Source organism: Larimichthys crocea, chromosome XV (genome assembly GCF_000972845.2).
Source record: "Larimichthys crocea isolate SSNF chromosome XV, L_crocea_2.0, whole genome shotgun sequence".
In the NCBI taxonomy this organism is placed as follows: Eukaryota; Metazoa; Chordata; class Actinopteri; family Sciaenidae; genus Larimichthys; species Larimichthys crocea.
In genome coordinates, this window is record NC_040025.1 from 9,082,111 (window position 1) to 9,586,124 (window position 504,014).

Below are 504,014 nucleotides of genomic sequence, written 5' to 3' on the forward strand. Positions count from 1 at the left end.
CCACTAAAGAGCACGTGAAGCATTCGGTAAACAAATATGGCACACAAAAAAAACACCTCTATGGGGTGTTAAAATGAAAAACTCTTAAATGATCACATTAGGACTGAGTATCACAGAGTTTAAAACAGGAGAAATTCATTTAATACTTTAACCGAATAGCTTGTAGCACCAAAAAGCATTAAATATGACCTGATACTGTCTGATTCTGACCACAGAATGAAATACCTCAACAACAAACACATAAAATCATCCCGGTCAGTATTGTCAGTAAATAAGATGGATCATATTTCTATCTTTACTGTAAGAGAGCTGGTATCAGGTCATTCCTTCCAGCCTTAAATCTTCACTTTCCACATGTAGTTTCATCTTACACGACCAAAAATAATTCCCTAACGTGATACTCTTGATTGCGTTTCAGCGCTTTTTCCAGCGAATGAACCCGTCTCTTTCATTCATCACCGTCCACAGCAGACGTCACACGAAGGACAAATGAAGGAAAGCTGTATGTAGCCAACAAGCAGTGTGCCAAAAGAGGTTTTTAAAAAAAGAAAAGAAAGATGCAATCTAGGAGGGTCCAATAACACACGTACACAGAAGTCATGCAAATCCCCGATGTAAAACTGAGAGGAAATGTCATTCTGTCATCAAATGCCACATAAATCTGTAAACAGGAATGCCGAGGTGTAATTAATCACTGAATGTCAAATGGTGTCATATTTAATCCACACTACTGTAAACGGTCGTCAGAGCAGCAGGAACTGTCATGTGAAGTGACATTATGAAATCAAATGTCACCGGAGAAGAAAATGCAATCAGAACAGACTCTTTAGAAAAGGTGAAAATTTCTATATTGAAATAAAAATGATGAAATTACATTGAATTAATGTGTAAAAATAGATTTGTGAGAACTGTTTACCTGGATGTCTATGAGAGCTTTGTCAAGATATGACTGAAGTATATGAGACATAAACAGTTTCCCAGTTTTACTTTGAAGTGAGCCAAAGGGTGCAATTCAATTTATTCTGGATTGACATATTGGGCCATGTGTGTCACATCTGCACTGACATATGATGGAAAACACAAGATGAGTAATTTGTCTTTCAGGTCACACACACAAAATACTCAAAGGAAATATTTTATCTTCAAACATGAACCGAGACCAACTTCACCATCGACATATAACGCCATACAAGAGGTGTTAATTTAAAAATATGGCGTCTCTTTTGAAACTTTTGGATCTTAGTCTGGTACTGAAGCAAAAAGAAAAAGCATGAAAGAGTCAAGCAACAACTATAGCTGCTACGCAACTGTGCATGAATGATTTCATGCGTGTGTTTATTAATAATTGCCCGCATTAAACATCTGCGTGGCGAGAATTACCGTTCAAAAATGCTGAATAGCAGCCACGCCAATGATCCCTGCACGGGACAGCAGCAGAAAACTTGATAAAGACATTATCCTCGCCCTGCCAGTTATTTAAACTATTGTACACACACAAATACACACTTAAAAACAACCATTAAATATGAACATTTCGCCTAATTCAGAGAAGAGAGAGTACAGTACCTGCTGTTGTCTTCACGCAGGCGGCTGGACGTGAATGAGTTTGTGATGCTGAGTACAGTGGTGATGAATGGATGCTGCGCTGCCTGGCAACCACACGACCAATTAAATGAATGGAAGATATTTTCATATGCACAACTCACTCTAATGTGTTTAATTAAACACTTAATGCTTGGCTTTACTAATTCTGTCCATAATTCAGCATCATTTTAAAATAACTATCTTCACCTATTATTACATTAAAATGTGATGTGCACAGCGTAAGAGGGTTAAATAAGAGATCGACACATAATTATCGAGGTTTTATTTGTTCATTATTTATTGTAGTTGTGCGGTGATAGCTCAGTATTGTTCAGCATTTCCATAACACTTTGCTTCAGGCAGTTATCTGTCTATCCTGTACCACATGTTTAATTAAAAGCACCTCTCTGGGCAGCAGCTAAATCTATAGCACCCTCTAGTGAATTCATCGGGGAAGTGGGTCACCATGTGGAGCAGGGATGCTTTGCACTGTGACGGAGGGGGGTGGGGGGGGTTGTGCAGCATCTTATTAGCTAAAATGAAACCCTTCTATAAGACAGAAATCCTCAGGCGTCGTCAAGTGTTTGCCAGACCTGAAATTTAAAATCCTAACAGTCACTGAAGAGAGCTCAGCGCTCATCTTATGTGAGACATCTCCTCCATGTAGGGCGTCTTCATGCAGCCCGTGCAAAGCTGGTCCATCCACAGAGGTGCCTCGTGCTGCAGAGGTGTGCGGCGTGGGTAAAACGTGTAGTTGAGGTCATAATTCAAAAGACAGCTGAGGGAGGCCATGTAGACGTCTGAGAAACGACACAGACGTCTGGAGAAGTAGGTCGGGTTGTGGCAGGTTCGGAAGATGCTGCCGAACTGAGGGTTGAACAAGTTCTTCGTCATCACCCTGCAACATGAAAGGTTAGGGCGTAAGTTAATGCAAATTTAAAGTATGCATGAGTTCATTTTGTAAGTGGAGGAAGGAGTTTTCAGTTTTAAGTGAGGACTCAATATTTCGCTGAAATGTCTTTAAGTGATTTAAAGCAAAGAAAAAGGGAGTGGAAGTGAAAAAATATTACATCAGTTAAAAGGAGATCACACAAAATAACCTAAATGTGTGTGATTTGGTTAAAGAGAGTTCAGAAAGTAGTTTGCGTGAATTCTGAAGTTTCAGAAAAAGCAATATTAGACTATCTTGGCAAAATTGTTGAATGTCAAATAACATAATCCTTATCCCACAGGCATCCAGGAATTGTGCAAAACTAAGCCAGTAAAGTAAGGAGGGTGAGGGGCACCTCTTTTCAAGCTTTGTCTGAGGAGAGGCCCACCACCTCTGACCTTGAAAACCCCCAATCCAAAGCAAGTGTTCATTGTGTAGACAGAATGGCCCCTGTCTGTGTTTTGTATGCTCTTTAAACATTCTTAAAACCTCAAGTACAAGGACCTCAGAACTGTGTTTACATCCAGTGCTTTAATAAATGTTCTGGTGGTTCAGAAAATTGAGCGAAGGACTGAGATAATTACACTCACCTGAGTTCTTCTCTCTCGTTCTGCCATTCCTGAAAAACCAGTTTGGACTCTGAATCCCGGTGTGTCTAGAACAATAAAGACAAATTAAAGTGTTTGTTTGTTTGTATTCTTCTGTTCTGAACCAGCAATAATAAAAATGGCTTTTGCTGCATTTTTCCTCCTTAGTCACTCAGTTACGTTCCCCGTTCACATGACAACTAGGTTATATTGACACAAGTGGTTTGGTGACTGGGCAGTTTTTTAGCATCCTGTTGTGTCAGCATGTCATCATACCCGGTTAAGAACCAGCGTCAGAAAGCTGGAGACAAGTGCTGGTGCAGATTATGGTTTGTAATTACTTGATTTGGCAATTTGCGGTTTTCCAAGGCAACTGCTCGCTAAGAAATGTCAACATCTGTACGTTTTAACTCTTAACCCATTTGGACTGGAGCCAGTTAAGACTGAGACATTTTAAGGCGTGTCAGTTATTTGTTGAGTCCCTGTGTAAAAACAAGTGAAAGCTCCATACAATCCTGGGATTAACTCACCTGCAGTCGCTCCATCAGGCCGGTCAAAGCTTGTAGCCAGGTGAGGTTCAGAGCATACCGGTTCGTGCATGCCACTTTGGTTTCCTGCTCCAGCTCAGGTACTATGGCTGCTGTACGCCATCCGTGTCTCAACATCAGGTCCTACGGCAACAAGTAAAAAATGTGTCACACATAAGCCTGTGCAATGATAGATTGTAGTATCCTGTAAGACCGATCGAGGATTAACTTTATCCATCCATCTATTTATTTATCTTTATCTATTAAGAGAAGCAGTAGAAAACAACAGCAGGACTGTATCCATGGCTAAATATTTGGTTTGTGAGGAGGAGTACATAACCACTAAGCCCCCTGAGAGCACATATTTACTGATCATTACATGTGTCTAAGCAGAAACACTAAATATACTCAGCAGGAACATGTTTCAACAGCAGGCTCTGTTTTTGCCTAATCTGGATGGCCTCATTTTATGAGTGAATCAGTGGCTTCCCGGATGATCTGAGACATCTTTAAGAAGCAGTCAGCTGGAGGTGCTTCTTGTTTATTTAAAATAGTATTTAACAGTGCTTATCTGTAATGTTTTTAACTGTTTATGTGTCTGTATACCTCCTACATACTAGCCCCCCCCAGGCCACCACTCATATAATATATATTCAGATTTGTGTAATACGTAAAGACAGTACACATCTGGCAGTGGATGACTGCGTATGTCTGTGTTTAACAGGGTCTTCACCATAAGCCGTGCATATTGGTGAATTTTAGTGACCACTGTTTGTAACTATTTAATTTGAGCAATCCTGAAAAATTACTATGTAGAAATAATTCTTAAGAAATAAAAGAAACGTTAAATGCATCTTCCTCAGAATGTCAGTTAGTCATTTGTGGATCCTTAACATGGTGATTCATCAGTGTAACAGTGTAATAATGATTTAATACTTACAGCCAAGTCACTGTAAAGATGATCTCCAAAGTAAAGCACCTTCGAACCTCGCCAGCCTGTCAGTCTGAGGAAGTCGAACAAATTCCCCTGAAAAATAAAAGAAAACCACGAACCACAGGTCATTTTCTTTCCATGACACAGGGAACACAGCAAGTAAAAACAGGTAACATTTACAACATGTAGCAGCAACACACGTATTAAATAGAGAGCGAGAGAAAGGAGCTGAATGATTAGTGAACCAGCAGTGGCTCACAGGGCACTGCTTTCTTTCAGACACTAGCTCAAAGCAACACAGACCTGTTTGTAGATCTGCCCTTTGTCCAAACTATTTATCTTTTCCCATCGAAGATCTCCATTACCATCCAACCGTCTGAAAGGCCTGTGAGGGTAATGACATTCAAGGACATTTAAGGACCTTTCTCTCCAAAACAAGTGAATGTATCGAGTCAATGTGCTTGTTCAACTCTACTAATTTTTAAAATCAGTTCCGTTCGCCGCTTTCTCCATAACTTTTACTCACTTGATACAATCGGTGAAGAAGTGTGGTTTGTCTGCTTGCACGATGACAACATCGAAGAAGTCTCTCCAGTTTTTTCCAACCATGTGCGTCATTCCTTTATCCCTGAGAAACAGATTGCAACACAACAGTTAACCCTCAGTCATGAGTCAGAGCAGACTCACAACAGGCAACCGCGGGCAACAGACCGGTGACACTTACACAAAGCTGAAGGGGCTGTTGGTGATGAGGAAGAGTTTCTTTCCTTGGCTGACCAACCGATGCAAAACGGCATCCGTCTCTTCTCCTCTGAGAATGAACTTATCTGCGGAGAGGAGGAGAGCTCAGTAGTGCAAAGTGGGACTGTGATGTTATTTTATGTGGAACCATGTGTTGGTTTTCTCCAGAAGGAAGAGGAGGATTACTAACCGAGATCTTCCATGACCCATTTGTACATGTAGCCTTTGAGGTGAACCATGCCAATTGCTTCCTGAGGATTAAACAAGAGTTACATAAATAGGGGACAGATCTTTTTCCAATAATTTCATTACTCTTCTTCTGATCTAGAATAAGAAACAGCTGAGAGATAGCATCAAATTAGAGAAACAAGGGGCCCTTTATAAAAATGCTTAAACCCTTTATAGTTTGGATGCTTTTTTAACAAAGCACATATCAGTCTAACAAAGTGGACCAGCTGTGATACTTTGTAACTAGAAACCCCAGCCACCCAGGACCAAGAGGAAAAGCAATGATTGTTCTTTGTTCTACCCATGAAAAGTCCAGTGCAAACTTTTAATGAGCTCAGCAGATCCTTTCAGCTTCCAGCTGAAGAATCACAGTACGTGAAAACAGTCAACCACAACAGATCAGTGTGCTTCTCAGTGTGAGCCACAGGGTGAGGCCGCGATTTAAAAATAGGGTTTAACACCCAATACCGTGAGATTCAGGAGGCAAACTCACCGAGACGTCCTTGAACAGGTGAACTGGATCATATTCAATGTCGTTGGTAATGAAAAAATCATTTGCAGCTGCCAAGAGAGTCATCTCCGGGATGGAGAAGATGTCCATGAACTGCTTCACTTTCGGTCCCTGCGAGAGAAAAATACATTTTAATGCTGGATATTTACTTCGGCTTGTTTACGAGGGGTGCGGTTAATGTTGGTGAAGTCATGAGAATTAACATTATTGTACCTCTGTGGTCTTTTAGATCATATTTGGAACCATTTTCACTACAATCACTACCGACTAAGAGGCTACCCTGAAAACAGAGCTATGTTCCCAGATGAGATTAGACCCACAGCAAAACTATTTCGGATATGACTGTTTCAAGGAGAATTAGAAGGTGGAGAGACATATTTCCTGTTACAGGAAAGCACTTAAAAGACTTGATAGACCAAAAACTATTTGAGCCCAATTCCAAAACACAAGGGTCAAGATTGCTCCTAATTAGCAACTTGGTGGGATTTACGTTTTTGACTGTCAGACTCAATAAAGATCTCTTCTTTTCGTGGCTGATGGAGTACATCTTCAACTCATTGTTTGTTGGGCACAGAGTCTTTGTGGTTAGTTTTTGTGGACTGGAGTGGTGCTCTCCAGTTGAGTCACGATGACAATGGAACAAATGCGATTACAAATTTCAGCATTGGGACTTACGTAATAGCAAAGAGCCACGCACTTGAAATATCTGAGGGCGGTCACAGATTTAGTCCTGAACTACATCCATGTTTGAGAGTGGGTGGGTGAGATTATGACAAATGTTGTTGTGCCCACAAAGTTAAGAACAGCTTTGCCATCTGTGCCAAACCAAACATGTTTCACCGAGGCGAAACAAAGTGCAGTAACTGTAATAAATGTCAGGCATCTCTCTGCGCCAAACCGTTTAAAATCATAACAAACATTCAAAGCCGACTGAGTGAAAGTAGCTGTAATTGTATTTACGTATTTATGTTACTATACAACACAAGAATCCTCCTCACCTTTCCATAGAAGCCACTATCCTGCTGCAGGGGGACATGAAAAGTCCCCCCGTAGAGCTCAATGACCTCCTCGTCTGGCACTGGGCTCAGTCCCCTAGGAACATCAAATATAAAAACAAATTCAATATTATCAGAGAACACAAATAGATGAGTTTAACTTCAGCAGCAGAGATTTAGATAAAGAGAATTGCATATATTGATCAAAAACAGCAATTAAAATGATTGTTCGCTATACTGCATTTCAGTGTTGCCTTTAAATGTGCTACTAATATTTTGTAAGATATACTCAGCAGAGCATAAAGGTCTTACCGATACACTGTTCCAGGTTCAATGTAATGAAATGCATCTATCTTCATCAGAAGGCCCTGCAGGCGGGAAAAAAAGAGTGACACTTGTAATTATCTATACAGGGACACTTCCATTCCTTCAACGGGACATTTGTGAATTTAAATAGTTTACCTTTTGGATGTCATAGTGAAGACCCCGGGCAGTAAAGTTGGGAATATAATCATATTTGCTGATGCCTTCAGGGTACTGTCAAGCATGAGGGTGGAAAAATATATATATATATAAATGAACCTGAAAAGTATTTGTGATGTAAATATGATTCATGCGGCTGCTGTAAAGTAAAACACACCTTAAAGTGTTCGATCAGGAAGGTCCTCGCTGTGTTGTAGATCATCGTGTTGAGCGCATCCGAGTACAGAGCCAGCGTGTAGTCGTAGTCAAAGCCGTAGATGTCCACTTCGGCCAAGTTGACCTCATTGTTAGCGTAGATGGTGTTGGAGTTGAGGGAGTTACAGGCACCGGGTGGAATCAGGTCTGAGAGCAGATGGAGAAACGCTCGTTTTAAAATCAAGACGAGTCAAGATCAAATCACACAGACGTCAATGACTAAGCAGCGAGATAACAGAACAAAAGTAGCTGTATTTATTTGAGAGGCCAGTATTAGGTAATTCAGTGTCCAATTTATGTTTTACTGTAGAAACAAATCCGACACGTTTTCCCTTTATTTTGAAAGCTGCTGATCATGCACTTCTGCAGAAAGGAGAGAAGTAGTTCCACTGCTGTTTTTAATCTAGTGAGGCTGGCAAGCACAGCGGATGTTGCGTAATATGTACTTCTTTTCTTCGATCGACTTTGCTGAACATTTTGTACAGCCGTTAGAAAATCAAGACCATTTAAATTTTATGTAATTAACCATTTGTTGGGAAGCATAACATTCATTACCTCTTGGGGTGAAGTTTGTTTACGTTATCGGTTTTATCAGGTTGGCCAGGCTTTTATTTTGATAAGTACAGACCAGTCATGCAGCTAACACGTGGACACAGATTAAACAAACTGTTTGCAGTCTGTCCCTGCCTCTAATAGCCTGACTGGAATATGAGCACATGGTTGTGTCACTGTCGGTCTACAGGGGAAAGTGGGCCATGGCCTCCTCTGTCCTGGGACAGTTCAATAAGGGCTGCAGACATGCATGTATCAACCCTGAGGACAGTTTCCCACCAATCAGTCTATAACTGGAAATACTTCCATGTCTATACTGAGTCACATTACACGATGAGATCTGCCGAGAGTGCATGGCCTGCTTTAAAGCTTTAAATATTAAAAAAACATCCATGTTTTGTTACTACAGAAACTACATATATGCATATTACAGAATAAAAGTCCTTTTTTCCACACAGCAGAAAAACAATAGGCCAAGTATTTAGTGGTGGACTGCAGCAAAGTATGTGTATGCAAACTCCAAAATAAACAATCAAGCTCCACCATGACAAGCTGCAACCAATCCCTCCACGGCTGCTAAATTAAAAAGTTTGCATGTAAATGCATCATGCATTAGCAAGCAATGCAATTAAATAATTATCATATAACATATGAGCATGTAACTTGTGGTGTTTTGTCATTAACGAACATTAAGGGTGTTTTTAACGGGAATGCATGAGAACGAATTAACCCGATCTTCTTCTTGACTTGTTATTGTTACAGTCGCTGTGCAATACACTTGGCTTGGAAAAGATGTGTGAGCCTGGGAAGTTGTCCAGGAGTAAATGTGAAAAATATATTGCAGTAAGTATAACATGAATTGAAACTACTCCATGCATGAAAAAAAAAGGAAAGCTCTGTGTTATGTAAGAACAGTTAAATTAAACCTTAAATTTACTCTGAATACAAAATGTATGGTCTGTCCTACCCACAACATACATACAAAGACTTTTGTCATTATTAGCCAAAGATAACATACAAGACTGATGACTATACTGTGTGAATATGTGTGTGACTATAATGTATGTAAGATTTTTAAGACCAAATGCAGGAGAACAAAGAAATCCAATCTCCTTCTTCTTGACTTGTTATTGTGCAGGGAGAGTGCAGATATCTGGTGTGCAGGGACTGAAGCAAGAAAAGATGTGTGAGCCTGGGAAGTTTTGCAGCGGTAGATACAAGTAAAGAAAAGGTAAAAAGGGGCGAAAAGTATGATATAAGTTTAAACTGTTCTGTGCATGAAATCAGGCATGATGCCAGAGAACTTAAAGCTCTGTGTTATGTAAGAAAAGATAATTGAACTCTTAAGTTTCCTGTGAATTGTAGATAAGCCACAAACAACGAATCTGTCACTATCAGCCAAAGATACATGCTGACTATATTACACTGTGTTTAAATAACATATGGACATGTAACATGTTCAAAAAGAAGAAAATTCAGGACAACAAATAAGTCCAATCTACTTGTTGACTTGTTATTATTACAGTTATTGTACAAGCAGGCATCAGTGCAAGGAAAGATTTGTGAGCCTGGAAAGTCAACCAGGGTCAAAGTTGTATTAAATTAATATGAATTGCTCTATGCATTAATTCAGGCATGATGCCAGAGAACTTAAAGTCCTGTGTTATTTACGAACAGATAAATTAACCCTTGTAGTAGTGTTTTCCATTAGGGTTATTTTTAATATCAAATAGAGTTCTTCTTCTTCTTGTTGTTGCTGACTTGTTCTTGTTACAGTTATCGTACAGACACAGTTAGCTGGTATGCAGGGACTGATGCAAGGAAAGATATGTGGAGCCTGGAGAGTCACCTGGTGTTAAATGTATTGAATTGAGTAGGACGTGACTTTAAACTGCTCCGTCCCTCCAGAATCTGAAGCTCTGTGTCACGTCAGAAAAGATAACTCAACTCTTTGCTTTCCTGTGTAACTTAGATAAGACAAAATAACAACTTTTTCACCATTACCCAAAGATATTTACCCAGTATATTATACTTCATTTAAAAAAAAACACATGAACATGCAACCTGTGTGTTTTTTTGTCTTTTTTTAAAGACAAATAAGTCTGATGTACTTCTTGCTGACTTGTTATTGTATCCTTATGCAGGCACTGATGCTCGACCGAAGATGTGCGAGCCTTGAAAGTCATGCAGGGTTAATGAATTAAGTAGAATATGAATTTAAACTGCTCCACGCCTCCAGAAATTAAAGCTTTTAATTGCCTGTGAGATGCAAATGTTGGTCTGCCACAACTAAAAACTTTAGATACACAAGATATCTGCTCATATCCTTATTTATGTAACACATGTAATATACAGGCTGGTGTTCTTTGTTGGCAGGAAATGTGTGAGAACAAACTGTCTTCTTGTTGTTTGTTTGTTTTTGTTCCAGTTTGTCCATCATTATCTTTTTTTTAATAAAAACAAACAGCATTATAGTGCCATCTGTCTGAACTGGCTACTTAAGAGGATAAACACTGGGTGGACAAAATGTCTCCACTGACTGGCTGACAACATAAACATCACACCCCTGGTGACGTGGACGGGGTCTGGAGCTCTGGGGGGAGACACAAAAGGAGGGAGACCCTCTCCCTCTCTTTTCCTCTGCTTACCGTGAACCAGCCGTTTCGTGTCATTGTAACGGGACCACAGATAGGACCTCTGGTCCACTGGCGCTTTGGTGGAGGTGAACAACCGTCTCCTCGCACCGGTAACACCGGGAGCTCCCGCCGGCTCCTTGGCTCGCTTCTTCTCCCCAGGCTGACTTCTGTGAGGAGGCTCGCCGGACGACTGCACGTCGTCGCCGGGCCTGTCCGAGCATGAGCCGCAACTTTGCTCTGTTGTGTTTCCTCCTCCTGCTGACTCCCTGCATGTGCTGGAAAGTCTGTTCACCGTGTTTGCTCGCAGCACAGCAGGAGGAGCATGAGGAGGAGGAGTGCTGCTTCCTCTCGTCCACAGCGTGCGACTCAGAGCTGTCCCCACTGTCTTCAGAGACATTTTGTTGACCAGCTGCACACACACACACACACACACTCCTGGTAATACTGCTGCCTCTGCAGCCTGGCACATGAAAACATACCCTCTGCCTCGAAACACATGGCCACGCCTCTTTGATTGACAGGGGCGGGACTATGACTCCTTGCAGCCAATCAGCTGTCGTGGCCACGCCTCTTTGATTGACAGAGGCGGGGGCTATGACTTCTTGCAGCCAATCAGCTGTCTGTTTCTATGCTCGTGACACCATAACAAAGAGCTATTCACAGGCGAGACTTTTAGTTTAAAATGCACGGTACAAAAAAAAAAAAAAAAAGCAGCAACACGGTGTAAACACACTGCGTTACCATTGAAAGTGCATTGAAAATGTCAATTAAAGTAAAAGTAAGCAATGCAATGCATTTAAAGCATCCAAAAAAACAGAAGAAATCACCCCTGTTAGTGTTTTATTGTTTCTGTAGATGCATGCAAAAGATATTTTTATTGAAATCTTTTTTATATGCATACATTCACAAACAAAACACACAAAGGAACAGGCATACCTGGTACGGTAAAATAATAATAATAATAATAAAACAATTGCATTGAGTTCACCTTCGTTTACATCTTAAAAAATCAAAATAAAACACAATCAAATGCTGCATGAGGTCCCAAACAGTCAACATCATAGAAGTAGACAAAATAGTAAAGCAAAGTTACATACTGACATACTAGTTAAACATTTGAATCTATTTGATTTAATGTCACTTCAATGCTTTGGCATTTGGCGCTGTCGTCATCTCAAAGTTTAAAGATGTCCTGTGGTTTTGGGAGAGGCAACGCACGTAGGCAACGTGTCTACGTGAGAGGCTCAGGGAGCTGCAGCTTCCCCACACATTCCCATCCCATCCAAACACACGCATGCAGGTCAGGTTAGTTGCAGGTTGCAGGTTAATCTGTGATTCAATTGCACGTATGCTTGTCTCAACATCTGTAAAGCTCTGTAATGAACCGATGGTGAGTTGTGCCGGATGTGTCCCCCCACCCACTGTCTCTCTGCGACTCCTGCAAAATGATAAACAGTTCAATGAATGTTTGTTTAAGTTATGAGGAAGTCAGCTGACAGTCAAGGGAGCTGCAGACATGCATGTACCATCCTCCACTTTGAAACTTTTCCCGCAGTCACTGTGAAGTGTTCATTCTTTCCATTAGTTACATGTCAAAAAGTTAGATTTATTTATAGATCTCATGCCTTGCTGCTGTCGAAGATACTTTATATATAAATATTAGAGAATAAAAGTGCATTTATTACACAGTAAAATGAGAAATATGCCATGTATAGTAAGTATATTTATGCAAAACAACTTTTAGGAGTGTTTATACTACTTTGTACTTCTACACCAGCTCATTTCAGAGTGAGATATTGTGCTTTTATTCCACATTCATCTGATAGATACAAGGAGCGGCCACTTTATTAGGAACGGGTGTACAATCCAACAACAACTCTAAGATTATCATTTTCCAGTTTATGTGTATGCATGTTCATTATTGAAGCCTTAGGGGGGTGCTGTTGTTGTACAGGAGTGCATTATATTGAAAGGTTTTATTTTGGCCCGCTCATGCATGTAAAAATATAATGCAGTCTACTTTAACACTACTGCAAACTACAACCTCAGTGATAGACATAATAGTTACATTAAAACATCTACAAACAATCCAACAGTGTATATAGTACTGAAATATGAATGTATTATTAATAATAATCATATTTCAGAATAGTCATGTACTGGAACAAATGTACTTGAAGTATCAAAAGTAAAAGGGTGACATGTTGTACTATTACTTTTGAAGTTAGACCAAGTTTTGCCTGATAGGATGGATGTAATCTGCACCAACACCAGTTCATATAAGATTGAGTCATCAGTGTATTGATTTGGTGCTTTTCTGTGTTTAAGTAGTGAGGAAGTCAGTTCAGTGTCTCTGTATCTGTAAGGGTCTTTGTACTGAGATAAGCTGAAGGCGTTTTACATATGATTAACACTTGAATGGCTGAATTGAATCAACCTCAACAGGAGGTCAGCAACTGTTGTTTTTTGTTACTATACGTGATGGTTTATAAGACAAAGCGCCCCAGGAAGGCTTATCTTATCATGACTAAAGGTTTTATCTTCTCTTATATTTAAAGTTTCTCAGACCAAATGGGTTTCTAATTGGTTGGTTGTACCTTCATGAAGTTGCTTATCATGCCAGCGCGTGCCACTGTAGTTTGAGCAGACATAATGTTAATATAAGGTCAAGCTCCTGAGTATCTGCTCTGAGTTAAAAACAGCTGAAAACGTTACTAATATTGTTTCTGTTATTATTATTTCTTACTAATTATTAGTTACTTATTTCGTTCTATAAAGAATGTATTGTAGGAGTTCACAGATATATATTTTACTCTAGCTGTTCTTTTATGATTATATGTGAGAAATAATAAGTTGAATAAAACATTTTAAATGTGTTGCTCCATGCTCACAGAAATAATCTACAAAAGATTAATATTTGATGAATTTCAGGTCTTTAATCTTTGTGGTAAATGGACTGTAGGTTATACCTTGAGTGATGTGTCCACACAACACCAAACCATATGAGGAAGGGAGAGAGGAAAATAAAAAAGGAATTGAGGTTAGTCTAAAACAACACTGCATTGCAATAGCATTTTTATGAGTTTGTAATATATTTATATTATCTAAAATAGGACCAGTCTGCTGGGAAATCACTGCAGCCTGTACAGTATCAATTTTGTATTTCAAATTATTAATCTAATTTATGTGATCAGTGTTTTCAGGGCTCTTGTTCTTCTGCCGAGGCACATATCATATTTATTTAAGAGAAACTTTACCACTAAACAAGCCTGCTGTATAATCCCAATAATAAATAGTATAGTAATATAATATTTACTATAGTAAACAGCAAATATCTTGTGCTTTCTACTGTCTGTGTTTGAACTGAAAGGACCACGAAACATATACAGTGTTGGCTTGTTTTTATTCTTCATGATAAAAGTGGTTCACAGGTCAATGAAAGGAGCTTGCATACACATAAAAAGTTGAGGACCAATCAAATGCGTTACAATGAGCGTGTGTGCATATCATCCCCAAGAGCAATTTACACAGAATGCAGACCACATAAATACAGTTAAAATATTATACAACAATGGTCATTAAATTAAAACAAGAGTGAATTAAATAGATTAAGAAATCCATTTACAACCTTCAAAGCAATATAACATAATGTTAAAGCATTTCCACTTTTTAGCAGTAGTTCATGAGCAGCTCCGAAAAAACTGGTTATCACTTTCGAAAAAACCTTTTTGTAACATTTAATCTCTGTTTTTGAAACATTGTTTTCCTGCATTCACAATCTTTATACAGTAACTCGCGGCATGCTTGCTAAAAAGTGAAAATAATTTACCAGCATGAGATATTTAAAAAAAAAAAATCAGTGCTAAAACTGCTTAATGCGTAAGACATACCTTCAAAAACATTACAACTACAGTGTTGGATAGTAGCCTCTATTTTAGAATATGTAATGTAGTCTAAAAACAAACATAAGATCAAAACCAAGGCACTAAAACAAGAAGTCAATCAGCAGGATGTGGCGTCTTCTACTAAACCACGGGTACGTCGAGCTTTCGATATTTTCTTGCATTAATTAATTTCTCATTTGTTAAAACAGCAGTTTCCAAATGTGGTCTAAAAAAAACAAACAAAAAAAAAAGAATCACGACTGGTCTCATCAGGTCAATTCAATTTGAATTTAAACTGCATTTAATGAGACGAGGTGGTGTCACAGTGCCAGTGTTAACAATGTGCTGCTGCTGTCTTCGAATCGCAGCTCTGACGTCTAACTCTAGAAGCAATCCACGTTAAGGATTAACAGATACATACGTGTGTTTTTCTTTGCAATGCAAAGCATCGTCACTTGGAAATATTTTAGTTTTGCAATCTTTGTCTTAAGTCATGATATATTTATCAAAGTAAAGCACTGTGTAGTTATTTGAAATTACGGGACGTTATTATTATTATTATTACTTCATTTTTCTACAAGCAGCAACCCTATCAGTGTCCCTGTTAGCACAATTAAACATTCCCGACTAAAAACAAAAAGGAAGCTGGAGCCACGGGAGAGACGACTATAGGTCGCTGTGAGTACTTCATTACAACATGCTTACTTTGGTAGCACACAAAAGCATGGTCACGTGAAATGGTGAAATAGAAAACATGATTTTAGTTTAGCCGTTCGAATGAGTGAGAGAAAACAAAAAAAAGCAGAAGCTGAGTGGGAGCTGTTGTCAAGAGAAATTAGCATCATGTAACAACAAGGTGTTAGTATTTGTTTTCAGGTAAACCAAGCCAACCAAGAGTGATGTGAGACAGTGTCTATTAAAACCCGACAGCCCAACAAACAGCTTAGCCTGATGGGATGCTGGCACGCGTGCTGCTTAACACCCCACTTCAAAAAGCTGCTCGTTGTGAAAGATGCTAAATGGCTGTTGTAAAAATAGCTGCAGGCAACTGCTGTTTCATGAAAGTGAATGTAAGTTTCAAACCCCCGCCACCCGAATCCTAAAGAACAGCAGGAATGACACAGGCACTGTCTTGACTTGGTCTGCATAGTTTCCAAAGTAAGACGCACAATTAAAAAGATCTCCCGAATCTTTTGAATCTGATCGCTCGGTGTTTGACCTGAGGTGGTGAACTTTTATGGCTGATCTGTTTCCATCAATGAAGTGGCATGTCTTACTGACCTTTAAAGTTTAAAGGGTGTGGCTGAGCCAGACACATCAAAGGATAAAAAAAGAAAAGAGGAGCTTGTGATTGTAGGTGAGAGGGAGAGACCTCGAGACAATAGCAAGCTCTCTACTTAGCAATTCTGGTTAGTAAGGCTGCATTGTTCTATAAAAACAACTACCTGGGAGAGCTACCACGGATGATCTACTGGTTTACAGACACTAAAAGACGCCAGACGGGCCTGACCAGAATGTCAGACAAAAGGCAAGAGTGTAGAGAGAGAGAGTCATACAGCCTTAAAACAGATCATAGCCTTGCTGAGTCAGTTGGAGGACAGGAAACACTGTACATGAAAAGTCTGACGTTCTGGAAATAAATACTGTCAATGGTTCACCACAACACACAGCCTTGAACAAGACCAGATGGAAGTTGGATCCACTTGGGACAAGACACAGTCAATGACTTCACAGAGCAATGAGCAGCACATTTGTCTCTTCATCCTTTCTCCAGGCTGCATGCAGGTTTCTCTGCCCCCGAGCAGAGAAGACGGAGAGGGCTGGATGAGAGATTTTTTTTTTTCTTTAAACTTATTTTTTTTATTTTTTTTTTTAACGTTTTTTAAATCCATGTTTCTGGTGGGTAGAGTGGGGAATGTTGCATCGGATCTGGGATGAACACAGGATGTCTTGGAGTCAGGAAAAGAGGAGGGAGCCGTGGGAATCGACATGAAGACAGGTCCTTATGGAGAAAAGGGAGTTTGGAGTAATGGAAGGAGTGTTTCAGCGCTACAGAGACAGGGTGAGACAGAGACAAAAACATATTTAGTTCAACAAAAAAATAAAATAAGTGAAGGGTAATTAATAAAGGATCAATACAACAGATAAAGGATCAGCAGATCAGGGACTTCCAACAGCGAATAGTTAAGATGAGATGTATAAATAATATTATATCTAATATTTTTCACAAAGTTGGGGTTATTTAATTGTTATATCATAATGTATAGATATAGATAATAGAGAATATAATATAGATAGCTCATCTCATCGCCTGCGACATGATTTGGAGTGTGAGCTCCGGGCCCGGGCGGGCGTGCCCTGAGGTTTATTACCAGAGCTCTTACTGACATTAACGTGCGATTCGTCTGCGGGTCGACTTGTGGAGGCGGATAACCTACGCCTAGACTCTCTACATATCCCAGTCATCCTGGTCTTGCCAGGTGGATTGTGACCAGAGAGAGATGTGGTTGTCACAGCCCCTGAAGATTTAGTATTCAACTGAGAAGAGACGGCGTCTGACTGAAATGTGTTACGGTACGAAGCAGCAGCAGATGCTTCTTGGACAGAGTTAGACCTGTAACCCAGCTGTTTTCTTCTTACAGAGGGATCTACGCTTTGTTTTAGATTAGCTTTTTGATTACTTGCACCCCATGCTTCTGATGTGTTAGGATACACACGCAAAGCTTTAGAAGAGGTTAGATTATCTATGGATGAAGAAAACAAAGAGGCAGGTACAACTCGAGTTGTAATGAAGGTGTCCTGACGTGCAGGGAATGAAGCTCTTCGGCCTGAACCTTTTCTTGAATCGCTGACTTGCGTTTTGACCGTTACGTCGCTGTTCACGGAACTGGTGGAGCTTTTACGCGTCGGGGAGTAGCCGGGGCTCAAATCCGCGTTAAAAACATCACTGACACTACGGCTTCTAATGAAGGTGGCGTCTCGAGGGAGAGCCTTGCCTCGGCTTGTCTGGGTGGGGTTGTCAGGACAAAGAGAGAGAGGGGTTCTTACGGGGCTCGTGTGGAGGCTTCGGGTTAGACTTCGCAGGTGGTGCGTGGCCATCGTGGGAACGCTGCTGCCGAGAACCGGACTTGCCCGCGGACTGCTCCTCACTGGGGGGCGTGCAGGACTGCTTCGTGGGCTCCGCGGAGCCCGGCCTGACTTGGTGGCCAGCTCTTTGGCCCTGGATCGACGGGGGCTGCTGTTCAAGCTGTGGGGAGACAGAGGGGCCTCCAGGTCCTCCAGACGCTGAGTGAGAGCCAGTTTCTGCTGTATGGCCATGCGCAGCAGAGAGTTTAGTGTCTTCTTCTCGTCCTCGGCGGCTGCCAGCTGCCTCTGCATCTCGTCCAACTGAGTGACATACTGGTCACACCTGAGAGACGCAAACACAATAAGATGCGACACGCACGAGCAGGCGCGAGCACAACACACACACACACAAACCAGCTGTGATCAAACACTAGCAGCTCAAGATTATTATTATTCAGATTTCTGTTAATGATCAACAAATCACTACGGTTATGTTTTTTCTGATCACAGAAAGATTCAATTTATATTGATAAAGAAAATCTGTAAATCCTCAATGTTTGAGAAACGGTGCCACTATTCATAATAATTTGGAGAGAAAGAAAAAAGAGGGGTGGGGTGCATGTAAATCATGTAGTTACTCCAGCTGTCCACATGATGGCACCACATGACTTAATTATAACCAAGAGGATCTCTCTAAGCTGCAACCTTTAGCCAGACAGTAGCAGTCCTTGAGCACCGTCTGTCCTCCAATCCGTCTTATGGATAATCAAATGCCAGCTCATAACTGTCTGGAGAGGATCTGGACAGGTAATACAACCCCTGTCTAAGCTTCTCTGGTAAACAAAAACAAATAACACTGATTTATAATGCTATCCATTACAAAAATACAGAAAAAATATCAGTTCATCTATTAACGCAATAGAAAAACACTCCTCCAAACAGTTATCCATGCCGACGGATTCTTAGAAGAGGTTAGTGATTAGTGAGTGAAGGGGGTCTGTGAGTTTAACCCCTTTACAGCATCGTCTATCTATTGTCACACCCCTCTCCCGGCTTCATCTACCCTAAGGTGACCTGGCTTGATGGGACAAATCTGTCCTCGCCTCCTCCCCCGCCGGGCACAGGGCAGAGCATGTGGTTTCATAATCTTCACGTGAACCTGTGGATTGTCCACAGGCGTAATAAGCGTGGTAAGCTTATTACATGAGTGGTAGCAAAAAAGCTGCACCACAACAAGAACACCATTACTAAGCACGGAGAACACCGGCACACGCTAACCCAGACAATCAGAGCTAATCAACAAACAAAAGAAATTGTAAAGCAATAAAAAAAAATCGACTTTATAAACTCCTGAATAAATAAATGTTCTCGTGTTACGCTGCTAAAAACACAAAAAAGGAAATCTTACCGACTAGCGAACATGACTCGGAGTGAGGAAAAGGTGGCAGCGTCCTCCTTCAAGGCCTTGAGCTCATTCCGCAGTTTCATCATGGTCTCCGACACCATGCTCTTCTCCGTCTCATACTTGGTTTTCAGATTGGACAGAGCCAACTCTGCAGTCTGCGTAGACAAAAAGAAAAAAAGACAAATGCACCATCATATACTATTGTAGCATGCTCATCATGCATGATTTGAACTTATTTTAAGCTGATAGTACCATCGTGAATTCTAATTTCGTTTCCGTTTGTGCCTCTTTAGTTTTAGTATACACTCACATCAGTTTTTCTAAAAGATAACTATCCTATCGATGTAGCCAGCAGAAAATATAAGATCTTAAATATGTAAGAATATTCAGCAGGACCACAGTGTCCCCAGAATTCTTGTTATTATTGCCATCATCTGTGACGTCTTGTAAATTCAGCATTAACTGCAACGTAAGTAGTTGCTGACATTTAGCAGCCAGTTGTGTCAACACTACTTACAGTAACTTTATTTAAGAAGTGACTACACTACACTAGACACTCCTTTTGTCGCCCGTGGAGAAAATTGCAAATTTATGAGTTGTTAATACGGGAGAAAACTTTGTGAAACGCCGTCTCTGACAAATTCAGAATTATTTGTAGCAGGTAGTTTTGTAGTAATCGTAGTAACTTCTTTCTTTCTTTGTATAAAAAAAACATTGTGTCTGTTTGTCCCAGCAAGAAGAAGAAAAACAACAAAGCAGAAACAACAGAAATGGAGTACGAGTTTATTTGCATATAGATTAGGGAAGTGAGATCCGATCACAAGCGGTCACTCAAGACGCATGTGGAGACGCATCCTAAAACCAGCTGAGGTATTTGAAGCTGTTCGTTTTTCTTTTGTTTTTCAAGGACTTTTCAAGCCCACTTGACTCATATTCAAGGCTCTAACACGGCATAGTTTTGAGACAAGGTTAGTTATTGTAACAACACTGTAAATCCTCCAAGCGCACACGTGACAGTCACACTTTCGTGAGGCATGGAAACAATGACGCAACTGCAGGAGACACACATGCAGACAGTGAAACGTAGCCTACTTACTAAGGTTAAGTAAACAAATACCACAAGAACTTTCTATTCTTGCCATAAAATGCATAAAAAAAAACATTAACCTGTATATCTTTATGTCTATTTTACAAAAGTTTCAAGACGTATTTATATCCCTGTTCAAGTCTACAACCTTCCAGGATTTCAAGGACCTGTGCGAACCACGGTCAGAGCTGCTAAGGTAAACGGAAAAGAGTGGCAGAGCACGAAAACAGAACTGAGTCCTTCTGTTAAAGGACACGCAGCCGAAGGCCTGAGCCGCCTTCAGAGCATAACATAGCGTAGCATAAATAACATATGCGACTTGAATGCGATCCTCAGTGCAGTGTGGAAAAACGCTGATTATCTCAGAGGAACAAACATAGGGTGGTAAACAAAGTCCTGGAAATTAAGACTCGAGGAGGGAAAACCACTGTATGTGAGCAGCCCCTGCCAAGCAGATTACCTTGAGTGTTTGTGTGTGAAAGGGAGAGTGACAGCTAAGGGAATAAGTGAAGCGGGTCACGCAGTGCTCAAGGCGCAGGGAAGGGGAGGGAGAGGGAGAGTTTCACCTCTGAGGAGTGCAACATCACGCTGTGCTAACGGTGCAGGAGCATGTGAGCCCGAGGGACAGACACGACGCAGATGATACAGGCCAACGATACTGTTTATGTCAAGATTATGCATAGGCTCGCTCTCTTACTGAACGGGGACAATCAATTTACAATTAAAATTCTGAAATTAGTCAGGTCTTCGTCTGCGCTGTGTGCTGGATTAAAATACTGGCAGCAGAAGAAAGACTTCCCGTTGTACCAAGGGAGCTGGTAAAGAAACGAGGCCTCTCATAGTGAGTCAACATGAGAAAATGTTGGATATCCTCTTTTTAATAAGAGGCACAGGTCAGGTTTATGTACCCTTAAGTGGAATATTGGCCTAAGTGAGATCAGCGGGGAACACTGCAGCATACGTGCTGAGACCTACCTGCTTGTTAGCCTTGAGGACAGTCCTGAGAGTAGCAATCTGTTCTCTCTTGGTGCTGAGGAGGGACTTGAGTTTTAGTACTTCTTCCAAGAGGCTCTCGGCGTCCCGCTCCGACTCTCCGCTGCAGCTCAGCCCCGAGTACGGCATCGCGCCCCTCTGACGGCAGAGGTCCACCGCCACCTGAGAGAAGACGCAGACAGTTGTTCGTTAAATGCAACGTTATTATTGTACACCTTCAATCTTCAGAAAAGCAACAATACATGTTTGAAACTTTGTGTTTCACTACATAAAACACAAGATCCCAGTGTTCCAGACACTTTTCTGAAAGGACTCTCTGTTGTTGAAGTCACTAAACTCAGCTTTGACCCCCGTGATAATCCAATCCATTCAAACTCAAACACACGTGTTAACACGGCCCCTTATCAGGCGCTGGACTTGAACAGACGCAGGATCTACTCAATTACATATGTCTGAGCTGAGCTTTACGTTCAGCAATGCAGGAGTTAGAGGATTTGCGTTCAACTCACAAACAATCTATGTCTGAGACACTGTGTGCGATAAGCGGTGCCGTCTTACCCGGAGATGTTTGATCTGGCAACGGATGACTGCTACCAAGTTGCGGACATTGGAAGGGTCCCTGAAATCCAGGGTGGGCGATCCAGGGCAGTTGGGAGACTCTGTGCTGGTTCCTGCACTGTCCACCTCCCCCATGAACTGCAACGCTGAGGCTTTGGAGCCAAACATGTCGTTGGCTCGTGGCTTCTTCTGGGAGTTGTGCTGGGGGAAGACGTACCTACGCGCGCTACCTCCGGCACCTGACCTGGCACCATCGCGGTAATAGTCCAGGGTGACTCGTTTGGGTGTTAGGTTGTTGCACACACAGATGTGGTGATAGAGGTTGGACAGCTCCTCAGAGAAAGCCAGCAGCTCTTCCTGGGCGACGGTCAAGTGCCCTTCTGAATCGTTTGCCACTTTCCGCGTGGCTCCGATCTCCTTCTCCAGCTCACTGATGCGCTCCTGGTCCTGCTTGCTGGACTTGATGCACTGACGGATCTTGTCGGCCAGCTCCTGGGCCTCCGCCCTCCATCGATCCTTCTCCTGTTTGTAACGTTGCTCCAGGGTGTTGTAACGAGTTCCTGCCTGAGACAGTTCATCTCGCAGCTTCAGAAGCTCTTCGCTGGCTGATCGCATGCGCGCCTCCAGCACCTCCTTGCTCTTGGTGTCTACCTCATAGTCAAAGACCTCATTCCCATCTCCGTTCTCGTCGTCTCCTCTGTTGTCTCCCTCTTGGTTGTGCTTCTGGCTGCTGTGCACAGCTTCCAGTTGCTGGGTGAGAGATCCAACCTTATCCTCTTGTTGACTGAGTGCCTGTTTGGACATGACAAGTTGCATCTGCAGTTCCTCCACCTTGGAAACCAGACTGGACTTCTCTCGTTCTGCCTGGGAACAAACAGAAATATGAAAATCTTGCAAGGTATAAACATTTTAAATTTGCTTTAACTACTAGAAGTTATCCGTTAGTTCAGGGGTCAGCCAGATGTGGCTCTTTTGATGACTGCATCTGGCTCGTAGGAGAGTAAGCAGTCGTGTTTCGTGTTATTTTGTTTAATTTTAACGATACAGAACAGCTTGGAAAAGAAACGGCTTATGAGCCAACGACAGGTGAGTTCATTCAAGTATGCGAGTGCGCACGGGTGTCTACATCCAAAACACAGCGGCTGCTTATGGGGATCGGTGCATGATCGGGACCATGCAGCACCAGAAGTTGCATTAAAGTATTTTATTTATTACTGGTTAGCTTCGGTATAACGACGTTATTAAAACTTAGACTTATTATACTTATTACAGTTGTCCCTCACTATAACACGGTTCACCTTTCACGGTCTCGCAGATTTTTTTAGTGTAATTTTGCATGCTTTTTTTTTTTTACAGAATGAACGTGCATTGTGTTCGCTGTCCTGATTGGCTAAGGGAGTACTGTACAAAATGCGTTCGGCTAGCCAGATTTATATAAATGTTCAATCACTAGCAGTGTGACTCTGAAGTGCTGTGTGTTTGCAGTCAGAGGAACCGTGGAATACGTGTGAGTTACTGGTAATAATTTCTTATGTGTCAAACCTCGTAGATTGATCATTAAAATGAAATTTGTTAAAAATGTTTGGGCTTGAAAACAGATTTTGATCTTTGGTTTCATTTACTAATACAGTATTGTACTTATTTTTGTTAAATCTGCGAAAGTTTGAACTTTGAGAGTCTTTAAATAAGAGAAATGTGAGAAAATGTTAATGCCTGTCTGAGAAAAGTGTATAAAAGTGTGTGGTTAGAGGGTTTATGGCCTTAAAACATGTATAATAATTGTAAAAAATAAAGCTGATTACTTCGTGGATTTTGTCTATTGCAGGTTATTTTTAGAACGTATCCCCCGCGATAAACGAGGGACCACTGTATACTTGGTCTTACTTAAAAACGCACAAATTTATTTGTATTCAGTGTTTGAAAGTGTTGGCTCTCTCAGCCAAAAAGGTTCCCGACCCCTGCATTAGTTGAACAATTATCTATTTTACTTCAAAGACAGGCCAAAACTTGATTGTTCATTACTATCCGTAAAACAAAAAAAGGACAGTTCTCTGCAACAGAAAATTCTCCCCCAACCACCTTAATGCATTTTTTATGTAAAATAGTGGCTGTGACCCCATTCAGCTCCCAACATCTGTTGTGTAGAAGATGCTAACCCAACCCCCGATTTAAGTGCATCATGAATAAAATATTTCCTCCAGTGACAGTGAGGGATGACCGTTCAAGACATCCTTAATTTTCTTAAGTACCCTTTTATTTGCGAAGCCTAACTGTGTCAGGTGGGAGTTGCACTGCATTGCTCGGTGAAGTAAGAGGATGCAACGTGGTGCCAGCTGGTTTTTACTACTACTGGAAGGATCGGTTCAACAACACACAGCGGATGTGGTCTAAAGCAGGAAGTAACAGACATCACAGCTTAGATACACAAACCAACCAATAGGTGGTCCCTTGTTTTTAAGTGCATAGTGTTAGCAGAAGTATACAGGCTATTGTTATTATTAATTATTAATACACTGCATTTCCTCTTAATTTAAATAATATGACAAAAGTAAATAGTTGATTGCCTCGATTCTTGAGAATATCTACAATATCCTGTAAGTAAGGCTTCATCTTTTATTTTATTTTTTAGTATTCAAAGATTTAAAAGTTTGGCACGTGTTGTTCGGTTTCCTACCTGTAGGAGTTGTTGTTTAAGTTTCTGACTGTCTGAAAAGTGTAGCTCACTCAGCAGGTCTGACACCAGCCCAGAGGCTGGAGCACGCAGGAACACGTCACTGTTGCGTGGAGTGGAGTAGCGATGGATGAGGCCGTTACTTTTGGAGCCCCCCAAGTGAGGAGGGTGAGCAGAACCGGGAGCGGACCCAGGACCATTATTAAAGCCACTGTCCTGGTCCTCTCCCTCTCCCTCAACTCCTCCCTCTCCCCCCTGGCCCTCCTCCTGACTGTCGTCCAGCTGCTCCAAGTGGAGCTCCAGGTTCCCCACAGAATCAAAGGGGTTAAGGGTCAGGGCGGAGAGCTCTCGCCGCAGACTGTTCTTCTGCTCCCTCTCCTCCTTCAGGGCTTCCAGGGCCTCATCCAGCTGCCTCTCTGCGATCTCCTTCAGCCTCGCCGCCTCGTCCAGCTGAGCTCGCATCTCCTCCTGCTCCTCGTTCTTCTGGGTCAGCTCCAGCTTTATCGACTCAAACTCGACCTGAAATATGATACGGAGCACAACCAGATGGCTATTTTTTTCTTAGATAGGCAATAGGTCACATGGGGGCACATTCTAGACTCAACATGAAAACATACCCGAGGCTGCATTCAGCACAACAGTGTCACAGTCACACACAAAGATGTCTCCGCAATCACTATCAGGTCTAGTGGATATACACTTCCTTCCACTGGTGTAGAGTTTAAATCCTAGATATATTCCTACACCCTACATTATATAATCATTAAATGAAGTATACATAAAATAGCGATGTTAGCATCCTGTATAAAAGGACAGGAGATAATGTCATCCCATGATGCCTTTTGTCAAAAACATCCACTGCTGTATAATTACATAACCGAGTGAAGTGCAGTCTGATTCTTTTAGCCCCGCGGTCGTCTTTTCCTAAGCTGGTTAAGCTCAGGACGTTTTTTATTAAGGTCAAGGAAAAGTTTTTAGGAAAATATATAGGACGTAATGTGTTTGACTACTCCAGCACAGCCTTGGTTTTTATTTTAGAAGTCAACCAATGGATCATGAAAACACTAACAAGCCACCGCTGCATTTAGAACGAGTCATGGACAGTTTGTCTTGGCAGAGCTGTAACGTACACAAAAAGCACATCTGCACATCTCGGACACACTCGTCTCGCACCCTCAGGAATCTAAACAATGACACTTTCACATAACTCCGGAATACAAAGAGCCCACAGGAATACTGAACATCCTTCATCGTGCAGGACGTAACATTTACAGAGCGTTCTGAGATGTTAACAGCTATGGAAAATGTGAAAAATATGTCAGTATGCTGAGTAGTCTGTAACCTGCTTTCATGATTTCAGGAATTTTAGGGCTGTATTATTTCAACTTAGTTTAATGTTTGGACCAATCTCAATCAGGAACTATTTTAATAACTGATTTAATTGTTTTCAGTACGTTTAAGAAAAAAATTATCTGATTTTAGCTTTTCAAATATAAAGAATATTTTCAGGTATATCTTTGGGTTGTAGACAAAACAAAACATTTGAGAATATCACCTTGAATTCATTGATAATTAAAATAATCGTTAGTTGCATTAAAGCACTGTGGTAAATTCAAAGCGTTTTCCACTATCACTGAATGCCTGTTCTGAATAATCTGACCAGAAAACAAGCAATTAACAAGTCAGTCGCAGGCTGTCACACCATTTCTGATATTTCTTTTGTTCCTCATGATTTCTTTTCAGAGAAATGTGTCACTGGACGTGATGTCTTGCTCTCATGGGAAGCAGCCATACTGGGAATTCATTGACAAAAAAAGACAAAAAGACACAACTGGTAAAACAAAAGAAGAATTGTTGTCTGGGAGCGACTTCATTTTCTGGTAACAGCATGAATCACCCACCAACTGGCCTGTTCTGCCTCTTCAACACTGCTCAATTTGTGTCCCAGTTGTGAAGTTATGTCAACAAACATGTGATGGAGATTATAAGTTTGTTGCATGCAAAGCAGTTCTGCTCTCATGCAGAAAAGGTAAAAAGCAAACAACAACAACGGGCACATGATAGTGTGTCAACAACCACCCACGTTTAATTCACATAAATAAACAGCATACGAGTAGCTTGAGTGACAACTGACCTGGTTTTCCTTGAGCACAGATACTTGTTTTTGCAGAGAGATGTTCTCGTCTTCTAGCTCACTATTGTCTTGCAACTGGCGTGATTCACGGATCTTATATTCCTTCATCTCATCCCTCAGATGGCCCTTTTCTGCCTCCAGACACTCACACTCCTGTAGAACAGAATATAATTGCACATTTTCATGTTGTGCACACGTCATTATACTTGAATAATAAAAAGCTAATGTATCCACCAGTGACTGGTTGTATTATGACAGGAAGGGGATTTATGGTAAACAGGTCCTGAATGAGTCGTCGTACCTTCTTAAGCTGGGTGGAGAACACCCCCAGTCTATCGATCTCTGCGTGGGCATTGCCCAGAGCAAGGCGTGCCTGCTTGAGCTCTGACTGGACTTCCTCCATGCGGGTTGCCATGGCAGCCTCCTTAGTGGCTGTCTCTTGCAGCAAGCTCTCCTCCCGGCATTCTCCGTCAGCAGCTGCACGTTTCTGGCTGCTCACAGAATCTGCAAATGCCTTCACGAATTCCAAAAAAGAGAGGGGGTGAGAGAAGGGCAAATATGCGATGTTTTGTGTTACACAAAGACAGAACATTTGCAGTGCTGAACGATTCATACGAAGGCCAGAAATGTAGAAATATGTAAACAAAGGAAGGGAATTAGGACCTCACTGACAACTGCAAGGAAATAGCTGTTATAGCTCGGTAACTAGACACCCGAACAGCGGCTTCCACACTGTTTGACAGCTGATGTGCTAAAATAAGCCTACTACATTCAACTTAACATGATAACGTACAGCATTCCTTCACAGCTCGCCATAATTAGTAACCTTAACCCATTATGCATCGCTGACCGCTGATGAAAGAACCATCAAACAAGGTGTGAAATGAGACGAACATGCTACTAAAACATGCTCAACTGAGCATCGTGGCGTGGTTATATAATCATGCTAATTCACAACACGAGTCTGCCCTGCTTTGTTAAAACCCCCGCCGAAGCTTATGGAGGTATACGGCCAAGAAATGAGGTTTATACAGATTACAGCTGAAAGTCGTTGTACCACCGTGCCCTTAAAGCATAAAGAGCTTTGCTTGGTATGTGGTTCGAAAACATCAGGATGTACTGATTTTATTCTGGCACACACATATACTGCTAAAAGGCAACTGCTTGTATGCGTGTCCCTCTTTGAGTTTAAGCAGGTACGTGGAACAATTCAACATGAGAGGATTGAATTTTGTGGGATTACCTCCTTACATGAACCAGTTTTTTTTTTTTTTAAAAAAAGCCTGTTCCAACAATACTAAATGCCCTCGAGGCCCATCTGGTGCATCTGTGTCAAAGTTTACAACATTAACTCCTCACACATCAATCAGCAGCAGCATAAGAACAGAAATATAACTCTCAGCTGGAGTGTTGATGAAGTGGTTGTCAATTTTTTCTGCACAATGGTTAATTATTAGACAAAATGGGAAGCACATGGTTTGTTTAGAACACCAAGGCAATGAGAAGCAGATGCCATAACTTCCATAAATCTATAAAATGCATGGATTACATGATAATCTGAGCTTTTTTATCTTGACCATCAAGCACTAACCTAAAGCAATCCTTAATGGACGTGCAGTACAGTATCAAAACGAGTTTAAGACGCACGGACAAAATGTAATTTGGGTAAAAGCACCGGATGTGCTGACTAATGCGCTGCGGAGGTCGCCCTAATCACAGTCTTCACCCTCTGACGCCACCAGCGTCAGATGACACACGACAGCCGAACTGACTCAGCGTGTAGTAACAAGCGTCTTCATTGAAAGATAAAAATATGAGATCACTCCAGAAACAGAACTGTTATTGTGATAGCAGAGCGTCAGGGGTTGATAAACAATCACATTTATGCCATAGGTCAACGGTACAACGGTATCTTTATAGGTCTAGTAGGTACACAGCAAGGCGGCTCGTCAGCTGTAAATTAAAATGAGCTGTACGGCAAAGAGATTAGCCAGTTCAGCTTTGACTGCATTTACATTTTACCAGCAGCAAAAGTGTCACGGTAACTTTACGATACCAATTTTCTACAATGGAAACAAAGAGGAAACAATAAAAAGGAAAGATATTACTGTTCCACTGCGTCTGGTTTTTAATATCCTGCAACCTTTGCTTTAATATTTTTATATTTACGTTCATGCATTCATTCAATACTACTACTATAGTCTTTTTTTTCTGACATCCAAGATCACTGTGCGTAAATCCATTATACGTAATGGACTAGATAGAGTGGACCAAAGCTGTCAACACAGGAAATGCACCATGATGGAAGATCTCAAGTTTCAACTCGTCCTTATGAGAGTTGTGAAATTCACATTCAGGAAATGTTTGTTTCAGTTATAAAACAAACATGAGGATTTATAAATGTAAAAAAATCAATTGTGTATTGTGCAAAATAAATGTTACAAAGCAGTAGTATGTTATTGGAAAAAAATCCCTGGAGGAACTTCCCGATGTTGTCTAAATATAACTAGAAGGCTTTGGGGGGTTCCTACCTCTTTGAGCTGCTGTAGCTCCCCTTTGAGGACTTCGTGCTCCTCTTCCAGCTGCCTGTGTTTCATCTTGAGAGCTGCGCTCTCCTCCAACACCACGAGGCCATAGCGCGCTGCCTGTAGCTTCTCCTCTGTGGCCTCCTGGAGCTCCAGGGTCAGCCGCACCACCTCGGCGTTCAAGTCTCTGCTCCCCATCTCTTCCTCTCCTTCACCCTCCGCCGTTTGACCTGCCGGGTCTGCATCCGCCTCGAGCATTCTCGCCTGGCCTCCCACTTGTCTGCCAATGTTCTGCTGGGACACCTGCTTTCTTTCACTCCTCCTCTCTCATTACTCCGCACTGCAAAAAGGCAAAGCATAAGGACGGCGGTTGTGTAAAGTGCTTAGAACAAAGGGCAGGATGGCAAAGAGCCTTTGTCTAAAATCACATTGTGACACCAATTCTGCATAAGAAAAGATCAGGATTGGTTTAATGGGGGAAAACACCAAATGACCACTAAATACACAAATAAAGGCTAAATTACTTAACTGCTGCACCTTGCATGTGAATAAAAGTTACAAATAATCAACTCTGATTATGATATCAGTTATTATTAGATTAGATTAGATATACTTTATTCATCCCACCACGGGATGTAGCATACACTACAGAATTAGAAAAATGTAGAAAAGGCAAAAACAAAAATATTTATAACCTACAATAAACACGAAAAACAATCAACCTTCAAAACAGACAAGTACAGTCTGTCTGTCTCTTTCAGGGTTATGCCTGGTCAGGCACGGTATTGGTTGAAGATGCAGTCACACGTCTCTTTTATATGTTTGTGTTGATTTATTCTGTACACGTGACATCTATTGCACCTCTGTCCGTCCTGGGAGAGGGATCCCTCCTCTGTGGCTCTCCTGGGAGAGGGATCCCTCCTCTGTGGCTCTTCCTGAGGTTTCTTTCTGTTAAAATGTTTTTTTTGTGGGCAAGGACAGACGGTGTCACTCCCTGTACAGATTGTAAAGCCCTCTGAGGCAAATATACTTTGTGACTTTGGGGCTATACAAATAAAATCTGATTTGATTTGAAAGTGAACATAGTGTCAGAAATATTGCAAAAGAAAGTGACCATGATACAAATAATAAATATTATAATAGAAATAATATCACAACAAGGAGACTACAACATGATCAGGTGTTGTTATTATAGTATATACAGGGTTCCCACACCTTTTTCATGAACAAATTCAAGCACTTTTCAAGCACCTTCAAGCACCAGTTTTTCCATTTTTCCAGCACCTTTAAATAGGTAGCCTACTGTGTTTGCCATGATGGTCATGGGAAGCGCAGCGGTGCCACTGTATGGCATAATAATAATAATATGGGTCTAATTAGCATTATTTCATATGGTGGTAGATTGACTGTTTTGATTTTTAACTAATTGTGAATTGGCTTGTATTCTCAGCTTGCTGAGTAACTACCATAGCGCAATAACAGTGACAAATAGACATCACACAAATTTCAAGCATTTTCAAGCACTTCACAAAAAATTCAAGCATTTTCACAACCTTGAAAACACTGAATTGAAATTCAAGCATTTTCAAGGAATCCAAGCCCCCGTGGGAACCCTGATAATAGAAATAATATCACAACAAGGAGACTACAACATGATCAGGTGTTGTTATTATAGTATATAATAATGTGGCATATATTTTTTTCTGTTTAACTACACATATGAGCTTAAACTGGGATGCAGAGCTGGCCTCAGATCAGCAACAACGCCACATCTCTTCAGAATATAAAGCTTCAGCTGATGTAGCTCCACAGTTATGACAGCTGGATAAAGTGACAGCGTGGATTAACATTTAAACATTTCTTTGACCATCTGTGTTGACTGGGTGGGGCAGACTTCCCCCATGTTTCCCCCCTCGTGTCCTCTTCTTTGACCGAAGATGGAAACACCAGCCGGTGCCAAATGATGGATCCCGTTAAAGCATCCGCTTCTCCCACTAACTATCTCTGTGTAAAAACCGGTTTGGCAGCATTTATATACTCTAGTTTCTAAAAAAAATAAATAAGAGGCTGGAAATATTCAAGACAAGGATACACAATCTAAAAAAAAGACGACACCGGGACCGGGAACAGGATACGACCGGTCAGCTTAGTCAAGTGTAGTTTCAGCTCGGCAAACGACACCACACACACACACACACACACACACACACACACACACACACACACACACACACACACACACACACACACACACAGCTACAGCTGTAGAAAATAACGTCTTAGCTTCGCAGTTAGCTGAATTAAACAAAGACTCAGCGACTCCTTCTGTCAGACGAGCTAATTAGCTTTGACTTGCTAACGACACTCACCGTTTATTTCACGGACGGAGCGAGCAGACGTTACAGACGTTACAGACGTTACAGACGTTACAGACGTTACTTCCTCCTCCCCGGAGCTGTCAGCGGCAACGGTCGTTAACCACGATAGGAGCCAGAGATACAAACACAGGTTACTGCTTCTCCAACACGTCCCTTCCTCCCACCATCACACAGCTACCAGCAGCAGCCGGGTCTCTTGTTTCACAGCCGAGCTCTGGTGTCAAAAGCGCGCCGAAAAGACGTGAAAGCACGACGGCCCCCTCTAGCTAGACAACGGCGCTAGTGATGGGCTGTCCGCGGACGAGCCGGTTCAAAGAGCGCGGGTCTTTTAAGGCAAGGGTGCCCAAACTGTTCCACAAAGGGCCAGTGTGGCTGCAGGTTTTCCTTTCAACCAACCAACCAACCAACCAACCAACCAACCAACCAACCAAGAGCACACAGTTTGACCAATCAACTCTCCGAAGAGCAGTTGATTAAATGAGTCAAGTCTGGTGTGCTGCTGTTTGGTTGGAACGAAAACCTGCAGTGGAACAGTTTGGGCACCCCTGTTTTAAGGTGAACGATTTTACTTTTGAATACATTTGCATTAGAATACATTTCCAAGGACACTGAAAGGATCATCTGAGCCACAGCTGTTAGACGCAGGGGTGCCCAAACTGTTCCACAAAAGGGCCGGTGTGGCTGCAGGTTTTCCTTCCAACCAACCAACCAAGAGCACACAGTCTGACCAATCAATTCTCTGAAGACTGAGATCAGTTGATTAAATGAGTCAAGTCTGGTGTGCTGCTGTTTGGTTGGAAGGAAAACCTGCAGTCACACCGAACCCTTTGTGGACCAGTTTGGGCACCCCTGTTTTAAGGTGAACGATTTTACTTCTGAATACAACAAAGGGCCAGTGTGGCTGCAGGTTTTCCTTCCAACCAACCAACCAACCAAGAGCACACAGTTTGACCAATCAACTCTCTGAAGACTGAGATCAGTTAATTAAATGAGTCAAGTCTGGTCCTTTGTGGAACAGTTTGGGCACCCCTGTTTTAAGGTGAACGATTTTACTTTTGAATACATTTGCATGAGCATCATTTAGCTGGTGCTTTTTATCCAAAGTGACTTACAGAGAGAGAAATTTGGGGTATCTTGCCCAAGGACACTGAAAGGATCATCTGAGCCACAGCTGCCCCCCCCCCCCCCCCCCCCCCCCACCCGCCCCCACCCCCCCCCCCCCCCCCATTCAGTACAAAGCATGTGTTAGACTCGCAGGGGTGCCCAAACTGTTCCACAAAGGGCCGGTGTGGCTGCAGGTTTTCCTTCCAACCAAACAGCAGCACACCAGACTTGCTTGACTCATTTAATCAACTGATCTCAGTCTTCAGAGAGTTGATTGGTCAAACTGTGTGCTCTTGGTTTGTGGAACAGTTTGGGCACCCCTGTGTTAGAGCCATTTTCTGGTTCATATGTGCGTTTGTGTTTATATTTTGCGTATTACCTGCAGGCCACAGTAGGTGGCACTCTGTTCCCGTGGGATGCAGGAAATGGTTAAATGGAAGCACAGGTAAATTACTCGGCAGGTGTGCTGCTGACTGGGGAAGCACACGGTTTCTGGCAATATGTGAGCCTTTTGTTTTGATTTGCATGCAAATAACAGAGTTAATGTATACGTATGAAAAGTTCGGCTGAGGTCACTTATTTGTGAAGTCAAGAATACCAAGACCATGAATAAATGTTGGTGACTGCATATGAGCTCATGTGTTTCGCTCATTCATTGGACCCCGGAAGACATTCACTACTACAAGTACAAGCAGCAGCCCCTCAGTGGCTTAGGTTCATTTTGTTGTTTTATTTTGAGAAGTCACAATAGCATAGGTTGCAAGTCAGGGGTCTTCAACCAGGGGTCTGTGACCCCTAGGGGGTCCGCAGAAGGACTGTAGGGCGTCCGCCAATTTTTGTCATAATAACTGACAATTTTCACAAAAATAATTTGTGAGAACAACAAAAAAATACATTGAGTAAACTGCAAGCATTTAAAATGCAATAATAAGCTACTTTAGACAAAACCTATTTACAAAATAAATTATTATATTATGCATGAACTTTTTTTTAAATCATAAACACATATAGGCTAATAACCAAGTGTATAAATAGGTTAATAAGGTGAAAGAAAGGGTGAATAAAGTAAATATGAAAGTTATTATAGACTAGGCCTTAAAATATGACACATTTTAAAAAATGAATTACACATGGGGGTCTCTTGTCCAAGGGGTTATTGGGCTGAAAAACATTGAATATTTAAGTGATATATGTGTACACATACAAACCATGAGTCAAAACAGTGCTAAACTTGGCTGAGTTTGGGGGCTGAAAGAGTCGGCTCTTCTTGGTGAGCTGACTCAAATGATCCGACTCACTAAAAAGAACCGAAATTCCCATCACTGAACGGCGCAACACACCCCACACCAATAAATTAGTCTTTACATTCTGTGTTTGTGTGAGTATTGGACTGCTGTGTATGCACACATAAATGCGATTAATACAAGTATTTTATTTTACTGACAAAGCGAAATATTAAAGAAAGATTAGCTAAAAGGAAAAGCACTTCCGCTCGTGCCTTTTGTTGTCTTCCTTTTCACGTCCGGGTCTCGCGGCCAGGCTGCACGTTAGTGAATCCCACGCGATGAAGGTGGTCACCTGGAACATAAACGGGATCAGGACCTTCAGAGGCGGCATCAAGAAGGCTCTGGACTCACTAGACGCCGATATTATCTGTGTGCAAGAGACTAAAGTGACAAGTAAGTGGTTATATAACATGAACTCTGTGCAGAGAGAAATAAACTCATTCATTGTCCTTCAACAGGAGACCTGCTGGATGAAAGAACTGCCATTGTTGACGGCTACAACTCCTACTTCAGCTACAGCCGAGGACGCAGCGGTTATTCAGGTGCATAACACTGTCATAAGTCTGTTTATGACCCTTCAATGCCTCCACCTCCATTCATACACCTGCCACTGACTCACTGCAACTCCTGTTTCTTGCATGCACAAGGGGTTGCCACCTACTGCAAAGACAGTGCCACTCCATTTGCAGCCGAGGAGGGTCTGACAGGTCTGCTGACCAACCATGAAGGCGCTGTTGGGTGTTACGGTCACCAAGCTGCAGAGTTCTGCAGCGAGGAGCTGCAGCTTCTGGACAATGAGGGACGAGCTGTTGTCACACAGCACAGAGCCAAGTGAGACTTATATGTGCTGTGTTTCATTTTAAAAGATCCAGTTATGATCCGTGCATTGGAACATACCGTCCTCTGTGTCTGTTCTTGACTCTGATTTTCCCCCCACAGGTGTCAGGACAAAGAGCAAACCGTTACCGTGATCAACGTCTACTGTCCACGGGCTGATCCTGAAAAGCCGGAGAGGAAGCAGTTCAAGCTGCAGTTCTACAAGTTGCTTCGGTGTCGGGCTGAAGCGATACTGAAAGATGGGAGGTGAGAGAGGGTTTAGAAATGGTTGTGAAATAAATGAATGCATTATAAACATGAAACCAGGGTTATTCCTCAGAATATGATCGTACCATTAAAATCTATAATCGCTGCATCTTTAGATGTACATTTGAGTCCATAGTATTTACCTAAAGTAGTTTATACTGCAGTAAAGGCAACCGTATAGAGAACATATGTTGTATCCGACTTATTTTGGATGATGTATAATGATTTTTTTCTGTTGTATTTTTCAGCCATGTGATTGTTTTAGGAGACATAAATACATCTCACAGACAAATAGACCACTGCGATCCCAGCGATATTGTAAGTAACAACAAAAAAAAAGAATACTATTGAATGTTTCTTCTGGGTACTGTGCTTACTCTGTATCCTACTCTCTCAATACCACATGTGATTTTTAAGTTAAAGCCAGTTTAAGTTTAGCATCAAAGACGAGGGGAAACATTTCTCCTGGGTCGGCCCAAAAGGCAACAAAATCTGTCCACTAATAAACAAGTTATATATTGTGTCTTTAATCTGCTGCAAAAAAATGACATTGTATACTAATTGGCTGTTTTCCGCTGCTTCTGGTCTAAGACCAGTCTCCTAGTTTGAGAAACAGACCCAAGAGTATCGATCACAACAAGGACCCAAACAAAGTGGGCAAAATGTATTTTGGTTCCTTCGATATATGTGTGTATGTGTTGTGTGTTATGCGTTTCCATGATAGTGATGCCTTCTTTGTTTTTCTCATTACTTAGGATGATTTTGATGAAAACCCTGGAAGGAAATGGCTGAATGGCTTCTTGTACAGTGGCGGACAAGAGGAGGAAACAAATGACGAGGAGTCCGATGGAGAATCTGAGGTAACGTCAACAGATCCCATCCGCAGTGGAAAATTCGTAGACACCTTTCGGTATTTCCACCCAACTCGCACCAACGCCTTCACATGCTGGTCCACTCTCACCGGAGCACGGCAGACCAACTATGGCACACGCATCGACTACATATTCGCCGATTGCCAGTTAGCCAAAGAGCAGTTTGTGGCAGCAGATATCATGCCGGAGGTGGAGGGATCAGACCACTGCCCCGTGTGGGGGCAACTGAGCTGCTCTCTCCTGCCCAGCTCCAAGCCGCCTCCCCTCTGTACCCGTTACCTGCCAGAGTTCGCTGGCAAGCAGCAGAAACTCTCCCGCTTCCTCGTTAAGGTGGACCAAAAATCAAGTCAGTCTGAACTTAAGGATGCGTTACCCGGATCTCAAGAAGAAGAGGAAAGGAGGGAGAATTTAAATCCATCCAGAGCTGAACACATCTCTGGTAAAAAACGATTATTGACATCAGACTCTGTTGCCCCGAAGGGGAAAAAAACTAAGACAGTAAAGACTTCCTCAAAGCCGCAGGGAAGCCTCCTTTCCTTTTTCAAACCCAAGCTCACAAATGTTGTTCCCACCGCTGAACCACGTGAAAAAGCACTCGGCACAGAAGAAGTTACATCGTTGAATAAGTCCCAAAAAGCATCCACGGCAACAGACGACTCCTCTGTCATGAGCAATCGAACTGAAGGCACTGAGTTTGCCTTTCATGGTTCACCACAGCTTGGTAGCAGCAACACCACCACCACAGAGGAAAATGACAGACACATGGAGACAACACTTTTAACCTCACAGCCTACTGTGGGCCACTCCGCTGCCAAGAAGGGAGCATCGTTAGGGTTTTGGAAGTCGGTGCTTCACGGGCCACCACCACCGCCTTCCTGTAAGGTCCACGGGGAACCCTGCGTGCTTCGTACCGTAAAAAAGGAGGGGCCCAACATGGGCAAACAGTTTTTCGTCTGTGCTCGACCTCAGGGACACACCTCCAACCCTGACGCTCGCTGTAACTTTTTCGCATGGGTTGACAAAGGGAAGTGACATGTTTTGATGTATAAACCTTTTTATTTTATTTTTTTTACAGAGAAACCTTGAGCTCAAATCAGCACTATAAGACTTTTTATCATTCCAGTGATTTGCTTTGTTTTTTCCTTAATAAAGACGATAGTTTTGTATTAGCTTGAGTTTGGTTGTATTTGTTCTTCGTGCTGAAATAATTAGGCAAATAATAGATTCACAATAGATCACTTTATATTGAATATCTTAGTGATGCTTGTACAAATAAGTTTGAAGATTTCACCTTAGGCTCTGAGGAGGTCTAGTATGTATCGCTCCACTAGACTAAACAAAATAATTTATCAGTAAATCATGTAGTAATCGAGTAATGTCAGATTAATCAATATTGAAAATAACTGTTGGTTTAGTCCTACTTGTTCACTTTACCTGATACTGTATATAAAATTATGAATGTAGGAATGGGTAAAGTGAACACATCAGTATTATTTTTTTTTATAAATGACAGATCAGTTATCCTTTGTTACCTTGGTGACTGTGCACACTAGATGGCAGTGCAGTGAGTTCAAGACACAACGGTAAAGCCCAGAGAAAGAAATTAAAATAAACTTTGCACAGCAACACATTTTACTGACACTACCAGCTGCGCAACCGCAGTATAACCACCGTGATGTATGACAGTGAGCAGCGAGTTTTAGAATCAGATTGAAGTTTATATATCGCAGCTTTAAGAGGATTTAGGGTCCACATGTGAAACGATTATTTGAGTTTAAAGTGGAAAAACAAAAACACTTCTGAATTCTGGAAAAAAGATTAGATCTCGCAGAGAGTCTGACTTTAAACTCAGAAGTTCGAGAACAAGTCAGGATTCTGAGAAAACGACTTAATTCTGAGAAAGAAAAAAGTCTGAATTCTGAGTTTTTGTTTTTCTTTATTTTTTTTATTTTTTTTACTTTAAACTCAAAGAAATTAGTTTAATGTCAGGATTCTGATATTAAAAAGTCTGACTTTAAATTCGAAACTTTGAGGAAAAAGTCAGAATTCTGAGGTTCTGAGAAATCAGTCAGATTTCTGAGTTGTCTTTGTTTTTGTTTTTTTTACTCAGTTCACAAGTGGCACTAATCCTCTTCCGTATACATTTCATTAAACATGCTCCTCGGTGAAGTACTTGAATCAATGCTGACTGTTGCAAATGTGAAGAATCACTTTACAGTATCTTCACAAAGTAACAGCACATGTGGCCTGTCTCAATGTATAAGGAGGGGCTTAGCTCGTGACATGGCAGGACTCACTACTGCAATTACCCCCCCTCCCCTTCTTCCTTCCCTCGTTTTCTTCTTTCTCCCCTTACAGCTGAAGAGAAGTTCATGGCTCTATGAAAAGCAGGTTTTTGGGAGTGAACCAACCTTTTTTACCCTGTTGTACCTCTGTCTGACTGAAGACTGAAGAGATCACTCTGGTGTGACTGCTGTTAAGAGAGGTGAGTAGAACCAGAAGAAGGCCTCAAGGCCAACACAAACCAGCTTTCAGCAGCATGTCGGCCACGGTACAACTTCCCATTCATACATGTGGCGCGTTACACGAGTAACTTTCATTATCTACACTCATAACGTGGTGTGTTCTGACAGTAGGCGCGAGGATAACGTTCTTTTCGGCTGTTTTCTGCTGTAACTTTCCAGCTGGAGATATATTAATGCTCTCATTCGCAGCCTGTCTCCTTTGTGACATGCTGGCAGTATGCAGAGCACAGAGGTGGGATTTTAAATGACTCACTGAAATGGGAGCTCATCTTGGCTCTGAGTGCTAGTCATAAATGTTTGGTACAGAAATAACGGCCAGTGTTGGATACATGGTTTTAGCAAGGCAAAGGGTTAGGGTTATGTCTCCTGATGAGCTATACTTTGCACACATTTGTAATTTAGTTTGTTGCTTTATCCTGTTTCTGTTTTTTTTCTCCAAACCAGACACTAAGGTCGTTTAAGGCGAATAAATCTCTCACTATTGAGACTCATCCAATCTGTCAGACCATGATTGTCATATTTTGCTTGCTCCAAATAGCCTGAGGAAATAGTTGAAATTTCAGTTTAAAAATGAAAATAAAATCTGCCGTCAGTGTTCGCTGCAGACAGATGATTCTTTACACAACAGAAAGCATTTCCAGTACAGGATGTCATGATGAGATAAACCAAATGTGGGTGTTTCTTGGTTTCTTGGGTGTGTTGCTCAAGCTCATATCTCGTTCAAGCTGAACTTTATCGGCCAACTGAAAGAAAAGAAAGACCACTGCTGGCAATGAACTAGAACTAGATATGTTGCATGATTCACATCTTTTCTATTGTTGTGTGTCACTTCATCTTCCTCTTTAGGTTCGAGTGCATAATAACTGGTAAGCATGCACAATGCTCCCACGCTTAAGCACAATCACATGCGGGCAATCTTAAAAACAGCTTTATCTCCTAAGCTAATTACCATCACTGTGACTTCCAGTAGGATGCAAACTGTCAGCTAGTATCCGCCCATGCTGGAACAAAACCCCCCCCTGAGATGACACCCACTTCACCCCCCTCCTTTCTACTAACACAGTCAGTAATGACATGGTAATTAATCTCCAGTATGCGCACCAGAAGTGCTGTCGATTTGGCTTGGTTCTTGGGATTACCTCGAACTCCAGACCGTCTTTTGAATATTTACAGGCAATTCCTGTCTTTTGTTTGGACACCAGTGTTGACGCTTCAGTTTCAGTGTAAACACCTGGTGAGCAGAACCCTACTCCCTGGTCTTTTTGCAGTTGTGATGCTACCTGTAACTGGCTTAACAAGGGGTTAAGCATATGGGTGTTCCCATTTCCCGCTCCCTCCCTCCCTAATCTCTCTCACTCTCTCCTCTCTTCACTAGCAAGAAGCTTTGGAGAGACTCCTCAGGACAAAGCTATATAAACACGGCATAGGAGGAGGGAAATTATATGAATTTGCACAGGGATTTAATCTGGCAATATTAAGAAAAGAAAACTAGTCTTGTTCTTGACCACCAGGGTAAGTTGCTGAAAGGAAATGCTTGTGTGTATGTGTGTGTGTGTGTGTGTCCTTCTGTTTTAGATGTGGAGGAAAATGAAGGGAAGGGCCAACTACCAATAGTGAGCTGGTCTTGCGTCAGACAAAAGCCATGTGGTATGCTCTGTTAGATAGTAAGGCTCCTGTTACACCACTGTGTTAAACATAAAACGTGTGTGTGGTTGAACTGACACGATTATTGAATGTGATATATTTAAATGTTATTGTTATGTAATTACAAAGTAATTACATTCAGTAATTACAACACTTTGCAAAGGGCATGGGGTGCGTTGTTTTGGAAAGACGGTCGCATTAATAGATGGAAAAAACACCAGAGTTTCTTTGTTTTTATTACTTCATTACTGTTTCCACTGTGTAATAGCTGCCCTCTGGTCTATTAAATATCTAAAGTGGAACAAGTTTCTAGTTAACCAGGTTTGTCTAGTTTCTCTGTCTCCCACCTGAAAATGCAAAGCATGGCCCTGTTGTGAAAACCTTTCACCATTTCGAGTAATCCATCGGAACTTTGTGTCTTTTTGCGGGAAAGTTAAAATCTAACATATTTGTGACGTTTGGTCTGTGCTTTTTTGGCTGTGTGTATTGGCTACAAGCCATGGGAAAGTCATTGGGTTTGTAGCTAAAGAAAGTTAGTCAAACCAAGCTTGACCTGAGGCCAGTATGCAGGAAAACACTACCCTGTATTTAGACTAAAGAGCACCATTTACACAGGAACCCTTTGTTTATCTCTGTGGCTCACTGCTATCAACCTCCAGTCTGTATGGATTATTGCACATCAACGGGCTTGTTCATGGCTGAGCGTAGGACTATAAAATATTCCGGTTTTGTGTGAAACCCTTAAGGAATGGCACGATATAGTGTGAACGTGTCCTCAGGGGTCAAATGTGAAAATCCTGAGGGCAGCCTGACCAACAGAGATGGGAAGTATCCCATGACCCCGTGGCAGGAGCACAGACCTACGCTCATTCCCAAGAGTGTCCATGCCAGCTTTGTGTGGGCCACGACAGCTTAGAGCAACATAAGTCCTCTGACAACATTTGTTATTTAAAGCCTTTCCCTGTCACACAAGCTTTAAGTTGACTTAAAGCAAAAGTGTTGTTTTATTCCACGAACTTACACAGTAATCTGTTACCACCGTTTTTTTATTTTCTTTTTTTACGGCCATATCTGCAGTTGGAAGCAAAACCTCGGCGCCAAAAAGGATTTGTGCATTGCCAAAAGAAAAAAGAAACATAAAAAGCAACATTCTTGTTGTGCTTGGCAAGCAGAAAAATTACAGTGTTGTGTGTTTTCAAGGCTTTATAAATAGGTCTGCCCTTTTAAAGCCACATAGCATTTTCTGTTTGTACTACACACTTTATATTCAGTGTTTCTTCAAGCTTCCTTCAGTGCAAATACAAATAATTTATCTTTAAAAGGCTGCCATTCCCGCTCTGCCAGTGTAACTTCACTGGAAATGTTTTGCATTGTAGAACAGAGCTGGCGTAAATACGTCACACTTATCCTTCATCGTTTAACAAGTTAAGACTGGAAAAAAGAAAAAAGGTGATTCATAAAGAAGTAACGTAAAAGCATTAAAGACCCATGCTGAGGTCAGCCTGTCTGCACTTTTCCTTCTCAAATAATGGAAAATTGGCAACATCAGGCCATGAGGTTTGTTTGGAATGTTACGTATGTCGTGTAAAAACAATGCAGGCTGATATCAAACCTATCAAACCGTCACATTTTGAAGGAGGTTTTGGGGAAATATGTCATAAATAAAACCGTTTGTTTTTTTCTCTGTACTTTCCAGCCAGGTCAAAGTTTTAAGGAGCTTCTTTCCGTCCAGCTAAAGTAGATCTTCCAAAAAGTCACAACCCCAGCGATCAGAATGGAGCTTCAGAAGATGAATGGACACAGCAGGGATGATGGGTAAGAGACTCACGGATAAACATCACATCACAGGAAAGCAATTCAACTCAGGGATTTAAAATTTTTTTCCACTAGATATGAAAGCCACAGTGTTTTTGTTTGTAGCTCCATTTCTTGTGTGTTTTTCTTCTCAAACTAATGATTTCTTTCCCCCATCGTAGGTTTGATGGGCTGGACGCCATGGCCGAACAAGAGGAGTTTCTCCCACATAAACCTGGCGTCAAGAAAGAAATGCACTTTACAGACGTGAGTAATATTTCTAAAAATGTAAACGTGTAAATGCAGTAACAAAAAAAACAAAAAAACAGATGCTATTAATGCTGTCGATGCGATTTTCGTTCCTGGATTTATCTGTGTGACCTCTGTCCTCTTCTCGCTGCAGTTTGAGGGAAAGACTTCATTCGGCATGTCCATCTTTAACCTCAGTAATGCCATTATGGGCAGTGGAATTCTGGGATTGGCTTTCGCAATGTCCAATACCGGAATCATTCTTTTTCTGTGAGTATGCAAGCCACACACACACACACACACACACACACACACACACACACACTTTGACTTTGTGCCTGACTGTATGGGTCAGTGTGCGTTTGCTCACAGCAAAGTGTTTAAATATGTGCAAAAAGCACAATAATACATTAATTTCAGCTTCTTGGGATTTATATTTAGTCTTTGGGTAAAGCCAAATATGCACACTGTCTGAGAGTACAAGAATAGAGCAGGTTTGTTTGCCGTGTGTGTGAAAATTTTTGCTTACTGAAGTCATTTTGGTCCTCACTTATTAAAAGAGCCATTTGTTAATAACTTCTCTTTTTTTTAAAAAAACTACTTTAATCTTCTTTTAGTGTGAATGTTTATTGTTTTATATCTTTTATCATGTCATACCTAACTCTGCAAACCTCTTTAAATGACATCTTGTCATTATTTTGAGTGAGAATTTAGTTTTAAGGACAAAATTAGCACCAGCACTGGGCTAAAGTTTGTTTTAGAGGTTGGATATAGTCAATAGAGGATCCTTATAAGGCTAGAAATAGGGCCACAGGGAGCATGTATCATCTGACTGTCTGTGTGTACTTTCGTTTGGACAGGTATGTGTGGTGGCAGGGAGGGAGGGGGTTGCGTGCTTCAGTGTACTCGTGTGTCGGTCCCTCTACCTGTGCGAGTCGTGGGTGTAATCCTGTGTATATATACAGTACAAGTGCCTGATCTGTCAGAATGTACATTAGAGCTCATACACACACAGCTTCCCTAAATCAGATTTGACTGGATAAAAATAGTCACCGTAGTGATGAGATCCAAGACATGCCTGGATCAGTCCTGTGCTATGTGGCTCGGGGGGGAGGTGGCGGCAGGCAGCTGGAGAGCTCAGGTTCTCAAAGCCAGACACAAGTCACTTGTGGAAAAAAACAGAAGACAAAAAAAAAGGCAATAATCATAAGAGTTGATTGTTAAAATACATTTTTAAAGCTTCTCTTTCTCTCTGTATTTATTTATCTGCATAATGAATAATTTCCAGATTTTCCACCTTGTGTGTTTCAGAATCCTGTTGGTCTCCATCGCCATCCTGTCTGCATATTCAATTCATCTCCTGCTGAAAAGTGCCGGAGTCGTTGGTATGCCAGTGCTGCATCCAAAACACATAAATCAGCATATGTAGCCGCAGAGTCATTTCTGCATTCTTAACTTATCATACTCATTATCAGTAATATTTGGGGTTTTTCAGGCATCCGGGCTTATGAGCAGCTTGGGAATCGTGCTTTTGGTCCCCCAGGAAAAATGTTGGCCGGATGCATCATTACGGTACACAACATTGGAGGTACTGTCATGCAGTTTTTCTAACATCTCATGTTTATGTATGATGTCTATAAGCGACATGGGATAAGAATCGTGCATGCATGAGTAAGTTACACAAAATAAAGACTTGTGTTTCACTTTCTTTCAGCAATGTCCAGCTACCTTTTCATCGTCAAGTCTGAGCTCCCGCTGGTTATCCAAGCTTTCCTCGGTAAAGAATACAACACAGGGTGAGTACCAAAGTGATACTCGGGTTCATGTGTGGCATAGTAGTTTCAGTTTTTTTTGTGTTTTGTAGTATACTGATTTATTTTTTTGTTCCCATCTGTTTGTCTGGCTGTTTCTTAGAGAGTGGTTCTTGAATGGAAACTACTTGATCATCATTGTTAGCGCTTTCATCATCCTTCCTCTAGCACTCATGAAACGACTTGGTATGTTTGTCATTCATCACAGTTTCTTTCTTCTTTTTTTTCTTGATTCCTCACCCTCTCTTGTGTACACTCATGTCTCCACTATCTGCTTTTGTCACGTTTACTACTGAAAGTCCAGAATCTTTCTTTGAGCAGAAATAATTCGGCGTTATCTTTTTTTTTTTTTTTATCATTCAAAAACAGGTTACCTGGGCTACACAAGTGGCTTCTCCCTCTCCTGCATGGTGTTTTTCCTAATCTCGGTGAGTCTTACTTAAAGGCAAAGATACATACAACACCACCTGTTCCTCCGTTAAATATATATATATCTTTGATTAACCGCTGGATTGTTGTCTCCTCAGGTCATCTACAAGAAATTCAACATCCCGTGTCCACTGCCTGATCATAACACGAATTCTTCTCACGATGTCTTTAATGGTACAGACTGTGAGGCCAAACTATTAACTGTCAACTCTCAGGTTAGAAGAAAACATTTCCACATTGCATTAGTTTCCTGAATTGTCGGATTTAGTTTTTATTTCTCGGTTAGAGCACAGCAGGTTCACTGCCACTCATTCTGCAGCAGAGCATATTATGTCAACAGCGTTTAAGGCGTGTTATGTCAACAGCGGTGTTGGGTATTAAACAAGCATTTAATTGTGTCCCTGTTTGACATGAAACGATGTTCATTCCTTCCTCTGTGTTTGTCGTATTACTCACTCAACCTTTGCTGTGTTTGGTTTTTTTCAGACGGCATACACCATCCCGATTCTGGCCTTCGCTTTTGTCTGCCACCCAGAGGTGCTACCCATCTACACTGAGCTACGAGAGTAAGTCCAAAAGTCACTGTCTGTTTCACAAAACGTGGCACAGAAAAGTTTCAGTAACATCATCGTCTCTCGTTTGTCTTCACACCAGCGCCACCAAGAAACGTATGCAGAGCGTCGCCAACATCTCCATCCTGGCCATGTTTGTCATGTACCTGCTGACTGCTCTTTTTGGCTACCTCACCTTTTTTGGTAAGATACTCTCTACGCCTGAGAGTCAAAGGTCACCTTGTTCTGATGTTGTGAACGGCAAAAAAACTTTCAAATGAATGACCCACTTGTACCCAGAGCCCATGTGCATTTTCCGGTGTTATGAATGAGTCACTAGATTGCACCGGAGATATGTCATGGGTGTGTTTTCCTCTCTGTGGGCAGGCGCTGTGGAGTCAGAGCTGCTGCACACCTACAATCAAGTCGACCCCCTGGATGTCATGATTCTCTGTGTGCGTCTGGCCGTGCTGGTGGCCGTCACTCTGACCGTCCCTGTGGTTCTTTTCCCGGTAAGAGTGAAAAAAAACAACAAGAATAAAAACATTTCATATGGGGCGGTCAGTAGCATAGTGGGTTAAGCGGCCGCCCCGTGTGTGGAGGCTATAGTCCTCACTGCAGCTGGCCCCGGTTCGAATCCCGCATCGGACGCCCATTTACTGCATGTCATTCCCCCTCTCTCTGCCCCCTATCTTCAGCTGTCCTATCATTAAAGGCATAAAAAGGCCAAAAAAATAATCTTAAAAAAACAACATTTCATATGTTTTCTGACACTTTATTATGATTTAATGTACGCGTAGATTCAGATATAATCAATCAAACTAAGAGACACAGCAGAGGAGATTAAAAGAATATAGAAACAATGAGTTGAATCATTTAATTGTTGATTGACAGAAAATTCCAGCTTCTCTATTTCTGGTTTGTTTGTCTTCTTCATTTTTAAACTCCGCTGATATTTTATTGGCCAAACAGTGATGAATGAAGAACAACAACCCTAAAATAATATGTAAAGATTAAAGATTTGAAAACAGAAAATCACCCAGGGAAAATCAAAAAAATGATACATGTTTTACTTTTTACGGAGCCCCTAAAGTCCCAAAAGCTCCTGTTTGTTTTATAATAATATGAATTTTAAAATAATATAATAATAACTTGTGCACACAAGATTTTTAAAAAAGGCTTTAGGGGCTCCTCATCTTAAAATTGATCAAATATGGTACAAGATAACAAAACATTAATGTCTGACACAATCATTATGTATGATGACGACTAGTGGCAGCAAGTAGTAGACTTAGAAGAGTAGGTGACCCAGAATGGAGCAATGTGACACTCATTCACACACACATTCTTTCTAATTACATACAAAATCTGGATTTTTTTAAGCGCCTCAAACTAATGCAATACTTCTGACATCCTAACAATGTCGCCCAGGCTGATCTTTAACTTACAAACTGCACATCAAGGAGCTCAGTGTTCTGCAAACATCCAAGCCTCAACAAAACGTGACGGACACGACAAAAAAGATGCATGTATGTTTAAGAATAGATTTTTTTTTTCACATCAAGGCAATGAAACTGCTGCTCTGTTTCAGTGCGGCGCTCGCCAGAATGAAACCAGCTGTTTCTGTTTCAGTAGTGCTTTGACTGTATGGAATTTATTTTGAACATCCTTTTAAAGTGTTAATAGACAAACTCTTTCATTATGAAGCGGTGCTCATTATTTCTGGATGGCAATCCCCCTGAACAAAACAGAAAGCAATCCAGCCTTTGTGTGACAGCGTTTCCACTTAAATATTAAATATTCAGATTGATCTGTAGATGCTAAAAATGTCTGTTGTTAAGTTTTCAAGATATATAATATTCACATAAACATATTAAAGGGATTATTTAAAAAAAAAAACATAGAGCAGATCAGCAAAGACACAGGTTAAATGATGTTTGACCTTTTGGGAAAGAATTAGAGTCAAGTGAGGAGATTGATACAGTTCTTATGTCTGTTGTTTATTCAACATAAGACCGAAGCCAGCAGACACTTCACTCAGCATAGCTTAGCATCGCTCTTAAAGGTTAAAAACATCGCTCTACTGGCACCTCTAAAGCGTTTCTAAAGGTTACACGGTGTATCTTATTTCTTTAATCCGTACGCTCGGTGTAAAAATGACATTATCTGGTTTTACAAGGGGATTATGAGCCGGACAAAGCCAGCCTTTATGCAAAGCTGAGCTTCATGCTGAACGGACAGACGCAGAGCGTGGTACTCTCTCCATAGGAAAAAGAATATATTTTTGCAAAATCTCACAAACAACAATTTCTTTCATGTCAAATCAAAGAACAGAAAGCCGCACCTTGACGTTTTTCTGTAGGCTGAAACTTTAAAATATGCTCCACTTCTGGTCTGGTCACATTGCATTTCACAGGTGATGGAAAAATTTGAAGTTAAGTTGATGTATGTAGTAGACCATTATTTTATTTTTATTTCTATACTAGTTTATCTTTTCTTTTCCATATATGTGTGTTCTGTGTATGCTCAACCTTGCCACAGTAAATTCTGTGTTGGTGTAAACTTGCATAGCGAATAAAATTGATTCTGATTCTGATTCTGAGGAGCAGCTCAGCAGCAGTGTTAAGGTGTGAGTGTGAGGTCAACCATTACTTTTATTTAGTCTTGTCAATGACAGTCTCCCTCTTTTCTTCTTTCCCTCTGCAGATCCGCAGGGCTTTGCTCCAGATCTTCTTCCCTGAAAAGCCTTTCAGTTGGTACATACACTGCGGCATCGCGTTTTGTCTCATCTTCTTGGTCAACCTACTCGTTATCTTCGTGCCCTCCATCCGCGACATCTTTGGACTCATCGGTATGTTTTTTGCGCAAGTAAAGATGGCAGCGTGCTCTTGGCTTCGCTGCACATTTTGTAGTCCGAGCTTTATCCAGGTAAATCGTAACCATCTTATCCTCCTTCGTCCTCAGGAGCTACATCAGCCCCCAGCCTCATCTTCATCCTACCTGGAATCTTCTACATCCGGATCGTTCCTGAAGACCAGGAGCCTTTTCTGTCCAGACCCAAGATTCAGGTACAACTCAACAGTTTCATATCACTCAACAATACTGTGAATTTCTCCTGAACGTTGATGTATTTTTTAACATGTTGCTGATGCGGACTATTCTCTCCTTTCACCCCTGTAGGCTGCATGCTTCGCTGCAGTGGGATTCATCTTCATGATCATGAGTTTGTCATTTATCATCATAGACTGGGTGACTGGAGAGTCTAGAAGTGGAGGCGGACACTAGCCCCCATGACTGAACAGAGATACTGCGGACAGAATGCCAAAAGCTCTCCCTGTCATTAAATTACCCCTGATCTGCCGAGTTTCAGCCAAAAAAGCCCAAAAGGAATCTTGGCTGCGCGAAGACGAAGGAAATGTGAAGACCCTTCGTCTTCAAAACACACACACACACATTAAAAACAAAAAAAACAAAAGAAAGAAAATGTTTTTTTGAGGGGCAAACGTAAAAGACCCTGTAATGGAGGAGAGAAGCCAGAAAAGTCCGAATACAAAGCAGTGTGTTCTGACTGAATGAAATCTATGTCACACCTCTGACACGACAATGTTTGGAGGCATGTGTAGAAATGTGAAAAAGCAAAAAAAAAGATGAATGGGAACAGCATGACTCAAATGGAAATCCCATTTTTAGAGTATGGATGCGTACGGTTCCGTGGAAAAGCTCAGTCACTGCCAAAATCTACTTCCCTACCATCTCAGTTTTTACAGGACAGAAATTTGATGTCGTAAAAGGAATCATTTCCTCCTCCTGGGAGTTTTCTTTTGATCATCCGAGTAAATATTTCAGTTTGTTTATTCCTCATCATTAATTTCACAAGTGTTGTCCCTGAACTTCACAGACACAGCTTGAATATGATCAGCGAGGGGGTTAGTCTGCACATCGTCTCGATTATCTTCAAATGTGGAGTTTAATTCATGTTCTAAATGTGATGTTTTTCTCAATCTATCCTGCCACTCAACATGACACGTCGTAGAGGTGATCGGTCATCTTTTCAAAGCTGAGATCAAGGTGACGCGTTACAAAGAATCAGAACAGATACGGTGCAAACTTGTGGTGTTCAGCTGCTATACATGAAGGTCGAACAGACAAGTTACTGACAATCACATGTGAATCAACAGACACGGAGATGGTGGTTTGTAAAAAAGTTTTTGAGGTTGCTGAAAAGAGAAATACCTGAAAACCAAAGATTTTAACTATTGTGTAACATAAAAAAAAAGATGTTACACACTATTATTATAATTTTTTTTTTTTTTACCATAACCGGCAAAGGCCAATAAAAAATTATATATTTAAAAATGCCAGTGTTAGGCCCAGAAACTGAAACAGTATGGAGAATAATGATTTTTAAGTTAAAAAAAAGTCTTCTTTGTGGTCTCAAAAAAAAACAAAAACAAACAAAAAAAAAAACGACTGAAAGATATTTTGACTTTGTTACTCATCCTGTACATTTTTAAATTAATTTGAATGTTGTTATCTGTCAATAAAGTGTGTCTTTCATTTGTACAGAACAGAAGTTTGCTTTTTTTAAATCCACACCGAGAACAACAATGCACTGCCTCTGCTCGGAAAATGGAAGTAACACATTCATTTGTGCACGGAGTCTGAGAGAAAGAAGAAAAGTGGGGGTTAGAGAAGTGCGGTTGGCCGTTTCCTGCTTTGAGTTGATGTGTGCATAGAGAAGAGAGAAGAGAAACTTCCTTGACTGTAGCTCTCAGTATGCTGTCAGTGGTGGAGAGGACGCTCTGTTTTTCAAATGCTGCTCACATTTAAGTTAAAATAAAACTGGGACTTTTTACTCGAGCGCCATGAGCCGTGGATCCAAATCTAAAACAGAGGGCAGACGGAGCTCTCTGTTGAGCCTACAGGAGAATGAGAAGTTGGAGGAGCTGCTGGGCAGAAGGTGTGCTGTAAGTTGTGGACTGACCAGAGAGGGAGGGAGGGAGGGAGGGAGGGAAGGTGGTTGCTGACTGGAAGGATGGTATCCTCCTGTATTTGTTCTGACTTGTCTGCTTTCTGAGGTAGGGAATCTTTAAAGGAAAAGGAAAAGCCATCCATGAGGGAACAGGTTGTTCTGGTTTGTACTGTAAATGTAAATTCTGGGACATTATCGGTTATGTGTCACGTTCGTTGAACCCCTGACTTGAGGAATTTACATCACACACTCTTAACTTTACTAACACCACTGTTGTACTTTCACTTTTTGTTATTTACATCTTCCTCATTTGTTCTATATATTCTTTTTTTATATATATTCAGGGAATTCCAGTCTTGTTTTTTCAGTTGATGTAAATGTACTTTATGAGTTTCTGACATTAGGTCATCAAAAAAAAAAAAAAAGGAGGTAGCTGTAACAGGAAATGGTTGCTGAACTGTTTCTTCCTCTGGTGTCAGAATTAGATCTGAGTGTAGGCTAACGTTTTAGTGGAAGTTGAAGTTAGTAATATGAACACTACACTTGTGTCAGACTTATGTTACAGTAGATCACGAGATATTAATCAGATGCACATTTTACAGACTTTAAATATCCAGAGTGGAAATTTAACTACAGCACAGCAGAGTGCTTCGAAGTTGTTATCTGAACAAATGAAAGCAGACAAGGAAGTCCTCACCACAGTATCTGTAAAATTTACATGTGAAATGCAATAAAATGCTCTCGAGTGTCCTATCAGGCCATATCTGTATATTCTGTATATGTATATGTTGTCTGTTGTTTTTTTTTTTAGTCCATGTCCACTGCAGTAGCACAGCTGTACATGGCTCTGCCTCACAGTCCATCCACATGGAGCTTGCAGCACACCGGAGTCGTCTGCTTCGTCAAAGACAACCCTCAGCGCTCCTACTTCATACGGATGTTTGATTTGAAGGTAACCTCTCAGGCAGTGTGTGTAAAAGGCTGCATCAGGATGTGTAGGCCGTCGTTTAGACTGATGATCTAATGGCTGCTGTTGTGTGAGCTGAAGCGTTACTAAGCAGTGACACAAGGTTAATATTAACCATGTTTCTTCCACAGTCAGGGAGGCAAATCTGGGAACAGGAGCTGTACAACCAAATTGTTTACTCGTCGCCACTGCCGTACTTTCATACCTTTGCTGCAGATGTAAGCATTCCCTCATTTGACCTCTTCCTCTTCAATTCTTTAGCTGCTGTCGATGTGTTATGATGTGACGCCCTGTTTGTGTGCACACCATCAACATCTTAAAAAAGTCAACGTGGTTCTTTGTTCGCCCCTTAAACAAACGCAGGATTGTCAAGTCGGACTGAACTTTGCGACGCAACAGGAAGCAGACGAGTTCCAAAATACTGTTGAGGAGAAAATCAACCAAAGACACAACCGTCAAGGTCAGAGGGGTCACAGGCCTGACGCTGATGTTTATTTATAAAATTGGGGAACATGAAATATATTTTTAATGCAATCATCTATAGCTATATTTGCACATGTGTACATGCTATACATGCTATACATGAATCAGTAAAACAATAATAAAAAATAATAATTTAAATAAACCTGTCAAAAACATCCTACATGTCCTTGCAGAGACTTCTGCATCCATTAAACAGAAATTATTTTTTTAAAATCCCAGTAACTAATAAATAACCTCTCTCTTCCTCATTTAAACAAAAGATAATTGCTTTATTGGCTATTAAAGTTGGATTTATATTGCTGCTGTGGTGTGGTAAAGTGACGCAAAATGGTTTCTCTCGCCTCCCTGTCACTGACAGACAAGAAACAGCGCCCCCCGCCGCCCAGTGGTAAGATAGAAACACATTTCCTGATTTGCATTTGCATTTGGAGCGAGCTATGAGAGTGAGAATATCTCTTCACTCCATTTCTGTTTCTGTCTCTGTAGATAGAGGTTCCCTGCCTCCGACCCCGCCTGAAAAAGGTGTGTGACTCGCTTCACTTTCAACGTGTCTCCGATGTCAATCCCACCAATGATGCAGTCATTAAATAGTGTTAACATACCACCCTGCATGTGTTCTGTATTTCCCCTAAAAGCATCACCTGGAAGCCCTGGCTCTTTTCACATGGCCACCGTGGACATCCAAAATCCAGATATCCAGACTTCCCGCTACCGCTCGATGCCTACACCTGCTGCTTCCTCGGTGGTGAGCAGCAAAGGAAAGAAGGATAAGAAGGATAAGAACAAGAAAAAGGGCGTCAAGCTCTCCAAAGCAGATATAGGGGCACCCAGTGGATTCAAGTGAGTGTTTGAGCTCATTGTCAGGTGGTGAAGTTTGGTTAATATCCAGAGAGGATGTTGGATCAAGCGGGTTTCCCTTTTTGTTTCCTGTCTGTCAGGCATGTTTCTCATGTCGGCTGGGATCCCAACAACATTGACCCTGACCTGTGGAAGCTGCTCTCCCAAGCTGGGATCAGTGAAGACGCGATGAAGGATGAAAAGACCTCCCAGCTCATTTATAATGTCATCGAGCAGTCTGGAGGCATGGAGGCGGTCAAACGGGAGGCGAACAGAGCAGGTGAGACTCACTCCATCTTTCTGCTCCTCAGCCTAATGTAACGGTCCAAAGCGTGTGCGTAATTCTCATGCATAATTACATCAAAGGTTCTGGACCTCCACCACCTCCACCTGGCAGACAAGGGCCTCTGCCTCCTGTGCCAGGCTCTGGCCAATCTGCTCCAAACCCTCCACCTCCTCGAGGCCGCTCTGGTCCCCTGCCTCCAATCCCAGGCCAGCCACAGCGCGGGCCCCCGTCCTCTCAACCACCTTCATCACGTGGAGGCTTGCCACCCCCGCCTCCTCCAACAAACAGAGGCGGCCCTCCACTTCCACCACCGCCAGCACACTCTCCACCTTCTCAGTTCCCCTCACCGCCATCCTCGAGGTTCTCCCATGCCCCACCTCCACCGCCATCCTCCCACAGCATGCCTCCTCCGCCGCCTCCTAGCCAACAGCGCTCCGTGGGTTTCCCACCTCCTCCTGTGCCATGTACGCCCAGCAGAGGTGGAGGTGGAGGTGGAGGAGGCCCACCCCCTCCTCCTCCTCCTCCTCCTCCGCCCCCTCCACCCCCTCAAACCTCTATGTCTTCAGATTTCCCACCTCCTCCTCCTCCTTTCTCCGGCGGCCCACCAGCACCTGCCGCTCCATCCTTTGGAGGAGGAGACAGCAGAGGAGCTCTGCTGGATCAGATCCGACTTGGGAAGAAGCTGAGAAATGTAAAGCAACAAACATTTGTCCAGTCATGCTGTAAAGATCAAAATGAACATTTTATTTTGGACGTTTGTAGCCAAGATGAATGCTTAAATGCTGTCCTTGTGTTTTTAGGTGACAGACACTCCTGATGCAGCTCCACCTACAACACCAGAGTCAGGGGAGGGCATCGTTGGTGCTCTCATGATGGTCATGCAGAAGAGGAGTAAAGTCATCCACTCGTCTGGTAAATATTAGAACATTAATGAACTGAAAGTGTCAAAAAGAAAAAAAAAGTCTTACATCTTTAAAATATACACATTATTTTTGTCCTCTCTCGCAGATGAAAGTGAAGATGAAGGCGGAGATGAGGACGACGACGACGACGAATGGGATGACTGATGTAGCACTTGATGTTTGTGTGGATTTTGAACTTAGTTCAACCCTATTTTTAGGTTCAAACTTCTCACTTGCAGTACTGTTCCTTCCGACTTGTACATGACAGTAGCTGTGGATGGTTAAATAAAAACAATTCAATATTAAAAAAAGGACTTGAAATAACACAAGTTTAAGAGAATTCTGAAATGTTTATATATTTTGTTTGAACATTTCCAGTGTAGGGTTCATCATCATGACAGTACGTAGCACTGTGTGACTCAACAATGAGGGTGAACGGTGGCGCCGGCTGGAAAATATCTTGTTATCCTTGCGTTTCCGTTAAAAAAAAAAGAAAGAAAAAAGAGCCATTGTTTTAGAAAAAGATCTGTAAATACACCATATGACAGAACACCAACAATCAATACTAAATCTGAGCCAATTTCATTCCCATTTTTATAACATACTGTACATAAAAAAAAATTATGTTCCTGTATCATTTTCTCATACATCTGTGCAAAGATCCCCAAAATTCCCTCGAATACCACCACCGACAAAGTGCATAACTGGAAGAACACTGTACGCTATACATATCTTCAACACTCACATACTGTAGGTCACTAGAGCACAGGACAAGGTCATTATATGACAACATCCAATGGAATTAGCTTAACAGAATACATTACACCTTACAAACATCATTACACACCAAGACTGAAAACGGAACAACAGTAAAATGTACAACTTGCAACAACAGGTATGCATGCAAAATGTGCATTCATCATATTATCTTCATACAATACAAGAGTAATCCAATTACCATATATATTATATTCACAATTAATATATTACATTTCTGTTTCAGGATACTTAAAAGTACCATGTCTGTGGTTTTGCATGTTGAAGCCGACTCCTGCATATATTTCACATCACACTGAAATAGGTGATGCATCACAATGACCAGTCTATGTTTTTTTAATCACAGTAATATTAGAGTTGAATGGAAGTCCAGTTTGTTTTGAAAACTCTTCTTTTAAGATGCATTCAAGGACCTTTATGAATCAGCTGCCCCTAAAATCTGTGCATGTGCAAGTCATGTTGTTGTTGTGAAATAAAACTTAGAAGACGCATAATAAGCAAGTGTGTGCATGGTGAAAAGTTTTTTTTTGCACCAAATAATGCTGATCTTCCACAGTGATTCTCAAGTCACAGACGCCGGGGTTTCCCACGAGCACCTGAACATACCAAAAGAAAAAGGTTTTAAAACAATACCAATGATAGCCGTCTGGCACAAGTCTGAGCAAGTTGATATTAAAACTTACTAAAAGTAACGTGAACTGATAAATAAATCTAAAAATGGTCAGTGTTTTTTGAGGGGAAATGGTCACAGCTTGTGTAAAATATACACAATTTGTACTTTCTCAGCTGGCAAAACCACCAATATGGTACTTTAACAACAGCATGACAGCATCACCCGCATAATGAATGGAGGTGACACACAAACATGCATGTCAAACATGAATAAAAGTCCACCATAAAGTCCAGACAGGCCAGTGTTGGACAGCGTCACTCCCGCCTTCTAGCCGAGGCCTTGGTCCTGGCTCTCTGTGTGTCTGCGGCTGGTGCGCTTACGCTGCTGCTGCTGTTTTGGACTGAGTTGTTCCCAGTATGACTGGCAGTACTGGTTAATCAGTCTAATCTCGGGTGGGAAGGGTGTGGAGACGACGGATGACTGCGTGTAAGGTCCCGCTTGGCGTGTTTTGGGCCCTTCGTCCTCATCTTGATCGGTCAGAGCTAAAACTATGTCTCGATCCAGGATGCGCAGTGCCACGCGGGCCACGGTGTGTTTAAAGTTGTTCTCGGTGGCGAGGCAGTGGTAGAGCCCCGCGTCTGATTGGTTGAGAGTCTTCAGGAGGACGCCATGGTTGGTTTTCAGAATACCTCCCAAACGATTGAGCTGCAGAAAGAACAAGACAACAGAGAAGTCTAAGAGACAGAACAACGGGGAAGTTCTTTGGGAAATAAACTGCTTTTTTCTGAGAGTTTAACCAGATACAACTTTCATATCTGTCCAGTAAATATGAAGCTACAGCTGGTAGCATAATGATTAAAAACAGGGGAACACAGCCAGCCTGGTTCTGCCTGAAGTTCACAGATAATCATGTTATATCTTGTTTGTTTAATCCATAAAAAGCCAAGTGTAATAATATTATGCTGGGGGCTTTTGCAGGGCGTTACGTGTCTGAATATTTCTTGGCATAGGCCTCGTGTTCTCGTCTAACTTGCCCTTCCTTTAACATTCACTAGAATGTAACTATTCTTCCTCACCAGTTTCCTCTTTCCTTCCCTCTGGAAGAGCCACTTGACGGTGGCCTGGGGAGAGCGAGGCTGACATTCCAAGAAGGTGCTGCTGCCCTCCACCCCAAACTGCACGGTTTCCCTCAGACGTTTCTCCACTGCACAGACAGAGAGAGAGAAGAAATCGGTGACAACTCCTCAAATAAAAGTCAAATTTTAAAACATCTTTTTTCCCACCTTTGGCATTGAATCCTCTGCACTGCCTCAGTGGGTCACCGTGTTTAACGTCCTGTCTTCTGCTCCTCCTGCGACAAAGATTAGAAGTAAGAATTAAGCTGGCCCAAACACGTCCTCGCGTTCCAGTCTAGAGAAACAGTGCGCTCTGAAGACACAAGACGTCCCTGACCTCTTTGTGGACGGGGTGAAGGCAGAGCAGCTCTCTCCATCCCAGGCACAGTAGGGGTCCCGAGCCAGACAGCAGTCGGAGCAGGCCCTGCCGTACACACCACAGCGGTGCAGCGACACCTGGGTCAACCCTGCGTCCGATGACACGTACAGCTGTTGCTGTGGCGACACAAGGAAAATAAACTCAACTCAGTGTGTTTCTGTCGTGGTATAAGCTTTGAAATGTGTACCATCGAGTCAGATTCGTCTCTTACTCTTTTAGATGATATCTTCATTGTTTTGACCGGAGCTCTGGTCTGTGAAGAACAAAGAGATGAATCACTTTATCTTCGAGATTAAATTATTATTTTTTTTGTCTTTCCAGGAATTCAAACATACCCGAAAAACCTCCACCTCCTCCAGTGTCAGCTCCTCCATGCTTGTCGGGTCCTTCGGCAAAACTATAACTTTCTGGACAGTGCCTCGATCTAGAAGGAGAGAAAAGTTTTAAATTTAAGCTGACGTCTTCTTGCCAAACTAATCCTCCGGACATTAGTCTTCAGCTGTCTCACCTGTCCCCAGGAAGAGCACCTCGTAGCGCCCATCCACAGCATCCACTTGATCCACCACCAGGGCAGTGAAGCGGTAGTCCACGCCCGTTCTCACCACCAGGGGGCGACGGTGGATTGGATAAACGGGATGGAACATGAGGGGATGTGCTCGGATGAAATTCACGGCCTCGTCCGAAAAGTTCTTGGAAGAACGGATACCAGGAGTGAACGTTCCTCCTGGACACTGGACCGGGAAGACAAAAGAGGTTTGTTCATGTTCAGATCTGTCTGTGGTTTACATGGTTGCATTACTTTGGAGATAACATGACCAAAACATACTGTTCCAGGCCGTGGGTAAGGAATCTTGCCAGTGTATTCTGTCCATTGGTAATTATGGCCATGTTTGTGGGCAAACGGTCCATTGAATACATTGCGGATATCAGCCATGGAGTACACACAGACTGCCGAGCCCTTGAACACAGAGCTTGAGCAAAAACAGACAATTATGGTGAGAGGTAGAAGTAGGAGGCAGCTTGCAATCTGAAATCCCTGAAATTAAAGCATGAATTGTCCACAAGGAAAAAAACCTCCAAACACAACTCACCCCGCTGTAGTGAAGAGAGCGTACACCATGGGGTTTCGCTCATCCTGTGTGGGCTGAATAAACACGTCTCCTGCAAGAGGAATGATTCGAAATCAATAAGACGGCTATAAAAAAGCCGTTTCAATTAAAATGCTATCAGTTATTTTACTGTGGCCTCACGTAGTTCATCGAATCGCGTCTCCACTCCGTCTTCGCCTATCACCGAGCAGATAAGACGAGCCTTCAGGAACGTCGTCCAGCGGTTCACGAGGGACTTCTGCCCTCCTTCATCATTCTAGACAGGAAGGAAATTAGGTCATGGCTCAATACATGCGACATGTGTCATATTACAAGGTAAGACGCATTTATTTTCGCTACAAAAGGCCCCTATGGGACGGTGGTTTGGCTCACCAGACAAACTCTTCCCACCCTGGCTAAAACACTGGGGCTCGCCCCGTTGCTCGAGTCTAGACTCTTCTCGCGGAAAAAGAAGTAAAGCTTGTCGTCGTTCCTTTCTGCACTGTCAGGGATCTGCTGGATCTGAACAAACACCGGCTCTGGAGGATAAAAACAGATAAGCAGAGAGAGGATTGAGGCAAGTGGTTGTCAAAAAAAAAAAAAAAAAAAAAAAGGAGGAACCGTAACCTGTAATCAGCAACATTTACCTCCTCACACCCACACTTACTCACCGTTGAGCCACCTGGAATCATACTGCTCTGTCCTGATTGCTGTTCTCCCTCCCATGGTCCTAAACAGAGCAGCATCTGTACTCATGAAGTCGATATGGACCCCTGCGTATAGGTTACCATCTGTAGAGGTCAGACAATAAGCGAACAGAGAGACTGTTAGACTTTGTGATACGGCACAGCAAGCAATTCTGTGCTTATAAATGAAGCATATCTTACTGATTAGAGTTGCAATGTTCTCCTGTTTTGGATCATAGGAACATTTTCCCTTCCCTGAATCCACGTACCCAGGGACCAGCCTGAACAGGTAGTCCTGCGGAGGGAGAGTATGCATATAAATAGATCGCTAAAACGTCACATGGGAGCGCGGTGGAAATCATAAACAAATCAGTGTCCCAGTTTGTAGTCCTGAAATATTTAACAGGACAACGCTTTCCAGGCCTACTGCTGAGGGACTTTTGCTGTAAATTCCACCGTAAATGTCTTTGTGTTCACCTCTGCCCTCCAGCCTCTGTTGATGAACGTGCAGATAGGTTGGTACGCCCCCGTTCCACAGGTGTAGAGGTGGGTGCGGTTCCACGGTTCTATCATCCGCACAAAGTTGGCACATTCACCCTGGACAAAGACGGACAAAGGCAAGTGGAATTCAAACACCATCGGCGTCATTGTCCCGTCTTGAAAGCAGCATGTTTGGATTCTGAAAGAGCAGGATGTAAACACACGATCCCACCTGTCTTCCCTTTCCTGTCATCTGACATTCCCCCTTTCTTTTTGCAGACGCCGGCCAGTGGATCTGGCAAAACAAAACACACTGGGTTATTAACAATCGCTGCATGTGGGGACTTAACCGAATAGCAGACTGGATTTAAGAATAAGCAAGCTGGTAGAGTTTGTACACACTATGAGGGGCTCCTTGTTGACATTGTGCATATCCAGAGCCACCAGGTACTCCCGGCTGCCAAGGTACAGACGGCCCTGATCCTGATCCATCAGGAGGATGCGGTAGTCGCTGGTGTTGAAGGAGAAACTGAAGGGCCGGGCTGCTCTTGTGTCCATCAGTTCTGTGTGTGAAAAGTGTTCATAAAAAATTACCCCATTTGGGAAACCAACAGCAGGGGGAGCAGAGGTCACCTCTTAAAATCTCTTCACATTATTCCCTTTATGCCTTTAACATGTTTCATTACTAACTTGGATGAACTCGTGGTCCCTTGAACAAAACCCTTCTCACTTCTTTTCTGGAAAATGTGTGTCACTGATTAAATATAACTCAACTTAGTGCATTAAAAAAAAAAAAAAAACATATTTCCTTTTAAGATCTGAATATTTTATGTGTCCTGACTGTGCGATTGAGTTTAAGGCGCCACATGCCCGGAGAAGTTAGGCCGAAAAAGCGGGGACCCTTAGGAAAACACGGTCAGTGGAACTTGGAGCTAATTCTTAAGATCAGGATTGTGTTCAGCAGAGCGTAGCCTGTTAAGACACGCTGCAGTGGAAAACGTTTCTTCTCCTTTTTTTTTTTTTGTTCTCCTGAAAGCATTGATTGAACAATTTTCATTTGCTGCGAGACAAATGGACTGAGCGCGGCACTCCGAATGTGACTTGTTTCCATTCTCCCAACGATTCACTGCATGGGCTTGAACACATAAAGAAAGCAGAACAAACACACACACACACACACACACATCTGTGGCATGTGTGTAAGATATTGTCCACCATATGTGCACACTGGGACACAACACAGGCATGTTAAAGACAGCAGGCTTATATCATGACAAATGTTCAGAGACGCCCCTCAGAAGCCGGCTTACGGGGATTCGAGAGGAAGCGCAATCTTTATTTACATCAAAGTGCCTGCCATCTTCCTTTTGAGGTCAATGTTAACAGGATGCAGTCAAGGTGCCACTAAAATAAGCTATGCAATCGGATCTCCGGACGACATGAGATGGGAGTCTTAGATTTGGGACCAGGTCCGGTTCTGTTCCTGAAAGGTAAACACAGGATAACAAGCCTCTGGACAAACTCCACTGGGCCATAGTGGATTCACTGAACAGGCTAAATGTGGAAACACCACACCCCTATACATGTCTCCATTCTCCAAAAATAGCAAACAATGTACTGCCATCATCTGGTAAACATTCAGCAAACACTTATCCCCTGACAACATTCTCACACTGATAGGGAAACACTAGGAAGGACACACAGTTATAGTATGAAGCCACTATAAGCTCTCATGTTACAACTTGACAACATAGCGTCACCAAGGCACTAATGACCAGTGCTGTTTTAGCCTATCTCAAGTATGAGCACACTGGTGACAGCATGGCGAGGGGCATGGGATCCAAGAACACGGCTTCAGTTACAGTGCACATTTCGCTCTCTAGCAATGCTGACTAATTCTATCAAACGAGACCCGGCCCGCATCCTTTTGAAGTGAGTATAACTGACACAATCTCCCGGCGACAGAAGAAACAATGTAAGATCTCTATCCTCTGCGGGCCTCATGTACCCCAGAGTGTCACTCAGGCCGGTTCATTCGTTTAGAAGAGTCACATGTCCTCCAGCCGCCCCGAAAAACCTCCTCCACAGGCGCCTCAGGGAACAAAGAAACTCGGTGTCACAAACAATGAACAATAAATCCTCAGAGTGGCAGAAAAAACAGTTGGGGAGTAAATCCAACTTTTCTCCTTTTTGTTTGGTATTAGAGGGGGAAGGGCGACCGAGGTCTGGGAATGTGGCTGCTTTTTTCTTTTTATTGGTAAAACCTAACCAACGATCTAACAAGCAAACACCTCTCAGCTGCTCCGAACAAACTTCTATGAATCCCTGTGAATCTTGACATGGAGAGCTGTGTGCAGATGTGAATTCCTGCATCTAACACAGGGAGGAACATGATCAAGTTCAAGACCAAACTTGTGTAATTGGTCAGAACACCACTTTACTACTCTGCTGCAAGAAAACACACCGGTGTGTGTGTGTGTGTGTGTGTGTGTGTGTGTGTGTGTGTGTATAAGCTGTTTACTGAAAAGGGATTAGTGTTAAAGGTCATATAAAAATGCACTGCAATTACTCTCTCAAGACTCAAATGAAACCGTTATACGAGAGCCACGAACAGCACGTCGACAGCTGGTTCGAGTCTTACAAAATCAGTCGAATTTGAAACAGCGCTGCATGAAGAAATCCAAATGCCCGTTGTCATCAACCACACATCTCACGATTAGGTCACCTCTAAATCCGATTCAGATGTGTCTTGTTGAAATCGTACAAAAAAAACCCAAAAAATAATCATAAAAGTTTCTCGTTTGGATCGCTGCAGCTGCAACAAGACAAGACAGCAAAACATGTTAACGCTGCCTAGGCCTGACCCGGGGACCAAAGCCTCCACATGAAAGCGTGCTATAAAAAAAAAATGATTCACACCTCTAATTCTGGCTTACAGGTACCTCAGGTGTGACACGTGTGCGTGTGTGTTTGAGCCCATATGTGCAGGTGCACTTTTAGTGATAGAGGTGTAAAGATGACTGTAATCATCCGCTATTGTTTCGATCAAAGGTGTCATCCGCATATTTGTAACGTGAATCCCTGCTGTTAGGAGTTAATGACAGCAAGAAGCAGCAGACTGCATGGGAAAATCCCGAATGCCTACAACAAACACAAAAAAAAATCTGAAAAGATCTGATTACACCTTCATTTTGAACTCACGGCCAAAACGTTGAAGTTCTGAAATATAATTTTGCTCTCGTGATCAGGTTTCAGGTGTTTCCTTCCTTCTTTGTGTCATCATGTCAGGCATCAACTACAAAGAAGTGACAGGTCAGACTTTGGTGCGTGCTGGATGAGGATCGAGGGTGTGGGTAGAAACTTTGTCAAAGGGCACTGTAACAGTAACTAACCACACGTAATATCCACCTTTTGTTTCCAGGGCTGCGCTGTTTGACATGTGGCAGGAAATGCTTTCTTTACATATGTATAAAGAGGAAACATAACCGCTGGTGTGTGGATGCGTGCGTGGGCGCGTGTGTGACTTTGTGTGGAAGAAAAAAACCAAGGTAAGTAAAAAGAAACTATTACGACAATCCCTGCTGTCAAAAGGAGGGTTTAGTTAATCTGTACGGGGCTCACCTTTGAAGGAGAGGCGAACCCTCGGAGCAGACTGCTGCAGGCCTGACACTCTGTAAACACATAAGGCCAACAGGAGGAGTTGGGCTCCAGATGCTGTCATGGTAACAGTCATGCAGGTAGCCCACAGAGATCTAAATCTGGACGAAAAAAAGAAAGAAGGAATGAACTATTATTATAGAGTAGCCCCATGAGAAATACGAGACAGAAAAAGAAGGAAGGACAGGCAAGACACACTCTCTCTCTCTCTCTTCTCCTTCTCTCTCTTCCTCTGATCTCTCTGATCAGAAGTTTGGCCCGCAGCCTTCCAAGGCAAGACGTATAGTTTGGCTTGGAGTTAACAACGTCCAAATCTTCACACCTGCTCTGGAAAATATGACAGCCCTATTATTTATTTAAAGTGTAAATGTAGTGAGGTATGTGTTAAGACTGTCTAATGCTATTTGCAAGCACAGTCACATGGAAAAAGTCTGAAAAGGGAGATTAAAGTCTCCTTGTCTTCATCCTGTGCATGTTATTACACATAGTGCATTTTCTTAAACACATATTTGGTCCAGATTTTCCTAGAAAACTGCACAAAACAAGACTGCGATGCCCATCAGTGATTCCCTCGGCCTCTCTCTCTCTCTCTCTCTCGCTCAGTATTTCAACAAAGCACGTCGATGTACTTTCAGGATTTGACGAGTGAAATACGTGACAGTTCAAAGACACAGGTAGCCCCTCGCTCAAACAATTTCTGACAGTTTAGGGGTGTTGAAACGTAGCCTAACTGTTAGACCTTAACTCAAGCATTCATTATGCATCTGCACTTTGCTGGAGAGGATCCCGTATAAATTATGAATACTAAAAGCTGAGTCCACAACATCCATTAAATTGTCTCCCTGAAGGTGTGTTTTGCTCAGGCTATAAGCCATCCCACAGGCTTTTTCTTTTTCTCATGGCATCCATGTAGCCAAGGGCCTCCAGTGGCCCTGAATTGAAGGCTGAAGGTAGTCATCCTGAAAAACTAGTGAGATTTCACAAAATCCTCATTAGATTTCACAACACAGCATTAATTTACATGTGGTCGGAAAAATTATGCAAAAAAAATATGTTCCCATTAAGAATTATGAATGATGAAACCCGAAATGACTGACATGCTGAACATTTGGAAATTAAAAACAGAAGAGCCACTGGGAACGCCTCGCAAAGAGGCTTCCTGGCATTAATCACACAGTGTATCACCATGTATCTGCACGCCAGGGGAAGCTTGATCTTTGTGTATTCACTGTTAATAATACATATTCAGCATAAGATGTGTAATGAAAAATGACATGGACACACACTAGAGAAATAATCATCCGGTGGATCACTTTATGACAAAGGAATAAATCACCAAAAATGTAAATTCAGGCACATTTTAAGAACCTATTTGAATATATTTTTTTAATATTTAGGCTTCAGGGCAAAAATGTATTTATGATACACATGTTATTTAACCTGAGGATGAGGATGGGATTATTCTAAGGATAATAACTTCAAAATAAAGATCTAAAATCATCTACCAGGAGCTAAAATATAATAAAAAATGTGCCTGCATGTTTATGTTTGTATGAATGACTGTATTTCTACTGGTTTTCTGAGCTGGGTGGTACCGGCAGAACAGATTAAAGTTCGGCTGTAATAACATATGGTTTCCCCTTTTAAAAAAAAATAATTATAGGATTTCTAGTTCTTTTTTTTCCGCGGAGGAGTGCGCACTTACCTGTGAACTCAACATCCAGAAATAGGAACCGAACAAATGTGTTGTACTTCAGTCACCTACCATTAAGACCACGCTACAGAGTAACCAAACATGAGTTAAAAGTTAAACCAGAGGGAAGTTAAATGTCCTTTTACCTTTTTTTTTTAAATTCACACACTTTCTCTCTCGACGCCTTTTTGGAGGATCCAGACCCAAAAAACTTGCGGGATGTTACCGCTGCATTCCCCGCTTTTTGCGCGTCGGGAGCTGGGATTGGAACAAAAAAATCTCTTCCCTCTTCTGTCTCTGTGTTTCTTTGAGCAGCGCTGCGCAGGAATAAAACAATCCGATAGATTTGCAAATTCCCCTGAAGAGAGAAAGAGAGAAAGAGAGAGAGAGAGGGAGAGGAAAAGAGAGCTGCCTGCCTAAATCAGTCGCTATTAAGGGATTTCTTCCATGAAACATAAGAAAAAAGAAAGATCCCCTGAACGCTTCTTGTTTCACTCTTTCCCAACCAACCAAAGAAAGAAAAAAGAAAAAGTTTAAGCCTGGATGGATCTGGATGTTTGGTCCTTTAAAACTGATCCTTTGAATCAAGTGACCAGGTGCAGGTGTTGGTGGAGAGAGTGTCTGCCCTGCTGTCCTCTCCCTTCTGTTCTGCCCCCACCCAGCCTTCCCCTCTCCTGTTGGCCCACAGCAGCATTGGACCAAACCTCTTGGTACACCATATGGGTATGATTTAACCCTGTCACTGCTGATGGAGAATTTAACACACTGCCACCACTCTACTGTAAAAAAACTGCAATCCATCTATTGTCACTTGAATAGTTCACTCCTGGCAAAGTTTATTAAAGCCGAATAGACTGACAGAGAGCTGCTGTTTTTTTCTATTTAAATGTTTTTTCTCATGCACCAGGAGGGCCACGGTCTATTCTTATACATGATGCAGGGGGATGAAATTCACTATTAAAGAAGGGGGCCGAGGCTGCCTCCTTTGGACAATGTCACCATAACTCCTCAGCTTCAGGTCAGCCGATAAAAAAAAAGATTCTTGGGATTCCTCTGTGGCTGGCTCCAGCACTCATGACAACGGTGACAAAGCAACAACAAAAAAAAGGGTGGTGGTGGAGAAAAGAGGGGGGGCACTGGATGTAAAGGACATCCATCCTGTTAACAGAGGCTTGGGGCTTGAAATTAAAACAGCTTTCAGGGCGCCTCTCATCATTACTGGATTTGTGGTGAGGTCTGACGCAGTGTGGGCGCACTAAAAGCACAAAAGGGGGAGAAAAAAAAAAGGGTGAATGGAAGACAGTAAAATAGAATAAACACATGAGGCAATGTGGTGTGTGTCGGTGTGTAAAAAAGGTCACAGAGGAGGGCAGGTTCCTGGTGAGCCACACAGGGCTTTAATTTGAAGAAATTAATCTTTAATGCACATTCTTGGGCTCAGAGTATGTAAGCACCTTATCTCCAGTTGGGCATCAGCCAAATGTGATCCACAAGCAATGGTGTGTCAAGATGTGTCCGAGGGGGCGAGTCTTCATTTCCCGCCCCACAGGAGGCATCCCCTCTGTTTCCAGCTAAGGAAATGAGTCATGAGTGTGTGTCCAGTTCAGGTTTCCGCGTGCACTCAACTTTGACCATGAACACCGGTACACTGACCACGTCCAACCACTTCCTAAGCAGCATTTAACGTCACCCGTATCTCTGACTGCGCCATCCTGTCGTCTTATCTGACCAGCATGCACCCACCACTGCCTCGACTTGCTGAAGAGATAGCAGCATCCCTTCATTCACCGGTGGAATGGGTTTTTTGCAGCAGGAAACAGGCCTGTTACCTCCAGTATGATGGATGGATTTTGTATTGTGTGGATTTGACAGCAACCAGTCTGTTTTGCTGGTCCACAAAAAAGCTCTGTCAGGAGGATCTTCTCGTCTAATGGATAGGTAGCGTGAAATGAGAGGTAGACTGGCCGACTATAGGCTCCAGATAAATCCCAGACCTGCAGACACATCAATCAAGACAATTCTAGGGGATGAGTATTGTCCCCTCGAGGAAAAGCAACCCATTATTTGACCTACCGATGGTCTGTCCAAGAGTATATTGATTAATTGAAGAGTGTTTCAACATGCCCTGCTGCAGAAAGACAAGTCCAGGGCGTCACCAATGCGTGCTGGGATAGACAGCCATGACCCTGAGAGGAAATTATAGGGTATTGAGGGGAAAATAATTATACAATAGTCTGCAGGTTTCTATATTCACAACACTTTGCACATGGCTGTGCAAGCCTGCTAATTGTTATCTTGCAGTTCAGGTAAAAATGTAAACATCAAAAATGCCATATAAAGGGAGCAGGTGCTGCGTGACATCCATGAACTTCACACATCATTGATTATCAATGGGGAGCTACTTTGGAAAAACATCTTTGACATGAAGGGCGCGTACGTGGCGCACATTCCAGCTGCAGCCTTTTCCGCTCGCCTCGCACTGTAGTATTGGACGTAAGGGAGGTGATTGCAGGTTTTTTTTTTTTTTTGTAACACACTGTACAGGCATTCTGTTGCAGCTGCAGCCAACTCAGTGATGGAGCACCGTCTGCAGAAGTCCAACATTGCCACGTGTCCACAGGGCCAGCCAGCCACCATCTGCCCCTGAAGACAAGACTGGCACTCTCTCTCTCTCTCTCTCTCTCCCTCGCTATAAAATGCAGCTGGGAGAATCAACAGCTGTCGAAGAAGAAGAAGAAGAAGAGCTTTTTCCAAATAACAAGGGGTGTGTGTTAGGGGAGGGAGGTAGAGAGGGAGGGGAGTTTACTGTACATGAAGAGGAGGATAGTGAGGGATGTGAGGCTGATGAGTCAAAGTACAGCGCTTGTGTCTTAAAGAGGTAAATCTGTCAGCACTCTTGCAAAAAAACCCTTTTGGTAACAGCCGCTTAACGGTTAAGTAGATATGTTTCTTTCCCCTGTGTTGTGTAACTTCAGCTCCCGTCTTAACCTCTTTGTTTGTGCTCAGAGATTCAGTGAAAATCTGCTCAGGAAAAAAAAAAGTGAGAACAGAGTGCATGTCTGCATGGGATGCACACACACACACACACATGCACACACACAAATTGCTCTGTTGCCGTTTCAATTAAAATGAAAACGATTTCTTCTTATCTCCCACCGCACCCTTTTTCCTTTCTCCCCTCCCTCCCCTCTTTCAGGCACATCCTTGAGACGCCTGGACTCCAGGTGAATGTCAATGTCAAAGACGTCGAAGGTAAAAAAAAAAAAAAAACGCGCGAGCGAGAGCCGCAATCTGTTCGTTCTGTCAAGTGGTTGCGTGTGTAGGTGTGTGCTGTAACTGTATGTGCAGTGTGATTGGTGGGGGGTTGGCCTATTCATCTGTCTGGTGTGATCGAGGCTCTCTCTGTAACTGGGGCCTAGGCGTGAGTATGCACTCTGTGATCTCCCAGATAAGAGTCATCCATCTGCTGTGTGTATCTGTCAGGGCCCAGGCATCTCCGCTTATCACTGCATCCCATCCATTTCCCTCAATCATACTCTATATTCTATTCTCCTATTCTCTCCTATCCCCTCTCTGTGTTTTCCACCCTCTTGCACAGTTCAAATGCTGTGCTTCATCTTGATTACCGGCTCCCAGACGAGCAGACAAGCAGACACAATCACGCATACGTGCGCGGTGCACGGTGAAAAACTTGCAAATATGCATGCATGCGTGCATGGAGGTGCGTAAAAGAATGCAAGCTCTCACAAACCAGCAGACACACACACTCTCTCACACACACTCACACACACACACAGGTAGTTGGTATTCAAGGCCCTTACCTCAACCTATCAGATTACTCACTATAGATGTGCCCCAGAGAAGCAGCACAAGCCCCTTTTTTTCTCTTCTACACTTTACAGGAGAAAAAATATCCTTCCAAACATCAATCACACAGATGAAGAATGAGCCGTGTGTGTGTGTGTGTGTGTGTGTGTGTGTGTGTGTGTGTGCGTGTGTGTTATCTTTTCATTTTTTTCAGTCTACAGTGAATCAGTCTGCAGATTCCGCCAAACTAACTCCGTGAAACGTGAGAGCAGCATGAAGCAGCATGACAAGATGATTTGTGTACAGTAGCAACACTGGCTCAACCCAAGAGGAGTGTAGTTTACACTAGGGGATTCCATTTAGGCCTTTGCCACCCAATACACAACAAAGGCTTCAACAGACAACCCTCAGACCACAAAGCAGCCTCGAGGATGGCTTTGTTGTCCCAGCAATCTGTACTTAGTTTGTCACAATCAATATTGTAGGAACCAACCACATTATTAATTCATCGGTCATAAAAACATGTTTTGTTCAGAGGGCGTCTGGATAAAGCTGCTTCAAAGGAGGAGACAAACACTGGGTTTCACATGGGATCATTTCACGGTGTTTCCATCATCAGTATTAATAGTATATGCCCATCCTAGACTGCATACCCTGGGTGCTGCTGGGCCTACAGCAGGACAGGTTTTTGCTGGTGGAATATTTATAGCTGTGCATTAAAAGTGGAATCAAGGGTTTAAGTGTACTATTGCAACACCGCTGCTGCTCCTTTGTCCGGGCCTGTCCAAAAATGTCTTACCCGGGGCTATTTGCAGTGCTACATTCAAAATGTCACGATATTACACACTGCCGTCAACATCAAAGATGAAATACATTAAAGAACAGCTGTATCTCAGCGGGATTGGTTCGATTCTCCATGTACATATCAGAGAAGTGACTGTTGTGTAAACAAGTCACGCGTTTATGTTTTGTTATGAGGAGTTCTTCGGATTTGAGAGAGTTGTGTAAAGGCGAGATGTCACCATTTCTCATCTGTACGCCTTAAAAAGCTTAAACACTGACATCAAAGTACTGTATAATATACTGTAGTCACCTATAATCAAAAGGGAGTCTTAACAAGAGACAATAATCTGAATGGCACTGCCACCTTGTGGTTCTGCTGTGCACAAACTCAAGCTCATTCTGCAGCAAGAACAGAAATATATAATTTTTTATAATCATGCTTAAAGTATTTTTATGATATCTGTAGAAAAGGGGCATGCACCAAACATATCAATGGTAAAATCCTTAAGTTCTCAGCTGCATGTCATCCCTTCTCTTTTCTGAATTTCCTGTCTACCTCTCCAGCTGTCACTGTTCTTTTAAAAGAAGTCAAATTAATCTTTAATCTATTGTTTTTAAATTAAACTTAAAATACAAGTGTAGGGAGATGCAGAGAGTCTGTAACCACAACTGTGTAAAAGTGCAAAAAACACTGAGTGTGAACCACAGAGATGCTGGATTATTTACACAATACCAACATTTGATTTTTAGATATTAAATATATTAGTAGTTACTGTCCATAAGGACAGAATACAGCAAGAAGGTTCCTAGTTCAGCCCCTCTGTGTGGAGTTGCATGTTCTCTCCGGGTCACACAGCCCGAAGATATTCACTTAACAGGTTAATTGGTGACTTAAAGGTGCAAATTTGAGTGTGAACGGTTGTCTGTCTCCACGTCCCCTGCGATGAGCTGCCGACTCGTCCACCCCAAAGTCAGCTGTCAGCCCCTCTGTGACCCCGATGAGGATAAGATGTCACTTCCACATCATCGTGACACCCTTTAGTTACCGTGTATGTAAAGCACAACAGACAGCAGAGTGAAACAACTGCCTATTTTATTAGGTCAAAAGGTGGACATTTATCTTTAAGCAAACAAAAATTAACCAAAAGCAACAAACAGGTAGGTATCTTTAAACTACAGTGTTCTATAAAACACAGCACACAAAATATAACTTTCTGATCATGTTTATGAAAAAACCCTCCAGATTATTTGATAAATTTATCCATGGATTAAACACGTGTACTCGTCTCATCCAAAAGACAATGCTGAAATATTATTTACAGGTCATTGCTAAGAAAAAAGTAAGCAAATACAAATACTAAACTTTGTTACAGTGCACCCCAGAAACGTTGCTGTGGATTTAAACTTTTTTTTTTTTTACCGACACTGTGCACAAGAAAAAAAAGCCTTGTAAGTAATGTAATCATGTTTTACATTTCATGCTCACAGGCATGCTGTGATGTGGACGTGTAGAAAACAAACAAACAAACAAAAAAAAAAAACATTGTAATAAATACCAGCTTTCAAATTAAGTTAAAATCTAGAAAGAAAACACAAAAGCTACTTATCGTAGAGAGAGTGTTACAAAAAAAAAAAAATGTAGGAAAACCACAGAAACGTTGTTTGTCAAACTACGCCATGACTTTAAACATCGGAGATGGTTTTACGGGTTTCTAACGGGTGGATGTCGGGGAGTTGCGACAAGACTGAACAGATAGATGAAGAAGGAAAAACACAAGTAGCATATTAAAACAATATTTGTTCCTATTTACTACAGTAGAGTACACGTTTCCTTATACACGGCCAACAATAACCAGAGAGTAGAAATTTCTGAAAATCAGTTATGTATCTTTCAATAAAACTACCACCATGATCATCCCTGAGAACAAATTTTGGTTCAGTACTCCAGTGCATCTGAAATGTACTGTCATCATTTTTTTTTTAAATTTAGCTTGTGACTTATCACTTCAATTTATTTTTAAAAAAGCCAAAACTTTGCTTTGAAATGACCACCTAATAATAATGCCACTGACTATTTTCTGCATTTGCAAATTTTCTGCCGCCGACGAGTTAGCGGCACTCTGAAATCTCACCGACATGCGTGTAGAGGCTGTTGTGCGTGTCCCTTGTTTAATAGAAGAACACTTTGTTGTATGAACCGGTTTTAGAAAAAAAAAATTTGCAAAAAAAGTGAGACATGCTGCCTTGGCTTTTATTGTTATAGTTAACCCTGATTTTTTTTATTTTATTATTTTTTAATCTATGTATTTTTAGGTATAAAACAAACAAAAACTGATATTCTGTGCGTAAAAATGACAATAAATTGCTCTGGTACTCTTCGCCAACCCCGGGCATCCTCTTCATCTTCTTCATGGTCTCTGGTCCCTTGATGACTCGTCGTCGGCGTCGTCTTCATCGAAGTACACACTCTTCTTTACTTCTTCCTTTCAGGCCTCCTCCTCGCCCTCCTCCTCGTCCTGCTCGCTGTCATCAGAACCTACAGCAGGGCGAAAACAGAAACGATCATTTCAAAGGGATCCTCGCTGATACGAAATATGATGAAGCGTTAAAAACACAAAGTAGACAGACAGTTAAAAAGTAGAGAAACTAGACGAACTTCCACCCCCACACTGATTGTTTGTTTGTTTGTTTGTTGTCATAGTGGTGAATTTGCAACACTGCTGTTAAGAATGGTGTCTTACCGTCAATCACAATTTCTCCACCATCATCATCCTCCTCTGGGCTCTCATCTGAGGAGGAGATATTTCCTGTCTATTCAGTTTAGCCTGCATTACCCAGACATTTATATTACAGCTACAGTAACACAAGCCAGTAAAGCCCTTAGCCTTTCACAGTCTCATAATACACTAAAATACAGATAAATCTATAAGTAATATAATCTAATGTTGAAATGGTCACTGTACCCCGACCAGCTGTGTGGACCAGTGGGGTTTTAGCTGCTTTTTAAAAAGCTCTACTTTAGCACTGACCAGCACTTGGTCCCCTCTCTTCCTCTCCTTCTTCATCTTCTTCCTCCTCCTCCTCCTCTTCCTCTTCTTCTTCTTCCTCCCGACTGTGACCTTGTTCGGCCTCGCCCGCTTCCTCGCCGGGCTCATCATCCGAATCGGAGATCACCACGCACTCGTCTCCATTACCGTTGTCAGCTGCTCGGGCCCCACTGCCACCACTGGAGGAAAAAAAAAAAGAGACACACACACACTCATTGTTTTGGTATGCATCCCACCTGGTCTTAGGACCAGAAAAATAAAAATCAGGAAACTGTTGCAGTTTGCACATGAACTATAATTTCAAGGCCCAGAGGCTCAGAATATTCCCAGAATTTATAGCTTAATAAGTGGTTTGTCCAGTGGGTACACATTACACTGTTTATGTCTGCGGCTTGAACACACACACACACACACACACACACACACACACACACACATATATATTTTACCTGCCGTTCTCCCTCGGTTCCCAGAGCGGAGTGAGGTAGTATCTCAGAGGGTCTCTGTACAGATCGTCCTTAAGTATCTAAACACGAGCACAGAGGTCATTTCAATACAACGTGTGTGGATATGAAAAGGGTTTTAATACAACGTGCAAGAATAAACAAGCAGAAACAAGCTATTATTTCTGAATGTGTGCATGATCCCTGAATCTTTATAATCATAAACAGGCAAGAAAGTTGAATAACTGACAGAGAATTTTAATCTGATTAAACCTTTCTGACCTCCAGCACACATCTGGCACATAATGACTGCAATTACTTGTTCTCTGGCAGAAGAAAATGTTAAACATTTATCACGAAAACTGCAGCAACAGATGCAGGCTGGCCGGTCCGAGTACAAGTCACCGCAGTGTTTTAACAAATCATATCTCCCGAAGCCTGGCAGTGCAAACACCGTGCTCGTCTTAATGATCTTCTCTGTGCGTGCATGAAGGCGTGGTCGGCCGTACCTGTGCTACATCATCTTGCCCTGGGTTGCTATGGTCGCTGAACCAGCTGAAAAAGGTCTGGTAGACGCCGCGCGACGACTTCCTGGGTTCGCTGTGGGCCGTCAGGTTCTGTCCACGGTGCCACAGGATGGGGTTGGAGAACGACATGGGAGATCCTTGGGGGAAAAGACGAGCAGCCGGGATTAGAAGAAGGTGAGCCGGGATTTTAACGGCGATAAAAGCCTCAAAGTGGCGATCAATACGGATCTTTAGATGTTACGTGCGATCAGAGAGCGCTCGGTCAAGTCTGAGAGATGAAGATTAGGATTTCTTTGAACCGTTCGACATGTAAACAACAACTCGACTGTTTGATGTTACAAACAGCTGCTCGACAAATCTGTTAAATATATATCTGACAAACGTTTACAGCATGTTATCTTTACAGCAGCTTCTGAGGCGTTATGCTCGCTCCATCCATATTTACATAGATAGGCAATAAAATGACCATAACATCGGACGTTATTGGAGCATTAACTGCCTGACTGCAGTGTTTGTTATTGTGACACAGCTGTTGGACTTTGTCTGTGGTTTTCCGGCTTTGTGCTCGCCAAAGAGGTGTCGCTATTTGTCTTTTTATTCAAAAATATGACTGACTGGTTCAAATTATATGTTTTAAAAAGGGTTTGCAAAAGAAAAACATACAAGATAAATAACAATATGTTGGTTTTGGTGTGTAATTCTTTGTTATATACCAAATATTACATATATCGTCACATGTCTTTGCAGTATTCAGACTCTTTGGAGCGTTGTGACAAACTGTGTTGACTTACCTCCCATGCCGAGGTGCAGCTCCTTCATGATGATGTTGTTCTGGAAGTACGGGTTTCGTCTGAAGTGGAAACGGATCCTGTAGCCTAGTTTATTATTCTTGAAGGACTCGATCTGTTCGAGACACACGAGGGGATTTCACTACGAGTCGTATACAACCAGAGCAAAGACAAAAAAACATACATACACATGCTTTTCTTACCTCAAGATCGGTCATGTAACTAAGAGCATCTTCATCCGTCTCGTCGATGTGAGCCGAGAGATGTGGGTGGTTCAACAGCTGGCACGTTAAAAGTTAAAGGGGAAAACATGTGTTCGTGACAATTACTCAATCGCAACATATGAACGGAGGCGTGTTTTCATTTAAAACAAAAAGGATACAGCTGTCACCCAGAAACCGGGGATGGTTTTGGCGATGGAGCTGCGCTGATCCAGATGTGGGCGCCGCTGACGACTGATCTTCAGCTCCAGCCGTTGGTGGAGCCGGGCGCTCTTCTTCTCCAGAGCTTCCAGCCTCATCTGAACCTGCGCCAAGAGAGCCACCGACTGCCTCATCTCCGGGGCCATCTTAACGGACACGATGGCACACTCCCCGTCGTCATTGTCCTCATTGTCCGACGGGAACGAGGAGCTCGGAGTGGAGGACGATCCAGATATGGATTCGTCGCCCTCGTCCGCTTCTGGCATGTCATCCGCATCCTCTCGGTCGGTGCTGTGCACAGACGTGGAGCTGTCCGCAGCAGCCGCCTGCGTTTTGGAGCCCGCCTTGGAGGACTGGTGGTGGGCCCCTCGCTGTTTGAACCTGCTCCCCTGTTTCACCTGTTTGGCCTTTTCAGATGAGCAAGGAGTCTCTTGGCTGTCTTCCCCGTCTCCTCCCGTGAGACTGGCAAGTGCTTCAGCAGCTGCTATGGCCGCTGAGTCGGACTGGTCCAGGGGAGCTGAGGGACCCGGTTTAGTCTTTGTGTCAGCAGATCTCTGTTGTGCACCTGAGGAGTGTGGTTTCTCCGCGTTGCCATCATCAGTCTTGGAGTTGTTGACGGGCAGCTGTTGACTGTCTGAACCCGGCTCCGTTTGCACGACAACAGCTGCTGCTTCTTTCACCTGTCCGGCTTTACTCTCGGCTTCGCTGTTGTTTTTACAACTTTCCGTCAGCGCCTCGTTGGACTCGTCGCTTACTTTTGTGGACTTGCAGGGGATCGTGCTGCCTTCTCCATCATCGTGGCGGTGGTGGTCCGGGGACGGACACCGCTTCCTCGACGCGGAGTCAGCGGACTGTTTGCAGTCCGTCACCTCACTCATGCTTAGCCACGCAGCTAAGTAGCCCCCACGACGCGGTAACTCAAACGGGGAGCACGTTTCTTTTAAAAACCCGCCGGTCACACTCACACTGAACACGCTCCTCGGTACAGCCGCTGTGATTGTGTAACTTTGCCCGGTAACGTTAAACTACATCCTCAATGAAGCCGAAACAGGAAGCGGCTCCGTTAGCATAGCTAGCCGCGGCCTTCGCGAGCGAGCAACGGTTAAAAACTAGCGCGCTCGTGCTAACGTCAGTTAGCTCGCGTGTCCTCGCGGCGACGGCTCGCGCCACATCCTCGCTGATAAATAACAAAATAACAACAACAGTCAAACCTTCACCGCGCCGCGTGGCCCTTCAGCGACGAGCCGACGTTGTTTTTATGTTAGTTTGTATGTTTGCATTATCCGTTAGCTTTACTATCCGTGCACCGACGTGACAGGAAAAACAATCCGCTGATTGGCTACGGCACGCCGCGCTAAAAACGTCTCCGCCAATCACAGACAAGGGTGTGTTTACGCCGTAATCTATCCGGAGCAGTGAGACAACTGCGCAGCGATGCAAAATAAATAAATAAAAATAAATAAAAATAATAAAAAATAAAATAAAAATAATAAAAAAATAAAAATAAAAAACAACAACTGCGCAGCGATGCAAAATAAATAAAAAAATAAATAAAAATAGAAAAAATAAAATAAAAATACAAATAATAAAAAATAAAAAAACAACAACTGCGCAGCGATGCAAAATAAATAAATAAAAATAAAAAAATTTATTAAAAAAAAACCCAAATAATAAAAATAAAATAAAAATAATAAAAAATAAATAAATAAAAAAAACAACAACTGCGCAGCAATGCAAAATAAATAAATAAATGAAAATAAAAAAACTAAAAAAATAAAAATAAAATAAAAATAAAATAAAAAAAACAACTGCGCAGCGATGCTAAATAAATAAATAGAAATAATAAAAAATAGAAAAAAATAAATAAAAACAATACAAATAATACAAAATAATAATAATAATAAAAAATAAAATTAAAAAACAACTGTGCAGTGATGCAAAAAAATAAATATAAAATAAAAAATATAAAATAATAAACAGATAAATAAAAAAAACTGCGCAGCGAGGAAGTGCAGCTGTCAGTGTCAAAGAATACAACATTAAAAACAGGTTAAAATATGCATCTGGCTGCATGTTATAAATGTGATATTACAATGTAGGAAAGTCACAATTAATCACACATATGGTTTACGACCTCAAGAAGTAAATACTTCTCTGGTGTAAACACACAAACACAATAGCCTCCTAATAAGATCTCTCTTTCCTTTGCAACTTCTTACAGTTCATACATTTTTTTAGAAGTGCTTAAATTAGACTTGTTTATAGTTATTATAGTGTCATTAATTAAAATGAAACTGTGAAAGTTTTTTTTTTAACTTGAGCACCATAGTTCTTGGATAGAAATATCAGGATGAGGTTAGCCTACTTTTAGGTATGAAAATACCTTCTCTGGCAATAAAATTAGGCCTTCTAAAAAAAATTGTGTCAAAAAGCTATGTGAGGCTGGGGTTTACTTCTGGTCCCCACAATAGAAGCATATTGTAGTAAAGTACACACACACACACACACACACACACACACACACAAATCATTTATCATAGCCTAGTCTTGCAGCAGGGATATGTGATTGTTGATAGATCTAAATAAACACACACACACACACACTATGGATTTTACTTTTGGGACTTCCTGAAATAATAACACTTTTAATATACTCGTGGTGTCCATACATCAGTATAAAGAGGGTGTCATACCCGAGCATGGCCTGCAATCGACAGATATGATATCGCTTTAATATCCCATTTCCAGTAGTGGGCGTATAGCCAGCCGGAACCAAACAGAACAAGGGGGGGTCGCAGGATTATACCAACTTTAAAGACAAATTTGGGACATGGAAAGCCCGGTAGGTCAGTGCTATAATTAGAGGCTGCTCCTTCATAGCGATGCTTAAAGTCATGTAAACCAGAGGATACACTATCTGAAGGGCTGGCAATAAAGACACGTTTTTTCATGGGTGACATTTAACGCCACACGTTGACCGGAGTGGAGAGGCTCTGCGCGTAAACGCAGGGACAGCGCTGGATCTACACTGGCCACTGCTGCGCAAAGCATGAGTATTGAGTAGTGTTAGTGGTTTTTCTTTTCTGTTTTGGTTTTTTTTTTTTTTTGGAGACGTCATATGTAGCCTACTCTGTTCAGCACACAGCTTCCATGAGTGTACACTTCTGCAAAAATGTCTTTTTTAACCATACCAAATCAAGAGGGCCTTTTTACCACGATTAAAACTGGCAGGTCGGCCGAGGAGGCAGCGAGTAGGTCCACCATACCCGATGAGGATGATAATAATGATGAGGATGATGAAGACGATGACACCGAGGACGTCCACCTCATCCCAAGATGCTCCCCGGTGCCCAGAAAGCGAGGCGCGTCCATCTTCGATGAGACTGCCGAGTACATGCGCATCCACCAGGCGCTTTCTGGAGGAAAGAGTGTGTCATTCGCCGACACAACAGGTGGAGATCTGGTGGACGTGAAGGAATTTGTTGCGTTTGATTCGGACGACGAAGAGGACATTGCAAGGTGGGAGGAAGAGGAAGCAAAGTATCGAAAGCCAGAGCGAGAACCCACATATCATGTGCAACTAGAGTTTAACGCACCCACTGGCAGTGCCCTGCTGCAGGCTGTGCACAGTAACAAAGTGGAGGTTGAGCAGATGTCTCCAGTTGAGAATGAGCCACTTGCTTTCACTGGGGTAATACGAGTCCTGAACATCTCCTTCCACAAAGCAGTTTACATCAGGTCAACCATGGACAACTGGGCCACTTACTTTGATCACCCAGCAGAGTATGTCCAGGGATCTCATGATGGGGCCACTGATAAGTTCAGCTTCAAGCTGTCATTTGCACCACCATATATCACACACGGCTCTCACATTGAGTTTGTCGTTCGCTATGAAACCTCTGATGGTGACTACTGGGCTAATAACTCCTGTATGAATTATGTGGTAACTCTGCTCCTGTCCTATGAAGACGATTCAGCTCAGACAAACATCGGCGTGCGGCAAAAGAGAGGTATCCTGAAACCTCCCAAAGATTACAGGTAAAAACCTGCTGTCACCTGTGTGCTTTCATTTGTCAGACAAACATCAAGGGGTACAGATCACCTGTTCATCCTCCACAGATCAATGTGTTCAACTTTCATTGTGATCAGTAAAACTCAGTCTGATTAAAAGTGGTGCAAAATAACAAAAGTGAATCAGGGTTGTGCAACAGCAGCAACTCCCCTCGAGGCTTTGTGCAATGGGCAATTCAGCTTTATTCAGTAATTCTGCCTGGAGATTGCAAATCCAAAAGTAAAGCCGGATATTAATCATCACAGTTAGACAATTTGGTGCAAAATTGGAGCTCGTGAGTGAGTGAGTATCGCAGCTGTAGTGAACTCTTCTCGAAGTTTGTTGAGTGAGTTTTGAAGAGTATACACTCCCCTCAGAATGCCAATCATCCAGTGGTGTTTGAGGACGATCAAAATAGGCAAAGGGCAGGTGTCGTTTTCAGGCCTGACGTTTCCCTGCATTAAATTTACCTCTGACCTTTTCTATCAGAGTCATAGGGGAGCAGAGGATTGGCCTTGTGTAGTTAGCTGCTGGCACACTTCTCTTCCCTTTTTTTTTTTATTCCATGAAAGTCAAACTAATCCCTGAGAGGAAGATTTAAATGCTCGGTTTATTGTTACATCAACATGACAGCGTGCGATGAATCTCACCCCGTGTGGTGACAGAGACAGAGGACAGCATGAAAGATCCCCCATGCTTATAAGGACCCATAAAAGGAACAAACATGCTATAAACTGATGTAGTTGTCATGTAGGTTTTCTCAGCTGTGGCTGTTTGGAAGTAGCAAGGGGCCAGATGCGTTGTTAGGGATGAGTCAGTGATTGAAAATGAAGGAGTTTGGGGAGCAGAAACTGTACCCCCACCCACCATAGCAACCATTATAGATTCATTAGGTGCTCTGAAGTTCACTGATAATTGGATTTCAACACATTAACAAGGCAGCCAGTGGGAGGGACCCACACGTACAGTAGGTGTGGTAAGCCTACTTCTGTTTTAGTTTATATTTAAACAAAGTGCATCCACCTCTGGTAAATATAGATATCATACTGTACTGCGGTGGAGCTGATAGTGAACACTGAGACCAGAGTGGGAACAATGCTGCTTCTCTGTTTCAGTATCATCTGTCTTGATCGTCGTGTGATTGCTGAGGTTTGCCTCAGTCTTCATCTTTTTTGCATCAACTCGCTGCTGAGTCAGTCAAGAGTTTTTTTTTGCAACGTGACCTGGGCGAAACAGTGACACATCTGCGCGGCTCACAGCTTGAGTAGGGCTATCAAAAATAAAAATAAAAAATGGTATAAATCAGTCTTTACCTACTGAACGTACACACCTGGCCGCACAATCGAACCAAACTGTTTGAGACGTGCCTGAGTGTCAGGCTGAGAGTAAGCCTGTGTCAACCTTCAAATACATAATGAAAAGCTCCCTTTCAAGAGTCGACTTTATTATAAATATTTTCTCCTTCTGCTTTGCAACGAAGCCTGAAAACCTGTTTAAAAACTTAAGAGCTTAGCGACTGAAGACTTCACATCACCAGGAATGTATAATGCAAAGATCTTTGTCAGATTTTCACATATTAAACTCAAAGTGCAAGGAGTATGAACAGCTTGCCAGGTTATCCTCACTCTATTTGTGCAGCTCCTGTCACATGCTTATCACACTTCTTGACCTTTATTTCATTTGGCATCCTCTGCAGGACTCTTGGCAATGTTGCACACCCCCCTCCTCTCTTTAAGCACGAGTGTCTTCTTATAGAAAACACTTCTGCTTTCTGCACATATCACAGGTGTTAGAAGGATACAGATTATTGGGAATATCCAAAGAAATACATCTAGGTGAAATAGATCGATGTCTCGTTTAGTTATTACTGTCACCACAATTACATTATTGGTATTGATACATCAACTGCAAACTATGAATACAACTTCTACTGGCTTATATTATCCTTTCATGTGACCCTCACCCTGAGTCTACAATAGCTCACTCAGTAATTCAGCTCGACATCTATTTTAACAAACAGTCCAGAATAAGATGGGTCATCGCTGAGGCTCTTTGGCTCGAGTACACTCTGCTTCGCTGGTTTAGCAGCCCAGAAACAGAGAGACCGTCCACAATACAGCACAAAGAGATACTTTGTGCGTGTTCAATTAAAATGGCTAATTCAGCACATTAACAGCTGAACTGCATCAGCAAATATTAAGCCTAATTATCCAGAACAGGTGTCGGTGATGGTGTATGACCACCCCTTTTTTTATTTTTTCAATGTGACTTTGTTATGCATGAAGTATTATTTTTAACAGTCAATCACACAAAGCACCAAAATGGTGTCTTATCTTCTTGTACGTGTATCTGGCAGCAGCCTTTAAAAGCCCGAGATGAGTCTTCAATAGAAAAAACTCTCTACAAAGCAGAATTACAGTCCAAAAATGGACATTTTTTTTTGTCTTGCCGAGAATGATCAAATCTTTTTATTTCAAAGGTCTCACCTTCTTCGTCATCTCCAGCCAATAATGTTGTTTTCTAGGCACGTGGTGTGTGTCTGTGGACATTGTAGAATCACGTAGACATGTGACTGTGTTCTCTTTCTTGTCTTATAACCCAAATGTCTCTCTTTTGTTTCAGTATGAATGATGATTTTGATTCAGAGGATGAGCAGGAAAAGGAAGAAGGTACTCTATGATGATTCACTATCTGAGAAAAAGAAGGCATACATAATTAAACATGGATTTAATAGGTAATTATACGTCCCGGTATTGCAGAGGATGTAGACTTGATCCGTTTACTTAAAGCGGTGTTCGATAAAGTACGGGTATTCACAAGAGACAGGAAGAAATTGATGCAGCAGAGTCCGAGATGTCCTGATTTTAAGTCTAATATGATCTGGATCCCCCATCGTGAAACGATGAAGCAGTCTGTCATTAGACTACCCCCTGCCTCTGACTTTGTAATGCAGCCTTTGAGTCTCAAAGTCTCAAAACCAGTCTGAGATTACCTCGATGCCATCATTAGGATTATTTTCCCCCCAAACTTTAGAGAGACGAAGTCATTACACGAATGTTTTCATCCATGGAAAACTCCTTTAATTGCTTATATACTGTAGATTTAAAAAAAAAGACGACTGAATACGGTTATTGCTTTTTCTCTATTCAGACTAATCAGACTCTCACGGTGTAATTATCTATTTTAAATCCTCAGAGGAAGAAGCAGGGACCTCCAAGCCGGGACTTGTCAGGCCTACAGCTACGTGCCCAGTCATTGTGCAGCCGGAGATCGACATAGAGGTAAGAAGAACGGGAAAGAAAGGAAGCAAGGGGACGATTCATCTGGGTTATACTTTTGTTTATGAACTGTCTATGACCTGCAAAAGTCAAACTAGTCCATCACATTTACCTACTTGCCAACAAAGGACACACATTTAACAAATTGTTGGATTATGTTGAAATTATCTTGATTTGCATGCAGTTGTTGACACATTCCCATTTAATAGGTGAGCAGGCTTTATCCCCTTTAGGCGATTCATGTGTCTAATAAAACATAACAAACATTTCCCCGTTCAACTTTTTTAAAGCTCATCATCAATGGCTTTGGTTGTTTATATTGTTCACAGCTCATTGAAGCTTCAGCAACAACTTAGGTAATGTCTCGCTTCTCACCGCTGCCGCTGTAGCACGAGCACTGTATGCCATTTTCCTTGTCAAGCTTCTTATTGTATTCATGTCCCGACGCATGCTGTTCATGTTTTTTTTTTTTTTTTTGCGCCTTTTGATTTTGACCCCATTTAATTTGAATTTGTGTCAATTTTAAGTGATTCAAACACTAATATTCATTCCTAAGCACTGCTGTCGAGGCGTTTATATTGAATTATTACTATATTATTAGTTGCATGAGGAGACTGATATCACTCTAACACTCACTCCAAAGGTAAACAGCACACCTACTGACACCTCTGCAGCTCGCTAATTAACGCATCACTCGTTTGTGTTCATTTGTACAAAAGTTTTTTTTTTTAACACTTTGTTTTCCTACAGGGGTTTATGTGCCAGACTATTTCTTGGCTGAGTGCAGCAGCTTCCTGAAATCTCACTTTCAGTCTTTATGTTAAGCTAAACTAACTCCTATTTAATGAACAGGCACCAGAGTGGTATCAGTCTTCTCGTCAAACTCCTGGCAAGAAAGCAAATATAAACGCTTTTCCCCCCCAGAAATGTTAATCTTTAAATGTAGAGCTACCACACATGCGAATAAATTAGTTTCACAGTGATGCTTAGTGTTACAGTGTAGGCAGCTTCTTTTTTTATTTTTTTATCTTGTTTCTTGACAGTAAAATGGTGGAAGAAAGAACTGTTGAGCTGCTTAAAACTAGGATTACCTGGGGGGGGGCTTACATTAGCATTTTGGGAAGCAAAAGTTGATTTTGGAACAGCTCCATACATAAAACATCTGACTGGGAGAAATTTGTATTTCAGAAGAAAAAAAAAAAGAGGAAGTTGTTGGTCGGTCAGCAAAACACTGATTAAACCACCTCAGACAGCCCAGACAGAAAAGCCTTACAACAACAACATAACATGAGAACGTGTGATCTGGTATTAATGTCTCACCGATACTACGCGTACATCTGTTAGGCATGTACTCATCCAGCTCATCTTAGTGCTTGTTTTACATCAGTATTCACATGCATGTTGTTTCCCTTTGGTATAGGTGAACCAGTCAACTAATGTATGAGCATTTTCCTTAATCCACACGTCATCCACTATATTTTGAGGGTATTCAGGGTTTTTAAGTTTTGTGTCATAATTTTCAAGTTTGATTTCGAAGAATGGTGTTTTAGCGGTTCGCTTGCTGAGCAGTTGAGTTGTGCACAAAAGTTTAGTTCTTCTCATCTTGTGTGGTTTCGTGTTAAGTCATTTCTTCACAGATTTACGCAAAGTGCTCTCAAGAGGTGTGAGACGAAAACTTGAGAAGTATTTGGCGTAAATTTACGAAGCAGCATACGAAATTATACATGTATGTTTTACTGTGTTTTTGTAATTCTGTGATGTTTTGAGACCGGGTCACAGCAGTCTTAAACTATTTATTTGTATCTAATACGTGCGTCGTCTTAGTCCTTCTGTTATTTGTGCTTTTTGTGCCTTGCACTTTCTGTTCTTATGGGGGCTGCTTTTGTTATCTGTCTTTTTTGTTTCGCATCCTTCTGATTTCAACTTGGTTTGACCTTGAATTGCACAGAAGCCTCGCAGCAGGCAAAACTCGTTTCTAGACTATTAGCCTTTTTTTTTTCTTTTTAAATGAGATCAAGTGAACTTAAAAATAAGGGTTCTTTATTTGATGGTTTTAGCTCCGGTTCTTTGGATTCAAAAGAAAAACAACCACCCGCCAGTTCAATATGTGGAAATATGTACATAGGGTTAAACTTGATCATCAAAAATTACTTTCTTCTTCCTTGGATGCTCCTGTGCTGCATGTAAGTATCTTTAGACTGTCTCTTACACTCTTGAGACTGATGACAAGTGAAGCCAAAGCCTTAGAAAGTACGTTTTTGCCAATATTTAAAAAAAGAAGAAGAAAAAAACGATGTCAATCTCATCACACTGCTCCTGTTTTGTTTGCATTTCCTCACAATTACAATGTCAGCATGGGTTCCATTCCACAGAAAAGCATTAGTATGCAGTAAAATGCTTTTCTTTGTTTGCATTGTCAATGTGGAATACAAATCTTTCCCCTTTTGTCATTACACTCTCCTAGCTGTCACCGTTGTCTCGCTGTTTTACTTTAACAGATTGCAGTACACCCATCTGGTCCCTCTGTCCCACCCAACCAAGAGCCTCCATCTGTTGATGACACACTGTCCTCTCACACCGTATCCCCAGGTGAACAATTCCCTTGTATGTCATCCGAAACCACACTTCAGACTAATTCATCCTTTGTACTCTGTGCCAGCGAATCAGTCCAACCAAATAAGTCACAGCCCTTACCCAGACTCCACAGTGAATTAGGCAACCAAACGGCAGAGCAGCCCACAGACAGCAGTCCCTCTGCACTGCTGCCTGATTCAACCCCTTCCCTACAAGAGTCAAGGCGGAGATCAGACAGCTCCCAGTCTGGTGGAGAGGAAATCCCTCCCTCAGAGGCCTCGTGCATGCATCTTTCTGCCGCAGAGACAAATCTGTGGCCAGAAACAAGAGAGGATGGATCGACCGACAGCCCAGCCGGTCATCCTTGTCTTGAGCTGCCTGCTAAGCGTGTCTCTGCTCCCAGTGTGACTCAGGGCTCAGAGCTTGGGGTTGCAGTGGGTCTGAGTGAACTTGCTTCAGGATTATCAGAAGGTTCAACCAGCTCTGCAGCGCATTACGAAGGCAGTACGCCTGCACTCTCGTCTCCCGTGGCAGAGAGTCAGGCATCTCTGGGAGCAGAAGGTGAAGCTCCACCATCACCCGAACTCTCAGAGAACCCCTCAGAGAGTACAGGTGTCACTGAGGTGAGCCAAAACTTCCCTCTTCCCTCTGCCTCAGCCTGGGAGGAGAATGTAGATGCTCTCCAGATTTCCCCTGACACATTATTAGAGAATCTACCAAATACATTGTCAGAGGTTTCCGAGCTCCAGCCTGAGTATGACATAAACCGTAATCTGATGCCATCCGTCGTCTTTCTCAGCGGAGTTGTCTCCTTCTCGATAGTGTTGCAGGAACCCAGCGCCCTCTTCCTCATTGGACTCCTATACGTCTTGCACCGCTTGTGATTACGCCATTCTGATCTGTTCTCAAGTGCCTTTTTGTGATTCCAAAATAAGCCAACAAACAAAACAAAAAGAAACCCCACACAAGTTTCCTGTTGAAGTTGTGTGTGTGTCACCGTGTGAGTTTTTTTAGATGAATATAGATTATATTGGATAGACATATCAGGTACAATTTGTGAGTATTTTCATGCAAAGCAGAGAAAGTAATTATACAAACACTCGTGATATTTTCATGCATTGTGTCAAACAAGTGTATGTGATAGAATAGTGGTCAATTATTACCCCATTTCTACCCTTGTGATCACTCTAATACTGAAGCACAGTGTATTATCATACATACATAAGATGTTTTGTAAGTGGTCTGCGATTACTTTTGGATCAGTTGGACGTTAAAATGTTTCTTTAGATTGTTGTTGTCGACGTAGCTGAGGTTATTGTCTAACCAGACTGCCACGAGTTTAACTTTTGTGAATTCCATGTGTTGTTATGTCTTTAACGAAAGACAAAAAAAGAAACATTACCATAGTGGGAAACTAAAGAGATTTGTTATATAAATGGTATTTTGTTTACAAAATGCAGAAGAAAGACAAGGTTATGTGAAGTATTTTTGCCTTAATGCCATAAAAAGAAAGAAAAGCTGATGACCTGTGAACATCCGTTTGAAATGGATGTTACTTGAGGGACAAGTGGAAAGTGATATTTAACATGAGAGAACACCAGCCTCCTCAGCGTCTCTTCACTATTGCACACAAGTCTTCCTGTTAATTTTTTGCCAGTAAACCCGTATTGTTGTTGTTGCACAACACAAAATTTTATAGCTCTAGTTTGAGAACGTCACAGACAGACTGAAGCGCTGAAGAATGACATGTTTGAAGTGATGAAAGTTTTTGCAGTGTATTGCCATTAAAACGTGGTCCTATACCCTGCACCGCCATGCGTCTTTGTTCATTTCTTTTCCTTTTCATCCACTCTGTGGGAAAAAAAAAACAAAGTGTAGTGTGCATGACAGTTTCATGCACACGGTAATGGCACTGCAGTGCAGAGCAGAACATTTTTGGAGAGACTGACTGACACACCACAAAAATAACATCAGAGCCTTTAGCGCATCTGTCTCTGGAGCACATTCAGCTTCGCTCAAAGTGGAAATACACAGGCAGTAACCTGAGCTGCAGAGAGAAGCCAAAGGTCACGCATTGCACTGAAGTCATAGTGTCATGTAGAGCGCACACCATGGCCATTGTAAGCTGAGATCAATTTTCGGACGCTGACAATTCTCGGGAAACCTCCTCAGATGCTGCGTGATGAAATGTCACGGACTATTTTTGATTACAGTCATTATACACTTGAAGAGATACATAAACTGCTTCACCGTCTTCCTGCTGAATCAATCCACCGTATCTTGTATTAACTTTAATAACGTCCTTGGATGTCAGGCATCCTTTGGATTATGTGGATTATGTATTTGGCCTTAAAACAAAATTAATAATCAGAGCACACTTGTGCAGGGGAAAAAGGGTGGGAGTGATTAATTTGTGTGATGGTCACATAGCTTGAGTGTGGAAATGTATTAAAAATTTAAGCAGACTTAAAACTGACCCGTGGTGGATAATCAGTGTGAATTCTACCACAGACATTTGCTTTGAAATAATTAATGCCTTTTTAAGCACTACACCACAAAAAGCCGTGTTAAGCAGTGATTCTGAAATAGGTTCTCTTGGTGTTGTGACATTATTACCAAACAGGATATTTTTTTCTTTCATTCCCAGTGTGGTATCGCTCTAAGGGGGAAGTTTAAGTCAGTTCAAATGGAGGTATTGCATCACAAGAAACAGTTGAAACAGCGAGGCTTTTACTTAAATAACATCTTTGACAGCTAGACGACGAGACTTTATCATTTCACAGTAAGGCCTCCTTCAACATGTCAAGAATAAACACCAATGATACATGGATGTTCATTGGCTTTGTCTGGTCCGGCACAGCCATCATTTAGCCCAAATCTGACTGTTTTTGTATATTTATTTCTGTACAAATCTCAACATGTTTAGTCCATTCTCAAATTTCTACATATTCTGAGGTGAATTATATGAAAATATATCACTTTTAATATTGAATACAGCTTTTAAACCTGTTTTTTTTAAAGTAAATGTACATTGACAGTGGCATATAAAGTATTTAGGGTACTGTAGGTATAGTGCTGTTTCTCAAATGCTTGTTTTTAGACTGTATTCCTAAAGGTAGTGTCATTGATTATTCTGATTATCTATCTATCTATCTATCTATCTATCTATCTATCTATCTATCAGCGTCATCCTCTGGGGACTATGAATACAACAATGTAATGTCTATCCATATCTGCGTAGATATTTCAGTGTGGATCATCCAACTGTACCATCTTTCGAACTGCAGTGTCAGTGATGCTACACTTTCCCTGCTCCACAACAACTCTTGTTTATTATTGACAGAGTTTCCTGATGGACAGTGAAGTAAGCTGAACTGTAGCTGCTGTTAGCTAATGTCAGCTCAGTTCGTTAGCCAGGCTGTCGAAGACTATGAGCTTGGTTGAGTGTTAGTTTTTGTACCACAGCCGTTGTGGACCACCGAGATGAAGATGAGGTTTTCGGCTGGCCATGCCAGGAATGGAGCTCGGCAAGCAGGCAATATAACCGGTCTCAGAAGCCTCTATGGAGATAATGACAGAGGTGAAAAGGCTCCGAAGAGGATGTTGACGGAGGAAGCTAATAGGAGAAAAAGCAAGAAAATGAAAGGCCGAAAGACAGACGCCGAGCTGTTGGGACTAGTAAATAATATTAGCTGGCTGCTGTGTCTTGTGTTGTTGAACTTCCTTAATTTTGTATCTTAAGTAATATAATCAGCGGTATTGCATGCTGAAACTGAGCTAACATCTGCACAATGTTGCTTTAAATAAAGCAGGATAAAATATAACAGAGGTAAGCTCAAGGTACAAATAACGGTGAATGAAATGTGATTTTTTATAATAAATAAAGCAATGCACACGAAGAGACATCTATGTTACAGATTGCATAAATATAAACTGAAAAATGAACTAGATTCTGGATGGGATGATGACACTTTTGGTTCACATTGGAAGTTTACTGGAAAAAAAAAAAAGGAGGAGGCCTAATATACTTCCAGAGGACCCATAATTCCTTGCTGCTGCCCTGTCTTTCAGGCCTTGTCTTGTTTTTTTTTTTTTTTTTTTTTGGGGGGGGGGTCCAGTCAGCCCCAGTCTGTCACCAAGGCCGAGGAGACCAATGGAAGACCCAGTTTGTTGACAGCTGTGGAAAACAGACGCGTCATACATGATGCCAGAGAGAGAGAGAGAGACTGTTAGAATAAAACATCACTTTCAACTTGATGGCTCACAATACTGCACAGGTCCGCCTCTCTCTCTCTCTTCCTCCCATCTCTCCCCCTCTCTCTCTCTCCCCCTCCTCTCTCTCTCTCCATCTCTCCGAATAAAACCGACGCTTTCCGCGAATGTGCGAGCTGCCTCCTCGCAAGCAGCCATAATTGGGATTATTCAGGAATAATTCGCCTAATCCAGCCGCGTTGTTTTTGTTTTTCCTTCTTTTTTTTTGTTTTTTTGTTGTTTTTTATATACATATATTTTTTTAAAGGATGAAATCGTGATCTCGACAGCGTTGGCGATGTGAATCCCTTCGTGACATCGCTGGATTTCTCCACAAAAAAAAAAAAAAAAAAAAAATGTATTGGTTCTGTCATGGAGGAGGTTTTTTTTTATTGTGGACTATTGAGATGTAGTCCACCTTCGTTGGACAGCAAAACAAAGACTGCATATTAACAGTTCAGGGTAAATACATATATATATTTTTTATTTTTGGTGACTGAAAGATGGAAAAAAGAGACGTATCGAGGCTGTTGTCTGTGTGGACTAATTGTTCTGGTGCCACTAGCCCAATATACATACCAAGACGATTCATTTAGGGGGATGCGCGATCTTTTTTTCCCTCTTCTCTCTCCTCTCTATCGTTTGTGGGTGGGTTATTATAAGCATTGAAAATCTGACATCATTTTGGATATATGAGCAAGATATATGTTTTTTAGTATATATTTATATATATATATATATATGTGTCACGTCTGTTTCTAGGCTATACTGGAGATCCATCTTCGACGTGATGCAACATAAAATCTGTTTTCTCGGATGATATTCAGACACAGACCAAATGAACACATCCCATCTCCATGAGACTGTAAAAGGGGTGGCAGTGGATTTTTTTCTTCATATATATATATATAAATATACATATCTTTTAACGTCATCCTGGACTGGTTTGATCAGCTGTTGATTATTAGATAGCCCTCTCTCTCTCCTTCTCTCTCTCTCTATCGTCTTTATGTTTATTATATGTTGCTCAATTTCGATTTTTCCTCGCGATGGATTTATGCATAACAGGTGTTGTTTGAAGCCCCGAGAGCACACACAACAGCAAGAAGCATGGAGGCTTTATTATGTGTTTTTCTCTCGGTTTAACAAACAGTGAAACGAAACGACTGGGATCATTTTTCTGTTTTTGTCGTGAGAAAGGAACAGATCTCCCCATCACCATCATCACCAGCACCAGCAGCACCAGCACCACCACATCCCAAAAAAAAAAAGAAAAAAGAGAGAGGATGAAAGGTAGGTTATCATCTCTCTTCCTTTACACACACATATACATTTTGACACCTGTTCATCTGTTTTTTTTCCCCCTTTCACTCCCAAGCCTGTGTTTCAGGGCCTAGCTGACATGGCAGCCATCTAAATCAGGTGAAATGATATTTGTCAAGGTGGCAGAGGGCTGTTATGTATGGGAAGAAATAAGCCCACAGTTACAGCAGAATCATATTGTGTTTTCATGGCCTACATAGACAAGGCCCACCCAGACCAGCACAGCTATGTTTTATTGTCATCTTCTGCCTATAAATGAGGGTGAGCTGCATCTTCAAAATTTGTGTTTTTCTAGGATTTGGATTTTCATGTTTTTAATCACGTCTTCTGATTGTAGACACGGTGAGGCCTAAGTGTGAAAATCACAGTCATAACTTCCTCCTCCTGTTGAGTAAAAAATTCCACAATTCACACATAGGCCTATGGTAAAAAGAAAACAACAAAAACAAATGGCTGCTCGCTCTGCTCCATTATATCTTCATGCTTGTGATGTGCTGTTAATGGTACAGATTACACCCTCTGCTCTTTAACTGACTGTCGGGCTCGCACACACGGCGGCGGAAGAGAAAGCATATAATGTTCTTTTGCTCATTTAACAACATCTCTGTTTGTTGGACATGCCCAGTGTTGGTTGTACTGTGTCTGCTCCATCCCCCCTGTACACCCCCATGCATTCACTCAAACACCCACACTTGCACAAAGTATGTGAGCTGTTGTATCTTAGCAACGGGCAAGGTAATTACTGAGAGAGCCAAGGAGCTGGCATGCTGTAGAGCTGCTGATCTGATCCCAGCCATAGAGAAACAGGAAGGCAGAGATTTCCACTGTGTCGCCCAACACAGCACTTCTATGTCAATGCCGTTAAATGTAAGTCTTGTGTCCGTCTAGCAGGCCGTTTTTTTTTTTTTCTCCGATCTAACAAGCGTGTCAGGCATCTTGTTTTTTATCATATCTCAAAAATGTGTGTCTCTGTTCACAGGTGGTGAGGTTGTGGACAAAGAGGAAAGATGAGTCTGTCGTGTAGAAAAGATCCTTACGGCCTCTCCTTGTAAAGACGAGAGAGCCGTGGGAGACGACGGCTGTAGGAGGATCAGTAGCGTTTATAAAGGGGCCCCGAACCAGGCAGGCTCTTGCGGAAGGTGATAGAATGACTAACCAGAGCTTTGCCATCGATGGTCCCGGCAGTTTGCTGGCTGTGCTGGCCTCGCAGAGTGGACTGGCAAGAGGCGGCAGCAGTAGCAGCAGTGACAGCAGCAGCAACAGTGGAGGAATCTCTGCCACAGATGTGTCTGCCTACTTTAAGCTGGTCTTCTTGGGTTTGATCATCTGTGTCAGCCTTGTAGGCAACCTCTTGGTGTCCCTGCTGGTCTTACGAGACAGGACACTTCACAAAGCTCCCTACTTCTTTCTCCTGGACCTGTGCCTGGCCGATGCAGTTCGCTCTGCTGCCTGCTTCCCCTTTGTGCTGGTTTCCGTCCACAACAGCTCGGCCTGGACTTACAGCGCCTTGAGTTGTAAAGTTGTGGCTTTTATGGCTGTGCTATTTTGTTTTCACGCTGCCTTCATGCTGTTTTGTGTGGCTGTCACCCGTTACCTTGCCATTGCCCACCACCGATTCTACGCCAAGCGCATGACCATCTGGACCTGTGCCGCCATTATTTGCATGGTGTGGACTCTGGCCGTTGCCATGGCGTTCCCACCCGTCTTTGACGTGGGGACGTACAAGTTCATCCGTGATGAGGATCAGTGCATTTTTGAACACCGCTACCTGAAGACCAACGACACCCTGGGCTTCATGCTCATGTTGGCTGTGGTGGTCCTGGCCACCCACGGTTTCTACGCCAAGCTGCTGCTGTTTGAGTACAGACACCGCAAGATGAAACCTGTCCAGCTAGTGCCAGCTATCAGCCAGAACTGGACCTTCCACGGTCCTGGGGCCACAGGTCAAGCTGCAGCTAATTGGATTGCAGGGTTCGGTCGTGGTCCGATGCCACCCACTCTGTTGGGCATCAGGCAGAATTTACACAATCAACACCGGCGGCTGCTCGGGATGGAAGAGGTGAGGTCAGAGAGGAGGCTCGGCAGGATGTTCTACACCATCACCTTGCTCTTCCTGGTCCTCTGGGCTCCCTACATCGTGGCGTGCTTCTGGAGGGTGTTCGTCAAGTCCTGCTCCATCCCTCACAGGTACCTTTCCATCACAGTGTGGATGAGCTTCGCCCAAGCCGGAGTCAACCCCATCTTCTGTCTCCTGCTCAACGAGGACCTGAGGAAAGTGCTGAGAGCTCACCTGCCAACCTACTGGAGGACTAAACAACACCTGCCCCAGGATGAGGCCTACTGTATTATGTGATAGGATATGAACTTAACGAAGAGAATGTTTCAGGTCTTAAAAGGGAAATTCGGAGAATAGACGTGACGTAATGCACCTTGGTTAAGTGTCTGTTTTGTTGTTTTTGCACAACAAAATCCAATTTTTGCCAACAAATTCAGGCACAGTGCCATTTCATTAAGAATGTTGATATTTGAGTAAATGTGTCAGGTGCAAAGGCTTGAACGGGGCAATAGAAACGCCCTGGTAACCCTTAAATGGTTTGTATTTCTGATGATGTACTGTATGATTAATAAGTAAAGGAAAGATCACAACAATCACCACTCCAACTAAGTGTGACAGATGCCATTTTAAAAATAATGTTGCCTTATTTCAGTGAGACACGCCCCAGAGCTTTCAACTGAGAGTTAGTTTCTGTGTCACATGAGGCACAAAACAGACACGCCGAGGTTTGAAATCCTTGAAGAAATGTGACTGTGAATGGAAAAGTGTTGATCAGAGCGTTACTAACTCTGAAACACATCAAGGAACTCAAAGGGTCTGAACGGATTGATAGACCACCCCGGACGCCTTTTCATGTAATTCAAAGGAGACTGCAGAATATCGAATGGACCCCAAATAACCTTGGATACATTTAAATAGCTGTTGTGAACCCAAGAAGCCCCTAACATGCTTGATTTTTTGGACTTGATTTAGGGCGTGTCAGGTTTCTTTGTATCATAAAAAAAAAAAAAAAAAATTGCCTGTTTTCCTTTATTTGTAAACTATACATGTTAAGCAGATGACACTATTTTGAAATATGACTTGATTTCATATTGTATAGACTGTACAGGAATGTATATTCCTGCTTGTGTGTTTTTATATAGCAATTGGTGTGTATGTGTGTGTGAGAGGTAAGAGGTAGAGAGAAAGTAGAGGTAGAGGAGGAAGGAGGGAAGGTGAGAGAAATACCGACGATAGAATAGGTTCCAGTGATATTGAGTCAGTATGAAAGCAGCCTCATCTTTGGTGTCTCAAAATCATGCAAAAATTGAACAATCATCATATGGAAATTTATCCTTTAAATGGATTTCCGTGACTGAAAATGTATTCTGATTTTTAATGGTAATGTACAAGCAAACGTGAACTATAGATGGATAATGAAAAAAGGGGGAACCGGATAATTAGAAAACAACACTTGTACATTGCAAACAGGCCATAGGATTTAATGACTTGAATGATGATGTAAATTGCGTCGTTTAAAAAAAAAAAAAAAATCATTTGCAAATGAACATTTATTTGCAAATGATGATCTTGGGAATGTTTTTAAAGTACTGTTATGCTCTCACCAGAATACAACAAAAAAAAAAAAAATGAAGAAATGAAGTGGCACTTATTGTGTGAAGGGAACTCAAATGTTACCAGGCCCTCTTATATTTCCCCCCCTCAACATAAATGTCGACGTTTTGAGCGTCCTGGATCACAGTCAGTTCAAAATCGAAACATCCGACCCCAGAGATGTTTGGTGTACGAAAACTGGCTTAGACTACATTAAGTTGTCTCTCCAAATTAAGATTCATGTAATACAAATGTCAGACCTACAGTATGTTAGGCATAGATATATTTGTGCAGTCAATTTTTTTCTAAATGTGGACACTTGCACAGCATACTGTATTAGCATGCATTCCACTGCATTTCATAGATTCAAGACTGTGGATTACAACTTGTACAGATGTTGAAAGACAAAGTGAAAAGTGAACTGAGGTCCATAATTTTTACGTCTGGCATTCCTTCGCGAGATGATATTCTGTAACTGTACAGTTTAACTGAGGTGGTTCTTTTGCCCACTCATCAATAAAGACTCTACTTTTGATGCATTCTGAGTCATGACCTGACTGGATCCCCCGTGGAGAACACTTCAGGGGAAAACAGGCCCCTTAACAGTCCCTATAGCGCAAATTACATCCTGTGTGTTTTAGTTCCTGAACATATGCAACAAAAAAAAGAAACTTATGACACATCCGTCTAACTTTGGTACACTTCACTGCATGAAATGAAAAAGCACTGACTAACAACCACCGCTGTGGAGTCAAAAGAATTCTTGATTTCTTACTGTGTAAAGACAGGTTGTATAAAAACCCAAAGAGATATTTATGAATTAGAGTTGTTATACAAGGTTTGAACTGATTAACTCTGTGAGGTTGGTTTATTAAGATAGCGGTCTAATATACTTTCCTGCAGTGATACTGTGAAATGTTTGCTACGAACGTCGCTACGAATGAAAATTACAGGATGATGGTTAAATGCTTAAAACGGTGGAACAAACAGAGAAGAGTCACAAAGAATATGACTAAGCAGTGTCATATAATGTTACACCGCAAAAAAAAAGTTTGCAATCATTAGCCACCATAAGCGGCTGGTCGTACCAGACCAAATGAGGCTGTGTCAGCAAAACTCCAGACTGTAATGAAGTGAGCAAGGCTGCATTTTATTTCTCATGAATTCTACTTTTCATTTGTTGAAGGAGGAGGAAGAATGTGTCATTGCTACCTTCAAATGTTGCCTCGTCTCACTTTAAATAATGAAGCCAAGATAAATTTATTGCAAGGTGCTTGGCGTTATATAAAACTCATGAATGTACTGAACATGCACAATATTAACAACCTCCAAAAATGACGGTCATTATTATTTAGACTTAAAAATAGCATCTGATATTGATGCTCCAACGCACAACCTTTAATTTGATGTTTTATTCTTACATCATATGACAGAGAGGAGAACATTTAATGACACATCAAATCCAGAAATGGTGACTGTGAAATACTCTGCAAAATCCTCTCTGCCAGGCTTTTTCCAGCAGGCAGCTGTGGAAACTTTTACATAAACCTAGAAATGGGTTTATTCCAGTCACTCAATAGACCAGAAAAACAAATTTCATCCTTTAAAGCTCACACATGCTCTTGGTATGATATCCGGATGAATAAAAGTTAATTATAGAAGTAAAAAAAAATACTACTGCGGCTAACAGAAAGCGTTTTAAATGGCGTTAAGGGTTAACTCCTCTGCATCATAAAGAACATAAATCACATAAAATACTTCATGTACTGAATCTCTCTCTCTCTCTCTCTCTCTAGTGGTAAAATAAATCACTTCACATGTACTGCAAACCTTCTGCAGCCAACCATGCTACATAATTATGATGTTATAAAATAAAATGGAAAGGCTGAGGAGAAAATAATATTTTTCAGTCTCAATGATAGCCTCGTTGAAGCCCAACTACTGCGCGGTGGTGTATTCTCTCAATGAACAATTTCAATTTGAATGAGAGATAATTTCCATTGTCCGTATTTCTGCACTCAGTCGGTGGCTGATGAAAAATATGTTTCCATAGCGAGCAGCATCAACATCCTCTAAAAAAGAGTCCAGCTTGTACAGGTTGTATCATGCTGTGCCTCTCCGTCTCACCTAAACTGATGTTGAAAATGCATCTAAAGCGCTTATTTTTAGTTTTCTTCCCACTTCTCTCCAAGATACACCACAACAAAGGCTGTCTTACTCATTTGTGAAAACTTATCCTCGCCCACTGTACGTTCTGAAGATGCAGAGTTGTGCAGAGGCCTTGTTGCATTGTCCTATCAGAGGTCTCAGCTTCACACGGGAGAAGTTTTGTGTTTGAATATGATTTCTTGTTTTTTTTTGTTTTTTTTATCAGCACCTATCCTGCCTGCTTCAGACAAAGCCCCGTCCTGACCTTCCCAGACAGCAACCATTCATTGTGCTTTCACTCCCACACAGCCACATTTATACAGTACCTCACTATACCCTTACCAACCTTGAGAGAAAAACAATCAAGTCTGAGGGCGCTGCATTTATGCATAAATCATACATAATGTGTTTGAAACATTAAAGCGCAGATTCCTACGCATACTGCGCTTTGCTGTGACTTTTAGCCAACCTGTTTCCTCAATCTTTTCAGTTTATCATGTATTTCTTTCTCTCACAGCGAGACAGTGGGATTAGAGCGAGAGTCATTGTCATGATACATTAGTCTGACAATACAAAGATAATCATTATTGTCCTGGACAATAGAAATTACTGCATGTTAGTGGTTCCCAAACTAGGGGTCGAGACCAGCCAGAGGGCACCAATAAATATTTGAGGTCTCCTTGGCTAAACTAAATCATGTGTATTTTTCAGATTGTGCTGTTTTTCTTTTTAAATATGAAATACTTTCACCTCTTTGGCCTCTAAAAATCAGAAAAAAGTCGAGAAAAATCCAAAAAGTTGGGACTCTCTGACGTACCTGATAGTTTGTGGATGTTTACGGTATACCTACAACCAACTACACTACCTTTGGGGTGTTCACACAATCAAGTGTTATTATGCATTTAACTAAAAGTGTTAATATCGATAATGTGAGGACATTTTTTTGACTTGTTGACAAGAAATCAGCATGCTATCATGCTGTTTAGCAGGCATAATGTTTACTACGTCCACCGTCTTAGTTCAGCGTGATGGTGTGCTACATTCTTGCTTATTAGCTCTACAAAGTGCAGTTCAGGTTGTTGTGAATGTCCTTATAACTAGTCATAAACTAGTATTGGTGTACTGGCAGTGACTGATGCTGTTAGCATGGCTAAAAACATCACTATCAACGTGAATATCGTGAATGGTGGCCCAACAGGTATCAGGATTGACTTTTTCCTCAGCTGAAAAGGTCAAATATTATTGAACCATAAGCCTTTAAGACCGTAAAAAGCCAACACAGAAGCTCTTTCACTATGTTAAAACCACCAAAATCCCAATATTTTATTTTAGAACTCTGTATTATAGATATATATCCAGTACAGTACATTTTTACACTTCCTATAGTGACTGAGGGAAGACCCACACAATGACTAACACACTCCTACTCTGTAGGTTTGACCACTCTACTACATTAAGCTCATCTGTTATTAATATATTTTTAATATTGTTTCAAGGCCGAGGCAAAATAAACAAAGACTGCCGACAGTTACAGTAGTTTATTCTGTATGTGCGTTAAATAAATTATGACATCTCCAACCAGCATGAATTGAACACACACACACACACACACACAGATTAAGTACAAACACATACTTAAACACACACTTGTCTTTTGGGACAATCAATCTGATATGCCTACCGACCGATTCGGAGTTCAGTGTCATGCACATGGTCTCAAATGCAAACAGGCAATTGCAGAACTGACAGCAAATAAGGCGGGGTTTTTTTTTACTACACTTGATTACACTGCTTGGATAACAGTTACATAAATAGTGAACTAGATCTATGCCGGGGGGGGGGTCAGTGTGATACTGGTGGATCTGGTTTCTCTGGAAGATTACAATGTATCCTCGTCACATGAATTCAGTCATACAAGTCAGAGAGGTAAGCCATGACACATGCATGGGAGTAGTGCTCTTTCTTTCTTTGTTGAAAAGCAATTTCACAGCTGCAGCTGTAGGTCACACACACACACACACACACACACACACACACACACACACACACACACACACACACACACAACCCATCCCACCACCCCTTGAATTTCTAAAGACATCCCTACCACCTACACAACATGGTGTACTATCTGATTGCACTTGAGTATCATTAAATTAAAACGCGGCCTGTTACATTCCAGTGAAAATCTACAGACTTGTTGTTATTGGACGGTTACGGAGCGGCAGGCCTTTTATATGCAAGTGGATGGAAGCGTTTTTTTTATTGGTGGTTCAGTCACTTTTGCTCCCGCCTCCAGATGATGACCATGCCGGTGGAATCGGCAGATGCCAGCAAACTCTCGTCACAGTTGAAGCTGACATCCAGCACCGGTCCCCCGTGACCCTGCAACTTGTTCACTATTGCCTTGGTGTTGCGTTCGACATCGAAGAAGTAGACACAGGCATCCTCGCTGCCAGTCACTGCGTCAGAGAGGGGAAATAAAGATGGTCAAGAAGTGAAATGCCGAGGACAAATTATGAGAACAACTAGATGAATAAATGATGGATGGCTTATTAAAACAATTGCATCTGCATTCAAACTGTGTCTGTCCTCCAGTTTGTCAGTTCATGTCGATTTTGAAATAATGTCAGCAACCATGTTACTAAATATCTGTTCCTTTCGTAACAGTGAAATGACAACACACCTTTAACCAAAGTTTCTTGAGGGTATTTTTTTATGCAAGTACGATATTTATGTTAATTAGGCAAACACACCTAATTAAACACTTTAAACAATGACAAGCCTTGAATAAAATTAACAGTTGATTTGTGGGGGAAATAATTAAAAAGGTGAGGAAAGTCAAGTAAGGTAAAGCTCTGAGGGAGAGCGGTGTCAATTATGACACAACATGCTGTATAACTAACAACTTTATACTCCTACAATATTCTGCAAGCCTTTGGTAGATAAACACTTCAGAAAAAACTATTTAATTCACTCAAAAATACATAAAATCTTACAACAGCGTAGGTCACTGAATTGCTGAAAGGTTGCTATTTTGGCTTTTCTTTTGATCCAGAAGCTGGAGTATGCTATTTTTTGCATATAATTTTTTTTTGTCCACATTGGATAGCCTGCAGCATTTAGTGAACTGTGGTCTAATTTTCACTTCAAACACTACAGCAGGAACCCTGTCGGACTTCTTACCCACACAGGCCCCCTGTCTGAAAGACATGAGGGGGCAGAAGATGCTATGAACGAGCTGCGATCCATGCTGGATAGGGAAGCTTCTCTTCAGCTGTAGTGTGCCATCATTGTCCACCACCCTGCCAACACAAGAGGTGCCAGAGATTTAATATAAACACATGCATGAAACTTTAAATTATATATAATCTCAGCACAGCGGAGACAAAACTGCCTTTTAGTAAAACACAGACTTGCCCTTACACACTGACCTGTACAGCAGCAGCTTATTGACACAGGCGTTGATCAGCAGGGAGGGGTCTCTGGCCTCTCGGCTAATCCAGGACCGAGCAGATATGCTGCAGATGGAGCTGCCTTCACTCACCACCAGACGCTTGGCTTTGGTCAGCTTCCCTGTGGGTGTTAGGGGGGAGGGGAGGGGGCAGGCAGAACCAGCAGAGACCGGCAGAGACACATCAACCCGTTTTCCCTCTCAGCCAGGAGACGACGTTCAAGCGCACAATACAAAAACTAATTAGAATTTGTGATTGAGCCGCTCTGCCGAATGGAAATGTTGTGGCTTTACCTGTGGCCATGTCAAAGAGGAAGGAGAAGATGCTCCCCCTGTCATCACCGGCCCAAAGGATCCTACCCGGAGCATCAAAGGAGAGAGACAGCACGCGACCTGTCAGCTTACTGGAGCCCCCCTTCACCTTCTTCCCAGTGGAGATATTCACCACCTGCAGGTGATGCTTGCTGTTTCCCACCTGCAACACAGAACCGAGAGTGAGGACTCTTTCATTATGTCCACAGAGCTGTATTGAGAAAATGACTTGGATAAAGCACCGGTGGTAGTATTTGTTTCTTTTTTGCTGGTGCAGTTAGACTAGTGTTTCTAAAAAATTTAAAATACTTCTTTTAAGGTCTAACATTAAAAACTGTGAAAGTATGAGAACCAAACACACATTTTCCTCTCCTCTAACATTAGTGCTCGTTGTTGTTTGTATCGTTGGAAACATCCATCTCCCTGATGTTCCATTTAATAAGGCGTAAACGGACACTTGCTGTGCACAACTCTTGTTTTCATTTTACACTCATCAATTAACGTATTCGTCATATCTGAGTAAAAACATTATCCGAGGCGTTTGCCACTTTTGTTGTGGAAACAAAAGAGCGCGTTCAGAATTATAATTAATGCCTCTGCACCAAGTAACTGGGAATGAGATGAAAAGCTATTATTGAAAGGTTTGGCCTCTGCGTGAATTATTGTTTTGTGAATATAATTGTTTAAAGATGCACGAGGATTCATTAATTTTTACAGCTTTGTTGTATTGCTGTTCAAGATGAGATGTTTGTGATTTGGAGTTGTTTTTCTGGGTAGAGCAGAAAAAGTACCTTGTTCCAAAACACTGAACGCCATATGTCAGAAAACTGGACTGTGAAAACACGACGAGCTGACGAGAACGGTATTCTGGTAGTTTTCAGGTCTAACCGGTGCCTTGTGTTCACTACAATATATTCCTTTCCCCATTTGACACAACTAAATACTCACACATATAATTTGCACTGGTTCCTTCTTGTAAGGCAAAGTCTGTAAACACAGTTTGAAGCTGCATGTAGTCCGGGATTCAGACGTTTGAATTGTCAAAGCAGTGTTGGGGGGTGTGGGGATAACGCAGTAATATATTACTTTTAGAAAGTAATACAACACATTTAGTATGTGAAGTAATCTGTTACCACTCGGGCAATTAACCTTGAGTTTGTTGTTGGTTTTGGGAGGGTTGTCATTTTTTAAATTAAGGATTTATTTCGTCCAAACGATCGTTGGTGGTTGTTCGTTAGTAGAAAAGACTGACCGAGAGGATTTGTTTCAAGTCGTTTGTTTTTACATGAGTTGAAAATAAAATGGAGTGTTTAATTAATTCATCCACAACACACAGCTTCCACCAGCGTGCTTTCTCTGGGCTATTGAAGTTTCACACTATTGCTAATTTAAGAGGCTGATTTTAATGAGAAGTGGTAACATCTGCATGCGAATGCATGAATGGACCTGATCTGTGCTGCTGCAGAAGATCCCTCACTATACAACATCGCCAGCCACTGAATTTATAATGAACCGTAATAAACTAGACTTTCTGTGCTTTGATTACGCGCTATGAGACATCCATTATGTAATGTCTAGTCGTACGTCTGAAAGTAATGCATTACTCTACACAAAGAGAATCATTTATTACTATTTCAAATGAAAGAAACTAGTAACGTAATGTTAGATTTTGAAAGAAACTCAGTCATACATCTATGTCATATGTAAGAGAACGCATGCAGCTCTACTTCTGAGCAGAAAAATAAATATTACTGAAAATATTTGACATTTTAGAAGGAATTTTCAATGATTGTTACCTATTAAATCACAGTATTTTGGCTGGTTCTGATTCAAATGTTCATTTTTCTAGCCTTACATTCAGTTTTTAGGTATTTCTCAATGTTGTGACCTGTACTTGACTTTAATCCGTTGCTCAACTCTTTGTGATACCAGGGAATTACTACTAAAGAACACAAACATCTGTCTCCAAAGGGACTCACCACAGTCAGGTTGTTATTCATTGGCTGGAAAGTACAGCAGAGCAGCTCGCTGGATTCTGGGTCTCTGACCTCTCGGATGCACCGACCATCCTCCGTGTTCCAGATGCGCAGAGTCCCGTCTAGTGACGTCGACACGATGATGTCATTGCTCAGAGACCAAGCAAAGTCTGTGACGGGACCTCCGTGACCTTTCAGGGTCACCTTAACACTCGGAGGAGACGGGGAGAGTGTCATGATGGACAGGGTGCCATCCAGAGAGCAGCAAGCAAGAAGATGCTTGTCGTCGTTGGCAAACTGCAAACGTGGAACTAAAAGAGCAAGGAAAGGGAATATAGAGTGGAATAAATGTTGTGTATATAAATGGATTATGCTAAATTTAAAACTATTTACTCACCAGCAGAGTCTACATGTTGGTCAAATATGTGGTGCATGCCAGCGAAAGCATAATTTTCACTCAAAGTTGTGTCTCCCGCCATGGCACGACTGGCCTCTGCCACGGAGGTGGGCACCAAACTGCCCGGAGGCCTGCAGCCAGAAATACAAACCACCACGTAAGCATATAATCAATACAACACACCTCACAACCCGGGCCTACAGCTGACAACTGAATATGAGAGACCCGATCATTACTCAATGCATCCCAACCAGAATTACAGCCAGTAAATCCAACAAAAGCCAATAGCTCCGAGGAGAACTAAATCAAAGGGAATTCAATTGCTCGAGGCTCAATCGGACAAGTTTCTGGATGCGAGCTCCGTGTGGCGCACCTCTCATCGTAGACGGCTCGGTTCATCTGGGCCTGTAGCTGGTAAGAGCCTCTGCTGACGGACCGGCGGTGACCACGAGCACCTTGGGCGCGGGGGTCCTCCTCGAAGTCCTGTCCGAGAGGGGAGAGGGAGGGGAGCCATATTTTGGGAGACAGAACCTCGTAGGAGTGAGTGCAAGTAAAGACAGAATTCGTGGCCAAAAAAATCATAATAATAACAACTCATGAAAACTTATTGAAACTACCATGCATTTTTTTAAGTTAACGATACTGCCCATATACACGGGCAACGCCAGCCATTTCAACCAAGCTGCTCAGCTTAATATGCATGGGCAACCAAAGTGTTGTTTGGCTTCGCTGCTGATTGATGAAAACTAAAAGGTCTAGCCATCCAGATGGCTCTCATCATATGCTGCATCCTATATTTCCATTCCAACTCTCAGATATTTTTATAACCACCTCCAAATTAGTACACACACACTCTCTCTACTTTTCCCTTTGCCCTTTCTGTTTCTTTGGGTCTGACCTCCATGCGGTCCAGTGTGGTGCGGGAGCTGCGCACACTGCTGGCCCTGAAGCTGCTCTGCTCGGACAGGGGCCCGTAGCGCAGGGCCAGCAGCTGACTGCGCAGCCTCAGGTACTGCCTGCGCAGCCCCGGCTCAAAGCCACACTTGGCGTTCTCTCTGAGCAGCTGGCTGCGTCGGCGGATGTACTGAGTTCGGAACTGGGGGAACGTAGGCGTGCGGTAAGCATTGTACCTGGAGGACGGGAGGGAAGGGAGAGGGAGAAGGAAAGAACAATAACTCACAACTGATCCATAAGCAATTACACGTCTGAACAGCTTCTTCATCATCAGTTTGGACTATTAAAAAACCTGCTGCATGATTGACTCTCACCTTGCGTCCACTGCCAAAACCTGCTGCCAAACTGCTGCCATTCCACAAACGCTCTGGGTAGAGAGGAAACCACTGCCTGGGCAGATCCCTGTCAACACACACACAACACCTGTGATGAGCTACACCCACTTATAAACACACATCTGTGTGCACAGGCAGCTACCACCTCCACCTCCACCCTTCATCATCAAGAGATGATGCAGCAGCAGCACAGAGCCTTGCTTTACTTAAGGTGAAACCAAGACACTTCAATGTGCATGAACTATGACTGATTTTTATTGTTTTGCAAGAAGCAAACAGCAGTCCAGCCTTTTTTTGTTTTGTTTTTTTACAACGTCGCAAAGCTAACTTAGCTTAGCTTAGCTTGGCTTAGCAACAACAATCATAGGCGTTGCTCTCTCGTCTGTTTCCGGTTATTTCTCACAACACACACACACAGTCAAGGTAGGGTTTGTATACACACTATAAAGGTGTTAAAGTGTGATAAATGTGACATGTGAACGCCGAGAAATGCGAGTGTGGACCGCTCACCTTCCTTAGCTTTTCTCCATCGCTGCTGTCTTTGCTCTGTCAAGTCACATGACCCCGGTGTAAGCACAGCCCACTGCACATGCAGAGAGGTTTGTGCTGCTGGTTCCTGGTGCATCACAAACATTATGTCAATAAAAGTGTTGAATAAGGAAAGACTGGATTCAAAGTATCAACGTTTAAGTTGTATTTATTATTCTTGTACAAGAAGGAGCGTTTAACAGTGCAGAACACAAAAGGGGTTACAGGGAAAAGGCTCCTCAAGGAGCTCTAACAGTTATACAATTTTCTTAAAATGAGCTGTCTCTGGACACGTCCCTGTTAAGAGAATTAAGATTAATTAAGAATTAAGAATCCTTGAATAAGGAAGATTCAAAGTATCAAAGTTTAAGTTGAATTTATTATTCTTGTACAAGAAGGAGCGTTTAACAGTGCAACACACAAAAAGGGTAACAGGGAAAAGGCTCCTCGAGGAACTCTAACATATGGAAGCCCTAAAGGGTCATACATACATACACTTTATTCCACCCGTTTTCCCCTGATAACGAGATAATTTCCTCCGTTTTCCCGTGATAACGAGATAATTAATTCGAGATCCGGAGAAAACAAAACGATAGTCTAGTGTATTAAATCAAGTGCACCCGTATTACAGAATGTATGGCAAATGCATGTAGTCCATGATATTGGAGGAGCAATCTAACTGAGCCTGATGTCGTCATAAATACCCTGAAAATCAAAACTGACTATCTATTTCAAACTCAGTAACTGTTTGAAATGTTTTGAGTTTTGAGACAAAACAAGAACAAATACAAAATACACTAAAGGTGTCTCCTGCTCCTCTGACATTGCTACACTAAATGATATTTCCTGCAATGATTTAATACACAAGACTGTCGTTTTGCTTTCTCGAGATCTCAAATTAATTGTCTTGTTATCACAGGAAAACGGAGGAAAAGTATCTCGTTATCACAGGAAAACGGGTGGAATAAAATGCATGTATGACCCTTTAGGCCTTTAGGGCTTCCATACTAACAGTTGGTTCTTATACAATTTTCTTAAAATGGGCTGCCTCTGGACACCTCCCTGTTAAGAGAATTTTTAAAGAAGAATCCTTGAATAAGGAGGATTCAAAGTATCAAAGTTTAAGTTGAATTTATTATTCTTGTACAAGAAGGAGCGTTTAACAGTGCAACACACAAAAGGGGTTACAGGGGAAAGGCTCCTTGAGGAGCTCTAACAGTTGGTTCTTCTCTCCGACACCTCCCCACTGATAATTTCCTTTTTTGGTTTTCTGCTCAGTAATGAACATTATGTTTCTTGTCCAAAATGGCACTTCCTTAACATGTCTCTTTTGTCCTTTTTTTTTTTTATAATTTATAATTATCTCTCCCTGCCAGCCTCAGTAAACACAGGCCAAATTAGGGAAGTGGACGAGACATGCAAAAAACAGAACACACACACACACTCTCTCTATATGAGTTAAAACATCTGCACCCCAGTATAATTCTAATTTTTATAACAAAAAGTGTTTTTTTTTTCTTTTTAAATTAAAACAGAAAATTACACATGATCCGGTGTAAGCACAGCCCACGTCCCTTTTACATGCAGAGAGGTTTGTGCTGCTGTTTTCTGGTGTATCACAAACATTATGTCAATAAAACTCTTGAATAAGGAGGACTGCATTCAAAGTATCAAAGTTTAAGTTGAATTTATTATTCTTGTACAAGAAGGAGCGTTGAACAGTGCAACACACAAAAGAGGTTACAGAGAAAAGGCTCCTTGAGTAGCTCTAACAGTTGGTACTGCTACTACCAAACTGTATATATACAAAAATATATATGTTAGTATATTCATCTCAACTTGTCCATGTTGCTAATGCTGTATATATATTCTATAACATTTGTATACTGTATATATCCCGTAGAATATTCATATTTATACCTGCACTGTTTATTTATCCTGTCATGCTAAACTGCATTTTGTTGTGTAAGTATTTGTTACACATGTAAAATGACAATAAAGTTGAATCTAATGTAATCTAATCTAATATATTCATATAGCCATACTGTATATATTCATATGTAACACACACACTTCATCCTGGTCTGTTACACCATGTCTGTTATTCTTGTCATCCCTTGAACCTTGAAGGTTCAGGGCAAACATATCATGCTCCATATGAGTTGTTTGTGGCATGTATTTATTGTTCATTTACTGGTTGTTTGTTTTTTACGTTTGTGTTATTTATGTTATGTTTATTTATGTTTGTGCTGTTCTGCTGCTGCACCATAAATTAGCTCTTGGGGACAACAAAAATACCATGAACTTTTGAACTTGGGAGGTGTGCAGAATATTTAAAGTGTGCAAAGTAATCCAACAGATGTTAATGTATATCCTACATTAATGTGACAGTAACAGTCTGTGTCAGAGGGGGCTTCAAATCTTGTTGATGATGAGGCCAGTGGCAGAAGGGGAAAAAACTGTTCTTGTGGCCTGAGGCTTTGGACCGCATTTCTGATGTGCAGCTACATGAATCCAGATCATGATTCACAGCATTCACATGATTTATTGTTTGACACATTTTTCTGATTTTATTCTGCTTCTCTATAAAAATGTGCAACATTATTATGAATTAAATCAGTTTGCTGTCCTCCCATCACCCCTACACGTAAGCATAAACTTGTAACAATGGTGCCACTTTATATTTGCATCTATAGTGGTGCCTTCAGGGACCATATGAGTCCTCCAGGGCCAAAGTAATCAATTGGTTATTATCAGCAATATTTTACTAGCTTGTGTGCAACAATGAAGACTGCAAAGGGAGGCAAGTTTGAGCCTCACTTAATGATTCATGCTGTTACCATCCACTCCTACAGTGCTGACACTGAAGATTAATTCTGTGTAGTCACATATAACAACAAAATCTTCTCATTTCGGGTTTCTGGGGACAAAATTCTAATCCTCTATCCGGGGTCTAATATGGCTGATCAAACATGAAACAAAGTTATCACTGACCTAGTGGACTATTTTTTAAAACACTGTCACGTCGCCGGTAACATGATGAAAATGCTTTCTTGTCATGGACAATAGGTGAACACACAGTTCCAGTAGCTTCACAATGGCAGTATTACAAGGTCAGCTCTGAGGTTTAGCCTGGCTCAGCAAAGACCTGCAGAGCTGTGGGGCATGCTGCTCAGCTGACAGGGCTCTTTGCTTGTTCATGGTGCTCTTTCTCGAAGGGGCCCCAGTGACAGAGCCATTCACAAGCACGGGCCATAAATGACCCGAGTTGGACACCACATTAAGCACTCATTCTCAGAAATCAGCACTGACACTAGAGCACAGCCAAAATGCCTGGAACAAAAGGTAAGAGGTGGAAAACAAAAATGTCTACAAATTATTATTTGTATTTTTTTTAATCAATGACATAAACTGATTAAAAAAATGTTTTTTTTTAGGTAATAAGTCGGACAAGAAGTCAGCTACCAAGGTATGAAAATACGAGCATGAAATCCTCTTCTCTTACACTTAGTCTATATACTTCTGTTGATTCACTTTATCTATATTTGCTTTCATTTGACAGCAACCTCAGAGTCCTAAAGAGCAGCCGAAGAAAGCTGATCAGAAAGGAGATGATAACAAGAAGCAAGGAGGTAAACATTTATATGAACCTACATCTTGTTGCCTGCATGTTATTTCAGCTTGGTGGATCAAATCTGTGCACAGAGGACAGGGTGGGGGGAAAAAAAGCAGGATTGATATAGACCTTTAGTGGTTTGGGACACCGCAAGAACTGTATGAATGAGATGCTGTGATTGCCGTGTCCCCAGTGAAGGTATCTGTCTGTGTTTCATCCCCTCGCAGGACAGCCGAAGGGAGAGAAGCAATAACTTCCAGGCATTTGTGAAGATGGCTTTGGAGACACTGCTTGGGTCCTGCCGTCGTAAACATGGGGGCCCCCGGGGCAAACAGGGCTGAATGCACCACACTTTCCCCCTCCCGAGCCCGCAGTCTGGGTTGTTGTGCGGCCGGTTCCAATACAGCATCTGCTCACCTCTCACGTAGGCAGAAAGTGAACCTGATCTCCATCCATCACCATCTGTTGTTCAACCTCTGTTCCTCCCCCTCCTTCCTTCCTTCCTTCCTTCCTTCCTTTCCAACCTTTTTCTGTCCCCTTTCCCTCACTGTCCTCTCTGGCTTATTGGACGCTCAGAAGTAAGACTCCAGGTTAAACCGGATCATTGCTTTGAGCTAAAAAAAATTGTCCCCCTCCTTTCTAATCCTTCCCTAACGCACCCTCACACCATTATAGACTGTCTAACAGTCTAAACGTTCTTGTAAATAATCATTCAAATAAACAACAATTTCTTACGGCAATCCTTGTGTATCTGACTTCTACTTACATCTTTTTCACTGAATTAAAACAAAGACGGCAATCCAGGTTTCATGTAAAATTTTTATAAAAATATCACAGGTGTGTCAGTGCCTTCACATTTACAGGGAGAAAAGATAAAGTAAACATCAGAATAATATTTAAAATACTGTACTTGTACTTGGAGTGTTACCGGTGTGGTCCGCAGAGACTGTGCACTTGTTCTCAGGAATGAACGGACATTCGTACTCTAATCTAAAAACACCACGTACTTAAGTCAAGAAGCAAATCCTTTTTGACGTTCCAGATTTAAGAAAGATATCGACAAAATGTGAACAGAATCTGATACAGACGCTCATTTGAATCTTTCATCGGGTAACGGTTACATAAATGCATCATTAAAAGCAGCAGAGTGATAAAAAAAACTGTACTTCAGGATAAATATTTAATATAGTGCACTGTGTAATATCATCTAATATGAAATTGGAAGAGTTTAAATATTTTTTTCTCTACAGTAACACATGTGGAATACCCTGATTCTAAAACCTTTATTTTAAATACTGGAGAGTGTTCACAAATACTTATGACACAGTCTCTAAGAAAAAAAAAGGAAAAGGAAATTTTTAAAATAACACAAAACAAACATAGAAACACCGTTAAGAAAGTTCACCACAAAAATCAATTCATAGACTCACCGATTCATCTAAAATTCACAAAAGGGGAGATAATTATTGGCGTCATTGTAATCGCTGCCTGTGCTCTTTTCATTCAAAAGTCTTTCACATGCTCAGGAGACAAACTCTGTTAAAGGAGAAGTCTGGTGATATTTTATATTTTGCTTAATGCCAACAAATCCCATAAAAAAAAGACCAAAACCAACAAGGAATTGATTCAGTAACAAGTTTTATCTCTGTAGCTGAAGGCCTGATCTGGCTTCCATCACATGTTCCTTCATTACAATGAACGTAGGCATTGTTTATTTTGAGCCAGTCCCACATACACTGCCCCGCTCGCTGTACATGCTCACTAGAGCATGAAATGTGTGTTAATCTGCTGCTTGAAATAGTTCCCAACAAATGTCTGCTAAAAAACGTTTCAGCCTTTTAAAAATGTTAAGCATTTTGGCTGAGAGCCTCAAAGCAGGCCGGGGAAGTCATAAAGACAGAATGCGTTGTTGCTTTTGGCCTTTTTGGAATTTATTGAAGATAAAAAACAAACATTGGATATCACCAGACTTATCTGTCAAACCTAAAAAATACGATTGTACAACACTCGAGGCAGAGGGGAAACCACATCTGGGGGACATCTGCCGCAGTTGATGCTGAAACCTAGATAACGGGCTCTATCGTGTGTCCACAGAAAAAGGAGCAGCCGATCTCCTCCATGCTGATAGGTATTGATTGCAGGGCTCGCAGTGAGACATCGGTAACTGCTGTCACAACGTGAGGGCTTGACAACTGCGGCTCAGATAAAAAAGGATGCGATACGGGGAAGAGGAGGGAGGAGCGGGCTATCATTTCACGGATATCAAAACTAGTCCCCTGGCAGGTTACGATAATAGATTACCCAGCCAACATGCGGCGCAACCTGAAACCCTGCGTGTTGGTTTTATTGTTTGTGTGTACAGGTTGATTCACTTCTCTTCGGGTCTGATGCAGAATAAAGTCACAGTGCAGAAGTGGAGAACCCGGCCTTACAAATCTCGTTATTGCTTCCTTTTACCTTCTCTGCTTCTTTGTCTCTTATTATTAGAGAATGAGGCGGTACAATATCCAGCATCCAAACGTGACCCAGTGGCTTGTCCAGCTCAGCTCTGACCACTTCTGAATGGTATGATGGGTTATATCATCCTGTAGGGGGCAGTACAAACTATGTGACATATAATATATACCTTTTTTTAAAACATACAAAAAATCTATCATCATTTATTTGTTGTTACTTTCTTACCAGATATCTAACCAATCTAAAACCACACCTGAAAACAATTAAATGTCCGCACACGTCTGCCCTCTGAGCTATAAATACCATAGCGAGGTAACATTCCTATATAGCATTTCACATGTCTGTATGTCACGTATAGTACATGATGTCTGTACACACAACGTCTATTCTGGATGAGGGATCCCTCCTCAGTTGCTATTTCTGAAGTTTCTATCTATTTCTATTTTTTCCCCCCCACTGAGGTTTTTTTCAGGGGGAATTTTTCCCAATCCAAACCGAGGGTTTTAAAAATAGAGGGTGCCGTATGCTGTACAGATTGTAAATCCCCCCCGAGGCACATTCATTATGTGCAATATTGGTCTATAAATATATAGCTGATGAGTTGCCCATATACTCTTCTCAACATGTTGTTACCTCACCTCATCCTCCTCCATGTAGTCCACGCTGGAGTTGAACACAGAGCCGAGGTACGTCAGGTGGAGTATTGCCAATGCGCTGAATGCTATATTAATCATATAAACCCATAGCCCCTGCAGAGGGAGAAACAAAGCACCATGTAAGAAAGGAAATCATTATTCCAGACACTTTTATCCGCCTCTTATTCATTGTTATATATGCGTTGTGAAAACATATTCTTCTCTTACTCAGTCTTCATGAAGCTGAAGCTGTTCTCAAACTCTTCTACCAAACTTTAACTTTCACTGTTGCACATTTATTTAATGAATATTGAAGATATGAAACCACATTTTCAGGAGCTTTAGCGCATCATTGCCTTAAAATGTGATAGGAATGATCAGCGCTATGTTGCAGTCCATGCAGGCTGCTTCTTCTTGGCAGAAATCATTATTCTCTCTCCCCCCCTCCCCGCTGCTCTTGATGTGTGTAACCAATATAACATAAGGGATTTTTGCTGGGCGTCTTGCCAGTAAACTCCCAAAATATATCAACTGACAGCACAAGGCAGACCATTGGGGCTGCTGTATTTTAAATGCAGCAGATGTGGGTTTTTTTTTCTAGAATTAAAACCCGAGCATGAGGTATATCTTTTTAATGATTAGACTGGTCCATTTTCTAATGTGATAGTCACTTTGAATGCTTATTATAGGGAAAAAACAAGGGGGGGAAACACATAAAAGGGGTTTATCTTTCATATATAAAGCAAAAAAAATTGAGAACACATTTTTTTTCCGAATGCAAACTAGGCCAGAAGAGCTACTAGGTAGGCACCCTTTGAGCACCTCCTGCTCTGAAAGGAAGTGCCAGCGATGCCAAGTGCAATGACCATTTGCACACATAAAATAGTTGGAAGGAAACCAGAATATGCACATAACATGCACAGAGGTCTGTGGTCAGTATAGAGATGTATATTTGTGCAGCATGAAGCATTAGTTGAGTTAAAAAAAGAAAAAAATGAACTACAACTAAACAGAAATAAATACTTTTTATGTTGAGCTGAGATAACAGCCTGCTGGCTCTAGCTTGACGTTCAGTGTATATATTTAGAGATATGAAGCGCCCACTGCTAATTTTAATGACTGGCCCCTTTCAAACAAAAACAAAGAGAAAGAAGAGAAAGGAGAATATTACCTTTTTGTTCCTGTGACTGCAGTTTGGCTGACATTTCTTTGACAGTACACAGGCATTAAAAATGGCTGCGAGCCTCTTCCGCAACACTGAAACACAAAAACAAGACCAAAGCGTTAAAAATGAAGCAAGATGAAGGGTTTTCCTTCCCAAATGTTAAGAGGTAAATTACAGGCACTGCAGTGAAACAGAAAGAAGTGTGTTATAGCTGGTGCAATTAACCATTACTGCAAAGCTAAGCACCTTCTCTAACTGGAGATGTTCTAATGTGGAAAAGAGACGACATTAGGCAGACTCTCACCGTGCTCAATATACGTGATGAACCCCAGAGATATAAGCACCGCACCCAGATGAAAGCTCAAACCCTGCCAGACATGAGAGTGTTGAGGTGTTTAAACAGACGCACAACAATCCAGATTATGAGATATAAACTGCTCATGTAAGACTTCCATTATAGTACTCACGTGCAGAAGAGCGCTGGCTATGTACGTCACCATGACAGCAGAGAACGTCCCAAATTTGAGAGCGCTCTTAAAAACATCTGCGAAGACGAGAGAGCGTCGGTTTCAATGAGTCATTGTGACGCCGTTCATGATGAGAATGAAATGCCAAAAAAGAATCAAGCAGCTGCTGCCATCAAGAAATCGCTGTCAACATTAGAACTCACAGGTGTGCAGAAAGGAAGACATGGGCAGATTCCACGATGTTACCACCTCCACCATCGACCGAGGAAACTCTATATTCAGTGGCTTGGATACAGTCATATCCCTACAAAATACAAAAGGTAAACAAATGTGAATAAAGAGTAAACACACTTGTATGTTAATACTGCACGTGCAAATCTAACCATTTGAGGTTTTCTTTCTCCTCTGTGAAGCCTGCCCCAGCCAGAGTGGTCGTGGTCTCGCTCAAATAACCCACAAAATAATTGCTGAAGTGGAAAGACAGCGTGTTCTCGTACGCCAGCAGCCACCTAACGCGACGACATTAAAAGAGGAAGAAACATATTATGTTTGAATTTAGATTAAAAGTGAACTTAATGAATTAATTACTATGCAAAACAATACAATACGTACTTTGCCGGTGTACCTCTGAGAAGCAACAGAATAAAAAAGAGAAGATTAAATTCACAGAAATGTTTTATACACTTGCCATGTGATGAACTACGTCTTGCCGCGTTTTTTAGAGAACGGGTGAAGTGGCTGCACAGAGAGATGATGTGGACAGATGCGTGCAGGTAATGGCGATGTTGCACAAACAGTAAACAGCAAGAAATGCATGAAAGAATACAAAACAAATGAAGGGTGTGCCTAAAATGTTAAGCATGTTCAGAATCACTGAGGTGGACAATCAATTACCTGATCTTCCTCCTCTTTTTGCTGTAAACAAAGCAGGTAACAGGGGAGATGAGAATTAAGCTGTAAACAATTCAAGCCAGAGGGTAAACAGGGATTTTGATTTGTTTCACGAGCAGCTCACCTTCGTAGCAGCTTGTCTCCGTAGACAGGTATGAAATAAGGGAAGAGGTAGGGCGCCACACAGTTGGAAATAACGAGGCATACCTGACTCTTTATCCAGCTAACAGACACTTTTAAAAGCCACGAAAAGCTCTGAGGAGAAGAAAGAGCCACAGATTTGTCTCGGGATAAATCTCTGAAATAATCCTCACCCCCTCACTTTCTTCAATACTTAAGATATACCGCGTCACACATACCAGCTTACGTCCTTCTAAAGCTTCTTTGTAGCTGTTGAAGCTGATCCAGGGGCCAAAGATGACTGTGCCCACAAAGTAAATGTAGCCCATGAACTCAATGGGTGAGGGTACGCTGGTCACAACACCTCTGTCCAAATCGAAGGCCAGAGAGATGGCTTTCATGGCAACCACCATCTGAGAACCTGCACAACAGAGGCAGCACTTAAATAGTCGCTAGATTCAAACATAAGAGCATTATCGATGCTGAATACGAAGCAGAAATGTGTGAAATGTTGCTGCCTACAGAGAAGATGCCTACCTCGCATCTTGTGCCAGTTGGTGGTGTCCATCATGTGCAGCTCTCTGATAAAATTTGATAAGAAAGGTTTCAGTTTTGACGTACTGTACTTCTCACTTGCAAATTCAGCTTCACTGCAACGACTGACTTTGAGAAGTGTTCACTTCAAACGCAGACTTTGACGTTTACAAGAGGAGGGCCTGTCTTACCCCAGCAGCAGGTAGATGAGCACAGTGATGGAGAGGAAGGTGCCTCGGATGGTGGAGTGGCGGCACAGGAAGAGGAAGAGGTAGCAGAGAAGGCTGAGGAGGACCACCCAGATCATGTGAAGCTCAAAGAACAGGTAGAGAGTGTAGAAACCTCCCGCCACAGTGCCCAGGTGTTTCACGAAAGAGGGGAGGCCTGACATAGCAAAAAAAAAAAGAAAAAAGTTAGTAGTGATGATTCAAGCTATATGAAGAGCAAATAACACTTGAGTGGGCACAAAATAACTCTTGGACTCTCACCCAGCATCCAGAGAAGCCGACACAGCAGGCAGATCACCAGCAGCTGCCATACCTGCTCCAGGCCCTGCTGAGCTGTAGGCAGCAGGCAGCCATGAGCAAGCTCCTGGAAAAACTTCTGACGGCTGAACGCTCCCATCACTACACTTAAAAAGCAGAGGGGAAGTCAAACGGTGCTCAATCTGTAGAGTCAGCACTGTACTGTGCCATATCCATGGCTATAATGCACAATCACTTAAACTTCAAATCCCAGCATGCACAGCAACTCACTACAAATCTGTGCAAATCCATGCAGCAGCTGCACGCCTTTCATCAGATGGCAGTGACATATCTTTATACTGATCATAGCTATGTAAATACATGACAATTGGACTTTTAATTTGGTAACAAACAGGATCTATAGGAATGCATGATGCTGTGATGAAAGCATGAAGACCACAGCAGATTAGATCTATTATTTTCTACGCTGGTTGTGTTAAAGAATAGTAGACACATGCTTATTCTGCAAGGCATGCTCTCTCCGCAATGCAGTCGACCAAAAAGGGGGGATGAGTTGACTCACAGCTGCCTTCCTACAACCGCTGCACTCACGGTATGTCTGCTGCAGACTTGCCCGCAAAGCTGAAGCATCTTAAGATTCAAACCTTTCCTCACCTATCCAGCTTGGATTTACAGTTTTTGCACAAGCCGACGTACTTGAGAGCTGTTTCCCAGCCCCCCACGCAAAAGCAGAGAACTGGACGCCCCCAGGCATGTCAGTCTTTTTTTTTTTTTTCCAGGGGTGAACTTACCCTTTTCAGCACAGCAGCTGGAAGTTTCCTCTCCGTGTTCAGCTGCTTCACCCCCGTCCCGTTTACCTGCGTGTGAGCTGCCGCTGTGTTGTTTAAACACACTCGGTCCAGATGCTGCTTATCTGGATGACTCCCATTGTCACAGCATCAGCACCACTTTTGCCTGTCATCAAAGCAGCCCAGGCGGAGACGCATCGACCAATCCGCTGCTCAGGGAACGGCCACATCAGCCAATCGTTGCCCTCGTTGGTTTGGAGAGACAGCCAAAGCGACCAATCAGAATCATCACCCACCATCACCGGTGCTTTGTGACCAATGGGATGTGTACAGCGTGCAGATGGACTCAGACAGGAGACAGGGAGCTCTCATCTGGCTCGGAGATGTGCATGTACATGAGGTTTCAGAGGGATGAACTGTTGGCATGACTAATAAAAATCAATAAACACTTAACCTACTTTCTCTATTGGGGAGATTCTTTAGCCTCACATGCAAATTTAAGAATAGAAACCAATTTATGTTGATGTGTCAGTGATATTTAAAGTCATAAAATATAACTCATCCATATATTTATCTGAAATAGTTTAAATTGAAATAAAAACATAAGTTCAGCAGCAATGTTATTGAACGAAAATGATTAGAAAATAACATAAACAGGCTCTAATGTATTCATGATTTATAAATCAATATTAAGAATAACGTTTGGGTTGCCAGGCTGTGAACAAAAACCCTATTGGCTGTTTCTCCCTTTCATTAATAAAGGTTAATGGGTTTTTCTGCTTAATAATTAAACCGGCTCTGCAGTTACAAATGTTAACAGAGTCACTGATTAATGGTCACGAGTTTCTCATTTTCTAATAAGACAGTGGTTCTCAAACTGTGAGGCACAGAGCCTTTGCAAGTCAGGCATACGTGACAGGTTTTTTTATTGCTATTCCAATTACCTTTATTTCACTCAAATTCAACTTGGTTCCTTTTTCTATTAGTTGCTTCTTCTGTCTTTGTTAATGATTAACAAAATTGTGTGGTTGGCGGTGCGGATCAGCCTCTCAGCCTCAATTCTGCTCTATGTTTAAACGTCTTTCATAAAGTGGATTTTTCTTTTTCTTTTTTTGCAACAAACCATCAAGTCTGCAGTTGTAAATGTTGGTGATTTATTTCTGGTCCAGATATTTGAGGGGTAAAAACACCTGCCAGAAAGATTTATCACAACCTGGCAACCCCCCCCCAAAAAAATGTTTTTTAAAAGGTTTATTCAAGTTGTATTCATTAAGTGGCAACATAGCTAAAAAACTAAATAAAAATAATTATGACTTGTGCAACTAAAGTATCATTTGGGGACTACAACCAAATTTAGTGAATAAAAAGCCAATGAAGTTGTCCTTGTACTGGCTGTATTGGCTTTCTCTGCAATACGATAGTAGCTCACAGAAGAAGCTGGAAATTTTAATCCAATATGACACGTTGATACGAGGTCTGTCCAAGACAAGCAGGCAGACAGTTCTGGGTCAATTTAACAATCCCTCTAGTGCCACCATCAGGACAAATCTGAAATCTTCTTGGCCTGTACATCCTGAACCTTCTGGACAGCGTATGGAAAGCTTTAATGTCAGTGTTGTGAGAAGGCGAGGCAAAGAAAACATTTTGGAAACATTTATTGGTATAAAATTGTAAACCAGTAGTGACTCAAACAGAGAACATAGACACAAAAACATGATTACCAGCAGCTGATACGATTTTTAAACTTGTAGTAACGCAGTACTGTAAATATAATGCAAAATGTTTGACTTGTCTCCCTTAACAGTCTTCAGAGTCAGAGCCAGCTACAGAACAGCAGCCTGTTGTGGGAAAAACAAGTCTCTGAAAGGTAGTTTCTTCCCTCAATACACCACTCTGCTTTCACGCAAGGCAACTAAATATAACATCTGCGTACCCCAAATACTGGAATTGTTACAATATATGTGTATACATAACATGACGTCTATTATATAAAACAACAAACACTTGATCATCAATCATATTCATGATATCATTTATAATAACGTGCATTGGCTCGCAGACTAAACTGTTTATCACCACACAAACTGCTGAGTACAGATTATTGCCTGCAGTCCAAATGCCACCTGGTGCACAGTTTTACAATTCTGGTCGGTAAGAGATCCTTCTTAGTTACAGTGAAGTATTATTTAACAGTGGACAAACAAGTTTCAACAAACCAGGGATTAAGAAGTACCCTGAATACAGAGGTCTTACAAAATAAAAAAGTTCCAACACTTAGATTAAAATATATCGGCCGGGTGAAGCAGATTAGGTCTAACCAACCAATATGAGCTTATGTTTGAGCTGTAGTATCGAACAAACACACTAATGTGTTTGACAGAATGTCCTGTTAGCTTTAGGATACAGTCTTGGTATGAGTAGTGAAATGTGAAACACAAATAGGTCAGTTGAATTGAAGCAAAACAACGTGCAGGACTCGATCACTGTTTGTTTTCAAAGGTGATTATTACCCAGCCACTGTTTAGATCAGAGCACAAACTCCAGATCATACGCGATTTTTCCCTTTTTGACTGGCTGAACGGGCACATCAGGCTCCTTTTTGACGTGCCTGACGTTTACAATGTTGAGCTCTTTTGGAGGACTCAGAGGCAGCTCGCATGGCTCCTCCTTCACAACACAGTTCTCCTCCTGCACAACACAGTTCTCCTCCTGCACAATATCCTCCTTGCTCTTAACACCTCTTGATTTGCTTAAAATATAATCATAATTTCTTTTAACCTCGATGAATGTCGAGGTGAGGTACTGTGGTGAAAAGAGCTTCAGTGACGGAGGGAGTTTTGGGTGTTGGAGCCTGATCAAGGTTGAGGGCTTGGGTGGCCTGCGTCGACGTGGCACAGTGAAAGATCGTATCAAGTCTGCTACGGGGATTTCTGATGAGATTTCTGTGCGCGAGGCTGGAGGTAGGTAGGTCTTGGGTAGAGGTTTGAGGTATAGTGGTGCACACGATGCAGTCGGTGCAGAGGTTTCCTGCAAAGGTGTTACAGTCGTGGTGCCCCGAACATTGTCATGCAGGTCAGCAGTCTGGTTTGGCGCAGGCTTCACCAGCTGATTGTTTCCGACATTAGGGGTCTTGGGTACAGGTTTGAGGTTTGGGGGTGCATACGATGAGGTCTGAATGGTAGTTTTCCGCAAAGGTGTTACAGTGACGGTGCTCTGAACATCGTCATGCAGGTCAGCAGTCTGTTTTGGCGCAGGCTTCACCAGCTGATTGTTTTCTGGCAACAAACTACTGCCTAAATGTTGAGGCTCGGCGACGGAGGAATCCTCTTCTGACTCTGAACTGGACTCCTGTGTCTGTGGCTGGAATAAAATGTATCTGTGACGTTGACAGAAGAGCATGCCACACTTTTTGCACTTCCTGCCATCTTTGACATGCATAAGTTTATGACGCTTGAGGTGTTGACTTGTAGTGAAAGATCGATCGCACATGTTGCACGGGAAGGAAGGCTCGTGGATGCGCTGGTGCGTCGTGAAATCCGCCTCACTCGTGAAGAGCTTTCCACAAATTGTACAGGAAAAGGACCTTTCTTCTTCTTCGTCTTCATGCAGCTGTTTGTGTTTTACAAGCTGTGATGCAATGGGGAAGTGCTGGTTGCACAGCTCACACCGATACCCATGGCCCGGTGCAAATACAGATTTTAAGAGTACAACAGGTATCATATGGTCTAGTTTCGGGATGCCTGTTGGCACTTTAAATGTTCTTTGTTCTTTGACTGCTTTGGTTTCAGCCTCAACCTCTTTCACCAATGCTTTTCCTTCCTAGAAAAAACAGACAGAAGAGATCCCTCCCCAGGTAAACGTTTATGCCTTCTAAACACAAAATAAAATATATTGATTTCATGTGAAATCATAAAATAAATGCAGAAATAACAAGTAGTGGCTGTTACCTGCTCTGATGGAGATTGTAGCGTTTCTTCCATCAAAGCAGACGACTGAAGGTCCACGGGAGAATCAACTGTAGGGGGAGCCGTTTCTTCTTCTGAGCGTGCTGCACGACGCCGCCTTTTCCTACGACCATAAACCCTTTGAAAAAAGAAAGAGAGTGAGAACTAACTGATCAATCGGCCAAAGCGGAGTAGGAAAAATTCACGGTTTTCAAACACAGTAAAGATGGTGATCATTAACAACTTTATGGTGCGAGAGACATTAGTGCAGCAAGGTACTATAAAATTTAAGCAGTCAGCTGCTGCGCTGCATAATTGTCCATAAACTGTTTGGTCTCCTCACCAAATGTTTAAAATGGCACACGTGTAATGGTAAGACCTACGCACAGCTTGTTAATAGTAACAGTGTTTTATAGGGAACACTGTAGTGGCCAGATGTACGTAATGGCTCCAAGTATTTCTACTTGATGACATGTTATACCCAGAACGTACCATCAACTGCCAGGACACAGGCCTATCATTATCAAATGGTCTGCCCATTTCTTTTGGCGAGCCGACTGTTTATTTTTTTAGCAATATAATTTCAGAAATTGTGAGAAATTGTATTGCCATGGCAGCAAATGCTCTCATGTGGGAAGCCGAAACACTGGAATGATGAATTATTAAAACATTAAACTGTCTGGCAATCAACTAATCAATTAACTGTTTCAGTTCTACATGAAACAAAGTGTCTTGAAGTCAATTACCTCCTCAATGATCCTCATGGAGGATGACTGCGGTAATAATATGTGAGGTAACTTTAGTATAATTCAATATTAAAAGTATACAACTGGACTGTCCACACGTCGCTGATGATTTTTCCAATAAGTTTATTTTCCGTGCAATATAACAATACTGTATCCATTTATTAATCAAACATTGAGATTTAAATCTGGCGCCCTTCTGGGGTCAAACAACACCTGACAGCAACAGTTTCCTACTACCTTTATTCATGTGGCCTGGATGATTATAATGCCACCTACTGTACCAACAGGAAAAGACAATTATCATAACCCTGTATTTGGCTCCTACAACCTGCATAAGCCTTAATATAATGAGAACAGGTGAGTTCTACAAAGATTCACCCTCAGTACAGTTGTCATGAACGGGTAAATTAACTATAGAGACCAAAACTGTTTTTTGTACCAGGCTGTAAACATGTTTATTTCTGCTGTGAAGTTGCACATTTTAACATGGGGACTTATGGAGACTGACTCACTTCTGGAGCCAGCCTCAAGTGGACGTTTGAGGAACTGCAGTTTTTGGCATTGCTGCATTGTATTGAACTGCAGACATTTTGCTTTTATTTACTTATTTTACATAGTGTCTAGACTTTTTTTCAAATCAGGAATCAGGGTTGTATGTGCCTGATATCTAGAGTTAACTACATTAACATTAATTTACACTTCTTACCATTTCCCCTTTTTCTTGGGGCTCTGTGGAGTGCTTGTAAACACCGAAGGCACGAAGTCTGGACTGTCGTGGTCCATGGAAGCTTCTCCTATTAAAACATATATATATACTTAAAAAACAAGTTTTTAAGGTAATTCCAGAGTAACACTTCATCTTTTCAACTTAACCAAATGACTGTTATATCGTGTATTAAAACGAAAGCATCGTTATATCCTACCTGATATAAAATGAGCGCCACAAATACGAGCATTCTCCTTGAGTGGCTCCGCGCTGCCGTTCGCTTGTTGTATCGCTTGTAGCCACAAACGTCTCCGGTTTGCCTGAAACGGCCGATAGTCACACGGTATTCTGTAAAATTTGAGTTTGCGGCTTGTGTAATGTCGATTTTTACAGCTGGTTATGCAACAAGACGACATTTTTTGTTTTTTTATGTTTAACTTTTAAATTGTTTAGCTTCGGTTATAAAGGAAGTTATCCGCAGCAGCAGCAACAACAACAAAACTTCGACTTCCGTTGCCAAGATGCGCGCGCATCCTCGTGGAGGTACGTTCGATTTTTAACCGTTAACGACCGTTAAACAACGGCAATGCGTAACAAGTCGACGGCTGTGTTTTATTTTTGGCGCGGAAAAAAACATCTTTCAGTCTTTCTGTTGTGTTGTTCACTCAAACAAAACAACCCGTGGCGTGAGGAGCAGAGTTTTGTAGTGTCTCTTTCTATCAGGCACACGGCGCACTGAGGACGCCTGCTGGCTGGTGTTACGAGTCATTTTGTGATCCATTAAATTCAGTGACCTGAATAACTGCACATGTTGATTAGCTGTGATTTGGGTTAAGTGTGATTACACTATCAACATGTTTGACTCTCACTAGATCTATGGAGTGAATTTTTTTGTGTTCAAAGTTATGAAAGTCAGAGTCTCTAGACAAAACAAGTATGACCCACAATGTTACTTTATTGTCTCCCATAGGGAACAATAGACCATTTTCACAGCAGCCATTTTGATGTAAAATAATAGGGTCAATGCAGGTGTTACCAATGAAAAGAACCTTAATAAGAATCATATTTCTACTACATGCTGTGACTTTCATTCATCTGTTTACAACCTAATTTAATTGTACACAGTCCTTTATCCCCATTTGTAGTTCTTTCTCATATTTCTTCTAAAACATTTTTATTTCTACTGTCACTTTCTGTTTTTTTTCTATAGATGTTTAGCACGGGTTAACTTTTTAACACAGTTATATATGTATTTTTCTATGCAAATGTTTAATTCCCTAGCATTTTTTTTTTTTACTTTCAGAATTTTAACTCTTCTGCAAATGTTTAATTTTGCTACAAATGTTTAATTTCTCTGTAAATACTTACATTTAGATCTATCTCAGGTTAATTTGGACGTATGGTTACTGTGTTATAGGTTAATTCTAATGTATATTCAATGTATGTTTGCATGCTGCTGCTGGATTCTTGAATTTCCTTCGGGATCAATAAAGTATCTGTCTGTCTGTCTGTCTGTCTGTCTGTCTATCTATCTATCTATCTATCTATCTATCTATCTATCTATCTGTCTATCTATCATTTACCTTACTATTTCATGTCAAAATTCCTGCTGTGAAAAAATCAAACGCCACAATAAAAAACGCATTTAATAAAACACGTGCAAACAATAGACAGACATAAAACAACCAAGCAAATTAGTCACAAAGCCATTCACTTTGTTAAAAACGACAACAAACATGACAAAAAAAGCCCTAGTAGTGCTATATTACCAGCAAACAAACACATCTTACTTTACATACAAATAAAAACGCATTTATCTGCACACCTCCCTTCTCTTATAAATATAGACTATATATGTTTAAATGGAAAAAGGACAAATGCATGTTTATAAAGATTGTGCTTACAACATAGAACACTCAAAATTCACATAGGCCTGCTCAGAGTTTGACATGTGGAAACGCAACACCTGTAACCTGTAATGTAGATTATTAATGGCTTACTTACAGAACAATAACACCGGCTGTATATTCATTTAACAAGCTGTAGCAAATACAGTTTTTTTTATGTTGGCAAAATTATAATGTTAAGTAGTGATGCACACCTTAATCTACTGTGGTGGATTGTAAGTGTGACGCTGGGCACAAATTTAACAAATACACATGCTTTTATGTGACAATTTGTAGACCAAATTAGTTTTATTTGAACACACACTGTACTTTAAACTATAATTCAGATTTTGTCAGAAGAATATTTTAAGTTAAAATAAAAAGTTCAGTATGTCTGTGTGTGTGTGTGTGTGTGTGTGTGTGTGTGTGTGTGTGTTCTGAAATTAGCGCCAGATCAATGTGTGTTTCATTTGTCTGCACTCAAAAAATAGATTGTCCTTGGTGCTTTCAACAAAGGTTTTACTGACATAATTTTCAATAATCAGTGTAGAAAATCTAGTGCATCTTCGTAAATGTAGTCAAGGGCACTTTAAAACATGAAGCGTTTCAACATTAATGTGTTCCGTCTGCAGTGCCACACCTAAAACACATTGCTAATACTCCCACAGCTGCTTGTGACCATTAGCAAACCGCACAGAGGTTGGCAGTAATTAGGACAGAGCCTCATACTGTGTGAGGTGCAGCGCTCTGTCTTGCAGCTTGTAATACCTTGCCATATGTTAATACCTCCTCTGCTGTCTTGGTTGTCTTTGTGTGGCCCATTATATTGTGGCTGCTGCTTTATCTCTGTCCAAATTCCTGCCAGAAATTTCTTACCTGTCCTCTGTTTTTTATACCCCCACATGCACTATTACACTTCCTATTCTGTCTTTATATGCAGCAGATTTATTGCAGTTGTCACTCAGAAACAAATAAAAAACTAAATTTTCCCTTGAACCTTGTTATGCATATACAATTACTTTCCAAAGTAAAACCTTTTTCGGAAGCATTAAGGATGCTCCCTTCTTGGTTATTGTTGGTACAAATTGGCCTTCTCATTACTAGCATTAAGATGCTTTGAGCCTTCTCTTTCCCAATGTTCTGTGGTTAATTAATAAGGAATAAACCAGAAAATAATTGGCAAACAGCAAACAATTATCTTCTGAATTACGCAGAACGGAGGATCAAAGTAATGCAGTTGTAACGAATGGACTATAATCATGAAACAATGACACATTTTATTGTAAAATTTCCAACTTATATGTACATAATACAAGCCACTGGTTATATGCAATATGGCAATTTAGTTTGGAGTTTATCAGGAAATATTTATTTAAATTATTTACCATTTTGCATATGTAGATAAATATAAATATCAAGCATATCATAGTAGCAATGTGTCTTCTCTACTAGCCCATCAATTCAAAGGTTATTCAGGAAGGAGGTGTTCATTATTTGGCACCTGATTTGTTCCTTACTTATTCTTTAGTAAATCTTATTTTTAAGTTGTTACTACAACTCTGAATGAATGTTACTACAACAAGTATGATTGCTCATTTAATTCTTCTTTAGATTAATTAAAGTTGAAGGATAAGGCTTGGGATCTTATATATTTTTGTTATTGTCAACAAATCTGTTGGAAATGCTAAAACCAAAAGTGTGTCAGTCTGTCTCTGTGGGCTTTGTGACATCCACTGTGGCTCATCCCCTGAGTCCATTTCAAACCTTTAAAAAATGGCTTGAAGGATCAGTAATTTGCTAAAATAACCGGACATGCTGGATTTTTAGAAAAAGCTTCTCAAATAAAAGTAAATAGTGTATTTGTTGGGGACATTTTTATTTGTGGGTTTGGCACTCGTGAGCATTTACCGCAGCAGGATGGACGGAACTGACTCTAAATAGCGTTATTGTTATTGTGACACCCACTGCTATGGTGTGAATTGTTTTGGGAGGTCTATGGCACAGAGGAAAAGGATGAGTGGCTAAAAATAATAAGAAAAATACAGAATATCACCAGATTTATCCTGCATCTCTGCCAGTACTCTGCCAACAGATGTCACTGTTGTTTAATGAGGGGGAATGGTATTCTCTTTGGTTCTCACAATAACATTAAAAAAAAAACATCAACACCTGACACCATTTTAGAAAGACCTATTTAAAACAAAAAGAAAATTCATGTCAAAATGTAGCTTATTTGAATATATAAAACTTTATTTATCCTCTCCACTTATTTTGCTTGTTCGAGTCTTTATAAAAGGAGCTCAAACCTGAATTTGTAGCTGTGATAATCAGTAAAATACATGAACACTGTTGTGAATGAATGTTACTTCGACTTCCCATGGAGTACACTTATATACTGGGATAAAAAAATCAATCTATAAACCTGTGACTGAGAGTTAAATCAATATTATTTCATCTCCACCTGAACCTCCATTGAGAGAAAGACAGTCTTACTGAGTCACCACTGAACAGACCGGCTGTGCTTTGTACCACACACAGACTGTGGCTGACACCTGTGAAGCTTTTCTCCGGATTACAGGATTTACTCTCGTAGTTATACACTATAACCTTTTTGTATAATCAAGAATCCCATGCTCCACTCCAGGATACAGTTTAATTGCTCATCAAGTGCGTTTCTCAATATCTACACGCTTATGACCTGAAAAGAAATAAACTGGCATTGCCACTGTGTCCCTTCCCTCCCTCCTTTCCCTCTTCTCCCTCAAGGTGACTCCTCCATCTGCACCTCCCTGGTCTTGCCAATGCCTCTCTCTGCAGTAACCATGGTACAGATACTGGAATCTGATTCCCCTCTTCTTTTCTTGAACTGTCACAATCTCACCTGTTTCCTCAGTCGCCCGGAGCTATGCCCATCAATCAAAGCTCTGTACTGTTGCTTCATTCATGTGTGAGTGTGAACGAGAGAGCTGGTGGTATGTCTCAAAGGTGGGCTATATAAAAAACATTTGATAAAAAATAACAACATACATTGTTTACTTCTTTACTCTCTAGCCTTACATCACACTTGGTTTTACTCCATTTATATTTTCATCTCTCAGGCATGAGGTGTGTCTCTGTACTGGCTTCATTTCACCACACAACACCCCTATTTTAATTACCCTCTTCTTCACCCCTCCTTGCGTCTTTCTAAGTGGAGAGAAGGAGGAGGGGGGAGGAAAATAAAGAAGAGATTGAGGAGAGAATATTGAGGAGGATGGGGTAGGTTGCGAGTGAATGGGTGGCCTGTTTTAGGTGAAGAGAGGAGATAGACGAAACAGCCAGGGGGGGAGATTCGAGGCAATCCTTCACTGTTTTTGTCCACAAGTGGGCCACTAATACAGTTATTTTTAACACCTATAATATACATCCCCTTTCTATACACTTCAAAAATGATCAAGCCTCCCTCACCCATGTATGCTCATCACTTGCCATGTTTGACACTTTGGGCGTGTCGCTACCTGGTGGTGCCTGTACACTGATTCTGACAACCTTTTCTGTTTACCCGACAGCAGCAGCAGCAGCCCACAGGCTCAGCCGCCTGTTGTGGCTGTCGCTCCTGCCATCACTCCGTTGTCTTGCGAAGGGTTGAGCCACTACAACGCAATTACACATTCATTTCACCCACAGAGCCAGCCAGCCAGCCAGCCAGCAAAGCTCCCCTCCCCCTCATTGCTCCCCATCTCCTCCCTGCTTTGCGACGCTCTCGCTCCCCTCCCTTTCATATTTCAACACACACTCACCCTCGCCCACCTTCTCCATCTCCCATCTCTACCTGATGTGGCTCAAATTCACCCCCCCCCCCCCACTCATTTATACCTTTTAACCCCAACCTCTCTCCTTTATTTTTACCCCTCTTTCACACTTTCACTCAGCAGCTTCAGAGAAATACACAAAGGACGGAGGCAGAGCTGGAGCGAGACTGGGGAGATGGAGGCCAAAGGGCTGAGAATGAGAGACGGGGTAAAGAGAAAAACAGCATGAAATCGTGTGAAATGTGAGGGGAGGTCAGTGCGAGAGGGGAGTGGGAGGGGAGGTATGGTTTGCTGGATGGAGAACAGGAGGGGTTGAGTGGAGAGACGAGCTAATGATATATTGATTTGACTGAGCCTGGGGCAAATAAGTAGGAGTGTGTGGGAGGGGGAGAAGTACAGCTTGCAGCTGTCTTAAAACACCTGGGTGGGATAAGTTTTGTTTGTTTCGAGCTCATACTAACGGAGAGGGGATGCAACATTTTTGAGTATCTGAGCGAGTATCTGGACACAACAACGGCATTTATATGTCAGTGTTGTATCGCTGCGCTTGCGTCTGAAGAGCTATTTGGAGGGAATTTTTAATTGCTTTTATGTTAGAAAAATGATACCTCAGCTGTCAACCAGAGCCTTGAGCTGGACCAGAATAATATCAAAGCTTCTGGTTATAAAAGCAGGCATTTAGACAGCGGGCAGTCATCGGGGATCGCATTAGGTGAAATCACTAAGGGGGGAGATGGAGGGATGGAGTGGAATTAATGGGATTTTGTCTCTCCTCATAATGCATCAAGGTGTGCATGTGTGTGTGTGTGTGTGTGTGTGCCCATACACATGTGTGCCTGTAGGCAAGTGAGTGAAAGATGTTAATATTGATCATTAAATACATTGCTGGGTGAACGATACAGTCCATATCGATCCGGAGAGTCAAAGAAGATGAAGGATCACGATAGGAAAACTGCTTGGGAATAACCTGGAATCTCACAGCTGGAGTCATCAACACAACCAGAGGATGTTAAAAATCTGATATATTAATTAATCGAGAATATTAATTTGGCTCTCACTGAGCCTTTATTAAATCAATATTTTACCCAGCTGATGTTGCCGTGCTATTATGTTAATGTGGGACCAGGTTTCTGTCCATCCCGGTGTATATGAATCCAGGCCGAGACAGAGATTCGGGTGTAGGAGATGAAGACTCCATACTGTGTCTCTGTATTAGCACTCAAATTAATTAGTCCACTCTCGCTAAGCCTTCCTCCTCCCTTAGGTGCCGTGGTAATCACCTTTCCCTTTGGAAAAATCAAATCAACGCCCACTGCACTTGTTTTGTGTTTTCCTGTCTCAAATCTTTTTCTTTCTCAACCTGCTGCTTCACTCAAATCCTCCACCTCCTCCTCCTCCTTCACCACCCAACTCTCTCATGCTTCCTTCACCCTCACATCACTTCTTCTGTTTCTCCTCTCCCCTCTTTACCCCTGACATCCCTCCTTTACTTCCCTCTGCTCCTCTCTCGGCCCCATCTCTGCTCTGTTGTGACACGCCAGCAGAGCGAGATGAGAATTGGGAATAGAGGGTGTAGAGTTGTGATGAGTGAGGATTTGAGAACAGTGATGGCTTGACATGAGGGAATAAAGCCCCTCCGTCCCTGCCCCATCTCCCCGACTCCGATGAAAAGCCATTAATTTGTGTAAGAAGACTTACATGTCCCACTTGCCAGTCAGCCTGTTATGATAGACAGATAATTCAATTCTTTACACTGCTCAGCAACTCTCAAGTGTGTCAGCTTGTCTCTGTCTCACTTCTCTCCTCTTTCAGAATGGTATTTACACCATGTTACAACATTTTCCTTTTTGGCTGGAGCTTTCTTTAAAGCACAATGCTTGAAGTAGAAATCCTCCGGCATGGTTTCTTTTTTCTTAACATTTGTTGAAACTTGATTTATTCAGGAAGCGTTCCTGAGGTAAAGATTTGTTTTGTTTTGTTTTGGCAACAGAGCACTGTGAACAAAAGATCATAAGAAGATGACTCAGTTGCACAAAGCGACCATCATGCCCATGCAAACTAATTAAAACCAAAACAAATATTATTTTAAAAAAATCAGTCAGAAGAAATTAAAGTCCTTCAGAGTATTGTCTGCGACTTCTGTTTGTTTTGTGGTTTATTCCAGTAATAAGGTGCATTCTGTCGGGTCGGAAACTAGTTTAAAATTGAACTTTTATAGCTAAAGCTGTGATCTGGCATCAGGGTTGTTCAGTTTGAACTCAGCTAGGATGTTAAATATCTCTGCAGCTTAGGTGGAATGGCGTTATAGCAAATGGCACTCATGGGAAATGGTGTGCATGATAATTATCCAGTATAGATATACTGTGAACTGTAAAATGTTTGTTTTGAAGGGAGGAACGAGTTTTGTCCCACTGTAAGAATCCAATTAGATGTTTTAGTTTTTGAATGAGGTGTCTAGATTAGAATGAACCTTAGCAGAATGTATACAACACGGTATCATCAGCATAAATGTGGACATTGCAGTTCTCAGTTGGAAAATAATGATATATATATATATAATCTATATATATATCTATATATTATATATAATATAAGATATTAGATACATATAGATAGATAGATAGATAGATAGATAGATAGATAGATAGATAGATAGATATTTATGGATAGAACAAATGTCAGGGGCCCTAATATTGAACCTTGTGGGACACCTTTATCAATGTGCTGTTGTTTTGATGTGGCAACAAAAGTCTGAACTCTTCCAGATCACAGATATTATTTGAATGAGCAAAAGCAGCTTATTGAACAAATTATGATCGCAACAGCGTCAAAAGCCTCGGTTAAATCAAAAAGAGTGTAGCACAATGTTGCTTTTCATCAAGCAAATTAATGTCATCCACAACAACCCAATTAAGAACATATTAAAGATAACTGCTTTTGCAAGAATGATCAGTTAGCAGCTCAGTGTCTGCCCTCATGTATTCTCTTGGTGTAAATCAGCTAGTTAATTAACAGGTGTATGCTTCTGCTGAAGTTTCCTTTATTCAGCTATGATTAGACACAGTTACCTTCCCTCTAAGCCCGCACACCGGCTTTCGCTTTCTTCCAATCTTTCATTTATCCGTCTCTCCACAGTCTACAAGTCTCCATCTCATGCCACCTCAGCGACGCTTTGAGGTAGCTGGCCCTCATTGCTTCCTCTGTGAAATAGCTTTCACACATGGTGACTTCTCCAGAATGTGAATGAAGCTGCTGCTGCTGCAAAGTGTCGTTTTTTTATACTACCCGTCAGTCATAACCCCGACTATGATATGGCAATCACGTCAGATGCATAGGCACTCATGCATGCACACACACATATATATGCAAACACAAACACAAGCTACGTTTTGTGCAGCTGTGTATTATGTACTGGCAGTCTTTTCCTCAGAGCAGTAAATAAATAATGAGAACACTGTTAAAATTCTGCCAGTAGTCCAACACTGGTATCAGCCCTCTGCCTCTTGCTAAAGAAAAAGGAAGGCCCCGCTGGAAAGAGAGAGGCTGTTTTTCTTTAAACATATTTTTTCTTTGACTTTGCTTTAATCTCTCCCTCTCTCCAGTTCCTTTACTTCTCCTTTTCCCCTTGAAAAACTGCTCTTCTCTGTCAAAAGCTATTCTTTCTGCCTTCTTCTACTCGCGTATGCATAATATTTTCAGCTACCGTTTTTTCCACGAGACAGAAGCTCACAACTCGCAGAATGTGTGACACGCTGTCTTGTGGAATATTACAGGAACACTAAGGTGCAAATGTCGTCCAGCTTTTTGCTCCGGACTTTGTGTTCATTGCTCATGTAGAGTTCTGATGTGTGGAGGTATACTGATGTCAGATCAAAGGTGTAGAGTTCAGTGGAGAAATCGAAGGGCAACACACTTCAGGCCGGTCGCCCTTTGTTCAGGTAGGAGTGGAGAAAAAAAAGAATCCGTCATGGATCATGTGAGATGACAAGTGCTGGTGTTTAAGCTGGAAACATATCTTGACATGAGCTGTACGAGGTGGATCTGTCTGTTTAAATATGATGATCTCTGATTTTTCTCAGCAGTTGCCGAGCGGGGCAGTTGATATTTCAGAGAATTTGCACATAATGCGCTGACCTTTTGTGTCGAGATGAAGATCTGAAGTAGACAGATTGCCGTGCTGAGTGATGCTCGAGAGCAACACACAGCAAGACAAGGAGATGTCTGTGTGTGTGTGTGTGTGTGTGTGTGTGTGAGTAAGCGTTAACCGTGCAGGGTCCATTCAGTATTAGTGGCTCTGCAGCATTCTGAGATGGGCTAAAATACGTGTAAGCCTGTTGAACCAGACACAGCCACCGTGAAATCCTGTTTCAGACTGGCTTACAGCAAATAGGGAGGTTGAAAATGTGTTTGTGTGTGTGTGTGTGTGTGTGTGAGACAGAGAGAGAGAGAGAGAGAGAGAGGGCAGCAGATAAACACACAAAATAAGTGACACAGCAGTGCATGCTTACAGAAGTTTCCTGGCAGCTGATAAATAAATGTCTGTTGTGGCAGACAGAGAGTTTAAGCACATAAAGATGGACGAACGGGGAACTGACAGGTAGAAAATGGAAGAATCGCTACAGAAAAGCCGACCCTTATAGACTGTAAACACAATTCTTCTCGCCGACTCTAATCTTTTCCACCCTGCGGACTGTCTCCCTTCTCTCTGGCCCTCAGGTACTTGGCAGCAGCACTGCAGTCAATTTGCCAGTAAAGCCCACTTTTTTTTAAATTGAAAATTAGCTGCTTGTATGTATAATTTCAGCGGGATAACAAGAGAAAGGATATCTCACTCATGAAAAATGAAATGTCTCCAAAGCCTCCCCCAACCCCCTTCCCACCCTCCAAGCATGGTCATTTTGATTACTGCAAAAACCCCGTCTCCGCTTCTCTGCTGCTCTCCCACACAGTCATTTGCATTTTCTCACTTGGCTTTCTTCCATATCTTTCAATTCATCCTGTCACACCTGTTATTCACTTGTTTTTTTTTTCCTCTTTCTTTTTCCCCCCCTCCTGTGTTTCTTCACTTCTCTTTCTTTGTGGCAGTGTGCAGAACCTCATCTGAATGCACAGCCAGTCATGAGCCAGTCTACCTGCTTTGGGCATCTTCGGTTTTTTAATGCCGTCTCATAACGACTCAAGGTGACACATGATGAATGCAACTATCCCCCCCTCTGCTCGTCTGCATGTCTTGATAGTGCAGTGCATGCATACCTTGATATTTCATTCACTTTTATGTAGCTCTGGTGGTTATATCGTCCCGTCCTGCTCAAACAGTATGCATAGGCTTTCCAGTGCTTGCACTCTCTTGCCTGCAGACAAGCAGAGAGAGAGAGAGAGAGAGAGGGGCAGGGGAGAGGAGAAAGTAAGGAGGAGGGAGAGGGTAGCAAATGAGGTGTGGGTAAAAATTATAGGGGACTAGAAAAGAGAGCAGTAGCCCAGCCCTGGAAAAGGAGAGAAAGATGGTGGGGGGAGAGACAGAGACAGAGAGAGAGAGAGGGAGAGATTATACAGTGTGAAATCCAGACGAATTCAGCTTTAGTAGAAGTGCAGCGTACAGATCAGCAGGCTCCTTCACCGCTGGGGAACAACCGCCTTTTGTGTCTCCCCCCTCCCCGCTGCAGTGGGGGGAGTGCATTTACCGTCGCGCCCAAGGGGAGAAGCCAAGAAGTATCCTCCAATCAGCCGTTAGTGATTTCTCTCATCTTGTGAGGCTGCTGATGGTGATTTATCACTGACCTGAGACAAGCGCAGCACTCTGCTCAACACCAACCAACCAGCTGGAATACTCACCATGGTTTTTATTTCTTTTCTTAAGCACAAACACCCTCCTGTGGATATTCCAAAGAGAATGGCCAGAGGACAAAAGGAGGATTAAAATTGGACTTACTGATTCTTGAATTTCCTTTTTTTTTTTGTACCGGCTGCAGACTGAAGATGGACTAACTTTTACAGGTGCATTTGTGCCATACGAGGACAAGACTCTTTAATAGAACATCTTCAGAATCATCTCTTGTCATTTCATGCCATGTTTTATTCTGAAAGCATGGCAAAGCAGGGGGTGATCCTGAACACTCTGCTGCAATAATCATCATGTAAGGTGTGATTCTCAGGTAGATAGAGGTATATGGTGATGGGCAGGAAATGGAGATGGAGAGAGGTGTTGGCAGTTGGAGCACACCTGCCTGCTGAGCATGTCTGACACCTCGCTGTAGCTTGATTAGCTCTCGCTCTGCAGAGTTTGACTATCAGGCTGTCTTTCCCTCCTGAAGTTATCATGCTTCTCACTGAGCGGAGATAGCTTTCCCTCTGTGTGCTTGTGTGCATGAGTATATATAACCATGAGTGTGTGTGGTTTGCGTCAGGAGCCAGAGTTTGGGATTACATTGCCTTGGGAAAGGGTACAGGTGTAGTGGAGCCTTGAATGAGGATTAGCAGCTCTAACACCTTGTCGCTGGCAGCACACAGGGCGATGGACCTTTCGAGACAAGACTCGGTTCTCGCCGAAGGATTAAAGATAAAGGTTTAACCGACATGATGCGACTCAGAGGGCAAGGAAGGGGACAGTGGAGGAAGTTAACCTTCTAATTCTGGTCATCCTTGAGAGATGCAGACTGAGGCTAATATTAGAGTGAGTGGGAGTTCCATATCAATCGAATGAGGCCATTTATAGCAGCCAGACAAGGACAATTAAAACATGAAGCATGAGAGAATGTGTTTGGGAGTCAGAGAGTGAAATCATTGGATTTATAAAAAGGCAGACATTGATGGTATTTGTGATAAACAATCTTGATTTTTTTTTTACCAGCAAGCACAAAATCCAATTGATTCACGAGCTGGTTTGATATTGATTTCTCCGCACAGTCAGGATAGAGTCTTGTCTCATCTCATGCTTAAGAGGTCACTAATTTAATTATAATCCGTCATTCGGGTCCTCACCCTAGAGCTGACAGCCAGAGTGCTGAGTATGCTGTAGCTTAGAGGATCGATGATCTAATATTTGTCATGATGTCTGACAACAGATCAGATAAACACAATGCGTTCCCGCCGCAGTCTTCTGTAACAGTCTTACAGTTCCAGCGTGTGTTGTTTACATGTCTTGTATTATTTGGAGAGAAAGAAAAAAAATCCACTGATGGCAGTTCTGCTGACAGTTACAGCAAATTTGGCAGCTTGCATGTGTAGTTAGGCTTGTAGTTGAAAGAGGTTCCTGTCTTGATGTGTGTGCAGGTGTGTGTGTTTCCCGGGTTTGTATCCCTGCCATACAGCTTATCTTAGCCGCACAGCAGGGGCTTAAAGATCCTGGGTAATAGTGTAATGAGGACCACCCTTGCACCACCCAGTCTTTTCCAATTTTAAGGTAAATTCTGCAATATCTTTTAACAATGCACTGATTCTGAAGCGGACAACTAGAGTAAAGGGAAGCGAATCCTGATAGGGGCTCTCAGGAGGAGAAGTTATCTCAGCAGCCACATTCAGAAACCCTTCAGCGATCCTGGAAAGCAGAGGGGTTTAGAGTGGGTGTGAGGAAAGCGGGAGGAAAAACAGGACTGAGGCAAGTTGTTTGATAGCTGCATTGTTTGTATCTATCTTGTTCAAAGAGCATTGCTGAAAGTGTGATTTTTTTGGCTGCGAGGGGGGAGAAAAAAGAAAAGAAAACTCAGGAACAGCGTGGGGGGGGAGTTCAGCTGGAGTTCTTCTGGGAAAAGCTGCTCCATACTGCAGTTTTCATCATTAAAGAGCAAACAAGGCAGGGTGCAGCAGGCAAACTGTGTGATCACGTTCGACAAGTCACAGGATAAGCATTGATTTGTCTGCCTCATCTAATTTAATGACACAAGCACAAACCAGCAGGACTCTTAAACACATCTTTTCTCCAGATCCAAGATTCTTTTTTTTGTGTGTGTGCCTGCAATGGAGACAGAAACAAACATTCATTCTTGCAGCTCTGAAACTATCTCCACATTGAAGTTTCCTCTGGATTATATCACTTGAATTGTGAGCAAGAAGAAGAAGAACAGTGACACACCCATATAAACTGTATATTCGTCCTCGTGCAGGGATGTGTTGTGTGTTACTCTGAGGAGAAGCAGTGTAATATACCACAACCCCTGCGAATGAGGGTGGGGCTCTCCCACTGCCACAGACAAAGACCTTATTAGAGAGAGTCCCGGTATAAGAAGTGGTCAATCCGGGGGGCAGTTGTGAACCTGCACAGTCCAGCACCGTGTCAAAAGTCACAATGGGGTGCAACATGTGTGTGGTTCAAAAGCCTGAGGAACAATACAGGGTCATGTTCCAGGTGAGCGCTCTGTCTTCTTTCTCCTCTCTCTCTCTCTCTATCTGCCTTGTTTTGATTTCTTTCTTTCACTCCTCAGGCAAAACGAATCCTTTGTGTTTCCTCCGTTAAAGTTTTCATTGTTATTCTCGGCCCTCTCTCGCAGAGATGCTGCAGGGCGACAACACACTGTGTCAAGAAACTCATTTAATCACAAACAGTTCACACATTAGATTCCCAATAATCAGGTTTGAAACGCCAATTTAACATTGCATGTACTAATCAGTTATTCGTATTGATGGAAATGTCAGGTATCGCATCAACTGATAAATTATCAACAAGTCAAAATAAAACATTAGCAGCATCTTATCATGTAAACAAACCATGATAATCACATTACGCTGAGCAATTAACAAAATTCATCAGGTGAATTAAAACAGCGAATACATTAAACATGACTAATGGATTTAATATAAGCTCCAGATCACGTGACATATCTCACTTTTTTTTGCAGCTTTTTGTTGTAGATTTCATGTATGTAAATCAGCCCAGAAAAAGGAAGTGGATATCACTTTGTACCTCTTGAGCAAAGCTATTAATTGCTGTATTAAAATAGCCATTCAGTGACGGTAATACCGCTAATTATGATAATGATACTTCACTGTGATTACAATGATTATGATCAGAGAGAGAGCGGAGCTAAATTGCATAAGATGGAGAGAGGTACGCTGGTGTGGAGGAAGTAGAGTGGTGCAGAGCCGCGGAGGCAGCAGCAGGATGGATGGGTTGTTAAAGCTGGGCTAAAGTGTTATGGGAGAGAGGGGTTGCCACGGTTACAGCCTCAGCACCACCTGCCAACTGGGACCACAGACTGTATGTGTGTAAGCTCATCTGGCTGAGCAGTGTCTAAGGAAGATCCTGCTCGGGCCACTCGATGATACATGCGGTGACCAAAATAAGCCCCCCCTATGCTTACTAAGCATGAAAAATGCTCTGTGCTCATGGGTATGCAGCGCAACACTCTGAGTATCTGTGGCATCAGAAGCCTCAGCTGGGTCTCATAGCATGTTGGCAGTTGGGGGGGTCTGGGCCAGATAACTGGGCTGCATCTGGTGCCAGAGGCAATGCCAAAACAGAGGAACACATGGAGGGAGACTGAGTCCAAATCGAAGGCACGATAATAAGTCAAGGAGGGAAATACAGTAGAGTCGAAATAGGCAAATGAAAGAGAGGCAGAGAAAGAAAGAAACAGTTTTTCTTTATTCCTGCTGTTTGCCCTTAGACGTCAGACCTAATTGATTCGAGCCCTTCATGGAGCAAGGGTGAATAGAAAGACTTAAATCCCTGGGGTGAGGCACTAAAAAAAAAAATAGAGGAGTGAAGGGATGTGATCATAGAACCAGAGCGGGGCCGGTGCATTTCATAATCAGTGACCTTATCTAACAGGGGTTAGCAGTAATGACACAGACCGCATGCAGGTTAAAGTCTCTGAATGTGGAAATCAAATAATTCCACTGATCCCGCAACGTGAGGTCACCTGTGCCTGAAGGTTGTCTCCCCGGAAGTCTGTCATCCCAGAAACACTTGCAGCACATGTTTTTTCTAGACGGGGTGTGGTGAGGAGTGCAGTGACTGCTAGTGGCGGGAGATACGTGGTTGTATGACAGGAGCACATGCAGAGGAGTTGTATGCACAGCTATTGTGTGAATGGCGGTCATGCAAGTAGATACTTTGGGGCGGTGGAGGCTGCGTATATATTGTGGTCTGCTCAGCCTGAAACGACATTGCTGGCTGGAAGCAGAGGAGCATGAGACGGAGAGAACAAAACGCAGATGGAGTCCTGAACCGGAGCCACAGTCTCTGGCTTTGAGAGGGCTGAAGTCTCATATAAGAAGCATGTGCTGCTGACGGTTAAACTGCAAAAGAAGTAAAAAGAAATAAAAGCATAAAAACATAAAAGCCAGCCATGTAATCGCAGGCTGCATGCTGCTTTTTTCCATAAAATCCAATCACAGTTATTAACACGTAATGATTACAAAACACAGCGAGTCTTGCTGTGCAGATGGCTGATTAATCCAGAGATCACGCCAAGCAAAAGATGGAGGTATACGGCGTCCAATCATAAAACCATCATAAAAGAGGAAACATAATTACACATTTCATGGCTTTCCCCTCTAGAGGTTTTTGCAGCTTTGAGCTGTTTTCCTTTAACTAACGTGTATAATTACACCTTCAAATTAGGTGCAGTCTACTGAGTAACTGTCTTTAGACAATAAACACAGTATTAAACAGCTTACAGCTACATCAGGCTGGGAAACCAGGTTGTTAAATTTGACTATATCAAAACATTTGGCTCTCTTGCCAAAGGAATAAGATTCATGCATTATACATCGGGCCTCTGCTACACATACGCTGTACACACCCATTGGCATGTTTCCTAATCAATTTTGCTTCCTATGGCCTCAAGTAAGAAGGCACATTGTTGTTCAGCTGCTGAATTACAGACTCAGTTGTGCACATGAACCATTTGGAGGAATATACATTTTGTATTGTACCTGAGCCGCATACACACTACACTCAGTAAACCTCTGCCCTTCAGCCACTCCCTTCTTTTCTCTCTCTCTCTCTCTCCCCTGTCACTGTAAAGCAGTGAGTCTGTTTCCATGGCAACCGGCGTCATTAAACAAACATAATGTGCTTTTATTCACAATGACACGAAGAAAACATGCTGACAGTCGCTAGACGGCAAACAGATGAGAATCAATACATACCAATGACCGGCTGGCATTAGCGCTGGATAAGTGCAGGGCCACACTGCGGGTTCGTGTGTGTGTGTGTGTGTGTGTGTGTGTGTGTGTGTGTGTGTTAGTCCCACCAGTAACACTATAACTGCCCCTGCTTAGCATCTACGAGCATATAAATCTTTTATAACACATCATAATGAAGCTATAAGCACATATAAGGACGTTTGTTAATGTAGTATTTTTAACAGCTATAACTATGAAGAAATGTTTTATATAGTTACAACTGTGTTATATTATAGTGTCATTCATTATCTGTTTATACACCGTCATGGCATTAAGGAGGCTTCACAGGAGGCGTAAAAGTCTATAGGTAAAAAGCATTTGTAACATTTACAACAGCCAATTCAAATGTTGCACAAGTAAAACCGTTTTCTGATATTACACCGCTGTGGTTAAAGGTTTGATTAGGTTCAGGCACAAAAAGAAAAAGCAGTTTTTCCTTGCCATTGTTGCCACGTGCTTGCTCATGGTGAGAATTGTTGGGTCTCTGTAAATAAAATTATAGAGTACAGTCTACTCTAGACCTTGACATAACTTCTGTTATGATTTGGTGCTATGTAAATAAAATAACAATTCCAAACATATGTCAAAACTAAAAGAAAATGTGACACAACTACGGCGTATTGTGTTACAAACCATGTATTAAACATGCATGACTGCTCATAAAAGCTTAATATCTTTTATTACTTTGCCTTTACTCCCACAGGACAACTAAAACACCAAGCTCTTTATATCTATCGCAGCACGAGGTGTCACATTTCTTCTGTTTAACTTAATTTAAAATGGCGCTTTGGTGCAAAAAAACAGTTAATGCTGGATGATTAGCTCACCTGACAGACTCAGCTCATTACTTTTGGCTAGTCAGCTTGTTTTTATGCCAAGAGTGTGTGTGTGTGTTTTTTTGTGCAGACTAGTGTGCATAATATGTCTTTGCACACACAGTATGAAAGAAAAAAAAAACTCCCGTAATTCATCTTTTGTTCTAAGTGATGAATGTATTGATTTATTATATTGATATATTGTGTATATTCATATACCCCACACTCCCACTGAGGCTTGTTAACTTCATCGCCATCATTTCAAACAACGTCTGAGCTGTTTTTAAAAAAAATCAATATCATCTCACTGTTATCAGTTTATAATAGGTCTACCGCTCTCTTCCCTTCTTGTCCATTTAAATTAGCTCAGCGATATCAAACAACAGGGGTAACAGCCAGAGTAGGTCAACTCCGTCTTCAGATTAATTGATTTTCTGAGGGGGTGACTGCTCCAAGCCTTCAAAGCATGAGAGATGAGAAAAATCAATTACCGTACAAGTGCGATTCAATATGGGTTGTAGGGGGGGGGGGTGGGTGGGGGGGGTCGGTCAAGGCAGGAGGTTTTGCATGAACAAGGTGGAAATGTAGAGAAATTCAGGTCTGGAAGGGAGGGAGAAACTCAACATAAAAAATGTAACATTTCATTTTAACACTGTGATTGTTTGTGTGTTTTTCCACACACTGAAGGCTATACGTGTGATAATGTGTGTTACTGTGGAGTCATCGCCTTCCCCCCCCTCTTCTTTCTTCATCTTCATTTGCTCTTTAAAAGGCGTTCAGATAAAAACTAATTATGCATCACCCCCTTAATAATTTCCCAGGAGCTCCCATTGTTCTTGTGTGTTTATATACAAGTACTGAACCCCCGAGCCGGGCTCACAGACTATTTACATTCACTCCGCAGTTCCTTGAAAGCTTGTTTTCTACATTTCTCCTGCATCATTACCCTCTCTTCACCTGCCTTCCTCCTTGCTCCCCGTGCACTCCATCAGCGTCTTTCCTCCTTTGCTTTCTCTCTCTCTCTTTACGCTTTGAACTCTTTGCATCACTTTCATCTCGACCCACATCATCCCCCCCATCCCCACCCTCAGCTCGTTCCTTCACCACCACCACCACCACCACCACCACCAGCATCGCTCACCCCCTGCTGTGAATTCTGGAGGCTTGGCTATATTTCTGAATTTCAAATCCTTTTTTTAACACAAATATACAGAATTATGGGTGAAGTGCGGGGATGTATGTACACCCGTGGCTTCATTATTTGCTTGTGTAAAGAAAAAAACAAGGTGTATGTAATGACCTACTAACCCAGAGATAATAGACAACAGCGCATGGTAAGAGTGTAATAGATTCTCCATCAAGTCAGGGCCAAAAAGCTGTCTAACACACAACAACCATTACCCTGGATGAAGTCATCTTCAAAGCAATCTCAGCACCTCTCATTGATAATGAATGAGAAATCCCCCGCTCTCTATGCTTTCTCAGTATTCATACCTGTCACTCACGACCACGGAGCTGTTTCCTAATAGCCTCTTTCTCTGATGCTGGAGAGCAGGGTCGTGTGGTCACGAACACAGAGAGCCGAAACAGTACACAGAACAAGACCACGAGGTTAGATCTGAAACAAAAAAGCATTTTGGGTGATGTTAAGGTGCCATTTCTTCTCTCATCCAACATGCAAACTGCACATTGTTTCATCACCGATAGGCCATGTAGGGAGGAAGCATCTTGTTTCCGAGTGAGGAGGCTCATTAAGAGAGACAGCAAGATTTATGAAGCAACATTAGTGCGAGGAAGGACAAACACACACCGGCGGAAATAGATAGAAATAGAGGAGCTGTCTCTGCCTCTCTCCAGGGAAGGGACAGAACTGCTGAGGCAGCACGGCGTAAGAAAACCAGAGACTGGAGAGAACAGGAGAGAGAAGACGCAGGGGTGGACATGGCTAGAGAAAAGGAAATGAATGTGTGCACAGGGAGGAAAGATAGACCAGAGGAGGTGGAGGTGGTGGTGGTGGTGTAGAAGGAACCAAATCAAAAAAAAAAAAGAAAGAAAGGGGAGCAGGGGCTGAATGTGGCAAGAAAGTTTTTGTGCATGGCTGCACAGGGGAACATTGATTTGACATGCAATTACTGGAAGGGGACAAGAGAAGAGAGAGGAGAGAGGAGAGAGGAGAATGAAGCAGGGTTGGTAAAGATGTGGAGAGTCGCAGACAGCCAAGGTCAGTGAGTGCGTGCAACATGAATGAGCCTCCACAAAGGCTGTCTGGTTCAGTAAATGCCTGCGACTCTCGCTCGTACACAAACATCATCATGTAGCTGTCTGTCTCGTGTAATGAAGTTAAGAAAAATGAATTTGTTTTCATACGTTCATTGGAATATATAGAGACGTTATTTTGGTTTTAAACGATCGGTCCGTTTCATTCGATTATAAAGCAACACTGTGTTACAAATTGGTATTTTTTTGCGATTTAACTCCCCCAGTTTCAGACATGTATTCGTTATGATTATATTACTTATGATTACAGCCAAACATCAAGCAAGTTCAACAACACAAGACCAACACAACCTTAGCTTCCTCCACCAACGTCTTCTTCAGTCTTTTCACCTCTAGCATTATGTCCATAGAGACTGCTAAGCCTGGTCACATTGCCTGCTTGCCCAGCTCCTGTTCTGGCGCGACACCAGCTCCGCTTCCCCGTCAGCATTTAACCCGAACCATGGACCTGAAAACCTCCTCTTCTTCTTCCCAGTGGTCTAAAAATCTCCGTGGTACAAACATTAACACTCCCCCCAGTGCTCTGAGCTCACAGTCTGGCCAGCTAACAAACTGAGCTAACATCAGCTAACAGCAGCTACAGTTGGCAGCAGTTTACTTCACTGTCCATCAGGAAAACTCTGTAAATCACAGAGAGTTGAGGCGGAGCAACCAGAGGGAAAACCAGAAAACATTTTCTCCATAAAATACGATCCAGTTTCACCAAAATCAGTGAAATAGTTGTTGGTGTGTGACTTAGTGCTAGTTACATACTGCAAAGAATAGACATACAGGGTGCGGAGTGGGAATGATGAGACGCCATTCACCTGATTACACCTCAATGTAGCATCAAAACTTATGGGCAACTTACTTAAAAAATTATGGTAGAAAAAACATGTGAGGATGATACAAATGTCATTAGTTTTAATCATAAACCAATAAAAATAAAGGGGAAAAAAAAATTAACTGCTCAGGGCGGTCAGTAGTGTAGTGGGTTAAGCGACCGCCCCGTGTGTGGAGGCTATAGTCCTCGCTGCAGCTGGCCCCGGTTCGAATCCCGCATTGGACGGCTAATTTACTGTGTGTCACTCCCCCTCTCTCTGCTTCCTGTCTATCTTCAGCTGTACTATCAATAAAGGTATAAAAGGCCAAAAAAAAAATAAAAAAAATGAACTGCTGGTGGCATTACAATTACAATTAATTACAATTTACAAATATGTGTAAAATATTTGGGGCCAGTGCATCTGGTAAACGTTGAAATATTTCACTGGGCTGAAGCAAATCCTGCTGGTGTTGCTAGAGGAAAAGCCAGGGGACCACCAAAGTCATTAGGGTTCATCCTCTGGGGACCACTGAAGGTCTGTATCATATTTCACGGCAATCTATGCTACAGTTGAGATATTTCAGCCTGGACCAGGTCAACCTGGTCGACCGCCAGAAAGACCAAAAATCCGATCCACAGAAAAGTTATTAATACTGAATCATAAGGTTTATGGGAAGTCATACTTGATTTGACCAAGATTGTTTTGTTCAGTTACCCTGAAGTAAAATCCATACTGTTCTGACTCCTTCTCCAGATTTATTCTCAATAACCTTTAATAATTAATGCCTTTTTCTCTCCTTCTCGCTGTATGAACAAGCAGCGGTGGGAGATAGCAGATGTACACCTTATGATTTCAACAGCGCCAGAGTCAGGACACACATTGTGTATATTTGACAACCATTTATACTGTATGAGGAGTATTTTTTAATGAACTGTCAGCGGGCACAAACAAGAGGAGAGAGCTCTGAGAAAGAAGAAAGGAATTATCAAACATACTGTACGACTAGAGATTTATTTATTTCTCCAAATTGAACTGCGATGTTCCAGCACAAATTAAATTACAATTTTAAGTGGAGCTTTAAAAAAGAAAAGAAAAGTTTTGTGTAAACTGTGCAATAGTTTCCCCCAGAATATAAATAAGTTTAATTATTTAAACATGTTTGCAGAGTGGAACCACTTCTTACTCACACAAAAGAAAGATAACTGTGTTTAGAAGCGAGCGCTCAAAACGAATACACTGAGGAAACTCGGTTTTATCTCTACCCCTGCTCCTCACAAAGCTCTTTGCAGAACCAACTGTTCACAGTGGTAATTATTTTCTAACTGCACCGTTTCCCCCCTCTTTCTCTCCACAGAAGGGTCACATAAGCAACATGTTGTGCTCTTTTGAAGCTGACGGTCGATTAAAGGTCTCAGTATACGGCTTTCTTTCGGCTCTGCTGTTTGGTGTGATGTGAAACCTTTAGGATATGCAGTAGTCTTTTATTTTTTATTATTTGGTCTCTGTCTGCCTGTAGAAACACCATCAGCTCTTTCACAGTTTGAACACACTTCTGTGTTTGCTGAAGTGTGTTTCTCTAGTTTTCCGTTAACTAACATGACCTCCGTCTTTCTTTATTTTAGGTGTGTGTAGCTGTAGTTCCTTGTCCTGTTCCCCTGTGTTTTTATTAGGCAGCTTTCCTTCTGTGAACTAACCTTGTCTGTCTGATAAAACTGCTGATGTGACTCTGTCCTGTCTTCCTCCCTTCCTGTTATTCATGTCAGCATCTATCTAGTTCATCTTTTCCACTATATACAACCCAGTTTGCGGCCCACTTTCCAAATCTTTGTTTGTTTCCTGTGCATTGTGCAGTTTCTCTGTCACACGTAGGTGAAACTAGATTTAGAAAATGACACATTTTATTGTCCTTTAATTAAATCTGAGCCCTCCTCTCTTTTTCTACTCCTCCACCATTTGATCTTGACAATGTTTGTATCTTTTTAGGTGAATGGAAAGGAGCTCTCCCGCCTTTCTGGGGATCCCACCCTGGACATACGGGACCCCGTGCTGTCCAACATACTGAGGCGGGGGGCCCGCAGACGGGCAGGCCTTGCGGGTGCTCCTGGAGGGTTAGTGCCAGTGACCATGGGCATGGCCGACTGTGTGGACAGCTGCACTCAAACAGACATCAGCTTCCAGCATATGTTGACTTTGGGCAAGAGTAGCCAGCATCCCTGCGGTGCTCCGCCCCCGCCCGACCCTCCGCCATCCCCTCCACTACCACCGCTACTGGAGCCATATCTATTCAATGAACTGTGAGTAGGAGTAGTATAATAGGCCTCTGCTGCATGTCTAACTGTCAGACCAGAACTCATCTCCCGTCTTGGTTGTAGTCCATGCCATTGTGCTCACACATTTGACGTTTGAAGCTGTCCCAATTACTGAAATATTATTCCCCCGAATATTGTCATTCTCAGCTTTATAGAGCCTGTATACTATGACCCCACTGACTACTTCGATATCACTCAGCATGAAGTGGACAGACAGGATGAGCTGGAATATGAGGTGAGAGCCCATTAGCTCCTCAAACTCTCAGACACAGAAAGACGCCCCGCCGCTGCTCTCTGTCTGACATCTTCAAAACTTTTCCCCGACTGCTCTAGGAGGTGGAGCTGTACAAGTCTCGCCAGCAGGATAAACTCGGCCTGACAGTGTGTTACAGAACTGATGATGAGGAGGACCTGGGGATATATGTGGGAGAGGTGAGGATGCTGTTATGAACTCAAATATTCAATCGAACTTTTCATTTCTTTATATCCCTTAACAAACCCTTTTTGTTTTTGCAGGTGAACCCAAACAGCATAGCTGCAATAGATGGACGCATCCGCAAAGGAGACAGAATACTGCAGGTGCAGGTCTCCTGTATTATATGCTGTTAGTGCATGAAGTTAAACGAACAAGCCTCCTTTTAGACCTTTTTAAAAACTTTTTGTTCGGTTATGTAATGCATGAAACTGAAGTCTCAGATAACCCCCGGTGCAAGGAAGTCACTTTTAATCCAGCGTTCTTCACAAATTAAAAGGACAGTGCTATTAGTGCGGCATTCTTTCACACAAGGTTATAAAAGGAATATCATTTCTCGTGCTATCGAGCTGAAGAGAGTCATATAATGGAATATAGCCTTGATGTAAAGGGGCCTTTTATTATCTGACATTAGCCCAATTTTATTCTCCTCTTTCTCTGTCAGATTAATGGAGTGGACATCCAGGACAGAGAGGAGGCGGTAGCTATTCTCACCAGAGAGGACAGCACTAATGTCTCCCTGCTCCTTGCACGACCCGAGATAGAGGTGAGGAAATTGGATATGGGGAGTCTTCGGGGAGAGCTCGGTCTAAACGCTGACCTAAAAAAAAAAACTGCATTCTTCTCCCTTTATCTCCCTCTTTATGTAGCAAGAAATTAGTTTACATGCTCGGGTGTGTGGACGTTTTATCGTGAGATTGGGTGGGAGACAGGAATGGAAAGAAATTTGGCGACATGAGAAGGCGCTCTGTTTTGTCCTAACCTGCAAACTGATTTGTTTAGGGTAGAAAAGCAAAAGGGTGCAAAGACATGATGCAGATAGCGTGAAGAGAGAGAGAGGCAAAGACAAATAGCGCTTGTACTCGCAGTGCTAATGTGGTACTGCTTTGTTTCCCCTCAAGGTCACTCTTCTAGCAGATATGAGGGCATAGTAAAACACATCGGAAGCCGCCCCTCAATAACACAGCTCTACCAAATGGCACAAAAAAAAAAACGGGAACTTGACCCACGTCGACCCCGCCAAATTAAATTTCACTGCACACCATTGTAAAAAAAACGGAGAGAGCACGAATGTGAATGAAACATTTGTATGCTTGCTGCATCTGTACAGAAGGAGCTAAAGGGTAGATTTAAAAAGCACTCATTAAAACTCACACACACACACACACACACACACACACACACACACACACACACACACACACACACACACACACACACACACACACACACATACACACACACACACACACACACACAAATAACCCCTCCTCTGTTTAAATGCATCCTTGTGTTTCGGGAGAGATGTGCACAAGTGCTTCCTGTGCAAAAGGCTGACAAGATTTATATTGCTAAGGCACGGTCCACACATTAAGATTCAAGTGAGAGAGGCCGGGATGGAGAATCATCAGAGGAAAAAAAAATGCACGAGCGGAGATTAAAGCTTGATCTGTTGTCTTGGGGGAGACGGAGAGAGAGAAGGCGTAGTCAAAGAATAAGAATGAAGATAAAGATGATCAATACTCAGCACGCAGTCTGCACACAATTAGCCAAGATCTGTTTACTAATTTAAGCACGAGTATTTGCATTTACACTTCAGATCAGATTTTAAGTGGATGCCAATCAAAATTAAAAAAATAAACAGAGCAGAAACAACAACAGATCTTATGAAATATTAAGTATCACGTCTAAAGATTTTAGACTCTAATACAGAACACTGACTACAGACAATCAATTTCCACTCTTTGAAGTAGCTCATGTTTCCATGTAGTTCTTTTTAGATCCAAATTTTTTGTTCCACAGACAGATTATTGTCGTGCAGAGCAGCACTGGCTCCATCTAGTGACAGTTCAGTAATGTGGCGCACTCGACAATAAAGCTGCACCAACGATGGATCAAATGAGGTTTAATGAAGGGGCTCACTACACTTCCCCTCGACCCTATGAGGCATTTTAGTGTCTTTTTAGTTTATGGTTTTTGGTTCCTCTCCTAAAACTTCACACTCTCGCCGCACTAATCAACATGGTTTTCAGCAGTAGCTCTAAAAACCAACTGTACACTACCCGCCCCGGCACCAAAGGAAAGACAGACAAAGTTTAAAGACTAGCTGGTGAACATAGTAGAGCATACTACACATCAAACCTTTGTAAATTATGTATTGTACTTTCCTTCAGCAGATGAATGTGAAAACGTCTTTCTAGTGTTCTAACTCTGCAAAACATGCAAAACCTTCAGATGTATAACAAGCTTCTATACTTTTCTTTGTCTCTTGTTTGTCTCTTCAACCACTAACCACACACCTCCACTGCAACGCAATCAACTAAACTCAGAACGACAACCAGCTGGACCCAGAGGAGCTGGACCTGGAACCACTGGACAATGCAGTTCATCTGCCCAGCACCCACAGAGTGAGGAACAACACCTCCATCCTGGGTACTGGACCGGGCAGTGTTGGAGGTGGAGGTGTACTAGGTAACCATGGTCGCTCAATAAACAGGGATTCACCTGACTTGCTTCAGACGGTGCTCAGCAATAGCCAGGAGCTGGACAGCGGGGTGGGCCGTACAGATGAAAGCACACGCTATGAGGAGTCTTCAGAACACGACCTTCTGGGAGACGACCACACCAGTGCCTCCAATACAAATGCCACAAATACGCCTGGCAGTATGCGCAAGTTTTTATCCAGTCAGGGGGACACTCCACCCTTGCTGCACTCCCAGGACCTCCAGTTCAGCACTGACTCTCTCTTAGGGCTGGACTGTGTTAATGGAGGAGGGTTGGAACAGGTGGAGAGACTGGAGAGGGCCTACATGGCAGATCCTGTGAGGATGATGATGCCTGGGCTGACTGAGGAGGAGTGTGAGAGGTACAAAGAACTCCTGGAAATCAAGTGTTACTATGAGAAGAACTGTAATGATCTGATGCTACTGGGAGGTCAGGGGCCGACACAAGAGGAAGGGGGTATCCCACTGGATGTCAATAGGAACGAGAGCCTGACGCAGCACGAGATGGCTCTTCTGGAAGAGGAACTGCGCCACTTGGAGTTCAAGTGTCGTAACATCTTGAGGGCGCAGAAGATGCAGCAGCTCAGGGAGCGTTGCCTGAAGGCTTGGCCTCTTGAGGACAAGAATGGAGCAAGTGCAGGAGCCGGAATAGGAGCTGGGTGCTTGGACATTAGCGGTGCTTTGGTCAGTGAGGAATCCTGTCACCATGCTTTGTCAGATATCAATGAACTCCCAGAGAGGGAGCGCTCAGATAAGGACAGTACGAGTGCCTACAACACTGGAGGGGAAAGCTGCAGGAGCACCCCTCTGGTCAATGAACAGTACCCATCGCCCTCTACACAGAGCCTGGAGGGAGGAGAGCCTCTTCTCTCAGCAGGTATGCAACTTCCAGCCTCCGCTAGGCAAAGAGAGAGAGGAACAAGGGCTGAAAGAGGGGAAGGGATACAAGCAAACCTCAACCAACCCTACTCTCCCCATACTCAAAGGAGAGGCACTGAAGCAAAGACATCCAGCCCTGGAGTAAAGGTTAGGTCCCTGTCCCGGGATGCAGGAACCAGGCGTGGCTCAGATGGAGGGGTGAGACGTAACCCCAAAGAGAGGGCTGGTGGATGCAGCGCAGAGAACAGCCCTTACCTGTCCCGTCGTCAGACTGAAACAAAGCCACCTCAGCGCTACATGAGCTGCATGCAACTGAGGTCTCCTTCCACCTCCGATCGGCTCGGTGGACTCAGAGACACTGCCAGAGAGGGCAGCATGGAGACTGTAGGCGACGCCAGCCCAATGAGCTTGGGTAGCACGTGTAAAGACGTCGCCCAGGCTCCAGGTGCTGTACCCTTACCCTTGTCACCTCCACTGCTGCCGGCCTCCCCTCGCATGGAGTGGAAGGTGAAGATCCGCAGTGATGGCTCACGATACGTGGCCAAGCGGCCCGTGAGGGATCGCCTCCTGAAGGCACGTGCCATGAAGATCAGAGAGGAGCGCAGCGGCATGACGACGGACGACGATGCCGTGAGCGAAATGAAGATGGGCCGTTACTGGAGCAAAGAGGAGCGCAAGCAGCATCTACTCAAGGCTCGAGAGCAGCGGCGGCGCAGGGAGTTCATGATGCAGAGCCGGCTCGACTATCTGAGAGAGCGGGAGAGGGAGCAGGGCAACAGCAGTGGAGGAGGGCAGCAGGGGACGACATGCCAGCAGGAAGCCACCACCATCCTGGAGCTGTGCCACCGCAGGAGCATGAAGAAGCGCAGTCGCAGAATCCTGGACAACTGGATCACTATACAGGAGCTACTGGCCCATGGGACCAGGTCTGCTGATGGGAAGAAAGTCTATAACCCCCTGCTGTCTGTCACTACAGTCTGATGGAAGACGGGAGACAAGGAGAGACAAGAAAGTGCCAAAGTGTTTCGATGGGGCCTATAGGACGAACACAAGCTGCTTCAGTAAAACTTGGCACAAATCTTCTGAAACACAAAGTCCATGACGGTCATATAAAGTAGCATAAATTAAGCTCCAACCTAAAAATTGGAGAAGAGCTCATGACTGAGACTGCCCAGGTTTGGGTTCAGTAATCACCCCAAACAGAAAAAAACAGTACACATTTTTACAAGATTATCAAATTGAAGCTGCATTTCATGTCATGAACACAAATGCAGATTTATGAGAGTCAGAAATTTCACAAATATAACCACAGACACTGTTTTCCTCTTCAAATTTTGTTAAAGCAGTCAGAGCTATTTCCATAACGCTGTACTTCTAGTCTTACACAAAAACCTGGACCAGCTTGTCAGATTTGAAGTCTGGATGTCACAGTCGATGCATAACACAAAAAGTAAAACTAACAGAGCACAGAAACAAAAAACACGTTCAAAGGAACCATTTAGAGATACATTCCCCCCTTGAGAGACGGCACCACCTGCTGTTCAGCCATTAGAGAAGTAGTAGCACACTTTAAAAGTAATCTTTGCAGGCCTCTACAGTTTTATGAACGACGGAATAAGAGGAAAATCAAACGTGGGGGCGAAGAACCATGCAGCTGTGAAAACATTGAGAAAAAAAAGCCACTTCTGTGCCATAAAAAACTGTACATTTAGTGTCCATAAAGGACTTTTGATTAAGGATATTTTCCAAAAAAAAAAAAAAAAAAAGAACTGTGTACCAGTTAATGTAGTCCCATTTGTTTTGTTGCTGCGTTCATGTAACAAATGCTCCTTTGTTTTTGACACAGGAAACGCAACATCATTGTCAGACCACAGATGCTTTTGTTTTGATAATGAAGAGCTGAGCGGTGCCTTTCTTTTTCCAGGCAGACTTTACTGTATAGCACAATTTTCAAAAGTGACGCAGAAAGGCTGAAATACTCGTCGCCGAGAGGGTGAACACTGAAGCACAGAGCAACTAAAAGAAGCACTAATGAAATATCAGTTTTTAAAAAACATGTCCTGCTTTTCCCAGAGCAACGAGCTTTGGTCAGTATGCAATATGATTCATTTAAACGCCGACTGTGAAGAAAGATATTACAAAAAAAGTTTAAAATCCCTGACAGCTGTAGCTCTATCAAATGTGGGTTGTTTTTACACGTTTCCTGTCTGATGTCAATCGCAGACGTCTTCACTTTTTAACTCTGTGCTTTCAGAACGAGCCTCTGGATAATTATCCAGCATAATGAAAATAAAAGCCAAGAACGGGGTGCCTAATTTACAAAAAAAAAAACCTGTGAACTAAAGCTGATTTGTTTGTTTTTTTCCATTTGGCTTACATGCATGTTTGATATTGAGACAAATGATTTTTTTTCCATGTACTTAAAGACTGAAAAAAAGCCTTTTAACATTCTGTAATTGTGGTTGTGTCTTTCTATGAACTTGCTTAAAAATTCTAGCATAGAAAAAGAAAACATGGTGTACTTGTTCAGTATTGTGATGTCCTGTGTCTGCCATTTCACAGTGAAAGCTTTTCTAAAATAAAACGCTGTGATCATGAGAACTTATTCTGGTACCATTTTGCTGCTGTGTGTCAAGATGTTTTTTTTTTTTTTTTTTTTTTTATTAATTGCGACATTATTGATTTCGGCACCTTGAAATAACGAGTCGACGTATCCTAAACAATTCTAAACCTTTATTTTTCTAACAAGAGTGAAAAGAAACAAAGGCAACATTAAAATGAAAAGTTTATACACAAACTCACGACAACTGCGTGTCTGCAATATCAATAATAATAATAATAATAATATAATTTTAACCCAGGAAACAAAATAAATTGTGACAAAGTGAGTTACAGTGAAGTTACCTTAATTTTCAAAGAGAAGGAGGGCGAGAGAAAGAGAGGTCAAACTGAACTGAAAGGAATAAAACGGAGTCCAAAGATGGTGCTTTAAAACAAAACAAAAAAAAAAATAAAAAATCATGGGGAGGGAAAGAAAAAAGGAAAGACAAAGCCAAGAGGTACAGATATCCATTTTGGGAAAGTAGCACCAAAAACATTAATGCCTGTTTTTAACACTTCCCGAAATGTACTCAGTTTAGTCAAAATGCATGTCCCCCCTCAAAAAACTGCATCGAAACACAAGATTCAAATACAACTAAAAAAATACACGTGTAACCACGGTGCTGTTGTCTAAGATCAGCTGTTCAAAACTTTCTGCTGTACCTCAGCTTTCGGGGATTCACGTCCAAAAAACAGAACTGTCTTAAGTAAAAACCCCATAGCTTATCCAACTTCGACGAAGAGCGGGGCTCGTGTGAAATGAAACTGCAGCTGCCGAGAGGGGCTTCGGCTGAACTAGCATTTAATACAGTTGGGATAACATAGCATACTGACTGACCTCAGAGACAACTCTAGACCAAAGACACTCCGCTCCAACACAGTCTTAATATGTTCACAGGAAAAATGGGTCCAGGGGAAGGTGGTCAATAAAGTCTGGGGGGTAAGACAGCGAGTCTGAAGGGAAAAAAAAAAAAAAGCAACCCATGAGGTGAGATATGGCTGAGTTTTGGATGAGACAGTGGAGTGTAGAAGAAGAGTCATCACTCTGTTAGTTAGTGTCTGAATGCATGAATGAGGGATGAGAAGGGACGTAGGGTGTTGAGGAGGTGTGTGGGGGATGTCCTGCATCTTTCTATAACTTGACACTGTCTTCTGGCACAGAACGCTCTGTCCCTTCCTTTCCTCTGAAGAATCCACTCAAACAGAGCTCCAGCGTTGACTGTATCACAAAACCTGCAGAGAGAAAGTTAAAATGTTTACCTCCGAGTTCAAGAAGAATAAAATAAAAAAGATAACATATTTCAAGCTGTCACCTCTGGATTGGTCTGGACAGGTAAGTAAGGTGAGGGGCTGTGGCTGAGGGGACAGGTTTTCTTCGACTCCGAGGCATCCAGCGACCCTTCTCCTGCTCCTGCCCCTTCCCCACCGCTGCCGCCACCTCTGTGGCTCTTCCTCTTCCTTTTGGAGTCTTTAGCTCGTCCGCGGCCGGTTCGCCTCTGCTCTTCAAGCTCAATCTGAGAGAGCGAGAGAGGACAAGAATGTTAGGTGGACAAACCTCAACAATAATGTAACAACAGAAAAGCATTTAAAGCAGCACGGACATGATATAAAACACAATTTCCTAAGATTATGTATAAATCAAATTCGTCATGTTGATTATAACGGAGCTAGGGCACCAGTGGATCCTGTGTCATCTGTGTTTCACTTGTCGTCTTTGTGTGTGTGGTCTGTTTGATCTCATGCCCTGCAAGTGACATGACACATTTGTGCCAATGGTTTCACACTAATCCACCCCAGCTACACCTTTCACATGTGGTAAGACATGCTGCAATGTGCGAGCGAAGAGCTGAGAAGAGGAAGACTGCTACAAGGTAAACGTGGATGTAAACACCACAGGTGTTTTCTGAGAAAGGAAAAGTATGCGACACATGGTGCCGCGTACACAGGGCGTGTTTTGGTGAGTGTAAACAAACCTCCGATTAGGTAAGCAGGCATGTTCTTTCTTAACAGTACCCGACAGTGACGCACACGGAGCTATGAACTGGTTGCACAGCAGACATTTCGACTGATCATAGCAGGAAACTCACCAGTATATTAATTATTGCTGCATTCCACTCAGGGGAGGTCCTGCTTTTGTGTGCACTGTTTTCCTGCTGTGACAAGTCAAAATGTCTGCTGTGTCACTCTGTTTCTTATTTATTCGTCCTGACCTGAATGAGCGTGTGCAACGTTTCTCTGGATGGAACGGAGGCAGCTTGCAGGACTCTGTGGATGAGGAGGGTCTGGTCCAGGGACACCTCCAGCAGATCTCCTTCGAGCTGCAGCTCCTCCAGCTGGAGCCTGGTGGCTGGGGAAAGCTCCACTACCTGGCCTTTTAGCAAAGGCAGCACGGGCAGCAGAGTCCCCACACCTGAGACATGAGCAGAAGGAAACATCGTCAGGGGCTGACGTCTGTGGGACGAGTCGCACAAGTCAACATTTGATATCAACGCACCGTCTTACCTGTAACATTTGACTTCTTGCTGATGCCGTTTTCACATCCAGCCTGTGGGAGAACAAGCACAGTATGAAACAGGATGCAGTAGAAGTTTTACAGTTACTTTTCGAGTCAGAAGAGAATCAGAATAAGATGTTCACCTGAGTGCCGTTGCTTTCCTTGTTCTTTTTAGGTGAATCTGTCAGATCGATGACTCCTTCCTCTCCTTCCCCTCCCTCGGAGTCCGATAAAACAATCACCGAGCTCCCTTCTGTCCCCTTTTTCGCGTCTTGCTCTTTCTCCTTTTCATAACGGAGAGTCTCTTTGAGTTCTTGCAGCCTCTCAAGCGCCGTCTGCAGCTCCGGTGTCTCCAGCGCCTCCTTGGCTCGGCCCTGCCAGGTGATGGCCCTCTCTGTGAGACACTGCAGGGCTTCTCCTTCGGGCAGACGCACCGGTAGCCGCTGCAGAGCGACGAGCAACGCCAGAATAGTCTCCAGGCGCGGGCGCCGCGACCGCTGGCAGCGCGGACACAAGAAGCGCGAGTCCCAGTCCCACCAACAGAGGGGGTTCACCGGAGGTCCGGAGGAAGGAAGCAGGGAGGGAAACGGAACGCAGCCACCGTGGAACCAGTCCTTACACAGATGGCAGCGGAGTTGAGGGGTACGAGGCTGACTGGCGCACACACACACCGACTGAGGAGGGGTGGTGCAGGTGTGGTTACCGTTCTCTTTTACAGAGTTCTCTGAGTGGCTGGATGAGTCCGTCTCCATGCTGTCCTCCCACCTCCCGTTCTCCTTGTCCTCTTTGCGACTTGTAGCGTTAAGTCCAGTTTTACACATGTTCGCTTTCTGTAACCTCAGTAGTGCCTCCTTCTCCTGGTGCTCTCCTTCTTTGAACGCCATCACCTAGAAACGAGTGGACAAACACACAGATTCAAGCTTGCGTACGCAACTGGTGCTTATGAATAAAACATACAAACCCCTAAAGACAGAACTCTTTCAATAAACTCACAATAGCTGCAGGGTCCCTCAGGTCCTGGGCAGAGAGGCCCAGAGTGTTGGTGTCAGAATCATCCAAAGGCTCGTCCAACAGCTCCGTCTCTTCTCGCCTCTCTCGCCTTTTTGCACACGGACATAATACCTGCAGGGCAACACTCAAGTTTAACTCATGCTCTCTTACCTTATCTATATAAATTAAACATTTTTATTCTCCCTTCGAGTTGCCTACCTCTAGCAGACTGTGTGGACTGCTCTTCTTCAGGAAGGTCTTGCTGGCCTTGTCCCTCCAGGAGTGAGCGCTGGCTACCTGCAGCTCCAACTGTCTGAGCTCCGCCATGAAGACCGGCAAGTCCCTTCCGATGGCCACCAGACCCTCGAGGTCGTCCAGACAGGGGTAATGCTCCCCATTCTACAACAAACAAACAAACAAAAGTATAGCATATTTTTATTTCAAGTTATTTATAAAAACATTATTACAAAGTAAGCCAATAAGAAATCAAATGTTGTTTTTTTACCTGGATTTCCTCCAGGTCTGTCACCCAGGCCCGTGCTCGTGTGAGACAGCCCTGCAAAGCCAGAATGTTGGGCAGCTTGACTGGAATGAGCTGGGCCTCGTTTACTATTGCCTCCAGGGTAGAAAGTGGATGCTTTTGCCTGGAGGAACAAAACGATGACAAAGAACTTTAGTTTCTGCGACAGGATAAACCAGTTGTGAAATGAGGAGAACCCCTGCAGCAGGTGAAGTCTATGGTTCGACTTTTTTTTTTTTTTGCCTCACCTTTGTTCGAGGCAGATCTGTGCTTTCTCCTCCCAACGTTCTGCAATCGTGAGCAGCTCCTGAAGCTCTGCCATGGCCGTCTCCACTGACACGCTCTGGGGTACGTTGCAGCCCGCTTCCATTAGGTTCCTCAGCACGTCCAGCGTCACCTCCTGCCTCTCTCCTCCTTCTGTGCCCAGGGTGCGCCTCACCTCTGCGAGCCAGTGGCCCTGCTCCTTTAGGCCTTGGAGTAAACTGCACTCCGGTACCACGACAGGCAGCTTGCCGCCCTGCTCCAACAAAGTCTGCAACTGCTCAGGTGGTGGAGAGTCCCGCCTCCAGTCCCTGTCATTGACCAGTTCTTGAGCCCGGCCCTGGAACTCCTCCACCGTCTGCAGAACCGCCTTGAAAATCAGACAGTACAAAGGTTAAACATAAGTGCACTACATAAGTGAACAACTTTTAAGCTTTTTTGGATACATTTTATTAATTTTGCAAAGAAAATTAAGTTAATTTGCTCAGTGAGACTTCTCACCTGCACTTCCTCCAACTGCGTCATCACACAGGGCAGGTTTTGCATCGTCTCCACCAACGTTTTCAGCTCTGCCAGTGTCATCTTACTTTCACTAAAAGACCACAGTATGTTAGTACATGTAACAGTAACAGTCAGTGTGAATGTTGAAGTGTGTTTTCCATCATACCTCTTCTGTGAGTCACTGAGGAGTTCAGTGCTTGTCTTTTTGCAGTGTTCAATGTCTTTGAGAACAGTGTTGAGCTTCCGCAGAAGTTCGTTGTCGGGGAACTTTTTGTCTGCTGCTTCCATCTTCAGCAACTCCAGGTCATCAATTCCTGAAATTTAATAACCATTCGGTGTTGTTAGATCCTTTTAAGATACTTCTCTGTTGGTAAATGTTTCACTTATGTCGATTTCTCACCTATCTTGTTACCCTCTTCCTGCTCAAGTGCCTCTTTCACTCTGTTGGCCCAGGAATCGAAGGACTCGGACCGAACCTTTAATCGGTGTAACATGGCTAACAACTCATCCAGGGTATATCTGTACCTGTGAAGTGAAGGGAGAACAGAAAAATCAGCAAGAAATATAACAATGACTGTTGTCACTCAGTGTATCGTGGTTCACACTCACAGCTACATTAGCGATTCATACCTGAGGTAGAGTTTTTCAGTGGGGCAGTTGCACAGATCCTGAGTGTGATAGAGACACACCAGACGCTCGGGACAGTTCGAACAAGCCAGCGCAGAGAGGAAGCATGTCGTCTTGCACTTATCGCACTGTCTCTCGTCGTCAGGCAGCAGCTCAAACGCCTCGCGCTCTGCTTCAGTAATGCCCTGCAGGTAAAAACACGCAGATTTAATTAGATTAAAACAATCATTTATATTATTATTAAGTGCAAACAGAAACAGTCTGTTGAGTCTCACCCTTTCCATCAGACTCTTCCGTAACTTCCTCTCCTCCTGAACAAAGATGAACATTTCCCGGTGTGTCGCAGCAGCCAGGTTGAGGTCCAGTTTCTCTGGGCTGGCCGCCATTTTACAGGTGAGCTCCTCGTGGGAGAACACACAATACCTCCTTAGACGCCGGTAGTGCTCAATACAGGAACGGCCGGCAGGCAGCTGAGAGTGAGAGAGAGGGGGAGTGAAGTTGAGCGTGTGGTACTGTGAATGATGTGAAGTGACATATGACAGACAGTGTAAACAAAACATACCCAGTCTGCAGTGCAGAAGTTAACCGCCTCAGCAAAGTTATATCCCTGATTGAAGCCGCTGTGGTAGGCTCTGGGGAAGGTGATGACGAACTCTCCAGCGCACTGGTTGGTACGAACGACCTGCCGATCAGAAACACAGAGCTCATTCAAAGGGAACTTCTCAACAACCACATGTAAACCGTGTACCTGTGTGTTCATGTGAGACTTACCGGCACACCATGAGACATGAGGATGTTGGGGTTCATGATGGTGACCAGCTGGTGAAGGAGGTCAGGCTGATACTCAAACAGCTCTGGCGTCAGCTTCTTCATCACCTCCTCAAGCCGCTCAGCTGCCACAGAGGGAACGCCATACCAAGTCTTGGGTTCACCCCTGGAGATGACAGAACAGAGAGGTTACATTCATTTGCTCATAACACCGTTTCATGTGACATTATCATATTCTCTGCCTTAAATCGCTGCGATTGTTTAATCGCTCCGATGTGACGGCGAAGCTACAACAATGCACAAAAAGCATTCTGTACCAGTGCAGGTAGTTGATGGAGTAGCTCCAGTGATCCTCGATGTGCCAGCAGAAAGCTGAGAACACCATGCCTACGTAAAGCCAGGGCACCTTCATGCCGGAGATGTCTCCGTTAATGTGGCACAGGAGGGACTGCTCCAGCACGGGCATCACGTTCAAGTTCCAGCCACTGCGGGCATATTCCTGCCCGACAAAGAAAACAGTGTGCACTGAGAATAAACACTACACTACAATTATGCAAAGGTTTGAAACACGATCATGTATTTTACTTAACCACAGAGCGGCCTAGTGGAGTTTGCTGATATGGATCACGTTCATTCTGAAGTGAATTTCTGGATTTGTTTAGATTTGAGGGTTTTTTTTAAAAATCAATCCAGGTTAATTTAGGCTCATTTATCATAAATCTTTTAATGCGTACTAATCCCCAAAACAACCAGACAACAATAGGACAGGTATCAAACTCATGATTGTCTCATCTACCTTTAGGGCTGTAACCAAAACTGTGCAGTTAAAGTTTCTATTAATGCAATGCTACTTTTAAAAAGGAGCATCGCTCATTTGAGATGGGATTAGTTTGAAGAGTGCACTCATACTGCAATGGTTACAGTTATAACAACACATTGGTCTTCTGCACTGTATTAAAAATGTACTGCTGGTAGATTTTTTTTCAACATGTAACCTCAAGCAGGATGCCGCAGTTAGTTAACCTTGATAACTATTCAAGCAAAGATTTCATAAATACCACTGAGGTTACAAAAGAAAATAACAATGTGCATACCTCCTCTTCCTTCGTGAGCTTCCTCTTGCCATTGTTCATTGGGAAGCCACTGCCAAACTCTTTGGAGTGTATGTCCGCCCCGTACTCGACGGTCACGTCTTCCTCGATGCTACTCACTAACCTCCAGAACTCTCTCTCCACGAGCTCAGTGGGAACCATCTACACCAACAACAACAACAACAACAACAACAGCACACAGGCTGCAGATTAGTCTCTGACATAATCACCTGTCAGGGCACGGTCATGCTTCACTACTCAGTGAATGGGTGATATCTTGTGCGGCTGCGCTTACATGGACAGGCATGTTGAAGTAATCTGCCTTGAAGGTATCCGCCATCTCCCCAAAACTCTGCAGATTATACTCGCGTGTAGCCTGCTCGAAGCCGAATGCTTCTGCAGGTTTCTTACACTCCTGAAGAAAGTGAGAACATCAAAACAAAGATTAGTCTCGTGGGTTAGAAGAAACCCGGCAAACAAAACATGCCATAGAGTATTACAGACACAAACGAGTAAAATATTTTCATCTACCTCTGCCACACACTTTGGGCATCGCCAGTTTCCTTTAGGAGGATCAGTGAGTGGGGGTAGTAGACAGTAGGTGTGATAGTTATCGTCGCAGCCATCACACAGCAAGAGTTTGTCGTCGTCATCTCCCCGACCGCACATCCGACACACAAACGAATCCACCTTTGAAAAAGTGAGAACAAACAGCACAACACATTGACTACACAGCGTGGAGCCAGATGAATATCTCTCATAGGTATTAAAGAGTACAATGCTTTGTGTTTACAGCGCTGTCTAATCAGTAGTTATATATCAACATCTTTCAGTCTACTTACACACTGCGGGTTGTTGATATTGCGTCTAAGCCTCATGGTCATTTTGGTACATGGTCCCTCTGTATCATCTTCCTCCTCGTCATTCCCTTTCACGCCCGCCTCCACTTCTTTCTTCACTTCTGTCTTAACTGTGACGCTCGGGGGAGGCGGCTGAGGGTTAGACGCGCTCCCGTCACTCTGCCTCTCTTGAGACTCCAGTGGCTCTGCTTTGACGGAGGCGTCAGCAGGAGCAGGAGAAACGCTCTCCTTGACTGTGACCGTCTGAGGCAGCTCATCTAAAAAAGAAGAGCATTTATCAGTTAAGGTCAGCTAAATCAAAGCAATTGTGTAGATTGACTGCCGCAAATTTCCAGGTTTCTAACAAAAAGCGACCTCCATGGCTGCTGTTTCTCGAATGGCTACATAATGAGTCAATTTCCAGCAGAATAAACCGCCTGGAATAAAAACAGTTTTAAAGTTAAGTTTAAAAGTTATGTATAATTAAGAGCGGGGGCACTTTGATTGACAGGTGGGTGGCATCACAGGTTACTGGTCTGAGCAACGAGGCTTAATTTGGCTCGCCTTAGCTGCACCCACACTCCACATCTTTGCCAGGAACCAGAGGAATCAGGACTGCCAAGATGGTAACAGCCAGAGCCACCACGGCTTCACAACGGCTCTTTAGAAAATCTATGGGTGATGTCATGGAAACCATGTTTAACCATATTTATTTATGGTTATTATTATTTCCAGGCGTTAATGACCTCATAGGTTTAACTCTATGTGCCTGAGAACGTTGTGGTCATAGCACTTACCTTTCTTCCTGATGCCTTTGTCCCTCGCCACCAGTCCAAGTCCCATCATCTTAGGTCCGGCGCCATAGATCTGAAGCTTCTTCAGCTCTGGGTTCTTCTCAATATCTTCCTCTGTGGGTTCAGGCTGTAGATAAAACCACATTTCCGTCATGAAGGCATAGACAGATAACACGCACTCCCCTCAAAAGCACACAGAGCAAAGCAAGGGTCTAGGCCAAATGCAGAACAAACAGTAAAAACATGAGAGCATAGCAATGCATCACGAGAAGGGATTATGCTTGGTTAGAAAGTAAGGAAGAGTTAGCCTACGTCACAGCGAAAACTTAAAGATTAAAGACCCGCCACCAGACCACACGATCAGCAACATTTGCAACCATACAGTGAAGAGTAGCATCTAGATCTGTTAGTTATTATTCAGTTCTTATTCAACCTTTGGTTGATGTTCTTAGAGTATTATTGTGATAAGAAAACGAAAAGAAAGGTTAGATTTGTCATAACTGAAGAAGCTATTTTAGAGTTCTGTTTGGTAAAATAGAGAAAAATATACCAGCCATCCTATGCACAAGTTCAGTATCTACTGTTTTCTTATTGTTTCAGGTTCTTCACTATTGCAGTGTTTTTTGTTTTGTGCTCCTGGCATCCCTGGCTGCTCCCACGACAGAATGCAGAGGCTGATCTGCTGTCACTTCCCCGCAGACACGAGCAAACAAGCAGCTTCCTCATTTTAGACATGCAGTTTTAAAGCAATCTTGAACTCAAATCTTTAAAAAAAAACTGCTAACTTGAGCACTTCTGAAGGCGTCTCGACTTTGCTCTGACACTGCTGGATTCTCGACGCCATGCTTAAAAGATCATTATCCAATTTTCTCTTTTCGCTTTCTATTACGGTAGCCGGATTCTGAGCTTATACCAAGAGGGTCTGGTTTACAGTGAACTACGGTTGTCTTCTTGTAGCAGGGAGCTTTTTGGATGTTATGAGATGAAAGTCTGTTTGAAGTGATCTGCTCTGTCAAAAACTGGTAAAAGACAAAATGAATGAGACGTAATGTTGCAGACTTCCTCCCTCACATTGAATTATTTTTGTGCAGCGCTTACTTTACTATCAACATCAGACGTTTGGCTATACTTTCAGCTCTTAGTTCCAATCTGCCATATGATCGCAAACAGTACACACATGTCATTCAGCAATGTAGGCAGAAGCAAATCTAAAAAAAAGCACATAAAGACAGGACTTCAAAAAATTCCTAGTTCCAAGTCAGAATTCCCTAAACATCCATTTAAAAGACTTTCAGAGTGGCAGTTTAGTCCTCATCTTTCATCCTGAAAACTTGACTCGAACACACTCTCCCCTCAGGTATGCACAAAGAAATTGGCAGTCAGAACGCAAACCTGTATTCCCACAACAAGACAATTAACATAAACATGTCATGACAGCATTGTTTGTGCCATTCACACTGTGAAACCTGAACAGACACAACGCCAAAAAAAGACTCCACTGAAGACTTTATTCCAGAGAGAGTGACTGGAGAAGCTTTCTACACATTTCACACTCCTTTCACAGTTGTGCAGATATAACACTGGCTGCTCACACATTGTTCTATATTTTATGCATACATAAAAACAGGCCCACTTTTTCCTGGCACCCAGACTTTCTTTGTTGACCAAAGGACTCTGTGATGTGGGATGGGGATTGAAAGCAGGAGACAACAAAGCAGATCAGAGGAGCTTAACATTCGGGTGGAATTCAAACTATGGTTTGGCCTCGAACGAGACTTAAAGGCCAACAATTAGGTATGCGAACAGAGTAATTGCTTCTCTAAGACTCCAATATTTTCCTGCCAATCATCAGACTACGGTGCTCTGTAAGTGAAACCCAATAAGACTAGGTTGTTCTGTGTGACTGCACTCAAAGGGGATCGCATGTTAGCTGTTGTAGCGAGCGGACAGCAAGGCAAAAGGCACACAGACAGCGCTGCGGAAAAGCATCTCAAGCCAAGTACGACCAAGAGAACGAGCATGGGTGAAAGAGAGAACGCCCAACAACTCGACTGGAAAAGTGTGTTTTTAAAAAAATGAAAGATTCTTCGAGAGCTTACGGTGAACTGTGCCATTTAGGAGATATGAAACATTAGTTCATAACAAAACTGGCACTGAGATCCAAATTTGCATATATTCAAAAATTCTAGACATCAAGCTTTTAAAAAAAAAAAAAAAAAAAAAAAAAACTGTGATATAATCCCTAAAAATACACTGACAACGCCCAAAGCACCTCTGAACACATGAGACTATGTGGTCTCAATTTTAATAAAAGTCCTTGAGCGTGTTCATGAAGGACAAACAGCTTAAATAAAAATAGAAGAAACTGCCTCGGGAACGCTTCCTCTCTCTGTCTGGTCTAGAAATTAAAAATATTGATTTGACTAACATGGATCAACTATTATTGTTTGTTTTTAAAAGGCAACATGTCCATAGCAGTCATGTGACCCTATTATGGGTTGCCACCCCTACATTGAGAAACTCGAGGCGCATGAATGCATGTTAATGAAAATGTTTTAGTGGTTAGTTAAAATTAAAAAACAAAATAAAAAACATCTAGACAACTTCAGAAAGGGTGAGGTGGTCTAAGAAAAGAGGCGGAAGGAGAGCAGGGGGGGCAGAGGGTGAGCTCATATGCTCAAGAGGCAGTACCGCAGAGATGAGTTGAGAGCCAGTGGTGAGAGGATGGGGGGCCAGATCCTCTGGACCCTGCAAAGGGAGACAATAACAGCAACAATAAACTAAGACAAGAGGAAAAAAAGAAGATGAGAGAGGAAGGGGGGGAGAGAGTGTGGAAAGAACAGAGCCAGTAGTTGTAGGAAAAATATCACTGGACACATTATTAGACATGGGTCACATCTGATGGAGGACCGATAAAGGTCCAACAGGAAATTTTGTTCAAATTCAAGATTAATTCAAGTTTTTTTTTTGCATTATCTGCACATCAAGTCATGCTTGAGTAAGGGCTGCATCATTTAAGGTCTGTCCTGTTCAGTTTTTTTAGTCTTATAGACCCGTATGTTGGATGAACTTCTCTTTTTAATAAAAGCTTAAGATATATTCGCATACTACCTGAGACAGTTATCCCAACTCTGACCTTACGAGCTGCTGCCAACATCTGACAGGTGATTTAGCACCGACATGATTTATCCTCAATGGGGCAGCTTTGGCACCAAACAGAAATGGGTTCGGGAAGGTGTTTGGGTATGGGAATTGTGTGTCGACAGCTCTGTCATCATGCACGTTAACTGGCATACTTAAGAATAATGAAGTCCAGCAAGTGGCAAATGATAAAATAACGAATCTACTGGATCTTCAGTTGGATACTTTAAGTGGCTATGAAACACAATACCATGCAGAAAGCTCAACAATGTGCTTAACTGTTCTCAAACCTCAAGATACTGCCCAAAAAAATGAAGCAATACCAAAAAGGACTGTGTTTCATTAAAAAGTTTACTGCTTATAATTCTCTAAGAATCAGTTATTGCAGCAATCATCTGATGAAATATCTAAAAACCTCCATTAAACTTTGTTTTATCCTTATTAAATCAGTATGTAACTAAATACGCAAAATAAAAAGAGATGTACTCGAGCATAATAAATGAAAATCTACTGTCGATGTACTCTAAGTATGAGAGATAGGTCGCTTCCAACCAGGAGGATGTTTGGGGTAGAAAATGAAGCGTCATTAAAGCTTGCATGTACCGAGCATGAGATAACAGAATGCAGACTGGTCCAGGAGTTGTGCTGTGTTTTTGATAACATTAATGTGGCTTGTGAAATGAAAAGAAAGTGGAAGAAACAAAAAAAAAAGCAGAGAACAAAATTAAGCCATGGAGCAGGAAGCAAAAAAGAAAAAAGCAGCGTTATGGCACAGCAGAGTGAGAAGTGAGATGGAGGGGTAAGCAAGCTGGGATGCGCTCTGAGTGCTTTATCACATCTTCCAGATAGTACGGTGTAACCGATGCACAGGGTCACATGGATAAGCACAGAAAAACTGTTAATAATATGACAGCATGGTACACACTAGAGCACACTGGAGCCTCGTCCAACAACCACTGGAGTAGATTGTTGGCTTGGCCTTTTCGGTTAGCCTTTAATGATGGAAGCTCGGCCGTTTTCATTCATTGGGCTGATCAGCAGGCAGTCGATGGTGAACGATTAAACGGTAACAAACATTATAAGACGATCTACGATTCATCAAATAGCAAATATATACCTACTCGGGTTTAAAGTCCTGAAAGAAAGCTGCATTTTTCTTTTCTCAATCACAACATAAAAACACACTGTAGTTTGCACATTTATTAGTGGAACACCAACGTATGTTAAGATAAACTTGAGACATCAGATACAGTTATATCACTCGTTACAAGGTCTGTAATCTGCGGTTTAGGTCCTGTGAGAAACCCTCTGATCAGAATAGCTTCAGTTCCTGGCAGCCATTCATTTGCAGACTGAAAGTCACACCTTTAATAAAGGCGTCACAGCTGAAACAACTTCCTCCTCCATCAGCTGCACAAAACCCATGACATTTTTGTGGTCTTGAAAAGTGGCTAATATGATAATTAAATCATTCTTCGGGATTGGTTTTGAGGTTCATTCACAAAAAATGTTACATTCTGTCATTACTGCTCACAGAGGTATGCAGATTTATTGAGTAACAGGTAAAAACAGGTACTCGCACTCACGTCAGGCTGGCAGCGGTTCGCTCTGCGTCCGTAACTGCTAGTTTTGGAGGGCTGCACGGACTGTCGCAGGGGGATGGAGTGGGGCTTGTACTCTTTATCCACATCCTCACCATCATAATGCTTTGGCTTGCAATGCTACAGAGAGAGAGAGAGAGAGAAAGAGAGAGCGTACATTAAAACATACCCAGCCTTTTGATTCTAGCTTAAAAGAATGTGTACAACACATCACAGCTTCTCGTCTAACTATTAACTCGTCACCTCTGGTAACACAAAATGGAGAGAGAAGAATGTTTAGAGATACCGGCAGGCTGGCACCAGACTGGAACATTTCGAAAGGGTAGACGATCCTCTCGTAGTGCGAGCGCAGCAGAGAGCCGATGTTTTTGCCTGGAGGATAGCCAAGTCTTTGGGCCACGCGAGCCCAGCGCCGTTCCTTACAGACCATCTCAAAACCTCCTTCGTCCGTCACAATCTGGGACAGGGAAGCAGTTTTTGAGAATTTCAACAAATCATAGATATGGAATAACAATCATGCACCCAAAATTCAATCAATATCTACCTTTGAGAGGCTAAACAGATCGAGGATGCGCCTTTCAATGTGTGGGATTTTCAAGGACGATGCCTGGATCTCCCAAAACCTGGCGATGCGGTCCAAATAATTAAGCTTCACTCTGGTCTCCGCCTAAAAACGAGATGCAGGAGGCACCACCACGATTACTACAGCCAGTTCCACAAACAACTTCAATTTCTGTCTACAATGTGCAACTTTAAAAAGGGAAAAAAATAACTCACCTCCAACTCATTAAGCCTCTGGATGCGGGGTGTGAAGCGGAAGCTATCCAGCTCCACTGAAAACGGCGGTTGCCAGTCCTATTTAGGAGCAAAGACATACAATTAAACATGTAAGCCTGGATGCTCAAACAAAAATGTGTAATTTCTGCTTTAATTCTGACCTCGATCATTCAAGGAACTTACTAAAAGCAACAAATTGACGTGGAAATGAGAGATTAATGAGACAATGGGCTTAGTTTAGGCTTAACCCCAGTTTAACTCCGGCTTTCAGGCTCAAGAACTTGGCTCAACATTAACCACAAAGGACACGGATTTATAATTCCACCAAAATCTTGTTATAGAAACAATACTGCGCTGTCAGTACGGGGACTAACATTTAGCAGAGCAACGACTTTATGCGTAACTGTATGATTAAGTCCACAACGCCCTTAAGATGACTGGCCGAGAAAGCCTTTAATTTACATTTACTTGATTAGCAGTGTTCCTGCAGAATTCCTCTCTGTCCTCTGCTGCGAAAACAGCTTTACATCTGTTAAAATCTTTTATTCTGTCAGGGAACAATGTAGTGTACTGCTCTATAGCAGTTGTTACAGACGTTATATAATTATAGTGTTCATGAGAGAAGCACAAAATGTAATTTATGGTGCATGAATGCAACTTAACATAAGTGTAAATCTTGTTTTGGAGTTGAACGTGAAAAGAAAATTACTTCCTATAGCAGCTTTTATGTTTAATGGCTTATTTTGTGTCAATATGCTAAATCATGATTTTTGTCTATAGCAGCAACACAAACTTCCATGGGAATAAATGATCATGAATCATCTCGTCTGAAATTAAACATGCTGGTCTTTTGGTTGATGATGCGAAGAACCAAATTAATGTTAAAAAATAACTCATTCTCGTACGGAGGAGGACTGGGAACGCCTCCTGTTGATAGAACTACTTGATAACCAACTTTGTCTGACTGGTTATGCAAGATTATCAGTGTCATGGCATGTGCCTGCTAACTCGATGACAGCCCGACTAATCAAAATAATGAGAAACATAAATCTATGTCATCCTCTCAGATGATGAGACTTTAGACTTTGTATTTCCTAGTTTAACCCGGTGTACGATACATGCTACACATAGGAACTCGGGGAGCATTTCTTCAACATGATCCAAGCATAGGCAAATATATTTACTGGTGGAGGTCGAATTTTGCAGATTCCAGACTTCTCTGCAATCGGACGTATCTTGGCGATGTAGCCCAGGGGATCCTGAAACTCCTCCCATGACGGCTCGAATACTGGACACTCCGGAGGAGGTACAAACTCTTCCACTTCCATTGCCCTGACGACAGGAAGATCGACAATGTGGGGGGAAAAAAACATGTTAATGAACAACGCTACAAATTCTACGGTTGCTTACATTATATTTGTTTGCTCTCTATTTACGCTGGGAACATTCAGAGTGGTGTAAACATGACACCGACACTTTTTCAACCTTGAGAAATGACATTTACATAACACACACACATCTGTAGTTATGTCACAAAATGACACAAATGAGCAAAACGGACCAGTGTATCAGACACAACAAAATAAAAGCATACTACACGATTACTTCACGTTGACTGCCTTTGTTTACTTTTGTTAAATTACTACTTCCTGGCCTAGCACGTCATTGCAACACTGTCAGCCTTTAACAGTCAGTTCCTGCGCACGTAACATAGTTTATAATTTCCCCCAGAAAGCCACAACAATAAAAAGGTCACAAACATGAGAAATGGGGGAATCACAGGGTGAGGATTTTTTTTTTTTGTGTGTGGTCCTCAAAGTAGTCCTTGTTTAAAGACCCCTCCCCCAACGTGAGACACAACAAAACAAATGCCATGCTCTGGTGAATCAACAAGGCCCAGTGTGTGTGGAAAAGGTGGCAAAACTTTTTTTTTTTTTTTTTAAGTGATGCTGTAACATTTGTAGTAATAAACAAGGAGCAGATGATTTCGAAACAAAAGTGATGTTTGTGCACTTGAGAAATAAACACTGCTGCTACTACTACTACATTTGTGTGTATAAAAAGGGGGAGTCTATACATTTCTACAGGCTCATTCCTTGTTAAATAAATAAATAAATATTAAAATAAACATCACTTGATGCTGGGACATGCATCTGACTCTTCATGGGCCTTCAGACAAACAATGGCGTGGAGGCCATGAACCCTAAAGGTATAGGAAGGCCATGAAGGCATCACTACTGGCCAGAGGAGGCTGGAGACTACATTGATTAATCAGCTTTTTAACAAGATAAATGAAACAATTACTCGATAGCAGACGCCAAATAATCGATATCTTCTTCACATTACTCAATAACACACACACACACATATACATATATAACTGTTAGCTGACAACTGTTAGCTCCTAGCTCCTAAACTTGGGGAGAACTAAAGCACAAAAACAGCCACAACAAGAGAAACCAAAGAAATACAGAAATTTTTAAATGTAATTATCTATAACGGGGAACGGCCTGGGTGTCATTCATTTCTCATCTCCGGGACATTTGTGTCTATTGTTCGGGGCTATCAGAGAGGCGATAACGCCGCTAACATTAGCATCGAGGCCTCCACTTTTTTTTTTTTTTCCAAAGCCCCGGTCCTCTCATCGCCTCCCACGGGTTTTTAACCAGCACTAGTTAGCTCACGGTAACTGCGGGGTTGGAAAGTCCAACGATAAATAACCCAGCAGTGAAGCTAAAATCGACGTTAAGTCATATAACATAACATGTATGTGTGCAGTTTATCTGTTGGTCCCCTTTAAACTACTACAATGCCTCGCTGCATCTCCACCCCCCCCTCCCTCCTCCTCTAATACTGACCGAAGACACCTCGATGTCCCGGGGTACGATCAGGGCTGGTGGCCGCTCTCCTTCCTCTGTTGTTGTGGTGACTGGCGGTTAGCTACAACCGTTGGCCACAGCTGTGCTCGGTCCAAGTCGGCTTTAGCCTACGCGAAGTTGACCGTTATTTTTCAAACTCGGTACTCCCATAAACTCGGCAGAGGTTCGTTTGACGGTAACCGACAGCCTCAGACTTTGTGAATTATGTCGTTATCAATCAATTTTTCCGACCGACATCATCACTCTCTTCAGGGCCATCCTATCTTTCTTGACGAGACGCCTTTTTTTTTTTTTTTTTTTTTTTTTTCTCACGACCGAAGCACAACCTCTTCATCTTCACGCCACGTCCGTCACGTTCACTCCCTGAAAGTAGTACGCACGTACGCCACCGAGGGCGAGTAAAACACACAGTTTAAAGGAAGGCGTGCTGTGTTTAGCACTTACATAAATAACATTAGTGGATTCAATACACGTAAACACAATGAGTTTAATCTAAATTAATTGATTTAATTAAATTATTGAATTAATTAAATCAATTTTTATTCAAACCAAAAGCCACCAGCCACTTTTACAGACTCCAAAAAACTTACAATACTTGCAAACCAAATTGCAAACCAACTGTTTACATATTTCATTTTTATTGACCTCACTGTTTATACTGTAAATTCTGTCTATACTGCCATATTGCCATATTTATATTTATACTGATAATTCTGTTTGTACTTTTTATTCATTCACTTATTTAATGGGATCATGTACAGTATCATAAACATTACATTACATCATGCCATATTGCCACACAGATGTCTTTTAGCTTGTATATATTTTTATTTTATTTTATATTTTTTTACATCTTTTACTTATATTTTATATTTCATGATTATTGCTGTTTGCACCGGGATAAGAGGGAAACAATTCTCTGTATGTCCTGTACATATGGCAGCATTGATAATAAACTTGACTTGACTTATTCATTTCTAGGGAAGCCCTTAAGTGGTCGTGCTTCATATATTTTATTTCTCCTGTTTTCTCGTAATAATGACTCAATTTCATTAGTTTTCTCGAGATCATTAGTTATTTATGTTATTATATTGAAATAACAAATGTCACAATGATCTAGTGAGGTGCTGGACAGACTCAGGAGCTACCTTCAGCCAGAGACTGCTGGCACCAAGATGCTCCACAGAGAGACACAAGAAGTCTTTCCTACCTGTGAGCATCAGTCCTCCCTCAAAATATCACAAACTCCAAGTCAAGTCCAGTAGCTATCAAACTGGCTTGTGCAATAAATAAGTGAAATCCACACATGCATACTGCACTTTATACAGTCAGTGTATTCTCTGTACAGTCTCTCAAAGACTAAATTCTTTATAAGGTTTTAGATTTATATATTGCATAGTTCACTGTTACTTGGCTTTTATTTTACTGTTACTGGTTTTATTTAACTGTTATTTAAACATGTTTATATAGTGTTAAAATAGGATATTGTATAAGTGTATAGTGTTAAAGTTTTGTTTTCTTGCTATCACTCACTATCTAAATTACCGTTTGGGAGCTGCTGTAACAAAAACAATTTCCCTGCAGAGATTAATAAAGTATTTCTGATTCTGATATATACATATATATATTATATAAATCTAGTTTCAGGTTTATTTGTTGTAAGTTAACACAGTCAATAATACAATGAGCAGGTCAGCTCAGCAATAAGAGCACTAAGGATAAAAATACAAAACAAAACAATACAATTGTAGGTAGGTAAAGGAATAAATAAATATATATATATAATATATTAAAATAGAATATGGAAAGTGACATGGTTGTCATTAAATCAGTGCAATTCCAACAGTCTCCTGCTCCTCTAACTGCGTTAGAGGATGGTATTTCGACATAACGACATATATAAGTCAAGATCTCGAGAAAACTTATCACCAGAAAATGTGTGACTGCTCCATGAATTTCTTTTAACAAAAAGTACTCATATGCATATTATGTTATCACATTCAGAACTGGTGCGTGAAGAGTGAAATTTACCTTCTCTAAATATTATTAGGTTGTTATGACATCACATTATCTATGTTTTTGGTTCTATAGCTATCAAAGTAAATGAAAAGCACAATATTCTTTATACAAAGTTGCATAAAATGGATATTCAGCTACACTTATACTGTTATTGACACTGCATGAGTAATTGACAATGTTTGAGAGTTTTAAAGCTGACAGACATTTTGTTGTCCACCCAAATTTGATAAGTCACTTTAAATGTTAATTATTAATTGGTCTTTTTTAGCAGGTGTTGAACTCCAGCTACCAGTCCACCACCATACTTTGTTCCATACGGGACTTGAACCAGCCACCCTCTGGTTCCCAATCCAAGTTTCTATGGACTAAACTACTTTCTATCCTGTGAATATGTAATATACAAAGTGGCCTACATTCTATCTTTAATATGTTAAAGTAATATATTAAAGACATTGTATTTTGTGTATATATATATATATATATATATATATATCTTTATCTGGTCAGAGCAATTTAAAGTTGTGTATGAGGTTTCATAAAAAGTACACACAGACCAGTTCACTGCAAGGACACTTTAATTTATCAGAAGCAATAAATATTCACATCTCAAATCTCTATTCTTTCAGTACACATAATACATACACAAAGAAAAAAAAATTGAAATCATTTGTTTAAAATGATATCAGTAAGTGCACTGACATATAAACTTTTTTTTAGGCTTCGATTTCTATCACAGTAACTCATTCTCTCACCTTCAGTCTGAAATAATAAGAAAAAGAAAAAGAAGTCAACGTTCCTTTTGGCCAACATCTCCTATCCCTGCCCCTCTTTTTTCTATGTACATACTTGATGGCACTCACATGCACGCACCTGAATACAGAATGGGAGTAGTTCATCCCATAGTTATGATAAGAAGCCTATGTATAATATAATATGTACATTCAGGTTTATACAGTACAATCTATTCAATAAGTGCAGATATATTCATGCAAGAAGAGTCAAAAAAAGGACACCATGAAAAGAAAAGGCTAGCCAACACATACTTATAAAATCTTCATCTGACATTCTTGACTCTCTTCCAACCTCCATTAAATCCTATTCTTTAAGATTCAGATCTTCTTGAACTTTGTTATCAGTTTCATTAGCTTGTTCCATAGACTTTTTTTTACTTTGTCCTCACCCGTTCACTCTCTCCTAAATTAGAATATATGTAGTTTTCCAATTGTAATCAATGGCACTGAAGGTAAACCATATCAGTGCTTAATTACCACCTCTAAAAATGCAGTAGCAAAAAGGGGGCAACACTTACACGAAGCCCACAGAAAAATGGGGGAATACAGTATGTACCTGTAGGCTATTTTACATTCTTGACTCTTGTTGTGTTCTGTTTTTCTTTTCTTTTTTTTTTTTAAACAAGAAGCCCTCAGCAGGATGCCATGGCATCATAAAATGTAATAAGAGTTTTTTTTGAAAAGTGGCAGAAGAGGGAGAATTAGAAGAAGGCCATTTCTGACTTAAGACATCACGTGTGCAAAACCACAAAACCTCATGTAAAAGCGTGCTTCTTCAAAACATAGAAAAAGACACAATGACTGTGAGAAAGTGAGCATAGGTGCCCTGTATAATTCTGAATGAATGGCATCCCCCAAAAGTCTTCTTCCAATATCCCCAACCATGTTTGAGCCTCTTTTTCCCCCTCATAAATATATATATGAAAATGAATTCACCAAGTTTAAGGTTTGTTAGTCACCCTATTTGAGAAATTGTTCACCTGTTTGCTCAAACAAAACAGAAAAGGAAGAATATTGTTGGTGTCGGTGTGTCAATATTTTCAACAACCAATAATACAAATTAATTTAAAAAAAGATTAACTCAATGGAAATCATGGTACAATGGAAATAAATCACACTTCACATATCAGAACACCCTCTAGTGGCTATGGCGAATTGAGGGAATTTATATGTGCATATACTCTCTATAACCATGTACAAACATCTGCTGATATAATTAATCACTGATCAAAACAATTATTGGACAATATTCATCATACTCATAGCAGGTATATTATAATATCGATAAAACAGCAAGAAGCTTCAGAAACATTCAAAATATATTATTGATTGTATCATTAATTCCCATACCCCACAAGGAATGCATTTATAAAGCCAGGTGGCTCCTGTTGACATGTAAAAAGACCATTAAGCAAAAGACTGTCAGGAAACCGTGCACTGGTTTTTAGAAGTTTAAGACAAAGCAACATATCTGAGGTCTCCCTTTAGAAAAAAAGATGCCTGTCAGCAAAGCGGATCCTGCAAGAATGGATGGGGACATCGTGAAGCCAGGTAAATTATTGCAAAGTCAAGGACATGTTTTTTTTTTTTTTTTTTTTTTTTTTGCAACTCTCAATGCCAAACTCCACTCTGAATGCATTTGGTGGTTTAGTCTTTATTTACATCCCCATGTAAGCAGCTGGATATATATGGTCTCCGTTTTTCCAGTGTCACATTATCACATCTCGGTACTGTACATTTAAATAGTCTCATACAGACTCAACTAGACTTCTAACAAAGAGGCAATATACCTAGATATAGATTTAGTTTCATCTTAAATTATATGGCTATAGACTTTTCTGATACTGTACGTGGAAATATGAAGAGTGTTTGTTCATGTGTTTTGGTGTGCAGGTTTCAAAGATGTGTGCACACGATGTGCTTTTTATCTCCACCTACATATGTGGGAAACGGAGGTGAAAGTAACAGAGACGAAGCAAACTGCGTTTCCTCTTGTCACTAGCGCTGCTGCTGTTACTTTCTGTCCTGGCAGACTTGGACCTAGCCCTAGTTCTGCCAACCTCCTCCACTCTATAATCTGACCTCTGACCCCTCGGGACCCACATCCTGCTCACACCACGGTACTTATCCGGTTGATAGGTTTGGATTTGGAGCTGCCCCCTGTGCCTGTCGCTCCAGCCCCCGTCACCTGCGGCCCCTGCTGAGGCTGCCCTGGGTGCTGGGGGGGGTGAGGGGAGAGAGGTGTAAGAGGGGTAAGGGGGGACGAAGGGGGGGGTAAAGGGGAGGGTGGTGGGGGAGGGGGGATGGAAGAGAGAGGAGGGTACTGGGGCAGATACGGGCCGGCGGAGGCTGCGTGATGCGTATTGACGGACGCGGATGGTAGATTGTGGGGCAGAGTGCCGAATATAAAGTGTGTTTGGTGTGTAGAGTGGCTGGCTGGGTGTGGTGTGTGCACGTGTCCGGGGTGGGTTTGGGAGTGTGCGTGGGGGTGCGGGTGGGAGTGAGACAACGTTAGTGGAAGTTTGGTACCAGGTCCGCCGCCCCCTCTGATTGAGTGTGTGGGCTGCACGTGGTAAAGGGCGAACTGTGGGTTCTGGGAGTGTTGGGAGAGAGGAGAAAGGGGGGGGGGACATCCCACCACCATGTTGGCGTAACGACCCGGAAGCCCATGCTGGGAGAGCTGGGAGAGATGGGCCAGCTGCGGGTGCTGGGCGTGTGGTGGGCCAAGGGGTGGACGACAGGGTAGTGGGCCTCTCTGTATAGTATGTGGGGGCATACCTTGCAAAGGAGGAGGGACAGTTTGGACGTGGTAGCGATGGTGATGGTAGTATGGTGGTGGGGGCTGCACGGTGCCCGCATGACAGTACTGTGCGTGTAGTGCCTGAATCTTGGAAGGCCCCCCGTCCAACTGGCACAGAGATGAAGGGGAGTGAGGAGGGGGCCCTCCCGTAGTCGGTGGGGGTACAGGTGCGGGGAAGGGTGGCCCCGGTGGAATAAGGGGCCCTGGTGGTTTGGCGCGTTTGCTGCCGAATAGGGACCCCAGGAAGGAGCCGCTGTTGTTGTTGCTGCTCCCCCCAGGGCCGCTCCCTGCTCCTGGTCTCTCTACACTGCTGGAGACTCCCCCAACTCCTGTCCCAGCAGTGGTATGTTGCTGCCCCGGCCCACCCCCCACCCCCGTTCCGGGGCTCAGGATGGGGCGGTGAGGCCGGAAGTCTTCTGTTCCGTAGCAGCCAGGCACCACGCCCGGCACTGGATAGCGCTGGTGAGGCTGTGGGCTGCTAATGATGGACCCCTGGGAGAATAAAGCACCATCACGCTTTAGAAAAACCACTGGAGGATTGCACTACAGCCCCTGTTCCCACGTACATCATCACACACAGAACATATTTGTATCCTGAGGTGAAGGACATGCTTGATCAAGTATGGACACACACAGCCATGCAAAGGGTGTCAATGCAAGACATGTACATGTGAACACACGCATGCATGTACACGGGCACACCATCTATATGTACACTGTACACACACTGAGCATGCGCAGGAAGATAGAGCACCAGTAAGGGGGAAATGCAGGTTACAGGTCAACATCTAGTCTTTCAGACTTACTTCCATGGTACTGTCCAGAGAACCAACACTGTTCCTGCGACCACGTTTCCCTGCACCCCACCAGGAAGAGTCAGGTTAGCAAAGAGTGGAAGATTGAAATGTTTGTTTGCATGATTTTTTTGAAAAAGATTTGAATGGCATAAGACGTGTCTGAATTTCAGCGCGAAAGAAGAACAGGATAGTAACAGAAATCATTTAAGAAGCTGCGCTACCCAATTCAACCCAGCTGACGAGAAAGAAATGGAATTGACCCCGTCTCTGAGGTGCTGTTGTCTCACCTGTGTCCGATAGGTCCCTGAGAGATGAGCTGAGTGCTGTGCGTTTCAGACCCTCACCCACTGAGCAGTTGTCATCAAAACTTGTCCTTCCCAAGGTGCCATTCACAACATCGCTTTTCACACCTACGCCACCTCCTACCACACCTCCACTGAGCAAGCTGGGCCGCATCACACCTTTCTGCTTCTCCAGCTCCGCTGTAAACAAACACAAAGGGCACAGGGGAAGTTAAAATGAGAGAGCACAGAGAAAAACAAGCCATATACTGAGACCACCTGTACAAAACCTGTACAGATCATCATGCCCACTAAAGATTTTAGTTCACAATAATGACCAGTAGATGGGGTACTTGCATTCGACTCTATATTTCTCCATCTCTTGCACTTCAGCAATACTCTCCCTGAGGTCGCTAACAAAGCGGGTGCGGTCTTGCTGACTGGGTGCCATAAAGACGATAAGAACCTTTCTCTCTCCACCCAGGACTGCTGAGGTCAGGCGGATACCATGAGGGTAGTCTGAGAGATGCAAACAGAAAGAAATAAAATGCTTAATAATCACAGGGGGTAATTAAGAACGGTTGAAATCTCTAAGAGGGAAAAGAAATGGTGTCTTACATGAGTTCTGGAACATGTGCACTTGCATCTCAACCAAAGGGAAAGATTGTCTGAAACTATAAGTTACTGAGGTTTTCTTCTTCTGGAAGATTTTGGTCACCTGATGCACAACATAGATAGAGATTTATTACAGCACCTTTTAAATGAAACTTCTTAGCTGCCACGTGTTAAAAAGCGATGACCGTCAGTCTTACCACCAGAAGGTCATTGAAGAGGAAGACCTCTCGTTGGTGCACTCCCGTCCTCTGAGGTCTATTGGGGTCAGGAACCTCGTAAAGCTGGCAGCAACACACCAGCCTGCGATGGGGGAGGGACAGCACCTATATAGACAGACACATTACAAACAAGTAAACCTTCAACTAGTGACAACATATTACAAAGCCACATATGCTGCCTTATTGAATTACAAAACTAACAGGCTTCTTGCCCACAATGACTCTCTCCACTGCTTGCACTTGGGACACATGGTCATCATTGGTCCGTAGTTCCCATTTCTGTATCCGCTGGTAGATCCCAACGAGCAGGTCCCTCGGTATATCCTGACCATTGTCTACGCCTTGGGTGGAGACAGGGAAAGGGAGGGTCTTAGGAAATGATGTTTATCAAAGCTGCAGTACACACTAAAAGCTAAACACCACTTATAATCCAACTAGTCAACCCTGTTTGTAGTAAAAATAAATAAAAAATAAAATTAAAAGAAGGGAAAAAATGAGAAAAGGTCTTTGGGGAAATATCAGAAATGCCCAATTTCATTTCAGCTGACTGGAGAACCTTGTTGGTGTCTGAATTTGATTGACAGCAGCTGATTGCTAAAATGTTTGTTGCACACCATAGGGAACAAGAGAAAGTAAACAAACTTGAACTGTGGCCTACACATCGCAGGCAGATGCAATGTTGCCACTGCTATTAAAGAGCATGTGCCTGTCAGCATCACTGACAGGCACATGAAATGTTATTTAATGTGCTGCAGCTGAGAAGCTTATTAACTATAAACCCTGCAAACTGATATTATCAGTGCGATTTCCCACCCAATTGTTTGGTGACTCTAAGGTGCAGGGATAAGAAGTGTGTTCGTTTCTGTAGGTTAGATAAGGAGGAGGTTTTTTTCGCAGGAAGGCTAATGTGGGTTGTTGCTCGGAGTCTGTGGCTCTTGTGTTGTGTAGCAGGCTGCTGTCTGGCTCAGTGTGACCGTCTGCTCTGCCTATGATATAACGCTGACGTAACTGCTTTATGCAAGATTTCACTGAAAAAGGTCTCCATCTACGTAGACGGAAACTGAATGGTATGCTGTCGAATTAGTGCAAAGATCAAGGGCATCGCCATGAAAACAAAATATATAAAATGTAAATTCCTACATCCATTAACATGTTTAAAAGGCTTAACATTTGCTCTAGTGCCCATTTATACAACACGTTAGACATAATTAATGCTAATATCTGCTCCATAAAGTCATGTATCAAGTGTGTTTTCTGTCTGGCAGCACCTCTCAAATTCTTGATGAAATCCTCTAGTTTCATTTTCCTCTCAGCTTTGACGTTGGGACTGTACATGTCTGTGTTGAGGAGGATTATGGCGAAGGCCAAGATGAAGATGGTGTCCGGGTTCTGGAACTGCCGAACCAGGGTCGGATTGCACACGCAGTATCTCTGGCTGCATAAGAGACAGAAACAAAATGCCCAAACATTTAAGTTTTTGATACTCTAGCATCACTCAAGGCCTATTGAAAACCCACTGTATCCAACACATACAAACCTAAAAGCCTCTATGAGCCTCTCCACTTTTTGGGCTTCTCCTTGAACTTTAATCTGAGCCTGGAACTTCCTGAGAGCGTCATCCAGGTCCATCCCTGAGAAGTCCATCTCATCCACCACACAGCTGAAACACAAACAGCAGAAGTAACATATTATTACACACTATGTTTATGTGGGTCAGCTTGCATCCATTCAGACTTGGCATGAAATATGTGAGTGAGCTGAAATGTGGTGCGCACATATGCTGAACTTTTTTCCCCCTTCTGAAGATACAGATACACATTCACCTAAATCTTTTCCATATGTTTGTCTTACATTTTCTGATCTATTACAACTGTCCTTCTCAATATATCCTGCGGCTTCCCATACTTTCTACTCCCATACTCACTCTAAAACATCTTTGTTGAATTGTTTCTGGCGGTTTCCCAGGAATTCTCCAATCATCTGCCTGCTGAGGCCCTTCCTCTCCAGGATGAAGCGAGCAATCCCAACTGGAGTGTCCGATACAAAACCTCTCTCTATCAGGTACTGGATCCCTTTCTCTGGCTTCCTATAGTCAATGAAAAAGAACTTTCTCACGACAACTTAACCAGTTTAATTGTATGATCACAATGAAAATGGACTCTCATGGGCACTTCTGTTTATTAGTTCTACAAGCGTCTTACTTGTTGAAGAGGTTGAGACCTATGCGGTACTGACGTCTCTGCACCACATCACTGTTGAAAGGCGGGGAGTCCCAGCTATGCCGGCTTTCCCTCTGGTAGGTCTGCTTTCCAAGAGGTGGCAGAGGCTCACGCAGGCTGTCCTGAGATGAGGACCCGGAGCTGCAGTTGACCGTCTCGTTAGAGTTGGTTGTGGAGTTGAGTGAGTCATTGTCTCCGTCCGAGCAGCACGGCTGCTCCAGACCACCGGGTGGCAGAGCTGTAGAGGAGGAGGAGGACAGTGGGGTGGTCGGGGGCTGCTGCGGGGAAGAGGATGACGAGGGTGTGTCAGGGTACTGATGGTGGTGGATAGGGTGGTGGTGATGGTGGTGGTGTGCTGCCACCTGGTGAGGGATGTGCGTAGGTATGGGTCTGCCAGGCGCCCGGGTCTGACCCTGGGCAGCTGCCGTGGAAGAAGGCCGGGTGCCTGTGTTGGGGGAGTGTTTGAGGGTTCCCTGAGGGGAGCCAGCCCCTACTCCAGGCTCCTGCTCATAGACCAGCTGTCTGCTAAGAGAGCCACGATCTGAACGGTCACTCATGTCCACTGAGCTGTCACTGGGTGGCTCAATAGTGAGTAGGGGCAGATGTGCGCCCCTTAGACGATAGTCCCTGCACTCAGTACATGGGGTGCTGCGCCGACTGTTACTGCTGCCCCCTCCTTCAGTGTCCCTGCTGTCCTCACGCCCTCCGACACCACCACCGGGTCCCCAGTACTCTGTATCTGTGCTGCTGGGTGCCCGATCCAGGGACAATGGGGATGACGGCATGCCATCATCCATGTAAAGGGTAACGTCACTGTATGAGGTGGCGGTACTGTCACCATGCATACTGAGTCCTCCTCCAGCACCCCTGGCTCGTTCTCCCAAACCTCTTTGGGAGGAGGGGTTGCTGCTGCTGCTCCACACACACTCTCCAAAGTCTTCACTAATCCCTCCACCCTCCCTGCTGCCCTCCTGGGAGTCATCGCGACCCGCGCGGCAGGTAAGGGCATCGTCTATGGAGTCAGCCAAGGACTTGACCTAGAAGGAACACAAAGTGGGGAAGGAATTACAGCGTCCCTTAATTCAGAAAGTAAAAACCAAACTAAAAGTGTACCCGGTATGCCCGTCAAGTTTGCTTTCAGTTTGCTTTGTAAGTTTTTCTTTCTTTTCTGTTCCTGGAAACACCTTTGAGACTTTCATGACATGAAGAGTTATAACCCTGAGAGAACTTAATTACTTTAAAGCTCATCACGCACAATAAAATCATAACATGGTTACCTGTTTGGAGAAGGAGTCCTCTAAGTGGGTGTAGTCTCCTGCTCGGTCTGTGTCGGGGGAATGAGGAGGCCCGATGGCCACGCTGTGGGTGAAGTTCGTCTGAGTCTGGGCCTGCTGCTGAGGTCGCTCATCAAAGGAATACTGCAGTCTCATGTTGGACAGGATGATGCGGCGTGTCATGCGGCTCTCTGAAGCAGAACTTCTGAGGCGCTCAAAGTTCTTGTTCATACGATACTGTCTGAAGGCTGTCTGAATGGTCCTCGCTGCTCTGCGACTTACAAAGGAGCCACCGTACTTTCTCTCGAGCATCTCCACCTGGCAAAAGTGAGAGGAAAGAAAAACAAACACAGCATCACCGTCTGATCGCCTCTTACCCATGAACCCACAATAAAGAAACCATTATCTACATGGTGCTCAGACCAAAAGACATTTGCAACAGAAACCCTCTGACATCCTCAGCATCGATACCTTCTTATCCTGCAGATCTGTTGAGAGTTCATAGCTGTCTGAAAGGGCCTTGCATCTTTTATTCTCCTCTTCCTCTTGCTTGCGGAGAGCCAGACTTGCAGGTTGGTGGCGCGTTCGCAGCGCCCACGCCAAGCTGGCTGAACTGGAAGCAGCCACGCATGAAGGATCCCTGGGTCCGGAGGGTGCACTGCTACTGCTGTCAGTGTAGCGTTCGGAGCCACGCAGGTAAGGTGTCTGGCTGAATGAGGTGTCTTTGTGGGTGCCCGTCTCTGGACACTGGGACTCCCCTTCCACACTGCAGGAGAAAATGAGCAGAAGCTTTTAGAGTGAGTCATAAAGGCTTGAAATCACATTAGATAAAACACTTTGAACAGGAGACTCGATGAATGATTAAGTGCAGTCCTCAAATTATGCAGAATAGTACTTAAGAGCTTACATATAAGGACTTACATGTACAGTTTAGAGCGACGAGAAGATAACCATTTCTTAGTGGAACTCATGGTGAACTAATATCCCTTTTAAACTCTCTAAACTCAAGATCTAATGACATTCCTTGTCTACATTGCAAGTTGATGATCCAACAGACAATGGCAAAGGTCTCTGCCCTCTATCTCCTACCTTTAATGACTCCAGAGGATGAGTTAATATACTACTACCTTTACTACTGCCTTTTTCCCCCGCTCCTTAACTTCCCTCTTTCATTATTTCCTTTTTTCTTTCTCTCGGTGTATCCTTGCCTGACAAACACGGCAGTGCGAGCGCATTTTGTGGAGTCATCAACGCGCTCCTTCACTGCCACATACCAGCAACACCATACTGACAGGAAAGACCAGGTTGTTACGTTAGCAGCAGGTATAAAACAGGCACCTCGTGAGACAAAACACGTACAGTTAACATCTCCTGCCAGACTTACTCTCACTCAGCCTATGAGACAGAAGTAACAGCGAGCAGATAATATTTGCAACCAAATCAATAAATAGATTAAATAAAATTTAGCTGGATTCAAATCCTATTTGCTGTGAGCATAGCAGTAACCACAAAACTTATCAGCATTCAAGTAAGTCCAGAAATCCTCCAGTGTCCCGTTATGCACTTTTGCCCAGGCAAAATCCAACCCAGGTCAATTAGTCAGTCTGTGTTTGGGAGAATAACTGCAGTCACATGTCCCTGCCTACATTTCCTCCTTGAGTTAGCCACCGCCCCCCTTCTGTCAGCTGTACTCTGGCCCATACAAAGGAAGAAAGAGTAGAGAGCCAGGGTCAAACAGGAGTATGAGTATTATATTCAACACAGGAAATATGCCAATCTCGGTGGAGACGCATGGCTTGTGTGGTTTCTACCTTTTTTTTTTGCATGGTTTCAGCTCTGCATCACACATTACTGCACTTGACAAAAAAGGACTGAAACGCTGCCTTGTTGACTTTGACCATTTTTGGTTTGAGTAGGTCAGTCCTCCCTCCCTCCCTCCCTCCTTGAGTGACTGTTCCATTGATTGCAGAGACTTCCTGTGTTAGTGTTTAGTCGGTAAAAAAAACAAGACAAGAAGGAAAAGGTTTCTTGGGAAACAAGGAAATAACTTGTAGGTATTTTAATGTGTTTGATCTTGTAAAGTGATAGTCAAATATAAACACCACATCCCAGTTCCTATATCAAAACCTGACCAATGTGAAGAGTGCACAGAGCAGGAAAATGTTATACAATGCAGGGGCTTTCGGCAGGACATCCTGTGTCTTCAAGAAATGCATGACCCGGCTGAATTATTGTTGAGTCTAACAACAACGCTGACTCCATTACGTTGCATAACACAAGAGCTCAGTGATGAAAAGACAATTCTGACATCTACAGGAAAACACATACAACCACAGCTTTAAAGCTAAGATGTAGATATTTAACAGCAACTCCATATATTACTGTTGCAAAATTACCCGTTTTAATTGAATTAATTACGAGCAACAAGTTCCATCTCCACTTCAAACTGTTTCTTTTTTTTCCTTCTTCTTCTGTGCAGCATCATTTATCATTCCTCCTCCTCCTCTGCTCCTTAAATAGAGAAACTGAGAAGAGGGAGGGGGTTGCTTGGTGACGGTTGCTGTGGGACCTTTGTGGGCGGTGAGGCAGTTGTTAGGATGAGAAGCATAGTTGCCATGACAATGTATTGACTGTTATCACCGCTGAGGTGGGTGTTGAAGATGCTCCACAGGTTGTGAATGACAGTCTACATAATATTTGTCTTGTTATGAAAACACATTAAAGCAGGCCGAAGCGTGCAGATACAGGATTTGCCTAAACTCTAGTTTACGAAAGTCTCAATTTAATAATCTAAACTTCAATACAGTATTTACATATTATCTTGTATGAACTGTGTGAATAGAAAGAATCAGACTTCTTCTTCTTCTTCTTCTTCTTCAGAGCTGCCCATAACTGCTCCTTTTAAGGAATGGAAAGTAGCCACATGAGTGCCTCAGCACGGTGCCAACAGGTAGACACAAGCAGGGGCTTCACTGTAACTTCCTGCCATGCACATCAGCAGGAGCAGATGGTATTTTCATTCAACTGAGTCACAGAAACCTAAAATACATTCAACGTGCCACAAGCCTGGTTTCATAAATCAGTCTCTGAATATTCATGGCTGGTCCTTGGATTTATTTGACCTCTAAATCCTTGTAAACTTTTAGCTGTCATCTACTCATAACGAAAGCGAGATCATAAAATACCAAAGACTCAAAGAGTGGTGCTTTCCTCAGTGGCTCTACTACCACTGAACCGAGTTTATCGATTACGTGACAGTGATTTTCATCTCCACAGTCTTTATGCGGCAAGACCTGCACAAGTATTACAGATATCATTCTTCCTCTGAGCATTAGGAGAAAGATTTTCAGGCTGAGAGAGGTACCTATTAAAAGTCTCCAAGTTTCGTGCAATATTTGAAGTAAAAATAAATGAATTCTGCTTCGCCCATTGATTTTTTTTTTTTTCCCTATGCAAGGCCTTGCAATCCACCTTCCGAGTGTCCATGTATTAAACAAGACTTTTCATTTAGTTTTGCCTGCAGCAAGAGCCAAGCAGTAATATGTGGCGAGAGACAAGGCGAGGATGATATACGAGTAAAAAAAAAAAAAAAAAAAAAAAAAAGTTTGTTGTATAAAACATGAGTGTGGCCATATCGCAGCTGCCATCTGCACCTCATTACTTATGTAAGAAACCCTGTATTCCTGTTACAGTGCCAGAAAGGTTCTCTCTAGAGGCTACCTCATAAAGACCAGCCCAGGTAGTTTCACTGCCTCCAATCACTTAACTGCAGCTGAAACAGATGGCTGGAGTCTGATAAAGAGGAGTGATCGCCGATAGTTTTAAAAGAGTTAAACACGTGGGCAGGAATTGACAACGGCTCTAATGAGGGAAACTGTAGAGTGAATAGGGGTGCGTGCAGTAAAGTGCAATGTCAACTCCATGCAGTCTCCAGTCCCCTGCTCATATAATATTGATGTGCTGACAATGTGTTTGTGTGTATGGAAGAGCAGCAGTGGGTCTGACTGTGCCATCGAACTTACAGCAGGACATGGAGGCTGGGGGGGATTAACCTCTCTGCTGCCTGTCATGGAGATGCCAATAATTGCATCGATCTGTCTGTTGACTCATTTCCACCTGACTCCGAGCGGTCATCTCATCCTCTCTAATCTTTAAAAGGTGTTCAACTTCTGTGTTAATCAGCCACTGCGCCCCAGATGTGGAATATGGATCCCAAATAATTACTTTGGTGATGTGATCATGTTTACCATCAAAGTCAGAATTTAAAAGAGATTTAAATGAGGGGGTTGTTAATGTTTTCCATTATGAAAATAATCCAACAATCTGCGTTCTCTTTGCCACATGTGATCCCGTTCTTTCAAGTGAACAAACCGAAAAGGAAACAATCGAATCATTCATGGGTCAGAGCGGAGCATTCCTCCACCGCCAACACTCTTCTGCCACTTCGCTGTCTCAAGCTGTGAGCTTCACATCACACACACACACACACACAGTCCACGTCTGTTAGCGACCCAGATCCATCCGGTTCAAAAGCTCAAACTAGGCTCTATAGTTTTGTCAGCAGCGGATGCAACTTCATGTTCAATGTATCAAGAGATGGCAACCCTGTGCAACTGTTTGCAGGGCTACAGAGTGATGCAGCTAAAAAAAAAAAAAAAATTGGCCGTGCTTTGTAAGCATAAACACGTCAGATAAATCTCACTGGCGCTGAAGCAAGAAAGTATGAAGAGATAAGTCTTGTATATACACGCAGGCAGATAAAATAATGTAAACTTTCATTAAGGAAAAAAACTTTCTAACTGCACTGGTAGCTTGTCTTTATCTAGCATCCACCATTTCTTTTTGACAATGACAAACTGCATACTTTTCATGTTTTCGAACTGATCCACTTCCAGATTGGGCACAGCTGATTTGAGCTCGTGCTCACATATCAAAGTGCTGACTCCAGACCTCCATTGTGCTTGACAAATCCTCCCAGCAGGCATTCAAACTTCCATGACAAAGCACTGCAGTTAAGTGTTATTGTAACTAACTTCACCTTGAAGTCATTTTTCAAGAAGCAATTATGTATATCTCCGGCTATGTGCTGCGTTTGCTTTTTTTTTTTTAGGAGTGACACTGTTGACAGGCAGATTATCCAGACTTTAAAGGGTATGTGATCTGTCATCTGAACGGCATGTACACACAGGCACCTCTCACTAGCCCATTTATCACCCCATCTCCTTCCATTTATGTGTCAGATCCTCCTCAAAAACATTTCTTTCTTTAAAAAAAAAAAATGACATGTTGTACAGCCCGAAAAAGCCACAGCAGTCAACACACACTTTTGTATTTCACCAGTTTACCTCTCTTTTGCTGTCTGTCAGATACATTTGAGGTAAGCACGGGGACACAGACTGGTGATCTACAGCCACAAACCACATGTCATAGACACCACATCACGGCAGTGCAGGCCACCATACAAACACCAGTGTAACAGGTAACGTCGTATCTCACTGGTGCCAAACTAAAAGCTCTTTTGTGACCGATTTTATAAGTGAAAGAAAAAGCTGAGCTCTTACCATGCTGCTACTGTCAGAGAACTGTCCCACACTAACTGGAGCAGTGTAAAAAACAAACACACCCTCTCTCTCTCTCTCTCTCTCTCTCTCACTCCTTCACACACACACTCATTGGCTCTCGCTTGCCCTGAAAAGCCGTACAGGCTACATTCTTGAGTTCTTTTGACAGCTCTGAACTTCTCTCACCCTGCCCAGCTTTTTTTCCCCCTCCCCTCCACCCTCCCTCACGTCACAGACACATGCACAGTCACTTCTTTATTACACAACACCAAAGCAAAGCAAAAACACATCACACAACACCCTGCATAGGAACAGACGAAGAGACACGCACGGTAGAAGAAGTGCATTCGTTTATTGAAAAAAAAAAGAAGGAAAATATTCAAATATAGGTTTGTTTTCATCTCACTTTTGGGATACAGTGTATGATAGGACACATTGGTGAAAGCAGGTGAAAGCAAAGACATGAGAGTGCTGAAGCAGCTGAGATGGACGACAAATCTTCTGTAATTTTTATATTCTAGATGTAAATAAAGTCTGCTCTCTGAGGTTCGGTAGTTTCATATTGCTGCAGTGTGCACAGATAATAAATGTCCTGAGAAACAACTGCAAAAGTTTTTATGATTTACCGTCAAATGCAAGAGTACACACTCCTTTGTACATTTAGAAAATTGTAAAACTTTTGGCTGTTTAAAAAAAAAAGTGACACTAGTGGAGACGCCAGGTTTTTCCACCAACTACAGGAATATGCTAATCACGTTCCCCAACAATAATAGGGTACATACTGTGTGTTCTGCAGGGGGAAACCATTAATATACAGGGATTATGCGCACCACACAACCGATACATGACTTAAAAATAGAATTTCTTGTAATTCTTTTTTCGCGTGCAGGGATGAGTACATGGTGCTCGAGGTGGAGATGAGCGAGGTGGGTGTGTACGAGCAACATTCCAGCATGACTGAAACAACACAGAGCAATTACAGCGACACATATTTCACCTTCAGACATTTTAAAGTGAAAGAAAAGCGCCTTCGGGAACACTAGGGAGAAGCTAAATCTGTTCAAGGTCATGAATAAACAGATAAATAGATGAGACAACAATAATCCGACGTGTAGGAACAAAACAAACACATGATTAATGTTTTTAGAACATATAGGGGGCTCGCTTCTTTGACGTTGCATAATGTTCGGTGACTGTACGGGGATTTGCACAGATAACAAATGTCGACTACTGAGCACATCCGAACTGACGTGACTCAACTAGTGGATCCAAGATAGGCATGAGTGCGACAGTAATGAGCACACAGTGGTGATGCGTTCTGACAGCCTGATATGGCTGCAAGAAAAGAAACAGATAGCAAACAATACAGAGAAAGGACAACATCAAGACTCATTAAGATGTAAAAAACAATGCACAAAACATATCATACTTGAATAAAAAATAAATAAATCAATGATAGCACATACACTAACTGTCACAAAGACTACAAGTTGCATGCATTTCTGTTGTTGTTCTTTTTTGGTACACAGTGAGGTCTCCGTTTTCTGGCAGCATAAACTCTGATAGTCTTTTCACAGGTAAATGGGGCGAGCGAGAGTCGTCGTGCGGTCAGCTCAGCGAGAGGAGGGGCTACTGCAGCCTGAGGCAGAGCAACAGAACTGATGGGCACCCTCATCCTCACCCTCCTCTCTTGGAAAGCGAACACAGGACGGGACAACAAAAACACAGAAAGGAAACAAACACACACACACAGAGGAAAGCAGACAGACAAGACAGAGAGAAAAGAAGAAAAGAGGAGGACAGAGTGAAAAACAGCATGACACACAAACACACACAAAAAAAGCAGAGAAAGCAAAAAAACAGGTGGAAACTGAGAAAAGCCTGAAGCGAGCTGCAGTTTTAGTCAAAACAGGCATCACGGTGTTTACCATACACTGAGTATATGCACGTCACAGCTGTCTAACACCATTAGATGGCAGTGTTGGAGCATCATGCGCAGATGTGTCTGAGAACAGCATCAGGTGGAGGATAAGTGAGGGGAAGGAGAGAAAACAGGGTGAGAATTCACCAGGTTCACTTGTGACTCAGTCCACCTCGGTCCCATTGCTGATTGAAAATGACTCCCTCTCGCTTTCTGTGAGGAGATGTGCCGGCATAAGGGCCTAACACTGGCCATTAGTCACACCTGGGAGTGGTAGGAGACTGAAACACAGGCTCCCGGTTAGGATTAGGAGGTGGAGAGGAGGGAGGGTTGCAGGAAGGTGAAGCAGGAAGGAAAGCAGAGGCATGTAAAAGAAAGTGATGGGGACGGGGACATTGTGTGAGAGAGTGAGCGAGCGAGCTGGAGGTTGTTGACAGGCTTTTGGGATTGTTGCAAGACTTCTTACGGGGGTTGAAGGGGGTTTTTATTCTTATCGTGTCGTACTCACTGTACTCAGGCCCTGCAGTGGCCCTTACCTGTCGTCCTGCTGTAAGCTTTGGTCAGTAGAGGGGCAGCAGTATTGATGGAGACTGACGAAGCTGTGAACAGTCATACTGGTGGGGAACAGAGTAGCAAAAGCAGCGCTGGACGCTGTCGTAGGAGTTGTGGGAGCCGAGACGGGCTGCCCTGAGATAGACGACGGCCGGACGCTTGACAGAGAAGACCAGAGACGGACGAGACACACAGAGACATGGAGAAAGCAGAGACACACAAACAGTCAGCAACAAAGCGGAAAGAGAGACAGAGACAGAAAGAAAGAGCATTGGTTTGAAGCTGCACATTTATAGTGACAAAGCATAGAGTGACGATGGTAGTACAAGGAATGACACATTTAAAAAGGTGGAAAAATAAGAGACGTGTGACAATTTGTACAGACAGCAAGGTGACTAACATCTTCGAGAGACGTCACCCTCTCACAACACCACAGGTCTTTGTTGAAATCAGCTCCCAGACAGTCTGCAGGTGTCTTTAAATAAAAAGATAGTAGAGTCACTGTCACAGTTTAAGAGGAAACATATAGGAATCCTCATAGCTGCAGAAACTCCCGACCGCTCTGATGGATTATATAAAGCTCTATAGTGGTCTAGCACAGGGTTCTTCTGTGGATCACCCCGTATGAAAATGTGAAACCACTTTCTGTAATGTATGCAAAAGTGCACATATAAACACAAAAGCCTCTCTGCTACCTCTCTACTCTGGCAGGAATTAGAGATGTTCCATCTGCAGATTGTGAGTGAGCAGTGGTTGAGATTAGCATGTAAATGGCTGGTTTCTCACTGGGGCCAGCTGCTGTCAAGGACACGCAGTCCCTGTCATTTTAGCATGGAAACACTCTCAGAGAAACACACGGGGACGGAGACGAGATGCAGCAAAGAGAGCCTGGAAGGAAGTGAGATACTGCAACGCTTGGGCAGCTCACTGGAGTTTCATAGCCAGCTGTGCAGGACAAGGCGACCCAAGTGAATTCAGAATGTGTTATTCAACAAAGAAACCTAATTTTATTAGAAGCGTCGAGCAGTACTGTTTACGGATATTTTGGGTGATATATACGCTAATTTCTTCGGTGCATAAAAAGACAAATCAGCAATGAATTGATTGAAGTGTTGCCTGTATCGAATCACATTCTTCCATACTCACACTTGCTGTTATGAGTACATAAGTACGTTGACGTTAATGTGAATTAAGGCAGAAGTCAGCGCACTGTGGGTACCCGGATGACGCCCTCATAAGTCAAAAAGTCGAGCTGAACATTTAGGCTACATAGCAGAAGAGGATCGACCGCCTGGCGTGGCAAAAATGGCAGCAAATGTAAGTTGTACATGTGCTTTACATAAAATCAGATGAAAAGTTGGCGCTAATGCTCCGTTCGCAATAAGAAGACATTTTCAGTTAGTGCACAACAGCTGTATTGAGACATTACCCTGCCGAAAATGAGTGCACCACGCCAGGAAGGACGCAGTGTACGACACAGAGGCGTACTAACGGAGGAGACACGGAAAAAGTCTCATAATCTGTGCAGTAGAGCTCCGATGTTGTTCAAAAACAATTACAAAACACACCAATGAGTCATACTTGAACTGGGTGATATGTTGCTTCATTACACTGTCGTTTATTTTATATATGATATTTTCACATACACCGTCCTGCTGCTGTAAACACTAACACACCAAATATGTGGCTGAAAATAGTCCCCATCAAACACAGTATTTACTCCTGTTTGAAACAGTACCCAGCTGTTATAATCAATATTATTTTTATAATAATGTATCACAACAATGATACTCGGAGTAATGAACCTACAGTTTTATAGTGTATAGTATAGTAGTATACCTCATTGTCGGGCTGTAACGTTACTGTTTTGGTTCACTCTCATCGTTTTCTGCTGCAGCAGGCTGGAAAACCCCCACTGCACACTACCATCTTAGTATTAAACAGCAGATGGGCACAGTTAGTACAGTTTTTAGCTGGTCAGGGAGTCAGATATTTCCCTCAGGAGTTGGTGGAGACCAAAAACAGAGCTAAAAGAGAGTAAAGATTGGACTTGTATTCAACAGGTAGACACAAACACAACATTTTTTTTCGCTGCCCCCATGTGGCAAGATTCATCTTCTGTATGGACTCAGGCTTAAAGCCCACAGGCAGGATAGAGAAGAACTTAAGAAATATCTAGACAGACTGCTCTTTTCATGGGATTTGTAAGCAATAACAAAAGTATAGAATATCGCCAGCTTTAATCCTTTAATCCTACTGATCACACAAACTGTTTGACAGGATTTCAAATAGTCTTTCTTGCCTCGAATGTTGGCAGGTTCAAAGAAGCCACGCGTCTAGGACACTTAATGCGGCTGCTAGAAGGGGTTTCTAATCAGAGAGGAACAAGAGTGGTAAAAATAAGAGCGTTTAAGGATATAATCATGTAGGCGGAGCGCTCGATTGCTTAGCGCAAATGATAAAAAAGTTCCAATTAAATGAGAATAAGCTGTCAGTGGCTATTTGAGAGCAGTACAGGAGCGCCTTGTTCATTCCTATTTATAAAGATTAGACAAGTCAGCGGCTTGATAAGAGTTTTAGGCTTAATCTACGAGGACAGAGTATATCCTGGCAAGATGTAACCCGTGTGCTTTTCATTTCTCCTCACGGACGTCTCTGTGACGCACAGGAGTGAAATATTATAAACAAATGAACCCGTTGACCTGTTCAGCTTTGGATGGAGATGTGAAGGGAGGCAGAGGTTGTTGTTATGTAAGCCTGAGCCATGCTTGTACACACTGTGTGGTCTTGCACTGCCAAGATTTGTATTACACCAGCGGTAACTAATGCCTCCTCTTAGAGTATCCCCCAGTGTGGCAAGTGTTGACAGGCTCATCTAGGAGCTGATTTTTTGCTTCATGAGCAGTTATGCCTGAATCCCTGGATGCCATCAAAAAAAAAAAAAAAAAAAAAAAAAGACACACAATGCCCCAATCATCCTCCTCCTCCTTCTTCTTCTACTCCTCCGTAATAAAATAAACACAAACTACCCACACACTCTCAGTGTTCATCTCGCTTTCTGTCATTAGCAGGTGCTCTGCAAGAATAAGAAAATTATAAAGAGATCAAGATATGAATCAACGCAGCACGGGTCAAAAAGATATTAGTGAGACGACACAGGAGGTGCAGGCTAAAAAAGAAAAAAAGTGGTACATCGGGAGAACGTGTGAGGTGGCGTGTATTTAAAGCGGCGCGTTGACAGAGGCTGGAGGCAGAAAGAAGAGTGGGAGGAGAGCGAGCTACATGAGAGTGGGAGAGGTTGAATACGGAGGAAGGCAAGGGTGAAAATAATCAAGAGAGTAAGAATGGAGGGAAGAAGAATGATCGGAGAGGGGAGAGGAGGAATGTGAAATGGAAACAGGATGTGGAGTGATGGGTTGTTGCTGGATTCGGTGTTTCCTCGAACCTGTGCAGTGGCACGGGGGTGTCGGCGTGTAGGTGAGCCTATGTATAGATGAGCGAGGAGAGTGGGAGCGATGGGCTCACATGCAGCGATCACAAGAAGACATCACCAGCGCCGTTGTGGCTTTTTTTTTTTTTTCTTTTGTACGCTTACACACACCACAACAAATGTTTGCCAGCCCACAGTCAGAGAAGAGCACTTTCATTTACATCCACGTGGCTTTTCTGGGGGGGGGATAATCTGCCCGTCCAATCCAACCATGGTACAACCCACTTCAAATTGTGCTTTTTTTTTCCTTCTGCTTCTTCTTCTCCTTCTTTCTTTTACGCCATTGTCTATGAAATAAGGAGTGTGGGAGCACACTGCGTCATCCCTCCTCCAGCGCGTGACCCGCCTGACTCCTGCTGACAAACTGAGACGTTTGATAACCACACACGCTGCGTTGTAGCTTAAAAAGTTAAGTGTGTTTTTATACACAGCAAACCCCCCAACACACACACCCCACAACCCAATCCCTTCCACAAACCTTCCCCGCCCCCCCTCCCTCCCCACCTTTACTTCCCACTGTGTGAGCTTGAGTCTCCTGCTGCTTGGCAACAGTGTGGACTGCCTGTGTGGGCGTTTTGGCGTTGAGTGCCAGGCGAAAGCACTGACGAGGAGGGGCACGGTTACAGTTACGATTTCAGCTACGCACAACCAGGCACCTGCTGTACCCTGCTGCCGGTTTGCATGCACATGTGTCTGAGCGCTTGTGTATATATAAAAAAAAAAGGTGCGTGGATGTGATTCACCCAAACAATTAAGACTTTGTTTGAAATGGGGATGTGGGAGACACCTGAAGGAGTTTAATTAAAGAAAGCGATATCCCCCCGCGGATCACCGAAGGGACGTTCTGCAAAGTCTAAATCTCGGGTCATGATGACTTGTCAGCCAGAGAAACCACATCCAAAACTTTTCAACCCGCAGCCCGGGATAAATTAATAAACGTCGCAGCAGTCATCTGTCTTCAACACGTCTCCTCCATCCCCATCGAGCCGTCATTCAATCCTGCTTCTGTCTTTCGCCCTGCTCCTGCTCCCACTCCTACCCTCTCTCTTCTCTTCACTTCTCTCCATCTCTCTCTCTCTCTCTCTCTCTCTCTCTCTCTATTCTGTGTCTCTCGCCCACAGAGTTCTTCACAGAAGAGCTCACAGCGTTCCCACGGTAACCAGTCTCCCTATTCTGCTCCACAGAACGTGTGCATGAGTGTTTGACAAACATCCCGCCTCAAAAGTGCCACTTATCTGCGTTTGAACGGGGGGAAAAAACGGTGAATAAAAGTCATAGCAGCTGGGGAGAAAGAGAAAAAAAGACTATGGAGGTGCACCTGTGTTAAACAAATGCTGACCTCTACGAATCCACAGGGGGAGGCCATCACAGTGATATTTAACCCGCTGATGAATGAACAGGACGTTTAGCGCTCTCCCCTCCTCACTAATAACAAAGCAAGACTGCTAATCTCTGCACTAATTTAGACTGTTATCTGTACGCAGCTGCGAGGCGAAAGAGGCAGCTCCAAACTAGGAGGGCAATCGTGTGGAGGACAGGAGGTTGTGTCATCATCATGGAGGATATTTATCCGCCCTCCTCTTGGCCTCACCTCTCCTCTCCTCCCACCCTTGGATAGGTGAGTTGAGTTGGAGGTGGGAAGGAGGGAGAGCTGGTGGACGGAAATACAATATTGTAACTGCCTTGAGGACAGCTTTACAGTTTCCACAGCAACTATATCTCTCACAGCGCTCCCCGGTCCAAGGACATTTCACTTCCTGTGGAAAAACTTTTACATCACAGCTATTCACTTGTCTCCTTAACATTTCAAGAAAAAGCACAGACAGAGTGTGAAAAAAACACAAACATGATTGTAGATGAATAGGAAAGGAAGGATTTCCGAATGCAAGATCACGCATCTACGGGTACCTCTGAAGTACAACATATTGTGACTGTCCAACTGAACAATTCACCGTTCACAGTTTTTTATTTTGTCTGTCTGCAGACGTGATAACTTTCTGTTGCCACGTTTCTGTTTCTATCAAAATCCAACTGTAAAACCTGCAAATTTATCCGTCTTTACATAAAATATTGATAAGAAACGAGCAAGAAAAAGGTTTGATGACCGCCAAGGTCATCGGTCGGAGCTACTCCGGGTATGATAAGCAGGAATTTACTTTTCACTGGGCCACTCATACTTGAAAATATGTATCCTTAATGAATCCTAAGTAACACGTGACTGAATATTAATGGAGAGAGAAAAAAAAGGAGTATGATTTTTCATTTGTGCACAGTGTATGAAAGCCTTGAACACTGGCTGCACACAGAAATGGTGAGGAGAAGGCAAAAAAAAATACCACCCACGTACACTTACCTCCCACACACACACACACACATCCATCATTTAAATTTACGTCAAGCTTAAACTGCATCACAGCGATCATTAACGCTGTTGCCGATATTTTAATCCGGGGGCCAAAATTAAATGTCGTTTTAATTCGCTATGTGTCCTGAAATAGAAAATATGAAGAAGGAAGGAAAAAAAAAAAAAAAAGAGGGGAGAGTGACATCCTCGAGGAGAAAAACAGCAGCTGCAGCTTCACTGTTATTTCTTCTAGAAACTCTCGGTGAGTCCGGAGAGAATAGATTAACTCACATCACTTCACACAGACTGTTTGGAGCAGGTCAGCACAGGCTCAGCTGAGCTTACCCACACATTCGCCTGGAGCCAGCTCATTTCTCTAAGTTATATCTGTGCTGTCTTAGCTACTATAGGAAGTGAAACACAGCCCCGAAAGAACTCCCAAATTACCACGTATCGCGAACGCTTTATTAGCGCGGAAGAAAAGCTATTCAACCGATCTAATCGGGAACAAAAAAAACTGTGCTTTCTGTTAACAGCAGGGAAAAGAGTGAGTGTGCAAAGAAGGGAAAGAGAATAGCACAAAAGTAATTTGTGCAGCTTCTCTGAGTCATATCTGCAGCAGTGGGAAAGAGAAACAGCGAGGGGGAGAGAGTGAGTGTGTGTGTGTGTGGGTATGTGAGAGAGAAAGAAAGAGATAGATGGAGAGAGAGATGGAGAGAAGGGGTGGAGAGGGGGTTGTAAAGGGGATGGGGGGGTGGAGAGGCAAATTGAGCTCCTCCTGAAAAAAAAAGTCCATTAACGTTCCCCCTAACGTCAGCCTCAGAGAGGGTCGAGCACAGAGCCCACTGTGCCCCTGCGTGCATGCCGATGGATGGAGGGGTGATGGAACGGAGACACAAGCACCATCACGGGGCTCTTTGCAGCTTGTGAAGTCTCCCACTGTGATAGTGAGAGGCATGTAAGGAAGAAAAGATAGCTCGGGTTCCCTTTTTTTTTTTTTTCCCCCCTCTATCATTATATAATAATACAGAGGCTGTCGCCAAGACCTCTAGCTGCCCCCTGCATCTCATCCTAAGAGCTGCTGGATGAGGCCGGCTGCATGTACTGTATGTAGCACATAACGAAGGATGCAATCTCTCACCCATGCGGCGAGAACTGTCACATCGTCACAACATGACAGGCTGTGTGGCAGACTGCACCATCATATTAGCTGTCTAATAACGTCCCGGGTTATATCCTACAGTGCACTCTAACTAAAATTTCTTTTTTTTTAAAAAGACACACATATATATATGCACACAGCAGTAATTATCACCCCTGGGCTAGTGGTAATTATACTCTGGTCACATTAATAAATCTCTCATGCGCTCTGTGTGGACCTACCTCCCCATCTTTCACACATTTTTGTGCAACCAGCACAGACATGATGTAAAGACACACTCACACACACATAGGATGATACAAAATACACTTGCATGACCTCTCCCAAAATAACAACAACAACAGCAAAAAAAAAAAACATCTGCCGGGCTCGCAGAGAGCTGTGGCGATGCCCTCAACCCCGCTGTTTCTTGGAGGAGGAAACTTGACGTCAAATATCATTTCGCCCCGAGGCTTCAGACTCACATTGTTCACACTGCCATTAACAGGAGGAGGAGAGGAACAAAATAGGATGGCAATTTGGGACAGATGTTTACAGCGTGCCGCCGGGAGGATGAAGAGGAGAGGAGTGACTTTGTTTTGATGCGGTTGCTGTACGCATGGTTAGGAAAAAATAAAAAAAGAGAGAGAAGAAGAAGGAGGTTTTGTTTGCTTGTCCAGAATCAAAAAGGTTTTTACGTGAGCACAGGGGCCTGCTGCTGGAGGAACAAAAACTAACTGGACACAACCAAAGGCGACTCTCTGAGCCTTGCCATCTCTGGCCCAGACTCCCCTTTTCCTATCTCCCTCCCTCTCTTACACACTCTGTTGACAGATGGCAAATCAGTGTGTGTGTTCCACCTTTTCTCTTTTAGACTGGGGCACGCCGAGTGAGGTCGCTCAGTCACTTTCCTCCCCCTTGTCATCTTTCCTCTCCTCGTCCCTCTCCCACATCTTCCTTCTGTCTCTCCCTCTGATTTGAGTCATGTTCGGAGCATCGCGGGCACCGACGCCGATGCAAATTCATGTTCATATCTGATCCATTAACAGACGACGAGGGGATTTTGCCGCTGACCTAAGCTAATAGGCTTCATTTCTGGGGGGTTAGGCCGAGTCACATCCAGACGGGGACAATATGCTCTCCACTGTGCGGGTGACTCTTTATTAAATGTGACACTTCATATGATTCGCTTGTCTGAGCCTGAATCCTCAAGTCAGCTACCGCCGTTACAGGCAATTAACAAGGGAGGATCAGCAAGATCTACATTTGCAATTCATCACTGGATTTAACACCTACATAAATAACTAATATGTGCCTCTATCTAATGACTAAGTCAACCTAAGGGACGAGGGGAGGAGAGGGTGGGGGGTACCAGAGAGGCAGACAAGCCGAGGAAAAGACAACTCTAATCGACGAGGGATTTGATAAGAGGATTGGGACAAGAAGAAGAAGAAAAAAAAAAAAAACAGCTAGCGAGCAAAAAAAAAATCTAGGAATAATTGCCCGAGATGATTGCGTGTGAAGAAATGTTATAATATGCACAAAGATAAATGGTTTCTGTCACTAAGGCTGCAACAGTATATTTCACTGTGTGTTTTTTCACATGAATTGCTGCCTACTCACAAAGCTTAATGCTTCCGGAAAACAGAAGCCGTCTCTCTCTCTCTCTCTCTCTTTCTCTGTGTGTGTGTGTGTGCGTGGTAAAAGTAAGAAAAGCGAAGACAGATGCACTTGCTGTTTGCCAAAGCTGTGTTTGCAGCACTCTAACTTCAGGTCAGCCTTGAGTTTGGGTAGGGGGGGGGAGACAACCAGCCTACAGTTCGGAGTGAAGTATGAAGAGAAAAATACACTTTTAGCAAACAGTGGGTGGATTTTGGTCTTAAAAAGTTGTCGTTAAAAAAAAGAGAGAGAGAGAAAAAGACCCCTCCTGCCTGCCTGGACTCGAGTTTTCCTCAGCATACTACTATGCAACACCTACGCACCTCACATAATAGACTGGGATCATTACACAAATCAAACCCTCTGCACGCATAATTACACACAGCATGAAGAAATGGACACCTTGAGCACTTATCACTCTACCCATAATCCTCCAGCACATTTCCTCATGGTAGTGCATTTAAAAAAAAAACCTTTAGTCCCATAGGATTACCTCTGATGACTAGAAAAGCTGCAGCTCCACACAGCCTGTCATTATGAGCGATTAGCATATATAAATGTACATGATGCACACAGTGGTCATCGCTATTTAGAGCCACCCGGTGTCCTGCTGTATGACATGAAGGCTCATGTGTTTAGACTTACTTTCTACGGATGGTTGAACTGGCGTTGGTGTCTGTGCTGTCAGTGCGTTCAAGCCGGTCTCGCTCGGTGGTGGAGGAGCCGCAGGAGAGACCTCTGGTCAGCCTGGCGTGGGTCCTCCTCTCCCTGCTGGGCCCTTGGGTTGTCGCTGATCCAGCTGTGGCCTGAGCAGCTGAGGCGCTGCCATTCCCGCTGCTGCTGCCACCTGCACCACCACCACCACCACCACCAACAACACCACCACCGCCGCTGCCATGATGGATGGGGAGGGACAGAGGCTGGTTGTGGTTGTGGTTCTGCTCTGGAGTGTCTGAGCCAGGTGTCCGTGGGCTGCGATCCTGCCTCAGGTCCTGGTTCTCTTGGCTGACCCGGTCCAGCTGGCCCTCCAGCTCCTCAATGCGCCGGCGCTGGGTCTCCAGGAGCTTGGCCTGGCTCTCGATGATGTTGTTGAGCTCCAGGAGGTACTCCACTGCCCGGTTAGGGCTCTCTGGGCTGGTCTCCATGGTGGGCCTCTGGGGGGGGGGTATCACCACCACCGCCAGACACCACCAAAGTTTCGACCCCGTGGGGGTCCGAGATCCACCCCCCCCACCAGCCCTGATGAGTTGGGGGGAGGGAGGGACCAACGAAGGCTCTAGTGAAGATTAACTAATGTCTTCAGATCTTCAGAAAACAGGAAGTCACAGAGATTAAGAGGGTGAGAAGTTCAGCATGACTACATATCCCCAAATCTGAGGGCAAAAATGAGCATTATAGCATCTCAGTAGCTGTTAGAAACGTTGCAGCGGCGAGAAAAAGAGTTCAAAGCTCAAGAAGAAGCTGCTGATTGTCTGATTTCTTGAAGTCATTTCGAAAGACCACGCCGAATCAGCATGGAGCGGGTCAAGAGTTTGGGGCAACATGATGATGAATATGTTTTAAAAAAAAAAACAAAAAAAACAGTGAGATTGGCTGCAGGAGGCAGTGACAAAGCCAAGTGTCATGTAAATGAGGCTGATCAGAGATCAGTAATGAACTGGAGCTCGCTTTGATGGCTCTCTGAGCTCAGAGGAACAAGTCCCCCTCCCCCTTTGACCTGTGACATATCCTGCTCATTAACACTTAAGAGCTCTCTGATTATGAGTTCATTATAAATAAATAAAAAACATCTCATGCACATCAACCAACTCTTTAGCCTGCAGGGGGGGAAGGGGGGGATAGGGGGGGTAATGGGAGGGGGTGATGCTATTTATGATCTACCACTAATTATCAGGCGCTGTCAATCATTACATAACACAGAAAATTCTGCTCCCTCCCACGTCGAGTATCCCCGCAGTCTATCATCGTCGCTTTCAACCCATGGCTTGATGTGTCTTTATGGCACAGAAAGTAAGCAGATGTGGCTTACTAAGTTCATTGTCGAGGTCCAAAATCCTCCTCTCAGCTCCGACAAAAACTACATCCTAGCGCTTTAAATTCAAATTAGTTCCCAAAACTGTGTGCGTGTGTGTATGTGGGCTTTTTTTTTTCATCCGAGAATAACGCAGAGTTTATTCCCACATCACGCATTCAGTGTCGGATATATTAAAAAAATACATTTTAAAGACAAACAACTATCCAGAGTCTCAATAGGCTGTGCCAAAATCTTTAAACTCTACTTTGGTGTCTCGCTGCTTATTGCGCTGATCTGAAATCGGTTCAAACGAGTTATTTCCTACTTATCTGAGCAGAGTTTCAGCTGTGTCAGGGTCGGTTAATCCACGCAGGTGTGCAGGTGCGGTGAGTCTTCTTTGCGGGTTGGCGCAGAAACGCGGAGAGAGAGAGAGGGTTTTTTTTTTTTTTCGCTCCTTGAGCGTCTGAACTGCAGCGATGCGTGCGGCTTTTCCATCTGAGCGCAACACGGTCAAGACAGACACAATGATGCGGGACTTCCAGGGGGGGAGTTTCAAAATAAAAGAGGAACTGCGTGAGCGTTATATATGGAGGGGGTAAATGACTGTAAAGAAAATATTAATGGGAACCTCAGATAGTGAATGAAAGTTATACTGGCCGTATTGTCTTACATGACACCACAAATACAGATATGATACAGATCGGTCAGCAGATTCTCAAACAAAACAAACAAATAAATAAAACAAATGGAGTAATTGGCATACCTGCATTTATGTCTACAATAAAATGAATGAACCGGTGACAAAACAGGTAGAAATTAGATAAATTCCTGATATACTTGAAAGCTGCACAGGCTATAGAACTTTTTATTTCTAATATTGTAATAGTCTTCTTTCCTTATCATCCTTCTGTATTATAAGCTGCTGCAACAAGCACATTTCCCTGGTGTAATAAATAAAGTCTAGCTTAACTTAATCTTAGTCTACCCTAACTACCTATGAGAGACAAGGATAGGCGATCATATACTGTACACCAGAATATATCAGAGTTATATGTCTATATGGAAATAATTATATTATTTACAATACGAAAGATGAACCTTTAACATCCATATTCTTATACATGAAAAGTGCATGGAGTATATAACATTTTTGTGTATTTGTGAGCCATGTCATAGAAACACTTTTAAATTATTAACAGTATGTACATTAAGAAGGAATCATGGGGGAGTTTTCCAACAAAGACTGCACAGTTTTATCATACTATATTGTAAATTATCGTCCAAGTTATTGGTGGTCTGCACAATAAACACGAAGTGGAACAGTGGGGAATTTTATTTTGAAGGTGCAATCCTCCTCATTGTTGCATCTTTGTGGCTTTACGCATCAGGAACCCTGTTGAGCGCCCATAAATCCGGAGCCCACATGTAGAAAACAATACTATACACTGTAATGTAATGCCTATACACACTGTAAATGTCACGCTATACTCTGTATCCACAGTCACTGAGATTAAAGGTTTGATTTGAGCTCTTTTGAATATTAATATTATAAGCTTTGCTCACTGAAGTCCATCTGAGTGCAGTGCTGTTATTACTGCGGTGATCCTTTTTTATTTTTTTTTATTTTTTGTGTGCGCTGACTTGAACAGAAGGATGCGGCTTAGGACAACATGAGAGAAAGACAAGGCCTCAAAGCGATGTTATTTTTAGTGGCAGTGCTTAAGTGCTCATATCTGAACTGAGACAGCTCCTGTGAGCTCACAGGTGATGCTGCTCTGCTGTACAGTACAACACACTAATATTAGACTGAAGGGGTGAGTGTGCATGGAAAATGTAAAATCCCTGTTCTTGCAAAAAGCTGTTTTAATAATTGATCTGTGGGAAATGATCAATTTGGAGCCCTCACTTAAAGGAATCTTTATTTTTATTCTCAGACACACATCTCACCCTCTAAAAATCTCTCTCTTGCACACACACTTTCATTGTATCAAATCCCATCTCTAGCTCTCCAAAATATATTATACCCTATAATTTTGCTGCCATCTGCTGTCCATGACTGTGTCTCCTCCTCTCATGTCAAAAAAAAAGAAAAAAGAAAGAAGCAATAAAAAGAAAGACATACATGACCACTGAGGAAATTGGTTCAGCAGTTTATTTGGAGTTTTATTAGAACGTGTTTACAGTCCAGCCTTATAATCCCCCCTTAGGAAATGAAAGTCTAAAAAAAGAACATTAGCAAACGTTATAAAAGAAGTCTCACATGTATAAGCTACTCTGTGTGGTCATTGGTTGGGGACAGTATGTTGGTTTGGTCACTGTACTAGCAGTGATGCAAACAAATGGGCAGGGCACACCGAGCAATTCATTTCAGTTCAGATACACGCGAAGAGCTTCACTTTATAGCATCAACCTTTCAGATGATTATAAGGGCGGTAACTAAAACAGCCGTAACAGTCTGCGTCTCCTAATGCCGCCTGAAAGAATCAACATAACAGTGCTTTAACATTTGAAATAATGTTTATGAGTTGTGAAAAAAATGGCAACGTGAATGTCACTTTGCAGCTTTTTCTTCCTAATGGCTTATCTAGAGCAAAAGTATCTGAAAACCTGAGTTTTTCCAAAAAAGTTCATATAAAAATAACATCTCACAGTATCCATTCAGCTTCCCCCACCCACCCCCGACTATAACATAACTCCTTAAAAAAAGAAAAGTAAAGAGAGAGAGCAAAACAAAATGATGTGCTATTTTGCCATCTTTAGACACGACACTGAGCTCAGATTCTGCACAGGCTTGTGATTATTATTCATTTGTGGATTTACAGTAAGAGCCTTTTATGTTTTTTTTTACATTTTTGTGGCCTGCCCACCTCTCTCTCTCGTATTAAAGACCTCAGAGCAAAAGGGGTTTTCACAGTAAGAAAAATCAGTGGCTAGGATAAAGTGTTTTTTTTGTTTTTGTTACCAAGGCAACTGTACGTGGCACGATGGGCACAGCGCTATCTAGAATCTAGATAGTGGTTTTGTTCTGACCCCACATACACAATATTATTAACAGTACGAGAAATATGCACACACTGGATGCATATTTTTGGCATCTTTTGCTGACTTTTTGAAATAGGGTACAACATAGCAGAGTATCCTTATCCACACCCAAGCAGCATATTACAAAACATTCATTTATGAATAGGACAATATAGTTCTGTGTTTACATTTTTTTTTAGCCTTTCACGAAAGCTATAATAGACCAATTTTCACGTCATTTCTCATCACACGATAATAAATAATATGCACGGGTATCTGTTGTATGTAATATATAGATATACTGCATATGTTTTTATATATATATATTTAGACTTATCATGATGTATTACAATACAGTAATACAAATCAGGGCTTGGCTCCAGTTAGTATAGTATTTACAATAGGTTCTGTCATTTTATTTCTATACAAATATTTACAGAATATAGATTTCACACCTGCTAGCAAAGGGGATTTGCATTATCACAATCAAATATCCAGTTATACGTCCACAAAAGACAAAGAGGATGTTGTACAAACGTGTTTACACCGTTTCCTCTCAGACCAGATCGACGTGTTGCAGTGGAAATGGATGGCTGATAGTCTTGGACAGTTGCATTATTATTGCTTGGTTTCTTCATGAGGTATAAGTGAATGTCTATGCAGTCTTTGTACAGTAGGAGGGTGCATCGAGAGAGGGACAGCTGTGAGAGTAGCTTGAAGACAGAGAACGCAGAGAGGGGAGTGAGGATGCACCAAGGTGTCTGTAATACCTTGTTGTCCTGGAAACATCTATCACAAATGCTGCGGATGTAAAGGGAGCAGTGAAACATAAAGAGGGCGACAGTGCCTCGGAGAAAAAAAGACAACGTCAGTGTTGTTTCACCAGCGAAACAAAAAAAACAAAACACAAAACCGTCGTTTACGAGTTCAGATGTGTGTGTCGACATTTAACATCAGCCGGAGGTCAGCTGTGAAAAGGCACAAAGAATATGACTTCGTACTACTGTAGATTATCAAAGTGACTGAGAGAAAATGTTGGTAGTGTGGGTAGCTGCAGAAAACAAGTCGAGGTCTTAACAGTGTGAGACTGGCAGAATATGATACAGTGTCATTCAGCTGCTGCATGCTCTACTTCCCGTTGAAAGTCAAGAGACAGCGCTTCTTCCTCCTCCCTGCCCTGTCCGCCTCCTGGACAGTCTGTTCCCCTCCACGACCTGAGCCACCCTCTGCTGGCTGGGTGTGAGCCAGGGGCCTGGCAGCACCTCGGCCCTGCGCCCGCCTGCTTCTGTGGCGGCCAGAGAAAGGCCGGAGATGCTGGCAGCGGCAGACATGGTGCCGTCAGATTGGCTGCCTCCGGAGTCTGACTCATCGTCCCCCAGCTGTTCGACGGACAGTGTGGAGGTGAGGAAGGAGAAGGGCTTTCTCTGTGACACCGGATCTATCGCAGCAACCATTGGTAAAGGCCTCTCGCTCTGTGCATCGTCGTCTTTCTGATCGCCGTTCAGCTCTGTCTCACTATTATCACCCCTGTCGTCATCCCACGACCTCTCCTGCTCCTCCTTCTCCTGCCTCAGCTCCCTGTACTCTGCTGCAACGTGCCAGTTTTCATCATTCTCCTCCTCCCAGTTTTCTTTGGGTTTGGGAAGATTCGGGGTAGGACTTGGAATGGGGAGGAAAACATCATCTTCAATCTCGTCTCTCACCTGTCTCGTCTGTCTCTCTTCTCTTTCTTGTCTCGCCTGTCTCTCTTCTTGTTCTTGTCTCTCTTCTCTTTCTTGTCTCGCCTGTCTCTCTTCTCTTTTTTGTCTCTCTTCTCTTTCTTGTCTCTCTTCTCTTTCTTGTCTCTCTTCTCTCTCTTGCCTCTCTTCTCTTTCTTGTCTCTCTTGTCTCTCTTCTCTTTCTCGTCTCTCTTCTCCATCTTCCCTCTCTAAACCAACTCTCTCCTCTACCTCCTCCATCCTTTCTTCCACCTTTTCCTCAGCAGCAGGTGCCTCCTGCTCTTCCTCTTGCTCCTGCTCTTCGACCTCTGCCTTCCTCGCTCTCCTCTCTTTACTTTTGCTTTTCCTCTCCCTGCTTTTACTCCTCCCTCTCCCTCTCCCTCTCTCCCTCTCCCTTTTCCCTCCCCTCACCGTCCCTCTTTCCGTCTCACTATCGTCATGGTTCCTGAGGGCGTCTCTGGGTAAACTCTGAGTTTTTCTCTTTCTCCTCTCTCCGCGGGATTCCTCACCCAGCTCAGAGACGGGGCTCTGTAAACCCGAGCGCCCTCCTCCCTCTGAGCCCCCTCTTCTCCTCCTCCTCTTTTCCGTCTCTCTGCCTCGCTCGCGTCCATTTGCAGACCTGCTTCTCCTCTTATGCTTGGAGCTGTGCCCCTTCCGTCCGGTGGAGTTTACTGCAGCCAAACCCTGCTCCTTGGGGTGATGCAAGTGGGAGGGGGAGGTGACTCTGTGTTCACGGCCTGGACACACATTTCACGGGAAAGAGAGAGAGAGAGGAGGAGAAAACAGAGTGAACAGGTGGATAAAACAGAGGAAGAGCAAAATCTTTGGCAGTGAGCATTATGTAATCTGTTATTAGAGCTCTGAAATCCAGAAAGTGTTTTTGCTTGTTGCTTGTTTTTTTGTCTTTTTTTGAGGTACATTAGGTCAGCTGGCACAACAACAGCTGCTTTTATATTCGAGTAAAACCTTCAGATCAAGCTTTAACAGAAATACGACACACATCTGATTATCAGTATGCTCTATGAAAGCATTCCCTTCTTTAAATAAGTCAGTGTGCTTACAAAAAACGAAGCTTGCGAAGTCTGTTCAGAGGTAGGTTTGAGGGGAACTAAATTGGGCAAGAAATCAGTATAATATTGTGAATGTCAACACCATTACTACTACTACTACTACTACTACTACTACTACTACCAACACACAAGCTGTGAGGTTTCTTTGACTGGAAGTGAAGACAGCAGTTGTGACTGAGGAAGAGGAATGTAGAGAGACAGAAAAATGGGAGAACTAACAGGAACCATTACCAACCGCGTATTCTCTGTCCGTCCAATGACATAGAAGCAAGGCTCGCCTAGCTTGGAGTTGGTCATACATAGAGACAAACTGGAGAGCTCCACTGAGAGACCGAGAAGAAAGAAAGGAGGAGAAAGGACAAGGAAAGAAGGAAGGAAGGAGTGGAGCAAGAAAGGAAAGAAATGTTTGGAAATCCAGAGGGGAAAATGTGGTGCGGGAATAAGGATCAAATGATTTATGAATGGGAAACACCACAGGGAAAGAAAGAGTAAAAGTATTTTAGTTAGAATCAGCCGCACAGAAAAAGAAGAAAGGAGTTTATACACCCAAGACAAATGCATCAGAAGATGTTTTTTAATGTCTTAGATTGTAAATCTGCAAAATCCTGAAATCCCCCGACTGTGTCTCACCATAATCAGGCACGTAGCCGTTTCCTCTCTTGAGCACCAGGTGGATGCGGTGGCCTCCTCTGCGGATCTGCTCCACCGCCTGACTGTGGGTAATCCCTGCTGTGCTGTCCCCATTGATCTCCACAAGCTGATCGCTGACCTGCAGCCACAACACACGAGCACAACATTAAATAATAATAATAATAATACATTTTATTTAAAAGCGCTTTTCAAGGTACTCAAAGACACTTTACAAAGAAGAACATTAAATCATCAAAACAATATAAGATAGTACACTAAAAACACATTAGACATTAAACATTAAAAGCAATTTTAAAAAGGTGTGTCTTTATCAGAGATTTGTACAAGAAGTCAGTACAGTCATGGATGTGTTTGGGGAGAGAGTTCAGAGGGAGGGGGCAGCTGCAGAGAAGGCTCTGTCGCCCCAGGTTCGGTGCTTGGTCCTAGACGGAGGAGTCAGGAGGTTTGCATCAGATGAACGGAGGCTGCGGGATGGATTGTGGCGATGGAGCAAGTCAGTGAGGTAGGAAGGGGCCTGGTTATGGAGGGCTTTGTGTGTGAGGAGGAGGATTTTGAACTGAATACGCTGTGGAACTGGGAGCCAGTTTCTGGAGGACTGGAGTGATGTGATCACGGGTGCGGGTGTGGGTGAGCAGACGAGCAGCAGAGTTTTGGATGTACTGTAGTTTTTTTAAAGTTTTGGATGGTGTGCCATAGAGGATGCTGTTGCAGTAGTTAATTCCGGAAGTGATGAAGGCGTGAATGAGGGTTTTAGCAGCAGGGAAGGAGAGTGATGGGCTATGTTCTTATCTTATCTCATTAAATTACACATAATAATAACTAAAATGAGGCACAGCAGAAATTTTGACTTGTGCAGTATAAGCACAGGCTCAAACTGGAGCAGCTAAAGTAAAAAATGACGTACTATAATGACATGATATTTTCTTATCTGCACAATTGAATAAAATATCTTGAAATATATATATATATCAACCCTGACTCTAGAGTAAAGAGTATAAAGAGTAGTGACCATAGATAAATTGTGAAAAAAGACACACCTGCATTTTTTGGCTCCGTGAGGCCGGACCCCCCTCCATCAGTCCCAGGACGTAGAGGCCCATGTTGTACTCGCTGCCCCCTCGCAGGCTGAAGCCGAAGCCTGACGGGCCACGATCCAAGTCTACGCTGTAATACCTGGAGTCACGCTGGGAGACGAGGGCAGAGAGGGTAAGAAGGGAGCACTGATATTTGTCACTGTAAGAAGGATTGACACAGTGTAGTCAGTGTGTCACCTCACCTTTGGACGTGACCTTTGACCCTTTCTGCTTCTGTGACCGGGGTCATAATCAGTGGTTTCTGAAAGGCTTGAAGAATCTGAGGAAGGAAGGAAAGAAGTCAGATCATGAATTTAAAAACAGGATGTATGTTTTCATTTCAGGTATGCTTACAGGTGCTGGGGCGTGGGATAATAGTGAGGCGGAGAGTGTTTCCAGCTCGACGGAGGATCTGAGAAAGCTCCCGATGAGGCAGAGTCACCACCGAGCGTCCCTCCACTGCCTCTAATCGATCTCCAGGCCGGATCTGACCACTCTTGGACGCTGGACTGCCCCGACGGACCGTCACAAACCGGTGAGGGAGAAGTGAAGCAGCTGAAAGGAGAACAGAAAATGACTTGTTGAGTAATTCACACACAGGTATGAGCCCCAAAACTTTCCTTTTAACGGAATGGCAGCGAGTAAAAAGTGAGGTCAAATGTAGAGAAATTTAAAAGCAGGAAGATTTATTTCCCCAGCCTCTTCGCCAGAATTCCTAAAACAAGCTGTGATTAAGCTTTGGATCATTTTTGGCAGGGTTTACTTTATAAATTACGACCCACAGGAGACTCTCTTAACACCTCCTCCCCCCTACTATCTCCTTGAAACACGCTCCTCTTCTCCTTCATCTTCCCATCTATCAACCGATCTCTCCATCTGCTGACACACGGGGGGAAACTGTTTTTCGCTGATCAATGATTTGTCTGCCTCCTCAAGAACAGACCGTCATGGAGCACGAGCTTTCCAGCAACATTTCCCTGTCCTGAATCTGTCAAGCTGCGCACAACAACAAGCTTTTGGATATTTACACTCACAGTGTGAGTGAGTCTTAGGCTCAGCTTTTTCTTAGATGTCCAAACTTGCAATCTGTCTGCATTAGTATGCTGCGAGCATACAAAACATAGAAACAAACGCAGCAACAACAAAAAAAAAGGCTTCTGCTGGTATCACAAAAATGTCTTTCTCGTCTTGCACCACCCGTACACTGCTCAAACGCACCTCTTTATCACGATCAAGGTGTTACACACAGGAGAGATGATGTGCGAAATGTCTTTTCTTTCGCTTCGACTGACCTATGCTCTGAAGTGAGGAGGGACGATAAGCTTCATGTATCAAGAACTTCATTTGTCTTATCTGCATGAAGATGAAATCACTCATAATTAAGCCTAACTCTGGTCAGTGTCCAAGGTTGATGAAAAAAGTATTGAGCAGCCTAAAAATAAATGCGTGTCCATTAATCTCCGGGCACCAACTAAAAAGCTTCTTACAGTTTTGAGCTGAACCGTCTGCTTAGATCTTTAATTCAATCTCCTGTTCCTCTTTCTGTATTTTTGTAAACTCCCTATTACTCTCTCTCTCTGACCCCTCTTTGAGGCTGTGCTTTGGTGACAGCTGGTTCCCTCTAGAGTCTTGCCAGCGGCCTTATGTAACCCATCAGGCAGCATAAAGATTTTGCCACTCTCGTTCAGCTGAGGTACGTCGTCTATATCCCTTCAGGATAAAAATAGCTTGTTCAAATTGTCCTATAGATAGATAGAGCGGCACGAAATGACTGTTAGCAGCTTAAAATTGTACATGTACAAGGGTAGGTATATGAGGTGAAGTGTATGTCACATCAGAATGATGATCCCATTAAAAGGTCCAGCTTATAATTCAGAGTCCGGAGACATATCTTCAATCTGGCACTAATCTGGGTGACCCAGGCAGAAACGGCAATCAGGTCAAATCAAAGCCAATGCAGCTTTGCAAATAGTCTTCTTATCATGCATAATACATCGGTCCGACATCAACATGAATGCACATGCAACAGCCATCACACCATTGTGTGCACACGCACACATACACAAAGTGACTCACAAGCAGAGGGGATTGGGACAGATGTACTCACACACACAAACAAACACACTTAAACTACACACACACATGCATCCAAATGGACTGCTTTATATTAGTGTCTTTTTCCTCTGGCTCTCCATGTTCTCCTGTCCAGAGTAATCCCACTGCGGTATGCCCAGCAGCCAGCAAGCCAGCCAGCCAGCCAGCGCTCTGACGCGCTGCACTGATCACCGCTCAGCAGTGGTAGCAGTCCCCCCTCCCTCCCTTCCTTCATCCCCCCGTTGCCATCGTAAAAAATAAATCCCCCCCCTCTCTGCAGCTCAGATGCATCAGCCGGTGCAGACATCCCCAACATTAGCCTGCAGATGCTTCGTGCGTGACGGGGACTGAGAGAAAGTACTGCTGATCTTGAGCTTCATTCGTGCAGTCGTGTCCGCTTACGCTGAGCTGTTTAACTTCATACATTTCACAGCACGTGTGGCTCACAAATGACTCCAATGAACAGAACAGAACCACATCATGTCACTGCTGAGAAACATCACATCAACCGGTATAACTGTAACAACAAAACAACCCTGTTACATATGGATCACAGCATCAGTTTGATCAACCGTGTGAGCCTGGGGATCTAACTTTCGTCCTGCTAAAGTCGCCACATCGTCCGGGGCCGAGCAAACTTTAGTGTGCAGACACAGCATCATACCCTGTAAGTCATCATGCACAAAGCTAAACATGAAACACTGCAGCAAACCAGCACACCTTTACCCCCAGTAAACGCCAAAAAACAATAAGTGGAAGGGAATAATTACGTTTAGACTCCTTCACAGTTTTCAAAGCAGACTGTAGTCTCTCCAGCATGGCTCTTTGATTAGCATACGCAGAAAAACAAAACAGAAAAAAAAAACATATATATGTATATATATGTCCTAAAAATCCGTGTCAGGCAGCTTGAGATTCACATGTAACAGGAGCTTAAAACAAAAGGTTGGCTGTCCCCTTCTGTTGCTCGTCTGCGAGGGAAATGCTCAGTGTAGCATTTCTCTTAAGCATTCAGAGAGCGATGGAGAGGTGGGAGGTGGAGGGAGGGAGAGATACAGAGAGAGAGAGAGAGGGAGAGAGAGGGAGAGAGTTTTAATCTTTTGAAAAACCAGACTGGACGCTTTTACTGCAGAGTAAAAGAGGTGAGAGGGATAGAGAGAGAGAGAAGGGGGGGAGAGAGTGGGCGTGAGCTTGTGATGGAGAGCGAGGGATGAGGGGAAGAGAAGGAGAGAGAGATGGGAAGAGGTAATGATAGAGGGTGAAGGCAGATATGGAGAGACAGAGGGGGGTTCTTTCTGTGACATGACAGGAGAGAAATGAAGGGGAGAACGAGGACACAGTGGATGGAGACGGAGGGCTTGAGGGAGGATGGAGAGCCTCTGTACGCCGCAGAGACAGGTGTACCTACAACCCTTTAATCTCAACCGTGCAAACATAAACGTGTGTTCGCCGGAGCCATAAAGCAAATTGAACCGCGTCGCACGGGAACAGAGGGCAGCCAATATAAGACAAAGGAAGGGGAGAGAGTGTGGCAATACATCACTGGGGGGGATGCTGCGGTTAAACTGCTATTCATAAGCACTACACTAAAAGCTAATAAGGTTCAGGATGTGTTCGCTTCCCAGACAAGAACATAAACAAGCCTCAACGTCCTGTCAGGTCAGAGAGGACAGAGATACAAGAGATTTGATACCTATGCTGCAGCCACACTCGAGCTGACAAATTAAATAAAAAGGCTACATATGAAGGCTGTAAACATGCTGGAACAGGAATAGTTTCACATGTGGGGAAATATATTTATCAGCTTAGCTGAGAGTTGGATGAGAAGATCAATACCGCTCATGATTAACATAAGAAAACAGAGGAAACAGACAGCAACAAAATCCACCAACCAGCTCCTTTAAATCTCACCAATTAGCACTTTTTAGATATATATTTTGGTTAATTAAAAAAGGTTTTATAGGAGATTATATGCACAGACAGAGTCACAGTGTGGTGTTATTATTTTTTGCAGTTTATGCTGCTGGATATATCTTCATTTTTTTGTAGAGCACAGACATTAATTAACTTTTTGATCTTTAACTCTCAGCAAGAAAATGAACGAGCATGTTCTCAAAACATTCAACTATCCCTTCGATAAGCCCGGTCCGTCAGGCGCCACACATGAGACTCTGAATATTGATCCCAATAACAACCACAATATCAACCTGTCCCCTCAGGAGCACATGGAGGTCACACACAACCACACACAAAGAAAAATAAAAGCCCATGAGAGCAGGAAGAAAGACATAAACGTGTTTGTGAGTGCAAGATCCTATAAAAACAGGAAAGAGGTCTTCACCAAATGAGGTTTTCTACATTACTATGCAAGCCGTGGGTGCGTCTGCGTGCAATATGATGGTTTTTTATGGGTTTTTTGGTTATCGAGACAGCTTGTTGAAGCACGTTAAATCAACCCAACATGATGTTATGTCGCCTATACTGCCATGGGGGCAGCAATAGCTCAGTCCTTGGGACTTGAGTATGGAGTGTGGAGTGATAGTTGGAGAGGTGCCAGTTCACCCCTTCACTCTCACACCTCTCCACGATGTCTAATTCATGTCACATGTTTGTGTATGTGTTTGTGTGTTAAATACTTGAAGTGAAATGGGGAGATACAGAGCGATGTACAACATCTCATGGTTAGTACGTTAAAGACATAAAATACGCACTTAAGTAATTGTGCTGGGAAAATATTGTACAATAGTGGATCCCAAAACTAGCTTTACTTTACAAGAAAAGGGTTGACGAAGCATCCTGACTCATCTGGTGGCATGTAGCCATGGTGACCACTTTTTAATCTGTAATTACCTAATGGTGTGTCTGTACACTCCCAACTGAAACTTGTTTCCTAGGGCAGGTAACCAAAATGATTGTACTGGGCCAGAAAAGTTCAACTAATGCTGCATAATGCCGATCCGGTAAACCAAAACATGAGCACTTGTCTCTCACCTTTGCCGTTCTCAACATCCTGAGAGGCAATGACGAACCCAAAGCCCTCTCCTGGCTTTCTCCTCAACTCCACATCGAACCCTCGGAGAGGGCGCGTCCGCTCACCACCCTGCCTGTCCAGACCTGAATCAGGCACTGCGACGCCGCCCGCCTCGTCCTCCAGGCCCGTGTTTATCCAGTCTTTGGGTTCCATGGTGAGGGTCACTGGAATCGACTCCAAGAAACTGGTGCTCTGGATCAGCGAGGAGCGCTTGGAGGGAGGGGTGCTAATGGTGGTACGGGGCAAGGGCAGTATTTCTGGGAGCAGAGAGGTGTTGTCCGAATCAGGTGGAGGAGGAGGGTGGAGGAGAGGAGGAGGGAGTCTTCGGACGGAGCCTGGGGAGACGGCTGAGTGATAGATGCCTGATAATGAGAGAGAAAATAGCTGTGAGAAGACTTTGTTTGTTATAAAATCACAGACTCTGCAACACAACAGATGAGTCATTTACCTCCTCTGTAAACCAGCAAGATGACTTCTGCCTGTTTGGTGTGTTCCTGGAGAATTCTTTGTACCTGTCAACAAATATATAATTGCATATCAGGCTCATTTTGAGATGCTTTGGTTATATTTGATTATTTTTAAGTTAAACTGGTGATTGAGCATGTTTTACTTTTGTTGCTGTATATACTTTTATATACAGCAACATTTATACTTTTCTATCTATCTATCTATCTATCTATCTATCTATCTATCTATCTACCCAGTGCTTCCCAACCTGCAAGTAGGGAGATTAATTATTACTAAGGAAAGTGGAGAATTAACTTATTTTACTTAAAATTCTGACTATTTTTCAGACTTGATCTGTAGTTAGAAGTTAGAATAACTCACAACTCATACATCCTGTGAGCATAAAAAGGTTGGGAATCACTGTTTTAACCCATGAACTATAAACTGTGGGTCCTTACTTGTGCGAAGCTAAGACTCTGGACGTCTGCTCCGTTGATTTTAACAATAGCATCCCCTGGCTGCAGGGAGTGGCACTGCTTCCTGTCCCAGACTCTTTTCACTATACTCATCCTGCCTCCCGGACCGCCAGCCGTCACGCTGAAGCCGAGTCCTCCTTCACACTGGCCCAAGACGACTGGCACCAGCTCCCCGCCGCTGAAGCTGCCAACTCCACTTCCCATGCTCATCCCCCCGGGAGAGGACATGCTGCTGGGACTTGCAGTGGGGCTGGTGTTGTTCTGGAAACCGTTGAAGGTGTGGTGGTGGTGGTGGTGGGGGCTGTCAGGGGTGGGAGGAGGTCTCAGGTGTGAGGTCTGCGGTCTGAAGAGGCGGGAGTGAGCGCTGCGGGGACCGCCAGGGGACGACATGGGCCTCCCTGGTGACTGAGGCAGGGGCAGCCGGGACCCCGACAGGGTGCAGGTGGACAGGTCACTCTCGGATGACTTGGAGGTGCCGTAACGAAAAGTATGAGAGGGCGTTGAGAGGGAGTTGTTGTTGTGATTACGGATCATTGATGCCCTGATGAAAAAGAATAGGATGAGTCAAAATGATTAATGAATTGGCCAATTACTTTCTTGATTAATTGGTTAGCTATTTCCTACAACCCAACCCTTTAAATTGTTTGGTCCAACCAAAACCCCAAAATTAATAAATAATAAATACATTCTTCTTTGTGCCCCATACGTGTAGGTGTTACCTGTGTGAACCGATGGCTGAAACGACTTCACTGTCACTCTGGCTGGCATGTGTTGGGTCGAATGACTGCAGCCTGGCTAAACTTTTCAGGGAGCGAGGTGGACGCGCTGGTGGCGAGGAGGCAGCGTTGCTCGTGCTGGAACGTCTGTATGACGGCGGACGTCTGCCGAAAGGTGTGGCATTCCCGTTAGAGTCTAGAGCCAGCCCTGGTTCCATGTAGCTCCCGTCACCGTGAACCCCGTTGAAGTTAAAGTGCTGGGTCTGGGGAGTGGGCGTTGGGAGGCGAGGTAGTTGGTGAAGAGGCTGAGGCTGGGTGGTGGTGGGTGGTATGATGGGCTCCCCGCTGTCCAGGTGTCTTGGCGCGGGCTGCTTGGGACAGCCATCATGATTGTAGAGCATTGGATACCCTCTTCTAACCTCTACATCCACGCTGTGGCCCACAGGCACAGACTTGAGCATCTCTACCACCTCTTTGTGAGACACGCCCAACACACAAACGTCATTGATGTACACCAGGAGGTCCGCTTAAGAAGCACAAAAGAAAGCACATCATTACAACACATTTTGGGGACTTTATGACACACTTTTTCAACTGTTCTCATGTGCTTCAGTGTGCAGATAAGTGTAGTTTGCAAATGAAAATGTGTTTTGTGTGGGTGTTGACTAATCCAACCAGCAAATCCCTCTAAACCAGCCTATTAAGAGATATGAACTAGATCAAGCCCTGCAGAGACAGCCTGTCCCGTGGCTTCCTGAAGTGGTAATATCTGTCCGTATGTGTGCGTGCATGTGTCTGTAGAAGTGGATGCACACTGTTGCATATGCGTGTGTTATGATAGCTTGATTATGGTGCGCTAGCCCCGAGGATTAAGCACTGATGATTGTGATATACACTTGCTGTGGGAGATCAAAATTCCAGATGTATAATCCCAGACAGAGAACTAGAGAGATCGGCTGTTACAGCACACTGATTTAAATGTGTTTTGTAAGATTTCAGCAACCTAGTTACAGCTCTCAGTCTGCAGCTATGGCCAGTAAGAATTGTCTTTCTGTCCGTGAATGATATCACCTCACAAATCTTTAATAACAATACATTACAGCCAGTTTTCTCATGCAGTAATCGTCCGGGGATCATTGTATTTTTACCTGTCTTGAGTGCTGAGGGTCCACTTGCAGTCACGCTGTAGACCTGGAGGAACTCTCTCGGCCTGCTGCCCCCAACGATATTGAATCCAAACCCTCTGGAGCCTTTGGTCAAGTGTGTGTGCACCGGGAAACCCCTGAGCTCCGCAGGCTGGTCTGTGAACCCTGGTAGTCACCGAAATATGCAGAAACAGAAAGACAGAGGGAGAAGATGAGACAGCGATGATGCTTACCTCCAGGGAAAAAAAAGTCCTAAAAAAACGAGAGCATTCCTCTCCTGTGTGTTTATACGACTAAATAGTCCGAAGTGAGGGGTTTTAGGAGTGAGGGGAAGAGAGAGAGAGAGAGTAAAGATACTGCAAACCAGTCACCAGATGGCACTTAACAAAAAATACTTAGAAATAAACAGACACGCACACAAACTTGCATTAAAAGCAGAATCCATTACAGACTACCTCCTTGCTAAATAAGCAACATAATCCATCAGATTGACCCGACTCAGTGCTGTAATCTGGGTCTTTTTATTTACAGTTTCCTCTTGCATCACCAAATCTCTAAAAAATGTTATTACAGATTTTTATTTTCAACCCACTTTCACTTCTTATTCCGGGCCTGTGTTTGCAATAATTTCAAGTTGCATAAAGTTAAATATTCCTCCACCCGAGCCACGTTGTGTCAGTTTGCCTTCTACTTGTATCAAATATTACAATATTCCTTTGACATGCAGGTAATTCTGGCTGTGGCAGAGTTTATATCACCTTCTGCTGGTGAGAGAAGCGTACTGCACTTCACTGACACAACCTGGCATCCTAGCACCAGAGCAGATGGGTTTCTTACAGTTTGCAGTCAGCCGCGTCGCACAAACATCCAAAAATCTAGATTATGCCCTTGTTCTCTTATCATCACATGACCAATTTATGAAATTAAGTTGCCAGTCACATGCCATCCACGTGTCGACCCTGCCAGCTTCGGCAGCGAGTCTGGCTCTTTGACAGCAGCTCCAAGCTTTAAAGGCCTTAATCACTTACATGTCTGTGTGTGTTCAGCACCAAAAGCTCATTCCATCTCATTTGACTCTAACAAGCTGCCTGTGCCTCTTACTTCCGTTCTTTACAAATATGTAGCTTAATTTAGGCTGTTTGACGTTTCAAACGTGTCACCCAGTGTTTCAATAATTGCATCCAGATAGAGAAGGACAGAGACGGTGAGGAAAGAAAGAGACAAAGAGACTCACATTCGTTTTTGTAGACGGTTTCCCTGCTCGATGCTCGAGGACTCTGCCAGCTGGTCCTCTTTGGGCTACGACTTGGAGAGACAAAAGGAGGGAGAAGCAAAAGGAAAAAGAAAACCGTCTTCAGAAACGTAATAGTACTGGATATAATATGACAAGCAATTCAACACGCTCAGAACAGAGACGCCTGCCATTGATAGTGATGACAACTTTAGCAGCTCTACTGTAATTCAGAGCACGTTTTAAAGGAAGAGTTTGACATTTCAGGAAACATGCATATTCACTTTCTCGCTGAGAGTTGAGATGAGAAGATCAATAGCGCTGTCATGTCTGTCAAAGCAGCTGGAGCCAGGAGACAGTAAGCTCATTAAATAACTAGATAAATAGATATCTGTATATGTTGTTTTATAATATAAACAAAAAAAAGAAGTGCAAAAACTATTTACAGGAGGTGTATGTCCTGTTTCTGCATTGTAGAGTCAACTGGTTGGCATAGAGTAAACTTGTGTTATGGTTAGGACTTGTTGAGGTCAGAGATATTAGTTATTATTAAGATTTAACATGTTAAATTAGTGAGTTTTAGAGGTGCTGGTAGGTTTTTACCTTTAGAGCCAGACTAGCTGTTTCCCACAGTTTCTATTCTTTATGCAAAGCTAAGCAAACCACTATATCTCTAAGAGAAGTCTTAGAGAACTCTAAGATCTCTTAGTAAGTGTATTCACAGACTTTCGAACTACTCCTTTAACAGGTAGTAGATACTCACTCTATATAGTGAGAGTCACCCGGGTCACTGAAGGCCATCTCCCAGTGATCGGGCATCACACCTCTGACCCTGGCAATGCTTCTGCTGCCGATGATGCCGTTCTCTATGGCACGACCATCCCCGCTGCTGGACGCCCGGGGCCGACCGGGGGACCGATGGATGTGAGGGATGCTGCTGCTTACGCCTGCAGAGCCTCCTGTAAATTGAACAGTGATGTGTCATTAAACCGGAAGAAAGAGGACGTGAGAAAGTTTCTCCTGCGTTCTTTAAACACCTGACGGACTCATTTGGCAGTTCCGCCGGGGACTGTCAGGCTAAAAAACACCTGAGGTCAGCACCTCGGCCGGCTTTGTCCTTACTGTAAGAAGGCAGTGAGTATGTGACCATGCATGTCACGCCACCAGCGGGAGAAAAAAATAAGCATTTTTTTTTTGCCTAGCTGTCCTTGTTGCTGTCCTTCAGCTGCGAGCTCCAGCATGGATCTGAGAGATGTCAGACATAGCACGGGCTTCCTGAGTCCTGCTGCACACGACAAGTGCTACCGAGCCCATCCACCCACACACAGTATCACTTCAGAAGATGACTCAGCAGAGGTCAGGGTGTTGGATGGCTCTCTCAAACTCTATCCTGCATTCACCCACCCCTCCTCTCGTCCTCTTCAGTCCAGGCTGCCTGCTGCCCTACCTGCCTGTTTGGAGCACATCTCTGGATATCTGGATCTCTGCCTGGCTGCGTTTCTCACCTCCCACTCTGCTCGTCTCTCTCTTATCTTCTGTACCATTCTGGCTCCCTGCCTACACCTTTGTTAACACTCAGCCTCCCTACCTGCCTCCAGCACCACCCTATGTCGCTGCCGTGCTCCCTTACCCTAAGCATCTAATCTCATTTTGCTCCCTGTTCAGCTGTGATTTTAGAGTTTCTTGTCGCCAACACTCCCCAACACTGTCTTTGTGATTTTATCTGCATAGATGATGCGATTACTGAATTTTGAGGCACTTTGAAGGAGCATTTCCATTTTATGAAATGTTGTACATCTGCCTCCACTACATTTATTCAACTGCTATCGTTCCTGCATACTTTGACGACTAAAATATATTGTCATGTTTCAGATGTCTGTCTCCACCTAAATTTCGCTAAATAACTGTTTGAGGCCCAATCTGCCTCATCTCTCATCCTTAATATATTTATTCATTCAGTCTCATGTCAACTTTAATAACTCTCATGTTATTTCTGTACCTGCCACACCCTCCTGTTCTCCGGTAAGCATTATTTTTTTGCCTAAGTTGGCGAAGTCGAGTCATGTTCTTCACCTCAGACCCTTTAACGTCCACCCTACCCCTAACTCCTAAGTCTCCTTGGGGTCAGCGTTTGTTCATTATGATTGGATGAACAATGTTTCCCGCTCATTAACTATTCATAACTTGACCTCGCCATCCTAGGAAGACAAAACCTCACCTGGTCTGCTTCACCCAATCACCTACCTGCTTCCTATTCCCTCTGATTACCGTTCCTTCACCCAATTACCAGATTGTCTTTTTGCACCGTGCCAAGCTTTCCAGCATTGTTTCCTGATTCCTGATTCTGCCTGAGAGCCTGGACTCCACAGACTGAATATAAATATGAGTTGGGGTCCACTGGACTCACCCATCTGTCTTTTTTTGCAACATGGCTACTTTTACTCGGATGCTTTAAGTGTGTTTTGCTGTGCTTTTACTTAAGTGGCATTATTAATGCGGGAAATGTACTTATAATTGAGTATTTTGACTCCTTGAATTAAGTATCCGTACACTTATTCCACCACTGGTGATTAATAAGCCTTCTGTTTAACATAATACACCGTGAGTCATCCATCACCTCTACAGTCAAACAGAAAATGCTTTTGTCTTATTAAAGGAAAAAAAAATCTATAACGGCATTGTACTTGCTATTCCACAAATTCAGCTTCTTGTCACTTTATTTCCTCAGTTTCTCCCCCCCTCACCTCTCTGTGTGCATGCCTGCCTATTTGTTTACCTCCTTGGTGGCTCGACCTAAAGCAGCCTGACCTTGCTTTGGAGGTGAGCCAGCAATCGATGAGGCCACAGCCCCCACTGAGAGTTTAGGGCATACTAATTGTGCTAATGATTGATTAATTTGGGTATCAGAGACTGGAGCTATAGATAGAGGGACAATGCAGTATTTAGCTGCAGGCTGCTGTGCAGGGCTTAAAAGAAACGTTTTCCACAGTCGATATGTCTGTAAAACTATTAAAGGGGGGCTCCAATCACTGTTATGATACTATTAACAGCTGATTACCTCCCTGTTTTCCTTCATACTCATAACCTTGCCCACACATGCCGTCATACTTGCCTGACAGGCCTGAGTCTTCCTCGCTGTTCTCACCGTCCTCTGCAGCCTTCTCTAGGTTGCTGAGGGATTTGCTGCGTGTGCGGAAGTTTCGGAGCAGGTTGCGGTGCTCCTGGTAGGTGATGGGAGGGCTCTCTGCGCTGATGTGAACGGGACGAGGCGTGCCGTAGTAATTCCCTGAGACAGAGAGGGAGAGGAGAAAGGTGTCCTGCCTTGAGGAATGATGCTGTAGCGACCGTATCAAAGTGGAAAATGAATTATTTGCAAATCTAAAGGTTGTGAGTAAGAGCATGGTCTGCTTTAACATGCGTTACAACTTGATATGTGCTCATGAGGTAAATAAAAATCTATATTCACATAGAGTGTATGCTATTGTGTACATATAAGCCATATTACATGTCTGTATGTGCATTATGCATCCCCCGAGATCCTCTACTGTATATGCTCTATATTCTCAACCATCTGTTCCAACTGCTAAAGAAGAAATTAAATTACCACCACCCACTTCCATTTGGCTCATGGAGATCCAAATGGGTTTAGGGAGGGAAAACATTAGATTACTGAACTCAACAACAAGGTCACCAGACGTCGCCATTTACTGCAGTTTCTGAAGGCGGCTGCGCGCACAACGCTGCCGCAACTCCAGATTGCTTCACCGAACGCGACGTGTCTGTCAATGTCACATGTAAGGCAAGTGAGGATGACATTTATTGCTCTCATTAAACTCTTATAAATTATGTATGTAATTAATGTATGGAAGTTTTTTTTTATTTTTAATCAAAGGCAGCACTCTGACCCTTACCGGGGGGGGAGGAGTCTGCAGGGGAGATACGAGCTGGGCAACACCTGATGGCATTAATATGCATAAAGAGGTGGCACCTAACGGATTGTCCTATTATATGCTCAAACCTCATTTATCACAACAAATAACTGTCAATAAATGTTTGGTAGAGAATACAGTTGGTATATAACAAGGGAAAAATTGACATTTTTGGAAAATATACTATTTCCAGTTAAATGAGAAGACACTGTAGATGCCACTCTCATGTCTGTACAGCTACAGTCAGGAGGCAGTTAGCTCAGCTGTGCACAAAGACAAAAGACTGAGACAGCTTGCATGGCTCTGTCTAAAACAGGAGGTTTCAAAGGCCTCTGCTCAGACAAAGCCTGGATAAAGCTGACACTAACTGTCCTGACCTCACTTGCTTAGTTTCAGTTTTCTGGATGCCTATTTGATCATAATTATGGTATTTGATCACATAGATTGAGCCTCGTACAGCTCTCTGATATAACTTCAGACTAAACAAAACACATAGAAATGACTGTGCTACAGTATTTATTAGTTTATGACTTTAGGAAAGTCGGAAAAACAGTAAAATCACCACATTTAGGCCATTCTATGTGATTTCCTTCTGATAACTAATGTAACTTCTCCCCTGAAACAGTTTGGAGCCCTCCTGGAGAGACCCACCTCCCACGTCTTGTCTAAAGATGACAAATGCTGCCCACCATCACCCCTAAAGCTCACTAATTAAAACATTAATAACCCCCCTATAAAACCGCGACCTGTCATTTTTACACTTCAGGTTTTATGCATGTGAAACAAAATGAGATGTTAGCTGTCAGCGAACCGGCTTCTGGCTGTAGCCAGACATGTACAAGCATGAACGCCTCATTTAACTGCAAGAAAGTAACAAGCACGCTTCCTAAGACTGTGATGGTCTTTGGTCGTGATAGACTTTCTAATAACATGCAGCCATAAAAATACTGTGTTTTTATTAGTGCAATGTATATTTTCACCTATGCATTCAACACATTTTTAAGTTAAATAATTACATGTTTATGTAATTTGTACAGTATTTAAAAAGGTCCAGGTTCTGGGATTTAGCGGCATCTAGTGCTGAAGTTGCAGATTGCAACCAGCTGAATACCTCTCGCCTCACTATACCGTTCAAAGCGTGTCAGAGAAATTACAGTTGCAGCGAAGCTTGCAAAAGGCCCTATCTACGGTCTGGGTCAATTCAACATAGTGGGCTAAGATACCTTTATAGATATAAGGGTCTCATTCTAAGGTAAGAAAACCACAATGATTGTTATGTATAGGTGATTACACACTAGTGAAAACTAGTTCATGTTTTTTTAATCCATTTCTGGCATATTCTGTAGAGGCCCAGAAATCTTACTCACCGGACCTTTAAAATAGAGTTACATTTATTTGAGCACAAGTAATTAAGTAAAGAAAATGTACACGCTGTGTTATAATTACCACAATATACACTGCGTGATGAATCACCACGCACAGTTGAAGCTGAAATGATGGACTAGTTTAACCTCACCTTTTAACTTTCCACTCTCGAGCAGCGCTCCCGACTCCTCCAAAGAGAAGAACTCCTCAATGGAGACAAAGTTGTAGTCTACCCCTGAGATTTCCCCGTCTCTGGGCTGTCTGGTTGTACCTGAGAGAGAGAGAGAGGGGGGAGAAAATATTGCACCATGCATCAGAGCCATGAGACTAGAAATACTGCCAGCTCTAACGCGGATGATGTGTCAATTAATCAAAGCCTTTTCCTCTCATCGGGGGGTCATAAATCCAGAGTTCAGTGTTTAAAGAAAAACAACAATTCAGCAAAACTACAAATAGCCTCACATTAGTTTGATAAATTATATAGAACTAGTCCCACAAAAGGTAATAACCTAATTGGTTTTGGTTGTATTTAAAGCTTTAAATGATCTTAAAAAGGAGTGTACAAATGTAATTAGATTACATTAATGGATAAAAATAAAAGTTTTTAATTACAGAATTTCATTCTTGAGTCAGTCTCGGGGTCAACAGATCATCCGACCACAAACCAAAATCCACCCTTTGCTGTGAAGAGCACGATGATGATGATGATGGCGATGGTAGGCATTAACCAGAGCCTCTTTGTTATGAACAGATCAATATTCACAGAATTAAACATTAATGAGGCACTGTGAAACTCTTAAAGTCTTTCCATCACCATTGCAAAGACGGAGCACTCAGATGATCAATGGTCTGTCATCGTAATTGATTCACGTTGACCTTGGATTGGAAGAGAGCGAACCGAAGGCGGAAAAAAGCATCATTACAGAATCAGTGAGGTAAGCCTCAGTCAGTGTTTGCTGTTAACCATTAAATACATGTGCAGGCATGTCGTGTGAAATATATCACAACGTTATCTCGTTAAGCCAAATCTGGTGGAGGAATTTTTTAATTTGCAAATTGAACTACAGGACGTCCACTGTGACCTTCAAACGAGCGATTCCTCTCCCAAGACGTAATCACGCCAAGTCCAAACTGAGGACGAATCTCTGTCCTTCTCCTGGAGGACCACATGTGATGTCAGTGTGGGGCCGGCAGGAGGGAGTCACACCCAGCTACCCTATAAAACCTGTGATTAATGCACTGCTGTCCTGGGAGCAGCTCTCCCAGCCACAATGACACATGCAGGAGCATGCACAGCTCACACACTAACAGACATAAAGAACTGGACACACACACACACATGCACATTAGAGAGCATGAGGCATCTTCATCAGCACGACCTCTTCTCTCTGCAGCACAAAGTGTGTTTAAAGTACAGTCTGCGTCCCGATCAGCTGCAGAGGATGAGAGGCGCTGGCCTCTAAATTATACCTGCAGTCTGCAGCGCCATTTTTTTTATATTCCCACCTGCTCTGATTACTTTTTAATCACAGATGCCAATGAAAAAGTGTTTTTAGTGGCTTTGGGTGACAAAGATTGCACTCAGACCTGTCAGAAATCACCCAAAAACAGTTATACATGTTGAGTTAAGGGCTGTAGCTTTCGATTAGCTCATAGATTGTTTATAAAATATCAGAAAATAGTGAAAAATGCATCACGATTTGCTTGAAGCTGGAATCACTCTGTTGACTGCCTGATCGTTTCGGCTCTAGTTGAGCTTTCCTGTGTTGTGCCACTCGGTTTTCCCCCAGAGAGGTTTGACCCTCACTTCCCGGCTCATTAGAACACTGTTGCTCTTAAAATGAGATGATTACGGCTGATGTGATTGGTCATTAGAGCTTACCCAGGCTCTACCTGCTGATAGTGTATAATGTATTATTTGAGCCCAGCTGTTCTTCGCACTTTGTGCCATGCTGAATCGGGGTTGTATTTTCGCCTCTGGTCACCAAAAACCATCAAATTGACGCGCCACAAGTTTGTGCTTTCACTCATTTAAAAGGAAATTAGAGGTTTCTGCGTCTAATTAAAGATCTGATAGCGAATCTCTTGATGACATCTGACGTGTGGGTAATTCCTCTCCTCCCCTCAGGACAAACAGTATCTCTCCAGCTGATATGGCACGAGGCAGGGATTCATTATCTATGCACCCTCCTAGGAAATATATATGACATGTCAGCGGGGGGACAGGATGGATTATTGACATCTTCTTCTTCCCCGCCTGTCCCTGTAGGCGATGCACACTGATCCCCTGGGAGAGGGGTGAGATAGGGATTGAAGAGGTAATTACACAGAACTCTGTATCAGTACCAAGAGAGAGCTGTCTGTCAAGATCATCGCACACAAATAGCAAACAATGAATCCTATAGCTGAAAAAGGCCACAGACGGGGTTTTTTTTCCCCCCCCTGCCTGACAACGCTGGAGTGAGCATATTATAATAACTAAATGATGATGTTTCTTATCGCTGACTCACTCTGAAGACAATTAGAAAAGTCTTTTTATGAAGGAGACAGAGACACAGCCTGCCACGAAACCCTGACATTGGCTCTGAATCATCCAAGGGCATATGTGCAAATGGTTAGCGTGATTATACAAATATGGATGGGAAAGTTCAAGGGGGGTTAATATGAGGTCTGCAAAACCTGCAGACGGAGCGAAGTGGAATTAATGAGCGGACAAAAAGGGAAAGTTTTCAAACCAAACAGAGACAGCCGTGTCAAAATAAAATGGTTTGTTTCAGTGAACACATATTTACCTACCCTCCAAACGATACACAGTAAGCATCCTGTCTGTATCAGTATGAGCAAACAGAGCCATTATACCGCAGCCACGCCCCTCCTCCACCTCCTCCTCCACTTTGGCACTGATAGGCATTTGCTTTTAATTTAATTCCCCCCTCCCCGCCCCCTTCAGATTATTGATACAGTAGCCTTGCATTTACTTAATTCTGTCATTCATTTCCATTTTTATGCACTGCCTTCCCGACTGAGCCTTTGTAATGATATTTCTTGCATCAGAGCCAGCTCGCAACATCACAGAGCGTTGTCTCATCAGAAGGATTCAGGGATTGAGATGCTCTGTAAATAGCACAACAGCACAGCGGTGCTAAGCCACGGTTTGATAGATAAATCAAACCTGCAGCCTGAGGTCATTCTATCTTTACTTCCTTACAGTAAAAAAGAAAATGTTTAAAGTTAATTAAAAACAAAGTTGGCACAATAACAAAACACTACAGCAAAGAGTCACATGAATCAGGAGGAAACATACATTATGGTCCTGAAGGGGGCCACCATGAGCCACCGATGGAAAAACTCCTCAGCTTTAAGTTCCCGTTACATCAACAACGGATGCTGGCTCCTCGATGGAAAAAAACAGGAAACAAAAAGGGAGAAAAATTTCTGCTCCTGTATGGTCTGAAATAAGACATGATGCTTTCTGAGCCGCTCCTTCAGGATCAGGAGAGCAGGCGTGTGTTCGCTATCGGCATGAGAACAACGGCATCTTACTGTGTCATCTCCAGCTGATCAGAGGATTACACCCCCGGGGGGGCTCAGCCTGCCGTGTTGTCCCTCTTACTTAAAGAAAACACTCAGATATAGGAAGGTGTTTTTAAAAGTTTCACACCACTGAGCAGGGAAATGCTGCACTGCTTTATTTTGTGTATATTTTGCCAAGAAATCATGTCTTTAGAGCAACCTTCCCTGAACCAATCATCAAATTTGTCTAATTTCGCATATGCCTCTTTTATCCATCCCATTCTCTTTATCCGTTTTCTGAAACAGCTAAAAGCACTTCTCTTTATTTGGGTAATTCACTCCCTGAGCAGCTGCTCGTTCATATAATAGGATGCACGCATGTCTGGCTAAGTAATGAGAAAGCTTGATATGAATAAATCTCCAATTATACCACATTATAAATATGCATGTTGTATACCGAGAGAGAGACACTTTTGTTTTTCTTGCACCATCCTGGGAGTTTTGACCTGCGCCTTGCTCTGTCAACGACTGGGTTGTGTGGCACGGCGGTGGCAGACTGTCCCACATGACCTACTTCCTGGACTAAAGGAGAGATTAGCTGCAACTCCAAACAGCCACGACAAGGTTAAGACTACAGACACACTAGGTGGTCTGTCCCCTTGCATACAATCTCAATGAAATAAAAAAGGAAAGCAGACAGACGCAGGTCAGAAAATTCAATTAAAAACACAGACTTCCCTCAAGAGACCTGCACGGCCGCTGCATCCTCCTGCCACTCCTGCTGACGTCACATTATAGAGGATTAAGATAGCAACAGATGTACTACAACTAGCTGCCTTTGGCTGCCATTATGCTTGATTTTTAATCGTAAGCATCAAAATGAAACCGCTTGTGTGGTGCCTCTCTCTCTTTTTTTTTTTTTTTTTAATAAAGGGGATCATGCAAAAACTACTAATAATAAAAAAGAAGCTGTCAAACACAACTACCATCACATTTAATACCATCTTACCATCACCCAAACAAAGTAATACCCTGGAGCATGAGGGGAGGGTGGCGGCAGTGGTGGTGGTGATGGTGATGGAGGGGTTGACTGCCACTGAGGATAAACCCAATGTTGTCACAATACAGACTGTTGCTATGGAAATGTCCGAGCTGATTGCACTTGTGGCATTTTCTGTCTGTCACTCACAAACTTGATTTGAACTATCTCAGTCTCGATAATGCGTCTTTCTTTTTCTTTTTCATTATATTTCATTAAATTCATCCCAGTTCTGTTTCGCATGCACTGACACGAGGAAGTGTGTGAAAACAGTTCTGCAGTCTTAAACACCAATTAACACCAAGATATTCACATGGTAGGAACTATGAGACGTGTTAGCAGAGAATTAATGAGGTCAGTAACTTAAGAGAGGAATGCCTAGGTTGATTAATATTGTGAACATGGAAAAATACAATGTAGTGTGTGAGCAAATGACAGCAACAGGATGATATGATATGCACGTGAAGATTAAAAGGATAAAGAATTATAAAAAGGGACTTACAAGGTACAGCACGGAGGTAGAGATTCTCTCGGATGACCTGCTGAAGTTGGCTGTCCACTGAGCCGGGTGTGAAGCACTTACTCAGATACAACCTGAGATCCTTGCACAATGATGAGCCTGAGGGAAGGGCAAAGATACAAGTATGGCAGGGAGAGGAGGAAGAAGAAGCAGAGAGAAAGAGAGAGAGAGAGAGGGAGAGAGGAGGAGAGACGTAAAGAAATCAGCTCAGTAAGCACAAACACTGGTGATGTACAGAAGATTTGTTTGTAGCCCATCAAACAGAGACGGAAATTATTTAAAGTACTAATCTTTACTGCTGCCGGCGGCTTGATTTAACACCATCGTTTTACAACCTAGACGTTCACAATCACGCCTACTGATGTGACTCTATCACTTTGCGTAGATCCTGAGTATAAAATGTGTTTTCTCGAGTCCCTCGTGCATATATAACAACCTGCTGAGTTTAAACGCTCCAGACATGATAGTTGTCACCGGGGGGGGAGGCAGAGCTGACTATCGGGGCTCAGTTCCCTTCTCTCTGATCTCTTAATATCATCTCAAGTCCTTTACGGGCCTCTCGTGACAGGTCACTTGCTGTTATGGATTGGCTGAGAGCATCGCCAGCCTGTCACTCTGACAAACGACCGGTCTGTCGGTGCTGCCGCCCAGTTATCTGCCCACTGGTTCCACCCAGTAGCAGGCTGAATTTGCTGCGCGCCATTAAAAAACGTCACAGCGGTATAACTTTATTAGTGGAGGCAGTCAAAGGCACGTACGTATGACTGGCCGCATATGGCTGCTGCTTGTAAAAAAAGGGAAATGAATCTAAGCCAGCTGCCTTTTGGGGGAAAATGATGGGCTTTTGTTCATCATGTTGTGAAACAGCTGCTACTCTCTAGTCTGTTGAACAACAGCAGAACAAGCTGATCTCCTGCACATATAGGCTAGCATTAAGGAGGGTCAGATGTCAAGGTCAGAAACCGCTGAAGGGAAATCTGTGAACATTTGATGGATAGATCGTATCACTTCTCTTTGTTTATACCCTCAGAGCACCAGTAATAGTGCTAAAACCTTTAAACCGCTGCTTCCCCTCTGAGGTTTGTAGCCCCGTGTCCTGTATTTGAGGGCTAGAGCACAGGGAGTTGTAGCGGTAGTAGGAGTAGGAGGAGGTGTGCTACAGCAAGCCGTCGCATCAGCTCATCCATCACTGTCCACACTACATGCAGTCAAGCTGCCCGGGGAGGGCCAGGCGGACTTCAGAAATGATAATAGATCTACCAGCAGCAGAGGGACTGGGAGCAAAGGTCCCCATTTACACCCCTGCGGCCAAATCAGCTATCAATCTAGCGAGCAAGGCCATCGGGAGCCACAGTCAGGTGACACCTCAGTGACATATTGCTCTGTTCGGAGCCAACAGAGACATCCGTTACCCCAACCCCCTGTTCTAAACATCAAGGCCCCTTGGCTGGTGACGGACAACTATATCCCCACGCTCTTGTCATGTGTCATCAGCAGTTTTGACCTCCTACCCACATATTGACCAATTGCCTTGACGTATCCAGACTAATTGACAAGTTGCAAATCAGCATCAGAAAGCTACTGGCCGCAGATTTGGCTTGAGAAAGTCAGAGGAGGGTTACTGACAAGGATATTGCGGATGACAGCTTGGACGTGAGCGTAACAGATTGAGCAGTCTGATGCAGTAGGTGCAACATAAACAGCAACAAGTTCAACTGTCTGCAGTGTTAGGGAGGGAATTAAAGATTGAATGCATTATTATGGGCGGTGAGTAGTACATAAATGCCATCAGCAGAGGGAAAGGCCTTGCAGTCTGTTGTGTTCACACCTTGACTGACTGTGTGGTGATTATTTACGCGCCCAACAAAACAAAGAGCTGCAGACTCATTTACAGCGGGGTGAGTTATGGTGCTGAGTCATACCTGGTGACACAGTTTTGATGCGGATGGGATGAGGGCAGGAGTTGAGGACACCGCGGACATCTCCGAGCGTCATCCCTAATACAGGTGTTCCCCCAATCTCTAGGATGATATCGCCCACTGTGAGTCCGCCCCCCGGCGCAGACGTGACAAAGGGGAACTCTCCATAATCCGCCCCTCCACCAATGGCGATGCCCAGCTCCCCCGACGAGCCCAGCAAGGGGACGAAGCTGTCCTGCACCTTGGAGCGCCAGTGCAGCTTCTTCACCGCTGTCTTAGACATGGCAAATGAGCTGCAGGGAGGGAAGGGGGGGAGGGCATAATTGGAGGGTGAACAGAAGGTGTGAGATGAGAAAGAAAGTGTCAATTACATAACAAGCTCGAGAAAGATCCTGTGACTTCTGGCAGAAAAAAGGTTGCTTTGTTATTTAACCTTTGTCAGTGGTCGATGTCTGAGGTCTTGCAGTGTTTCACATCAAGAATGCGTAAAAAAAAAAGTCATGAATAATTCCAGCTTCGGAAGTCAGGCAGCTGGAAAAGTCAAGTCAGGAATAACACAACATGGGAACAGTGTGTCTTTGTTTTATACAAACATACTACAGCACAGTACACGACGGTCCAACCCGAACGTCACGGAGAGTCATTCCCTCATTTTCATTTTACGCTTGCTGCAGGCTGACGTTATGTTTTCATGTAAACACAAAAGATAATGCACATTCCAGCACATCTTCAGTCACATGGGAAAATCTAGTTTGTGTTCAATGAAGGCACGGGTCAATGGATGCACACACAGTTTGACAGGCAAGTTAAGAACCTGTAGCCGCAGTCGAATCCCGGAGTATCAGTGCAGAATGATTTCTGTATCTACGGTGAAGCATCACGCTCAAATATAGATTTTTATAGATTTTCCAGGACATTGACTAATTACCCCGTTGGTTCGCGTGCTGTATTCTGCAGGACAGATTCTCCCATTTTCTGCTCAGTCACAGTAATGACATTTTTGTCGACTAACGGCAGCTATGGTTGCATCCAAGGTGACAAGTCTCACGAAGCTGTATTGAAACTAATGTGTTTTGCTGCAACATGTTTCGTGGGGAGCAGCTGTGTGTGTCGCCGAGCTCAGGATGTAGCTGACATGGTGAGGATTTGTTTGAGTCCAAAGCGACTTGACAGCTGTGTTTTCCGGAAAGAGGGGACGATCTTACTTCCTCCATTATCAGAGCAGCGCTGTCACCTTGTCACGTAGGACAACAGAGATATATGCAAGGTAGGTTAACGGGATCAAAACGATAAACATGACATGGAGATTTTATAACGAGAAAAGCAGCAACAGTTTGACACTTTGGGAAATATTATTTTTCACATTCTTTCCGATGAGAATTTGATGAGAAGGTCCATACCACTCTTAGGTCTGTCCGTTAAATATGAAGCTGGAGCCAGTAGACTGTTCGCTTAACATTTTATAAAGACTAGAAACTGACGGAAACATCTAGCATGGCTCTGTCTGTTTACCAGCACCCAATGCAAATAGATAAACCAATTACAGTGAAGAAACGCCAAAGCAGGTTGTAACCATAGACAATATAAAACATGGATGCCGTATCCGTGATGTCACCAATAGGTTTCTGTTGTGAAGGTCAGAAAGTTGTAGCTCAAGGCATCGCAATCTTGGCAGCTCTGCCTTGTGGCTAACCTAAAAATGGGCAAAGACGTGGCACACAGGGGGAAATGAGGCCGGACCCAATGAAGCCCAAAGTGTCCACTCTGCCTTAATATAATTTCGAACAGGTGAGTTGTATATAAATTCACCCTCAGTACAGTTGTCATGACCGGGAAAATTAGCTATAGAGACCAAAACAGTTTTTTGTACCAGGCTGTAAACATGTTTATTTCTGCTGTGAAGTTGGACATTTGAACATGGGGACTTATGGAGAATGACTCGATCTGTAGCCAGCCTCAAGTGGACGTTCAAGGAACTGCAGTTTTGCCACTTCCCACAGAGACGGTGTCACCATTGGAAAAACCAAATCTTTCATTCCTTTAAACTTACTTTAGAACACCTACGCTAATTCAGACATGCTCAAATGTAATATTTCTTAATGGTCTCCAGTTCCATTAGCAGTTACACATCACTTCACCGAGATCCAATCCTCTTAAGCAACTGTGTGTGACTACGATGACTGTCAGCTTGGGTGGGGATAACACGCTCACAGGGCTTCCCTGAGTGCAACACCAAGCCCAGCCCCAGCAGGGGCACCCTGGGACCTTTAGTCCAGCAGGCCTAATGAGACTGCTTTAAAGAGTGAGAGAAGGGCAGGACTGAACTAATCCTTCCAGCTGACTGGTCATTCGACAGGCAAATCTGACGGAGATCTATCCTCTCTCCTGACTTGACCAAGAGAGAGGGTCCCTAGTGGTTTTTTTATATATAGATATAGAGAGAGATGGACAAATGAGGAAGGAAGGCAGGGAAATATTAGAAATAGAAATACACATGGATCGTGGAGAGATGAGAGAAAAAACAGAAAGCACAGAGGTCAGATAGAGATCGTGAGGCGCCACACAGCCTGAGGTTGGCATAGGACTCACTTATTTGACCTTAGAGGACTAGAGCTCAGGCGACATGAGTCAGAGTTTGGGAAACGGTTGAGCTGGTTGCCAAAACATCGAGAACCCAAAAAACACACAACTTGCATTTCAGTCTTGGTTGAGAGCCAACAGCCATGACTGTTCTCCTAACACATTTGAATAAACACGATCAAGCAAGAAGTGCTGTTTACGCCTGCATGTTTCAACCTGAAATTATGTTTATCGCTTCATCCTTGCCAAGCAGTGCCCCCAGTCCCTCTCTTTCTCTACCCCACTGTGAAACCTTCTGCAGCAACATTTTTCGACCTGCTTCCCCAAAAGCCAGCCAGCCCTCCACCCACACAGAAAACACGGCATTTAAGACCGTCATGAGAAGAGAATAAAACAAAGGCATCAACTTTTTTGCAATCTAATCATACGCAATGTATTTCCATGTGCGCCAATCCTGTAGAATAAATCTATAAGCCGTTGGTCGCTTCAAGCTTTTATTGAAAGATTTCTCAGAATTTCAAAGCAGTTGGCAGTAATGATTAAAATGCTAAAAATAAAACATCTAATAGGTCTTGGGTATTATCCTTTCCTGTCGGGCCTACACAATCACATTGTGTGTGTACATTACACACATGGAGGCAGTGTGTGTCTGTGTGTGTGTGTGTGTGTGTGTGTGTGTCGCCAAGAGCTGAAGATGTTGTCTTGACCTCCCGCGTCTGATGGGGGTTTAATGAGCCACAGCCTGTCAGGTCCGCTGAAGCCTGGACACGTCCCGCTGCAGACACGCCCTGACACTGCTTTGCTCTGGCTCTGCTGATGGTGTTGATGCTTCAAACTGCCCGCGTGCGCACACTCGTCTTATTGTGCTCACTTAAAACACGGTGCTAGTTTGCCATCAAGGCTGTGGGGAGGAACGTGACATCGAATTAGACAGTCGTGTAATTCTGCATAATTCAAATCAGGTTTATTTATATAGCGCCAAATCATAACAGAAGTTATGTCATGACACTTTTCATATAGAGCAGGTCTACACTGTACTCTTTATAATGTCATTAACAGAGACCCAACAATCCCTACCATGGGCAAGCACAAGGAAAAACTTCCATTGGGGGCAGAAGCTTGTTCATAATAAGCAGCCATTAGATACGTAATGATCTACATTATCTCTATATTTTTTTATATAGATCTTTTTTGGCATATTTATAGCAACTTAAAGCACTGAAAGTGACAGTGGCAAGGAAAAAAAACCTCCTTTAAGAGTCGAGCAAAACACGTCCAACCAATTGAGTTTAGAGGGAGAGAGACAAAGATGCACAGCTAAAATAATAGTAATGATAACTACAGCTATAATAGTAATATGACTAATTGTAGTAATGATAATAATATCAATAGTATTTGTGGTGGGCGTCAAGCAGGACCAGAGCAGCAGGTGCAACCAGTTCAGTGGATTATACTGAGTAAATAGTAATTTTCAATGAAAAGGGCTGTGCTATTCGACTATTTGATAGTGCAGCTGCAGGCAGTGACAGTGGGGAGAGAGAGAGAAGGGTGATGAGTGCAGCAAAGGGCCACAGGTTGAAACTGAACCTGAGCTGCTGCAGTAAGGACTCAGCCTTGGTGCAAGGGGTGCACGCTCGACTAGGCGAACTACTGAGCCCGCTGAATATTATTTTCAATGCAATGCACTACTACAATTTTAATGCCCTTCTATACTTTTTAAATGACTATGTGACAGTAAACCAATCAGAAGGTAAAATGATGACTTGTCTACAACCATGCACGTGAGTCTGCTTAACGCGGTGGCATGCCAACATTTGCTGTCCAATAGGAGAGTCATTTGTTTGCGCACATTTGACCTGATGATGGTACAGGATGAAATGTCAAAGGGGTCACCAAAGTAATTTCACAAGTCCTCCTGAAGGAGACATAAACGTCTGAATACAATTTCATGTCAATCCAGTTGAGTTAATTCAGTCTGGACCCAAGCGGTGGACCGACCAACATCCCTGGAGCCATGCCGCTAACATGGCCAAACTAACAGCATATTACTCCGATGAAATATATAGAGGACACATTATATGGATTCAAGGATATCTAGCCCTATAAAAAGAATGCTCAATTGAGATTTCTGACCTTTGGGTCAGGAAAGAGCTGACCAGTACATATCCTGTTTCACTGACTTCCTCTCCACCGGCGACCTGGCCAGGATCTCTGCAGCTTGCAACTCCGGCCCTCCAAGTGTAATTTCAAACCACAGCAATTTGTCAATGGCAAAAACACACATCCTCTTGACTTGGAGGTTATTCTTAGTCGTATTTCTCACCATATTTGTTTAAAAAAGACAGCATAAAGCAAACGCTCAAGGCTATTATGACTATAGTATAAACAGCTGTGCCACACACACACACACACACACACACACTGTGTTCTGGTTCAAATGCCTTTTAGCCCTAAAGTGCATAAATACCCATGCTTGTATTATCTAGAGAACATTCAGTGTTCTTAGTTAATTAACCGCAATATGTTTGTTTTTTTCACCAAAAGAGAGTCAAACTGTAATTTAAGCTTCATCCTGACAAACTTAACATCCTAATCGCTGCACTGTAATAATACCTCATGGTGCGGCATCGCTACTGCTACAATTTCAGGTGATTAGTCTTTAAAAGACGCACGGCAGCTCGTAGTCACGAGTGAAATATCTTTATTACGGGACAAATTAACTAAGCAGTTATTTCAGGTTGGATCTCGAGGGTGTTAATTTATTTAAGTTACAAAGATGAGCTTTGCCACGGAGCTCAATAATTCAAAGTCAACTTGAAGCAACGCATCAAGGGCATGAGGGAATAGCGCTGACATTGGGGTGAAGAGCATCTTGAAAGACCTTCGTGGAGGGGAAAAAAAAGGATGTAAGCAAAACACATCAATTAAGACAAGTGAATAATTGAGCCGCTTGGTTAAAAAGTAGCTAAGAAAACAACATCAGCTTGTCTCAAATCCAGTGCACGCGCTTCCGTTTGAAGCAGCGCTTTAAAAAGAATGAATCAACCCCACAACCCGTTAGCCGTGACTTTAACCTTCATTTTGGCAGCTCAACACCTATTCTCATAGCCTCCCCCTGTATCAATAACATTAGTCAGAGGCTTTATAGTGAAAGCAGCGTCTGTCAGCTCTCGTGATTCTTTCCCTTGTTCCTGATGTCAATCTAGATGCCGGCCTTCATCCCCATCAAAGCCGTCTTTCAGCTGCTGGGTCGCTCTCTGACATAATCGGCTTTGACCACAGCAAACTTCTGCAAAGACGAGAAACTTTTACACGATCACAGCGAGACGTTGCTCTAACTTAAGGCTAAATGTTCATGCCACCCAGCAGCTTCTCTGCACTGCACGCTCATAAAAGCTTCTCCTGGTTTGACTTGGTGGAGCCACGCTCGCTCTGTTGTCCACATTCTGTTTCCGCTCTAAATGAGGTCTGCGATAATGAAATTAGCTTCTTCAATTAGCTCGGCTTGGAATGCTCTATGCATTTATGCAAGCTTGTTTGGCATTTTATGCATGCACAATGAAAGTACAATGCAGCAAATAGACTGTCTTTGCTATAAATGAGAATTTCTGAGAATATTGATGGACTGACTGTGTGTTTTGTCAGCTAAAATGTGACCAGAATGCCTAATGGCTGCAGTTGTTGGTCTCTCTGCAAGCACCAGACAACTGACAAGACTCGACATTCTGCATAAGCCAGAGCAAAGGAAACATGACCGATGGTTACATAATAGTTATTACTGACCATGTGCACTGTTACTGCACTCATGACAGACTTTAAGAGAGCAATCGTCAACACAAAGCTGTCAGACTGGAGCTGAAATAATTCATTGTGTTCATCACTGATTAGTTGATCCGCAAAAAAATAATCATTCATAAAGAAAAAGACTTTTTGGTTCGAGTTTCTTAAATGTGAAACTTGCTGATTATTTTCATTATCAATGAATGTGTGGATTATATTTCCAGTTAATCAATTTAATTGTTAAGTCTATAAAATGTTTAAATGTTTAGTTTGTATGACAAATCCTCAGTTGACAAGCCGACACGTGCAGCTATTCGGCATGAAAGAGAAATTATGAATTGATTATTAAAGTAGTTCTATCTGTTGATTGACTAATTGATGAATCAATTGATTCATGATTATTCATTTCAGCTTCAAACTGAATGTGCTTTTAATTGGCCTGATGATCAGATGAAACCAGCAATTTGATGATCTCAGAACTGGAGAGTACAATTTACAGACTTAATGAAATAAAAAAAAACAACAACTGTTAGTTGTGGATCTAAATAATACAAATAAATAGTATATTTTGATTGAGATTTTGACCACATAGTTATTGCGGCCAGAAGAACTCTGGTAACGATATTATTGTAATATCTATAGAACATTTGAAAAGAAAAATTATACTCCGAGTCAAATATTTTGTTTCTTTTTTGGCAAATGGTGGAGACTGAGTCTGTATTCAATTAAAACTGAGTGTAAACCACAAAGTGAGAGGCGCTGCATGCTTTACATGATAATATCGCATGTGTATATCACGGTTATTGTCAATACCAATATATCACAATAACCGTTATTGAAAGACTTTGATTGAGATTTTATTGACTAATAATTGGTGAAAGCTTCATGAGCAGATACATTATTTGATAGGAAATAATTATACTAAGGCTGCAACTAACCATAATGTTCATTGATTCACACAAAAATATGAGCTTGTGAAAAATGTCTATCATGAATCTTTAAAGCCCCAAAATATTTAGCATTCTCTGATATACAGTATATAAAATTACATAATGGAAATCTTGGAGTCCCTCTGGTAGCAGAGGAGGTATTTTGTGCAAAGTGCAGGTGAGGAAAACAAACCCATCCCGCATCATCGCCCCTTCACTCTAACCTATAGTGATGCACACGGCTCCTAATCTTTCAGCATCCTCCCATGGGTGGTGTTGGAGGTCAGACAAGTAAAGCATCTTAAATAACCGGTGACCTTAAACTCATCTGAACTAACACACTGGTGGGAGTGGAATCCAGTGCCACAAGAGCGCCCTCGCGGCTACGACTACGACTCTCCGTCTTATCCGGCATCTGTGGCCTGACCTCTCCAGCCCGAACATTTTACTCCGAACTGTGCGAGCAACATGGGGTGCACTAAAGCTCACACACTTTCAAATCTAGGGCACGGGAGTGCTCAATACAAAACAGACAGCAGTGGGAGATTTAAAAATAAAAGATTAAATGCGTGTGGGTTGGAAAAAAACAAAACACAAAATATCTCCTGTCAAACACGTCAAACACACACAGGGAAATATGTGTCTGTCTTACACACCCAGTACAAACTCAAAACATGAAAAAGCTGATAAGAAATCATAGAATGAAAAGTACATTTGCTATTCTCTGCACGGCATCAATAAATCCACAATCTATTCCAGTCCAAAGCTGCTGTTGTGTCGACTACGTATAAAGGGACTTAGTGTAAGATTAAACATAGTTGAGCACTGAGTGACACCCACACACACACACACCTGACAGGATAACACAGCAGGCTCATTGATGTTCCCTTCAGAGAAAACAGTATTTTAAACGTCACAGGATCAAGGTCAAGGCAAGGGAAGGCGTGCATAAGTGGGGCATGTTGTGTACACTGTCTTCTGAGGAATACCACTGTAACAACAGGTCCTCTTACTCACAGTGTGCCAGGATGCATTTCACCCCTCGCTGCGATCAGAGATGAGCTCTCATCAGGAAGAGAGAGGGGGGCAGTTTAATTAAACAGAGGAGATCAGCTTCTCAACAAAGATGACGGATAAGACAGAGAGAGAGGGAGAGAGGAGAGAGAAAACGGAAAAATAAGAGGGGAGAAATTAGGGGAATTAAAAATAGAAAAAAAAAATAGAGCCTAGAAGAAAAATGGAACAAAATAGTAGAATCATCCCAGAGGAGGATGCTGCAACCTTATGAAAGAATGGCTGAAATCATAAAAACAAAATGAATTATTCATTAGGAAATGGAGGGGGAGGTTCAGTCCACTATAATGAGCATTTTTGGTGAGGTCGCAGCTTGGTAACCTAAGCAGGCTTTCAAGTGTGTGTGTGTGTGTGAGTGAGTGTGTAAGAGCGAGATACTGCTGATTCAGTAGGGCTGGGTGAAGGTGACCCTCGCCTGCTCCTCCTGCCTGTCTCACCACCTGATATTGATCCCAGTTGTCCAACTCAGATCTGACTCAAGGATACATGGATTCATTGCCTTCTTGACATTTCAAATATGGCACCGTGTAAATTGTAACTCCACACACTAGCATTGATTGGTTATTGATTTGCCACCTCTAGTCAGAGTCTACCCACTTAACTGGAGCTTATCTGATCCAAATTGAATCTCGGTGTATATAGGCAACGGGGCACAAGTGGTATAGTTACAGCATGGCGATGATGTTGTTGTTGTTGTTGTTGTAATTTCATATCAGACTCCACATGAACTGATGGGAACTAAGAATAGAGCAGGATACAACTGCAGAATCCAAATGCAGTGGCTGGGAGCAAAGGTTTGAACCACAGATGGGAGAATATGCCTGCGTAGCCCTGCCCTGTCAAGGGTAAACTGCCTTGTACACACACACACACACACACAACACACAGCCCACACACACATGCATACTTTGTTTGCGCCACACCTTAAAAACAGCAGCATGAATATGCATGATGCCGAAGGACACAGGAGGTACATAATTAGACAATCAACAACTCCCAGATGACATCCATTACTACGACAGAGGAGGAAAAAAAAAAAGCACCTCCTCACTTCACATCCTCCCCTCTTGTTAGCAGTGAGAGCGGAGTCATGTTCGTGCTCCAACATGCATTTGCCACTTCAAACTTGGGCCGAGACTCAAAATTAAAAAAAAAAAAAGGAGGACACATGATGAATAAAACCATGGTGCAAAAACAGGTGTTATCAGGCTGAGTTACATGCACACAAACAGTGGGAGGACCCGGAGCAGCATGAGTGCATGTGCGGACAGTTAAACACCACATGTCTTCCCCGACAAATTAATGATTCATAATAACAACGTAACCTTGACTGCTCTCCAAACCCGCAGCAATGCACACTAATAAGTCAGGGTCACACATCCATCACTTCCAAACAAGCTCCCTGTGTCATGCAGGGACACACCCTAAACAAACAGCAACAACACACACACACACATACACACTCAGAGAGACACATGCACACACACCTGGCCCGAGTATATTTTGCAGGTGCAATGAATGTAGGCTTTTGTGTACATTCAATTAAGGCGAGCTCAGTGAAAAAACATCATACATTTAGAGAAAAGAGAAGGCGTGAACAAACTTTTCAAAACCTAATCATGAGTTCACATGCACACACACACACACACACACACACACACACACACACACACCTGCTGTTAACCAACGTAAATTCCATCTTATCCCTGAGATCTGCCACCATCATCACAAACCCACATTCTTCACTCTGTCTTACACACACACTCTCTCACTAGACTAGTTTACATGCACACACACTCACTCCTCTCTCACTCATCCCCTCTCTCTCTCTCTCTCTCACACACACACACACACACACACACACACTCTTGGATTACACACAAACAGATTCTCAAATTTCTCATATTTAGGGAAAAATACTGACCTGCCTTGTCGCTGACACACACACATTCTTTTCAAGCAGTTCAGCCTTTCAAAGAGGATCCGTTTGAACGCGTCTATATACATTGACCCGACTGAGATTTCAAGAACAAGTCTGCACTTTAAATAAATACGAGTTGCTTGGATTTCAAATGTACAAAAAAACAAAAAAACAAAGCCTGGCTGGTGTGTTTGTGTGTGTGTGGAAAAAGGCAGTGATGAGTATGTGGTACCACCGTATCCCAGAGAAAGTCAGAGGCGATGTGCACGGCTGACGGGATATTTGGACAGTGATGCTCTAAGAGGATGTGGTGATCTTGTAGAGAGAGAGCGAGAGAGAGGAGAGAGGAGAGAGAGAGAGGGAAAAGCACACACACACACATATATACACATGCACACTCACACACACTGGATACACACACACTGTCGGGCAAAATCGAGCAGCTGCTGCACTGCTATAGGCAAAACAACGTGCAGGATGATAAATGTCAAACGTGCTGTTTAACTTGTGCTATTGAATAATAAGTACCGGACTTTTGATTTTGACTCTTACCTTCATGTTCGCTTTCTCCTCGTCAAATCCTTTCCTTTCCAGTCCCCGCTTTGGCAGATCGTGCAGGTTAATTGATCGCGCATACACGTGCTGGTATATTGAAATAGTAATCAAATAAAAGACAGACGTCGGTAGTGTAGGGTGGAGGTGTCATTGAACTGCATGCGCGGTGCAAACAGGGCGCGGAGCGTCAATTGCAGAAGATCAGATTTAAAAAAAAAAAAAAAAAAAAAAAAAGGATCATGTTGTCCGGTAGAAAGTATGTTCAGGTTGATGTCCCTGCATCCAAATGACACTTTTGGAGTAAAGAAACAATGATCATAAAACAGGCAAATGAGAGGGGTTATCTTTGTGGGAAGTTAAGGAGCACGGGAGGGGAGGGAATAAAAAGAGTTAAAAGTACCGCCCCTTATTATTCTCAGTGTCTCTGTACCTGCATCAGCAGCATCACTTTTCGCTTACGAGTTATAATCAGGATTTAAAGGCGTGAGAACCGGCTTAAAAACGCACAGGTTTTCAGGCACGATTTGCAATATTTATCCAGTGACATTTGGTCACACGAACGAATGTTAAGTTTAGTTTGGATACAACTTTAAAGAGTCAAATAGGGAAAATTGGTCCTTTGTAGAAAGTAATACGTACATATATAACTCATATCAGCCTGAATCCGCCAATTATTCTGATTTAATATAGCTCTTATAGAAACAGAAATGAGTTTAAGACGAGAATAAATACAGTTATGTAAATGTAATAATAACAATAATAACTTTATTTATATAGCACCTTTTAAAAACAGCGTTTACAAAGTACTTTGACAGACAAGATACTCAGGTAAAATAGCTGCAGCATTTAAAAGACAATGTAAAACAATTAGAATTTTTAAAAAAAGTTAAGAAACATAATGAAATTACATAAACAACAATAAATTTAGAAAGAAAAAACAAATAAATTATATTTTAAGTGGAATACACTCTTCAACAATGTAAAATGATACAACAAAGTAATTATTAGATGTAATGACAGTACTACTACATTTACTGTTTTGATAATTGAGTCAAAAAACCTATTTAATTATCAAAAACGCATATTATTGTATTTTATTTATTTCTTATAAATCACTCCGCACTGCTAACCGTTGGCTGTACCTTTAATTCAGTTGCATCATGGGAATTGTAGTGCAACACAGCGACTACAACTAAATACGTAAAGCGACCTTAAACTACAACTCCCAGAATTCTCTTTTCTTACTTCTCTCCCGGTTACAAACAATAATGGCGTCGCACGGTTGGGAAGATACATTTGCCGCTAAGACTCAAGTCACTTCTGGGGACCAAGGGGAGAGAAAAAACGCGGCGGTGTCGTTTGGTTTCACTAAAACAGTTAGTAAATTTAAACCCTCGACTGGCGACGCCTTGACCAAGAGAGAAGAAAGAGATTACCTGACCGGAATCGACAGAAATGAGCTGCAAAGGTAGGCTAATGCTAAGTAGCATAGCGGCGTAACGGTCACGTTTACTACTATCAGCTGGTAATGTAACTATTAATTATTGTTGTATGTTGTATTTAGGACGTTATTTAAATCTAGTTTTTGAAGCTTGCCCTGCCTCCAAGACCGCTAACTATCTCCTGTGTGCTGCTGCAGTACAAAACCATCTGAGAAGCCCAAGGAGCTCATCATCCCTCTGATCCAGAAGAACCGCTGGCACAAGACGGACCGAGCGGCCCAGAGTGAGAAGAGTGGAGGCAAAACACAAGAGACCGCCCAAGACAATGACTCTGTGGACTCTCAGGCAGTCAAAGAACTCATTGAAGGTGTGTAAACATCTAGATAGATGTGGTTTGACTGTTAGTGATGGGAAGTTCGGTTCTTTTTAGGGAGTCAGATCATTTGAATCACCAAAAAGAGTCGGATCTTTCGGCTCCCAAACTGCTCTTCATGTTACCACTTATACCTTTCATAGTTCAACCAAATTTAGTGCTGATTTGACTTATGATTAAGGCAGTCAAAGAACTTATCCTAGATGTGTATACATCTATAGATGTGATTTAACTGTCAGCGATGGGAAGTTCGGTTCTTTTTTGGGAGTCAGATCATTTGACTCAGCTAAACCAAGAAGAGTCGGATATTTCAGCTCCCAAATGGCTCTTCATGTTACCACTTATACCTTTTATAATTCAGCCAAATGTAGTGCCGATTTGACTTATGATTCAGGCAGTCAAAGAACTTATCCAAGGTGTGTAAACATCTAGATAGATGTTGTTTTAACTGTTATTGATGGGAAGTTCGGTTCTTTTTAGGGAGTCAGATCATTTGACTCACCAAGAAGAGTCGGATCTTTCGGCTTCTAAACTGCTCTTCATGTTACCACTTCATAATTCAGCCAAATTTAGCGCTGATTTGACTTATGATTCAGGCAGTCAAAGAACTTATTGAAGGTGTGTATACATCTAAATAGATGTGGTTTAACTGTTAGAGATGGGAAGTTCGGTTCTTTTTAGGGAGTCAGATCATTTGACTCAGCTAAACCAAGAAGGCTCTTTCAGCTCCCAAACGGCTCTTCATGTTACCACTTATACCTTTCATAGTTCAGCCAAATGTAGTGCTGATTTCACTTTTGATTTGTATATATCATGTATGTATTCAATACATCCTTTGTACTGAAGTATTTAAAAGTAAAAACATTACATTTTCTAATATCAATAAAATGCTGTAGCCAATTGTTTTCATTGCGTTTACAGACCCTTGCCTTCTTTTTCTACTTTCACTCGACAGCTCACGTAACGGAGCCGGCTCTTTGAACCGGCTCGTTCACTATTAACTGTGTGTTTATGTTTGGTTGGACGGCTGAGGGTATCTTTAACTCTTATACATCTCCAATTCATGCTTTTAGACTCCAGGAGGCAGCTTGAGGAGTGGCAGAATGGCCCTCAGTCAGAAAGAAACCTGAATCTCAGCATCCCTCTGCTGTTGCAAAACAAGGTGCCTGATGGCTTTGAGGATGGAGACCAGGTGAAGGTGGATCTACGACCTGAATCTGTAAGTATGGATGCCAACTGTGTGACAAAAATACTCTAATCCCAACCAGAGACACACAACAAAAGAGCCAGTCTGTTGATGTGATCATCTGAATGAAGTGTTGATTTAAAAGCAAGTGTTGGAAATATACTTGTGTCCTTTGGTACTCCAGTGACATCACATCGGACTCAGTATATTCAGCATTATTGTGATATTGTTAGGTAGAGAGTGCAGTCATGTCAGAAAGTACACCCAAACATTAGATAAATTTGAAGAGGTGACAGAGATTTGATGATTGGGACACGAGAAGATGTCATGGAAAAAAATAAACAATACAGTGAGGTCAAATGGATTATTACATTTAGTCATTTAGCTGACGCTGTTATCCAAAGCGACCTACACAAAAGGGAAACAATCAAGGTACAGTGCAACAAGGACATGTTAGTGCAGCAGTAAGTACTACTCTCATAGAATAATGTGACAGTTGTAGAGGGGGATAGATTTAGCATGTCCTGTTGTTGGTAGTGTTGGAGAGGAGGTCTTCTCTGAAGAGCTGGAGGTCTTCAGGAGGTTTTTAAAAGTAGAGAGGGACGCCCCTGATCTGGTAGGAACTGGTAGGAGGTTCCACCAACGGGGACAAGAGAAGTTTTGATTGATCTGAGCACACGGGTGGCAGGGCCAGGCGTTGTTCATTGGAGGAGTGCAGCGGTCAGGAGGTAGCCAGCGGAGCTCGATGAGCAGCGGGATAACACGCCCTTTTGGATCGATTGAAGACCAGGCGTGCTGCCACATTCTGGTTCATCTGAGAGGGTTTCACTGTGCAGGCGGCTGGGAGGCCCGTCAGGACGACGTTACAGTAACCGAGTCGTGAGATGACCACAGCCTGTATCAGGAGTTGGGTAGCGTGTTGAATTGATAGGTTCATTCATTGAGTAACGTGTCAAATCAATAATGATAACATGAAAGTACTAATAAAAAACACTCTTCTCTATAATGCTAGCTGATATCATATTACTTGATATGACATCATTAATCTAAAAACACACTTACACCTGGGAGTTATGTTTTTATTTCAATAAGCTGGCTTGTTCAAGACCATTTGCATAATAGTTATTTGAGGAGGGCGATTACTCTCAGGCTCTTAGTAAATTATAATTTCTTCAAATCGTATCAGATGTGAAGATCACAATATAATCTGCTGGAGAGGCATTTCAGTGAACATACAAAAAAATGCCTGATTGTACAAAATGTCTGGTGGACTGGCTACTTTGACTCACATTGAAATTTGAGTGTGCGAAAGTGCTGACGGTCAACTGAGCAGAATGACACCGCTGTGTGCATACACAGTGGTGCGCATGTCTATGAATACGGATGACTTGGTCAGTACAGTAAAACCCGGGTGGCAGACAGCCGTCAACAAATCTCCCCCAGAGATGTGCGGCCAACCAATCGCATATCTCTCGGTTTCCTTTCATCAAAGGCCTCACGTCTCGTCACTGTCATCCCGTGTCCGCTCTCAATCACTGTCAGAACATGAGAGTCAGGGGAAAGTTCTCATCGCGCCCCAGAGCTCATTTTAATGCAGTCTCCTCTGTGAGAGTTGGCTCCCAGCTTCACTCAGAGGAAAGCCTTTCAGCGGAGACCGAGATGAGCCGGGCCATTGCACTGATGGAGGCTGCTGTGGCTGCTGCCTGGTGACTGTAGTCAGCCCGAGCTGAATCTGACAGCCTGGAGCCAAAAGGCTGACTAAGACCGTCATCACAAACTGCTTCTCCCTGACAGTCGCCACGGACAGATTTTTGTGTTTCATAACTCGGAGATTACATAAGCGCCTCATTTAGCCTTGATTACACATTTTTAAATGCAGACTGACTGCATTTCTTTGGTTGTGAGGTTTAATGTATTTCTCTTTGACCTCAGAAACATAACTGTGTGTTTATATGTTTCAGTCAACAGAAGCAGATTATGAGAGCGTTCCTGTTGAGGCTTACGGACTTGCTATGCTTAAAGGGATGGGCTGGAGTAAAACAGAAGGGATTGGACGCACCTTTAAACAGTAAGCAACAAACTGGCCCATTTGTTTCAGCATTTTTTTCCTAGTTTTGGCCTGAAATAATTAATTAGTTGATCGACAAAACACTAATTGATTAGTTGCTTGAGTCATTTAACCAAACAAATATTCTAACCATTCTTTAATTCCAGCTCTCAAATCTGAGGATCGATCTAATGATCAAGCTCAAACTGTCTCCACCTCCAGCCTGCTTTACATCCTGCACATATCCGTCTCTTTGCTCAAGGATTTATCGCTGTTCTTTCCCGTCTGCTGCAGAGACGTGAAGCCAATCGAACACCAGCTCCGTCCTAAAGGTTTGGGTCTCGGAGCTGATCGTTCAGCCATAAAAGACCTGGAGCCCGGCAAACATAAGCGTCCCCCCAAGCCAGGCGAGGAGCAAGCGAAGGAGGAGGAACTCGTGATGGGTCCGGGTGGCTGTGTGCTGGTGGAGTCCGGGGCACATAAAGACCTCTATGGCAAGGTAGAGTTGATCTATTTATCAACTGTTGACATGCACATGTATGTTTTTTTTTCCTAACTTTGATTCATGTGCCGCAGATTGAAGGCGTCGATCCAGACAACGCTCGAGTTATGGTGAAGCTCGCTATTGGCAGCAAGACCGTCACAGTCAGCCAGTACGCCATAAAACTGGTCGGGCGAAAGGAATACGAGAAATACAGCAAAGACCTCAGTGAGTAACTGTGAGCAAATGAAATGGAAAAGGTTATCAGTCATGAAATTTGATCTGGATGCTAATGAACTTTGATTTTATGTTCCTGCGTGCCAAACGAGATGATATTTCACTCCATTTAGATGACAGCAAATGCCTGAATGTTGTTTGCCCACTTTTCATTTTAACCAATTATGATGTGTTTTTATTACATATACATTAAGTTATACAGTATGAAATGATTCAGTTTTATTAAACACAAATGACCAGTAATGAACTGATGTCTGACATTTTACAGTTGAAGGAACAACTCTAAAGCAGCCTGCTGTGGTGTGTTAAGATGAGTTTATCTGTTTATTGACAGTAAATTTATAAATTATAATTCATTTTGTAGTAAAAACACCCAAACATGCACTCAAATATGACTGTTTTCTTATTATTCTATAAGTAAATTGAATATTTTGGGTTTTTTTTGACTGTTGGTCAGACAAAACATGTATCTTTTATGACAATTTGGGCTTACCTATAATAAAAATAGGTGATAGGTGAAGCATAGGTTAGTGTGAGACACTGTGTGGACTAAACAGGTTTATCTTCAAGTCGTGTGACATTTCAGCCTTCATGTGGGGGGAAAAAACAAAACACAGCTTTTATTTTCAGTAATCTAAGCCGCCTTCTTCCGAGAATTAAAACGCCGGCACTCGGAATCGCACGCCCTCACAGCGCTGCAGTGTCTGTGTTTGTTTACCTCATGCCTAGCTAATCAGATTTTTTTTCTGCCAACCAGGTCGCCTGAGCAAAGCCCACAAAGACAAGGAAAAGGAGAAAGAGAAGGAGAGAGAGCGAGAGAGACGGGAGGAGAGAGAAAGGAGTGCTAACGGCGACAAGGTAAAACACAAGTCTTCAGAAAGAGATGGAGGAAAAGAAGAGAGGAAGAGGAAGCACAGAGATCCAAGTCAAGACAGGTGCATTACCAATAAAAGCTGAAGATGTTTTATTGACCAGTATTTTAAATGTTATTTTAATACATTTGATCACACTGCAGTGTTTCTTATTTCCATTTAATTCTGTTTCCCCTGAAGAGAAAAGCCTCCAGTGAAAGAGGCGAGGCGACCAAAGGCTCCACCCTCGTGGCTCCAGAGGGACTTGAAAGTTCGCTTCATAGACAAAGCTTTCAAAGGGGGCAGGTACTACAACTCAAAGGTACGAACACACTACATAGATGTCACACATGATCGTTGAAGCACCTTTTCCTCAAACCTCCTTTGACTTTCATTATTTTGGATTCATTACATTGTTCTGAAATAGAAGCAGTCACACACACACGTGCAGCCAAAAGAAGCTGCTGTGTTCTTTTTACACATCTGTTAACATCAGTCTTGTTTCCTTCTAGATGAGTGTGGAGGATGTCCTGACGCCGTCTACCTGTGTGTGTCGAACTGAAGAGGGAAGACTGTTAGACGGTGAGTCATGAGTGTCATCTCTTGGTGCTTTCTCTCTCTCTGGTGTTTCTTTTTAAATCCCCTAATTAGAGCTTCACAACAAATGTGCTAAAGTGTAACCATGCGTGTTAATTTATTAAGTATTAGTATTGTTAATACATCCATGGAGCCTGCACACATACAATATGTGTAGAAGGCTTCTTTCTACACACATATTGTATAAGTGCCTATATGGAGAAAGCTTTCTAAATATGTACATGGCGTAAGGAATACACAACCAACTGAAGGCGCTTACTCTTTGTGGATATTCGTATGATTCAACAGTAACTTGCAAAGTAACATTGAGTGTCCTCCGTGCAGTCCTTCCATCCTTTAATTCCTGTAGACAGTTGGTGTAATGTTAACCTCCACACATTCCGGGATTGCTTATAAAGAAACTATCAGTGCCTTATTGGCTGGGATTTTGCTGACACAGATACATTTTAGTGGCATTTAATATCTGGTATCTGTTACAAAAAGTCTTGAATAACCTGCTGTTTCTTTTTTCGCTGCAGATGTGAAGCAGGACATGCTGGAAACGATTGTTCCGAAAAGCGAATATGATTCTGTAATGGTCGTACTGGGCGAGCACAGAGGACAGGTAAGCAAAGGATCATCTTTCCGTAATGATGCGTGTCCCCCCTTTGTACTGTCACTAATCTCAGTATTTACGTTTGTCCCGCTCAGGTCGGACGTATTCTCCAACGGGACAAGAATAAGTGCAGAGCGATGGTCCAGCTCGACCGATACGAGGAGAAAGTGTTCACACTGGACTATGACTGTATTTGTCACTATGTAGGAGCAGCAGACCACTGACTCACATATTTCTACATCCAAATAATCCTTTTTCATCCCAGCCGAAACATTTTGTACTAAAAAATAATGGATTTAAGATTTTAAACAGTGCAATTTTGTAATAAAACATTGTCAAGAATTTGATTTGTACAGATGTTATTAATAGATCTACCACCACACCACAAAGAAAAGCTGCAGTCACAGTAATCTTTCAGTTTATTAGCAAATGATGTCCACTAATTGCCCTAGTAACAACAAGAAGGTCAATCTTTAGGTCATATGAAAACATATTTACAACTGTTCTACGTGTTTGACAGGAGTATGAATGCACTGGTGGTATAAAAGCACAGCACTCTAACTTCGGACATGTACAGAATGAAAATTAACTTAAAGAGATGTCGGTCTGTAATGTAATGTCGATGTTAGGATGTGAGCAAAGGGAAAACTGAACTGTACAGCTGTGTCTTGTTTCCCGGGGGCTCCGCTTACTCCTTGGGTATTTGGTTTGCTGCGTTAGCCCGAAGCACGGCTCCTGGACTCGGGTACGGTCGCTGCTGGAACAGAGGCCCCGCCGCTGTGGTATCTGCACCCGTCTTTGCTTCATTGCGCTTGGGCAGGCCACTTGACCACGTGCCCCTGTAAAGATAAAAAAGTTTGGCTGTATATATTCTGCTCATACTGTAAAGGGGCAATGCACCAATTTTGGACATCAAGATGGACAATGTCAAGTCTAAGAAAGTAACCCTGATGATGTCATAGTGATGTCATCACATGCATTACAAACTGAGTCATGGAGTTTAAATTATGTGGCTGTTTATCAGACCGGGTGGGTCTAATGAAAAGATGCATTGTGGGAATTGTAGGATCCAGAATTTTTCCACACTTGACTCATATCTCTGCCTCTAATGCTTTGATTCTGTTTGTTTTTAGTCTCCCAACTTTATAGCAGTGCACAAAAAATTCTGGAGTCCTCCTTTAAAAGAAAGGACCAAGGGCTTGTTCGCTTATCGTGTCTGTAAATACTGTACCTCGGGGCATCAGAATAAGCACTTGGATCCATGGGGTCCATCTCATCGTCTTTTCTCCCTGAAAGGAAAATAAACATGTAACATCCGTTCATGTAAAAAAAAAAAAAGCACGATCTATTTGAAAATGCTTGTGTTGTACGATACCGATGTAAACGTTACCTCTTTTGCTCTTGCTGTACGGCGCTATGTCGTCTCTCCGCTGCTTTCTCCTGTCTCTGTCCCTGCCTTCATCCCTCTCTCTGTCCCGTTCCCGATCCCTTTCCCGATCTTTGTCTCTTTCGCGCTCTCGCTCTCTGTCTGGTTTCTCAAACTGCCTTTCGATTCTTTCATCTCCGCCATCAGCTGAAAAATAAACGGTCACAAAATAAACCATCGCTAGAAAACAAACTGCATTCTGAGATTATTTGTCAAATGATGATCAGACCTGCAATGATTTGAGTCACACATGAGTAATATGTGTTAACAGATGTCCATGGTGACATGACTGCAATGATCATCACTGTGTTGAAGCCTTAACGATGCCATACCTCTAATTTTCTTGGCAGGTTTTGTTACCACTGCACTCGGGTCAGTTGGGGACAACCAGGCCACCAAATCTGTCTCCACATTCCAGTAATAAGGAAGACCGCTGTGGATTGAAAGAAAATAATAATATAAAATGCAAACAATCAACAAATCTGATCAAAAATACACAACATAGCAGTAGTAGTAGTTTCTGCATGGCTACCGTATAAGGTTCTTTGTCATGCTAGGAAGGAGAGAGTGAAACATGGGGGCTACTATACTGCTAGATGCCAATAAATCCTACACACTGGACCTTTAAATCAAAAAACTAAAACTCATCATGAAATGTTTGTTATGTCATTTTTTATTTAATCCCAGCTTTTATTGCAAAATGGCAATCTGCCAAAGTTTTCACAAAAAAAGTCTTTGTGAATCAAGATAAACACGGCAACATCCAAAGCAACTTCTTTCATAATATAAACCAGATTTTGTTTTAGGCCAACAGTGCTCTTACATCAAAATAATCTAGATTTACTGACCCAAAAATACAGACCCATTATGACCTTTTTTTTAAAAATGAGGCTGATGATGTTCCTCTGCTTGAATCTCAGCTTGAATTCCTGATTTATATACGTACCAAGCAGGGTCGAACACTTTGTACCAGTTCGGTGGCAGATTCTCCAGTCTGGTGGATTCGTAATCTACGTTATTGTCATCGTAATCTTCAGCAATAATCTCCTCGTCTACCTCTGGATGGAGAATTGGAGAAGAAAAACAAAAGTTGTTAGATGACACATGAAGAAACACACCTGAATGCTATGGACTCTGGGTTTTCTACTACCTTGCTCTGACGGTTTAACAATCCCTCTCTTGGCCAAGCGGGCCAGCAGCGCCGGGGGTAGAGGCATCCTGCAACAGAGAGAGAAGGAGGATTAAAGTCATGATGCAGCCGGCACTGACTCCAGCAGCTGGAACAGAGATATGCAGACAATGGCCTCTGTCCATACCTAATCATTTAATCTAAAACAAAATACAAATACAGCCCTTTGTATGTGTGTTTGACCTATTTGTGTGAAAACAGTGGAATAATTAATGATATACTTCTTCTTCTTCCCATCTAAAACTGATTATATGCACAAATAAAGTCAGTATTGTTGTGTATTACTACTGACTGTCCGGAGACCTAAATAGATGTAAATAAATGATGTTTTTTTAAATGTTGCATCTGTCTCTTCAGTCTTTCAGACTCGTGTTAGGTCTTTATCCTTCCAGGTGAAGCCTTAGCTCGTGTTTTTGTGCCACCTTTAGCTTTAGTCATCTTTTTTAAAAGGCAGACACGTTGTATTTTAAAATAACTGGCTTTATGTACAATAAAAACATTCATTAGCACCGCCTGCTCCGGCAGCTCTGTCGCAGCAAGCGGCTGATTTAAAGCAACAAACACTTAAATACACCTTTAACCTCACTTAAATTAAAAAAACTACCTTTTATAGCGAGAATAATGAATAAAAGCTGATTAAACATTACCTGTTTTATATAAAAAATCGCCTCTTTGAGTCTCGAGACGAGCTGCGACGGTTACGACTTTCCCAAAACAGCACGCAGACACGGCGCGCGCGGTGATGACGTAGCGCGTGCTCCTGCGCTCGTGACGACAACAAACATGGAGGAGTATGCCCGTGAACCCTGGTAAGAGCAGTTTGATTTACACCTTTTCTTTATTATTATTATTTATTTAAATACTGTTATATATATTTTTTTAGAGTTTTGTCTACTTAACGTCACAGTCGAGTTGTTGTGAGGGTGAATACAGCGGCTTTAAAGAGCCGGTGAGCCTGTTAGCTCAGTGAAGGGTCAAGGTAAAGCTGTTGGTTGCTATGTGCCCATAGCAACCATAGCTATGTGCCCATAGCAACCATAGCTATGTGCCCATAGTAACCATAGCTATGTGCCCATAGCAACCATAGCTATGTGCCCATAGCAACCATAGCTATGTGCCCATAGCAACCAGCAGCTATGTGCCCATAGTAACCATAGCTATGTGCCCATAGCAACCATAGCTATGTGCCCATAGGAACCATAGCTATGTGCCCATAGCAACCATAGCTATGTGCCCATAGCAACCATAGCTAGGTGCCCATAGCAACCATAGCTAGGTGCCCATAGCAACCAGCAGCTAGTCTAGAGCTTCAGCAGCCTGTTTACGTGTTTACATGAATATTTCTGTGTTTTTAAGTGACAGCTGAAGCTCTACAAGCTAAACACACGCCGTAAAATCTTTAAAACAAGACATCATCTACCCTTAACTGCACACAGACACAGCCTCACATCAACAACATCACCCGCTCCGCCTATTTCCACCTACGCAACATCAGCCTTACTCCTCATACCACTGCCATCCTGGTTCATAGCCTCGTCACAGCCTCCCGCCTGGACTACTGCAACTCCCTCCTCCCTGGTCTCACCCACAAATCTCTCCATAAGCTCCAACTGGTCCAGAATTCATCACCAGAACCCTTTCCACCCACCACATCACTGCTGTCCTGCAGCAGCTCCACTGGCTCCCGGTCAAATCCAGCATAAACTACAAAAACCTTCTGCTCACATTCATTCAGCCATTCATAACCTTGCACCACCATATCTCTTGGATCTTCTCCATGTTGCTGCTCCCCCTCGCTCCCTCAGATCTTCCTCCTCCATCCACCTGACTGTCCCCTCCGCCCGTCTCACCGCCATGGGGAGCAGAGCTTTCAGTCTTTACCCCCGTCATAAGGAACATCAACTCACTCACACAATTCAAGTCCACACTCATTGCATTGTCCTATTTAAACCTGTTTTTAATGTTGTATTCTTGTAATTTGATACTTTTATGGTTCTTTTTGTTTGTTTCTGTTGTTTGCTGTCTACTCTTATTTACTGTAAGGTGTCCTTGGGTGACAGAAAGGCGCCTATGAAATAAAATGTATTATTATTATTATTACTCACTCTATATAAAATTTTGTTTGAGCCACACATTAATTATTCTAATGTCATTTGCAACACTCACCCCAGTTATTTAAAAAAGGTTAGAAAGCCTTTAAAAAAAAGATTATTCGAGCTGTGTCGTGGTCAGAGTACAATGCCCCCACAACAAGACCTTCTTTTTTTTCATCGCTTTGGTCTTCTCCAGCTGACTGATTTAAATCTATATCATAACGCCTGTGTGATGCATCAGATCATTCATAAAACTAACCCTAGACTATGTGTGCTGGCTCCGGTTTGCGGTCCTCAGGATGCATAATGATACGAGAAATAACCATCTAATCACTTTAGAAGACTAAAAAGTACCAGCTTGTCTCTTGCATGCAGGGGACCGCAGATCTGGAACGAGCTCGATGAGAGTTTAAAAACGGTGAAATCCATCTCCACCTTCCAGAAAGAAGCTGAAAATTAAACTGATTAATTCTTATATAGAGAGCTGCAACCTCTGATAAAGCTTCTGTCAGTATGTATGAGGACCATGTCTGTCGTCTGATGCCTGTTAGTGTTCTATGTAGTGTATTGTATTGTTTTGTTCTGCATGTACACAGGATCCCTCAATGAGCTTTAGAGACCTGATTCACACACAGTTATATAATCTTCTTTTATTTTCTTTTTAAGTTTAAATAATGACAATTACTGGATGTCAGTGTGCTGTGTGCCTGTGTGTGAATAAAGAATAAAGAAAGAATATAATTCACACGTGTTGCATGTGGAGAGAAAGTGCTCCATGCATCTACAGTATAAGGTAGCCAATGCCAACACATGGCATGGCATTGGCTGCCATGCAAGGTAACCAAACCAACTGCTCATCAGTTTTAGGAGCTAAGCATTCACACGCATTCACACACCGATGGCGCAGCCTTCGGGAGCAATTTGGGGTTCAGTATCTTGCCCAAGGACACTTCGACATGCAGACTGGAGGGGATCGAACCGTGAATGACCCGCTCTGCCTCTGAGCCACAGCCGAACACAGGTGTTACCAATGTTACCAATACCAACTAATTAAGGTTGGATTGTGCTCGTATCGGGCGGTGCAGTGGTGCAGTCAGCTGGGGGCCTTCCTGTGTGGAGTTACTCCATCTTCAATTAACCTATTAGGTTAATTGGTGACTCTAAATTGCATTCACACAGTAATGGTGCAGCCTGGAGCTGGGGATCCAACCACCAATCATCTGATTAGTGGACGACCCACTCTATCTGAGCCACAGCCGCCACACCCAGCCCCACATTCAGGTTCAAACAGAGTCTGCCGTGCTGCGTCATTAGTGTACAAACAGGGTTAATATGTTTACCCTCTGTGGTTCGACACTGTTGTCTGACTCTGTGGAGGCTTCTACTTTATGTACCTATCTATCCTCTGACCTCGGTTGCCATAGTAATGTCATCACAATGTCGCCTGCTGCTCTGTATCTGAAGAAAAAGAAGTCAGTGTCTTTCACAACCTTAGATAACACCTAACACTGTCCATGCACTGACTTCAGGACATACGGTATGCTTCACCCATAATATATATATAATAAAATATCGTATTGTTGTCATGATAGTATTGATGCTGCGTGTCATAAGTTTCTATTCTATATTCAGGGACTATGACTTTGGTACTAGCCTATGCAGGCATCTTTCCAAGAATCCCTGGCTATGATTATTAAAATAATTATACTAACTTATTTTGTGAATTGTAGCGTATAGTTGTACAAGAATGTTTATGTTTTCATAGTTTAATTCCATTTAATATCATTAATTTTAAATACATGTAGATTATTTTTACGTTGATTGTTTCATTGTAAGTATGATAGTACCACAACAAGCTATGATAGGTGTGATTCTTTTTGACATCCTATCTTTACATTTTCCTCCCCTCTCTCTGCATTCAGTCCCTGGAGGATAGTGGATGACTGTGGAGGTGCCTTCACTATGGGTGCAATTGGAGGAGGAGTGTTCCAGTCGATCAAAGGCTTTCGTAATGCCCCTGCAGTGAGTTCACCACATGATAATGATAAAAGTTTGAGCTTGGACTCTCATCGGGCAAAATTCAACTCAACAGTTGCTCTGATGTTACAGGGTGTCGGACACAGACTGAGAGGGAGCGCAAACGCTGTGAGAATAAGAGCTCCACAGATCGGAGGTGAGGCAGTCGTCATTGTAACCATGAATTATTTCCTTAACTGTAGCTCTTGGAATCTGAAGATAAGTTTGATGCACATTAGTAATTCCTCGTGCAAAAGGTTTTTTTATGTTTTAGGTAGAAATCAGTTATTTCTTTGCTTAGAACTAAAACCAGCCTTGCAAACACTCACTTGTTTGTTTCTGTTGGTTTTCTCAGGTAGCTTTGCTGTTTGGGGAGGACTCTTCTCCACAATCGACTGTGGTTTAGTTCGCCTGAGAGGGAAAGAAGATCCCTGGAACTCCATAACAAGTGGTGCACTGACTGGGGCCATCCTAGCAGCGCGCAGTAAGAGGAAGCCCATAAAGCATAATGTACCAGACCACATCAAATCAACTAGTCTGAATTTTGTTTTTTTTCCCAGGTGGGCCGTTAACTATGATGGGCTCTGCCATGATGGGAGGAATTCTGCTCGCTCTCATCGAGGGTTTTGGGATCCTCCTGACCAGATATACAGCGCAGCAGTTTCAGAACCGTAAGTGAAGTTGGTTTGAGATTTGCAAATTATATTTTAAGCAGGAACAATCTAAAACAGTTCATCACATGGTTTCATGTATATAAAAGGTGTGAACACACAAGAGAATGATCACCTCTGCAGTTCCCCTTGGGTGCAGACCAACGCAGAGTTAAGAGGAGGGCGAATGTTGGACTTTTGCCAGGTGGATAGGATAGAAACTCCAAATTAATGTTGCTCTGCATCTGCTGAAATGAAGCGAAGTGAATGAAGGTGATAATATGTCGCTGCTGTGTTCAATCACAACTAAGTGCCCAAAAAATCCATTATCGCGAGGTTTAAATGAACAACATCATTCAGTCCCTCAAAGTACTCAATGTTCAATGTAATTAGAGTCTCAGGTTTCATCAGTACCTGAAGTATTCTCACTGCGTTATCGCTAATTTCAAAATAATAATCATTAGCGAACCATCATTTGCAGCTGATAGCTTGCTGTGACAGTCTGCAGCACTGTGAGAAAGAAAGGTCACTCTAAAAGACATAGAGATCATTTAGTCGTTTTGTGTTATATTTTTAGTGTTCCTGTGAATAACGAAGAAAGGGTGGCATCAAGGCACCTCCGGTAGAGGTCAGGTTATGGTATCGGTTCTCAAAGAGAAACATATAAAAAGATATTAACTTTCTTCTGTCTCTTCCTTGTTTTTCTTTCAGCTATTCCCTTTGCAGATGACCCCAGTCAGTTACCTCCAAAGGATGGAGGTCAGCAGCAGCAGCAGGGGGCAAAGGGGCAGTTTCAGTAGAAAGCAAGAAGGACTGGGGCCAGCTGTGGACGCAGTGAGTCAGACCACAGAGTAAGGGCAGACACCAGACATCACAGCAGGTGTTAGGATGACCAGAAGGATACGGAGACACTGTGCACAGTTGCATAAAATCACTTAGACTAAGGTTAGCCTTAGATTTTCATCTAAGGATGTCTTGTGTAAAATTACCATGAGGTTTTCCATAGGATGTTCAAAGGGGAAACCCTTCGATCTCTAAGTGTTTACCCGTAGCTACTTAAGTAATTCCTTATGCTTTAAATCAAATCAAATCAAATCAAATCAAATCAAGTTTATTTGTATAGCCCTTTACAATAGCCAGACGGTACCCAAAGTGCTTTACAACAAAGCCGTAAAAACAATACGTAACAGGTACATAACAAATAAATACAATTAAATTTAAATACAGTTAAAAATTAAAAGTGCTAAAGTGTAAAAAACCTTTCCAGAAATACCTAAGAAGCAGCAGACAGAATGAGTACACCTGAAGGAACGGCACTGCCCTAGTCGGAAAAAAACGCCAATCTAAAAAAGTGGGTCTTTAACAGATGGTCCTTGTAACCATTTCCCCTGAAACTTTAAGGGACCAATCTCTTAAAACTGTGTGACATAAGACGATGGCTGGATATACGGTGAATTTTTTGAATTTTGAACACTAAACATTGTAACGTTAACCTTTGCACTAGCAGCTTTGTAGCCAGCTATACAAAGGTTAACATAACTCTCTCATATGTTAAAGGTAGCATTATTGTTTTATTGAAACTCAGCAGTTTCTGTCGATCCCTGCCGATGTTTGGCTGTCTCCCTTCTTGCTGTCACAGTAATACTTTCATTTTGCTTCATTGCTTCATCTACAGTTCATTTGACAGTAAGATTTGATCTTCTGCTTGTGCGTATTTGTCATGGCTGGGTTAAATTTAATTTGGATTTGTCAAGAATGACGATGTGAGTGAAGTGTTACATGTGCTGCATTATAACTGTAACTACGATGAAGATCTTCGTCTAAACACTACGGCAAGGAGACAACTTAGGAGACTTATTGGGACGCTCTTAAATGAAGTATTTTGCAAAAGAGACAAACTTAAGTTTAAAGTTTAAGGTAGTTTATGTAACCAGGCACTTACAGCGGTGTCGGGTAGTTGCACTATGTTGTTACATCTCAGGGGTAAATTAATGTGAGGTGAAGTTATTATTCATGAGTGAATGTTTCTATGCGAATCATGATCTTTGTGACAAACTTCCAGCATCTCAGCATTTTATTCTGTCTACACTGTGGGTTAAATATGCAATTCTGAGATTTATTTATAAAATCATCATTTATTCTGATTATTCTGGGCAACGCGTATATATTAAAGGAATAGTTTGACATTGTGCGAGATACACTTAATCTCTCCTTCTTCTTCAAGAGAAAATCAATAGCACTCTGTTTTGGATCTGGAGCCAGCGGCTGCTTAGCTTAGAGTTAAAAGACTTGAAACAGGAAGAAACAGCAAGCTTGGCTCTGCTCAAAGATACAAAATCCAGCTACAAGGTCCTCTAAAGTTCACAGATTAACATGCTACATCTCGTTTGTTTTATTTGTTCAAAAAAACTCAGCATAAAAAGGACAATTTGTTATTTTGTGGGAGGTTTATGTGCCCAGACTGTTAACGTATTTCTTGGCTGGCTGCAGTGCCTTGTCATCACTGTGAGGTTGCCAGACAACCAGTAAAGTTGGCATCAATCTTCGCTTGTAACTCTTGGCAAGAAAAGCAAATAAGTGTATTTCCCCCAAAAAATCTAACTATACCTTTAAGCATCCAAAGATCTTTAGCAAACAGTGAAGCCTGAAGTGTTTTACGGAAAGCGAGATGTCTGTTTGTTCAGTGGGGTTTTAGCGTGGAGAGTGGTAGTCTGAGAATTTATGATTTATTTATTTAATGTGACAATCAATGCAATGAGCTGAGTGTGTGTTTTTAAATGTTTAAGAGGCTCAACAAAACCTCATTCCATTCTTCGTTTGCAGTTTCTCTTAACAGGATCATGCCTCACCCGGCAGCTTTTGTCATTTTAAATCTTTGGTTGCGTAGTTATCATCTTAGATATTTTAGCTTTGAGCACAAATCATGTCTTTTCTGCATGGATTCCTCGAATATTATTACCTAATTATGGCTTGATTCACTCAGACGGTTCTCCTCTTGTCACTTTGATCGCTGCATTATCAAACAGCTGAGCACTTTTTTAGACTTCATCTCTGTTTTTATCAGAATGGTAGCATCTGCACGAGCAGCGAGATGATGCAGCATGATCCTGTGTTTCACTGTCAAACTGTGAATGTATAAAAAAGAAGTTTATTTTATGTATAGATATATTTATCTTGGAAAAGTTTAGAAAAAACAATAAAGGCATCAAATGTTCTTTAAGACCTGCAGTGGTGTTGTTCTTTCACAGCTTTAGAGGCTTACAATTAAGCAGTAATGTGAGATAGTAATCTAACTAACCTGTGTGTCTATTTACTGTGGAGGCACGCCCCCTGTCGACACTAACGCGGTACTGCACCCGCCGCCTGCGTCTGTCCAAGGTGCTGAAATTAGTTTTTCTAACTTGTAACTCCAAATTTTCCACCCTGATAATATTTCTTAATATTCATCTGCTGTGTTTAGCTGTAACTTTGTTATAAAAAAAAGCCTCGCAGAGCCGCAGGGTTTCTCCTGAGTCTACCTGCACCTTCCCCTTGAAAGATTTCCTCTGTCATCCTTTTTAAACGGCTCAACGCGTTTAATCCTGACGGCTGACCACCGCGGATATTAGGACGCGTTTGTTTTAATATTCGTCACCGCTATGTGCCTGCAAAGATAAAAAGCAATTCCGTTTTTTTTTTATTTACACCTGTAAAAAAACTAACCGGGAATTTGATTTTGTCAAACAAAATTGGGTTAATTGGATTTGAAGGCGGTGAGCAGGATGGCCTGCAGCCTCTCAGCTGCACCGGCGTGCTGCATGTGGATATGAAATGACTGCAGGCTGCAGGTGTTTGAGTTTTTTATATATATATTTATTTTTTTACCCCTTCTAGAAAGTTCTCTCTTTTTGGGGTCAAATCTTTAATATCTGTGATCCGTCACGCATCGCAGATCCACCTGAGGAGTTGATGGTGGGTTTCTCTGAAGTGATTTCGTGGTGCTAAACTGCGGACATGGATGGGGCAAAGAAAGGTAGGAAGTCCTCTGTGTCTGTCTGAGGTTTTGCATGCATAAAGTAGAGACTGGTGAGAATATGTTATGAATTACAGGATGCACTGTAAAGATACAAGCTGAATAGAAATAATAGAAAAGGTGGAAGATTAAATGTCCTCTCAAATGATACATCCAGATATTCAATATAGGTGACAAGCCTGATCAAACATCCTGATAGTAAAGCATGTTTTCTGCAAATCACAGAATGCTGTAAACATTTTACTATCATAATATGCATCAGATTTAATATTTCCACAACATGCAGCTCTGTTTTTCTGCCCATATTTTTTAGATACACTCCTTTGTAGTTTTTCCATGGGAGAGATAATACATGTACCCGCAGGCTTATTCTCTGTGCAGGGCCTCCAACAGGTGTTCATGGGCCTACATGGGGATAGTGCTGGGCTAAGTGCCATGCTGCTCCCAATAAAGAAGTAGGTCACATCTGGTCTTATAATATGAGGCCTTCAGGACAGAATACCTGTCTGTTACTACGGCCGTGTTTTAAATCCTTCCTAACTGTGCTGGGCTGATATTAACGATGAAAATCACTGCACGGTGTGAGGGAGGACTGAATGTTATCAGCCAGATTAAATGACAATAAAGGTATCCACCACTACAACAGACTTATGAGTGCAGATCATCCATTTGCGTGCCCAGAATCATGTTTTAGATTTCACTTCAGAGTAACACAATAACTGTATGATTGTTTTTCTTGGACAGATGCCCCCCCTGCGGGCGATGCAGGGAAATCAGACACCCTCGGGTCCACTGGCTCGGCCAGAAAAAGAGGAGGGGGGGCCAAGAAGGCGATGCAGGCGAACAAGTCTGCCCTCAGGGCCCCCCGAGCCCTCTGCTGCCTCACCCTCAGCAACCCCATCCGCATGGCAGCACTGGCCCTCGTAGAGTGGAAATATCCTTCCCTGTGTCATTTAGTGTTCATGCAAACAGTCTTTAATGTCATGCAAATGTAGAATGTGTTGCTGAGAATGTGATGTTTTCCTGGAAATATGAATTCATGAGGTCTGTCATACCCTTAACTCCTCTTCAGGCCCTTTGATATTTTCATTCTACTTGCTATTTTTGCCAACTGTGTAGCCATGGGCGTTACAAAGCCGTACCCTGACGACGACTCCAACCCTACCAATCACCAACTGGTGAGTTTCCAAGTAGAGACTTCTTGCTTTAATACATTTTGTAAGTTAGGAACACTTAAACATGCTCTGCTCCACTTCATATTACAAAAACACAGCAGGTATTTCCAGTCTAATCCAACAGTGACGTACTTTCCGTTCATCCCCTTGTTTGTATGATTCATGCATACACTCATACATACTTATCTATAGCGATGCATCGCCGGTTAGATGCCTCAATCAGTCAGTGAGAGGACGTGAAGAGTGATCTTAGAGAGGCAAACATGGAGACTATGACATGAAGTATAAACTTCAAACAGATGCTGGAGTTTGAGCTGTTAAAGCAACACTCAGCCTTTAAAAATTATAAGTTTATGACAGCAACTTGATCACTTTGAAGGGAATGAATGAAGCTGTCAAGGTGAAGTATCTCTGAGCTTTAGTTTCCTCGGCTTGACTCTCACTAAGAAAATCCCGCCTGGTTCTCCTGAGATAACTTTCCTTCTCATGTCCTCTGAGACATTGAAGGACAGATTGATATATGCGCAATTCAAATGACAAAAAGAAGTGTAGGAAATAATAGTTTGTGAAATAGTTTTACGTGAAGAGAACAGGAGTCGGCGGGTATTTTTGGTAGGTGGCATCAATTAGCGAGAAGGTAATAGCATTGTGTTAGATGGTAATGGTATTAGGGGGGGAAAAGTTGCGCTGCGACCTCTGTTAGGTGACCCTGTCAGGGATCATGACTTACTTAAACACCAACCATCTGCCTCATCTCTCTCTCTCTCTTATTTCCTCTCCGTCTGATGTTTTTATCCTGTGAAATTACAAATTACACAGAGGTCAAACTACAAAACAAGGAAACAACCTGTTTTTCTTTGGCATAGTAGAAATATGAGCCTTTATATATATATTTACAAAAAGTCAGATTGTTGTTAACGTCATTGCATCGTTGGAAACTTGTTTGCAGAGAGTAAAAGTTTAGTAAAAAGGTAGAGAGACGTCGACACTTAGAGCAGGATGGATGTTTGCAGATCCTTTTATTGGATTGCACAAACAAGATAAAATGAGTTTAACACACATTTCTCTGCAGTAACTTGCAGTCCCATCATTCATTTTTAGATCAAGTTTTTGGTGAATGTTACAGATTTTTTGTGAATTCCAGCCGTCTCACATTAAAACATTAAACTACATGATGCCTGGATTATTGTGTCAGCCTGAGGTAAAAACGCCGTAGTGGTGGCAGTGATTAGAAGCATTAAGCTGAAGGGTACGGAAAAGGGATTGAGTGACAGGCTTAAGCATGTGTTCGGCAGTGGGTTAAGAGGTTAGAGAGCCACCGCAGTCAGCCTTTAATGATAGGACACGTGATTTAAAGAAAGAAGCAGGAAAGAGACACTTATCTTTGTATGCGGTGTGCAGTTTTCTAAATGTCTTTATTTGACTGTGACAAAAACGTGAAATTATCTTCCATATAAAAAAAAGGTCATTCCAATTTTGCCAAACATCCCTTTTTCTTTTGTTCTCAGGAACAAGTCGAGTACGTCTTCCTCGTCATCTTCACCATCGAGACCTTCACTAAAATTCTCGCCTACGGCTTAGTCATGCACCCCAGCGCCTACATACGCAGCGGATGGAACTTGCTTGATTTCATTATCGTCATTGTCGGGTATTTTGGTGCTTCGCCTCCTCTTCCTCTTCCCAATCTACAAATATTCCATCACAGATAAGAGTTTACCAGTGTTTGTGTACGTGTGTGCAGGTTGTTCAGTGTGATAGCAGAGGGCATGACAGACCATAAGCCAGGCGAGGCCCATCACGCTGCAGGAAAACCTGGAGGCCTGGATGTCAAAGCTCTCAGGGCGTTCAGGGTGTTACGACCGCTTCGGCTCGTATCTGGAGTGCCAAGTGGGTTCATCACTCAGTGCAGTTTGTTTTTTTATGCACATCCCACATGAGGCATTAAAAAGTGTGTGTCCACCTTGTCAGGTTTACAGATTGTGTTGAACTCCATCATGAAAGCCATGGTCCCCCTTCTGCACATCGGTATGTTGGTCATGTTTGTCATCATCATCTACGCCATCATCGGCTTGGAGCTTTTTATCGGCAGGATGCACAAGACGTGCTACTCCATGGGCACAGGTCTGCGCTCTCTGAACTACAACAGATTTTATACACACTTCATGGACCTGTTGGCTCAATGCCTGTCCGGCGTTCTTCTGTTCTCTGCTCCAGGTCTCATTGTGGAAGATGATCCTACGCCTTGTGCGTTTGCCGGCAGCGGGCGGTTTTGTGAAGGGAATGGGACGGAGTGCAGGGGAAAGTGGGAAGGCCCCAACGGCGGCATCACAAACTTCGACAACGTCTTCTTCGCCATGCTGACAGTTTTTCAATGCATCACCATGGAGGGCTGGACGGATGTTCTCTACTGGGTACTCAGACATGTTCCTCCACAGTTTTACTTGTTTGTCGTGATTCAAGACACTCACCTGTCTCTGTCTCTCTGCACAGATGAATGACGCCATCGGCTATGAGATCCCATGGATTTACTTTGTGTCTCTGGTCATCTTTGGATCTTTTTTCATTATCAATCTCGTATTGGGTGTGTTGAGCGGGTGGGTATCTGCTTCCTATGCATTCATTGTTTGGTTATCTTCAGCGTTTTTCTGAGTTTCTTGCGTTTGTGCGCAGAGAGTTCTCCAAGGAAAGAGAAAAGGCCGTGGCGCGTGGTGAGCTGCAGAAAGCTCAGGAGAGCAAACAGATGGAGGAGGACATGATAGGATACATGGACTGGCTCATAGAGGCCGAGGATGTGGACGAAGAGGGAAACAAACGTCAGTTTGACACATTTATCAACTTACGTAAACCGAAACATCCACATTTGGCTTTAGATTTAGACTTAATCTGTAATCTGCTTGATTTCAAAGGCGCTGCGATCGCAAAGAAAAAGATGATGAAGAAGTTCGGCTGGTACAAACACAGCGAGGATGGTGGAGGTGTGTCAGCTGTTTTTCTGCCGTCTTTTATCATGTTTATTTTTACGTGACCTTCTCTAACAGCCGGCGCTTTCTCTCTCCCCGCGTTCAACAGAGTCAGACTCGGATGATGATATAGCATATCTCGACGATGACAGCGGCTTTTGTGCTTCTCTCATGTAAGACAACAGAGGAATATTGTTTTGAATCATCGCTGGCATGCAGTCATTTCATGATTCACGCTCATGTTTTCTTGTTTTTCTTTTCAGGGCAAAGATGATGGCCAATAGCTTCTGGTAAGACTTTGAATATCACTCTGTTCTTTGAGAGATAGTTTAGTTTACTGCTTCACTGTATCACTTATGCTTTTGTTTGCTCTTATAACCTACTTTAAAACCTTAAATGTCTCGAGCGTTACAAAGGCTCAAATATGTTTATTTCAATATTTTGGGACTTAACAAGGCCAATCCAAAAATACCATTTCTGCTTTTTTGTCCAGTGATCAGTTGTGCCAGCTCAATCACACATTCAGGAAGAACTGCCGCGTGGCCGTCAAGACCACCAACTTCTACTGGTTGGTGCTGCTGCTGGTGTTTCTCAACACGGTGGCCAGCGCCTCCGAGCATTACGGACAGCCAAAGTGGCTCACAGATATGCAAGGTAAGATTTTATTTTGCTCTCTGACTCAGGAGGAAGCACCACATGAAAACTAAAACTTCTTCTCTGTTTGCTCCCTCAGAGCGAGCCAACAAGATCCTGCTGCTGCTCTTCACTCTGGAGATGTTGATGAAGATGTACGCCTTCGGCCTGCAGATCTATTTCATGGCTCTGTTCAACCGCTTCGATTGCTTCGTGGTGTGCGGCGGCATCCTCGAGACACTGCTTGTAGAGTTAGAGGTCATCCCGCCCATCGGCATCTCCGTGCTGCGCTGCATCCGACTGCTCAGGATATTCAAGATGACTCGGTAACTGGCGTAAGAGTTTAGTGTGGAAACCTCTGAAAGAAAGAAAGGAGCTGCAGTTTATTCTTTGATTTTGTTGTTTCCAGGCACTGGGCTGCTTTGTCTGACCTTGTCAACTCTCTGCTCAACTCCATGAAAGCTATCTGCTCCCTTCTGCTCCTGCTCTTCCTCTTCCTCATCATCTTCGCCTTGCTGGGCATGCAGTTGTTTGGGGGCAAATTTAACTTTGACGACACTCAAATGAAGAGAAGCACCTTCGACTCCTTCCCTCAGGCTCTGCTCACTTGTTTCCAGGTGATCTCCTCTATATCTCACAGTGTTACTACCCTCTCTTACTATTTTATGCATTGTGATATTAATTACAGGTCTCTCTCTTTACAGATCCTCACCGGAGAGGACTGGAACGCTGTGATGTACGACGGCATTATGGCGTACGGAGGGCCGATCTTCCCCAACATGGTTGTGTGCATTTACTTTGTCATCCTCTTTGTCTGTGGTAACTGTATCCTTTTTCCAGCGTTGGTGCACTTGCTGCCTGATTCATACCGCAGTCGGAACATTAAATAGTCTTTAATTCCTAATGGAACAAATCGAAACTCCTTAATCTTATGATCAGACATTCTGCTCAATGTGTTCTTGGCTATCGCTGTGGACAACTTGGCAGGAGGCGGCGGCAAGAAGAAAGTCGAGTAAGTCTGATGTATGACCACAAGATGATAGCGAGCAGAGGACACATTTATAACTGTCTCGTCCTTTTATGTCCTTTTATTTGTCTTCCAGAGAGAAGAAGGAAGAGGAAGAAGAGTGGGATGACGACGAAGAGAAAGAGGATGAAGATGCAGGGGTAGAGAATCTTTTTTAATCTTTTTTTTTTTTTCATATAAACAGCAACAGCTGATCTTTTGTCTCCTGTGTAGAACGACGATGATGACTGGCAGGAGAACGAGGAGCTGAGGGCCATCGAGGGACTGGAGGGTGAGTCTGATGCCCCGCAGGAGAAACTACAGATGTGCAAATTAAAAGATGTAAAGTCTGTTACGCCTCTCTTATTTGCCCTATATTTTTATTAAAGGTGTTGCTCCACTGAAGCCTGAGTTCTCAGGACCCAAAGAGAAGATCGTCCCAATCCCAGATGGAAGCTCCTTTTTCATTCTCGGAAAGAAAAACTGGTAATCTGCCAAATGAACGTCTATAATCTTTACCCTCCCTCTCATTTGTGTTCTCTGCTTCAACACTAAAACATTCCACTTTTCCTTCCCGTCCTCAGTTTGCGAGTTGCCTGCCACAACCTCATCCATCACCCCTACTTCACCAACTTCATTCTCATCTTCATCATCCTCAGTAGCATTTCCCTGGCTGCTGAGGATCCAATCAAATCCCACTCGTTCAGGAACATAGTAAGGCCGACATCACATCAGAGCCTCATCAATACCATCAGTACCATCTGCTCATCATTACCAGCGTGATGAACAAGATTAAACACTGACACTAATGTCTCACCTCCTCAGGTGCTCGGTTATGCTGATTATGTCTTCACGTCGGTTTTCACAGTGGAGATCGTGCTAAAGGTAACAGCTGCAGTGCGGCACATTGCTATAACTTCTTCAGTGTTAGATTGAATAATTTCTAACCTTGTTTCTTCACTTTCACTCGCTGTCTAGATGACAGTCTACGGAGCTTTCCTCCACACCGGCTCCTTCTGCAGAAATGCTTTCAACCTTCTTGACCTGCTGGTCGTCAGCGTGTCGCTCACGTCTTTCTTTTTACAGTGAGTACACGCCGGTCTAACACAAACAGCACGCTGAGGTTCTCCTCTGACAGAAAAAATCAATACGGGTCTCTGTTGAGTAGCTGTAATGTGTGGAAGCAGTGATGTCTCATTAAAGTGTCGAGGTTTGACGGTGACACTTTCTTCAGTGTTGAGTCAAAAGATCTTTTTCTCCCCATTGTTTAAGTACACTCTCTGTTTCTGCAGTATGTTTTTATCATTTTTTTGTCTCGACTCTTAAATTTTCAGTTCAAGTGCGATCTCTGTGGTCAAGATTCTGCGAGTGCTGCGAGTGCTCAGGCCTCTTCGAGCCATCAACAGAGCCAAGGGACTAAAGGTGAACTGTTATTTTGTTATACACAGACTGGTGTGTCAGTGTAGGTCAATGGTTCCCAACCTTTTCCCCTGTTTTCTATCACTCATAACCCCTCATATTGTATTAATGTATTAATGTTTCATATCATATTCAATGCAAAACAATAACAGCATTGAAAAACTGATAACCTGTACAATGAACACAATATCTGCAGGAAGTTTGTGTAAATCGAGCTGCATTTCCTCTGAATACTGGATCAGAGATGATATTTTTAGGAGCTATTTATACAATTATGTTCTGTTTGTACTATCTATTTTTATTTTTTATTTTTTTCAACATCATCCTGAACAGGCTTATTTTTTGATACATTCTTTCTAGGTTTTCTCTTCCTGACATTTTGCCATTGTTCTACTCGCTCTACTTTAGACTGACGGCCCAGTTTTTTAAGTGTACATCATAAATAATGATCCAAACTTTAAAAATAACTTAATTTCATTCAGCTTCCTTCCCAGAAAGGAATGAAAATGCTGACATACATATCAACTTTTTCAAGTTTTCAAGTTTTCTTACACCCCTTAAAAATCAAGAAGGCTTCACAGTCCCCCCCATGTAGCTTTGGCGACCCCTAGTGGAAATCAGGTTGTGAATCAGTGCCTCAGATGACACTTCGCCACGTTTTATCTACCACAGGGGCATCCAAGAGGGCACTTGTGTTCCTATGTGACACTAACACATTGTTTGCATGTTCACAGAACGTGGTGCAGTGCGTGTTCGTGGCGATCCGAACCATCGGCAACATCTTAATCGTCACAACACTCCTTCAGTTCATGTTTGCCTGTATAGGAGTGCAGCTGTTCAAGGTACATGAGTGATTACTACACTCAGGTGTTATTAGATACACCTGTACAGTCTAATAGACTCCAGTCCAACTGTTCTGCCATAAAACCATCTGCTTTTATGATGCCTCAGTTTTTGTTCACACTGTCAGTGTTACATTATATGTGTTTTAGTAACACCTCTTAATATAACAGTTTGGTACAACACCAGCTTTAATTTTCCTGTGTTTAATGTTACAGGGCAGATTTTACAGCTGCACAGACGAAGCCAAACACACTCCCGACGAGTGCAAGTCAGTTTCTCGTCTTTATTCCTCTGCACGACATACAGCGCTCTCTTAACGTGCCCTCATGTGTCATAAAATGTGTGTGTGTGTGTGTACATGTTTTCATTTTAGGGGATCGTTTGTGGTCTATAAAGACGGAGACATGAACCACCCGATGGTGAAAGAGAGGATTTGGGAGAACAGTGATTTCAACTTTGACAATGTGCTGATGGGAATGCTGGCTTTGTTCACGGTGTCAACGTTTGAAGGCTGGCCGCAGTGAGTTGGGACTTAAGATCGTTTTCAATGTTTATTTCTATATTGTCAACAAATATCATTAAAAGAAAACAAGACAAGAATTCAAGCAGGGTAACCAGGAACACCAGGAATAGGACCAAAACGCAGACTACAGAGGCAAAACTGGTGCAGAGCAAAAGTGAATGTAGAAAAGTCCTTTTATAAACTCCCTAAAAGAGTTTTACACCGTTTTACATTACAAAATCAGGAGTGAATAATCAATTTTTAGGACTATTTTTAGCTGTACATTAATATCTGGTGTTCTAGTGGTTGTGTATGTTGGATTGACTGAAAATAAACGACAGTATGAGCTATATCTGGTTAGTTGGATCAACTAATTGTTGGTTTTGGTCAAGTGGCAACCTCTGTGATAAATAAACACAGAAGTGCCAAAAGTTGCAGTTGCCAAAAGCCCCCATGTTGAAATTTCTGTAACAGTAACAATAAGAAAAAACAGAATGTTGTCATGCTTATCCCTTAAACTTTATATTATTTATATTATTTAAATCGACGTTTGACTCACTGTTGTGTTTTTCCGTATCAAGGCTTCTTTACCGGGCCATCGATGCCAACGCCATAAACCGAGGGCCCATTTACAACTACCGAGTGGAAATCTCCATCTTCTTCATCATCTACATCATCATCATCGCCTTCTTCATGATGAACATATTCGTGGGTTTCGTCATCATCACGTTTCGAGAGCAAGGAGAGGCGGAGTTCAAGAACTGTGAACTCAACAAAAATCAAGTTAGTTTAATGTAAAATAATTATGTGTTATAATTTAATTACATTTTTTTCATAGAGAATCATTTTAATTTTCTTCTTCTGTCACAGCGTCAGTGTGTTTACTACGCTCTGAAAGCTCAACCTATAAAGATTTACATCCCTAAAAACCCGTCCCAGCTCAAATTCTGGAGAATCATCAACTCGAGTCAGTTTGAATACGTCATGTTTGTGCTGATTCTGGGAAACACGCTCACTCTGGCTGTTCAGGTAACATTTCACACGACTCATTCGTAAAATACAGAAACATCTATCTGTTCCAGTGTTGTGACGTTTCACGTTGTCGTTTCTCTTTCAGCATTACGAGCAGTCCAAACTCTTCACCTCCATCATGGACATCCTCAACATGATCTTCACTGTGGTTTTCACCATAGAGATGATTATCAAGTTACTGGCTCTGAGGGCTCATGTGAAGTTTCACCCTTTTTTTAAAAAATCACACTCACGATGATCGTCAACACCGTTTTTTTTCACCCTCACTTTGCGTTTTCTTTGCTTTGCAGCATTATTTCATCGATCCGTGGAATTCATTCGATGCTTTGATTGTCGTGGGGAGCGTGTTGGATATCGCAGTCTCTGAGTTTAGTGTAAGTTTGTATGTATTTATGAAAAAAAATGAAGAGAACAGATAAAAGCTCATGCTCTAATCTCAACTGCTGTGAAATAAACCTTAAGTTTAAAAGGTTTACTGAGGAAAATGGAAACTTACAAGATCCATTCGTTACCTTTTTGACTCTAATGTAGAACTATCAGTCAGGATGTCTTATGGATCATCTCAAAAAAATTGAAACAAGCGACATTTACTTACAGAATTAACTTTACAACACAGAACAAACAGTGGTATTACTTCTAGATAATCCAGGTTTCTTTGTAACTGTCATCAGGCTTGTAGCCTACATTAGAGACACTTAGGTTGGTGTGTATTTTATAGACTGATTCCAGTAATTTTAGAATAAAAGTATAAGTATTTGATTATTGTTTTACTTTTCCGATAAAAAAAAAGTCTGCATTTCCTCAGCAGAACTGTGGAAACATCTTTAAAACAATATTACATAAAATATAATGAGTAAATGTATAATAACATTGTTTGAAATGGTAGCTGTTTTACTCTAAACATTTAAACTTTTGTACCTCTGATGTTTTTTTTAATAATGGTATCTCCTTTGTTTGATTTCCTGAATTATGGATGCAGGGGGGAGGTGGTCACGGCGAGGTGAGTGCTGAACACAACAACTCCAAATGTGTCTTTTGGATTTATATGTCCAGATTTTTAAGCATTGAAACACTTTTTTTTTTTTAAACCTGTTTTTGTCTCATTTGTTTCAGGGTGGTGGAAAAGGAGAGAGTGGAAAAGTGTCTATCACATTTTTCCGTTTGTTCCGAGTGTTGAGGTTGGTTAAACTGCTCAGCAAAGGAGAAGGCATTCGAACCCTCCTCTGGACTTTTGTCAAGTCACTCCAGGTCAGTGCAACACAGAGCATTCAATCACAGTATGTTCATTAATGAACTTATCTTATGTAACGGTGCTCTTGACTTTATTCTGCTCAGGCTCTGCCTTATGTCGGTCTGCTCATCGCGATGATCTTTTTCATCTATGCTGTGATCGGCATGCAGGTGAGCGTCTCTTACAAACCAAGGTTTCTTTTTAACCAACTAAATATAATCAATTAACTAATTTAATATTTAACAAAACAGTATAGACCATACAAAACAGTCTATACCACACTTTACTATGTTTTATCAGCCATATTGACCCTATCATTACAGCTTGCCTTGTTTGATTCTCATCCTGTCTCCACGTCTAACTCGACACATTATACTAACACAAATCTTTATGGCACATATACTTTGCACAGTTGCACATTTCCTGGTCAATGTTTTGCACATTTGATCCTCTTTATTTTAAAAAACTGTGCAGCTATTTTAATTTTAACCGTCCAGACCCCGTCTCCTCGGAGCGCCCATCATTTTAGAATCACTCCCAGTGTCATCAAAACACAGAAAATAGTCCTGAGCTTTGTATTGTTGATAGTTTAAGTTGTCATCAATAACCAGAACCAGAAATATAAACCATTACATCGATATCTATATTTTTAATCGTGGATTTCCACTGTTAATCTAAAAAATGGCTCAGCCAACAAAGCGTCCCCACGTTTACAGTCTTATTGTAGATAACCCACCCTCATGCAGGGTGCAAAGAGACAAAGACATTACAAGTTCAAGTGTGTTGCTCACATCACATCACGTGATCACCATCAGTAAACAGAGGGACATACCCGGCTGTCACTGCCCAGAAGGAGGTCGTTTTCCAGGGGGGTCAGTTCACAGAAAAGTCAGCAGAAGGGAGGACTGACCTGACTGGACTGGACTGTTGTTTGTCCTTTCAGAAACTTGGTTTAAAAAGCTACAAATGCCACATGATTGGTACCAAATTAAAGAGAAAATTTCACATTTGAGCTCTCAGTAGATTTCTTCTGGTGTCGAGGGTTTAACAGATCTATTTTACATATTTTAAATGTCTTCTTAATGTTTAATATTCTCGGGTTGCTCCACTAGTTTCTCTCAATATGTTTATTGTGACTGTTAAGCAGCAAATTACCACCAAACTCCTTGTATGTAAACATCTACTTGGCAATAAAAGTGCACTATTTTTTCCCCCCTCTCAGACATTCGGGAAAGTAGCTGTTGATGAAAACACACATATCAACAGAAACTGCAACTTCCAGACTTTCTTCATGGCCGTCCTGGTGCTCTTCAGGTGAGCCAGAATGAGACAGATGTTGAGTGTTTAAAAGATCTCAGTGTGTAAGAAAGGGTCAACTGAAAATGTTTCCCTCTCTCTGTCTGTGAACTTGTAGGTGTGCCACTGGAGAGCAGTGGCAGGAGATTATGTTAGCAGCTCTGCCCGGCAGACGCTGTGACCCAGAAGCCGACACTGAGCCCGGTGAAGAGTACACCTGCGGTAGCAACTTGTCCTACATCTACTTCATCAGCTTCTTCATGCTCTGTGCTTACCTGGTGAGGGAAGCTGAGGAGGATTAAGAATAATTTTTGTCTTTAAATCACTCAGTGCTCGGATCATCTGTAGTAAAACACTTTCCTTTCTTTGAAGCAACTTAATACGGCCTCCTGACTTCAAATTAAATTTAGAAGTAATTAATTCAGACTTCTTTTACAGACTGTCAGGTCAAGTGGGATCAAAGTCAGATGGAAGTAGCGAGGATAGTATTACAGCAGCTTGAAAAGCTAACACCGCCTTCTCCAATTCCCACCTCCTACATCCGAAGATTTTCTTTATCCGGGGAGCAAAATCCTGATTTTTAAAAAGGGTCCAAATGTTTTGGTAACATTTCTATTACCTCTAGTGCTATTTTAAGACATTAAACTAGTGAAATGAACTTTAAACCGGGAGACTGTGTGAGAGCAGAATGGAGGTCTGATCTGAAGTTTAGTAAACGAAACTTGACACTCATAATCTTTTTAAGCTGTTGCTGATCTTGTTGTGAGAAATTCAGCAAATTACAGTATTGCCTGTTAGAGATTACCTGCTGTAAACCCGCATCAATGCCATCTAGTGAGAGTGTAATTCTATACGGCACCCGCGGGGCGTAGATTCACTTATAAGTATAAACCGGTTCCACCACGTTCCGACACTGAAATGCCACCTCTCCACCTAAACAGAGACCAAAAATCCAAACCTGTGCAATAATATCTTATTTAGAAAAGCCCCCTCTCCCTCCTTGTTTCCTTACACACAGATTTACAACCAGGTTCATGTTCGTGTCTTACATTCCTTCTATGGTTTCTTCTCTCGTGGACAGCCTGTGTGTGGTCCTCGACCTTTAGCAGAAACTCACCCAGACCCTCCTGACTGCTAAAATAGACCCGGACCCCCTTTTTGCCCTGTTGGGTTTTTGTGAAATTCGCAGAACTGGATAGCTTGACATGCTTATATGTCAGACCACTCACGTGTATTTAGAAGCAAACTGCTTCACATGAATGAAAAATGTTGTCTTATATGAATAAATTCACATTTTTCAATGATTGCATGTAGATAAATTATCAGATGTTTTTGTTTTGTTCGTCACATGTCATGTTTGTGTCCTTCTCTCTGTCAGATCATTAACTTATTCATCGCTGTCATCATGGACAACTTTGAATACCTGACAAGAGACTGGACTGTGCTCGGTACTCACCACCTGGACGAGTTTAAGCGAGTTTGGTCAGACTACGATCCGGAGGCGACGTAAGACTCATTCCTCTTTAACCCTCGGCTACTTTTTTCCTCATTATGTGTCATTGAATCTGTTTTGTGTTCTTCCTTGCCTCTCACAGTGGTCGTATAAAGCACATCGATGTTGTCACCATGCTGCGCAGGATTCAGCCACCTCTTGGTTTTGGAAAACTGTGTCCTCATCGTGTGGCTTGCAAGGTAAGTCAACACAAATTCACAGCCGCACACTTGATGCTCGAAACACGTGGAGATAGATAGATCTCACTCCTTCTTGTCCTCTCAGAGACTGGTTGCTATGAACGTCCCACTGCACGGGGACGGGACAGTCACCTTCAACGCTACTCTGTTCGCTCTGGTGCGAACCTCGCTGAAGATCAAGACTGAAGGTTCGATCTCAGACACTTAGACACACATATGAGACCAGAGCTCTCTCTGTGCTGTTAGGGTGCTGCTTACCTTAACGCATTTGTTGCTTTTGTCCCCCTCAGGCCCCATCGACCAGCAGAATGAAGAGCTGAAGGTGATCATCAAGAAGCTCTGGAAACGTACCAAGCCCAAGCTCATTGATGAAGTCATTCCTCCTCCTAGAGGTAAACCAAACTTTTGAGACTTGTAAAAGTAACATGCCTGCACTGGAAAGTATACTGGGCTACTCATTATCCATCAGTTTTCTCCTGGCCCTCCACATTTTCATCACTAACTGCATTATTTTTATCCTTCTCAGGTGATGAGGTGACTTGTGGGAAGTTTTATGCCAGCTTCCTGATTCAGGACTATTTCAAAAAGTTCCGCAAGAGAAAGGAGCGGGAGAGGAAATCCAAAAAGAAGGACAGGGCAGCATTTCTACAGGTGACGTATATTGTGTTTTTCCCCCTCCAGAAGTTTTACGACATTTAAAATTCCTCATGAATCATAATTTATGTTGGTTTTTCAAATACTACAAATACCTTTTTACAAATCTGCTCTCTCTGAACTGGAGGTTTAAGGTCTTCACATCACATTTGTTTAGTCACATGCTGGACTATGATAGACTTCCAAATGCCATTTAAATTGTGTCACAATATCATGTGAATATGTATATGTTAAGTTAGATTTAAAGTAAGTACAGTGTACAAAGGCTCAGTGCTTGTCATCACCCTCTCTCCCACGATTTTCTTGTCACTATTAAATCAAAGCCCCAAAAAATAACCTTTAATTTGAGCACGGAGAAACTGTCTGTCACATTTAGTTCGAGGAGTGGATCCAAATGCTGACATGAAAGTAAAAGAAAGAGAACCTGTAATAACTTACTTCAAAGGCTGGTAAACATAAAGCAAAAAGGCAGCCAGGAAGTCCAGGCAAGAACTCTATCCATCCAAGATGAATACAAAAAAACAAGAAGTCCATAAAAACAAAAATCCAGAGCAGGAACAAGAAGACAGAACGGACAAACACAGTATGACTTGACAAAGAAAATCAAAGATTAAATACACGAGAAGGGCACGTTGACAAGGCCCAGATGAAAACTAAGCAGGAAGTAACACAAGACACAGAGAGGGGAGAGTTACAAAATAAAACAGGAAACACTAAACAAGACATTTACAACCATGACACTTTTTTACCGGACGAATGTGAAAACATACTTCTGGAGTCAAAGTCAGTTTTTAAGTGGTGTGGATGTTAATTTTCTAGTTGCTTTATATATATTTGCTTATTATGAACACCTGAATTCTGTGTTAATGTTTATACTTGTGTGTTTTCAGCAAGGGCTGCGGACGCTGCAAGACCTGGCTCCAGAGATGCGTCTGGCCATGGCCTGCGACATGGAAGAAGAGGAAGCTGCGGAGGGAGAGATGGCAGGTGATGAGATATTTTACAGCGAGCGTGGGACCTCAGCGACCACCACGCCCGCCAGCACGCCGCTGCCACAAATAGACAAGCTGGTGGAGCACACAACTACAGTGTTCATAGAAGCTGAGCCCAAGGTCGCCAACGGGGGTGTGATCACAGAGCAGGTGACGGGCCTGCAGGAGCACGAGAGGCCACAATCAGAGCTGGCAGGCGTCAGCATTATAACAGAGCAGCCTGTGAGGTCTCGACCGCCGCCCATCAGGTGTGTTTATTGCATTTTTATAAATGCACACATCTGTATTGTTTTTTTTTTTAGAAAGTCAAAATGAGTTTCCTGTTCCTTCCCATTCAGGGCTGATGCCATCATCGAGGCGCCTCTTCCTCCTCCTTCTCCTTCTCCTCTTCCTCCTCCTTCTTCTTCTCCTCTTCCTCCTCCACCAGAGGTACCAGCTGAAGGAGAATATGTGTTTGAAGAACCAGCTGCGCCGGCTACTACCGGAGTAGCCGAGCAGGTTTATAGCTGCGAAGGTGATGCTACAACTCTGGCATCGGTAGAAAGGTAAGGAACATGCGAGACACATGTAACAAATATCAGAAACATTATTGTTTTGGTTTGTGCATGAACACTATCACAGACACACAGGTAAGGCCAAACATATAAGTTTTGTATTGCAATAAAGAAAACAAAAATAAAAGAGTTTAATCAAAGAGTTTGTAGCGCACTCTGTGTTCACTGTCCAAGGAACTACATACATGAAAAAACTGAGCCATAAGAGGTCACAAGAAATAATTAATAACAATTTTAAGTTCCTAATTTTAGATAAAGAATCTCATTTAGAATAATAAATCGATATTAGAGTACAACATAAAGATAGTTTTAGTCAAATCTGTGCTCATCTAATTCATACAAGCATCAGGTTTATCAGGTTTAAAGGTCCGGTATGTAACATTTTATTTACAGAATATGATATGATGAATAATGTGCACAGGATGTGGATGGATGTAGATACAGCCTTTCACATTCCTTTAATACATCGCATACACAATTAACCCCGACAGTATACAAACAGTATATATGTATTAAATTGATAAATAAAGGAATAATCAATGAGCTGTCCCTTCTTTTTCCAGTCCCCCTGGCTCCAGCTTCAACTCTTAACTCTTGGTATTGATCTTATAGGTACGTGTATCCAGAAGCTGTCTCTCCTGCACCAACTGAGACAGGCTACAACGTGCAGAGCCTGGAAAGAGCCAGCAGCATCGGGGAGATGCCTTATGATACGCAAGATACCGGTGGCTATGTAAGCAACGTTTATGACCCCAACGTGAACGCAGGGAGCGTCGCTGCAAGCCCCACTCCCAACGGCACTAATGAATATAATGGGAACGGATACTCAAGCTACAATGAAAACGGCAGCATCATCAGCAACAATGGTTATGGAAGTACATACAATGGAAACGGCAGTACTGTCAGTGGTTACAACGGGAACGGCTACGATGGGAACGGATACAATGGGAACGGATACAACGGGAATGGATACAATGGAAGTGAAAATGGTGTCAGGAGACGAGTACTTCCTTCCTTACCAAGAGGTGAGAATTATATTTTTGTTTTGTTTGTTTTTTTGTTTCTTTTTACTCTGCCTTTATTAGAGGAGGATGTTGGTACCTTAATTCTGAGGTTTGTTATTTTAAAATTGCAGTGTGTCTGATTTTAGGGGGCTCTTTTTACAGAATATGGCAAAAAATTTACTTTAGAATGAGACTTTCATATCTACAGACACTGCAGGTCCTCTCACATGCTGAACCACCATGTTTCTACAGTAGCCCAGAACAGACAAAACAAACACTGACTCCTGACTGAGAACCTTTTGTTAAACTCTACACACTGGTAATTAACCAACTTATCAGACCTGCAACTGTTGACCAACACTGTATTCTCTTGTCTTGATTATAGTAAACTAAATGTCTTATATATAGTATTATAGTTATCTATCTATCTATCTATCTATCTATCTATCTATCTATCTATATATTGCAAACAAACATGATGTTTTATAGTCCAAACAATTCATCAATTTTAATCAATAATGAAAAAAATCATTAGTTGCAACCTCATATACTGTGGTCCTGATTCCTGCCAGTTGTATGCAGTGCTACAATATTAGATATAGCCTATTTTATGCCAATATCCTCATTGTCAAGGTGTTTGTTAAATGATCTGAAACCATCAGTCTGCTACTAGTTAATTCAAAACAGACGGTTGTTTTGGCTGGATTGTAGTCATAGACTTTTATTACTAATAATTAAAGCTGTATTACCAACCAGGTGAAGCAGGTAAAACTTTCATGAAACAGACTTTCATGTGTGTGTCAGCTGTTTTACAGTTGTTGGATTAACTGCTTATTTGCAGTATCAACCATACATTTTTCATTTATTGCTGAACGCTTTGGTTCCAGGACTCGGTTACTGTCGGCCGTAACCACGCCAAAAAAACAACAACAACAACATCACAGTCCCGGTCTCACACATCAGCCTCGCTCGTGCGCCGTACTTCATACACCTGACGCACCCAGGCGCGCACTCTCTCACCTGCTCCCTCGCTCTCACATTCATTCAGACACATTCACAGACCATGGGAAATCACAGAACTCTACCATGAACATTGTAACACTGTAACACTAGAAGTTGTGCCTTAATAAATATTTGAAATAATATAAACAACAGTACTTGTACTTTTACTTTCAGTACTTGAGTAGCATTTTTTTTAACATACTTCTACTTGCAATACTTAAGTACAAAACATTTTGAATACTTTAGTACTTTCACTTAAGTATGGTGTTCAAAGAACACTTCTACTTCTACTCAAGTCAGTTTTTTGATGTAGCACTTGTACTTCTACTCCACTCCTTTACTCCAGTACTTACATCTCTGGTAAGAGTGCCTCCACACCCCGTTTTAATGTGAAAATCACATATTTAGTTTGGCATGGTGCATAAATTTGTCCATGACTGTTTCTAAATTTACATTTTTGCCATAAGGCCTCCTTACTTGGTAATCTCGCCATGCTACTGCTAAAGTCCTGCACATAGGGTTGTAGTCATTCATCCTGGCCAGTTTCCTAACACTTCCCTGCTTCTTGTTTCAGGTCGTGCACCTTCCTTTAACTTCCAGTGTCTGAGGCCACAGAGCAGTGTGGACAACCACCTCCCCATCCCAGGGGGCTACCGTGAGAGCGCATCCCCAAACAGAGGCCGTCTACAGGTAAAACTTTGGCACACACACTCTCAAAATGTTAGTGTTTACACACAGAGTGTTTCACCTGCTCTTGCTGTCTTGTGTCAGACCCATCACAGTCTGGACTCCCGGCCTAGCAGCGTGTCCTCGATGTCATCCGCCTCCTGGGTGAACACAGCTGGCACCACTCCTGGTCCAGTGATTGGCAAACCCGCAGGACGCAGGGGCAAGCTTATCTACACCCCTATGATGCTGGTGGACGAAACCACCGGCACCAGCCAACCACTGTGGAGCGACGGCTCGGCCAGCCTCCCTGCAGGAAGGCGTCCTGGGTGGTACCCCGGTCAGACGAGAAACTTCGGCAGCTTGAGGGTGCCACCGGTCAACCAGGGCTTCGTAGACAAAGGCAGTGCTGACAGTCTGGTGGAGTCGGTGAGTAATAATGGAGCAAACACCAGTATCTGAATCTTCTCGCAGTTTGGTTTCCCACCTATATCCACTGATGCCAGCTGTATTATAGGACAGGGCCGCAAGTTTTATCACAAAAGGATGAAATTTCTGTGACTTTGGAAGACTCTCATTTAATTTAGCTAACTCGATCTTTAGATTGTGACTCTGTAGAGCCTTCTACAGTATCTGTTGTGTCTATGAAATGAGACAGTCTTATCCTTTGACCTTAGGCTCCCATAATAATCAGAGGAATGACAGCTGCTCTGTATCTCAATGATAGGAGTCAGCGTCTCTCACAATCTAAGATAACACCTAACACTGTCCCTACAGTGACCTCGAGACATATTCTTGTCCCCTTACACGTGATTATTGTTTTTAGACAAACCGAGGCAGACAGATCAGCAGTAACAAGATCATATTGATTTTGAATGCTGCTATTGGCTGATTCAATTTGACTTTATATCAGTGCGCTACTGAGAGAAATTAAATGTTTAATATGTCCTCATTCTCCTGAGTGCGCTGTAAATCCATTTGCTTCTGCTTCTGCACTGGTTACGTTATGATAAAGAAATAAAATTGCTGCTCGCTTGTGACCAGAGGGAATATCAATTTGGCTAAGTGACTCTCTCAGCTGATAAAACTCTCTGTGGGTTTGACATGATGATAGGCACACAGTTTATGTTTGTATGATATAATCTCTCTCTTACATCATTGTTCTGCTTTTTTTTGTTGTTTTTTTTTTGCAGATCTTGATCTCCGAGGGTCTCGGCATCTACGCAAGGGACCCGAAGTTTGTGAGCTTTGCCAAGCGGGAGATCGCCGAAGCCTGTCACATGAGCATGGACGAGATCGAGAGCGCCGCCGCCGACCTGATAGTTCGCGGAGCCAGCCAGTCGATGTCTCGCTTTGAGGACGACCTGGCCGATGAGATGAACTGCGTGATTTCTTACTGAGATCAGCAGAACTGAGATAAACTTTGAGGTACGAAGTTTGGGGAGGAGAAAAAGAAAGAGGACCGGACAGTGCGCGTGCGTGTGTGTGTGTGTGTGTGTAAGAACGATGCTTTTATTTATGAATGCCAAAACACACACTGGTTTTAAGAGCACGTGTCAGTATGTGGCAGCACTGAAGGTTTGAACACTATGACTGCATGTCTTAGCATTATTGTGACTTTTTTTTTTGCATTGTATTCTCATTTTTTTACTGTACTTGAATTGTTGTCACTTTATACATCTGTATGTTCAGTTGCAATCATGGCAAATAAACACAACACACATGTATATATGAACATACTTACATACGATATTAAACTGCTAGATGAATAAAATATTCATACTTTGTTACACAAATAATGAAATCCGGTTGAAACCGTTGATTCGTGAGTGCTCTACGGCATTTAGAGAAATATTTAAATATACTGAATATTGAATATCCTCTAATATTAAATTATCTAAACTCATAGAAAGGATTTTTGGATTTTTGTGACTATAAATAAAGCATTATGTTTTCTCAAATATATGGCTTCAGGGTTTTTTTTTTGTGATAGTTTTTATTCTTGTGCAGTAATAACATGTCATTTCAAACAGAGTACTTTAGCTGAGAGGTCGTTTGGGGTGGGGGGGGTTTCACAGCAGTGCTGTGTGAAAAATAATTGATGTTGAAAACCGCAGCAAAATACAAAAGAGTGAATTATATAATCAGCCATTAATGGACCAGCAGATGGACAACATCTGGGTTTCATTTCCCCTTTTAGACAGAAAGAATCATGCAGAACAGTAACCCATGTGTGTCTGTTATTCACATATTTTTTATTATATATATATATGCTTTGACTCACAACTGAGTTTACGCTCGGTAGGATAGTCTGGTTTAACAACTCGCAGGCACACACGCTGCTATATTTTCATATATAGGGAAATTCTTCATCTTATCTGTGTATTTCTCAGTGTGACGGACAGTATTCACGCGACTTTTATGTTTTCTGTGTCAAATGTTTGTATAGAAAGCTATAAAACCCAAATATCTGATTTCTTTGAATGCTTTTAATTCCATCTTTAAAGACCTGGAGACACAATCTTTGGGGTTTTATGTTGGGCTGTCTTAAATTGTGCTGCTGCCTGTTTTGGTTAGGACAGGAAAAAGATATTTTTCAATCCCGATGGGACCTTTCCTGGTTAAATAAGTATTAATTTAATGTTTATTATATTTACTATTGAGTTTTTAGCTTGCAGTAGTGTTGAAGTGCACTATATTAAGAGGTGTTTTTAATATTAGGACCCTCTCATGCATGTAAATAGGGTGGTCGAAACTTTAGAAACACCTGCAAACAGGGGGCTGCAGAGGGAGGAAAGTCAACATTAATGTTTATGTCAAGTAAGTGTCCGTTACAGTGTAAAAAAAAAGTTCAAAAAGAGACACAGTTATAATCTTCTAATGCAAAATCTGATGAGGCAAAGAAAGGGCAAACAGACAAGCAGACTGAATAGCGCCTCTGTGTTTTTATACGTCTGTCCTGATGAGGCTCAGCTTCATGCACTGCCATGTGGTTTATTGTCTATTATGTTTTTTGGAATCTCATTTTGTTGAGGCTACATAGTCCAACTAACTTTGTGTATACACCTTGTATATAAACATATACAGCTTCGCTCTCATGTATGTAAACGGAATGACCAACATATTAGAAACACCCGTCATTAAAAGCTGAGGAAACTGACGTCCTTTGGGGTGTGCAGGACTCTGTTCAAAACTTGTGTGGTCGTCTTAAACTGGTTAAACTGGTCAAGAGGTCCAGCTCAGTCCTGGACTGCATCCTAGACTCCATAGAGGAAGTGGGGAAGAAGAGCATGTTAGCAAAGCTGACATCCTTCATGAACAACTCATCACCTCCTGCAGGAGACTGTGGAGGCCTTAGATTTACATATCGCATAGTTCACTGTTACTTGTTTTTTTATTTTACTGTCACTGGTTTTATTTAACTGTTATTTATACATGTGTATATAGTGTTAAAATAGGATATCGTATAGGTGTATGTTGTTAAAGTTTTGTTTCTTGCTATTGTTTTTATGCTCTCACTTACCGTTGCAGTAACAAAAACAATTTCCCCGCAGGGATTAATAAAGTATTTATGATTCTGAAACAGCTCCTTCAGTAAAAGTCTGCTACTCCCACCATGTAGGAAGGAGCTCTACCACAGGTCCTTCATTCCAACAACTGTCAGACTCATTCATTTCTTGTTCACCTTGTGTACACAAGCTGCTGTGATAGATAGATAGATAGATAGATAGATAGATAGATAGATAGATGTGCATAAAAAGGGTTAATTTTAGTTTAATTCATGGCACAGTTGTGTTGTATTGGATCACATCAGATTCTCCAAGTGTGACTGATTTAGCCGGATCTAAGAATACGCTCGTCTTAATAACCAGCAGCGGTCCACGCACCGTCACCGACCTCTTTACTTCTCCTCCACATCATCACTCCTTCTGTCTACTAAAGCGTGAACAGTCTCCATGCGCTCTACAACCCGCGGGCAGCTCTCAGCGCTCCTTAGAATAAAGCTGCTCTCTGATTGGCCGGACGGACCCTTCTTCTCTTTTTTTTTTTTTTTACTCCGGTGATTCATCTGACGTCACGACGCTTCACGCGTCCTTCGCCTGGGCTCGTGACGCAGTCCTGGCTCTTCCTCCTGGGCGTCTTCCTCCCTCTTGGGCTGTTCCGGGTGAGACGTCTCCCTCCCTCCGCCCCTCTGATCCTCTTATCAGCGAGTAAGCGGCCAAGATGGATGTTGCAAACCAGGTAAGGCTTCTTTTTTTTTTTTTTTTTTTTTTTAATAATTGGGGGAAAAATAATCTAATTCACAAATACATCGCTCGGTTGTTGATTGTTTAATCAATCGGGCTCATTTTATTGTGTCGTGCGCTCGCGTGATTCATTTTCTCACAGATGTCTTTAACCTCAAAGGTTTGAACGCGCTGCTGTCGATGCACGGGTCGAAAATCTAAATTATGCATTCATAAAAACAAGAAAATCCCGATGTAAATGGACACATTTCTCCATGGTTGATGCTGCAGTCGAGGTGCTGACAGCAGTCCAAAAAAAAAAAAAAAAATAGGTGTCTACAGATGACTGCAGCAATGACATTTTGAAAAAAAAAAAAAAAAAGAGGATGTATCCTACATCATCTCCAGAGGGGATTCTGCTAATTGTTTTACACCGCTCACGTCTCTCAATTAACCTGCTGTTGCTAAGATAACAAACAGGAATCTGATTAATTTCCGAAAGGCCCTCCCTCGGTGTTTTCCGATAGCCGCAGTAGGCCCCAGCACGGAGGAGAGGAGGAGGAGAGGAGAGAGACGCTCCTGCGTCCTCACTCAGATATCTGTGTGATTTGTGACAAATCCAACAAGGATAAAGTGAAATGAGCAGATATCTCTGTATGAGGCTGCTCTGAAATGTGATTTTTCATTTATTTTCTCGTGTCATGTGTCATCTGTTTTAATATGGATGTTTGGCTTTGGCTATTTTTGGGGGAAAAACAATGCGCCCCCCTCCTCCTCCTCCAACAAGCCTCCACAAGAGAGAAAAAAGCATCACTGCTGCTGCTGGCTGCTTATTCCAGTGCGGCCATTTATTGATGCACGCAGGGACACACCGCCTTCTTTGCGGTGTCGCATTCACCTGCGCACAAAAAAATGCTTTATTTATTTATCTAGCGTCGTGAATTAGACAAACCTCACATATGAATAAAAAATAATAATAATAAAACAGTGCACAGGAGGGCGCAGCAGAGAAAACAGACAGTTAATCAGCTTTGTCTAATTGTAATGCTGCTGGCAGGAGCTCTCCCTCTCTCTCTCTCTCTCTCACTCACACACACACACACACACACACACACATATTATATCATCTGAAGTCACTATCAAAATGCACATGATACACATACAGCATCTCAAAGATGCCAGCTGCGACAGTTGGCAGATATTTGCCTTGTTACAAACACCTGCAGGTGCCAGCAGTAGGCACTGAGAGCTGTGAGGGTGAGGTAATTAGGTTTGTGTTTTTAATCAGCATCATCACCATCATCATCATCGGGGCTGGTCTGCTGAGAGAGCCTGGTGAAACCACACTACCACCACACAGAGAGTGTGAAAATGTTTGAAAATAAATAAAATAAAACTGCAAATTATTGATTTTTTTGAATGTGTGTGTGTGTGTTTGTTTGTTTTGCAGTTGGTGGCCCAAGGGCAGTTCACGGTAGTCAAGCAACCTCTGGGATTTATAAAAATTCTACAATGGGTAAGTCGGATATTTGATATATTTCATGTTCACTGCAACAAATGTAAAAATAAAAAAATGAAATATTCTTTAAGGGTTAAACACATTATATAACGTTGCCATGTCTGTTACTGACAGATTTGTGACCTTCTGTCACGCAGAGGTCATGAAGCTGCATGAAGCTTAATAATAGATGTGACTACACTCTTAGGAAAAAAAAAAGAAAAAAGAAAGGTTCTCAGTTGAACCCTCTCTCGTGAGAGGTTTGTTTTCATCCTCCACAAACATATCAGTAACCCCGCCTAAACCCTAGCCTTTCACATGCATTGTAATAATGACTGAGGTTAATGTTGAGAAATCACTGCTGGTGCTGGTGGTGGTGATACCGCCCCAGCAGGCCTGAGCAGGAGACACCAGCAGGATGTGTTACGTCATTATTGTAGTAACACTGTGTCAGTTCACCGAGGAGTATAATGACAATTTGTCAAATCCCCTCTCAGAGGACGTGACCTCTGCATACTAGTGCGGTTTTATTGTCTCTGTTTCGTGTGCACGGTCTCCACCACCAGATGATGGAGCCAGAAAACTATTCACGTATTAAGTTTATCCATGGAAGGAGCGGTATAAATAGATTTACTGGACTGTGAATCCTTCTCTAGAAAGAGACTTTGTACCTGTGATACATTTATCCAGCTCCATTTCGGTTCGAAACAATTGTGTCATTAATTATTTAGCAACCATTTTATTAAGAGATTCTTTGTCATTTTCCACCACAGTGGTGGGAATAGTGGTACTAATTACCCGAGTTAAGTGAGGGCCTGTTAAACGTGTCTTATGTTAAACCCTGATGTGATGTTATGAACTGGATCTGGTTTGTGGTTCTGGTTACACGAGACAGTTAACATCGTCAATATTGTGGCCACTGTTTTGATAATTGGTTCGTAATTTTAGTCCTTTTTCAAACAGAAATTGAATCTTAAATGTGTTTTTTTGGTCATATATGATAATAAATTGAATATCTTTGTGTTTTTGACTGATGCTATGACTAAACAAGATGTCTGAGGAGGTCACCTTGGGCTGTGGAACAGCATTTGTTTTGTTAATTTTCTGGAATTTTATAGACAAAAATCATAAATAAAGAAAATAACTGTCAGATGTTCATTGCACCCCCGGTCATTTTAGCTCGGTTCCTGATAATCAATCATCAATTAAATGGATGCAATGTCATTTTAGGAGGTAAATTGACAAGGGTGGTGCCCCTCCTGCACACGGTTACCATAATTCTTAGCCACGCCCCTGATCTTCAGTATGTACACACACTCTCTTAACACAACCCAGATGAAAACATGCGTGCCAAAGCATCTGTGACAGTCCCACACTGTAATAGGCTCTGCAGATATGCTAGGGAACAGCCAGAGGAATGAGTGTGCTGCATGACTCTGTAGTCCTTCCCTGGAGCTGTGTGAGTGTGCCAGCACCTCATCACTACGTCCCTGGGTCACAGCAAGCACAACCACCAATCAGGAGCCACGCTCAGGAGGCCAGGGCCCATGAATCATCTGTCAGAGGGGCTTGCGTGCCTCGGCGTCAGACTAGAGGAGGGGCTGCTGCTTTTTCTGGATTAATATGGGCATGCACAACCAGCAACAGAGTGTTTTTTAGGAGGGTAGAGAGGAGCCACCGCCCCCGCCTTTCAGTGGAAACAAGCAGCAATGAAAAAGATATTTCTGTGTAGCAGAATCAAACCTTCTTTGGCTTTTTGTTGTGGCCATTTGTAGATGTGCCTTTTATAGAATATACAAAGCAAGATGGATATGCAGCTTAAGGATGTGTGATTTTTCTGTAGGTTTGCTGGTTTAAAAAAAAAAAAATTCTGCATGCGTGACTCATGTAGCTTTAGCCCACCTCAACCAACCCACCGCACCCTCCTCCTTCGCTCTCTCTGTCTGTAGGGAATAGTGCTGACAAAGCCTAGATTTGATGGATGTTGTAAGACATTGAGTTCCCAAATAAAGCTGATGTGGAGCTCCATCGTGGAGCAACACAAACAGCCTCCTGCCTCTCTGCCCAGAATGGCACCGCTATGAGGAATTTCATTTGCATTAAGGTTTTCACTTTCTGACTCATTCACAGCGAACATAAAAAGGGGGCTGTTTGTGAGAACATGAAGTAAGAGCCTTATTCACTTTGGTGTAGTCCCTAATGGGTAATAAAAGCTGTTGATTTTGTTGTAGCTCAGGGGCTCTTGCTGTTCAGACGCCGGTGACTCGCTGTGGTCATTACTCCGGGGCCCGTGGATAACAGCTTACACAGCCAGTGTTTATTTCTGCAGTAGAGAGGCTGCTAAGCCTCTTTTTAGTGGCATATGAAATAGGAAATCATTTAATATATTTTTAAAACAATCATATCTGAAAGTATCGAGTATGTTAGGTAGACCTGTACGATCTAATGTGACAGCTCTTCCACAAATTCATGTTTTTGTTCTGTTGACAGAAATGAAGTATTTCTACTTCATGTTTATTATTGAGGTGGTGGTGTTGGGAGTGCATTATATCAAATATTATGACCGTCTCACGTATGTGAATGGTGGGGCCAAAATATTAGAAACACTAATAACATAATGCAATATAAAGTCATTTTTCAGCGCTTCAACAAACTGGAATGCCTCTACTGTTACCATCCTACCGTCCTCCTAATGAAAAATAAATCATCCATTATAAAGAATATGCAGAGGCTTTTATTGGCATGCAGATGACTGAATAGTAGGTGGTATAATTGTGTTCATATGAGTTACATAATGTGTAACTCTCATAAATTTTTAGCATCATCTTTTTTTAAGTAGTAAACTATCTAGAATATTGAGAAATCTATGTAAATGTATGTGCAGGTTTTGAGTTGTATATGAATTTTCCTGTATATTAATGCAGCTAATGCTTATTATATAATGTGTCACATCTTATATGTTTGGGGATTCTTTAAATAAACACAAAAACAAGCCACTACAACCTCAATAATATATCGTAAAATGAAAATCTTTTTGACAACTCAACATTATTATCTTTATAAAGGCAGAATTTACAGCACAGCTGTTGTATTCGGATCACATTTGATTTTACTAATGTTCCTAATAAAGTGGCCGGTACGTGTATATACGGCTGATAACTAACAAGAAATTGCCGTAGACAGAAGCCAATAATATTTTAAAAGCTGTATTTATATTACATAGTTTGCTCACTAGATAGAGAGAAAGGAATACATTGTAACATATCTTCTATATGCCTCAAAGGTCGAGAATTACTCAGGCTCTACAATTGTTAGATTTATTGATGCGTGGATCAGAGAGAGAGAAGGAGTGTGAGAAAAGCAGCAGCAGCAGACGGATCGTTTGAGTGTGTAAGATTGTGTATCTTCTCAGCACGGAAAGACCTGACAACCATCCAGCATACCAGGAGGGGTAGAAACCAGCCCTGTGCCTCCTCACTGTGTGACGCTGCCAATAGTGTTCCCATGGCACCTAACACTCAGTGCGCCACCATTTCTTTTCTCAGTCTGGCTTCGTCCTCCATCACTCCTCCTTCCACTCATATATCACCATAAAAGTACAAGTCTTAATTGTGGTATGGCGCCTCCCATTTAGATTCATTCTCTTTACTGGTTTTAGCATACCAATTCAATCCAAACTTAAATATCTCAATATTTCATTAGAAGATTAACATTAGAAGAAGATTAATCATATGATCCACTGACTTTCCCTCTAGCGTCACCATGGGGACTTTAGTTTTCTTATTTGTCTCTTTCAGGATGAATTGTATTAGTTTTCGTGATCCCTTTACTTTTCATACAGCACCATCATAAGGTCAAAATATGTCCAATGCTTTAGTTTATTATCAGATACCTGCAAAGAGACACTCCAACAGCCAAATGTTGTCATGTTACCGTAGTTAGTGCTAAAAATTGCAGTTCCTCGAAAAGCCACTTGAGGTTGGCTCCATAATTATTAAAAAAAAAATCAAAATGTCCAACTTCACAGCAAAAATAAACACGCTTACAGACACACCACTGCACATCTTCAGTGGGATGCATAACTAGGAGGTAAACCCAGAAACTCGAAAACCTTTTCTCAGTCCAGTAATATAATAAAGTAATAATAAATTCTTTTACTTAGTCTTGGACTTAACAGCATGTATGATGCTGACTACATTCTGTATGTTTTTTACAGTTACATCAGAGCCTGTGTTATGTATGTAGACTGACTGTAACAACATCATATTGGTCTACACATTGATACCTCTCATGAAATCTTAACCGACAACTGTCTCAGAGGAATAATGAAAGAATGTCATGAATACTGGATGCTCTAAAATCTTAAAAATAAAAACAGCGTTGCCACTGGACAGTTTTTCCAGACTAAACAGAACGAGATAGATGACACATATTTTTAGGGTAAAATAATGCACACACTGTCTGTAGGCTCGTGCTGACAGTGCAGTTGTAACATGCTGCACATACTGTGGGTATTGATTAATTGTACAGCTGCTGCGGCATTACATCCTATTATTCTGTTTCGGGTTTAAAGGGAAAGTACTACAGGAAACACAACTCACATTTCACAGCCCTATTCTCGCTGGAACCAAAATGTTTCAACGTGTTTTTGACACAACAAACTGTCCTGAACATGACATCGACAATAATACATGAACGGACACCAAAATTAGTCTCATTCAGAGCGATATTTCCCGGTTTCAGCCACGCAGGCACAAAATTGTAATGAAGCTCAAATATTATATAATGCGATTTACAAGATCAGTGTCCACTGCGCTGAGTAAGATTGTAATGCAAAAGCTCAACTGCAAATTACTTTTTTGCTTGAAATTTATAACAAACCGTGTTGGGAGTCTCGTCCTCCCCCTCTCACACACTAATGCTGCTACTTTCATCACATCTACAGACGTTTCCGTGGTTATTAAGCAACAACAACAGGAAGGGGGGAGGTGTTTGGATTGTTGGGAGAGGACATTAGATAATAGGGAAAAAAAAAAAGAAAAGCCTGCAGACAATAGATGAGTAAAGCGATCACGATCAGGCTCGCTTTAGGTGGCAGGTGTGTGTAAATCCAACAAACGAGCCAAAAGCTAAAAGATTACTGTAGGCCTTAAATAGTTTAGTGCGTTGCTGCCTGCAGCGACTAGACAGTACAACAAGACTAGAGCTAGAGTGTGTGCATACAATATCACGTGTGTGCATAGAAGCACTCGCATACCTATCGAAGTGTGGACTTGTGGCGTTGATACACATTCACCAACAGGGGACTGGAACGCCAACAGGGGACATTTTTAGGGCCCCTTCTTTGAGATTCTTCATATCATGCTAAAATCATGTCTAAAACACACAGGGGACCTGTGCGAGTGTTTAAGTCCATACTCAGTAGTGCCCCTGCAGACTGGAGCACTCACACGTTGTTTTCAACACCCCCTCATTGTTCAATCCGCAATCCAACAAACGAGCCAAAAGCTAAGAGATTACTATAGGCCTTAGATGGTTTAGTGCGTTGCTTGCCTGCAGCGAACTAGACAGCGCTACAAGACTACAGTTAAGAAGGAAGTGACGCGCCTTTGTGTGTACGAGCATGAGCGCATACAAGCTCACGTGTATTGTGACTGGCTTTGCAAGGAGCTTGTAGTTGAGTATTTGGTGACAGATGGCAGAGCACCTCAGTCAGATTAATAGTTTCCATCCAATCGGCTCTGGCCCACAGCGTAGGGAGGGTGTGGTAAAAATAGTCTGATTTGTCTAATCTGCTGCGTGTGAGTGTGTGTGTGTGTGGGTGTGTGTGTAAGAAAGCGAGCGTGAGATTATCTCCACGCACGCCTGTTCGCAACGTTTATGTTACTGTCAAGTGGGAGCTGTAGAACGACATCGAGCTGCGTGGCACCTGAAGTAAAAGACTCGCTATTTTACCACGAAATACTATATATATATATATATAAAAAAAAACCAGCCGCAGAAAACCCCCATCAACCAATTGTAATGGTTGCCATGGCAACAGGTGCAAGCCCTTGGTGATAACGCTGTATTCGATTTGCAGTCTGTGTGCACGTCTCAGCAGCTCACCGTGATCAGTCTGCTTGAGACATCGCAGGCCTGGTGAAAGCACAATCTGCAGCTTTCACCTGTTTTTTTTTTTTTTTTTTACACCGGAGCTCTTTGTTTACACGGTTACATAATCCGAACTAAACAAATGCTTCTGTTGAATACAGCCCCGAAGGAAAAGTCAAAATGATCTCATTGTGTATTCAGTGTTTTGTCTGTTAAAAAAGCCACGAGCTGTCTTATCAATTTTTCATGATCTGTGTCTTTTCCTTCCTCTTTTTTTTCCCCTGCAGATCTTTGCAATCTTCGCCTTCTCGACATGTGGCAGCTACTCTGGCATGTTCAAGATGAGCGTGGAGTGTAAAGAACGGTCAGAGAGTGACCTAGGCATTGAAGTAGAATTTGAATATCCATTCAGGTACGTATTCTGTCATCATAATCACCACCGTAGTAGAAAAAAAAATAAAAATTTGGAGTATTTTGTTGAATAAAAACGAAAACAGTATACAAATATGAGAGAAAAAAGAGAGATAAATGATGCCACTAATCAGAGCTATGACAAGGTGTTTCCCATGAGATCTGTGTCATCGTCTCTCTTTCTCTTTGGGTTCTTCCCTCAGGCTCCATCAGGTTTACTTCGATGCCCCCACCTGTACGGGAAGAAATACTGAGCGTCTGTTCCTGGTCGGAGACTACTCCTCCTCAGCTGAGTTCTTTGTCACCATTGCCGTGTTTTCCTTCCTCTACTCCATGGCAGCCCTCTCTGTATACTGCTTCATACTGGAGAAGTACCGCGAAAACAACAAGGGGGCTCAGATTGTGAGTTTGTTATCGGCTTACGTCATCTTGGCATGCAAGTACTACAGCTGGTGTCATGATCGCTTCGTTGTCGGTAGTTAAAGTGACCGTGATGTCTCGTTGATCCCCAGGACTTTGTTGTGACAGCAGTATTTGCCTTCATGTGGCTGGTGTCCTCCTGTGCTTGGGCTAAAGGCCTGTCAGATGTGAAATCAGCCACCGATCCAGAGCGGGTTATCACTTTCATCTCAGCCTGTGGCGAGTCAGAGAATCGCTGCAATGAGGTCTACGACCCCAAGGTCTCCGGCCTCAACACCTCCGTGGTAGGTCCCAAATTCTTCATACTGAACAAAACTATGCAAAGAGAGTTCCTATGAGAATATTTATTATTATCTCTAAACACCTCTCTCCTCCACAGGCTTTCGGTTTCATCAACCTGATCCTGTGGATAGGAAACCTGTGGTTTGTGTTCAAGGAGACCGGCTGGATGGCCGCCTTCTCCGGAACATACGTCCCATCACAGGAAAAGCAGCCTGCCCCCGATTCCTTTGGCCAGGCAGGCTACGGTCAGCAGGACCCCTACGCCGGCTCCCAGGGAGGATACCAGCCAGAGTACGGCCAGCAGGGAGGCTACAACGAGGACGGAGGTTACAGCCAGGGCTATGAGCAGCAGCCCACCTCCTACTCTAATCAAATGTAAACCTGTCCAGTCTAACCACAGCTGGAAGATGGTGAGTGTAAACATATGTAGAATGTACTGCTCTAGCTTAACATCCTTTATCCATCTTGATGCCTCAGTAGCCGAAAAGATTGCACTGCTCTGTACAGTCATCATATAAAACCCACCTTTAGATAAACAGTTGTGATTGACCTGACCAGATCCAGGATGGGCGGAAATCTGTATGTTGCATATTTCAGAGCAAATAAAACATCTTTAATAAGTCCAAGTGCTATGGTAAATAGGTTACTATCCCTGGAAATAGTGTCTGGGGACACATAAAGAGGGAGTATTGTCGTAGGACGACTGTAACATGATATAACCCAGTCTCACATTAGTGTTAGCTCAATTTATAGCAGCTATAATCGAGATTATTATTTAGGCGAAGACAGTGTAAAAGGGGTCGCTAATAGTGATGAACCTACAGAGAATTATCAATTGAATCTGCAGTTCCAGTTGGCTTTAAAGAGCTTTGTAGCTCAGACAGACACAGTGAGAGACTCATGAACATAGTAGCAGCCAAAGAGCCGTATACACAACTGTAAATGAATGATAATGTTGCTCGGTCACTATTGGATACGTAAATAAGCAACAATCAAGTTTGCTATGTCAACTTAGTGTCATATTAGATGAAAAATCACAGTGACTAATAACTTTTTTTTAATGCACAGGTGGGAATCAGTGTTGTAATAATCTAAACTTGAAAAGATTTAAACCTACCCTTGAAAAAATAATCTATATTTACCGTATTTTCTGGACTATAGATCGCACCTGAATATAAGCCACTAAGTTTTTTTTTTTTTTAAATAAAAAATTACATATATAAGCCGCAGCGGACTATAAGCCGCCAGGTTGAGAAATGAGATATTTACCGGATACACAGAAACAATTTGTACCGTAAATGTTTATTCATATACGTGAACTGATTGTTGCCGCTGCCGTCTCTAACGTCTCACCATGGATTCATTAACGCCAAGCTTATGTGCAGCAGCTCTAATTCTTTCCTGGATAGCCAGATCGATGGCCTTCAACTTAAAAAGCTGCATCATACGAACTTCTTCATGTGCCATCCATGATGAGGGTGTGAAAATAATTTGCTGTTAATAATTCGTCTTGCGTGTTGCATGTGTATTGCAAAATCAATAGAAAAGCTGCATCTTTGTATAAGCCACATGGTTCAAAGCGTGGGAAAAAAAGTAGCGGCTTATAGTCCGGAAAATACGGTACATTTTCCCAACAAGTTTGCCATTTGCTGATGGCTGTCCTCTCCAGAAAGATGACGGCTGTGGTTGTTCATTGATGCAACATATGTTTATGTTCAGTAGCAATGGTGAAAGGAGCATGAACTGTTGGACCTCAGGGTAGATAGACGGTGCAAAGCAGTTTATGGTACAGCCCTCTTTTACAGTAACTCCTGCCTCTTTTTTCTCTATATATACTAAATACCTGCACTTTGGCTAAATGTTGACTTCTTACCTGTTGTTTCAGGGATATTTTAACTGCACAATTTTCCCTCTTATCATCTTTGGCCAAGGGGAAAAAGGGGTTGTCACACTTTTCATCAGATTTGAGCAACATTTAAATTAATTTGTGGGGTTCTTTGCTTCCAGCGATGTTAATCAAACCTGATTAAACCAACATTAGTCAGTTTTTAAATTAAGCAAGCATGTTTTTGTTTTCTTTCTGAACTATGATCATTGCTTATTTAATCACCAATATTTAATGTTCTAAAGAAATATATAAGATTTTAAATATTAATATTTAAGTTTCAGTTTGTATCCTTGCTTTAATGCTTTGCTCTCTATATACAATATAAGTGTTTATCAGCTTTTATCATCCCATATTTGTTGAGCCTTGGCTCTGTTTATATATTCAACATGCGAACCATGCCTTGGCTGTTTGTTTAATACTTTCCTCCCCTCTGTCTCTCTCTACCTTCTTCCTCTTTTCAGGGTGACCTTCTGATTTCGGAGGGTGGCTCTCGACCACCTCCTGCATTTCCTCACTCCTCTGTTTGTCTGTTTGTGTATCTGTGAGTTGACAGGCGGAGGGAGGGAGGCATGGAGGGCAAAAACTGGTGGTGGGGCCTGGGGAGGGGAGCACCACTGGGTTGACAAGATGGTGGGGAGGGTAAAAAAAAAAAAAGGGAGGGAGGGGGGGTCTTTGCTGTAACATGATGTTTATTCTCGTGATGTATTTAACTGTAGAAGACAACAGAGGATTGTCTGTTTGGTTATACGAGAAAAACTTGAATACAAATACCAAAACATTCGTTGACGAACATTTAAGAGAAATCTTGTAATGGAAAAGACTTACATTTATGGAAAAACAAAACAAAAAAAACAATTGTAGTAATATTTAACTTGGGAGAATGTATTTGTCTGTGCTGTGTAAATATCAACATGCTGATATATACGATTATATGTACACAGTTGAATAATTGTGCACTCCATATAAGTTGTTATACAACAAATGTTGAGCACAGAGTTATTCAATTGGATTTACTTTGGTTCTGTTCAGGAGCTCACATAGTTTAGTCTTTGCCCTTCAATTTCCCTTAAATTATTCATACCATAATATGTTTTCATTTACTCATTTCAGAATCTACGAACATCTTTTTTTAAAATTTTCTCATGTGTTTTTGTTTTTAATGTTTTCATTTGATCAGCATTATTAACAGGATTTAAAGAGCGGGGGAGGGGATGGTTGTTGAAAGTATGGCAAATATTGACAAAAGAGATTTATCCATATATGAAAAATGAGCAGAGAAAGAGTAATGTTTAGCGATGAGAGTGAATAGATTAGGTTTTAAGTATTTTAACTTTATTTATGTTTTTATACATTTTGTTCCCATCAAATATTGCTGTACGCGCAAGGGTGAACCCTTGTAAAACACAGAATATTTAAAATCCTGACGTATAAGATCAAAAATGCATAGGGTTAAGAAAAATTAGTGAGCATGGTAGCATCTCATATTTGCCGTGCTGTTTTTTTTTTCCAAAACTGCGATAGTGTGCTGTCAGTATGAAATTTGTGAATCGGGGCAGTGAACAACAGTTTTAGCGACGTGTGTTTGTTTATTTGTTTATGGATTTATGTAACGGCATCAAACAAATGTTGTCAATGAACCTCGTCCTGTTTTGATCGCCTTTTATGTGGTCCAGAAAGTTGTAAGACAGAGTCATATAGTTTTTTAACTGGTGTTTCTATCACACTGTAATCAGACGTACATACTCACTCATCAACATGAGCTGTAGGTAAATGAGAATCAAGTATATTACACTTTAAAGACCATGGCTAGACCATAGTAAACACATATTATTATGAGGCCGTCTGATATGTCTCCATATATACTTCTCCTGCATCCTCAATCCTTCTTTATCTCCTCTCTCTCTCTCGAAGGCAAGCGAATTTACTGCATGCATCCTTATATCCTAAAGCATCCCTTAACATGTTTGAGAGGCTGAGGCTCAAGGCTGCAGGAAAGTCAGACTACACAGTAATACCGTGGTAATTTTGATCCATCATAGTGGTTACTACACAAAACGTACAGCAGCTCTGCTATATTCTTCTCAAAGCACAAAGTAAATGCTGCAATAACTACTTCTTTCCAAATATATAAATACACCTGTCCTACTGCCAATCCTCTGTTTGGATATAGAAGATCGTGTTTGCCAAATGGTAAGAGATGTAATTGGTAGTTTTTGCTTCCACTGTCCTCATAAGGATGAATTGTTGTCCATCTCCAGTATATATTGATCCATTGCTCAGCCTTGGATTCACTCATTTTTTTTTAAATCAGGGTTCTTTGATTCAGGCGGTGTAGAAGCACCTGGCTTTCTCTCTTCCTCTAGTCCACCCCACCCTACCCTCTGTTTCTTTCTCTCTTTCACTGTAGCTCTTATAAATATGCTGAAATGAAATATACTCTGTTGTTAGTGGTGAATGATGTCTTGTGGTACTCTCTACGCCTTTGGATAGTGCTGTGTTTATTGTGTATGATGTATTCATATTAGTATTTATGATAATGATAAGTCAGAGAAAAAAAAAATATCCAAGGCTCTCCAGAATTCTGCTGTATTCTTATTATATGGGATCCATGTGAAACAAAATGAAATAAACTTGAAATTATTCTGTTGAAGGTTAAAATGTGTACTTCTGTTCATAGGAGTTGTCTTCTCATTTACTTGTTTTACTTGGGTTTAATAAAAAGTATGTTTCAAAACGTTAAGAAGTTTTCTGAGTAAGATTTCACATTAAATAACGTAACACCTCTATTCTACAATAAACTGTGTACGAAAGCAAAGTAGCACAGTCAAAGGTGACATAAAACCTTGAACAAGCTTGGTCTATTTTTTGATAGTAGCTTACACTTTCTAAAATGCAGATGGTGTTTAGATATTTCTGTGGTTGGCCCATATCTCTGAGTACAGTAAGCGTTTAAAACACAAATTCAGGCAAGCTGTGGTGCAGTTAACAGGGGACGGTATTAACTGAAGTAAATTTCCCTTGTTTAGCTAAATCTGGGACTTTATTTCACAATTTTGAAGACTTGTTCATATAAATAATGCAAGGAAGAAGATTCAAACTGCAAAAAGCATCCAACACTGATTTCAAGCTCATAAGTTAATTACACTCAGCAAAAAAACTTTGTTTGCAGAGAGGTCAAGCCCCCAGTGAGAATGACAAGCACTCAGATGAGATGGTTTGTGCAGAAATTCCTTGGTTGTGCAATACAACTGTTGCATCAGCTGTTTCCGGTGGCTGCTGTTGTAGTGTTACACCATTGACAGTATGATTAGAAAGTTACATGTGGTCTGACGATGTGAGGCTGGTCAAACGTGCTGCCAAATTCTCTGAAACAACGTTGGAGATGGATTACAGTAGTGAAATAAACATTCAGGCCTCGTCCAGCAGCTCTGGTTGACATTCCTGCAGTCCGCATGCCAATAGACTGGTGCACAACAGTGACAGTAAACCAGCATGCACAATTTCAGGATTTCCCGTAAGTGGAATACAGCCATTATTAAAACACAAATGTAAGTTTCCTGGTATGACATGCCAAAATATCAGCTTGGCAACCAGTTCAATTCATGTTCCAGTCAGGGGTATGACTAATACCTTGAAAACAATCACATCTGTCAGGTCTGTAGACTCCTATTGTTAATGTAACCCAGCAAGTAGCCCAATCCTTAGTAGCGAAATATAAGCAAATATAAAGACTAAACTGCCTTGCAAGTTCAGTCTTGTTGTAACTAAGATATTTCTAAGTGCTCGGCACACAGCAAAATGTAGAATAGACCAATGTAAACATCTCTAAAATTCAACATGTGAACATCTAATGAAATAACCATGTTAGTTGGCCTTTAGTCTTAGAGGTACATGCCTGTATTAAAGGGCGGTCTAACAGAATATCCATCAGATTTATTTCTTCATTAAATTAAAGTTCCAGTATATTTATTCACATGTTTTATATTTAAAAGATGTGACAATGTGGAGATTGGGAGGAAATATCTTTAGTGATGAGTCAAGCGTGCTGTCATGCTGACAAGCACATTTTAAAATGTCTGATTGACCAATCGGATTGCCTGGTTGTAACTACTTGTATAAATACACGTGTTGAAAATGTGCAACTGCTTCATAACTAAATAGATAATGTAAATAAATATAAAACAGAAGATCTGAGCCAATTGTATTTATTATACACCTCCTGTCTCTTGAGTAGGTGAGTGTGTGGACGGATGAAAACAGACTGTGTTGTACTAGAGAGTGTTCAGAAAGTTATTTAAGTTTTTAGTTTAGTTATAAATCATCTTTGGTTAAACCAACAAATATCTGGTGCTGTCAGATCTCGCGAGATTGACATGTCTCGTTCAAGGTTAATTTTCTACCACAGGAAAAAAGTGTATTTAGCGTCAGTAAACATGGAAACATGAGTCCAAAACATACTTCACAAACAATCCCTCTGTGACTCTTTTATGAGGCGTCTTTTTTTATTAACCATCTCTGATAAAAACAACCCCCAAACATTTGCAACAGGTCTTTCACACTGAGTTTCCGAGCAGCACCTGAACGCAGCATAAGCAGCCAGCAGCGCGGCTAGTGTTGGGAAGTTCGAGTCTTTTTACTGAATCGGATCACTTACTCTCAAAAAGTAAATTGAACTAATCTTTTTTATTTTTTCTTTGGAGTCGTGCAGAGCTGTAGCTCTCTTGTGGGGGATGTAAACGTGACAAATAAAAGACGAAAGCTGAGCTGCTTTGTCATGTGACAAATAAGACTCAAACTCATGTCGTGAACTCATCATTTCTGTTTCCTGTCCTGACTGAGCTGATGCAGCTCACTAAAGTGTACACCATATGTGTCGAGAGCAAAATGGGAAGTTCAGTTTGATCACTCATCATTTAGTCACTTTCACTCTTTAACTCAACTTTCATCGTCATCCTTACTTTCCCTGCACTCCTTATAACTAAAAAAATATTGTGTCGTAACTGTGACCGCTACACATTCATGATACTAGTAGCAAGTTGAAAGATAAGCCCATTGCATGACTCACTGCTACTGGCTTAACTGTGCCACATGACACAAAGTTATTTGCACTACATGGGTGTGTGTGTGAGACTTGTATCTGTATGTTGTTCTGCAGCCAGGGGCGCCGCCAGGAATTTTGGGCCCCATGACAAAAAAATCAAACTGGCCCCCCTCTGCGCAGCTGTTGTCACCACATCTCTAGGACCTAACTATCCCATCAAAAGCTTTACACAACTCTAATTAAAGGCTTGCAACTGTTTTGCGTCTTGTAGTTCAATACTAGTACTAGCACAATATTTACTGCTGGTGATTTGTACATGCATGCAAGTCTGCATACAGTATGCAGTGCAGTTCACTATTTGATGCAAGATTAAAAGCCACCGTAAAAATGTGCTAAAGGCCATTTTTATTTAACTTTTACTGCCCAAAACACGTAAAAACAAAGAGATAATTAATTTCATTATTATATTTGACATATATATACTCAATGATGATGGTTTAATAATTTTATATTGGTGTTTATCTATTTTTTGGGGCCCCTGTCAGTCGTGGGCCCTTGGAATTGTTCTAACTTTTCCCAACTATACGGCGCCCCTGACTGCAGCTTCAGTAGCTTCAGCAGTGACAATAAACTGTGTTCGAAAGCAAAGTAGCACAATCAAAGGTGACATAAAACCTTGAACGAGCTTGGTCTATTTTTTGGTAGCTGCCGTGTAGCAGCGAGGAAACGTACTGGCATATATATATATATATTTAAACTATATATATATATATATATTAAAGGTATATAAATAATGTGCAACAACTTCAAAAAGTGATTGACCATATTAGTGTCAGATTAGATGATGGTGTGGTACTGCAGGCAGATGTTTGGTTGGTAGCGTAGTGGTTTACACGGCTGCCCCGTGTGTAGAGGCTACAGTCCTCGCTGCAGCCGGCCCGGTTCGAGTCCCGCATTGGACGGCCCTTGCTGCGTGTCACCCCCCAACCTGCTTCCTGTCTAACTTCAGCTGTACTATCTTAAAAAAAAAAGGCCCCAAAAAATAATCAAAAATAATAATAATAATAATAATTAATTAATTACACTCGCCCCTCGCTATAACGCGGTTCACTTTTCGCGGACTCGCTGTTTCGCTGATTTTTTTTGTGTAATTTTGCATGCTTTTTTTTTTTTTTTTTTTTACAGCGTACTATACAGTATGAACGCGCATTGTGTTCTGCGTCCTAAAATGGCTAAGGGAGTACTGTACAAAATGCGTGGAAAAAGGTGTATAAAAGTGTGTGGTTACGGCCTTAAAACATGTATAATAATTGCAAAACTTACTTCGCGGATTTCGTTTATTGCGGGTTATTTTTTTAGAACGTATCCCCCCCGCGATAAACGAGGGACCACTGTGATTAAGGTCAAAAACAGGGATCTAATTAATAATGTGCAATTAGGAATTAAAAAATTGCCTTTTCCACAGGAAGTACTGAACTGACTACTCGTTACACACGAGTCTTATAAAAGACTCGTTCAAATTGAAGGATTCGTTCAGGAACGACACACCACTAGAATAGCAGCAGCAGCAGCAGCAGCAGCGCGGCTCGGTGGTTGCCACCGTGCCAACGGCAGCTCTCTCTCTCTCTCTCTCTCTCTCTCTCTCTCTCTCTCTCTCTCTCTCTCTCTCTCTGGAGAAAAGTAAAAGCCAACGCCCCGCTTGTCAACTCCTCGGCTCCGCCTTCCCCTCCTCCAGAAAGTACACTTTCTGTACGGGCTTCTGTGTGGTCGTGACCGAGCTCCTGCAGGTTTTTTTTTTGGGACTTTTTTTCTTCATTCAATTCATCAAAAATTTGAACCAACTGAAAAAACTTTGGACCGTTGGACCGTTGCTGTGTTTGTTTTTAAATATATCTCGAGACAAGTTTGTTTATTCAAACGCGTTAACGCTGTAACACAAACACTCGGTGTAATAGGTGAGTTATTATTAGTCTGTATATTATCACAGAATGGCTGACACGACCGCATCCGCCGGTGCTAACTGCATGGACAAGCTGAAAAGTTACGTGAGGACCCAGAAAGGATTCATCCTCGCAGCTGAAATAGTGAGTAAACACTGACATGTCACGTTTGAACTAAGCCTGCAACGAGTGTTGTTTATCTCCATGGATTAGAGAGTTATCATGTCTTGTATTTTTGAATTTATCTGAAGCTGTTTTGGAGGCATGTGGTCTGTGGAGGGGTTAAGGGTTTCCCCACCTGTCACTTTGTGCTTCACTGTTTTCTCATTTAGCACCCAGGAGTCAAATGCTGAGCGTTAATGACAGATGAAGAAAGGTCACAGTCTGTCTGTCTGTCAGGCCTTTTCACCTCATTACCACAAGACTATTTGTAGAGAGAGAGAGAGAGAGAGTCCCAAATATGGTTAGAGGGAGAAATGCATTGTATCTCACATTCCTGCCAGGATAAAGCCTCATAAAGTGTTTTTCCATGTTATGTCTGTCTGTGCACATCTGGCTCCAGTTTCACAACAGAGGTGCAAATATAAGACCCAATCAACCCCAACACTTGAGTCCAGTATATGAGTGATGTAGGTGTCCCACTTCCAGGCAATGTACAACCACATCCTGCCTGAGAAGACTTATTTTAAAAAAAACAAATGTATCCACGCAGCCCTTGACCACCGTTTTGCACATGATCGCACAACTTCTGTTTGCATTTCAACGCTTGACTCACTCTGACATGAAGTTCTGCGTTTAAACAGATATCACAAATGATACCGCACTGCACAGATTATAAACTTTCTGCTCATAACCCAGCGTGCTCATTATAAAGCAGGAACTCAGATGTTGGTGGTCAGGAGGTCCACCCACTGTTTTTTTTTACTTTCCTTTGCAGAGGTAATGGAAATTCCAGCCTGTGTGTGAAGTTTTTGGTTCTCCGGGAACAAAGAATGCGTGAATTTGCCTTTGGCACACATCTCTGGCAGTTGCACTTCTTCAAGGATAGCTTTAAACGTCACTGGATACAACAACTAGTTTTGTCTTTCCCTCTCTCGCCCGTTCGGAGCCTGCTAATCTCTAAAGGAAGTCGTCTCCTGATGGTGGATGTCTGAAATAGTTGAGAGGGAGAGGGCTGTGGGAGCGAAAGAGGAAGACAGATGTCATTTGTGCTCATTACGTCTAATCTAGTGGGAGATTGGGTGTTTATTCCCAACAGTTTGTATCACTAAGGCTCGCGTTATCCAGCTGATGAACCACAAGTCTAAATATCTCACGTCGAGGTGACTCAGATCACTGTTTGACAGGCTGCTTCGCATTCCTTGCCAAATTACACCAGTTATTCTGCCCTTTCTTTTATTCCGACGTGACCATACATGAAGCTGCAGAGCGACGTACAGATACAACTCACACACACACCCATGTAGTGCAAATAACTCTGTGTCATGTGGCACAGTTAGGCCAGTAGCGGTGAGTCATGCAATGGGCCCAGATCTTTCACCTTGCTGCTAATATCATGATTGTGTAGCGGTCACAGTTATTACACAGTATTGTTTTTAGGTTTATAAGGAGTGCATGGGGAAGTAAGGATGACAATGAAAGGTTGAGTTAAGGAGTGAAAGTGACTAAATGATGAGTGATCAAACTGAACTTCCCATTTTGCTCTCGACACACATGGTGTACACTTTAGTGAGCCACAGCTCCGAGTTAGAAACCAGCCCAAAATGTACGTGATTTCCTTAGCAACTGTTGCTGTTTGGTGTGTGTCTCTCTCTCTGCACCACGGCCTTCGGATCTTGGCGCTCATGTTGCTGCTGACTATAATTAGCCAAGGCCTTCATGACAATTTCCCTCCAGTCGGGGTTTAAAAGAGCACTTCATTATACTGATGTGAATAGATCCGAGCCGGGGATCTTAAAAGCTGACCCGTGCAAACAGATCCGCCGTCTGTGTGGAAAACATAAAGGTGTCAACCTCTCACAGCCTTTTCTTGTTCTGAGGTTTCTCGTGTCGGGGGTGGGTGTTTCTCTGTGTGACGGGCCTCTTCAGTAGCCGCTGCCCCTCAGAGCAGCCGGGCCGGGGCCCCCGAATAGAGGCTCTTTTGTGTAGGAGCTTGGCCTCGGCCACCTCGGCTACTCTACAGAGGCATCCTGTGCCAGTCTCGAGAACACATGAACTACTGATGCATCTGGCCGGCTGGATGCACGTTTGCGTAACAGTTGCGGGGTGAGGGGAGGAGAAGTAGTTGTGACAGATGTAGGGGCTGGTGTGGAGTCAGTTACATCATGCATGTGTATCGTATAGACTGCAGTGATTTGACACTCGCCCCCGACTTGTCTGTGTCTGAGAATAAAACATTGCAATGTGCAAGACAAGCTATTTTTAAAATGCGCATCAGAGTCCGATTCAATTAGTAATGTTACAAGAATAAATGATCAGACATATAAATGACAGATAAATGTTCATGTGTGACTACAGAGACTTTTAAAGTAAAAAAAAACATAAATATTTGGGATTAAGTGTTTAATATGCTAAAACTGAGTTGTTTGTTGACAAAATCAAATTCAGAAAATGACGTTTAAGTCATTTTTTCCTGCAAATATCCCAAACATTTAACATTCCCAGCTTCTCAAATGTGAAAATCTGTTAATTTCTCTTGTTTCACGTTGCAGTAAATTGAATATTTTCTGGTTTTCGACAGAGAAAAGTGAAAGCCGTGGGCATTTCAGTGGGTTGTTTCAGTTTTCGGTTATTCTACAGACCCAAACTAAAGCGTATGTTGACGCCGCGCAGTGTTTCCAGCAATCGTCATCAAAAGGGAATCATGAATCTATGTTGTAAAGAAAAGCACGGTAAAATAAATGCCGCTCAGTGTCTTCAGATAAATGAAAGACTTGTCACTCGACTGTCACTCGACGCTCCCACTCCTTCACAGATCATATGTTGCGTGAACCCACGCGCTTTGACAGTAGCAACAATAGCTGTATTGAAAAAAAAAAAAAAAGGGTTGATACTAGTTCAAGGCCGTAGGCTGCCTAAGTTTATGATTTCTCCACACTGGTGGTATTTCAGTGGAATGGGCTGAGAAGAATGCTCGCTGACTCTTTTTTTTTTCCCTCATATGGAAAAATATGATCCTGATGGAACAAACGCGTGCTGTAAATCTTAAGCAGAGAGCAGCATGTGATAGACAGACGCAGTGTGTTGAAATTCACCCAGATGTGTCTCCAAAACTGAAATATTTGCTGTTGTTGTTCTGTGAATGTTGAATTGTAAACTGGCTGGAGTAAATGAAACAACGACGGCTTTGTTGGGAGTGATTTACTGGCCGACTGGCCATTGAGTGGACACAGATCTTTTTCTGTTACTCAGCACTGAAATGAGTTCTTTCTCAGGTGAATTTGAGCTGATCCGCGTACTGTTTCTGTTATTTTAGTGGCATAACTCATTAAATATTCTGGCATATCTTCACATTTCATTTATCTCTCTCTCTCTCTCTCTCTTTGTGTTCTTTCTAGTTAATCAGTTTGATCGTCATCATCTGCTACGCTGCATCTCTGTATGGAGGCTACTCCGCCGTGGCCATCTGCGAGATGATCTTCGCCATGGTCTTCTTTGGTATCTTCATGATGGAGATGGACAAGCAGATCCAAGTGGTCAACTGGGTCTGGAGCGTGAGTCCTCTACATGTCTTGTCACTCATACTTACAGCAACACACACTGTTGGTTGCACAATGCTTCATCTTCTGCTTCCCTCTTCTCTGCAGGATCTTTTCCGTGCTGGTATTGGCGCTGTCCTTTACATCATCACTTCTCTGATCTGCGTGATCGGAGGAGCCGGGGACGGCGCTCGTATCGCAGGCGGGGTCAGTTATCCATAAACTCAAATCATAAAACTGTTGCGTATGCGCTGATATGTTTTACTTATTGTTTTGACAACCTTTAACCGTTATGTTTTATCTATGAGTCATTTGTATCGAAGATTAGGAAAGTGAAACCAAAGGGGTTTTTGTACTTTCATTTGAAGGAAAGGCAGAGGAAGTTTTCATATTCAGACTCAAAGAAGGCTTTCAGTCACCACTGAGCAATGCCATGGCCAACTATGTCTCACACTTCCTTCCTTCCTGTGCAATTATCACGTAGGCCGCAAGAGATTTTTTGCAATAATTTGTTCGTCACAAGCATATTTCTTAGCTCTCAAAAAAAGATCCGCAATCTATGAGTCCTTTTGTTTGGAGCAGTTCAGAGACGCGTCCTCATCCCAGCTGAAACAAGGAGACAAGAGCGGCCACCATTCAGAGTCTACGGGAAGCCGAAGCCATACACACACAACTATAGCAGCAAATTGAATTAGTGCTACATACAGCCACTAATTATATTACGAATACAACAGGAGTCATTAAACAGAAAACAAAAGGCGGTTGATCCAATGATCTAAACACAGTTACAAAATATAAAAAATATATATATATCAAGTGTGTTAAGTGAAGCCTGTAGTAATATTACAATTAACTAAATGACAAATTCAAATTCAAACACAAACCACAACTTCCTGCTCTCTGTTCTGCTTTCACAAGTCACATTTAGAACATTTGTAGTATTTTTTTTTTAGTTTTAGTTTGTCTGTTTATACATGAATTATTTTACCCAGCCTGCATCATGTCTGCACCGGAACAACTGGCACACAGTGTTTATACAGTTTTGATATCCCCAAGTGGTATATAATCTGAGATCAGTTATGTAGTTTGTGTACGCTCAAGTCAACACGACTGTTGTCATGTTAACCGTTGCCAGGTTGACCTCAAGTCAACGTGGTCTTATTTTGAAAGTCTTGGCTTTAGTTATGTAACATAAAATATGAGAGATTTATTATTTAGAGAGTAGTATTTGCATTATCCAACTTTGGGGATTAATGTGAGCAGTGAATTCTGATCCTGAGTTGTTGTTGTTGTTGTTCTTTAGGTTTTCGGGTTGATCGCCGGTCTGCTGTTCGCCTATGACACTTACACCATCTTCCTGCAAATCAAGAGCACCAGGCAGCACACAGCAGCTTCCACCGGTGAGAGCAACACGTATTCACTTTTTAACGACACATGCAAAACACTCTCTGCAGGACGATAATCCGTTTCATTGTGAACAGCGAGTTTGTTTGCTCTGCGTTACAGATGACAGAGTTTAAACACTCCCAAGACACGTGTACCTCTATCAAGATCGCAGCAGGAGAACAAAGAGGAATTTGCGCAGAAGTTAACGGAAGAGCAGATGGGAAGAGAGGACGATGGACAGTAAAATGAACAGGTCACAGTTTAATCGATGCCACTGTACGGTGTGAACAGGCGAGAGATTTCTTTTAGGACCGTGCTTGAGAGGAGGAGGATGTAGTCAGAGTCGAGTGGTACTGTACATCAAATCCTGTCTACTACAGGAGACAAACCTTTTACTCCAACCTCAATGTACCACTGATTAAAAAGGGAAAACTGTAAATAACAGGCAATGGTTGATTTCATCAAGCAGCTTGTCTAATACACGTCTACTGTTAATGGACTGCTGTAGTGAGTAGTAACTGTGTCATCCGGACATTAGAAAATAAACTGACACACGTGGGTGCTTTAGAAATTGTTTAACATCATAATTATGCTCTTTCTCGGGTGTGTTTTTTTCTGTATTCTGAGTGAGGTTTCTCAGCTGGCCAAACATTTCCCCTCTCTTGTTTATTTAATCATTGCTCTTTAGAGTGCTCCCCGTGTGTGTTAAAGTGCCTTAAAGTCTCATCCAAATTAATCTCAGTCGCCTCGTTACAGATAAATTTCATAACTGCTTGTTCTGTCTTCACTACAGTTTTAAAGATTCGTATTACAGAAGGAGTTTCTAAACCTGTGGCTGTGCCCTGTCACACATCTGATACCTGCTATCTCAACTTCCTATCCTGGAAATGTAAACCCGATTCTTCGACCTGCTCTCATCCTGTTATGACTGTATGTTTGTTTAGACTACACCCGCCCGTATCCTTGACGACAGCTGTCTTGCCTCACTTGTCAGCGGTTAGCTAACTCGATAATAATTGACAAGAAAAGATGATTGTTCATTTTTTTTTGTTTCGCTCAAGTCAGAGGCATTAAGCATGTCAGCAAAAGAGAGTTTTCTTCACAATATTTGGCCCAAATTTTAAAGATCATTTCCACACAGGCCTGACAATAATTTGAATTTAGGACTATGCCATCCTAACCTACCTAACTAATCTCCTATCTTTAGATAAAATATTAATACTTTTTTTTCCCTGAATGCAGTTTGGGAACTTCTCTCTGTGATACCAGATATCCCATCCTAAACTGAGATAAGAAGACTTTGAAATTTTCTGTAACGAGGCGTCCTAAATTGTTGAAGTGGCCTGCTGTTATTGACTAGAAATTCTTTGACTGTTTGTGTACTAGTCAGTGTTTAGCCTGCATCGTTTAGACGCGTTGGACATCCATTAACGATCAACCACGTGTTTATTACTCCAGTTTCATCTATCTACTTTGATTATTGCTCAGGATGTTGTTGTTCTTTTTTTTTCCTTTTTACATTTGTAACACATTTCTAAGGGTACAGAATATTTTTCTGTTGACATTTTATACAGACCAGTCGCACAGTACAGATTTATTTGTTTGTGTCTTTTTTTCTTTTTCTTTTTTTTTGGAAGTCGATGTTGACGACACAGATGAAGAAAAGAACCGACATCTAAAGAAAGATCACATCGTTAGAGTTTTATAATGATGATTTTATGACCATAAATTGACTACGTTCTGTTATTGTTTCCTCTACCCTTTGGTGTCCAAGTAAAACATTGCCTTATTATTATTATTTTTTTTCTAACATGCTTTACAAGAGTCTGCTGTTTGTAAGTTCAACATTCGAAGCAGCCTTGCTTTGGGAAATAAAAGCCACGGTAATACAAAGAAAATTATATTGTGCTTTAATTTCATATACCTGCAATGTTTTTAAAACTACTGAAGCCCCAAGCAGTCATATATTAATACAATTTATTCCCTCCATTTTCTCCATTTGTTTTCTCGAGGACTTATATATGTCATGTCGAAATAACAAATGTAGTTATCCTGAGATAACGGGACTGTTTTCTGAAGATGTCAAAATAAGATATATTTAATTTGAGATCTCGGGAAAACAAAAAGATAGTCTAGTGTAATTAAATCATTTCAGGAAACATAATTCAGTGTAGCAATGTCAGAGGAGTAAGGGACTGTTGCAATTTCAATGATTTAATATACTAACATCTCAAATTGATTACTGCATTATCTCGGGAAAACAAAGTTTCGAGATCTTGAGTTGAAATGATCTCGTTACTTTGGGATAACAACATTCTCAGCTCTTGAGAAAACACATGAAATTAACTTGTTATCTCAAGAAAACAACACAAAAAAAAACAGCTTTATTCAACAAAATATTATAATAATATTTGACTTGTCTTTTATCAGATCACCACTAGATGGAAGCAGACTGCTACTTGTAGCTGAAATGAACTGTTAAATTAAAGGCCTCCCACCGGTCATTAGGACTAAGAGTTAACATGGCAAAAACACCAACAAGGCTCTGGTGGTGTTTGTTCCAGTCTCACATCAGGTTATTATTTGTAGATATTATGAGGCTCTACTGTGTTTTTACACCATGCAGCTGTGATCTCTAATCTCACCTGCAAACACTTTATTAAAGACACTTGTGCATGCATCAGCCTGTTGCCAATGTCATTTTAAAGACCTGCAGTGGGATGATAGTGCTTTGTTTGGGGGTCAGACTGACTTTTTTCACCATGTTCCTGCTCCCGTAGCTGTCCCATTGTAATAACAACTTTCCAACCAAACACACGTGTTCATATCTCCTAGTCAAAATATTTATTTAGGAATATTTATTCACAAGTTAAAGAGACTCCTCCCATGATGTCCTCCTCTTATTTGAACCAGACTCCCTGCAGATGGACAAATATGGACTAAATATGAATCATAAAGTATAAGAGGGATCTCTAAGAGAGAGTATGGTTTGCATGTAAGTCTCTTGTAGCCTAGGTGAGGTACAGGCCAAACTCTGGGACAGTTGAAAGCCTGTGTTCAGGTCCCGGGGAGGTAAAGCTGCAGCTTTGTGAAGTCAGCTATGCCGGTTAGGCGCTTACACCTTCAAAATAAAAGCGAATTCAAACAGTTTATGTCCAATAAAACACTGTTATGTATATTTATTAAAGAAATGTGTTGTAATTTTGTTTTAATTCTATCACTGTGAAAGAAATATTGAGCTTCGGTGCTAGTCAATCAATCAATGAAACTTTATTTGTATTGCACTTTTCATACAAAATATGTAACACAAAGTGCTTCACACAATAAAACCCCTCCACCCACCCCATCCACTCCCAACAACCACCTCCACCCTATTTTAAACAAGGCACTATACAAACTGAGGAAGCACCATCATCTCAACATCTTGCTCAACTCAACTCAAACTTTATTTTCTAAAGATTACACACTACATTTAAAAACAACTGAGGTTGACCAAAGAGCTATACAGGTTAATACATATAATAAACATACAATACATATAAGGCCATAGTTACAAAAGATAAATACTAAGTAAATAAATACTAAGATACTTAAACTTGGTTAAAAGCCAAGAGTGTTTTTAGGGAGGATTTAAAAACCTCAAATGATCCGGCAGATCGGACGTGCCAGGGCAAGTTATTCCAGAGCCTAGGGGCCCGACGCCACAAAGGCTCAGTCACCTTTGATTTTTAGTTTTATTTTAGGGGTGACCATCTTGCAGGCAGGTTAAAAACCACACTGAACTAAAGTAGAATATAAAATAAGAAATAAAATAAATCCCATTAAAAATGCATAATGGTAAAAGAGTAAAATAAACAGATAAAATAAAAGTAAAGTATATACACATAGCTTAAGATAAAGGTTATGACTTATATATATATGTATATACACACACACACACACACACACACACACACACACACACATATATAAATAGACAACTTAATACTGACCAAATAAATAGAAGTGAAAATGTAACAGATTAAAATATATAAATAAATGTAAAAGCCACATGAAAAAGATAAATCTTAAGTTTTCTCTTTATAGACAACTTTTACATGTATTTATATAAGATAAATCTTGAGTTTTGTATATAAATAAATATTAAATTTTGTATGTAAATAAATGTAAAAGCCAAATTAAGAAGATACATTTTAAGTTTGCTCTGAACATATTTTAAAAAGCCAAATTAAAAAAATAAATCTTAAAAATATTTTTAGGATTTATCTTTAATTTGACTTTTACATTTATTTATATACAAAACTTAAGATTTATCTTTTTAATGTGACTTTTACATTTATTTATATACATAAAAATATAAACACATTTTTCAAGAGCAAAACATATATATTTTTTATTTTTTAGGAGTTTGTTTTACTTTGAAGGCACAGCCGGAAGTCGCTTGTTGTCAGTTGGCCAGCTTTGTCAGTTGAGTTAGTTTCTCCTCGGGCGGAAGGAGGAGTGTGTGTCGGTCTTTAAGGAGGAGTGTGTGTCGGTCTTTAAGGAGGAGTGTGTGTCGGTCTTTAAGGAGGAGTGTGTGTCAGTCTTTAGGAGAAGGTGGACATCATGTAGTCGTTGAAACATTTAGTCCTCGGTTGTTCTTCCTCCGTCTTTTGCTTCACTTTTTAAAAACAAACCGTCATCATGTTCCTGCGCGGATCTAAAAAGCGACGGTCCAACCGCTCGGTGAGTGTCTCTTTCTTCTTTTTACACATATTTCTCAACTCTGCGAACACTTTTTATAACCTGTTACAACACAAAACTCAGTTTAAAGTAATTTATCTGCTTTTAGTGTAACTGTACACTTGAAATAGTCCCAACAGAAAACGGCTCAAGCGGAGCTTTGTCCCACCTCCACCTGGCTTTTGTGTCCGTAAATAGTTTTTGTGTTTGTTATAAAGTCCCGCTCCTTTCCTACACTTTTAACAACTTAAATTAAAGTATAACACCGTGTACAAGAAAGTCCCACATTCTTTGTTTCGTGAGTTCATCTCGGGCGCCCCAGGTACAGTCAGGAGGGGTCAGACTACGTCATAGCTCCGTGTACCTGAGCAGGTAAGGGATGTGGTAACCTGAACATGTTTATTACCTTTTTTTTTCTTTTTCTCAGGAACAACAATTGATGCTCTGTTTATATTATTCTCTCGTGTTGGACTTTTGCCCAAAACACGGCCTATATGGTCAGGTTACTGAACAAACGAGGCTTGTTTTCGTGGATCAGACTTAAACAGCTGTGTGGCCATGAAACATCTGGCTCTGCAGTGAACTTGGACTAAATCCAGACAGTCACTACAATCATACCACACACTAGTTGTTGTAAACTTCACATCCAGTGCACCACTTTCAATAACAAACCAAAAAAAAGATAATATCTCTTTCTAAAAAACTCTGTTTGCATGTTGATTTATTATGTATTTAATATAAATCCTGCAGTTTGCATGTGTGTAAACTCCTAAATTAAAAATATTTAAACACCTGAGACACCTGCTCCCGCCTCACACAAACAATAACTACACTCAGGTATGTCATCAATATTTTATGCAACACTCCCATTACATCAGCACATGAAAAGTGAGTTTTGACTCGTGTTACGACGCCGATGTTTACACGTGCAAAACACTTTTTTGCAGGTGATCAGAGCGAGGATTAGATTGATTTACAGCTTTTACACTACAATAAAGTACTAAAGCATTTTGTGCATTAGTGTGGATGAATGAAATGAACAATGAGCACCTCCTTGACCATCTTTACAATCATTTTTATCTCCTAAATTAGATTAAATGTTATTTTAGACTAATAGAATAATAATTATACACAAATTAGTCATAATTTTATCGCCAGAAATCTGATCTGATGCTCTGGGACAAGGCGTTTTATAACAAATGTTACCACAACACTTTGATTAAGCCTGCTTTATTTCACAATAATAATATATTATATGTAATCTTCACAACTCAAGCCCAGAGCAACTTCCAACACATTCAAGATGTCGAAACACTTCATTTCCCAGAGGGAATTTTCAGTTGGATGAGTCGTATCCGCTCACAGAAATCTGATATATTACAGACGGATCAAACACAAAGTGTTGCTGTCGTGTTCTGCTTTGCCAATTCAGGCACATTAAAGTGGAACAAGAATCCATCTTTGTATCTGTCGAGCTGTTGTAGCGTGACAATGTGTACTTTAACGTGGGGATTTGTGTGAAACAGCTTGCGATCTGACCGGTCAGTAAATGCCTTTACAGGCAGATAGAGCAGTTGGTCTTTTTTTTTGTTGTTGTTGTTGCATGTCACAGTAGATTTGATGATAACTCTTCATTGTAGCTGCTTTGGTTTCAGGGTCCTCGCATTGTAACGCTGGCTCGCTGCCGTGGATCAGAGCCATCATTAATATTATCAGTTCCACCTGTGCTTTTCCTGCAGTAACAAGGCGAAGCACACACAAAAAAAGAGGGCCTATTAAAACATTTCTCAGCAAAAGAACTCCCCCCTCGTTACATAAATCCCAAGCTCGCAGCGGGCGCTGTCGCAGATAAACATCTCAGTCTTGCCGAATGACATTTTTTTTGGCAAACTCATCCAGTTGTTAAACATTGTTGTTTGAGTTCGCCTCGGCAGCAGGAAGCGGCGATGCATAAACCATAGGAGCAACGAGAAGGAGCCACAGAAAAGGAGGTTTTAGAGGAGGAGGGGCTGCAGGGCCTGCAGGCTGTCTGTTCGATCCTGTCCACTGAGGAAAGGTCTACCTAGTCAGCACCTCTGACCTCTTCTGTTAATGTTTAACTCTTCCTACACCACAGCCTTGCAAAACCGAATGACAATCACTGTCCCCTCTCTCTTACTTAGGTAATAAACTGTTTAAAGTGCTTTGCTCCTACCTCATTTAGCATTTCGTTTTGGGGCCTGATGACATAATTCAGGCGTATTAATTCATCCATTCTCTAATCTCATTGTAAGTAATCTCTGGCTTGAACCAATGCCGTTTCCTTCTGATGTCAAATAACAAAGCTGGCAGCCTTTCAGCTTGTCCATTACCTGGTTACACGGTTACTTGGTAGCAAAAGAAAGAGCTCAAGCAAACCGAGGCCCGCACCATGTGATTAAACCTTATACCCACTTAGTGAAAACAAAGGAGCTGATATGAAAAGTCTGACGCCGGTCTAAGTGTGAGCATGTGAGCTGACGTGAACTTGTGAGGGTATTATTTACTTTACCCACACTTAGTTTATAAGAAACTTCCTACCCACCACTCCCATCACATCCTTCACTTGCAGCACAATAGGCAAAAAAACGCATTGTTGAGCCATAAACTTGACGCATTATCTTTTGTTGAGAAGTGAAAGGACACACACATGAAACCTACAAGTGTGTGTGTGTCGCCTCGACATATAGGACACTGTCATCGTGATAAGGAAACGTAAAGCTACTCGGCTGCGTCTAATGTTCATGGTTGTCCTTTTTGTTTTTATCAAAACACAGGAGGAAATTAAAGGTTCCTGTTCGTGATCATCTAATAATCTAGTTTAATTTTGTGATCACACGCAAGTGTTAATTAGAACCAAGCTGACAGGTTTCTCCTGGTTATTTTGTTGTTCTTTTTTAATAAACTTTATTGGTTTACGTTTGTCAAACTTGTCTTGAACATTGTGAAAACTCTTTAGGATGTTCTCGTTGTTTGTCGGCACTTGTCAGTAAATTTAAGGCTTCTCTCAGGATTCCTAATCCTTCATTATTCCTTACATGATTGTACCCACGCTCATCTCTTAACGACCACCTGTCCTTATGTAATCAAGGGAGCGTCAGTGCCATGAACTTATCATTTTTATATCCAACAGTTTTTAGAGAATTAGTCCAAGTCATTATACACAGTTTAATCTAATGTAGGCAGATATCATCATCACCATACTGATCGATATGAAAACATCTCTGCTATCTAAATTTCCTTCAGCTCTCTAAAGGTTGCTGAGATGAAGATCTGACTACACAAGAGTAATCTGACCTACAGCAAAGTCTCATTTATCTTACCTGATTTAATGTCACACCTAATCTCTGAAACATTCCTAATGTATCATAACCATCTTTAAACTTCACATCTATGTCTCATATCCATTGTCAGCGTTTTGGCCGAACCAACAGATAAGTTCAACAGGCAACAAGCCTTCAACATCAGCTACCTTGGTATCTCTCATGTTTGGATTTGTTTTATGTTCATGAATGCTGTTGTAAAGAAGTTAGTGCTCGAAATTGTCCGGTTAAGATGAAACAGATGTTGTACGCTATTAATTATGTTAGGCTGCGCTTAAAGAAACATTGTGTAGAGATTGGTATTTGGGGGATTGAGGACACCCAAATGTGTAAGCGCAATACCACAGTTATAAAAATGTAAAACTGTACACATGTATTTATTATGATTACATTACTTATGATAAAAAAAAAATAGTGGGTCAACAACTTTGCTAAAAGCCAAACATCAAGCAGCCAGCTAATATTACTCGCTTATTTAACAAAGCTCTCGCCGACGACTAAAAGTCAGTCCCAGAGTTACTCTTGTGCAGCAGCTTCTCGCTCAGTCACTCTCTTTTCCTCCGTCCTCATTGGTCTCTTCACCTTTGCCATGCTCTGCCTCTCGCTACATTATCCACTTGTCTGCCTCCTGGTGCACCTTTCCAGCGCTGCTTCCTGCCCAAAATCCAAAATGCCAACGTAAACACCAACACTCCCTCTAAAAAGCAAACTGAGCTAACATTATCTAACAGCAGCTACAGTTCGCAGCAGTTTACCGTCCATCAGTTAACTCTGTAAATCACAGGGAGTTGAGGCGGAGCAGCCGGAGGACGTCAGAGGGAAAACCAGAAAACATTTTCTCCATTAAATATGATCCAGTTACACCAAAATCAGTGAAATAGCTGGTGGTGTGTGACTTAGTGTCGGGATGTCTTACCCTGAAGCCCACACAGTGCAAGAACAGGCATGTAACAGAGGCACCAATTACAAGTCAGTGTAGCATGAAAATGATTTAAAGTCTGCTACTTTATGAAAGATAAGTTACATAACGTCTCTTTAAAAGAAAAAAAAAAGAAAAAACAAGTGCATGAGTGGAGAAAAATGACACTGACATATCAAGTGTCGTTTCATTTCTTCACTCTATGAATGGAAACCCTGTAGTATCCTGAAGTGTAATCACGGCTACAAGTCGGCCACTGGTGTTTTTATCCTGCAGCTTTTTACTCCGGCTCTTCTGTGACCTTTATAAATATAATATTTAGGATTGTAGCCCGTACACTGGTGTTAAACGTAGAGGAATTATATAGTGTGTGCCTCCCTGGCTCTGTCTCCATGTCAGCGTGACAGCTCGGGAACTCCTTCCTAATGAAATAACAAGGGAAAAGGTCCAGTCACCCAGAAATCACCTGCACGCTTCATTTAAGCCGCCTTGTCACCTTTCATACCTGACTCTGTTGACGACAATCAGAGTAAATCAAAGAGGCGAGCGGCATGAATGAGCGAGACAAATCCCAGCGCACAGGTTTGGCATTTAAAAAATGACATGTAAATTATAGTTCACTGTCATGAAGGACTATTCTGGACTAACTAGTTCACGTTCCTACGAAACTGGATACAGCCATCCATGTAAATTTATCTCCGCCATAAATCATTTAACAAACTACTAATTAAAAAAACACACACACAAAATATGACTTTATGTTCAAAAGTACAAGAAAACAAGCTTGTTAATTGCCCCCAGTTCTTGTATCCGTGGTTTCCCATGGCATTAGCGGAGCACTTACACCCCATACAATAACCCTCACAGCCCTCAGATATCAGCGAGATAAGTTAAGCAAACTCTGTGTTAATCAAAGGAATTGCATTGCAGTTCTTGGATTTTCTCACAAAGAGCTCTGCATGGGAAAAAACAGGCTCGACGTGAATGTTGATGGTTTGGTGGTTAGAGCTTCTGATGAACTTTGAGGTGTGTGTGTGTGTGCGTGTGTGTGGTTGGAAAGAGAGAGATCAAAACACAGCTGAGCAGGTATGCACAGGTACCTCGCTGTATCACATATCTGCATTTTATTGCTTTGCTCGTTAAACTCATGCGCAGGCGAGTGTGCCCGGTTTGTTTGCATGTTGTTTCTTTAAAAAAAAAAAAAAAGCTTACAAAGAGTTTATAATACAGACATAATTTCTCTGATAACAGTTTTTTTATCACAGCTGCTGGCAGAGGTGGCCTAGAATCAAAACAAAGAAAGTGGAGACAAAGTGACTACATGGAGAGGGAAAGGGTGCAGCTCTCATCCTGTGTCTGCTTCCTTCCTCTCATCTCTAAAAAGAGGCCTATGCCTGCAGCCTATAGTCACACACACACACACACACACACACACACACACACACACACATGCCAGGCTGGGATATGAGGTAGCCGGTTTAGTGCTAAGCTGTTCAGTCGCTGTTGGCTAACTCCGATGCACCGCTCAGCACTTTTGGCAAAAAGGCATTTTTTGGGGTGGATTTTGCTCCCCTCATCAGTCTGTACATCACATCACTTACAAAACACACACACTTAATAACCGTGGATAAGTTTTAAGGAGCGATCAAGCAGACAGGTTTTTATCTGGATAAATATCACTTAATGCAAGAGTTAGTCCTCAGGAGCTGCAGTGTTTTGGTGTCACACCAGACTCCGGGAGAGATTACCGAACTGTAAAACTGACGTCACTTAGTAATACATGAGAAATCTAAAGGCTGCCCACACTCCACCCCAAACATTACTGATTTAAAGGCTGAAGCGACTGACTATAAGTGCATTCTAGCCCGTGGCTTAAACACCACTCACTCACTATGATGTTGATGTTTCTGCAGCCGTGTCTAGCGAACACCGTATGTTGTTTTAACCTCACTATATTGTGCAAAAAAAAAAGAAAACGGTATGAATGGTGCTTTATGGGGAATTGTGTGAGCTGAACGTGACTTTGTGTTGTGTTTTCAAGCAGGAGGAAGAGGACCCAGACAGAGGGCAGCCGTGTATGCGCTGTGGAGACCAGTGCCCCGGCTTCCGCGTCCATGGCTGGAGGTATGAAGGGTGGGGGGGGTCTTAAACATTGCCGGCGCTGCCTGTAACCTTAGCAGGAAATGTTTGTCTTACACTCTATGCTCACCTTTGTTGGAGTTGCACAAACTCCTGCTGCTTTTTGGATCTGCTACTTAAAAAACGATGTGTATAATCAGCTATTTTTAACCATTTTAAAGTCACTTTGTGCACAGAAGCAGAAGAATTTTAATTCAAGCTATAATCTTTTACACACCATCAATTTCATACTGTATATAACCAGTGTTTCTGATTATATGAACACCCAGCTAACAGCGATTTCAAATGCTGACTGTCAGATACAGTGTGCAGCTCTCAGCTAGGACACATTTTGATTTATTCACTAAACATAAAGACGCTTTTTCTGCTTTGTGGATACATAAAACTGTCGTGAGTCGACCTATGAGAAGCAGCGTTTCAGGGGTCAAACAGTGTGCGTTTGTCTTTACGTATCTTAGGAAGGACAGCAGCATTACCGCAGACGGAAATCAGCTTAACCGTCATCTGTGTACACGATGAGTGCAGATATACTGTACATTAAAAGACAACAAACATGACCCAGTCACGGCGCCGCATGATATTCACAGAGCCGATCAGCCTTCCTGACCCCCGCGGTCATGAAGAATCAGGACTGTAGGCTCAGTGCCATTAAGCCCCGACATCTGCACCATAAGCAGCTGCATTTAGTCTGACTTGACTCCCATCTCTGTGTGAAAACAGAAGCACTACAGAGCAGCGGGATTACCGGACAGTCATCCTGCAACATTGTGCTGCTCCGGCACCTTTTAAATTTAAGACTTGTTCCTGTGTCATTGTAGCGTTTGTCGTTTATTGTACCGAAATAGAGCCATATGGTGGATTCGCTCACCGAGAGGCTTTTTGAGATGAAAGGAACACAACAGATCATTTTCTTTAGAGCAGATAAGCCGAGTGTTCATCTGGATCAAGTTTTTATGGACGCAAGGCGAGCTCTACTCAGCAGATGGATGAATGTTTCCTAGGAAGCCCGTCTCGGGTCTTTGAGTATGTTGTGGGAGTCTCTGCAGCAAAAAGAAGATATGATTCTTGTCATTCCTGCTTTTTAAACTTTGGCACAGGCCCCTTGAAATGTCAGCCTACATACCTCTTACACCTATTTGTTCAGGGGTTGTTAACCGCTGTCAACCTTCCTGACCCTAACCCTAACAACAATCTGTTTTATTCTGTCGAGCAGGTTCTTGTGTGCTTTTGTTCGAGCCCCCTTTTCTTTCTTCCCTCCTTTAGTCCTCCAGTGAATATCCAGCTGGTTGGGTCTCTTGGTTAGTCTAATCCCGTCAATCATGGTAATAAGATTAGGCCTTACTGCTGTGATAGTAACCCTCTCGACCACTTCATACCTCCTTTCTCTTTCTTCACTTTCTCCATTTCACTTTCCCTTTTCAAATGTGACATTTCTATTTCATTAAGTGCTTAATATATAACAAATAACTATTTGTTTATTGCTAATACTTCATATAAATATAAAAGAAGCAAAGAGTCAAGGATGTATAATCCAGATTATACATCTCATTTTTCATCAAGTACATGTCCTGTTGTGTGGTTGCAGACTCTGTAAAGTACAATCACTAAATTCAACACACACTTCGATGAATGAAAGGAATAAATACGATTTATTTCTGGTTACGAAAGCCCACGTTCACGATCCCAGATGGGTGCTGCATGGCTGTGGCTCTCTCCGTGATGGAGAGAATAAAACAAAAGGCGCAGGAATGCGTACTGCATGTAACCAAAAGACTGTAATTGTATCTTTGAGCTTTTTCAGTTCTGTTCCCTCTATTCAGGTCAAGACAAAAGCTTAGAAGTTAGGATGTAATCTAAAACACGTGTGGCGCTCTCTACCTCCGGCCACACTCTGCTGTAAGTCTAGCCCCTGCACACATCGATCTGTTTACAGTATGTTTAATCTGTGTAGCATTAACATAATGCTGTGGCTTATTATGCATTTGTCTGGAGGACGGATCTGGAATGACATTTCGGGTGAGGTTACAAAGGGAAATGTCTCGTTTAGACATTGAAAGTCTCTTAGCTGATCTGGGAGAGTGAAGAACATGAAAGTGATTCAATGATTGAGATTTATGGGGGTCAGTTTTTAAGACCCCGGAGTCCGTTGCTAATTGCATCTTCTTTAACAACCAATTTAGAGTCACACCTTCCCCGATGGAGAATATCACCCAAATGACTACGGGCTTTAGCCGCTGATGCTCGCTGAGAGGGAAGTGATCCATCTTCATCCCGAGCTTTCTCAGACAGAGCTCAAACCGAGGTGGGGGGCAGATGGTGCTTCCGCTGCCCAGCAGCAAGCGAATTGAGTTACTTTTGACCCGCAGGTCCCCACCATGCTTCAAAAGTGTTCAAAGTCGCCATTGCTATTAGTCTGGGTGGCCATGCGGCAATTACTCAGTCACTAATTAGTGGCAGAGAGTTATAGGACAAGGCCCATCTGTTTCTTAAAATCAGATCTAAGGAGGGTTTCACGATACCCCACCGTAGTATTGATTATCACACCAGTAGCACACATCTGAAGGATTATTTTATGGGAGTCTCTGCCAGTTTTAATAACCATATATTTGTCTTTCTACCTAAAAACTGTTTGGAAGTTAGCCCTCTAAAACAGCAAATTAACCAACGATACATTTCATTATCGACTCATCTGCTGATCTTTTCCTTTAATTATTTATTTGTTGGAAGAGAAGATGTTCAGTTTACTCTCAAACAAGACGAGTTTGTTTTTTTAGAAGCTGAAACCAAGAACCAAGAGAATATTTGGCCTTTTTATCAATTAACTAATGAATGAATCTCTGATCTGTTTCAGCTCCAAGTTTCAGGCTAAGCAACGTTGCCGACTCTGATGTTGGAGTTGTTGAATTGTTACTTTTTTTTTGGGCATAAAGCCGAGATGTATCGTGACTGAACGTCACACGGCCTGCTTGATATTTCACCAGAGACACTTTGTGGTCATGCGTGCCCATCTTGATCGCATAACATGACAAATACCTCACAGCACAGCGTTGCTCACAGGCGGCTCGAAATCTGCTTCACTTATTCCTATGATTAATAACTGCATCAAAGCAGCAATCACCCATCTGTTATGAATCAGTCACAGCAGTGTGGTCAGAGGAGAAAAGACACAGTGAGTTTGCTTTTCGTGATTGTCACTCGGAGTCTGATAATTCGTATCTTCAAAGGGCGACGTGAGTAAATAGTCTAAATCAAAGTGTGTGAGGGAAAAGCCCGCCGTGTATGTGTGTGTACTTTAGCTTATCTTTTTTAAGTAAATTTAAAAATCACATGAGCATGTGTGCACCTCGAGAAGTGTGTTTGTATTTTGTGCAGTGTGTGGTTGTGTTCAAGCCTTTTGTTTGAGACCCACTGTCAGCACGGAGGAGGGTGGGAGTCAGGGGGTGGCGGGGACATTGAAAAGAGCCGAGCGGACGGAGAAATTATCACATGGAAAGGAGCTGCCATAGATTATCCTGCTCTCACTGACAGACAGGCTGTAGTCGGCGTCTAACGGATGCAAAGCTTCACAGTTTGAGAGGAACACAAGTCTGGATGGGACAACGTCAACAAGCCAACCTGGACTAATTTGTCATGATTACAGCAGGTACCTAAGAAACCATATTTTACTGTCTTAGAGGATTACAGGGACTGGGAACTCAAACAGTCATTAAGTTGGGAGATGTGGGTAGACTGGAGGTTTTCTTTTTGGGTGTGTGTTTGTGTCTTGAAGATGATTCTTCTTGTGTTTCATGGGCTGAATTGTTGTTGTTTTATACACATCTGTGTAGACTTTAAGTGCAAATCATGACGTCAAGTACAGTCAGCGTTGTTACTTGTTACTCACCTTCCTTGTACACAGCTGGCTGCCTTTAATATATTACTGGCTAAACTCAGGTGGAGGATAACTTTACTCTGTGTGTTCGACAACATTAAAAGCTAATTAAGCTGTTGTGGATATCCAAAGGTTCAAATGAGTTTATTTCAGCTTCAAACAGTGTCGATATTCAATCATTCATTCATTTTCCATGACTGCTAATCCTTATCAGCGGGCTGGAGCTGATCCCAGCTGATATTGGGCGAGAGGCAGGGTACACCCTGGACAGGTCGCCAGTGAAGTGTCAATATTTAATTTCAATTTACTTTTTCCATCCGATACTACACGGCTTTATTATCTACAGTTCATTTCATTATTTTTTAGTCCTAATTATTTCGTGTCTAATCTCTCAGCGGATTATCTATATCCGGTAAACATGAAAAATAAAAGATACATAATACAGAATAATACCGGCACCAGCTGTACCAACACGGTTTCGATCCAGAAAAGCAAATTTAGACAGATTGTTGATTTCCGTCCAAAGCAGCATCTCCTGGTAACTAACACACATGGCTGGATGTGGATGCTTCTTTGTATTTCTCCAGCACAGTTCGGATATATACAGAAACAAAGTACTTCTTAATTAATAACATTTGTATGTGCACTTTTATTTAGACACTTACAGGGAAATTTAGGGTACTACGAGTTGGTTTCTTTCCTCACAAGCAATATTTTAGACACCACTGACAATAATTTTCTCAACTAATTGTTTGTCTTATAAATGCCCAGAGATCAAGTTTTTTATACGACGTGCTTTATCTATGACCCAAAGATATTCAATCTACAGTGATAAAAAGCAGCAGATGCGTACATTCAGGAGGTGGGATGAGCACTTTATTTGACATTTCTGCTCTGACTAGTTGCAGATTTCTGTCAGAACATTTTTGACTAATCATGATGATACGTACGAACCAAACTGAAAACCAAAGTGACAGCCGCCTGGTTGTCCTCTACAAATTTCCACCGGGACAATCAAAGTATATTTGATTAGATTTTCCTTTATTTGAAGCTTCCTGATTTATTTAATTTTTTTGACTTATCAGCACCGCATGTGGTACATAGCCACAGGGGACACAGCCTACTTGCATTACATCAGAGGCTTGTGACTCAAATAATTGTACAGGACAGGGCTCGGCTCAGCAGGGGTTTGTAAATTGCAGTGCTGAAATGCCCCCCTCAGAAATGTGCCGCTTTTAAGTTTACTGAAGTCCCGGAAGAGAAATAAAATACACCATACTTTGGCGGCGATGATTTGCTCATTTGCGGGTTCAGCGTCTTGTCTGTTGTATATGTGTTGGAAGCGTATTTATGTTTCGGCATGTGCACAAACCAGACTTTGGTCAAACTCTGCCCTAATGGTAAGATATGTGGCGTGCAGCCTGCACAAAGAGGGACATGATTTGAGACTCTCCTACATACTTTCAAACCCCAAACTCATTCAAATTGGCACTTTGTCATCTCACAATTACTGTAGGTTGCATGTGAGGGTTGGCACCCGCTGGTGATTATATCCCTGCTACAAATGCTTTCATCATGTGGAGGCTGGTGCTGGCCGTGATGGTGGTGGGGGGAGATGGGTACTGGTGGGGTGAGACCGGGTGAGACGTGGTGCATCTGCCATCTGTCCCATAATGCCAGGACACCGGCTGCGTCCTCCTACCCGCGTACATCGGCATGTGCGTCGCAGTCCCCTTTGGTAACAAAGACACACAAATACAGCTGGGTTCAGATTCGTGCCAGCGTGGCTTAGCCTAAGCTGACTTGGTGTGTTTACTATTATTTATATTGGTTCAACCTGTTTGGTTAAAAGCTTCCAGTTGCATATTACAAGAAGATACCGGTCTGGGCCTTAGAAAACAATACTGGGATCACATGGTAGTTTCTCTGTTTTGTCAACAATAATTAAGTCGTGTTGGGTAAAGTGAGACATGCAGCAATTATCGCTAATATTTGAGAGACTTTTTTGATGAGACCATTGATTAGAGGAGCTCTCATGCCGTCTACTGAGTGTGTTTGTGTGCTAGCTTTTTGGTTTTGTGTGTGTGGGGGGGGTTGGGTGCTGGAATAAAGCAGCTTTGTGCCTTGTGAACTTGAGCCACAAGTGCCAGCTGGCAGTCCGTTGTGCAATCGTAACAGAGATGCACACACACACATGCAATACATGCTGCATATGGCCACATTGTCCCATCCACACACACACACACACACATATGTGACACCCACACCTCACTTTCACCCCCGAGGGGGCTTTACTTCTGACTTCACCAGGTCCCACACACAGAGGCACGCCCACCACCAGATTGAATGTGGTGAGGAGTCCGAGGGAGAAGACGGGGTGTAACACGAGGCTGAGAGAGATTATTACTGCCGCCTTCACCTCCCTCTCTTGACTTGCCTCGGGACAGGCTTATGCCAGCGACCTCATTTCCTGCCTGTTTGGTCGTAGCTTGTTTGGGAGGTCCTGGTCCTGATGCAGAGATGTTTAAAACGTCATGTGGGCATTAACTGGACTGTCCGGTCCTCAATAACATCTGTGATCACACTGACTAGGACCAGTTTGTAGGATTTAGTTGCAGATTGCAGTCCCCTCGTGTCACCCTCTGCCTCCTAGAGTGAAGGAGAAACTACAGTGGCCATGAAAAGCACACAAATCCCAATACAGCCCAATACAGCTGGTATTTTTGTCCATTCTGGTGGACTAGTGGGAGAGGACCTGCAGCATCTGTAGATAAAATTCTCATTCTAAGGTAACAACATAAACTTATTTTAAGCTGATAATACACAAATAAAAACATATTTCTACGTATTATATCACATATCTGACATATTTTGTAAATAAAGCTCCCCTAGAGTTTGTTTTTGTGTCCTAGTGTGACAACTGTTGTTTTAGTAATTTTTTATATAGCTGCATGTTGAGTCATCCTCAAGAATGTGTGTGGGCTGGTTTGTGACATAATCTCCAACGCAAAGTGTGTTCATAATTATTATAGTTTGGGAGTGCCCGTGCTGTATCTTATGTGGTGCAAACAGAGTTATTACTTTGAGCGCCGTCTCGTTTCAGAGCTGGCCTTTCTGCCTTAGAGCGTAAACAACTGAACCTGTCGAGAACGTCTGCTAGAGCATTCAAAGCAAACAAATTGATATTGATGAAAACACTTTGGAGTGTGTTGGGGTCAACATAACACTATCCCGCCGAAATGTCATCTGTTCTGTAGTTTATCGACCACCCACTGGGCCGAATGTTTTCTTTGACTCGTTATCTGCAAATCTTCTTATTAGGAATAAACCTGCCTGTCATAGTGGCGTTACTTAAAGAGTCTAATGTTTTCTATGGTGGCACAAAGTTCAAGAAACATTTCAGATGACACAAAATACATGAACCTACAAGACTAACAAAATAAATATGTGACAACACTCTGCTTTTCTTATATTTTACAAATAAAGCAGACACGATAACAAAAACATAGTGAATCAGGGGTGTTTCAGATCATAATGAAAATAAAGCAAACTAAACGGAAGAAGCTTGTTTGCTCTGCTTTAATAGTAATCCTTGGCACCTAATGAAACCATAGAGACATCATGCTGCCACTTCCTTGAAGTCATTAAAGCAAACCTACCTGTAAAGGAGGGGCAGTGGGAGCACTTAGTTTGACCTAAAAGATTACTTTTCAGCACTTTAGTGATTTACCATCTGTTTGCAATGATGCTGAGATTGTGATGTATGCAGACATGAGAAAAACACAAAAGATATCACCACAAAATGAACTAAGGAAATGAAAAATGTTGCACTCTAAATAATGAAAAGACTGTACTTGATCAGTATAAATAAAGTTAGAAACTATCCTGACATCTGCATGAATGATCAAAGAATTAAAACATTTGGATGAATTTAAAACCTTGAAATGTGAGAAACTTCTTACTTATCTGCACAGGGCCTAGGAGCAGGAAATATCTATTTGCTAAATCCTGGTAAATTCGTCCCTGTTCAAATAAAGAAATTCAAATTAGGCTAAATTCCTGATTTGACTATATATTTTTCTGTATTTCTACTTCAGCAGATGGTACCAGAAATGACTGATTCAGTCAGGTTCAGATTTTAGGGCTGTTGTTTGCACCTGAAGCTCCAGGAGAACCCTTCCTCCTCTTGTTGAAGTATTTGACATTTGATCTTCTTTAGCTTGAGTTATAAATCAGTTTTTTTTTAAAAGTCCCCGGGGTTGAAGCCCAAAGCTGTCCTTGTCTCCACAGGAAGATCTGTGTACATTGCAAGTGTGTGCGAGAGGAGCATGCCGTGCGCTCGGTGCCGGGCCAACTGGAAAAGATGATGACGAAGCTGGTATCAGACTTCCAGAGACACTCCATCTCCGACGACGACTCGGGCTGCGCCTCAGAGGAGTACGCATGGGTCCCACCTGGGCTCAAGCCCGAACAGGTAAGCAGACATAGAGTGGAGACAAAGAGAAATGCTACGCAGGCACGCATGGAGCACGCTTCCACCTGGACATGTTCATACATACTCAAACCATTCAAGAATCATGGGAAGAAAAAAAGATTCAGCGTTTTTGATTTATGAGCATAATTGAATAAATTGCTCTGTAATTGAATAAAAGGCTGTCTGCATTCTGTCATTTAGACCTTTAAGTGAACCTCTCCTCTCACAGGTATACCAGTATTTCAGCTGCTTGCCAGAGGACAGAGTGCCTTATGTGAACAGTCCAGGAGAGAGATACCGAATCAAACAACTGCTGCACCAGCTTCCTGCCCACGACAGTGAGGTAACGTCAGTAGTGCGTTGACATGCCAAATACAGACAAACCTTCAGTCCAGCTAAACCACAATAACACAATAATACTTTGTTATTATTCATTCTTTCAGCCTCCACATGGATGCTGTTATCAAGAATACAGACTTTTTACAGACGAGTTTTTTCCTTTAATGGAAAATAATTCATTTTTAAAGGAAAGAACTTGTGTGTTTATAATTAATATACTTTGGAAATGCCTATTTTGGATGAATATGTGTGTCAGTGTTTGTTTCAGAGCAACATCTCTGTTAAATAGAGCGTACAAAGCAAACAAATCAATATGAAAACACTTTGGAGTGTGTTAGGGTCGCTGTAACACGACCCCCTGAAATGTCATTTGTTTTACTTGCAGTCTATCGACCACCTGCAGGGACAAATGTTTTTCTTTGACTCTTTATCTGCAAATCTCAAACGATATGATCATAAAGAAAAGTTCAGAGACTTCAACACGAACCGACTAGACAGAGCACGATGAGACAACGAGAATAACGAAGTCTCCCCATACTCCACCAGACAGGATAACAAAACATACAACTTAATCATACTCTTAAATTAGACAATTTTGGCTACCTCCTATTGTGTCCTGTGTTTTATCTTTAAATGTTATTCACAGTTGTTTATGATTTATCGTGAAATATTCAAACTGTACCCATCATTTCTTTGACTGAAGCAGTTTGATAACAGCCAGATAACTCAATATATCTATTATTAAGACACTCGGATCAGTTTTGCCTCTCTGTTCTTTTTTAAAATCTAGTTTTCCCTTTCTGTGTGTCTGTGTTTGTTTTCGGTGCACCACCCAATAGTTGTACAAAATGTAACCTGAAAAATAAGAGGAGGCATCTCAAGAGGCCTTTAAACAATAAATTTGTTCTGAATTATAGTTGTATAATTATGAACAGGGCCAGAACAGAAAGCTATAATTCATCTTATTGAATCTGAGGCTTGGAAATTATATTCATATGCACGTCAACACGTATGTTCATGTGTTTCTTGCAGCCCCAGTACTGTAACTCTCTGGACGATGAGGAGAAGAAGGAGTTGCGTTTGTTCAGTCAGCAGAGGAAAAGAGAAAACTTGGGCCGAGGCGTCGTCAGACTCTTTCCAGTAACCATGACTGGAGCCATCTGCCAGCAGGTAGAGCCACATTTTAATTTTATGTTTGGAAAACATCATTAAACAGACCATTATAAAGCTCAAAAACTGCCAGTGAATGCCTATGAAAGCACATCAGAGACACGCAGAAGAAGAAGTTCAGGTGCAAGTAGGTGCAGGCATTGCTCAGGGGCCACAGCACGCATGAATGATTACAGGGCTGTATGAGAAAACTTCACTGCAACCTGCAGCGTTCATCATTTGTTAAAGGCTACACCATCGAACTTCCTTCCCTCTGCACCACCCTAAGCCAAATTTGTTTTTCCAGTGTGGCAGACAGATCTGCGGTGGAGACATAGCAGTGTTTGCCAACCGGGCTGGACACGGCAGCTGTTGGCACCCTCAGTGTTTCCAGTGCGCCTCCTGCAGCGAGCTGCTGGTCGACCTGATCTACTTCTACCAGGAGGGACAGATCTACTGCGGCCGGCACCACGCCGAGAGGCTCAAGCCCCGCTGCCAGGCCTGCGACGAGGTGACTGTCCTGCCAAGTTTCCCCCAACCTGTGGAGTAAACTAAATAAATAAATCAGTGTGGCTGCTAGAAAGCAAGACTAAGACTTCACTGTACGCAGTCCAGATCTCTTTGGCCTCGTCTTTACTTTCTCTCTCTACCATGAACTGTCCACTGAATATCTTAAAAACAATGAAAGAACCGTGTGTGTAAGACGTGAGAGTTTCTGTTCAAAGGTAGAAAGATTCTTTAACGTATTCTCAAATGAAGCAACAAACCCTGCTGAGGGTATAGAGGAGTATTTGCAGATTTTCTGTGTCTCTTCTTTATTTGAATGCCTTCTCAGTGTGACTTAAGAGATTACTTCACATAGCTGACTAATGGATCTGGCACGACTGACCTACGAGAGTTCGGAGGACAGCTAAGCCTGCAACCGAGCGCCGATAGCATCTTTTTTTCCTCCGTCTTGTTAACCCAAATCCTCAGTACTCAACTCTACAACTGTGGTTTGTTTACTTGTGTTCCCACTGCTGTACCGAGTGACCTCCCTCTCTCTCTCTTTCTTTTACCGTTGTCTCTTAGATTATTCTAGCCGACGAATGTACAGAGGCAGAAGGAAGATACTGGCACATGAAGCACTTCTGTTGTTTCGAGTGTGAGGCTGCGCTGGGCGGCCAGCGCTACATCATGAGAGAGAGTCGGCCGTACTGCTGCTCCTGCTACGAGTCCCTGTACGCGGAGTACTGCGATACCTGCGGAGAACACATAGGTACTGAGCAAAGTCTGAAGAAACTCATTTACTACTAACAGCTAACAGCCATTGACAGGCAGATATTCTTCTGTTACTTTAAGTGCACCTATTTAGCATACATATAAGCAGTATACAAAGCACAAAGAAACCCTGTCTACCTCTACCAGCTCCCTGTTTTGCAGATTTCTTTATTACCCCCCAACCAAAAATCTAGATTTAGTGGGTGTCAGCGCTCCCGGTGGAGGAAGTGTGGATCAGTTTCAGCAGAGCATGCTCACAGTGCCCTCATGTTTAGCCTTTCTGGAAAGAAGCCATTAGGTCTCAGAGATCCTGGACCTGAGATCTAATTTCTCATTTACCTTTTTTGTACCTTGGAAATATTCCTAAAGGTCTCAGCAGGAGTGACTTTTTATGGCTGCAAGTGATAATTACAAAATGCACCAGAGGAACTCTCCCACCATTAACCTCCTCATTAGCCTAATCAACTGTCCACATTATGGAGAAAATGACTTTCACCCTTCGACTACAGAAGGAGATGTTATAATAATAATCTCGATTTTTTTTTTTTCCACTTACCTATTTTTCGTTGCACAGATTGGGATGTAAAACTCCAGACCTCGTCTGTTCTGTGTTCACATAAAAACAAACAAAAAAATAAACTAAATAGAGCCGTTTTCAGCTCGTTATGTAAATGTGATGATAGTTTAACGCGTTGGTCTGATGAAGCGGCTGAATCACTTTTAGTAATCTCACTACGTTGGACTGTCGGATTAATGTAAAGGCCACAACAACATGATAGAGAGGAATGAATTGTCCTGTTTGCCTTATCATCTTTTCCAGACACAATAAAAGCAGTTTAATAACCGCTGAAAGAACACAGAGAACCATCTCATGTTGATTCATGTCTATGAAAATGACTTTTTTTTCCTCTCATGGTTTCCGGACAAAAGAGGTTTAAAAACAGCCTGCGTACAACCACAACAATATTCGGACCAGCTGTCTCCTTCTTTGTATTTTAAAGTTTCTTTTCATGCCAGCTGCATGAAGAAATTATAAATATATCCCGACAAACCTCCTTACATAGAGCCTGAGAGCAAACAAGTCCTGACATAACGGCCTGTCTTACAGGCAGAGGTGTTCTCTAATAAACAGTGAAAGTGATGAAAAGGTTTATTAGCTGTGAGAAGCCAGCAGCGTAAATGTCACAGATGAATTTTCCCCCAGCAATAAAATTCATAAAGGCAGCTTGAGTATCATGCAGTGAAGTTACAGTTTTATGTTTTTAGAAATACAATTAGTAGAAATATGGCAGAGCCGAACCAAACCGCAGAGCTACGATATGTGTACACACACTGAGATAGATTTGCATCAAGTCTGCATCAGTCACAGATGTCTGCTGTAATCATGAAATCATTTCCTCTCAGGTATCGACCAGGGCCAGATGACATACGAGGGTCAACACTGGCACGCCGTGGAGTCATGTTTCTGCTGCGCTCGCTGTCGGCTGCCTCTGCTCGGGCGTCCCTTCCTCCCTCGAGGGGGGCTCATCTTCTGCTCCAGGCCCTGCTCGCTGGGCGAGGACCCCAACAACTCTGACTCCTGTGACTCGGCGCTGCAGAGCCAACCTCCTCAGCACAGACGATCCGGGACGGGAGAGAAACACCAGCAGCAGCCACAGTGCGGTTCTCCGCTGCAGCCACTAGAGGGCGTCAAACCTCCTATAACTCCTGCAAAAGACTGCATTCATGCTGCAGTGGAGAACAGAGGTGACGACTGGCGTTAGATTCAGATGTTATATAGGTCACAAAGCCAATAACCTGTGGAGACTATTCTCACATTTGTTTCCTCTTCCTCTCTCAGGCGTCCACTGCACAGCACCAGTGCAAAACGGACTTCCTTCGCCCAGCGGTCACCCTCATCCAAGAGGCTCCTACTCACCTCTTCCCCACATTCATCTCGGAAATGGCTTAGGCCCAACGTGGCCCAGCGACCTTCCACATTACAGTTTACTGCCAGGTGACTGTGGCGTCAAAGCTCCTGCCGGTGGTCTTCAGTTCCAGGGAGAGCTTAATGGAAATACTGGACTAACCGGTCTTAACTCAAGAGGAACCTCTTCTGCTAAAGACTGCAGGAACTGGGTGGAAAGGACAAATCAAGTTATGCAAGGTATCTTAAAAAAAAAAAATCGATGCTATCAATATTTTATGATTATCTAATCTAACCCAACTCTGATTTTCTCCGCAGTGTTTCCTCCTCAGAAGAACCACCTCATTTCTCCTGACTCGCCTCCCCTCCCGCCCGACAACCCGTCCATCCTCCCACCTCCTCTGCCCGTTAAGTCTCGTGACTTGACGCCCCGGGATTCACCCTCGCCAAAACTCCCCCAACCAGAGGTCAGACCCTCGGATTCTCCGCTGCCCCCGCTGTCTCGCAGCGGCACGGCGAGGGTCAGCTTCAGAGAGCCAATCAGCAGCAGCTACTCTGTCGACGAGGACGAGGACGAAGATGAGAATGAGGAGGAACTGCAGGAGGGTGAGGAGAACCAACAGGATGAAGAAGAGGTGGAGGGAGGTTTCGGAAGCAGGTTGCATCTACAGAAAGGCATCCCACCTCAGATGGATCTGCTGGGTAAGAAAAAGCTTGGAGAGAGCTGATTATTAACTCATCGCAGAAACTTTCAGAGTCAAGTTTGTTTTGGTTTTTTGTTCCAGATGGATCCTCTTACCACCAGCGGAGTCTACGGCGAGGGTGGAACCGCTGCCGTATCCCCTCCGACCCTGCGCTGCACCCGGGAGCAGAGAGGCGCCCCCGACGCTCCCGAGCCGACCGACCTCGGCTGGACACCCTGGACAGGAGAGGCGATAAAGACAGAGACAAGCGCTGCTCCGTGAACTCCGCCTCGCTGACCCTCCAGTCGGGCCATTACAAACACGAAGACTCCTGCTCGACCTGCTCTTCATCCTCAGACTCGGAGGAGGAGGGCTTCTTCCTGGGGCAGCCCATACCTCTGCCCCCGCAGCTCCGAAAGCAGCAACCCGAGGACGGCAAAGGCAGAGGAGGGGAGGAGGAGAGGGAGGTGCAGAGAGACTGGGGACTGAGGGGGAGTATACGACGTGGGCGAGCTCACAGTCTTGGTGCAAAGGACAAAGATAAAAACTGCGCTATCTCCTAACCCACGACGACACAAGACGAACTTCATTAATCTGTCGCTCAGCCTGTTTATTCCAGACTCACACCGGTGAACCACGAATGAACCTCAGAGAAAGACCTGACCTTAACTTTACGGCATTGACTTCTCACTGTCGGACTTTGAGATGTTACACTGTGGAAAATGTTGTGATTATTGATAACACACGTGTGGATTATATTTTAACTCGCGCCTGTTGGTTTGAACACAAACTGACTTCTTCATCATTTAAATATGCAAACTTACAGCGTGACAGAAACTGACCAACACCCTCCTCAATCATTTGTTTGTTAAATAAATATTGAATATATCCTATTTTTAACTCTACTGTAACCGTCTTCTGCACTTCTTATGTGCAGTTTTTTTTTATGTGGCTGTAATAGATTACAGTTACAAACACTAAATGGCCAAATATTAAGGGATAAGTGTGTGGACTTCACTAAACTGTGCTAGTTTTATGCTTTGAAAATCACACAAAGGAGAATTTTAGATTTTTTGTGTTGTATAGTCCAAATTAAACACTTGAAAGTTTCTATACGTTCATGTCTTTAATAAAAAAAAAAAAACACTTCAAGGTCATTTATTTTTATATGTTTGGTGTAGGTCGCTGTTCTTTCTTGTTCTGTTTCGGGTAAAAGGAAAGTGATTATAAAGCCTGTTTCTGTTTCTCTTGATTCTATGAGAGTCCCATGGTGATATTAAATATTAAAACTTGTCTAAAGTGTTTGTCCTTCATTACACACTCCACGTCACAAACTGTAGATTTATCATAACACAAGCAAACAGTGCTTATCATCAAACAGCTTGCAGCATAAAACAATAGCAGGGTCATGTGACCAAAAAAAAAAAAAAAAGAAAAGTCAGCTTATATCCTTGTAGGAGAAATGATTGGACCAATCAAGAGAGAGGAGGGCGGGCTCAGGAGGAGCACACATGAGTTGTCAAACAGGTTTGTCTCTCTCTCTCTCAGACACATTCAACCTCAGCAGGACAGCACAGTGTTGTTGTGTGTCCACTGGACTGAAAAGCAGACGAGGATCAGGAGACCAGCGAAGCCTCTTGAAGGTGAGATTTTATGTGGATATGCCACAAAAAACAACAAGCTGTGACAACCTACAGCTCCTTAGAGGCAGATCTGTGCTTGTCAGGGCAAGACTGGTGTGTAGGCCTTGAGTACATATGGGACTTTTTGTTGTTTACCTGCTTCTGTTTCATTTGTCTTGGACTTCCTGCTTCGCTCCATGTTTGTCATTTACACTGAGCACCAGGACGTGTCAGCTCTTGTCTCAGAAACATCAAATTAGTGGCTCTATTTTTGTTTGTCTGACCCACCTCTTTACATTCCTCTTTGGTTTGTAATAACCACCAGGCTGCTGCTTTAATGATACACATTAAGGCGCTGGCTGTTCTTCACTGGTTTAATGTTTTTGTTGTTTTTTTGTAAACTAGATTTCGAGGCAGGTGAGAAGAACGGAGCTGCTCCTTTCAGTTGCATGATCAGGAGTTTGGCCTGGCTCAGACTGGAATGGCAAATATGTGGAGAATGTGACCGGCAGATGCAGATTGTTGAAGCGGCACATTTCAAACGCACACACAGTAACTTAAGTTGAAGTGTAGAAGAGGGTGAAGTTCATTAGTGTGACCTTCACCACAGTTAAAGACGTATGCGTGCACACAAAGAGGGATGTGTTAACAGACGCTGCGCCTCTTTGTCGTGACTTTACTGAACCTTACAGAGGTTTGTAGCTCGCGAAGAAGTCGACTTCGAACCCCCGGCAACTGTCTGCTTTATTTAAAGATGGAGTCATTGTTCCCATAGCAGCTATTGGTGTGTGATCTGCTCTGTATCGCCTCCAGACAATAAGCTTTGTTGACAGCTGTCCTGATGCACCCTCCCCATCACCCCTCACACACACACACACACACACACACACTTCTGCAACTCTTTTCAAAAGCCCTCTACTGCCTGAAAATGAAGTGTCAAGTTTTATTGTGTGTTTGTCTGCGGAGAGATGGATGACCGCGAGTAATTGTTGAAATCCGCTGACGCTTGCAGCCAATGAACTGAGATGGAGAGAGGCTCCAGAGGCTGATTGGCTGCAGTCTTAAAGAAAGGGGAGGGTTTTTATGGGTGTAGGGTCTTTTTGACTTCTTTATTGAGCTCTGTTTCCTTCTTCTCGCAGGACGCCCAAATGTCAGTTCAACTGAGATGCTGAGTGGAGCTGATCATGAGAGGCATGAACGCAGGGTAACTCTGTGCAGAAACGAAAGAGAAAGCTGTGAGCGCAAAGTGCACGACAACAGGTACGACTAGTTTTACAAAAATGTCTCTGGGAACTTTTCAACGGCCCACAAGGCAAACGGCGACGACCTCTCTAGCTGCTACGCCGCCACGCCTGCGACCCAAAGGTCCAGTGGGGCCAGATTTCTACCGGCAGTGCCCGACAGCGGCAGGGAGACCAAGACAGAGCGCGGTGGAGAGGCTGGAAGCAGACAAGGCGAAGTATGTCAAGAGTCAGGTGGCTCTTTCTAAGCAGCAGCCGGTCAGACCTCCTGACATGAGGAAGCCTCTGTTGAACCCCAGCACGGCTCTGCGGCCCAACAGGAAGACGCAGGCCCCGACGAAACCAAAAAAGGAGGGAGTCCAGCTCAACTTGGAGCATCTGACGAATCTGATCAGCGGCGTGAACGATGGGCCGCAACCCAGCACTCCTGTAAAGTCAGAGGACAGTAAAGTTCCCTCTCCTCGCCCCACACCTGCAGAGGCTCAACAGAAAAAGGAGAGGCCGTGTCCACCGCCTCGCCCCGACTGGTCCAGTCCAGCTAAAGTGAGATTAAAAGCCTCCGGATCCGCCAGTGTAGAGAGTTCAGGCTCGCCTGGGAGTCCAGCTGCAGGGACTGTACGCAGAGTGGACGTCATCCCTCAGGCCAGCCCTGTGAGGACCTGCAGACCACCTCAGTACATGCGGCAGCCCCTTCAGCCTCTACACTCCCAGTTTCCACTCCGCCCGACTGCTTCACACCTGCGTCTCTTTCACACCAGAACAACAACAGGTCCTTCTCCTGTGAAACCTGTCGCTGCTCCATCGAAACCTGAAGACCCCCTGTCTCTTCCAGCTGGAACCTCCACCCCTGCCTCAGCTCTACCTCCACCCAACCTCCCTGTTTTCCCTCCTTCCTCTCCAGCAATTACCCGTCTGTCAACCTCCAGCTCCAGGAAACGTCCCTCTCTGACCCGGTCTAAATCTGACATGAGTGACCGGTGCTCCCGAGCCGGGACAGAGATGGAGCGCTTTTTCAACCTGTGTGGTTTGGACCCTGCAGATCTGCAGGAGTGGACCGGATCCAGCTCTGACATTGTGTCCATGGCCCGTTTCCGCAGTGTGAGCGCTCCGGGCTCTGAGTGTGCAGGCTCACAGGGACAGGGTGAAGATGCCGAGGAGGAGGAGGAGGCCGGCAATGCTGCTGAACGAGTTCCTTACGGAGTTTCTGTCATTGAGAGGAACGCACGGGTGATCAAATGGCTGTACGGACTCCGAAATGCCAAGGACAATACGAGTAAGAGCACCAATTTATAGGACGGTCGAAAAATAAGCTTCAAAACTAAAGAAACAATTTCAATGTGTCAAAATTTCCAAACACATGAAGAGACGGGATGCGATGATTAAACTGATGTGACGACGCAGTGATGGATGCGGTCTGTCACTTCCATTTGATTTGTTTTGATTTTTTTTGTTTTCCAAAATTAAAAATTTAATGAAACTCTTTGTTATTGAAAAAGAGAAACAGACATTGTTACTGTGATGAATACATTTTTATTTTTACTTTTCCATTTTTTTTGTGAATATTTGTCTCACAACTCGGATGTCAAAGTATCATCTCAGGCTGTAAATGGACGCCATTAAAGATTGAATGATGAAAGCATTTTTTTTTGTTTCTTACTCGCTCTTTATTTATTTTTATGAAATAATCACTTTATATTAGTGTAAGTCTATACACATGTATGTAACGTGAGAAGCTGCTTTGAAAACCGCTCTTCACTTTGCAGGAAGAACAGGACAGACGGGCTTTGTTTGATGGAGGAAAGTTTCACTGCTGTTCCACAAGAGGTCAGAGCAGTCCCGACTGTCTGAGTCTGTATCGATGTAAAACACTGATCTTCTTTCTTTTATCTCGAAAAATTTCAGAAAACATTCAAAGTGCATCCTGTTGTTTAGCTGCACACTTTGTGTACAAGGAGGTTCTGGAACCGGGGTCCTATTAAACTGATCCATCCGTTTTCCATAACCGCTTGTCCTTATGAGGGTCACATGGGGGGTTGGAGCTGATCCTAGTTGGCATTAGATGCAAGGCGGGGTACATCCTCCACCCTTCACACTCACAGTCACACCTATGGCTAATTTAGAGTCACCAATTCACGTGCATTTCTTTGGACTGTGGGACAACATGCAAACTCCACACAGAGAGTTCCTGGGGGATTCAGACTAGGAACCTGTGAGGCGACGGACTGGTGACCACTGCACCACCGTGCCGCCAACCATTAAACAGGTGTCAAACAGAAAAGGTACAAAGATATTCTGCTCTGAGAAACGTCCATCTATCTGCATATCAGGCCTTTAAAATTGACCTCCAGCCAAACATGATTACTATTCCTCATGAATAAATAATGTTCGGTCACAGAACACGTGCATAATAAGCTTTATTGTTGAGCTCATTCATTCATTCATTCATTCACTCACTCTCGCTGTAAATATGAGCCGGTGGGCCGACACTCTCGAGGACAAAAGGAGTTGTTCGACCAGATTCCAGCATCCAACAAGCAGGACCTAAATACAACCGTGTGTGTGGGCATGGAGACAGCTATTTGTTGTCGAATGCACGCAGCGGACGACGTGGTGGGCCACATGTGGCATTATTACTTCTTAACTTCAAAGGATGAGCTGTGTGAGGAGTTTCACAAATCAAGTGCAGACGTTAAAGAATCGGGTTTTAAAACAGACTGTGGACAGAAACTCACGCAGCGAGGTTCAACCCAGGGTAAGTTCTCTGAATGAGATCTTTGTGTTTCATATAAAGAGGACAGGAAAAAAAGATCTTCCTCAACTAAACTGATCATTTCCTGTATTTCTCTCTCAGATGTCGACTAGAGAATAAGTGAAATCGACAGCTCGTAGTGTTTGTACTGCAGACGTCATCTGTGTGGCACGTTTCATACAAACACAATGAAACGGACATAATGCCTCTTCGTGGGTTTTCATTCTGACTTTAGGGTTTATTAAAAAGCCAGAAAACCTGAGCGTCCTTGAGGGTTCATATCATATAAAATCAAATCTGACAAATCTGTGGTACCAAGACTATTAAGAGCTTCATAAACCAATAAAAGGGTTTCAAAAAGGGATTCTGAAGAAGAAAGAGAAGCCGTGCAGAGAAATCGGTGTGATGTGTGCTCTCTTTCTGGTCTGCAGCTGAGTTTTAGAGTAACTGTAACTGAGTTATATTCTTCTAAGTGAGACCAGAAAGTAGAGCCATTCATGCAGGTAATACATGCATGCATTAGTGTCTGTGTTGGTGCAGCAGGTTCATTTCAAACCTGCAGATGTTCAGTGAAGATAGCTGAAAATAAAATGACAAAAATACTTAAATACTAAATAATGTCTGTCGATTCATACAGACTCTAATCGACATCACCTGTTGTAACATCGTGCCATAAATGAGGAGCAGAAGAAATCTGAATTTTTAAATCTGCAACATACTTTAAAATTGTGATAGTTTCTCCAGAGGAACTCGATCAGGAAATCGATGGATGTCTGCTCCTGTGTCTGGTCTTCACAGGGATCAGGGGGGATTCCTCTGGCCAGGAAATTGTGTTATGCTGTGGGTGGGGTCCCAAATCAGATTACCACGATAGCTATGAGTGTTTCCCTGCAGATTTTTCTTCTGGATATTGTGCAGGTGATATTTGCCTGTTTTTTTTTTTCCTACAATACCATCCTGTGTACTTCTCTGAATTTCAAAATAAAGCATCTCATTATATCACAGATGGAGGCCTCCTATGTGTCCATGATTTTATTTGTGAGCCGGGCCTGGGATGCTGTCACCGACCCCCTGCTTGGATATCTGGTGGGCCGCAGTAACTGGACACCCATCGGCAAACTCACTCCATGGTTGGTTATCATATCATCTTGAATTCGTCTACGGATGCAGCCTCCGGCGTTGTTTTCAACACAGCCAATGATGTTTATCTCACAGGCTGGTTCTCTCCACTCCGTTTGGTATCCTGTCTTATCTGCTGCTGTGGTTTGTGCCCGGAGGCTTAATGTCTCCAGCTGTCACTGTGCTGTGGTTCCTCATAGCAGCCTGCCTGTTCGAGACCCTCATGAGTGTAAGTTGTAAGTGTTACAGACATTTCTCTCTCCTTAACCAAGTCTGGTGGTGGAAAGTACATTTACCACAGGACTACATTTAACTACAGTTTTGAGGTACTCCTATGTTACTTCTTTATACTTCCACTTCAGTTTTCAGAGGTAAATAAAACTCTACTACATTTATCTGACAGCTGCAACATTTAGTTCATTTTCAAATTAAGATTTTATACAAAAAAAAGTAAAAATGTGCAAAGGCATGGACCTGAGGCAGTCTGAATGACACCTGGGTGCTCAAACAAGTCATCTGTAATGGCACCTACGTGTCAGTCAAAGCAGCCATGCTCTTAATTATACATAACTTTAAGCCTTAATATAATCTGAACAGGTGAGTTGTATATAAATTCACCCTCAGTACAGTTGTCATGAACGGGGAAATTAACTATAGAGACCAAAACTGTTTTTTGTACCAGGCTGTAAACATGTTTATTTCTGCTGTGAAGTTGGACATTTGAACATGGGGACTTATGGAGACTGACTCTCTTCTGGAGCCAGCCTCAAGTGGACGTTTGAGGAACTGCAGTTTTTGGCACTTGTGCATTGGCTTCACTTCACAGCCATGGATAGTTTAATTTAAATAAATGTTCACAGTCCAGAGTGCTTATATTATCCAATATTTAACAATCACAACTTGTTTTAATAACTGAATCATCTTATGTCCCCTCAGATTTATGTTCTTCAATTTGGAGGCACTGGACTTAACTAACTGTAGCTCAAAGCTGGCTCCACCTCAAGGAGCTACACATTGCTAAATCTATAATACTAGTTAGAGGGGAGAAGTACTTTTGATATGATCTCTATTAAATGTTTTGAAGTGAGGTTTCTATCCTCCATCTTGTGCCTCAATCCACTTTTTTCCCACATTTTTCATGTCACCATGGTGACAGGATTTCCTGCTATTCTCATGTCACTGTTCCCGCTGCCATTTTGCTCTAAGCTGTGTCACCATGGCTACTGATTTTCACACCGCTCGTCGTGTGCTGTCATGTTATTTCCCCCTCTGTCATCCGTTTGACAGTGCTACAACGTTCCTTACCTTTCCCTCAACATGTTCCTCGGGGGAGACCACAGAGACAGAGACTCTGCCACGGCCTACAGTAAGACAAACACCAACACTCATGTTGATCTCAGATTATTCTCACAACTCCCTGAACGCTTCTTCATCTGTCCTTCCCTGGCAGGGATGAGTGTGGAGATGGTGGCGATGCTGGTGGCGTCTATAATTCAGGGTCAAGTTGTAGCCGTGTACAACACCGAAAAACAAGAGGCCTGTCAGCATCTGGACCATGAGGCACCTCAGGGCACATCTTCACCACAAAATGCATCACTTCAGGAAACGGTAGACACTGCACTGAAAATGTAAACGGTCACTCCGGCTGAGATAACTCACATTTCTTTAGAAGGCAGTGCTTTGTCTTTGTACTCACAGTCCCAGGGATATCACGTTACCCTGTAATTTACTATGCAAGGCATTGTTGTGTGTGCTTCTGAGTGTGTGTGTGCGGTTTTGTTGTAATTACACAACCACAGTGTTGAAGAGGAAGATTAGATTTGATAGGATCAGCTAAACTGAACCAACTACAGTGAATTTAATTAAGTAATAAAGGAGGATAAAAGAATCGTTTGGCATTTTAATTTTAACGTTCTTGCCGAGAGTTAGATGAGATACTCCTCTCGTATCTGTACAGAGAATATGAAGCTGGACTAGACTAGACTATCACATGGTCCCTACAGGTCATTGAAATCTTTGAAACATTATGAATTTGAGGGTAAAGGTTTTGAAGTTTTTATTCAAAGTGCTTAGATTTATATGCAGAACCAGTCAAACTTTGGACTTAAAACATCAAAACTATGAAGTAACACAAGCCTGTTGGAACCAAATATCTCAAATTTGGACTCCTCAGACCAAAGACCAGATTTCCACTGGTCTAATTTCTTTCTTGTGTTTGTTGGATAAAGCAGTTCTCTTCTTCTTCTTCTTCTTCTTCTTCTTGCTGGTCTTCCTCAGTCTCGGTTTCTTTGCAGTCATCTTATCATAAATGTCTGATTCACACACAATCAGTTGATGTTGAGACGTGTCCGCTACATAAATTCTGTGAAGCATTGACTGTATGTAGGGTCTAATCTGAGGTGCTGTTAATTGGTGATTTCGGAGGGTGGGTGAGCTGTAATGAACTTGCTCTCTGCAGGGTTAGGCCCGGTCCTCATGAGTTTTCGTCAGTTTCATCACAGCACTTCCACAGGTGTTGAAATTTTCCAGCCTGACTGACCTTCATGTCTTAAAGTAACAATGGACCATTGATTCTCTTTACTTAGTTGAATGTTTCTTGCCATAATATGGATTACTATAGTGTTCAATAAAGCTTTTTACTGCATGCAAACACAACCTTAAGAACTGATGCTCTCAAACACATTAAGAAGGACTGAAATTCCCCTGATGCATGTTGGGTCCTTGAATTTAAGGGAATTGTGCCTGGAAAGTTGGTGTTGGTGTGGAAACCATGGTAACAGCTAACCTTGCTCTGTGTATATGTAACAAAATCCACCGACCAGCACCTCTGAATCTCATTAAACAACACATTAGATCCTGTTTGTCACGCGAGCTGTCTGTTTCCCTGCAGTTTTATGCTAATAAGGTAACCGCCTCGAGCTCTCAATGAGAAATTCAGCATTTCTTTATTCCTTTAAGCACACGTTCAAATAATCATCAATGATCCTGATGACAGTGCACACCTTGTATACTTGGAAGTGAACTTGAAGTAATCCTGAATGTGTGATTACGTAACAGAGGCAGAAAGACCTGTTTATTTGTGTTTGTATGCCTCTGGTTGTGTGTTTGTTGGTAACATAATTGTGCTTTACTTATCTTTTCAAGTTTAATGTGTGTATTTTGGCCCCCAGCAAAAGGCTTTCCTAACCTCCGCTCTGGTCATGGGTGCCTTGTTTTTCCTCTGCAGCCTGGTTCTCTTCCTCGGGGTGACGGAGCAGCGGGGTGAGTCATTCACAGGTGGCCAACGGTCAACGTTAATGACACTAAAAACACCATGAATAACTAGTTTGTTGTTTAGCTGCTTGGGGTGAATGGGTGTGATTTCTTTCACAGGTATTTCCTCTTCCTTGACGTCTCGTTTTGGTTATTTTCTCAGCACCGTTCTGCTCCGATGACAAAGTACGGCCGCCCTATCTGACCTCGCTGAAGATGCTGATATGCCACATTCCTTACCAACGCCTCGTGCTCGGTTTCGTGTTCAGCGTGCTTGCGTTTCAGGTACGGTTTGAGCTCATAGTGGCTGTGCTGCATTCCTCCAAACATAATCTAACAATCCCTGTATGATATTACTTGCATACCTATATAAATGTTTTACTTTTCGCCCTGTATCTGCTTCATCTCAGATGTCCTTGGGTAATTTCGCACTCTTCTGCAGTCATGCAGCTGGGCTGGGAGCCCACTTTCAGCACCTCCTACTGGCTCTGCTGGTAGGATGCATCAAACTGGAATCACACACTCCTCTTCTCACTGGGATATTTATAAATGCTTCAACAGCCTTCTCAGGATTTCACACTGTTTATAATTTCAAATGATATCGATATCTCCACAGGCGTCTGCCACGGTAGCAGTTCCTCTGTGGCAAACAGTTCTTCTGAGAATAGGAAAGAAAGCCACAGTCTTCGTCGGACTATCAGTAAGAAATCACACATACTCTGAGCTTTCTACACCTTCAGTGTCTTTCTTACCAATGAGGCCTGTTTGTCTCTCTCAGCTCTTCATCCCGGCCTCAGTTATAGTCGCCTGTGTTCCCAGTAACCTACCACTCTTCATGATTATGTGCATTTTGATGGGATTCAGCGTGGCGACCATATTCTTGCTACCGTGGTGAGTCACTTCCCAGCTAGGACACAAAGTTCTCAGTCCTTTCCGAGGTCCTCCCTCAGATCTAATCAGTATCAGAACTGTACGCGGTGCACATGAATCATTCACATCTCCTCTACCTGACCCCGGCCGGTGATGAATATTCTAGCAGTGATTTGTTTTGTTTCCTGGTCCTCATCTAAATTGACATGCTGTTTTTTTTTTGGATATGTGATACGTCAGCTTTTGTTCCGTGTCTGTTACAGGTCTATGCTCCCAGATGTGGTGGACGACTTTGCCTTGAAACATCCCTCCTGCAAAGACATGGAGCCCATGTTTTTCTCCTGTTATGCCTTCTGCAGTAAGCTGGCAGGAGGCCTGTCTGTTGGGATCTCAACCATGACATTACAGTGAGTCAATCACCCGTCCACTCGCTTTATGTGTTTTCTGTCGGCCCGTCACTTTTGCTTTTCCTCTCCGTCTGCAGGTTTGTGGACTACAGAGCGGGAGCATGTAGCCATGGTGACGGAGTGGTGACGGCTCTGATTGTGCTGTTCTCACCAGTTCCCATCGCACTCCTGCTGATAGGGATGGTCTTTTTTCGCTCCTACCCACTAAATGAGAGGCAATCTTCACAGCTCCAGGAACAACTGACCACAAATCAGTAAGAAGCCTTTTTGGATTATACTCTCAATTAAATTTTTATTCATATAGCACCATATCATAACAGATCTCATAATACTTTCCACATAGAGCAGGTCTAGACTGTAGACTGAACAATTCCCACCATGAGCAACAACATATATATATATGCCCGGCACACAATTTACTGTTTTGGTCACTCTCACCATCCTTATTGTGTCATTTAAAGCTGTAGCAGGCGGATTTATTCAGAGAAAAAGCTCTAACAACTCACTAAAATCTACCTGCTCATCACCAAACAGTAGAAAAACACATTTAGCAACTAGTTGGTGATCATAGTGCAGCATTTAGCAGAGCCAGCATCCTTTAGTTAGTTAGGGTAGGGACCAAAACTGGAGCTAAAAGAGAGTAAATAGTGGACAATCCAAATCCAAATGATCCAAATCAGTGACAGTGACTAAACAAGCAACTTTTTGCCAACAGGTTTGACATGTCAACTCAAAACGTGAACGTGTATAAAGTTGACAGGCTGTGGCCAAAAATTAATCAGTTATAGATTTTAAATATTAAAAAGCAGCCTGGTCATGTGTAGTTGTAAAGTTGTATATGTTAGCATTGCTACTACGATATAAGTGAAATATTAAAGAAATATTTGGACATTTCTGGAAATTTGTTTATTCGCTTACTTGCCGGGCTTAGACCACAACCAGGGAAACAGCTCAAAGTTCAGGGCATATTTCACAACATGTCAATATTTTCCCATACCTTAAATCATAAAGCCTGCACTTAAATAGCTGCAGATGCAGATTTCATATTTTTCTTTTTATTCTTCATCCAGCCCAGAAGCTGCATCGTCCTCATCAGACCCAAGAGAACAACAATCAGTCTCAGCAATCCTGCAGCATCCCAACGCCGATGCGGCATCAACTTCACATAATAACACAAAGACTAACATGTTGTTTAAATCAAATTCTTCACCGGGTTGTTACAATCATCATAAAAAATGCTCAGTCAAGTCATCAACAGTCCTTTTAGATAAATCAAAGAGCCTGTCTGGAAGATACAGCAGGTCTAAATCAGCTGTCCAGTCAAATGTAAATCTTAAGAGGCATAAGCAGAGACTCAGCTCACACCAGCACTCAGGAGAGGATAAAGAGAGCAAAACTGTTCCTGAGAATGATCCCGGGCCTTTCCATGACAAGCGCAACGCGAAATCCAAAGTGTCGTGGGTATAATCACGTGGTTTTTGCACTGCAGTCAGCATCCTGTTTCACGTCCTGGACATATATCTGTAATGTTCTTTGATTTTATTTGGACTGCTGGCTCCATGATACTCACCATCTTCCTGTTTGCAAAGCTATAGTAGCATCTAAATTGCAAGGAGCCACTCCTGATGTCCCACATGCCTAAAAGTTGCATGAAGTTGCTCTATTTTTAACATATTGCTTGTAAATGTTGTATGCTTACATCCACACTACAACATTTCTGCATCTCTGTTTGCTCACATAAATAACTTTCATCAGTAATCATCCACTGGTATATTTTCTTATACGGTTGATTAAATAATAATGTCCCACACTGTAAAAAATAAACTTGTTTTTACAGTAAAGAACTGGCAGAATTTAACCATAATAAATAAATATGGTATAACTTTTTCTAATATTACGGTAAAAGGATATAGGCAGGCTGTTGATTTCACGTTTAAGGTCGATGTTTTATTACATATAAATAATATATGTATAATATGTTTTTTTTCCACCAAAAGAAAATCTGTTTAGCCGGGTAATTGACATGAAAATACACGAGGCCACAATAAATAAAGGTTTTGCCATGAAATATGATTGTGTTTTACTTCATGGTGCTTGATAAATTATATTCATACACTACATATAACAATATATAATAGATTTAAACTTTTAGAAACACTTACTACATCAGATTGGATGATCACACAGCTTGTCCCTGCATTGTTTTCACAGTAGAAAAATGTGACGACAGGATTAAACGATGAAGGTCACACTTTCGTTTCATTTCATATATATATTTTTTTTAATCAGCTGTTTACAGAGATATTTTCCTCAGGAGTTGTTGATAACAAGTTTACAACATAAAAGGTGTTATGTCAATGCCGTGTTCACAACTTGTTTCTGCTGGAAAATCAGATTTCTGTCTCCAGTTCCATCTTAGATGCTTCAGTCTGTTGCATGGTTTTGATGTTTAATTCAATGCATTAAAAGACAAGTTGTATAGTAAGCACCCTTTATAAGATTGATGGTTCAGAAACCACCTACATTATGTCCAACAGTCTCAGGCAGGATACGGAGCGATCAAACATCATTCAGGTTGTAAAAGTCTTTGAAGGGGAAATTGAAGCAAACAGATGGTTATTAATTATTAAGACTTTCAATATACTGCCTACTATTACAGCACAGCATTGAGCACACAGTGTTTTCTGTGTAATGAGGGATTACTGTAAATGTTTCAGGCATGCTCACTTTCAGTTTTGCATAAAATGGTTTACATAACCTGATTAAACTGGTTTGCTTGTTTACCGACTGTCTGGCTGTCTGACTGCTTGTGTTACTCGCCACAAAAAAAACACATGAAATATTTATGTATTTAGAATCTTCATCATCTTTTGGATTATCACATCTTAAAAAATGTCTTGCACATTTAAAGATTCTGCATACTGTCAACATATTGTGATCCCATAATATATTTGTAAGATTCTGAAGTATTACTGTATTTCGAGGCGATATTAGGAGTGTTAAAATACCTCATCACTGATTTTATGTTGATTTTTCCAGTTCATCATGTAGATTAATCGCCTAATTGTGATGTTAAACCATGTTACACTTACATAAACAAACATATGTTGGTATGTGGAGCTTCATAATGTTAAAACATCTGTTATTAAACCATGTTTGTTGATTTTTGGGAATTTTTGTCATAATATCACACACTTGTATTTTTTTGTGTGTTTGGGCTGATAGATAGATAGATAGATAGATAGATAGATAGATAGATAGATAGATAGATAGATAGATAGATAGATGATGGATGGATAGACAGACAGACAGATAGATAGATAGATAGATAGATAGATAGATAGATAGATAGATAGATAGATAGATAGATAGATAGATAGATAGATAGATAGATCTATCCATCTATCTATCTATCTGTCTACCTAGATAGATAGGTAGATAGACAGACAGACAGACAGACAGACAGATAGATAGATAGATAGATAGATAGATAGATAGATAGATAGACTGAACACACATTTAAATTAAAGACAGATCTAAATTTAAATATTTACAGAGAAGTTAAAAAATGTTCAGAGGAGTTAAACTCCAGAAGTTAAATGTGCAGAGTAGTTAAACATTTGCATAGAGGACAAATATATAACTGTGTTAAGAAGTCATCTATACAAAAACTATAGGAAAAAAAGTAGAAAATGACCATAGAAATAAAAAATGTTTTATAAAAACATGAGAAAGAACCACAAACAGTCCAGTTTTTTATAATGTAATGTACATTATTTATAGTCATAAAGCCTCGATGGTCAATTGGTGAATCCTCCACATCCATGCCCACCCGCCCGGCAGCAGGCCGCCCCTGCCGCCCCTGCCGCCCCTGCCGCGGCGCTTCCGCTCGCATTGTCGGGTGGTCGAGAGCGGAGGAAGGTTACCGAAGAGCGAACATGGGAGTGGAGATTAAGACCATAACTGAGGGAGACGGTGGGTGAACGCTCGACTTTTTATTATTATAAAACAGCGTAAACATCCGTCATGCATCCACAGGAGCTGTGTGTTTGTTATTTTACACGTTTTCTTCTGTTTTTAATTCAGGACAGACATTCCCGAAGAAGGGGCAGCGCGTCGTGGTGCACTATGTCGGTGAGTGGAGGAAGCTGGAGCTGGTGGCGGGGTTAGAGCCGAGCTGGAGGGCTGGAGGTGGTGTTGTTTTGAAGGTTGACGGTGCCGTGATGTTTGAAACCTGTTGTCGGTGTTAACCGGAGACACCGGGGACAGATTTGTCGGTTAACGGCTGTTTTTTTTTCCCCTTCCTCTCCTGGTTAGCATCGGAGCTAGCGCTCAGTAGCACCCGGTTGAAGCGCCTGTTTTGCGTTCGGCTAACATCACGGTTATCTACGTTAAACCCGCCGATTTATCCGATTTAATGAGTATTTTAAAAGTCAGCGTGTTTGTGTTTGTTCCTAACATCCTCACAGGGAGCGCTGGGTCGAGCTAACAGCGCCGTAGCTGCTGTCTCGTCCAAAAGCCAAACCGACCGGAGCTAACTAGCCGCGGGATGCTAACGTCAGCTAGCTCTCGGTTGTCACCGTTTGTTTTTATTTTGTTTTATGTTGTTGTTGTTGTTTTCTACCAGGCACACTGGCAGATGGGAAAGTGTTTGACTCCTCGAGGTCCAGGGGAAAGCCGTTCAAATTCAAGATCGGGTACCAGGAGGTCATCCGTGGCTGGGAAGAAGGAGTAGCCCAGGCGAGGAGCTTGTTTTGAAACTCTTGGACTTTACGTGCACGGTTTATTTCAAAGTAACAACGTGTGTGTGTGTGTGTGTGTGTGTGTCTCCAACAGATGAGCGTGGGTCAGCGGGCCAAGCTCATCTGCTCGCCAGACTTTGCCTACGGCAGCAAAGGGCACCCGGGGATCATCCCACCAAACGCCACTCTCACCTTCGACGTGGAGCTGCTCAGCCTGGAAGCCTGAAAACTTTTGTGCACTCACTTTGTTTTAATTCCACTTCAAGATTTTCAGGGTGAGAAGTAATGCAACAATATATATATATATAATGTATACAAATCTAACACATGCATGCCTGTGTGACCTGTGCATGAGGTGGCTTTAAAAGGTCCTGTGTGAAAGATTTAGGGCAGAAATGTAGCCTATGTTTTTATTATTGTAAATTCACCGACAGACAGACAGACAGATAGATAGATGATAAAGGATAAAGTTAAAGGTCCAGTTTGTAAGATTTAGGGCAGCATATGGCAGAAATGGGAATATAATATTTAAAATGATGTTTTTGTTATTGTAAATTCACATGAAGATAGATAGATAGATAGATAGATAGATAGATAGATAGATAGATAGATAGATACTTTATTGATCCCAAAGGAAATTCATGCATCCAGCAGCAGCATGCAAACACATTCAAATACATTGAACATACATTAGAATTAACCTATAACACAGTAACCATACGTTAAAATGAACCTGAGATACATCAAAATTTAAATATGTGCAGAGAAATTAAACATTTGTAGCAAAAATTAAACATTTGCATAGGATATACATATGTACAGAGGAATTTAAAAATGTGCAGAGGAGTTAAATGTGCAAGGGGAATTATTTGCATAGAGGACAAATATATAACTGTGTTGAGAAGTTAACCCGTGCTAAACATCTATACAAAAACTATAGAAAAAGTAGAAAATGACCGTAGAAATAAAAATGTTTTTTAAAAACATGAGAAAGAACCACAAATAGTTTAGTTTCCGTAATTTAATGTACATTATTTTTTTGATAGATAGATAGAAATGAGAAATAGAACTACAAATACACATAAAAAACTATATAAAATTAAATTAGACTGTAGAAAATGACTCAAAGTCACAGCATACTGACTATGTTTCTAGTGTTTTTTGCACCATAGTGTCTCCTCCTTTTATTCTTGGAAGTGGAGGGTTGCAGTCGTATTCAGGTCATCTGTTTTGGCTGTGCCACAGGAGTGTCCGCCAAAAAAAAAAAAAAAAAAAGCAGCGGCCTGTGGCAGAGAAGTTGAGCCAGATCCAACTTTTGGTTAAAAAAAAAAAAAGAAATGCTGCAGCCGCCAATCAGACACTCGGATTGGGCGAACTCCTCCACAGTCAGCCTGAAATGTCTCTGAAACTGAGACTGTCCAGGTGGATTCATGGACTAAACTCTGATACTCCACCTGTGTGTGTGTTCTGGCTTTGTTTGTTTCATGTAGCCAGCTTCTAAATCTTCTGGCAAAATAGTGACAGAGAAATTTTAGTTTGGTTCGAGAGAGAAAGAGCAAACATCGGTTGAGACAGTGAATGAGAGTGAGCGAGCGCTGGCTTGATTAAAGATGGTTAATAAGAGAAATAAAAGTTATTTCCTGATTGTTTCACAGCGGTGACACCACCAGCAAACCCCCCCTTACCCCCTCCTGTCTGAATGCGGGTTGAGGCGAGCAGTATTCAGTTGGTTTACAATCTGCGACTTCACCAGCAGAAGCCACTAAATCCTTCACACTGGACCTTTTAAACCATCTAATTGCCAAACATGCTAGAGTTGCACGACACCCACGGTACCCCGCGGTGCCAAATCGTAACGGTTCTACACGACGGTACTACCGGTGCCAGTTTCCGCTACATAGCTTTTCTCACTGCATGCTGCTCCCTTGTAAACAAACCAACATGGCAACTACTGTAACCGATCTACTCAGCTGTTGAATGATTGGCTGTTTGCCTGTTTCTGGTGACGTCCGAGGATATGATAGGCTGTTTCTTGCACGCTGGGTCCGCCCGTCTGTTAGCTGATTGGCCTGTTCATGTGTTTCTGCCGGCAAGAACGAACTCCATGAAGACAGCTCCGCTTCCATAGAAATTCGCTTCAAAACAAACAATAATCTTAAAGTTCTGTCTCGCTCAGACGTGCACACGGCTTACAGTCACAAACACGAGACAACACACACACCATGGCAGAAGCACCGGGCCCAAGCGGCGAATCTGCCGCAGCGTCGTCAGTGGCAACACTAATTTTGCTTAAAAAAACTTGTTTCGGTCTAATTCTTCACCAGTATTATGTTTATCATGCAGCAAACAACATTATAAGTAATTAATAAGTATTTATAACTTGTACAAATACATCGCAGTTCATAAAAATAATAATAATTTTTAAAAAGGCCGCAGTATCGCGATAATACCCTGAACCGTGATACTTTTTGGTATCGTGACAACTCTAACACATGCACAGTGACTATACATTTAGCCGTCTGGTGATGTGATGTGTGCATAACAAGCTTTCTTGCCTCTCCTCCTTTTTAATCACGACACTTGTTTCTCCATCTGCAGGTTGACTCCTATCTTGGGAACACGGAGGAAAAATATGTTAACAGATGATTCCTTCTCTTGATCCCTGCATAGGACCTATGTCTATAGCTTCACTAGTTCACTCTCCTTTCCATTTAGATACAAAAAGTGTGTTACGTCACTTGCTTTAAAAAAAACTTTATCCTTCATACTCTATACTTTAGATTCCATATAGGTCATCCCATGTATTTTGTCATATTCTGCTATGTATTTTTATGGTGATTTTTCTTTTCTTTTTTTTTGTTATTATTTGACTAAAATTTACAAAAATGTGTCTGCCATCAGGACCAGGTTTTAGATAAGTGTCATGAATATTTAATCAGTCTCATTCCTGTGGCTCCGTGGCCTTTACACTAAAATTGTATTGATTGCGGGTAATGAATTGTCTTGAATATAAAAAAAAATAAAATAAATTGTTGTTTGACACAATGATATTTCTATGAATTACCTCTGTGATACTTGTTATTGGGTTAAATTAGAACACATTGTAACCAGGGATTCATGAATCAAGCACATTATTGCCATGAACAGCCTACAGGTCTGCAGGTGTAGGAGTTTCTCTGTCTATATACCGCAGCATCGATTCTTAATTTACAAGCGTAAAACAATTGAAACATTTGAATTGTTAATTGCTTCCCTTTTTTGTTTTTCCTTTTTTTTTGCCAAAAGAAAAATATTTGGTGTCTGGTGAAAAGGTTTCTAAATGTGCATGGTAAGTTTCCCCCACAGTTGTAGGCACATGTTGAGGTTTGTGATTCATTTGAAGGAGTTGTGTGTGTGTGTGTAACACGCTGTGGATGTTGCTGTTCCTTACTCTAAACACATTAAAAAGAGTAATTTTAACACAACCTGCTATCGTATCTCACTGTTTAACCCCTTTTTAAAATAGGCTCTCCTCAGCTGATTTATAAATTCATCCATTTTCTGCAACCGCTTATTCTCAGCATCACAGGAGGCTGGAGACTGTCACAGCTGTCTTAGTGCGAGAGGCAGGGTACAACCTGGACAAGTCGGCAGCTCATCACAGGGCACATACAGCCATTCACACTCACTTTAACGGGCAGTTTAAACTCACTAATTAACCTGTTAAGTGCATGTCTTGCTGGAGAACATGCAAACTCCTTTTGTAGAGGAATTTATTGCTGTGAGGTGACCACTGCACCGCCGTGCTTATGAATTCATATTTCATGGTATTACAACATAGTAACAAAAGAAAAAAAAACAGAGAGAAGCATCTTTTATTTTCCTAGAAGAGGAAACATCCAGGGTATTTTTTTTTTTTTTTTTTGCAATATGCTGTAATTTCTTGTGCGATTTGCAGTACACTTAATCACTATTTCATTGCTTTTGCATGTACAGTACAGGCTGATGAAGGTCCTACTTGCATGAGTCCAGGCTGTGCGATGAGAAGAACAAGTGAGCAACTAAACATGAAGGGAATGTAGTGTAACAAATCAATAATAACTCTACAATATCTGCTGCTGCAACCACAAATAAATTACAACATTTGCAGCCTATTCATCTGATTAAACAACCTTACTGGAAAAAAGATCCCTGAAAGCTAAAACATTGCTCTTTTTTTTTTGTTTGTTTTTTGCATAAGGCTGAAATCAGTCACCATACACACTGAACATCATAGTTTGTAGTTACAATTGAGCCTTTTCAGTCGACACACACAAAAGGGCCACTTGTAAGATGAGTGTTCACAACCATGACACGTACTGTACATCCTTATACATTGCCGTGAAAGCGACCTACGCAAAGAATAACTGTCCTCGCGGCTGTGCAAAGATCTTTTTGTTCCATGTAAAATTAGAAAATATATCACTGTATCAAAATCTCTTCACAAATTCAGTAAACAAAACTGCTCATCCGAGTCACAGACCATTATATGTTCTCTTTATCTTCTTTAACTCCTATATGGAAAAATGTAGATACACGAGCAGATGGTGCACATTTCAGGACCGGAGCAGTGGAAGTCAGATGCATATTAATGCTCAAACACCCACCTCGAGGCTTTATTTTTAGACCCAAACTCCTGTGAAGGCTGTCCCACTAAACAGCTATGAGCTCAGTGTCTTTGTTTGTCTTTCAACAGCAAGAGTTTGGCATTAGCCCATTGTAAAAATTCAAATTTAGGATATAAACTGCAGATTCTTTTATTTTTTAGAGATTTTAGCAAGAAAATAGTGTTGGATAAATGTCAAAGAAATAGAGTCCGTGCAGCTTTAAACTCTGAAGATCAATGATCTGTCTGTTCTGCACCTGAGTACTAGTTTCGATGCACATGCTCCACTTTATAGAAACAGCTTTCACTAACAAAGACCACGCCTGTATGGATTTAAGTTTAGACTTTATTGCATGTTAAGGTGAACCAAGATGATGCACTCTAGTACGGATGAAGGATGAAGGGATGGAGGGGTGATGGATGAGAGGACAAATTGGGGTCGTTGATGGATGGAGGAGTTTGGAGATTGAGTTCAAGGCGTGGTCTTTGTTCAGTATTCACTAACAAAGATCACGCCACTGTGGAGCTTAAGTTTAGACATGTTTACTGCATGTTATGGATAAGAGTGAACCGAGATGATGCGCTGTAGGAGGAATGAGGGATAAAGGGATGATGGTAGAAGGATGAAGGGATGGAGGGGTGATGGATGAGAGGAGAAATCAGGGTCGTTGATGGATGGAGGAGATTGGAGATTGACCGGTGTCGGCTGGTGGCAGGGAGAGAGAAGGGAATCAAGTACTTGAAAAGCGGAAATGGGATGAGTTCAAGGCGTGGTCCTTGTTCCTGAACTTTATTTAAACCATGTTCAGTATTTTGGGTGGAAATAACTGAAGTACAAAAATGAATGCCTTCGACTCACTGTGCTCTTTAAATCTGTAAACTCCGAACGAGTCAGATAAACGCCGACTGCAAAAATGTGATGACAGAGGAGCATTCAACCTCAGATTTTTTTCTTCTACATGTCTCGTCTAAATCCAGTTTAATTCAAGCAAAAGGAAGCTCATCCAAAATGTGGGACACATGCAAATTCCAATAAAAAGAAAACAATTTAAACTGCAGGCAGAAGCAGTAAGTATATGTGAGTAATGAACAGATTTAATGATGCACAACTAATCCTTTGTTCTCTAAGGCAAGGCATGACCACAAAAACACAAGGGCATTATGTAAAATCTAAAAATCTTATAAGAGGGAGAGAGCCAACACGTGGCTAATGTGGTTTAGCATTGCTGTGGCTGTGCCTGCAGAGGTTGGGAGTTGTATTTTTGATGTCAAAGGGGTTTAGAAAGTCTCAGATTGGTGTTGTTCCGTTCATGCTGGCAGGTCTGCGTCCTCTTCCTGCACCTCGGCGTCGAAGCGAGTGAAGGGCCACAGCGCAGCAGCCTCTCAGCAGGGACCCGATGTGATACACCGGCATGACTTCCCGCTGCGCCCCTCGACACAGCCACGCCATGGTCGGCACCACTGGCATCGCCAAAGCCAACAGATCTATGAGGAAATAGCGACTCCAGTGGCAGGGCTGAGGCGGATACACGTCTTCGTTTGTGCCTTCAGTTTCATCCATATTGTCCTCGTCTATCTCCAGCATCGTAGCTTCCTGCCTCACTGGAAGCGGGGCTGTAGGGTGGGGCTGGCAGGTGTGGGGCTCTGCTGGGGTCTTTGTTGCCGCCTCTGGTTTGTCGGGCGGTAGCGCGTCTAATCTGTATGAATGCTCAGGAGGGGACAGAGGAGGTAAGGACGATGGAATCGGATGTGGTTCTGAGGGGTCGGTGTCTGCTGTGGGTAAAGAAATGACACTCAGCTCTTCGGCACAGGTTTCCTCGCACAGCCAGGTCATGGTTGGGCTGCAGGCCTGGGAGCGCACCTCTGGTTTCTTCTCCACTGCAGGAGTTGGAATCGGGATCGGATCAGAAGCAGGTCCAGCAGGGGCGGTTGTTACCGGGACCTCCTCCTGAGGTAAGTGGAGGAACAAGTGATGATGGGGGAGGTAGGTGTGGGCAGTGCACTTGCAGGTGCTACTGAGAGTGTGGCAGGAGTGTGAGATCGGTAACACCGCCCCCCCAGTGCACAGCCTTTCATAGGTTGAAGAGCGCGGCGTGGTCGGGGATCCTCGGATGTGGCCCTGCGGTGGTGGCATCTGCTCTGACAGGAGGGCCGCCTCCAGGAGCAGGTGGGTTTGTCCTACTGGGCGAGACGCTCTGCTTGACTCAGGAGCGTTCGAGCTGCGCTCCAGCTGCAGAGCCTCGCTGCTCAGACGGGTGTAGGTGGTGCTACGGCTCAAAGTGTTGGCTGGGGAACAGCCACAGGAGCGAGACTTCCCCCTGGACCGAGCTCCCTGCAACCCTGAATATGGCTTTTGGTCATGGGGGTCTTGTTCACGGACGCTCAGGTTGGTCCTTACTGACTCAACCACCTCCTGAAGGTGCTGGATCTCCTTGCGGGCCTCCTTCAGGGCTAACTGGGCCTCCACGCGGTGACATTCCTCCTCTATCCAGTCTTCCTGCATCCTGTACAGCTGGCTCCTCAACTCATCTATTTCACAGTCTCTGATGAAGTATAAAAAATAGAGACACTTGAAATAAGAAACAGTACTTCACCACAAAGGTTGGCATGATAAACATTGGCTGCAGGTGAACTGACTGACTTACCTGTGTTGCAGTCTTTCCACATTGTCCCTCAGCCTGGCTCGCAGATGTCGTATACACACCTCCTTCTGTTGCAGAGGTGTAAGGTACTGCTCCGGGGTTGGAGGTCTGATCCCATGGTTGTCGCTGCAGGCTGTGTGCTTTGCCTGACGCCTGAATCAACACACAGGTATTAAAAGGTCATTTACATAAAGTGCTTTGATTAATCACACCCGAGAAGGAAAAGAAAGAAACATTTTTACATGTTTCTATGCTAGAAATAAATGAGCACAGATCAGCACTGGAGGCAGAAAGCTGCAGTATGCAAAAGTTTTAAAGTGTCTGTTTTTTGCAGATGATGTGGTTCTGTTTGCTTCACCAGACCGTGACCTTCAGCATGCACTGAGGTGATTTACAGCCAAGATGAAAGTCAGCACCTTCAAGTCTGAGGCCATGGTGGAATGGTTCCTTCAAGGTTGGGAGCGAGTAGCTGCCCCAAGCGAATTGAAGTAATTCGAGTATCTCTGGGTCTTTGCTCATGAGTGATGGGAAAATGGAGCATGAGATGGACCGGTGGGTTAGCATCTGCAGCACTGAGGACGCTGTGCTGGAAGAAGGAGCTGAACTGGCAGGCAAGGCTCTCAGTTTTCCAGCTCATCTATGTTCCAACTGTCACCTGTGGTTATGAGCTTTGGGGAGTGACTGAAAGAATGAGATCATGAATACAAGCAGCTGAAATGAGATGAGGGTGGCCGGGTTCATCCATAGAGACAGGGTTAGGAGCTCGGACATCTGGGGGGAGCTTGTAGTAGAGCGACTGCTCCTTCGGATCATAAGTAGCCAGCTGACCTAACCCCAGATAAGTGGAAGAAAATGGAATATATGAATGGTGACTTGTCCAACGTGTACCCTTGTATTTTATCATTCTAAACTGTATTTCTAATAATGTAAATCCCAATTTAGAAGTGGAAAAGGTGGAAGAGCTGACCAGTCCACATATTCACACCTAATGTATGGGCAGTTCACAGCCTTACCTGGGTGTACTGGGATAAGTCCGGGCTGTGGGGCTGCTCTCTACTGTCCTAACCCGACCCGGGTAGGTGTGGGTACTGGATGCATCGCTGTGGGGATATCGTCCACCGGTGCCCACTGAGCGCCTTGAAGGGAGAGATCAATGTTACACTCATAAGAGAAGTCACAGTGACATTTGAATTACTCTGAAAGTAAAGGTCTGAGGAGGACGCGAACAGTACCTGCGCTGACCTGAGGAGGGTTTTCGACTCGGAGTGAGAGACATTGATGTGCAAGGGACCTCCAACCTCTCCACTGCGGTCTCTAGAGAGGGACGCTAGGAGCCCTCACAGCTGGACTGTAATGTTACATAAACATGTAAGAAAATCAGCAAAGGATAATCACAAATATCCCAAAACAACTATTTTCTTGCAAATTACATGCTCGTCATTATGTCTTCACTGAAAGACAGTGACAATAGTCTACAACCCTAACCCTAATTTAAAACATAGTCTAGGCCAGCAGCAAATAAAGCCTCCTTTCTCCGCTGACACAAAGGGGACACAGTGAGTTCACAGTCGGTGCAGCTGCCTCTCTCTGGGCTCTGTCCTCTCTCCGTCTGCAGAGCTGCAGATAAACATGATAAACCTTCACATTAACTGCTGTCACAAAGGAAAGACTAAGAATATCTGACATTTGGTGGCTGGCAGGCAAGATAGTTAGGGTGGTCGTTTCCTGCCTGTAATGAATTAAGAATTTCTCATTACTGTTAATAGGACCAAGATTTTAGAGTCCAAAGAACCGACCTTTATAAATAATAATACATTTATTTAACTGTCGAATTCTATTTATTTCTTCAACATGAAAGAATAAATACTGTTTCAAAGCCCAAGACCAGAAATAAAACGGTAGAAAACTGAGATATGATAGAATATGTTTATATTCGCCAAAGTTTGGTATCATATAGGCACTGCTATAAATAACCATTAGTAGTCCTCAGTTTTGTTGCCATCAATGCTGCCAAATTAAAGATTTTAAGGTCAGTTTCATAGGTTTATTTACATATTCTTTAATCAGATATTTCATTATCTATATTTTATTTGGGTACATTTTTATTTGATTAAACTCCGATGCACTGAGCAGTTTGATATATATGTATAGTTTCACAACATATTAATCATATAGTCCCAGTCCTGAGGACATGACCTCAGTTACCCAAAGGAATAAAATTAAGTTAGCACCAAATGCTTGGTCCGATTTTTTGTCTTATTTTACATTTTTTTTTATTAGATATTTAATTTTTTTAGACTACATTTTATTTGAGGAAATGTATATTCCCCACAGTAGGCCCTGATATAATTATATTAAATATATATATTTAAGATTTTAACTGTACAAACAAAACACAGAGGACATGACCTCAATTATCGCAATGAAAGCTTCATCTTTCTTAAAAGTCAAAATGATATATATATATATATATATATAGTATATATATATATAATAGATATATATATATATATATATATATATATATATCAGGTGATTCTGTCACCAAATCCTGCTTCTATCTCACAACAAAAATCAAACCTGAGGACAAAATGTTCTCATCTTTCTTCATGCAGCTCTGTAAACCTGCTGCTCCAGGCCTAAAAAAACTAACACCTCCTGTTGTGGATAAACCTTTGCAGACAGACAACAGAGCAAACAAAAAAAATACATTCATTCTGTTGTCCTATATTTCAATTTTTCTAGGACAATGAGACAGGAAATCTCACCTCCCTCTCTCTTCTTCTGTCTGCGCAACAAGTGGCAAAGTAACGTTATTGGCGAGAAATACGCAATCATCTTACGTAAGTGTGAGTATCGGTGTTTACTGTGGAGGCGAGCATCACACAGGAGGTGGATCAAACTGTGTTTAAAGCAGCATTTAGACCGGATGGATGCTTTTCAGGGACGCCCTTGAATAATAAATCAAGTCTGACATTTTCACATTAAACCAGTGTTAGATCAGGATGATTAAAAAGAGAAAAAACGAGAGAAAGTCTCAGGATTGGTTTGTTTAACCAGCTGACTACAGAGAGCTCCTTAAACCGGACAGCAGAGACTTTCCATAAACGCATCCTTGTGATACAAACAGCTGACTAACACATTTACTCCCAGCTGTGTCCTACATATTACATATATCACACACACACACGCACACAAAGACAAACCCAGCCCACGTTAACAGTGATGTATGAAACACTACCATCTCTGCAGGTAGAAGTTGTGCATCCCGGTTCCCCCCACACTGGATGGTCGCTGAACAGTCCCTGGTGGCAACGGGAAGAAAAGATGCTGCTGCTGCTGATGCTGATGAGAGTCCATCCTGCAGCCATGGAGCCCGGAGATGAAATGAAGCAACTGCGTCTGCTGCATCGGTGCTTCTTAAAGTGACAGTATGTAGTAATAATAATAATAATAAGGCTTCATCTGGCAGCACTTTGAGTGCACATTAGTGTTTTAAATGGCTGCGATAATACTGTCAGACAAGGTGAATCATAGTTTAGAAACCATCCATCACATCCAGCACTGACAGCAAGAAAGATGATCCATGTCCAGCTTGGACTGGTACACCGTGTACAACACCTCAGATCATGGATGGATGTGCAGATGCAGGCCACAGACATTAACAATAATTATAATAATTGTTATTAACATATTTAATTTGAGGTACTGAGAAAACAAAATGATAGTCAAGTATATTAAATCACTGCAACTGCAACATTCTTTGCAACACACTTGTTTTAAAAGTGTCATGACATCAGTCAATGGTTTAGTTTGACCAGGGTCTCATCAACTACTTGTATTGTAATAGCTTCATTCTGGTATTAATGCAGTTTTGGAGCTTTAAAGCCTTTACCAATCAGCCTTCTTGAATATCCATCCTCTAGATTCGGTTTCATATGTTTTATTTCCCTCTAAATATCAGACAAGTGCAGTAGCTATCGAACTTGCTTGTGCAATACATAAGTGCAATTTTCTCATGCATGCATACTGCACTTTAAACAATCAGTGTCTATTCTCTGTACAGTCTCTCAAACACTTTAGTTTTATATATCATATAGTTCACTGTTACTTGTGTTATGTTCAAATGTTTTTATTTCTTCTTGCTATTACTTACTCTAACTTACCATCTGGGAGCTGCTGTAACAAACACAATTTCCCTGCGGGGATTAATAAAGTATTTCTGATTCTGATATGACATCAAAGCTGTGCAGAATAAAGAAATCTGAATAAAGTGTGAGGTTTTTTTCAAGGTGAGGCAGCGGTGATTCAGATTGCAGGTCACAGTTAGAGAGCCCATTAAAATAAATTAAAACCACATCCATTTATTTTAATACAGTCCACAAGATATTTACAACTTGAGAAAAACACAATTTAAAAGTTCAAACTTTTTACATAACGAACACCAACGACGAGTGGGAAACATCACTGAAATCCAGTTTTGTAAAGTCATTGCTGTACTTTTAATATGGATCTGTTTTATCGTGTAGTCCCATTGAAATGTGCCGTGATGTCATATGAATCCAAGTTATAGGCTAATAAATAAATATAACTTTCAGTCAATTAAAACTGTGTAATTTAACAGCAGTCACCACAGGATACAGCTCAGTGCTGTAGAGGAGATAAGACTGAACATCCAGACCACAAGAGCGACGATAAATATATGAATCTGTGTCCGTAACATCGTTGTATGTGTTTCACATAGTTGCCAAATATTTGATCAATATGACGTTAAAGATAATACTTCTACTTTAAAGCAACAATATGCAACATTTTCTTACAATGAAATGTTGATTTTGGTGCAGAACAGGTCTGAAATCAACAAGAACTGGAACTGCAAAACACAACTGAACATGCAGGATAAGTGCTTAATGTCAGAGGTTACTGATATAAAATAACTATACTAAATACATTTTAAAGGAACTCCCCGAATAAAAATAGTCTGACAAAGAGTTTTACACAAAATCTTCCTTCATTTGATGCCACCCCAATTTCTCACAAATGAACCAAGAACAAGCAAAGAGAGTATGTACAAGTTCTGAGACACACAAACATACTAATGTGTGCGCCATATAATTAATATTTTTTTACTATTCAGCCCAGAAACTAAAATAAGTAGCATGTTGAATTCAGGTTAAAGTAGCACTTGTACGTGAGGCAGATCGAGTAAAACCACGACTGCAACCACGGCCGTGTTTTCCTGAAACTAATCGTAGAATTTGGGTCCGGGTGTTGCGAGGATGTCCTCATATGGCGCTCTCTGGTGCAGGTGAAGCGCACTTTGTTTATTCAGGACCAGGAGGCAGAAGAAAGTGGCTGCGGCCTGCGAGCGAGTGGCTCCTTTACAGAGCGCCTCCAGGCTGAACGTGGTGTCGCTGTTCCTCTGGACGAACACACAAAACAGAGAATTTAATACCGGAGCGTTAATCCTGCCCCGACCTTGTCATCTTTAAATCCCTCTACGTTGTGACTATAGATTTCAGTCCTGCGTTACAGATACACCACATGACGTGTGTGTTTGTTGGTGTTACCGTGACTCCGATACCTGAGCGTGTATTTTTAGGCCGTGCAGAAGCTTCTGTGCGTGCCTGGTTATCCTCCTGTCCTCAAAGTCCTGGCTGTTCAGCACAGACTGCAAGTTAAAAAGGATTTCAGTGAGCGATGCTCGGCAGATCTCCAAGGCAGCATGGGAAATTAACACTCGCCATCTGCTGAACGCTGATAGATTGCAGCTTGTCTAACGCACCAGCCATTTTTGCAGATAATCATCCATTATTAGTTCACTTCCATCCCAAAGTAGGGACACTCGATGAGGGCAAAAATAATGATTAGATTACTCGTTGATTTAGGATTAAACTTCTACAAATGGTTTGTTTAACAGTGGATCACATTGAACTTTAATTATAATTTATAATATACATATTTATATTTATAATATAATTTAACTGAAAAACAAATATATGCTGAGGCATCATGGACTTCACCGTGTGTGATACGTCTGAATCTTCTCTAACTCATTCAGTATTGAACATGCAGATCTGTACATGTGTACTGAAGTAAACAACTTTCTTTCAAAGATGATTTGGTTTTCTTTTCTATATTTTCAGCTCTTTTTCAGGATTATGAAATTGAATAATAATCTTAAAAGGTTTGAGAAAAAAAACTTACCACCTGTTTATCTAATTAGATTTCTTTATCGAATTAACATTCTCTTTTCTTTAAACTTACATAATCCTGTAATAATCATGTTTTATTTTGGTTGTTTGAGCCAGAACATGCGCTCTTCCAACTTAGTTTTGGGACTCCACGGTGCGTAACGACCGCTCTCCTGACTTAAGTTCCCTGTGTATGAGTGTGTATGTGTTCATGTGCTTGCACGCCATCTGATAACTTGTCTTGTTGACCAAAGGCTCGAGCTGAGCTAAACATAGCACAGCCTGGATGAGGGTAGTAAAGGGTACAAGACAAAATGAGAGCGTCACTGCGAAATGGAATGCAGCACAATAAAAAAACTCAAATCGCCTTATCGACTTATTCCAGAGAGATAAGGCAAATTAAATCTGAGCAGAGTAATCACAGTAACTCCCTGCGCTGGTCACATCTTTGTGTGTTTGTTCACAAGCACCTGAGTGAGGAGGGAGGTTGATGGAGTCTCCTGCTCCATGTAAGACGGATGCACAAACATGGAGTCTTCTGATGGAAGTTCTGGGTGGGTGAACTCCGACCCGTTTTCATCCTGACAGACACACAGCACAGATTATAAACCGTAGATTAGAGAGAATACATACATACCTCCTCTTCACCTAACATGCTAATGCTTACTTGTGCGATCTCGTAGTGATCTGATCTATCGTCCCACGCGTGATCGAAGGGCGTCGTCTCAGTGTTGTGTGTTTTTTCAGGATCCAATGACGAATCTACGACACTGACATCGTCTGTGGTGAGGGCGCTCATGTTCCTCTGAACTATGAGACAGAACAACGTGTGAAAAACAAAACAAAAAGAAGAAAACATCAGTGATTCGATTATTGTTCTTTCACTGCTCCTGTGCAGGTTCCTACCTTCTTGTCCATCCTGACGCATCTCCTCGACTTCACCGCACATACTGGAGTATTTCAACCGGAAAACGCTCTTGACAAACAGCTGCAAGGACAAAATGAGGTTTAACAAGAGCACTTAAACGTTCACTATTGATAGATTCAATGTTTCTATGATAGACATTTCTGGGGTTTGCTACCTCCTTTATCTGTGGAGTCACCACGGACAAACACGTCTGTGCAAAGAGTTTGCCTACACCTCCGCTCTCCTTCCACTGCATGAGCTGCAGGGTCGGCGGGGCCATGTCAAAAGGGCCGACCAGATCTGAGTAGTCATTAAGCTGGTCTCTGATGGACTCATCGGTCAGCTCTTTGGTGTGGTCCACAACCAACCTGCGTTTCCTCTTCCCCCTCTTCTTCTCGGAGTTTGCTGAAAAAAGAAACAGCAGAAGGTTTAAGAGTTTGTGTGACGAGAAACGAACTCCAGCTCAACAGCGACGGTTTCAGGGCGGTGATTCCCACTCTTGTGGTAGCGCCTCATTAAATGTTTGCATAATATACAGTAAGTTTGTGACAGGAAGAAACACAGTGTGAGTTGCTTGGTTGTGCCTACGAGTGGCGGCCACAGGTTCGAGGGCAAAGGCCATCTCTTCATTAGCGAGCAGAGTGGTCTCACTCTTCGTGGGCGTCTCCACCTCCATTCTGTCAGCATCTGGAAAACACAAGAGTCACGATGTAAATGTATTCTGCTGATGAACAAAACATGACACCAGCGGTGCTGCAGTGCCATCAAACAAAATACAGGCGCAGCACTAACGATGAATTATTAATCATCACCTTGTTGATAATTGAGTGCAGAGATCTCCGTGGTTTCATTTTGAGGCCCCTCTGGGATGAAGTTGGAGGACTCGATATGATCACTGGAGTTTGTCAGAAAGTCTACAGGGTCATTCAAAATTAATAAACAACCGATCACTCTTATTATTACAGTAATAGGGGCAGCAGTACACAGCAGATAGCTTCACTATTTGAATGTGATCTGTAACAGAAGTGTGATTTTCTTGATGATGAATGAGCGCAGAGAGAATATCTTTTTCTTATTTGCTCATCATTCACTCGTTATCAAGAACGTCCATTTGTTGTCTGTGTTCAGAGGCCGGATCTTTCAAAGACTCAGGTCATGTCTAGCCTCACAGAGCCCAAACCTAATTCTTCCTCTCTGATCCATTTCATATCCAGGCTCCTAACAGGAACACATTTTTTTAGTGTTATGACATAACCGGTCTGAATTGGGACATCGTATTGGGGTTATACATGTCACTGTGTCACAGCAACATCTTTTGGTCAGTCTGTGTCGAAATGGGATCTTCATCACAATGTTTACTTTTGTAAAAAACACTCTGACAAACTTACTTAGTTTGGTGAAAGGTTAAATGTCACTATATACTGCTTTACACAGTAAAGCAAGTCAAAGGTGCATCATGTTTCTTAGGTTAACGATCATTACCAAGCAGGTCAAACCCTCTGTCCTCATCCCCAAAAGCGTCTCCATGTCCAGCCAGGCCCTGGAAGTTCATATCCAGTAGTCCAGTCTGGTGACTCTGGGAGTCAACTCCTACAGATCAGAGGGGAAACATTGTAAAGTCAGTATGACGTGTCACATCTACACGGAAAACCACATTTTTAAAAAGGTGAAGGTCCCTAAAGAAGATCAAAAGACTAAAAACAATAATCCACTAGTCTGTCTCTCACACTCAGACCTTCCTATCCTGTCTGTGGAGCTCAGCCTCAAGCACATTTATTCCTGCTGTAGATGTAAATCTGGTTATGAATATATAATTTAATTTCTACAACATTTTTCCTAAACTAAAAAAAGCTGAAGGACTCACTCAGGTGTACACAGCATATTTAATAGGGATTATATTCAGATGTGATTTGATGCACCAGCGAGTATTTATCACAGCAGTGCCTAAACTCATCGTAATCAAGGAACATGCGCGGCTTATTAATGTGTTTTTAATTAGTTTTTGAGCCACATGGAGCGCTCACACAGAAAAATAAGATCTATCAGGCTTTAGCCGCACAGAAAATGCTTATAAGTAGAATGTATTCATTCTTGGTATTTGTTCTTTTTTGCATGGGATGTGTTGACAAAGAAGTCTAATTATATTAGAAAGTATATGCTTAGCTTCTACATGTTTATTGCAAGAATAAACGCTGAATATACCAAAAAGCTCTACAATAAATCAAATGGCAATAAGTCACATCGAATCAGGATGGAGCAAACACGAGAAGAAACCGGTTCTTACCGAAATCCGCCAGGTTCAGAAAACCGTTTCCAAAATCCTCTTTCAGAGTGATTTCCTCTGTTCGACTCTGGTTCAGCGTAAAGTGGTCCACGACATCGATGTTCCTGATGTCCCAGTGTGAAGCGAACACACACAATGTGGACACAGACAGACAACAATAGCTGTTCAAACATGTTAGTGTTCCTTCCAGAATTCAAAAACAAAATTTTTAACATCAGTAATGTTTGAAATCCAAACGTTGAAACTTGATTCGTCGCGCTGAGTTTCTCAAAAAGTTCTCTACCTCGGGTCTGGCAGCTGAGCATCAAAAGAAGTGAAATCTTCGATCAAGGTAATTGCTTTTACTGTGGCCTCGAGCCCCTCCACAGGCATGTCTGTCTGACCTGAATGAGAAGCAGAACAAATAATAAGAGGTGTGGACAGCAGCCACTGATTTAACTGAAGAGGTATTTCTTTGGAAGAGGTAAAAGATAATAAATAAAATACAGGCAGCGTGTTGTTACTTTCACAGACGGATTATACACACGAGTAGCTGACAGCTGAGCTAATAAAGCAGTTAATGAGAGTTAAACCTCTCTGTGTGTTAGTGAACGAATAAATGCATTAAGCTTTACTTTTCCAAAACAAGTTGTTTAAGTAATTAAGTCTATATCTCCCTCTGGTGGTTTGTCTCCATTAGGGAAGTTATTTACCAGCATTTCCACTCATGTAGATTCAACTTCATGGATGCTACCGGGTTATGCTGGCTACTGCTACTGTTGAGCCTATTTATAAGACAGACCTCTTTCTGAAATGTTATACAGTTCAACAGCATCTCTCTAAAACATTAAGACATACTATAACCTTTATGACAGGCTGCTGCATTAGATCCAGCTAGATGTACCCAAGGAAATGTCAACTGAGTGTATTTTACTTTGAGTACGACACATTCTGCCTGACCGTGACCCCGTTTCTCCATTTCGTCCTGTAACTGGCTGTGGAGGAAGTTTCTGCAGAGCTAAATTTGCAGTCAGCTTTTGCAGAGTACAGTTTTTGGCCCAATTTATTCAGGAAAAGCTGTCATGAGCTAAACAGAAACAGCAACTGTGGCTAAAAAAAAAATAAAAATACTGCACATTATGTATTTTGTTTCTTTTTCCTTTATGGTGGATCCAGTTGGTCACAGCTGTCATACGCTACCTTTGCTTTTTAATGATTAATATTTGAGCCAGTCCAATGTGACGCCACTGCCCTGTGAAAATCTCTGTGCTGCTTCTGTCTGCTATTTTGTAGTGTTAGCCAAATTAAAACAATATTATTTGGAAATTACAAACAGCAATGGACAGCAGAAGAACATACAGACTGATTAAAGAGTATTTATCATCCAGAGCACAGAGGTCTGTTTCTGTCTCGACTCCAGAGGAGGATAGAAAGTGTCTCCCGTGAGCTTGGAGAGGTTATACATGAAATGCACTTTTTGTTCTATTGTCCAATATATCACAACATTAGATAAACAGGCCTTATCATAAGATGTCCTGATTTGTTTTTCTATCAGATGAATGCAGGTTAAAGTTCCTGTTTACAGGAAATGTTTCACTTTGCTTTGTTTGTATTTGTCATTTTATTTCTTTCTCATTTAAAAAAGGTTCTATTGTACTTTTTTTTATAATGTTTTCTATCTGTAAAGATCTTAACACAGGTTTAATTTAAATCAGATTTATCTTATAGGTTAACTTTAATGTATGTTTACTGTGTTATAGTTTAATTTTAATGCATGTTTAATGTTTGTTTGCTTGTATTTCCCTCAGGATCAATAAATCTACCTATGTATCTATGTGTGTGTCTCATTTTTATAGCCATGCATTGTTTTGCTCTTATAATTGTTCATTGCTTTTGTTTGTTATGTCTGTAGGGACTTGGCTTGGGGACCAGAGGGTGGCCGGTTCAAGTAGTCCAGTATGGACCAAAGTATGGAGGGTGGACTGGTTGGGGTGCCAGTTCACCTCTTGGGCACCGAACCCCCCTCCCCAACTGCTCGCAGGGCGTTGCTGTGGGTGGCTGCCCATCACTCCACCATCTCTCTCCACATTTGCATGTCCCTTTGCATGTGTGTAAGTAACTCTTCTTCTTGTAAATCCATGTGGGGCCGCACACTTTTGGACTTTTACTTACTTACCATTTGTCTCAGGTCTTAAGTTATTAAAAATAGGATGTGTTACCTGGCCTGAATGCCAGTTTAATCTTAACCACAGCATCGCTGCAGTCTGCCAGCAGATACTTTGCTTTCCTGGAGTAGATCCTGACCACACCGATGAGCAGATGACCTGAAGTCCTCAAACCAATCTTCATCTACGGACACAAACACACGGCACACAGCTTTATCACGGTGGGTGACACACACACACATATAATATATATATATATATATATCACTTTATATGAGGGTTTTTTTGTTACCTTTGGTGATATTATGTCTCTGATGGTTGTTTCCAGATTACATTCAAACACATGAGCTTTGGTGAGCTTCCTCTCCCAGTGAGCTGCTAACCAGATCTTGGCCAGCGGGCCGCGTTTGGACGTGAAGAGCTGAGTGTAGAACATCATGTTGAACACCTGAGCCACCTGTCACCTGGTGACGAAACAACAATGACAGGTAACTAGTTTATTCTTTGAGTGCTACTAACCGGAGCTAAAAACATCAGCGGTGGATTAAACTAGCTGCCGTGTTGCTAAGGTAACTAGCCTAGCTCGAGTCACGACCGTTGGGCTAGTTTTAAGTAAACACGACGTCAGCACGTCTTTAACACGGGTCGTGATTTATGTAGAGGTATAAAAAGTGATTAATTAATTAATTAATTACACGCAGGTTCAGAGCTGAAGAGCTTTACCTTTCAAACTTTTGAAAAATGCCGCGTTTTTTTTTTTTTGACATTTAGAGCGTGAGCGTCGCCGCGAGCGGTAACCAAGGGGGGGCGTTTTCCACGTTACCATGGTAACGCGTTATGTGTCAGTTTAATAAAGACCCTGAAAGAAAAGTACTTCACCAACAAAGTCAGGTAAATGTCTTTTTAAACTACAGTTAAAGACCCGACAGGTAAAACGTAGACTTAAACATAAATGTTACACTGAATGTGGCATGTTTTTATTGTCTGAAATTATTGATGAAGGTTTGTTTTGTTGTTTTTATTTGGACTCTTGGAGCAGGATGGTGCAAAAAAAAGGACTGTTGTGTCTACATAATTCATCTTTATTATTATTATTATTATTATTATTATTATTATTATTATTATGACCAACTTCCATATCTGTAAATGTAATGTACTTTCAAAATCAGACTGAAGATAAAAAAAAAAGTTACCTTGGAGGTAAATAGTCTGTTGTAGTCTGTTTATACTGATTAAAACTAAAATTGGCACGCTGATTCCAAAATTGCAGTCAGTTTTTTTCTCTCCACAGTTTACCCTCCAGATGAGCAAAATCCCACTGATTAGCTGCAGTAAGACTTGCCAGCTGATTTTGGTTGGACTCATCTACAGCTACGTGGCAACTTGTTTGTGCAGTCACAAATTGAGACAGTGCGGTGAGAGGTGTGTGCAGCTCCCAATAGGTCAGTACTATCAATATCTGCAAACAGAAAGCCAGCATAGTAGGAATGAAGAGGATTTGTGCTGCTTTTCTCTTAACCTTGTAACCCTACTGTTGTATGTTTTATTTGGTTTTATGCTGTTTTTGTAGTTTTCAAAGCTTGTAACTATTCCATCTTAGGGTTTTATTTACATAGGTATATATTCCCTTTGTTCCAGATCATGTCTGCTCCTGCTACTTCTCGTCCTAAATGCCTAAACAACCCTGACTCCTTTTGCTATATTTGTGCTAGTTTCACCATTCCAAGTCAGAGGAAAGCAAACATCGGTGCATTGGTCAAACAAGCATATTTTGCATATTTTAAAGTAAAATTGAACACATGAAAAGTTGGCATTTGGTATCCCCATGACTTGGCGAGAGCAAAAAGATCATTGCACATTTTGTTTAGTGAAAACAAGCACATATCTGTTAAGTATAGTATTTTTCATATTTTTTAAGAAAACAGGGATCCTATAGTTAAAAAACCTGATGTAATAGAACAAAAATTGTGTTCCCCGGTGTAATCAATACTTTACCAACAAAGTCAAGTAAATGTCTTTTAAACCACAGTTAAAAAAACACAACAGAGGACTTGACAGGTAAACGTAGACTTAAACATAAATATTACGCTGAATGTGGCATGTTTTTATTGCTGAAATTATTGATGATGGTTTGTTTTGTTGTTTTTATTTGGACTCTTGGAGGATGGTGCAAAAAAGGGACTGTTGTGTCTACATAATTAATCAAATCAATTTTTTTTTTTGTATAGCCCAAAGTCACAAAGTACATTTGCCTCAGAGGGCTTTACAATCTGTACAGGGAGTGACACCCTCTGTCCTTAGACCCTCGGTTCAAGTGAGGAAAAACTTGCCCACAAAAACCCTTGAACAGAGAGAAAAGGTGGAAGAAACCTCAGGAAGAGCCACAGAGGAGGGATCCCTCTCCCAGGACGGACAGACGTGCAATAGATGTCGCGTGTACAGGACAAATCAACACAAACATATTGTACAATAACAATGACTGTTAAAATGATTACAGCAGCAGTGGAACCTGTGATAGAGATAGAGAGACACAAATGCACAGCAGCAGCAAATCATGAATTGACTATAAACTGTAATGGAGATAGAGAGAGAGAAGGAGATGTGACTGCATCTTCAACCAATACCGTGCCCGACTAGGCATGACCCTGAAAGAGACAGACACAGAGGGAGAGAGAGAGGAGAGGAGAGGAGACGAGACAGTCTAGTCCTATGGCAGCATAACTAATAATTAATCTTATTATTGTTTTTATGACCAAATTCCATATCCGTAAATGTAATGTACTTTCAAAATCATGAACATAAAAACAAAGTTACCTTGGGGGTAAATAGTCTGTAGTAGCGTGAATGATTGTTGTTCCTCATGCTTTTTGATTTGTATGCAGCAGAGGGCGTCAAGGCACAAGCACTAAGATGCTGAGTACTGGATACAACAAGGTCACCTAAACTCACTGACTCATACAAACATGCAGATCTATCTGAAGTAGGAAGAAACAACCTGTGTGTTGTCTAAAACCCGAAGATATTAAGAAGCTGAAATGTTTGATACAAAATTACTTGATTTGATTATTATAGTTTATATTTTATAGTTTAAGTCTGATTATTGATTGATTAATTGTTCTAATTGTTTTGGCTCCAGGTACATGCAGATTATTTATTTCAGATTATTTCATAATCAGCCACATTTTGTTTAACACAGGATGGTGTGAGCCTGACGTGGAGATGAACCTGTCAGACATGACTGTGGACTTCTTAGCCCAGAGGTAGGGTGAACAAAACCAACACACTCTCTCTCTTTCTCTCTCTTTCACTTAAGAACACAACTGTCCTCAAGTCACCACCGAAGATGAGAATTAAACACGCCAAAATAAGTTTGTGTTTTGAGTTTAACACAGTGCCTTGGGTCGTGCTGCTGCTACTGCACAGGGAACAGCTGGTAAAGCAAGTCATGGTCGAGATTTCAAGAGTTTTAGGGAAAGTGAGGAGAGTGAGACTTTTAAGAAGAAAATCAGACGAGGATAAAGAAGTGACTCCTGCAGCTTTTGGATGCTCTCGCTCCATCTGTGGTTGCCATACAGTGTTTTGGGTAATATTTCTAATCATGTAAACCGTAAAGTTTCCATCTGTCTCCAGAAAAGAAGCTTACACAGCCCAAAATTAAGAATCTCACATGTGGTAAGTTGCAATAACCCAAAAGCGGTTGAGGTAAATCATTGTTTAAGGTTTAGTTTATGTGCCCATGTATTGCCATTTTGCCCATTTGCCAGTTTTCCTAAATGTAATATCATATTAGTATGCCCATAGTGGTTTGCGAGTGAAAAGCTTATCCTCCAGACTTTAAAACATTCTTCACACTGAGAGAAAATAAATTCCTTTGCATCTAAGTTGAAAACTTCATGCATATTTGCCCGGGCTCCCTGCTGGCATTTTATTTAACTGCATTTCAACTTTGATGGAGACTTCAGCAGATACACTACACGCATCTTTGTTTTGTGTTTTCTAAGATTGAAACCCCACATTGTGCTTTCTTATATGTGCCTTTTTTGGATGCACATGTGTATTATCTTCAAAGGGCTGGAACCCCCCCTCGAGCTGTAGCTTTGCTGTCATCATGATTTTGGTCAGTGTGCTCAACAGTGCTTCTATGCACAAGGCTGCCTCAGTGGGAAACAAAGAAAGCTGCACTGAATTGGAAGTAAGATCCATTAAATGCAGAGAGTGCCTTCCCAGGTTAAGCTTGTCCAGTCTATTTACACATCTCAATAATTGTGAATTTTTATTTTTATTTCAGTGGCCTCCAAACAAACAGATTGGTCAGTTTAAAGAGGCAAATAATGACACAAACGAATTGATCTGTTAGATTGAGTGAATTTAAGCAAAGAAGAAGAAATATGAAATAAACAGATGTCTGTTTTTTATGATTGTTTGAAGCAGTACAAACACTGCAGTGAGGCGAGATTTGTTTGAGCCTTTGGAAGTGCCCAGGAATTTTAAACAGAGTCCCCACCGAGGTGCTGCCAATAATGTCAGTCCACCTCGTTTATTGAAAATTAGATTGGCAGCCAATTTGATCTCTGTGCCCGCTCAGGTTAATGAATAATGTTAATGCACCCAAAGCAACACACTTCCTCACAGTTAATTCAAATAAGGGGGAAAAAATTAAGTCACATAGGTATATTTTCTTCATATTTGTAGATTAGAAATGTTAGAAATTAAAAAATATCCTTCAGAAGTTTCTTAAGGTCTCCTGTGCTGCTGTGCTCCATTTATGTGTCAGATCACTTTGTAGTATATTCTGTGAAATGTACAATATTCAACAATTGTACAGAACTCTGGCTTTCTTGGAAATGTTGCAACTTCTTGCTTCTCCCAGAAAAAAAAAACACATAGCAGCGATTATTCAGTGTTTTTATTTCTTCAGTAAATAAAGCTGCACAAGAATTGGTTTTGATAATGATATCAACACATAGCCTACAGTATGCTTTCCTTTATATGCACACATGAAGCCGCACGACACAGTACCACATTAAAAAAGAGAAAACAAAATTAAACATACTTCTGTTTGTGCACTTGTGTGGTTATTAAAATCCAAAGACTAATTTTATTTTAATCGATGGCTTAGTTTTTACAGTAAATGTGCAAAAACTAGCACAAGAAAATGAGGAGTAGAAGAACAAACATAGGAGCATCTATGCATTAGAGATTATAGACACTTCTGTGGGTGCACCTGTTTTATGCCAGTCAAACCAAAACAATTAAAAAATATTCATCAATCAGGAAATTACGAAAATTACGAGGAGCTTCAAACATTTTCACAGCTATGAGCTCCTTTGAAAATCCTATTTTCTGATATTTTTTTTCACCTGGACACTTGAAGGATCAGTGTGTAGGACTTAGTAGCATCTTGTCGTGGAGGTTGCAGTTTGTAACCAACTGAATACCCCTCTCCTCACTTTTCAAACATGCAGGAGATGCTATGGTGGCTGCCACTTCAACCTAAAAGCCATAGATAAGGTACAAAACATGGATGTCATATCTGTGCTGTCGCCCACAGGTTTATGAATAGAGGTTCTGGAGGTTCTGGTTGACACCGTCTTGGCTGTCCTGCCTCTGCCGCCTCCCGGCTGCTCTAAAAAACGGCAAAGACGTGGATCATAGGTGGAGCTGAGGCGGGCTGTTAGTTTATGCATAACTTTGACATGGTGGTAGGCTCCGTGGAAGAGAACCCGGCCCCTCTGTAGGCTCATTCTACACTCATAAAAACAAAGAACAAAATTTTATCAGTGTCTAAATTAGATCTTTTACCCCAGAAACAGTCTGAAAGTCTACAGCGTGTAAACTGTCCAACAGTCTGTAGTAGGAGAATGTAGAATGGCTGCAGGCTACGTGGCACAGAAAAACCTCTTTGATACAGTGATACACCAAAATCAAAGTCTTTTAAATATCAGATAAGCTTGAAGTGGCTGCTAAAATTGGTCAGTTTGAGTTAGTCTTTGTTAGGATGGATTGAAATGTTGACAAGGACACAAACATTCAAGCCTACAGGAGGTGAATACTTAACATCTTCACCACCCGGGTGTCAGCATACATACAGCAGTTACACACGTCCTTTGATTACACATTAATCTGTAGATCTTGCAAAAACAAGAAGGACCATAGAGAGTTTCTTCATCTCCTCTGAAATAATTGATCTGATGTGTTTTTTTGTTTTTTTGCACAGGCCAGATAAAATAAACACAGCTCATCCTCATATTACAAAGTAGTGTCACACATTTGCCTGATTCACCTTGAAGCCAGCCAGCACGGCTTCTCCTTGTCTAATTTATCGAGCTACTATACATTAAAACAGGAGCTGATACAGAAGTACACATCAAGACATTACAAGTTTTTTTTCATGGAGTAAGCACAGTGTGGATTTCACAATGAAGGGGTCATGAGTTACTTTGAGGAAGGACACTATCAGAGGTCCTTTCAAGACTGTGTTTTTGTCATGCTGTAATGTCTTTGTGACACAGTCTTTATAGCTTGTGCAGGCTCTTTGTTGTTTTGTTGTCCATACTCAATAATCTCTGTCCTTTTGAGCAGCTGTCCCATTTTGTCTGCTTCATAAAAGCAGCAGGACGAGGAGGTTGTACCACTAGAGTAAATCAGCCTGTGGCTTGGCAGAGAGCCGGGTAACTGTCACCTCTCTGTAGGTGGATCCAGTCAGGATGCAGGCAGTCCTTTGGGGAGTGGCCACATGACACGGTGCTGCATTCTCATTGCAGTGCAGACACGCGCCGTAGCCCTCCTGCTGCCCATTGGAGAAGCGCGTGGAGACGCTCATGTCCTTGTTGCGCTGCGAGCCGGATCCAAAGCACTCTTTGGGATCTGACTGTGGACTCCCCCTGTAGATCCTCTGCCGTAACATAGACGTGTCCCTGTAGAGGCACTCACGAAAGTTGGGCTTACACAGCAAGTAGACCATGGGGTTGTAGATGGTGGAAGACTTGGCGAAAATGGCGGCGAGTGCGAATGCTTGAGGAGGAACCTCCGTGGCGTCTCCGAACGCAGCCCACATGGCCACAACAGCATACGGGCTCCAGGCACCCAGGAAGCCGATACATACGGCCACCGACAGCTATGGAGAAGAAACATTCACACATACACATGCAGACACTTGTACATGGATACACACACAGCAACAACATGATATGCAGATTTATTTAGTGTCAAACCAGTTGTAAAATATCATTTATATAACATTTGAATACATTACTGTGTCATATCCTACTCTGCACAACCTGAAGTCAATGATGCTCAAATCCTCTGACCTTGACAATGAGAGAGTGTGCATTGGTGGTCTTGGTCTGCGGTGACACATGCTGCTGGACAGCCTGACGTGACCCCCGCACCGTCAGCAGAATGAAAGTGTAAGAGAGGAAGATGACAGTGCAGGGCAGCGCGTAGCAAAAGACGAAAAGACAGACGATGTAAGACAAAGCTGAAAGCTCGTGGTTGGGCGCATGCCAGTCAATGCAGCAGGCTGTGCCGTAAGGTTCAGGACTGTAATGTCCCCACTGTGCCAGGGGCCCTACAGCAAACACAGATGCATAACACCACACTCCAACCACCAGGAGGCGGGCATGGGTCGAGGAGAACTTGTTACCTGATCAGACAGGAGACAGAAAAAAGGATTATATGCTGTTGTTGTGGTCATTTCTATCCTCAAACGTCATCGCTCATCGTGGTGTGTTATCTACTCACCATGGTTAGGGAAGCAGACTTTAAGGCAGCACACTAAGGAGAGAGCTGTGAGGTTGGTCAAGCTGCATAGACCAAACAGTACTCCACACATAGCATAGAGCTGACAGGTGATCTCTCCAAACAGCCACCTGTACACAAGGAGAAAAGGGACATTTCTTGATTATTTGATTCTTTGTTTTGTCTGTACGCGGCCAGGAAATTTCTTAAGCTCAAGGTGAACTCTTCAGGCGGCTTGTTTTGTCCAACAAGCAGTCAAAAATCCAAAGATATTCAGATTACAAAGATACAAAACGGAGAAACAGGATAACAAGAACAAGATAAAAACGACCTAAATCGTCAAAATAGTTGCAGATTACAGTCAAAAAAAATTTCACAGAGGAATCAATTTGATATTTCTCAAATGGGAGAAATGAAACGAAGAGTGAAATATGAGGCACCTGTGTGAAAAAGCTGACGGTATTGCCAATGGGAATAAAGAGAGCGTCATCCCAAGGTCACTGATGGAGAGATTAATGATGAAGAACTCCGCTGGCTTCAAGGTCGATCGCTTGTGATATGCAACAAGTAGCAGGATGCAGTTGCCCATGAGGGACAGTATACCTGTACAAAGAAGAAGAAGAAGAAGAAGAAAGAGAGTGAGCTGAGCTGCAGATTGTGCACCTGCGGGGATGAAGCAGAGATTTGCTCGTTGTGTCCACTCACAAAATGCGCTGTAGAGCGAACCCATGAGGTTGTCGTACTCCTTGGAGATGGTGGAGGCAAACACGTCGGATGTGTCTGAAGCATTTCCCATCTGAAACGTTGTTGGCATTAGCACAAACACAAATTAATCATGAACAATGCAATCAATGATTATTGGTTGAATTAACTCTATTCCCCGTAGATGTTGCAGGCTGGACTGAAAACAATATATTGTTGAGAAAGTCTTCAATAACGGCAGTAAAAGCTATTCCCTCACTGCTTGGTGTGAAAATCTTCTCCAGGTTTGTTTCTAATACATCTAAAATCTGTTTCCTTTGGTGCAAGCTGTGCTGTCTCGCTGCCTTTGTTGCACAATACTTCTAGCAGGATCAAATAGATGAAAAAGCTTCTTTAAAAAAAAATAATAATAAGAATAATCCTGTGCAAAAGATGAAATTTGTATTAAACATAAATCTTTTAAAGCAGGATTGACAGATGGAAAGAATTAAAAAGACTGTGCCTTTCAGGATTTACAACAAGATGAGAGATTGAGAGTTAGCGAACAAAACAATCATGGTTTAAGATAATGCAATATTGTCCCCGGCTGACACGTTTACACATGATTCATGTGACAGGATAGTTACATAATAATCAGAGGTAAGAGGGTGTTCACAGAGAGCTGACAGATATTCAGAGCTAATAAATTAATAGAACAATCCAGTGCCAGAGGCACTCATGCTCTTTGTTACGAGCCAGACTCTCAATCTAGGCAATCAGTATCTCCTCTGCACACATACTGTATCTGCAAACATGAAGATGATTGCTATTCAGTGCATCACTGTGCCGCGTAGAAGAAGAATGATAAATACAAATGGAAATCGGAGAGGAAAGCACCGTGATGCAGAGGCAACGCTGACTCGCAAGGACTTGAAGGCAATCGCGCAGAGGATAGAGAACAAGGCTTCATTACTATGCAAGTCAGCACACCAGTCAATGACGAAACGTCCAGTCAGTCTGAGTGGACGGGAGTCAGCAGAGTCAGTAGTTATGAGCAGTTTTAATGCCACTCAAGTCCAAGAACTTCACTGTGATGTCGGCACAATGAAGGACTCCGTAATCAATAAAACATATTTGTTATTGGATGATTTGTTTGAGCCCGACGGGGGGGTTGAATTTCATCGAAGTTTTAGATACACAAAATGAAATCAGGCTGCATGTACAGTGTGTGTGTATACAGTCTATACAGTGTATGTAGTGCTTAATTTGTGTTTTTATGTCGCTATTTCCAATATCAAAGAGCAAATATGAGGCAATATAGACTCTAATGTAGTCTAATTCAACAGTCCAGCAGTACATCCTTACTTTATGAAGGTTATAGTGTTCTGTTTCTGTTGAAGCTGCTTCAAGAGATGTTATACTTGAAGGTGTTTCTATTATTTCATTAATCCTATTCATGTCAATGAGGCTCGGCTAAATAATGGTTAAAAGAGCTTGGGGTGGTAGACGTGAGAGAGAAACGTCTGCACTCTCAGATCGTTTCAATTGATGTTTTATCTCCTGCAAGGTCTTGGACTGTCACGTCTGGTGGATTCAGATCTGGGCATGCTTCTCTCTTAAGTGTGCTGGCCTTAAAACTCCGGCTCAATCCTGTGTGAACAATCAGGCAAAGAAATCCTGTACTGTATTATTTGTGGCAGAGTTGAATCTGTATTGTTTGACGTGATATTACCTTTAAATATGTCTCTCGAGCTGAACTCCCGTCCCTGAACATGTTTATGTAACCGGAGGGACAAAACCAAGATGACCCTCCACCACGTGAATGTGAAAACGAAAGGGAGGAGGCCGACGGAGAGAGTCGGGCAGAGCTTAAACCAGCTGAACGGCGCCTTTGGTTCACTGTGACAGATTGAGTATTTTGAGACTGGCTGAGCTGTGACACTACTGTTATCATGTCTCCGAGCCTGGCTGAATAACTCCTCTGTTCAGCTGTGATTAATGGGACGCCTTTGAGACAGGGACAGGGACGTTGACCTCCGGATGATGATGTAGGGGGAAAAACATATATCGCCAGCCGCATCTGGCTTATGTACCCCGTTATTTCATTTATGATTCACATTTACACCTCACCCTCTCCTGCCCTGACCCATTTGCTGAAGTTTATGTCTCTGCCGAGACATTTTGACTCGTGTAATTTACTCAGGGATGAGATTTAAATTTATCTATCTGCAGTTCACTGCTGCTGTCAGCTTGACAAGTTTCACTGCTGCATGTCGGCAAACTTGTGACATTCGTGTGATGCTATGGAAACCAGGACTGTCACATTCAGGTGTCTGTGGTTAAAATAGATAATATATGCCGCGGTGCAACAGCAATGACACCACATGCATGAGCTCATGAGCAATGACAATTGCAATGTCGGCATGTCTGCATGGGCTTTAGAGATTGGCAGCCAGTCTCAATCTTTGACCTGTGTTTTCTACTCAATATAATGAAACTGCAAATATGTCTCCAGAGGTTCCAACACTGTGAAAGTTAATGAGACTTTTTAATTTTAGTGCTTCCTTCTGGGTTGGAAATAAGTCGCTGCCCCAAGCGAAATAGTTTGAGTATCTCGGGGTCTTGTTCAAGAGTGATGGGGAAATGGAGCGGATTGGTACGGTGTCGGCAGCATTGCAGAAGTTGTACCAGACGGTTTTGGTGAAGAGGAAGCTGAGCCTGAAGGCAAAGTTCTTGATTTACTAGTCTATCTTCGTTCCAACCTTCACCTATGGTCATGAGCTTCGGGTAGTGACTGGAAGGAAGAGATTGTGGATACAAGTGGCCAATATGAGCTTCCTCCTAATCGGGCATCTGATTAGGATGCCTCCTGGACCCAGAACTGACTGGAAGGACTTTATGGCCTATCAAGCGTGGGAGCGCCTCAGGATCCCCCAGGAGGAGCTGGAATTTGTCGGTGGGCAGAGGGACATCTGGAACGGCCTGCTAAACCTGGTGCCACCGCAAACCAACCTCTGTTTAACATGAGGAAATTAATGGAAAGAGATGGTTCTAATCATTTTTACATGATGTTGCCTTCATCTTACACTTTTTATACAAAATAATGAAGGCATTGGTATTGGTGATTTTAGCTTGGTGTCATCTTTGTGGCGTTGCATTCACCCCCAGCCCTCACTATTTGTATCTTATGCCATTATGAATCATAAAACATTTGTGTTTTGATTAAACAGCTCTGTCCCTTGTACATTTACAGTGTTTTCATCCGTGCATCTCATGGCGATATTCACTCTTATATGTTAAAAACAAGCTAGAAGAATTTTTTTGTCATCACAAAATGGCCGTTAATTTTAGTGTATGTAAAGGATTGTTACTCTACGTTTGCAGCTCTTTTGGCTCTTTAAGTCTTCACAGTGTACAGTTTGTCCACATTAGGACTGCAACTAACTATTATTGATTAATATGCCTTATTCTCTCTATTTAAAGTTCCAGTGTGTCAGATTTATTTACAGAATATGGCTTAAAAGGAATATAGTATGATTAACTATGTTTTAATTAGTTTATAATCACCTTTTTTTGTTTTTGTTACCTTAAAATGAGCCTTATATCTACAGACGCAGGTCCTCTTCCACAGAACCTCCATGTTTCTACAGTAGCCCAGAACAAACAAATTTAATACTGGTGCTAATTGCCATCATACTGTCTCCTGCTACTATCCTACACTTCGGTCATTTAATTAAACCTCTTAGCCTCTAAAATCAAAGCAGCACAGAGGTTCAGTGGTTAGCAGGGCCTTTCTGTTTGGAGTTTACAGGCTCTCTCTGTGTTCTCGTGGGTTTTATTCGGGTGCTCTAGTTCCTCCAACACCATTATACATATGTCAGATTAATTTTCCTGTCGGTGCCCTTGACCAAAGCACTAGCTTAGACCTGGAGTTGATCTCCTGCTCCAGATTTCCCTATACGTTCCCTGCATTGCATGTAAACCTTGACTTGGACATACATGACACACAGTGTGCTATGTGGCACATTGCCTGAAGACCTAATGAGACATTTGTGAGATTGAAATGGACTGTATTCAACCTCGCTGTGTTTGGCCGCCCCCTCATCTGACAGTGACTGACAGTGACAAGTGAATGCCACCGCAGTGCAATATTTACACTGGGTTTTAGCAGCATGACGAGGACTGCTTGGAGACAAATGTTTCAGATGTTGCCAGGCTTGCTATGACATATCTTTATGTAATGACTGTGAAGAAAGATCACATGATACAATGTGCACCTAACATGATGAGTTTAGGACACCCAGCGCTGCTGTATAGTAATCCGACTGTGACAGTTGTCACCTGATAATCGAGCGGATAATTGAGGCCGCGTTCTTGTCCGTTCTGGATTATGGTGATGTTGTCTATAGACCTGCTTCTGACTCCATGAGATTCAGTTAATCACTCCGCCCTGAGATTTATCACCACTGACAGTTATTTTACTCATCACTGCATCTTGTATGAAAAGGTTGGTTGGACAGGAAGACGTGACAAGCATTCGATTCTTTTTAAAACTGATCCCATTGTCATCGTTTAAGATGCACACTGTAAATTTTTGGAAAACTGCTGCACACACTTGGAACATTTTACGACACACATAAAACTTTAGCACACTTCTACCTACATGTATAGTTTGAAACAGTGATCACAAACTGCTCTGATCTTGAATGTTTCTAACTGCGTCCTGTTGTGGTCTGCTTGTTCATTTTCTTGTTTTCAACATAATGGACAATGAGGACTTGCCCTCAATGATTTTTGAGATTTAAATGGAGGGTGAAAGAATGAATGCTGTCTGATTTTTGTCATACACAAACGTCCGTCCATCAGTTTGTCTAGACTGAAATATTTCAACAACTATTTGATCAATTGCCATCATTTTTGGCACTGATTTTCACGGCCCTCAGGTGATGATTTTTTGGTACTTTCTGCTTTAATTGATTGTGATGGCTGGAGAGATGAACAGGCAATACAGGGAAGAGAGAGAGAGAGGCTGGAATTGAACCCGGGTTGCTGTGGTAAGGACTTCTAACCTTCAAACATGGGGAGCTACTGGGGTGCCCCAAGAGGAATAAATTTTAATGACTTTATTGGCAGTCTCTCTAGCGCCACTAGCACTTCAGTTTTTACTGTGTAATATCTCAACGTATGCTGGATGGACTGGCACAGCACAGTTTGATACAGATGTTGCCCAGACAGTGAAACAGTTTGAGCCTGCTGAACGCTCTATTACGTCTTTTTGCTTTTCTTGCACAGTATTCTTAAACATTTGGATTTGAACTTAACAGTCAATAGATTTGAAATTGAAAAAAATTACAATATCAACTATATTTCTGAAAGGTCTGATGCAAACAACACAAACACCGGTCATTTGACATGTCCTTAAGAGTAATTGGATTACTTTTCATACTGCACAATAAACAATCAGAACTGCTGATATAAAATGCCATAACGTGTAATGTAATGTTAAACAAGTCTCTGATCTTGACGCCGATGGGAAGGACAGCAGTCACAAAGAATGCCAAAATAAATAAATAAATACAATTCTGCCACCGTAGTAAGTCATCATCACTCCTCCAACAACTCCTTCCCCTTCCTGACACAAACACATTACATAACCACAGCGTGTGATTGAGTATGGGAAACATCTCAGTGTCAGTGTTTAGTCAGCTGTTTTCATTTGTTAGAAGACTCAGCTGAAGGTCATCCGCCCTGTTGCATCCAACACAAAGACCTCGTACTGTAGCAAATGAATCGCTCACATACGTCTAGGAAACAACAATGGGCAGTTCATGCATGCAGTCTGAGCTCGACTCGACTCTTGAAAACAGTCAGTATAGCTGCGACTATAACTTTGACTTTTGTGGATTGTTACAGCGGGGTCTCATCACTAATCCTGCTGGAAATCCCACAAATCGGCTGCGATGCCTCTGCCTTCATTTTGCATTATAGCCAGCACAATTTACCTCTAGATAGCATGTGAAACTTGACTGATGTCCTTCAGTAAATTCCCCTTTAACACATCCAGATGTTATCACGTTAGAGGTAGAGCTACAAGATAACTGTGTGCCTGAAATAAACCACCAGACCTATTGCACAGAAAATAAAGGTTTCACCAGCTTCTATATCTCAGCATTTATCGTTGGGAACAACATCAGCAAAATCCAGAAGATCAAACAAGTGCGTCGCCATCGATGACCCTGTTTTTTTGTTAATGTCCAACCTCTTTGTATTGCACTGGAAACATAAAAGACACCCCAATGCTTTGGTGCTTACCTTCCAGGGAGGAATGGCTTGTCCTCATTTAAACTCATGGAGGCCAGGTGGAGAGCAGGACACAGACGAGAGGAGCTTGACCAGCCAGTGAGACAGAGAGGAGGGACAGACAGACAGAGACAGAGAGAGGTGGACCTGGATCTGTCTGTCTCACACTGAAGAGTCCCGCTAAGGTAATTTCCTCTTCTTCAATGACACATCCTGCCAGGTAGACACACACTCGCTCTCTCATACAGCATGTGCATCATTGTGGAGATGCATAGAGCCTCACTGATGTAGAGCGAAAAAGCCACAGTGACGGCAGGTCAGCCAGAGAGAGAGAGAGAGAGAGCGAGAGAGAGGGAGGAGGAGAGAGAGGGATCAGCATAATACCGGCGAGTGTCACTGATGACTCGAAGTACCATTCCCCACCCTGTTTTTCTCCATCCGTCCGTACTTTCAGCTATACTTATCTGTGACACTCTGATTTGTATCTGCTCTAAAATTATTCACATGTATCTGAATGATGCATATGAGGTGGGTTTTCCCAAATCACTCGTTCGTCCAGTCACAGCGGCTCACGTCTGCACCTACAGTATGAGCAACAGTGTGTGTGTGTCTGTTCACTAAGTGGGGCTGCAACCGACGATTATTTGCATCATCAGTTAATCCACCGATTACTCGATTGGTTAATTTGATTTGGGTGACGTCATAAAGTGCATTGGAATTCAGTTTGCTGTCATAGAGGACCAAAGAAAACAGAAAATATTCACATTCACTGAGAAGTTATGGTTTAGTGTTTACCAATCTTCCTGCCTTTGTGTATCTGTATCTGTTTCAGCCTGTTTAGTTTCCATCTGTGTCACACTTCTCCTTGTGCGTTTTACCACGTTGTTCCATGCTGGATATATAAACAAGGACGACCAGGTGAAAAATATGACTTTGTTATTGAGATCAGAATTAAAATGATAAATGAATATTGTCCACCCGTCACAGATTAAGTGGTTGTCAAATTGAGAATGGTGGCTCACGCTCACCCTCCTCGCCCACACAGTTATAATCATATTAATCTTATCAACATGATGATCTGCTGTGACACTGGAAATCTGTCACAGTTAGAGAAGGTTTGACTGTCACGCTACATTCTAAGGCTATTTTCTTGAACTAAATTGTAACATAAATCAGAAATCTGATTCTTAGTAATTTACAAAATTACTCAAATTAACCAGCAGCTAATTTAATACTTGCTTTTCATTTCATTTTAATACAATGAACAATTATACAATTAATCGACTTATCGTTGCAGCTCTAGTGTACAAACTAATCAGGCAATCAAAACCTGGAGGAAAGAAAACCAGCTGTTGATTATAAATTTATGTGTGGATGCAACATTGTGAAGGTGGATTAATAGAATATTCATATACTGCAGGATGAGACTGTGAAGTTAAAATCTTAAAGAGATTTATGAGATTAGATTTTGATTGTAATTTTTAATCGTGTGAAGAAGATTAGACAATTTATGACAAGTCTTTCATGATCCTAAATAGTTCACGGTGAAGAAATGAAGCAGCAGCAGCAGCAGTTTATGATCGTACCTGTTGCTACTGTACTAGTAATTAATGAATGTGTTAGCAGGCATTGAGAGTCATAAAATGATATTTCTCAGGTGTTTCTCTTAGTTCAAGGGTCCAAACCAAAAAATTATTTTTCCAGTCCTGTTGGGGATCATTTGACCTTCACCTGAAGCGCTGTGTCACCCTACTTTATCAAACCCGTGCAGTTAGCTCGGAGCAGGCGCTGCTCCCAGACTGACAGTCATGGAAAGCCGCTTAAGGGAGCGTGTGTTCATTCGCTGAGCTGTGCCGAGGCTGCAGGGCTATCAGAGCAGCGCTGTCATATTAATACCTCAGCACAGGGTCCTGGTCTTTCTCAGGCTGCTCGCACTGACACGTTTAGAGGAACTTAGTGTCACAAACATTGGTTCGCTGTTGTGTGAAGTCTCTTCATGACTTATTGGAGGTGGCAGGAGGCAGGAAATGCTCAGAATGAGAGGAAATTATGAGAGAAACACGTTGAACATGAGTGCAGTCACTTTTCATCAGGTCATAAAAGACGCAGTGGATGTCAACAAGTCACCACGCTGCAGTAAGATATGAGAATGTTTGGTCCAGACTCAAAAACAGTTTGATGGATTGCACTAAAATTTGTTACAGATCCTCATAGTCCCCAGAGGATGCATCCTAATGGTTCTGGTGATGACTTTTCTACCACCAGCAGTCCCAGACAGCAGATTGGTGGTTTTGAGTTATGTAATTTTGTACATTTACGTCTCCCTTATGATGGATTGTAATAACTTTAGTGATCCCCTTACCTACTTTTTATCTAAAGTCATCATCAGTTCAAATTTATATAAAAAATACCAGCTTGTGGTGTCGATTAGCTCAGAGCATCCGCCCCATGTATGTATGTATGGCTGTAGTGGCCCAGGGTTCACATCCGACCCGTGGCCCTTTGCTATATGTCATCACCCCCATCTCTCTCTCCCCACATTCCTGTCGGTCTTCAGCTGTCTCTATTCAATAAACTTGAAAAACGGCCAATAGATATCTTAAAAAAAACAGCAACCTCTGTGTTTGTGAAGTGAAGCCAATGCAGAAGTGCCAAAAATTGCAGTTCCTCAAACGTCCACTTGAGGCTGGCTACAGAAGTGAGTCAGTCTCCATAAGTCCCTATGTTCAAATGTCCAACTTCACAGCAGAAATAAACATGTTTACAGTCTGGTACAAAAAACAGTTTTGGTCTCTACAGCTAAATTCCTCGTTCTTGACAACTGTACTGAGTCTGAATTCTTATAGAACTCACCTGTTCAAATTATATTAAGGTTTAAAGCTATGCTTAATTAAGAGCGTGGCCGCTTTGATTGACTGGTAGGTGCTGTGACAGGTGGCTTATTTGAGCAACCAGGCATCACTCGCCCTGCCTCAGGTCCACCAATGATCCACGTCTTTACCCATTTTTAGATTAGGAGGGAGGCAGAAGAGGCAGGAATACCAACATGTTTGGTATTTTCCCGCCCTTGAATCTGCCTGAGAATATGAGATTTAATGTGGTTAAAGCAGGAACATTGTTAAAGCTGTCTGCATTCATCTAATGTAGATGATTCCTACAGTATCTGTCGTCCACAGTTTATAGAAACGTGCTCCTTCAGTTCATTAAATCTCTGCAGCCTTCTCAAGGCAGCAGAACACAGGTTCATTAATAAGCCTGAAACCTGAGAGGAGATAATAAACACGGCTGTCCACTCCATTTAACTTGATTAAATTACCTAGAAATGACACCCAGGCTGCTACAAAATAACCACGCACACCTCAGCACACGTGACAAACATTGGATTACAGGAGCTCACTTTGAAAAGTGGATTCTTCTGTTGTTTAGCTGCCTGGCTTTAACTTTACTGTTTTATCTCACTCTCACCACTCTCATAGCTTCATTTAAGCAGCAGCAGCCAGCTGTTTTCTGAGAAAAAAAGCTCCAAAAACCCACTTTAAACTACCTGCTCAGCACCAAACAGCAGACATACAGCCTGCATCTGTTTAATGTGTCCGGGGTGGTGCAGGGCTGGTGGTGGCAGGAATCCAAGGGTGCAGTAGTGAACAAACAGAGCTGGACGTGGCAGAGAAGGTTTTCCTGAAGCAAAGTCACCGACAAACAGAGAATGCTATCAGGGAGACCGAACGATCTGGTGGAGGCTGGGAGAAGGAGGCGGTCTTTTATACTGTAGTGGTTGATTGCTGTATGAGGAACAAGTGGTGAGGCAATCAGGCAGGTAAGAGGAATTTGGAGGCCGCGCCCAGCGACATGCTGAAACTGGGAAGGGGAACACAGCAGGAAAAAAACGAGCAGCAACCTCTGTGGCTCTGTAGCTGATTTCCACATTCGTGACAACTGTACTGAGGCTAAATTTTTATATAACTCACCTGTTCAAATTATATTAAGGCTTAAAGTTATGCAGAATTGACAGCCTGAAACCTGTGGGTGACGTCACGGATACACTGTCCATTCTTTACACTGTCAGTGGAAAAAACACTGGGAACATTACTGTGTTTTACCTATTAAAAATAGCCTTAATTGCTTAAAATATCAGATCACATTTCTCATTTATGGTCCTGAACATGATTTCATACTGTAAATATCTATAAATTACTTTTAGACTATAAGCTGTTTGAGGCACATATTCTGACAGGATAGTGATCTGAAATTGTCATCTAGTCTTCAGTACGGATAACTGTGGCAGTGGACTGAGAGCAGAGATCATCCCTCAACCTTCTCAGCGGCCGGATTACAAACCTTTAGGCTGTAGTATTAATCCGATGAGCCACTGCAATGTGACTAATTGGCGCTGCTGGAAATTTCGGCCTGGCTCTTGTCAGTGAATAATTTAAATATGAATGTAGAATAATGAACGTCTTTCAATGATGCTTTTTTTTTTTCTCCTGCTTTTTAAGTAGCAACTGTCACTCTGATTAGTGAATCCTACATTGTGCCCAAAGATGAGGAGAAAGAAGCACATCTAGGTCAGCTGATCTTCTGTTGTTAATTGAACCAACTTCAGTTATATGTTTTCTTGTTATATCACCAATAAATGGTAAATGGATTGTACTTATATAGCTTCTTCAGACCACTCATAGTGCTTTTACACTACACATCTCATTCACCCATTCATACACTGATGGCATTCAATTCCATGCAAGATGCCAACTGTTTATTATTTATGATAAATCTGAATATTCTAATGAAATGGACACTTAATACAACACATAACAGAAATCCACAGTACACAAATCTAAACTATTTTAACATTGCTGTAGGAAAGTGAGACTAGCATTCAATAAAAACGTCATGGATTAAAGCAACACCCGCCCAACTCCACCTCTTATTGGCTTACCATGGAATTTTACTCAACCTCAGCCAATCGTCATCATTTATGCGATTGTCTCGTGCCCCCACCCTCACCAAGGAAGGAGAAACAAGAAAAATCTTTGCCGCTCGGCTTAGAGATCCAGTTGGTCTGATGAAAAACAGCTGCCTTCAATCATAGTAACGCTTTTTGCAGTAACGATAATGGCATTATAATGATGGGAAGAGTAATCAATTAGATTACTCGTTACTGAAATAAGTAACGCTGTGTGTGTGATGGCTCTGGCCACCATGTTGGCAGTCCTCCCTCTGCTGCCTAATCTAAAAATAAAAAATAAAAAATGTAAAGGTGACAAGTTGTCATTTTGCTTTGGACAGAGGCTAAGCTAAGCAGCTGCTGTCTCTAGATTTAATGCAGAGGCATGAAAGTGGTATCGATCTTCTGGTTTAACTCTCTCTCAATAAACGTGTTTCCGAAAACATAATACATCTTATATTTTCTGTCATTAATGATAGTTTGCACCCCATTTTGATGCATTAACTTCTAAACATGGTCTAAAACCAAACACTAAATTAAACATCTAATTATCTTTTCATTATAAACCCCCCAAACTTGCAACAGTACAAGTAATACTCCAATCAATAGCTTAAAATATGTGAATGATAAATCTCACTGTGACTCATCACTCATACACAATCTACGTATACTGTCATATCAAGCTCCTTGTTTTAAGTTGTATATATTTATGTCTATATCTGTGTATGTACACTGAGAGCAAAGTGAAATCTGGGTCAAATTCTGTGTATATGTTCAAATAAATCTGATTCTGATAATATTGATTAAATACTAATTAAAAATACATAAAACTTTAATTCACAATGTGTTTAAAATATGAGAGGCTCTGCATGTTGGTACATACTACACTTGTGCTCTTGTACAGTACTTATGTGCAAAAAACCCTTCTACTAAAAAACTTTATGGCTTTTCACTCCACAGGCATGAATTCATATCCTGTCTGCCACCCTTGTTTAATAATCTACCCTCCAATTTGAGGACTGAGCCAATTTGTACTTTAGGCACTTAACTTTGGCCAGAATCCATCTTCTTAGGGTGTCACAGGCAAAACATATGGCTCAGATAAGGACTCAATATTTCATCTTCTTGACACAACAACTAGTTCAGAAAATTAGTGTATACTCTCTCTACATCTCTTATTTAAAACATTTCTGGTGCTGAATTTCAAAATATTTTGTAAGCATTGGAGTGCATATGTTCAGTAATAACTTCAAAAGCTCCTGTAGAGATTTACGCATTACTGTTTCTTAAAAAAACATCAAACGCTGGAGCTTATTACTAAGAAGCTCTGTGTCCTTGATTTAAGGCGACTGTTCACTGAGCTTTCTCCAGTTGTAATCAACACTGTCTGTCCTCTGACCATCACTATAATGAGGACAAAAACTCGTCTTTCACCTTACGCTTCTACAGAGGACACATTATATAGGATGATTCAGATTTTAGACGACTGCAGCCCTCTGCTTACTCAAATATCCTTTGTCCTCTGTCTTTGTGCCAGCTTTGGCTTTTTGTGCTGTGGGTACAAGCCTTGGCCGGTGACAGTCTGCGAGTTGTGCAGGGTGCATAACTCAAAATCGGATCCATGAGTGAGCAGTGAAGAGACTCTGAGTCAGAGGAGACAAATTCACCAGAGCCCTCGCGACTGCCCTTTCTGTCCAAGTGTCTTATTGGAAACAAACAAGATTAATGTGTTGTTGTTTGGGCCTCTGTGAGGTGTGAACTTTAAGGAGGCATGAGAAGAATTGAGAAAAATAAATAAGACAATCCAGACGATGACAGAGATGTAACAAGAAGACCAGAATTAATGTGGGACTCCGGTGATGTAGCAGAGAGATGATGCATTATTTTGTGTATGGGTGGCATTTATTGTAATCCTCTGACTTTTCGTATGTGCACGAACTTGCATCATAGGTTTATATTTGTGTTTCGAGATCGCTCCATCACTCCGCTCCTCCGACATAAATTTAGTGTCTATCTTTTCTGTCTGCCCTCCTTTCCTGCCCTGACATTTCCATAGTTATTATTCATTACATGTCTCTCAGGCTAAAATGTTTTCACACGGCAGTGGGCTCATCTCCCACACTGCTGTCATTTTAATGGTTGTTTGTCCGATAGTGGAGGGGGAGCAGGAACTAACAGAGGAGGGTTATTAGCAAGGTCACCTCTCGCTCTATTGTAATGTCCGACGGGAGCTATGCTTAGACAACTGGCCTGCTAGATTTGTAGCCTAGACAGACAGAATAGAGAATAAGATGTTGGCTGTTTTATTGAAATGCTCCTTGTCTGTCTGCATCACCTTGGCAATAATGCCAATTTGTAATTTTCTTCTGGCAAGCAAGAGCTTTCCCCGTCAACTTGATTTTTGAAAGGCAGTCAAGTCAATCCTCTCCAGTCAACAACATTAATGCTTCTCTGTTGCTCTCTTGTGGTTTCTCCACTTCTCTGCATCGAAACCTCTCACCTCTAAAATGAAACATGACTAGTGTCTAGTGAAATTTAGGGTTCACCTAACACCTCGCTGTTAACCAAGAAAGCATAAACGGTAAAGGAACTTGTTTATTGGATTGTCAGTACTGAAAAACCATGAAATTAAACTGCACGTAGCTCAAAATGGTAACATTTTATTTATTATTACAACCACAAGCTCAAGGAAACCATATAAAAACATATCTTGTATACTTCTAGTCTAGACATGAGAAAAATCAATACAAAAACTTGTAAACATTGTTAAATTGTTCATATAAGCTTTACATAAACAGTACAGTAACACAGGTACAGTTTTATCATCACATCCTCAATCACAGAGGGTCTAAATAATGGTCCGTTATAACAAACAGTTCATCTTAACACCTTCATGATTCAATTTCAAGATTCTGTGTTGTTAGTGCAGTCACAATTAGCTGCCGTTTTCATTTTATACTGTAAAGCCGACCTTATTTCAGTGCAGGTTCAAAACCTTTGTATTTTTACAATTCAAACAATAACATGGGGTTTTTAGTGGACCCCCACTACACCTGCAGAATATTCATTCATTTTTAAAATCTATTGTCCATCATGAATTGATCTAATTCAAAGTAAAGTTGTCCCCTCGTGTCAGGTTTGCCTCCAGCTTTAAACTCTGTTGTGTTGGCTCTGCCTTGGAGGTGCAGTTTCTGAGTTCGCCTCTCAGCTCAGACAGCTGCTGAGCATGGTTAGAGAGAGTCCCATTGACTTGCAAGAGAAGCCCACTTGATTGTCCCTCCAACTCCTCCCTGATTCTCTCCAGATCTTCTGCCAAGTAATTCAGGCCCTTACACTGGTCCTCCACACTGGCAACATGACCTCTAACCTCAGTTACCTCTTTCTTGACCCCCATAGCTGTGCTCCGGCAGCCCTGGACCTCCTGGGCTAGCCGTCTCTTCATTTCCTGCAGCTCACCCTTAAGTCGGGTCAGTCTGCGCTCGCCTGACCCAAGCATGGAAGCCTGATGTCCGACTAGCTGAACCACACCTTTTATCTGCTGGGCCAGACGAGCCTCTCTCTCATGCCAGGAGCTGTTGGTTTGACCCACCTGGTGGACGACTGTCCCCAGGGAATCCTGGAGACCTCTCAGGGTGTGGTTGACTGAGCGGACATTGAACTTGAGTATTCTGAGCTCCCCTTCGATGGGATAATTTCCCTCTGTTTGTTCCTGCTGGTCTTTGAGACCCCTCAGGATGTTCTGCAGTGTGACATTGAGGCTATTCAAACGGTCATCTTGCATGTCCATTACCTCCTTCACATACTGCTCCTTTGCCTCGTTAGTGCTTGGTGCAGCAGAGTCTTGCTGGATGGGAGATGGTGGTTTTTGGGGCGAGGAACAGGAGGAGGAGCAGAGGATCTCAAGGTTGCTCAGCTGTTTCTGCACTCTGTCCACATCCACCTCCAGTCTCTCTCGGATGGACTCCAGCTCTGTCTCTAGAGTGGGAACAGCATGACCCTCCAGCAATGCGGGGGCGGTGGCATTACCCAGCTCCTCCAAAGCAGTCAGTAATCGGCCTTCCAGGGCCCTCAACTTACCCTCCATTTTGGCCTCCAGTGCCTGTCCTATCTCAGTTTTGTCTGAAATAGCACGACTCTTTCCAGACTCAACATTTTTAATCTGCCCAGTCAGGTTAAGCTTGGCCTCTACATACCCCAGACGCCCCTCCAGTATTCCCTCAATGTGGTCCTTGTGTCCACCCAGCTCCACTCTCAGGTGCCCCTGGGACTGGTTGAGGCCTGCGACTGATGTCTCCAGCAGTTGCACCCTTTCCACTAGTCCACTCATTCTACCACAGCAGCTTTCTGTAGTCTTTAACTCGTGCATCTGTGCCTGGAGGTTTCGCAGCTCTGTTCTCAAGTCCGTGGTTTTTTCCTTGAGACTGTCTTCCATCTGCTCCTGCCGCTCACCTTGTTCCCTCTGGCACTGACGATGAACATCCCCGGCTTTCTCCTCGCATCGACCCTCCGCAGTCTCCACACGTTTCTCAAATCCACCAAGGATTTCGGTCCTGGCTTCACTCAGCTTGGCATCCATCATCTTCTCAATCGCTTTCACCTCAAGATTATCAGTGGAGTCTGGTACCACTTCCGGTCTATTCGACATCTTCTTCAGTGCTCCATCGTGTCCCATCACTGTTGATTTAAGTTCCTGCAGCTCTGCTGTCTTGGCTTGCAGCTCTGTCCTGAGCTCCTCTACCCTTCCATTCAGTTCTGTAAGACCTGGAAACACATGTCTGCCATCTAGATCCCCTGTGTCAGGATCTCCCCCAGGAATCTCTACAAACCCTACGGTGGACGGATTAGAGGCTAAAGCTGGTGCAGGAACAGGGCCAGGGCCAGCGGAGAGCAAAGCTGACAGCATCCTATTGGCATCTTCTCTCAGTGAGGCTCGTAGACTATCCTCCAGTCCATTCACAGTTCCCCTCAGGGTCTCCAGACCCTGATTTAGACGTTGTACATCCTCCTCCATTCTAAATATTCGTTCCTCTGTCTCACTGTCTAGTGGCCGGCCTGAAGAGAGAAAGAAAAGCTGTTAACATTTTGGAAAAACATGGTACACTTTTATGCTTTGATTCACAGTCTTTCACAGCCCCGTGTGACCTCTATTACTTTGTGGGGAGAAAGTGTATGCTCAGTTTTATCCAGTTTGAACACACTACATAGTCAAACCTAGTTAAAAACCCAGAAAATTACTGTGTAGTTAGGAAAAGGGATACATCTATGGCCTCACCCTCAGGCTGTTCACCACCAGAGGGAGGCGGTGTAGGGATTTCCTCTGGGATATGTTCCTCAGGTCCTTGGCCATGCTCAGGTTCATGCTCATGTTCTTGGTCATGCTCTGTGTGATGTGGTTCCTGGTGCTCTGGCATTGGCTCTGGCTCAGAAGGATATGTCTCGAAGGAAGTCTCTGGGTAGGAGGAGGATCTTGGAGGCCCAAAGTGGTGCATTGGGTAAGAATTAAAACCACCGGTGGAAAGTCCTTTGGATTGACTCCATGGGTTGGCCTTCACAGCAATGTTAACAGGAGGGCCCTTGAACATGGGACCTTTGTACTGTGGGCCCTTAAACTGTGGCCCCTTAAACTGTGGGCCTTTCATTGGTGGACCTTTGAAAGGCGGCATCATTTTCATGGGGTGTTGGTAAACTGGATGTCCCTCCATACAGCCATAACCAGAAAACCCAGGACAACAACGCCACTCCAGCTCTGTGACAGTTTTATGTGCCACCTTGTAGAGTGGTTTGTACATCAGACGATACCTGAGAGGAACAACCAACCATTAGTCACATACACTTGACTGTGGCATTCAAGGGCTACATAAGTATGTATGTAAGTATGTATGACATAAGAGCTGTTGTTAACTCACAGGAGAGTTGGACATTTCTGACCCCAGGAACACTTGTTGTACTCAGCTTTTACATATGGGGCTGCTCCATCCTGGACGGTGTAGGACATTGTCTTTTCAACTACATAGGCACAGTGGTTCCTTTCAGAGAGGAGATAAAATATGACAGAATAGAGGTGAGACACATTATTATACAAAATGTTGTCACTCAAAGTGAAAGACTTGATTCTTCAGAGCACAAGACAAAGAAAGACAGAACTTACTTGTGTCTGCTGGTGGGTTTCCCTTGCTCATGGTGTGGACTGAGCCCAGCTTTATACTGGTTAAACTGGAACGGTCTGTAGAACTTGGTTTCGACCGATGACATAAATAGAGTCATGAATACAAAAGGACTCACAGCCATTGCAAAATGCATCCTTGAGTATCCACAGGTAAAAAGTCAAACACTTAGTGAAAGGAGCCTTAAAACTGAGGTAAAGATGATCTCACAGATGAAAAAAGTATTCCTCCATAAATACACTAAATATTCCTCTCCATTCACGTGCTATGGAAGATATCAAATAGTCAGGCCTCTGACAAAACAAGCTATCTCAAAAAAAGGCTTAAAAAAGTCTTCAGACTCTGCAGTACAAGCTCTTTCGGCTGTGCTGTAAAGCAGAATGCCACCTTGTAAGTGTTGACCCTAACACTGGCTGTGGGTGTGGAGGACTGTGTTGGAGTGACAACAGTCCACTGTGAGTTTGGTGGACTACAGACGCCACTAATAGGGCTCCACTGGCACCATCTGCATATCTCCTCCCACTCAACCTCCTCAAAGTAACACCAAAGTGACACTGGAGGAGAGAAGAGAGCCCTCACCTCCACAGTCGGTGTTATTCCTGTGGTTTTTCTGGCGTTTCTTTTTATAGAAAATCCAGTATTTTATTATACATGTAGTTTTGAAGGCTGTCTCAACCAATCAGGACAGAGGCTGAACTCCCATTAGATATTTTCCCATGGTGACATCACGGCAAAGTAGAGGGGAAATAGTACATCACATGCAGAGTGTACAACACCAAGCTTGTCCAAAAATAGACAGGAAAATAGTGGAAATTAATCATAATGTGCAAAGTATGAAGAAGACATACTTTATTATGTAATCCTACCAAGTGTATAGATCTTTGAAAAGTCACAGTAGGAAAAGCACAAGTGTTTAAACTGTATGACTTGGTGTCTGGGGTGCCAGTTAGGTCAGCGCCTAACAATATTTTTGTTAATTAGTCAATGGCACACAGGATTCAAGCATAGAGTACAATAAAACAAAACTCTTAAGCAGACATATAGTACAGGCCAACCACAAACAAATTAAACCCAGTTCAGGGTGTAGTGTTAGAAGAAGTATTCAGATCTTCTACTCAAGTAAAAGCCCTGCATTTAAAATAAAAAAACACAATTTATAGCATTAAATTGTCCTTAAATATACTTCAATTCTACTTGTTGATTTATTGCTTTTAGCTCATTGCTATTGTGGTTTGTTTTATTGTGTTCTGCTTTATTGAAAAGCACATTGTAACTTAGTTTTAAAGGGTGCTATATAAATAAAGTTTATAATAATAGAAGTACTCAATCAGAATGACCAATTTTAGAGTTATTGGATTATAATTATTGATTGTATTCGTGATCACTAATGTTGCAGCTGGTGAAGGTGGGCATACTTTTACTACTTTATATACAGCTGGGTAGCTTACTGTATAATAATACATAATTAGTTATCAGTGGTCTGAATGTACAAAGTAACTAGTAACTTAAGCTATCAAATAAATGTAGTGGAGTGAAAAGTACAATATTTGCCTCCAAAATGTAGTAGAGTAGAAGTAAAAAGTTTATTTATGATATAGAAACAGATAAAACATTTGAGAAGCTGGAAGTAATAACAGCTAATTAATTGTCAAAACGCTCCAGCATGGTGTCATATAGCATGTTTTAAACTAACAGACATAATATAAAGTCCACATACACAATTTCTCTTTTAAAAACATGATCTGTGATGATATTGTTGTGGTGATCGGCGGTCTCTGAAGCGACTCTGTGAAACATCTTGAGCTCTTTTACTTCACACATGCACACCGACACAGTTTAAACTCCGACCTAACAGCAAACCTCCAGGAACGGGAACAAATAAAAATAAATACCCTGTGTTGAAGGCTGTGACAGTACACACCCATGACTGAGTGCCCCACAAGCCCACACATTCATTCACAACACAAGTCTTTGTACATTGGAATAAGTTCACCGCCCTGAGAAAGAAGCTGTGCCACTGTACCACAGAACATTTCCACTTAAAGGGTGGTTAGACAGAGCCACGTTTTAGCTGCATGTAATTATCAAGTTACTGTAAGTGAAATACAGCATTTACAATATCAGCTTCTGCAGGGAAACCTGAACAATTTTGTAAATAAAATAAAAACCTTTAAATAAAAAGAGCATTTTCTTTTGACCTCTAACCAAACTTTTCTTTCTGGTACGTTGAAGTGTGTCTATCTTAAGGTTAAAAAAAAGATCTACCTTGTTATAAACATGTGGTTCACAAGGCTGTCTGTGACTGAGCAGACCATCCAAAGGAATGTGGATGAGGATGGAGCAAACAAAATACCACAGTTTCCATTTATCACCTAAGCAACAGTCTGAAAGTCTGTGTTTTATGTGTCTGACATTTTTGGGGGGGGGGACCTATATTATATTTACTCAACAGTTGTAAAAAAAAAACAAAAAAAACATGTACATTGTTGAATTGTTGCAAAACACAGCATCTAGCATCTCATGTCACATTTTATTTATTTCTATAGCGCCTTTCATGCAAACGTATAGCCCAAAGTGCTTCAGAGAGGCAGTGCATAGAGACCAAGAACCAATTCAGCAAGACCTAAAAACTGTAAAAATAAAAAATGTTAAAAGTAAATAAGAAGTATCAGGGAGGATGATCAGCCTGAGACAGGGATGGTCTGACCGTAGCAATTTTTCTGAGATGATATAATGATATTTTTGTGACATAACTACTGTGAGAGAATCCAAAGTAACTCCAATGTTTTTAACCTTATCCTGCACAGACAAGTGGTCTCTCTGAGCCTTTGGCCCAAATATTCCATCGTGTCCTGATTGAGCTGAAGACAGTAGTTTGTCATCCAATGTTTTTCAGTTCCACCAAAAACCTTTTGTTCGGTCAAGAATATCAAAGATTAGACAAGAGTTTGTACTCTCCCATTAATCCTTTCACGACCCCTGAGATCTATCCTGTGACCTAGCTTTGACCCATAGATTGTGGAACCATCTGGTTATACTATCTGACTGTATATACATTTGTTAAAAAGTAGCTCCACCTTGTATAGCTACAACAGTAAAGTATAGTTGGAGCATAAGTATTGACAGTAGCTCTGTGGGGACTTGGATTAGGAACCAGAGGGTAACTGGTTCAAGTCCAGCATGGACCAAAGTATGGAGCATGGACTCATAGCTGGAGTTCACCTCCTGGGAACTGCTGAGGTGCATCACCCCACATGTGCATGTCTGTATGTAGAACATGAGGTGAGGGCTCAGTAAAGTTAATGTTCTTTTACTAATGTCACATAATATATCAACTTTTCTGCAGAACGAGGACTTCTTATACTTCAAGTACATGTATCTGGTAAATGTACTTTTTCTTAAGTAGGACTTGAATGAAGCTCTTCTACTTGTAATTGAGTCCTTCTTGTAACATGACCTCATTTTGAACAAGAGTAACATTATTTTGCAGGCGTCTTTTGATTGACCCGTGTTAGACGCAGGCCCATTTCCTGTATCCTGTTTGTACCAGGTCCCACCTCTTCTACCTGGAAACACCCTGTTCAGTGCAGATACACAACTCTGTGAGTGTGTGTTACACATTCTCTGTTGAGCTCTTGATTTGTAAACAAGCTCTCATTGTATCACGTGAAACATGTTGCAGAGCACTCAAGCATCCAGGCTTGGACTTTCCGGTGCCGCCAAACAAGTGCAGCTTTATTCTGCAGGCCGGTGCCAGCTCCACCCAGAGTTTTCCTTTGAATGGCATCACACAGTCACAGCTGTTTTAGCTTCCACTCACCTGCCCGTCATAATGCATACGTCAGACTGTTCATGGACTTCTCGACATTGCCGCATTATGAACAGGGTGAGGCCTGTGTGAAAAAACAGTCCGTGGAAGTCTGTGCAACACATGGTCAGCTGGATTTGTGTTCATCTCGTCTCTGTTTCTTTGTGTCTATTTAGTTTTAACACTAGCTGTCCAAATTCTGAGCTGGCCTGTAAATCTGTTCATGTGTGTCTTTTAGTCTGTGAGTTACTCGACTATGCGGCTTTGGCAGTGCTTGAACCAAAAGTACTGGCTCATATTTGCAAAACATTTGTTTTTACTTGCATGGAATAATAAATCAGTTGAAGCAGGATTCAAAGAGTGTGAAACATTTATAAGTCAGCGTGACCATCAACCTGATAAAAACTTATTCTGACCACCCAGATCTCTTTTCTGTCAGTTTATTATACAGGTTTATGAATACTACATGTCCGTTCCCACACAGCTTTCTTATAAATATTTTATTCATAGCTTTTTATTCATAGACATCAACACGTTACCTGCCTCATCTAACCCCTCCACTCACATATAAAGGTGGAAAAAAGAAAAAACACAGCATCACTCTGTCCTGTCAGCTTACACTTTCTTTAATCTTAACTGATCCCTCAATGGTTTTACAAGTTTACAGATGAAATACAACCACAGATACACAAAAGGCTCATGGAGATGCAAATGCGGAGAGATGGTGGAGTGATGTAGCTGGAGAACTGGCATCTATCCACACTCCATTCTGTGGTCCATGCTGGACTTGAACCGGCCACCCCCCAAAGCCAAGTCCCTACGGACTGAGCTCCTGCCGACCCCAAATATTTTACCCGTTTAAGAATACATCATGTTAATTTACACACCGTTTTGTTGAACCTTCCTTATCTACTCCCTCCATAATAAACACAAACAAACAATGAACAAATGTTATGAAAAATAAAAACCATTGAGGTGTCATGAGGGTCAACAAAGGGTCACCATATCTGCTTAAATCTGCTCATCTTCCCCGACTATTCATCAGATCTTCTCCAAATGCTGAGATCTCAAAATATGGGCAGAGGTCTTTGATGACTTTGTCTTCACTGATCATTCCACACTGGATCAATGAAGCTGCTACTGATCAGCATTTGCTGCATTGTTTGTTCCTGATTGGCCAATTATCTGGTGCTGTATGTTCATCTCCTCATATAAGATCATTTTAGTTTGAGTTTATTTTTGAGTTAATATTTGTTTTGTTAGAAGTCATTGTGAGGCGTCACCATCTTGAAGAATTTAGTCATTAAAGAAGACAAATGTTGCCTGAACAAACCTAATTTGGCGGCCAGAGGTCACGGCACACTTCACACGTTAGCCAAGAAGTTCAGTGTGTTTGCCAGACTCACAGCAGTGTGTACACATCTGGAGACAGCCCAAACACACACACACACACACACACACACACACACACGCACGCACATGCACGCACGTTCACACAGACACACATCTCTACTAGATAGTTCTCTCTCTCTCTTTTATATTTTCTTTATCTATCTGTATTTAATTCACCTTTTCTAAATAATTTGGACATGAATCTATACTGGATTATTGTTATTGCTTTGACATGATGCACTCAATGTGCACATCTTTTAAAATGAATTCATCTTTTTCTCTCTAAATTAAACATCATAAAAAACTTGATTTGCAGCGCATACACTCTTTAGAAAGCATTTTAAAGTATTAAACTGAATAAAATATCACCTCATTCAGCACCATCTAAAAGGGAAAGGGTTTAAATGTTTTGTACTTTTACCTCAGATAAGATGCACCTCCTCTGTTTCCCAGTCTGTTTCTCCCTGTGTTCCTGTTTCTGCTTTTAGTTTTTCCTTTTTTTTTTTTTTTTATTGGACTTTATCTTGGATTTTTTGATTAAGCTGGTGTTTGCCTCTGCCTGATCTGAGCGTTATCAAAGTTACCTTTTGTTTACTCAGCCAACACGTCCACTTCAACAAACACACAGCAAACATCCCTGAATAAAAACACACAAGGTATCATTTTTTATTTTTTAGACAGTTTATATTAAAAAAAAAAAATCAAAGATGGGAATGCTTAAAGTCATTCCAGTCATTTTGGGAAAGGCCATAACCGGGATTGTGGGTCAGAATGTTCCCCTGTCCAATGATTGTAGCTAGAAGAATGATCGCTCTTTTCTGGATAAAAATACAAATGCCCCCTGTAAAGTTATAGTTGAAGGAGATTGCAACATACCTTACATTGGAAAGACTTCCATATATTGTTGGAGAGGAAAAGAAAACAGTTTGTTAAATTGTGGAAACCTTTTGTGAAACTTTTGGAAGATGAGAACGTTGCATTGACTTCAAGATCATCACAACTGCTACAACTGCTTTTATTTATTTGTTTATTTTTATTTACTTATTGCTTTATATTGCCTTATTTAATATTTTGTTGGATGGTGCACTTATACATTATTTGTTGTTGTTGTGGCCGTTGTTATTTGTATGTTTTCTATGTGTGAAAATCTAAAAAAAGAAAATCAAAGGTACATCATATAGTGTTATTTTTATCATCATATCATATAATGTTATTTTTAGTAGTAGTACATCATTTGGAATACAAAATGTAATGTTACTTTTAAGGTCTACAGTATGGTTTGTGTTTAACAGTGATTAAATATTGCTCAGCACCACCACAGAGTACAGTGTGTACACAGAATAAGACTGCCCCCCTGTGTTGACTACTGGTTTAGATATTCTCTCTTTTAAATGTTCTGACTTTGTTCTTATTAACAGTTTACAAAAAAGTTATTGATGAATATGAAACCATTAACTCTGCCTTGTGTCCACGTTGTTTTTTAATGTTTGGCCTGGAAATAATAGACCGGGGATGGATTTTCTGCATCTCTCTGGAATGACCATAAAAATAATTGATGAAAAAGAAAAAAAATCCTTTTCATTAAAACAAAAGGGGAACTGCTGAGTGTAAACCTCAAACGTATACTATTAATATTTGAGGCTCTTTGATGTTCTCTCCTGTGGAAACCATTAATGCAAGCGATCCCTTTCATCTTTTAGCACGCTAACCAGGCCAAATGTGTCCATGCTTAAAGTTTAAGACAAGCCTCAATGCTCCAGTGTCTGCAGAAAGCGCTCATACACACACCCTGCCAATTAAACTCTAGCAGCCAGTCAGCTGAGCTTACAAAAACTGGGATAGTACTCTACAACCACCTCTGTTTAAAAAAAAATCAGGCTACAACCAGAGAGGCGGTGATCACAGGTGTTGAATGGAAAGATCAGTGCGAGTAAATCGGGCTCTGATTGTGGGAGGATGCAGGAGAATATCTGACAGATGTTGTTATTTAGTGTGAAGTCATTTCAATTAAACATCAATCACATGATGCAATGTCGAAAAACTGCAGAGAGCTTTGCCTCGCATCAACTCTTGGCATCTTTTGATTCTTATAAATCCAGAGAGAGAGCGAGAGAGTGTCACATCAGGACAGTGAAGGCACGCCATCACAAACTGTTCATACTATGAGCAGGGCTGTGATAAGAATAACAGAGGAGCGCTCAGCCAGTGGGGACAGTGTCCAGATTAAAGAACCTGACATGATCTTAAAGGGGTCACCAAATTTTAAGTAATTTTCCATTGCATTGGAGGCAGTGTATGATATTCTCTAATTTTATAAAGGATAAAGCTTCCTTGCATGCATAGTACTGACTTCCATCGATCTTGTTCAGAAAGAAAAAGTTGAGTTATCCCTTTGATACATATATTTTTATTTTATTTTTAATCTAAGGTGGATGGAGCAATAGCATATTGTTTATCTGTGTTTGTTTTAAGCGGTAACCTCCATGAAGCCAATGCGATGTGCGAAAAACTGCAGTTCCTCAAACGTCCACTTGAGGCTGGCTACGGAAGTGAGTCAGTCTCCATAAGTCCCCATGTTCAAATGTCCAACTTCACAGCAGAAATAAACATGTTTACAGCCTGGTACAAAAATCTGTTTTGGTCTCTTTAGCTAATTTCCCCATTCATAACAACTGTACTGAGGGTGAATTTATATACAACTCAGCTGTTCATATTAACAGAATTAACATTGTGGCCGCTTTAATTGACAGGTATATAGTTATTGATGGCTTGTTTGAGCACCTAGACTTCATTCAAACTTTGCTGATTCTTCATTATTCAGGAGGCGGCAGAGTCAGGATTGCCAAGATGAGCCGCTGAGCTTCATCACAGATACGATGTCCGCATTTTACACAGTCTATGGTTTATTTGCAGTCACAGATTCAACTGCTTTATTTGGCTGAGAATCAGTCTAGACTCCACTAGGAGGCAGGGCACCAAGTGTGACTCAGAATAATGAAAACACTGTGTCTGTATTTGACTTGAGTATGTTCAGATGTTTGTGGAAGCATTACTATTTTATTTTTCTGAGGGATTCAGAAGTCTACACGGTCATTAAAGTTGTAAGTATGCAAATATTCCTGTGACAAACATCTGTGTCAATGCACAACATAACACCTGCACACGTTCACTTCCTTTACAGATCAGGTGCCACGCACAAACCTGTTTAATATTTTGCCTTGATCTCTCTAAATCAGCTTTCACCGCGAAGGTCGCCTGCCAGAATCCGCCTCAGGACAGTCATGTTTTAGTCTGAAAATCAGTTTTTCTTCTGCTGCTTTCTGTTTGTCAACACAAACAGCTGCGCTGTGAGATTTGTGTTGGCTGTCGATTTCAGCTGTTTTAAAACCAGAGCAGCCTGATGTTAAACTATGAGATATTTATGAATATACAGATGAGAACCACAAAATATATTTCAGTCCAGACCCTTCAGGGCTGATCCCTCAGCTGCTGCCTGGAGCTCTTGTAAAAGTTGTAGCAGCGGATCAACAAAATTCAATTTGCCCTGCTTTTTATTAGGTCTTGATATATTCATGTATTCCTTATTCGTGCTGGGACATTCGTCCTCAATTAGCCACATCTGCCCTGCTGATGCTGGTTCAGACAGTATTGATGACATGGCACAAAACTTATTACTAATATATGGAAAACTCATGTCCCTACTGTTGTTGGTGCTTGGTTAGAGGAATAGCTCTCTAAGTTAACAAACTCCACCTATCAGCACCTCTAATTATTATTGTTTACATATTATATGTCTGTACAAAATCAAAGTGTAATAATGGAAAGTCGCAGATTTTCTTTGGGGTACTACTGGGTAATCATATTTTCATAAAGATCACTATAAATTTACTGAAATTTTCAGTCATGGTTTTGCAGAGAAGCGTAAAGATATTCTCTGAATTATTATGAACAAACACCACACACTTCAATAAAGTGATAAGAAAACAGAAACAAATACTGAGTACACCATCCAGGTACTCGTGAATCTTACCATAATTAACAATGTGAACACACTCATAAACTCAAAACAGTGAATTGAGACAACCCCTTTTCTTTTTAAGTTTTTATTTATTTGTTTTCTTGTGGTCTTTTTTATTTTCCTGGCAGGAAGCGTGCATAATTACATGCTCTTTTAATGGTTACTGGTTTGTGGTGCATAATCTGGAGGTCATAGGTCATCTAATCCACACATAGTGTAAGATATGTGACCTATAAAATAACCATGGGGGGTTGGATGAGAGCTCAGTGATCTGCAGCTCTCCTGGACAAACCCCCACATAGAGGGGTCCATCACACAGAGTGGCCCACTGCCCACAGGCGCGCACAGAGCTCTCTTTCTTCCAGAGAAGGCTTTAAAAAAAAAAAAAAATCGGGGGAATTCCTTCAGTTGGATGCAGCAGTGATGAGAAGCCTTTTCATCCGGCTGTTTTTCAGAGCCTCCACTGGGCTGCGTTAATTACAGGGCCCGGGGGCTGCACTTTGAGCTCACTGCGCTTCACGGAGGCTCTTGAGAAAAAGCCGCGTGTCTGATTCTCACGACACATAAAACACACACACACACACACACACACACACACACATATAAATACACGCTGCGTGTGCGCGCACAGGCTCGTACCCGAGCCGAGCCAGCAGAACCAGTCAGCCAGCTGAGCCGCTCGGGGACATTCCTGTGTTGTCTTCAACAACTTGAGCGCACACACGCACACACGCCGCTGGGTTGGACCGACGTGAGCTGGTTTAAAGGCTTTTTTTTAACACAGTCAGACCAGTAGGACTTGGAGAAGATGTGGAGCTTCGTTCCTCCTGTAAGACCTCACTGAAACTTTTGTGCGTAAAACCACCGAGGACAGGAGGAGGAGGAAGAGGAGGAGAGGTTGGAGCAGGACCGCGCAGACGATGGGAGACTTTGCCTAGATCCACAACAGGCACGGAGACAGCATGGCAGTGGACGGTAGGTCGCTTTCTGTTGCTTGTATGACCACAAATGCGTCGAAATTGTCTTTAAAATCGCGTTGACTCAACGCAAACATCAGCGTAAAACACGCATGAGTTCGTTTGTTTAACCCCAATACTTGCGTTACTGGTTCGCCAGGTGTGCTGGTGGTAACTGGTGCTTCACTTTAACCTGAGCTGTCACACTTAAAACGTTACATTAACGTTCATTAAACGTAACAGTGTAAGAAACAGAAGCTTAAAGGTGAATTTAAACCTTTATGAACACCTGAAGGGACAGCAAGAGGAGGGTGCACGGTGGTCAGTGACCTGGTGCTGAAACGGACAGCTCTGCAGAGGAGACCAGTATGACCAGTGTGATGGTTTGACTCATGCTGTGGTCAGTTTAAAGCCTGTAGAGCTCTGTGTGATTTGTATTTTATTCTGAAAAAGTCTTAAAAGATTAAAATCCCGCTGCTTTGATCTGCAGTGTGAAACATATTGCGGACAGTTGGAGACATTTCATGCTCATGAAAGAGTTTTTCTCTCCAGCGCCGGCTCTTTATGTGTGTGTTAGTTAATGAGGAGTTTTTCCTCCCTATAAACCAGCGACTAAGGGAAGTAAAACTCAGTGTGACAAGTGGTCTTAATTATCTGTAATTAATCCAGGAGTGGAGCACATTTATGTTTACAGCGCCAGCCTAGGGGGGGGGATATTGGAGTCTTGGAGTTGCACCTCAAAGAATCCAAGAGTTTTATTCCAAATAATCCGATGCTGCTGGATTGCCTTGATGATTGCAGGACTTTGCAGGCTCTCAGTGGGAGATGTTGAATGACAGGAAGGAGAGAAGCAAGAGAAGACACTCTTTCATCTGCTCATCTCCCCCGACAGACTCACTCGTTCGTTCTGTTTTCATATTCTCTTAGTCAACTAAAGATGACTGAAAGCACACATTAACGTACACACAAACACAGCTGCACACGTTCGCTTCAAGCACGGTGAGAAGAAGAAGAAGATTTTCTTTACTCCAATCTGGCACATGAATCAGTAATGACCCTGTGGCTTTCTGCCAGGATCTGCACCAGGAGCGGTATGTTTACTGTAGTTCCACTCTTTCTTTAATTACTGGATGTTGGGAAGCCACCTGCTGTTGAGTGGGTTTGGATGTCTGCCTGCATGCCTCCTCGTAATGATGAGAAAGTGGCTCGCCTCACAGTCCTGGCATTCACCAACAAGCTCTGTACAAAATAACAGCGATACTAAAACACTGATTTACATAGATTATACAGAGGAGCTCGTCCAGGTTCAGGTGACTGTGTGTTGCCTCATTCCCGCTCAGTATTAATAGAGCGTGTGCGAGCAGGTATGTCGTAATGAGATCATGTTTAAATGACAGGGTCTCCAGGTGAGTTCAACTCTTGGCTTTTGTTTTCAAGTCACGCAGAGTTGCATGTCTCATGCTGTTTTCACATTGTCAGTGGTTACAGGCAGATCCGGCTGTCTAATCATTACACTTCTCGCTTTTATCTCTCCAGCGGCATCCAGTTTTAGTTTCTGCAGGCCAGCTGTGGAGTACAGAGCTCTGCCCGAGGACTTCAAGCACCAGCTGAGTCGACGGACAGGTGGGAATCTAACCTGGCATGATGGGCGTGGACAGAAAACCGCAGGAGGCAGGACAGTAAAGCTGCTGCAACAGCCGGGCACGGAGGCCCTGCAGGTATTAAACAATTACATAACCTCCACATGTCGAACAGCACATGTGTGATACCCCACAGGCTTTTCTGCATTCCCCAAGGTCAAGGAGATGTCGATTTTCCTGCTTAACACTGCTTTAAATCAGTGTCAACAGCAAAACTGAATTAATTTGTGCAAAGAAATCAGCACGTATATCCTTCAGTTACTGACCGATGGTGTTTTTATTGGTCATTTGGTGAAATATCTGTGTGGTCAGGCAGTAAAAGTAAATTCAGCCATGCTGGAAGTTGGGTTGCTAACATTGTTAGTGTCTTTCATTGGAGCAATTCCTACCTCATTACATGACATGATTCAGATCATGAGGTAATATAGAGAGTGATGAGGCTGCTGAGAGTTTCAATAACACACCTGGACACATAAAGGGGGAGACAGCTGACACCAGCTAAAGCCCGCCCTTTCTACATGTGACGGACACAACACTGACTCAGTAGGTGTGGCAAGATCAAAGTCTCTAGGCTACAACGGAGCCATGACATGCTACAGTTAGTAGTCACTGACAATATTAAAAAAGGACGTAGTTTCCATGATGTCATCCACTAGGGATGGGAATTGAGATTTTTACGATTCCATTATCGATTCTGCTTAACGATTCGATTCTTTATCGATTCTCATTTGGGGAAAAAGGAGAACAAACAGTTTGATCAGCATCATCTAGAGGAGGTAGTGAACTGGAGCGAGTACAGCTGCCAGCCTCTGAGCCAGCCAGACTCTCTCTCTCGTCATGGTCATCTTCTAAATGTAATGCAGAAGGCATTTGTTTAATGTGAACTGTTATAGCATGTTCTACAAAGCAGCACATCTCACTAACATGGTAGGCAGTGCGTTATTTACCTTCTGTAGTAACCGCAGAGGTGCTCATAGCCTGGCTGCTGCCGCTGCTGCTAGGTTGAGATTCATCTCCAGTCCGAAGCATGTCAAAAACACGACATTCATTTAAAAATATTGCATGTTTCTGCATGTTCGTCGTGTTCCCTCCCGACGCTGTTATCTACACTTTCCAATGATTGCAAGTCGCCTTGTTGCCATCTGTTTTGGTAAAATGTAGCCAAACTTTGGAGTGTTTGGAGTGAACCGAGTGGGTGCCATTGTTTACTACTGATTGCGAAACTTGCGTAAGTTACGTGCCGTAATTTGTCGTGCTTTCTGGAATCGATAAGAGAATCGTTAGATAAACTGCCAAATGATTCCATGGAATTGAAACACACAGAACCGGTTCTCAACAAGAACCGGTTCTCGATTCCCATCCCTATCAGCCACAGGTGTGTGGTGGCTCTGGCCATCAACATGGTGGCTGGTTCCTGCCTCTGCCACCTCCAGGCTAATCTAATCCACTTGTTTGTCAAAGCAGCAACGTTGTTAATTATGTATAACTTTAATATAATTTGAACAGGTGTACTATAAAGATTCACCCTCAGTACAGTTCTCATGAACGGGGAAATTAGCTTTAGAGACCAAAACAGTTTTTTGTACCAGGCTGTAAACATGTTTATTTCTGCTGTGAAGTCATTTGAACATGGGGACTTATGGAGACTGACTCACTTCTGGAGCCAGCCTCACGTGGACTGCAGTTGTTGGCTCTCCTGCTTTGGTTTCACTCCACAGCCACGGTTTGGTTGCTGCTTGAGCTGAACCCACAAACTAACACTAGCTAGTTAGGATGCAGCAATGACTCAGCGGGTGTTGCAATAACACGAACATGTCTGGTGGGAATTCGTGAAACGTTAGCAATCTAGGCTAACTGGCTTCTGAGTGGAACGCAAACTTAACAGCATAACAGCCGTCTTAAATCAGTAATGGTACATTACCCGCACAGTGAAATGGGAAGAAAATGTCTTGTATTAACATTTGTAGAGAGCCTACGAGTCTCTTGGCTCGCTGCTTCAACAAATACGCACAAACATGAGATGAAAAATGGGGAAAAAACATTCACAATAGCTGCAGTATCGTTATAATTTATATTTCCACAAATAAAAACTGAGCAGAAAAATCAGTTTCCTGTTTGATTTTTACAAAGAACAGAGCAGACGTTTTGCTGTTTATGAATCATTCCTTAGATCGGTCCGCTGTAATTCTTAATATTTCTTTCTGTTTAATTGAAAATCATTGTTGTGATAGTAGTGGTGGCATCATAAGGAAGAAGAGATCGTTACAGCCAATAGCACAGCAATAGAAAGAAAGTAGTTCTGTGGTTTCAGCTTCATTAAAATCATTAAAACACATCCCTGTTGTCTTATCAGCAGGAGTTATAGTTCCTCCCCGGCTGCTCTCTGATTTATGTGCTGTAAAGTCTCAAAGAGAAAAAATCATAGCCTGGCAGCCGGTCACCATCCATTGTTGCAAATGGGCACTTTGTTAGCAGAGAATGGATGTCGCTCTCTCCCCAGCGGGTTGGTGGGTTCTAACAGCCTTTTAGCATGGCTTTAAATAGCTCAGGTCCTCCAACACTCTCTGCTGTATGCTGCAGCAACACTGTGTCTGTTCACTGAAAGAAGCAGAGTTTAGTTTGATGATGTGCAGACTGTGATTGTTGTTGCAGGGCAGTAATCAGTATGCAAAGATCTCATCTTCAGATCCTCTTCAGGAAGCCGTTCTGTTCCAGGTTAAATTAATTTTTTTTTAGCTGATATCCATTCTGTTGTCTGATGCAGCGTTGTCAAACAGAGACGCTTTAAACCGGCCTCATTTAAAACCCATAGTTACACTCTGACAGCTCGCGCCTTTGTCTTCACCCCGCGGACGAGTCTCTTTAAAAAGGCGGTAATGAGCTGAAGCTAAAGCTGCAAACACAGAACTGGGCTGGCCTGATAACAGAGTTGTACACAATGTGCTGTTTGTTTACTTCAATCCGCTCGCATGCACGTTATGTAGCGATTGGTTTATTTTAGTTTTGAGAGGCCGTAAACTTGAACCAGTATTTAGAATATGTGAACAGACTCATCGCCAGTATGACGCACATAAACTCTCATTATGGTCTGCCTGTCATCTTCTGCGTTTCACCACCGTGGAAACAGAACAACACAAAACATTAAGTACAATAACAATATACTATATTTACATACTATTTTATTAATATCGTTGTGCAGGGATGTCAAATATTCTTTTATTTTAGCTTCTGAATAATACTTTCTGTTTTTATGCTCTAGTTTTGCATTTTGGACAAACTATTTGCTTATTATCTTTTGAATTTAAGAGATTGTGGTGGCTGAATCAAATGAATCACTTAACTGACAGATTAATTGGGGGATTAGTTGGTAATTAAAATCTTACAGGCTTACAGCCCTAGCAGAAATGGTGACATAAGATTTTGGGGTGACGATGTCGATGATGCATTCTGAATGCTGTCTGTTTGACACCATTCAAAACAATAAATTAAAACATCACAGTGATGTTGAAGTGTCAGTCCTGTGTGTGATAATTCAGAAAACATGAACTGAAACGGCAGCGATGCAGGATTTTAAACTGCTCCCATCAACAGTCAAGTGTTACAAAAAGAGGCTGTGAAGTGAGGAATACTTTGCTCTCAACTAAAAATGGGCACGCTGCACTGAGCTGATCAGCATAGAGCAGAAGGTATAAAGATAAAAGGTGGATTCAAAGCCTCGATTCAAGCTTTTATTCTGAAGGTCTTTTGTTATTTAGATCCTCTTTATCTACATGCACTGTGGGAACAGTAGCCATTCTTCCTGAGCTCTTTGTGTTTACAGTACTTAAAGGAAAATGATACACATAATTTATGACATCTCTGCTCACAATAAGACTCAAGGATAATAACAGCAACAAACAATGACACAAATCATCACAACAACAACTCAGAAACCTGCAACAGATGTGTGTGTGTGTGTACATAATATTGCAAGCTCTTAGAGAAGCACCTCACATCACACTCCGGCCACAAATAAGTCAGGATGAAGAATTCCTTCAATCAATATCAAAACTCAGTTTCTTGTGTCAGTAAATAGAAGATGGAGTGTGGAGGAAAAGTCGAATCAGTAGTACATGTTGCTATCATTACCATTCTGTTGTAGACTGAGAGGACCGAGGCTGATGGTCAGTCAGCGTCTGACGTCTGACACTGGCTCAGATTCTGGTTCTGGTGGATCAAACATGTAGCGCCGGGTAACTCCAACAATGCTGCTGGAGAGTGATTTCAGCATCCTGCTCATTTTAAAAACCAAATTTTATGAAGTTGTCGATATTTTTGATGATTCAAATTTGGCTGGGTGGTTTCTTCTTTTGTCTGACAAACTTAGAACACGTATTTATTATTGTTTACACATACTTTAATGCTACAGACTGGTTGTCGCCACCACTACTTGATAACTTACTGTTCTTTGTATTAAACAAGCTCTGCATCACCCTCATATGACTGTCTGCTAAAATAATGATGTCTGTCTGAAAAGAACAACAAGTTTCCATAAGGTCTAATTGCAGTTTGAGCTCTGGGTGGGTGGAGAAGTTTCAGACAAGCTGCTTTGTTAAATACATGTGAACTATTTTTTAAATTACTTTTTATCCTACTTATTACTCAACAATAATCAAGTGTGACAAGACTCATGTGTCAGCCAACTGTTAGACATTTGTTTTTTATGAGGAGCAGAATCAGCTGTGGTTTAGTTTAACTTGTGCGAATAATAATTCATTGTGTTGGACTTGAAGCTGCAGACTGATATTTCCCAAAGAGGAGAGGTTGTAATGGACACTGAATTATAGTTATAAAGGTATTTAATGCAAAAACAACAGAAGATAAATTAAATTTTAAATAGTAATGACCTAATGTTGGTTTCTTAGCTGGATCATCTTCTACATTTCTTTTTTCTGAAGCCAGCCCGTCTTTCTCTTCTTTCTTTTTTTCTGGGAGAAAATCTTGAGCTGCAGAAAACGCTGAGCCTGCTGAATTTTTTAAACCGACTGACTGATCAAAAGGCCCAGTTTGATTAGTCCTCCATAGTTTTACATGGCTCACATGTGTTAAGATTAAAGAGCTGGATCTCGTGATCACACTAGCCTTCACTGCTGCTCATGTTCGCCGATCTTCCAGACGACTTTCACATCATTTGTTCTGCGCGCACATACGGTCACAATCGTGCCCGCGTGCTTTAATGAACTTGAAACCTGCTCGTCAGCTGACAAGCTTCACTTTTTTTTTGACTGAGCGGCAGCAGTTTGCAGAGATCAAACATCTTATGCAGTGTGTTTGTGCATCTGATCACATCGCCTCGTGGACTCGAGATGTTTGATGCCACAGAGGCAGCTGAGGTCAGGTTTAGGGTCAGAACAAACATCAAGCTGGGAGAAAAGGTCAAGACGAACCTTTAAAGTTTGACGTATGGGTAAATACATTTAACGGCTTCCGTCTGTTTGGGTAGCGTGTGGGTTTAGTGGCTCATGGGTGTGACTACTACAAAGACTAACTCTTACTTTATAGTGCGCTGCGTCTAAGCCAACACCAGCACATATATTAAGACAATAAAGCACAGAAATAAACGCAGGCCTCTCATCCATCATTCCTCCACCCAACACAGAATCGACTGTCTTATTTATTGAGCTCAGCTCAGTTAAATGAGAAGCTGCTCTCGTGTCAATGTTTAAATATGAATCTACGACCAGCATCTGGTTAGCTTAGCTTAGCACAAAGACAGGGAACAGAAGACCCTGGCTCCGTCTAAAGGGAACAAAGTCTGCCTTGGTCGTCTCCGTGAGGTTGCCAGGCAACCAGCAAAGACTTCGGGAAGTCAATGCACCCGGCCGCGACATAGTCCCACGCATAAAACCCTCAGAGTAAAGGTCTCTAATTATTCTTTACAATCACAAATCCACTTTTTGTACGACAGAAAAGAGCTGTGAGAATTTTAACCATGAATCAACTAACATTCATAAACTCTCAAATTTAAAGGTTTTGGGGGACTTTAAAACCGCAGAGTTAATGTATAAAATAAAAACTGTATCCAGATAAATTAATAATTATTAATTTGTGAAGTGAGTCAGTAAGAACTAAGATGAATTTGCATGATTACAAAAACAAAAAACAAAGATGTGTAACAGTTAAAGGAGTTAAACTCGAATATATATATATATATATGTAGATGTATATATATATATATATATATATATATATATATATGTAGAGAGAGAGAGAGAGAGAGAGATTTATATAGAGATTTATATATAGAGAGATTTAGAGCTGCTGGAAGGTTGATTGTGTTGCCTTTGTTTATTTGTTTTAAAAAAGAAATTAGAATATTTAATACACTAAATAGCTTTTAGAAAAAATAAGATATTTAACAAATAGAGGTATGAACACTAGTACATATAGTATATATCTTTATTTTACAAACGTCAGAGTGATGTCAGACTTTTCATATAACTCTGAAACTATTGGACCGTTCTTCTAATACATGTCCATCTTTTCTGTCTGTCTGTCTGTCTGTCTGTCTGTCTGTCTGTCTGTCTGCAGTACCGTTCCAGTGACAATTATGGGATCTATCACACAAGCCCGACGCAGCCCAGCCTGATCCGCCCGGTTGTACTTTGGTCACAACAAGATGTTTGTAAATGGCTGAAGAAGCACTGTCCGCACAACTACCTAACCTACGTGGAAGCATTCTCGCACCACGCCATCACAGGTCACACTGCTAAGTGTAAAATCAGCAGACATATATGACTTTACTTTATTATTATTTATTTGATTTGAAAGCTCTCTGCTTTTTCCTTCCAGGCCGAGCGCTGCTGCGTCTGAATGGGGAGAAGCTGGCGAGGATGGGACTGGTGCAGGAAACACTTCGACAGGAGTTGTTGCAGCAGGTGCTGCAGCTTCAGGTGCAGGAGGAGGGACGCAACCTGCAGCTGCTCAGCAGAGGTGAGGCCGTGTGTGTGTGTGTGTGCTTTTATTTCTTAGCCCTCCATTCAACCTTGACTGTAAAGGAAACAAAGATTGATACCGCTTTCATTTCTGTAATCTACAACCATCAGATGGTTAGCTTAGCTTAGCATAAAGACTGGAAACAGAGGGGAACATTTAGCCTCGCCTGGCTCTGTCCGAAGTCCACCTTATCAGCACCTCTAAAGCTCGCTGATTAACACGTTATATCTTTATTTGTTTAATTCGTAGATAAACCAAAGTGTAAACTTTTACAGGGGGTTATGTGCTGGACTGTTTCCTGGCTGGTATCAGTGACTTCATTAATGTTTTCAGCGCCTGAGATCAAAGACAATAATTTAAGTGTCTGGGACACTAAAGAAGTTTATTATTGCAAATAAAATTATTACTTAAAGTTCGATTTTATGACTTTTCAAACCTTCTGAGTGAGTTTGTTTCTGAAATGTGCCTAGCAACAGAATTAGTGATTTATTCAGAGCATCAGGGGAAAAACTGAGAACATTTAATTATAATTAATTCCCATGCACGCTGCTCAAAGTAATCACAGCCCACACACACAGTCAGTGTTGACCTTTTCTTTCACTCTTTCTCTCCAGAGCTCTGCATTGAAGGTGTTCCTGCAGTTTGTATTTAAATAGTTTATCTGACTTTTGTAGATAAAAAAAAATGTGACTCGACTCAAAAGACTAAAAGAATTGATCAAGAAATAATTGTGGCCAAACAGCCTGGATGATTTTAATGTTTTATTCACATATAAGCGCAGAGAACAACAAGCAGACTATTTCGAGTCAATGAAATGAAACTATATTTATTATGTAGAATAAAAAATGACTGGCTGATGAGTCCGGGACAGATGAAAGTAAAATTCTGGACAGTTTCAGGATGCTGAGATTAAAAATTACAATTTATATATGTAAAATATGATATGTTACTTAACGAGCAGTAGCCTCATATTAAATATACAGACAAAAGAGTGGCATCGCTCTTCTCCTTCACGAAGCGAATATTTCCTTAAATGTTTAACTTTTTTTCTTTAAATGTTCTGAAAGTTTGAATCTTTCTGTCTTTCACAGGTTCCTTTGGAAATATATCGTAGCCATGTTGTTGCTGGGAGAAGTCGGACGCTGTGGATTTTAAACTCAAATAAACTCAAATGTGAATCAGATCTGTGGGGATGGATCCACCCAGCGAGCAGTGACAACCTGAATTATGTTGTTGAGCAGGGCGTTGGACAAACAGACATAAAACAGACTGACGATGAACTGTGATGAAGAAGCTCCGTGACAATCTGTCGATTTATTTCTTTATTCTGTGATTAATTATTAACTCTCTCTCTCTCTCTCTCTGGAAACTTTTTTTTTAATGTCAGATAAATAAATTAAAAATATCAAAACATCACCTGCTTTGTGTCTGTCAGTTGTTTGTGTGCATTAACCTTGACAGAGCAGCTGTGTGAGAGCACGTGATGATAAACTACATTACCCATGATCCCACAGCTCGGTTAAGAAGGGATCCATCCATGGCTTTAACCAGCCGGTGCCGGCTCCGAGGTCGCAAGATCGCCACGGAAACGGAGTGCGGCAACACAATGTCGTCCCGCTCGGACAGGTACACGATGCTCTGAGTGTTTTCACCTGTGTTTGACTCATCTGTGATCATTTCTATTTATTTACTCATTCCGATGTAATGTAACGCGAACCACACTGACTCTCCCCCGCTCCTCCTCCTCCAAACAGCACAAATATCTGACATGTTTCGTCTTTAATTATAATATTTGTTAAAAATAAACCTCTCCTTGCTACTACGTGTTAATTAAATGCACAGTATATTAACCATAGTGTGCTGCAGGTTTATTAAATGCGTTGGAAACACGGAGATCCTTGAAGTATTTGAGCTGCATGTTGACACAGTCGTGCGTCACAGGCTCCTTAATGAGAAAATACTGGAATAAATCAAATATATTTATAATAAACCTTTAATTAAATTTAAGTCTGTGGCACGCATTGTGTTCACAGTGACTGTGAAGATCAATATTCAATATTATTCTGTTGATAATAGATTAAACCTTTAAAATATATTAAAGGAAAATCCAAAAACAAACATATATAAAGGATTTCACTTTTGTAATGTAATAATTTAAATACATTTATTAAAAGTAGCAATGCTACACTATAAAAAAATACAATGTGTCACTAAATCCTACACACTGGACCTTTAAAGCAACAGTTTCAGAGTGTAACACTACTTTATACTTGCTTTTTTTTTTGTTATGATTATATTACTTATAATCAAAAACTAGTGAGTCGACAACGTTGCTAAAAGCCAAACATCAAGCAGCAAGGTCAACAACACAAGACATAGCAGCCAGCTAATATTACTGACTGACATAGCAGCCAGCTAATATTACTGACTAGTCCAACATCAAGAAGCCAGCTCGGCGTCTGTCTTTCAGACTTTTGTTTCACCAACGACTAAAAGTCAGTCCAAGATTTACTCTTGTCCGACGCCTTCTTGCTCGCTCACTCTCTCATTTTCTCTTCGTAGCTTCCTCCATCAACGTCCTCTTTGGTCTTTTTGCCTCTGTCATTATGTCCATGCCTGGTTATGTCCATAGCTCCAGTTCTTGCACGACACGGGCTCTGCTCCCAGCATCGGCATTTGCAAACCTCCTTTTCTTCTTCTTCTTTCCGGTGGTCCAAAACGCCTGTGGTACAAACACAAACACTCCCCTCTGTGCTCTGAGCTCACAGTCTGGGCAGCCCCGGCTAACAAACTGAGCTAACATCAGCTAACAGCAGCTACAGTTTGCAGCCGTTTACTTCACTGTCCATCAGGAAACTCTGTAAATCACAGAGAGTTGAGGCGGAGCAGCTGGAGGACATCAGAGGGAAAACCACAAAACATTTTCTCCATAAAATCTGATCCAGTTTCACCAAATTCTGCAAAATAGTTGTTGTTGGTGTGTGAGTGCTGTTTAATATCATTGCAAACTGAATATTTTTTGAGTTTGTCAAACAAAACAAAGACTTCATCTTGAGCTCTGGATGTATTTCATTACTTTCCCGTTACACTGAGACTTGTTTCAGTGTCCCTCGTGGTGTTGTTTGTAGATCAGATCAGTTATCTAAGAGGAAGGATCAGCAGAAGACGTCCGTCCCGTCCTGCTTTCACTTACACGTCTCTCTATTAATACCAGCCAAGCAGCTCTTTGTTGCCAGTGATCCTCTTAGTGCCTGTCACACACAGAAAGAGGTGGACAGGGGGAAAGGAGGACACTCCACATGGACAGCAGCGTGGAGAGATTTCACAGATGATTGTTGAGGCTTCACAGATACACATGTGTGAATGGACGGCGTAAACACAGACTAGAAACAGAACCTGTAATTTGCACACTTTTAAGACTTCATCCTGTTGTTTTGGCGAGGTTGCCACGGTGACAGGCGAGTTGGAGGGTAGCAGGTTGTTGTCTGAAGCAGATATGACTCTGCTGGACTGCACAGGAGCCAGAATCTCCGGCTGTTGGTCCCTGAGGTCTGACCGCAGGTAAGATGTGATCGTTTGTGTTGTTTTTCTGTCTCTCGGCTTCAGGCGGGATGCCAAGTTTTTCCACCTCACTAAAGCTCTCAAACACACCGCGGATGTGAGCTATGTTTAGTCTCTAAACAGGGGTTGTTGTGAGGTCAGAGGAGGTGCAGGATCTGGGTTAGTTTGCTGATATTCTGGCTTTTTATTTGAGGTCAGACACAGAGGATTTCCTGGATTTGAAACTGCATCGACTGAATATGCAAAACATCCATCACTGGTCCTCTCTTCCATTTATGTCCATGATTTCTTATGGCTGACAGTGAAGCATGCACGAGTCCCTAAATGTGGCATTAGGAAGTGTGACGCGCAGGCTAAGCTGACTTTTATTTGTTCTGGTGGTGATCTAAGGAGCCTAATCTTAATCACTGCGATCACCGGCGATTCGAGTATCAAATAGTAACATTAATACAATCTAGGAAGTATTCATAACAATATTACCAATACCAATGTGTGCACCACGTGTACCAAGGCCGAGTCCTCACTGCAGTGGCCTCGGTTCAGGCCCTTTGTTGCATGTTATCCTCCACTTTCCTGTCTGCCTTCAGCTGTACTATCAAATAAACATGTAATGGAGTATTTTTCATGAAAAATACTCCATTACATGTTAAAGTATGAGATGAAATGTTAAAGTTTTATCAGGAAAATGCAGAGAACTAGCCCTTGTATCTAATGATACAGTGGACTACACCTTATATGTACTAATATATATTATATCATTAGAAGTCTGTGAAGGCTCTCGGCCGTCCAAGTCGCCTTTCTTTGAGTTAAATCTTTACCTCCAGAAAGATTTACCTCCATCCATTTTCTGTAACCGCTTATCCTCGTCAGGGTCAGAAGGGGCTGGAGACTATTCCAGCTGACCGTGGACAAGAGACCGGGTACACCCTGAACAAGTTTCATCACAGGGCACATAGAGACATAGAGTCTTTGGACTATGGGAGAAGCTGGAGTAGCCGGTGAGAACATGTAAACTCCACACAGAAAGGCTCAAATTGAACTCTTGATAAATCCATGCATCATTTATGTTTAGGCAGCATTTTATTCTCGTTGATTATTTTCATTATAGATTAATCTGCTGGTGATTTTCTTGGTAAATCCATTGATTGAACGTTTCTAAAACGTAAGAAAATCAGAAATGTGCATCGCTGTCACCTTCACGTGTGTCCAGACCTCAAAATCAATCAGTTTCCTCTAACTTAATACAAGAAAAAGCTGCAAACTGCCACATTTGAGACACTGAAATCATTACATTTGTAGTAGAAGTAGTAGTGTAGCAGATGTGTCACGATTTGAGCTCTTGGCAACCGACTGTTCAAACTTAAACTTACACGACGTGCAACAATGTGTTTGTGTGACTGCTCCGAGATGTTTTCTTCTTGCTCCACAGGTTCACGCACATATTTGAAATTGCATCTTGATTCTTGTTAGGCTGCTCGCTGCAGAGCTGTTTGCTGTGTCAGTCTGTCATAACAAATTCGACGAAGCCTTCACAGCTTTTGCGTCTCTTGTTCAGATGCTTGATTCTTGTCAGACCCTCTGCTCCACCTACTCATCATCATCTATTTCTACAAAGTGACTAAGAAGGTCATTTGCCAATTTAAGGAACACATGGGGACATTTCTTCTGCTTCCAAACCAATAAACTCCATCCATCCATTTTCCCTAACCGCTTAGCCACATCATGATCGTGAGGGCCTGAAGACGATTCCAATCCCAGTCCCATTAACACCTGTGTGCAATTTAGAGTCTTTGGACTGTGGAGAGAAATCCCATGGACATGGGGAGAACATGCAAACTCCTCAGAGAAAAGCCCCAGCTGGGGTTCAAACCAGGAGCCTTGCAGTGAGTGATAATGCTAACCAGTGCATCACCATGCTGCCCAGCCAACAAACTCTGAGGCCACTTTTTTTTGTTTGTTCTGTACCTGGGCTGCAACTAACGATTAATCTGCATATTATTTCATCAGTGAATCTTTTAATTGTTTGGCTATAACCGTCAGAAAAGTCCAGAGTGACACTATCAGATTTCTTGTTTAGTCCAACCGACACTCCAAAAACCAAAAAGATATTCAGTTTACTGTCAGACAAGATGAAGAAAAGCAGCTTATTGTCACAATAGTGAAGCTGGAACTGATTAAAGTTTGACATCTCTGCTTGAAAAATGATTTTTGCAAGCTGTTTCAGCTCTATTTTGTACTCCACTATGTTTATTTCTTCTTTTTTTTTAATCTGAATTGAACCTCGGGATGCCATAAAGGCCGCCTGAGGAGGCTCCAGCAGCTTATGAAGGCTGTGAGATGTGGTTAAAAACTCTTTCGGGCTTGACATACTAAATGTTTTGTAAATGTTTATTACCTACACATGTTGCATAACACCTGGATTTAACTTACAGCATAATATTAAAGTACTACCATCAGTGATAATATGATATAATAATAATAATTTCTCTTTCTTTTGTGTTTCTTAAATCCTGTAATTTTGTCGTGTTGTTAAATTGGAAGTAGGGCAGCTCTGTGATTCTGCAGACTGTGTATTAAAAACATAAGTGTGTGTGTGTGTGTGTGTGTGTGTGTGTGTGTGTGTGTGTGTGTGTGTGTGTGTGTGTGTGTGTGTGTGTGTTCACGCTGTAACCTGCCCTGCTGTGTGTTTTGCAGTGGGAGCGGTGAGGACTCGTTGGACCGGCTCCTGCCCCCCGCCGTGGCCCCTCGCAGGAAAAGTGCTACCTCACTCAGCAAAAGCGAACCTCCTCTGCTGCGCACGGGCACACGCACCATCTACACCGCCGGACGCCCTCCCTGGTATGACGAGCACGGCGCGCAGTCAAAGGAGGCCTTTGTCATTGGTATGATGATGATGATGATGATGATGTATTTCACTCCCCTTCGTGCCAAATTGTGGCTTTGAGCTGCAGAACCTGTTCTTGTATTACCATTCTGTGTTATTATACCCATAAACACTTAGACTGTCATCGCACATGCAAACCGCCAGACAACATTAGACACACTCTGAAAAACAAACATAATGGGCCATTGAAATGCTGTGTGGATCTGCAGGGTTGTGTGGGGGCAGCGCCTCAGGGAAGACCACCGTGGCCAATAAGATCATCGAGGCTCTGGATGTGCCGTGGGTTGTGCTGTTGTCTATGGATTCTTTCTACAAGGTGAGAGTATTGCATTTTAATTGGTTGTTTATGGGCTCATCGTAAGAAGAGACGATCATCTTTGGGATGTTTTATCACTCCCTCTCATGCTTCTTTATGATATCCTGACTTTTCATTGAAAAGAGCTCGCCTCACGTTTCTTTATCTTGTATCAGGTCCCAATAAACCACAGTAAAGTTTGTTTATGAGTTGACTCCATATTTGTTTATGATCTGATGACATGACAGGACATAAAAGCCTTGGTTTACCTTAAACTTTATCGCCTCCTCTCGTCTCTCGCTGCAGTGCTGCTGGCCAACACAGACTTGAACATAAAACACAATAAATACAATAATAGGTAATGTGTAATATTTTACAACAAATGCTAAAACATAAAATAACCCACAGTAAACAACGTAAAACCTCAGAGTACATCCAGAAACCGTCATCCTGCCCAGCCGTCCATAATTAAAACATCCACCGATGTTATATAGAGATGATCAGCAGCTGACTTTCAGATTTCTCACCATGTTAGATCGGCACTTTCTTTGTATCCTGAATCTCAGTCCAGAGTAGCAAAGATCGGGTCTAACAGCTGGCCCAGGTTCTGCTCTAATCAGTATTGATGTATTGATCCTGCTCGACAGTATTTAAAGCTGCAATAATCAAGAATAAACCTACTTACAGTGCAGTTCACAGTCCTTAAAAACCTCACTGTACTTCACTGATACCCTGTACTGTGTATACTAAACAATCACACCATAATTTGCCGACTATAATCTGAAAGTTTTGATCTGAACCAGAATCCCTCGGTAATCACGAGGATCAGAAAATGTCACTCTGACTTGAGAAAGTAATCCCTGCCGAGCGTTTTCAGAGAAATAAACAACGCACACATTATTGAATCCATAAACAGAAACTCATCCGAATATTAACAGACTATAAACAAGTTAAACTCCTTGTGCGCAGAGGCTGTGAGGGCAAAGCAGAGAACTTTATTGCTATTGACGTTTGGTTTAGGAGAAAAGTTTTGAAATGTTGTGAAATATTTGGCTTGGAGTTGATGAGACGATCAGTGCCAGTTTAAGAAACCAGTGGAAGAAGTAGAAGCACAGTACACTAGAACTAAGAAGTTAGATATTTTACTTACAGGCGTGAAATATATCGAAATTTTCATGAATCCTTTAAAATAAAAACAAACTTTATCACAGTCTTGTAGTTTTGGAGTTCAGTCTTGGTCTTTAGACTGAGCTAAAGACTTTTAAAGGTCTCTGTCTCAAAGACAAAGACGACTCTGGATTTTTCAAGACCACAACTTCAGGGATGTGACTCACTTGCCTGTGCATCGTCTGGTTTATTTGTTAACCGTCTGTGAGGAAACATCAGCCAACTCTTCTGGAATAAAAGAGTTAATCTGCAAAACAGCATCCAAAAGAACTCACAGCAGTTCGTAAATACCTCATGGTGACGCTTAATAAGACTCAATGTAGCAACCACGCTTCACCCAAAGAGTTTTCGTGAATATTAGCTACCTAGTTGTTGGTCTTGATCTTACCAACACCATCCTGCTGTTTTCCAGGTGTTATCTCCTGACGAGCAGGCTTTGGCAGCGAGTAACGACTACAACTTCGACCATCCGGGGGCATTTGACTTTGAGCTGCTAGTTGCCACCCTGCGAAAGCTGAAGCAGGGCAAGAGCGTGAAGATCCCGGTGTACGATTTCACCACGCACGGAAGACAGAAAGACTGGGTGAGAAACTTTTAACTGTTCAAAGATTAAATATGCATCCTGTGATTTTTGTAAAACAAAATGAAGATGAAGCGTTGGGTTCGTTTGAAGCTGACGACAGACTTCATACAAACATTCTGCAGCTTTAATCTTGGAAAAGTTGAACTGACTGTTCATGAAGCAGCTTTCTGCTTTGAACAATTTTGGTTTTCTTTCTTCTTTATGCAGAAAAATGTGTACGGTGCAAGCGTAATCATATTTGAAGGAATTATGTCCTTTGCGGACAAAGAGCTCCTTCAGGTAAGACACTATGTTTTCCTTCTTCTTCTTCTTTTTGAAAAATTCTTCGGTGAAGTAAATCATCAGGACGGTGTGGAGGATGTTGTTTGAGCAGCTGCTTTGCTTGAAGTGAATGTTATTGAACCGTTCGGGGGGTGTTTGCTTTCCCCCACCTGCAGCTCCTGGATATGAAAATCTTTGTGGACACAGACTCAGACATCCGGCTGGTTCGCCGGCTCCGCAGGGACATCACAGAGAGAGGACGAGACATCGAAGGCGTCATAAAGCAATACAACAAGTTTGTGAAGCCGGCCTTTGAGCAGTACATCGAGCCAACCATGAGGCTGGCTGATATTGTTGTGCCAAGAGGTGAGACGGACAGACTTTCTCACTGCTAGAACATTTTGACACGTTGTTGACTGTTAAACATCTCGTCTTGTTCGTCCCTCCAAGGTGGTGGGAATATGGTGGCCATTGATCTGATAGTCCAGCACGTTCACAGCCAGCTGGAGGAGGTGAGTGGACAAAATGCTGCTCGTACATAAGAAGGTGGCGCCACCGTGTGTCCAAAAGCTGTAACATAGAGAGACACACTGCAAGCAAAGTTAAATCTGTGCTTCTCAATCCTAAACTTTCAGACTTTTATCGTTAAAGCATATAAATCCTATATTTTATTGTCAACAAAACACATGAAGGGACCAAAATAAGATTATTTCTCTGTCAAAGAGCCACAAACAGAGGTAGAAATAGGTTTTGACAGCGTTTTATAATATCTAAATCCTTTTAAATCCTTCATTGACTCTTTTCAGGTTGTGTGTTTGGTGGATAATTCAGAGTTCAGTTCATATTTTGTTTGTTTTATTTCACTCAGGGTCATAGATATTCTACCATGCTTAAAGGGTCTTGTTTTTTCACCACATAATTTTCATATTATTTCTCATTTAATCACTGCTCTGACATTCATTAACTCTGTCCCGACCTCCAGTAGTTTATAGAGCGTATCAAGGCTAAATTCCTTACCGCAGTGACCCAGGTTGTGACACCCCCTCTCTTTATCCCCTGAATTTTCTGTCTATCACAGCAGCTGTTGCTGGCTAGAAAAAAGCATAAAATAATAATAAAAATAAAAAAAAACCTGTCCAGACTCATTTTTCATTTTTCTGTGACGCAAAACAACGTTTGCTCCTCACTGCTGCAGCTGCAGGAAGTAAAAACACAGTGAAAATAATTTTAATTCTACATTATCATCACTTCAGAATTTCTGCATGCATGATGCACTTAACGTTAGCTGACGCTGAGCTTGTTGTCGCCTTGCTAGAGGTCACAGATACAGTGTAACACTGGCAGCAGACTGAGGTTCTACCTTAGCATGAAGGGTAGTAGATAAATATTCAAGTAGGGACTTGTTGTTCCTCTTTTGTCATGTGTACCCACCGGCAAATTTTACATTTTTTCAGGTTTGTTGACTTTAATGAAGTTAAACAGCAGACCACCATGTTCAGTCGGTCTTGTTAGCACATGTTTGTGTACTTTTTAACCTTTGCAGATAGCTGTGGTGTCAGAAAGAGGCTAAACTATCTCAGAGAGGTTGTGAATAAAAAATTAAATCAAGGATTTGTTAGCAGCTGAGCTGAAGAAATATAGTTTTTTTTTTTACCTTTTGTACACAAATCCAGATCCAGAATGGGACCAGCCTCCTCTGCAGACCGCGTCCTATTACCATGAACACACAGACTGGAGTTTATTTTGAGTCAGTACAAATACTCTGTCCTGCTGCTGTAAATATTCACCAGCACTGAATCTGCAGCTGAAAATAGTCCCAAACAAATGCACCGTTTTCGCAAAAAACTAAAAAAAAAACTGCAGCGACCGACTGTTTTTTATTTTTATTTAACCTTTATGTAACCGAGAATCCCGCTGAGATTAAAAATCTCTTTTTCAAGCGAGTCCTGACCAAGACAAGAGAGACAGCAGCACAAACTAAGAGCAAGTACATTAAAACGGACACAGTATTAGAACACATCAAAATAAAAGGTGCAGTGCGAGCTGTGAATCCAAAAATATCAGTTTAAGCATCGACACACTCGATGATTCTGTCTCCAGGTCTTAAAATGAGTTTTAAAAACATTTTAAAAAATCAGATTTTAGAGTTCCTGGAGGGTGCAACATCTGAAAGTCCAATGATCGCAATGAGTCCGTACCGTCCATCACACTCCTGAGAAATATATGTAAAGCTCACAGTGGTGAGTCAAAGCTTTACAGTTTGGGAAGGGATGCAACTTTAGATTAAATATAAATATATATAAAGTATTCTTAAATCATCAGGATTAAATGTCACAAACATACCTCATGTTATTGTCTTTCTCTCTTCATGCAGCGTGAGCTCAGTGTCAGGTATGCTGATACATATTTTCTCCAGCTTTGGTCGATTGTTGTATCAATGCTGTGTAAAGACTTCAGTCTCTCTCTGTGTTTGTCTTTCTAAACCTTCTGATCTAAACTTACCTGTCTTTGGTCTCAGGGCTCTCCTGGCCTCCGCTCAGCAGACTCAGCCTCTGCCTCAGACACTCAGTGTGTTGGAGAGTACGCCGCAGGTCAAAGGCCTGCACACCATCATCAGGTACAGACGTGTGCGAGTACGAGTCCTCATGTCAGTGAGCACAATGTGAGTTTTAAAACGTTTTGTTTTTTCCTTCTGTAATGCAGGAATAAAGAAACCAGCCGAGACGAGTTTATCTTCTACTCAAAGAGATTAATGCGGCTTCTCATAGAGCACGCGCTGACGTTTCTGCCGTCTCAGGTGGGTAGACTTTAACTACTTAGTGAACAGCACATGAAAGGACATCGTCCCCTGACTCTGCAGTTCCCATCAGGTTTCTGGATCTTTGTGTCTTTTAGCTTGTCGTTTTGATTTGTTATATTTTTACTGCTTTGCCGCTCTCATCAGCATCATTTTCAGACACAGCACGAAGCTGTTTTAAACTCTAAAATCCCTTTGCACACGATCTACCCAGCACCCGACAGACTCATTTAGTGACTGGCTGGTGAAGTCAGTGGAGCATTTAGCAGCTAAAGAGCCAGATGTTTCCCTCAGGAGTTAGTAAAGACCAACATTTACTTGTTATAGAAGCTCGTATACACAATGTGGGCAGTCCAGTACAGAGCTGGACCTCTTGACCAGAGTCTTTTCATGTCCGTCATGCAGATGACTGCGTACAATAATGCAGATGTCACCACAGTGTCATATAAAGTTTCAAACAGAATCCTGCATCCTCAGTCTCCTCAGCAAGTGGAGACAACTTTGACCCTTCTTGTTCAGAACGTCTGTTTCCAACTATTTTTAAAACTTAATTTCTTTGGTTCACAGTGTCTTTTTTCCTCTTAAAACAAAGACGACAACTCACATGTCAGCTGACGTGAAGAGTTTTCAGAAATCAGCTCTCACTGCTCACTGCAATGGATTTCCTGTGGTGTTTCAAGCAGAGTTCAAAGTCCCTGCAAGTTTATTTTCATACGATACTGACATCAACCAAGACTCCTAGAAGGGATTATATAAAAATGTCTTTGGGAAATCGTTATTAATCGGTATCAAAGTTAAGTGAACGTCATTTGGTGTGAATTTTGCTGCAATAATACAGTACATATGCAAAAATGTGCGTCGACACATCTGTATGTTTCCACTTTTCTCATCCAAACTACTCACAGTTTCACAATTTCCGAGTTATCTTTGACATTATCCGTTCCTTCGAACAAAACATGAATTAAATCACCAGAGCTGCCTTCTTCCACCTCAAAAACAGAGCCTGACTCCACCCATCACTCTCCACCTATGCTGCAGAAACTCTCATCTACACTTTCATTACATCCAAAATATAAGACTATAAGACTAACAGCATGCTCTACGACACACCGTCCAACACCTTAGATAAACTCCAATACATCCAGAAATCTGCATTTCACCTGCTCACCCACACCTGTGACCACACCGCCCTGATCCTCCAGAACCTCCACCGGTTCCTGGTCCCCCTTCTTATACACAACCAGGCTCCCTGTTTTAACTTACAGACCTGCTCCATCTTCAAATCCCTGACAAAAACACCCTTTTATAAAACCTTTAAAGTGTCTTTAAGTGTTTAGAAAAGCGCTCTTAAATATAATGTATTATTATTATTACTTTTCTAAGTATCTCAGTCGTGTGTTTGTGACTCTTTTCTTTCCGTATTTTCTGACAGACGTGTGTGGTCCAGACTCCACAGGGTCATGAGTACGAGGGTCGCAGTTACAACGGTAAAGGGGTGAGTGATGTTTTTGTTTTTACGAGGTCTTGTCTTGTCGACTTCCAGTCGAGTGTGTCCTCGGGAGCTTTCTGTCATCACACTTGGCTCCGCTGCTTCGCCTCTTCACAGATCACCGGTGTGTCGGTCCTGCGGGCGGGAGAGACCATGGAGCCCGCCCTGAGGGCCGTGTGCAAGGACGTCCGCATTGGCAAGATCCTCATTCAGACTAACCTTGACTCAGGCGAACCAGAGGTAGTTAAAATGAGTTATTTAGCACCAAAAAGCTCTCAGCGTCGATGTCTGTGAGATGCGTGGCACATTCTTAGAGACTTTCCTCGATGTTGGACAGTGTCACATCAAACAAACAATAAAAAATGTTTTTGATTGTTTCTTCTTTTCTTTTTTTTCTTTTTTCACCCTCTCTTTCTTCCACATGATGTGTGTCTCCGTGGTAACTACCCTTCCTGCTTTTGTAACCATGGTAACCTGTCTCCTCCTCTCTGGCCTCGCCAGCTGCATTACCTGCGTCTGCCCAAAGACATCAGCGAAGATCATGTCATCCTAATGGACAGCACAGTCTCCACTGGCGCTGCTGCCATGATGGCAGTGCGAGTCTTATTGGTGGGTGGAGATTAGCATCATTATTCTTCAGCAAGACAACAACAGAGGAGTCCTCTCCTCTCGGCCAATCACGCGTGTTTTATTGCTCGTGTGTGATAATTGATTGGACTTAGATTACCTGTATTCCTGCAAATAGAAATGTCACATATCTTCCTCTCTTTCCACTTAACTAATCATCCTCCTGATGATGATGAGGATGAGGATGATGAGGAGGAGGAGCACTCAGGTTATTGACAGTTGTTGCCGTGATGTGTGTTGCTGAGCAGGATCACGAGGTGCAGGAGGATAAGATCGTGTTGGTGTCGCTGTTGATGGCAGAGCTCGGCGTGCACTCTGTGGCCTACGCCTTCCCGGAGGTCAAAATCATCACCACCGCCGTGGACAAGAGTCTGGACGATCTTTTACATGTAATTCCTGGTATCGGTAAGCCATCGCGTGCACGTACTCACTGGTTTTTTTTACTCTTTTTGTCCAGAGAAGAGTTTGTTATCCTGTTTTGTCTTTGAAGATCTGGTCTAAGTTATAACTTAACTGCATTTCAGGATGTTTTCAGCGTGACTTTTGGTGCATGCTTTTAGATTTATGCATGAAATAAAAAATGTCCACGGTCTTTGCAAAAGATAAAGATAATAAACATTTCTCTTTCAGGTTGACAGATTTCATTTCATGTCCCAGCAGATTCTAATTTAATGCTTGTGTCACTTCAGATTTGAAGCCTGCACGACTCTCGATCACCACCATAACTAAACTGCACAATATGCACATATACATATAGACACATAGACCAGCAGGTTGCCTGCAAACCTGAATAATTGCATCCAATTACATACCCAAACATTACCTGCAGATATTAAGATGAATATTCAGTGTAATCTTTTATCTTCTGTGTGTGTTTTTTAAAATATTTTCTCCAGCCTCTAACCTGCTGATACAGCTCCACTGTTTGTGTGTTTTTCAGGTGACTTTGGAGACCGGTACTTTGGGACAGACGGGACAGACAGCTGGAGTGATGAGGACCAGGAGCAGCCGTCATACTGACACAAACATCTGTGAGCCTCTGTGAAAGAAAAATACTACTACTACTTGAAAACTCACGTTACTGTGCATCTTCTCCTTCAGGCATAAACCAGCAAAAACGACACACAAAAGCAAAACTGTTATATTCACTTTTGAGGTTTTGTACTCTGCATGAGGGATTTTTTGTTCATCACCAATATTTTCATACAGAGGTGAAACAGTGCCATCGCCTTTGACGTACAATAATGCAATACAATATTATCATACTTTATTATATAAAGATTTTATCCAAGATTGCACCAGCTGTTTGTGAATCCTCTTCTTGGTAATTACTGGATAATTTCAAACTAATTTATTTTATTGGGTTGCACCATTAAAACTTTACCAAAAAACTCAACAATTACTTAAGTTACTTAATTGGTTGCTAACAAACATTTGTAACGCTGTCCAATGCAATAAACAGTGTAAACACACAATCTACGCCAGTGTCAACATGCAAACATCACTCTTAGTTTAACGTGTTAGTAAGCTATCACGTGCTAATTTAAACATGTGATGGTGGTGAATAAAGTTTTGCACGTTTTTTTTGTCTTAAATTAAAAATTTGATCACTTAAAAGTGCAAATTAAGGGTTCAGCTAGTTGCAGAAGCTGCTAAAATTCATCCTCAGGGGGACATGATCGTCAAATTCCATCTAATAGTTCATACTCTTGGTGTTGGCAAAGGAATAATCAGAGGAAAGTTATTAATATCTGATTGCGCTAACTCGGTCGCTGCAGTTTTGATGTATTTTGAGGTATACTGTTATTTTTGTGAACAGTAATTAGAGATCTTCAGTTTACATCAGTTCACGTTGATTGTCAGTTGGTAGCCATGCTGCAGTGACACCTGGCAGTTAGTAAATGTGTAAATATTTACTAATATATCTACGTAAGAACTAGTTTGCATGGTGCAGTGACATAAATCTTTCTTAGTAAACACGGTAAAACTTCCAATTTGCGCCTAAGCTCATGTATTTGCATTATCTTCAAAGACACAGAGCTCAGCAGCACATTTTCTGAAAACTATATAACTGATGATCTTTTAAAAAAAAGAGGTTTAGGAGGACCTTAACATTGTTTTGAAGTTATTTACAGAATCAAAAAAAATGTACCTTTTTTAAATTCAGAAATAGCATCCTGGCTTTGTAAAACAACCAAAATATTATGTTTTTAGTAACATCAGTATATACCGATATAACTGATAGTTACATTTTTAATTTTTTAAGATTTGCCATCATTTTTTTCAATTCGGAGTTTAAAGGAATTAGTTTAAAATCATTAAAATTGTGCAACAAGCGTGACTTTTTTTCATCCAAATTAAAGAAATTTATGTTAATTTTTTCAGGACTCAGATATAATGTTAATACGTCAGAGGCACAAACATGGATCTGATTATAACTTAAGTTTGAATTTATGAACAGCTGGTGCAAGAATACGTTCAGATATAGATTCATTCATTCTTTATGCTGCTCTAATAACACATTTTTTATATATATATATATATGTTATGTGCTAGATTAGTTATCAGAAATTTTATATTAAAGAAATATCACAAAGGGAAATTATATGTTATTTTATAATGTACATATTGTAGGTTTACACATTCACAACAGGTGTGAGATGCCTGTAAATGTATAATAAAGTGTAAAGGGACACCTTGGAGATATTTTTCAGTCACTGCCTCTTTCTACGTCTCCCGAGGGTGGTTCAGACCGTCAGTGCGAGGTCACGGCCGGTCACATGCTCACTTCAGAGTATTTTCCACGGTCCTGTGACTCTCAGGGTTCAGATACAGGCCGCCTGGCTCCATCTGTGATACACCTTGAAGCCTGATGGGGTCAGTGTAGCTCACATTTAGCCTCTCACGGTTGTGATTTATAGTGCGTTCCCTTTGAGAAATCAGTGTCTCTTTACAGAACAGAAGAAATGCACACAGACTCACCTGAACCACTTCCATCGCACAAGTTTTATTTTTTTTTTATCTGTCTGTTTGTTGTGTGAACGGCAACGTTGCAGTCATGAAAACAACATGCTTTGTCTGGTGCAGAATGCAGTGTGTTAACGCTCAGTTAATTATGATATTAATGTGATTTCAGGGTCATAAAAATGAGCAATAAAAAAACCTTGGAGCCTCCTACTTTTCCCTCCCTGTTGTGTTCACACGCCTCGTGCTGCTGCTCGCTAATAATACGAGTTCCCCCACAGCCGGTTTGTGACCTTATGCTCGGCGTTATCTCTCCTCTCTGGTGTCTTTTCACTGTCATGTATCTTCAATGAATCTGGCAGTCTTCATTCATGTATTTATTCAGTCATTCACCACCACCAGCACCACCAGCCTCCGTTACAGTGGGATTAACACATCACATAAAAATCTGTGATCATCTTCACACCCATGAGCATCTCCATCATCATCTCCCCGGCTCCTCTCTCCCTCTACAACATGGTTTGTTTTGGGGCTGTTTGTGCCTCGGTGACACTGTGATCACGGATGTCATACGACGCACGCTGTATTCTCCAAGACAGGCAGAAGACTCCCCTCGCCCATGTGACTACTGCCTCAAGGTTAACCTGTTACCATGGAGACAAGCCCGCCAATGAAAATTCAGCAGACGGTTGCGATGTTGACTGCAAGCTTTTTGTTTTAAGGGGTGACCTATTTTTTTTTTTTCCCTCCTCCTCCTCTCTCGCTGTCCCCCCCCCACCCCTCCACACACAGCTACTCAGACACAGACCCTGCTACTCTGTGCACGTGCACACAGATAACACACACACACACACACACACACACACACTCATACTCATGCCTCATGTGAAAGGAGGTTGTAAGGTTGGACACAAAAGAAGCAAGGGACAATAGAAGCACGCCTTACATGTGAAATAATGTATAATAATATGACACATTTCTTCTTAATTTGACTTTTTGATTTGATTGATTTGATTTTTTTATGTTCCTTTGATTGGACTCAATCTACAGGCAGCTTCAGATCACAAGAAAAGCTTTTAAAGAGTCTTTGATCCGTCTGTAGTAGATGGCAAAGTGAACTCTCGGTGATATTTTAGCCCTTTTAAAAGAAGCTCGTCCTCGTCGTCGTCAACTGAAACACTAGTGAGATTTTCTTTTTTTTTTAAAGTGCCACTTTATTACAAAAGTATAAACTTGACTGACATTTCATGAATAGTAATCTTGATATAAAACATTACAATCTTTTGCACTTTTTTTAAGCACTTAATTACACGCTTCTGGAGTACAAGACCCTGTAGTCTGAAATAGCAAACACACAACATTAGCTGCCACATTTAACTTTAGCTGGGCTTTTTCCCCAAGAACACACCGTTAGCTTCATGGCTTCAAAAAACAACAAACAGAATACACTGAAATTTACATTTGCAGCTGTTTTTTTTTTTTTGTTTGATTTTTTTTTCCTTTTGATTAGTTTCGTTTTTTGTGTCACAAGATAAGTCATTCCAAAAAACACAATTAAACATAATAGAAAAAGATAGATTTCTTGACACTGATGATATATTTATTATTCTTTCTCTTTTGTAATGTACATACACATTGCATCAACATACAGTATAATCACATTGTTTGCTCGAGAGGGGGGGAATATTTGGTCAAATGATAATCGTCGTTTATTGTCCAGGATATATTTTTTTTAGATGTAAATTTTGAGTGGTGCTCTGCTGCTTTTGCTTCACATTTTTATGTCATTTCTGCAAATATTTTTAACACTGATAACAGAGAGAGAGAGAGAGAGGAGAGAGTGTTCATCGATGGAGTGACGATGATGAGATGAGTTAATACACATCAGTTTTACTGTAGCTTTCCGAGCTGCACTATGGTGAAACCCAAGCATATATGACCACAAGGCAGGGACTATGTAGATGAAACGGTCCACAGATATGAGTGAGGACTGAGCAGAGTGAGCGGTATGCGTGTATGCATGTATGTATGGGGGGGTGCTGAGTGGTCTGTCTCCACCTTTTTAGGACTCGAACAGTTCTCTTTAGTCTTCTGTTCTGTGTAGATAAAGGATGAGAGTAAACTCTCCTCTCTGCCGCACAGAGTCCCACTTGAGCCAAAGACATCCTTTATAATCTAACTGGCTTTGTGCTCTACAGAGAAATAAAGCAACACACTTAAAAAATAAATAAATAAATAGATAAATAAATAAACAACCAACGACGATAGAGAACAAAAAAAAAACAAAAAACATTCATATAGAGGTACCACATGACAGTGCTCGACTTTTTTAAAATGTTTTTTCACTTTTTTTTGTTTGTTTTTTTAAACCTTTTTTTTTTTTTTTTTTTTAAGCATGCAACTCGTAGCAGGCAAAGTGCAGAAACAGGATCAACAAAGTAAAACACTTCATTTACAGACGGCAGTGGAGACAGTGTTCAGTCCATGTAAGATGAAACGAAACATGACGGAGGGGAGGTATCCCGTTTGTTTGTTTGTTTGTTTTTTAAAACATGATAAATGATCTAAATTAGTTGAAGCTTTTTTTTTATTATTATTTATTTATTTCTTTTAGGAGGAGGAATGCAAAATGTGTGCAATTTTTTTTTTATTATTATTATAATACTCTCATAATTGATTCTCTTGGTCCCTGAGCTTTCAAGTATTTTGATTAGTAATTCATTCCTTTTTATATCATTTAAATTCCATCCTGAATCACATCTTGACCGACTACAGGGAAGGCCTGTTTCACGACAGACTAAGTGCTACCAAAAGATTTCACACGATGCTGTGCCTTTTCCTCAAAAATAGAAGTCCTGCTAGGACCAAACCCGGGCAAACGTCTAGTTTTACCCGCTAGAATCGAGGAAGAATTTAGGCTTTTCTTTTACTTTATTGTGCTTTGCACATATGTATCAGTAAGATAGAAGTGCTACTGTTACCTACAGATTGCTCTGCAATGGTCTTGTGCTCATTTATTATTCACTACCTTTGGATTCCTTATAAGGTTTATAGATTGGACTTCAGCCCAGGTCATAACAGATCAACATTACTGCCCCAAGGCCTCAGGAGCCTGAGAAAGGCATGACGTTATGACTTGAATGTAAACAGTATGTGTGGGTGAGCATGACAGGGGCTCAGCCGTCACTCCTTGTGGTGTTAGCTCAGCTCCTTGTGTTGGAAGGATAGGGGGGGTCACAGTGCAGCCGCCGCCTCAGAGCCCTGTTACATACATCTCCATGCCGTCGTTGAAAGTGAAGATGGTGGTGGTGCTGGAGGTGGCGGAGCCCTGCTTCAGGTCGCCGATGCTCTCGTACAGGTTCTCGCCCGGTAGCAGCAGGGCTTTGGCAGGCAGGTGCTGTAACTTGGGCGTCTGCTGCGTCGGCGGCGGTGGAGGTGGTTGCTGCTGCTGCAAGGGCTGCTGGGCTTTCTTCCTCCTCGGCCGCAGGGTGGCACACGTGTTTGGGGGCCTCTCACGCTTCCAGGCGCCTCCGCCTTCCAGGTTCTCATAGGCCGGATCGCACTCCTCTGTCCCGATGGACTCATAGCAGTGGTCGTCAAGGGGCCCTCCAATTGCTTTGCCCTCCTGGAGGGCCCACGTCTGGGGTTTGACCACTACACTAAATCCCCCATCCCGGTCTCGATCCCGGTCACCACGACCCAAGGTCCGGAAGCCAGGATTGGCTGGGGGTGAACCCGGCACAGCTCTCTTCTTCTTTCCCGGTTTACACACCTTTGAGTACATTTCAGCCACCTGCAGACAAACAACACATCACTGAGATGACAGACTGTAAAAAAAAAAGGACTTAAAATAGTTCAACATAAATATGAAGCTTTAGCCGATCAGCCTGGCTCTGTGCAAAGGTGACCAACAGCAAAGTGAATAAACATATTTCCCAAAACGTTAAATTATGCCGTTAACCTTCTTTAAATATTCTGTCTGCTGCACGATAAAAAAGACTTTTAACTTGCTTCCCAAGCTGTGACTCCGATTTCCTGTCCAGGTATCCAAAAAAAGACACGGATCTCATTGCTCGATTAGAAAACCGGGTTCTTGATAAGTGCTCTGGAGCCTTTTTGAGTTCGAGGCTCTTTGAGGTGTAGAAACGAGTTCTTTAAGTCACAATTTCGGCTCTTTTGGTGCTTTAAATTTATCATTTAAAGATTCTTTGGAGTACTGATTACTGGTTCTTTGCAACAAGGTGATCTGGTTTTGATAAAAACCAACAAAGGGACAGTTTGAACACCTTCTGAACAGTCTTTTTTGTGAACCTGAAATACTTTGGGCTGCTTTTTGCTGAACGCATTGACTTACTTGTGGCTGGGTGTAGAAATTATTCTTGTGGTGCCACTTCATATTCTTCACTCAGACTGTTAAAAGAGTCTTTAAGGATTCTTGAAATACCTCCAGGACACAAGTAAGTCTGGCTCTTCGGCTCCTGATAGTAAATTTGAGTGGAACACGGAGCTTCAACGCAAAATAAACCAAACATCAGAGTCGTCTCTCACCACAGCAGCAGACGGTTGTATATTCTCCACTGTGTGAGCAGCCAGCGGTCCACCCAGGGCTTTATTTTGGTGCATGAGCATCTCCTCATCCTCTGGAGGTTTCCAAATGTACTGCTCTCCGTTGCCCATAAACATCACTTCCTATCAACAGAGCAAAAAATCACATTAAAGGGCAGAGCTCATGTAAACAAAACAAAAAAGACACAATAAAAGACACATTAACCAGTTTAAACATGCACAGAGGTGCCTTTGTGTACTTGACGGATTTCATATGGCGGTGAAATATTTTCCCTGGAAGGTGGAGCTTGTAGCGCGAGGAACCATGTGCTTATATCCAGGATGACTCAATTTCAACATGTTGCGTCATGCACAAGGAAATCAGCGGCGAACAGCCCTGCGAGCAGACTGTGTACACATGTAAGCCTGTGAACTGTGCGTGTCGCTGAACTCGGGTCACAGCAGAGAGCGTGACCTCGCTGACCTCACACGGGGCACCAAATGGTCTCCCGCTGTCACCTGGAGGGAAGCACAAAGCCTTATATCCACAGTAAAAAAAAAGCAGGCAGTCTGCCTACACTCCTGCTGCCGCGAACATATGGAGGAGGTGACACTGCTGAGAGCACAAGTATCACCAAGAACTCTCTCCCTTTCGACAAATAAACACAGCTCACTGCCCAGACTTCAGAGAAATGTCTGCAGAAGTGCTAACATATCACAACACCATGCATGATGTGGCCGAGTGCAAGGAAAACTGCAACACTGGCACAATTACAGCCGTGTAGATCCTCTGCAGCATCAACAAGAAATGTGACGGAAATACTCTCCAGATCCTGCTCGCTGTCCCCGGACTACTAAAATACACATTAATATATCGTACTGACGCTCACACCTGAAGTACAGAATGAAATCACAACGTTTGCTACTCGTGTCAATACAACCAGCAACTAAAATCACACACAAACTGACAAATTATGTAAACTAAAGCAACATTGTGCAACTTAAAATAAGAATAATTGATGATACACTGACTTGTAATACGTAACTTTAGGTTCACGGGTCAGGAGAAGTACATAACGCACACACCGCCAAGTGTTTTATTATGGAGAAAATGTTTTCTAGTTTTCCCTCTGGCAGCTTCTCCACAACAAATCTGTGATTTACAGAGTTTCCTGATGGGCAGTAAAGTAAACTGCTGCCAACTGTAGCTGCTGTTAGCTCAGTTTGTTAGCCAAGCTGCCTGGACTGTGAGCTCTGAGCACCAGGAACGTCCAGACAACGCACCAGAACCAGAGCAGGGCAACGTCACCATGCTCAGCAGAGGAAGACTGTGGCAGAGGAAGACTGTGGCAGAGGAAGCTGAGAAGATAAAACAAGGTACCTGCAGCAGCACACCTAACAGGGGCTTTAGTTTTTCTCTTTAACGCGTGGCTGCTGCTTTCAAGTCTACGGCCGTTCTAGCAGCTCTGTGAGCCTGCAGTTTGGCGGCGCTTTGGGCTAAATGTTAAGGTCATCACGCTACATTTACAGTGACAATGCTAACATGCTGATGTGAGGATGGTGACACGGGAAGCTAAGAAGAGAAGAGGAGAAAGTGGTCGAGCAAGACGCCGCCGGACAAGAGTAAAACTGGCTTTTAGTCGTCGGTGAAATAAAAGGCTGAAAGACAGACGCCGAGCTGGGCTGATTTGTTGGCTTGCCAGTTTTTGATTATAAGTAATAAAAGCATAACAGACACATGTGTACGGCTGTCCGTATTTATCACAATGGTATTGCACTGGGGGAAAAATACCAATTCCTAATCAAACTTACAGATCTGTCACTCAAACTGGACGTCTCGCTCTCTCGTACCTGCAGAAACACACCCAGTGCAGCCATGCAAGCAGCTCTGTGAGCCTGTATTTCAGTGGTGCTTTGAGCTATCGCACTCACAGTGACAATGCTCACATGCTGACACATTATTCACACAAAGTACAGCTGCGGTTAAGAATAGCTGCAGGAATCTGGTCATAAGCTAAAATACTGGATCAGCAAAGTCCGTAGGATTCATCCTCTGGGAAACATGAATGTCTTCGTGGCAGTACATCCGGTGGTTGTTGACATATTTCAAGCTGGACCAGAGTGGTTGACGGACTGACCAACACTGCCACACCAACAGCGTGGATAATAAATCGACACTTTTAGGGCCTTTCTGGGATGTCAGTGCTCGAGTGCTTCGTAAGATCTCATCTACTGCTCCGGTCAGACCTCTGGAGAAACACTAAGACCCCGACCTGGCTGTTAACTTTCTCTCCCCCTCCGCTCATCACTTCTTTCAGCCCATAAAACTGAATCCTGTTCACCTCTACGACATTACGACACGATGCTGTCCAGGCTGATCACAAAGAAGACGTGTTGTTATTGCCTTTGTTTGAGTGGCATCAGATACAAGGTCATACACTGTGTTAAGTTTTTCTGCCCTTTATCTGATGTCTCCCCATGAAAACAATATTTAATCTTCCAGATGCACGTGAGATGCACCTGAAATCGCACTTTTCTTGTGTGACTACTGCACTTTAACCTAAAAACTAACTTTAAAGCTCAAGATCTGCTCTTTGTTTTAAACAGTTTTAAATCATCAGATAGAGAAAAAGTTCCTCTACCAACCTTTGGGAATGATGGCACGTTGAAGGTATCCACGTTTCTCCGGGGCAACTTTGTGCTGTGAGGGTGTGGCGGAGGAGGGGCTGGATGTGACGGCGGGGCGTGTCGTGGAGGCGGCGCCGGCGGCTCCCCCATATCCGTCCCGCTGTCTCTCTTCTGGGGCGCCTTGTCGGCCTTCCTCAGCTTTCTGACGCAGGCGTACTCGGCCGTCTCCTGAGGGTGAGGGGGAGACATGACCTGGGCCTCGGGTTCGGGTAGCCCTCCTTCCACATCCCCGTCTGGGTCCGGGGGCGCCGGGGTATTGGCAGGAACGGCCGGAGGGGCCGGAGTGTCCGTCTGCCCGGCCCTGCCTACCATGGCGTACAGGGCATCATCAGTACGTGTGGTGGAGGAGCGTCGGCCCACTTCAGAATAAGTGTGCTCTCCGTCCTCTCCAGTCCCAGAGGGGATCTGGGGAAGCTGCCTGCCTTGAGAACGGAGGTCAGAGTTAGACCGGCAGCCGAGCAGCAGCAGAAGGTCCATGCTGGCTGGACGTTTCTTTTTAGATGCTTCTGCAAGGCACATACAGGCCACATACAGGACACCCACCATAAAACAGAATTCAAATTTACTCCATTTGTACTGGACACAAACATTTGTGAACATGAATAAATCTCCCTGACAGTAAACTGAGAGAGCTGACGTAGATGTTTTAAGAAAGTCCAAATTGACTTCATTCCACCACAGACAAATATGAAACAGGACATATGCTTATATTTCTTCAAACGCTCTCAGGCTACTGTCACAGTGCCCACAAACACAGTTCCCCGTTGACTGTCAGTGACGGAGCTCCAGGACTTTTCTTGGCTCTCTTGATTTCTATCTTTGAGAGACAGAGAGACAGAGAGAGAGATGCATGTTCAGAAATCGAGACTGAACAGTCCAGCGGAGTTCGGCTGAGCCGTAAATGTAATCTGAATTCTGTTTTAGGGTGAATTTCTCCTTAAATTTTATTCCAGAAAGGTTTTGGGGATGAATTTCAGGACTGGATCAGACAAGGAGCACATGGAGACTGATCTAAAGATCGATGCATATGTAGATGTTGTCAGTGTGTTTATGTTGTTTCTTGTGGACTCCGAGCCTGGCATCAATGGGTGAGGATGAAACCAAATGAGAACATGTTCCATTTGTGTGTTTACACGTCATGCTGTTGATATGCTGCTAAATCCTCCAATTGATTTTCCATTTCTGCCATTTCACAGACTGTATCTCCACTCTCTGTAATTTTCACGCTTTCAAACCCCCCACCCTCCAAAAAAACCCTTTCATCGGTGCCAAAAGTGCTTTGTCATGCAGCTAAAACAAGACAGGCCTCTTTAGTTCCATTTAGGAGATGAAACGTTTTTTTTCACCACGCGACATTGAGGCAGAGAAGAGTTCACAGCACACGGGACAGGATTTGTATGTGAAAGATGCACTCACTTTTGCCATTGCAGTTCATCTTGTTCATCTCAGTGTCTGATTTACTGATGGACCGCAGCTTCGACTGCCTGAGTATACCCTGACAACACACACACACACACATACATACACATATACAGGGCGGGTTAAACACTAATTAAGTCTGAAGAGGTGTCCTCTGAATGATATTGCTCCCCGGTGAGTTGAGTTGCTAAACAAAACATGGAAGCAGCGCGTCGCCTGATACCTACCATGTCCATGAGACGATGTTTTCCGCCCTCGCCGGGAACATTGTGTGTCTTCCCCTTCCTGTGGTAAACACAAACGATCTGTCACACAGGTTGACACTTACTACAGTGATGCACTCGTGTGTGTTTGTGCATGTGCAAGAGTCTGAGTCACTGTCCATGTGTGTCTGAGTCATCCTATGACTGTGCATGAAGAGTATATTTGCATGTGCAAACAGAGTCACAGATTTTTATGATATGGCTGCAGATGTAGTGCATTTTTGAGCTTTGATATAAAGCAGGTCTAGACTGTGCTCTTAATAATATTACTTACAGAGACTCAACAACTCCCACCATGAGCAAGCACTTGGCGACGGCGGTAAGGACCTTCATTTAATTTAACATTTATTTTACACTGTCGACAAATTCTAGTTGCTGAGAGCTGCTTCTTCTCTCTTACTCTGTGCTGCTTGCCACTGTTTGTAAATCACAGTTCAGTCTGCTGGATAAACTTTGCAAAGGCACAGTAACACTGATTTTTTTATGCATTATGTATTATAAAAACAGTATTCATATTGGATAACATTTAGAGTTTGCATGTTCTCCCAGTGGGTCCTCTCTGGGTATTGTGGCTTCCTCCAATGCTCCAAAGACATGCAGTTTAATTAACAGGTTAATTGGTAAGTTGAGTGTGAGTGGTTGTTTGTCTCGATGTGCTCTGTGATGAACTTGTCCATCCTTAGACCTCTCACACTAAGTCAGCTGGAATAGACTCCAGTCCCATCGTGACCCTGATGAGGATATATGTCTGTGATAGGACACTAGGATACTTTTCATGTCATTTGTTTGCAGCTATAGTTACTGGTTACATCAAATCACCCAATAAACTTCCATCCATCTATCCTCATCCTCAAGGGCCAGGAGCCTATCCCAGCTGACTTAGGGCAAGAGGCAGGGTACACCCTCAACAAGCCGCCAGTTCATCACAGGACACATAGAGACAAACAACCATTCACACTCACATTAAGACCCTTGGACTGTGGGAGGAAGACCCAGAGAGAAGCCTGGTCTGATAAACCTGATTAATATAATTAATTGTTAAAACTTAAACCAGTTGTTTGTCGTTTAGTTGGATCCCTCTGTCACGTTTTAGGTGTCTATAAGTTGTTGTGACTGAATCATTTCTCGTCTGAACCTCAAATTCAACAGGTTAGACTTCAGAAGAAGTAAAGAGTAGAGTCAAAAAATGAAGAGCACAACTTTTGACGTTTGCAGGTACGTTTAACGTGCTGCAGCCGGGCAGCTGATCAGCTATGCAACGCACTTTTCACACTGAATGTTTGGTTGGTTGGTCGATGAAGAAGCTAAGGCAAGAACAATGTTCATGTTTTTAAGTTAGAAAAGAAGAAGGGCAGCTAATGTGGTTGTTGTTTAGAATCTGTGGCTCTTGTGGTGTGTAGCAGGCTGTCGTCGATCAGCCTGATGCTGCATTCACACGGATTGAGATAGACAGCAAACCAGAAATTATTTTAGACGATGAGAACAAAAGCAGTAAAATGAGGCTCACAGTAGATGGCATTGGTGTCTAGTTGGAGCACTTTGTCACATTTAAGGTGTCTATAAGTTGTGGTGAATGACTGATTTCTTGTCTGAACTTCAGATTACACAGGTTAGACTCCAGAAAATTAGAGAAAAGTCAAAAACATGAGTAGCTGAACTTTGTTTTTTCTTCTTTCGTCTCGTTTAGATACTTGAAGGACATTTTCTGTACTTTTACTTGAGTAATATTTAAAATCCTGGAGCAGTGTCGTACTTAAGTGAAGTATCTGAGTACCTCCACTACTGTTGAGTGCATGTGTAAACATTCAAAGTCTCCTGAGAGTCTCAGTCCGTGTATGTTTTTTGGTCATACATGTTGCGCCACAGTTTCCTGCTCTCACCTCTGGCAGCCCACGCAGAGCACCACGATGAGGATCGTGACAACAAAGGCTGAGGCAGCAGCGATAGCACCCAGCAGCAGGACCTTGCCGTAGGGAGGAGCCGTGAAGTTCAGCCCGTCCTGCATGGAGGCCATGTGGGAGCGCTGGCGCTCACTTTGCTCTCACACACTCACACTCACAACCCTTACAACTCATGCACGCAGGGAAAGTGCCACGGTCTCACTGGGATCTGCGGGCACAGAGTGGCGCTTAATTACAAAATGATCTAACCTTTACAAAACATTAAGTAGGTTAACAAAACAGCGGAACCAGAAGTAAAAAATATTCATGGTGCAAAACAGCAGAAAGAAAAGTGAGAATTTGTGTCAGCAGTGAAGTGAGCAGACAGTCCGCCTCCGGCATGTGCTTCTGCTTTACCTTGTTTGAGGGATTACTGAGCTTTGTGTGTCACACTTACATACCTGCTCACCAACAAATATTTGCAGATGAGCAGCATAAAAGTCAGCTACTACTCCAATCCAACAGCTATACATTAAACCGCTGTGCTATGAGTGAAATAAAGCAGAAAACACAGTGCCAACACAAACTTCCTGTGGTTTTTAACCATTCAGACGAGAACAAACACACATATCGAGAAGGTACGATGAGTCACATAGAGGCTGAACATGCCAGCAGCAGCCAGAGTAACCTGAAGGAGACAAGTATGAAAGCGGAGCGAGCAGACAGAAACATCTTTCTCTGCTCCATGCTGCTTGCCAGACAATTTCACAGTTGGCAGTGTATAATATGTTTCAGATACACAATAAAAACACAGAGCTGTAGCAATGACAACGAAAAAAAGACCAAACAACAAGCCTGTTCTAATCTCTGTCAAATCATGCCATCTGTCTGCTGTGACAGTGTGTTTTCATGTGTGTCGCATGTCCGTCAGCAACAACAACAAGAAGACAGCCAGGAGGAAACATACCGCCAACGTTTTGTTGGACTGAGGTTTAGAAGATGATGACTGTCTCTATGTGTCTGATCTTTCGTGTGTTTACTGAGTTTATAGCTACAGATTTATACAAACTCTTCCTGACTTCTCCTCGCTAATGATCAAATCAGACACTTTGAACAATCTGCTTCAGTATTGGATTCCACATAGATCTTTTCTTTCCAGACAGAATTTAATCTTCACAGTCCAAATCACTTTAACAGTTTGTCTGTAGTCTGGTGATGCAATGTGCATCTTTTTTCTGATACTTTGCCAAAGACACGTCAAACCTGGGAAGCTCTTGATTTTCCAACCCTGACCCTCTGGGCATGAGGCTTTGTGTAGTGACTAAAAGAAATAGGATTTGCTTCCTCTGCTGGGTGGCCGGGCTCAACCTTAAAGATGCGGTGAGGAGCTCACACAACCCAGAGGGAGCTTAAAGTAGTAGAGCTGCTGCTCCTTCACGTCAAAAGGAGCCAGCTCAGGTGGTTTGGGCATCTGATTAGGACGCCCCCCTGGGCACCTTCCTTTGGAGAGTCTGCCCTGGAGACCCAGTGTGAACCCACTGGAGAGACTACATAGTCCATCTAGCCTGGGAACACTTCTGGATCCCCCAGGAGGAGCTGGAATGAGTTGCTGGGGAGAGGGATGTCTGGAACACCCCGGATAAGCAGAAGGATGGATGGATGGATGGATGGATGGATGGATGGATGGATGGATGGATGGATGGATGGATGGATGGATGCATGGATGTCAAACCTGTTTAACCCTCTGGGGTCCTATCAGTGGTTCCCACAATTGCCTTTACAATCGTGGACAATTGTTCAGACCCAAGAGGGTTAAACCTGAACATAATTTGGTGTTCATTATGCTTTAGTAACAAATCCCAGATCGATCTCATCCATTAAAATCCAGCAGAGACCAGTCAGATCTGGTCACACCTATTCCCATCTGGATTGATTCTTATTGTTATTTATTGTTTCCGTCACCCACGAGGGCTCATGTGTTATCATAAAAAAATCCTCTGGAGCCTGAAAGTTACTGACTATTATATGCTTAAAAAAGATGTGTAGGCTATAGTGTATATTTAAAAGTGCCCAGGGCGATGTTCTGGCACACATCTGAAATGTAGCACTATTTTCTCTTAATTCTGGAGTCCAGTGACTTAAAAACCACACAAAGCATTAGATACGTGTGTTTTATTGTTTTAACCATCTGGACTGTAACTGTCATGAGTCTACAGCTCTGTGAAGTACATCTGAGACCATAAAGCATAAAAGCAATGGACAAATATGCTAGATGAAAAGTCAGGGATCACCAAACTGTCCGTACAAGATTCTGACGAATAGTTTTGATGCTATTTCAGTCTGAACCAAAGTGATGGACTGACAGACAGACCAACTCTGACATCTCTGGAGTCACGCTGCTAAACAGAATAAAATGTCTGTTTGACCACAGCCGACGTGCCACAGAAGCGCTCAGAGCTAGGTTGTGAAAAGTCCCGTTCTAATGTAATTTGACACAAAACATTAGACAGACACTCTGATCTGACCTTTAGGTAAAGTGGTTGTTAAAGGATTTTTCTGAATTAAAGAATTAAAGTCCCACGGTTCACTATGTTGGATTTTTTTTTCTGCAGTAAATCTTCTGATATTTGTCTGGCAGTAGTTTTCCCCTCAGCTTGCAGGCTGAGCACCAGCAGGGGAGCTGAATATGAAGTAAACTAAAAGTGCTGTGGCCAAACAGCATGTTGTTGGAGCTGTTGAAGAGTAAGGACCACACCAGCATCCAACACGACCAATGTGACAGCTAACTGGCTATCTAACCTGTAAATTGAGGTTAGAGGCGCACTTCTGTTTGTTTGGTTGGTTGTTCAACAAGCTTGTAAGACATGTTCGTGTTTGTAAGTTAGATAAGAAGGCCACGAGATCAGGACTGTACTAAAGTATACTGTCAATGCCAATGGTAGACCGCAATGACGTCCAAACATAAAATATCCAAACTTTTTGCCCTCCTCTGCGACGGTATTTACAACCGGATCTTACGTTGCTTCTTCAACACAAGGAGAAAATATGGGCGATCTGGACGAGAAGCTAATTATTAATTAGTTATATTAAATAACAGGCACAGATTATTTTATTCAATCTATTTCACGCCTTTCTTTGTACACAATATAACTTCACCTTAAAAACATATCATGTCTTAATGTCCTGTTATTCCACTGTTTGTTTTTCCCATGACATCCAGTCTAATGTCTGTGAACGTAGCGTAACTCTGACATTAGGCTCCAGCTTTATGTAAGGTTTGATTAGCTGGAATGAAATAAGGTCTTCATCTACATAGACGGATACCAGCAGATGGTTTTCCATCGAATTACTGTACGACTATGGGGTGCCATCATGAAACCAGGACCGAGAGAGCAGGTATGTATGAAGTAACAGACGAAAAGTCACAAAGCTCAGTTGAGTTTGTGGTCTGTTATTGCTGTAACATCCCTGTAAGGACACACTTAAGTTTCATCCATGTGGAATCTTTTTTTTTCTTCTTTTGTGAATGTTTCAGTAAGTTTCCACATGATATCATCTGACTGACTTTACTTTTCTATTAAAAACAGACAGAGCGGAGACAGTTCGGGAGTTTCTTCAGCTCTGCACGGTAAAAGTTTTGCAGACTTTGTGTCATTTGCATTTCTTTTAGTAGATCTAGCTTTGAACCCAACTGTCCTCAGCATGAAAATCCAATTTGCACCAAATTTCACACACGGACGTCTCGGTGCTTCTTTGCAATGCTGCTTGTAGTTTTTACTTCTAAGTTCAGATCGTCCTGACCAGAGAACAACTGCTTTGTTTCCTAAATAAACTCCATGTTAATTACTATTAATATGCTGTTTCGGAAAGTCATATTCTGCAACACTGGATATCCAGAACAGACTTCTTTGAGTGACTGCAGCAGTGAACATGTTTTCCCAGCATGCCTATCAAAACTGTTTGGTGTTTTTTAACAGCAGCCACCAAACATGTCAAAGATTTCACAGACCGGCATTTAGTGCCACTAATTCATCCAGCAGTGCTCCGACTCTAACACAACACACGCGAGTGAGCAGTCTGAAACATTCATGTTGGATTTTTTTCTAAGAACCACATGCACCCATGAGGCAATGATAATTTAAATCATAGTTGCAACGGTGTCAGTGTAATTATATCTGTGCTGATTTGACAACAGAGCCGAGGAGCGGAGATGGAGAGGGTAATGAGAGAGAAGAAAAGGGGAAAGGTGTAGGTGTGGAGGAAAAGAAAGGAGAGAGACGAGGGGAGGAAGACGTGTGTGGGAGTCCTGTGGCAGGTGTTTGAAGACGCTGAAAGCAGATGATGAGAAGAGGCTGTCACATCTCCCAACAAGGTTTCCCGGCCTTCCTCCTCTTCCTTTTCCTTCCCCCTGTCTCAATGAGTGTGTCCATACCTCCCCACCCATTCTTCGCTCTCACCCCCCCACCCCTTGCCTCCGCCTGCGGTGTTTAGCCAGAGTGACGCCTCAACACTGCAGTGTAATCTCTGGCCCTAGAGCTGCCTCGTCAGAGCCAACCAATTGGACGTAGTGCTCGGAGCAAAAGCAAGACATGGCCCTCCCTCGGCTGCTTTTCTGCTAAACAAAGCCCCCTCTTCCTCAGCCACAGAGTGTCCCCCCCCTCTCTCTCTTCTCTCGGCTGCCTGTGGCGCTCGGTGTGCTCATTACAAACTACCAGCGAATACCTGCAGGTGCAGATTTGCCAGGTGTTGCCCTGACCGTGTATCACAGACCAGAAGCCTACTTACACAGAGAAGGGCAAGGAAACTAGAGCATCATCGATCTTTAATATGTGCATCCTTTACTGGATCCCATGCAGTGTATGGTTAATAAATCAAAGTTAAATAAAGACAAGTAAAAGTTCATTCATTACCTTTGGGATTAGTGTATGCGACCAAATATCAGCAAGTTAAGGCTGTAAGTTTGAGAGCTCCATAAGTGAGTAAGTGAACCATTGAGTTCACATTCAGGATCTAAAAAAATACAGATTGCCCTTTATTCCTTGTATAAATCTTTAATAATAAATCTCTTCTCAAGTCACATAAACTAGGACTGCTGACGATGGTTTTCATTATTGATTAATCCACCAATTATTTTTTTGATTCATCGTTTGGTCTGAAAAACACCAGAGAACGGTAAAAAATGTCCGTCAGAGTTTCCTAAAAGCCAAGAGGACGACGTCAAATTGTCTTAAAACTGAGGAATTTTCCTTGTTCTGCAAATGACTCTTTACAAACGACTGACTATCAAATAGGTGCTGATTATCTTTCTGTCGATTGATTAATCGATTAATCAGCTAATGTCGCTCTACAGGAGACAATATGTTGGAAACAGGTGAATGAATGAATGAATGAATGAATGAATGAGTGAATGAATGAGTGGATGAAAGTTTGAAAAAGCTGCAAGTGGTCGATTAACGGACTGTTTCGATGAATTGTTTAAGTAATTTTTCAAGCTAAATCGCTGAAAAAGAAGTTTCCATAGGTAAGTGTAACATCTTCTCATTGCTAGATTTTTCCAAAAAGTCCAAACTTTAAAGATACCCAGTGTACGATGGTACAGAACAGAGAAAAACAGAAAGCTGAAGCCACATAATGGATGATGTCTTTGTATGAAAAATGGCCGATTAATCAATTATCAGACTGCATTTCCTCATCTTGGATTTTAACAAATGAATTCTCTTTGGATCTGATATTCATCAAACAATACAGGAGTTGTTTCTCACAGTTTTCTGGTGTTTTACACACCAAACGATGAATCTATTAATCAAGAAAATAATCATTAGCTGACAAAAAGGACATCACCTGTTGACTTGGATCGTGCAAAACACGCTGAACGACATATTTGACTAATCATTTAGTCTATAAAATCACAGAAAACTGTAAGTTCCTAGAGTCTTCTTATTGCTTGATTTTTCCAAACAGTCTAAACTTTAAAGACATCCGGTGTACTCTGGTATAAAACAGATAATTCTCACATTGTAGAAGCTGAAGCCAGAGAATGGAGGTTTGATTTTATATGAAAAATGACTCAAACGATTAAACAATTATCAGATTGTTTACGCACAAATGTGAGAAAATAATAATTGGCTGCAGTTGTAGATGACAAAGAAAGACATCACCTGTTGACTTCCCAACAGAGGAAGTGTGAAACATTCAACCAACCAAAACAAAATATAACATTAAATGTATTTTTTTTAAAGAAAACAATTAGTTTCTGCTTACGGCGTCTGACAAGGCCACAAAGTCGAACAAGGAATTATGGTGTAATCCTCATAAAAATGCACATTTAGCCCTACAGTGTTGACATAAATACGAGTAGGGCTTTTAATTTTCTAGGAACATGCACATGTGTGTGTGTGTTTATTATTAATAATCCTGGAGCTCCTTTTTTTTTTTTTTTTTTTTTTTTTTAATAAACTGCAAACAGAGCCAGCGAGCCGGTGTGGTGGCCTCTCTGCTGAATCTGCTCAGGTTTTTGATAAAAACCACCTGGGAGTTCATGTGGAGCAGAAAAAAACCCTCACCCTCTGTGTGACACAAATAACAGCAAATGTGTGTGTGTGTGTGTGACACAGAGAGAGAGAGATGAAGGGGGGAGAGAGAGAGAGAGAGAGAGAGAGAGAGAGAGAGAGGAGGATGCTATTGTGTGAGAATGTGAATTAGGTCAAATGTTTGCTTGCAACAACGATTAACCATGCCCCTGTGAGGAAGAAAGCTCTGTCTTTATCTGTGCAACGCTGCCTCTGACACGACACGATTCAGAGCACATTAAAGAATAACTCTAACATCCTATGATCATATTTACTCACATCCTTTCCAGCTATCGCAGACATGAGAGTGAGAGGAGCTGAAAGTAAAGAAAAAAAGATGTTTTTATGCTGTGGATCCTCCATGATTGGCTTGTGTGTGCATCAGGAGTGGAGAGGAGGGGGGTGGAGGTTGTATGTATGTATGTATGTGGCTCTCATGATGGTGGCACCCACTCAGCAAGCATCAATCACACACACTGGGTGACGGCTTCCTCTGCCCTCAAACCGCTGGCCTCGCCTCTGGGGCTCTCACACCTCAAACTGCAGTGATGCTGACAACAGGTTACAAACCAAATGATGCCGGTTTGAGGAGGCATGCAAGGAGAGGAGGGGAGCGTGCAGGGTGTGAAGCAGGGGTTTTTTTTGCAAGGTGGAGGGGAGGCTAAAGGAAATGAAGAATTTCAGGCTGATGCAGTGTGCCTTTTATCATGGGTTTGTTTCATTAAGCCTGTAGCGCCTGAGATTCCTCCTTTTTTTCCTCTTCTCTAATCATCAAAGCGTTTCCGATTCATTTCCAGATCAAAGTGAGGATGGTAAAAAAGGATGTTGTGTCCCCGAGGTCAGCTGGCAACTTACACGACAAAGCCAGTTCCCCACACCCCCTATTTATGAGTAAGAGAAGGGAGGGAGGGATGGATGGATGGGGAGGGTGGATGGATGAGGATGAAGAGGAGGAGGAGGTGGAGGGAGGGAGGGGTGTGTGCAAATGTTAACGGAAGGTCTAACGTTAATTATCTTTATGCTTCGCAGTCAGGCGCAGAAAAAACGCGTGATTGGAGCCTCCGTGCGCCTTCCTCGCGTCAATTCACAGTGAAGTTCTCTGATCAATCCGCTCATTAAATCACCAAAAAAAAAAAGGCAATGCAGTAACGACTGAGGTGGGTTGCACACGTGTCTGTGTGTTAAATGTATGACCAGTGCAAATGCAAAGAGCAAGGCGCACAAAGCGGGTGAAGGCGAACATGCCCTGGATGAATAAAAAAAAGAAAAGGGGGAGGAATGCTGTGTATTAAATTGCGTTGTGTGCGGCTTATCGAGCTGTATCTATAGAACACATATGAATGATCTCTCCACCTCCTCGTCCTCCCCTCCCTCCCTCCAGCCTGTCACATAGCCACAGGCAGAGCATTGCGCTATAGCATCCCCCCCCCCCCCCCCTGTACTCACTCAGCTCGGAGATTTTGGGAGGCGCAGCGTCAACCCTGGTCGCTTCCTTCTGCTTCCACACGGACCAGGCGCTCCCCGCGAACATAATCAATCAAAGGCGATAACTTGGCTCTCTTGGTCTTCAGAAAACACGAATGCAGCATATTGCATGTGACATCCCCTCTTTTTCTTTTTTCTTTTTTTTTTGGAGCGCCCGCTGACCCCTTCTTGTGCGCCCCTATCCGCGCTCCTCTCTCTTGCTCCCCAGCCAGAAGGGAGGCTGGGAAGTGTCTGACCTGCCTATCTGCTGCTGCTGCTGCCGCCGCCGCTGTATCTCCAAATATTATCTCCAAGTGCCAGGTTTCTCCTCCACAGTCCCTCAAGCCCCCTCCATCCGTACTCGCATCCCCTCGGCTCAGCTACTGTGCTTCCATGTGACACAGGCAGAGCTGGAGACCCCCCAATTTTGAATTTGTCTTTTGATTCTAGCGTCATCCCACGGAAGGACGGGGAAGTGCGGGCGTAGTGCGTAATGAATGGGCTGAATCCGGTTTAAGAGGATTTCTCAGTCCATGATGAAGGTGCATGGAGTCCCTTTGGACACACAGGGTCCACATCACACTGTCAGATGCTTCTTTTGCGCTTGAAATATGAAATGCTTCATGTTAAAAAAATATTATTTTTAATTCAGCAGATGATGACTTCATTTGTTTGACCCATTCAAACCTGCAAGAAGAGTCAAACTGATGTTGTTATTGATCCTTGAACATGTGAAATTGCATTGGATCAATATCAGCTCATGACCCCAAACAGCCTCTAATAACCCAGTTTGACCCTTAAACCAAACACAGGTGAAATATTCTCTTTTATTTGTCTACAATATGGTTGTAAATGTTGTAAAAATATAAATATAAAAGTAGGCCAGTTGTGTCTTGTTCTTTGGCTTGTTTTAACCTTGTCACTCTCACACACCTTTCTACAAAGCTTGAACCTACCACAGCTGTACCACCACCTACTGGCGATTTCAGAGCTTCGTAGAAGAGCGACCACCTATCAGAGAGCAGGAGACGGTGTTGCTGTATGAGGGTCAATCCATGCCACAGTGAGGGAGAAACATCTGAGAGAGAGGTTTACTGAAAAGAGCCAAGAAGATGTTTGTAGTAGTAAGTTCACAAAAAGAGGGAACTGACTCAATGGATGGGTCGATTAAACTCCATCCTATAGTGATTTAAAAGCAGAGAGAAGATTCAAATCCTCAACTTTTGAGGATTTTGAACCATCATTATCAAAATGGTTACAGATTGATTATCTGTTAATCGACTTATTTTCATCTAATGAGTCGTGAACTGCACAAACCGCCCAGCCTTAATGAACTTAACTGGTTGAGGGAAGGTTGAAAACATATTCCAACACTCAGTTAGTGAGTTTCTATCCACCTGTTTTTATATGCTTTGATTTAAATTTGATTTGCACGTTAAACAGTAAAAAGTATTGTGGACGTTTTACCAGACTGTTGTGGGGAAAGAGGGAACTTGTTTTTTCATCCTCACCTATGGTCATGAGCTTTGGGTAGTGAATGAGGAGCTCGGACATCCGGAGGGAGCACGGAGTTGAGCTGCTGCTCCTGAAAGGACCAAACTGAGGTGGTTCAACATCTGATCCGGATGCCTCCTGGGTGCCCTCCTTTGGAGGTTTTCCGGGTACGTTCAACTAACTTAATTACAGTACATCTCATTAATGTCATATTGTTTGGACCTTTTCTTCTGCAGCAGTTTAATGACACCCGACTGGAGATTTTCTTCTGATATTCACATAACAATAGTGCATAGAAATGCTTGAATGTCCTCCAGCTACTCAGCCTCAACTCTCTGTGATTTTGAGTTTCCTAATGGACAGTGAAGTAAACTGTTGCAAACAATGTTTGTACCACCGGGACGAGGAGGTTTTTAGCTCCTGGGACGTAGGGGGGAATGCGGAGCCAGTGTTGTGCCAGAACTGGAGCCGGGCAAGCAGGCAAAGTAACCAGGCTCAACAGCCTCTATGGACGTAATGACAGAGGTGAAAAGAGAGAGCGACTGAACAAGAAGCTGCTAAGTAAGTAAATCTGGGACCGGCTTTTTGCTGTTGGTGAGAGCTCGGTAAAATAAAAGTTTGTAGTTTGAGGCGTCCTGTCAACAGTTTTACAGACGGCTCTTTTATAATAGTTGTCTAAGGAGAAAAAGCCTTTTGGGCTGCAGGGGAATTTTTTGCTGCAATACCGCAAATGGCAAAATTGTGAACAAGGCACACAAGTCTTATTATACATCCATGGGTTGAACACATAGACAGGGTGAAGCTCAGCGTGGCGGCTCTGGCCGTTCATTTGGGCAGTCCCAAATGAAACCCATCTGTGACAGCACCAATCAAAGCTAAGCCTTTAAGCCTTAATATAATATGAACAGGTGAGATCTATATAAATTCTCCCTCAGTACAGTTGTCATAAACGAGGAAATTAGCAATAGAGACCAAAACTGTTTTTTGTACCAGGCTGTAAACATGTTTATTTCTGCTGTGAAGTTGGACATTTGAACATGGGGACTTATGGAGACTGACTCACTTCTGGAGCCAGCCTCAAGTGGACGTTTGAGGAACTGCAGTTTTTGGTACTTCCACATTGGCCTCAGCACACAGCCATAGAGATTGCTACTTGGTTACTTGGGCATCCCTAGAAATGACACTATAAATCACAGGCTGTATTATTATTGTATTACTGCTCTTCTGCTCTTCGTGGCATTGATCACCTCTCATACAGCCTACCCTCCCCCTTCTCCGTATAGTTTGCACACAGGGACAGCCTACGTGTTTTCCTCATGAGGTAAAGTGCACTATTCCTCACACGTCTGGTCATGGACTCAAAGCTCCGCTGGTTTGTTCCTCATATTTGAGCAATTTAATTAAAAAAAAAAAATCTTCACTGTTGTTATCCACATCCTGATCATCAGTCCCAGAGGGAGTAAAGAGGAGAAGAAGAAAAAGAAGAAGAGGAAGAAGAAGAAGGAGAAGATGGGGTGCTGCTCTGCACGATGCATGCTGATCCTCCTCTGCTGTTTGCAGTTGGTGAGATGTTTTTCTCTCTTACACATGATGCTTCGACATAAACACATCTGTTTACACATCAGGGCAACCGCGTGGTGCAGAAAATCTATAAAACTTCAAAATAATGCTAAATTTTTTAATGATTTAAATACCTGCAAATACTTGTTGTTTATTATAACTTAAAGTTCCTTTGTTGGTGCTTTTTGAAGCCACACTTTTAACATTATTTCTAACACTATAAAACCTTAAATTTAGACTACAGGCTACACTATTTTAACAAAAAAACAACTTGAATATTTGTTAAACTCATTGTTTGGTTGTTTTGTTTGATGACCTTCCATTCACATTCTTATTATTAATTCAGTTTTCTACATAAACTGCGAAAAAAAAGAAAAAAAAAGAAATTAGAGCTGATTCATCTATTTATTGATTAGTTAATCACCAGAAATTACTCAGCAACACTCTGGATGATTGATTAATTGTTAATTATGTTATGTTATTAATTATGTTTTTTATTATCAAAACTTGCTGTTTCCAGCTTCTGCAATGCAAATGCACGTTTGCATGTTTTCTTGCTGTTTTATTAGAGTAAAGTGAATATCTTTGTGTTTTCGACTGTTGCTCAAACAAAACAAGCGGTTTGAAGACGTCACCTTGAGCTCTGACGGGCATATTTAACTACTTTATGATATTTTATAGATTAAATAATTCGCAGATTAATCAATACTGTGAACAATTCTCATCTGCAGCTTTCATATATGTATATTTTTTGTGAATTGTAATATTAATCGAGTTAGAGGCTGTTATGAAAAGCAGTGACCGCCCACCACCATCACTACAACCACCACAATGAAGGGCTGCACCCACTTTGTCTTCCTCCTCTGTGTTTCCCACCCTGCCCCCCTCTTCATGACTGACTGACTGACTGACTGGGGCATTGACCTCAGAGGACGCACCATAAACAGGTTTGTCTTTTCCCCCCCAGCATGCTTTTTGTCCCTCGTGGCTCAGTTACCTTGACAACTCATAAGAATGACAAATACAACCTTGTGGGATTCACTATCTAACAAGCCCAGAGCGACACATCCTCACCTCACACAGACCGGGAGTGACAAAGTGGATCTGTTTTTAAAAGAAGTCATCATCGGGGGACTCTGAACTCTGTTTCTGCTCCTTCCAGATAACTGCACTGGAGAGGCAGCTGTTTGACTTCCTCGGTTACCAGTGGGCTCCCATCATGGTCAACTTCTTTCACATCATCGTGGTCATCCTGGGCCTGTTTGGAGTCATCCAGTACAGATCACGCTACGTTGTCATGGTGAGGGAGCTGACTGATTTTCTTCTGAGCTCATAAAAAGTTTGTGTCAAAGCACTGAAAGTGATTTCTGGGCCTTTTGGGGGGGGGGTTGTTAGAAGTAGTTTTATGGTGGGAAATACACATATTTGAGATCTGAGATATTACTCTCATTAAATATGAAGCTAGTCTTTAAGCTGAGCTTAGTCTAAAACCTGGAAACAAAGGGAAACGGCTTCCTACTAAAACTTCTAGAGACCACTTATTAGTCATATCTGGATTATTTAATCTGGGAACAGTTTTCAATCAGCTCCCGGCAAAAAAATAAATAGTCCCACACATAATCTCCTGTAAAACGACTCTGATGTTTTTAAACTAAACAGAGTCAGGCTAGCTCTTTCCCCCTGTTTCCACTGGCCACTTTTAACTCCTCATCACAGATGCAGTTCAACCATACAGTGATTTTTTTCTCCTTTTATTTAAATGTGACAGATGTGTGACAGAAAATGAACAAAATAAACAAACATACAAGAGAAAACAGCTGCAGTGATACGTAGAATAAACTGGAGTGTTATTGATTGGATATCTGAGATGTTTGCGTGCATGAAGGCAGAGTACGACAATGACAACGTGAGAGCTAAGTTGTAGTACAAAGACAACAATAACAATCATTATTTCTGCCATCGCTGTCACCACCCTCATCATTCATGAAGGATCTTTGGAGGCCTGAGGTAGTGTCAGTTGTTTCTCCACCCTGTCTGTGGGTGTGGCAGAGGGTAGCTACTGTTAGTTTAAGCATTCTTCTTAGTTTATTCTTTTTTAAAAATGATTAGTTAAGTGGCTTGTCTGTGTGCGTTTTCCTCTTTTGTCCAGCTATGCATATATATATATATATAATATATATAAGATATATATATATATATATATATATATATAAACTGAAGTTAACAAAATCAAAAGACAATGCCAGCTGCAGGAAGGAAGAGAGTGAGAGAGCTCAGGGACCAGCTTTTATAATTTAACGGTTCAGGAGACCCTACTATGTCACCCAATTGCCCGCTGTGTTTGGCCAGGACAACCTCCAGGACAGTGTATGAGTGCAATGTTGTATGGTGCAACAAAACATCCAAATGGTGGTGTCTCAAGAAAGCGAGAGAACCAGCAATGAGCTCCAAGAGTTTTTTTTTTTTAAGCCTACAGACTCCAGGTGTTATCGTTTTGCTGTTGACCCTCTACCAGCACAAAAGCAGTGACACAAATCAAAACAGGCAGACACAGTCGCCACAAAAGTATCCAGTATTTCACAAGAAAAACATACATAGTTTTGTGTAACATATTTTTTCTCATCTTTATCTTGGGAAACAGTATTTTGCAGACTTGTATCGTGTCACATTCGAGGAGCCCGATGCTTCACTACGTCCATATTGAATTATTAATTTTCTTCATAATGTTTCGGTCTTCTCAGTACCTGCTGTGGACGCTGTTGTGGGTCGGCTGGAATGTCTTTGTGTCCTGTCTCTACCTGGATCTGGGAGGCCTTTCAAAGGTAAAGTCTAATGGTCACGTTAAGTGTCAGATAATTAGAGACCCGTGCAGCTTCGGCTCCTAAACACAGTGTTCAGCTCCGTCCATGTCTCAGGACGTGCCTTCAGAAACTGTCACGTGATTATACGGTATGTTTACAGTCTGTTCTCAGTCACGACATGTTCAGTGTCATGAAGTGACAGTAACTTGTTTATGTCTCCAATCTGCAGCTGAAAACATATTAAACTGGTATTTTTAGGTCCTGATTGATGAAGATGACACAAATGATTCATGTTAGTATGAGATAATGATTAACAATTGTCGTAAAAGTGCTGGCGAAGGTTCAGTACTTGTAGTTGGATTTGTTTTAGCAGAGAAAACCTGCTGATACATGGAGTGTCAAATAATGAACTGATGCAGAAAAATTGAACTTTTCTCATTCATCAAGTAAAAGCACAAAACATTTCGACCGTGTTTTCCTCATAGGCCTTCCTGTAGGGATTTACATCTCCCTGCATCAGGTTAAAGCTTCTGAAAAACTCCTTCTAGTTGCTTGAAAGCGTATTCTACAAAACTGGATCAAAACTGGGTGTTTCAATATCAAGATTTTCAATATGCTCTCACATGGAAGGTTACAGGCTGTTATGAGGGGTCAGGATGGGCTAGTCCTTTTCAGACTACATACCTGCAGACCTGAAAACCTCCCGTGACAACATGATAGGCTGCTGATGACTGGTCACTTTGTATCAGACATAAACTGAAACAGTTTTGAATAATTATCATGGTTTCAAGATCCATTTTCTTCACATATATTCCCCCTTTTTAAGGAAATAATAACTTAGTAGCTGATGGCTTAATCGATAATGAAAATAATCATTAGTATTGGCTCCAGACAGGAAGCTCATATTAAACCATATCATGTTCACACTGCTCCTGATCCTTGCTGCAGGTCAGATTTCTCTCCCATCTATTTCAGCTTTCTACCGCTCACAGCTTAATGAAACACAAATATCTTGAAGAACATGAGGGCTGTAGTGTTCACCTTCACATCTCTTCTGCCTGTTTTATCAGGACAGTGATATACTCTCCATGGGAGTGTCGCCACATCGCTCGTGGTGGAAGGACAACGGTCCGGGATGTGAGAGCGACGGCCTTCCCTCGGCTGGGTGGCAGAACCAGCAAAACCCAGAGCTGACCACAGTAGTGAGCTGCTGGCTGGAATACCAGTACATAGAGATCCTGCACTGCATCGTCCAGCTCCTCCTATCAGTGAGTCTCTGCTTTGTATCACTGAGTAACTCAGCCATCACATGAGTTTGTTGTTTAAGTTAAAATGTCAACAGAATAACTCAAAAACCCAAATTAAAGGATATATTTATTATTTAATATTGTTTTCTCTGTCAATAAACATTCATCTATACACACAGGAGTTGACAGTCGCCTAGCAACAGTGACTGTAAATTAGAAAACACATTATCACACTGATCTGTAGTGTCAGCCACGCCTTTAGTTACTATCCAAATCAACACACACGAACACAGCAGATACTACACAGACTATGACTTCTTAATAAAGCAAAAAAAAAATTATGCTTTTTTAACCATCTACTTTGCATTTTGATACATGTCGATATGTCTTTTCTTGATATGCGACTGAGAAGCAGCTAAATTGGGTCATTCATTTTATTATTTACACCTGTGCTCCTCCTACTGTGACATGATCAAATTTGCTCGAAAATCACGGTTAATAGAATGATTGTAAAGTATGTTTTGTGATGAATAATGTGCTTTTCAAACATAAAAGAAAGAAAATTAAGGACATTTTTTAAAAATTGTGTTTCACATTCATAGATCTTTGTGTTATTTCCACAGCTCCTGGGATTTGTTTACGCCTGCTACATCGTCACTACTTTCTCAAATGAGGAAGACAGCTGTAAGTATTTCCCCGGATCATCGATGGAAACCACAAATATAATTTATCCTACATACATTATCCATTAAGACATTTTATTAAGTCATTTATTAAAATATAAAACATAAAATGCATTTAGTGACATTTGCCACTCCACTTTCTTTTTGTTTACACTGCAGTTGATCATTCATGTATGTTGTTTTTTCTTATTTTAGTTAATTTCATTGGTGAATTTCATCATCCATCCAAATCCTCTCAGTTGTTCTTCTAGTCTAAAGACCTGTGGGTAGGTTGAGTGCCATTTCCTCTCATTTGCATCTATATCATGTTCCATCTTATTTGTACGACATCTCTCATATACAGTGTGTTTTTCTATATTTTTGCATAGATTATAAATGACCACAAAAATAAAGCGGTTGGGGAAAAAGCTGAGAAGGAGCTGGACGAGAAATCGCTTTGAAGAAGACTAAGTCGTCAATAAAACATCTGTCACAGATGCCGAACACAAACTGTACACGCTGTCAGGAGTCAAGAATTTTCAGTATATCACAGTATATAATGTGTATGTCTTCCCTCAGACTTTAAATGCTGTAAAACTACATGTAAATCTACCTCTGTGTGTGCGTGTGAGAATGTACATGTGTGTGAAAGAGATCACTAGAAATCACTAGATATTAAACACAAAGTGTGATTTAAAATATGTAAATAGGTTTGATGTTTTGTAAAATGTATAAATTATTAATATGTGTCATTTATAGTTTGAATAAGTGAACATCATGTGTAGTAAATAATGAAATAAACCACGTCTACAATACAATTAATACACAGCTCCCAAAGGGTGCTATTTTTTTTATCTTGTGCACACAACTTATTATCTTGAGTGAAGCAATTATTGCAATGTTATTATTTATTTATGTCTTGTATAAAGCCAGGTTGCAGCAGGAACCCTACAAACATTAAAGACATCATAAAATTGCTTAAACATTGCACTGGGCAACCAAAATGCTCCAGCATTCATTATTGTAATGCAACTAAACTGTTATTGGCTTCTCCACTTAATGTTATTGACACTTGACCAAGCTGAACAACATCCCAGTGAAAAGACACAGTGTGTGCTCTGTTGTGCCTTTTTGTATGATGAAAAATAAACAAGAAGTGTGAATTTCAACTTTATTTTAATGGCATTTTAAGATAAATAACTTGTGTGGACACAAGATAAAAAAATAGCTGTTTTGGGACATATATTAAGGTGTTGCACACATTTCTTTATTATTAATCATTTATTATGAGAAAATACAGTTTTTTTTCTGCTCTGTGTGGCTCTTTAACATAGCTTTTGATAGCTTGTAATCAAAATTACTGCAATATTACAGTTTTATAGGCTTTGAATTGTTCTTATATACTTAAAAAAAGCTTAAATAATTAGAGATGTATGTGTAAATGTGGTTTTAATCCATAAATGTAAACACAGATACTATGAAACACACCAATCTGCTAATGCTAATTAGCATTTTTTTCTCAATCTTTATAGAGAAAACATTCAAATACACAACAAACAAGAATATGACTAATAAAATTAAACTAAAACTACGCTATTGTTATTAAGACTTCATTGTACATTTTTATAAAGTTTAATAGTCCATTTTTATTCTTTAAAGGTCCAGTGTGTAGAATTTAGTTGTATCTAATGGTCTGATTGCTGCGCTGCAATCTCCTCACATCACCCTCACCTTCTTAGTGTAAAGGAGAAACACTTAAAGGGCCTTGTTTTGAGTCAGTATTTAGTTTGTCTGTTCTGGGCTACTGTAGAAATGCAGTGTTTCAATATGGTGGCCTCCATGAAAGAGGACCCGCTTTATTTTTTGTTTGTTTGTTTTTTATTATTATTATTGCTAGCTACCTAGCTAAGTTTTTTATTTTTTTGTTTGTTTTTTATTTATTTATTATTATTTCTTTGTTTTTTTTGTTTTGTTTTTTTTATTTTATTTTTTTTGCTAGCTACCTAGCTAACTTTTTTATTTTTTGGTTTGTTTTTTATTTATTTATTATTATTATTTCTTTGTTTTGTGTTTGTTTGTTTTTTATTTTATTTATTTTTTTAATTTATTTTTTTGCTAGCTACCTAGCTAAGTTTTTTATTTTTTTGTTTGTTTTTTATTTATTATTATATCTTTTTTGTTTTTTGATTGTTTTATTTAATTTTTTTATTATATTTTTATTTTTGCTAGCTAGCTAACTTTTTTGTTTTGTTTTTTATTTAGTTTGTTTTTTATTTATTTATTTATTATTTTTGTTTATTTTGCTAGTTAGCTAGCTAACTTTTTTTAATGTTATTTTTTTTTTGTTTGTTTGTTTATTTTTGCTAGTTAGCTAGCTAACTTTATTTATTTATTTATTTATTTATTTATTTATTTATTTATTCATTCATTCTGCTAGCTAGCTAGCTCGGGAGCCGTTAACGCGTCCGTCCTGCTCCACGTCACCGACGTCACTTCCGCCACGCCAGACCCCCGGATGAAGCTGCCATTGGGGCCGTTGGTGAGCAGCAGGGCCACCGGAGGCTGGTTGGGTTTTTTTTTTTAATTTACCGGTGAAGAAGGAGGCTCGCGGCGGATTGAAGCCTCCATCCGCTCGGCTGGATTAAATGTCGACAGGCGCGCGCGGAGTGCGAGCCAACGGCCACCACGAGCCGACCAACCGTCCGCGGCGCGCGGAGACAGAGACACCGGCTAACGGCTGCTGCTAACGAGTCTGAGTGTGTGTGTGAGTGTGTGTGTGTGTGCAGCTCACACACTGTCAGGACTGTCAGTGTAACACAACACCTGGTGGATGAATGATGTCTGCCGCTAGTATCGACCCTCAGGTGAGCAGCGACAGAAGCTCCAGGTTTCTGTCCCCAGAGAGAGGCGAGATGTGTCAGAGAGGAGGGGACCAGAAAGGCCTGGACCACCAGACCAGACAACCCCCTCCTCTGTTTTATTCCTCTGCATGTCTGTATAAACATGTAAACATGTGTGTGCTCTCTCTTTATGTCTCCTTTCACATGCATTCATCGTTCCAACATGACCGCATGAAGACATCGAAAGGACAAGATGCAAGCAAAGGTGAGAGGAGAAAGTGGAAGTTAGACCTACAGATGACACATGAACCCGTCACCTGACACCTCATGTCTCTGTCAACAGAGAGAGCCACAAATAATGTCTTTGCATCACTGCATATTTTGTTTCATGCTTCTGGGCCGAGCACCGGATCATTTACTACAGAGAGGTTTAAGGATTTTATTGATTGTCAGAGTCTGAGAGATGTTTTATTTTGAAAAAAATACAAATACATCCAACTGTGCCCTTAAAATTCGATACATTAAGGAGCGTGCTTCATTTGTCAGTGTCGGCTCGTTGCTGAGAAACAAGCTCAGGGCTCGCACTAATTCAGCCGAGTATTTTTTTTTTACACGCTTTATCATTTTATGTTGTCATATTTATCCCTCACATCTTGAAATAAAAATCGGTCCGAGGTTGGGGACCGCCGCAGTAATGACCGTACATCATTATATCAATGCAAAACACAGAAAACATCTTGCATGCTCACTCGCAAAAAAGGTCAACTCCTATAAAGGTTATCCTCTCTGCGGCGGGCAGGATCATCCGTCATCATCACTATAAATCTCTATATAATCATTCACACTCACAGTTTTTCCAGTACGGCAATAAAAGCGGTGTACGCTGTTTTTTAGCACTAGTTCTAGTTGTTGTGTGTTTTCACTGAGATCTGTGATGTTTCATTAGACGTTCCAGCTTCGATAACTGCTGTATTTTTTTTTATTGCAGCCTTTCCAGTTTCAGTGCAGAATGGCTCCCTCCACCAGAAGGACACCGTCCATGACAATGACTTTGAGCCTTATCTCACCAGCCAGTCTAATCAGGTACCGTCTGCGACACTGAAATCATTTTTATTCTGATGTTATATCGCCGCATCTCGTTGCTCTAACGTATTCTGTTTGTGTTTGTAGAATAACAGCTATCAATCCATGACAGACCCTTACCTGTCCAGCTACTATGCCCCCTCCATTGGGTTTCCGTACCCTCTCAGTGAGGCTCCTTGGTCGACAGGAGGTGACCCACCCATCCCCTACCTGACACCCTATGCCCCCCTCAGCAATGGAGACCATCACTTCATGCACGACACGGTGTTCGGGCAGCCCGGAGGGCTCAGCAGCAGCATCTATCCGCACAGGTTTAACTTTTTCCCGGAGAACCCGGCCTTCTCAGCCTGGGGCACGAGCGGTTCTCAGGGCCAGCAGACTCAGAGCTCAGCCTACGGGGGGAGTTACAGCTACCCGCCCAGCTCTTTAGGAGGCACCTTAGTCCCCGACGGCCAGACAGGTTTCCATAGTGACACGCTGAGCAAGGCTCCAGGTATGAACAGCCTGGAGCAGGGCATGCTGGGCCTAAAAATAGGTGGGGACGTGACGGGAAGTGGCTCGGGTGTGAAAAGTGCATGCTCCGTGATCGGCGGCGGTGGCAGTGTTGCAGCGGCTGTTGCCACGGGCAACGGTGGCACACCGATTGGAATGCCCCCTCCGAAACCGACGTCGTGGGCTGCGATCGCGAGTAAACCTGCCAAGCTGCAGCAACAAAAGACCAAGAACAAACTGGGCCCACCCATGGCTGGAGGAGCTCTGCCTCCACCCCCGATTAAACACAACATTGACATTGATACTTGGGATAATAAAGGGACTGTCGCCAAGATGGCCCCACCTTTACCCCCACACCATCACCACCACCACCATCACCACCAACAGCACCAGCCCCAGCTTCACTCCCACGCTCCCAGTCTCCTGCCCCCGCTCCAACAGTCCCTACAGTCTGCCCAGTCCCTCGTGCAGCAGATGACCATGCAGGGTCCTCCACCTCCTCCTCCACAGTCTTACCAGAACCACAACTCCGCTCCAACACCTCAGACCCGCTGGGTGGCGCCGCGCAACCGCAACTTGTGCTACGGCGGTGGAAGCTTGGACAGCAACGGCTCCTCTAACGGTGGCGGTGTTGGTAACGGAGGCGGAGGAGGCGTGGGTGTGCCACCAGAGCCGGGATCCGAGTCCCACCCTGTGCTGGAGAAGCTGCGAGCGGCCCACAGCTACAACCCCAAGGAGTTCGACTGGAACCTGAAAAACGGCCGGGTGTTCATCATCAAGAGCTACTCCGAGGACGACATCCACCGCTCCATCAAGTACTCCATCTGGTGCAGCACGGAGCACGGCAACAAACGTTTGGACTCAGCCTTCAGAGCTATGAACGCTAAAGGTCCCGTCTACTTGTTGTTCAGCGTCAACGGCAGCGGCCACTTCTGCGGCGTGGCCGAAATGCGCTCGCCTGTGGACTACGGCACCAGCGCCGGCGTTTGGGCGCAGGACAAGTGGAAGGGCAAGTTTGACGTGAACTGGTTGTTTGTTAAGGACGTGCCAAACAGTCAGCTGCGCCACATCCGCCTGGAGAACAATGACAACAAGCCGGTCACCAACTCACGCGACACTCAAGAGGTCCCTCTGGAAAAGGCGAAGCAGGTGCTCAAGATCATCGCCCAGTACAAACACACCACCTCCATCTTTGACGACTTCTCCCACTATGAGAAGAAGCAGGAGGAGGAGGAGGTGGTGAAAAAGGTAGAACGTTTATTTTAAATTGACGATACGTTCAAATGTTATTAAAGGGGTTATTATTATTATTATTACACCGTCAGGATGTAGCACGGTTCATGCAGTCGTGTCTCCACCTGTGGATACACTCGTGAAAACGTAATAAAGAAATAATTGCAAAAAAGATTAAGATTAAAAGATTATGTCTCCCAGTTTAAACATTCACAATCTTAATAGATCATTAATTTGCATATTAGAAGTAGCATTAGTGACGCTGAGAAGCTCGAGCATCGTGATATTTCAAATAATAAAAATAAACGTGATTTTAGATCTGATGATGATGATGATGTCAATTATGGGATTAGTTTACTCTCTCCGCCTGTTACGATTAAACCATTTACATGTTTCTGAGAAGCATAACCAGGAACATTAACGAGGCGTGTTTTGGTGCATAACAAACATGCTTCAAGTCAAGAAGCACAAGTAGGGAGGAGGGTGTCCAGCTCAGTTGGTAGAGCAGCCGTCCCTTGTACAAAAGCTCAGTCCTTGCCATGGCGGTCCATCCAACCTGTGGCTCATGTGATTCCCCGTCTCTCTCTCTCCACATTCCTGTCACTCTTCAGCTGTCTCTGTCAAATAAAGCTCAAAAAGGCCAAAAAATGATCTTGAAAAAAATGTACCATAATGAGTTTTGTTCAAGAAAAGTTCACAGAATATTTGAAATGTGCAGAAATGATCAGCCCTGATGTTAGAAAAGAAAGAAATCACCTGAAATGACCCTCCCCTCTTTCTGAGCACCTGCCTCATGATATTTGTATCTGTTGGTCATCGATGTGGAAAGTTGAGGCATTAATAGTGATGAGATGTTTTTTCTGATGTGACTTTTCAGTGAAGTTTTGCATGTTTTTTTTCAACAGAGCTACGAGCCTGCCTCGATACAGAGCCGGTCCCGAATCGATCAGGTAACGTATATGAACCACTGTGTGACAAATGTATGCAACATCACATGCATGGAGTTATTAAATAGATGTTTAATGAGGTTAAATGTTAAGTGTGCAACACACCAGAAAAACCTCCACCGGGCACGTCTCTGTCATGTCTCGGACACGACGCTGTTTCGATCTGCGTTACTTCAAACCCCACCAGGAGCGTTTGTCCACCAGACTGGCTCAGATTTGGTCCTTATTTTTGTTTTATGTGCTTCTAAATATGTAAATATGGTACATAGATAAATTGTTTTCCTTTTGGCACAAGGTGTTTTATTTTGAAAATCGACCGGATTCTCTGTACCATTTCTGAGTCTGACTTCCAGGCAGCTCAATCTGCTCTGTACAGATTGACGCAGACTGCTCGTGGTGTCCGTCAAAAATAGAAAAGCCGTATTTTCTCGATGGAGAGCCACTCCTGTGCACGACCACGGCGCCTCTGGTCGGGTTTGAAACGTTGACTCTGGCGGCTGTGGCGCACATAGAGGCGTGTTGCATCCATGCCCAGTGGAATTTATGAGTGTAAAATAACTTCAGTATCAGTTTGTTTGTCTATAATTTGCTTAAAATCATTAACAGACAAAAAAACAACATAATATGATCAAATTATCTCAATATAATTCCACTAAAATCAAATAATGATGATGCCGAATCACATCATTGTCAGTTACTGCTACAAACATCATCAAATATTACAGATATCGATGAATCTGTCCAATAATTCCTTTTGTTCTTTTCCAGGATCGTCAGAAGTAAAACAGAAGACGGCTGCCGACGACATTTAGATTTAAAAAGCTGAACACACGGACATAAATAAATTGAAAACTAATATTTTTTTCTATTTAATTTTGTTGACTTTGGCCCATGTCAAACTTTTGACCCCCATTGCTCCCCAGTCTTTAAAGATGCGTGCAGGGATGAAGCTAGTTCCACCACAGTTGAATCGCTTCAATAATATTATATTTTCTTGTTTTTTCTGTATTTTTTAGCCTTATTAAAAAAAAAAACAAAAAAAACTCTTTATCGCTATCCCGGAACTTGCATTGTTAACTAAATATGAGTAAACAAATATCTGCACGTCTGTTTTTTTTTTATTTAGTTTTTTTTTTTTTTTGGAAAATCTCTTGACAACATGCTGCTGATATTCAGTGACTGTTCACTTTGTGGTTTGTGTGTTGGAGAAATGTTAAGTGCTTGTATTGGTTAATCTTAACGAGTGAACAACACTTTATTGACAAATGTCTGCTATCTGTGTGTGGCCAGTTGTATTTTATATTATCGGAAGAAGACGAAGAAAAATAACTTCTATGACGCCCCGTTTTTCTTTTTGTTTTGTTTTTTTCCAACGTGAGGGCGGTGTGACTTTGGTGGAGGAATGCGTACACTGAAAGTTTCTGTATGCATAGACTTAATCGTGCAAGGTTGTGACGTTAGAAAGCGTAAATGTTTGACAGAATATTTTGAATAATGTGTTACCTGGCTTACAACTGATTTTAAATTTAGTTGTTTTGTTTTTTTGTCTCTCCAGAGCGGAGCCTTAACATTTCTTTTCAGCACTAGAATAAATGAAATTTGTGATTTTTATTAAGTTCTTTTTCAGAATTGTACCTCAAATTTTCAGCTAGAGATTCAGGGAAACGACGCCTAGAGATCAAACGCTCTTAAAAGAAAGTCCCCCTCTTTCTTATTTAAAAGGATGGAAATACAAATTTACTGTATGAGTTCAGGTTTTTAATCGACACAAAATTTGCTTTTTGTCTTTCTTTCCCTCTGTTTCCCTGCTGTGTTTATGAAATACTGAAGGAAATGTAGCATGTACTGCTTTTAAAACTCAAGCCAGGCCTGTCACTTTGTTTATTTTTTATTTCTTTGTTTCTTGTTCTCTCTTAACATAATTATAATCTTGGCATTCTCATCATTTTCATTGCTATAACCTGTCCACATCATCCTCCAGAAAAATGTAAGCTTTAATGTACCGGCATTTCTAACTTGAGATCGCCTCAAAAATGTTTAACTGTAGCATTATACTTAACTGATTTATTGTCAAGTGTATGGAAACCCAGAGATTAGCCTATATGGTATATGTTTGTGACTTCTTCTTTTTGTTTTGTTTTTTAATTGCTTGCTGTATTGTGTGTATGCCAGCGTGAAAGACAAGAGAGGGAGTATGATTGTGGAGCAATCAGAGTTATATAACTGGTATTGGAATATAGAAAATTTATGCAAAAAGAAGAAAAAAAGTTTTATCATCCCTGAATTAAATATCATTGTATCAGAGGTCACCATCACATTCTTAGATTTGACCATGTTCATTATTAAAGATATACTTATCTGTAGTGTGTGGAACTGATTTATTATCACCATGAAGTTAAAGACACACAAACAAACAAACAAACAATCTCTGTTCAGCGGTGGAAAGAAACTAACCACACGAGTAATGCAGTAATGGAGTATTTCTGTTTTATGTAACTTTACTGTCCGCTGCATCAAAGAAGGAAGTAATGTAACGGCAATTTTTCATACCCTTTTTCATAAATTTGGTGATTTTAAATTTAGAATTTTTCTGATAAACTGAAGGATTAGTTAGGATTAGTAATTTCTCCTGTTTCCTAAACTAAATAAACAACTTAAATTAGCTGAAAAAAGGCTGTATTTGAGTACTTTTACTTTTCATACTTGAAGTACATTTAGCTGATAATACATACAGTGTACAGAGTGTGACCAAAGATCATTCTGGCACCTCATACAGGATACTCTACTCTGGATTCCTTTGTTAAATAAGGTCATAAATATTTAAGAAATAACAGATCCGCTCTGACATTTTTTTAAAAACTGGGTCATAAATGTAATTTTTATGATCTAAAGTGGATAACTGTCGAGGAAAACGTTAGTCAAACAGGAGTGAATGGTGTATTTGTTACTGAACATAGGCATGAAGGATTATTTCAAAATAAAATACCTTTATTCGTAGTAACAAAGGAAATAGTGTTGATGGTGTGTTTTTACATTTAGGACAACAATGGAGATCTGTGGCACAGATGAATAACATGAATTCACACATCAGTTAATAAGAAAATATAACCAGCCTCATCCTTTATCATTATTTATTTATCTATCATCCTTTGTGCTGCTGCTGTTTACACGCCTCACAAAGATTCAAGCTGTGAAAATGTGAAAAGAGATTAAACTAGGTTATAGAGAAGAAGATAATATTTATCAGCAATTCACCTAAAAAGTGTTTGACTAACCCCCACAGTCCTGTCAGATGAGCTCCACTGGTCTTTGAAATGGCTTTAGATCGCTGACTTTGTCCAAAACCCAAAGAAATCCACTTTACGTCGATGTATATGAACAAGAAAAGCAGCATTTGAGATGCAGGAATCTGGAGAAGTTCAGTTGTTTTTTTTTTGCTTGAAAAAGGACTGAAACGATTAATCTGTTTTTAAAAATGATTAACTTGTTGATCACCTATTGATTAATCGATTGTCATCTCAGCCCTATAGTCATTACCTTAGACCATGTAAACCAGGATTTCACTGTAGACTAAAAGATGAATCGATCATTAATCTCACTCCTCAGTTTTCATATACATATATTTTGAATAGTGTAGTATTTCTTATTTATAGATTACACTCATATACTATTCATACAGTGACACTTCTCCAGAACATGCATTGACACAACTCATTTATACAGTGTATAGTACTTACTCACAATTTACTGTAAAAGTACAATAATATCTTAGCAGCAACATAATGCAGTTCTTGTGTATGAACCTACATTAAAATCCTGTGTTTTTACAGTGTCTGGTTACTATAGAAACACAGAATAACACTGATTTTCATTTATATTACTGTAAAAAGAAATTACTATACAGTAGCCAGTAACTGAGCGTAAAGGTAGAATCATTTATTTTACAGTACACATCCTGTAAATTTACAGAAATGTACTGGCTACTGAGCAGTAATGACAGTGAATTTACTTTAATTTACTGTAATTTAACAGCAACATAATGGAGTTTTTTTTAGTTGCTGTAATTTTACATTGAAATACTGTATTTGTTTTAAGCCAGTAATTTGCTGTAAAAGTACAATCATATATTTTACAGTGCACATATGGCAAATAAATCTGAAACTAATTGGTTGAAACTCACACACAGCGTAACCGAAATATGAATTTTATAGTTTTATAAATTAGCTGAGTTTCTTCACAATCCACCCTCATAAAATACAGAATAGAATAAATACTGTTAGAATGGCAATATTATAAAATCTGCATTAAAATCAGTACAGTTTGGTGAAATGTTGCTCGGTAAGAAAACAGGGAGTCTTTGTTCCTGCGAGCACAGGCAGGTGTTTCTCTCTCTCTCTCTCTCTCTCTCTCTCTGCAGATGTTTTAAATCTCTCCATCTTCATAAATGATGCAGCACGCGCAGATTCCTCTCTTGGCATTCACCGCGTGCCTTAATTGTATGGCTAATAAATCAAGGTCCGCCGTGAACACGAGGAGCGGCAATCCTTAAAGTTGGAGCTTTATATGAGGCCATCACGGTATGACACACACACACACACACACACACACACACACACACATACACACAGTGTACAAATACACACAAAAAAACATACATGACTCGACAGGCCTGAGCGCCATCAACGCTCTGCAAGGGTATTTAAACATCCTCAATTTGATTTACACCAATAAAATAAGACTCTTACACAAATGTCACATTTTAAACACGCATCTTTACACAAAGCACCTCTTCTTCTCCTTCTTCTTCATGTCCTTGTTGACAATCACCTTTTTCTTTTAAATGCATAACATAATTAACTGTCCAGTTCCTCAGCTCCAGCTCCAGTGTCAGCAGCTGCGGTGCCTTCATTCCGCAGCACAGCAGCTCACATCCAGGTCTCCAGCTGACACTCCTCGGCTGGAAAACATCCCTGCATTGTATGATTTTTAAAGAGGAGGATGGACATGGAGGTAAAAGCAGGCCAAACAATACCGTCCACAGTGCTGGAGCATCGGTGAGGAGAATGATGGAGGTCCAGCCTGGCTGTTTTGTTGCCTGCAGAGATAAAAAGATGAGTCCGATCACAGCTTCAGGTTAAAATACCGAGCACGCTGTTTATTCCTTTTTATATATATTAGACATTTCTCTACATCAAAAGCGCCTCCGTCCTGATTTGCGTGCGCCTTTCATTCCCCTGTCCTCATAGGCTGGAGCTGTAACGTCATGACGTGGATCAACTCTGCCCCCACCCGTTAAAGCGTCTCTCTGTGGCCGTGTTTGCAGCCCTGCGGGCGGGCTGAGTGATGCGCTGACCGGGGTGCTGAAACATTTTTCCACTGAGGTTTTAAAGTCCCTATATTAGACCTGCAAGAACTATTGTGATATAGTGGAAGATGCCCTCCTTAAAGGGGAAGCCAACACACATGCAGTTCCTCAAACGGCCACTTGAGGCTGGCTACAATCTCCATAAGCCCCCAATATTAAAGCTGCATTGTGGTGCAGGTGTGATTTAGCGCCCCCCAGTTCCAGAGTGTAGTACTGCTGTGGTAAATATGGACAGCTGTGCACGTGTATTTGTTATGATTACATTATTTATGATCAAAAACTAGCGAGTCGACAACTTTACTACCAGCCAAGCAAGGTCGACAACCTTCAGACTTCACCTTCAGACAAACTTTCAGACTTTTATTTCACCAAGCTCTCACCAACGACTAAAAGTCAGTCCCAGATTTACTCTTGTTCAGCGGCTTCTTGTTCGCTTATTCTCTCATTTTCTCTCCTTAGCTTCCTCCGTCAACGTCCTCTTCTGTCTTTTTCGCCTCTGTCGTTATGTCTATAGAGGCTGCTGAGCCCAGTTACATCGCTCAATTGCCGAGCTCCTGTTCTGGCACAACACTGGCATCATCATCATCCAAAACATCTTTAGTACAAACATTATCACCGCCGATGCTTTTTAAGAAATATTATTTTTCATTTTTAATGAGGGTTTAAGCCCAAAATAAAACAAAATAAATACATTAATACATTAAAGAAAAGTCTATGCCTAAATTATTTATCATTTATTTATTTATTCTTCACTTTTTTTCACCGTTAGCGATCATGTTTTTCTGTAAGAAATTGATTAATTGATTGATTTAACAATCTTTCATGGAAACATGATTTTTTATAGGTGATATTTGTATCATTTTTATTTGTTCACATCAACAAAATTCAGGGGTGTATGATGATTCACACCACTAGGTGGCGTCTTGTCCTACATGTAATATTGTGACATCTTTTAGAAATCAGAAAAATGTATTTAATATTTTGCTTCAAACTAATGAAGAGCTCCTCACATGAATCTCCTTAAAGGATTTAGTTAATACTGTAACTTTTTTATTGTTTTTGAAAACACCACAGGTAAGAGATTAAAATACAGTTGAACTTTAAGAGTTCAGCCAGATATGTTTGAAGTCATTTCCTCCATCTTCTGTAGACAATAACTTTTAATTACCAGCTTCATTCAGTCTGATAAATTAATATTTAATCAACATTTCCTCTTTTTAAATACAAGAAGTTTTATATCTTCATCTTGAATATGTATACAGTGATTTCTCCACAGCTCATCCTCTTGAGTGGTTTTATTTTATTTTATCAAACATTTCTCAGCACCAATCATCTGAAATAAAGTTTTTAAAATTATCCTGTATATATGTATATATGTTTCACCTGCAGCTTTACATCTGTCTTATGAATGTGACTTTGATAATAACTTTGCAGTTTTGAGCTGTTCAGCCTGAGTTGGCAATATTCAATTATAAATAATTATACAGTAGATTTTATACGACTGTGTCATAATATTGTGTGTACCTGTGTGACTGACTCTTAAACAACAATATAAATTATGTGAGAATATGTGACACTAAACAGAAGGAATTTTTAATTTATTTTTCTAATTTTTTTTGTTATTTTATCTGTATTTGGTGACTTTTGTTGCGTTCAGTCAACACGTATTAGGGTATTAATGATTTGACTTGTTATATAACAAAAATGGACCTCAGTTTGGTGGATCAATACATTTAACTTCAGCATGTAAAACATTTTATCCAATTAAAGAAACAACACAATTTTTGTCCAAAAGACTTTTTTATTATTAAACAAGGTCATCTACAGTTACAGTTATTATATAATAAACATTTATACAAACTATGTATAAAAAGTGTGACAGTTTACAAACCATATCCAATCTGTACAATACCACACAAACTTAAATATTTTCTAAACGTTTCGAGTTTCTTTCTTTCGAAGATTTATAATATTGTAATTATAAATACATATACTATAATTTAAGTTGAACGTCTTTTAAATCGAGCACAAAACATTACAAAAGTCTTTCACCTCAGCATCTTCGTGGATTTGAACATTTTGGCCGACAGATATAACTTACACATAATTTCCAACTAAAATAAATAAAAAATAGTGTTGATCTGAAGTGTTGTCTCACTGTTGTATGCTCCTTCATTACAACATCAACATGGACACTGAGCCAGTCATTCATACACAGCTGTAAACACTCACCAAATCTCCAGCTTAAAATATTTTCCAACAAATCTACCTCTCACTCACCAACACCAAGCTTTGTCAATGAAGTGTTTAGCTTTTTTTAAAAATAAAAACTATATTTTTGAGGCCCCTGTTTTTCCTTAGCTGAGGTTAGCCCAGTTTGTTAGCCGGGCTGCTGTGGACTGTGAGTTCAGAGCACTGGGGGAGTGTTAGCCTTGTACCACAGGCGTTTTGGACCACCAAGAAGAGGTTTTCAGGCCTGGGGGGTTATGGGCGATTGAGGACATTGAGTGGAGCCAGTGTCGTGCCAGAACCAGAGCCAGGCAAGCGGGCTATGTAACCAGGTTCAGCAGCGTTTATAGACATAATCTCAGAGATGAAAAGACCAAAGATGACGCTGTCTTGTCTTGTCCCAGTATTAAAATAATGTAAATTAAGTCTCACGAAAATAAAATATCATGTCAGCAACTCTCTTTCCCCTGAAAGAGTTTGAATACAAATCATCCACCATGTTTTTAGATGCAAACCAGCAGCAAGTTCCTTAATTTCCAAGTCCACTGTAATTCTATTTTTATGATCAGCACAACTGTGACTGCTTTGTGACAACGTCAGAAAACATGAATGTATACCATCCAAAAGTGTTGGTATCTATGTTAAACACTATAATGTGTTTATTTATTTTTTTTTTTGCATAACAAGAATCACAAGCTGTGACTACTGTCCAGTCTCACATATGAGATACAGACTGGTATTTGAACCAAAAGGTTTGGGTCAAAGTGTAATAACCGGGCAGCTATCCTGCAGGTCAACGCGACGAGCATCTCCAAAGATGAGGAAAATCCCGAGGCCTGTGGCATTTACTAAAGTGATGAGCGAGAACACGATGGTCCACGACATCATGACCTCAATCAGGTAACCGGACAGGGAGACCATCACCAGTCCTGTGCAACACACACCAAGGAAAACAACATGTTTGAGAATTGAATCACTGGCACTGATCTCAAATGTGTTGTAGTAAGTAAATACATAGTAAGTAAATAGTAAGTACATCATTTCCTATATCTTGGATACATACCCGCGAAAGAACCCATCATATTCATAAAACCTGTAACAGAAGAGGAAGATTTATTAAATGTCTATCAACAAATACTAAGACTAGCACAACAAAAGAGACTCACCATAGAGGGCACCAGCACATGACGGCGTGAGATCTTGTACATTCACAGACACGCCACTGAAACACATTGAACTCATTATGTAAACAGCTAACTCTATAGCACAGGGATGCAAATATAACTCAGACAGATAATTATCTTTAATAATCTCAAACATACCCGCTGGTGAAGGTGGTTGCACCGATAGCAGCAGACAAGAATAACACAGCGGAGGGAAACGTGACAGGTCCCACAAGAAACATGACGAACATACTCGATACGCCCATGGCAACGAACTGAGGGTGGAGAAACATGCAGGTGATATATTTAAAAGGCACAGTCAATAATGTTAAGGTGGTATCGCATCACGTAACTTAACAAAGTTGATGCTACATTAATGTGTAATCAGGTGAAAGACTTAACATAATACTTTGCGGCACACGCCACCAACTATTTTACTGATTTTGGTGAAACTGAATCACATTTTATGGAGAAAATATTCTCCGTTGTAGCTGCTGTTAGCTCAGTTTGTTAGCCTGGCTGCCTGGACTCTGAGCTCAGCGCACCGGGGGATTAGTGTTTGTACCACAGGTGTTTTGTTTTGGACCACCAAGAAGAGAAGGAGGTTTTCAGGCCAAGGGTGTGAATGTATGCTAACAGGGAGTGGAGCTAATGTCATGCCAGAACAGGAGCTGGCTATGTAACAGGGCCTCATCAGCCTCTATAGATACAATGACAGAGGTAAAAAGGCCAAAGCTAAAGAAACTGATAGAGGAAGCTAAGAAGAGAAATCAAAGGAGTGAGTGGGCAAGAAGTTGTCGGACAAGAGTAAATCTGGGACTGACTTTCGGTCGGTGGCATAAATTGTAACAGTGGTTCTCAGTTCTCAGTATATGTATGGCCCTGGGGCAAAGCTGTGCGGCTTGTAATTACATGTTTGAAACAGAAAACTTCACACATGTACAGTGGTATCTAGCCAGACCAGAGCTTTTACACAAACAGAGTTTGTATCACTTGAAAACACAGTTGTGGTGCACTTCTTTCCACACATACCTGCATTATCTTTCTCACAGTTGATATATGATAACCTACAAAGAAGAACAGATGCAGGTGTAAATATATTTTTGTTTTTATGAAAAGAAACACCACAATAAAAGATTAATAACTCTTTTTTAATACCTTGGCTTATGAGATGATCTGAAAAATATCCTCCACAAAGTGCCGATGGGATTGCAGTTAACCATGGGATTACATTATACACCCAGCCCTGCAAGAATGGACAGGTTAGGAGAGAAGCATGACCAGTTTTCTTTAGGAATTTTATCAATGTAGTTGGCTGGAACAATCAGCATATGTAAAGGCTGAGTCACAACATTTGTACCGTGGCCTCTGGAAATGATTCTTTGAAGTATGTTGGGAGCCACGATAATAAAGTATAGGAAGTGCTGCTCATGCACATGTGAGCAAACACCATGGCCCTAAAAAAGACGATGACAAACACAGACAGAGAGTGATAAGCGAAGCTAGGAACTCAAACAAGGATGTGTTGGATAGACATTAACAAGGAATACAAACATAAGCTGTACCAGATAGATGGCTTCGATAAAAGTTTCAGACAGAGTTTTCTTGACAAACTTCCCTCTGAGTTCTTCTTTGACACCGTCTGTATCTGGGCAGATTCACCTGAAACACACAAGTATGTCAGACTGTTGTTGTAAGAGTTAAAAGGTCCAGTGTCACAGATTTATAGAATATAGAGAATATACAACCCAAAAGTTGGCATGCTGTGGAAAATATAAATAGAAAATGTGATAACAGCACAAGATAACTTATCAAAAGGTTGAAACTGAGACATTTTATTATTTTTGGTAAATTGTTAAGTTAAATAACATTTTAAAAAAAACACCTGGTGAAACATCTAACAGTCACTTGGGTTAACTGGCAACAGGTCTCTATTAGTGCTGGCAAATAGTGCAACAATTATCTTTCATAGATTTCATAGATTTGAAAGGAAAGTTGTACAAACGTAAAACCGTTGTGGGTCAAAGATTCATCATAAAAAGAGTCATAATTGACATTGATTGCAGTTTGAGGTGTCAAATCAACAGTTTTCTGTGTCTTCCAATCAATCAGACCAGGTTTGTTTAGGGTTTATGTAGAAATTCTTTTGGGGGCCACGGGTAAACTTGTTGCTGCAGTACCACGGGTGTCTACTGGGCAAACTTGAAAGCATGGCTGAGCCACAACCCCGAAGCCATGGCCACAATGTTGCACTGCTTTTTGTTCTACAGAAGCCCAAAACAGACAAACTAAACACTGACTCCAGATAGGATGTTTTTCCTTCTTCGCACATTTTGCAACCACTGTAGTTCCTTTTGCAGGTATTTAGTCTAAAATTGAAGTATTGGACAAATAAAAAATTTGACATGATGTTGGTGTGAGATGGAAAGTCACCAAAGTTATTACAATTCATCCAAAGGGGGCCATGAATGCGTGTATTTAATGTAATGAAATCCTTCTAGTAGTTGACGAGATAATTTAGTTACCGGTCACTTCTTTATTTAGGGATACATGACTGACTTGTGTTACCTTTTAGGAAACACTGCCAAACCATGAGCGCCCAGAGTCCAGACAGGAAACCAGTAACATAAAACATGCTTTCCCAGCCGTACGTGTCCAACATCAGGGATCCCATCCCTCCTGCTATCAATGTTCTGAAAGAGCAAAAATAAAAAGGTGTCACCAGAGATGGTGTGTTAATGTGTGGATTGATTGATGTGTGTGTGTGTGCACAACATACCCAAGATAGGTACTGCTGTGCATGGTGCTCATTAAAAACACTCTCTCTTCTTCTACTACACGCTGTGAGCACAGGCTGGCCAAAGACGGGTAAAAAACACCTGAAAGACATTAGAAGATGAGCTTGGACAGTTCAGTCACCATCAGTGCAGCACTGGAGCTTTTATTAAAATGAAGAGTGCGATTTATGTATTCTTTTGGCATGACAGATACCACTCTCGTGTTTGTGCAGTTCATATGAAATATGGAAAATGTAAAGCTGAAGTAACCAGCCAGGATCATAGTCAGTATAGATTGGACGTTGTGTCTGTGACGTCACCCACAAGTTTCTGAAGAGCCGGTTTTGAGACTCCATCTTGGCAGTCCTAATCTAAAAATTGGCAAAGACGTGGATCATGGGTGCAGCCGCTGCAGGCTGAATGACGCCTGGGTAATCTGTAACTGCAAACACCTGTCAATCAAAGTGGCCCACTGTTAATTATACATCAATTTAAGCCTCACCCTTTTCTTGTACCAGGCTGTAAACATATTTATTTCTGCTGTGAAGTTGGACATTCTAACATGGGGACTTATGGAGACTGACCAGCCTCAAGTGGACGCTTGAGGAACTGCAGTTTTTGGCACTTCTGCATTGACTTCATTTCAAAACCGCGGAGGCTAGACCCAGTCCAACTAAATCGTTGTCATACATGAACAATCATGAGTGTGGTTTCAGTCTCTGCAAGAAAGTGAACATGCATATGTCTCAAAACCCCTGAGATGCTTATTTCAGTGCTCACCCTGCACTAGTCCCATAAGGAATCTTGCCATGGTCATAAGAGCAAGAGTGTGAGAGCTGAGACTGGCCAGTAGAGGAGTACCAGCTGTGATCAGAGCCCACGAGGCTGCAGACAAGGACAGGACACGCTCTCCTCCGACTCTAACAAAAAAAAAAATCAAAGTTAAATACTGAAACTGCAAATCTAACTCTCTCTGTTTTGTCAGACAAATAGCTTACTTGTCACTAGCATATCCTCCCAGGATCTGTGTGAAACAGTAACCCCAGAAGAATCCACCTAAGACCAGACCAGAGTCGATCTTACTCCAGTGAAAAGAGGCCGCCATCGACACTGCGCAGATCGGCATGGCCATCCTGGCGCAGTAGAGGAGGCAGGTGCCCATAAACAGCATCAGGATCCATTTTCGAGCCAGTGATCTACGAGCATGAGGGGAAAAGGTTTCTGTAATATCAACAGGTAATAAAACAAGCCTGTAATGGCACCCACCTGTCGGCCACACTGTTAATTATTCATTACTTTAAGCCTTTATATAATTTGAACAGGTGAGTTCTATATAAATTCACCCTCAGTACAGTTGTCATGAACGGGGAAATTAGCTACAGAGACCAAAACTGTTTTTTGTACCAGGCTGTAAACAGTTGTAAAGTTGTACATTTTAACATGGGGACTTATGGAGACTGACTCACTTCTGTAGCCAGCCACAAGTGGACGTTTGAGGAACTGCAGTTTTTGGCACTTCTGCATTGGCTTCACTTCACAGCCAGGGATGTTGCCACTTGGGCATAATGGCAAGTGGCATAATTTCCCTTTATTCTTAGTTAAGCGTGTTAGCATGTTAATATTTGCCCGATGATACCACTACATTAAAAGGTTAAAAGTTAAGAAAAAGGGTACATTTTTCAACTGTGTCTAGCAATGTACAAAAAAATACAAAAATTCTGGCAAGAAATTAAACAATGCATTCAAAATATTTTACAAATTCGAATACCCCTAGTCCCACATTTGTTTATATTTGGCCTATATCCAGATAATTTGAAGTTTAAAAAACATCAACGAATATTTGTAGATTTAAGTGTGCTAATGGCAAAGGGAGTAATAGCCCTCTCATGGAAAAACACCAGTAGCCCAAGTGTGAAGGCGTGGTTGTCTGAACTGTCTTCAACTTTCCTTTTAGAGAAAATTACATATACAATAAAACAACATTCTTTCCACCAGATCTGGGACCCCTTTATTAGCTATGTATTGAGGACTGACTTGTCTCATGGTGATGTAAACAGTAGTGCTTTGCAGTACATCACAGAAATATGTTTGTTTTATTATTGTTTATTTTTTCTTATATACAAGGAACTCACTAACCTGATTCCCAACCAAGAACATGAAAACTTGTAAAGACCGGGGGTGGGGCGTTGACGTGTTCGTTCAAGACATGTAATTGTATTTCTTTGTTATATTGTGAAAACAATTAAAAGAATGTTGGCAAAAAAAAAAGGTTAAAAGTTATAGACAGTGCTGCGATACAAATCTAAAAACATTAACTATGCTCAAAAAAGAGGTGATTAATAAAGTTTCTAAAATTAAAATAAAAAAAAGATAATGGATGAGATATTAACCTAACTGACAGACATCCATCAAGCCAAGCCACTGGCATGTCTAGAGAAAACAACTTCCCCTGTTTTTACTAAGCTAGGATTCATTTTCAAAGGACTTCCTAGTAGAATAAAGTATAGTATGTCAGCCCACGGTTAAGGGGAACTGAAAGTAAACTAAATCTCAGCGTGCGAATGATCTTAAGTCTTATCTAAATCTTATGTAGTCTCACCTCGGCCACAGGTTTTGGTCCACCGGTGCCACTTTGGTACAGTTGCTGGATGTGTAAACTTTAGGATCCAGTAGACATGTATTGAAGCCGTTCCTGTCATGTTCTGATGTGTGCTTGCCGTCCATTCAGAGAAAACTTGTGTGTGTGTCTCTCTCTCTCTGTGCAACTCGTCTGCAGTCGACTTCAGCTATGTGTCCTATCCTCAGGCTTACAAGCCAAACAGGTAAAACTTGTTCAGACAAAACAAAAAAAAAAAAAAAGGAACACGTGCTTGATTTGCAAGACTGCAGAGGTCTGAGCGTTAGTAGGAATAACATTTGCCTATGCACCTATTTTAAAAAGGTCAAAGGTATATTTGTTTTTAATACCATCAACAAGTTGCAAGTCAGCTTTTATATCAGGTATTAGTAGAACTTCCATTAAAGTTAGCACACAGAAAAAAGCACAAAACAGCTCTTGTATGGTTCACAAAAGTTTTGTTTATTTTAATAATTGCAAATCTGATCTTAAAAATGTTGAATAATAAAAGGGATGTGAGCTCTCTAGGTCTCAGTATTTGTCAAAGCCAATATCTATAAAGACAATACAACCTTAAAAGAAATTAAGGATGGACAACTAGCAGCAAGTTTGTTTTTGTTTTTTTTATATATGTATATAAAAAGTAAACAAACCAAACAAAATTAACAAGCACAAGTGCCTTTTCCCATTCAAAACAACAATAAAAAAAAATCAAAAATCAAAATAAAAAAAGATACACTTACATGCAGGTAAACGGCTTTAAAAATGGCAAAATGGACAGCAAGTTCTGTGACCCCCTTTTTCAAAATGCCTGTTCAGGTTTCATCATCATAATTACCAAAATAAAGCCAATGAACAAAAGTCTGAATAGATTTTAAAGAGGCCAGGGGCCAGTTATAACTGGCCCTGTCATTCATTTGCATTACTTTATCTGAGCAGCCCTTTCTCTCGGGCAGCATAAACCATCCCTCTGTTTATGGATTATCATCCCCATGTAACCATAAAACCATTCGGAGCATGTCGCATGCATGGGCAGTGCGTACTTTATGCTCGGTAATGGTCGAACTCACTCAGAAAGTCTCTGATTCCAACCCGTCAGTCTCTCGAACACTCAAACTGTGAAATGATCTTTTTTTTTTTCTTTTTTTTTTTACAAGGCAGCTCATCCCGTAGACATACTGTGAAGGTACAATCAAATTTAACAAAAAAAAAAAAGGTGTAGAAAGCAAGTGGTTGATTTCTATAGCAAATCGTCAGAGATCACACGAAATAAAATCATAAAATATTATATTAATTAAAACTATATTACATTAATAAAGCGTCTTTCCATTTAATTGAAAAATACTCACATTTTGCGTATGAAATTTAAATTTTAAACTTACTTCTGATTTGAAACAATCTAGACTCTCTCAACGCGTCATCTCAATCTAAACATATCTTCACTTAAAAGCAAAAAAAGGAGAGTAAAACGTGTGTCTCCTGTTTCAAAGTTTAAACCATTAACGGCCAAACTCCACCGGGCACGGATGCAACCGTCCAAGTCAATGTTTTAAACCCCACCAGAAGCGCCACAGAAGTTCAGAAGCATCTCTCCGCTTGGCTCAGTCGAAAATACACGGCGGTTTTATTTCTGACGGACGGGCACAAGCAGATCGAGCTGGCCCGGAGTCCGACACAGAAACAGCATAGAGAATTCGGTCGATTTTCAAAATAAAATAAAAAAAAACACCCTGTGCAAACTTGTAAAATCTGACAAAAAGGGAAACAATTTAACTAGGTAGCATATTTACATATTTAGAAGCACATAAATCTGAGAAAAGTGACCAAATCTGAGCAAGTTGGCATGTCAAACGCTTCTGAAACGCTTCTGTTGGGGTCTGAAGTCACGTGGAGCAAAACAGCATCGCAACTGTGTGCCTGTCGTTTCAAACTTTAAACCGTTAACAGCCAAAGTCCACCGGGCACGGATGAAACACGTTTTGCGTGCACCACAGCTGCCGGAGCTCATCATGTTGCTCACGTGGAGAACAGATCAAATCAGCATCAAGTCCGAGACGTGCCCGGTGAGGTTTCGCCGTCACAGTTGTACTCTCCTTCTTCCTGGGGAGCCAAGTTTTTGGCTCCACACACACACACACACAGACACACCACCGTATTAACATTGTTCATTTATACCATCAACTCTCTTTCTAGCAACGTAAAGTCATGGTGCGGTGGGGAAAATGGTCACAATAAATAATACTACTGACTCAGGCTTCAGAAAGACAAAATATAAAACAGCAATTTTCTGTTTCCTCCTCCGAGATCTATCTAAAAATCCAGGATCGGTATTTAAACTAAATAATCTGTCAATTTGCAAATACAGCAATTTACAGTTTGCACAATGACCTTTCATGACAAACATGAAAAAACAAAAGTAGCATTTGTTTATACATATATGTTACCTGGTTGTCAACACAGTCACTGACTGATCATAAATTAAGGGGACGTGGAAGGTGGTTGTTCTCATCTGTCGTCGTGTTCACTTGGGGTCCTCGATGGTGCCCGTGCTGAGGTCAGTCATTTTGGGATATTTCACCTTCTTCTGGTCGAGCTCGTTCTGTGCCCAAAGCAGTAACTTCAGGAGTTTGGCCAGTTTGGGCGTCGACTCCCTGTTTTCATAGTCCAGCACAGCTTGATTCACCTCGCTCCACACCTGCGTATTAAAATGTGTTGCAGTCACAGTTTTCTGACACATCTGACAATAATGCAGCCGGCTTCTCACCTAACAGGTATGTGCAGTTGAACAGACTTAGCAAGGACTGACTCCACCTGATAGATGTGTTGCATGACGTCAAACATTAAACTATTTAATCCATCTGCTGACTTCAAGAACGGATTTTATGTTAAGTAACCTGTATAGGTCATGTACTGTATATATTTGTTTAGGGATTTTCACTGAACTGACAATCAAAGGCTACATTCAGACACAATCCGGCACTGCTGCAAAAATGCAGGTTTCTCCATGAATTTGAGCTGGGGTAGTGAAAAACACAGCCTGAGGTGGAGAAGTTGATCCCGACGTCATGCTGCGCCCGTCAATCAGACAGAAACTGATTCTTTACCTGCGGTGTTCTGGTTTTGTTTATCTCATGTACCCAGCCTGTCTATCCTGTCTTCTATGTACACAATCACAGCTGAATCTTACTCTGTGTGCATTAATTAAATAATTAATTTAAACAAACTATCATATCCAAACATAAATATTTTGTTTTGTCATCCATGCACAAACTTCATCAAGTTTTAATTGTTTTACTGAACAATATTATGTACACAAGCTCAAATGTGTGGCTCCAAAGCGTGGTCCAGGTTCTAGAAGAGGTGTTGCTCCAATAGCTCTGCAGTAAGCAGTGTGCTACGTGCACGTGATTGAAGGACAGCAAATATTCAAGTGTACTTGCATGAAAACTGATGTGGTGTTTTAGTCAAAATGATGCTAAAATATATTTCCCCTCAACTATATTTAAGTTCTGTGTTAAGGGCCAACCTTCAATTTAGCAAATTCACGGTTTATTCCCGTTAATTCCCATGGAAAGTGTCCAACTTTGAAAAATCCCAGAATTTTGCAACCCTTATAAGATGCAGCTGATTCACAGTCTAATAATACAAATAATGCTCACAGCAGTCATTTCTTTATGGAGTTCTTTGTGACGACAGGGAACATGAATATACACGTGAGATGCGATAACGTGCAACAGGACTTGATGTCACTGAAATTAGATTTTCCTACTGGGTCTATGTAAAGCTGGTGATGCATGATGAATGTTTCCAAAACTTTCGGATCAGAAAGTCACTTGTCTGTCTGTAGACTGAACTAAAAGACACAGGACATCAGATACAAGCAAACTACTATGACCATGGACTGAATTTTAGGTGCGAAAGCCTTAAAGATTTAAATGAAAGTGAAAAATGACAACTCAGTCCGATTATCAGAGCGAAGAACTCGGCCTACCTTTTGCCGCTGCATCATGTTGAGCAGGTCTCCAAAGGGCGACTCTTCGGGGTTGTCAAAGGCCAGGAGGGCTAATGTTCTCTCCATCTCTGTCAGACACTCGCGGCTCTCCTCACCCTGCTCGGCCAACTGTGTCTGGGCAAACTCCAGCGCTGACTCAGTCTCCCTTAGCCTGATTAGCTCAATCAAATGTTGCTGCTGCAAGAGGGGGAACGAAGCACACGCAGTGAGTGTCACACAGTATCTTCCTGTTTGACTAACAAAGACGACAAGAACATCTTATTATGTACAACAGCGTGGGTTGAAATCTCACTTTACAGACGTACATAAAAGCATAAAAAAACTACTTGATCACAAAGCTCCGTGCTCATGTACCTGCAGATGAAAATACAAGTATCGATTGGTGTCGAGCAGCTCCGGGTGTAAGCTGTTGATGAGCGCGATAGCTTCTTGTATCTGTCCCTTCAGGATCATCTCTCTAATCTTTATCCTTTCATCCAAAGAGTCCAGGTCCACGCTCGGCTCGATCCCAGACTCCATCCGGAACTTCTCTGCGGCCTCTTTGAACCCCTCTGGAAACAGACAGAGAGACGTCAAGGACAAGTTAGGAAACGATGATGCACAAGTTGTGTATTGATCTTGGACTATGACTCCCACCCACTCCATGAGGTGCTGGACAGACTCAGGAGCTACCTTCAGCCAGAGACTGCTGGCACCAAGATGCTCCACAGAGAGACACAAGAAGTCTTTGCTACCTGTGAGCATCAGTCTCTACAACTCCTCCCTCAAAATATCACACACTCAAGTCAAGTCGCTATCGAACTGGCTTGTGCAATAAATAAGTGAAATCTGCCACAAAGACTAAATTCTTCATAAGGTTTTAGATTTACATATTACATAGTTCACTGTCACTGGTTTTATTTAACTGTTATTTATACATGAGTATATAGTGTTAAAATAGGATACTGTACAACACCTGCACCACCTGATCATGTTATAGTCTCCTGTTCATGTCCCATTGCAATTTTTTTATTTCATTTATACCCTGCGGTTATTATTTATATCATGGTCACTTACTTTTGTAATATTATTTATATTATGGTCACTTTACATTACAATACTCTTTTTATATATCATGCCACTTCCATCCTAAGTACTTGTCTGTTTTGAAAGTTGATTGTTTTTCGTGTTTATTGTGTCGGTTATAGATATTTCTGTCTGTTTAATTTCTGTGGGGTTTTGTCCTTTTATTTGATTCTACTTCTGTAGTGTATATTACACTTTCTGCTGCTGTAACAAGTGAATTTCCCAGTTGTGGGATAAATAAAGTATAATCTAATTTAATCTAATCTAATCTAATCTAATCTAATCTAATAGGTGTATAGTGTTAAAATTTTGTTTTCTTACTGGGAGCTGCTGTAACAAACACAATTTCCCTGCAGGGATTAATAAAGTATTTCTGATTCTGGCCCCTAAAAGGGTATGGGTAATGTAGTGGAGAGACGGAAGTTTTCAGTTAATTGTGTAAAAAAAAATATATATATATATGTAGATGTGCTTCTTCTTGTCTCTGTGTGTATTTTATTTTGTGATTGTTACTTATTCTTGTTGTTTGTTAACAGAATATTGCATTAAGGCAGAGCTTGCTTTATCTAATTCTTGTATTGATTTTCCCTCGAATCATATTCTGTGTCTATTTTTGCTTTGGTTTATCTTGCATCATGTCTTCATCAATGTATTTAGGGTAGCTGTTAAAGTTGTAAATGAAGGAGCACAGGGGTAGAGGTTGGTAACCAGAAAAGGATCAGCATGGTTGGTGGTGTGTGTTCGGGGGGGCGGGGGGATTTGTGTTTTTTGTATTGTTGAATAATGAAAATGAAAAAAAAAAAAAAAAGTATTTCTGATCCTGATCTCTCAGTCATGGAGCCTCACCTGTCACCAGGTAATTCATGATGAGCCGGTTCATGTCTGCCCTCTGTATGTGCACATTGTTCAGCTTGTCCATCCACTCTTCTTTTGTGATGTCTTCTGGCTTTTCAGCATAACTCATCATTGGGGATCCTGGAAATAAAAATAAAAAAACGTGAGCAAGACTGACACAGCTCGGTCACAGTTTGCACCTACATGAACAGCAGCAACGTGCAGAGATAGACATTATAAAAAGGACTGCACGCAAATATGGGCTACTGACAAGAAATGCCAGATTGATAACAAAGCAGCAGGGTGTCACTGAGATTTAACAGCGTTCAGGTGTTTGCTGGCATCAGTAAAAATCAATGTTTAAACGCTCCGAGGCTTTTCAAAACAAACCCTCCATTTCCTCCCAGGCTAGTTAGCAGCCAGACAGCCAGTGTGTGCGTTTACACAACCTACCGTGCAAAAAAAACACACAAGCTCCAGCGGTTATCCTTCCTTACGTGCGTGAGAAGACGGTAAAACAAACAGCAAAGCGTGAGTCCTGTCAGGGCTGAGAATTAAAACGTAAACAGCGTCCGGACACCGATAAGGTTTTTCTTTTCGCGGCTAGCTAACTAACCGAGCTAATGTTGATAACCTCGCGATAGGAACGTCAGCCCTCACTGCGAGCCCTGTGATTGGCTCCGGCGCGGTGACGTCACGGTTGCCGAGGAACAGTAGTCCGTCTGACTGTTATACACTACATATACAGTAAATATATGTGTATATATATGTGTATATATGTGTATATATGTGGCTTTTTTAACAAGTTAAAGGGTAAATATGAACTAAATGGAAGAGCTGATGTTTCCATACGGGCCTTGAGTCTTTCATGAGGATGAATGCAGTGTGAATTATATGTCACAGTCGCCAGAGTAGTGATGGGAAGTTCGTTTTTTTTAGGGAGTCAGATCATTTGACTCAGCTAACCAAAAAGAGTCAGCTCTTTCTTCTTTGTATACACAAAGAGGAAAAGTAGAGGAACAGTAGTCCCTCTGACTGTTATACACTACATATACAGTAAATATATGTATATATGTGGCTGTTTTAACAAGTTAAAGAGTAAATATGAACTAAATGGAGGAGCTGATGTTTCCATACAGGCCTTGAGGCTTCACTGGACGGTTTCATGAGGATGAATGTTATGTTATAATTTTATGTCAAGGCCCCCCTCGCAATCACCAGAGTAGTGATGGGATTTTTTATTTTTTTAGGGAGTCCGATAATTTGACTCAGCTCATCAAGAAGAGTTGGGTCTTTCTTTCATTGTACCACTTATCAGACAAATCAAGCTTTGAAAAACAGCAAAACGAAATAGAACTTACAACGGTATGCCCACGATTACAAGGTTAAAAGAAAAGCCAGCACAAATCCTCTTAATTACTACTATGCCAGCTTTCTGTTTGCAGATATTGATAGTACTGACCTACTGGGAGCCGCACACACCTCTCACCGCAGACCTCTCAAGCAGATAGAAGCACACATAAAAACTTAAGCATAGAAATTTAAAAAGGGACATTGACTGTTGGATCCACAGTAGTTCTCATGCTGTGAAGGTTGTTTATGGACCCTGCTTAATATGACAGCTTGACATTGCAGTCTGCATTCTGCCTTTGTGTTTTTTAGTGGTTCATGGATGGAAGCTGGCTCCCATCGTTCACTTGAAAGAGTCGACTCTTTGAACCGGCTCATTCGCAACTGACACATCACAACACCAGAGCAACCCCACAGCTAAATAAGTAACGGAACCAGGCCCCAGATCCCCAAGGGACTCCACAAAACCAGGTTTACTGCATATTCTTTACATTGTTTTTGTGCATTTGATTTGATTTGTTAAGGTGGGGTCTGCATTATTAACTAATGTTGTTATTCTTTTGTAGAGGGGCCCTATTTCAGAATCTAGTTTTGACCAGGTTTTCTGCATGTTATTTTATTTTTGGTAGAAAAAAAAATCATAGTTACGATGAATTAAATGTTAGTTGAAGGTCTGTGGTGGGATGCAAACACCAATCTTCTGCATGAAAGTCTGATGCATTACACACCCTTCTTCTCTGCCTCTACATAAAGAGCACAGCGCCTCCTGCTATGGAACTGGATGTTGGAATTGGACATAAATCATGAGGTGCATAATCATCCAATACGAATGTAATTTCCAGGATACTGAAGCTAGTTACTGCACCATACAGGAATAATGTTCAACAGCACTGTTTGGCTCCATGACAGGTCTGTCCGTCCATGCCTATGCAAGATTTTGTACCAAATATTAGATAGCACTCTCTAATACTGTCATGAAACACCAAATAAGAGAAAATCCTTTGGAAGAAGGATGTTCAGGCTTCAAGCAGAGTTTAAAGACTGTCTATGCCAAGCAGTGCTGAAGCTGTTCTTCACAATGCCTCTGCAACCCTTTTTAAATTATGCAGATATTTTAACTCCAAAGTATTAAAAATACAATAAGTATAGAGGATTCTTTAGCTCAAGGGTACAAAATATTGCACACTACACGGTCTGTATGTAGTGTGAGAAGACATAGCAAGAAAATCACCAATACTTCTCTGTATGTGACAAAATCTGGTATAATTATAAAGATGTTGTAAAAGACAAGGCACTCTTCTTTCAGGGGCCCCCTTGATGGTTCCCGGCCCCGAGGCATCTGCCCTACTTTTCTTGTGGATTATCTAGGCGTGACACCCCAGTTGGTAACTTGTCCCACTCAAAAAGTGTCCGTCAGATGTTTGATAACAGCTGAAAGATTAGACACACAGACAAATGGTTATGTCAGGGTGGAATCATCTGCCCAGTATTGTATAGTAAATCATGGGAGCAGTACTTTTTGTAGCTATTGCTACAAGCTCAGTGTGAGATTAGTTTCTATGGAAATACAACACACAAACTAGCACATCATCCGTATGATAGACATTTAACTGATGGAACAGTACACGATGACATGTAGCGATATACTGCATATTTATATGTCAGTGGTGTTAGATTATTTACATACTGATTACTGCTGTTACACTGCATACGCAAAAAGACGTAAATGCAAATGAGAATTAACACTCATACCAATGATGGAAATTATGTTTACACTCTTAAGGACTATATTTCACACCTTCATCTTGCCTGTTAACACTGTATACCTCTACTCTACTAACATTAATTTCTTGTACTGCAGAATTCATATGTAAAATCAGTCATAGAGAGAGTAGTCTAATGCATTTGATGAAGGTGAGGGTGATGTGAGGAGATTGCAATGCAGCGATTACAACTCTAGATGCAACTAAATTCCACACACTGGACCATTAATGGTGTGAACCGTTAATTTAACTTTTTTTTTAAATGTTTTTACGGCAGTGATTTGTGATTTCTGGGCCACAACATTTCACTTCCTAGAGTTGCCTGGCAACTACTCAGGGCCAAGAAATTCTGCTTGTTCGACACAAAAGTCACGTAAATACGGCAAACTGTCAAACTGTAGTAGCATGAAAATATTGAATGTAAATTTAACTTAATGGTTGGTTTTGTTACCACCACCATCTGTAAACATACATGTCTCATTAATGCATGTTACTAACTAAACTTCTTCCCCAGAGTTTCTGTGCTCTCTCTCGTCCAGCAGGTTCTCGTGGATCGTGGCTGCTGCTGTGATCCTGCATGACGTCCACTAGACATATTACTACTGTCATTATTGTTACCATATCTCCATTACAGTTTATAGTTAGTTAATATTTGCTGCTGTGATCCTGCATGACGTCCACTACATATATTATTACTGTCATTATTGTTACCATATCTCCATTACAGTTTATAGTTAGTTAATAATTTGCTGCTGCTGTGGTCCTGCATGACGTCCACTACATATATTATTACTGTCATTATTGCTACCATATCTCCATTAGTTTATAGTTAGTTAATAATTTGCTGCTGCTGTGCATCTGTGTCTCTATCACAGGTTCCACTGCTACTGTAATCATTTTATCATTCATTATAATTGTACAATATGTTTCTGTTGATTTGTCCTGTACACATAACATCTTTTGCACGTCTGTCCATCCTGGGAGAGGGATCCCTCCTCTGTGGCTCTTCCTGAGGTTTCTTCCACCTTTTTTCCCTGTTAAAATATTTTTTTGTGGGCAAGTTTTTCCTCACTCGAACCGAGGGTCTAAGAACAGAGGGTGTCACTCCCTGTACAGATTGCAAAGCCCTGCGAGGCAAATGTACTTTGTGACTTTGGGCTATACAAATAAAATTTGATTTGATTTGATATATGTAATGACCTTGTCAGCTGTGTCTGAACTCTAGTGTTCCTGTTTCAGCATAGATCTGTAAACTCCAGAACACAGAAAAAGGAGATTAACTACTATCAGCGACTAAGCAAAAATATGATGCCCTGAGGCCTCAGAAAAGCTTTAACAAATAAATTAAACAACAGACACTTTTGTTCAGTCACTAACCCCTCTGAAGAGGTCAACACCAGAATGTGAAGAGGGAATAACAGTAGGCTACGATTCAGTGGGCTCCATCCACCATTAAGAGATATTGGACACAGTCGAACTTCTGATTTGATTTGATTTGATTTTGTTACCATTTGACAAAGCTAAGCTCGCTCTTTCCTCCTTGTTTCCAGTCAGGGGTCCTTGGGCTGAAAAAGGTTGAAGACCCCTGCTATAAAATGATATTGATCTCCTGAACTCTCCAACAGAGAGAATATGTGGAACCTTTCCTTTAAGTCTATTTAATCAGTGCTAAGTGCTCTTAAGTAACTATGTCCCGCTTGAGATTATATTACTTTCTGTGACTGTATAAGCACATTTCTTCCAACAGTGTGCAGCAGTGCTGTAGCTGCACTTTGCCTCTCCGAGCATCCATCCCAGCGCGGCCGTGAACGCGCACGTCGGGTCGGCCGTAGGGTGTTTGGGAAGGGGGGTGGAGGTGGGAGGAGCCAGCGTACTGCTGCAGCTGTCCATGGTTGCGTAGTGGGAACCAGAGAGGGTCCGGGTACGTGCGAGATGCAGCCATAGTCACGCTCCACTGTCTTAACATTATAACCTGCCGGGGATCGTTAGTTCTGCAGCGCATCAGAGCCGACTGAAAGGTGAGCTTAAAAACTACATTTCCATCTTTTATCCATCTCTCGAAAACACTTCCCCCTTGCCCTTGAAAAATTACTGCTGACGATCCATCCCCACTGTCTTGCATCAAGAACAGGCCAGGAAGCAAACCAACATGGATGCTGTGCGCTATAGCAGTGCTTGATGATGATGCTGCTTGCACAGAGATTATGCATCCCCAGCATCGTATTCTCTGAGTTTAATCCTCCTTATAGACGAAATGACAACGGGATGCGATGCGTATTAAAAAGGAAATTTAACACCTGCTTGAACTCAACAGATAGGATTTGGTAAAAAAAAATAATTATATAAATAAGCCACACAGGGCTTCAGTGCCTATTCACTTGTGTCATGGCTTTATTTTACTTGCAGCATCAGTTTGCAGCATGGTTTGGCTGAATGCATGTCACTTACTGATTTACTCACAGCAGCAGAGGCAGTCAGTACCCCTGCCAAGATGTCATAGTTACTGTATTATCATGGAGAAATGTTGGTGCAGTTACACTGAAAAAAGAAAGAGTGCTTAAATGCACCGTGTTGCATTCACGGCTCTCGTCTTCCCACCTCCGCCCCACATAGCTCTTACAGGACAGTTGTTTTTAATGGAGACAGACAGACCAGCTGTTGCCTGCAGTCAGGAGGATTCAATCACACAGGCCTCACTTCACTTCCAGGCCTGATTTTTTTTTTTTTTTTTTTTTTTGCACAGATGTATAAACAGGTTATCTTCACAGATAGGTCCCCCTATGTTTGCACGACATGCAGCCTGAGCAGTTTAATTTAATTTCATTTTCTGTTTCTGCGCCCCCAGTTTGTGGACGTGAGACATCATGGCTGAACAGCAGAGGCAGCGCTCTCTGTCCACCGCCGGTGAGTCTCTCTACCATGTGTTGGGAGTCGAGAAAGTGGCCACGACGGATGATATTAAGAGATCTTACAGGTGAGGAACCCCTCTGTGACTTCGCCTACATTGCCAAATTACCACAGAAATGCATGAGGTGGTTATTGTATTGTCGGCTTTCCACACAGGAAACTGGCGTTGAAGTTCCACCCTGACAAGAATCCTGACAATCCAGAGGCAGCTGATAAGTTCAAGGAGATCAACAACGCTCATGCAATCCTGAACGACCCCACAAAGCGTAATATTTACGACAAATATGGCTCCCTGGGTCTATATGTGGCTGAGCAGTTTGGAGAGGAGAACGTCAACACTTACTTTGTCCTTTCAAGCTGGTGGGCGAAGGTAAGACCGATTGTTATTTGTGGTTTCTTTCTTCTTGTTGTCTTACTCTTCACGTGCCTTGCAGGCTCTGTTTGTATTCTGCGGCCTGGCCACCGGCTGCTACTTCTGTTGCTGCCTGTGCTGCTGCTGTAACTGCTGCTGTGGAAAATGTAAACCACGGCCTCGAGAGGGCCAGGACCAGGAATTTTATGTGTCCCCCGAGGACCTGGAGGCTCAGCTGCAGTCTGACGAAAGAGGTAAGACCGGATCACCTGTATGTATCGCCGACACTTCCCCCACGTCGAATTCACAGGATGCACTGAAAATGTCTCTGTTTGTCAAGTAGAGGCTGGAGGTGACCCTATAATGCTGCAACCATCAGCCACAGAGACGACCCAGTTAACAGCGGATGGGCACCACTCCTACCACACTGACACCGGCTTCAACTAACCGTCTGTACCCTCCGTCAAATCCTGGCCTGCGGCCCTGCCTGCTTCCCTGCTCCACCTCAGCGAGATGAAAGAAAAAGGGGCAATCCATCTTTCCTCTTCAGAACGAGAGCCATGCAGGAGGAGAGGGACTAGTAAGCATGGCCCATGAAAGGAACTATTGAAGTCACATCCCCTTACACACCCTTCCCTGATTGGTCCACAACTTATTTAACCCCCCCTTGTCCCTCCAAGTACGAGAAGAAAAGAGAAACAACTCGATTGTTTCATTTTTATTTCTTCTTTTGTATTTCTTGGCCTTTAACCACACACAGATCGCCTAACCCACTGTCCCTCTCCTACATTTTGCATCATGGTGTAGCATGCACAGTTTATAAAACATGGTCTCCAGGTTTTATTTCATGTTTAGCGACATTTTTACTTTGCAAGACTCATAATGTAGTACGTGCAATATGTTCAAACGAATACAGTTCATAATGGAGGAGGAGGAGGAGGAGGAGGCGGCGGCGTTTACGTGATATTTTATGCTAAAGGAGAGGAGAGCCATGGCTCAGGGAGGTGCTGGTTAGAGTTTGCAGAGGTAGTCGGTGCCATCGTTAAACCTTCACTTACAGAGTTGTCATGTATTAGTGCAATTTTTCCACTTCCTCTTTGTAACCAGTACTGTTTCATTGTCAGACCTCCAGTCCAACGTCTCTGGCACTGCTTGTCTAGCTCCCCTTTTCACTTTGATCATGAGGTTGTTAAGGCGCACAGCTTTATTTGCAGACATCGCTTCATGAATGCCTGCTGACATAACATTCCCACGTTAGTTATTAATTAGTATCGGCTTGTCCTTTCCTCTCTGCCTCAGCTTTATTTCAGCTCATTCTTGCAGGATAGAGACGTCTCTCCTGTCTCTCCCTGCAGCACTGAACAGGTCGTCAAGGTAACTTTTATGTCGATTCATGATTTCTCTTATTATGCATCTGTGTTGATCCGTTCTCCTCAGCCAAACTTAACAGGAAATTATGTTTTTTTCATAGTTTTTTCTACCTGATTTGTCACAGATCCATAAATTAGAAGCATTAAAATCATCTAGTTTACATGTTTTATTCGTCTAAAGTTTGGCAAAGTATCTAGACTCTTGGAAAATGATGATGGATTTCTGCAGTTTAGTTTTTGTGTGTTTGTTCACATCATTGACACTGAAATATATTTATTTCATCTAATTACTGCAGATATTTTGGATTACTTATTGATCTATATGAAGCCAAGGAGCTCCAGCAGGTAATCTAGCCGGCTCTGATCAGAGCTGTTCATAGGTAGAAATTACAGCAGCTCTGGTTCAGAGGGTGACATGTTTTTAAACTCTGAGCTGTCTTGAATATGTTCGATAGTTAGTGTCATGTGGAAAAAAAAGAAAACATGTTTCACTCTCTTCATAGCTGGGAAATAAAGCTGACTACAGAGCAGCCACATGGGGATATTTTAAGTAGTGTGAAATCTTGATTTTCATCATGTTTTTAGTCCTTGTGTTTTGAAGTCTGATGACATTTCGTCCGATGCTGTGATCGTTTATCATTGTCAACCTTTTTGAATCCATGTAGAGTAAGAAGCTCGTACGGCATATCATCCGTGAGCCAGTGCTACAGGCAGCTCCGAGTGAAAACAAGATTTTTTCATACTACTGAATTTGCCACACATTTATTGCCATAAATTGCCATGAACATCTTTGCCACTTCGTCAGTTTCATAACTGCTAAAATAATGTGTTTTAAATGGTTTACAAATTGGTGAGCTCCTGTCGCCCACCCTCTGCTATTAACGGTATGGATGTTGACCTCTGTGGCCCTTGTATGATGTTTCCTGTAACCTTTGATGAAACATAGATGTTCCTGTCATGGCTTTTTCATTGAGATACTGAAAAATGCTACTGTAAATGTTCTAAGTTGAATGCACTGTGTGTTTAAAGAAAAGAAAAAAACTATAATGGATCAATGATCAGGAAATTACTCCATAAAAAGACAACATAGTATACAGTATAGTGTAACTATAGTGAAATGGTTATATGATGCATTTTCTGAATTTTATTTATTTCATACTTGTTTCAAATGATGATTGGCTATAATTTTAACTGGTATGGTGTTGTAATAATGTAACCATTACATTTTTAGCAAGGAATGGTTTAATGGTTAAGGTTGCTTGTACATACACTTGGCCCATATAAAGTATAAACCTTAACGTTTATGTTGTAGCATGGTAATTGTGTGTCTGGAAGAAAACAAGTGGATCATTGATCTGATTTGCTGTTGTTGAATAAATGTTCCTGAACATTGTGTCCTCATCAGATTTTTGGATTTATGAAGCCTACAGTGGTTTATGTTCAACACAAAAACACAAATAAGTCATATACTGTATAACATATAATAAACACAAATAAGTCTTATAAGACTGACATGATCTGCACACAAATATACAACTCATACCTGGTTGATCACTCATGAATGTTAAAAACATTAACAAATATGGATTTAATAGAAATCTTAAATAATTAATGAATTTAACTGTTCCAATTCATATTATGACAAGAGCCACTCAACTGAGTAAAGAGAAGTGACTGTCCACTATCACTTTAAGACATGAAGGTCAGTCAGTGCAGAAAATCTCAAGAACACTGGACGTATCCTTAAGTGCAGTCGCTGTCAAATGATTTGATGAAACTGGCTCTGTCCCAGCAGAGGAAGGCCAAGAGTTTTCCTCTGCAGCAGAGCATAAGTTGATTACAGCCTCAGAAATCAACAATCAACCGGACCTTCAGATTAGAGCCCACATAAAACGTTTCACAGAGTTCAGACGTTGCAGACACGTCTCAACATCAACTGTTCAGACATGTGGATCAGACATTCATGGTCGAATGTCTGCAAAGGACAACAAGATAAACAAGGAGTGGGCGTTAGACCAGTAGAAATCTGTACTTTGGTCTGATTTTTGGTCCCACCTGTGGTGTCTTTGTGAGACAGAAAAGGTGATCGGATGGTATCTACATGTGTGGTTCCCACCGTGAAGCACAAAGAAGGAGTTATGCGATGATGAGGAGGTGCTTGGCTGCTGACACTGCTGGTGATTTATTCAAAATTCAAGGCACACTTAACCAAACATGGCTACCACAGCATTCTGCATGACATGGTTTTCAGTGTAACAGTACACTAACAGCCACAGAAAACTGAAGTCTTAGAGGAGATTCATCAGTCTGCAGTGTGGTGACATGTCCTACCAGCAGATGGAGACTTTCAGTCTTTCACTTGTTGTGACACGTTAAGTTACACACATTAAAAAGAATAAACTGGATTTTATTTGACTCACTTTATCTAAATCCAGTAGTCCTGCTGTAAAAAACACTACATTTATAGAGAGATGAATATGATTTATGTAGCAGGTTGTTTTATGTACATGAGGTAGGTGGATAGTACAGTTTGAACAGCAGGAGTAGATTGTGTATAAGTGATTATATTTACATGTTTAAGGAACAAAAACTAAATTTACACAGTGAAAATAGACAATTGATAGCTTACAGGTACAGTGGATGTTGAGACAGAGAGTTATTGCACAGGGATTGTATGTTAATACAAATCTTAAATAATTTATTAACTTAACTGACTTGCTTAGGTTAAAATGTGGTGCTAAACATATTTACATGTATTTTTTATTTACACTGCATTAATTAATAAGATTCTTACGCTACTATTACATCTCTAAGATCTAAAATACACAGTCAGTGACAGAGGAAGTCTTTAGAAACTTTACTCATCCGTCCTCTTTCTGTAGTCGAAGTGTGAAAGTCATTTTCTCCATAATGTGGACAGGGTTGATTAAGTTAATAAGAAAGGTGATGGTGGGAGGTTTCCTCTGGAGCATTTTGTAATAGCTTTTTTTTTTACTAGCAGATCTTCAAAGGGTATGAGTTGCTCCTACTGAGGCCTTTAGGAATATTTCCAAGGTACATAAAGAGATGGTCTGCTGAAACCAATCCACGCTCCCCACAGCAGGGGTGCTGAGGCCCACTAAATTCTGATTTTTGGTTGGGGGGTAATAAAGAAATGTGCCAGATTTTTCCTGCAGAAATCCCTTCAGAACAGGAAATATTAAAAAAAAATATATTCTTCCATGTAAAGTCCTGCATTGTTACAAAGTAAAAGTATGTAAGAATAATCAGGAACATGTAATGTGGCTTAATGTTTAATGCTGCTTGTACATGCACTTATATAAAGTCTAAACCTGAACATTTATGTTGTAACGTGGAGTCTGGACCATAAATATGATCTGCTATTGTTTTTAAATAAATGTATTAGTTTATAATTAATTGCAAATAATTAATGTACATTATTCATAAAATGGCATTTATTGGTAATTGGTACTTTCAGGACTGCAGGACTTTTACATGTAAGAGTATTTCTATTTTTACAGTGTGTGTGTGTGTGTGTGTGTGTGTGTGTGTGTGTGTGTGTGTGTGTGTGTGTGTCAGCTGAGCTCATTGGACAGGGTTTACACCGTAACACAGTCCGGAGTGAAAGTGGCAGCAATGAACCGACCAGGTAAGACTGTATAACACTATTTAATATTTATATATATTATTCTATATATTATATATTATATATTATATATAACACGTGTCTCTGTCAGCTTTGTGTTTATATTGTGTTTAAGCTGCTGATGACGTGTGCAACAGGTTAGCTCCGTTAGCCGCTTAGCTTCAGTTCAGCACGTAGGACAGCTCCGGTCCGTAACGTTATATTAACGTTACTTTAACGTTATATTAACGTTACTTTAACGTTAATATAACGTTACTTTAACGTTATATCCACTGAAATCTAACAACTAACAACATATAACAACACGTTGGTAAACGTTGCTTATATGACTTACTTATCTATCTGATATTTGTATAAAATTATATTTATCTATTCATATTTTATAGTGATATATATATATATGTATATATATATATACTGTATATACTTGGTCCTATTTATTTGTGTATGTTCTCCTGTAATTTATTTATTTACACTGTACAAATAATTATAATTATTATTATTTAATGTTATATCCACTGAAATCTAAAACTAACAATATATAACAACATTCTTGTATATATATAGGCACTTGTACAGTCTAATGTGTTCCAAAACAACAGTTCAGCCATAAATTCTGCCTTTACAAAGATAATATAATGTTTTATTGACACTGTCAGAGAGAGGGGGTCATTTAACCAGGCTACAAGTTTATTATTGAGGTTTTGTTAAACTGGACTGCATTATATTCAAAAGGTGTTAGAGGGCCATAATATTAGAAACACCTCTTAAAATAAAGCACTCCTGTACGGTAACACCACCCACTATGACCTCAATAATAAACTTAAAATACAGTTATTAATCTCTCAGACAGTGTGAACAAAAACTGAAACATTACAAGCTTTGTAAAAGCAGGATTTATGGCAGAAGGGCTGTATTGAAGTGTACACAATGAAGAGGTTGGTGAGTGAGTGCTATGCATCTTAGAATAATGCTACACACCATGCGTGTACACAGCACATTATAAAACATGCACATCCGTATTTCTGAGTACTTTCCTTATCCACTTTATGTATTTGAGCTGCCGTAACAAGTGAAATTCAATAAAGGGATCAATAAAGTCTACTACTTGTCTAAATGTTAAATAACTGTCTGCCAGTTACTGTGTAGTAACGTAGTGACATGACAGGACACAGCACAATATGATTTTGTGTATGTATCCACCACAGGGTTATTTTGATTTGATTAGAGAGTAACACAGAATAACAAATATTGCTTTTGTAGTCACACAGACAGAAATGAGCCACACTGGGCACTGTAGTTTATTTTGAATCAGACCCACCTACTTCGTCCTGGTGGGCTTTGAGTGCTACAGACAGAGCAGGGAGGACGGACTAACGTGTTATTGGTTTTGGTTCTTTCATTTACAGCAGGAAAAGTGTAAAATAATCACTGTTTTTTAAAGGTGTAAGCATTTTTTTTCAAGTGATACTCCCTACCTGAAATGTAATATCAAACATTCACCTCCTACTTACTTATAAACAACATTTGTCTGATGTTTATTCTTAAAGGTTTTGGTGGGGCTTCATCGTCCCTGAGCTTCTCCTCGAGGGTAACAGAAAACGGATGCTCACCCTCAGATCTAACAGAGGAGGACTTGGACGGTTTACGGATTGAACTTTCACAGGTGATGCAGCTTTTCACCACAATATATATATATATATATATGTTGAACATCTGCTTGCTGTTGTTTCTCTATTTATTAACCTGATTTGGTGTTTCATAGATGGAGGATGAAATTCAGACCTTGCGACAGGTGCTGTTGGTCAAAGAAAAATGTGCAGCAGACATCCGGAGGCAGCTCGGTATGAGTCCACTCAATAACCTCAAACAGAACCTGTCCAAAGGCTGGCAGGACGTCCAGACTTCAGGCCCGTAAGTTGCATGTTTACAAGTGAAGCTTTGGTTGTTGCATTAAATATTAGTCTAAAAATGCCACCACACAACTCCATCGTCTAAGCTGCTTTAAGACACGTATCCTCTTCACTTGCACATGCATTGTCTGTGTGTGACACGGTTACATAACCGTGGACAACACACTCATGACTTCTGACTGTCGTGGTCTCTTGTCTTAAGTTGACGTAATAATCTGTCATCTTGTGCACGCTCTTGCTCTTCGTTTCAGATATCTCACAGCCTCTGCCACTTTGGACGACATCAGTCACTCTGACATGTGAGTGTCGTTCATCATGTTTACATCCCAGAAACACATTTTGTTCTGAGGTTTAATGGTGCAGCGGTTTCCCAACATTTGCAATCTGTGCTCACATGTTAAAGAGGGATCTCTGCTAACAAACAAGTGATGGGATTTTGCAGGTCAAATAGGATCGGTGCCCCGTTAATAGCCTTACAGCCTGACTTAGCACAAGGAGCAGTAGCATTAACAGGCAACGGCAGGAGTAGCCTGAAGTGTTTGTCTGAAAGCCAGATGGACTGTTGCTATTTGGCGTGTATGTGAACTGTTTTCTGCGCTCTCCTGTGTGTATCACATGTGTGTTGGCAGTGTTCTGACTTCTTCTTCTTTCTACCTGTAGCTATGTGAGGACACGCCAGGGTCTCTCCCATGCAGGCCAGGTGACATCATCTGCACTGTCCAATATGGGCATGGTCATCACCAGGAGAGTGGCAGAGATGAGGTACCCTCACAAGTCGCCTGGCTTCCACAAGAGATATGCACGATTAGTCAACTAGTCAATTAAACGTTGCTATCCTCGCTGGGTGACACCAGAAATACTAGTCAGGTTAAAGCAACACTGCTTATGATCAAAAACTAGTGAAAACAAGTGCAACAACACAAGACAGCTCCTGTTCTAGCACAACACCCGCTCCATTCTCAGTCAGCTTTCGCCTGTGCTCCAGGACCTAAACCGTCTCTTTCTGGTGGTCCAAAACACTAACACTGAGCAGTTGGTGGACATCAGAGGGAAAAACAGAAAACATTTTCTCCATAAAATAAGTTCCAGTTTTACCAAAATCAGTCACATAGTTGGTATTACGTACACTTTTGTGGGTGACCAAACCCTCCCCAAGCTAATGCCTGCACTGTTGTACAGGATCTTTGACCCTCTTTAGAAGATAGAAGTTTAGTAAAACTTCAAATTCTATTAAGCGGGCATGACAGTGATCTCTCCCTTCGTCTTCTTCATAAGCATTCAGAGGAAGATATTCCCATATGTTTCCCGTTTCATGTTTACTGACATTTAAATGGCGATAATGTAACAAATGCAAACAAACAAATGTCTGTAACAGGAAATACTGGAGTATCTAACTTAACTGAGTAACTTGTTCCTACATTCCTAGCTCCTACCTCCTAAAGTTTAATCATTGTCCAATTTTATTTGCTCAGTAACGAGTCCTAGCAAACCAAAATTAACAGAAAACATTAGCTTTAGAGGGTAGTTTGTTGTTTTCTGTGATACACATTTGGCACAATACAAACATGAAACTCTGCATGTTAATAGTGTAGAAGCTACCATTGAGGGGCCTGGTTGGAAAGTCTGTCTTTGGCTAATTCAGCCCGGCAGATGGACAGGCAGGAGACCAACAGAGAGTCACCACAAGTGGACAACGTGTCCAAAGGATGCTTCACAAATATAAACGAGTATTACAAAACCATGTTTGTCTCTCAAAGGATGCAATGTCAGAGCACATTTATTATCTTATATGTTTGATATTATATATTTAACAAAGGTTTAGATACAAACAACTTGCTCTGTGAAGCTTTTAAAGTTCACATGGGATGTATGTTTTAAAGTTAACCTAGAAAGCCTCCCTGTCTTGTTTTTGTTTGTTTGTTTAGCCTGTAAGCAACCATAATCCAATCACACCAGTACAGCTGGACATCAGCAGCAGTAGCTGATAAGTTGTTCTCATCCATTTGGAAACAGAGGCTGACGTTATCTGTGTGTCTGTCTTTATCTCAACAGAGCTCTGCCTCTCCCGAGCCCGCCACGGTAAGATCTGTGAGACTGAACTGAGCTCATTGTTCTGAAGCTCAGTGGTCTGAAGAGTGTTTTTAATGAAGCCCAGTGTGTGTGTGTGTGTATAACCAGAACAGAAGTCAACTCTAAAGTAGAATATAGTTACTTTAAATTGAGTTTCGTCTTTGTGCTAACAAAAAAAGTAGGGATGGAATAATTTGTCGAAAAACCCAGACCTGAGGCGGGCCGACTGACGCCTGGTTGCTCAAACAAGCCACCTGTAACGGCGCCTGTCAATCAAAGCAGCCACGCTGTTAATTCTGCATAACTTTAAGCCTTAGTATAATTTGAACGGGTGAGTTCTATATAAATTCAGACTCAGTACAGTTGTCATGAACGGGGAAATTAGCCTGTTTTTTGTACCAGGCTGTAAACATGTTTATTTCTGCTGTGAAGTTGGACATTTTAACATGGGGACTTATGGAGACTGACTCTGTTCTGCAGCCAACTTCAAATTCAAGGAACTGCAGTTTTTGGCACAGCCACAGAGGTTGCCACTTGGTTTTTGTACATTTTGACATGGGGCTTTGGTACATTGTTATAGGTACTTTCCAAAGAATAAACAATTATTTCCCTCAGTCCTAAAAATAAGTGACAGATTAATCAGTAATAAAACAACATACTAGTTGCAAAAATATAAAATGTTACTTTTAATGCTCTTTTAACTGCCTTTTTTCTTCTGCTTCTTCAATGTGACACCCAGCACCCTGAGCCACAACATGAGTGTACCGTCTATGAGGTAAAACACTGTGAATACTGGTGACTACAATCCCTGATATTTACTGTTTAGCGCTGTATTTATGTGGTTTAACGATCATCACACGTGTTCTGTGTAATTTCACGTTTCTCCGTAGACATTCTTCCACGTTCAAGTCTTTTGAAGACATGGTTGGCAGTGTGAAGGTGAGTTTGTTAAAACAGCGGGGCACATATCGCACACAGTGTTCTAATATGTGTATTGACCTGTTTCCTGTCTGGATCACACAGGACAAGGTGACAGGAAGTCCGTCGAATAATGCTGACTCGTTTGGGTTTGAAAGAAAATCACGTCACAGGACATGAGATGGATCCTCATTATTTTTCATATCTTGAAAAGTTATGAAAGAATGTTATGTTGTTCCTCTGTGTGTGTGAGTTATTTCTGACTCTTGTATTAATACAGTACTACTAATAGAATATATGAAATGTAAAAGGGTTTTGTAGAAATAGTCTTTTAATATGATAATATGTTGTAATTCTGCTACATTTAAGAGTTATTTATTTTTTTGTTATTTACAGTGAGTGCAGTAAACACATCTTCTCAAATCAATTAAATTACTTAAAATATGCATTGAATTAACAAAATATCAAAGTATCAAGTATTTTTGTACTAGATTTTTCAATTAAAAGTCAATTTGAATGGTCTGTGGTCTTTTGTCACTGGTGGTCACACTAGTAAATCAGATTGGTGCTCTTAATTAAATATCTTTGCCATTTGTGAAAGACTATTTCTACAAAATAGAGGCTACTTGCAGTTGTAACCTTATTTTATATTGAGCCTTTGGGTGGTGCTAGAGACTTCAAATGTATCATAAAGTTTTGTTTTGCTACATGGAAACTAGATGCAAATCTCCCTGCTACAGTGCCTAATCCATTTGTACTTTCATGAAAAGCATTAGGTTTAAGGTTAAACTTTATTGTCAATGAAAGTCAGTTGTAGCCACCTCCACAAAAGATGTGTACTTGAATTATAGTAGGAAAAAAAGATAAACAGTTACATAGAGTATATATGTACACATATACAACAAAAATATACGTACAACATGGGCAATATCAGTGTAGAGAAAATAACCATTTCATAAACAAGTTTTACATTTGATTTCAGGTTTATTGCCAAGTTGGTTTCCACATAAAAGAAATTTGTCTTGGTGTTTTGGTGCATAACAAACATGAAGTAAAAAATATAGGGAAGATAAAAAGCAATAAGAAAAGAACATCTTAATATATGTGCAATATATTTGTAAACATGAAAAGAGCTGTACAGTTTTGTGTGTCACCAAATAGTGTGCATGAGTTCAGGGTCTGCTATCTGACTCATCACTTCAAAACAAGCAGCTTTTGACATGTCGAAAGCGAAGGTCGTGAGAAAAGCTTCTTGCTAATTATAACCAAACTACTGTAGTTGAACAAAAGCGGATTAAAAGCAATGAAGAAAGGGCAAGAAAGGAACTCGTTCCCTGACCGGGAATCGAACCCGGGCCGCGGCGGTGAGAGCGCCGAATCCTAACCACTAGACCACCAGGGAGAGATGCTGCAGTAATCAACGGCTTCAAACTTAAACTAAGACATGCACAAATGTTTGATTTCGGACCATAGTGGGGCTGAAAACTCGTCGAACTTCTGTCTTTCTTAATTTAAATGTCACTTCAGATTAAAAAACAACTTTTGTCACACTATAAACTCACTATAACCGTTACCGACTGACAACACCGAGCTGTCACGAGCGGGTTAACCGACTAAGCAGCTCACTCATTCCGTGTGACGTCACCGAGTTCCAGTTCTAACCGAACTGAACAACAGCACGTTCCGTGTCCTCGAGACGTCCCCGCTGGCCACGCCCACTGACCACGCCCCCTCCTCCCACCGTTGCCGTACAACAGCAGCAGCGGCAGCACGCGCCGTGGACAGACCCCTATAAAAGCCAGAGGTCCTTCGCACTGTCGAGTCATTCAACAGCAGATTGACCGAGCGCGGTCAACGCAGAGAGTTCATCCATTCAAATGGGCCATTGTAACAACTAGCCACCTCTTCTACCTCAAGCCATCCGCACCTTACAACCGCACCTGGTGCCAACCAACAGCATCCTAATCTTTAAGGTAAGTTTTGTGACGTTGAAAGTTACTTTTACACCAATATTTCAGAACAGAGGTGTCTTTCTGCTCACATTTGACACCTTCACACCATTACTATACTATACAGGAATGTGATGTGATTGTTAAGATACCTGCCCACATGTAGTAAAAACTTGTCACTGGGCAAAATTTCCATTTGACCATTGTGTCAGTGTGTGTTTATGCGTCAGCTGCTGTTTTTATTCAGTGTATTTGTCAGCTCCTTAAAATCCCCAAAGCCATCTGCTGCTCACCTGGAGTTAAGCTTTACAGCCTTCAACTGGTTCACAGGCTGATAAGCATAGTCTACTTTCAAATATTATGAACTACAAATAATATGTTTATTCTTGTGTATTTTTAAATATTAAACACATTTTGCTGCATTATATAAAAAGTTAAGTGTCATTTTATTTTTGACATAGAGCCCTGGACTCATCTTTTTGCCAGGTCATGCAGCCATGCACAGGGCTATCAGTTCAGCTCTGGATATACAGCTGAAATATACTATGACACATTCATACTTTATGGTTATTTGAGTCATGGGAAACCAGATTCAAGAGGCAGCTGCTTCTGCTTTATCACTTCGCTGTGAAGATCTGTAGACAGGAATGTAGCACAGAGGCCACGCAGCAAACATGCTGTCAATGTCAGATGTGTTTTCACACCCCGTATCTATAAGTCTGGGCGGTATCTTTGCACAAGCTGAAGTCTTGTGCTCTTTAGAACAATTCAATTATATTATTCTAATTATATTTGGTGATACGAAATGATATCACAGCAGCCGTTTTGTCACTTTATTTTCAGCCTAATAATACCCGTCTGTCTCCTTTCCAGGTTACCATTTTCCATCTTCGAGCGGTTTTCCACCTAAGGTCGGAGAAAATGGCAGCAATTCCATCAAGTGGCTCCCTCATCGCCACCCATGATTACTATAGAAGTGAGTCAGACGTGACCTATATGCATTTATATTGAGTTCATTTCATTTTTTCTTTTTTTGTCTTTGATAAGATATACTTGAGTTTTTACTAAAATGACGTCTGCTTATGTCTTTCTTCAAGGGCGTCTCGGGTCCGCCTCCAGCAGCAGCTCCTGTGGCAGTGCAGAGTACACAGGGGAGGTCATTCCACACCATCCAGGTACTAAAATAAGGTTTTATTTCTTATATTTCATGAATATTTTTATAAGTGTAAGAAAGTGAATTTTCAAGCAGCTTGAGTCCAACGTTCATTTTGTGCTTCGCAGGACTTCCAAGGCAGGATTCCGGTCACTGGTGGACTTCATTCTTCTTCGCAAAACCGAACCAGCCCGGCATGCAGAACGGATCTGAAAATCACAAGTGAGTATCCTAACATGTGAACATAACACGTGGTTAATCAGGTGCATTCGCCCTCCATCGTTTGGTTCTAATGTTATTTTTTTGTGTTGCAGAAACGGAACCTACACAGTGGCCAACGGTCAGGTGACCTGCATCGCCAGAGAAATGGTTTTAAAAAGACAACTCAGTGAAAGCAGCGAAAACGGAAAGTCCGAACCGACGAGCCCTCCACCAACTTCCTCCTAGACTCCATTCCCTGCCACCGTCCTGCCGCCTGTTTGTTCACCCTCGCACCTCCTTCGCCGCCAGCTTGCCATCCATCACGCAGAGATGGACATGGAGATGTTGGCGGTGATGATGATGGTGCTTGTTACCTTTTAGTCTTTGGAGTTTGCTTTTCATATTTGCTTGTATGTATAGTATCTTTTTATTATGACCAAAAGTTAAAAAAAAGTATGTAAAAAGTTTTTTCATTTTGTTCTTGTGACTTGACACTGTTAATAATAATAATTAATAAATAAATAAAATGCTTACAGTCAGTATGTCTGCTCTACATTTTTATTGTTTCCATACAGCTTAAAAAAACATAATCCTTAGATAAAGGTTGTTTTTATGGCCTCAGCTCTTCAGTATTATTCTCACCTCTCCTCCGGTGAACCGTTGTTTTGCAACCTCGTGCAGCCTACTTACCAAACAGTCCTAATCTCTTTAGCTTTGATATGATTAGCAATAATTAATTCAAGTCTGCTTACTTAACACCTCACCTAAGCTTGAATGTGGGTCAGCTAATGGAAAAGTAAATGTCAGGACAGTTATAGAATAGTTATATTGAAATACACATGATGTATTCATAGTTTCTGCTCTAAAATGTCTAAATGAATGAGCTGAGTTAGTTTATGTTAAACATTTCTGATACACAGACTCTTAAATCAGTGGTTTTGCTAAGAGGAGGGAGCGACTACATCTTGTATCAAGCGGCAACCCCCGTGGCTGTGAAGTGAAGCCTATGTGAAAGTGCCAACAACTGCAGTACCCCAAATGTCCACTTGAGGCTGGCTACAGAACAAGTCAATCTCCATAAGCCTGGCTACAGAACAAGTCAATCTCCATAAGCCCCCATGTTCAAATGTCCAACTTCATTGCAGAAATAAACATGTCTACAGCCTGGTACAACAAAAAGTTTTGGTCTCTAAAGCTAATTTGTCTGTTCATGACAACTGTACTGAGGGTGAATTTTTATAGAACTCACCTGTTTAAATTATATTAAGGCTTAAAGTTATTAACAATTAACAGTGTGGGCGCTTTGATTGACAGGTAGGTGCCATCTGAGTAATCAGTCATCATTCAGGCCACCTCAGGTCCACCGATAATCCACGTTTTTGCCAATTTTTAGATGAAAATCTGTGGGTAACGTCATATATATGCTGTCCATTCTTTGTGCTGTTGGTGGTATCAACTCAAATTCTGCTGGAAGAACCTTCTCCATTTACTCACCCCTAAAATTACATCAGTTGATCATAACTGCTGAGAAAATGTGGGGACCACAGAGCAACATTTTTTGGAGCTGGCTCTCAAAGATACAATTATTTTGGGGATGTTTTTGGAAAATCATGTGTCATGGTATAGGGACACAGATTCCCTTTGAATGTGTGACACTCTATTTGGGTGACCTATGACAGAAAGAATAACAGGAAATGACAGCAAATGCAACATTGTTCTCATGCAACGTGCTGAGAAAAAAGTGAAACATGTCAAACTGCAGATCACCGGTCACTTACTATTAACAGCTAGAGCACAGACCTGCTGAGTTGGCCTAGTAACTGCATAGTATAAAAATAAAACAGTACACCTGCTGATATTAAATCTTATATTTGTACTGGAATTGTTTTAAAATATATTTTTTAAAATGCCAGAGCACATTGTTGTCAAAGATTCAGTCTGTTCATGTTACAAATGTTGCAACATCCCTGCAATCTATGTGTGTTTTTAGACTCAGTATCAGATTTGTTGCCAAGGAATTTGCCTTGGTGTGAAAACTTTGCCTGAAATGTTATTTATTCAGATGCAGCAGGTTTCCAAAGTGCCATATGTGCCACTATAAAGTGCCAATGGCATGAATCCCTCGTAAAAAACAATCTCTTATGAAGTTTTTCATATAATTTAGCATAATTTCTCATCATTTGGACCTCAAAACTATTAAAATGACTGTGATGCCATGGGGTCCCGTTATCTGTAGAATGACACACTGGTTCTCTGAATGCACTTTTCTGTGAAATCAATATGTCGGGTACTTTAGCAATGCTGATGACTAAGAATAGACCGAACACAGTCCAGTTCCCTGTTTAAATAGGAAAGTCAAACATTTCCAGTGCTGCATTAGGAGCACGTTAGAGCCACATACTGGGACAAACATACTGGGACAAACATTTTGGCATTTAAAAGACCTTAAAGACATGATTCATGTTTTCATTTATAAAGCTTTATGATCTGTCCCAGTTGCCCTTCAGAGCTGACCTGTTCCTGGCAACGTGTCAGAGCAGCAGCCTAGTCTAAAAATGACCTGTGTGCCCGTTCCAAGAACAAATAGTGGCTCGCGTGTCACATCACTGACACGTTTCCCTTCATGCATTTCTTTTTTTTTTTCTTACTCCATGAGGGTCCTCCGGGTTACTCTGTGCAAAGTTCGCAGAACAAGGTGAAGGGTAAATCCTCAGAGTATTTAGATAAAAACAAACAAAAACATGAGTGAAGATCATGAGGTCTTATGATCCTGCAGAATCATGTAGAAAGGCGTTAGATTTATAACGATATGTTTTTCATGTAGCAAGTACAAGACCCAGGTAGTTCAAGGCTGCTACAGGGAGGGATTTTCTACAGTAAATGCTTCAAATCAGACTTGATCTTACGGCTATGTTTGATGTAACTGATCACAGATCGTTTTTAGAAAGCTTGACATGTTAAGGATTAACAAGGACTGCAGTTATTCGACTAACAGACTGTCCTTTTTTAATGCATCATTTTCAAGTGAATGTCTAGGACCATTATGTTGTTGTTGTTTACTGTTAATCTTAAAACCTGAGTTTTTGTAGTCTCTGCTTGAGACTCGAGGCTACATTAGCCACTACTACCATAACACACGCACACACTAAATCTCTAAATGTTTTCAGGTTTTTTAAGGGGACGAGCAATACACGACTTTTAGATTAGCTAGAGCTAGATGGATGCATGGATACTAAATCCATAATTTATATAGTCTATGTATCAATCCCACAGTCTGTTAGCTATGTTATATGAAATATTTAGTTTTTGGAGGCTATTTTTTGTGTTGTTTGTTTATTTGTTCATGCATTATTATGAAGTGATGAATTGAACTTGAAATCATCCGTCAATGTATCAAGTCATAGTCGTTTTTTGCTGGTTTCAGCTTCTGAAATGTGACATTTAGATCCTGTCTTTTCACATAGATGATGATAAACTGAATATGTTGTAATATATTTGTGTATTTCACAACTGACGATTGACAGTTCCCTGACATTTTAAAGACCAAACAATTAATCAGTTTTTTGTGATGCTCATTGAAACTCTGTTGTTGGGTTACAGTTTTTTTTTAAACCCTGATCCGCTGTCAGTGGTTATATTCAGTGGAAAATGTTGGCACAGCCACACAGGGCGCCCATGCATCAATTGACTCGAAGATAAATGGGGAATCTGGGGCAAAGGCCTCTGGTCCATGACTCAGTGCTGCCAAAGAGTCTAACCAACAGACACCCACAAAACACACAAGTTCAAATAACACAGATAAGGAGGAAATGTGCCTCTTATTCTCAGTATTAGACAAAGTGCATGGTTGTATAATTTCATATGTTTATCTTTTCAGGTTATGGGGGTCAGACATGACAGGGGCTCAGGTGTCATCAGGTTTTAGGTCTATATTTGCTCAGCAGCATGAGCAGACAGCGTGAAGTCCATGTGTCACCGCTGTCAAAGTCAGACCATGATTGATTCATCTCTGCAGGCCGCGATTATTTATTTGTTTTTCTTACGTGGAGTTTGGAAATTTAAGAAATAATTATTTAAAATGATGATCTGAAAGTTGGCAGGTAAAAATTCCAGTTTGACTGACTTGGATGGTTATTATAAATTAAATTATTATTTACCTATGCAGAATATTTGTTGGGACATGGCCAAATGTTTCATGTTTCAAATCAATGACCCACCCATGTCTCCCCTTTCCTACATTCCACTCTCTGATTAAAATAGCAGCAGTGAAGGATTGTAACTAATTATATTTACGCTCACGATCTCAAGTTATTTATGGAAATATCTCTGGAAAACATAGGTTCGTTATCTTGAGAAAATGATTATTAGAATTAGAAAATGACTTCTTAACTCAAGTAAAGGACAAACTTCTTTCAATGCTTTCAATGCAATGAGCTGATATATTGATGTATTATAGATTTTTAAAATAGAAACATATACAAATTTTCAGTGCAGGACTTTCACCTCTAACTGAGTATTATTATTATTATTATTATTATTATTATTATTTTATTGTTGTATTACCATTTATATCCAAAAGACCTTAATACTTTCTCCATGACTGTCTAAATTGTGCAATTTAGGAAAGTTTCAGTAGATACAGATTTTAAAAAAAAGAAAATAATGAGGTCATTGTTGTTGTTTTCACTGTGTGTAAATATTGACTGATCTCACTGGTCCGATGGAACATAGCGTCTATTTTCACATGAGTCTGTTTGTGAAACCAGCTGTTAATATTCTCAGACCTACGCGAGCAACGCCAAAATATTCAACAACTTCACTACTCTGTTTCCCAGTCTGAAATCATAAACCATGTTAAATAAGACTACTCAGTGAGACTAGATGACTAGAATGAAAACATTAGAGGTCATGCATGAGGTTAATGAGAATCAAAGTTTGTGTCAACCTAATAAAAATGTATCTTTAAAGTAGAGCTAACAATGCAATGACTAATTCTTTATCCCGTTTAGTGCTAATTAGCAACTTTATACCTGCTGAAAAAATCAACATGTTTGCATTTTGTAATGGCAGTGCAAAAATAACTATATAATTATGTAAACACTAAATATGAATATTTAGTTTCAATCAAAAGAAAAGATCACAACGAAGCACGTCAGCTATACTGCTAAATAGCATATATTAGCATTGTGATACTAGCATGCTAACAGGCTAAGCTAAGATGCTAACATTATTCTTGCTAAACATGCTACATGCTAGTAGTATTACTGGGACTATGTTAGCATGCTGGTGTTAGCATTAACGGTCAAAGCATTGCTAATGTACTTCACAGAGGAGCTAGCATGGCTAGTTGGTGTCAGTTGAACGTTCCGTTGCCCGTAGCAACAGTAACTGTCACAGTGCTAACTATTAGCTGTCTGAGGCTAATGTGCTGCTAATGTGCTGCAAAAATAACTATATAATTATATAAACACTCATATGAATATTTAGTTTCTATCAATCAAAAAAAAAGAAAAGATCACAACGAAGCACGTTAGCATGAAATTCCACCAGCCTCAGCTATACTACTAAATATATACATATTAGCATTGTGATATTAGCATGCTAACAGGCTAAGCTAAGATGCTAACATTATTCTTGCTAAACATGCTACATGCTAGTAGTATTACTGTGACTATGTTAGCATGCTGGTGTTAGCATTTCAGCCAAAGCACTGCTAATGAGCTAGCAAGGCTAGTTGGTGTGAGTTTAACGTTCTGTTGCCCGTAGCAACAGTAACTGTCACAGTGTTAACTATTAGCTGTCTGAGGCTAACGTGCTGCTAATATGTTGTTCTGCTGTCAGATATGCGACCTAACAAATGTTAAAAAGTAGATAACTCTCCAAATGTTCTTGTCAAAGCATCGAATGTACATGTTGATTTATAATTTGTTGATTTATTTACTCCGTTATCAGCTTATTGCTAACCAAGCTGTCTGGGGCTAATGTGTTACTACTATAATATTACACAGAGCATTTGTCAGATATGTTTTACATACACTTTCCTTTCATATACTTTTAACATGTTACTTTTGGAGCATTATGTGTACATGTAGATTTATAATTTGTAAATGTATTTACTCTGTGATCAGCTTATTAGCTATTGAGGCTAAATCACTACTAATACAACATTACAATGAGCCTTTTTATCAGAACTGTGACCAAGCAAATATTGCCAAGCATTTTAGATACACTGAAAATGTTCTTTTCAAAGCATCATGTGTAAATGTTGATATGCAATTTGTAAATTTAGTTTCTCTGTGATCAGCTTATTGCTAACCCAGCTAGCCATTAGCTGTTTGAGGCTAAATATGTATGTATGTATTTTACTGTTTATGTTAATATTTGTTAACATATAAATACATTACTATAGTTATATATAAATTAATTACTGTGTTGTAATGTTAATATGTATTTATTCATTATTTATATTCTCCTCTGCACATTGTCATTAATATCTATCTATCTATCTATCTATCTATCTATCTATCTATCTATCTATCTATCTATCTATCTATCTATCTATCTAAGAAAGTATTGTAACCTCTTTCCATGTTGTTTTATATACAGTCTGAGATCTCCTTCTGTAACTCTGCTGCCATCATGTGGAAGAAGAACCCTAAAAACAATAAATATGTGTTGAACCACCTGTGTGTTTTCTTCCTGATGTTTGCAGAAATTAAATTTAAAAAAGTAAAACCACAATGGAAATCTGAGTTAGATAGCTCATCGCACTATTTTATTCAATTACTGACATCTCAGGAGAAGAGGAGAGCCTTGCAACTCTGCTGTTGGTAAACCAGTGGTGTTGTTTTGTTTTTGTTTTTTTTGTTGTTTGTTTTGTTTTTATTTTTCATAGCGTTGATGCAACACTTAAAAAGCGCTATTTTTCCAAACAAACACAGGTCCCTCATTAGTGATATGTAAGAGGCAGAGAAAATCTCACCTGGACAGTTTTGCATGAAACATACAAATGAAACAGGTTCAACCTTTTCTTTTGTCTTTTTGTAGTTTCACATATAATAATAAATATCCATACCTATAAACACTCCAAAAAAAAAACCCAAACAAAAAATAAAATCAAAATATTAAGTCACAGGTACTGGAAAAAGCTCCACTTTTAAATCACAATGATAAATGTACAAAACAATAGACATCTCATATAAATGTTAATGGTTTTTCGTTTAGAGACTTAAAATCTCATTTCAGAAGAAATCAGTGGATAAAAACTAAACTTGGAGATTCAGTATTTCCTGAGGTTTATGGGTTCCCCTTAAAAGGCCAGGAGAGGGGAATGGCTTTTATGTTACCGAGGAGATATTACAACAGGTCAAAGTGTACCTTTTCAGGGTACCAGTCGGGTTAAGGACAAGGAGTTTTTCCTGACAATACAGCCGGGATGTTAAAAGATTTCTGAGCACTTAATGTAGTATAATAAATGTACCTACACCCCACCGATCTCCATTTTAGGCCACAATAGTTTTCTTAAACAGTTGATTAAAGTCGTCTTGATCCTTAATAAATCTTTGCTGGTCCACTTTGAGAAGTTGCGAAGCTCCCTTTTTTTTTCTTTTCTTTTTTTTCTTACTTAAGATTAACCTTTTTTTTTTTTTTTAAATGCTGGAAGCCACCACAACACAGAGCCGACCACAACCAGTTTTTTTTTTTTTTTGTCACGGCACACACTCTGACAATGTGACCGAGTAGTCAAAGAGGTCACGTCGTATGCACTTGAAATGCAATGAAACAACCAAAAAACAGAACAAAACAACAAAAAAAAAAGGTAAAATATCTGGAGGGGGGCAAAATGTACACAGATTAAAGAGGAGGGGGGAGGGAGAAAAAAAAATCAAACGAAACAAATAAAAGTATCTGAAAAACTGTACATGTAAACATCACACTTTCACTGAGTCCAAAAACCAGAGGGGAAAATACAAAGCTTCACACAGGTTTACAGTACAACCCCCTGCACAGAGCTACAGTCTCTTATCAGTGCAGGAGAGGCAACAATTGAAATAATATAAATAACAATAGAAGTAATACAGACCACCACCAAATGATAAGTTAAAACAGGCAAGGGCTAAAACCACTTTTTTTTTTTTAAACAGTGCTGTACCCACAGAAATAAAAAAAGAAAGGTTTAAAACATCTTTTATCACTCTTTGTACAGCTATACAGTACATTTATCTGACCACTTTAGCAATCCACAAGCTACCAGGGCATTTTTAATCAACACCAATAGATTACATTGTCCAGTCAATACAAAGAGAAAATCCATTGGGCATTATTAGAAAATAAAAAAAACAAAAAAACAAAAACAACAACATGACAACACTTTAGTTGTCGTTGATCACAGTAACTCCAGCACACAGCTAAAATGTTGCTCAGCGTTTTATAGACTTAAGACAGTTTTACAAATCTGCAAGCTTTTAAAATGTTTGGTCGGTGGAAAAATGAGATCGACATGACGTCACTGAGTTAAGACGTGAAGTGTTAAGAGGATCTGCTATGGCTACAGTAATAACAAACGAGCAGGTTGGAGGAGACGAGGAAGACATGTGTGAGGACTACTCAGGTCCCACGTACATCTATGATTACGTCTGTTAGAGCCCACGGGGGTGTTTCATGGAGAGAGGCTTTGTTTTTGTTTTTTTTTATCATTTTCTTCATTGTAGATTAACACAGAAGACATCAAAACTATGAAATAACACATGGAATTATGTGGTAATCAAAAATAGTGTAAAAAAAATCAGAATATGTTTGATAATATAACTGATAAACCTGCAAAACCTTGTTTTTTGGCTGCCTGGTGGCAGTGGGAACAAGTTGTGAACACAACATTGACACCTCTACAGTTGCACGTGTTAATAAACAGCTGCTTATTTACACATCCAGCAGCTACAGAGCAACATGATTAATAATTAATTTTCTGGCCACCTGATGAATCTAGGTCCAATATTTACTCTCCTTTTAGCTCTGTTTTTGGTCTCCACCAACTCCTGAGGTAAATATCGGGTAAATGCTCCACTATGTTCACCAGATAGTCTCTACATGAGTTAGTCTGCTCTTTGGTGCTGAGCAGGTCACGTACAGTTGCTTTTTAGAGATTTTTAGCTGAAGACAACAATAGTTTCTAACAGCTAAGTTACAGCTAAACAATGAGCTCAAACTGACTGTAAATATGAGGACAGCTGCAGATTCAGGTAATGTCAGGTCAGGTCATTTGATACATGTTTATTATTTAAAAAAATCTTGATTTTAAAAGGTCCAGTGTGTAGCTGAACGACGCCTAGGTGTTCAAACAAGCTGCCTACCTGTGAATCAAAGCGCCCACACTGTTAATTATACATAACTTTAAGCCTTAATATAACTTGAACAGGTGAGTTCTGTAAAAATTCAGACTCAGTACAGTTGTCATGAACAGGGAAATTAGCTAAAGAGACCAAAACTGTTTTTTGTACCAGGCTGTGAACATGTTTATTTCTGCTGTGAAGTTGGACATTTGAACATGGGGACTTATGGAGACTGACTCACTTCTGGAGCCAGCCTCAGGTGGACGTTTGAGGAACTGCAGTTTTTGGCTTCACTTCACAGTCACAGATGTTGCTGCTTATTATACACTAATGAAAACATAGCTATCTATATAATATTCAGTTTCTGCCTCCTAAATGTGACACACTGGACCTTTAAGTTGATAAAAATGCATATGATCTCACCTTTTTGCTATAGATTTTAATTATTTATCTGGCTCAGGTCATATTTGATACATCCCAACTGTTTAATAGTCCAATAGTTCATGCCAGTCACAGACTGAGTGACACTGAT

General features: G+C 41.8%; 40 protein-coding genes and 1 non-coding gene across 86 annotated transcripts; 22 read left to right on the forward strand and 19 right to left on the reverse strand.

Annotated features, from left to right (window-relative positions):
- Nucleotides 1-1,852: 1,852 nt before the first annotated feature.
- nt5dc2 (5'-nucleotidase domain containing 2) lies at nt 1,853-11,402 on the reverse strand. The gene is made up of 14 exons (XM_019274170.2): nt 10,917-11,402; nt 7,679-7,863; nt 7,501-7,575; nt 7,351-7,406; nt 7,042-7,135; nt 6,026-6,154; nt 5,495-5,555; nt 5,288-5,390; nt 5,090-5,191; nt 4,867-4,948; nt 4,570-4,656; nt 3,633-3,773; nt 3,106-3,170; nt 1,853-2,482 (listed from the first exon to the last, which is right to left on the reverse strand). Exons 1-14 carry the CDS (start codon nt 11,371-11,373, stop codon nt 2,221-2,223), a joined length of 1,899 nt encoding a protein of 632 aa, XP_019129715.1. The 5' UTR covers nt 11,374-11,402; the 3' UTR covers nt 1,853-2,220.
- A 2,887-nt stretch (nt 11,403-14,289) lies between these two features.
- On the reverse strand, nt 14,290-31,898 carry zgc:162200 (protein bicaudal D homolog 2). Of its 2 annotated transcripts, none has more exons than XM_019256035.2 (10): nt 31,597-31,898; nt 29,234-29,567; nt 27,004-27,216; nt 26,703-26,855; nt 24,572-25,087; nt 21,898-22,761; nt 21,322-21,501; nt 19,263-19,414; nt 17,837-18,197; nt 14,290-16,837 (listed from the first exon to the last, which is right to left on the reverse strand). In XM_019256035.2, the coding sequence occupies exons 2-10, from the start codon at nt 29,483-29,485 to the stop codon at nt 16,832-16,834; spliced, it is 2,697 nt and encodes an 898-aa protein (XP_019111580.1). In that variant the 5' UTR covers nt 29,486-29,567; nt 31,597-31,898; the 3' UTR covers nt 14,290-16,831. The 2 variants fall into 2 exon arrangements, with proteins under 2 accessions (XP_019111580.1, XP_027144269.1); XM_027288468.1 differs by lacking the exon at nt 31,597-31,898 and adding an exon at nt 31,089-31,244.
- Nucleotides 31,899-34,067: 2,169 nt separating this feature from the next.
- Nucleotides 34,068-37,087, forward strand: apex2 (APEX nuclease (apurinic/apyrimidinic endonuclease) 2). Its single transcript, XM_019278385.2, has 6 exons — nt 34,068-34,388; nt 34,454-34,537; nt 34,643-34,826; nt 34,935-35,078; nt 35,327-35,396; nt 35,834-37,087. Exons 1-6 carry the CDS (start codon nt 34,274-34,276, stop codon nt 36,980-36,982), a joined length of 1,746 nt encoding a protein of 581 aa, XP_019133930.1. The 5' UTR covers nt 34,068-34,273; the 3' UTR covers nt 36,983-37,087.
- Nucleotides 37,088-38,256: 1,169 nt separating this feature from the next.
- On the forward strand, nt 38,257-49,521 carry LOC104924664 (sodium-coupled neutral amino acid transporter 3). Of its 3 annotated transcripts, XM_019255917.2 has the most exons (17): nt 38,257-38,435; nt 39,851-39,987; nt 41,816-41,934; nt 42,096-42,180; nt 42,317-42,432; nt 43,474-43,547; nt 43,658-43,750; nt 43,877-43,958; nt 44,077-44,159; nt 44,343-44,401; nt 44,501-44,617; nt 44,889-44,968; nt 45,057-45,157; nt 45,341-45,465; nt 47,660-47,804; nt 47,918-48,021; nt 48,134-49,521. In XM_019255917.2, exons 3-17 carry the CDS (start codon nt 41,894-41,896, stop codon nt 48,236-48,238), a joined length of 1,410 nt encoding a protein of 469 aa, XP_019111462.1. In that variant the 5' UTR covers nt 38,257-38,435; nt 39,851-39,987; nt 41,816-41,893; the 3' UTR covers nt 48,239-49,521. The 3 variants fall into 3 exon arrangements, with proteins under 3 accessions (XP_019111462.1, XP_010736383.2, XP_027144171.1); XM_010738081.3 differs by lacking the exon at nt 39,851-39,987; XM_027288370.1 differs by lacking the exons at nt 38,257-38,435; nt 39,851-39,987 and adding an exon at nt 40,079-40,122.
- A 155-nt stretch (nt 49,522-49,676) lies between these two features.
- Nucleotides 49,677-54,673, forward strand: wasb (WASP actin nucleation promoting factor b). 2 transcript variants are annotated; one of them, XM_019255773.2, is made up of 11 exons: nt 49,677-49,920; nt 50,737-50,877; nt 51,024-51,110; nt 51,256-51,352; nt 51,734-51,763; nt 51,862-51,897; nt 52,011-52,215; nt 52,314-52,492; nt 52,579-53,189; nt 53,299-53,410; nt 53,507-54,673. In XM_019255773.2, exons 1-11 carry the CDS (start codon nt 49,819-49,821, stop codon nt 53,563-53,565), a joined length of 1,659 nt encoding a protein of 552 aa, XP_019111318.1. In that variant the 5' UTR covers nt 49,677-49,818; the 3' UTR covers nt 53,566-54,673. The 2 variants fall into 2 exon arrangements, with proteins under 2 accessions (XP_019111318.1, XP_019111376.1); XM_019255831.2 differs by having other exon boundaries at nt 49,694-49,913.
- On the reverse strand, nt 54,509-64,575 carry LOC104924663 (semaphorin-3F). Of its 2 annotated transcripts, none has more exons than XM_019255686.2 (18): nt 64,039-64,575; nt 62,160-62,298; nt 58,941-59,101; nt 58,771-58,833; nt 58,536-58,655; nt 58,260-58,353; nt 58,044-58,163; nt 57,766-57,911; nt 57,535-57,649; nt 57,376-57,445; nt 57,111-57,255; nt 56,793-57,015; nt 56,620-56,708; nt 56,496-56,537; nt 56,243-56,400; nt 56,074-56,141; nt 55,867-55,994; nt 54,509-55,495 (listed from the first exon to the last, which is right to left on the reverse strand). In XM_019255686.2, the coding sequence occupies exons 2-18, from the start codon at nt 62,269-62,271 to the stop codon at nt 55,118-55,120; spliced, it is 2,232 nt and encodes a 743-aa protein (XP_019111231.1). In that variant the 5' UTR covers nt 62,272-62,298; nt 64,039-64,575; the 3' UTR covers nt 54,509-55,117. The 2 variants fall into 2 exon arrangements, with proteins under 2 accessions (XP_019111231.1, XP_010736380.1); XM_010738078.3 differs by having other exon boundaries at nt 62,160-62,296; nt 64,035-64,575.
- Nucleotides 64,576-69,554: 4,979 nt separating this feature from the next.
- On the reverse strand, nt 69,555-75,083 carry tspy (testis specific protein Y-linked). Of its 3 annotated transcripts, none has more exons than XM_019255180.2 (8): nt 73,666-75,083; nt 73,487-73,564; nt 73,287-73,398; nt 72,478-72,632; nt 71,975-72,051; nt 71,508-71,704; nt 71,220-71,285; nt 69,555-71,014 (listed from the first exon to the last, which is right to left on the reverse strand). In XM_019255180.2, the coding sequence occupies exons 1-8, from the start codon at nt 74,581-74,583 to the stop codon at nt 70,965-70,967; spliced, it is 1,653 nt and encodes a 550-aa protein (XP_019110725.1). In that variant the 5' UTR covers nt 74,584-75,083; the 3' UTR covers nt 69,555-70,964. The 3 variants fall into 3 exon arrangements, with proteins under 3 accessions (XP_019110725.1, XP_010736378.2, XP_010736379.2); XM_010738076.3 differs by having other exon boundaries at nt 71,220-71,267; nt 73,666-75,082; XM_010738077.3 differs by lacking the exon at nt 71,220-71,285 and having other exon boundaries at nt 73,666-75,082.
- A 928-nt stretch (nt 75,084-76,011) lies between these two features.
- ppp1r3f (protein phosphatase 1, regulatory subunit 3F) lies at nt 76,012-85,419 on the forward strand. Of its 2 annotated transcripts, XM_019255107.2 has the most exons (5): nt 76,012-77,743; nt 80,379-80,425; nt 80,952-81,037; nt 81,364-81,390; nt 83,533-83,668. In XM_019255107.2, the coding sequence occupies exons 1-4, from the start codon at nt 76,878-76,880 to the stop codon at nt 81,388-81,390; spliced, it is 1,026 nt and encodes a 341-aa protein (XP_019110652.1). In that variant the 5' UTR covers nt 76,012-76,877; the 3' UTR covers nt 83,533-83,668. The 2 variants fall into 2 exon arrangements, with proteins under 2 accessions (XP_019110652.1, XP_019110594.1); XM_019255049.1 differs by lacking the exon at nt 81,364-81,390 and having other exon boundaries at nt 76,017-77,743; nt 83,533-85,419.
- Nucleotides 85,420-87,724: 2,305 nt separating this feature from the next.
- On the forward strand, nt 87,725-92,867 carry LOC104932132 (probable G-protein coupled receptor 173). Of its 4 annotated transcripts, none has more exons than XM_027288641.1 (3): nt 87,725-88,321; nt 89,013-90,049; nt 90,162-92,867. In XM_027288641.1, exon 3 carries the CDS (start codon nt 90,330-90,332, stop codon nt 91,533-91,535), a length of 1,206 nt encoding a protein of 401 aa, XP_027144442.1. In that variant the 5' UTR covers nt 87,725-88,321; nt 89,013-90,049; nt 90,162-90,329; the 3' UTR covers nt 91,536-92,867. The 4 variants fall into 4 exon arrangements, with proteins under 4 accessions (XP_027144442.1, XP_027144443.1, XP_019110926.1 ...); XM_027288642.1 differs by having other exon boundaries at nt 89,060-90,049; XM_019255381.2 differs by lacking the exon at nt 87,725-88,321 and having other exon boundaries at nt 88,328-90,049.
- A 3,635-nt stretch (nt 92,868-96,502) lies between these two features.
- On the reverse strand, nt 96,503-103,037 carry wdr13 (WD repeat domain 13). The gene is made up of 10 exons (XM_010747293.3): nt 102,918-103,037; nt 102,387-102,474; nt 102,017-102,248; nt 101,492-101,601; nt 101,119-101,249; nt 100,725-101,032; nt 98,728-98,908; nt 98,414-98,555; nt 98,166-98,284; nt 96,503-97,441 (listed from the first exon to the last, which is right to left on the reverse strand). The coding sequence occupies exons 1-10, from the start codon at nt 103,030-103,032 to the stop codon at nt 97,257-97,259; spliced, it is 1,611 nt and encodes a 536-aa protein (XP_010745595.2). The 5' UTR covers nt 103,033-103,037; the 3' UTR covers nt 96,503-97,256.
- A 4,320-nt stretch (nt 103,038-107,357) lies between these two features.
- Nucleotides 107,358-114,511, reverse strand: LOC104932129 (porcupine O-acyltransferase). Of its 3 annotated transcripts, none has more exons than XM_019276769.2 (15): nt 114,097-114,511; nt 113,309-113,446; nt 113,012-113,204; nt 112,824-112,867; nt 112,526-112,707; nt 112,291-112,421; nt 112,170-112,190; nt 111,888-111,902; nt 111,659-111,784; nt 111,479-111,579; nt 111,276-111,352; nt 111,113-111,176; nt 110,815-110,900; nt 109,647-109,757; nt 107,358-109,136 (listed from the first exon to the last, which is right to left on the reverse strand). In XM_019276769.2, exons 2-15 carry the CDS (start codon nt 113,442-113,444, stop codon nt 109,035-109,037), a joined length of 1,389 nt encoding a protein of 462 aa, XP_019132314.1. In that variant the 5' UTR covers nt 113,445-113,446; nt 114,097-114,511; the 3' UTR covers nt 107,358-109,034. The 3 variants fall into 3 exon arrangements, with proteins under 3 accessions (XP_019132314.1, XP_019132254.1, XP_019132361.1); XM_019276709.2 differs by having other exon boundaries at nt 113,309-113,451; XM_019276816.2 differs by lacking the exon at nt 114,097-114,511 and having other exon boundaries at nt 113,309-113,483.
- A 1,221-nt stretch (nt 114,512-115,732) lies between these two features.
- Nucleotides 115,733-120,160, reverse strand: LOC104932138 (Zinc finger protein 271). Its single transcript, XM_010747301.3, has 4 exons — nt 119,707-120,160; nt 119,490-119,577; nt 118,041-118,176; nt 115,733-117,912 (listed from the first exon to the last, which is right to left on the reverse strand). The coding sequence occupies exons 1-4, from the start codon at nt 119,903-119,905 to the stop codon at nt 116,620-116,622; spliced, it is 1,716 nt and encodes a 571-aa protein (XP_010745603.2). The 5' UTR covers nt 119,906-120,160; the 3' UTR covers nt 115,733-116,619.
- A 10,388-nt stretch (nt 120,161-130,548) lies between these two features.
- On the forward strand, nt 130,549-149,382 carry LOC104932137 (PDZ domain-containing protein 4). 4 transcript variants are annotated; one of them, XM_019254835.2, is made up of 8 exons: nt 130,549-133,507; nt 141,540-141,593; nt 142,169-142,479; nt 142,642-142,729; nt 142,828-142,926; nt 143,011-143,079; nt 143,412-143,513; nt 145,297-149,382. In XM_019254835.2, the coding sequence occupies exons 1-8, from the start codon at nt 133,448-133,450 to the stop codon at nt 147,328-147,330; spliced, it is 2,817 nt and encodes a 938-aa protein (XP_019110380.1). In that variant the 5' UTR covers nt 130,549-133,447; the 3' UTR covers nt 147,331-149,382. The 4 variants fall into 4 exon arrangements, with proteins under 4 accessions (XP_019110380.1, XP_019110421.1, XP_019110469.1 ...); XM_019254876.2 differs by having other exon boundaries at nt 143,011-143,073; XM_019254924.2 differs by lacking the exon at nt 141,540-141,593.
- Nucleotides 149,337-166,552, reverse strand: kdm5c (lysine demethylase 5C). Of its 2 annotated transcripts, XM_019254755.2 has the most exons (29): nt 166,213-166,552; nt 164,539-164,686; nt 163,355-163,432; nt 163,122-163,244; nt 162,864-163,034; nt 162,563-162,697; nt 160,527-160,583; nt 157,839-157,962; nt 157,045-157,319; nt 156,734-156,892; nt 156,498-156,617; nt 156,206-156,364; nt 155,429-155,610; nt 155,115-155,277; nt 154,906-155,025; nt 154,619-154,813; nt 154,347-154,528; nt 154,117-154,241; nt 153,883-154,030; nt 153,717-153,807; nt 153,203-153,585; nt 152,940-153,078; nt 152,654-152,833; nt 152,438-152,566; nt 151,588-152,331; nt 151,453-151,495; nt 151,161-151,360; nt 150,264-150,464; nt 149,337-150,183 (listed from the first exon to the last, which is right to left on the reverse strand). In XM_019254755.2, exons 2-29 carry the CDS (start codon nt 164,680-164,682, stop codon nt 150,175-150,177), a joined length of 4,779 nt encoding a protein of 1,592 aa, XP_019110300.1. In that variant the 5' UTR covers nt 164,683-164,686; nt 166,213-166,552; the 3' UTR covers nt 149,337-150,174. The 2 variants fall into 2 exon arrangements, with proteins under 2 accessions (XP_019110300.1, XP_019110307.1); XM_019254762.2 differs by lacking the exon at nt 160,527-160,583.
- Nucleotides 166,553-168,809: 2,257 nt separating this feature from the next.
- iqsec2b (IQ motif and Sec7 domain ArfGEF 2b) lies at nt 168,810-196,456 on the reverse strand. 6 transcript variants are annotated; one of them, XM_019254531.2, is made up of 14 exons: nt 194,561-196,455; nt 177,719-178,013; nt 177,251-177,565; nt 175,956-177,010; nt 175,679-175,840; nt 175,292-175,414; nt 175,023-175,189; nt 173,971-174,095; nt 173,734-173,859; nt 173,540-173,639; nt 173,279-173,440; nt 172,928-173,122; nt 172,650-172,699; nt 168,810-172,335 (listed from the first exon to the last, which is right to left on the reverse strand). In XM_019254531.2, the coding sequence occupies exons 1-14, from the start codon at nt 195,058-195,060 to the stop codon at nt 171,154-171,156; spliced, it is 4,557 nt and encodes a 1,518-aa protein (XP_019110076.2). In that variant the 5' UTR covers nt 195,061-196,455; the 3' UTR covers nt 168,810-171,153. The 6 variants fall into 6 exon arrangements, with proteins under 6 accessions (XP_019110076.2, XP_019110037.2, XP_027144187.1 ...); XM_019254492.2 differs by having other exon boundaries at nt 173,956-174,095; nt 194,561-196,454; XM_027288386.1 differs by lacking the exon at nt 194,561-196,455 and adding an exon at nt 182,809-182,867 and having other exon boundaries at nt 173,956-174,095.
- Nucleotides 196,457-201,222: 4,766 nt separating this feature from the next.
- magixb (MAGI family member, X-linked b) lies at nt 201,223-236,248 on the reverse strand. 2 transcript variants are annotated; one of them, XM_019275388.2, is made up of 18 exons: nt 235,175-236,248; nt 224,891-225,180; nt 222,951-223,067; nt 218,048-218,167; nt 215,715-215,888; nt 213,366-213,561; nt 212,606-212,676; nt 211,375-211,536; nt 210,230-210,752; nt 209,493-210,051; nt 209,036-209,099; nt 208,548-208,949; nt 203,817-204,017; nt 203,666-203,742; nt 203,427-203,573; nt 202,369-202,507; nt 201,958-202,061; nt 201,223-201,405 (listed from the first exon to the last, which is right to left on the reverse strand). In XM_019275388.2, exons 1-18 carry the CDS (start codon nt 235,255-235,257, stop codon nt 201,337-201,339), a joined length of 3,498 nt encoding a protein of 1,165 aa, XP_019130933.1. In that variant the 5' UTR covers nt 235,258-236,248; the 3' UTR covers nt 201,223-201,336. The 2 variants fall into 2 exon arrangements, with proteins under 2 accessions (XP_019130933.1, XP_019130979.1); XM_019275434.2 differs by having other exon boundaries at nt 201,319-201,405; nt 201,974-202,061.
- A 706-nt stretch (nt 236,249-236,954) lies between these two features.
- On the forward strand, nt 236,955-243,868 carry gpkow (G patch domain and KOW motifs). The gene is made up of 11 exons (XM_010747291.3): nt 236,955-237,194; nt 237,366-237,535; nt 238,615-238,760; nt 240,689-240,795; nt 241,069-241,273; nt 241,351-241,483; nt 242,250-242,427; nt 242,545-242,665; nt 242,856-242,925; nt 243,459-243,544; nt 243,631-243,868. Exons 1-11 carry the CDS (start codon nt 236,995-236,997, stop codon nt 243,757-243,759), a joined length of 1,545 nt encoding a protein of 514 aa, XP_010745593.2. The 5' UTR covers nt 236,955-236,994; the 3' UTR covers nt 243,760-243,868.
- A 68-nt stretch (nt 243,869-243,936) lies between these two features.
- pqbp1 (polyglutamine binding protein 1) lies at nt 243,937-246,918 on the reverse strand. Of its 2 annotated transcripts, none has more exons than XM_010747290.3 (7): nt 246,798-246,911; nt 246,112-246,179; nt 245,908-246,019; nt 245,294-245,394; nt 244,926-245,108; nt 244,767-244,824; nt 243,937-244,374 (listed from the first exon to the last, which is right to left on the reverse strand). In XM_010747290.3, exons 2-7 carry the CDS (start codon nt 246,176-246,178, stop codon nt 244,224-244,226), a joined length of 672 nt encoding a protein of 223 aa, XP_010745592.2. In that variant the 5' UTR covers nt 246,179; nt 246,798-246,911; the 3' UTR covers nt 243,937-244,223. The 2 variants fall into 2 exon arrangements, with proteins under 2 accessions (XP_010745592.2, XP_019112621.1); XM_019257076.2 differs by lacking the exon at nt 243,937-244,374 and adding an exon at nt 244,386-244,669 and having other exon boundaries at nt 244,712-244,824; nt 246,798-246,918.
- On the forward strand, nt 246,911-254,875 carry LOC104932133 (translocase of inner mitochondrial membrane 17B). 4 transcript variants are annotated; one of them, XR_003463816.1, is made up of 6 exons: nt 246,911-246,959; nt 250,166-250,416; nt 250,615-250,743; nt 250,820-250,930; nt 251,621-251,760; nt 252,177-254,299. XR_003463816.1 is itself a non-coding variant. In XM_027288434.1 (6 exons), the coding sequence occupies exons 1-5, from the start codon at nt 246,934-246,936 to the stop codon at nt 251,707-251,709; spliced, it is 606 nt and encodes a 201-aa protein (XP_027144235.1). In that variant the 5' UTR covers nt 246,911-246,933; the 3' UTR covers nt 251,710-251,743; nt 254,783-254,875. The 4 variants fall into 4 exon arrangements, 3 of the variants coding, with proteins under 3 accessions (XP_027144235.1, XP_019112639.1, XP_019112645.1); XM_027288434.1 differs by lacking the exon at nt 252,177-254,299 and adding an exon at nt 254,783-254,875 and having other exon boundaries at nt 251,621-251,743; XM_019257094.2 differs by lacking the exon at nt 252,177-254,299 and having other exon boundaries at nt 250,166-250,265; nt 250,353-250,416; nt 251,621-251,734.
- Nucleotides 254,808-275,517, forward strand: cacna1fa (calcium channel, voltage-dependent, L type, alpha 1F subunit a). Its single transcript, XM_027288432.1, has 47 exons — nt 254,808-254,921; nt 255,666-255,855; nt 255,994-256,099; nt 257,605-257,744; nt 257,838-257,983; nt 258,065-258,217; nt 258,311-258,507; nt 258,587-258,690; nt 258,767-258,909; nt 259,003-259,071; nt 259,166-259,229; nt 259,320-259,346; nt 259,550-259,710; nt 259,790-260,015; nt 260,099-260,306; nt 260,394-260,514; nt 260,629-260,701; nt 260,793-260,856; nt 260,930-260,987; nt 261,085-261,181; nt 261,280-261,409; nt 261,521-261,580; nt 261,674-261,780; nt 262,030-262,117; nt 262,849-262,956; nt 263,173-263,225; nt 263,331-263,477; nt 264,041-264,242; nt 264,330-264,488; nt 264,577-264,687; nt 264,782-264,865; nt 265,471-265,491; nt 265,605-265,739; nt 265,827-265,892; nt 266,945-267,036; nt 267,137-267,296; nt 268,397-268,524; nt 268,614-268,710; nt 268,796-268,898; nt 269,001-269,102; nt 269,237-269,361; nt 270,255-270,604; nt 270,695-270,901; nt 271,523-271,935; nt 273,491-273,606; nt 273,688-274,011; nt 274,776-275,517. The coding sequence occupies exons 1-47, from the start codon at nt 254,903-254,905 to the stop codon at nt 274,980-274,982; spliced, it is 6,261 nt and encodes a 2,086-aa protein (XP_027144233.1). The 5' UTR covers nt 254,808-254,902; the 3' UTR covers nt 274,983-275,517.
- A 2,181-nt stretch (nt 275,518-277,698) lies between these two features.
- sypb (synaptophysin b) lies at nt 277,699-291,058 on the forward strand. Its single transcript, XM_010748349.3, has 7 exons — nt 277,699-277,824; nt 279,259-279,324; nt 285,687-285,811; nt 286,014-286,212; nt 286,323-286,514; nt 286,610-286,922; nt 288,862-291,058. The coding sequence occupies exons 1-6, from the start codon at nt 277,807-277,809 to the stop codon at nt 286,889-286,891; spliced, it is 882 nt and encodes a 293-aa protein (XP_010746651.1). The 5' UTR covers nt 277,699-277,806; the 3' UTR covers nt 286,892-286,922; nt 288,862-291,058.
- A 779-nt stretch (nt 291,059-291,837) lies between these two features.
- Nucleotides 291,838-302,363, forward strand: plp2b (proteolipid protein 2b). Of its 2 annotated transcripts, none has more exons than XM_027288754.1 (6): nt 291,838-291,914; nt 295,429-295,525; nt 298,939-299,094; nt 299,188-299,286; nt 300,383-300,479; nt 300,586-302,363. In XM_027288754.1, the coding sequence occupies exons 1-6, from the start codon at nt 291,853-291,855 to the stop codon at nt 300,597-300,599; spliced, it is 525 nt and encodes a 174-aa protein (XP_027144555.1). In that variant the 5' UTR covers nt 291,838-291,852; the 3' UTR covers nt 300,600-302,363. The 2 variants fall into 2 exon arrangements, with proteins under 2 accessions (XP_027144555.1, XP_027144556.1); XM_027288755.1 differs by lacking the exon at nt 291,838-291,914 and adding an exon at nt 295,081-295,228.
- Nucleotides 302,364-304,917: 2,554 nt separating this feature from the next.
- prickle3 (prickle homolog 3) lies at nt 304,918-326,561 on the forward strand. 3 transcript variants are annotated; one of them, XM_010748352.3, is made up of 11 exons: nt 304,918-305,190; nt 311,489-311,571; nt 319,748-319,931; nt 320,161-320,274; nt 321,303-321,440; nt 321,727-321,930; nt 322,491-322,677; nt 324,084-324,425; nt 324,520-324,825; nt 324,904-325,287; nt 325,371-326,561. In XM_010748352.3, the coding sequence occupies exons 1-11, from the start codon at nt 305,149-305,151 to the stop codon at nt 325,829-325,831; spliced, it is 2,445 nt and encodes an 814-aa protein (XP_010746654.2). In that variant the 5' UTR covers nt 304,918-305,148; the 3' UTR covers nt 325,832-326,561. The 3 variants fall into 3 exon arrangements, with proteins under 3 accessions (XP_010746654.2, XP_019112786.1, XP_019112797.1); XM_019257241.2 differs by having other exon boundaries at nt 311,492-311,571; XM_019257252.2 differs by lacking the exons at nt 304,918-305,190; nt 311,489-311,571 and adding an exon at nt 315,144-315,229.
- Nucleotides 326,562-326,735: 174 nt separating this feature from the next.
- Nucleotides 326,736-329,770, forward strand: fam110a (family with sequence similarity 110 member A). The gene is made up of 2 exons (XM_019278600.2): nt 326,736-326,911; nt 328,030-329,770. The coding sequence occupies exon 2, from the start codon at nt 328,171-328,173 to the stop codon at nt 329,422-329,424; it is 1,254 nt and encodes a 417-aa protein (XP_019134145.1). The 5' UTR covers nt 326,736-326,911; nt 328,030-328,170; the 3' UTR covers nt 329,425-329,770.
- A 1,607-nt stretch (nt 329,771-331,377) lies between these two features.
- mfsd2al2 (major facilitator superfamily domain containing 2a-like 2) lies at nt 331,378-338,328 on the forward strand. Its single transcript, XM_019277697.1, has 14 exons — nt 331,378-331,383; nt 331,679-331,798; nt 331,886-332,010; nt 332,096-332,228; nt 333,287-333,365; nt 333,450-333,607; nt 335,170-335,260; nt 335,415-335,536; nt 335,662-335,745; nt 335,868-335,951; nt 336,030-336,142; nt 336,385-336,528; nt 336,606-336,782; nt 337,599-338,328. The coding sequence occupies exons 1-14, from the start codon at nt 331,378-331,380 to the stop codon at nt 337,993-337,995; spliced, it is 1,833 nt and encodes a 610-aa protein (XP_019133242.1). The 3' UTR covers nt 337,996-338,328.
- Nucleotides 338,329-340,363: 2,035 nt separating this feature from the next.
- fkbp1aa (FKBP prolyl isomerase 1Aa) lies at nt 340,364-344,734 on the forward strand. The gene is made up of 5 exons (XM_010748353.3): nt 340,364-340,503; nt 340,615-340,662; nt 341,156-341,268; nt 341,365-341,545; nt 343,869-344,734. Exons 1-4 carry the CDS (start codon nt 340,467-340,469, stop codon nt 341,494-341,496), a joined length of 330 nt encoding a protein of 109 aa, XP_010746655.1. The 5' UTR covers nt 340,364-340,466; the 3' UTR covers nt 341,497-341,545; nt 343,869-344,734.
- Nucleotides 344,735-345,108: 374 nt separating this feature from the next.
- Nucleotides 345,109-352,121, reverse strand: snpha (syntaphilin a). Of its 2 annotated transcripts, none has more exons than XM_019257162.2 (5): nt 351,778-352,121; nt 349,769-349,884; nt 349,550-349,672; nt 348,540-348,689; nt 345,109-348,437 (listed from the first exon to the last, which is right to left on the reverse strand). In XM_019257162.2, the coding sequence occupies exons 2-5, from the start codon at nt 349,810-349,812 to the stop codon at nt 347,183-347,185; spliced, it is 1,572 nt and encodes a 523-aa protein (XP_019112707.1). In that variant the 5' UTR covers nt 349,813-349,884; nt 351,778-352,121; the 3' UTR covers nt 345,109-347,182. The 2 variants fall into 2 exon arrangements, with proteins under 2 accessions (XP_019112707.1, XP_019112714.1); XM_019257169.2 differs by lacking the exon at nt 351,778-352,121 and adding an exon at nt 351,305-351,344.
- A 773-nt stretch (nt 352,122-352,894) lies between these two features.
- On the reverse strand, nt 352,895-360,882 carry rad21l1 (RAD21 cohesin complex component like 1). Of its 2 annotated transcripts, XM_027288820.1 has the most exons (14): nt 360,789-360,882; nt 360,358-360,529; nt 360,120-360,249; nt 358,205-358,304; nt 357,922-358,025; nt 357,120-357,227; nt 356,450-356,551; nt 356,226-356,324; nt 355,813-356,042; nt 355,637-355,718; nt 355,398-355,540; nt 355,201-355,311; nt 354,121-354,207; nt 352,895-353,958 (listed from the first exon to the last, which is right to left on the reverse strand). In XM_027288820.1, the coding sequence occupies exons 2-14, from the start codon at nt 360,502-360,504 to the stop codon at nt 353,782-353,784; spliced, it is 1,620 nt and encodes a 539-aa protein (XP_027144621.1). In that variant the 5' UTR covers nt 360,505-360,529; nt 360,789-360,882; the 3' UTR covers nt 352,895-353,781. The 2 variants fall into 2 exon arrangements, with proteins under 2 accessions (XP_027144621.1, XP_027144622.1); XM_027288821.1 differs by lacking the exon at nt 354,121-354,207.
- samd10a (sterile alpha motif domain containing 10a) lies at nt 360,443-406,062 on the forward strand. Of its 7 annotated transcripts, none has more exons than XM_027288825.1 (9): nt 360,447-360,553; nt 361,357-361,507; nt 363,262-363,325; nt 374,806-374,971; nt 395,898-396,088; nt 397,606-397,787; nt 404,280-404,448; nt 404,541-404,681; nt 405,776-406,062. In XM_027288825.1, the coding sequence occupies exons 5-9, from the start codon at nt 396,076-396,078 to the stop codon at nt 405,796-405,798; spliced, it is 528 nt and encodes a 175-aa protein (XP_027144626.1). In that variant the 5' UTR covers nt 360,447-360,553; nt 361,357-361,507; nt 363,262-363,325; nt 374,806-374,971; nt 395,898-396,075; the 3' UTR covers nt 405,799-406,062. The 7 variants fall into 7 exon arrangements, with proteins under 7 accessions (XP_027144628.1, XP_027144630.1, XP_027144626.1 ...); XM_027288824.1 differs by lacking the exon at nt 360,447-360,553 and adding an exon at nt 360,846-360,956; XM_027288826.1 differs by lacking the exon at nt 360,447-360,553 and adding an exon at nt 360,846-360,956 and having other exon boundaries at nt 361,357-361,487.
- Nucleotides 365,618-369,543, reverse strand: opn7d (opsin 7, group member d). Of its 2 annotated transcripts, XM_027288823.1 has the most exons (5): nt 368,511-369,543; nt 368,246-368,408; nt 367,809-367,936; nt 367,376-367,710; nt 365,618-367,182 (listed from the first exon to the last, which is right to left on the reverse strand). In XM_027288823.1, the coding sequence occupies exons 1-5, from the start codon at nt 368,617-368,619 to the stop codon at nt 366,700-366,702; spliced, it is 1,218 nt and encodes a 405-aa protein (XP_027144624.1). In that variant the 5' UTR covers nt 368,620-369,543; the 3' UTR covers nt 365,618-366,699. The 2 variants fall into 2 exon arrangements, with proteins under 2 accessions (XP_027144624.1, XP_027144623.1); XM_027288822.1 differs by having other exon boundaries at nt 368,246-369,543.
- Nucleotides 382,395-386,357, reverse strand: emilin3a (elastin microfibril interfacer 3a). Its single transcript, XM_010748362.3, has 4 exons — nt 385,880-386,357; nt 385,638-385,757; nt 385,004-385,530; nt 382,395-384,783 (listed from the first exon to the last, which is right to left on the reverse strand). The coding sequence occupies exons 1-4, from the start codon at nt 386,029-386,031 to the stop codon at nt 382,835-382,837; spliced, it is 2,748 nt and encodes a 915-aa protein (XP_010746664.3). The 5' UTR covers nt 386,032-386,357; the 3' UTR covers nt 382,395-382,834.
- Nucleotides 406,063-406,207: 145 nt separating the features above from the next.
- On the forward strand, nt 406,208-421,363 carry uckl1a (uridine-cytidine kinase 1-like 1a). 2 transcript variants are annotated; one of them, XM_019276908.2, is made up of 15 exons: nt 406,208-406,310; nt 410,940-411,127; nt 411,339-411,445; nt 413,004-413,174; nt 413,382-413,453; nt 413,612-413,801; nt 413,886-413,947; nt 415,810-415,826; nt 415,954-416,052; nt 416,139-416,232; nt 417,665-417,727; nt 417,839-417,961; nt 418,223-418,330; nt 418,597-418,753; nt 419,289-421,363. In XM_019276908.2, exons 1-15 carry the CDS (start codon nt 406,222-406,224, stop codon nt 419,366-419,368), a joined length of 1,620 nt encoding a protein of 539 aa, XP_019132453.1. In that variant the 5' UTR covers nt 406,208-406,221; the 3' UTR covers nt 419,369-421,363. The 2 variants fall into 2 exon arrangements, with proteins under 2 accessions (XP_019132453.1, XP_027144734.1); XM_027288933.1 differs by lacking the exon at nt 418,223-418,330.
- A 2,326-nt stretch (nt 421,364-423,689) lies between these two features.
- On the reverse strand, nt 423,690-440,923 carry si:dkey-70p6.1 (Lck-interacting transmembrane adapter 1). Of its 3 annotated transcripts, none has more exons than XM_019275158.2 (7): nt 440,123-440,923; nt 432,108-432,336; nt 430,192-430,249; nt 429,962-430,040; nt 428,504-428,850; nt 425,861-426,001; nt 423,690-425,105 (listed from the first exon to the last, which is right to left on the reverse strand). In XM_019275158.2, exons 2-7 carry the CDS (start codon nt 432,239-432,241, stop codon nt 424,566-424,568), a joined length of 1,299 nt encoding a protein of 432 aa, XP_019130703.1. In that variant the 5' UTR covers nt 432,242-432,336; nt 440,123-440,923; the 3' UTR covers nt 423,690-424,565. The 3 variants fall into 3 exon arrangements, with proteins under 3 accessions (XP_019130703.1, XP_019130611.1, XP_019130664.1); XM_019275066.2 differs by having other exon boundaries at nt 428,504-429,051; XM_019275119.2 differs by having other exon boundaries at nt 428,504-428,967; nt 440,123-440,922.
- Nucleotides 440,924-442,717: 1,794 nt separating this feature from the next.
- Nucleotides 442,718-449,135, forward strand: nkain5 (sodium/potassium transporting ATPase interacting 5). Of its 3 annotated transcripts, none has more exons than XM_010754595.3 (7): nt 442,718-443,197; nt 444,357-444,494; nt 445,936-446,016; nt 447,066-447,263; nt 447,866-447,926; nt 448,121-448,191; nt 448,294-449,135. In XM_010754595.3, exons 1-6 carry the CDS (start codon nt 443,144-443,146, stop codon nt 448,174-448,176), a joined length of 588 nt encoding a protein of 195 aa, XP_010752897.2. In that variant the 5' UTR covers nt 442,718-443,143; the 3' UTR covers nt 448,177-448,191; nt 448,294-449,135. The 3 variants fall into 3 exon arrangements, with proteins under 3 accessions (XP_010752897.2, XP_010752898.2, XP_027144496.1); XM_027288695.1 differs by lacking the exon at nt 442,718-443,197 and adding an exon at nt 444,087-444,141; XM_010754596.3 differs by lacking the exon at nt 448,121-448,191.
- Nucleotides 449,136-450,365: 1,230 nt separating this feature from the next.
- On the forward strand, nt 450,366-456,862 carry ythdf1 (YTH N6-methyladenosine RNA binding protein F1). The gene is made up of 6 exons (XM_010754594.3): nt 450,366-450,768; nt 450,982-451,009; nt 451,733-451,827; nt 451,915-453,567; nt 454,458-454,502; nt 455,268-456,862. Exons 1-6 carry the CDS (start codon nt 450,739-450,741, stop codon nt 455,280-455,282), a joined length of 1,866 nt encoding a protein of 621 aa, XP_010752896.1. The 5' UTR covers nt 450,366-450,738; the 3' UTR covers nt 455,283-456,862.
- A 4,798-nt stretch (nt 456,863-461,660) lies between these two features.
- Nucleotides 461,661-468,816, reverse strand: LOC104938236 (solute carrier family 17 member 9). Its single transcript, XM_010754597.3, has 13 exons — nt 468,633-468,816; nt 467,032-467,229; nt 466,814-466,953; nt 466,036-466,135; nt 465,825-465,949; nt 464,822-464,918; nt 464,617-464,713; nt 464,415-464,502; nt 464,289-464,323; nt 463,416-463,531; nt 463,260-463,315; nt 463,157-463,186; nt 461,661-463,022 (listed from the first exon to the last, which is right to left on the reverse strand). Exons 1-13 carry the CDS (start codon nt 468,755-468,757, stop codon nt 462,853-462,855), a joined length of 1,377 nt encoding a protein of 458 aa, XP_010752899.2. The 5' UTR covers nt 468,758-468,816; the 3' UTR covers nt 461,661-462,852.
- A 275-nt stretch (nt 468,817-469,091) lies between these two features.
- LOC104938232 (glucose-induced degradation protein 8-B homolog) lies at nt 469,092-475,247 on the reverse strand. Its single transcript, XM_010754593.3, has 5 exons — nt 475,015-475,247; nt 474,574-474,702; nt 473,017-473,213; nt 472,642-472,839; nt 469,092-471,345 (listed from the first exon to the last, which is right to left on the reverse strand). The coding sequence occupies exons 2-5, from the start codon at nt 474,692-474,694 to the stop codon at nt 471,172-471,174; spliced, it is 690 nt and encodes a 229-aa protein (XP_010752895.1). The 5' UTR covers nt 474,695-474,702; nt 475,015-475,247; the 3' UTR covers nt 469,092-471,171.
- A 4,267-nt stretch (nt 475,248-479,514) lies between these two features.
- Nucleotides 479,515-483,704, forward strand: dnajc5aa (DnaJ (Hsp40) homolog, subfamily C, member 5aa). 2 transcript variants are annotated; one of them, XM_010748743.3, is made up of 5 exons: nt 479,515-479,692; nt 480,520-480,648; nt 480,738-480,951; nt 481,016-481,187; nt 481,274-483,704. In XM_010748743.3, exons 2-5 carry the CDS (start codon nt 480,539-480,541, stop codon nt 481,378-481,380), a joined length of 603 nt encoding a protein of 200 aa, XP_010747045.1. In that variant the 5' UTR covers nt 479,515-479,692; nt 480,520-480,538; the 3' UTR covers nt 481,381-483,704. The 2 variants fall into 2 exon arrangements, with proteins under 2 accessions (XP_010747045.1, XP_010747046.1); XM_010748744.3 differs by having other exon boundaries at nt 479,524-479,692; nt 481,277-483,704.
- A 2,147-nt stretch (nt 483,705-485,851) lies between these two features.
- LOC104933330 (tumor protein D54-like) lies at nt 485,852-491,299 on the forward strand. The gene is made up of 9 exons (XM_019278860.2): nt 485,852-485,952; nt 487,500-487,615; nt 487,715-487,863; nt 488,114-488,161; nt 488,523-488,624; nt 489,915-489,941; nt 490,672-490,707; nt 490,823-490,871; nt 490,956-491,299. Exons 1-9 carry the CDS (start codon nt 485,940-485,942, stop codon nt 491,028-491,030), a joined length of 615 nt encoding a protein of 204 aa, XP_019134405.1. The 5' UTR covers nt 485,852-485,939; the 3' UTR covers nt 491,031-491,299.
- Nucleotides 491,300-492,180: 881 nt separating this feature from the next.
- On the reverse strand, nt 492,181-492,252 carry trnae-cuc (transfer RNA glutamic acid (anticodon CUC)). Its single transcript has one exon. It is a non-coding gene; the product is annotated as a tRNA-Glu (tRNA).
- Nucleotides 492,253-492,653: 401 nt separating this feature from the next.
- On the forward strand, nt 492,654-494,598 carry ppdpfa (pancreatic progenitor cell differentiation and proliferation factor a). The gene is made up of 5 exons (XM_010748745.3): nt 492,654-492,823; nt 493,673-493,775; nt 493,897-493,974; nt 494,081-494,174; nt 494,267-494,598. Exons 2-5 carry the CDS (start codon nt 493,721-493,723, stop codon nt 494,397-494,399), a joined length of 360 nt encoding a protein of 119 aa, XP_010747047.1. The 5' UTR covers nt 492,654-492,823; nt 493,673-493,720; the 3' UTR covers nt 494,400-494,598.
- The last annotated feature ends 9,416 nt before the right edge of the window (nt 494,599-504,014 follow it).

Bases quoted from the DNA above. Each gene is read 5' to 3' on its own strand.
- ppdpfa (XM_010748745.3), top strand. From the start codon at position 493,721: ATGGCAGCAATTCCATCAAGTGGCTCCCTCATCGCCACCCATGATTAC. The intron at 493,975-494,080 runs GTACTAAAATAA...TGTGCTTCGCAG, and splicing joins GGTCATTCCACACCATCCAG to GACTTCCAAGGCAGGATTCC. The intron at 494,175-494,266 runs GTGAGTATCCTA...TTTGTGTTGCAG, and splicing joins AACGGATCTGAAAATCACAA to AAACGGAACCTACACAGTGG.
- LOC104938232 (XM_010754593.3), bottom strand. From the start codon at position 474,694: ATGATGAGTTATGCTGAAAAGCCAGAAGACATCACAAAAGAAGAGTGG. The intron at 473,214-474,573 runs GTGAGGCTCCAT...GTCTGTTTCCAG, and splicing joins CATGAATTACCTGGTGACAG to AGGGGTTCAAAGAGGCCGCA. The intron at 472,840-473,016 runs GTACATGAGCAC...CCCCTCTTGCAG, and splicing joins ACTTGTATTTTCATCTGCAG to CAGCAACATTTGATTGAGCT.
- LOC104933330 (XM_019278860.2), top strand. The intron at 488,625-489,914 runs GTACCCTCACAA...TTATCTCAACAG, and splicing joins AGGAGAGTGGCAGAGATGAG to AGCTCTGCCTCTCCCGAGCC. The intron at 490,708-490,822 runs GTAAAACACTGT...GTTTCTCCGTAG, and splicing joins ATGAGTGTACCGTCTATGAG to ACATTCTTCCACGTTCAAGT.
- LOC104938236 (XM_010754597.3), bottom strand. From the start codon at position 468,757: ATGGACGGCAAGCACACATCAGAACATGACAGGAACGGCTTCAATACA. The intron at 466,136-466,813 runs GTGAGCACTGAA...AATGTCTTTCAG, and splicing joins CCTTATGGGACTAGTGCAGG to GTGTTTTTTACCCGTCTTTG. The intron at 463,532-464,288 runs GTATGTGTGGAA...CTCCACCCTCAG, and splicing joins CTGTGAGAAAGATAATGCAG to TTCGTTGCCATGGGCGTATC.
- emilin3a (XM_010748362.3), bottom strand. From the start codon at position 386,031: ATGCATTTTGCAATGGCTGTGAGTCCTTTTGTATTCATGACTCTATTT. The intron at 385,758-385,879 runs GTAAGTTCTGTC...CCTCTCTGAAAG, and splicing joins AAACCCACCAGCAGACACAA to GAACCACTGTGCCTATGTAG. The intron at 385,531-385,637 runs GTGAGTTAACAA...TGTTCCTCTCAG, and splicing joins CAGAAATGTCCAACTCTCCT to GTATCGTCTGATGTACAAAC.
- sypb (XM_010748349.3), top strand. The intron at 285,812-286,013 runs GTACGTATTCTG...TTCTTCCCTCAG, and splicing joins GAATTTGAATATCCATTCAG to GCTCCATCAGGTTTACTTCG. The intron at 286,515-286,609 runs GTAGGTCCCAAA...TCTCCTCCACAG, and splicing joins CCGGCCTCAACACCTCCGTG to GCTTTCGGTTTCATCAACCT.
- si:dkey-70p6.1 (XM_019275066.2), bottom strand. From the start codon at position 432,241: ATGGCCTCCATGCAGGACGGGCTGAACTTCACGGCTCCTCCCTACGGC. The intron at 430,250-432,107 runs GTGAGAGCAGGA...TGTTTACCACAG, and splicing joins CTCTGCGTGGGCTGCCAGAG to GAAGGGGAAGACACACAATG. The intron at 426,002-428,503 runs GTTGGTAGAGGA...CTCTGTTGATAG, and splicing joins ACGTGCCATCATTCCCAAAG to GAAGTGATGTTTATGGGCAA.
- uckl1a (XM_019276908.2), top strand. From the start codon at position 406,222: ATGGCTTTAACCAGCCGGTGCCGGCTCCGAGGTCGCAAGATCGCCACG. The intron at 413,175-413,381 runs GTGAGAAACTTT...TTCTTTATGCAG, and splicing joins ACGGAAGACAGAAAGACTGG to AAAAATGTGTACGGTGCAAG. The intron at 417,962-418,222 runs GTAGTTAAAATG...TGGCCTCGCCAG, and splicing joins TTGACTCAGGCGAACCAGAG to CTGCATTACCTGCGTCTGCC.
- fam110a (XM_019278600.2), top strand. From the start codon at position 328,171: ATGTCTCTGGGAACTTTTCAACGGCCCACAAGGCAAACGGCGACGACC.
- apex2 (XM_019278385.2), top strand. From the start codon at position 34,274: ATGAAGGTGGTCACCTGGAACATAAACGGGATCAGGACCTTCAGAGGC. The intron at 34,389-34,453 runs GTAAGTGGTTAT...GTCCTTCAACAG, and splicing joins GCAAGAGACTAAAGTGACAA to GAGACCTGCTGGATGAAAGA. The intron at 34,538-34,642 runs GTGCATAACACT...TGCATGCACAAG, and splicing joins AGGACGCAGCGGTTATTCAG to GGGTTGCCACCTACTGCAAA.
- nt5dc2 (XM_019274170.2), bottom strand. From the start codon at position 11,373: ATGTGCCAGGCTGCAGAGGCAGCAGTATTACCAGGAGTGTGTGTGTGT. The intron at 7,407-7,500 runs GTAAACTATTTA...TCCCGCCTGCAG, and splicing joins TTCACTATGACATCCAAAAG to GGCCTTCTGATGAAGATAGA. The intron at 5,391-5,494 runs GTTAGTAATCCT...TCCTCTCCGCAG, and splicing joins ATGGGTCATGGAAGATCTCG to ATAAGTTCATTCTCAGAGGA.
- LOC104932138 (XM_010747301.3), bottom strand. From the start codon at position 119,905: ATGTCGTCTTGTTGCATAACCAGCTGTAAAAATCGACATTACACAAGC. The intron at 119,578-119,706 runs GTAGGATATAAC...ATGTTTTAATAG, and splicing joins TGGCGCTCATTTTATATCAG to GAGAAGCTTCCATGGACCAC. The intron at 117,913-118,040 runs GTAACAGCCACT...TGTTTTTTCTAG, and splicing joins TACAATCTCCATCAGAGCAG to GAAGGAAAAGCATTGGTGAA.
- cacna1fa (XM_027288432.1), top strand. The intron at 264,866-265,470 runs GTAAGTTTGTAT...TTATGGATGCAG, and splicing joins TCGCAGTCTCTGAGTTTAGT to GGGGGAGGTGGTCACGGCGA. The intron at 267,297-268,396 runs GTGAGGGAAGCT...TCTCTCTGTCAG, and splicing joins TCATGCTCTGTGCTTACCTG to ATCATTAACTTATTCATCGC.
- wasb (XM_019255773.2), top strand. From the start codon at position 49,819: ATGAGCCGTGGATCCAAATCTAAAACAGAGGGCAGACGGAGCTCTCTG. The intron at 51,764-51,861 runs GTAAGATAGAAA...CTGTCTCTGTAG, and splicing joins GCGCCCCCCGCCGCCCAGTG to ATAGAGGTTCCCTGCCTCCG. The intron at 53,411-53,506 runs GTAAATATTAGA...CCTCTCTCGCAG, and splicing joins TAAAGTCATCCACTCGTCTG to ATGAAAGTGAAGATGAAGGC.
- ythdf1 (XM_010754594.3), top strand. From the start codon at position 450,739: ATGATGTCTGCCGCTAGTATCGACCCTCAG. The intron at 450,769-450,981 runs GTGAGCAGCGAC...GACCGCATGAAG, and splicing joins CCGCTAGTATCGACCCTCAG to ACATCGAAAGGACAAGATGC. The intron at 453,568-454,457 runs GTAGAACGTTTA...TTTTTTCAACAG, and splicing joins AGGAGGAGGTGGTGAAAAAG to AGCTACGAGCCTGCCTCGAT.
- nkain5 (XM_010754595.3), top strand. From the start codon at position 443,144: ATGGGGTGCTGCTCTGCACGATGCATGCTGATCCTCCTCTGCTGTTTG. The intron at 444,495-445,935 runs GTGAGGGAGCTG...CGGTCTTCTCAG, and splicing joins GATCACGCTACGTTGTCATG to TACCTGCTGTGGACGCTGTT. The intron at 446,017-447,065 runs GTAAAGTCTAAT...CTGTTTTATCAG, and splicing joins ATCTGGGAGGCCTTTCAAAG to GACAGTGATATACTCTCCAT.
- samd10a (XM_027288827.1), top strand. The intron at 404,449-404,540 runs GTCACACTGCTA...TTTTCCTTCCAG, and splicing joins CTCGCACCACGCCATCACAG to GCCGAGCGCTGCTGCGTCTG. The intron at 404,682-405,775 runs GTGAGGCCGTGT...TGTCTTTCACAG, and splicing joins CCTGCAGCTGCTCAGCAGAG to GTTCCTTTGGAAATATATCG.
- mfsd2al2 (XM_019277697.1), top strand. The intron at 333,608-335,169 runs GTAGACACTGCA...TTTGGCCCCCAG, and splicing joins ATGCATCACTTCAGGAAACG to CAAAAGGCTTTCCTAACCTC. The intron at 336,529-336,605 runs GTGAGTCAATCA...CTCCGTCTGCAG, and splicing joins ATCTCAACCATGACATTACA to GTTTGTGGACTACAGAGCGG.
- LOC104932137 (XM_019254835.2), top strand. From the start codon at position 133,448: ATGGGGTGCAACATGTGTGTGGTTCAAAAGCCTGAGGAACAATACAGG. The intron at 142,730-142,827 runs GTGAGAGCCCAT...CGACTGCTCTAG, and splicing joins AGGATGAGCTGGAATATGAG to GAGGTGGAGCTGTACAAGTC. The intron at 142,927-143,010 runs GTGAGGATGCTG...TTGTTTTTGCAG, and splicing joins TGGGGATATATGTGGGAGAG to GTGAACCCAAACAGCATAGC.
- snpha (XM_019257162.2), bottom strand. From the start codon at position 349,812: ATGTCTCTCACTCCGAGTCGAAAACCCTCCTCAGGTCAGCGCAG. The intron at 349,673-349,768 runs GTACTGTTCGCG...TCTCCCTTCAAG, and splicing joins CCCTCCTCAGGTCAGCGCAG to GCGCTCAGTGGGCACCGGTG. The intron at 348,438-348,539 runs GTAAGTCAGTCA...ATACTTCATCAG, and splicing joins GTGGAAAGACTGCAACACAG to AGACTGTGAAATAGATGAGT.
- magixb (XM_019275388.2), bottom strand. From the start codon at position 235,257: ATGTATATAGACGCGTTCAAACGGATCCTCTTTGAAAGGCTGAACTGC. The intron at 211,537-212,605 runs GTGAGTCTCTTT...GGTGACTACCAG, and splicing joins AACCGTCTACAAAAACGAAT to GGTTCACAGACCAGCCTGCG. The intron at 201,406-201,957 runs GTTAGTTCTCCC...ATGTGTGTCCAG, and splicing joins CGCGGTTGGTAATGGTTCCT to GCCGTGAACACAGAGTCACC.
- prickle3 (XM_010748352.3), top strand. From the start codon at position 305,149: ATGTTCCTGCGCGGATCTAAAAAGCGACGGTCCAACCGCTCG. The intron at 311,572-319,747 runs GTATGAAGGGTG...TTGTCTCCACAG, and splicing joins TTCCGCGTCCATGGCTGGAG to GAAGATCTGTGTACATTGCA. The intron at 321,441-321,726 runs GTAGAGCCACAT...TTGTTTTTCCAG, and splicing joins CTGGAGCCATCTGCCAGCAG to TGTGGCAGACAGATCTGCGG.
- LOC104932129 (XM_019276769.2), bottom strand. From the start codon at position 113,444: ATGGGAGCGTTCAGCCGTCAGAAGTTTTTCCAGGAGCTTGCTCATGGC. The intron at 111,580-111,658 runs GTTAGATTTGCA...TGTATTTTGTAG, and splicing joins GAGAAAGAAAACCTCAAATG to GGATATGACTGTATCCAAGC. The intron at 111,177-111,275 runs GTGAGTACTATA...CATGTCTGGCAG, and splicing joins TAGCCAGCGCTCTTCTGCAC to GGTTTGAGCTTTCATCTGGG.
- LOC104924663 (XM_019255686.2), bottom strand. From the start codon at position 62,271: ATGACTGTTACCATGACAGCATCTGGAGCCCAACTCCTCCTGTTGGCC. The intron at 57,446-57,534 runs GTGAGGCCACAG...TTCCTCTTGCAG, and splicing joins GACGCGATTCGATGAACTAC to GAGACGTGTTTATTCAGCCC. The intron at 55,496-55,866 runs GTGAGGAAGAAT...TTCTTTCTGCAG, and splicing joins GGGAAGGAAAGAGGAAACTG to CTCAATCGTTTGGGAGGTAT.
- opn7d (XM_027288822.1), bottom strand. From the start codon at position 368,619: ATGCCAACAACGTTTCAGATGGGAAATGCTTCAGACACATCCGACGTG. The intron at 367,711-367,808 runs GTGAGTAGATAA...CTGTCTGATCAG, and splicing joins AGTCTGCTTCCCTAACCATG to GTAACAAGTTCTCCTCGACC. The intron at 367,183-367,375 runs GTCAGAGGATTT...TCTTCTCCATAG, and splicing joins CACACTCTCTCATTGTCAAG to CTGTCGGTGGCCGTATGTAT.
- LOC104932133 (XM_027288434.1), top strand. From the start codon at position 246,934: ATGGAGGAGTATGCCCGTGAACCCTG. The intron at 250,744-250,819 runs GTAAGAGGAAGC...TTTTTTTCCCAG, and splicing joins GGCCATCCTAGCAGCGCGCA to GTGGGCCGTTAACTATGATG. The intron at 250,931-251,620 runs GTAAGTGAAGTT...TTTTTCTTTCAG, and splicing joins AGCGCAGCAGTTTCAGAACC to CTATTCCCTTTGCAGATGAC.
- pqbp1 (XM_019257076.2), bottom strand. From the start codon at position 246,178: ATGCCTCTACCCCCGGCGCTGCTGGCCCGCTTGGCCAAGAGAGGGATT. The intron at 244,825-244,925 runs GTAACGTTTACA...TTTTCCTTTCAG, and splicing joins GTACAGCAAGAGCAAAAGAG to GGAGAAAAGACGATGAGATG. The intron at 244,670-244,711 runs GAGGACTCCAGA...TAAAGTTGGGAG, and splicing joins CTTGGTCCTTTCTTTTAAAG to ACTAAAAACAAACAGAATCA.
- fkbp1aa (XM_010748353.3), top strand. From the start codon at position 340,467: ATGGGAGTGGAGATTAAGACCATAACTGAGGGAGACG. The intron at 340,504-340,614 runs GTGGGTGAACGC...TTTTTAATTCAG, and splicing joins GACCATAACTGAGGGAGACG to GACAGACATTCCCGAAGAAG. The intron at 340,663-341,155 runs GTGAGTGGAGGA...GTTTTCTACCAG, and splicing joins CGTCGTGGTGCACTATGTCG to GCACACTGGCAGATGGGAAA.
- wdr13 (XM_010747293.3), bottom strand. From the start codon at position 103,032: ATGCACCAGGAACCAGCAGCACAAACCTCTCTGCATGTGCAGTGGGCT. The intron at 101,602-102,016 runs GTCAGACCCAAA...CCTCTCGGACAG, and splicing joins CCACACTGGACCGCATGGAG to GACTTCGAGGAGGACCCCCG. The intron at 101,250-101,491 runs GTGCGCCACACG...TTCTGGCTGCAG, and splicing joins CGAGCCGTCTACGATGAGAG to GCCTCCGGGCAGTTTGGTGC.
- plp2b (XM_027288754.1), top strand. From the start codon at position 291,853: ATGCCAATAGACTGGTGCACAACAGTGACAGTAAACCAGCATGCACAA. The intron at 291,915-295,428 runs GTAAGTGGAATA...ATATTATCACAG, and splicing joins GCACAATTTCAGGATTTCCC to AATGGCTGACACGACCGCAT. The intron at 295,526-298,938 runs GTGAGTAAACAC...TGTTCTTTCTAG, and splicing joins TCATCCTCGCAGCTGAAATA to TTAATCAGTTTGATCGTCAT.
- LOC104924664 (XM_019255917.2), top strand. From the start codon at position 41,894: ATGGAGCTTCAGAAGATGAATGGACACAGCAGGGATGATGG. The intron at 43,548-43,657 runs GTATGCCAGTGC...GGGGTTTTTCAG, and splicing joins GAAAAGTGCCGGAGTCGTTG to GCATCCGGGCTTATGAGCAG. The intron at 44,618-44,888 runs GTTAGAAGAAAA...GGTTTTTTTCAG, and splicing joins TATTAACTGTCAACTCTCAG to ACGGCATACACCATCCCGAT.
- rad21l1 (XM_027288820.1), bottom strand. From the start codon at position 360,504: ATGATGTTCTACACTCAGCTCTTCACGTCCAAACGCGGCCCGCTGGCC. The intron at 358,026-358,204 runs GTAGAGAACTTT...CTGGGACATCAG, and splicing joins GCTCAGCTGCCAGACCCGAG to GAACATCGATGTCGTGGACC. The intron at 356,552-357,119 runs GTAATGATCGTT...ATGACCCTGTAG, and splicing joins CAGAGGGTTTGACCTGCTTG to ACTTTCTGACAAACTCCAGT.
- dnajc5aa (XM_010748743.3), top strand. From the start codon at position 480,539: ATGGCTGAACAGCAGAGGCAGCGCTCTCTGTCCACCGCCGGTGAGTCT. The intron at 480,952-481,015 runs GTAAGACCGATT...CGTGCCTTGCAG, and splicing joins TTTCAAGCTGGTGGGCGAAG to GCTCTGTTTGTATTCTGCGG. The intron at 481,188-481,273 runs GTAAGACCGGAT...CTGTTTGTCAAG, and splicing joins GCTGCAGTCTGACGAAAGAG to TAGAGGCTGGAGGTGACCCT.
- LOC104932132 (XM_027288641.1), top strand. From the start codon at position 90,330: ATGACTAACCAGAGCTTTGCCATCGATGGTCCCGGCAGTTTGCTGGCT.
- ppp1r3f (XM_019255049.1), top strand. From the start codon at position 76,878: ATGTCTTTTTTAACCATACCAAATCAAGAGGGCCTTTTTACCACGATT. The intron at 77,744-80,378 runs GTAAAAACCTGC...CTTTTGTTTCAG, and splicing joins AAACCTCCCAAAGATTACAG to TATGAATGATGATTTTGATT. The intron at 80,426-80,951 runs GTACTCTATGAT...TTAAATCCTCAG, and splicing joins TGAGCAGGAAAAGGAAGAAG to AGGAAGAAGCAGGGACCTCC.
- iqsec2b (XM_019254492.2), bottom strand. From the start codon at position 195,060: ATGGAGACCAGCCCAGAGAGCCCTAACCGGGCAGTGGAGTACCTCCTG. The intron at 178,014-194,560 runs GTAAGTCTAAAC...TTTCTCCTGCAG, and splicing joins AGTTCAACCATCCGTAGAAA to TGTGGAAGGGGAGTCCCAGT. The intron at 175,415-175,678 runs GTGAGTATGGGA...TTTGTGTTTCAG, and splicing joins TTCAACAAAGATGTTTTAGA to CTGTGTGGTGGATGAGATGG.
- kdm5c (XM_019254755.2), bottom strand. From the start codon at position 164,682: ATGGAAGTGGAAGAGTTTGTACCTCCTCCGGAGTGTCCAGTATTCGAG. The intron at 160,584-162,562 runs GTGAGTGCGAGT...CTCCCTTTGCAG, and splicing joins CGAACCGCTGCCAGCCTGAC to GGTCCAGAGGATCTGGCCCC. The intron at 152,834-152,939 runs GTAAAAAAACAA...TGTTTGTTGTAG, and splicing joins CAGACCTGGAGGAAATCCAG to AATGGGGAGCATTACCCCTG.
- zgc:162200 (XM_019256035.2), bottom strand. From the start codon at position 29,485: ATGCTCGAGGCGGATGCAGACCCGGCAGGTCAAACGGCGGAGGGTGAA. The intron at 19,415-21,321 runs GTAGGTCTCAGC...TTGTCTACGCAG, and splicing joins TCCTCAAGGCTAACAAGCAG to ACTGCAGAGTTGGCTCTGTC. The intron at 18,198-19,262 runs GTAAGATTTCCT...TGCGTCTCTCAG, and splicing joins CGAGTCATGTTCGCTAGTCG to GTGTGACCAGTATGTCACTC.
- gpkow (XM_010747291.3), top strand. From the start codon at position 236,995: ATGGCGTCGCACGGTTGGGAAGATACATTTGCCGCTAAGACTCAAGTC. The intron at 240,796-241,068 runs GTAAGCAACAAA...CGTCTGCTGCAG, and splicing joins ATTGGACGCACCTTTAAACA to AGACGTGAAGCCAATCGAAC. The intron at 241,484-242,249 runs GTGAGTAACTGT...TCTGCCAACCAG, and splicing joins GAAATACAGCAAAGACCTCA to GTCGCCTGAGCAAAGCCCAC.
- tspy (XM_019255180.2), bottom strand. From the start codon at position 74,583: ATGAGTGAGGTGACGGACTGCAAACAGTCCGCTGACTCCGCGTCGAGG. The intron at 73,399-73,486 runs GTAAGAAAAGCA...TGTCTCGAACAG, and splicing joins GTTACATGACCGATCTTGAG to ATCGAGTCCTTCAAGAATAA. The intron at 72,633-73,286 runs GTAAGTCAACAC...TTTTCCCCCAAG, and splicing joins GCTGCACCTCGGCATGGGAG to GATCTCCCATGTCGTTCTCC.